General features: G+C 39.2%; 34 protein-coding genes and 5 long non-coding RNA genes across 71 annotated transcripts; 23 read left to right on the forward strand and 16 right to left on the reverse strand.

Moving 5' to 3' along the window:
* Positions 1-1,234: 1,234 nt before the first annotated feature.
* On the forward strand, positions 1,235-7,025 carry Abd-B (Homeobox protein abdominal B). Its single transcript, XM_089256599.1, has 5 exons — positions 1,235-1,646; positions 2,919-3,115; positions 3,271-3,478; positions 3,983-4,197; positions 4,274-7,025. The coding sequence occupies exons 1-5, from the start codon at positions 1,235-1,237 to the stop codon at positions 4,463-4,465; spliced, it is 1,224 nt and encodes a 407-aa protein (XP_089112725.1). The 3' UTR covers positions 4,466-7,025.
* Positions 7,026-13,165: 6,140 nt separating this feature from the next.
* Positions 13,166-125,240, forward strand: LOC115563577 (uncharacterized). Of its 3 annotated transcripts, XR_016197254.1 has the most exons (8): positions 13,166-14,629; positions 15,579-15,654; positions 43,320-43,788; positions 53,626-53,684; positions 91,664-91,691; positions 105,177-105,311; positions 123,219-123,257; positions 123,370-125,240. It is a non-coding gene; the product is annotated as an uncharacterized LOC115563577 (long non-coding RNA). The 3 variants fall into 3 exon arrangements; XR_016197253.1 differs by lacking the exons at positions 13,166-14,629; positions 15,579-15,654; positions 43,320-43,788 and adding an exon at positions 46,649-46,857; XR_016197256.1 differs by lacking the exons at positions 13,166-14,629; positions 15,579-15,654; positions 43,320-43,788 and adding an exon at positions 52,908-53,067.
* Positions 125,241-127,540: 2,300 nt separating this feature from the next.
* abd-A (abdominal A) lies at positions 127,541-154,434 on the forward strand. 2 transcript variants are annotated; one of them, XM_089256598.1, is made up of 6 exons: positions 127,541-129,362; positions 130,061-130,965; positions 132,580-132,830; positions 136,605-136,652; positions 151,226-151,449; positions 151,547-154,434. In XM_089256598.1, exons 2-6 carry the CDS (start codon positions 130,271-130,273, stop codon positions 151,931-151,933), a joined length of 1,605 nt encoding a protein of 534 aa, XP_089112724.1. In that variant the 5' UTR covers positions 127,541-129,362; positions 130,061-130,270; the 3' UTR covers positions 151,934-154,434. The 2 variants fall into 2 exon arrangements, with proteins under 2 accessions (XP_089112724.1, XP_030242692.2); XM_030386832.2 differs by lacking the exon at positions 127,541-129,362 and having other exon boundaries at positions 130,299-130,965.
* Positions 154,435-177,858: 23,424 nt separating this feature from the next.
* Jupiter (microtubule-associated protein Jupiter) lies at positions 177,859-184,806 on the forward strand. Of its 4 annotated transcripts, none has more exons than XM_030390240.2 (6): positions 177,859-178,087; positions 178,440-178,585; positions 182,742-182,875; positions 183,293-183,325; positions 183,797-184,039; positions 184,103-184,806. In XM_030390240.2, exons 2-6 carry the CDS (start codon positions 178,524-178,526, stop codon positions 184,234-184,236), a joined length of 606 nt encoding a protein of 201 aa, XP_030246100.1. In that variant the 5' UTR covers positions 177,859-178,087; positions 178,440-178,523; the 3' UTR covers positions 184,237-184,806. The 4 variants fall into 4 exon arrangements, with proteins under 4 accessions (XP_030246100.1, XP_030246099.1, XP_089120016.1 ...); XM_030390239.2 differs by having other exon boundaries at positions 177,862-178,087; positions 184,100-184,806; XM_089263890.1 differs by lacking the exon at positions 183,293-183,325 and having other exon boundaries at positions 177,862-178,087.
* Positions 184,807-188,717: 3,911 nt separating this feature from the next.
* Positions 188,718-189,355, forward strand: LOC149092471 (uncharacterized). The gene is made up of 2 exons (XR_016196172.1): positions 188,718-189,176; positions 189,269-189,355. It is a non-coding gene; the product is annotated as an uncharacterized LOC149092471 (long non-coding RNA).
* A 3,045-nt stretch (positions 189,356-192,400) lies between these two features.
* On the reverse strand, positions 192,401-193,128 carry LOC115565254 (uncharacterized). Its single transcript, XR_003980776.2, has 2 exons — positions 192,884-193,128; positions 192,401-192,813 (listed from the first exon to the last, which is right to left on the reverse strand). It is a non-coding gene; the product is annotated as an uncharacterized LOC115565254 (long non-coding RNA).
* Positions 193,129-194,913: 1,785 nt separating this feature from the next.
* Positions 194,914-196,014, reverse strand: LOC115565677 (cuticle protein). 2 transcript variants are annotated; one of them, XM_089265459.1, is made up of 3 exons: positions 195,723-196,014; positions 195,299-195,657; positions 194,914-195,250 (listed from the first exon to the last, which is right to left on the reverse strand). In XM_089265459.1, exons 1-3 carry the CDS (start codon positions 195,795-195,797, stop codon positions 195,016-195,018), a joined length of 669 nt encoding a protein of 222 aa, XP_089121585.1. In that variant the 5' UTR covers positions 195,798-196,014; the 3' UTR covers positions 194,914-195,015. The 2 variants fall into 2 exon arrangements, with proteins under 2 accessions (XP_089121585.1, XP_089121584.1); XM_089265458.1 differs by having other exon boundaries at positions 194,914-195,657; positions 195,723-195,866.
* Positions 196,015-197,059: 1,045 nt separating this feature from the next.
* On the forward strand, positions 197,060-197,989 carry LOC149092472 (larval cuticle protein A2B-like). 2 transcript variants are annotated; one of them, XM_089256263.1, is made up of 3 exons: positions 197,060-197,210; positions 197,276-197,634; positions 197,683-197,989. In XM_089256263.1, the coding sequence occupies exons 1-3, from the start codon at positions 197,199-197,201 to the stop codon at positions 197,885-197,887; spliced, it is 576 nt and encodes a 191-aa protein (XP_089112389.1). In that variant the 5' UTR covers positions 197,060-197,198; the 3' UTR covers positions 197,888-197,989. The 2 variants fall into 2 exon arrangements, with proteins under 2 accessions (XP_089112389.1, XP_089112388.1); XM_089256262.1 differs by having other exon boundaries at positions 197,276-197,989.
* A 3,132-nt stretch (positions 197,990-201,121) lies between these two features.
* Positions 201,122-202,039, forward strand: Ccp84Ac (chitin-binding domain-containing protein Ccp84Ac). The gene is made up of 2 exons (XM_030390326.2): positions 201,122-201,229; positions 201,290-202,039. The coding sequence occupies exons 1-2, from the start codon at positions 201,218-201,220 to the stop codon at positions 201,908-201,910; spliced, it is 633 nt and encodes a 210-aa protein (XP_030246186.1). The 5' UTR covers positions 201,122-201,217; the 3' UTR covers positions 201,911-202,039.
* A 1,384-nt stretch (positions 202,040-203,423) lies between these two features.
* LOC115565256 (larval cuticle protein A2B) lies at positions 203,424-204,125 on the forward strand. Its single transcript, XM_030390327.2, has 2 exons — positions 203,424-203,491; positions 203,548-204,125. Exons 1-2 carry the CDS (start codon positions 203,480-203,482, stop codon positions 204,064-204,066), a joined length of 531 nt encoding a protein of 176 aa, XP_030246187.1. The 5' UTR covers positions 203,424-203,479; the 3' UTR covers positions 204,067-204,125.
* A 700-nt stretch (positions 204,126-204,825) lies between these two features.
* Positions 204,826-205,711, reverse strand: LOC149092473 (larval cuticle protein A2B-like). The gene is made up of 2 exons (XM_089262440.1): positions 205,465-205,711; positions 204,826-205,388 (listed from the first exon to the last, which is right to left on the reverse strand). The coding sequence occupies exons 1-2, from the start codon at positions 205,474-205,476 to the stop codon at positions 204,873-204,875; spliced, it is 528 nt and encodes a 175-aa protein (XP_089118566.1). The 5' UTR covers positions 205,477-205,711; the 3' UTR covers positions 204,826-204,872.
* Positions 205,712-208,493: 2,782 nt separating this feature from the next.
* Ccp84Ae (chitin-binding domain-containing protein Ccp84Ae) lies at positions 208,494-209,397 on the forward strand. Its single transcript, XM_030387886.2, has 2 exons — positions 208,494-208,610; positions 208,666-209,397. The coding sequence occupies exons 1-2, from the start codon at positions 208,599-208,601 to the stop codon at positions 209,221-209,223; spliced, it is 570 nt and encodes a 189-aa protein (XP_030243746.1). The 5' UTR covers positions 208,494-208,598; the 3' UTR covers positions 209,224-209,397.
* A 444-nt stretch (positions 209,398-209,841) lies between these two features.
* Ccp84Af (cuticle protein Ccp84Af) lies at positions 209,842-210,571 on the forward strand. The gene is made up of 2 exons (XM_030387887.2): positions 209,842-210,002; positions 210,066-210,571. Exons 1-2 carry the CDS (start codon positions 209,991-209,993, stop codon positions 210,489-210,491), a joined length of 438 nt encoding a protein of 145 aa, XP_030243747.2. The 5' UTR covers positions 209,842-209,990; the 3' UTR covers positions 210,492-210,571.
* Positions 210,572-213,939: 3,368 nt separating this feature from the next.
* Ccp84Ag (cuticle protein Ccp84Ag) lies at positions 213,940-214,785 on the reverse strand. The gene is made up of 2 exons (XM_030387885.2): positions 214,633-214,785; positions 213,940-214,550 (listed from the first exon to the last, which is right to left on the reverse strand). Exons 1-2 carry the CDS (start codon positions 214,642-214,644, stop codon positions 214,014-214,016), a joined length of 549 nt encoding a protein of 182 aa, XP_030243745.1. The 5' UTR covers positions 214,645-214,785; the 3' UTR covers positions 213,940-214,013.
* Positions 214,786-227,226: 12,441 nt separating this feature from the next.
* lab (labial) lies at positions 227,227-247,997 on the forward strand. The gene is made up of 4 exons (XM_030387899.2): positions 227,227-227,517; positions 227,939-229,277; positions 245,630-246,009; positions 246,587-247,997. The coding sequence occupies exons 2-4, from the start codon at positions 227,975-227,977 to the stop codon at positions 246,851-246,853; spliced, it is 1,950 nt and encodes a 649-aa protein (XP_030243759.2). The 5' UTR covers positions 227,227-227,517; positions 227,939-227,974; the 3' UTR covers positions 246,854-247,997.
* Positions 247,998-249,003: 1,006 nt separating this feature from the next.
* agt (O-6-alkylguanine-DNA alkyltransferase) lies at positions 249,004-249,667 on the forward strand. The gene has a single exon (XM_018099211.3). It carries the CDS (start codon positions 249,085-249,087, stop codon positions 249,649-249,651), a length of 567 nt encoding a protein of 188 aa, XP_017954700.1. The 5' UTR covers positions 249,004-249,084; the 3' UTR covers positions 249,652-249,667.
* Positions 249,661-250,801, reverse strand: twr (signal peptidase complex catalytic subunit SEC11 homolog C twr). Its single transcript, XM_018099222.3, has 4 exons — positions 250,564-250,801; positions 250,237-250,496; positions 249,994-250,171; positions 249,661-249,936 (listed from the first exon to the last, which is right to left on the reverse strand). The coding sequence occupies exons 1-4, from the start codon at positions 250,630-250,632 to the stop codon at positions 249,886-249,888; spliced, it is 558 nt and encodes a 185-aa protein (XP_017954711.1). The 5' UTR covers positions 250,633-250,801; the 3' UTR covers positions 249,661-249,885.
* Positions 250,802-251,267: 466 nt separating this feature from the next.
* On the forward strand, positions 251,268-252,121 carry LOC108650123 (putative peptidyl-tRNA hydrolase 2). The gene is made up of 2 exons (XM_018099244.3): positions 251,268-251,487; positions 251,551-252,121. Exons 1-2 carry the CDS (start codon positions 251,320-251,322, stop codon positions 251,920-251,922), a joined length of 540 nt encoding a protein of 179 aa, XP_017954733.1. The 5' UTR covers positions 251,268-251,319; the 3' UTR covers positions 251,923-252,121.
* Positions 252,044-252,851, reverse strand: LOC108649049 (density-regulated protein homolog). Its single transcript, XM_018098085.3, has one exon. It carries the CDS (start codon positions 252,760-252,762, stop codon positions 252,163-252,165), a length of 600 nt encoding a protein of 199 aa, XP_017953574.2. The 5' UTR covers positions 252,763-252,851; the 3' UTR covers positions 252,044-252,162.
* Positions 252,852-253,306: 455 nt separating this feature from the next.
* Positions 253,307-266,292, reverse strand: Taf1 (TATA-box binding protein associated factor 1). Of its 4 annotated transcripts, XM_030387888.2 has the most exons (15): positions 266,023-266,292; positions 265,628-265,950; positions 265,428-265,574; positions 264,522-265,374; positions 264,077-264,460; positions 263,280-263,997; positions 262,952-263,224; positions 261,076-261,294; positions 259,144-261,013; positions 257,492-257,634; positions 257,107-257,437; positions 255,142-255,240; positions 254,327-254,515; positions 254,032-254,121; positions 253,307-253,881 (listed from the first exon to the last, which is right to left on the reverse strand). In XM_030387888.2, exons 1-15 carry the CDS (start codon positions 266,211-266,213, stop codon positions 253,328-253,330), a joined length of 6,384 nt encoding a protein of 2,127 aa, XP_030243748.1. In that variant the 5' UTR covers positions 266,214-266,292; the 3' UTR covers positions 253,307-253,327. The 4 variants fall into 4 exon arrangements, with proteins under 4 accessions (XP_030243748.1, XP_030243750.1, XP_030243749.1 ...); XM_030387890.2 differs by lacking the exon at positions 255,142-255,240; XM_030387889.2 differs by lacking the exon at positions 254,032-254,121.
* A 513-nt stretch (positions 266,293-266,805) lies between these two features.
* On the forward strand, positions 266,806-267,653 carry Archease (protein archease). Its single transcript, XM_018099266.3, has 3 exons — positions 266,806-267,068; positions 267,130-267,154; positions 267,226-267,653. The coding sequence occupies exons 1-3, from the start codon at positions 267,014-267,016 to the stop codon at positions 267,614-267,616; spliced, it is 471 nt and encodes a 156-aa protein (XP_017954755.1). The 5' UTR covers positions 266,806-267,013; the 3' UTR covers positions 267,617-267,653.
* A 646-nt stretch (positions 267,654-268,299) lies between these two features.
* Positions 268,300-311,386, forward strand: E2f1 (E2F transcription factor 1). 2 transcript variants are annotated; one of them, XM_030387896.2, is made up of 7 exons: positions 268,300-268,627; positions 268,867-269,107; positions 305,157-305,890; positions 305,987-306,778; positions 307,616-307,865; positions 307,933-308,784; positions 309,963-311,386. In XM_030387896.2, the coding sequence occupies exons 3-7, from the start codon at positions 305,495-305,497 to the stop codon at positions 310,133-310,135; spliced, it is 2,463 nt and encodes an 820-aa protein (XP_030243756.2). In that variant the 5' UTR covers positions 268,300-268,627; positions 268,867-269,107; positions 305,157-305,494; the 3' UTR covers positions 310,136-311,386. The 2 variants fall into 2 exon arrangements, with proteins under 2 accessions (XP_030243756.2, XP_089117256.1); XM_089261130.1 differs by lacking the exons at positions 268,300-268,627; positions 268,867-269,107 and adding an exon at positions 291,077-291,277.
* Positions 311,387-312,911: 1,525 nt separating this feature from the next.
* On the reverse strand, positions 312,912-363,678 carry InR (Insulin-like receptor). Of its 2 annotated transcripts, none has more exons than XM_089260976.1 (14): positions 363,451-363,678; positions 352,241-352,411; positions 323,297-324,679; positions 322,249-322,821; positions 322,009-322,175; positions 321,668-321,944; positions 321,232-321,591; positions 320,993-321,167; positions 320,724-320,931; positions 320,540-320,657; positions 319,849-320,478; positions 319,473-319,783; positions 316,056-318,340; positions 312,912-315,992 (listed from the first exon to the last, which is right to left on the reverse strand). In XM_089260976.1, the coding sequence occupies exons 3-14, from the start codon at positions 324,507-324,509 to the stop codon at positions 315,692-315,694; spliced, it is 6,618 nt and encodes a 2,205-aa protein (XP_089117102.1). In that variant the 5' UTR covers positions 324,510-324,679; positions 352,241-352,411; positions 363,451-363,678; the 3' UTR covers positions 312,912-315,691. The 2 variants fall into 2 exon arrangements, with proteins under 2 accessions (XP_089117102.1, XP_089117097.1); XM_089260971.1 differs by having other exon boundaries at positions 362,973-363,678.
* A 431-nt stretch (positions 363,679-364,109) lies between these two features.
* On the forward strand, positions 364,110-365,825 carry MED31 (mediator complex subunit 31). 3 transcript variants are annotated; one of them, XM_030389988.2, is made up of 3 exons: positions 364,110-364,178; positions 364,774-364,863; positions 365,170-365,825. In XM_030389988.2, exons 1-3 carry the CDS (start codon positions 364,166-364,168, stop codon positions 365,784-365,786), a joined length of 720 nt encoding a protein of 239 aa, XP_030245848.1. In that variant the 5' UTR covers positions 364,110-364,165; the 3' UTR covers positions 365,787-365,825. The 3 variants fall into 3 exon arrangements, with proteins under 3 accessions (XP_030245848.1, XP_030245847.1, XP_017969079.2); XM_030389987.2 differs by lacking the exon at positions 364,110-364,178 and adding an exon at positions 364,185-364,574; XM_018113590.3 differs by lacking the exon at positions 364,110-364,178 and adding an exon at positions 364,185-364,568.
* Positions 364,143-366,922, forward strand: slx1 (structure-specific endonuclease subunit SLX1). The gene is made up of 2 exons (XM_018113468.3): positions 364,143-364,178; positions 366,000-366,922. Exons 1-2 carry the CDS (start codon positions 364,166-364,168, stop codon positions 366,881-366,883), a joined length of 897 nt encoding a protein of 298 aa, XP_017968957.3. The 5' UTR covers positions 364,143-364,165; the 3' UTR covers positions 366,884-366,922.
* Dlip2 (Dorsal interacting protein 2) lies at positions 366,903-367,847 on the reverse strand. Its single transcript, XM_018113347.3, has 2 exons — positions 367,249-367,847; positions 366,903-367,185 (listed from the first exon to the last, which is right to left on the reverse strand). Exons 1-2 carry the CDS (start codon positions 367,766-367,768, stop codon positions 366,908-366,910), a joined length of 798 nt encoding a protein of 265 aa, XP_017968836.2. The 5' UTR covers positions 367,769-367,847; the 3' UTR covers positions 366,903-366,907.
* A 635-nt stretch (positions 367,848-368,482) lies between these two features.
* Karybeta3 (karyopherin beta 3) lies at positions 368,483-374,392 on the forward strand. Its single transcript, XM_030389985.2, has 5 exons — positions 368,483-368,705; positions 370,255-370,404; positions 370,470-371,561; positions 371,626-372,976; positions 373,044-374,392. The coding sequence occupies exons 1-5, from the start codon at positions 368,625-368,627 to the stop codon at positions 373,679-373,681; spliced, it is 3,312 nt and encodes a 1,103-aa protein (XP_030245845.1). The 5' UTR covers positions 368,483-368,624; the 3' UTR covers positions 373,682-374,392.
* Positions 374,393-374,659: 267 nt separating this feature from the next.
* On the forward strand, positions 374,660-377,045 carry spartin. The gene is made up of 4 exons (XM_089261191.1): positions 374,660-374,812; positions 374,876-375,039; positions 375,126-376,591; positions 376,645-377,045. The coding sequence occupies exons 2-4, from the start codon at positions 375,022-375,024 to the stop codon at positions 376,862-376,864; spliced, it is 1,704 nt and encodes a 567-aa protein (XP_089117317.1). The 5' UTR covers positions 374,660-374,812; positions 374,876-375,021; the 3' UTR covers positions 376,865-377,045.
* A 1,022-nt stretch (positions 377,046-378,067) lies between these two features.
* smash (smallish) lies at positions 378,068-450,691 on the forward strand. 5 transcript variants are annotated; one of them, XM_089261055.1, is made up of 10 exons: positions 431,102-431,494; positions 433,660-433,866; positions 438,191-438,333; positions 438,409-438,565; positions 439,410-440,627; positions 445,587-446,673; positions 447,196-447,569; positions 447,637-448,556; positions 449,099-449,310; positions 449,807-449,963. In XM_089261055.1, exons 1-10 carry the CDS (start codon positions 431,378-431,380, stop codon positions 449,872-449,874), a joined length of 4,503 nt encoding a protein of 1,500 aa, XP_089117181.1. In that variant the 5' UTR covers positions 431,102-431,377; the 3' UTR covers positions 449,875-449,963. The 5 variants fall into 5 exon arrangements, with proteins under 5 accessions (XP_089117201.1, XP_089117192.1, XP_089117181.1 ...); XM_089261060.1 differs by having other exon boundaries at positions 431,103-431,494; positions 449,099-449,286; positions 449,807-449,961; XM_089261050.1 differs by lacking the exon at positions 449,807-449,963 and adding an exon at positions 450,059-450,691 and having other exon boundaries at positions 431,108-431,494; positions 449,099-449,286.
* Positions 450,692-453,603: 2,912 nt separating this feature from the next.
* On the reverse strand, positions 453,604-454,651 carry eIF3f1 (eukaryotic translation initiation factor 3 subunit f1). The gene has a single exon (XM_018105134.3). The coding sequence runs from the start codon at positions 454,542-454,544 to the stop codon at positions 453,702-453,704; it is 843 nt and encodes a 280-aa protein (XP_017960623.1). The 5' UTR covers positions 454,545-454,651; the 3' UTR covers positions 453,604-453,701.
* An 869-nt stretch (positions 454,652-455,520) lies between these two features.
* On the reverse strand, positions 455,521-471,221 carry Nep2 (M13 family metallopeptidase neprilysin 2). Of its 2 annotated transcripts, XM_089261143.1 has the most exons (11): positions 471,204-471,221; positions 470,954-471,040; positions 460,528-461,051; positions 460,253-460,467; positions 460,019-460,195; positions 459,573-459,949; positions 457,225-457,257; positions 456,363-456,772; positions 456,047-456,297; positions 455,778-455,964; positions 455,521-455,716 (listed from the first exon to the last, which is right to left on the reverse strand). In XM_089261143.1, the coding sequence occupies exons 2-11, from the start codon at positions 470,968-470,970 to the stop codon at positions 455,565-455,567; spliced, it is 2,343 nt and encodes a 780-aa protein (XP_089117269.1). In that variant the 5' UTR covers positions 470,971-471,040; positions 471,204-471,221; the 3' UTR covers positions 455,521-455,564. The 2 variants fall into 2 exon arrangements, with proteins under 2 accessions (XP_089117269.1, XP_089117272.1); XM_089261146.1 differs by lacking the exon at positions 457,225-457,257 and having other exon boundaries at positions 470,954-471,213.
* Positions 471,222-471,628: 407 nt separating this feature from the next.
* Positions 471,629-477,508, forward strand: Wdr33 (WD repeat domain 33). Its single transcript, XM_030389806.2, has 9 exons — positions 471,629-471,746; positions 471,980-472,436; positions 472,490-472,759; positions 472,833-472,984; positions 473,915-474,012; positions 474,069-474,195; positions 474,251-474,484; positions 474,785-474,996; positions 475,053-477,508. The coding sequence occupies exons 2-9, from the start codon at positions 472,152-472,154 to the stop codon at positions 476,105-476,107; spliced, it is 2,433 nt and encodes an 810-aa protein (XP_030245666.2). The 5' UTR covers positions 471,629-471,746; positions 471,980-472,151; the 3' UTR covers positions 476,108-477,508.
* On the reverse strand, positions 473,504-473,985 carry LOC149092474 (uncharacterized). Its single transcript, XR_016196342.1, has 2 exons — positions 473,807-473,985; positions 473,504-473,745 (listed from the first exon to the last, which is right to left on the reverse strand). It is a non-coding gene; the product is annotated as an uncharacterized LOC149092474 (long non-coding RNA).
* On the reverse strand, positions 476,468-479,998 carry Xe7 (A-kinase anchor protein 17A). The gene is made up of 8 exons (XM_030389807.2): positions 479,732-479,998; positions 479,208-479,668; positions 478,900-479,157; positions 478,038-478,245; positions 477,304-477,986; positions 477,188-477,244; positions 477,042-477,125; positions 476,468-476,986 (listed from the first exon to the last, which is right to left on the reverse strand). The coding sequence occupies exons 1-8, from the start codon at positions 479,933-479,935 to the stop codon at positions 476,563-476,565; spliced, it is 2,379 nt and encodes a 792-aa protein (XP_030245667.2). The 5' UTR covers positions 479,936-479,998; the 3' UTR covers positions 476,468-476,562.
* A 720-nt stretch (positions 479,999-480,718) lies between these two features.
* Atg17 (autophagy-related 17) lies at positions 480,719-490,113 on the forward strand. Of its 2 annotated transcripts, none has more exons than XM_089261085.1 (5): positions 480,719-481,525; positions 484,306-487,287; positions 487,642-488,011; positions 488,068-488,167; positions 488,451-490,113. In XM_089261085.1, exons 2-5 carry the CDS (start codon positions 484,496-484,498, stop codon positions 489,185-489,187), a joined length of 3,999 nt encoding a protein of 1,332 aa, XP_089117211.1. In that variant the 5' UTR covers positions 480,719-481,525; positions 484,306-484,495; the 3' UTR covers positions 489,188-490,113. The 2 variants fall into 2 exon arrangements, with proteins under 2 accessions (XP_089117211.1, XP_030245669.2); XM_030389809.2 differs by having other exon boundaries at positions 488,068-488,171; positions 488,451-488,758.
* Positions 490,114-493,799: 3,686 nt separating this feature from the next.
* Rab23 (RAS oncogene family member Rab23) lies at positions 493,800-502,601 on the reverse strand. Of its 7 annotated transcripts, none has more exons than XM_089261299.1 (3): positions 502,506-502,601; positions 499,103-499,464; positions 493,985-495,138 (listed from the first exon to the last, which is right to left on the reverse strand). In XM_089261299.1, the coding sequence occupies exons 2-3, from the start codon at positions 499,229-499,231 to the stop codon at positions 494,440-494,442; spliced, it is 828 nt and encodes a 275-aa protein (XP_089117425.1). In that variant the 5' UTR covers positions 499,232-499,464; positions 502,506-502,601; the 3' UTR covers positions 493,985-494,439. The 7 variants fall into 7 exon arrangements, with proteins under 7 accessions (XP_089117428.1, XP_089117434.1, XP_089117437.1 ...); XM_089261297.1 differs by having other exon boundaries at positions 502,495-502,568; XM_089261288.1 differs by having other exon boundaries at positions 502,450-502,513.
* A 2,625-nt stretch (positions 502,602-505,226) lies between these two features.
* plx (PTB_TBC1D1_like and TBC domain-containing protein plx) lies at positions 505,227-540,545 on the forward strand. Of its 6 annotated transcripts, none has more exons than XM_089261023.1 (9): positions 505,227-505,477; positions 514,361-514,825; positions 535,831-536,552; positions 536,646-536,804; positions 537,016-537,903; positions 537,984-538,126; positions 538,180-538,772; positions 538,835-539,404; positions 539,461-540,545. In XM_089261023.1, exons 1-9 carry the CDS (start codon positions 505,358-505,360, stop codon positions 540,502-540,504), a joined length of 4,704 nt encoding a protein of 1,567 aa, XP_089117149.1. In that variant the 5' UTR covers positions 505,227-505,357; the 3' UTR covers positions 540,505-540,545. The 6 variants fall into 6 exon arrangements, with proteins under 6 accessions (XP_089117149.1, XP_089117156.1, XP_089117160.1 ...); XM_089261030.1 differs by having other exon boundaries at positions 536,649-536,804; XM_089261034.1 differs by lacking the exon at positions 536,646-536,804 and having other exon boundaries at positions 505,228-505,477.
* On the reverse strand, positions 516,320-517,099 carry LOC149092475 (uncharacterized). Its single transcript, XR_016196981.1, has 2 exons — positions 517,058-517,099; positions 516,320-516,921 (listed from the first exon to the last, which is right to left on the reverse strand). It is a non-coding gene; the product is annotated as an uncharacterized LOC149092475 (long non-coding RNA).
* Positions 540,546-540,966: 421 nt separating the features above from the next.
* cas (castor zinc finger transcription factor) lies at positions 540,967-545,746 on the reverse strand. The gene is made up of 4 exons (XM_030389367.2): positions 544,326-545,746; positions 543,025-543,715; positions 542,532-542,947; positions 540,967-542,468 (listed from the first exon to the last, which is right to left on the reverse strand). Exons 1-4 carry the CDS (start codon positions 545,178-545,180, stop codon positions 542,058-542,060), a joined length of 2,373 nt encoding a protein of 790 aa, XP_030245227.2. The 5' UTR covers positions 545,181-545,746; the 3' UTR covers positions 540,967-542,057.
* Positions 545,747-562,997: the final 17,251 nt, after the last annotated feature.

Below are 562,997 nucleotides of genomic sequence, written 5' to 3' on the forward strand. Positions count from 1 at the left end.
CAGTAATATCAAAATTCCGCAAAAAAAAACTATAACTATATTGTTTACTAAACTTCAACAGTGAATACAAAGTACAAAAAAGGAAGAAGAAAAATAAAAGACTTTAAGATTGTTGTAACAAAAAAATAAAGGAAAAAAAAAACAAGTTGACCAAAAAAATAACAGTTAAACCAAATTGAAGTCCAATTGAAAAGCCCAATTTGAAAACATTTGTGCCAGCTCCGAACACTGTGGTCACCCTGTGCTCGTTCTTCTCTTCGACTCGCTTTCGATCGAATAGGTCGGCCTAGCAGCGACAACTGTGGGTGGCTTTATGTAATTCATGCTCTCTTCGCCCGTCCAGCACAGCTCTTCACTCTGCCGCTCTCCCTCACACGCAACGGCGTATCTCATTCAGCTTAACTCAGCTCAGCGTGCGTGCGTTTGTGTGTGTGCGTGTCGTCGACGTGTACGTGTGTGTGTGTGTGCGTGAGTAAAACAACGACTGAACCAACTAGAAGAACTGTATGAAACTGTTTTCATATGACTGCGAATCAATTCAAATCAAAGCGAAAATATTGCAAAAATATTGGACTCATTACAATAAACTTCTGCTGAACGTAAAAATTGTTTAAAAGAATTAAAAAAGGAAAAACGAAATTGAAACACAGACCAAGGAATAGTACGAATCACTCTGCTCTGTGGCCCAGGGCTGTGCCCCGATTGGTGTTTCGGTGTGTTGAGAGTGATCCCTTTGTTCCCGCCGACTGACTGAACCGCATTCAAAATAACCGTAAATATTCCACCCCTCCCCCAAACCCCAACCATCCCGCTGGCGTGCGCTCTCTACGACCCCCACGATGTCTCGGCAGTCGGGTCGCACGCCACTGCCGGGGCTTGGTGGGGGCCGCATCACACACATCCTCATCCTCATCCACATCCCCACCCCTCCTCGACGTCCGCCGTGCTCCAACACCACCAGCAACAGCAACAGCAGCAGCAGCAACAGCAGCAGCAGCAACAACTGCAGCAGCAACAACAGCAGCAACAGCAACAATTGCATCAGTCCGCGCATTTGCAGCAACTGCATCACCATCCGCACCATCACCACCACCTGCCTCAGACCCAGCCACTGCATCATCATCTGCAGCATACGGTTGTCTCCTCCGCCTCGGTTGCATTGTCCACACCAACCTCTGTGCTGCAGCAGCAACAGACGACGCCTACAACACATTCCACCCCTACGCATGCTGCCATGTATGAGGATCCCCCACCTGTGCCAATCGTGCCCGTGCAGCAGCAGCAACAACAGCCGCCTCTCCAGCACCTGCCCCCGCCACAGCAGCAACAGCAACAGCAACAGCAGCAGCAACAGCAGCAGCAACAGCAGCAGCAACAGCTTACAACAACTCCTGTTGGCAGTGCCCTTAGTCCCGCCCAGACGCCTACTGGAACTGCCCCACAGCAGACTCAGCATCTCACATCACCTCATCATCAGCAGCAACAACAACAGCAGCAGCAACAGCAACAACAACAGCAGCAACAGACGCCAAACAGCGCCCCAAGTGGCCAGCAACAAAGCTCTGTTGTGGCATCTGGCCAGAGCCAAATTGTTGCTCCAACAACAGCGAGTGTCTCTCCCTCCAGTGTTAGTTCTCAACAAGCAGGTAAGCCCTCAAAGCATCTTCCAATTGGATTCGCCAATGTGAGAGACAGGCAAATCAATAATCTAATTGGGTTTGCAATTTTCATGCAAATAATCATTCTATGTTCCCTTATTCAAAGAGGCTTTTATATATGATCTATTCACAATATATGCAATTTTTAATTCTGTTTGGAATCACTAAAAAACTATACAAAAAACTATAAATATGACATGAATTTGTATTCCACTTACAATTCAATTAATTTTATTTTTTATTTTTTTTTGTAAATTGATTTTTTTTTAAATTAAATTAGGAAATAGGAATAAAAAGAAATTAAGGGTGATTAAAATCGTTGGTGGTATAATTCAAGAAGCTGTAGCCATAAATAATAAAATATACAAAACACCTAAATATATTTATAAGATTCTGTTGAGCTTATAACAATTATTAAAAATAAATAGAAAAATGTTATAATCATTAAACAACATAATAAAATAATAAAAATAAAATATATATAAATATAAATACAATAATATAATTTATAAAAAAAATATAGAAATGAAAAAAATTGTATTTCTATAGAAATACAAATGCGAGGTTATAGTAGTCTTTAAATATAGGTTTGTAAATCGGTTGAAAAGCAATTACTAGGTCATCGGGTTGCCATGCAATAAACTCTTCATACAAATATAACAGCTTGTATTCTGAATTAAAGAAGTTTGATTACAGGGATTCTTTAGTAATTATTTAGAATATTATATTATTTAGAATATTATTTTTTATTTATTTTTATTTTTGTACACTACATATATTTTTCAAATAAATATATAATGCTCAGGTATATATTGAAAGTAGTTGGGGTGGTATTCTTGATCTAAGTATTATTATTATTAATAAGTAAATATAACATTTCTTTTTTATCAAAATGTAGTCTATATTTATTTTGTAATATATTAAGAAATGCGCAGCTTTAACTAATATTATTACAATCATTCTATTATTAGTTCCCTATACAGTAAGCAAGTTCAAATTTAAGAAAGTTTTAATCGATATCTTTTAATATGTTTACAAATAATATGGGTTTTCTCATACAACTGCTTTAATAATAAAGTTGTATTAGAAAGCTATTTATGTATGTATTTATCCAATGTATATGCATATATTCACGTATATGTATGTGCGCAGGTTGAAGTGCTTAATTAAGAACGAACAATGCTCGTTGAGTTGTGTTATATGACAGGTCATCAATAACGACGATGTATTGTATTTGTATGTATCTGTTGTATTTTACAGACATGTCCATCTCATTAGCACCAATACATATACCCGCGATCAGGCCTGGCTTTGAAACGGACGCAACGACGCCAGTTAAGCGGCACGCGCATCCGTGGCCGTACGAGAATGAGTTCAACCAGTACCATGCCTCACCGTACTATCTCGATAGGGATCGCAAGCCTATGTTCTACGGCTACCCCGAGACCCAGTTTCAGGTGAGTGCTCGAGGCCAACGGTAGCAGCAGTAGCCAAGCTGACTTGCTCCCCGGCTCAGATCGGGCCGCACAGTCGACTCGGCCGTCTCGTAAACAACTCAATGTCAACCTCACCTTTGTTTTCCACCTCTCCCCCGCGCCCACTTCGTCTGCAGCCTGCATACTGGCCCAACTATCGCGATCAGCCAACCTCCGCTGCAGCAGCGGCCTACATGAGCGCCACCGACGAGCGCCATGCTTCAGTTAGTGCGGCAGCAGCGGCGCGGCAGTCAGTGGAGGGCACTTCGCAGTCCAGCTACGAGACGCCCACATACTCCTCACCTGGTGGGCTGCGCGCCTTTCCCGAGGCCTACTCGAGCACAGGTAAGTCGCAACAGCCTTCCACTCGCTTTATCGCTGTTCCACTTTGATTTTGTCCGTAGCAAAAACGACGCGACTACAGAGTTTGCCGTCTAATTAGCGTATTGAAAAATATCTGTTCAACAGGCATATATACATATATAAGCATGTGTATTCAGCCCGAAACCACCTAGGAGTAGCCACTCCCAAGCAACCCTCCAATATTTGTTATTAACGGAATATAGGAAGATGATTAGAAACAGTTTTGATGGAGATTTACCTTGATATTTGAGTATATAATAATAAGTAAGATTTGAAATGAGAGACAAAGAAGAATAAAGTTTTAAATTTTATGTATTTAATTTCATCGATGGGCTTGGATGTTATTGGTCAGACAGGTTTTGATCAGGGTTTCATGTGATTATCTAGTATTATTAGCTAGTAAACTATAAAAAGCTCCTATTCAATTATTATTAAGAATAATTTGGAGTCTTCAATCATTAATACATTTTTGTCATGTGTCGCCAGGCACTTCTGGTGGACTCTCGGTGGGCGCTGTCGGGCCTTGTACGCCAACAAATGCGATGCATGAGTGGACCGGACAGGTGTCGGTGCGAAAAAAGCGCAAGCCGTACTCAAAGTTCCAGACGCTGGAGCTGGAGAAGGAATTTCTTTTTAATGCGTACGTCTCGAAGCAGAAGCGCTGGGAGTTGGCGCGTAATCTACAGCTGACGGAGCGTCAGGTGAGTGAAGATGGGCATGATAATGAGTGAAACGATTGTAATTGGTTCGCATGATTCTGCGTGTGTATGTGTTTAGGTAAAAATCTGGTTTCAAAATCGACGCATGAAGAACAAGAAGAACTCGCAGCGACAGGCCACGCAGCAGAACAACAACAACAACTCCAGCAGCAACCACAATCATGCTCAAGCGGCACAGCAGCACCACAACAACCACCATCTCAACCTGGGCCTGAGCATGGGTCATCATGCCACGAAGATGCACCAGTGACCTTTGGACAACAGCAACGCTGGCGCCATGGGCTTTGCCACCTACTAGCATTTAGCCAATCCCCATCCGACGTCGCAGCCACACTTCGAGCCCCATCTCAGTTCGGTCAAGAACGAGATGATGCTTGACTTTACGTGCTAGCTGAGAGACGAGATCCACCAACGAACCCCGTATGCCAAACACATCGGACCTCACAGATCACTTTGAGGGCAGAAATGTGGCGGACGATGAGGAGGGAGGCAGCTAGGAGCCTAAGAGCTGGCGTTGCTGTTTTATTCAAAGTCTTAACCGTTGGCTCACCCCAACAAGAGTTTCAAAATGTTCTTTAATGAAGTACAGTTAATTGATAAGTCCGTGCTTGAATAACCCCATATAAAAGCAAGACAAACAAATGTAAATCACCCAGTTTATTATAGCTTGGTGCAGTAGGTGAGTGCAGTGGCAGAGTTAGCTGCATAAAGCATTAATGTAAACAATATATAAAAAATGGGAGAAGAAGGCGAAGAAGGGGAAGGAGCAGAAGTACGATACACATTCAATTTATCAATATTTGATGTGTATGTATGTATTTTCTTTATCTTTCTTTCTGTCCCTCTCACTCACTCTCTCTCTCTCTCTATCTCTCTCTGTCTCTCTGTCTATCTTTTGAACTATAAATATTATATGCATATACGAAATAATATCCATACTAATTATGAATACAAATACAATTGAAGTAGTAGATTTTAATGTAAGCGCAGGTTAAATCCAAGTGTAGGTCCACAGCAAGTTCTTCAACCTAAACAAACAAATTGTTTAACAATTTTTACAGACAGCACAAAATAGATATGCACACACATAAGAAACCCAACATATATAGACATATATATAATAGAGTATAAATATATATGTACGTGTGTTGGATCACACCCACGCAATATGCAATTCACTTAAACAGAGCCGGACTTTTAGCATAAATTTTGTCATTACAAATATTGTTCGTTGTGTCGTGTTTCTTAGGTAAATATTAAGTTCCTGTATATAAACTAAGACATGAAATCGCATCAAACAAAAAACGGATGCAAACTGAAAACTGAAATGAAACCGTCTTAAATCAATTTATGGTTTGTCAGTAAAAAAATAAAGAAAAGCAAATTCGAGAAATTAGTAAAAACACTAATAATGAACTAAATTAAACAAAATTATGTATGTAGAAATTTCGAATACAAAAGTCAAACTAATTTTATTGAAAATTATTTGATGTCTGTGCATATTTACTTCATAGTTAATGGCGCTTTTGATCTGACACAAGAAAATAGTGAACGCTAACGTAAAACATAAATTAAAACTAAAACTAAAAAACAAAATGAAGGAAATCCTAAAGAAGCAAATTCATTTAAACAATAACATTTAAGAAATACTTGTGGAATCGAATCGAACGGAGTTGAGCAACAATTAATTTACCATACATACCTTAAAGCTACTTACATTACAATTATATATAGATTACATATATATATATATACATAGTAAGGCACACATATATATATATATATATATATATATATATATATATATATATATATATATATATATATATATATGTATTATGTATATCAACTCAGCTTAATCCTGATATTACATCTAAGTTCAGTTATGTTGTGTAATTATCGAATTTTTGTTAATGTTTTGCTTCATGCATTATATAATATATTGTGTACAAGTATGTCTACATACATGATTGTCGTATGCCGCATATATACTTTACATGCATACTTAATTATTAATGAAATTATTTCGCCAATTGCTTTATCCTAGTTCTTGTATTATTATTCTTTCACACCCTTTGCATAAGTTGTAGTCTAAAGTCGGTTATGTTTATGCTTATTTTCGATTATAGTTTGTTTAGAAAATTTTTACATAGCATTAGCAATTCTCTTTTTTAAAAAGTTAATTATTGTGAATAAAATAAACAAATTGCAAAAATTAAATCCAACAAATATACAAAATTTCCAAACTAACGCATATAATACTCTTGTAACTCATTTAGCCAATTCGTCACTTTGCATTTATTTACTGAGTTACCAAAATATCTTCGGAATCCGCTCAAAACCCCTCTTGGCTCACTTAGTAATTTTCTTAGTTTTAATATCCTTTCTTTATTAATTTGAGTTCAATTATGATTTTGGTAAGTACTTTTGGCCACTATTAAGGCTCTTGTCGCAGAGGTTATCGAAGCGATTCAAGGACGACCTCTCAGCATCGAATTTATTCATAAGCCCCATAGAAGTTACTAAAACAAAGAATAAATAAACATATACAACATAAATTTGCAACCTATTTGAAATACAAAACTTAATATTAATTTTAGCTAACAAGTTCCGATGATTCAAGTCAATTTTTCCCTTTGTTTATTTATTCATATACATTTCTTTTGAATTCCGCTTTGCCTCTCAGTTACCGTTAACGTTTTTATTTTCATATAAAATAAAATGCAGCGCTTCTAAAAATGAAATCTAGATCGAAATAGTCTTGTTTTGAAATATGTCATAAGGTTAAATAAATTATTACGTAACTGTGATGTCTGAAGTTTTATTTACAAATATGAAGGGCATCGATAAAATTTAAAATTAACTAACGCGAATTATTGATAATCAATCTACGTTTCTCTGACTGCCCGTTAGAGATTTAATATTCTAAATATATATTATTGAGTTTCACTCAATTATTTCTGGATGGCTTCTACAAAATAAAAGGAAATTTTTGATAATAGGATATATGCTCTACCATCAGGCAAATGTAATTGTAATGAGTGTTATTTTTATGGAATAGAATAGACTTTTATTTATATATAAAAATATAAAAAAAAAATAAAATAAAAGTAACTAAGTAGTATTTGAAGCATCGAGGCAGTCAGTAGACATCTCTAAGGCTTATTTCTTATCCACTTTTGTTGGCATTGCAACTGTAATTGTAAAAGAGGTAATACACATCCAATTGTAAATTTATAGTCAAGGCCAGGTGATTATTAACAAGTAAGAAAACTCTAGTCGAGACTGCTCGACTAGGAGATACCCTGAACCCTCCAATCTGATATTCTACTCACTCTACATCCGTATGTTGGAAGTATTATTTGTCCTTAAATTGTCCAGCGAGACTATTGCAAAGTGATATACGAGTATTTTTCTGCATAATTATAAATCTTATTTTCTTATTATCTGATTAAACTGAGTATTGTGAACTGTCTGGCGTGGTAAATCGGATACGCTGGATCGGATAGAACGCTGAAATTTTGCGCGTAAGCCAATGCTATGATTCTATGAAGATTGAAATCAGGGTAAAATGGTTTTGTTAAAATGTATGTAACAGGTAGAAGGAGGTGGGGCAGAGCCCACAGAGTACATATATGTATTCTTGAACAGGGCGACGAGCTGAGAATATTTAGCTCTGTCCATCTGTCCGTCAAATATGAGGATATGTTTGAACGCATCGATCTTAGACATATAAGAGCTAAAGACTTCATATTGCATATCGAGCATATCACTAAAAGTCGATAACTCATCCCGTTAATTTGTTATCGATTAAAAACCTTATCAAAGTTAGTTTTTTAATTATATCTCCTACACCTCCAAAGCTTTGGAGGTAGAGTCGGAAAACTTGATATGTAAATTCATATGTATTTTATATAATTTCGATTTTTTTGTAATTTACCCCCCACCCCTATATCCATCCCATCACCCACACCTTTGTACAAGGCATATTTCAAATACTAGAGACGTACTTTGGCACACACTCGCGTTTTTATAATCACGATCTTTCATGTTATAATCATGGCATAGTCCATCAACAAGAAAAGCTTTTAGGCAATTAAGTTTCCAAAGTAAGCCCACACTATAGCCAATGCGTATTTATGCTTGCATCCCAATGTTTTTCAATGGTTGAGTGTAAGCAGAAAGACGCAAAGAATTATTGTGAAATAGCAATTATTCGAAGGGTTCAGGCGATTTCGTAGCCGAGCAGTCTCGACTAGAGTTTTCTTACTCAAATTTGGTATATATGTACACTCGGGCTGACTACCCAAGACCAAAAAGCTTCGACGGATATATGGATAGTTAAGTTATTTATAACCTCCTCTATCGATGACCCGAAAATTATTGATATATGAGGTTTCTACGCCCAGTAGAAGCGTGGCAAATCGGGGAAAACATAATTTTCTACAGTATTAGAGCTAAACTTAGCTACCAAATTGTTAATGGGATGTGAATGAGTATTCCACAGTCAGTAACATTCTTATTTGTTGAAAATGGGAAAAATGGTTTTGTGAAAAAGTATGTTTTTATACGTGCGTGCGGATGCATGTCTATGTATGTAAATGTGCATAAAAGAAGTACAGAATGATTAGAATATCAGATTAGAGGGCTCAGGGCATCTCGTAGTCGAGCTGTCTCGAGTAGAGCCTTCTTACTTGTTTGTTATGCGATTGGGATATTATTATACCGATGTCCACTTAGAACTGTAAGCTTATGCGTATATGCGTCTGTGTGCGAGTCTATGTATAAAGTAAGTTTGGAATTTTATTCGCAGGCATCAGGGCGAAATGTCGCTAAATGCCGACTAGAGTACTTTAACTTGCACCCACAAAGCACAGCGTTCTGAAACGAAGATAAATATAAGGGCAAAGCATTTCTGTTCAGTATGGTAAATTTTATATTTAAAATTACAGGGGAAGCATTTTTGTAATTGTGTTATACAAACGCTTAAATTGAAATAGATTATTTTCCGAAACTAGAGCGAATGGAGCTCTTATTCTTTGCAAGTATGTGAGACAGACGTTTTCTAACCGTTCTTCATATGATAATTTCGCGGCGATGCGGTGATATACACTGAATTTAAGGGAGACATACGTACGTTTCATTGGTGTCAAAGAGACGTAGCAATATGTGCTTGGAGTTTGTTTCCCAGTATTTCAGTTGTCAATGTAAAATGGATGTAAAATGGACTTTGACTTTGATGCTACATATACGAAGCGCACGTGACATCAAAAGATGCTATCTTTAATCAAATATGATACACAATGAGTAGCGGACCGGAAAGAAAGGTGAGGTCTGAATAAAACACATATGCACGGGTACAAAAATGAAATGTTAACTTATGATAAGATATTAACTTCAATTGTATTCATAGGGCCTGAGGGTAGGAAACATATTCTGTCTTATATACTTTCACTTGGTTATATGTAACTGAAATATACACAGATTTTTAAGTAAACGGCATTGAGGGGATGCAGAATATGCGCACAAAGGAAATGCTATAAAATGTACCCCGTTATATAAACATTCCCCTCTGTGAAGCTTGAAAGATGGTGAAGTAAAGTGTCTCCCAGCGACTTAATGCGTTTTTTATGTTATGTACAAAGAGAGCGTATTCGTGTCTATCGAACTCTATTTGGTTTCATAGGGTGGCGTATGACAGATATTTGCTTTGAAGTCGAATGCAATTATCGCACCCCTAGCCGAAAATGTTTCCTTTCGGGCTATTTTAAAATAATGCGAGTATTTGACTTGTTTTCCAATGTAACGAACCCAATCAACTTTCGCTTTCCAAAAACATTTGACTCACAAACACTTTACAGTTTATATTCTAATGAATATAATTAAATTGTGGGGATATGCATGGACATAAGTTTGCAATCCTATAAAGCGGAGCTATACAAATCGAAAATCATTTAACCATCCCAAAGTCATTCTGAAAGAACGAGTAGATATAGTGAGTCCTTAAAATGTTCTTTGCTACAGTGAAATGTAGGATATACGCCAGCTGGGAGCGTGTCCTTTCAGGAGAACGGTAGCCTCTATGGTTACAATTAAAACGCTCAAAATTTAACGACTATATTGATAATGACATTTTTTAGTGACTTGCCAAAATGATTTGTGGTTGCAAGTTCGAGATGAGGCAAATCAATAAATATATATCTTGAAATGTGCTGCATCTGGATTTTATGAATGAGTATTCTACAGCCAGACTAGGGTTACCATTTGGGCCGGAGAACATTCTGGGAATAACAGCCCAAGCAAAAAAAATCTAGATGGCGATTATTTGAGATAAATTTAAATTATGCACGATATCTACTTGAAATTATAATCACGTTATAATCATAGGCATAGTCCATCAACAAGAAAAGCTTTTAGGCAATTAAGTTTCCATAGTACGCCCACACTGCTGCCAATGTGTGTTTATGCTTGCATCCCTATGTTTTTCTATGTGTGAGTGTAAGCAGAAAGACGCGAAAAATGATTATCAAATATCACTTCTTCGAAGGGTTCAGGGGATATCGTAGACGAGCAGTCTGAACAAGCATTATTTTGATGGAAAAACATTTTGAATATATTTTATAATGGTCAATAAGAAGCCAAATAAAATTAGGGTGTAAATGTCATGAGAAACAACTCAATACATACAATAATTCAAGAAATGTAATGTTTCATGTTAATATAGTCAAATAAAGGATAATGTAATTTAATATTACGAAAAGGACATAAATAAATTAGTAAGCAATTCTTGAACTATGACTTTTGCTTTTATGGCAAGCGACCAAATCCTGTGCGTATCATCTACAATTTCATTATATTAAATGTTTGGGTATTTACTTCTGCTACTTTGTTTCTTCCTTTAGGGCTACAGAAAATATGTTAATAAAGATGATGTTACGGTTTATCCCACAATACCTTTAAATTAAGTATTACGTCAATAAAATGTATAAATAAAGAGAAAGGCGCGTTGCAAACTATTAAGTATATTTAAATATATCCTAATTTGGATGGATAACATATGTAAGACCCGTCCTTTATCATTTTTTGTTTCCTGAATCACAAAAGCAATTAATATTATATATAATCAATATATTAATGATCGAATCTCTTGTTTGCTTCCAGCTTTAAGTGTTGTCCTTGTAGTAGATCTTACAGATTTCTTTTAACAGAAGATTATTCCTTGCACAATTCTATTGAGCCATTTGTCTCTATTACTTTTCTCTATGACTCTGTTTTCTTCTTCTCGTTCTTTGTAGCATACTGACAGAGGGAGAGGGCGAGCGACAGACGGAGCGAGAGAGAGAGGGAAATAAAAAGAAAGACAGAGAAGTAGAGAGGGATAAAGAAAGACGAAAGAGCGGGAGAGAGAGATAGAGAATTGTGTCAAGATTTATTCTCGATCGGGAAGACCAGCTGAGTGGATTTAGCCTCGAGTTCTGTGAGTCTGTCCGATAGAGGTCTATATATACTAGGCGCAGATCAAAGTAGTGCTTAAATTGAAATTCATTTGGAAATATTCTATTCAATCACATTTTCCTCTCAGCAAATTTCCAACTACGATATGTTATATCCTTATTCGAGAATATGTTTTTATTTTGGACAAATATGATAGAGGAAGTTGAAGTGACAGTTCAAAAACGTTTATAATATCTTTGATATCCTCTAGTCGGGTAATCGTTTTCTTACATGTTTAAATTTAGTATTAATTGTCTATAGTCCATAAGCCTTCCTTCTAAATATATTTAATATAATAAAATGAATTTGGGATTCGATTCGATTCGTGTTTCTTGTATTCAACCCGAGCTTGGGCTTCGCCAGTTTCGCCAGTTTCGCCAGTTTCGGGTATAACAATACATATGCTTAATCGAGTTCGTGCTTAACATAAAGCTGTAACATTTGAATACATATTTTTGGTGTTGGTTAAAAGGGTTGATATCGAGCTAATTTGCTCTCGGGCTTATTTACATCCAACTGATTTTGGTCATGGAAGGCGTTAAAATAAAATGCTTTTAGGCGACCATCTTGTCAATGTTATTTTATTCTTTTCATTTGTATTTTTATTATTTGTGTGTGTGTGTGTTTTCCTTGCCTCCTAAATTCAATACGATTCGATGTGGTAATCAAAAGATAAACGGGTGATAGATGCGCACTGGGAACTGAACCCCAATTTCGATTGAAGATAAGAGCTGGTGGTGGTGGAATCTAGACAGATTGCTTTCGTTTCTGCTAATTTCGGGTACAGAACGGAATGCAGAAGGAATAACAATCAAATGAATTCAGGAAGAGAAAAAACAACAGCGACACCAACAACCACTTCTATGCGAAACTGAAACTCAAAATTGACTCGTCGCTGATGCCGATGTCGTCAGCAGCGAGTTTACAGACGCACACACACACACACACGCACACTCTCACACACACGGAAAGGCAAAGTATATACAGATCTCCGTCGCCGACGCATCGCTGACTCGTTTCGCACATAAAGATACAAATGTATCTACAGCAGACAGCAAATGGCGTATATAAAATGATTGGGCCTGGGTCTGTGTGTGTGAGTGTCAGTCGTTTCGTGCGAGTGCGAGTGCGAGTGCTCTGGTGGTTGTTTTCGTGTACGGCTGTGTGTGCGTGTGAGTGCGCGCGCGAGCGAAACGGAGCGAGCCGAATGCGCGCAACAGAAGGAGAGGGCAGCTGCCAACGCGTTTTATTGCCCATCGGTGTGCCTTTTTGCTTGAACTGCTGCTTCTCTGGCTTTTCATCTTTTCACCGCTAGCCGGCGATGCCAGTGGTGCTTGCTGTTGGCATGTGGTTGCTCTCAGCTTTCTGTTCCTGTTCGTTCTCATTCTTATTTCCATTTCCATTTTCATTTCGTTTCGTTTTCGTATTCTATCTCTCTATCCCCTATCCACTGTCCTCTGTCCTCTGTCCTCTTTGGCGTTCTGGCAAGCGTAAGTGTTGCGGCCACTGCTTCTGCTGTGGGTTTATGACCTTTTTTTCTTTTTTTGTCTAACTAAGCAAGGCAACGCTGTCATCGTCATCCACATCCCCATCCATATCACAAGCACACACACACATGCATATGTGTATACGGCCTGCATGGGCCAGCCCGGGCAAGTGAGGCAAGTGAAGCATTCACTCTGGCTCTCAACCACCGTCAAGAGACACCTTTTCCCCTTCGCGGAGCGCGTCCGTTCGTCTGTCTCTGTATCTGATTGCTCTGGCTGTTGATGTTCTGCTGTGGCTCTGGCTGAGGCTGTTGCTGTTGTTGTTGCTGTTGCTGTTGCTGTTGCTGCTGTTACTGTTACTGGCGGCTCTGTCTTCCCGTATTCTCACTCACACATTTGACGTTGCTGTTGCTTTTTGCTTCGTTCTTGTCTCGACGCCACTTCGTGCGCCGACTGCGCTTCCACAACCTTCGCCTTCGCCTTCGCCTCGGCATCGACATCGACATCGACATCGGCTGTGGCTGCGGCTGCGGCTGCGGCAGCCATTGACTGAACTGTCAAACTGAACAGCAAATATTATTTTTTGGACACTTTGCTCTCAGGTCGACGCCGCGTAAAGCAGGCGTCCTGCTCCACACACCATCCGACAATTGAAGCGGACAAGAATGCTCGATAGCCAAATCGGGGTCGAGGCTTCCAATTTTCCTGAGGTGTCGCATTCGCAGTCAGACAGTAGAAGGCGAAGCCCGGAGCCTGCACGGCTGCCATTCTCCAATTGTGCAAATTGAAAGAAAAAATGAAACAAAATAAGAAAATGAGAATGAGAATGGAAATGAAAATGAAAATGAAAACGCAAACGCAAATGCAAACAAAAAAGTGCTGTAAATCAACTCGAGCCGGTTCGTGTGCTGTACAAAATAACAGAATTAATTAGAATTTCGACAATGAAAGAAAAGGAACGCTCTGCTACAGCGCCCTTCGCCCAACTGTGAATGCACATACAACACACATCCGCACACACATACACATACGCATGCATATCTAAATGTGGATTACAATTTCGCGTGTGATTTCAAGCCAAGTTAAAAGTTGACGTTAACAATACTTGCGGGTCGGCTCGAAGTGCCGTTGGCTTGGCTTGTTTGTGTTTTGCTCTTCGATTCTGTAATGCTTCGCGGTCGCGGCTCTTGGGCTGGTCCCTGGGCCATCCGTACTTTGTGCTTCTCCCAACCTGCGTCCGTCCGTCCCGCGAGTCGCGTTCGTCGGTTTCTCTTGTGGCCTGGGCGTGGATTCAATTAAACTGATTTGTTGCCGCCATTTTTGACATTTCGGACATTAATAGTAAGTCTGATTTATCGTACAATGCTTCTCGTGCAAGCAACTTCCAATCCAACTGCTCCGGCAGACTCCTCCAGGTGACTACAAATGTGTGCGTAAGTAAGTGTGTAACTTATATAGTATATATACTTGAGTAAGGGTGTAAGCTACTAGAAAATGAGCATCAGGTATATTCCAATAATTCTACTCTAATGGTACATGACAGGGAAAATCGCAGAAACAGATGAATGGACGCTCGGATAGAGGAGCAGACTTTTCCGTAACGATCGCAGCAATAGTCAAATCATATCTAATAAATGGTCAGTCAGTAATAACACCAATAGCAGTACGGAAATTCTACACAAAATGCACTTAACTTTTGGTACATGGCAAAGCATGTGTTTAATGGACGGACGGGCGTACGGATAGTAAAGCTGACATTCCGTGTACAATTGTAGTAAATATACTAACATGCAAATATTACATAGCTGCTATACATACATTTTTACATAGAAATAAATTAAATAAATACATATAAAAAGGGTATCAATAAGTCGTTCAATTGATAAGGTGCTTAGGCGTCATTCATGGTTATATGATAGTCAGAAAAATATATATAATGATAATGTTGTGCGTAGATTTCATCTTCGATCCCAATGGCAGTGTACATTGATGTTTCCTTTACAGTAAGAGTTCAATCCATTTCACACAGAACCCTTTTTTGTGTAGGCCGATATTCAGGGAATTTTTTTCTATATACTATATATATCCGTATGCATATGTAGATTGCCCTAAAATATATATGAAGAAATTAAATTGCTGATATTAAAATAATTTTTAATTAAGTCAGAAAATGAAGTTTATCAACATAAGGCTATACCGTCGGCGGAAATAGCAAATTATTATTCTTAGCCTGCTGCAAAATAATTTAGTCATGTAAACAAATGTTACAGAGTTGCACCAACGATAAATGAATTGTTATTCCATTACAGCTTATTTAATATAAGTATAATATGGTTTTCGAACGATAATTTTGAGATTAATCGTTACCTATTTTCTTCCTAGTTATAGATTTTCGACGAAATACACAACGTCTTTTCAAGAACAAAATATGCTCTATAAAAAACAAATATTTTATGAGGTGAGTTATATCAATAGCTTAAAAACTATATGATCATCAATTCATATCCGATTGAGTGTTTAGTGTAAATTACTTTATAAACTACTTACATATCTTTTCCTTTTAATACTGCCTTCTTGTATGATGATGCCCATAAGCTATGAATCTCTTCAATTACGAATAGTTTATAAGGTTACCTATTAGAGGGAAATATTGACATATGTTAGCTCATAAAATGAAAGACAGACGATGAGGTCCGACTGCAAAATATCGAGCAGCCAGAGATCGGAGGCACGAAGTGACTGCTTTCCATAGGGAAAACTGGAATCCTTCAATGTGAGACAGGTAGCAGAGAGTAAGGAAAGGGTTAGTTCGGTTGCACTTTGAATGATTTATGATCGACCTGAAGAACGACCTCTCGCGTTGCATTCAATCGAACGAATGACGCAAAATGCAATGCACGGCATTTGGTTGTGGCATATTTGTGCCTAATGACGGTCCGAGATTTCTTCGGACCAGTGTGGTCCGGCGAAAGCGTGAAGACGGGTTCTTTTATGGCCACATCATAAAGCACCCGCATCAGCAGCTCCGGTTTCCAAATATTTTGATTTGGACAAAGGCCGAACCGAAACCACAGAAAACACGCAGCTGGACATCGAATTTGGGAACAAGGATTCCAGAAATGCCAAAATGCAAATGGAAGGGAAAAGGTTTCTGCTGCCTTGATTGAGAAGGTTATGCAAGAAGCACACATACATCTACGTTCGTACGTATATGCATTTGTCACGCTCTCTAACTAATTGAACCCCCATTGAATGCAAGAGCAAAAGCCAATTCGCTGACGTGTAGAACATCATGTCTCTGTCATAGTTTATTTCCTTTCCCCTTCCAAGGCAGTCGTTCTTCGGTCACAGACTTAATCGTATAAGCTTAATATTCAGCGAAAAGCCAAGCAGGGTGAATTAGGGTGAACCCACACGCCACCGAGCTTCTCTTGGGGCGTATCTCGCATACATATGCCCCATCCTCAGGCAGGGCTGAGACAGAGGCGAGGAAATTATGAAGGAGACTGAAACGCTGAAATCCTAATGCGCGACATAGGCATAAGCTGAAGCTACTCCTTGAGAGGCGCGCCCGGGGCTCAAGCTGGTGTCGCGGCGCAGGTATCAGTTGGCTTGGAATCATGTAATTTATTCTGACACTTTCATAAAAAGAATCCTAACTCTTGGCAACAAAGAAAGACATTATCGCCGCATAATTAATGCCACATGTTGCAACTCGGCGCGGAGTGTTGAAGGTGTGGGGAGGGAGAACGGGGGCGAAAGGGGAGCAGCCGCTGGCAGTGCACCGCGACATAAAAACGTCCAGACATCTCGATCTGAGGGCGCTGTTGCCCTCGTTGTTGGCGGCACCAAGAAAATTCATAAAGCCATTCGAGTTTTAATTGCTTTGCTAGAGCGTCGGCCCCAAGCGTCATTTCCATATTGAGCGCTTCTCATTTGAATAAATTTATAAAAATGTTAATCAGCGACGGGAAAACCAACTGGAAGCAACACAAGCCGCAAGTCCCAAAACCCAGCCCAGCCCACGCAGCTGCCCCACTCCATTCTAACATTATTTTATTCACAATTTCCATCCCGCTCACTGCTTGCCTCTCGGCTCTTGCCTCTTGCTATCTTTCCATTTTCGCTTTGTCTTCCATATTCGCCGGCAGGCGCATGCGTCGCTCTGGTGATGCGACAGAGGCCATTAAAAAATGGGCGGAGCTAAGGTCGCCATAGTCAAGGGTTCAACGCACAGACGGCGTGGTAAATTTCGGTTGTCTCGACCTCGGCGACTTGTCCGCCGAACAATGGTGAATATGGAACGTGCTGGACTACATACCTATGTATGTACATGCATACGCATACATACAATCATACTTCAATTCACACTTAGATTTTTCTGGTCGAGTTTAAAACATGTAGGTGTGTATATTCTGAGTGGCCTGCGTATGCTCTGTAAATGTATAGAGCTGACACGATATTTGTGGCAGTTGTAATAAAATAGAAAATTTGTTGGTATTTAGCAAAATTAATAATACAGCAATATTATATTATACGCATATATGTAAGTACATTCAAAAAAAGTTCAGCTGTCGTAGCCATTGTCGTTGTTGATGAAGCTCGCAAGAGTCCTATAATTAATTCATTGCAAGACATATGTTGCCATATTAAGATTGCCGTAGAAGAGCTTTCATCCATCAATCGATAAACGTAAAAGTTCAAATTGGTAAAATCAGACATCAAATTATATTTCCCATTATCTTTATTATTCAAATTAAATTTTTGAATATTTTTCTTAGTTCATAAGTAATTGATATTGACAATCGTAGTTTACTTTACTTTTTACTGGTGACCCTTAGAGTATTGTCGCCAGTAGTGTTGATAAAGCAGTGAATTTAGCGGATTGTTATCATTTCTGTTTCCAATTTTATTCGGAAAATCAGAGTCGCATTGCTGATTCTGGTACTAATAAACAGCTTCGGAATTTGAAATAGTATTACCACCAATCACTAAAAAATTGATTGGAAAAAGGCTAAATAATAAATAAGATAGTAGATTAATCTTAATATGGGTTTCTTATTGCTTTCTAAGTATTATGCTTTTCATTATTTTAGATATTAGATTTTAGATAAATAAATAAAACAATAAAAATACCTCACAATATATTAGTTGAAATTTAAAAAGTATTGACATTGACAGAGTTGAAGCATCAGATAACTAGATTTATTATTTTTTATACTTTGAACCCATTGAAAGTGGGAAATCAGGGTATGTTTTTGTGAAAAAGTATGTAATAGGCAGAAGGAATCATCGCAGACCCCACAAAGTATATACATATATTCTTGATCAGCACGACGAGCTGACTCGATATAGCCCTGTCCGTTTGTCCATCCGTCCGTCTGTCCGTATGAACGCCGAGATCTCAGAAGATATAAGAGAGAGAGCTGAAATTTTGTGTGTATACTCCTGTATACCATACGCAGTACGAATTTGCTTTATTTTTTCGATAACTCATCCGATAACTTTTTATCGAGAATAATCGAAAAATTGATTTTGTTATTTGAGCCTCATTGGAGTACTATTAGACGTGGAGAATTCAGATTTACTGTCGAGCAGTCTCGACTAGAGCCTTCTTACTTTACTGTTTATAGTTAATATTTGTGATTCTATCATTTATCATTGTAAATACTGTTTGTACGCCTGTCTGTTCGTCACTGCTCGAATAACTCACCATCTCTATTTTCAAGAATTGCGTTTTGCTATACATACATATATAGTTTATCCTACTATAACAATATTTGGGAAACGCTACATCTAGTGTAGCAGAAACGGTTTTTGATAATGATCAACTAACTAGATATTTCGAATATATAGTCGCGCTGAAAAAAGCATTGCCCGTTGATCAACTATATTTTCCACGATAGAGCCTCTTTATTTTGCAATGTCAAAATCCATCACAGGCCGACAAAAGAATTGTGCATCCATTATATTAAAAGTTAGTCTAGAGAGACAAACTAGTTTCAACTATTTTTATACCCTGAACCCATTGAAAATGGGAAATCAGGGTATAATGGTTTTGTTAAAAGTATGTAACAGACAGAAGGAGGCGTGGCAGACCCCACAAAGGGTATATATTCTTGATCAGGGCGACAAGCTGAGTCGACTTAGCCCTGTCCGTCTGTCTGTCCGTCCGTCCGCCCGTATGTATGAACGACGCGATCTCAGAAGATATATAAGCCAAAGACTTGAAATTTTTTTCCTAGGTCCGTGTATATCACGCGCATATCGAGTTTATCACTAAAAATCGATAACAACTCCCGATATTTTATTATCGATTAAAACCCTTATAGAAAGTCAGCTATTTAATTATATCTTCTACACCTTTAGAGCTAGGACTTCCAAATTTTAATTGTAGACTTATGTGTATTTTATATAATTTCGATTTTTGTTAAAATTTATGTACCCCCCACCCTCACCTTTGTAAAACTCGTATTTCAAGTACTAGAGACTTGTGCTTTGGAATGTACACACATTTTAACATTATGATCAAGTTCTGAAAGTTTCATTAAGATTGGACGTAGAGAAAATCAATTATTCAACAAATAATTTCGTATTATATTGCCTACACTGCAGCGCAGCCCAAGCGCAGTCGCTGCTTACTGCGCAGTTAGCAGAGCGCGTTCTAATACGTGCGTGTGTATGCATGTGTGCCCAAAAGCAGTGTAGAGTGAGTAGAATATCAGATTGGAGGGTTCAGGGTATCTCCTAGTCGAGCAGTCTCGACTAGAATTTTTTTTACTTGTTTTAGATTGATATCGAGTATTTAGTATTCCTGAATGAGACATACATTTGTTCCTATTTGAAGAGGTAATATACGATTTCAGATTCGCTTTACAATGACAGTTAAATATTTCCGACGCAATAAAAAGCTTGTTAATAAATATATTTCGGAATTATAATGGGTAAGCGATCAGTCGAATATATTTTAAAGAAAGTTTTGTCGATATGTTTTAATAAAATCTTAAAAGTAAAATTCAAAGCTACCTTAAGAAAATCAGCAAATAATTAAAAGCAATGTTCTGATCAACAAATGTGCAATATAATATAACTGTAAGAATTCGATGTCCTATCGGAGTTCAGCACAGTTCAGTAGCCAGGTCACACACCCCCGTGCAGAGCGACCTCTGGTGTTGTTGGCCTGGCGCTGTACAGGGTACGATGAGCTGTAGATGGCGTCGCTGTCAATCGAACAAATACAATCGCATGTTTTCGTTTGGCAGTCGCTCTCTTTTCTCTTGCATTCTCTTCGGCTCACGCACACAAGCAAACATTCTGAAATGCTTTTGTGTTGGTGCCTCTGATTCGATTGTGTTGGTGTCGAAGCGGTCTCTATGGGATTCTGAGCAGAGCCATTTTTCCGGATCGCATTCCGAAACATTCCAGAAAAACGTCTAGCACGCATCAGAATCTGATTTTACCATATGTAAAATGCTTTGTTGGCTTTACCTGTTAAAGTTCACATTAGAAAATCGTGTATCCAATTAGCTTTTCCTTTCAACTTGACATAATTTATAGAGCGTCTTTGAATTTCCTTTCCATGCCGAATGATATACGATTATGAATTACGAACTCCATAAGATAATTTTGAAATGCTGTCAACAACAACGAACACGTGCTATGAAACAAATGAATTTAAAATAAATTTGTTCATTTAATCGCTGAATAAAAATAGAGAAACTTCAATTGACATGGGAAACTATTTACGAACCCTGACTGAGCCCCGATAGGCTCTGTTCAAAAGTCAAGTAGTCCATAAATTGCAGCAGCAACAAGTCTAGAATTTTAAACCAAAAACAAAAAGCAGCAGATTACAATTGAAAATGCCCGATGAATCTCAAGTGCTGAGCGAGGGATAAGTAGAATTTCATATCAACTGAATGGTGGGGGAAATTAATGACAATGTAAAGAAACAAAATGGAATTACTTGTCATAAGCAAAATCCAATGCAGCCTGACAAGTGGATAGCTGGAGAGAATTATTTGACAAATGGATGACTGCTCAGCTCCTGAGTGCTCTTTTGTGAAAGGACGAGAAGGATGCATATATAATCAAGACCCCCATTATGCGTCTGTCAAAATATAGTTGAAAGGGAAGTCATAACTAACTTCGTAAATTGGAAATTGTCAGGCACTTGATTGAGCAGCCATACCGAAAATCGGTTGGAATATATTTGGAATATTTGTAGGCTTCGTGCTGCCAAATTAAGTAATTTTGAATTAATGGCTCTCTCTCTCGAGCAACGATGCGTTGATGAATATTTCTCGGGCTATCAAATAATTATAAATGCACACGCATGCCGCTCAGCACGCTGGAATTGATTTACGATGAATAATGAATAAACAAAAGAACAATTTTGTATATTTTAGAAATTCACTTAAGAATTTTAAATGTGTTAGGCAGCCTCATGTGATATCACCGAAAACCAAGATAATACAGTTACATTCGGCTGTCTGGTCAAATACAATCAATTTAAAAAATCGTACTAAAAAGCCCATCTCCAAAACCATTGATGTGTAGAGTGAGAAAATTGGGTTTTCTCAATACTCAATGCTTGATGTGATCAATGAACTTTCAGAGGGAGACAGAGAGAAAAGCTAGAATATTTATCTTGTTATAATGAAACTGCAGCTTCTAATATATATATTTAAGCATATGGATATATTTCAATAACTAACCGAAAGACTTGCTATTAACAATCGACGATTTACTTTAGTAACAAAATATTAATAATAACCAGATCACTTGGGCAAGTTGATCGACTCAATAGACCACAGTCTCTTCTTCCTAGACCCATTTGATTCAAATATGAACTTAGTCTTGCGTGTGGCAATCTCATTTATTGTGTTGTTGCTGTGATTCGCATCATTCGATTGCTGACCTTAAACCCATTTAGTATTATTTGCCCCACATCCGGGGCTTCAGAAGTCGCCCATAATTGCAGTGCTTTCAGCCTAATAACAGCAATAAAAGCACAGATCCAAACAAAAGAAGTAGCTTCTCTATAGAGCATCTCCCATGCCCCATGCCCCATTCCTCACTCCCCACTCCCCGCTCTCCGTTTTCATACTTTAAGAAAAGACACTGTAAACGACTTTTGGCACAAAAATTATATTTGAGAGCTGGCTGGCGCCCGGCGAATATGATTTTATTGCCGAGGCCATTGCTCTAGGGTCGATCCAGGGTCTTAGGTCGGGGCGTGGTCTAACGCCAGTCACTGCTGGCATTCCCCATTCTCGCATTGCATTACAATTCATTTTGCAAATGTCGAGAAGAAAAACTTGAAATAAGCTAAAAGCAAAATTGCGCACAACTAGCCAAGTCTCTTTGTGTGTGTGTGTGTGAGTGTGAGTGTGAGTGTATATAAGTGGCAGTCGCTTGGAGCTGGTGGCTCCAATGGCGCCGTGCCCAGTTCCACTTGTGCCGCGATGGGTCTGTTACAATAGTGCGGCTCGAATTGCCCCCGGCTGGCGAGCAGAGCCATGTAATGGCCTCAAATGGTCTTTTTCCATTATCCAAATGGAAAACTTACACAAACACAGCGAAGACAAATGGAAACATGCCAAGGCAGAAAAAAGAAACCGAAAACTTACTCGTGCGCGTCATTCATTGCCTCTTCCATTGCTTTATCAGCCAGAAATTTCGCACAAATCGAGTCGCACTAAAACCAAACGAGCCGCGAGCCACCGACTTCCCTTACGTCGGGAGAAGCAAGGCGTACGCTATTCTACTCTAGCGGAAGAACTCGCGCAATTGCAATGAAAATTAAATGTCTCCTTCCGCTAGACTTAACGGCGAGTCCCAAGCAATTTATTAATTAGTATTATGGCAATGGAATTGTAATTGAAGTTTCCTAATATTATATTTCTCGTATGCAAAGTTCTCAGAGCACGATTCATTGCAGACCGAAATGTACTTCATTTCTCATTATTACTATTAACATGTTTCATTAGTTTATTCAGTTTAACAGTATTAGAGTAAAAATTTCATTTGAATAGAACGGAAAATGTACGTACCCAAAACACGTGCCGACGGCAAAAAGACAGGAATGTGAAGCTATTGAAAGAAGCTTGCAGAAGGAAATATCTCTATTTTGGGTATGGGTCTCAGGATATGGTAGAATATGTGAGGGCGTCCTTTTTAAATGAGTTGATGTGGAACATTATGCGTTATACAAGAAGACGGCGTTATATATTCTAAGGCCAAAGCTTGAACTTTATACATTTACACAATAAATAATAATGAAGCTTTAAAATTATTATTATTGTTAATCAGTGCTATGCATTGAGAGAGCTGTAGATTATAGAACCAATGGAATCAAGTAAGAATACAGTTCGTTTAATTTAAGTGTGATAATAATAATAATAATACAAATATGAACTATAAGCCATTCGGGATATGTACATGTGTTAATACTGATTGTGAATATTCAATATTATTACTATTAACTTATTACTTATTAATTCCTAGCAGTAAAGTTGCCTTAAGATCTGTCAACTAATCTGTGAAACTATTTGGGACAACAATTTCTTCAAAGAATATAAATGAAATCACGGCACGTCAGGCTCTCTTGCCAGATTAGTTCGTTGTGAGCTCAGATACTTAAGATCGAATGCCGTTAGCACAATACAGATATAAAACAAATGCCTCGACCAGCCCAGCACGCCCAGGCAGCCAGATAGGTATGTTATATATAGATGCGTTAGTTGCTGCTGATCATGAATATATGTAGATAAATATTCATAGAGTTATTCAAATCATTGGCCCGCTTGCCCATATGTGAATAGACCTGGGGCAGTCGAAACGGCTTAAAGGCGAACGCTGCATTAAAAGGCAGCGCGCAATAAACTGGCGAACGAAACAAATGCAAAAGAAAGCGAATGTGTCCAAAAATGGGAGCGCTTAGATACTCGCCAACTAATGGCTCAAGGTCGCAGAGACAATCATCATGATTTAATGGGCCCATAAACAAATTTATGGCTTTTAAGTCGGAGCGCAAACTCAAATGAAAAGGAGAACGAGAACGAGAAAGCGAAAAACAGAGAAGAGAAAAGTGGGAAGAAAGATGAGAAAAGAGAAGTGAAGATCGAGGCGATTCCCATTGATCTCAAAATTTAAATGGGGTTTGGAATAAATGCAAATATATAAAATAAATAAATAAATTCATGCAGTATACGGTATCTCCATATCAATATTTTCGAGTGGAGTGCTGAATGCCGCATAACTTAGGCTCTTTATGGAACTGATAAAGGGGACTGGGAGTCGAAGGTTTGCGGGGCTTCCCCCTTCGAGGGCAGCCTGCGCTGAAATGAAATGCAAAGTTTATCTGCAAAACTTGTAAATTTCAAAACGACATTAACAAGCATGTTGACAGTATCTTTCAGTGATGTGTGGGTAGCTTTATGGCATTCCGCAGGCATGTGTGCCCGAGCCCAGTTCCACTGAGGTCCTGCGAGCGCTGCTTCCGTTGCTGCTGACGCCGCTCGGAGCACGCCATTATGGGGGTCGCTCTGCAAACAGAGATTAGTCCAAACAATGGAATCAGCAAAAAATGTTAGCAAAGAGTTCAGCTTAGCTCCGCCATTCGGGTGCCCGCTGGGGCGTGGCAGCAGCGACAACGACGACTTAATTAAATCGGCAAACGAGAACCAGAACCAGAATGAGAATGAGAATGGGAAGGGAATGGGAATGGGAGCGCGACAGGGTTCGGCTGCCTGCACATGGCTGACTGTGTTAATCGCCATCATTAAAAGAATATTGTCGGGCGCTGAAACAAAAAGGGCTGCCGGAGCACCTGTCGGATAAATGACTCTGTGTCAGCACTGTGCGAGCTGAGGACCTGCGTTCCATCTCTTCCTTCCCTTTTTGTTTTTTAGCGGTTTCAGAGTTACAAAATTAAATGAACACCAGTTGTTGCTGCACAGTGGTACCAGCATCCAACTCCTACGAGAATTAGATGCAAGTTTACTTGTTTTTAGTCCATAATTCAATATGGTTCAGTGCTAGTATTGTATATTTATATTGTATATTTAATTATAAACTCAGAAATCTCTCATCAATTCTTATATTTAAAATTATATTTGGATATATTGTTCTGTCTTGAGGTAATCAAACGATATTTATATATATCTTTGTTTTTTTTATCAATGACTACAATGTGTTATTTGGGATTTACTGTGTCAGCAAAATATACATACTTATAGCGACCTCTGTATGTAGTTCAACGTTTAAGGTCTCATTAATGCTGTCGGCTGTAATGGGGAGCAGGATGCCGCCCAGTCGTTCGAGCAGTCATATGCGTGTTACATAACTTGTATTGGAGTAGGTATGAATTTATGCAAAAGTATATGCACTCGGGCTTGTGGACACTTTCACCTGCGCTGTCAGCAAATGCGAGTGCTGCGATGGAAGGGCCATGGAACTTTGTTAGAAGCAGTCGTCGTGGCTGAGGCGTTTACGACTTATTAAGTTGGATAAACGTTTACGATATGAAAATGAGTAGAAATCTTGTGTGGTTAATTAAAAAAATACACACACACACATAGACAGAGAGTATGAACACAGCTGGGAGACAATTTTGGTGGCGAGCCCGCGCTCGGAGCCAAATCCCCATTTACCCAGAGTATGTAATAATAAAACGCCGTGAAATATAACACAAATGCGACATGAAATAACCAGACGAGACTTGTGAATCGAGTAGTAAGAAAGAGAAAGAGAGCGATAGAGAGAGAGAGAGAGAGAGAGTGAGTGAGAGACTGCAGCGATTTATGTGGCACGAGTTTCGGCTTGTTAATTGTTTTATGATGCGATCATAAATCTCTTCGCAGCGCAACATACGGCGGACTGCTCATAAATTGGGCCAGGATTCGTACGTATTACAAAAAAATAGTGAGTTGCAGCTCGTGGGCCGCCGTGCCATAGATCTCTCACTAATTGATGTTCTCTTAGTTGCGTTCCCAGTCTCGAGCTGCAACAAATCAATGCCCTGAATAGTTGAATTTGTTTGTCGGAAATTAAAAATATCTCCGATTGATACTTCCTAAGCGCATCATCAATCGTCGCCCAAGCACGTAGAGCATGTATACCATTTCTTATGTACCACACAATATTCCCTGGATGCGAGCCACGCCCAAACAGCGCGTCTTCGCATGCGTGGGCAGTGTCTGTGTGTCTATCCGAAAGACTACCGAAAATGCCGCCGGCATCGCGCTGGCTGCCAGTCGAGTCCAGGCATGGGCGCAGCGCACGGTGGTGCCACCACCACCAGCCATCGATTCAATGGCCGCTGCAACATGCGAGGGAAGAGAGCTCTGCCATGCCACGACAACAACAACGAAGGCAACGTCCAGGGCCACCAACACCATCGCATGCGCTTCTATCGCTATCTACACACATGCAAACACACACGCGCAGTTTGTTCTGGTGGTAATTCTTGAGGGTGGCTTTTGCAGCTATGCCGCACACTTGGAAAAAAGAAATAGTCGTTCGATTCATAAGCGAGATGTATTTATAAATAGACAATTCACATATGGGTAGTTTGTCAATGTAAAGTTGCTTCCAATCTTTTGCAGTGTAAACAGTTCTGCTACGAAATACACTTTGAGAAAAAAGCGTAAGAGTTTATATATAGTATATGATAAATATGTATTTAATTCGTAGTTTTATTTGCCAAGTGTAGAGTGCAGAGCTTAGACATAGTATATATTTATTTATCTGATTAGGTATGCCAAAATTGTTTACAGTGTAAGACGCATAGCTATAGCAGAAATTTCAAAAACCTAACAGTTGACATATTTATGTCGTTTATAAATGGGGCATTCCTTTTTTACTATATTTGTATCTTGCTGTCTGGAGAGTTCATTTATGAAATACTTTTGCTTGTTTTATAAGTGTAAAACAATTTAGTGTTAGTTAATACTGGCAAATCATAATTATGAAATATATCGGCATTCATTATTTAACTTGCTTACATTAAATTATTATTTATTTCAAGTACATTAAATATATTGGCATTTATATAATCCTAATTCTATGGTTTCATGAGGGATTCGGCTTTATCAATATGTATATACACACATACATATATATGTGTAGGCAGACTGACTTGGAGCTCTTGGAATTGCTAGGGGTTAATAAACAAGCACTCTTAGCCATGTTGGTCGGAATGCGAACTTTGCGCGAACTTTTCTCATTAAACTTTTGACTCCACGCGGCGGCCCAAAAATATCTAATATAAAAGTGATTTTCGCTTCGTTTTAACACTTGTTCAGCAGTATATTGGTTTTCGTATTACCTTGAGATTTGAGGTAAACACTTGCTGGTATTCTCTATTCAAAACATGTGTAGTATAATAAGATCCGGAAAACTTGTTAAGGCATATTATTTGAATGCTTTGAATGGTTTTGGTCTGCAGTAATACTTTACAGCTTTATCACTTAAATCTTTGAATTTGTCAGTGATATATCAGTTTATTAATTTCTTTATTCGGTTACGCCCCTTCCCAGAAGGCCATTTTTGTACGTTAGATACTCTCTTAATGATTAACAAATACTATATACTCACACCAGCATTCGATTGCATTTGATTTCCTCCATGGATAGACCTATATATTATATATATCAGCTAACGAAACACATTTAATTATTGATTGTTGATTATTATTATACCCTGAACCCATTGAAAATGGGAAATCAGGGTATAATGGTTTTGTTATAAGTATATAACAGGCAGAAGGAGGCGTGGCAGACCCCACAAAGTATATATATTCTTGATCAGGGCGACAAGCTGAGTCGATTTGGCCCTGTCCGTCTGTCTGTCCGTCCGTCCGTCCGTCCGTCCGTATGTATGAACGCGTCGATTTCAGAAGATATAAGAGCTAGAGACTTCAACTTTTTTTTTAAATATCCGTATATATCACGCGCATATCGAGCTTATCACTAAAAGACGATAACTCATTCCGATACTTTTTTATCGATAAAAAACCTTATCGAAGATCACTTAAAAATTTATATCTCCTACATCTTTTAAGCTAGAGTCTCCAAAATTAAAATGTATATAAAGATGTATTTCATACAATTTCGGTTTTTGTTAAAATTTACCCCCCACCCCTAAATCCACCCCCTCACCCTCATCTTTGTAAAAGTCGTATATCAAATACTAGCGACTTGTGCTTCGGTATACACATACATTTAAACATCATGATTACGTTCTGAAAGTTTCATTACGATCGTACGTCTAGAAATTAAATTATTCAACAAATAAGTTTTCATTATATTGCCACTGCAGCGCAACCCAAGCGTAATGCCTGTATATGTGAGTGTGTGTATATGCGTGTGTTTGTTTGTATGCGTGTGTGTGCGTGTGTTGGTTTGTTGCGTGTGTGTGTGTGTGTGTGCGTGTGTGTTTGCTAATTATTATTGAAATATCAGTTGCTTGTAGGGTTCAGGGGATCTCGTAGTCGAGCAGTCTCGACTAGAGCTTTCTTTCTTGTTGTTTATTAATTTGATATGTTAGAAATGTCAGTTCATATAGCTCTATAGTAAATGCTATTTTTGATAATTCATTATGGATGCGTTCCTATTTACACAAGTTTAACAGCAAGAAAATCTCGTTTTCGTGTTTTTATCATTTAAAGAGATTAAGTGAGAATCAGATTCGAGTAGATTTGCATGCTTATGTAAATATCGAGGTAAAGCAGTCGCCCTGCGTACAGTCGAGGGTATTTGAAAGTCGGGCAGTCTCAACTGAGCTGCATTCGTTTTATTTGGAGTGTCGTTAATGTCGGTAGCTCATAGAACTTTGTTGGATGGCAAAAAATTCATGGAACTCATTTCAAAACACATTTCTGACTGGGATTACTAAAATATATGGCTTAGAAATTAATTAAAACTTGATTAAAATATTTTCCAAAATAATTCTTATCTGCTCTCGTAGACAAACTTATTATATAAAGGGCAGCAGGAATCTTTGCAGGGCTCTGACATCTCTTCCCAACTTTAAATTATGAACATCAGGCTTGGGGTTTCTTTGGGCTCGAAACTGAAATTGGAATCTTGCCTAAAAGTTTTTTCTTGTAACAGAAGTTTTGATGAGCTCTGTAATCAGGAAAGTTTTTTGTTGTTGACTCTCTCAGCGGGCTAAACAATATTTTGTTCGTGCTGCTACCCGAAAATCACAAAAAAAAAGTCCAATTTGCAGAAGACCAGACGCCGAGTGGCAATATTATCCGTACTAAATGGGATTACCTGCCAGCAGTAAATTGCTGTGGTCTTAATTTTCGCGTTCGCACCTTTTACCATTTTCTCTTTCCCGCTTTTCCATCTTCCCATTTTCCCACTGCGCTTGCCCTGGCTTAAATATTTAAAACGTTGCGGTGTCTGGTAGGATATTTCAATTAAGTTCGCCTCAGTCTCAGTCCCAGTTCCAGTTTCGGCTTCAGTTTCTGCTTCAGCCGCTGTCTCCAGGGCGCGAGCGCTGAGCCAAATTTGGCCACGTCTCAGCATCGTTGAAATTTTATGCTGCGACTCCTGACTTTGATTCCAAAATGGTCCGTCTTTCGCTGCATATCGCATCTAATCTTGCATCTAATAAGCATTTTCAATCAACTTTTATGCTTGCGTTGTAAAACGTAATCGACCTGAGAGAACGCTCCCGCCTCCTGCTTGGTCTGAACTGGTCGCCAGCCCGGTCTAGCCCGGCGGAAAATCCTCAATGCATGCGTTGCACAATAACTTAATCCGTAAATTTTATTTTTTTAAATCCGTAAAAATCGCTCCCTGGATTTCACGCGCGCCTCCGCGCTATAAATTGAAACCCAAGCCAAGCCCCACACTCACGCCAGGTGCTCGAATTTCGCATGCAAGCAAATACGAAGTACATGAATCCCGTAAAACGCCTTACGGGCCCGCCCTTTGGACCTTTGGGCAAAATGTGGTTGGCCGTCGACGATCCTGATACGGATACGGATAAGGGTTAATCCTGCACGATGCTGACTTCTGTTCTGCCCCATTAATGGGCGTGCATTTTCAGTGAAATCCACATAACTATAAATATCCAGCATGTTTGCTTGCTGCTCCACTGTGGCAGTCGTCATTGATTTTAAATTTATTGAATTGCCATTTGCCGCCACAAATATAAATAACCTGATCAACTAGCAGGGCTCTGCCATTGTGATTGCAAACCTGGAGCTCCGGCGAAAGAGGCTGAGTCAACGAAATCGGAGAGAGGAGAATCGCAATCGTTGGGCCGACTGCGAGTCGTCGAGTTAGTGTTTTCAAAATCGTCAGCCATTTTGTTACGTTTTATCCCTTTCGCGGCGTACTCGATGCGTTTCATTTGATTACTGGTCCTGCGTGCGGCGTAGCGCACCAGAATACCAAAACCAAGAATGCTTCGAAAAACAAAACCGATTCAACTCTGCTCGGTGCTCGGCGTTTCGCATCGTTGCTCGTAATAACACGCTTTGATAACTTTCATGGCTCATAGCCGGCCGCCTATTGCACGCTCCTGATCCCAATTCCTGTCCCAGCCACTGCCCCTGCCCCTGGCCCCGTTCCTGCTCCATGGCCTCGTTTTCATTCCCATGGCCGCCAGCATCAATCTGGGTCCCCTCGACAGATTGGCTTCGTTAAACTTTATTTGAATTTGTGCTCGAATTTTGTGCTCCATCTCCAATTTCAAATTCTAGGCGGCACTCGGAAACGCCCCAGCTGGAGCTCCTTCAACGGAGTTGCTTATCCTTTCGCTCGTCGCATGCCCATATTCATTTTGCTTGGTTAATGGACATGAAAATTAAGCCCCTTTTAGGCGCCGCCATTTTGTTTTGGAATCCGTGCAGTGAAAGGGACTCGATTTGCTGCGAATGTATTTAAATGATTATTTAAGATCTCATTGAATATCCACTCTTTGCCATTTCCAATTCGCAGCTGTGCAGAAATCTGCGCGCAGGCAAATGCGAATGCAAATTTCACTCAGAGGGCGGTCGACTGTCTCCTCCTCTGCCCACAAGCTAAGAACTAATCGACCGCACAGCTCGCACACACACACACACACACACACAGGCGCGCATATGGGAATGTATACGCATATACACAATCACCATATAAACGGATATTTATTGGCACTGCATGCGACAATTGTCCGTCCCGTCGCCCGTTCCGGCCATTGCTAAACTCAGCTGCCTGAGTTGCTGCGTTTATGGGCGCGTTTTGCGATTTTATGGTTTTATAATGTACGCCGCTGATTATCGCGCACGATATGCGAATTAAAATTTTACAATTTGCCAAATGCAAATGCACACTCAGTAATACAGACGGATAGAGAGAGAGAGAGAGAGACTGACAGACGTAGCTTCCATGCTCTCGCCTTAATGCTATTGCCATCCATTTTAATGAGCCAGTCAACGGACGGAATCGAGCAATACTACACAAATTTCAATAATGATTTAATTTTAATTCGAATGCCCGACTGCGGCTCAACTGGCTCGTCTGGTCCAGTCGACGCTCTTAATGGAGGCTTAATGCAATCGTCAAAGCGATAGGCCTTAAGCGCTCTATTATAAGAGCACTTGCTCCTAAATGCTTTATATCAGTCCGAGAGCTCATTCACTCCAACTCTAAGCAACCCGTGGCCAGGAATCGGTACGATACTTTCCCGAATATATAAGATATTTTTTAGGTAAACTAAATATATTTATCGCATTAGTTCTTTGATACACATGAAAAGAAAAATAATTATCTGGTTTATATATTTGTATTTGAGTATTCATAAATTCATTATGCTAATTGAAATGTTCTAGCTCATCACTAAATTTCTACAATTCTAAAATATTTTTAGCTGATTTCAGATTTAAATATATCACAAATCTCTAGAGAACCACGAGAGTAAAGGCTTTAGGTCATTTCATTTAAATTTTACTAAAATGTTTTCAGTTAATCAGATGATCGAATATAATGATAGAAGTGATACAAATTTATTTGTATATATATATATATATATTTTTTTTTTTTGCTTGGGTAGTGCAGCTCGACAGATCGCAACGGTACTAAGGAACAAAGTAAACCTGTTGCTACACGCAAAAAGTCCATAAAAACATATGAATTAGTTAATTTAAAAATATAATAATGCCAATTCAATTAAAGAGAATGGATTTAATTTTATGGTACAACGCGGCCGTTGCTTCCGGTGCTGTTTTGCATGAAACAAAGGAATCTTTACAGCTCTCAAGGGGCGCGCTCTACTTTGGAAGATCTCCGAGTGTTGTCTATAATGTTATGGGCGTTGCAGAGAAATCAATTTGATATTCAAGGCACAGCGCTAAATTTCAATATGTGCGGATTTTCAGTTATTCGCAATTGGCAGTGTCAGGCAACGTCGCCCATCGAATGTCGAATGTCGAAAAACGGAAACGTGTCTCGCGCATTTTATTTACGGAAAGCAGAACCCAACTGGAAGTTATGGATGCATAAAGCGCGAAAGCGCCCAGCCTAGATAAAACATGTTTCCCACACATGCAGCAATATGAATCAAAATATATTCTTAGTCTCCGCATAAATTTTGAGTTTTGTCCGTCGGTTTTTCGTGCATTTCTCTGGGAATATTTATATTTTTTGCAATAACTTCCCACTGCTCCCAGCGAATGATGGAACAGGCAAATGGCCAGACGTAAAACAAAATGAATAAGCGAATCGAAGGAATAAGCACTTGCACTGCTGGATGTATGTTATTGTTATTGCCCATGCGACATGCATAAGAAGTAAGCAGAAGCCTTAATGACGAATCTCTTTCTCTCTCTCTCTCTCTCTCTCTCTCTCTCTCTCTGTCTGTCCAATCTCTCTGTCTCTGTCCCTGTGTCTATCTGCCTCTCTTTTTCTCTTTCTGCTATTCATCTGACTTGGCGCAAAGATGGAAAATTTCAATTTAAGTTCTGAAAACTTTGTATTACTCTTGAGAAAGAATCTCTTAGGCACATGGCATCCAGCTATGAACTTCTGCTTCATTTGTTCATTTCTACTCTAGGAGAGATACAGAAATTATATACACCAGATAGGTGTATATGCCTGCACACATTTCTATTCAGTGTTTACTCATTCTTTGCTTATGCTCAACCGAAATCTATTTTAAATGCACTCTTGGATCTTCTGATGCTCGCTATTCTATAAAAGAAGTGATATACAGATTTTGAACTGCAGCGAACTGCATATCGAATTGATATGTTACTTGAGCTTAGGCTAAAAAGTGAAGTTTACTTTTGAGAATATGCTAGAATATGCAGTATACTAATGACTATAGTATTATCATTTGATGGATTTTGTTCAGAAATATATATCCATTGGGTAGATGATTAAATGTTATTGTCTTTACTTCGGTATCTTTGAAATCTAGGGACTTCATTTATGATACTGTTGTGCCAGTAATTATGAATTGCATGAATGTATACATCACATATGTGTGTATGTATGTAATGTATATACTTGTATTGCTATGTGGGCTAACCCAAAGGGAGAAAACAATTTTAAGAACTAAACTCACATACAGCTTTATGGCGAAATATTTCCAAAAAATTATATCTGAGTAATTGATCATCTCCAATATCAAGTTACTAAAAATTATACATACTATATTATAGTATATAACGCGTGGATATCGATTTTATCATTAAAAAACGATAACCCATTCCAATATTTTTTTCGATAAAAAAACCTTATCGAAAATCAGATATAAAATTATATCTCCCACATCTTTAAAGCTAGAGTCTCCAAATTTTAAATATATATTAAGACGCATTTTATACAATTTCGGTTTTTGTTGAAATCAACCCGCTAATCTGATAACCATCCCCTCACCACCATTTTTTTAAAAGTCGTATATCAAATACTAGACTACTACTTGTGCTTCGGTATACACATACATTTAAACATTATGATTACGTTCTGAAAGTTTCATTACGATCGTACGTCTAGAAATTAAATTATTCAACAATTAAATTCTCTAAAATTGCCAACACTACAGCGCAGCCCAACCCCAGTCGCCTGTATACGTGAGTGTGTGTGTGTGTGGGTGTGCGTGTGTATATGCGAATTATTATTGAAATATCAGTTGCTCGAATGGTTCAGGGGATCTCGTAGTCGAGCAGTCTCTACTAAAGCTTTCTTACTTGTTTTCATTAATCTCTATAGAATCATAACATTAGCTTACGTGTAACATTTCAGCGTTCTTGCTGTAAAATTCTTGGAGATACCGTTTTATCCCATTTACCACGCCCCCAACGAACGTAAATATATCCGCCATAGCTCGTGATCTTGGATGGTCGATGCGGATCTACATGTATTTTCCGATTTGCCACGCCCCAAGTGGGCGGAATGTGTTCCAAATTTCAAGACTCTCGCTTCAATATTGTCGAACACAATTGCGTTAATACGGACAGACGGGCATTGCACAAAACCAATATACTAATTCATTTTCGTGAATGAGTATTATGAGCGAAGTGCAAAACAAAAAGATTTGCGACGAGCTATAAATAAATATCTTGACTAAGACAATATCACAGTTCTTATTGTTTAAGTGAATATTAATAGTCTTAATATTAGAATCCAACTGTTCGGGGATGAAGGCAGCGCGTGGAACAAGCCGAACGGGAGGCGGGAGACACAAACAACATAAATTACATGCCTCATAAGGGAGGGGAGACTCTAATACCTTGGAGCTGCTATTGCTTGGAGCTCCTGTTGCCTGAGACATCTATGTCCAAAGCCCCATCTCGTGTCGACGGCAACGGCACAGGCAACGTCAATGCCAATTTGACAACAACAATGACAACAACAACAACAGCAAAAACAATGACAACAACAACAAGGGCATCATGTCTTTCTGGTCGTTGGCAAATGTTGGAAAAACAAATTTTTATACTTGTTTTTGCCCGGGTTTATATTTGTGTTTTATTTTTCACAGCGCTGCAAAATATGCGACTGTGCACGGAACGCTGCGGCGAGGACTGTGAGGGACTGTAAGGCGAAATTTGAGAGGGGGGGTTGGTTGGGGAGGATTGATAGTGCGGCTGTCGAGCGTCACTGACATTTGCCATGCCCAGAGATATTCCGAGATATTAGTCATAAAACGAGCACACAAATATATAAATTCGTTTGAGCATGCAGCTCTGCCGCTCCCGCTCCCGCTCCCCCTCTCTACAACTCATCCCTCTGCTGTCGCCCACGCCCCAATCACTCGCTGCGCTGTCTGTACGCCTCAGTCGCTCGGTTATGAAGATGGCGGCCAGGTCGTGCCGTTTTTATACGAGCTACTGCGTCCGGGTCCATGAAAATGGAAACCTAATTTTCTAGGGTAATCCTTGGCAGCGAAAAGGCCAATGTGCGCGCCGTGCTGCGGGGATGCTGTGGGCTTGTTCTGCCCACCTGAAAGCATAAATTATGCAGATCCTGCATACGTGCTTAGATGTATTTTCCTCGAGCTGGAGCAACCATAAAGGTAACATACTCTATATCATCGTACGTTGCTGAATGCTCGAAAATAAACACATACACACACACACACACACACACACAGGCACATGCACACGTGCATATACATGTTATGTACGTATGTATATGATTGCTTGAGATACGTGTAACATGTAAAATGAATTCAAAAAGTTTACTCTGTCAAGGCATATATACACACGTACATATACATATATGTTGTGTGTATATACGTATATGTATATGTAGTTGTGAACGTATGATGTTATTTAGCTGGAGTAGAGCCAGGCAGAGGCAACTGCATAAAAAGTTTGTTGGCTCAAATTGCGAAATGGCCAGCGGAGCCAGATCCAAAGGCAGCTAGTCCTGCATGGCTCGCCTCGTTTATATGCGCATCAGCATCCGCCAGCAGCGTGTCCAGCACTTGGCTTATCCTTGATGAAACTAATCCCAACTTCGCTATTTTTATATGTGCGTACTTCTGTGCGCAGCACACAAAAACTTTTGGCCAATCTTTTTACGACTTCATTTGCCAGTTGGCATTTGGTGGTTGACAGAGCTGGAGATGGGAATGAGCGTGGAGGGAGGCAGGCAGGGAGGGAGGAGGAGCGGCGCGGATGTAATAAGTCACCGAGTCACACCACGCGACCACGTTCTTAAGGCTCCTCGCATCTCCTCACCTCCCCTCTTCTCACCATGAGTCCTCTGCGTATCCCTGCATTTGTCTCTCGCATATAACAAATTCAACAGATTTCAGCTTGCTTACATTTTTACTTTGCAGAAAACAGTAAAAACAAAGTTGAATATTCGAAAATAAACTTGTACTACATATCTCAAATTTTATAGAAATCGAGCACAGTTTTTGCTTACTTTTTTTCTGAATAGCGCTTAATGCAACTGAAAATGATTTCGTGCAGGCTCCACCTTAATTTATCTAAAACTTTTTATATGCGCTTAGCCAACTGGCGCCTTTTGCCACTTGCCTTCTGCCCAGCCCCTACTCGAACTGCTGCTCCTGCTTAGACAGCTTAGCTCAGCTCGGCTCCTGCTGCTGTTGCTGTTGCAATTTCGCGCTGGTTGCATTTCAAGTTTTTTTGAAGCTGCGACGAGGTCGGAAGCGAGGACGAGGACAAGAATGAAGGGGGTGAGGGTGCTGGCTGTCGTAAAAAATAAAGATCGCTGTCCGCGCTGCTGGAGCCAAACGAAATTTCGCTTCGTTTCGCGTTATTGGGCAAACCCATTCCGGGTGCCAAGAAACCATAGCGAAATATACAAGCGAAAACCAAAGGAAGCAACCCAAGGAGCTGCACTGCAAGAAATTGTGCTTTGGAGTGAGGGGAAATATGATATGGGTGATTCTAATGCGAGTTGCTCAGGCATATTATTTCTGTAAGGAAAATAAAGTATAAAGGAATTCAACGAGTGGAGTAACCAACTCCACTGTAATCCTCTGCCAAGGGACCCAGCGAACTTTCTAATTGCTGTTTAAGCTGTCTCTGGGCCGTGAGCTGGATGTCCGTCAGTTGGGAGTGGTCCGCACTCAAGGCCTTTTTAATTACTTTCTTTTATCGCATGTGCCGAAGAGGTATTCAATCGTTTGTTTCGGTGTATTTGCATGTGCGTGCCATTGCCAGGGCACTCGTATCGTAAACTTTCTTATGAGAGTTTCTAGTTGTGTAGTGCTGAGCGCCAAGAATCCTTTGAGCTGAATGCCAGCGCACGTTAAATCAGCAGAAAGTTCAAAACTATTTGAATTTGCAATAAAACAAACGCCAGCGCCACAAAAGCGGCAACCGTCCAAACTATTTCAGCCAACTGTGCCACATAAATCAGCTGATTCAGCCAAAGTGTCCAGCGTCAGCTCATAATTAAGGCTTAAAAACTCTACCTTTTCTTTTCCCCATCCTCCAGCACGTGCTGCATGCGTTCCATAAATTCAAATAGAAAATATAAAACGTACAAAAGTCGAAAATTTCAATTGGAAATGTCGAGAAAACGATTTCGTTTTCCAATTGAACCCTCAATGGGCTCTGCTGGCAGAGCTGCGGCCCGGCCCGGCTGTAGAGGCGACTGTCGTAAAATATACCTCGATGCTGTTATTGGCCGCGCATCGCGCAAACAACCTCTCCGCTGCACCCATCCCCCTCTGGCCCGACGTGTGCAGTAAATAAATTGAAACGAATTCAATTGGCAGCGGAATGTTTACAAGCGCTATGAGGAAACGAAGCCAAAGACAAACAAACGGAGAAGACAGGGAGTCCGGCACATGACAAACAACAAACAACAAGTAACAAATAACAAATAGCAAACAAATAACAAATAAACAAATTCAAAAGTCTCCGAGGCTCGTTCCTCAGCTGCGGCAACCTTCGACTTCACTTGGCAGACGTCGCGACGACTCGTCGACCGGCGAGGCCAGTCGCCAACTTCTCCCAGTTATCATTGGCGCCCCTCACTCACATCCACATCCATATCCACGTTCACGTCCGCATCCACGTCCACGTCCACGCTCTAGGCCTACAGCCAAGCCTACGTGCATTGATGGCTGTGCCATCGCAAATGTCATTGGCATAATAAGCTGTTTGTTTTAACGGCGCTCGTTTCTGGACGTACCCAAACACAAATAATGGCAGAGCCCAAGCCGATGCCCAGGCCAATGTGGATGCCGGCATGGTCGAGCGAGGCACAAGCAACATAACATGCCATTATAACCAACGACTTCATAAATTCGCTTTTCGTATTTATTTACAATAATTTATTTCAATAACAACGCCAGCCATTTTGCTCGTCCGGCTGCAGCCCCAGTCGAACGCTCCACTCCACTCCACTCCACTCCACACCACACACCACTTAGCTCCAGTTTCCCCTTGCTCAAGTATCGCGGCGCTATTCAGTTTCTCTCGTTTCCCCACTTCAAATGGCATTTCAAACATTTGTACAGTTTCTTTGTTCGCCCGGAGACTATCAATTTATGCGTTTCTATAATGGGAAAAATCGAGATTCGACTTTTCTTTCCAGTTGCGGAGCGACAAAGCCTAAAATACTTTCAGCCAATGAATTTGTATACCCTCTGCACATGGGAAGGCCTTAACAGGGTATTTTGTTTTTGTAACAGAGTGATGCAGGCGTGCCTGATGCATATGCATATATATTCCTGATCTAATTCAGGATGTGAAAAGTGGACAGACCGGATTTTCTCATTCGAGTATATGCCGATCACTTGATCATTTCTTTCCATAATCTATCTATCTTATTTAAAATACAAAATACTACAATATAATCCTGTAACGGATCGTTATTTGTCAAATATTTGTCAAGTTAGTGTGGCATGCGAGACTCGAAAATAATTGGAAAACTTCCTTCTCATGCCAGTCTTTCCGAGTTCATAGTAACAATTTGTATTTGGGGATGTATCCAGAAAGCCATTGCAAAAGTGCTACCTTCAGTTCTCAGTTCACAGTTCTAAGTTCTCCCGCACCTCAATCCTTTGAGTTTTGGCATGGGCATGCAATTTTTTTGACACGCGAAATAAAAATTCTTGGCGTACAGTCTGAGTGCTGCCCTCTGCTGCCTCTTCCCTTACATGCTTCACGCCGCCGTCCCTCGCATTCGTCAGTCATGCCAGTCATTTGCAGAATAGAATTCTTGATTAAATTGGGGTACATTTCGTGTTCCCCCTCCACGCGGCTTACGAGCCGCAATGCTGACTGCCAGCCAGCCCCTCATTCTCATTCTGGCTGGCGTGGCTGTCGCTCAGGTGGGCGGGCCCCGATTTCAGCATATAAAACAGAGCTGAGAGCCAGAAGAAGAGGAATGCTTGCTGCATATTCAAGCGGCTCCCTCCTTCCCCACTCCCTACGTACTCCAGTGCCAAAAATCCTCGTACCTGAGTTTCTTGAAACATGCGAAACTTATTTTGCAAGTTTTATGTTGACGAGCAGCAGCAGCAGCAGAAGCTTTTATTTTTTCTCTCGCACATTTTTCCTTCTTTTTCACAGTTTTCACATTTTGCTTTTTGGCTCAAATTACAAATGCACTGAGCGAACGCGGGGAGACTATTTTTTTTTTATTTAATAGATGTTGATATAATTTTCATTTTCTTTGTTTTAAATCATATGAAAATATATCTGAAAATATCTTGAAATCAGAATTATTTTGTGCAATTTTTTGTTGTAGTGCAGCGCATGTATAAAATCAACAGTAAGAAAACTTAGAAGGAGCCGAAGAGGAGCTCACGCCCTTGCCTCGGATCCGGGGCCACGTCGCATGGCAAGTTGTCATCGCTATTCAGCTGAATGGCGATGGGGTCAGGGCGTTGGCGTTGGCGTTAGCGCTGACAAGCTGAGCATAAAATTTCTAACCATCCTTGGAGCATGTAATGGGCGTGGCGAGAATGCTGCTTGTGCCAGAGCCAATGGATACGGCTAGCTTAACGAATTTCTGTTTGCCACATTAGAAGGGGCTTAAGTGGGAGCCTTGAGGCAGTCTTGTGGCGCGCCATTCCAGAGCCCGAGCGGCCAACGGCGTTGTATACATAATTCAGCGATGTCAGGTCGCAACTATAGATACATTTGCAGATACCGTTCAAAAGATAAACAAGCAAATAGGCTGTCACCTCTTTCAAAACAACAACAATAACAAGAGCAACAGAGATGACAACAACTGCTGCGATAATGCGTAGAGCCAAAGACAAGAATTGAGGCGATGGCATAAAAAAGGCACGAAAACATGCGGCCGACTAATGGGCTTGTTTTGTTGGTGTCGACTGGAAACTGAAAGTCTGAGAGTCTAAAAGTCGGCGCACTAAATACGCAGCGGGAATGGCCTCGAGCGAGAGAGGGACAGAGAGGAACAAGGCGAGGGAGAGAGAGGGACAGAGAGGAACAAGGCGAGGGAGAGAGAGAGAGAGGGAGAAACGGAAAGAAGCAGCCGCAGCGGCACAAAGACTATTTGTTCTGGTCTTTTATAGTTTTATTGTCGCAGCCGATGCATCCTTTCAGTATTTAGAGGTCGCTCCAGTTATGGATATGCGCATGAAATATTTAATTTGAATCCTACAATCGCTCGAAGGTCATTCGCCTGCACTACATTTTTATCAAACTGCTCTCGTTTTTCCGTGAAACACTTCGACATTATCCCTTTTTTTTTTAATTTGTGTTGCACAGCCAGAATAGATTATGAAACCTTGAGAAGAAATATGAAGCATAATTACTGTTGCCGTCTACAAATCTACGAAAACAAAATAGAAAATCTTTTCCATTCGCTAGTTTACAATGCAATCTGAGCTGCTCGATGCTGCTCTAAATGGATTGTCCTCGCCTGTGCCCTGTTCAGATAATCTACGCATATATTTATGCTGAACATGCTTGAACTTCGAACTCATCATCATAAAACATGGCACAGGGCGTCGCAACGCTGAAGCAGCGGCATTTGAGCCCAACTAAATTAGTGCAATTCAACACGAGCTAACCCCATCTACCATCTACCATCTACCATCTACCAATGCGGGCCACCGATAATACATAGCAATGAAGCAGAAAATCCCTAAAAAGCTCTAAGCCGTATCGCCTCAGCATCGCCTCCTAATGCCCCGAGAGGGGCGGGGGCGACTGTCACATTGATATGCGAGGTTGGGCTCAGATTAATGCCCAGGCAACTGAAATGCCAACGAAACGTACAACTAATTCCGTCGTTTGTCAGTTAAATAGCAAACACAGCCAACTGAGGCTGAGGTTGAGGTTGAGGCTGGGTCTGGGGCTGGGTGTGGGTCTGTGGCTGTGGCTGGAGGTGACCCCAGCAGAGCGTTCACACAGTGGGTGAGTCAGCTTGAAGCAAAGAATATATTGTGGAATACATATTTAATTTTATATTCTTAAAAAATATAAGTAATGATAATTGAAATTCTATACAAAAAATACTTTTAATATATATATATATATATCATTTTATGTAAAGTGACTTCAGATTACATTTATTACAAAATATATTTCCAATGTATGAATATAATTTATGATATATAACATTACTTATGGAATATGTTGATATTTTCATAAATTTATAGTGAAATAAATTTATACAACTTTCTTGGCAGCTATGATTGGATTCTTTTAGTTAAAAAAAAAAGACTAAATAAATAAGTTTTTATGTAATTCAAAGTGTTTTTATTTACTCATTAAATTAGTTCATTAAAGATAATCAAATACAAATATATAATTTGTGTATAGTACAAGTGGGGTCTTTTATGTGGTATATTAAATTTGAGTTTTAGTACAAAAATATCCGTAGTGTTCCATAGTGCAGAAGCTTCTTGGCTCAGGACACGTTTTCGCACTGCGCCAGGCGATAGAAGCTAAGATAAACGATTTCCAATAAAAATACAGCGCTGCCCGTACGCCGGAAATAGTATTTAAGTTTTAGCCGTAGCCTTAGCTTTAGCCTTAGCCTCGGTCTAAGCATTGCCATTGTTCGCCTTCCTGCAAATCTTGTGAATTTTTGGGCAGCGGCCATGTTATCTAGTTCAATTGCTGATGCTCCTGCGAGTCGTCGGCGGACGGTGATGATGGAGCTCGATGGGACATTAAATTGTATTAAAATGCGTAGTGCACACACACAAGCACCAACCCCCATCCAAGCCCTCGCCGGAGACTTGTTTTTAATGCTCCCAGGCGACAGGCAACGCTACCTTCGCAGCCAGCTAAAGCGTCGGCATTTATTTAGGCAGCTCCCTTCAGTAGGTGTTTCCAGAGCAAATGTTATTTTATTTATTTTTATTGGAAAATGTCAACAAGGCGTTGCTTGAATATGTTTCAGGCATTGGACCTGCCTCCGTCTTTGTACTCGCTTGGCGAATGGAAGTCCGACTCTAAGTTTTGCTAACAGAAATCAAAGCTCATGTTCATCAAGAAGACACTGGAGTACATTTCATATGCTTGATTTCAGATTGAAAATATTGAAGCTTCAGCATTGGACACGAAACATGATAAAATCTCAGTATTCATTTGATATTAAACATTGTGTAGAACAAACCAAATAAAACACTTTATAAACGAATGCTAAATTAATTGGCTGTAAATCTACTAGTATGTATCCAAGTCAATGTTGGGTATATCATAATCATCATATCATATCATCCGTACGAAACATTAATATTAAACAGATATAAAAAATAATTAGAGTTTGATATATTACTTAAATCGTATTAAAAAAGTATTAGATAAATATTAAATATATAATAGGTAGGGATCCAACAGATTAAAAATATGCGAAATAAATGATTTATTTAAAAAATACTTCGGTTTCTCATATTATTTAAATAATAATTAAAAACTTTTCAAGTCAATGATATTTAATCTAGATCATATATAATGATAATAATAATGAAAATTAAATATTATTTCAAAAGTTGAATTTAGTATATTATTTGATTATATACTATATTTTGGCTCATGTGGCATTGAACTCATCAATTTGTTTCTTCTTCATTAAGTGAATTTAATTATTTTTTGTATTCAAATGTTGTTAATTGCCAATTTTGTCAATTGTCGTTTGAATACGATATTAAATGCACTGTTTTACTTGTTCTAAAATGTTCCCATATTTACTCATGTTCCAGCTGAAGACTTCAAAATGCCGTCGGATAAAACCAATGGCGACGAGCCAAGAACCTGCTTAGAATGAGGGAGCAGACGGCCATGGAGCGCCGACGCAATCAAATGGAATGAAGAGAACGCGTTGTCATAGCAACGGCAGCGGCAGCGGCAGAGGCAGTGGCAGCCATCTTGCATGTGAGAGGGAATCGCCATGGAGCGGCCATGCTGGCATGCTGGCGAGCCACCGGCACTCACCTGCGGCGGCGGCTATTGTGAAGTTCTGTAACGTGACTGAAATATCGGTACCAGAAAAATGTTGTTTTTTCTTGTGCGGCGCTTTTGAGGCTCTGCCAGCCGCATTGCCGCAGCTGCGATATTCCCGGCCAGCGCCAAGCAAGTGCGCCTGCGTTGTGCCCGGACCGTGGCCTCGTCTGACATAGGACGGAATGGAGACGGAAACAGAGACGACGGTAAGTTTTCGACGTTTTCGAGGTAAGTACAGGAACGAAATGGAACAGTTTGCCGTACACGAATGCTGCGCTGTCATTTGCTGGGGTTGAACTGATCCGAGTGATGGGCATGCACATAAGAGCGAAGGAGATATCTGTATTGCGTCCTGCTCAGAGGGTTACAATCGAATACATGAACCATTTTGATGTTGTCTTTGCTAAGTGCAAAGTTGGCTGGATAAATGCCAACAGGATTCACTATATCCAATTGGAGCTATTCCTTTTGAATACGCAAACGAGAATTGAATAAGTTTTAGTTTTCGTATTTATAGTTAAAAAGCAAATACATAATAAATTTGTTTCAATTTTTCAGATGTTTGATATTCAAAAACATTGTTGAATATTTTGATATGAAACACAGTTTGCGCTCGCTTACCAATACAGCTACAGCTATTAATGCGCCTGTGTTAGTGTCAGCGCTCTTCGCTCTCTCTCAGCTGCGCTTGTGTGCGTGTGCGCTCTTTGCGCAATCCGCTCTTAAGACCGGTCGCGTGCATTAGTATTGGTGCAGCGCTCTTCATCGGCCCTGTTGCTCTCTTAAAAGTGCTCTCTTCACGTGCTGCACCTGTTCAAGCTTTTGTGGCTCTCTTGAACGTCGTATTGTTTTGGTCTGTGCCGGCGCTCTTTGCTCCGCTCTCTTTTGAGACTGCTGGCGCTGTTTGCCTACTGGACGCCGTTGCTTGGTCTGCCACTGCACAAACCCACCCCCGCGTGGAACAGTTAGCCAATGCAACTCGTATTCCGATGGAATGGCGCGGCGCAGCTTGAAATCTTGTTAGAATTTATGAGAATCTCAAAGTCCTGCGCAAGTTTCTGCGCTTTGGGTAGATGCAATTTCTTTTTTTACGATTTGCCCGCATTCATAGCATTCTTTTCGGTTCGGTTCGCTTTCACAACTTTTCGCCTCCGTCTCCGTGTCCGTCTAACGCATCCTGTATAGGGATTTTGTTGCGCAGGAAAATATAATGCGCTCTTCCCCATTTGGCAACAATCTTGGCTGTCGATGCAATTTAGCAATGCAACTCGCTGCTGTGTGGGTGATTGGCTGTGTATCCTAATAACAATACTCCACCGCCCCTTCTGACTGCTGACTGCTGGCCACTGTGAATTCTGATAAGAATGATTGCGGCAATTGCAGTAAGGATAGCGTCAGCAAGGAGAATTCATCAGAAGCGAACAATGCCACTCTCATTCTTTATTCTCCATTCCATCGTCCCATCCTTGCAGCAGCAAATGCTAACTAGATTCAATCTGCATGATGGTTTGAGTCTCGACTAATACCCAATCGAAAATTGGAATATCAAAAACACATGCAACAAAAATTATTAATCATCTGAAACATTCTACTCTTGACCCTGTAGTATATCGATAATCGATTTCACATAGGTCCATGTAATCGATGAGGGACGGGTAGAGAAAAACGACACTAATAATTCATGATAAGGCGAGGTAATTGAACGTTTCGTCACGGCCTAGCCAAACTCAATTTGAATAGTCAAGTCAATTCGCCCATTATATATTTCTATCTATGAGTCAACGAATAACTATTCCAGCCACATAAAATAGTCTGAATAATTTATAATAATGAAAAGCATTTCCAGAAATACAAATATACCTGTATGGAAATCATACTGAAGCATATTTCGCTTACCTGCCAGGGATAAACATCTGAAGTGCGTGCGAAATGCGATCAATGAAGAGAATGAGAGAGCTTAAAGCCGAAATCAAATTGTAAATTGACAAGCAACACAAATAATATTGTGGGCAAAGACATAAATCTGAGCAGCGTTAAGCTACCGTAAGCCCCCCTTGAGCAGGGCGGGCCACGCACTGTTCTCTGTTCTCGACTGTTGCGAACGGACGTCATAATCGTTTCAGTGACAATGCATAAAATTTCAGTTTTACGATTTAACTGGGCTATAAAGGAGCCAATTAGTGTCAGTGGAGAAGACGAAAACCGAAGACGAGCGTGGAGAGCGGAGCGCGGCTGCCCAATGGCAATGCATTCTGATTGGTACAAGCTAAGCAGTGCGGGTGGAGAAACGGGACTTATGTACATTAATACTCAGGTTGTCGATTCAACTCTTGTCTAGGGGTGAGAGGCAGTCGCAAGTGCGAGGTGCATTTAATTGCTTTATGATCATTTTGACAGCCCATCCAAATTATTCAGGCTCACTCCCACTCCCACTCCCCCTTCCACTCCCGATTCCAATTCCAATTCCAGTAGCTTCATTTTGTTTTTTTTTTTTGATAGATGCATGGAGATGGCCCGCTTACAGGTGCTGCCTAATGTACGACACGCAAGCAATCCCAATCACAGTTCCTCTGCTCGATGTGGAGAACAGCAACGAGTCATAAACTGCTGACAAGTTCGTAATTTTTTATTTTTTTATGGCAAAGAGTCGCTGCGAGGCGGCGTCGTGGCTTGCGGGCTCCGCGTTGCAGGTGTGTGCAGGTGAGCTCGCAAGCGAGCAAATATGCCCCTCTTCAATATGGCTGCGTTCTTGAATAATTTTATTGCTATGAGGCACAATGTCAAGTGCTGGAACGACTTGTGAGTTATGTCCGGCAGTGCACAGTGGGTGAAAAGGGATTGAGGGGCTATCAAAAATTTGATGGACAATCGACGACTGTCTATGGAATAAATCTTAATAAAACATTGCCAGAGGAACTTATCTGTATCGCACTTTTGCTATCTAGGGGCAGTGCGAATCAATCAGCCTACGCAAGTTAGTTTCTCCCTGGAAACGAGACGAATCGCAATTTGCAGGCTGCACTTGGGCTCGATTCGAATTGCACTCGCAATCGCAATCGATTGGCGACATGGGCTCCACTAATTGCCAAGGCAAAGTCGGATGAATTGTTTGTTTGCGACCGTATTCGGGTCTGGCGTGTGCGGCAGTGTGTGCTGGGCCCTTGAGCAACTCTGACTTCAACTACGACTTGGACTGTGCAGCCGAGTCGAATATAAATAAACAGACCTGAAGGAGCGAGCTGACTGGAGGCGCAGCTGTTGGCCACGCCTAAAGACGTGCAGGTCGCGCCAGGTGAAGTGAGTAAACAGAAATGAAGAATGTCCGCTGATTGATATTATCCGGTGCCACACACACACACACATGCACACAGACAGAATTGTAATCGAAAATGGATTTCCATTTAGTGTTTCCGCTGCAGCCATATTTCATTCGAGCTGTCAGCATGAGCTGCAGCCATTTAGTACGTGCGGTAGACGTTGTCTCTATCAGAATTCCGCCGTAATGCACAAGGCCATGTCCAAATTTAGCCATGCTCATTTTGCCATTGCCTTCAACGCGATGCGTTTAGAAATTGATTAAGATTCAGTTGTGCTCTGCATTCTGCTGCATTTTCCCTCGAATCTCTTCTCGTAGCTTTCTACTGAAAAGAACAAATGCCAAAAATATTTCATTTACTTAAAAGCTTTGAAATTTCCCTGAGTTTTTTTTCGGTATGTTTTTTCCTTGGTTCTTGTTTTACTTGTTTGCTATGATAAAATTAAAAATATTGAAGAAAGAAAAGAGAAAAAGATAAAAAAGGAGCCAACAAGAAGAGGAAAGAGGAAAACTTAAAATATATTTGATGCGACCCGCCGCAGATACACACACACAAACACAAACGCACATGCATATATGTATGTTAAGTGAATCGGGATTGTGTGTGAGAGTGCGTGTCATGTGTGTGTACATATATTTGTGTATAACTGTGTGTGTATTTGAGAAATGTCGAAAAGCGATTTACGCCAGCTTCCATTTCGGCTGCTGGCCCATTGTGAATACCCTGTAAGAATATTGGGAACCTCTTGATATATATTTATGGAAATATTTATGTAGCCAACATAATAATAATGGTACACAAGAATTAAATAAGTGCTGTCCAAAAACTTTTCCCCAAATTAAGTTTCTGGCAAGGCAAAGGAATCCTTCTCCTCTGCAGGGTAAGCACAGGGTCGGTTTACTATGCTCAACTGCTGCTGCTGCTTCTGCTGCTGCTGCTGCTCTTGTTATTTTTCCATTTCTATTTCGATTTTATTTTCGTTTTTTCTTTGGGTTTCCATTCCGTTCATTGCCAGCGTAAACAACAACAAGAGCAACGAAAGCAAACTATCATTACCATTCCATTATCATCATGGGCATGCTCCATTGTTGTTGATATTGTTGTCCGTTGTTTCGGTTGCCAATTTCTGTTGTTGTTTCCATTTTGGCCGACCCATGCCGACACCCCGCCCAGCTATATCAATCCTATTGTTCAAGTATGAGACACGAACACGCGCTTATGTATCTACACCTTGAAGATTACTATATATACTATATATATGTGTATACTTATATATACACTTGAACTTCTCAGTCATTCTTAGCTCGTACTTGACTTGCTCGCATTTTCGTTTCGCATCATAATTTTTGCGTGCAGCGACAACAAAAGCAACAACGCCGAAAATCACGTTCCAAGGAATTCACTTGGGACAAAGCAAAAAATAAATAATAATGTTGAATTCCGAGAGTCGCAGCAGACTCCTAGCCAGTCCCAATCGCTTCGACTTCAACTTCACATCTACCAGTTGCCAGTCTTGCCCCATCTGACCCCCCTCCCTCCACTCTGGAACTCCCACACAGTTGATTCCATGTTTGGGCCGGGACCACATTTCCGAAATGTACTGTAAACAAAGCACGCGCCAATTTGGAAAGGGCAGACGAGGGCAATGAATGGAGAATCTGCTACGGAGAACAGACTCACTAAATCCAATCTCAAATTCAAGATGAATGCTTTGAACTTATTTAATGTACCTGCACAGAATTATTCGTCGTCTTATCTAAATAAGTAGGCCTCTTTTGCTATTCTAAACATCGTTTATATAGATTAAAGAATATAATTTGCTACAGGCAAATTTGTAAGCTGCAAACTCTTAGTGACTCTCAGTGAAAATCAACAACTCAACTTGATCTACCGAATTGTATGATCATAATTAATCATGTGATTCATTCTATTCCATTCGTTTCTAAAAATTATTTAAATTTAAAGCCACTGATTCGAGCTGGATCCAGCCGCTTTATTAAATAACCACAAAGTTAACGAGTATCCTAATGGCCCATGTGCTAAGCCACTGCTGCTGCTGCTGGTGCTGCCGCTGCCGCTGCTTATCTGCAGTGGAATGAGCAGTGCATTAAAGCAAGTGAGGCAGCAACAGCGTTGCATGCATTACTATCGTCGTCTCGCTCCCTCGCCCACTGGCTACGAATTGCCATAACGGGGCCGCATATGGATTTATTCCTGTATCGGTAGCCAACGTGACAGCACGTACATGCACACACACATGCACATGAGCACACACATACAGCAGCACTTGCACACAGTACGAGTTTCGTTCATTTGCCATGCAGATGCATCGCAGGCCACTTCAGTATATCGCTCCAATATGGTGGACATTTCGTTCAACTACTCTTTAACCTTTACTGCTACACACACATCCACCAAAATGCGTGTTTATGTGTGTGTGTGTGTGTGTGTGTGTGGCACAACCTTTTGAAAGCTCGGCCATGCGCAATGCAAGTTGAATAACGCTGTGTGACGATACGCACCCTTTGCGAAACGATTGCAGTCCTACTCAATAAATATGAAATTATCATAAACGAATTTTTTTTTTATTAAAATTATTATTTATTTTTGAATTCTATTTGCTTTTCTGTCTAGTTGCACTGGAAATTACAAATTGTTGAGAGAAATAAGAAATTAATATGTTAGAAATACTTTTAAATTTGTGTATATATAATGTTATATAATACTTTAGATATCATTTATCATTATTTATTTGCTTATTAATATGCTGACTTTGGATTCACCTCACTCCTGGAGAGCTTTGATAAAAAAATATGTTTATTTTCCATTTGCAAATTTAATTAGAAGAAGGCATCGAGAATATTTTTTAATTTCTGCTAGTTCTTTAATTTCTCGAAGAAAATCTCATAGTGCAGCCCAGGTGCATCAGGTGCACAAAGATCGGTATAAGCGATGCACCGTGGAGCCCTTACTTATTTATCGCTACAAAAATCAGGAATTTTCATGAACGTATAGATCTTGACTTTGTAAACAAGTACGAGAACTAAAATACAACCCAAAAAATAATAAATGCATAGTCAAGTTATGTGTTTGTCTTGAAGCATACATAGATCTGCCGAGCTGAGGGTACATCCTTCTCATATTCTGCAAATTATTCGTTTAGTAAACACACAGTTTGTATTTATATCCTTACCCAACAAGTAGCGAAGAAATATACATATGTATGTATGTTATATGCATGCCATGACTATCGATTCGACTATATACACATCCTATAAATAAAATAAAGTCATTACTCAGAGACGCTTCTTATGGCCACACACTTCGAATAAAATATATACTTAAGGAGATTAAGTTACAGGCCTCAGTATATATGCGGATATGCGGTATGTGAGCAGGCGACGGGTGTGGCTATACGAGTTGAATACATATTTTAATTTGAAACAGAAAACCCGTTCCTTCTGGGCCGGCCATTTAATCGGATTTGCAAAAGTTGCAATTTATGCATTTAAGTATTGCAGGGGCCATCAGCGTCCAGCAGTGAGCCGTTTGGCATTAAGTATTTTCATTTTGCTTCTTTAATATTTAGCGATCTTATTGTGAAAATATTGAAGATTTCCTGCAATGGCATCGGCAACGCCATCAGCATCAGCATCAGCATCGACTTCTTGGGTTCGTTGATCCAGCCGAGGGCGTCGCAATGTAAGAGTCCCAGCTAGTCATGGAGCGAAATAACTAAATAACATGCATGGCTTAAGAGCTCTTAGGCGATTGGGCAATAAAACTCATTTCGCAGATAGACTGCAGTCAATTGTCATAACAAAGCGCCTCGCTGAAACACTGGGAGACAGCAGCAGCTGTCGATGGCAAATATTTGCGCTGTCCGACAGCATGTGGCCCATGGGTGCATGGTCCATATTCGGAGCCGCAGTTAGAGCAGCGGACAGACAGACACACAGACACACAGACAGGCAGCCAGAAGCAGGCGGAACGCAGGTCACAGTTTGAACCCGTTCGTTCACTGAAAACCAATTGAGACGAGCCACAGCGAACGGAAAAACTGAAGCCAGAAAATTGCAGTTTTTATGGTTGTCATAAACAGCGGCATCGCGCGGTTGAGACTTTCACTTTTCTATCAGGAGAACAAAAGCAGCAATGAAGCCGACGCTGATGTCGATGTCGACGTCGGTGTCGTGGTTCCTGGAACGTTGGACATGCTTCATTTTTTGTAGAAAAATTCTCGGTTTTCCTCTTTTGGATAATTGTATTTGGAGCGTCGCAGACACGCAGAACCCTTTCCCAGCTGAGCACGACGGCGAAGTTCTACTTCCACAGCGGGTGCCGAAAAAAAAAACAACCTTAGGCAGAGGCGAAGAATGAGTACCAATTGTACGTATCGATACCTTCCTCTCTGATCCTGAGCCTGATCAGCTGTACGCATATGCTTACATATATGTACACATATGAGATTAATTATCGTGGGAAGAGAAAGAACGGCGCAGTAATTGAATCTCGTAGTTTATTGGCATCTCCCAATACTTCTTCGGCTCATCACTCGTCGGAATTCCAAATACTATCCGCAGTCGTGACCCCCATTTCGATAGCAACGTTCATAAATATGTCTGAACAAGAGTGAATTCAACAAATCAACGCCGAAGAAGGCAGCGATTCGGAAACTTTTTCTCTGGCTGCTAATCTTCTGAAAACGGAAAATATTAATGAGAAAAAGTTTGGCGGCCTGGGGCGATGCCGTTTGAAGAGCTTTTATGGTGTTCCCATCGGTCTCGAGCTCGATACGAAAATGGCCCCGTCTCATTATGAAAATGTAACCAATTCGGAGGCCAGATACTGACGTGAAGCAAAGCAATATATATAGATGAAGCAGGAGCACCAGAAGGAGGTTCTGTAATTTTTGCAATTGCTGGAGTAATATGGGATAAGTGCTGCTTGTAGATGGACTTGATGAGAATTTATGCACACGAGCATAGTCCATTGGGGATACTCTGCAGTTGACTAATAAGCAGACTAGTGCCGACAACACAACTGAAAAGCCTGTCTAAAATATGCAGACGCGTATGTGAAAAAAATGATGACGTCGTTGGACGCCACTGGAGTGGAGTGGGTGGCATGTAGACGAATGCTGGGGGAAGCCCGGGCTGGTCAATGGGTGAATTTACTGAATTTACGGGCGTGCTGGCTAAGCGAGCGAGTGGTAAACAAGCAAATAGACAAACAAGCAGGGATAACGGCGAGGGCTACTGCGAGGGCAGAGCAAATTCGGGAACGGGTGAACGGCTGAAGAGCTGAAAGAGTCGGAGAGGAGGGCATTCCACACGACCTATAAAAGTAACACAAGCATGTTGAGAGTATCATTTGGCGGGGGTGTGATAAGTGTGGCTATCGCAGCGCGCTGCGTCGCGGAGACGTAATCCAATAACCGTGGAGTAATGGAGCGCACATCAGGGCGAGTACAGGGACATGAGTACATGTGCGCAAAACTGGGCCCAATGGGATATGAATGCATCAGCGAGGACGCACTCGGCCCTGCCCTGCCCTGCCCTGATGCTGCTCCATGTTGGTCCACATCCATGTAAAAACTTTTCCTTGTATCTCTCCGGCCTCTAACCCATCCGCAGACCAACTATAAATTTATTGCACTCCATGTATTTTTTGCCTGCTTTCGCACACAAGACGGCGCCTGCTTCCGAAACATTGAAATAAAATGATAAGCGTGAAATAATAATGAGGAGCGTGTTGTGGCATAAATCTGCTTGGGTCTCGCCCATGCGCGTCAAATATACAAACATTTAAATTCAATGATGATTCTGAGGTTATGCATATCCTTGCAAAGGGTATGCACGAATACAAAGTTATCCTTTCACATATTCTACTCTATATACGCTTTTTGTTATATGTGTGTGTTTGTTTACCTTATTTCATATGATCTTTATATACTGATGTATAGCTCAAATCTTCTTATTCCAAACCCATCCCATGTACGATTTTTTCTTTTAGGAGAGTTCCTGCAGTGAGAGTGTACGCCATTTCTGTCAGTGAATGTGAATGGACGGAATAACTATTCTTCGTCGTCTCCTATATACACATGGAAACAACAATTTGAGTCCCTTGTGTAACAGCCTGTTATGGAAATATTTCACACTCACAATTCAATGAGATGCTCATGCGTAAGGTAATGATGTGAAAGACCCGTCCTCGTAAATTTCTGTGCTCCGCAATGCTGTGTATTATGTATTCACATGCAGCTGAAATTTAAGCTCAAGTCGTCATGTCTGATGTGAAAAAGCATATATATACATATATTTATATATATATATATATATATATATATATATATAACAAAGCCGCAGAGTATTTTTATCAATATTATTTTCTTATATTGTAATATTTTGCTTAGACTTTTGGACTCATTGACCTCGACCACAATTTAACGATTGCTTTATTAACCTCTTCTTCCGAATATCATCATTATGTTTTCAATGATGTTTTTTTCACTCATATCTTCAAAATATAGCTGCCCAAAATAACTCAAATTTCAAACTGTAAAAAGCAGAAAAACTAATCAACTTATATTCTATGAATTAAGGATTCCTTATCAGATTATATGATAATAATATTCTCTTGGGAATTTATTGATTGGCATTTCGATTGGAATAATATAAAATTAAAACGCAAAAGCGTTTAAGCTTGCTTAAACATTTTAATTAACTATAACTCCATGGTATTTCAGTTGGATATTCGTGCGCGGCCCTCCTAAGGAGCGAAAATGTGCGACGACAGCTGCTACGGGTGAGTCTATGCCCCATTTGACTATATATACAGTAGACATATGAAATGAAGGTAGTCATAAATGGGAGCAAACGAACTTTCGATTTAAAATGGGGCACAGGTGCAACTAGCACGAGATACGAGACCAGAGGCGGGCGGACTACATCCCTTAGTGCGCACAACTTGCTTAAGATGTTTCCCATTTTATTTGCCAACATGATTTTTGCTAAATTACAATCCTCGAGGCGGAGGCAATGCGTGTGTGCGGCATATGAAATAGTTGGGCCAAAGCTGTTGTACCTTTTGCCATTTATTTTTGGGCAAATGCCGTCTCGATATGAAAAAAGGCAAAATTTGATCAAATAAATGGCGAAATTTCCATATCCCGGCGATAAGCCCAGAAACGTGTTTTCATATGTAGCCTGGCTGAAAGATTTTCATCAATTGGGTACACCTATCCACTGCGAATCTCCTCCCATCAAGCAGCGGCCACGTCTCGACTTGTGCGAAACTCTAGTTCGGGGTGGCTGCTCTGCGAGCGTTGCGCAAGCTGTTGTCCTGCCGATGCCATTAGAAAGGGCCGGGGCGGTGCAGGGAGGAGTGGGGTTACGATGGCGGCAGGTACAACCCCCATCGTTTAGCTAAGTAAATGGGTTGGCTGCAGACGTGACTTGCAGCGCCTCTGACTCGAAATTGCCGGGCCAGGTTCCTGCTTCGTTCGCCAGGTACGAATTGGAGCAATCTAGCCGAACAATGGCCTCCACTCAACCCAAAGCGAACAAATGAGCCAAACCGGAATCTATTCTCATTCAATTTCTTTTATTTTTTAAATCAAACTAAATGGTGTGGGAATCCTGATTGATGGTATATGTATATACATATATGTATGTATGTACTCTCGTAAAAATATTTATTATATACATGCATGTGTTTATTGTATTACTATAAATATGCGTACATATATATACCACGTATATTTTAAATAGTTATCTGAGTCATAATTATACATGCAAGTACATAAAATAAAGATGTACAATGCGAGCATATTCTTATGTCATAGTGAAACACATACACATATCTATATAAAGTAGATAAGACATCGCCATTTTGCCATTTTGTGCCATTGTACCTTTTCATTTCATTAAGTCAGTGACAAGCTCAAGCTGGGGCAACTAATGAGCAATATGTGTAACTCGACATGGTTACGAAATATCAACGGATGATCCGTTTATCGTATTGCCAATGCTATTGGCGCTCCATCGTACTCCAGCCCCCCACTGGAAGGCTGTGTATTCGTTTTCTGAATCGATGCCCGTAGACAACCCCAGAAATTTAATAAACACGCAAGTGCACGGAAGTAAATTATCCCGACAGTCAATTATGTAAGCTGCTCTCAACTAGGCAGGAAGGCAGTAAGGCAGTAAGGCGTCAGGCGGGCAGGGGGATAGGCGGACGGAGGGGCAGGAAGTCAGTTAGCTAGTGCTGTGGCAGGTATGTGGTTGACGTCTTTAGAAACCACATAAATAAATACCTCGTTTATTTGCTTGCCTGGGCTTGCGTGCGGTTTGAACTTGCGCGTTCTTTCCGCTCGTTGTTTCATTAAGCTCTTTACACACCCGCTTCAATTGGTCGCTTAATTTGTGGTCGCAATTTGCCAGTGCTTTTGCTTTTAATTAAAACACTCTTCCGCCGTCTTTCTTTGCGGATAATACTTAAATTGTATGCCTCTTTGCTTGTCTAACTAACAAATGACACTGCTTTCTGCTATGGCCCAACTTTACATTACTAGAGCCTAAAGCAATTATGCACTCCCACCTCTGTATCGAAATGACTAACATTGTCTCTAATCTTCTCTCTTTTATTATGAATTTATTGTGATTTCTTGCCTCATATCGCCGAACCCTATGATTCAATTATTTTCCCAAATATTTCTAATTCCACATCAAAGGCATTTAAATTTAATCAAATCAATTTTTGTTTTCTTGTTTATATGAAAAGCACAAAATGCTGATGAAATTTGGATCAACAGCAAAGAATACGTACATATATTTAGAAATATATTTAAATATATATATTCATATATACATATGTATGAACACATGTTTCTGTGTCTCTGGTAGCTGGCGAAACGACTTGGCAGAGCTGTCATGTGCAGGAGGAGGTGTGCTTTAGCTTTTCATGTCGATGATCTCTTGAATAAATAATGAAATTTCGTCTGCAGTGGATATAGCTCTAAGTGTGTGCCCAGTTTATATACATATATACATATATATATATATATATATATATATATATATATATGTATATATTTTTCTAGTAGCCCTACGTTACTCAGCTATCACGCACTATATTTAATTACATTCTAGTCAGTAGTTAGTAAATGCTAAATGGAAAATCAGCTTGAGAGCATTCAATTTTTAAATGTAACTAATTGCTTCGCGTATCTCTTACTCTGCTCATCAGTCAAGGTTTTTAATCAACATCTCGAATTGCGAATTGGCTTGAAATTAATTAAATTTTACTAATTTCGCTGCTAAATTTGCATGAGTAGTTGAAGTTGAAGAAACCCCTGGAGGCCGATTGGATGCCTAATTAGATTAGAAGGCCAACGAATTTCATCTGGGGCTGGCAGGAAGCACCTTAACTCCAGACTCGAATGAGCTCTGGCTTATTAAGCAGCAGAAGGTATTCGCCATTCGCGCCTGTTCTCGACCCTTTCGGCGCTCTCGGCTTGTTTGCTCTGCTTCGAATGGGCGAGCTGTGGATTTTTAGAAGCCCAGTCGTAAAAATGAAATATTAATTGGCCCCAGACATGGGTCGAATAAAGAATTTCCAGCTGTTCCGCCTTAAAGCTCCCACCCATTTCATTTAGAGTCCTCCGAAATTACAACAATCACAACAGCAGTAGACCAATAGAGCACTGCACCATGCACAGTGGTCAGAACTGCGAATCTCTCTGCGGCAGCCATGGATCGCGAGCAGCTACAGCAACTGACTGCAATTGAAGCGATACCAACCACTGTCCTCCGCCGCGGCCTCTCTGCATACATGTAACACTCTGTGCATCCTTTTCGCTCTCGCCGTGGGTGCGAGCGAGAGAACACAACTCTCGCTCGCGGCGGCCATTGATATGGCATAGGCGGCGGGCCTAGCCGTGTGCACAGACGCACCCCCATTTCAATAGAAAATAACGGCTCATATTAGAGCAGAGCACAACTTGGCCAAATCAGTGGCAGACAAACAGAGAGAGGGACGGACAGACGGACAGATGGACAGAGAGACATTCGGACAGTGATGAATTCTTGTTACTGTACCATATTCTTTTGATGATGTTGTGGAATTTAATTTGTATTCTAGGTCGAGAATGCTGCGGCCGCATAACAACAAAATAAAACTTTGTTTGGATTTGCTTTCGGGTGTGCGTATGTGTGGGTGTATGTGTGAGTCTCTGTGTGACTAAACGTGGGGTAGACTCCAGCAAGACTCCAGCAAGCAACATTTTTAATGCACCCAAAAAAAGATACGAAAGATAAAAACAAACAAACAAAAAATGTATTTTTGGATGAGCAAAAATGAAAATTGAAACAATTTGTTACATCCACTACAATATATTGCCTGTCAACCGAAAGAACTAAAAGCAAAGTCCCGCACAATTCATGGATTATGCTTATCCAGATCAAGACAAACCCGTAGAGTTGACAGCTAAAAGTGAATGACGGACCGTGTTAAGGGGCCAATTAAGTTACAGCAACTGCAAAGAGGGAACCCACGAAGGGAGGCTGGGAGGGACGAATGTCAAAGGGCGCTGCGTGCATTGAACCCGCATTCGAATAGGAACTGACGGCGAATCCTGAGGTGACGTGCATTCTGTTGGCATAGGAATTGGCATTTGTGGAAGCAGCCAGATTGATGTTTCTTATGCCCGAAATTTCGTGGCTCGTTAGGGCAGCGTCATATTTTTCTTTTTTTAATGTGCATAATGAATATTTCTAGTTGGGGGACTTGAAGAGGATACTTCTGCACATACTAGTGTGCTCTGCCCAGACCCTGGTGATCTCCTGGCGCTCGTCCTGACGTAACTGAAAATTGCTTGGCTTAGGGAACGGCACGAACATTGGGGAGCAATCGTGTGTTTTATCATTGGGGGATTTATGTCATATGATGGCAGATTGCCAAGCTGCAACTACAGCTACAACTACTACAGTTGGGGCAGATACAGATGTAGCTAGGACATCCAGAATGTTTCTTGGTGTATACGGACTAGCTGGGAGCTGGGAGCTGGCTGGCTGCTGTTTTTTATTTGTTTTATTTTCTCTCATTTTCTTGTATGGTGTTTTTTTACAATTCGTTGTCGAGTATAACGGATAGAAAAAGTTGAGCGAGTCATAAAGAACGTTGCACAGTGGATCTCAAGTGATGAAACGTTTCTCAATGCTAGATATAGTTTTGCTGTATTTATATAAAAACTTTTAAAATTGATCAAATTGTTTCCTTTGAATGATTGAAATGTTGGGGGAACAACTATTTTAAACTATATTAAGTTGATAAAACTTCTGTATCGAATGCTTATGTTACAATTTATAACTTATTAATGTTGACATAAATTTTGTAGTTCCCTAGTTTAGGTAGATGGATATACAATATATATATATATATAGAGATAGAATAGACATAAATATATAGAGAGAGAGATATAGGAGAGAGAGGGGGAGAGATATCATATACTATGTATTATAATAGTATATATAGATATAGATATATATATATATATATGTATATTTATATATATATATATATATATATATATTCTATTATATATATAAACTTTTTATCAAGCAATAATATTTATAATGTTATTCAAAACAAGATTTGAAACACAAATACTCTCATTCGAAATCCTCCTACATAATAAATAATAGTTTTTAAATATAATACAAATTATATTGTGGACTTTATCTCAGTGTCTTTGTCACGCTCGTTCCACGGTCATGAGCAACGTAGAGCCAATTTGCTGCGGTCCATCAATATGCTGTGCCATACACACATCCACATCGGCATTGGCATTGGCATCCAGCTGGCTAACAAACCCAAATGGCCAAACCAGGCAGAGCTAAGCAACTGCTGGCAGTCGGCAGTCGTCAGTCGGTTGGATTGCAGATTTCTGCTCCAGCCGTTTCTCGACTGGGGGCACAGACAGACGTGAATATGGGGCCAAGGCAGCGAGGAGCTTAAGTGGCTCCACGAACATTCGAGTTCGACAGTCGCTGGCTGCCGTTGGGATGAAAAAAAATATATATACATGTGCATAAATTTAAAGAATCTCAATGTACTTGGTTCGTGTTCATTGGTGCGCCGCTGCTTTACCTCTGGCTCCATACGCCATACGCCATACACCATACGCCATGCGCCTCCTGCTCCACCGTCCTGTGTGATTTGTGAGCTCAATTATTTGACTTTTTCTTGCTTTTCTTGCTGCCGTTACGGCTGCTCTTCTCCATGTTGATGCTGCTACTGCTGCTGTTTCTGCCTTTGCTGCTAGCTCTCCATCAGCCTCTGTTGGCATTTGGCGAGTAGCCTTGTGCCATCACCGGCGCGGTTGTTTTTTGTGGTTGTCACTTTGTTATTTATTCAGCGACACGGCCCGCCCATTGACCGGGCTGTCAGCTGTGGGCATGGTTGGGGCTGACACTGATGCCATGGCTGTGCTTCGCCAGGGGCTCTTAATGAGTGCGTTCGCGTTCCCGGCCTGTCTTCAAGTTGGCGGTCTTTGAATTTGAATGCTAATGAGTGCATGGCATCAATAAATTTAGTTTGCCTGGGCTTTGCTTTTATCGCCTCACTTGCATAATTCACTCACTGCGTGGCGGGGTTTTGGGAACGTTCGGTGGAGGAGGCGGTACTTCAGTCGGGGCCTGAGCAGACAATTGGACACACTCTGACATTCTCTGTAGGAGGGTATAGGTCAATAGAAATTGATGGGTCACTTTGTTAACGGCACTGATTACAAATTGTCCGTGCCCTTAAGTCTGCACGACGCGAGGACACGAGCCGGTGTGCGATATCCGATTGGCTTGGCTTGCTTTGGTTGTACTTTGCAATACAATAAGATTATTCCAATGTATTTTATTCTTATAATCATGGCTTAAAAGAGACGAACAATTACTCAATATTTGTTTGCTAATGCTGTGTATGTTGTCTTAAAGGAACTTCAATAATAAAGCTCAATCTTAATGATTAAAATAATAATAATTTACTTGCATAAAGGATTTCAGAGATAAAAATTCTTATATATATGTATTTATCATTATACAGAAGAAGTTTAAGATTTTCCATAAGCATGAAAAAATGTGTAGAATGTTTCCATAATATCTTAAAAGTCAATCCGGTGTTGTCTCAGATACCCTGACTTCTTATCAAATTTCTACACATATTAAATACAATTATTTTGATGACTTATTATTAATAATATAATTCATGACAAATATACATATAATATTCCATTGATATATCATTGGCTGTTTAGCCTTCCATAATAAAAAGTCAAGTCAAGTATGTGGTCAAATTTATATTTTGAAAAATTGATCAAATGCAGAATGTACCCAATATGTGAGATTGTTCACAATTTATTCAATTTACCGTTTAGTTGTGATTGTGTAGATCAATATACCATTGAAATCGTATAAAAGTTTGTATAAATCTCATGCATTTTCTCCATAAGTTTTCGAGAACGAAGATTAATTCTTTAACAAAATCTTATTTGTGAAGAAATCGTGACTAAGCTTCCTATACTTATTAATTTGTCCATTTCGCAATAATTTACTCAGCTTTGTTCGCTCTTGTAGAAATGAATAGATACAAACCAGTGGTCGAAGAGATCTGTTGGGGGCACTCCGGACTGGATCATTCCAACTCGTTTTGGACTATGCATATCAATTCAGCTATATTCATTATTCATGTATGGCTTGACACATATACCAACAAAGGTAATCGATTTCGAATCAATGTTCACATAAATCAAATCTCAGATAATTATTATAAACAATTTATTTACATATGAATGACGACTCTCAAAACATTTGAATACCTTAACCATAAGTCTAGCTCTTGGGGCTCAGTTTTTGATAAAATACAATTATTAATTAACAAATTTGTTTTCAAGTATATTTTCGAGGTAATACAAGTAATTCCCAAATATTTAAGGTCTAAAGAAAAAATATTTAATATATAATGCCTTGAATGTCCAGCTTCATGAATACACCCAACTTATATTCATAAAGAACAGAGTTGATGGCGAACAGCTCTAGAATAGGGTATACTCTGGTCGAGTATGCCGAACTAAAGTAATCATTCTTTATAACAATACAAATTGTACTGTATTAATATTGTATTGTATTTTTATACCCTGAACCCGTTGAAATTGGAAAATAAGGTCCGTCTACTCGCCTGTCCGTATGTTGGAACGCGTCGATCTCAGATAAAACATAAAAGCTAGATAATTGAACTTATTTTAGAATATATCCCGCGGATATCGAGTCTATCATTAAAAAACGATAACTCATTCCAATATATATTTTTTTTTTCGATAAAAAACCTTATCGAAAATCAGTTATAAAATTATATCTCCCACATCTTTAAACCACTCCTATACCCACCTGCTCACCCACCACCCACCATATATGTAAAAGGAGTATTTCAAATACGGAATGTACATACATTTAAATATTATGATTACGTTCTGAAAGTTTAATTAAGATTGTACGTCTAGAAATTAAATTATTCAACAATTAAATTGTCATAATATTGCCAAAACTGCAGCGCAGCCCAAACGCAGTCACCGTGTGTGTGTGTGTACGTGTATGTGCGAATTATTATTGAAATATGAGTTGCTTCAAGGGTTCAAACTTGCGTATGCAATATATGTACAGCTATAACATCGTTACATAAAGGGTTATAAAGCTACATTTAATTACATTAAATAATAATTCCTTAGAGTTATGTCAATAGTAAGGTAACCTCGTATAGATACTTTTTCATTGTTTGCAATCTTCATTAATGCAAATAGGTTAAGAAACCAATTGTATATTCGAGGCAATTTTATTTTATCTTATCTTGCATGCCTATCTGCATGAAAATCATCCTAGCGGCGAAATTTGGAAACTCTGCCATGAGCTCTGGGCATTGGCATCCTTATAGCGCGATACCAGCTCTGGCTGGGCCTCTAGAGTCTCATGAATGATAGATAAATATAGTCCATAAGCTGCTGCGTTTATCGCCGCTAGAGGTCGCTGGTGCGCCGTCGCTGACAGGGCGAGCTGTTAGTCGAGTTTATCTGGCTGTCGGCCATGTTGAATTTATCTGCCAAGTGAATGTATCTGATAAAAAACATAGTGCGTCCTTTTCTCGCACATGCGCTTGTCTAGCTGCGGCTTCAGGCGTGGCAAAACCTCACCCGCTCAGCCAGTTTGGGCCATCGCCATCGCAGAGCCGTCGACAGAGGCAGCGGCAGAGACAGAGGCAGCAGCAACAGCAGCGGCACACTCAGACCAATGCACGCACAAATACAAGCACGCGCCTCAGCTCTCGTTCGCTCTTTCTCTCATTCTTTCTTACTCTCTCTCCCTCTCTCTCTTTCTCTCTCTGCCTCTGCAGCGAATCCTCCCTTTGTCGCTGACGCGTTCATTGACCAAAGCGCGTGACTTCCATTATTGAGTCTCCGTCGCCATGGAAACTGTGCGCAATGGCCCGGGAACGGTTACCCGTATAGCCACCAGAGCACAGTATTCTATTTTCAATCGAAGCCCGTCTCGATTCTCATCAATATCTGCTCCGGGCAGCAGCCGAAGTTCACCAAAATATTATAGCTATCTCAATAACAACTGTAATGTTTTAGAAATGCCATTTAAGTAATAATATATATTCATATATAATCGAATTGCGTATAATTAATGTAGTATTTGTTTGTTTTGTTATTCATTTTTTCTCTTTTAATTGTTCCTCGTAAGACAGGAAACTAGTTTCCAGTTTCATTTGGCTTCGTCCAACTATTTTCATTTGCCGGCGGCATTTCAGCTCGCGCCGACCTACATTTGGAAGTCGAGTTTTAATTTTGGAAAAATTCATTAGAAACCATTAAATTAGCAAGAATAGCTTTTGAAGCCACAGTATAGAATCTTGAAATAAATGAACAATTAACGTCCGAATGCAAATTGTAATTTATGGGATCTTTGGCTTGAAAGTACGAATCAATTTTCTGCTTTGTATGAATTAAATTCTTAAAGAACTGGGAGCATTTGCTTCAGTTCATCAGTGAATTGACCTCATGACCCAAGGAACAGGGTATGTAACTGACAGAAGGAGGCAAAGCAAAAAACTGATCTATCAAATCAGGGACTTTAATTTTCAGAATGCAGATTCATATGTATATACCATAAGCAAGAATAAACAATAAAAATATATTGAACGCATTCTATTCATTCATCATATTAATAGTAATCACATATAATAGTGCTGAGGAAAATATATCAACTAGGCCCGCTTCTTTACATACACCTCTCTTCATAATCCATTGCAAATTAAAAAGCTGTAGATGTGTTATAGGTTTTGTCAACTCTTTTAGCACTTTCTACAAGACCTCATAATTTATGGGATATTTATGAATAATATCGATGTATTTTGGAATAATGGAGTTTTAGAAAAGGATCCACTTCATTAATACAATAATACGCAAACCCTATATGCCGGTTGGGACGTCAGTTTCCAAGATATAGCCATATATTGTCAAAGCAGTCAGCAGCAGCGCTGAATTTGCATAACTGGAATGCAGAAATTATTTTAATACATGCATTGCATAAAATTCACCTTTTTATGTGCATGCGTATTGCCATTTCTTAAAGTTGGACGGAAGCCAGCAAAACAAAAAAACTGAAAAGCGAAAAAAGAGAAGAGAGAAGAGAGAAGCGAACGCTATTTCGAGTAGGTATTCCCTTTAGCGGAGTACTCATACGGAATCGAGGAGCTCGAGTCGCAGAAGCTGCTTATGCAAATACTGCGACTGCGAGTCCTGTGGGCTAAGATTAATATTTTAGTCACGTTAATTCATTCATATTCATTTTAAGTGAAGTTCAGGAATAAAGTCCGTAACTTATTTTGTGCCCAAGAGGCACGCAACTTGGTCGACGCCGACTTGTGTAAATCCATAAAGCGTTCGATTTATAACGATGCCCCGGCTGTAATCGCAAAGGGGAATGGTCTAGACTTTAGAGGAGAAAGACTCTGTCACAGAGCCTGTGGAAGGTAGATGACGGACTGATGAATCTAAGTTTTTCCATCTTCTGCAACCAGCTGCCAAGACTCAGGTCCATTGGCCGAAACAATTAAGCAAGGACGTGCAGCTGACGAGACAAGACCTAAGTAGATGAATGGGGGAAGCCGGCCAATTTCATTAGATGCCCTGCCGGAAGAGATAGACGCAATGTCACTGACAACGAGCGAGAAATCTGTTGTTGCTATTAAAACTTTGACAACATATTTTGTTCGGCACTTTGGGTGGCCAAACTGAGAAGAAGAAGAGACGAAGACCATTTTTCTGCCAATATTAGCATGAAATTCGATGTCAACTTGGCCGAATAGGGCTAATACAGCCCTGCAATACTAATTAGTCGTCGTTGCCTTTGTACATATCTTGCCAGCCTACCTCAGCTCGTCAATGTGAAGATATTAACATATCTGCATAAATTTATATGTGTATATATAGTATATATTATATATTAACATATCTGCATAAATTTATACATATATATATATATATATATATATATATATATATATATATATATATATAGAAGCGCAGACAGACGAACCCAGCAACAGCTATATATTATTATATATATAGTATTTAGCTCATACTCACGCATTTTGTGCCAATGCTATAATGGGCCCGTACAAGGGTATAAAAAGCCAAGTCAACAGCGGTTTATTTGCCTTTCGCCTTGTACCCGGAACAGACATAGGCTCAATGATTATATTTGGTTCAGTCGCTGCGACATTCATCGAAATATGAAAGCGGGAAAATCAACATTGTAGCGAAGTGAAGACAATTCACTTGGGTTTGTTTTCTCTAATATCTAGCCGCTTTTTTTATTTGCTTTCATTCCATAAGTACATCTAGGTGTGTTCCTCCGGAATTGCGAGCCGCGAGCGTCCCTTCAAGTGGTTTCAGCGGCATCTATGACCACAAAACGTAAACATGAGCAGAGTTGAAGAACTCAGAGCTAGCCACGTATTCCCAGCTCTCATATAGATGTAGCACACGTGTATTAGCTTAGCTATGCACTGCACGAAAAAGCTTAGTCAAAAGTTTTCAGTTTTTATTAAGCTGGAAACTTCTTCAATATGTCTCAATACCAGACGTATATTAAATATAAGTGAAAAACTATGCAATCAGATATGCTTATGATGATGAGCTAACATAATCAGATTACTATACATAAATAATTTGTTCAATATTCATTTTGTGTGATTTACTATTGTCTCTTCCCTCTTTTTCTGTTTCTGGTCTATTGAAGCTTAGACTGGGAAATATATTCCAATAGAATATATATATTTCATACATCTCCAGATCCCATAGATCTTACGCTAATTCTTAAGCTGGGACTTCCGCCTATGAAATATGCTGATCGCTTAGTAGAGCTGATCTTAGTAATAGGTTTTTATTAGCGAATTCAGATCGTTCGTGTTCAGAGTCAATTTATTCATTTCTCCTTTCTATTACAACCAGTCTAACAACCTTACACATTTTTAAAATGTTTTATTCAAGATAATTTAAGACTGCAACAAGCAAGGGGGCAGCAGTGTAGGCAATATTATGAGGCCCAGGAGTCTAGTACTTGAAATTAAATCCGAAGTCTATAGCACTCAAATTACGGTTACACAAACGAAATCAGACTATATTTTATTATCGATAATAAAGAATTCAGATACTCGCAAGCTCAAGCACGAGCTCGTACTGCATATGGTACAAAATTTCATATGTATTCTGAGATCGCAGACTTCGTAAGTGGAACGGGTGGACGGACATATATATCCCGATCAACTCAGCATGTCGCCATGAACAAAAATATAATATATAAATAACTCCTGGGGTATGCCAGGCTTCTTCTGCTGGTTACATACATTATAGATATTAAATGATTATAACTATGAAATCAAAGTATTTTATATCTAATTTATAATGTGGGATAGGAATTGTGTATTATCAACATATGGAGCATTGGAATTTAGGTAAACTAACATGTAATTAAGCCGACCTATTTAAATTTATTGGTGATCATAGACTAACAATATTCTTAGGTTAATTTGCTTAGATTTGTGGAGCTAGTACTCGAGTTTTCTTTGTTCTGATATTATTTTGATATAAACTAAGCTATTCGTTTTTTTAAAATACCTTTACTCGTTTGCTCTGTAACTGAGCGCCCAGTTGGCCTAAGATATTTCTCAGTGTAACGCTTTTGAAACTCGTCTGCACTTCGAGTTGTCGCAAATCCCAGGTATGCCAACCAGAAAAGCCAGCCGAGGAATTATAGGATATGTGCATTTGTAAACTGGAACGGAGGCATTCTTCTGCATCGTTACTTTTGCAGAAATAAAAGAAAAGCCAACCTATCATGGACGTGGGTGGACAGCCAGCCAGGCAGGTCGGTCCGAGAGCATCGGCTCCCTGCTCGCTCGCCTCCTGCAACCAAATCGTTGCAACTGCTGTGCAAATAATTGTAGAGAAAACGCTTGGCTCTGTCCAGACAGAAGGCATGAGCGCTTCGCTCCAATCCCCTGGATGAAAAGCGACCACATAGAGCCGTCCATGGCGTTGGCCACGTCCACCGGGAGCGGAGAGCCAACAACAGCCGGCAGCCAATTCGCCGAGTGACTGCCACTTGAAACTGATTTACTTTCGGCAACTTATTGCCCCTGCCTCACAAGCGTTATGGCCAACAATCCTACCTCGACTCTGACTCCGAGCCTGGCTCTCTGTCTCGGAATGCTGCTACCGTCGACATCGACACGTTTACAGCTGCCAGAAGTTTTCTCATTTTGGCAAGATGCTCGCTCGTAACGAAAATTGTCGACTTTGCCAAGCGCCGTTGGGATACAACAACAACAACAACAGCGACAACGAATTCCATAGCAAATGCGATGAGAAAATTGGAACCGCATGCAGCAGGCAACATTTCTCGTAAAAGGTTCTGCTATTTCTTGTCGCCAACAAGCATCCTTATCAGCAGACGAAAGCCATCCTAATAATAGACCCAAAGAGAGAAAGAGAGAGAGAGAGAGAGAGAGAGAGAGAAGTAGGTCCGCATTTAGGGTAGTGGAAATGATTGCTGCATTTATAACATAAACAGGTGTCAATGCACTGAGATGCGGACTCGAAATTGAGCTTGCGATTGAGCGAGAGCAAACAAATCAAAGCCATGTATTCGTTGAAGTTCTCATAGATATATCCGAATTTATTGATTGGCAACTTATCAACAGTAAAACAGAGTCAGTCAGAAAAACATTAATTCGTGATACCTATTTCGTGTCATTCAAATTTAATTAGAGCTCTTCATGAGCGGGAAACATCCAACTTGAATACAATTTGAATTTGCAATGATATGTAAATCGAATCTGATTATAAGGATTCCGCTTGATATTGCGACGAAAGTTCTGGTTCTTAGATTTATGCATATGAGAAAACTTACTTTACTGTATTAAAAATAAGGGAATATGTGTGTACGTATATACAATCTAGAGATAATTGATTATATAAATGATCTCCTAGTAGGCAAGTAGGCCTTGAAGCTGTGTATATATCCTGCATCCTATTCGAAAACAATTAATCTATCTAGTTTCAAGTTTCCATAAGAGACGAATGGGCAAATATAATGTCATGAAATTTTTGAAAATTACAGGATATTCCATGATATTCCACAAAATGTTTTAACTACGTATATCCAGTACTCAGAAGATTGCCTCCTCTGTGCAACCCTGTGCAACCCTGGCAGCTGGCATTAAGCTAATTACATTTTGCTTTTCACATCTTACAATTATTTACACTTTCCAAAAATTATAGCCGTAAGAGTTTGCTGTCTGGCATATTTTTCGTTTGTTGTTTGTTTTTGGTTTTTTTTTTTTTTCGGGAAAATATGAGCTTGGGAGTGGGTAGGTTATTATTTACGAGTTCCACGTCGTTGCAAGAACAACAGACCTTGAAAGCAAATTAGGCACAACCTGCGCGCAATTATCGTTAGTTTCCGCAATGTATCGCAAAGGGTTGAGTTCAGGCTCAAGGCAACGCGGCCGTGGCTATAAGAACTCCCTAATGTGGCCCGATGTTATTGTTGGTGATGAGCTCAATGCCAGTGCAGCAGTCCTCCTGAGTCGGCCATCGTAAAAAATAAAATGGGAATAACAAACAGAAGGGCTCAAAGCGAGCGAAAGTGAAAGGCGAACAAGGACGCCGAGTAGTGAAAGGGTTGTTGTTGTTGTTGTTTACTTTTAAAGGCCATATGCAAGAGATGCCAGCCAGGCCGTAGCTGGGCCATGCCTTACCAGATACCAGATACCAGTTCAAGCCTACGCATTATAGCCGCACAGTCGGCCCATTGAATACTTGCGGCTAGTGGCCGATCACCAGCCTCGGTAGGTGAGCCCGACTCTCTCGCGTGAGTCTGCACTCTCTCGTTGGTCTGGTTTGCACGCCTCTGCAGTGCCGCTTGCCAGCTCAACTTTTTACGGTCTACGAGAGCTGGCAGTAAAAAGTAAAAGCCATTAAAAATTTTACTGCCTCTCAAGGTCGTCTGCGTGGATTTTATTTCACTTTTATAGCGCCGTTGTCACCAAGACATCGGCGAGACGGCTGTCAACAATTGCTGTCAGGTTCTCGACTGACCCAATTTGATTAAGTGACACTTTGAGCACTTCAGCACTTCATTGATGTCGTCCTAATAATGTGTGTAGTGTCAGCCGGGTGGACCATTCACTGGCTCCTATACTGCACATTAAACCTGCTGATCAGCTTAAAGAACAAATATGTAAATATTGTGTGTGAGCCAAAGGGTTGTTGCTGTTCTACTACGAAGATGCAATAAAATACTTGTAATCAACATAAATAGCTCTCATATTGACTTTTCTTCAAGCTAGATTTTAACTCTGCAAGCTCCCCTGGTAAGGCGCTTTAGTCGCAGTAGTTGGGTGACTCAATTTTCAAAACTACATTTACATTATGAAGGTCTACTTAGCCTATTTGCCAATTTTGGGCACGCTTCGAACCGCAACGAAAATATGTAAGACGCAAGTGCCGAAACGAAATCCAATAGCTGCCATAACATACATGCTGAAACATTCATGAGTCCAAATTGAACACGTCTCAGAGTCAGAGTCAGAGTCAGAGTCAGAGTCAACCACAGCAACAGCGACTTCAGACGAATTGGTCTGCGCCCGACTGCAGTCTCAGCTCGATTGAGTCGAAATGCGTTCAATTGAGCTTAGTTTCTCTGGAAGAGGGCGGAAGGACGGGATGGGAAGCAAACTGCAATTAAGGTCTGCTTGAGTGGGTCCAGCAGGAGCCAACGCACTCGACAAGAACTTCGCTCACGTAGCTCGCACTGCATCTCGGAGATATTTTTACACCTTTCTCTGAGAAGACGAATGGCAATTCAAGCATTGTGAATGCATAGATTTTGTGTTTCAGATATCTCGTTGCTTTTACTAGTATACTTGGAATCCACTACAATCAAAATGAAGCAAGTATAAGATACCCTAGAGTCAGTTTCATATGCCATATGAGAAATGTATCATGGAATCAATTAAAAGATTCGTTTGTTAAATTAAATAAATAAAATGTATAGACCTATTCTCCACACATAAATGTGAACAGAATCAGTCTACCCCTTCATGCTGCTCTGACTGGTAGCAGGGTATACAATAATAAAATATATTAAACAGTAAGAAGGGGGACCCCGTCTCACAAATTCCTTGGCCAATTTATCGTGCCGAGGAATGGGAGAAATTCTCAGTGAAACGCGCGCAGAGGGAAGCGAAGGCGTGGCATGTCTAAGCGGGTGTAGGGATCAAGCTTGTGTCTGGATACACCCAACTTGTGCATTTTGAATTTTTGGTAATTTTAATATTCGTTTCATTATTTTGCACTGACAGCCATTGGGAGCAATCGAAACGAAAAATTGCTTTGAGCCATAAAATGGCTTGGAGTCTAACTCAAACCCGACGTTTGGCAAATAAGCAAAATAAGAACTGAGCGAAACTTAATCCCATGGAGACTAAAATATATGTATTTTCTGTTGTACAAATTACTTAATCTCTTAGAGTATATGATTTATTTATGTTTTACACAAGTCCGGATTTATTGCCTTCTAAAGAATGGGAACATGAGCCAGTCGTAGCAATTCAATAATCATGGGGGGTTACAGTCTCACATTCTTAAAACGAACTCCAATTCCTGAATTCGCCAGCTCGTTGACTTAATTTGAAAAGTACAACTAGTTCGATCGTATCCGACTCTGTAATACTCGTTCACATTAGTTAGCAGCGACTTAAACAATTATGTAAGCTATTAATTTTTCAATTTGGGGCAAATTTAAGGGGACAAACACAACTTACACTGAATTTCTGAATTTGAATTGCTAGAGATAATGTCCAGGGTATAAAAAACATTTGAAAACTACAGTAGCTGCATTGGAGTCTGTTCGGCAGCAGCCTGATTAATTGTCGACTTTGTAAACAGCGCGCAAACAGTAGTTTCATGCCCGGGTCACCCTGTGCCGGCAACGAAAATCCAATATAACCCAGTTCCAAAGAGAACGAGAGCATTCTCTTTGGCAGCCTGTGCGAGCTGTCTCTCTTGCAAACGCAGCTGTTTCGGGGTTGACTCTTACCACCACCACTGGAGCACAATATTTTTAGTTGGGCGAAAATTATAAATAAAGTGTTCCGAATGTGAGGAATGTTTGCTTTTATTTATGCGCCGCAGCTCGAGCCAGCCGGCAGGCTAAATAAAGATTCGAAAACAGAAAAATTCAACTAATACATTTTAAATTATTGTCATTGAATGCATTTATACCCCATTGAATTCATGCGAATGTAAATATGACAGAGTAAATTCTGTTTCTCATTGTAATTGTTGTTGGATATACTCATACATTCGCTAACGTCAGATATTAGGAGTAAGAAATTAAGGCACAAAGTGGCTCCGCTTAGCGATCCACAGGTTGCGGCTGCATCTCATTTGACAAGCGGAGCTCGTACAAGCTCAAGCAGAATGTTGACAAGCAATAAATTGTGGCCACCGATGAGTTTATTAGTCGAGGGGCAATGCATTGGCCCCCCGCAGCCAGCACTGCCGTGCTGTGTTGGATTGGCTCGTAAATAAGCATCGCCTCGGAATATTCGCTGGCTAGCCGGCAACAAGCACTTAAGTCCCCACCTCCCTGCCCATCCCGCTTCCGCATCCTCTTTCGCGTTCAACGGCATTCCCGTTTATCGATGCTGACGATGATGACGATAATGGGCTACTCATGACTCGCTGCTGATGCCAAATCGATTATGACTCGATGGCATATTTTGTATGCAGCCGATATGCTCAGAGCTCAAGATTTTCGTGGCAGCAAACTAATGGAAGACCGTGCCGAGGCAAGACGCTGCGCGATGTCACGAGCGCGAGTTATGGTTAAGTGCACTTTTTTCGCTGTCGACTTTGCTGCTTCCCACCAAATGCAAATTCTGTGTAATGAGCATCACATTCTGGAGTTGGGCCACTTTCATTTTAGTCAAAAACTTGGCTAATGCCATGCCCACACTCCCCATGCCCATGCCCATCTCCCTCGCCACCCTCACTCCCATCCCGATCTCCATCCATCTGGCGATGCGCTTCATGAGCTTTGTGCAGAAAATTTGAATATTGTTAGGTTGGCTTGCCATTCGAGCACAGTCCGCCTACCTAGCAGTCGCCCGAGCTCATCTGGGAGTCATGCCCACGTACACCCTTCGCCATGCGCTCTTCGTGTGTGTGTGGTTGTGTGTGTATTTTGGTGGTGGAAACAAGCGCTGCAACCACCACCGCCACCACTACCAGCCCGAATCAGGCTCGTAGCACACGTTGACGACGCGTCGTCATTATTTGCACTTTGCCCTGCATCCATCCAGACGGAGATGGAGCCGAACTCTTTGCCGGCTCCCAGCTTCGTGCCCCCAGCAAAGCGTCATTTGTTCAAATTTGAAGCGCTGCCTGCGGAGCTGTGCGTCTCTTATTAATTTTCGCACAGCTACGTTAGAATATCATCTCGTTCTTTTCACCAACATCCATCCATCCACCCATCCATCCATCTATCCACTCTGGCTACGTTTTGTTCTAGACCGTTTAGAGCCAATTGCGTCTTTGGATTTTGTCTATGTTGTTGGCTTTGGCCTGAGTTTGAGTTTGAGTTTGAGTTTGGTTTGGGTTCGGGTTGCGTTTCATTAATTAACTGAAATGGTCTCGGCGAGCTTCGCACGTTACAACAATGAATTATTTATATCAAATGTGTCTGGCTTCTCTTGTCTATGTCTTCTGTTTTTCCTTCTCCTTGCATCTTTGTTGTTTTTGTTCGCTTGCTCGCAAATTTGTTGCCATTTTAATTCGACTCATTCACATGTCTGATTTTCATTGTCATTGGCCATTGGTGTGCTGTCGCTAATCAGAAGGTGCAACGAAGTACATTATCCTTAATCTGCCTAGATGAACGGCCACAGCTGGCAAAGGATACTTTCTCGAAACTAACCACAGAGAAAAGGAACTTTTTAATCAGCTGAATGATTAAAGAGTATCTTCTTTACCCAGAATAAGACATTCATAAATAAGAAGAAATACCAATGTTTCAAAATGTAAGCACAAATGAAGAGAAATCTAAAATATTCGTGAATGATTAAAAAGCTACATTCATTAATTTTTATATAAGTGAGGCTAAATACCATCGTGCCTTTCCGCATTGTCATACTAAAGATATTAATCGTATGATTTATAAAAGTAGTTTACATAATATTTATTTCATATTAATTTCAACTGACTCGCAAAAAGCATTATGCAATTATTCCTACTCGGTTAACCCGGCTAAATGTTCCTTGTTTACCTTGCTTCAGTGAAGTTTCTCGCTTAGTAGAAAATGCTTTACGCTTGGCCACATTTTGCGCTTGGGGCTTAAAATTTCATCGCTGTGGAGTTTCAAGTCAAATTCGAGCGGATTATTAAAATTTGTTTAATTTTTTGTAATTTTCATTGAATTCGGTTCGGTCAAGAAAGACCGAAGGATTATAATGGAGACATTTCAGCTTGGGACTCCTTATGGATTTTATGGAGTAAGGCAGCAACTGCATTTGCATTTGGCTATAATATTTCCAGTATAATTACGCGTAAAGAAAACGACTTGGACTTCTTAAGGCAGTGATATGCTAATGTCAATTCCGATTTTGATTAGTTCAAGAGGCAAGTCTTTATTGTCTTGTAGTACTTGGAAGAAGCTGAGCTGACAGGAATTAATGTCCACTTTGAGCAAGTCTAAACAGTCATTGAGAACGTTTAAGCGGCATTTCAGTCATCATGATTCAATATGCTGCATATTGAACAGAATAACGAAGGTAAACAATAAGCGAAAAACCTATCAATTTCATTCAGTGTGTTCATGAAAATGGCAACAATCAGACAGAAACCATAATCGGCGAATGCATTGAAGACGGCTGCCTCACACAATAGCGGCTGCTGTAAAACAAAGCTGCACACATACATACATATGCACATGTGTGTGTGGGTACACGAATACATACAGATACATGTGAAGTCGCACACACCCAACATAATAAAATAAAATACACCCTATCAATATAAATGGCAATGGCAACAACAAAAGCCATGGCTACAACGCTCGCATGAATCACGTTTCAACTTTCAGCTGGAGCTCAAGACAACAACGACAACTCGAGCAACAACTACAACAGCAACAGCAACAACAATGGTGGATAGCCCACAAAAGAAAGCTGAAAGAAAAACAACATAAGGAAAATACAAAACAGAAAAATGTGTGTACAAATAATGCAGCCATTTTGAGTACGAATGGAACCTAACCAAAAAACTCACAACAACTACAGCAACAACAACAACAACAACAACAGAAGCATCTTGAGGTAAAATTCGAATCCAATCCGAAATCGAATTAAACGTTCAATGACAGGGGCCTTGTTTTGTTGTGTGTGTGTGTGTGTGTGTGTGTATGTGTGTGTGTGTGTATCACAGACCCAAATATGCACCAGCTCAAAGGTTTGAAATGAAATGGAAGAAAGAATAACACACAAATGTCTGATTCGAATTGAATTTAAATGAGTTTTCGATATTTAACGTTGCCGAAGACAAGGGACACAGGGACAGTTCGCAGTCCACAGTCTGCAGCCCGCCGTCCTCCGTCTACAGAGTCTGGAAAACCTGAAACATCTGAAACATCCGAAGCACTGCAGACGCAAGCTATCAGACCCTCGAGTTGACGCAACTGATCTGAATATGCATGCAGATATCTGTATATATACTATGTGCATATATTTATATATACACGGGAGCATATGTATATGTATGTATGCATATTTTAGTTTATAACGCTTCTTAATGTTTTATGACCTGCATTACTAACAAGGTATACCATCGAACTTGAGATCCAATAAATGTTTAAGCAAATATTTTTTATATTTGCCAGGAGAAAAGATTTAGCATTCAGGTTCCATTCAAATTAGCTTGATTCAAACGACAAAAATATACGTATGTATAAAGCCTGCCATTGGACTAAGCTTTATTTTTGGCAAATGTGCTATTAAACCATTTCTATTTTTAGTACTGCCCAAAATAAGAATTTATTTATAAACTTAGTATAGTTTAAAAAACATGAATAAGATATCTCTCAATTTTTAAATATTTTATCTTTTATTTTATTTTCATTTTAATTCATTTATATATTTATATTATTATATCCATTTTTACTTTTTTTCTAGTACACTTTCTGACAGGTAAATAATTTCATATGCCTTGAATTGCTCGGCTTGACTTGGCGTGGCGTGGCTTGGGATGCTGACGTGACTGCACAGATCGTTTTAATTAAGTCTAATCAAAGCCGAATTAATTACGAAATTATGTTCGGCAATTCGGACGACGCATTTATATTTCTGTTCTGCTTCATAAACAAGTTGCTACGCAGATACAGCTCGTATATCTATTTATCCACACGGCCACACCCAGAAGTAGGTCAAAGACATTTGCCCCGACATGGAAGCTGGGTAGCTGGCTGGCAGCGTAGTCAGTGCTCGGGTTCAGATTGAATGGAATAGCCGTGCACGCTGTAAGCCGTAAGGCAGCCTGCTCGCTGTGACACACCGCACGGAGGAGATACTCACTTATAAATAGCTTCGCATTCGCATTCAGCGAGCTGATTTGTGTCGGCCCATCTCATTTGGGCACACACAGGTCAAATTGTTTGTATCTTTCTTATTCCACATGAGTCGCACGCATGCGACTTCATTTATGGAATCCATATATAAATGGCCCCATTCAAACTTTCCGCTTTGCGCTCTGCTCTGCCCTCAGCTCGCACACATTTCCAACGCCCAGCGGACACAGACTGCGGCCATTTATTCGTGACAATCACTGCGTCCCTAAATGCGAGCATGGTAGCGTGTGCGAAAGTCGTTCATCCAATCCAATTTCTCCAGTCTCTTACAAGTTCAGAAAATAAACAAGACAAAGAAGAAGTGGAAGAAGAAGAAAAAGAAGGAATGTTGCGCTCGGGCGCAACCAAGAGATGTAATAATGTTTGTTCATGGTCTGAAAACAGCTAAATTTATTACAAAATCTATCTTTCCTGATTGCCCACACCCTATCGATGGTGTCATATCATTTACAACTCTGGCGGCGTGGGTGTTAATAGATATTTTAAATATGTTTGAGACCTTTGTCAGACAAAGGTAAGCTCCAGAGAAAATTATTCACTATTTCAACTTCTCAGATGCAAAAAAAAACAACAAATTAATTTGTTGTTATCACTGAGAGATCCAGTATGAATCGTATATATGGGAAGGACGTATTGTCTTTGCTGAAGCTCCTTCTACATTATCTAAACCCAGAAATGAACCAGTAAAAGTAACAGGGCATTTTAGCTAAATGAAACCGCTTGCAACTGCTTGATAAGTCATTAGTCTAGAATTAGGTAATAGATATATGAAAGTGTGCAATGTCTGATATTACTTTCCTATAGGGTTTCTCCTCTAATAGACATAGTTGATAGCCATAGTAGTTGCTGAGAAATTAAGTCAGTGGCTTTAAGCTCACTCAAGTTTCAATTAAAACCTTTACTATATGCCAAAATGTCAACAGCAGCGCCAATTCCGTCAATTCCGTCACTTTTGTCCGCTTTCTTCGGATGGGCTTGGGCCATAAAAATGAGGGGAATGGGGAAAAAAAGAGGAGAGAAGTACGGTAGCAACACCTAAAACGCGCTAATGGCCGCATTTATTGCCAAATTGCCATAATAAACAATTTGTTTAGCGTTTAACGAATTTTACTGCCACCAGTAACAAGAATAACAAAGCCGGCCGGCGCATGGTGCGGCAGATGGAGGAGCAGTGAGCCAAATGCGAGCAACCATAAAAATGTTTATGATGGATTATGCTCGCTTCCCGCTCCCCGCACACCGCACACCGCTTCCCTCTATCCTATATCCTCTACCCGCTCCCCTTTCTTCCAAAAGACGCATCCACTTGGTGTGGTTTATGGCACTTTCGATGTGGGACACGTTGAGGCAGGTTGTGGCCCGTACTTGGGCTTGTGGACATGGTCATTAGGCAGCCGCCTCTGCCTCCGCCACTGCCGCTGCTGGCACTCAGTCAAATTGTCAATGTCAAGGTGAAAAATGTTACACATAAAATGGTCATAAAGGTGTTGCAGATTGGCTGGCAATTGAATCCGTTTCTGGTCGCGGGGGGAAGCGAGCACGCACCGAACGAGGGGTTATTAAAATTTTACGGTCAACGGCAGACGCTCGCCAGACACCACAACTGTATACAATAGCACAGCGGAAGAGAGAAAGAGACAAAGAGACACAGAGTGAGAGAGTGGGAGCGAGACCCACATGCGATAGTAAAATTAAGCATTATTATTGCAGCCATTAAGCGACGACCGATAACCGAAGACAGCGTTAAGTGCTGCGCAGGCAGACGTTGTCGGAAGCTGGAGCAGCGCGCTGCTTAGACAAGCGTGAACTGCACAGCCCATGCCCCGCATTAGCCCATGTTAACTTCATGCTCGTAGACAGCGTCTTGAGGCTGTGCGCTTTTCTTTTATGAATGAAACTGCGATGCCCTTGGCATTGCTTTTGCTGTGCAACTGATCCAATTCCTCATTTAATGAGACTTTAATGACCCTTGCTACTGAAAATGCGAAGTGGAGGCAATCATTTTACTATTGGGCATCTACTTTCCAAGTAGAAGTTGGATTGAATAAGGCCTTTTAGTTGATTTTTCTGTTAATCTGTGCCAGTATTTAGTCTTCGATGACATTCAGTCTTCATTTGGCTCAATTTTCGAATTGCTGCCGATGAATGAGCAGTCTGACATAATATTTCTTATTGGTAGTCGATGATAATTTGCAAGCAGTAGAGGCGAGCAGGGTGATCAGAGGCGATCGCGCGGTTGAGGCTGGCCTGATGGCATTGCTGGCCAACTGGGCAAATGAAGCACAGAATTGACGCATACCACAGGCCATAGTTGCCGTTGTGCCGGCCATGTTGAACTGGCTGTGGAGCTGCTTCCACCTTTGGCTGTGCACCGCCCGCCTCGACGGGCGATAAATAATTTATGCGGAAACACGCTTACGCGGACGCTTATCTGGCCGTCGCGGACAAAGAGTAGACGGCGCGGCGGTGGTTTATTAATTTGCATATTTCCATGCGACGAGTAGTTGCTGCTAGACTAAAGTCTGGGGACTAGAGACTCTGGCTCGGATATCAGGGGCATTTATATAAATATGAGTGATTTATTTGACAGTTTTCGACAGCATTTATGCGAACGCGCCACGCATTCCAGATGAAGTTGTTTCGGCCAGGCAAGAGTTAGTGAGCGCTCGCTCACCTCCTCGCATCTGGATCTGCCAGGTGTGCTCTGTGTGGAAACTTAGCTAATCTGCTGCTATGGCAAAGTTGAGGGGCTTCAGAGAGGCTTATCGGTAGGCTAGAGTCCTGCATGAGCTCTTAGCTAAAAATTGCATTCCAACTAGGCAGCCAAGTTTTTAACTGTCTTCGAATAATCCCCGCGTACCGGGCAGAAAGCAGATAAGCAGCTGCCGCCAAACGGCTTTGGCGTGTGTGAGGTAGCGCATGTGCTTAATAGTATTCATGCGAGGAAGGGATGAAAGGCACACCGACGCGACCACGCACGCACACACACACACTCATAAGCGTTGACAATGTGTGGCAGCCATGTTGGATTTGTGCGCAGTGCAGCCGTCTCTCTCTCTTACTCTCTCGTTCACTCGCTGGCTGCTGCCAAACCAACACATGCACACATTCTGCTCTGCATGTGTGCGTGCATGAGGCACACCTACCAAACGCCCTCTGCCGGCAAGTGTGCGAAGCTGTATGTGCGCACACATTTCAGTAGATGGCGACTGAAATGGTTCGAGTATTGGCTTAAGCATGCCACGTTGGGCCTTTCTCTCACGAGAATCGAAAAGCCGAATTGTGTTTTAATATAAGTTATTTATTAGGCACGAATACCGCATATGATATGTATGAAAGCAAAAATGATAGGTAATAAGTACACACATAAAAATATAGAAAATTGAAATCCATAAAAATCACGTTGTAAAATACTCGCAAAATTTCCCTGTTTCTATTGTTAACAATTCAGAATTTCGTGCCGCATTCTGCTTAATTTCGAAAAAGTAAACACAAAGCTTTGCGTTTTGGGCGTCGTACGTCTACAAAAAGCTTCAATTGCTTCTGTATATAATCATATTATGTATAATGCGTGATTCGAGCATTTGAAGGTATGACGAGAGCAACATGAGGCAAAACCTTGCTTATGTACAATACTTGGGGACTGATCCGGGTCCTGCCATGGACCAAACAAAACCAACATCCCCCACAGGGTGCCGGCAAGATAAAAATCAATAGATATATACTGGCATACCCCGGTGTAGGGAAGGGAGCTGACGCTCGCAGTGTGTGCGTACATACTAGAATTGAATACACACGAAATTTGCACACACACACACACACACAGACCCATACTTAATGAGCAAATTTATGCGTTTTGCAAAGGATTATGGTGCAGAAAATTTCATTAATTTCATTTAATATTCGCAATAAAACGAGAACCGAGGAACGCGCGACCACAACTCCAATTTGCATACCAACTGAGCCCAGAGCTCTGCGCTCTTAGCTCTCCGTCCAGAGCTGAACTTTAAATCAATTTAAGTCCACACTTTCTGAAGCATTTTGGCTGCCACGCCCAGATGGTATAAATAAATACAATCTGCTCGTCTCCTTTTTATTATACATTTCCTTTATCATGTTGCCATTAGCTTTCTTAAATCGCACTCTTTACGCCAACTGCCTGCTCTATATAGAGTAGAGGAAAATCGGAGAAGTCTCTTGATAACTGCACCTTGCATTATCGCATATTTATTTTTGGCATCCAATTCAAGTCGTAAACATTCGGCTAAATTGCTAAGGCGACACTTATACTCAACAAAGTCTGAATCAAAGTTCAAAATGTCCAATAAATTGCTTTAATTCGGATATTTGTAAATTTCAAAATGCACTTTAAGGTTCAATTGGTTTAAGTGCGTCTTTTATAATTTTAACACATTTGAAGGCAATATATCTTACACTTTATTATTGTTTATCAAAAAAGTTAATAAAAACCCAAATACATTTCATAATTGATAAAAATTTTATTATGCAATACTATAAATCAAATTCGTTTGGGCAGAAAATAATAATAGGTTGATAAATAATGAGAAAATATTAAAATTTGTCGTTATGAGCAACCGTTAATAGCTCAAGTGACAACAAATATGCATTTTTCCAGTTATTAAAAAATTGTCCACATTTCATAATTCAAGTCTCTAAATAGCTAAATATTGCATAAAATTACAAGCTGATCATGTTGACAAATCGTAAAAATTATAAATCCAATGGAAAAGACAAGCTCTTCTTCTAAACAAATAAGAAATTCGTATTCTTATTTCCAGGCGGAAGAGCAACAATCGATGTTATATGAATATATTGTATAACATGAATTATTAGCAAAGAATAGATACACATATTAGTTTCATTTTAATTTATTGTTTATTCAGAATTATCTTTTGTATGTAGCCGACAGTAAAATTTTATAATAATCCGATTGGGCAACTGCAGAGTTTGAGATTTGGGAGCGGAGGCAGCGCCTCGTGGACCTTTAAAGCCATTTCGGGCATACGCAATAGTTGCTGCCTATTATATCATTTCTCATGTTCAATATTCCAACGGGTGCAGAAAACAAATCGTTTTAGTTTTTATCGCCTTAGACTTTACGACTTTTCTATTGGCCCAGCAATTCTTTCGGAACGATGTTTGTCAACAAAACTTCAAGTTCCAATTTCTCCCATGGATAGCTGGGGTTTCGAGCTCTAGTCCAGCTTCATTCGTCAACAAAAGCCTATTCGAGTCATGGTATCGAGAAATACGCCTGCAATAGTAGTAAACGCCTAAGAGATTCCTACGGATTGCCGTCGCTTGCTTTTTTGTGAGTTTTCTGTAACCGAATCGAAACCATTTTATATAAGGCACACAATTTTGTTGCGAAGAGGCAGTTGAGTGAGTTTTCAGCCAAAGTGAATGCATTCAGAATTTCAATTGGGCCGTCCACTTTGGCTGCTCAAGAACAGCAGAAAACAGACATTTTGTCTGGTGCCCAGATTCGAGTTAAGGCCCGGAGCCCTGAGCGTCGGGCTTCAATTAAAGCATTTCAAAAATCACCAGGCATATTTTCATGGCCTGTCGAAGAAACGCATTAAAATGGGCGACTCGCTGCGGCTATCGGCAGAGTGGCCCCAACCCCATGCCCATCCCCATGCCCATTCTCATATCCAGCCCAACTGCATCCACTCCATCCACTTTCCGAATATTCATATTCCCGCACTTGACTCTAGTTATAAGTACATCACACAGAACGATGTGGATTTGAAATGGGCCCCGACGTCTCTCGGCACCCATTGCCAGATTGGTTAGAGCGAGATGAGGCCGCCATTGAAATTCAAAGCGCAAATTTGCTGCATTTATCACGCTGGAGCAGCTCTCCTTTGACTGCTTGACAGGCGTCGTATCTGATACTGATACACATAAACATGCGGATACAGATACAGATACTTGTGCATGCGGCTCATATAGCCGCACTCTGAATACCCTTGCAGCGGATACCACAACTCTGCCATGGAGCGTGCAACGCATCAAGCGAGATCAGCATTTCCTCTGCCTGTGCTGAAGGGCTATCTATGCTTACCTCCTCTACAGAACATAGCTAAAATAGACAACTATATAATTATTGACTCAATCGCGTCAGAGCATCTGGCCAGCGGTGAGTCGAGGACAAGCTTTCTTTCATGTTTCAATAGCTTTCAAAACAGTTTTATTTATGTTTTCCCTTCGCGCGCTAGAGCCACTTCAAAGTGAGCAATGTCTCTGATCTAATTGCCATTGGGCCATCCAATGCCAAGCCCCATCCCAGCTCTTGGCACTTGACACTCAAGTGCCGGCCTTCGGAATGCCCGTTTCAATGGCCCGGCCAAAGCCTAGAGCAGGAATTTCAGTCAAAAACCAGTTTTCCATATTTTAGAATGCGTCTTACTTCTCTTTCTTTCTTTATCTCTCTCTCCTTCCTTCTTTTTTTTTTCTCTATTCGTTGTCATGTCCATGTCTCTTTGCTTGTTTTCATATTTCCAGCTCATATTTTATCAACGAAATGCCATACCGTCGCTTGACACATCAGTCACCAGTCCAAAACGTACTACAGCGCTGCGCCTGACCCACGTCTTATCTTTCCCATTTCTTCAGCATTCGAAAGCGGTGAAAACCCCGAAAATGTTAATAAATAATCATTTTTGGTGCCCATCTCTGGTTGGTGCAACGATTGGCCATTGAAGTTGAGCCTTTTCATACTCGTCCACGGTGTAAATTGAGTATATTCATATTTGACGGCCTTCATATTGCTCTCTGTTTGTCTGTGTCTGTGCAGACTCAAGATATGTCCGTGACACACTAACTTCTACGATATCCTTTAATATGCTTAATATATATTACGCTCATGCTTCGGATTCCTGATATTTTTATGGATAAAACTGTATATTCCTAAACTTCGAGCTGTGAGTAAAAATTTTCTTTCTTTCTTTTCCCTATAAATCGATTTCCCCACTAGGAATGCTAACGGAGACCGACTATATACGGAATAGTGCAAATATTTATATTCTGACTGGCACTTTTTCATATTGATATTGATTATATCGTCTATAGGTTTTGTAATAAGAGGCCGAAGGAGAAAATTGAATAAAAAACTTTAAAATCGTCCAATGGATAGATAAAAACCCACAGATGTGTTCAGATATCTAATTATGAGCACATTGCACTGTTTGCATAGTGCGAGCGAGTATTATGCAGTTGGTATCGACTTGTCCTACACATTTTCTCATTCTTTTGGGTGTTTTGTTTTGTTTTGTTTAATTTTTACATAATTTAGAATGCGGTAAATATTTCGTTCACTCAACTCGCTTGAATTTCAGTTTTTACGACGCTAAATTAACACATGTTCCGTTAACGTTAACAGATCTGCTGCTCCATTTTGGGGAGATGCCTTGGGAGCAATCTGAAACACTTCTCATGCCTTCTCGTGTCTTAGAAGTGTACCTATTAATATTAATCGATTGAGCTCAGTTATCGCCCGCCGCTAAAAACTAATTTATTGTTAAAGTAAATAAGTTAAGTTTAAAGTGGATCTGCCTTTGTTTCCCCATTTCATTTAATCCATTCATATTCAAATCTACAATTTATAATAAAAATGATAATTCAATCATCTTTTTGCCTTCCATTTTGTTAAGTTTTATTGATCTAATATCCATATAGTTACCATTTAGTAAATAGCATTTATTAACAACGGCTGTATTTATTTTTGTACTTTCATTCCATAAATTTAATCTTATCATGATTTTCTTTATCGTCTAAAATTATATCATATTATTCTTTGAATTATTGATTTATTCTTTTATTATTGTTAAATAGTAATGTTGTTGTTGGAGTCGTGTAATAAAAATTTTAATTTTATTAATATGCAATGTTAAAAGTACTTAGGATTAATTTTGAAAATATTCGGGAGATTAAATATGACGGTATTTATTGAAACCTTTAAATGAAAACTTAATGGAAGTCTTTGCTCATTCTATCTCTTTCTAACGTGTAATTATAAGATAACAAAGTCCGATATACATAGATGCAAAAAATTTTAAAATCAAGACATTTTGAAAGACCTTGCAAGTCCAATAATCGACGCGACAAATATTGGAGCAGACAGACAGACAGAACTTGAATTCCTCGATTATGTAAAAATGTACTGCATAAGCCTTGTAGTGATGGAATACTCCTGCTACAATCCACTTAGCCACATCCAATAGGCCTCGAGTATTAGGGGTAAAAAAAAGGCGAAACAATTATTGCACTCCAACTCTTCTGAAAAAAAAGATCTCAGTTGTTATTGGGGTAATGTAGTTAACTTCTGGTTGACTATTTTGTTTCGAGTTTGCTTTATTCTACTTCCATCGATTAAAACTATAATCTACTCAAGCTTACAAAGTATTTTCATTTCTGTTAACCGGTTGATACCACTCTAGATATAATATATTTTCATGATTGGGGCATATAGTTTTTTCCGTTGAACCCCTTTCGACAATAAAACCCGAGAAATTGTAGTATGGCTGTCAAAATAAAATATGCTCTGCGCCCATCAGTCTTGAAATAATAAAATAATACGCTATTCAAAAATAGTCAATCAGGATGGCAGGAGGGAGGGGGGGAGTGGAAGGAAAACAATTCATTGTGATTGTAACTCCAGTTGTGGTTTATCCTGAAGGACAGCAGCAGGAGGAGGAGCTAAGCAATTTCCATGGGAGTTTGGGCAAATGTTGCCATTAAATAAATTAAAGCGGACCTTTGTATATCCCCTCTCAGAGCAGCAGGGCAGCAGAGCAGCAGTGCCCGAAGACAAAATCAACCCTTCGAAAACTTTGCACCTGAGCAATGGGGTTCGCCTCTTTGCGATTTTCAGCATGGCTGCCATCAAATACAAACAAAACGGAGGCAAGAGCTTGCCCGATTTGCAAGTACCCTGACTCTGCAGATACAGACTCTATGTAGGGAATGGGGTTGGCTACGCCTCCTGCCGAACGCTGCTTATACAATAACTAAAGCATTATAGCCTCAATTCACATTCATGGCGAGCCAAACAAAATGAAAATTCAAATACAACTGGGCGGGACAATGGATAGCAAAAAATTAAAAGGAGACGATTTAACGTTTGTAACTTTCACTTTTTCAACCTTTGATTTATTGCCGTGTCCTTGCCGATTTGCAGCCGCGTGTATGTGTGTGTGTGTGTTTTTTACGACCCTCGGCAATGGAATTGCAACAATTGTCATCGAGCCAGCCTGCAACCCTTTGTGCTACGCTGCAACCTGACAAGAGGCAAGCGCGACAAGAACGGAAACTGCGACGCAGCTCAATTCCGCAGAAATCGTTGAGATAGCCACTGAAGGAATCGGCACAGGCATAGCCATACCCATACCAATGGGCCATGGGCTCCGAGTCGGCGCGCAGACAATGGGCCTCAGCTGCTTGTTTGACAGCAGTAGGAATCCATTTACGCCGCATATCGTAAAAAAGATGAAATTTTTAGCTGAGCCGTGGAAATTGTGCGTGTTTTGCTACAACAATTTTACGCTCGCAGAGCCTGCGAGCCGTAACCCCTTCGCGGCTGGGCACCTGATGCCGCATCCTTTCCGGCGACTCGAGGCGGCACAGGTAAATCGGGCAAAACTGCGCAGGAACTTTCCCTTTGACCGCAGCTCAAGCCGAGCCGAAGTAGGTAAAAAATGCCGTTTCACTTTTTATTCACTTCTTATTAAACGAGTCACAAAACACTCAGGAATTCTTTCAGTGCGCCTGCAAAGCCCAACGCAATTGACAATTTATTTAGTTCGTAATTGGAAATGCGGGCGGTCCATTCCCAATTAACAGCCCCGGAGCTGAGGCAGGACATTTTGTAATTACATTAAGTCGCTCCAACTCCTGCTGACTTTCACTTGCCTGATTATCGCAATTACCAATAAATATAAACGTCTATATGTGGATGATAGCCTCGCTGTAGTGGCCAATCAACGAGAACGTCCTCCATCTGCATATGCAATCGAAGTGGGCTCGAGCAGTAGCCCACGACGCCAAATTGATCAATTGGGTAAAATTAGGCCGGCACTCTTCCGACATTTGCTCGGTGATACAACCTGGGAGTTGCGTGTCAACTCGCAGTTGACTTCATCAATAAATGGGCCGGCGCACGCAGGACATGTCCAGCGTCCTGCTGAAGTGCTGTCTCTGGCCTCTGGCTCCAATTTCGGGGCAGGGGCTAATCATCAAAGATGGCGATTGCCAAAAAAAAATGAAAAAAAAAAAAAACACTACAGTGAGCAAAGAGTTCGCAGATCTACGTATTAGATGAGTTGAATAAAAAGTTATTATTTTACTCTATTGGGTATGTGGCTAGCGTCATTTAAGTTTGAGATGCAGAGATGTTGTGATTTATTTAAGTTGATCTCTTCGCCTTCCTTCTGACATCAGCTATTTGTCAGTAATCTCATATTTTATTTAATACAATATAATTGTGGTTTTCAGTTTAATTGAATTTTGTTAATATAATCTTAAACTGTTCTGAGTTGGTTCCCTTGCACTCTGCGATTTTCTCTCGCTGCTCTCGCCCACTGTGCCATTTGTCATCATCATAAATTACACGAGAAACATCTACTTCAGTTAGGAACGGTGCAATTTTATTAAAATTCCAAAGCCGGCAAAGGGACCCCAGCTACTCGTAGTCGCAGAATCGCACAGCAGCACCCATAAATATGCGATACATATCTCTCTCCTATATACATATGTATAGACACTACCTATACTACTACTACTATTACTGGCTACATACATATGTATATGTATGTAGTTCCAAGTTGAGCACGAAACAGGACGAAACTTTGACTGGAAGGATGAGCGCACACTTCACAGTGCCATATTGCACAAATAGCCTCTACACGTGTCTGTGTGCGTACATGTGTGTGTGTGTGTGTGTGTGTGTATGGGTGGAGGCGTGCTACTGTTGAAGTTTTTCCTTCGAGTCGTCGTTGCTTTTATATAAACATGAGGCTAGATTAGATACAAATTACACCACAACTTTCAAGGTGGACGTTCTCTCCGTCCTTTACGCCCTTCCCGTTCCTTGCGCTGCCTTCTGCTTCTCTGGCAATTTGCACACCTTGGTGGTGCTTCTACTACGACTGCTCCGGCTGTCGTATCCATAAGTTACAAGCGCAAAGTATCTCGAGTCAGTCGCAGGAGCAACAAATGCAATAACAGCAAAAGTTCGCCCTATTTTCAGCACGAGGAAAATTGAAGCCGGCGAGCGTCATATGAAGCGAAGTAGGAGGAGGAGAGGAGGCTGCCAAATGGCTGGCCTCAAGGATGCACAGCGAGAGGGAGAGAAAGATAGACCGGCAGCAGGACTAATAACGGCGTAGTTCCCAGGCTCCAAATGTTATTTATTTATTTATTTCATATATTTTTTGTCAGCGATTATAAAGTGCGCCGGAGAAAATATGCCACAAGCCTGCCTGAGGCCGTGGGGAACAATTTGCCTTCCTCCATACCTCATTCGCTGTTCGTGGATGGGAGCCTCGCAATATAGGCAAATAATTTATGTTTGCCAAATTCAAACTTTTCTTCGCTTTTTGCAGAAAGTTTGCCTTTGCCCTCTACTTATTGCCCTCTTCCTGAGGCCCTCTACCCTCTGCCCTCTGCCCTCTGCCCTCTGCTCTGTGCCCTCTTCCTGCTGCCGTGTGATTTGCCAGCAGAGCATTTCATCTGACAGACCAATTCTCAACCCTGAATAGATGGGCGTATGCGAAATCCTGTTATTTGCGAAACGTCCCCATGCTTTAGTTTGTCCCTAGTTCGAGACTCATTCCGTGGCACGTTTGCAAAATGGCCCGATGCGTGTCTGGAATACATTTTCGTGTTTGCCAAAACGAAATGGGAGCCAAGCAAAACTTTTTGACTGTTTCTGTGGCAGTGGCTGCGCTTGTGGGCGTGGGTGTGGCACTTCAGGCCCAACTCCTCCGCCTGCACACCAGCCAGCCCCACGTTCCCTTCGGTGCATTTGTATGTGAAGCTGTTTGCCAACCAGCAGCCAGCATGAAAAGAGGCATTTTGTGTTTTGCAAAATTTAATGTGGCTCTAGCTCTGTGCGACTTCGGCTACGACTGCGACTGCGAGTGCGAGTGCGTGCTTGAATTAGAACAACATGCTTCCATTCCTTGTTGTTGTTGCTCTTCTTCCGTTGCTCAATGTGTGCCCAACTCCTGCTCTGCAACGGGGGTCAGCCTCAGCTATTCGACCTCCGCCCAGAATGTGCTCTCGCAAAGAGTTTAATATAATTACGGCCTTTGTTAGGGTTTCCTTTTGATTAACTATTTACAGGGAAATCCGGCCGCCCGGTGCCCAACCAACTAAATTTCAGAACGGCATTAAGAGAAGACAATATAAAATGGCAAATGGGAAACATTTAAAAACAATAAGTCTGGATAACTTAAAGATAGCTGATGAAAAGAGAGATCATATAAATACAGCAATGGAACGACAAATTGAAATTATGTTTAGTAAAATTAAATAGTAACTAGATAACTTAATTATGCATTTGCTATCATATTACTAATGCTTAAAAGCTTAATTGGAAATTATAGAAAAAGTTAAATTTTTATTTTAGTTTACTTTGATTGTGACTAGCAATATATTTAAATTCAATAGTCACGAAAGTACCTTAAATTATTCTCTTTCACCTATATCAAGCCCTTGATCGAGATAGAAACCTAGATAGCTGTTTGGGAAGTATTTCTTAAGTTAATGAGAAGAAATAGGGATCGGAAATAAAGAATATTCCATCGGTACGTAGTCTTAGATTCCCCTTTGTCCACACAGTCTGAGCGAGAGGAGTTCAGCCGAAAACTGTCAACTAAAGTATCGTAAAACGTCGATTGTATTGGCAATCATCTAGAGCGTAAAGCCACACAAAGTTAATGGCCAAAGGCGCTGCAGTTGCATCTTGAAACTGGAAACGAGATGGACTTCAGCGTGGAGGACTCGGGCCTCGGGAGCCGTCCGCGCAAGCGCCGGCCACGAGCGCAACAGGGAAGTTAGACTAGGCGGAGGTACGACCCGGCGCTTCTTAATGGCGGACTCGAATGAACGGTCGTAAAAGCCAGTGGGTAAGGGCAGCGCGAAACGGGAATGCGAGTGGGAACAGGAATGGGAATGGGAATGGGAATGGGAATCGAGACTGTGGCTAACTGCTAAATGCACTGCTGAGCACTTAAATAATGGAATTTGTTTGTTTTTGCCCAGCCCAGTACGCTGGCAGCGCTGAGCCAAAGACAGTTCCCCAGTTCGCCGACGCGTCGTCGGTTGCACCTTTGCTGCTCTCTCCCTCTCTCTCCCTCTCTCTCGGTCTGTCTCCTTTCCCCACATGTGCATCTGGCATACTTACCGCACAATTAATGGCGCAATTAAATGTTTACTTTAGACGCTTGCAGCCCGCTCATAAATGGCTGCCAGCCAGCGGGGGGAGATCACTTACCACATGGGAGCTGGGGAAGTCTCCTGCTCCTATTAGAGAATGTCTATCTGCAGTTGCGTGCAAGTGTAGTTGTAGTTGTATTCGTTGTTGTTTGATTTTCGGGCCAGATCACGGCCTGGGGCTGATAACACAGAACGCCAGAGGCGGCAGAGTCTGGGCCAGGTATACATGGCCATAATCCGATTTGCATTTAAGTCACATATACCCGGCTGAAGGCCTTTGTTTTCGATAGCTCCACACTTTGCATACAAATCATGCAAAATTAGTTTTTTGCACGTACTCATCTCATCTCGAGTCCACTCGAATACGCCCATTCATTATAGCGCATTAATATCGTTGTTAGCGCTAATATAGATTCATCCGATTGACTTGACAATGGATATAACATGCTTATGCATCATATTGGGGACATTTGACACCTTTCGTTAGCTCCCATTGGCGCATTGGCGCCGCAAACCAGGTCCGCGCCTTCAGCTCTCATAGTTTTATCTTTTGTTTCCTTCTGTTTTAATTTTGTATAAGTTCTAGCTAGACCTGTAAAACCAGTCTGCTCTCCAATTCCAAGATAATTCTATGTATTAACATGCTTTTAAAAAGCCCACACTAACAGATATCCTGTGCACACCTGCCTCATCTGAACATCTCTACTCTATTCGGTTCACTCGCACACACACACCGATATTAGCTACTACTAATTAACATATATGGATATATCATGTGATACAATATAATTGTATACAGTATATACTAAGAGACATTTGAGTAGAGTAAGCGGCAAAGGCGTCGATTGCGGCTAAAGACAATTTTCTAGTGTTCATTATTGTTGGCTAACAATAGGACGAGCTTCGCTCAATATTAGAATATTATAATAATATTATTGTTATTATTCAATATGCCATTGCCACTATTGAATCAAATCTGTCTTAGTGTGAGCCAGCAAAAGTACCCATCAAATCGTGTAACTAATTCTAAGGAATATGGAAGTATGTGCATAAAAAGAGTCATTGAGTGAACTACAAATTTGATTTTCCCTCCTCCCTCATGCACATTGCCACTATTCTCTCTCAATTTCAAATCCTTACGGAGAGTCAGATGCACTTCAGCCTCAAGAACTGGACATTGCATTGGATAAATATACTCTTTTCATGTCGGGCCCAATGCAATTAATTATTCTTATGCTCTTAATAAATATTATTTAATATTGATTTTATTGGTTTGCTGTTTATAGCGACAGACGAGCATCATTCAATTCGAATTGACTCAAATCAAAATGAAAATGAAAAACTTTGTAAGCTCACTTCATGCTGGTGCACCGCACTTTATTCATGTTCCTGATGAAGTCTACGTCATTTCTAGTGAAACGCACATCCTCTGCTGCAGAGTTTAAGGGCTTGTCCGATCGTAAAACAATTTGTTGCAAATTTCAGCTATCGACCAGAAAAGTGCCCTATAAAAATATTAATCCCTCTGCTTCGAAGTTTGCCATTCGCGACTGAAACTATTCTACACCCGATACTCGTTCACAATGTGAAAGGAGTATATTAGTGTCACGCAATCTGGATGCCTCTATAAAAGTAGGCCGATTGACACTCGGAGTGAAGCTAGGATTCCCGCACTTACGAGTGTCACCGTTGGAGTCCTCTAAAGGCTCTCCCGCTCTTCTATCATCTAGCTTAGATATGCCATTTGTAATTCGCCTCATCTAGTACTCGATCGTGAGCAAGCATTGTGCAGTTGGCTGCAACTCAGACTGACTCTAGAATGAACTGCCTTCCGTCTGTCTGCTCTGGAGACGTAGGCGCGACTCTCGTTTTCGCTTTTCGAGAGATCATAAAGTAGTTTTAATGGCCGCTTGCCGTTTCGCGTTTTACGGCAGCTGTTGTTGTTTTTGCGGCAGCCCGACAAATATATTTGAAATCTAAAAAGCAAGAAACCATCCTGGGCCGCTTTGTCTTCACTCGCTTCCTCTCGGGCGCCGTTCGTCAAAGAGTTGCAATTGTGCGCTTTAATTGCATTGCACATTGACTGCCTGTCCCTGGCCCTGTCCCTTTCCCTTCCCGAGGAGTTGGCTTAATAGTCTTTAAGGGAACATTTAACGGCGCATTACGGTTTCGAGGTCGCCAAATGGGCCACATAGATTTTTCTGAAACATGACGTGTGGCTGTGCCCACAAAGCTATTTCGGCGAGACTCGGGAATGTCGCACACATGTAGCGCACACACATACTTGCCCACTCGAATACACACACACACACACATACATACGGGCATTTGTATGAATTCATTTCATATTCATGCACATACATACATACATCGTATATCATTCGTGACGCATCCAGACACTTGCTGCTGATGTCTTCTGACAGGAGGTCGTCCGCAGGAATTTAAAATGTTGCCTGTCAAGTTGGCCTGTAATTTATTGCAGTTGCACACACGATTACGCCTTGGGGCTGGGGAATTGATTGACGAGACTATCTGACCACTGGCTTACCCTCGCCTCCGCCCTCGGCACTCTCGCGCCCACGCCGGAGACCAAATCCCATTTGCAGTCGACGAATGTATTCAACAAAACGCAATTGCAAAGCTTGCCAGCTCGATTCCATGTCCAGACTCGAGTTCGAGCAATTGATCGTTTGCCTGCACGTTTAGCATAAAATATATTATGTACACGAAACATATATATAGCCAATAATATAATACCGAAGACCAAAAAATATTCATATACACATACATATGAATATTTCTGATAACATATGTATGCATATAAGAACATAATTTCATTTAAAATTTAACTAAATGGAATACTAAATGGTATACTATGTTTGCTCTTGATGCAAAGAGATATCTCTGCTTATTTTATGTAATCTATTTTTTTTTTTTTTTTCAATTTCACTGGAATTTTAAAGAACTAAATTATACATTATATATCATTATACCATATTAAAACTCTCTCTTTTCCCTCCTTTTTTACAGACTTTACATATGGATATCAAGAACTAGAGTAAGTAAAGTTAAAATCTTAAGTTAGGTGTACTATGGATTAAATTAGGTACAGAAAGATACAGAATGCCTCAGTATGGTATCATATTAAAGATTCCAAAAATAATTGCTTAAATTTGTATTTTTTATCTTTGTTATTTTTACCATTTCTATAACAATTATATTAAATATTGTATGCAAAGAAAAATAAAATTATTTATAAATATAACAAATTTCCATATGGTTTCCCAAATTGACTTATTTTGCAAAGTAGCTTTTGCTGTTCTCTGCAAAGCAAAGAATTTGCATAGCCGAAAAATATTCGTCATTTAATGCTTTAATGGCGAATGCAGGTCTGCCGTGTGACATATCCATCCATAATATAATATTATTTATAAGTATAATTCATACACAGTTGTTAGAGTTTACTTTTTACTTGCCAATTCCATTTCATATCTATTATTTCTTCGCGCTCACAACAGTCTACCCTGACATCTGTCATAATATCGTTCACACACTCTCATTGCCAATTCTGTTCAGTCCTTAAGAGGTGATAGAGATTCTGATTGAAATGAATTATAATTGAGTCCCACCCAGTAGAGGTCTGGCATTATGGTAGATTCAAGTTTTAAAATCTAGATATTTTATATTTGAACAAATTGAAGTCAGTTCAATGATCTATGAATAGGGTATATTGTATAGGGTATGCAATGGTCGGATACGCAGTCAAGCACCTCGTTTCAACATATTGTTGTCTTGCCCAACCCAGTGCGAATTCTAATTTGAGGTACCACGATAATTTTATCAGCGATTGTAAATCGCGAATTTAATAGTTAATCGATAGCAGTTTATGAGCATAAGCCTCCGACGAATATTAATTACCCCCGCCGAGTGAGCATATCAGATTCTAGACGACTAAGATATAAATCTGAAAAGAGTGGCGGACAATAGAGAGGTGATTTATTTGTTTTTAAAGACGTGTTTAGCGCACAGTTTCTTAATTGCCAAATCGTTAAACCATCATAAAACTCGCCTCGAAGTTGCTCTTGCTTGTTGGCTGTTTGGCTGTGGCTGTGGCTGTGGCTGTGGCTGTGGCATCGTGGGAGCTGTGTGACTTGAGACGGCTCAGGAATTTCAAGAAAATGTGGAAAATGTATTAGTGCATATTATTTATTGTAGAAAAGCATACTATTTATACTTTCCGAATCATGTGCTGTGTGTATAGCACAATCGGACAAAGGCAGCTCCAGCCCAATGTCAATAATGGAATATGGAAAACAGATACCAAATCGAAAGATCTCAGCAGCAAGTGCCGAGCAACCGCACTGTGAATGCCCGGTCGAAAACCCACCCTGGGCAGAGCTGAACAGAGCAGAGCCGAGCCACAGCCAGGAGGGCCAGAGCGAGAGAGAACGAGAGAGCGTGAATAGGAACGAGATTCCTTAGCTGTGGCAGTGACAGCAACAACAATTTAAGCATTTCCAAAATCAAATATGGCCGAATTAAATGTTCTTTGCGTGCTCTTTGTGCGCTCCTTCGCCGCGGCCATTGTTGCCATGGCAACCGACTGCATTACGTCGGGCAGGGGGAAGAGGACGGAGATAGGGCAGTTGCCGGGCCGGGCGAGCGATACAGAAACGCCGCATGTTCATAAATTCATTTGGCGTTTTTGCTGTTGTTGTTGTTGCTGGTGCGGTGCTGGTTGTGGTTGTTGTAGTTGTCTTTGTCAATGTTGTTGCTTTAGCCGTTGTCAAGTAGGTTTGCCTTTCGATATCTCTGGTCTCTGCCTGGTTGCTGGTTCTGTTTCCCTTCGTACCGCGCTCCCCCCTCACGCGCTGCTGCAGTTCAATGGCTTCTGAGCACGATCAGCCTTCCATTCGGATGAAGTGGAAATTCAAAAATCAATATACATATGCTAATGCATTTTTGGATCTAGAAGAGTTTCATGTTCATGGATTTCAATCGAAGAATTGAATTTTCCAATTTTATCAATCATCCTTACTCGATTCGGTCTGATAAGAAATCGTTTCCATCCCCTATTTACGTATATTAGATTTTGCGTATACGTTGAAAACGCACAAAAACAGAAGTACGCGTCTTACGCAACAGATGGCGCTATGCATGTTACAGAAACTGTCGCCTACAGCGCAGTGGTGCTTTTACGGTTTATCCTATGTACAAAATTGAAAATGTTTACTTTTCTGGGATATTACTTGTAGGGATCTATTATTAGAAATGACACGAGATCAGCTCTTACGGACTATGAATTATTTCAATTTCACTACTAGACCAGATTACATTGCATATTGAAATTTTAATATCTGGCTCCTCGTTTTTTCTCATGTTTCTGATTGGCCTAGGCATTACATTCCATATTGCAGCATATTCACCATGATAGAAGTATTTTAGAAGCATTCGTATTGACTCATAACAACTGTTATGAATAGTTGTTAGGCTCTCTTTATACATACATACATATGTGTATCTAAATAATATCTATCAGTCTCTCTAAAGCATTTAGAATGACATAGCCCATCTGTATAATAAGTAATAATATTAAATTATTTGTCTCATATGTTTTATTTATTATTATTATTTCATCAAGTTTTTTTTACAATTTTCAGTAACTCCAATTATATTACAAAAAATAAATATTAATAATGTTTAATTTAATTTCAAGTATTATGTTAAATTTTTTGGTATAAACATTCATAACGTTAATTGACTTTAATAACAGTTTCAATCAAATTTTATAATACGCGTCGTCATCCGAGTAGTCGTCAGTGCTGCCAATCAGCTGTTCCGGCCTTGTCATCTGTCTTCGGCCATCAAAGTGACGCGTCCGTCAACAGGTTGCTTAAGGGTGCCGGAAAAGTGCTCCAAGACCCAAGATGAGACGGAATGAATAAATGAAAGCAAATTTGGCAGTCAATAGAGTAAAAATAATTGTATTTATTTTGTGAGTGATTTTGTTAGTGTGTGTAAATGGAATATAACTGAATAATATTGAAAGAAGTAGTTCATGTGAATAATAACAAAGTCGCTCTACGATTAAATTGAAACAGTTGAATTAAAGTTTTCACACATCCCGCGTTGCTGGTGTTTCCTCGTGTTACGTATACTGAAGGTATACCGGATAGGATACACTCAGGATACATTCAGTATACGTATACGAAGTTGCACAGGCTCAACTATTCGCGCCTGAAAAGTGTTAAATCTCGAACCGCCGTCTGCAAGGGCAGCTACCGACGTTGTTGACCCGACGATTGCACGGCCGCAACTGAGCTGCCGGCAGGAAAAACTAACCGTCGAATTTCCGCAATTGTCGTTTCCTACTTCGTACCCGGCTCGTGTCCTCGTGTTCTCGTGTCCGCGTGTCGTGCCGTGTCGTGCCGTGTCGCGCATCGCTGTCTGTTTCCCCTTGAGCTCAGCTAAATTAAAGATAGAAGAGAGGCAACGTTTCCGGCCTGTTGTCGCTGTCGTCACATGTCCTTCGATGCAGTTTGGTGGTTGCTGATAAGCGCCCGGCGAGAGTCTAGCATATGATTTAGATAAGACCCATCTACCACTTGCCGGTCTTGCGGACACTGCTTTGCATATGCAGTTCACCGCTTCACCTGGATCCTGCGAATGAGAAGGCAGCATAGACAGCAGGAGACTTGATAGAGCTCCAGATTAAACACTATAAACTAAGCAAGTTACTGCCGCCTGCCTTGCGGTAAGCTTCAACTCCCAGCTAACGCCCACGCAACTATTTTGCCAATCGCGATAATCACCCTTTGTTGGAACTGGCACTAAACAACACACAGCCCCGAGTAATGGAAGAGGCCATGCCCAGCAGCCCGCACGTCCTTCCATTTAATCCAAGATGGCAAGCACACACCCAATGTAGACGATACAAGTGTCCCAGCCAGTTACCCAAGCAGGCAGCCAGCCAGCCAGCCAGCCAAACTCTCTGGCAATCTAATGCCTAAGATAAAATTCAAAATTTATAATATTGCACAGTTTGCCCGATATAAAACGTAAACTTATGGCTCTCGAGGAGTACGTGCCATATTTTCTCTACATACATATGTATGTACATACAAACAAATATATATGTATATATATATATATAGGTATGTATGCATGTGTGTGTGTGTGTAGCACAGCCAGCCACTTCTAACACCCAACCCTTGCTGGCTTGGAGTCACGAGCTCGTTATGCTTGTGAGATTTCATTTGTGTGTTCAGCAACAAGGTCCAACCCCCAGGTACAGTGGGCGAAAGCGAGGAAAGCGCAACTGAAAAAGGGCGAATGACACGCAGATGTTCCATGAATGCCAACAATAGATCAGATTCCCTTTCCCTATAAAGCTAGGACAGCTAGAAGATACCCGATGACAGTGTGTGTGTGTGAATTAATCTTACAATAAGATCATACACATATATAGATACATATACAATATGTATATATGTATATTCATTGCGAAGCTACGATGTAGGACTTATTCCGTTTCATCGGCAAATGTATATATTATATTTTGATTTATTTTTCATTTTAGTGGAATTATGTATCAATAGATTATTGGGGCAAATACTACCTCTATAAAAAATTAATTTTTATTTGATGTATGTTTTATTATAATCTTATTTTTATTTGTTTTTATTTTTATCATTTATTTATTTTTATTTTTATTTATTTTTCATTTTAATTTATTTCTGGCTTCGTTTGTTGTTTTAAATTGAATTTAAAGTTGTTCAATGAAAAATATAATTGTTATTTGATAACTTGATGAATTTTGCTTTCGAAATATAATTAAAAGAATCCATTTTCCCATACTATTGAACGATTCACCTATCGCAGTTACATCATGTTTAAACAGGTCTTTTCTGTTCCATTCCATCACTATAAATTCCAGGTTTCGCTATATATTAATCGACTATCAGGCTATATCATAAATATGAATTATTTTCACCTATCACTGTATCTATTTATATATAGCTGAATTCAAGTAATGGTAGATAGAGAAATGAAATAATTTTTGCTAGAATCAGCAGGGCTCGAGCCATCGTAGCCAGGCCTATGTAAAGATGTCTGTGCGCACGACTTTTTTCGCCCCTATATAATAGGGGTGGTCGCTCGCTGGGGAGGGGGAGGCGTACACACACAAAACGGCCGTTACAGCCATAAATATCATTTTTTTATTGGCACAACCCTAAATGGCGGCATTTGGCAAAGCAAATTCCAATGCAAAACGCTCGTCTAGGCGATGCAGGAACAAAACGAAAACCAACAAAAATATCGGGTGGGGGAACGGACTGACAAATGGACATATAGTCAGGCGGGATCCGCATAATGAGCGTCAAGGGCGGTTTTATCCCTGAATGTAAGGAATTGGGGCTTGGGGCTGCGGTTGGCGTTGCCCACCTTTAAGAATGTGCGACAATTTGTAAGCGCAGCGAGCCGTGCACGGATACGCTACCCAACATAACATAACCCTGCTGAAGCAGGAGCAGGAGCTGGAGATGGAGATGGAGATAGAAATGGAATCTTTTGGCCACTGTATGAAAATCTTTTGCCTTGTAAATTGCACAGCATAATGGAACGTGACTTTATGGCAGTCACTGGGCACGGTTGCCAAGGTGTACTAAACGCTACTTATGGCCAACCGCTGGGAGGTGTTGGAGCTGCAACAGCTTTTGAAATTTGCACGCTTCGCTCAGCCAGTGCGAAGAAAACGAAACTGAAACTGAAACTGAAACTGAGACGCCAAATGCCAAACGGCAGAGGACAGACAAAGACGACATAAACGAGGGGAAACAATCGCTCGAAATTACAGACGCCATTGCGCCATTGTTGGCAGCAGCCGCATACTACGGGGCATCCAACCAACACCCCCAACCACCCCCAACCACCCCCACCCCCAGCACTGACTTCTATTAAGCTTGCTCGCCCTACCCTTGCCACCTGCTACCCCATGGAGGCCATCAGCGCTTTTCAGTTGATTGTTTCCTCGCTGGGCGAGCAGTTTAACCGCAGCCACACCCTTCGCCCGATTCGAATCGATTCAAAAGTCTGCCCGCCCCCTCTCAGAGCCATTGCTGCTGCTTGATTCTGCACTTTTTACCTCTGTGGCTGTCTTCCTGTCTTTGGGGCGTAGTTTCCAAATGAGTTTCTTTTTTTCTCTCTCCTCTCAATTATTTGCCGCATTTGGATTTCGCCTTCTTCCTCTCGGGCCAGAAGACTGCGCGTACATTTTTTATTTCTCTCTTCTTTTATCACTCATTGGGGATTATGTCTTGATGATTGAAGTTAAATTTAGTTTTTAAATTAGTTTCACCTCGGACTGACTTTGGATGCAAATGGCAAGCGGCAAATGGCGAATGCCAAACTGCGTTCAGCGAACTTGCTTCCCTCAAGCTGAGCTCCATTTAATTGAGAGAAGAAACATTTATATTTCATGCCAAGGATCTGTCATTTAATTTCGCCAACCTCCAATCTAATCCAATGGACCACAATGAATGGCACTCATATCCGAATACAGCTGCACCGCAGTCCAAATTCGTTCGTTTGATATCAAAGTAATTTAAATTTTGGAGCCTTCAGTGGGAACATGGCGAATGTGTTTGCGGTTCTCTGCAAGTGTAGAGGGAGTGGCTGCAGATGCCAGAGTCGGGGCTCGGGACTCGGGGTTTGGGATTCGGGATACGGGACTCGGCCAATATTGCGTCAACGACTTGCAAACAAAATTAGAAAAGAAAACCCAAACAAGCGGTGGGTAGCATATGCTGCTGAGTGTGCGCCGGCATCAAAATGACTACACAAACTTTTCAAATTAGATTTCACACCCAAACTAAACATAGGGCGGGCCCAGACTGAGACGTCGAGCTGCAGGCAACGGGGGAGCCAGGCGATCCAAGCTCAAGAAGCCGAGGCTGAGGCTAAATCTGAGACAGGAGTCGACACTTATGCCCAGAGCATTGCCACCGCATTTGTAATTCAGTTTAATGGGTTAGACGAGGACGTTGCTCGACGCTCTCTGTGCGCGACAGCTGTGGCAAACTTCAAGTGCAAACTTAGAAATGGACGCAATTAGTGTGCAGTTTATGCGCCATGAAGCGGCAGCAGCAGCAGCAGAAGCAGCGACAGCAGACGATGACATGATTGTCCTGCTTGTGTCTTGTGCATAATGTGTTGTGTCTTGTCTGCCTCGCAATTTGAATGGCCAAATTAGAATTGCCATTGGCACGCCCACATCGCCCACCTCATACCTGTCTCAGCTCCGTCTGTGAGCAATTTCCCATTTGAAGCAGCGCGTGGGCAGCATTCACAGAACAATGCATACGAGTAAGTGAGGGTGAGGGTGAGCAGGAGGAGGGAGGAAAGGCAAACTCGCCTACTCGCCCACTCATTTCATTCATTCATTAAGTCAGATTTGCATCCGTCTGGAAGCCTCATTGTGCTCTGTCAAGCGCGTGCTATTAAGTTTAATTCACCGTGGGGCAGGCAGCTGTTCATAAATGCAAATTCTGTGGCCTGCCTGCTGATGGCTAAACCACCAACAGCAGCAGCCTCACGGCTCCCATCCATACCATAAATCACGCCGAAGGGCAGCAGAGCTATCGTTTGATAATTTGCGAAAATGGGACCGACAGACACCGCCATATTGCGAAGCAGGCGACATGCATATATCTATGTATGTATGTATACATACAGCGTGCATATGTATGTGTGACACACACACGCGCGTATGACATTTCACGCCTGCATCTGTCGCTGGCCCAGGGGTTGGGGGAAACGAATCGAATTGCAAAAAGCAGATATCTAATATCAGCCAAGCATCCACCTTCCCGACTCGAATCCGCCCTGGTCGCTCTCGTAGGTGTGAGAGTGCGTAATTATGCGCTCGCAGTCGTAAAACTAAACTTTATGGCCGCCGTGGCTGCACCTCATGATTAGACCTCGTCCCGCTGCCTCTGCCGCCCTGTCTGCTCTGGCCGCTGCCATTCGATTGATTTATGCGTGTGTGAAAACTCGCCGAGCCCTGCCGGCAGCCCGTACGCCAACTGGGCAGTTGTCTCACAGCTGAATGTGATTTCATAACACAGGCATCCAGCATCCAGGTGGCAGGCCTCTAAACGTAGACGTGCCACGCGCAGATTTTGGCGCGCATACGCCCCATTGGCCGTCTGAACATGTATTCAAAAAGGGTGATGGGGAAGGGGAAGGGGAAGGGGAAGGGGAAGGCGAAGGAGGAATGACTAAGGGTGCACCCACTCAAATATGGATTTCTCTATATGCTAATGATGGAGCTACTAGTTGATGAAATATTATTGAAAATTATGTGATATACATATGTATGTATCTGTATAAATACATATGTATGAATTCATACATACATAGGAATGCAGTTCAAGTCAATTTATTAATGTTAATTAAGCTTTTTGACATCTCAAGGTAAGACTCACCAATTATGGCATCTGTTAACATCAACAGTTTCTCTCCACCATCTGCGGGGGTCCACAGAAAAGCCCAGACTTCAATGAAAGAACCTAACCTGCCCCAATGTCAGAAAATAGACTTAGCTAATGCGTAAAATACGCAACAAAAAACAGGCAATGATAAATTATGTTAAAGGGAAATGAAAAATAATTGTTATTATCATATTATTCTCGGTTGGAGACAGACACTCGTCTCTCTTCTCTCCCCATCCTCGCGACATCCCACATCGAATAGACATTCATTCTGTTCGTTCGCAACGCCTAAAGCGCTTAGTTACCATAGAAAACAAATGGCATCAACATCTCTATTATTTTATCTTGCTTTCTGCTTCTCTCTTTTTCATCTGAGGTATCACCTACTCTCTTTCTCTCTCTCACTCGTTCTTTTGGGCTTCACGTAGGCACTTTGGAAGCTTTGATGTTAGTGTGTGTGTGTGTGTGTTACGTCGTCGCTGTGAACTGACGGAAAGAAGCAAAACAAACCATAAACGTGCGTAGCCAGCCAGAATGCGAATGCGAATACGAATGCGAAGGCGAAGGCGAAAGCAAAAGCGAAACCGAAAAACAAGAAACTAAACGAAGCATAAAGCAAAAAATTCAACCACAGTTTTAGTCAAAGGGTCGACATGAAACCCCGGTACTTCCACCGTCGTCCCACTTCCCTCATCCATCGTTTGCCGTCAGTCGTCAGCTGTCCGACGTTCCCGCTCCGTCCTCTTCTCTAACTCCAGCCCCAACCCAGCTAAAGCCATAAGTCAATGTCAATGGCACGCAGACAGACAAACGACACACCACATACACACTGACACTCACACACAAACGCACACACACACACACACTCAGAGCACGCAACTTTTTTGGGGCAGTGCTTTAACGGAGCTTCCATGTTTTAAAGGGCCTTGACATGCGGCGTTCACCTGACGAGCTCACAATGCGATGTTTACGGGCGGCGCTTGGAGTGCTTCGGTCTGCAAGAGAAAAAGTGCAAAAAACAGAATTTACAATTTACAATCGAGGATAATGACGATAAACGATAAGCAAAACTCTCATTAGTTTCAAAATTAATCCACGCCGTAGAACAAGTAACTTATGCCTTATCTTATTTAAGCTCACATACACACACACACACAACATATACAATATAAACTCACACAGACACATTCACATTCACATTCGCTCTCTTGCACTCCCACTCCCGCTGCAGCTGGGCAATGCAAACTCGTTTTTGCGCGACGCCTTTAACGGTAAACAAAAGCACAAATCTCTCAACTCAATAACTCAATAGTTCACAATAACTCAGCACAGATAGCACATGTTTCAGAATGGGAACTCGGATTTTCGATGCACACATATTACTTAAGAAAAACGTTATAGCAATTAAATTTTTGTACGTACATATGTATATAGCAAGTTGTGAGTGGAAAGTACTTGAAGTGGATATTTGGCTGCCGCAATTTTGGGACGTTTATTTTTTTGGCGGATGTTTGCTTTTCAACGTTTTGCGTTCATTTGAAGCCGTCGCCCGACGATTTCTTGTGCGCCGCTTGGTCGCTCTGCCTCTGCCTCTGCCTCTGGCTCTGCCACGGCCTCTGTCTCGGGCTCGGCCAACGACGTCGACGTCGCCGGCTGCGACGCGCACGCGGACTCCGAGGTTTCGCCCGCTTCTGTATCTGTGCGTATCTCACAGATATTACCCCACGGTCGCACAGAGTATCTGTGTGTATCTGTGTGCCTAGTAGTACACTGCCTTGCCTTATGTGTGTGTGTCTGTAGTGAGCGTGCTGCGTGTGTTTGTATATGCGTGTGAGCGAGTATCTATGCTATCCATGCACGCAGCGCCTCGTCAAATGTCCCACGTTTGGTACTTTTCGAGTCAACTGCATGACAGTTAGACGACTAACAACCGTTTACTCTAACTGGTACTTTGCGTGCATTGCGAATTCGAAATCGGGAAATTTCCCTTGCTGCGTGCCGGCAACGGCTGAAAAATTTCCCGGCCACGTGCTTGCTCGCATTGTTATTGCAAAGGCTTTGTTGTTATTGTCGTTGGCCCGCTGGTCCGTTGACTTTGTGCTTTTTCGCAGCGGAGCTTTCAGCTTTGCGTTTTCGTTTGCCGTTGCTTTTGCCTTTTGCTTTTGCTCTGCTCTAGTACATAACATAACCTTGCCCCCATCGCTGACACTGTTGTTGTTGCCAATCGCCGGCGCGTCTTCAATTCATTTATGGAGCACTTTTAGGCCGTCTGCGACCCATTTAGATTTTCGTTTTTCTTATTGCCTTATGGCTTATGCCTCGGCCTCTCCTACACACACGCAAACCACACACATATAGTCATGTATATAGAAAGCTGTTGTTGTAGTTGTTGCAATTAATGACCATTTGAATTATATTTGTGCTCGTAAAATTTACAAGAATTGTTTGCTGGCATTTGCCTGGCACTCATCCTCTCCCCAATGGAGCCTCTTCCACAGAATCCAGTTTCCCATTCACTTTGTACGTAGACAGCACAAATTTTTACGACTTTTCTGTACAATGCGCAAATACTTTCACAATGGACCAACGCCCAACGTCCGCAGCAGCATTCTGACCCGGACCCAGACCCAGACCCAGACCCGGACAGAGGCACCCTACAACCCAAGCAAACCAACATGCCCCAGCCCGACCCAACCATGCCTGGTACCCGGTCAGAACGTGAAATTATTTACCGTTGGCCCGGACTGCGGGCTAAAGGAATCAGGTCTTTTATTATAGATTTTCTAATTTCATAAATAGTTTGTAAATAATGAAATTATGCAATAGCCGTTTATTAAATTTCTAAAAAATAGTTCCCATAGAAGGGAGCTACTTGAGTAAGCAAAGGAATTAGATGTTTTATATGGATATGCATATCTGATATTTTTCTGACTTTAGCACTATTTTAGTAATAGTAATATCTACAAAAGTCAAAGCTAGCTTCAGATTTCAACACTAGTTTACATCTGCTATCAAGTCTATATATGTATAATAGATAGATAGGCGCTACAGATCGGGAGTTACATTGTTATTGACAGGACAAGAAGGATTAATATATCTTATGGGCACATATTATTTACACAAATTGATATGTCTGAAGATTATTAATGTTAGATATAAGAGTATTCAAAATTTAAATAAATATTATCTTATTGACTAAAATATATATTTATGCATTTAGCAATATTATTAGCAATAGCAAAGTATCGTCTAAGAATGTTATATATATTAGAAAAGCAAAATTAATTGAAAAAGTTCTTTAATATTTATCTTGAAACCATATACATAGATAGATGTGTGCAGGGGAATATGCATTGCAATAATATCCTCGGGATAATTGTATTGCAGAGATAATAATAATAAACTACCCTGAGCTATATGCGCGGACCACCCTTACAGCTTGCAACTGCAACTGTGTAAGTAAACGTTACCTACTGGCATGTATCTGTGTGCGTGAGTGTGTGTGCGTATGCGAGTGTGTGCATACTTCGCAAGGCTAACCCCTAATTGCAGTGCCATAAAAAAGTGCAATTTGAACAAAGGACAGCGAATGAGCAGAGCTCTCAGAGCGACAAGATAGAGGAGAGGCTGCTGGCACCAGGCAGCAGGACAGCAAGGATTAGACATTAGCCGCAGAAGCACCACTACGAGATGCAGAAGAAGAATAAGAAGAAGAAGAGGACACCCCAACAGCATCAACTTATGCGGAACTGCATTTTCACTTTTGCCACAGAGAAATGAACACGATTTGCACTGGATGGCGAGATGGCAGTGGGGATCGGGTCAAGTTGATGGAAGCTGAAGTAGCATATGTTTCTGTCTGCTGCCAGTTGGCAGTTATCCGTAATGTGTGCATACAATGAGTGTCCTGCGTCCCGCCTCCCACCTCCCGCCTGGCGTCAGATGCGTCCTGCGTTTTGTGGCAATGTCAAGATGCAAATTTCGCTCGCACATGATATCGAAAATCTCGAGAACTGCACCCAATCAACTGGAAATTACCAAGCGTCGAGTTAAGTGCCCAGCAATAGCAGCAAAGCAGCACCGACTCACAGTGCGCAGCTGAATTGATAACAGATTCAGCGAAACGACAGCAACAACAATTACAGCAACAACAATGGATAGCAAAAACAACAATGAAGGGCGATAAGCGACGCAAGCGGCTCGCGGCTTGCGGCATGCGGCACGCGGCCCACGGCTTCGCGGTACTCGACTGCACAAGCTGGAGCCAGCCGGTGGGTCGGCCGGCGTCTAGCGTGGGCGTGGCGGCAGCAACAGAACTATAGTGCACCCTGTTGCGCCAACGGTAGTGCGCCAGCAAATGCCGTTGCTCAGCTAGTCGTACCGCACTGAAAATCCATAGCCGGACGAGGCGAGCGAGCCAGCGCGATGCGACGTAGCGTGAGTGTGAGGGAGACAGATGCGGCTGCTGCGGCCATTTTGGTGGGAGCAGGCCCGATATAGTCAATGGCAACAACAACAAAGACGCAACCATCGCCCTCGCGAAGCCAGCGGCAGCGCCAGCGCCAGCGTCGCCGTCGACCGCGACGGCGCCCGCCACTGCAGCTGGTCAGCGGCCCAGTCTTTGGAGACTTGCCGCAACTTCGAAGCGTACGTACGACTGAGCAAGACTCTGAGCAATGGAATTTGACGTCTGCGACTCTAGAGAATCAGCTGCCTCTGTCTGTGACTGCGTCTGTGACTGTGTTTCTGTCTGTGTATGCGCGAAGCCTGAGCGAAAACTTTTGAGTGAAAGAATGGCAAGTGGCCAGAGATGATTTCCAGAGACTCCCACTCATTCTCCCGACTTGACAAAATGGTACTTGGAACTCAAATTTGGGTTTCTCATGCCTCGATATTGTAAATTTGCAAGCAACTAATTATTAATTTTGTAATACATATTTTAGTACACAAATAGCAAATCGCATTACTGCACTAAGGAATTTTATTAACTTTCATCAATGCCCGATTTGAGTGTGTGACTAATTAAATTTGAAACATTCTTCTCGTTTCAGCTTTTTATTTGAAAAACTATTCGTACACCATTTTATAATTTTATTTTGCTTCGCGTTGTGTTTTATAATGTTTGCAGATCAAGCTCATAAAACTTGTGGATTATAACTATAAAAGTACACTTCACAGCACGAAGGGTTGGTATACAAATTTATTATCTTTTTAAAAGATATATGCATACATTTTTATTAGCATAAATATTAGCATAAAATCTGTGGGCGATCGCTGACGAAAAAGATGGAAATAAAAGTCTTGATGCATTTCAAATGAACATTGTTTACGGCCGTGTAAAGTCAAGTTACAAAAACCCATAAACCTCTTTGTCTACTCCAATAAAAACGCGAATAAAACATAATTCGATAATGATTGAAAAAAATCCCGTCCGACGGCTTTTTGCGCATGAATCGATCATAATTATGCGACTTGAGGCTCTCGCTTATCCTCGAATAATTTCCCGCTTTCAAGCCCCCATTAACATGGCCGTAAAACCAGCAATGGACCGAAAGTTCCGTCGGGTCTTCTCTGTCTCTATCCCCTTCTCGCTCTCGCTCTACCTTTCTTTCTCGCCCTTGAAATCTACGGCTCAGATTCACCGTCTTAGAGTGATCAATATGATTTTGAAGAGACCTTAGAATTATTATTCAAATTTAACCTCGGCTCCAGCTTTTGAATGGACGATCCGAAACTTGATTCATGTGTTCATAAGCCGATCCGTGTGCTCAGTTTCACAATTTCATGAACTCACTTGGCAGCTGCAACCATTTCTAATTTCATTTAAGTAATCAACGGCAAAGATGGTCTACGCGGCTCCATTTTAGCCTGGGGCTACAGTCCGTTGGGGCGATTCAAAGTGAAGGTTTTATTTCGTTCTAATACTCGTGCGCGCCGCAAAGGGGGTATATCTGGCCACTAGGCCAACTCACGAGTCGCCTAAAACATATTAACTACATTTATGTATATAGTTATCCGATTGGAGTTTGGAAAGGTCTTATCTCATCCATTGAGCCAAGATCAGATTTGCAGCGGGACTCTGTGAATTTGTGTAATATAATTGGGCGGGCGGTTAACGAGTATTGCACAGTCGGTTACGCTCTGAGTTGTTGTTTTTCTGTTTGTTTTCTGCTTTTGCTTGACTGGACGCCGCACAGAAATTACCGATTTGTGTAATTCTCGCCGTGTTTCGATTGTCTCAGCACATTATGAATGGGCCGATAAAATGCATTCATTATTGCCATTAGTGACCGTAAATTGGTGAATAAATGTGACACAATGTCGGCCTGGCTGCTCTCCCCCTCCCTCTCCTGCTGCCGCCTTCTCCGGGAGCTGAGGCACGTCATTGGTGGAGCCGATGCGAATCTGAATCCGAATCCGAGTTCGCATCCGAATCCGAGTCCAAGTGGCATGGCTGACGCTGCTGACAGAGACGTTATTCCAGTTTTAAATCTGCGGCGGAATGCTGGCAGGGATGCTGGCCGAGCACGGCAATTAATACGATGCACTTAATGCCCTCATAATAAGGTGTTTTTATTACGCAACAACAATCAACAATATCTTCGAGAGCACTTAAATGCGCCGTTGCACCTTTCCCCACTGTCCACCCGACAAGCGCAGCATCTGCGAAAATATTATTTTACCAAATATTGAGTACCCCTGCTGGCAGGAGGCAAATGTCTTGAAATATTCGACTGCCATTTTGGGCAATATTCAAATGAAACAGCAATTTTAAATTTGTAATTGCTGTCTACAATCGTAAGTATAGTTATCATCTCCGAGTCCGAGTGTGAGTCCGAGGGTGAGTGCGAGTTCGAGTCCGACCCGAGTCGGTGCTAATTATCAGGCATTCGCAGTAGCCGCTTATCGCCAGCTAATGATTTTTACTGTCACTTAAATACAGATTTAATGACTTTATTAATTCAATTCATTTCAATTTGATTCTCCCCCGTCTGATGTCAGTCTGACAGTCGCTAGGGGACACCTTGCGATCAGCTCGTGCTCTCTGCATTATCAGCTCTTCCCCCTCACCTTCCTGCCCCAGCTCCCAGCTGCGGAGAGCAAAAAGCAAAAGCGAAACAAAATTAACAAATACGAAGTAAAAGAATTTATATACATATAATAAATTATTATAATAAAGAAAAATCCATTAAAATTTAATAATGTGTAATCAACGACTTTTGCACTTTTGCGCTCGATGCCTATGAAGTTCCATAATTATAAAATAATCATTTATTATGGAGCACTTGATTGGCTTACGTTAGGTACACACACCCTATATGTTCCAGCTCTGAATAAAAATGAATTCGGCTAGGGCTGAAAATTCAGTTTATTCAGCTGTGCTGCTTTTGATATGATTTCTCAAAACATTACTGTAAATATCTAAATATGAATGGGTTCCCATGACATGAGCAATATTTATATTAAAATTCAAATCAAAATATCTTCCATTGTCATCTATATTGAATAAAGCAATGAAACAAAAAGGCCTGCTTCAACAATTTGACCGTTGTATAAGTAGAAGTATTAGGAAACAGCATGGATTAATTTATTTTGGCTTTATTAAAATGATGATGATGGATCTGTAGAAATTAAAAGAAATTCAAAAGCATCAAACGTAAAATTATTATGCAACAAGGGGCAACCCATATCTATGCTGAATTTCAACTCCAATTTAAATCTAGTCCTAGCCATGACTTGAATTTGCATTGGAGATATCATTCTAATATATAATATAGGTTGATAGATTTGAATGGGCTGTGAATATGATTTATACGAGCTTAAGTATCAAAAGGTTATCAAAAAAAAAAACCTTTTCGGACGTGAGTATAAATTTTAGTATTCAGTGCATATATGTATATTTGAAGTTCCACATGCTTTGCATACAAACAGGAGGGCAGAGGAAAGCCAGAATGGACATGGTATACACAACTAATATTCTCGTTTACTTCTTGAACAACTCTAGCGAAATAGAAAATCATTAAATGTATAGAAACAGTATATATCCTTTATATAAGAGTGTGATTTCCACGCTATTCATAATAGAATTCCGAATCAAAATTGAAACTAACAATATTTTACAAACGAGCAAATCTATTAAGATAAAGTTGATATTGAGTATAGATTATGGAAGTGTCTCATATGTACACAGATGTGTACTAATGTAGCCAAGTCATACAATTAGATAATACCCTAGCTTGGACTTAGGATGTTTATGCAAAAAATACTAAAAAATAAAAAATAAAAAAAGAATAGAATAAAATAGTATAGAATAGAATAGACGCAATACAATAAACAATTATATGTAAGGTCAAGCCAAGTCTCTATCAATCCATCTATTTGTAATAAAAAGTGATAGTGCTCAATATAGTATTTAAAATAAATAAATAAATAAAATGATATATTAAAATTATTTATAAATCAGGCCCAGGCTCTATGATCTATCTATCTATTATAATATACAATAATAATGAATAGAGTAATACGAAAGAAGTGTACATATATTAATCAGCTCAAGTCTCTATCTAATATATATATGTATAATATAATTCCACTCAAAGTTCCTATGTTCTGACGGACTCAAAGAAACAATCAAAAAATTGCATTAGCCCAATAAACTCTTTTAAATTCGTGAGCCAAATACAAGGAGAATGTTTCATACAATATTATAATAATGCTGGCAATGAACGAGTTCGATGTTACTTGAGTAGACTAAAAATACTCGCCCTGCTGAGTTTTCTCGAGGCGAGCGGGCGTTGGGCAATCGAGCAATCGAAACTAATTAAGTGCAGAGCAATTATAGCTAAAGTAGATATTGGCAATATTTCCATTTAACAATATTAATATGCCAATGCACTCCACTTCACTCCACTCTGGCATGGCGTGGCAAGGCAAGGCAAGGCATATGGCTGGCTAATGTCCCATAAATTGGCAGCGAAACACGAACTTGGTTAGAAAATCGTTAGTTTAAGTGACAATTAAATAAATCGAGAGATGTCACAATGACAGCGACAACGACAACGACGACGACTACGACTCTGACTCTGACTCTGAGTCGAACTGCAATTGCTGAGCGACAGCAACGATTTTTGTTTGTGGGACATAAGCCTGCACTCGCACTCCTATTCGCTTTCGCATTCGCATGTTGTGAATTTGATATGCACAACAGTTAGTTGGATGGCAGCCAAAGGAGAAGCAGGAGTCGAATGGAGGCCTCGGCGACTCGCGACTTAGTTCTTTGTTAGCAGTTCGCACGCATCGGACATAAATTAGCGAGATTTATGCGACGGCCGCTGCGCTTAGATTTCGCTAGAAAAGCACCAGAACGGGCCGCAGCAGGAGTGGTCGGCAGGCAGGCGGAGGAGCCGTCATCATCGGAGCACATGGAACATAACGATAGCGCATGGCCCACGAGATAGCAAATCGATAATAAATTAGACTCTTTGGCGACATGTTTCTTCCGCACCTGCAGACACGCCCAGAAAAGAAAACTCGCAGTCATCTCCCTCTCCCTATCTCTCTTTCTAATGTCTCGCTCTCGCATTGATTATGCACAAACTTAGTTTGTAGTCGACAAATCGATGGAATATGCAAAATATTGTTTGTATATTAAGCCAGCAACAGTCGCAGCCTCTACCGCCACTTCTACCGTCGCCTCTATCCCCACGACCACCTCCTCCACCGCCACAGTCTTAGTCTCAGTTTCAGTTTCAGTTTCGGATAGCTAATGGGATTCGCCTAACCCAAAAGATAGAAGCAACGAAAACAACGAATTTAGAATCCTCTCGGCGCCAAAAACTCTTTCGGATGGCCAAGTGAATGTTAATTGTGAGCTGGCATTTTCTTTGTTTCGTTGTTGGTTGACTAAAATGAAATGCAAATGCAGAGATCGCTTTTGGCTTTCCCGTTCGAGAGATAATATTGTAGTAGCGCTATCTGCATTTCGGAATCTCAGAGCACCCGTTCCCAGCACTCAGTGCAGCCAGCTGGTGTCTCATATTTTCTTTCGCTCGCCAGATCCCAATCGGCCGAGCAGCTCAAGCACGGACGTTTATGTGACAAGCTAAGCTCTGAGCGCAACACTTTAAAGATGTTTATTAGCATTATAACATGAATATACAACGACCGGCAATGGATTGTTCCTCCATCATTAGCCATAACTGAATTGAGGGACTCAGAATAAACTAGTTTTTCACTTAAAACTCGCCCGGGTCAACATTGTGTTGCTTTCCACACTCGAGCCAACCGATTCGAAGAGCGAGCGATCAAGCGATCAAGGCTCCGCACTTGAGTTCCTTTTAGAGTCTTGTGCTTCGATGAGTCAAAAGTCAAATATGTATTATTAGAGATTGGCAGAGCCCCCACAGAACGCTGCCATTGGCAGCTGGAAATGGAAATGGGGCGAGTGGGAAGTGAGCTAGTGGCGGCGGTTGGGGCAGCTCTCTCAGCACTTGGACTTAATTGAAATTTGAAATATGGTATTATGTGCGCGCCGTTGAAGCACAGTTCATAATCGAGCCCCGAGCCAAGTTCAAGAACTCGATTGTTGTTTATTGAAATAATTATTCAGCCAAGTGTAATGAGCAACTGGCTCAAGTGGTGCTGCCCGCCGAGCCGAAGGTATGCGGCACACGCCCCCACGCCCTTACGCCCCGACGCTACCATGCTCGCCCACCCAAACTAATGCCACATGCACTTAAGCATGAAATTAATTGTGTATTCGTATGCACTATGCAGTTGTCGTATCACGAATCATTATTCAATTGGCCTCCAATTTTAGTTTACAATTACCTGCAGACGCAGTTCTATATGCCTTTTTAATTAGAAATGGCTTCGTTTGAGAGATTGGAGCTAATTCGAAATTAGACAACGACCAAAATTTCTAACGAACTGAAATTGTGGGCATATGCATAATTAAAAGACCGTAAAAGGATCGTAGATTCATGGAGCTGTTAAATAATATTGAGTATTGAAGAACTACTAGAGAATTGCCATTTATAATTTTGATACTCACAACATCATTTTAAGCAGCAGCTTAAGAAATAAAATTTATTAAAATATATGTTTATAAATCTATAAAAAATAATAATTGAGTGCTTGTTGTCATCAGATTTCCACTAAATGGGAATAGCAAAAAATATGCCGAGTTAACGACAAACAAATTGGCACTAAGTCAAGTCCAAAATGTCACGACAAATATGTTTAATGCTTATTTAATTTCGCTTCATTGATATAAATGATACATTCAGAACACATTGTGGAAGAATTCGTATTTGAAGCGGCGGAACGAGCGGTCTCATTATTTTCTTATTATAATAATTATAGATATTAATATTATTATTATTTTTATGATTGCTGTTGCTGTATAATTACTATAATTTTATTATTATCATGTTATACTTTATGTTGATGTTTATGCCGTGAACTCATGGGTAGTCAGCGTATATAGGATAGTGCGTTTCTATACTGTAGCTCAGTTGCATGTTTACTGAAATCTAAATATTTACAAATATTCAGTAGAATATGTAGATCATCAGGTGAAGATTTCATTGAAATTCGTTAAGTAAATCACAAGATATTTAGCAAAGTGTTCGGTCAACTGGCAGAAGTAAGACGCAAGCATACTCAGTATTGCTATACTTAATCATTTATTGAATATTATAAGAGTAGAGTTAATTTAAAAGTAAACCTAAATGCTTATTGGGCCTTTCGGCTTTATTTTACTATGCATGTATTCTCGTACATCCATTCGAAAAGTCGCAGTTGCGAGTGAATCGTGTTTGAGTGTTCAGCTTCTCTTTCAGTTCTAGGATACAAGCAGAGGGTGAACTCGATGTCCTATGGTGGTGAAATTCGGATTTTCTCTATACATATGTATAGGCAAAGAGTACGTTTAAAATGCGCGGAATATCTCTTAACGAAATATGCCAAACTAGAATCTTCCTAGTTATTTTTGGAATGTGAAATATTAAGTTCTTTTGTTCATTGGGCTTTACTTATAGGCGTACGCCCGTATAATCGCCTGGCAGATAATGAGTTAAATTAAGTTGAAGCTCCTTTTCTAGCTCTTACTCCATTTTGTAAAAAACAAGTTTTAATTTTTCGTATCTCATAGCCGGGGAAGTCACAGTTAAATGAAATGAATTTCACACAAGGACATTGCCAGGATGCGACACTAGTTGCATTTAGGGTTATGGGTTTGAGACAAGTCCTGCGGCGTAGCCAGTCAAGTCCTTGAATTGCGCAATTACGTTTTTTACAGCAGTTGAATGAATGACAGGTAGATTAGCCTTTCGCTTTCCACCTTTCGCCCGTTCCAGAGAACATCCTTTCCCTGCCAGAGTTTTTTGTCGCGACGTCCTTGACGCGACTCGACTCGGCAATTAAGCAGCCTTTAGCGAATTTCATAGAAGTAAAGGCCATCAAGGCGAATAACTTGTTGCACTCACACGGAGAAGCCGCTCAAATCGATAACGTAAGAGCAACACAGATTAACTTTGAGCTGCGATTCGCAAGGCCCATTCGCCATTTGTCGCTTTGCTGGTTCACTCGGTTAGTCGCTGCTCTGTCAGCCAGTTTGTGAAAGGAAGTAGAAGGAAGAACACCTTAAAGGGCTGCCAGGGAGCTCTGCCCAGCGCTGAACAGGAGTGAACCTCGTTCGGCCATAAACTCGCCAAACAAAAGGTGAGCGGCTGTCGTAAAACACGGCAACATGGTGTGACATTTTTCCCTAGATATACATACGTATGTACCTACCTATATATATATATATATATATATATATATATATATATATATATATATATATATATATATATATATATATATATATATATATATATATATATATATATATATGTATGTGTGCCTATATCATTAAGTGTTACTGCTGTCGATGTCACTGCATCCATATTTTGGGCGAGGGCAAGGCGAGAGCTGGGTGTGAGTTGTCAATATGGACGCTTCGGTTGGCTCGCCGTGACTTTTGTTTGCCATTTTATTGTTACGCCAAAGGATTTCCAAAAGCATTTTAAAACAGAATCCTGCATTTTATGGCCCTGCATAACAATTGGTCAGTTTAACCCTTCTACGGACGATGTCGCTCGAGCTGCCTGAAAACTGAAAACTGGAAAGTGGAAACGTCTGTTTCCTCAGCAGCAACTGCACTCCAGTCCATCTGGTCGTCTGTTGTTTTTGAAATGTCGAGAATAAAAAGAGGCAAAACATCTCTGAACACATTTCACACTCGTGTATTCCGAAAAGTGAAAACTCTTTTTCTTCGTTTTTGATTTATGAGCCCAAATAACCGGAACCCAAGCGCGAACAGCAGAAATACGAGCTAACTTCTTTTTACCACTCGACAAACTGAATCGTACATAACTCGTTTAAAGCGCTCTGTGCTCCCTCATAAATGTTGCGATAAAAATGATTCTAAATAATTCATCTTAATTGCCTCAATTTATATTCGCATGCTCAACTATCTAAGATTCATCCCACCCAGGCACTCGTCTCACGAGTATTCAGCTGCCTCGCTACAGTCACCCAGGGCACCGCCCCTCATCGGCGGCAAGAACAGTCTAATGTGCTGGCAGACTTCTTTTTATTTGCGCCCAATGATGGTGCAGCGAGTGCAATTTATTTTGTTATGCTAATCCAAATCCGAATCCGAATAATTACGCTGTGGTGCGGAGAAATGCTGAAGTGGTGCACTCACGCCCACCTGCGCACTCTGCCACAGACCTGATCTCTCACTGTGGTCGCTACTCACAATTGTTTTCTTAGAAATCGTAAGTCATAGCTGCAGCTCTGCCCCCGTTGCAGACGCCATCGCACTCAGAGCACGCAATGTCCGACTGAGCATAGGCGGTGGAGCTCGCGAAGTGCGCAGTGCGGAACTGCAGAATGGACCCGGAACACTAAATTCGGTGCTAAACCTCACTTTTAACACCCCACATCCTAGATAAGATCAGCATTATAACTTGTTATCTACCAAGCTTGAATGCCTCCTACTTAAGATTATATGAAGTGGGGATATTGAAAGTTTAATTGACTCGAATTACGGGAATCTACCAGATGGACAGTACTTTAGTATGATTTATTTAAATGATTTGCATTCTACCTTAACAAACCATAATTCGGTCAATCGATAAATTGACTGGCTGAACTTTTATCTGATGTTTTGTTATGCTGTGTCTCCGCAAGTGCAAAAGCAATTAATTCGGCTCGAATACAAGCCAAAAAGAGTTTGCCCGGATGACCACACATCGAGTCCAACGACTCCCTCAAGCCAAAGCCACGTTGTCAAGACTGCTATAAAAGAAAAAGCAGCTAAAAGAGCACGACTAGGAAATACCCCCACCTCTTATAAATATACAGAAACAGAAACATGCATAGTACAAGATCAGAGAGAGCTATCTAAATAGCAATAGAAACAAGTAAGAAGACTCTAGTCGAGACTGCTCGACTAGGAGATACCCTGAACCCTCCAAGCTGATATTCTGATCATTCTGCACTTCTTTTATGCACGCACACATACATACACATGCATCCACCCTCACGCGCCCGCTCTCTGCTAACTGCGCAGTAAGCAGCGACTGCGCTTGGGCTGCGCTGTAGTGTGGGCAATAGTATGAGAATTTTCTTGGTGAATAACTTCTTTTGTAAACATACGATCTTAATGAAACTTTCAGGGCGTAATTATATGGTCAAAATGTGTGTACATTCCAAAGCACAAGTCTCTAGTACTTGAAATACGTTTTTTACAAATTGGTGGCGAAGGGGGCGTGGTATCCAAAATCTGTTGATTACAAAATGTTTGTATTCATCATATATATATACACTGTAAATCTGAAGTCTCCACGTCTAATAGTACTCCGATGAGGCTCAAAAAACAAAATCAATTTTTTGATTATTCTCGATAAAAAAGTTATCGGATGAGTTATCGAAAAAATAAAGCAAACTCGTACTGCGTATGGTATACACGAGTATGCACACAAAATTTCAGCTCACTAGCTTTTATATCTTCTGAGATCTCGGCGTTCATACGGACAGACGGACGGACGGACGGACGGACGGACGGACGGACGGACAGACGGACAGGGCTATATCGACTCAGCTCATCGTGCTGATCAAGAATATATATACTTTGTGGGGTCTGCGATGATTCCTTCTGCCTGTTACATACTTTTACACAAAAACATTATACCCTGATTTCCCATTTTCAATGGGTTCAGGGTATAAATAGGAAAATATAGATTTTAATCTTTTATAGTAAAATGGGAGATGCTATAACCATATAAGTCACCGTATAAGCTTATAAGTTTGGGTGAGTACCTGAACTTTCGTTGCAATAACCGTACGGACGCTATAAGCGGAGTCGGTTTACCCGGATTCTTCTGTTTATTATATTGAAAATGGGAAATCAGGGTATAATGTTTTTGTGAAAAAGTATGTAACAGGCAGAAGGAATCATCGGAGACCCCATAAAGTATATATATTATTGGTCAGCACGACGAGGTGAGTCGATATAGCCCTGTCCGTCTGTCCGTCCGTCCGTCCATTCGTCCATCCGACATCTCAGAAGATACAAAAGCTAGAGAGCTGAAGTTCGGCATGCATACTCGTGTATTCCATACGCAGTATGAGTTTGCTTTATTTTTCCGATAAATTATCCGATACCTTTTTTATCGAGAATAATCGAAAAATTGATTTTGTTTTTTTTTTTCAGCCTCATTTGAACACTATTAGAGCTGGAGACTTCAGATTTACTGCTTATATATGTACATATGATGAATACAAACATTTTTTAATCAACAGATTTTGGATACCACGCCCCCTTCGCCACCAATTTGTAAAAAGTGCATTTCAAATACTAGAGCCTTGTGCTTTGGAATGTTCATACATTTGAACATTATTACGTTCTGAAAGTTTCATTAAGATTGTACGTCTACAAATTAAATTATTCAACAAATAAATTCTCATAATATTGCCCGCAGCCCAAGCGCAGTCGCTGCGCGTTGTATGTATGTATATGTGCATAAGAGTAGAGAATGATTAGAATATCAGATTGGAGGGTTCATGGTATCTCCTAGTCGAGCAGTCTCGACTAGAGTCTTGTTTTCTATTGCAAGTTTCATAAATTTTTACTGAATACAAAGGCTTTATCCTCTTGATTTCCCGTTCTGTACCATACATTTTCACAAGGCAATATACACTTTAACCCACTTTGAGCAGGCTCTGAGTTTAAAGCACAAATTCACCCCTAGACCTGGCTCAACCGCATGACAGTCGAGGCAGGCAACAGCAAAAGTCGTAGCTCTGAGACCGACTCGACTCGACTCTGCTCGACGAGCCGACCGCAGAGATGAGCGCACAGATTTAAGGGGGATGAATTCAGTTTGTACAACTCTCGTTTGAATCTATTTATGAACACTGAAAGCGCCAAACTAGAGCATGGCCGTCAGAGCCAGCCATTCCACTGCGGTCTCTCTTATCACAGCCATTTCAAGTCGCCGCTGCTGCCGCGGCTGCGGTGGCTGCCATTGTTGCCGCCGCCATGCCGCCATACCGCCGCACTCAAAGTGGTTGATCCGGTTTATGGTGCCCTGACCGGTAGTTTGTGCGGTGCTTGGTTGCTTGACTCATTGCGCTCGAAACTGCCCGTTGGGGAATCTTGAAGGCAACATTCGCAGTCAGAGTATGTGGGGTCACCTGGCGGCTTTCGGCCAGGCTGAGGAATGCTCCCAAATCACCTGAGCCACTCGCCCAATACTCCCAGCACAACGCAATCAATGAATACAAATTGTGCCGCTGATCCAAGTGACACTTTCTGATTATGCATGCACACTTAGTTCTGTCGCCTTGACAGCAGTGACTCCGCCGGATAGCCACAGCAAATGCAAATCAATCCAATCGACAGTTTCAATTAGCTCACTCTTTGTTCAGCAATTAGAAACCGAATACCTACCAACAATTTGTCACTTGTTGTCGAACGAAATTCAAATGCAAAGCCAATTTGATTTGTTAATAGGCATTATGATAATAAAAATCTAATATTAATAATAATCGATGCAGGAAAGAGCCTTACCAATACCACAATGTACATACGAGGTATATATCAGTCATATCTACATGTATTCTTGAACAGGAGCAACAGATAATTCGACTCGGATCTGTCTGGCAGTTTATTGAGAAATACATCGATACCTTTTTACTTTCTGATTAACTATATAATATATTTTTTGTAATTGGCACTTGTGGGTTGATGCGATATATTATTACATATTATGTATATATATTTTATATTATCCTTTACACTGTTAGACCCCCTGAACTGTTGCAAAAGCTGATATTCCAATGATTCTACGTTTTTTCTGAATATACAAAAAAATAGATATGCTCACACATACACACTCATGCCTCCGCACTCATCTTGTAGATGGACTATTTATTAATATATGTATATTTGCAAATTGTTTATTGATTTTAACGTTTAAGGAAGTGAGTGGGTTTGGGCCCGGTATCCAAAATTCATTCAAAATCGAAATGGTATTTAATACATGAATATGTATGCAAAATTATGAGACTCTAGTTCGATTGACGTATGAAATATATTTATAACTGAATTAAATTTATTATAATTTTCTTTTTTTTTTTAATTTTGTTTAAGCCCTTAGGAGATAAGAAAAAAAAAACGGAGTTATTTTTCGATTTAAAAGAAAAAATACGAAATTAAGTCCGCGTTCTCTATTTATGTGAGTAAAATGAATGGATGAATGAGCCTACAAATACAGTCATGATAATATAGTCATACTTTTCTATGCGAAACTCATAATGCATAACTTTTATGGATAAGCTATAAGGGGCTTAGCACAATTAATCAGTCTTATGAAGCACACGCTGGGAGACAGAGATTAAACCTTATTTTCTATTACTTAAGCTACAAAATTGAAAATATTTTAATTTCTTCCGTATTGTCAATGAAATATTTGTTCTTCTTATGTATCATTCAATGAAGGAGGATATCCATAAAATTCTTACAATTATATATTGGAATTTCTCAAATAAATCTATCTAGATATGCGATTAATAACGGAATGGCTATCATTTCTATTCGATGGCATTCTTTCGCTCAAACACATAATTGACTCTACACGAAAGGTACGGAAATATCTCATGTAGCTTCCGCACGCCCCAACAATATATATATATATATATATACATATATATTGAGGAAAGGCGCATTTCGAATAGGTCCATCGGAACTGGATACCTCCATTTAAGCGCCGGCGTGATCCCATATCGTTTTCTGCTGTTCTACAGGCAACCCCTGGGCAGCCCTAGACAACCCTGACCAGCCCGCCCCCATTTCACTCTACACATTCCCTTGGATGGGCTGTAAGACTATATGGCTGACGCCAGACGAATATTCTGCGCCATAGACGTAGGGCCTGTGGGCCCATCTAATGCGATGCTGGCAACATTTTCAGATTTTCAGGGTGCATCGCAGGAATTTGTACGAACCGGATTCGATGTGTGCTTGTGCTGGGCAATGCGAGCTGGCGTTTGGCTTCGATGGGGCGCTACGGCAACAGAAATCTTAAATTGTTGCAAATTGCATTCGAACGATTGGAGCTCTCGGCCGGACGTGCCATTTCAGAAGATGCACCCAAGTTGACTCGCGGCAGGGGCTTGGGCAGGGGCAGTGAAAGCGGAGCCGGGAAGCAGGCACGTGGTCGTGCCGCTGCATATGGGGCAACAAGTATCTGCGCATTCGCCCATTATCGTTCGACAGTTTAACGAGTTCAAACACAAATTACTCACGAGTGGCTGGGCCTGTGGCTGGGCCACTGGCCGGGCCAGTGGCGGGCCAGAGAATGGATGTGCATTGGCAATAAGAATGTTACGCAAAACCATAATTAACAAACATTCGTCGAATCGGCGAAATTTGTTTTACGAGCTGCTGGTGCCGTCTTCACTTGACTCCGAGTTTGATTTATTTGCCCACGGGCAGGCAGCAGATGTCGGGCAAGGGGCCCCCGGCTCGCCAAGCCCAACTCATTTCAAAGGCACGTCTACAAAGTCATCTCGAGACGGCGATTTAACCGAGAACACGACATTGGGAAGCATTCAAATTATAGGAAATCCTTTTGACAACTCACATAACTCTACTGAGTCGTTAGTCCGACACATTTCTGATATATGTCCGCGTCTAATGAAGCCGTCAGGTCGTTGTCACCAGACATATGCCATTTGTCCGGGTCGAAAACTGTCGTTCTACGTGACTCTCCCTACGAATTGCATCCAATGAGGAGTGCGACCAAGTGCCCATAATGGCCCTACGTCTATGCCCATTCCGCGCCTACTGCTGAATACCAAATGGCCAAGGTGTTAATTGAGCATGGCAATCGATGCCAAAGTCTGTAGCTAAATCATAATTATAGCTCGATTTCCAGGTATACAGCCATTGAAGCACCCATTTCTTCCTTTACAAATTTATTTATTCACAATTTGTTTCTCGATTTACTTCATCTCTGAATTGCTTATCAACAAACAGAGTATCAACCCTAGCAGTACAGACCTCCTTTGGCCGATTAGCAATTAAACTTGGACTCCTCCGACACGGACTCAACATTGTGTTTTTATACCCTGAACCCATTGAAAATGGGAAATCAGGGTATAATGGTTTTGTTAAACTGTATGTAACAAGCAGAAGGAGGCGTGGCAGACCCCACAAAGTATATATATTCTGGATCAGGGCGACGAGCCGAATCGATTTGGCCCTGTCCTGCTGTTGTACACACATACAATTAAGCATTTTGATAACGTTCTGGAAGTTTCATTAGAAATTTAATTATTCAACATGTAGTTGTTCTCATAATATTGCCAACACTGCAGCGCAGCCCAAGCGCAGTCGCCTGTGTATGTGAATGTGTGTGTATGTGTTTGTGAGAATTATAATTGAAATATAAGTTGCTTGGAGGGTTAGGGGATCTCGACAGTCTCTTCCAGTATATAGAGAAAGGCTATACTGACTGTCTAGAAAAAGCAGTGGTAAGCCGTTTTGTTTACTTAAAATTACGAATTAACTATTACAGCGTACGTTCTATGTCTTCCCAAAGGACATTAACTTATACTAAAATATCTATAAAACTTTTGAATAATAAGGAATGTTTCGATGAGATTATTTAATAAATTTAAGTCTTATCCGTTTTCTTATGGGAGTCAGAGATATTAATAATTCATTTCTGAACAGTATGGTATAAAAATTTTCATACATACAAAATGTATGGCAGAAAAAGTGAACAAATGGTTAAGTCAAAGCGGGAACGGTACAAGTTTACTTAGATTGAATTCACCCTTACACAATTTCAAGATAAGTTTGTATAGGCGGAAGTCATTAAACAGGCATGGCAAATAATAAATTTTATTTTATTCTAAAATGTTCCTCCTTACTATATGCTGCTTAAAACATGTCGACAGTTCGAGCGATTTCCTCGTTATTCGATTATCAAATACGGCTTTCTGAAAAGCAAGTTGGATATTACGGCATTATGGGCAATATAAAATACAGGCTACTTGCTACTTTTAAAAAGAGTCCATTAATCAGAGAGGTGTTGTAAAAACGCAAGTTCAATCTTGATAATGATATCGATGGATGTCGACGCATTCAAATGAACAGATATGCGGACAGTTCTAATTCGTCGCTCGATGCTTCCCAATATGACCTATACAATAATTATAATTAAATAATAATAATTATAAATTAGGATATGCTTCCTTTGCCTTGAATGCACCTTTCAGAGCTCATTTACCATCCGGAATAGAGTCTCGGTTGAAAAGAAGAATAATAATGCAAAAACTAAAAAGTCAGCCCACAACTGTGTGGGTCAAGGATATTTGTGCAAACTATCTCCAGCTTGACAATCGGTGTCTGCTCAGATGCATCGCGCCCTGCGATAGTGATTAAAAAGCGCAGGTAGCTGGGCTCGTGCACCAATCAGTAGTGCGGCCATAGACCCTCCCACAGGCACAGTCACGGCCATTTAGCTGTTTATTGCTGTCTCGCTTGCCAAAATCAATTTCGCTGCAACGGCAAACGGTAAACACCTTCGCTGACTCCGCACGCGGCAATAGACGTAGCAAGGACGCAAATGAACTGCTTGCGGGCACTGCTTGACCGACTGCAGGCAATCAAATGGCTAGTTACCTGTGGTACGGCACATCGCCGCCAGATGGCGCTGCAGTCGCTGCCAAATGCTCAAGGTACAAGCCTGAACAATGTACGAATTGACATTATTATTTATAAATCGTCTCCGATGCACTTATTCGGATCGCAGTCCAACTCAGGCGGCTGCCCCTTGGCAGAGCAGGAAACGTGCTGACTGTCGGCTGCGAGTATTAGAGGGCCGTGTTTGTCTCCCGACACCACTTGGCCATATTTTACCGCTTTTAAGCAGCGCGTAAATACTCACGCTTACTGCAAGAGTCCATTAAACGCTCGTAAAAACTTTACGATTCTCAATATGAGATTCTCTTAATACGGGTTTTTATGATATTGAAATCTCCTTTCGCAGCCAGCCCATCATCATCGACTATGCCTCGAGGCAACCGGCGAGCATCTGCGGCCCAGCAGCTTCGCCAGACTTTGCTCGCCATGCACTTTGCTGAAATTCGCTTTCCCAACCGCAGGCGAAGAAAAGCTGAAAAACTCGCTTCAGGTACCGCGGCTGGCAGCCACCCCAGCCCCCGAAATTCCAGTCCACTTCGTTACATTCACACGCCAAAGGGGGCGTGTGCGCATTTTAATGTCTTGTCGAGGCATATAAAACACGCTCCGTCACCACGCTGCCCAAACGATGTTTATGTTGGAGCTAAAACAAGCTCTCCGAGGGGCGAGTCTCCAGCGAAAAATATTGCATAACTTTTACAAACTCGACGCTAGTTGAATCAAACAATCAGCAAAGTACGCTGTAAAAGACAAATTATTTAGAATTTACGGACTATATTGAGGCGCATTAGAAGACATCAATTCAGAATTAGCAAACTAAATTCAGAGCTAGTAAGCGTAACATTATTCAATGACATGGGCAGCTAATTTTACCTATGTATAGAATCCTGACAACTTTCAATGCTCAAGTAGGTTCTCCCTAGCGACGTTTTCATATTTTTTAATAATTTTCAAACGATACGAAAGTACGTCAACCTCTGTGTAACCTCTTCCGATTCAATTATATGATTGCCGTTAGAAATTTTAAGTATTCCTTTTCTATCTTAATGTGACTAAATTATTTTGAAAGGGTTGATCTTGAGTAACGTTAGCGTGAATAATTTGAAGAGTTTTTAAATTAGAGAGTTGACTGTAGTATATAAAAATAGGCATATAAAAACAGAGAAACGTATGTACGATTATTAGTTGAATATTAGTTTGAGATATTTAACATATTTCACATAACACCATTTGTTCCTTTTGACAAGAAACTTTAAGGCCTAAAATTGTGAATGCTATTAAAAAAAGCATGTGAACGTTGTTGTAAATAATGTGAGTGTAGAATGGTCGGAGCTAAATGAGAATAATTGCTACGAAATGAGACTCTGAACTATGGACTAGTACGAGGACTTCTCAAGGAAAGAATGCGGCCTCTCAGGTAGCCGTATGAGAAGCTAGTAGCGCCAGAATGAAAGCCCTAATAAAGATCGCTTAGATAACAGTCAATAGTTCACTTAAGTGAAATTCAAGTTCATTTAACCGACATTTCTGGCTGGGTATACGTATAAGCAGGAAGTTTCGCTGATTGTTCCAAGTTAAGCTATTAATAACACTATACTATTTACAGTAAACATAATATTAGGGGCATATAAGAGAACATATACATACATATATTGCGAATGGTCTCTTAACTTTTAATTATCGTTTTACGCCTGTCAGCGACAAAGTAAAACGTGTTCATAGAATACTTGCTGAAGTGCATAATTGCAGTCGTAAAGAGTAAGAGTAAAAATGAAAATGATTCCCATATTCCTAACATATATTACAAAATGTGTTCTATTTGCAGCCACACATGATTATTCGATGCATTTAAGCTCCGTCTGGGGTAAGTAAGACCGCCGGGGCTCGCACAGGAGATGCTGCTCGGTTTGACGGGTGTTTTGTTCAGCTTTTAATTAGATTTGTGATTTATATTTTTCATTTGCGTAATTACAAAGCGGTACATCATTGGCGCAATTAAACTGCAGTAAACTTGGACAGACGGCGGAGAGAACAAGACCTTCTGCCACTTGGCTGGCTCTCGTATAATTTATATTAAGTCGTTCTGAGGAATGCACCGCCGAGTCGAGTGCTGCAGGAAGGCTGCGGGCTGGCCCATAAACCCACATTTCTGACGGGGCAGCCCTCGCGGCTCTCTATGCGCATACTACGCGGAGAGGAGCGGACCTGGAACTGGAACAGGAGTCGTAAAACACAGCTATGGGCGACAGCGTCGAAGGATTAAAAAATGACTGCGTGACAAAGCATTTTATAATCGTCATCTGATTCACTTAAAAACACATTCATCGCCGCCACCGCTGGCTCGATGTCGGAGTTCAGACCCGCCGTGAAGCCGACTAGCGATCCGAATTTGGGCTCGGGCGAACCGCAAGGGCCAAAACAAGCCATAAACCGCCTCAATAAAAATGTATCAAATTAAGGAATAAATTTCATGTGCAACAGCAACAGCAGAGCGTTCTTCTTTTTTACAACTATGACTCCGAGTGCTTCAGCTGCCGTCGAGTCTAACTTGAGCAGCATTTCACTCAATAGATTGCGAGTGCCCGTCCCTCAACTCTCAACCCTCAACGCTCGACTGTGACGCATTCTCACTCAGTCGAATTCCGTGCTTGGTGGTTAGACGGTTCTTAGCTCAGTATGGATGACTTCTATTTGGCTGATTGCTTATACTACGAAAGATTGAGAGACTATTACTGCTAATACCATCGTTAGTGTTCGACTCAGAAGGAACTCAATATGAAATACAACAATGAGGATAAAATTTCTACTAACATAAGGGGCAAACAAAAATGAGGCATGCCTTTCATATTAAAAGTAATTTTCAGGCTTAGTAATGCCCTCTATACCCTAAAACAAGGGAAATTCATTTGCAATCGTTTCTTTGTAATCAGTTATCCAGTAAGAGGTTGCTAAACAATTTGAATTCCTCCACTTGCCTGCACTCAGATCCCTCACTAGGAAAACGACATTGCATCCACTTTGGTTAAGGGGGGTTTACGATCCTAGTAAAGTGCGCCGCGAGTCGCTGCCTCTGTCCCAGTCGAGGCGTCGAATAGTGCCTTATTGTGATTTCGTTCACTTTTTATTATTATTTGCTGCTGTGCTCTCTCACCCAGTTTCCATTTTATTAGTTTATTACGGTTATTATCTTTTAATGACAAGCGCGAGCGCCGCCACTTGCCGCTCGCGTTGTTGTTGTTGTTGCTGTTCTGTTGTTCTTCTCTTTATATCACACTCGAGTAGTTTACAAGCACATGTATGTAAGTGCGTGTGTGTGTGTGTCCCTCTTGCTCTTGTTGTTGTTTTCATGCCCAGGTATTTAGCAATAACGTGTGAAGTTGTTTTATTATTTGTTTTGATTATCAAAATTGCCGGTTTGCATTTTCCGGTCGTTGGCCGCCCCTCGCTCTCACCCCGCTCACCATGCCCCTCGCTCATCCATTCACGTTCCGGTGCTTCATGCAGGTGCCGTAAATCACGGCATGCCCGGACCAATCCACTGCACTCAAAATGCCACTCAAAATAGAGCCCGAACCGACACTCGCACTCACTCGCACTCATTCGAGCCCGCAGCAGCAGCACGACTTCAGACTGACTTGTATGACCAATAAAGCAATTAATTTTAAGCACTGCCGACTGTAAACTGTTGAGTGTAGAGTATGCAGCATAGAGTATAGAGTACAGAGTATAGACCCCCAGCAGATTCAACTGGCGGGGCAGCCATAAAAACGTAATTTGGCAGGGCGTTAAGTGCATGGAATATTGCTAAAGGATTGATCAATTATTTAACTGTTGCCGCCGACACGAATAGCAGTTTGCAATAAAATCTGATTTCTTAATTCAATGAACTGATTGACAATTATACGTAGTTACAATAAATCTTATTTAAAACCTCTTAAATATGTGAAAACTGGGAACTCTTATCATAAAGGGTCAAAGGGTCATTGCATGTCTTGGAATCAGCTCAGAGCAATCTTCTATAATGCCAAGAGGTATCTCAGAATGACCTTTCTCTTAACGACTTCAAATATAGCCAATAAATATTACTTATATAGTTTTAATCGAAGTGTAAAAAGTCAAATTACATTCTTTATATTATTTATATATTTCTATTATATTTATTTTTTTAATATTAAAGGTTAATTTAAGAATAAGTAAGCATTACCTCCTGGCAAATTGATTTTATTACAGTATATCTACTGTTTTTTCTTTTCAGACTATTACAGATATTATATCTCATTTATAAGTAATCGTTTAAATTTTTTATAAAAATGTTGCAAAATATATGAAAATAAAATCACATAACTGTTACACATGTTTATAATTCTTGCAAAAAAAAAATTATAATATTAAATTGCTTTAGACGAATATTCAAGCAAGCTAAGAGTTAATGGAATTTCAGAATAGGGGCAAGGCTCAATTATCAGCACTGATTAATAAATATGTATAAAAATAGAAATGTCGTATCGTAATAAAATGCATCAATTTTTAAGCTATCAAGTTCTATTGATTATAAATGGTAAACTACAGAAGGAACTCTTTTGTTGTGGAAATATTTGTTCATCATTTCCATTTTATGGGATATTCTTATGTATTTGAAAATTGTTAAAGCATTCTCTTGACAGCGCGCATAATATTATACGGTATCAGACATGGACGGCATTTAAATGCCCGAAAATAGATTAAGTAAAGACTAGATTGACTTTTAATTAGGATATGTTACTTTCTTCTTATATCCGTGATATTGAAATATCCGTCTCTCTGCCCGTCCGTCTTTCTCTTCGGGCTGCGAGCTACGATTATCCAAATCTGAAACATTGAGCAAGTGGCCAAGTTCATAAATTGCGGATTCGTTACATTTCCGCAAAAGTGCCAAAAAAAAGAAAAAGAAAAGAAAACCAAGCAACAACAACCAAAAATTATATTCTCTTGTCCGATCGTAAATTTGAAGTTTTTCATAAAAATGTCATAACAGTAATTTCAGTGACAATGGCTGAATACAGAATACAGAATACAGTAATAACACGATAACAACTACAAAACAAAATGAAAACAGAGTTTGTCTGTGTCGGCGATTCTCATCTCTCGAATTTATGGATTTTTTCAGATATTCGCCTAAGGGTAAAAACTGCACACGCACACACTCTCAAAAATGAGTTCGAGGATAAACGAGAGAGAGAGCACAAGAGAAGGATAGCTACATACGATGATAGAGACAGAGAGACAGAGAGAGAGAGAGAGAGAGAGAGAGAGTCTTAGAGTCATTCATTCATTTGTAGTGTCTAAAATTTTAACTAATTTATATTAAAATACCAGCCACAACATAAGTTTGATTTGTGTACGTGTAAATAACGCCCTCCCTTTCCCCCTCTCTATCTCTCTAAAAGCACTAAAACTTCCGTCTACAAAGTCTGGCTAAATGCCTCAGACACTTTTTGGCGCGCTTTTGTCGCATGTGGCGCACCGCACACAAGAGGCTAGCAAATAATTGTAGGTATAAACAACCTGAATAATACAAAATAATTTAAGCAACAATAACATTTTGCCAAACAAAGCATAAAACACTTAAGAAGGCGTTTCACTCGTTCTCTCTCACTCTCCCTCCCGCACACTCTCCAGGGTTGAGCTTAAACACTTGCACTCCAAGCGATAGTTTTGCTCATCATTTGTTGTTGTTGTGGCAATTGCTATTGCTCTGAGTGTGTGTGTGTGTGTGTGTGTGTGTGTGTGTGTGTGTGTGTGTGTATGTGTGTGGCTGATGTGGGCGCTCAGCGCATACGCATTCGCATTCTCACGTTATAAACATCAAAATTAAGCATCCATTGGCTGCGCACTAAAAAACCAGAAATCGTATAAGAAAATTCCCCACGAAACAACTCACAAATACCACTCAAACTCGCTCTTTCACTCAATCGGCTACCTCCGCTCCGACTCAAACCGAACGAACGGCCATCATGCCTCAGCGCACACACACACACACATACACACGCACATACACACGCACATCACTTACTTGCACACATACAGTGAGCGTATAAGCGACAAAGAAGAGCAAATGCTGCTGCTGCTGCTGCTGCCTCTGCCGCTGCCGCTGCCGTCGCTATTGCTGTTGCTGTTGCTATTGCCGTTTATTCTGATTCGTCGAGAGCGAGGGAGACAAACAGATATGAAGTCTGTATTTCTTATTGCCAGCGCGCTGTGCCGTTGGCGTCGGCAGAGACATGAGACTATTGACTGCATATTTGCGTGTAAATGCGCGCCTGCATAGGTGTGCGTGTGTGTGTGTGCTTGTGTTTGAGTGTGTGCGAGTCTAAGCGCAGCGCTTGAAATGAATTGCTGCTGACTGGGCGACGGCGACACTGCCTCTGCGTGGCCAAAGCTGCGGCCTCAGCCTCGCATGGCTTTTGTATTGCGCCATAAACGTTTCGCTGCTCGTAACGCCACAACGGCCGACGCGGACACAGCGCCAGCAGCAAAGACCCGCACCCACTTGTGCCCGTAACCATACCAGTCGCCCGTCTACTCGTACTCGGCTACTCGCCTACCCGTGCCCGGCAACGAAACCGAGACAGCGATCCAACAACACGGACGCAGCAAAGCCCCAGTCAAACGTCGACAGCCACAGCCGCAGCCAAGCAGCCAAGCAGCCAGGCAGACAGACAAACTCAAACCCAAGTCTCCACTATCGCCGCAGTCGCCAACTGCTGCGCTGCTCGCGCCTCTGCCAGCGCTGGCAGCAAAAATTACCAATTACACGAAATTTTTATACTCTTTTAAAAATTTCGTTTTATTATAATATTTATTATCGTGGCGCGCAGTAGTGTCTGCGGAACAGCGCTCGCAGCTCAACTCAACTCAGCTCAGCTCCGCTTGACTTGGCCGATCTCCGGTACGATCCGATCCGATCTGTTCCGATTCGATTCGATTCGCCCCGCGCTTACATTCGCTTCGCAATCGCTCTGTTTATTATTTTGTGGCATTCTTATTGTGTTGAACTGTTGCCTCTTATTACGGGCACTCGAGTGCGGTTTACAGTGAGCACGAAGCGCGCGTAAAACTCACGGCAGCAGCCCAGACCAGGAATCATAAGTATATTTGCACACACGCACTCTCATTAAATCCAATCACACAGAAATCAATCGAGAAAACTTCGTACATGAAAATACAACAAACACACTGTCACAACAATGAGTGCGCATAAATATTAAAAAGTCGTAAAGTTCTCAACCTACCTGTGAGTCGGAAAAGTGTTTTATGCCATTTTAAACAAAGCAATTAAAATCCGATTCCCCTTCAACTATCCATCGACTCCGGCTTGCCACACGCACTCGAAAGGTCGTAAATCCAGAAAGAAAACGCGTCGGGACTTTCTACCCACGCTCCGAAAACTGTGTCCGTGCCCGTGCCTGTGACTGTGACTGTGACTGTGACTGTGACTGTGACTGTGACTGTGAATCATCGCAAGAAAAATCCAAAAGCCATAAAAATATAACGCCCCAGTTGATCCAATCCCCCGAATATCCCGACCAAGACACCAGCCAAGTGCCAAGTGCCAAGTGCCGTCGCAGCCATTAAAAATCGCGCGCCTATAAATCAAGCGACGGCAGACCGCGCCTCGAGCATTTTCCGTGTAATTGATGGCCGCAGTTTAATTACTTTTACAACAAATAAACGTCGCACACACACATACACGCAAACACACACACTCACACATGCACACATTGGAAGACCTGCCAATACCAAATTTAACAAATTTCGTTGCGAATTCGCTTTGCAGCATTTTCAATTGAAGCGCGTTGCACACTGATTGCTCGCCAAACTGTTTGCTAAACAGATAACAGATAACAGATAATAAAATAAAGCAGATAAAACAGAAAGCACGCAGTACTGTTAGTCAAATCAAAGCAAGAGAGAGCCGCTCAAACAAAAGGTAAAAAATCGTTTTCACCATTTTCTCCCCTCTAACCGAAACGAACCAGAAAAACTAATATTGGAGCAAATGACAACGCTGACTCCTGGCACACTATTTACTTCAATATTTAGTCTAACTATCCCTACTAACTTCTTACTAATGTTGCACCAGTTTTAGAACTAACCTCTCGGCTTCGGATTTGTCATCACCGCTCAGCCAATCGAAGAGGGAAAATAAATTTTTTTTTTTCATGTGAATGTTTTTGCTTCACTTTTCTTTCTTCTTTGTTTTTCTTTGAGAAAAATGCCACCGAATTTTCGTTTGTCTTTTATGTTGAATTCGTCAATATATTCTCAAGAGCTTTTTGTGTTATGATTTACGTACTTGATATATACATATATATGCCTTAGTTTTCCCATAATTTAAATTGATTTCAATTAAATTAATTATTTATTAAAACAGATGAAAAGCTATTGGATCATTTGCGAAATTGTTTTACCTTAAATCTCTTTTCTTTTAATGGGGAATCCCTTTACACTGTACTTGAAAAGGTTATCAGACTTCTGGGATCTATATATTATCGGTTCCGATCTCTTCTCCACAGCGAGAATAGAATTTAAATTGTCTGTTTATGCTTCAAAGTGTAATACAAAGTTAGATATTCCTATTCACGCGGTAGCTCGCAAAAAGTTATATTGGACGAATACCATCTGTAGGCTGAATTCGAACAAAATTTGTTAAAGAACACACAAAGAACAAACACATGCAATAAGACAAAGAGAGTAAGAAGAGAAGAACAATAAGCTTTCATCCATTGATTCAGATCGCAAGCTAGTACTAAACCAATAACAACTCGATCGACCCGAGGCGATTCGGCAAGCTTGACCAATTTGACAAGTTCTCGAGCTGAGCAAAAGATATGTGCAATGTCAAAATTTGTTTTCGATAGTATGCTGCCAAAGTACCCACAGTTTCAGCCATTTATCAGTTCGCACTTAACTACAGCATCCACAAATTCGTCATCAGCAGCAGTTGCCGCCGCCCTCGCCGCAGCCGCCGCGTCCGCATCGAACGTCTCCTCACCTGGCATCCACCCGGGCAGCGCCAGCAGCAGCCATTTGCAGTCGTCCTCGCTTTCGCCCAGCTCCAGTGGACTGCAGCTCGCCAGCCAGCTAGGCCAGCAGCACTTGAGCCAGTCCTCCAACTCGCCGGTCTCCTCGTCCTCACCCTCGTCGACTGCGCAGCAGCAACAGCACCAGCAACAACAGCAGCAGCAACAGCAGTCGCAGTACTCGTCTCTGTCGGCCGCTCTTCAGCTCCAGCAGCAGCAGCACATCAACAAGTTAGCCGCCGCTGCAGCTGCGGTCAGCTCCCAGGGATCCGTCTCTAGTCTCGGCGGCCACCAGTCGCTGAGCCACGCCCACCAGCAGCTGCTGCTGACTCCCCCCTCGGCGGGGAACTCCCAGACCGGCGACAGCAGCTCCTCGCCGTCTCCTGCGGCCGGCTCCTCCTTTGCCATACCCACTAGCAAGATGTACCCATACGTCTCCAACCACCCGACCAGCCACGGCGGCCTCTCCGGCATGCCGGGATTCTCTGGACTCGAAGATAAATCATGCAGGTGAGCTCAATGTAAACTCAAACCTAACGGGAATTTCTCTGTAAAGCCATTCCTACACACACACACACACACACACACCGAATATTCTATTCATGGATATTCATATATATACTACAATCTGTATATATGTAAGTAAATAGTAGTATTTTTCAAGTATTAAGTGTCTATATATTTCAGTATATTAGTATCTCAAATTAATTCGTATTTGGCTGACATTGATATGTGATACATACTACTACATAAGTGTGTCGACACTGATATCTGATATATTTTGATGATATTCGTGTTTAATAGACTTTATGCGCTAAAATGACATCTAATCATCTCTATGCTTTGAGTTAATTTTCTTAATGGGAATTAGCTATAGTTTTACAATACATACATAGATGATATACAGATATATAATGACAAACATTACAGTTAGAATCATGGCGGGTTTTTCTGTTTAAGATAATTCACATCTTTTGAAAATAGAGTTAGTATAAAATCGACATAATTATTGATCGATTGCTTTTCTATATAGACATTCCTACCGATTCCGATATAAACACAATACTCGATCAGTTGAAGCTTCTGAACTAGAATATGTTCGATAACTAACAGCTGCAGACAAATATGTATGTATGCAGTATGTTTTATTTTTATGATATATTTATTATCAATTGGTAATCCATGCCATTAACCTTTGCTACCTGCACAGCACAACAAATGCGCAACAGTTATATTTCAAGGCAATTTAAATAAAATAACAGGCTTTCTACTTTTATATTCATTGGAGTAAATTAACATCGCATTCGAAATGTGAAGACATAATATTAGAAAGTGCAAATTTATTTACCATGCTAGGTTTTTCAATCAGACACTATTCGAATCACGACAATTCCAAATTCGAAATTACATTCCTAATTGAAGTCAATCATCTTCAATGTTATTTGTGGATTCCCGTTCGTAATCTCCTGTCCGTGGTCACTTGTCCGGGAACCGGGAACAAAGCATTCTGGTCTGTCAATTGAGATCCCATCACACATCTGCCGAGGCATCATTATGAGGTGTCAGGTCGTTAGGCGTAAAAGCCTTCGGCTTGACCCAGAAGCCAGACAATAATGCCCATTGGCCAACCGCAAATCCATTTGAAATACGCTCTAATTATCGACAAGTCCATTGGCTATTCATAGGACGTCTATTCAGGGCTTTTGTGTGCGAGTGACCACTGGGAAAATTAGAACGGCGCTGCGGTGCTGTGGTGCTGTGGTGCTGCCACAGTGCCTGCTAGCAATTTGTCGCTAGCCACAAGATTCGCACGCACATTGACCTTCCAGCACGGCCATTTGCATATTTGCTTGCTAGCAGGAGTCGGTTCGACGCCGCGGGTGTAACGTTTAGGAATTAGTGCAAAATGAGATGAAATCACAGTTGACAGTTGGTAGGCGGAACACGGAACTACTGTATATGTTTGTGTATGTGTGTGTGTGTGTGTCTGGCATTAGTGGACATTAGCATCGGGCTAGGTGAGTTTTACGGGCGAGATGAGGTTTCCCACTCCGGGCTACACGTTCACACGCATATGCTAATCGTCTATCGTCTCTTTTTCCTCTTCTTCTTGTGCTCTTCCAGCAGGTACACAGACACCGTGATGAACAGCTACCAATCAATGAGCGTGCCCGCCTCGGCCTCCGCCAGCTTCGCACAGTTCTACCAGCACGCGGCGGCAGCCTCGGCGGTGTCCGCAGCCAGCGCAGGAGCCATCGGCGTCGACTCGCTGGGCAACGCTTGCACACAGCCCTCGTCCGGCGTTGTACCTGGAGCCGGTGGCGCTGGCCAGAGCATAGCGGATCTGCCACGCTATCCCTGGATGACGCTCACAGGTGAGTCACTGATAGAAAGAATTCTAAATAATGAGAGAGAGAGTGGAAAGAATAAATAAAATAGTGAAAAAATTCATAAAGTGAGAAGGAGAGAAAAGGGAGGATGGCGAGAAAAATACATCTAAAGAGATAAGAGAGAGGCAAGGAAAGTGAACAAAAAAAGGAGAAAAAGAAAAAGATATGGACGAAATTGTGGAAAACAAATTTATAATAAGAAGAGAAATGTGAGCAACAACGAAAAAAAAAATAAATCTAAGTAGGAAGAGAGAGAGAAAAAGATAAAAGGGGACCCGAAAGAAAGACATCTTGCGAGAGAAAGAGAGAGAGAGAGAGGGGAGCTCGAACAGTAAAGGGAAAAAGAGAAATAGATAGAAAGATAGTGAAAGGATAGGATAGAAATATAGAGAAAAGCACCAAGAAAAGAATGAACGAAAAGCTCTCTTTCGCTAAAAAGGGACAGGAAAGTAGAAATATCAACACAGAAAGAGAGAGAGAGAGTAAAGAACATGGAGCGTGACAGGTAGAGAAAGACACTGCTTTGAGAGATAGCAACGAACTTGGATGAGACAATAAGTAAGTAAATCAGAGTGAAACAGAGGGAGAAATATAGACAAAATAAGAGCAGAAGAACTATGAGATCTGTGCAGCGAGGAGAAGACACAGAGAGAGAGAGAGAGAGTAAGACAGACAGAGCTGGAATGACAGGTCGAAGAATGAGAATGCGAATGCTTTGCGAACGAGCAGTGGGTGTTGGCCTGCTAGAAAGCAATCTATTTAGCATAACTGTACATATAAAGCTCTATTAGAGTGCGCATAAATCAAGGTGGCACAGCTTGAGCGAGCTGGGAGGGGGCCGAATAGCTGGCTCTCGAATCCGGCCATTTAATGAACACCTTTATGGCCATTCGGGCTTATAAACAATAGATAAAAGCGCTCGTTCTGGGCCAATTCAAAATTCATAATAAACACTTAGCGAGCATTGGCAAGTCGTTCGATTCGCATCAGTCTTCAGTCCAACAAATAAGATATACAAAATAAATTCGGATGGCTTGTCGGACGCATAGATGAAATGACGCTGCAAACTGGCTAACGGACAGACAGCCACACAGACAGACGGCCAACAAGCGAACAGAGAGCTAAAAAGTGGCGGCAGTAAATAAAAATGAAAATAGTTGAAAAATGTGTGTGCTGTTTGTTATTGTTGTTGTCGCTGTTTCTTTTTTTGTGAAGCGACTCGTCGATTTGTAATTTAAATAGCTTCAAGGTTGCCAGACACACACACACACACACATATATATATATATATATGTACATACACATTTATATGCTCAGATGTGCCCCCGCGCATACAAAACTTGCAATCACTCAGCGTCAGATACTCGCCAAGAGATACAGATACATTTTGTTGTTGCCCTGTCAATGCTTGGCTTTTCATCTATTGTTGTTGCTGTTTTTCTCTCTTTTTCGTTCAATGCTGTCGAGAATGTTTTTATGCGCTAAACGTAGTACAATATTCGCGCGCAATTTATGTGGGTCAGTTTAATTTACGCGCGCCTCTTTGTGCAGCGAATTTGTTACTTGGCTGATTGATATTTGTATCAGCGCGATTTCCTCCGGCCAGTTTTCCCCTCCACGACTACGTGGTTGAATGACTTGTGGGTGCACAACATGAAGAATAAACTGATAATTAATCTGATTTATCCAGGGAGCAAACAAAGCCTATTGAAATTCTAGGCAAATTAATTATATATGGGAAAATATGAACAACGAGCACTGGGATGACATATTCCCGAGCTATAAATCTTATTTAAAATGTCTTTAAGCATTTTGGCCAAAATGAATGTGGAATATAATTCGTAATTAAATGTATAATGAATAAAAGAGAATTCCAATGCAAATCAAATTAGGATTAAATTCGATGCATTATATATTATTAAATGCCGAAAATTTATAATGGCGCATAGTTCTCTTCAAAGTCGAACAACTAAGAAGAATAAAATATCCCATTTATAAACCACTTGCAGCGAAATCCTGAAAGCGAGTATTCGAAAACACTCTGTGGAAAGACTGCGACTTAGAGATAAACTCTGTTTCGCACACTGAAATACTTTGCATATCTTCGGCTCACAGCACAAGCGCATAAAATTGTCAACGAGATCATAGACTGGCTGCGATGAAAGTAAATATGAGCATGACGCCATTATGGCAGCCAACAGCGCGACACATCGTCGCAGTCACACAGACACACAGATACAGCGAACATGGAAACAACGATTCAGTTGCACTTTAAAGAGGGACCGAGAGAGAGAGAGAGAGAGAGAGAGAGGGGGAGTGAGAGAGAACGGAGTCAAGAGATGGGCAATGTTGCCTGCCATTCTTGGCTCTTTACCAACCCGTACTCCTGTACACATTAACTTTCTCTCTCTCCGTCTCTCCCTCTGCCTATCCCTCTCTCTCTCTCTCTCTCTCTCTCTCTCTCTCTCGCTGGCAAATAACACACATACATAGAGCAGTCAGACCCGGACGCAGCTACAGAATAGTTTGCCAAATGCAATTTAACTAATGAATTTTAATATTTTACGCCAAGGCGTCTGAATGAATTTTCATTTTCACATCGTTGCACCAACCAAGCAAGAAAGCAGCCAGTCAGATAACAACAACAACAACAACTACAGTGTTGCAGATTGCAGGCAGTAAGAGAAGTTGTTGCTGTGCCTGATTATGTCGATAAGAAAGCAGAAAGAGGTTAACTTTTCTTAATTATCTGGAAAAGCGAGGCAAGAGCATAGAAATGGGCGTCTTAGGAATATTGGAATTTGCAAGTGCACTAAAAAAAAAAAAAGGAAAGCGAAAGGGAGAGTGAGAGATGGAGAGGGAGAGGGAGAAGGAGAGAACAGGTTACTTATATAATTAATTAATTAATTAAGATATGCGTACATATGAATTGAGAAATCACGAAGCAACAAAATAGAAGAGAACAGAACATGGAGTACCCTAACCAGACATACATATATACACATGTACATACATACATACATGCATGCATGCATGTGTGTGTGTGTGTGTGTGTGTGTGTGTGTGTGTGTGTGTGTGTGAGCATGAGATTGTCTGCTCGCATCATAAAATGCCAACAGCGACAGGGCAACTGCACTGAAATTTGTGTATTTTAATTAAAAACGCGCCAGGCTAGACGCCGAGCAGCTTCATCTGCTTATTAATTAGGCGTCACGTCGTCGTCGTCGTCGTCGTTGTCGTCGTCGTTGTCGTTGTGGTCCACTTTGGATGGAGTCGGTTCAACTGCTCAGTGGTCATTGGCCACTTTGTTGGTGGTCTGGGCCTGGGAGCAGGAAAAGGCGCTGCAGCCAGCCCTCTGCAAACGAAGCTGACAACTTGGCTTAAAGTGGCTTGATTGAGTGGCTTGGGCAGAGTAAAAAGCCACAGCAGCTAATGGAAGAGAGCACAAGCGCGAGTTATGCAAGAAGAGGCTTGGAAAAAGAGTGGCACATAATTAGCGAGGTCATCGGAATGTAAAAAGGGAAAGGAGACAGTAATGTACGTCTGTCCATCTCTCTCCCTCACTCTCGATCTTCTCTCTGTCTCTCTCTCTCTCTCTCTCTCTGCACTAACCATGTGTAGCTAAATGTCATATATTAAGCTCAAGGCTGAACGCGCAATTCGACATATGCAGCCCACAATTGCAAACCTCTTGAAAATACTAAAGAAAAGAAAAAAAAAAAAAACATTCATTTATTGTTTTTCCTTTCTATTTTGCAGATTGGATGGGAAGTCCCTTTGAGCGTGTCGTTTGCGGCGATTTTAATGGTAAGTACCGCTAATAAACCCCTATGCGAGCGAAACCCTTGAGCAAATGGCATTGGCATTGGCATTGATATTCGCAATGGGTTAGGCGCTTAAATAATCTGTAATTTCAAAGTATGGAATATTGCCTTTCATAATTTCATAATGTCCTTCTTTTTTACGCTGAAACGTCCTTGAAGTCCATATACTTACCTGCTGCGTGTCCAGCGGCCAGCTGAACCCTTCTCGCCTCCTGCTGGCCGCTGGCCAGCTCTTGCAGCGACCTGTCATAAATCCTCGGGCTCAATCTTTTCACTCCCATTGAATGCGGCGATCGTTTGTTTATTGAAGTCATTTTCCGGCTAGCATCCTTCTCTGCCTCCCTCCCTCCCACGGACAATGGAAACATCCGGCAACCAGCGTTTGGCAACTGCCAATGCATTCCATTTCGACGCTGTGAAAGTTGCTGGCATCGAAACAGAAACAGCAGCAGAAACAGAAACAGAAACAGATACAGATACAGATACAGAAATTCGAGTGCCAATATGGCATGCGAGTCAAGTGTCGGGCAAGATCGTTAATCACTTTGATAGACTGCTCGGCGCTCTCCGCTTATTAAAATGGTGCCACCCAGGCCCCCCAGTCCAGTCCGTGTGTGATGCCCATAATAATGGACGCCTCTGAATTGGGCACGTAACCAAATTCACAAAGCCAGACTGTGCAGCGTGTAACTCAAGCCGGGCCGAGTCGATCCAAGTCGAGTCGAATCGAGCTCGAGCTCGAGCGAACACAGTTTATAGCGATTGATCAATTTAATTGTCGACGTGGATCGTGTTGCGTTCTCTGTTACGGCGATTGTTGTTGTTGTTGTTGTCGCGAATATTGTTGCTGTTGTTGTCGTTAAATTGATTTTACGAGCGTTTTATGATCTATTTACGATTTTACGGATGGTCTTGCGCCACGCATAACGATGATCGCCGATGTTGACTACCGCAACGTTTACGGCTCTGATCCGCACTACCGGCACTGAGTCGATCCCGATCGCCGCTTAATACGCCCGATAATGGCGTTGCTTATGCTGCCCGATGATGAGCTGAGCGCAATCTCGGCCACTTCCAGGCTTTATTCAGCGCTTACCTCTGCTGTGCGCCTTAATTACTTAGTTCAACGACATTGGCCATAAAAATGCGAGTATCTCAATGCAGCAGAAGCAGAAGCAGAAGCAGAAAAAGAGCGTGATCAACCGTCGAGGAACACGAGTAGCCCGGCTCATGCTCGCGCACAATGGGAGTCATAAAAAGATTAACGACTGCGTCGGCCATTCGATTTGCTTTATATGTGACACGTAACAGTTTTGTTGCCCCGATTGCATCGATTAGCCCATAATTGGACTGTGTGGAGTAGCTTTAATTCGGGAATCGATTAGACTCGAGCTAGAGGCATTTCATTTTACTCGATCCGCCAATGACAGAAAGTTAGATTGTTATCTAATTCCATTGGGAGCCATCAAGTGCCTAGTCCATTGCATGTTGCGTATACGCAGAGTGTATCTGTTCCACCTTCCTCTGGACCCATTTACCTGCATGGCAATGGCAATTTCATGATAATTGAATTGCGAGCAATTTAAAGTTCAATTTGACGGGGCATCGCGAGGAAATGTCTGTCCACGGTCCCAGTGCGTTGAGTACGTGCCGAAGCTTCGCTTTCAGCTTCACAGATCATTTGATATTCGAGTTGCCCTGCCCTGTCCCCAGATTCGCGCTCTTGGGAACACCGATCGCCCATCGAACATCGTCCATCCTCCATTGTGGCTGGTGTCGCTGCCCTGTCGTTTGCTCTGTAAATAAATCACTGCGAGTGCTTTGGGAGTGTTGTCGGAGTCATTTGCGCAATTTACAACACTAACCACGGACGTTTGACAAGTAATTAACTCGCTCTCCTTCCAATTTGCCCGCAGACGTTTCTTGCTGGGCGTTTGGCCTAAATTACTTTTCACTATTTCCCTTTCGCATACCCTACAGCCTGCTGGAAAGTGGGCATATTAATTCATTGTACCTCGCAAACAAGACTATTCATGTAAGAGCTTCAGGGTGTCTCATAGTTCCGACCATGAACTTTTTCCAAGTGGACTACATAATCTGCAAATTAAAATATATTACTTAAATGAATTATCTTGTTCTTCTCAATTGACCTCACTTTCTGAATATTGATCAAACGACGAGGATGAAAATTCTTAGTTTCTCAAACCCGGAGCTAATTTCCCCGCTCTCCTCAAAACATAGATATTCAAACCAACCAGTTTTAAATAGTGTATGATAATGATCTATTCGGATTTCTTGTGGATCAAACTGGTTGCTTGACGTGTTAAAAGAAAAAACAAATGTGAAATATAAAATCTATTCATGGCTTACACAGAATGACGTACATATATGCATTTTTCATCAACATTTTTGATTAACAAAGTATAAATAGATAGAGTAAAAGAAACCCCGTTAAGGTTTCATTTAATTATGAATTACGTGAAAATTCCATTCAAAAAAATTTACATTATTTTTTTAGGAGAAGTTTGTTTTGTTACATGCACATCGAATTTATTAACTGTTTCCATATTAATTTTGACTCTATTCAAAAGAATAAAGTTCACTATTTCGTTGTAGATACAATGAACAGAGAACATTTCTTTTTTATTTTTAATTCTGATAATGCTAAACAATTTAAAAGTAAAATAAGCATTCATATTTACGAACATTTGAATGCGCGTTTTCTTCTAAGCTCATTATCCCTCTCCCTCGCTTTTTTTTCTATTTTGAATGCATATCTCTTCGAATGCAACAATAATACGTATATAAGTTTAATTAAATTAAATTACAAACTCGATGAGAACAAGAAAAGTCTTTATAATAAATCTATATTCAACTATTGACCATAAGAGATACACGCATCCATAAATCTTGATTGATTGTAGGTAATGCTGATTGAGGTGATATGCTGCTGCGAATACACTCAGCGATTCATTCGGCTTGGCTTATCACCTTTGGAGCGATAACATGGAGAACAGCGCGCTAAACAATAATATTCATTAATTTCATTTTATTAATTAAAACATGCCATAATCATAACTCATGATACGAGCTCGCACCAGGACTGGCTCGCGCTGAGCCTGAGGCGGCATTGAATCAAGCTGACAATCGCCGCAGTTCACTCTCAAAGCCTCAGCTCGAACCGTAGCTCTGTCAAAGCGCACCAAGCAGCAGCAACGGCACAATGCGATCGCCTCAAATTTATTTTCAATTGCGATTACGAATAGGATTTCGATCTAGTCATGTAGCGGATGCCAATGTCATTAGCACTGGATCGAACGCGTCTCCGGGTCTACAGCATCGCCATCGGCATCGGCATCAGCATCGGTCTCTCCATCGGCCTCTGCATCGTCAGATAAATGCTGCTTCAGGCCGCGGCCCACACGACCCAGTCGAACACTTAACGCTTAGTCGGCTTGTCAGTATCTCTCTTTCTCTCTCTCTCTCTCTCTCTCTCTCTCTCTCTCTCTCTCTCTCTCTCTCTCTCTCTCTCTCTCTCTCTCTCTCTCTCTCTCTCTCTCTCTGTCTGTGTCTCGGCATCTATCTATGCTAGCCTGCTTGTCGAGTGGGTGGGTGGGGTGCCTGCAGAGCGGGTGGGGAAAAGCGGTTCACCCATGGTCTGCTCGGACGGTGCAAGGGTTAATTTATGAGGCGCGATAAGCGAATTCCATTTCGTTTCGGTTTTGTTTAATTTTCGATTTCTGTTGTTGTTTTTTCTCGTTTAATTTTGTTTTCTTTTGACGTTTTCTATCTCATACTCTCAATCATTGCCTCTCTGTCTCTCGCGTGCGCTCCCTCTGTCGCTCTTTCTCTGTCGCTCGCATTTTAACTGCTGGAGGGCGTGTCGCAAGCGGAGGGCGGGGTAAATGTGCGACACCGTGTTATCGGCACGTTTCGTGGCGTATTTTTTTTCCATCTCCACTGCTACAGAAAATTTGAAATGACACGTTTGCGAGTGCGATGCAAAGGCAAAGCCAAGCCAAAGCCAAAGCCAAACGCAAAGCTAAAGCCCAGCTACAAGCAACGGCTACACCCCCCCGCAACACCCTATGCCAACATAAAGTTTTTAACTACCCCGTGTGGCTGTTAATCTGCGGTTTTAATGCCCAAGTGGCGCAAATTGGCGAAAGGGTTCGAATTACATGCTGCATGGCAGGGCTCGGGCTCGAGAGCCGCGCTCTCCGCCCGGCTAAGTGGTTCATGGGCAGCAGAGAGTGTCAAATGAGCGCCAGACAGACAAATTGACGCAGACTGCTGGCAGGAGGCGGGATGCCGCATGCTGGATGCTGGAGAGATGCTCTCTGCTCAATTTGAGACTGGCAGACATGTAAATTTGCAGACGAAATCAAATTAAGAGCGCACACGCTCCACAGACATTACACACTCAAGCTCAAGCACACACACACGCACACATTTGACATTTATTCTCGATGCGAACTTTTGCAATTGAATTAATTTAAATTATAATTAAAATTTAGTTAAATCTTATCAACTTTTATCTGCACCCATATATATTTAAGCCTCTCAATTCTGTTATTGTTATTGTTATTGTTATTGTTGTAGTTAGTTAGTTATTTGTTTTAGGTGCTAGTTGTTTCAAGTCGTTTTTAAAGCCTCGCGTGCTGCGTGCTGCACTGCATTTCCCAGCCATTTGCCATTTTCCATTTTCCGCATTCGCACTCTGCGTGACAGTCTCCATTTCAACTCGCTTCTCTCGCTCGAACGCTTTTGTAATCGTTGTTGGGCCTCTTGGAGCAGACATTAAATAGTGCAAAAAGTCTTTAGTATAAATATCATTGCAGAATTATGCACGTCGGCCAATGCACTCACCAATTGTTTTAGTTGTCCGACATTAATCTGAGAAATTAATTGTTATTATGCGTGCCTGAGACGCGCATTGCATGCCATTATCGTTAGCCATATGGGCCACATAAATACAAACACTTTTATTTATGTACATGTGTTTGTGCATCAATATACGTAAAGTGATAGATATATGTATATGCAAAATATATACAAAAATATATATATGAATTTATACCTATTGATTACATTTATAATAATAATAATATTTGGTAAACCTCAAGAGGAATAACTAAACTGTCCAACTTTCGACTACTACTTCGATAAATTTGGAAGCTATAATCCTACAGCTCCCAAAAAGCATAAATATATGGTACAATATAAACCAATAATTTGTATACTTTGGTATATTATCTTTAGTATCTTATACTAAACTTTTTCCTGATTTTACACGATCTTAGTAGGCATGGCCAATGTGTGAGTCTTCAGAGGTTTATTTGTTTCTTGTGCATCGACTGGAGAGATCAACAAAATACGGGAAATATTGGAGTATTTCCCGATCAGCCATTCCCTTTGCGATCTGATCAGAAGATAATGAACATTCAGACAGACTGACCCACAATAACCAGCACATAGCACAAAACCAATATACTCTCTTCAGTTTGTGTTACCGCCCTTAATAAAAATTTAAAAATAGGGATGACTGTTCCTTTCCATTGACAATTTAGATAAAAATCATTTTCTCCAGAAAAACATATTTTAATACTTTTCATGATGGCGATAAGCAAGACGTAGTTAGTTCGCTTAATTATTGAGGAAGCACTTGAGAATTGTCAACAGAAATTATATATAAATAAAAACGCATGATGTTTCATTAATTTTTTTGAGAACGTCCAATTCAAACTTGTATTTTGTATCCCAATTATGAAAATCGATTATTACCAATAAAAAAGGAGTGACAACTTTTCTTCTGCTTTCAGCGAACTTTTTTTATTCATTTAACCACATTTTTAGTATACATATGGATAATACACATACTTAATATCTGTATATAATGTATGTATTTTGCTCACGAAGTCAATCAATCTGTTTTTTGATAATACTAAAAACAAAACCAAAAGACTGTAAATAGATATACACAACGTGACGAATAATATTTTATATAATATTTTACTTGCCCTTAATTGATTTTAAATATATTTCGCTTCGATCATAAGCGAGCATTATGTAGTCGGAAGTACCTGATTGGAACTTTTTGACTTGAATATACTCATTCATGCCTAGTATTGTCTCAGACACTGACACGACTGCCTTACGAGCGAACCAAAAGGTTTAGAGGGTTGGAACTCCATTTTATAAACGAAAAGCAGCCATTAATAGAAGAATGCATACGATCTCACACAAACATAAACACACAAACACGTATAGTAATGGCCATCTCAAAGACAATAATGGATTGACTCTAAAGACATTGAGGCCTGGAGAGACATTACAATCTTATTTGAAACGTTTATTAAAATAACATTTGAATGAGAAAAAACATTTGAATGAGAAAAACTTTATCAACAGAGACTAGCCACAAATAGGTGTAAAAATTGACTTGAAAGTAAAGTTTTTGGCGTTCATACAAATGGACGCAGGAAACTAATAGGTCATATTATCCCCTGAACGAGTACAGAAAGAGGTAGAGGTCAACCAAGAGAAAGAGAAAGATATAAAATGTAAACTAGAGACAGAGGGAGAAAGAGAGAAAGAGAATAACTACCAATCAGCTAGATATCCATTTGGTAATCTTTGCCAGAAAGTCTCAGAGTGTGCGAGTGAGCCGAAGGACCACACCTCAAACCCAATGCACGGCATTACGGCAGAGAAAAGCCCCGGCAATATGACGTTACGAGTATTGTGCGCCACGGGACGGCAGCAAACGGGGCAGGGAATGTGGATGTGGATCCTGGAATGTGTGTAAGTGGGCATGAGAATAGAGGCTAAGCATGAGTTATGTGCACGGCTAGGTAAATATAGAGCCCGCAGCAAATGCATCGATCGATCGATGCTTTTTATATGAATTTAAATGTCACGATATCGCAGGGCCTGGGGAGCGACAGACGCGGAATAGAAGGGGAGCAGCCGCGAGACTCTCGCTCCCTGCTAACCTCTGAAAATAGTATTTTAATACGTCATCGTCATGAAGCCGATGCCGAACTGGCACTGCACAGCCCACGCAACCTAAGTTATGACCGACATCTGCTGTTGGCTGTGGAGTTGTCGCTCGTCGGAGTAGAAATTTGTAATTCGTGTTTGTTTTTACCAAATAGGGACTGGCGGGCGGGGACATTGTGGACGTGGATGTCATTGTGTGCAGTGAGCCATACACGCACTGGGAATACTCGAGCTCACTTTTTTCTCACTTGAAATTGATATGTGTTTTCAATAAAAGTCGATATAATGTTGCCAAGGTTCGCAGAGCGCACAAATGAACTTGGCAACGGCTGCGAGCAGCTACCCAATGAAGGCAATCAATTTCAATTCAATTTCTTCGCCTTTGCCGAAAGCCAATGAGGCGTTCAAAGGGCAAGAGACGAGGCCAATTGCAGCAGTTGCTGCTGAACCTTTTTCTCGGTGCCGTTCGGTTCCTATTGTATTGGAATTCTTCTTCTTCCGACTCTTCTTTGATTTCGTATCGATGCTGCTGCGGCTGTGAGGGCCAGACAAAGGCGCCGAAAAGTGCTGACGAGCCGGCCACACCTACACACGCACACACACTCACACAGATATACAGACAAAACTTTGCTGTCATCATTGAATGTCAGTTGATTGTCATGTCGATTCGCAGCGATTTGAATCGCAGCTGATGCGCATTAAACGCCTTTCATTTGCAATTAAATTGCTGCAAGCAGACACACACACACACATGCACGTAAACAAACGCACACACACTACAGTCGACGATTGTGTTCAACTTGCGGTCAGTTGGTGTCGCGTGGTCGAAAGCTGCGGCAATAGCAACAACAATGTCTTCAACTACAACAACAACCACAACTATAGCAACACTAGTAACGGCAGTTGTCAAGCTGAGGCTGTCATTGGCAAAAATCTTGCGGATTACCAATTCTAGACGCCTAATGCCATTTATTGGCCATCGTTACAAATGTTCCAGCTGGCCGATTGCCTGGCCCAGGCTCATGCCCCGGCCAGACCTCCTCGCCTTGCCCCCCGCATCCCCTGTCCCAAATTAGTTCGCACTCCCCCGGGCAGGCCAAAACAAATTTATCGAAACTTTCAAGGGTTCGCCGTCTGCTTCTGCTCGCCTTCTTTAGCCAAGGTTTTGCAACGTTTTTTTTTTTTTTTCTTTGTTTTTTTGCCTTTACCCTGTACTGTATTCGCCCAAGAGGGAATACTGCAATAATGTTCATGCAAAACAAATATTTTTAGAACTATCAATATATATTTATATGCTTGCAGCATATACGCATACAAATCTTAAATTAACTTTGGTATTCATTCACATGTTTAGGATTTTTAGTAAATAAGTAAGCTTGCGTTACAGGGCATCTGATAGTCGTTCAGCATTGACTATGTCCTTTAGTGGTTGCTCTGCAACGCCTTTCTTCCGTTTTCCCTCCCGACTCCTGGCCATATATTTTTCACATTTATGGCGGGTATTTTGTCTTATCACACCCCCGTGCTTGCAGTGCGTGCAAAAATATTTCGTCTTCGTCCTTGTTACACGCCCGCTCCCTTCCCTCTTCTTCTTTCCTGTTCATCTTATGGACGCCGAGCCTTGCAAATGATGTGGATTGGGCGACCATTTTGAGTGGGTGGGAGGTGGTGGTGCTGCTGCTGCTGCCGCTGCTGGGGCAGCTGGGCCAACCACCCACGAGATTAAAACTGCCATAAAGACAGTAAGGGTGAATGGCTCTAATGACAGACATAGCGACGTTCTTCTCGTTGCTATTACTGTTGCTGTTGTTGTTGTCTGTATCCTCGCTCCCTTCCCCTATCGCCAATTTTACAGTCATGTCCATATTCGCATATTTGCACACTTAGAAACAATCGCAGCCATCTCAGGCAGACAGCAGACCCCGCCGGAAAATAAAAGTTTCCGTTGACTAAAAATGATGGAAGCGTTCACATGAACATTGTAGAACTTCTCATCAGATCTCTGCTAAGATAGTGAAAGATAAACATATGTGGAAAGCCACTAGAGTCTCCGATTATTTGAATAATGGATAGATTAGTAGTGTAACTGAAAATTGAAAACTGAAATCGAAAACTGAAAACTGATATTACAGGCAGGTTCCAAAGTGAACGATAAGCAATGCTTAATCATCTAAAAAGGCGACAGACAATGAATGAACTTATTTCAAATCACCATTCAAACAGGAACTAAGCAGACCTTTTGCCAACTCTCCCCCTTAGCTCTTGTCTTTGAGAATATCTTGCTAGTTACTCGTATGTAGAGGAACTCGGAACTCGCCCGGAATTATTTGCCTTAAACTGGCAGTTGAATTAGGCAGCCCGAAGCGAGCAGCCGGCAAAGAAGCAATTGCAATAATGGCGCGAGATATTTGATGAGAATATATTAATCCCTGAGGATGGAGCACTTAATGCTTGATAATATTTGCAACAGGAGCGACTCCTGCCCCGCGCGCAGTCCCAACTAAAGAGATGGCGATATATTTTCCAAGATTAAGTATACAATTAGCAATTTATGCAGACACTGGTGCTCCTCCTCCTGCTCTTGCTCCTGCTGCTGGAGTGAGGGTGCCAGCGATGTGGATGGGAGACACTGGAGAAGGCGGGTCAAGCCCATGGCGATGCTCACGAAAACAACAACATTAGCAACGCGTTGCACATAAATTGCACAGAAAGCATTCCCGACCCCAGCATCACGGCGCTGGCAGCTTTGCCACCCCTCGGGAGCAACAGCCCATCCGATCTACCCCCAGACACAGCTTACAGCAGGCAATGCCACGGCTCTGATTAAACTTAAATAAATTTAATAAACATAAATTATTTGCAGCAGCAGCCGCAGCTTCTGCCACCCTCTTTTGACTGGCACGTAAATGGCGTCGCTCACCTGCCCCGCCCACACTTAACAGTACCCTTGTCCTTTGCTTCTGCTAAAAGCCGACACAAAAGGCGCCAGATGTTGCCAAGGTGTAGCAGCCTCATCAGGGCGGCAGTCAGGCTCTAAGCAGCTCTTCCTTGAAAGTTTAATTAGTATTTGCATATCCCGATATACACACATACACACATATTAATGTATATATGTACAGCTATATATTTAGTCTCTGGAGAGACCATTTTGTATTGTATTCAACGAAAAAACACAGCAATTTGAGCTAAATGCTTAAAAGATCGTCTCAAGACTCGTCGAAACAATGAACCTTGCCATGGCAGCACAATGGGCTAGCCAACCTGGAACCGGTGAATATTGTTGAGGAATCGAAATCAAATTTTGGAAGCCGCGTTGTTAATATTGTGTGTGTGTGTGTGTGTGTGTGTGTGTGTGTGTGCATGTGTATAATTCTTGCTAAATGCCTGCTGTTTGTTTATATGTCTGTCGACATTCCATCCGGGAAGTTCGTTTTCAAAATGCATAACAAATATAAACAAATCAGCATAAAACATGAGAAGCCCGACACACATACATTGTTTAACTGAAAAGTAGATGGAACAGTTCTCAAGTCTTCGTCAATTTCGATGTGATTGAGAAGGAAAGACCATTTTGAGACTTATGCAGTAAAAGTAGAAAACATGAATAATGACACCAGTACTACTGCGATTCCAGCTAATAGATCTATTAATTATATAAAACATATTCTCTTCGGTTTCCCTGAAAGCCAGCAGCAGTCTGAAATAAACAGGGTGCTGAAATTGTTGTCTAATGAAAACAAATATGGGAGCTGCCATAAATATGGCTCATGCAAAGACAACAAACAAATTGATAGAATATTTCTTCGACTGTCGGAAATTCCGCCGCAAAACCGCAAAGTCAAGGAATTTATGGAAAATGTGTCTCTAAATATGGAAGCTATTCGACTTAATTGCAAAAAATATAAAAAACATGCATATCATCGAATCGAGCATGAACACTAAACAACCGCAACAAGCATTTAACGGGGCGATCGACTGCACACGACTCTAGATTCTACTTTACTCAAATCTAATATTACTCTCGACTTGCCACGCCCCTTGGGGGTGAGTGAAGAGAACACGCTGGGCCACTCAACTGCTTTAGATTCGAGTCAAGTGACGTGCGACACAAAAACCAATATACTCGCTTTAGCTGCGCGAACGAGCATGAAAGCAGAAATGACAGCAGCAGAAACGGACAAAACACAAAGCACCATGTTTCAAACGTTCTTGTCAAACGATATGTAAATATGTTTATTATTTATCAAAACAATAAGCAAACCACAGAAACAGAAACAAAATGTTTGCTTATACTTAAAACAATTTCGTGTCGCTTGATAAACAAAAAAATGCTTTCGTTGATGTCGCCGTCCCCACGGACAGCACTGCACACACATACATACATACACCAGCACAGATACAGGCACACAAGATAAATACACATGCACATTGGGTATACTGAGTGCGCACTGTACAGTGTACACTGCTCTATTATTATGTGAATAGACACACTCACACGCATGCATATCTATAAATCTAACATATACAAACAAGCGTCTTATTCGCTCGGTGCGCCCGCCTCTTAGTCTACGTACTTCTCTCTCCATATAGTTTCTGCACATACATATACATATATGTATAAAAAATATACACATGAATGTATGCATGTGCGTATGTGCTTGAATCTTTATTGTACGCGCTGAATTGTTTTTATGATTTTAATGTCATCATAAGTTTCAGACAGCTTTTTTTATGTGGCTGAAGCTTATTAATAAGCGCCTCTGTTTATGGAACAATTACCTTTATTATTATTATGAATATTTTTAATTGTTAAATGTTAATTGTGAATGTCATTGTTATAGATCGACCCAATAAAATGAGGCAAGACAGCTGTGTCTTGGGACGCCTTTCCATTCAAAAATCATATCACCCATTACCGCTCTCCTTCTCTGTCTTTCAATGATTCTCGCTCAGTCTCTCTCACTTTGTATCTTGCCGCATTTTCTGATTCTAATGCCAACTACCAGATTCGCAATTCTCAAATCTCCGATTAGCTCAAATTCACCTCGAAGAAGAACCATCGCATCGTTAATCAATATCAGCGTAGCGTTGTGGTAGGCCCATTAATTTTCAATTGTAAAATGAAAATTGATTTTTCACGGAATTGTGCAATGAACCGGTTCAGTTGAAATTGCTGTTCATAGCGTCAACCGGCTTTCCAGTTACCGCTAATTGAATACACTGTAAATTCATTGACTTTTATCTGTGCATCTGAGCCATAAGCCATTCGAAGCCGCGGATGAAATAAAACCAATTAAATCAAAACGAGTTTCAATTAAACTAAACTGTGAGAGAGACGAACCCGTAGAATGCATATTTCAATAACACTAATCTGGAAATTGCTAGTTTTTGTCAACTAGTGTTAACTGTTTTAAAACATGATCAACAAAGTATTAAATCAATTGTAATCGCATTTACATGTATAGAAACATCTCCCAAATAGACATTAGAAATAGGCTAAAAGTAAAATTATTTATTAAAACGAGAAATTAATAGCACAGTATTATGAGAATATTTAATATCCGTTTAGAAAATATGTAGTAAAACAATTGTGGGAATATTTAAGACCGATAAATTAGGCTACACAAAATATTGACTTGAACATAAAAATAATATTATTGAAAAGTTTTAACAATTGCAATCAAAATATTATTTTGCAATTATTACCGATAACTCTTTTAAGCGGAGATTGCGATAGTTTTGCTATTACGAGTCAAAGTGCATTGAGTCCAGTCGAGTCGAGCCGCCCATTGACCGCCATTACAAAAAGGTACCGTAAGCTTCAATGAAAAATCAATAAGTCTCACGCATTTGAAGAGATAGACTTCTGGTCCTGCGCTCTCTATCGATGCGGCTGCCATTCGACTCGATGCAAACTCCACTTTCTCTATCTCTCTCTCAAATACCGGTTTCGCTTGGCTCGCTCAGCTGTGCGCCGACTCACCACCGAACGGCGGCGCCGAAGTCGACGTCTCTCTGCCAACAACAAGAGCTGCCGTTGTCATGGCGACGCTCCCGCATTCTTCATGTTTCTCTCTGCCTTTGTGTGTGTGTGTGTGTGTGCGTGTGTCTACCTGTCGTACACAGACAATGCGGCGGCCATATTGGATTCCAGCACTCCTTTGCGCACTGGTGCCATCCCGCTCGCACCTGCGCGCCACCACTGCGAGCGTCGTAAATCTCCTTTAGGGCGCGTGTGTCCTGGGAGTCGTGATTTATGGGACGAATTGAAGCTGCTCACTGTAGCGTGTAAATAATTTAGATTAGTTTACCATTTGCGAGCTCTGTCTGCCGCTAGCCGGGGGTTGATTAGGACTCAAGTTGTTTCGAGGGGGAAGGAGGGACTAACTTTTGGCTGTTGTCATTTAAGCTTGGATGTTTTATGCCCAGTTTGATTCCTCAGAATTCTACGTGCAATTAAAGCAACTGAATTGATAAAACACTGCAAGAATTCGAAAAAAAAAAATCTCTTAACCAGAGTATTGTATCGGATATTTTGCAATCGGGCTTGGCAATGGACTTATCTGCGTCGTTCTTTATGCTACTGTAGTTCATAAAAAACTGTCCTTAGCTAAAAAGTGTTTTAGTTATGATTTATGACTTTCCACTACAGCGAAACTCTGCACAAACACACCTTTCAAAATATTACGCAAAATCTGTCCCTTGTATTGTTGCCGGCACCTTCCAGCTTGCCCAACCATAAAAAATATGCCGCTGACGTAAAAACCTTTTATAAAAAATCAGCGACAACAACAGATCGAAAGGTGCTGTCATAAAACAGCAAGCGGGAAAAGTGATGCCTGAGCATGCAATTTGCAGATAGCTAAATTTTTGATTTGCGAAACGTAAACACGAAACACATTCCAGTTTCTGTTTTTCTATTGCATTTCCCTTTGCTGCATCATCCACGCACTATCGCGTAAAAAATTCGAACAGGTAGCGTGAAGCACAAAAAAAAAAAAAAACATCTACAGAACAACAAAGAAAATCTAGGCAGAAATGCATGGAAAACGTTGCGCTCAACCCAGCAGGAGTCGGTGCTACAAAAGCTGCTTCTAGTTCTGCTGCTGCTTCACCCTTTACATGCCGAGCAATCGCCATTGGAATCGGAATCGGAGAATCCGAATCCAGAGCCCGGCGAGCCGTCAGTCGACCCCCAAGGGAGCTGATGTCCTGCCGTGATTCGCAGTGGACTGACGTCAGAGCTGGCCTGGATAGCAGAAATTATTTATTTTGCTTGTGCTCATCATTTACAGCTGAGATATTCGCTGTGCACTCACATTTCCGTCCGCATTGCCTCGCTCTCATCCTTGTTCTCGCTCTCATCAGCTTTTCGCGACTTCTTGGCGCGATTCGAGCAATATCCAAATCAGCAGAAAAGCTTACTGCTTCCCGCATTGCCAGCCCCACCAAGCCACGCCTCGCTCACATGTGCCTCACATGTAGCTCAACATTTGACAATCGTGACTAACGCGACTTTCTTTGTTCTTTGTTCTTTTGTTCATATTGGAACAGGTCCCAACGGTTGCCCCCGACGCCGAGGCCGCCAGACTTACACACGCTTCCAGACGCTGGAGCTGGAGAAAGAGTTCCACTTCAACCACTACTTGACGCGGCGACGACGCATCGAGATTGCGCATGCGCTTTGCCTGACCGAGCGTCAGATCAAGATCTGGTTTCAGAATCGCCGCATGAAATTGAAGAAGGAGCTGCGCGCTGTCAAAGAGATTAACGAACAGGTAAATTGACCGTAGCAAGCCGACTTGATCCATCATCGATCATAATTATATACATACTATATCATTTAATGCCCCCATCGTCATATTGTCATTGCAGGCACGCCGAGATCGCGAGGAGCAGGAGAAAATGAAGGCTCAGGAAACTATGAAATCCGCCCAGCAGAACAAGCAAGTGCAGCAGCAACAGCAACAGCAGCAGCAACAGCAGCAACAGCAGCAACAGCAACAGCAGCAGCAGCACCAGCAGCAGCAGCAGGATCATCACTCGATCATTTCACACAATCCGGGCCACTTGCACCACTCCGTTGTCGGTCAGAACGATCTCAAACTTGGCTTGGGCATGGGCGTCGGAGTTGGCGTTGGCGTTGGGTCTGGCCTCGGACCGGGCCTGGGAGCCGGCCTTGGCGGAAATCTGGGAATGATGAGCGCCCTTGACAAGAGCAATCACGATCTTCTCAAGGCGGTCAGTAAGGTCAACTCCTAAGCGCAACCGGCATCAGGAGAGCCCTTCAACTATCATTACCGCTACCGTCATTACCACCCCTAGCAACCTATGTCATCGCCAATGCAATCGTCGCCATCGTCGCCATCGTCGCCATCGTCGTCGTCGCTTGATGCCTTGAGTTTGGCGTTTTCGTCTCTTCTGTGTAATGCGAAAAGCAAAGCAAAACAAAGTTGATAACTCAAATACGTAAAGTTTTACATAGTAAATAGTCGTCTAAGTCTACATATAGCGCATAGAAGTATATAATCTTAAAGCCAAGTACATATGTAAATCTATACAGAACACACGCAAGGTCAATGATGTGCACAGTGGGTCGCAGACAATTTGTTTCAGGAATTTGATCAATGCAACTACAAAGGTTTTCCCCATTTTATATAATATACAAATTTCCATTCTCACAGTTTACCTTTTCGTAATCGTTTACCCAGTGATAGAGAGTATACAGGCTTAATGCATTGTCCGCCTTGCTGTCCGTTTGTCCTATATTCAAATTCTAGTTTTAGTCAAGTCGGTTATACCCGCATCCTGATTCTGGTATCCCAACCAATCTGTTCGATAGAGCGATCCGATTAGCTTAGTACCGCCCCTGCTCCACTGGGCACACCATCGTAATATTAATAAATCCATTGATCTTTAGTAACAGTAAAATGAGGTAACGCTGACGAGGGCAGGAGCGCCGAATCGTACAGGCTCCCAGGAGCGCAAGCAAAGAGCGATATTTAATAGTCAAAGGGTCAGATAGTCGTTGGCATCGGCCCCCTGTAGGGAGTTTAGCGAGCGAGTTTAACTGTATAATTATTTACGACTGCTGTAGGATTACATAGTATGGTAAAGAAACGTTTAGCCATGTTTACAAATACATGTATGAATTTACAGATATATTTATATTATAGTAGCCCGTCACACTTACGGGCGTTTATAAATACGTACGTACATTTTTGTACTCCCATAATATTTATTGGAAATTGTGTTTGTTTTTTTTTTCTTTCCGTTCTTCAAGTGAAAAACTCTTCCAATATTCGTTTAAATGTGTTGCATGTTTTGCTGTAATTTGTTGTGTATGCTTTTAATGCTTTTCAACTTTGCTAAGACGAAATACAATAGTTCCGTCAATGCCATATTAATATTAATTAAAATAACAAGTAAGCTTAGGAATCCGAACACGAGAAAGTGAACAAAAGTAAACTAGATCTAAAGTAAAATTACTAGAGAAGCGCAAACAATTCCCCCTGTAATGTGTAATGAATGGTATGCAACATACCCAAAAGCATAATATCATGATTTCAAATACGTAAACTATTAATACGATAATAACTATAATACAAACAGAAAACAAAAGAAATGTCCTTTTGCCAGTGAACAAACAAGATGTAAAAGAAAAAAAAAAAAATTAAAAACTGAAAATTTATTGTAGGTGTGTGAAAGGCGTTGAGTGTTGAACGCTAAATAATTAAATTACAAATAATTCTGAAATACGTATTAGCTTAAGGTTGCCACAACAACAACAACATCTCCTACAACAAAAATTGCAGTTTAACTAATGAATCTAAAATACAGCAAAATAAAAAAAAAAAATAAAAAAAAAAAAAAAGGAAAACACTGAGTAAACCAAGTGAGAGACGCGGAATCCAATATACGTAGAGTTTTAACTTCCCAAAATTAAATTTACGTAGCGTAAACAATAAGAGAATAATAAACAAGTTGATTAAATGTAAAGCAAGTTAAAAGTAATCGAAAAAGTATATATATTTATTTATCATACTTGATGTGAAGAAAATCTTACACACACGCATATTTACAAATACAAAATAAAGCAAAGTAAATTAACGACGAAAATATATTAAAAATATTACCTTAAATATACTTATACATATATATATAGCCATATATATGCAGCCCATATACATATATACGATGTATATACATATACACGTACTTATACATATATACATATATGATGTATGTATTCATACGTATGTATGTAGCATTGCATTCACATTTTGCACACACGTCTATCTTCACTCGAATATCATTTCAATTTTATATTTTCTTTCTCATAACGGCCCCGCCCCCTAATTGGTTCAAGTGATATTATTATACTATTTCATAGACATGTTAATTTCTTATTGAATTTTGTTATGCACTGCGAAAACTCTCAACTCTCGCATTCTGAATGAATGGAGATCTTTTCGGTTCGATTGACTTTGTTTGCCACGCACTTTTTGTTTCGAAATAATTTCGGAAGATTTCAATAAAAATCTACTGTGTAATTGTTTAGTTAAATGGCCTAGAAAATGTTGCGCATTTTGTTTAACACACGCTATTGCAAATATTTAAATATTTTTGTTTGAATTTGAACTTTAATGCTAAGATATATTTCTGTTAGTTCTAGTTTAAGTTTAGTTGTGACAAATTGTGTATTATATGATTTTATGCGATTTCAAATGAATACGAGAATAATTAAAAACAAAACCTTAGAACCCTTGTTTCATTTATTTCGCACGTATCTGAAAATTAACAACAACAATAACAAAAGCCCATCCAAGACATTGACACCGACCTGTCAGTCACAAAATTTTACAAGAATCAATTAGTCTAAAAACTCTAAGAACTTATATACGTAGAAGCAACAACAAACGTAGTTATAAACAAATAAATAAGCTAAACAAAAAAGGAAAAAGCACACAAACGCGAAAATATTAATTATACATACAGATGTATTAACAAAATTTACTCAGTCAGCGAGCAGTTGAAGCAACATCGACATATACGTAATTGAATGATATTCGAAGCCAATGAAGGACTTGCAAATATGTATTACAAAGGAATATTATTAAACAACAACAACGGCAAGAACAACAACAACAACAGCAACAGCACTTGTAAATAAACGGCAGTGCACTGCACATGTTATAAGAGACGATCGCATTTGAATGGGCGTTTGCTCGCTTTAAAGAGGTTAGTCATTCGAAGTATTCAAACATCATACATATATGACAGTTTATGACAAACCTAGTCTTAAGTAAACAACAATGAAAATTAACAAAAATAAATAACAAATAATTCCATAAACAAAAACAGTCTGTTATTCGTCATCATCTCAGCTAAGATCGTAAATACCTTAAAATAGTGTCATCTAGTGTCTGCTAGGAATTCAAATCGAATATAAAGTTCTATAAAGCCAATAATACAAAATAATACAGTAAGGGGTCTATAGAGTTTCACTTTTAGCCACCCAGCTATTTTGAATTATCAATGAAATAGTTGTAAAACAAGCAAGAAAGCTCTTGTCGAGACTGCCCAGCAACGGGATATTGAATATTCCGAGGAACTGATAATTCAATAATTCTGTGATTCTTTTCGGTTTGAAAAAAAAAAACCACTTGCAGTTTCGATCTCTAAAGAAGAAGAAAAGGATTTAATTTTCTAACTGATTTTTAGTAAGCTTTTCAATCAATCATTGAAACGGGAGTAGTTATCGATTTTTGGAACTTACAAATAAAATTCAAGTCTCTTGATCGAATTTATAGTGTATACCACGCCTCCTCCTGTTATATCAATAAATAAATACCATATTCGTTATGTTAAACCCAACATCACGCTGTAATCATTAGTTCGTCAAGCTCTGGAGAACTCGACAGCCAGATTAACAAACGACTTCCATTGATTGCATAGTTCGCAAATCCCATATTGCCGCCAGTCACTGGACTGGAGCTCCTTAATGGCTAATTTATGTTTCACGTTGCGCACAAATTGCAATTCCCATCGCCTCATTTGGAAGCTGCGAATATTAATTAAGGCGTTGCGTATTCGGCAATTGATTTGGCTGCTGCCTGTGCGAATAGGACAAGAAATCAACCCGGAACGAGGTAAGCAGCGAGGACTTATGTATATGGTTTGGCTTATGCTATCCAATTTGCAACGATTACCACGTACGAGATAAATTTTGCAAAACGTCTTTAATTAAATTTAATTAATGCGGCAACAACTCAACGGATTATGATAATAAGACTCCATATAACGAGGCCATTTACGGCAAACAGCCGCAGATGTAAGTGTGTGCGTGTGCCCTGAAAGGACCAAAGTAGTAGCTCCGAAATGAGTTAGAGAGAGAGAAGGAGGCAGTGAGAGTGAGTGGGGAGGGGTGAGATGCCAGACGTTGTCCCGTTTGGAGCAACGACAGCGTAATGGCTGCGTCAACGAGCTGCGTCTTCGGCGCAAACGAAACGGAAACGGAAACGGAAACACAAGCACGCATAATGGCTCATGTATGCAATAAAAGAAAGTTTCGAAAATACCAAAATGGCGTTTCAAAGATTGCCCCATTGATGATGAGTGGAGTGGAGGCGACGGGGGCAGAGAGCGGCAGTGCAGAACTCCTACTCTCCTTCGCTGGGCGCGTATGTTGGCATGCCAGGCACGTAGCTCGGCATAAGTTCACATTTGGATGCTGTTATTAGAAAAGTTTCAGCGCTAAACTGGCCCCAAAGACGATCATCGATGCGATAAGGCACCATTCCGAGCATAACATTCCACTACATATGAGTGCAGAAACAAAGCACGAGGACTGCCATTACAGCGTATGTATATACATATACATATACTACATATGTACACATATGCAGGGCAGGCTCCAGCAGATGTGAATATCTGAAAATTATTTCTGATTGCCTATTTCGAATTCGGCTGCACCTACAACAATGATTTGGAGCCAAATTGACCACTCGTTATGCAAAACACACACTTTTAGCTGGAAATCGAAACTATCCAGCTGGCTATAGTATGAGATATAGAACAAAACTCAAGATGAAAACTTATCTGCAATTTGAATTGCTGTAGTCGCGGCTGTCATCTTTGGCGAAAACTTGTGCTATGAATACTTACAGCTTCCGATGATAAAACAAGTCTGTCGCAAAATGTCCATAAGCGGACAGTAAGCTCTGCTCGGGAGTGTTCGACTAGAAGATACTCTTGACCACGGCCAACACGTGAGTATTCAAGCATCCCGCCTGGCCGGCATCTATAGATACGTCAGCTCTTCCCATATCATAAAAATGTACTTGAGAAATTCAAATCGCCTGTCAAGTCTCTTGACCCCATAAACTCGAAGGTCGATGTCCACATATGTATAGACTGGCAGAATAAACGACCGTATAGACAGACGGACAGAGTCATGGAACTCTGTTGTTGTTCCTGCTGAAGCATATATGCACAGTATGGATTCAACCAGGACTCGTCCTGTTAAACGAATTTCAACAAATATATTCTTTTACTTCCGACCACATCAGTGCATCATAATTTATCGTATTTGAATTCGTTCCCGAATTACAATATTTTGACATCGGGTACAAAGCCGCGCAAGCCGAAAGTTGATCCTACTTTAAATTCAGGTATGGCTTCGACGCCGGGGCGTTGCTGCGGCATATGCACGGCCTAATTACGTGCCACAGATGTTCTCTTTGCCGCGATGCTTCCTTCCCCTCTGCACTCCGCCGGCGAGTGGCAACAGCAGTGCGAAATGGCCGCGGCGCCCGGCGAAATGTAATGCTTGGCAATTACAGAGCGCGTTTCGTTTAATTGAAACATTATTTTGCATAAATAAAACTGGGCATAAAACACCCTGTTCCAATGGCGGCCCTACCCCGATTCTCAGTCGACGCCCTCAGCGTGGCCACCATTAACGCTCAAAGGGTGTTTTAAAAATGCAAACAAACACGCCCCATGCCATGGCTCTTCTCTCTCTCTCTCTCTGTCTCTCTCTCTCTCTCTCTCTCTCCCTCTCTCTCCCTCTCTCTCCCTCTCTCTCTCTCTCTCTCTCTCTATCTCTCTCTCTCTGTCTGTCTAGCCGACCCTTACATTTCCTCATCTCTTGTTTCTCAGCTTGTTCCACGTGCAATATTTGCAAAAAAAAGAGCAAGTGAGCAAATTATATTCGGGTGCAAACGACTACCCAATACACGCTAATAATCCCAAAAAAGCTAGGACACATCTGCCTTTCATGGTAGTTGATAAGTAAAAATGAGAGCTGTTTATGTAGACTGAATGCAGTGACTGTAAAACTGCGAAGGATATCAAGTATATTTATTTATACAAAGGACCTTCATATATTTCTTATTGATTTACTTAAAATAAGATATTGACAAACAAAACTGGAGTCAACTTATAGGTAAACTATTGTAGTACAAAATATAACGACCTTAACTTGACATACTGACTAAGTGAGGGAATATACCCGATTGAAAGCTTTGTGGACGAGTATAAAAAGAATCCCACACCTTGTCGCAGTCACCCATTTTCAGCAAATGACAACCTGTGCCCACCGCTCCTGCTGATGCTGCTGTTGGTACTGTTAGTGCTGCTCCTGCTGCTACTCCTGCTCTTGCTGCGGCGATGCGTCGCATGTATCTCACAGCTCATTCCGAATGCACAGGTTGATTTTATCCCCTGGCACTTTTTCATGTTTCGTTAGAGCATGTATAAGGTTGGGGGTAGGCCGATTTCCCTGTTACATGTACATATACACACACACAAATAATATATATCTATGTATGTACATATTGCGAAATTGCACAAACATTGCTATATCATAATTTATTAACACAATGAAATGAACTTTTGAATTTCGAGGCGCGCGCACTGAAAGCCCAAGGCGCCCACTTTTCACTATTCAATATGTTTGATAGCTGACAAAATGGGAAAAGGAGAAACATCATGAGAATTATTGGCTCTGAATCTTTCCAATATACTAAGATTCTCATTATCCCTAATTTAAAAAAATTTTAGTTTGGTTTTGCTAAGCACATGCAAGTCGACACTAAACAATTAGTTAGATAGTCGAGTTTGAGAGGTTTTTGAATATAGCAACTATTTTTTTTTTCGGGAGAGAGTCTACAATGTGTTGTAATAGGCCACTAAATAAAACTCGTTTTGTTTTAATATCAACGAGCCATTACGACACAGAAATGGAAAAACTAAAACTAAAAGGCTGTCTTTCCATAGCTACTTAAGACCTTCCCTTCCGTACATCCCCAGCGGCAGCCCGATAATCAAGAAGTCCGACATGGAAACCGTGTTTGGAGGGCTGAAACTCACTCGCAACATTGCAAATTTCTGTTGATTTAATAAAATTGCACCCACGGGACTAATTTATATGGAACGTTCGTAGTGGAAAAAGACGCTGAATCGGTTTCACCATCAGGTACGACGCTGCCCTCTGCACAGTGGAGCATTCGAGAATATTTGTGCACAAATTTATATTACATGAAAATGAGAAAAGTTTCGTTTGATATGGGGAAAAGGAAATGAGGTTTCTATGTATCTCTGTGTCTATGTATCTTTTTAGAGCGACATCAGGTTAGTTAAGTCGAAGATTAATTATTGAATGGTGTTATTAGTCTTAAGTTTCGACTTTTGTCAGTTGAGAAGTATGACTTGCGTGTCGCAAACATTATACAATTCAAATGTGAAAGATAGATACTTGATAGTATCAATTGTCTCATATACATCAACATCAAAAATTACATTTGCATATTATATATTAGGAATGATGATACTGATGCTCTTGAAAGTAGCTAAATTGAATCACCTTGGCTCGCCTCCGCAATTGTTATGTTCCCAAATTCCGTAATCATTTCAAATGAAACGACAGTGGCATAATATGTATATGTGTCTATGTGTCTATGTGTGTGTATACCTAGCCGTCTGGCATGCCACATGCCGTGGCAGGTTGATTGCTGTTGCCAATCATCCCCATTGGCAACTTACACCCTCCAGAGCGCAGCCCGCAATCCCATTGCCCTGTGCGAAATTCGCTTTCTGGTTGATCGTACTCGTATTCGCCTGTTTGTATCTCAAAGCACCGTCCGCGCAGTACCCCATTCGCCAGCCAATAAACATGACTCTAACTCCGGCACCATCTTCGGCACCGGCACCAACTCCAACTCTGACTCTGACTCCGACTCCGACTCCGACACCGACTTTGAGAAGCCCAACAACTGTTGTAGTGGCAATTGTTTTGATCTGCGATAATTTATGAGATTGCTCTGGTGTTCAAGGAAATGCCACATCTAATCGCATAGCGATGCTCGATAACCATTTGTTTGTTGTACCTACTAACGGTAATCATAACTAGGACGAACCACCTTCAAGCGACCGCCTCGCCATTGACTCTCGCACTCCTCCTCGCTCTGCCACTTGAACAGATGTCGTAATGGTAGCAAATTCTGACTTTTCGACTATAGGAAAATATTTAATAAGGCATTTTTCTCTTGTTCAGTTCTCGTTCCCGTTCTCGTTCTTGAGACACGCAGACAGCCACACAGACAGAGATGGACTGAGCCGCCTGTACCTGAGACGGAGCACGGCCGTGACGTATCTGTCAGATTAAGGAAAGGCCATAAAGTGTGGTGAGCAGGGATGACAACAGCGCAGCAGCAAACCCGAAAGCAACTAACGTTGAGATACGGCCATTGTTCTGCCCTTAATGCAAACATGGCAGTTGGCTGGCCATGCCTTTTGGCTTTCGTTTTTCGCTTTTGTTTTTTGTTTTTTTGTTTTTGTTTTCTATTTCCCATTTTCCCTTTCCAACCCAACCCATCCACATCTATTGCGTCTGTTACAAGTTGGTTATAATTCTAATCGTCTGAATGTGGGCAATTTTCATTTATTCTCATGTACCTAGACCATGTCTATTTGTGTCCATCTATTCAGAGCGTTAGGACTCCATCTCGATTTCGTTTTGCAATCGAGCAACATTTACGACTGTAAACACACATAAAACTGTCTACTTTCTCGGTGGCCGCCGGCGTAACTCCAAGTGCAGCACTTTGAATCTGATCCTGGCACGGCTTCTGTGCCGTGGACGATGATCTCTCAGCACCTTCGACAATTTCCGCTAGCCCATCGCGAGCGACAGTTATGACGCCGGACGGGACATAAAACTGACTTTAACGGCAGTAAACAGTTCATAAAAACTGAGCAGCCGCATGCTCCTAGAGCCCAGCTCTGGCGCGTGTTGCCCCGGAACGAGCTCTTTCATCTGACACTCTCCACTCTTTACTATATGTTATGTGTGCGATTTCCCAATTTTCCGATTTGAGAGCTTTGCCCTTCGTAGGACGTGTGTTGTTTTTACCTAACGAGTCTAAATTGCCAATCATCGTTAGTCGAGAGACAATCAACGATAATTTGAGTTTTAATGATTATTAATTACTATTGTTAATATGAAGTATTCAATCCAACTGAGATCAGAGCTAACTTAACCCACATACAAGCGAACGTTTTATGTACGTTTTATCAGATTTTTCGAATCAACCCTCTTTGAGGAGTATTAACAACTATTTATTATATCTTTGGAAAATGATTAGATCTATAATAATACATATAATCAACAACAAATGAGTACATCTAAATCAAGGAACGAAATGAAAAAAATGATTTGAGGCTATATATATAGACTATACAAACATTTTCATTCTCACTCAGAGGTGACTTTACGATTTCATTTCTTCTCAAATCATATCTGGGACTACCTTCTACTTATCCATTGTCTGATTCGAAGTAATGAACACAGTATCCACCAGCATTGTTTACAGAACTATTATTTTGAGCATTATTGGTAAATTTTGGTAGTTTAAGATAATCAAATACAGACTGTATTTAGGTAAAGCTTCAAATCAGTGATTGTAAAATGATGTTTGGTGAAATTATTGGTCATAATTTAACATTATATATATGTACATGTAGACTACCTACACTTATGTATCATATCATCGGATGGGACTATCAATACATACTGTGACTGTCATATTCACTGTTATGGATAGATTTGATTTCATTTAGTGGAAGCAACTCGAAAGACAGACGACCCGCACTTGCCAGCCAGTCTCCTGCCAGTTGCTCATCCGCCATTATAAACAACGGCCATTATGTGTGTGTATGTGTGTGTGTGTGTGTATATGTGGAGACAGCTTAGAGCTCACCTTTCGCTTTGTACCTGCATGCGTGTGATCCCCAAGATGCAATTTATCTTTTTTGTGGCCTGCTTTATGGACCATGGGCCATTGAGCGCTGCGTGTTATTCTTATTAGCTGCTTGGGCCCTTTGTATGGATGTTTAACAGCAACAACAACAACAACTACTACAACAGTCGCATTGACGTGTATTCGATTTCCTTGCGTTCGTTTTGTCTCTGTCGTGGGCTCTGTTCGTCTTCGATTTCTGAGTATGCGCCTCCACGCGTTCATCTCGAGTTTTAATTTAAAATAGAATTGTGATTCCGAAGATACGAGACCGAGACGTTAAGCCCAAGCCCGAAGCAACCATCCAGCGTGAGCCACAGCCACAGCCACACCGAACTCCCTGCGGTTGTCGCTCCTGCACCGTCTCCTTTGCCGGCACGCAGCGCGTTTCGCTTGAAATGGAACGAATGACTTTGTCTGTGATAATTTATGGCCGCAGACCAAACCAAAACCAAAACCAAAACCAAAACTAAAACCGAAAACTTGCACCACAACTGAAACTTGAACTCGACTTTGTGTCAATGCTCTTGCTGTTGCTGTCGCTCTCAGTCTCTCCATATTTGAATGTGTCAGTCTCTCAGTGCCTCGATGGCTTTGTGTAATTGTGGCTTTCTCTGTTTGCCACAAAAAAAGTTTCGCCATCGCTCCTGCTAGTGCCTCGCTTCCTGCTGACTCAGCCCTCGCACTGGCCGCCGCGTGGTTTCGTATTACCATAACCCCTTTTGGGCCTTTTGGCCCAAAGAACTTTGACGTCTATTCACAGATAGAAACATACACGAGCAGCCCTGACTCACACTTTGTTTCAGTTTCAGTTTTTTTTTTTTTTTTTTTTTTTTTTTTTTTGAAACTTTGGGTTTTCATGTTCAGAGTTCTGCTGGGAGGGAGTCTTTCAAGAATTAATTAAAATTGTTTGTGGCCGTGCGTGTAACTGTTTCGGACCTGGAATTTCATATCCAATTCAAATTAAATTCAATTCGATTCTGTATGCAAATGTCGCGCATGTTAGCTTGATTATGTGTTAATCTTATTGGAGATTCCGCTCGCCCCGCTAAGTGTGTGTGTGTGGGGGGGGGGGGGCTCGCACCGTTTTTATTGGACCACAACATGTCGTAGGCCGGAGCTTATCGTTACCATTAATTGCAACATAAATTTGTTTTATTTTAACATTTCGCATCGCCTTCATCGTCTTCATCGAAGGCGCATTTAACTTATAAGTCGGCGTTTAAAGAGAAGCTGCTCAGCCGGCTCACAGCTCAGCACAGTCAGCCGCGGCCGGACTGGAAGTCAAAACTTGTTTTAGAGCCGCCCAGCGCCAAAAGTAAAACCAAAACCAAACAAAAGCAAAAACAACAAAATTGAAAACACAACAACAACAACAGAAACAGAAACAAAAACCGTTGACTGTTTTTATCTTAGTCGAACCGCCAATTGAATCATTTTTATGGAGCCCATTCGAAACATTGAATTACTCGCCCCATATCGAAAACTGTCAGCTTGATTGTCCGTCGATATTTAGATATGTATTTTAGAAGATGTAAGAAATAAAAGCACACAAACATAGAGCGAGACAGGGTGAGAGAGAGAGAGTGAGTGAGAGTGAGAGAGAGAGAGAGAAAGAAATAGAGAGAGAAACTGAAAAGCCAGCTGGATTTCCTTAATCATAAGATGTCAGATGAACAAATCATTTCCTCTGCTGAGCCATAGTCAGGACTTCTTTTAGATTACTCAAAACCAACAACTTTAGTTAGGCGAGTCTTAAGTCTTTAGCTCCATCCCAATGCATATACTAGTAAAAGGCATAGGTTTATATAAATATTTAAGTAGTAATACGTAAAATGTATGACAGTATTTTACTATTATTAACAAAAAGTACATTTTTATACTCATTCACGAAAGTGTAATGAGTATATTGGTTTTGTGCAATGTCCGTCTTGCTGTCCGTCCGTCTGTACGTCTGTCCGACTGGAACACATACTCGTGTGTATCTCCGATTGATAAAGTGTTAAAATGCATTTTTCGATATGCCAGAAATCATATTAGTTGAAGAGCTAAAGAACTAAAATTTGGAATGTAGATCCGCATTGACCACCCAAGATCACGTGCAATGACGGATATATCTACGCCCATTAGGGGCAAGTGCAAGTGCGCTAATGTTATGAATCTATAAAGATTGATGAAAAAATTATATGTCTACGCCTTTTAGGGGCGTGGCAAATTGGACCTGAAGATATAGTGATTTTTTAAAATTCTGACCAGAAAGTTTTGGTGGATATATGTCCGCCCACAGAGGCGTGGCAAACCGTAAAAGTTTATATCTCAAGGAGTATAACAGCTAGATGCTTCAAATTTGGTTACTAGTAACTTCCTCTATCGATTCTCCAATTAATATTGTTACGCCTCTTTAGGGGCGTGGCATATCAAAAAATACCCTGTAATTTGTTATTGTTTGGAGCGTAAGTATCCAAATTTTGCAGCTAGGTTACGGGTAGCTTGTTCCATAAGCTGGCCAAAAATGAAGTGTCTACGTCCAGTAGGGGCGTGCCAAATTGCTGATGGGCTGTGAATGCGTACTCTGAAGTCGGCAACGCCCGACTGCAACGTCTTACTTGTTAATATTGTTATCGTCGTATTATACACATCGCATAGCAAAAGGCAAAGGTAATCGAATTTCATTAAGCTTAATCCTCATTCAATATCAAAGAAAAGATAACAATGCACGTTGAATGTTTTCTATCTTTAGAACATATATTATCGTTCCATAATTTTGTAGTAAATAACATGTAACATTGTAACAGCTGCCTTCGTCAAAAGAGATACTCCCTGAGGACTGCATAAAAGTCTGGGTATTATATGATACAGTTGATATAGCAGTCGCTTATGCCCGTCTGCAAGATTCGTTTTTGTTTCCCTTTTCTTTATTCTTGATTGTGACGGCAGCTATGACGATTTCGGGGTCGAGTATTAAATTAAATGAAATAACTGTGAACACAAATCGTAATTAAGTTGCAAATGACAAAAATCGGTAAAACAACAAAAAAATGTTGACTTTAGAACAGATTGATATTATATTATTTAACATTTTAATGTGAAGTGTTTCACATATTTTAGAGAGAATTTATTTATCAATTTCATTATTCTTAATTCTGAAATCGATAATTGCTGTTGCTGATTATTATTCGTGAGATTATTATGGTTGTTATTAGCCGAATCGCGCTGGCAACAAAAATGTTTGCATTAAAAGAGACGTGATTCCAATTATTGCAAAAACGTTTGCTCCTAATAATACAAAAGGACGGATCGAGAGACAGGCATTCTAGAAAGTCAACGTAATCTACCGATTATAGCAAGTGTTACGGTTCTAGTGTGTATGCTTAAAACTTGTTTAGACTTAGCAAAAAGTTTACCCTATGATCTGAGCTCGCATATTTGCAAAGGAACAATATCGATTTGAAACAATGAAGAATTATCCAGCGCGAAACTACGGACAGCAGAATACTCATTAACTGCTCAAAAACATTTGGGTCTTCTTTGTAAATTTTATTGGCTTAACTGCCTCAATTTCAATGAGAAAGACTACGAACTCAAAAATAAGCGCAACGACCTAGGTCAATTCTACGTGGGAGATATTGATGGAAATGAACTTAGCAATGAAATTTTTGACATCGGGATGTTGCCCACGCACCGAAAATTCCCAATTTCAAATCCAGAAACATTTGAACTCACTCGCAATGAAATTCAAGCTCTACTGGCAATAGCAGCTTGCTTTGATAGGTGCGAGAGATCCTTCGGCAATTTATAACTTATAGGCTCTTATATAGCAGTTACAATTGATGAAGAAAGATTGTGCGATTGACCCTATTAAGTGCAGATAGGGATGAAACGAAAAAAATAATATTCGATGATATTATCAATGAATTGAAGGTAAAGGAATATAAGAATATCTGTCAGTTTTACAAAGCTGCGAGCGCAGCTACAAGTTTTAGCGAGGCAAGACCCTTCAAAACATAATTGAAAAACTAAAATTAAACGCATTACGTAATTATGAAGTCCTTCAAAATTCTTACGTGATTTGCATGCCTTCAATTTGTGATAGTGAAGCGAATTACGCAGTAATTCTCTTAAAATTATTGTAGCTAAATACAAATGTATATAACTTTATAGAAAAACAAGTAAGAATACTTTTTCACATCCCATCAGCATTTTAGTAGCTAAGTAGAAAATTCAGTCTTTCTCGACTTGCCACTCCCCTACGAGGCGTAGAACATATATCCACCAAAACTTTTTCGTTTTGGGAGATCAGCCCGAGTGTATATACCACGTTTGAGGTCTCTAGCATCAATAGTGCCCGAAATATAAAAGAATTTGAAAAATCACCGTATCTTCCGATTTGTCACGCCCCAAAAAGGCATTAGCTCATGTGCAAAATTTTAACGCTCTAGCTTAAAAACCCTAACAGATACAGTTTTATCCGATTTGCTCCCAATGGGCGAAGATATATCCACCATAGCACGTGATCTTGGGTAGTCGATGCGGATCTACATTCCAAATTTCAGCTTTCTGGCTCTTCAACTAATATTATTTTTATCCGATTTGCCACGCCCCTAGGGGCCGGATCGGGAAAACTTGTACACGTTGCAAATCGGAGATATACACATATGAGTATATGTTCCAAATTTCAAGTCTCTAGCTTCAATAGAGCCGAAAATATTTGCGTTCATACCGACAGACGGACATTGCTTAAAGCCAATATACCATTCGCTACGTCCGCCAGTCCGCCTTCCATTTAAAGTAATAAAGAAATAGCTCTTAATAGAGTTTTAATTTGAATTCTGTATTCACCGTATATTAAAAGAAATAAAATGATCAGTCTACTTATTGTAGAGTTTTATTAAGTGAAATATCCCAAAATATAAGTACAATGCAATTCATTCATTATAGGTATTAATTGATTTCATCGAACAGAAAATATTAATTCAATTTAATTTCTAGACGTACGATCGTGATGAAACTTTCAGAATGTAATCATGATGTTTAAATGCATGATATACGACTTTTACAAAGATGAGGGTGAGGGGGTGGATTTAGGGGTGGGGGGTAAATTTTAATATACATTTTAAATTTGGAGACTCTAGCTTGAAAGGTGTAAGAGATATAATTTTTTAAGTGATCTTCGATAAGGTTTTTTATCGATACAAAAATATCGGAATGAGTTATCGTTTTTTAGTGATAAACTCGATGTGCGCTTGATATATACGGGCATTTAAAATAAAAAAAATTTGAAGTCTCTAGTTCTTATATCTTCTGAAATCGACGGGTTCAAATGTACGGACAGACGGACGGACGGACGGGCGCTTCCTTCTGCCTGTTACATACATCTCAACAAAACCATTATACCCTGATTTCCCATTTTCAATGGGTTCAGGGTATAAATATATTGACACAAATACTGCTTGAACGATGTCATTTTATTTATAGCAATGAGCTTTTTATCACGTGCTTTGCTTAAATGTACAATCATTGTGAATTCACAAACGTTGATTTTTGGATTGTGTATTTGCTAAACGTAGTCCACTGTACTTCAACGAATTCGTTAACTCCTCGTTAAGTGTGGGACCTGAATATTGTTTTCGATAATATAACGAGCTGGAAGCCGCTATTGGATATACAACAGATGGCGATATATCTGAAGAAAACAATTCCCTTCGAAAGCGCCATCTATGGAATCATTACAAAAACTCAATACAATATTTGACGTATTATTTTTACAGTTTCGTTAACTCTTTAATAAAAATTTTGTATCTGAATATTTAAAGTGCACAAGTACCAAAACCTGTACTGTTGATTGCCCATTACAGTTGTGATAAAATTCTACTCTTTGCCTCATATTTGCGTTAACATGGTAAAAAAGAATTGCGGTATAATTTAAAAGTGGATCAGCTATCAACAAATTTATTTATTTCCGTGTTAATCTTTATTTAAAAAACACTGTCTTTAAGTGGTGCAAAGTTATATACATTTAAAACGAGATCATCTAAGTAAATCTCTAAGCAGATGCTTAGCCGCGCAAGCGTGCACTGTACAGTACGGATCGATACTATCGATTCATATTTTGTTAACATTTCCAGCTGAGCATAACAGTTTAGCTAAAAGTGGGTGACTCCACTGTGAAAAATTAATTTATCGTAAGCATTAATAATATTACTAGTCATATTATAGTTATATGAATAATGATAATATGAAAAATAGTCAATAATACAATGTTATGTTATTTAACAGATTATCATGGAAAATTGGGTCGTCATTAAAATCGAAAAAAGGAGATAACAGATAGCACTGACCAGTGTAGATAGATTGACAGTTTCACAACTGACTAACAGTTCTAGGTGAGCATAAAAGTGTGGCCGTGAAATTATCCGATATATACCCAATTGAAACATCGATGAATTAATCTTCATTCTTTTTCGATTGAACAGTCTGTGCGGATGTGCTTTTTTCCCGGTCGCTTACTCGTGTGTTTTAAATTTACCAATATTTTAATCAAGTTTCAAGTCTCTTGTATTCTTGCAATATTAAACATTTAATTTAAAGCGGTTTTTATAAAGCTAAATCTAATCCTCTTTACCATTCAAAATGATCTCCAACTTTGAAATCTCCGACAACAAATCTGACACCAAGTAAGTTCATTTTCTTTCCATTTTAATCTGCAGTTGGTGCATTGTCTGTATGTATGTACGTACATATGCTTAAGAACCTTTGGCAGCGGCCTACGCACAGCGTGTATTAATAATGCCTGTATGCATGAACAGTGATGTATTTGTGGAACTGTGCATATGTATATGGACACTCCCAAGTAATCTGCGATCAGCCTCTTGATAATAGCGGAGTTAAAGACGTGCTGTGTATGCATGCATGTATTCTTGTATCTGATGCAATACATACACACATCAGCCTATATGCATGGCTGTATGTTTCTTTTTGCTGCAATACAAACATACATAAATACTGTATGTTTTGTATTGATGTTATCAGCTTATTTGCATGAATGTGTGTGGTTAAGTCTGCCTTGCGATCGCATCGTTTATTGTATTTGATTCTCTATAAATGAACTGGCATAGCCATTTAATTTTAAGTATTTTACGTGTTTAAGTTAGTTTGTAATAAATAACCTCGGGGTTTTCTATTTCTTTGATTTTTCCCCCAAATAATTAAGTCATATTATATACCATGTCATATCTCTAAGTAAATATCTAAGCAGAAAAGGCCTAGTTCCTAGTCTAAACTCTTTAATTATTGTAAGATACCATTCACAAAAAAAAAAAAAAAACTGTAATTACAACAAAGAGTGAAATAAATTGAATTGAATTGAATTGATTCTAATTTCTAAGTAATTACAAACGTATACATATATTAATATATGTAACTGCATTCAAACAACAATGGCGTCCACAGTTTTCTGTTGTGCTGCACCGAAAGCCATAGCAGTAAAATATACACCCTTGGCAACCGATATCCCACACACTAATGCAAACAAAATTGATTATATGTATGTACACATGTCTAAATGCATGTACACATATCGCGTCCGGTTCGACTTCGACCCTTGTTCAAAAATATTTCGTTTTCAGGACAGCTAACGTCGGGTTGACAAATATGAAACATGAGTCACGGCATTCCTGATCTTAGCTTAAAAAAGTAAAATAAAAATCATTAGCGATTGACTCAGATGTATTATAAAATGGAAAATAATGGAATAACTTGTGCTCCAAAATCGAATCGGCTATTAATGACGAGCATGAGCAACAACCCTTAGAAGTTTCTGGATACTTATCCCATCCACTCAATTCTATTTATCTAACACGATTTCATGTAGAGCTGAAAGGGAGCTCCGAATGCATTAGTGTGAGTTGGACTGTTTTTGTACTTAGTGGGCTCTCGGCATGTAGTATCTCATATATTTATTTCATTTACACAAGTATTGGTGGCTGAGAAGTCACGCGACTTCATTGTTTTACCTATGTAGGTAGCCGCCAATGTGCAACCGGCAGAAAAGTGCATTGAACTTAGCTCATTTATGTCTATAGTTCGGGCTATGGGCTAGGCATTGCGTGTTGGCTCTGGCGTACTCCGTTGTTGCTTTGGCGTCTAACAACTGTATATTTTGATTGTGTTGCCGTACTCCTTAATTGAGATTCTAGAGCCAAGCGATATCGAATGAAAGAGTGAAAGAGAGGCTACTAAATGGGAGAGGAGAATAATTAGTATCATCAACTGAGGTGCTAGCGGTAAGGAATCCTACTAATATGCACAATATTCCAAAATATTATATAAATAAAATCAACATCGATAAAACTATTTCGGCACAGAAGTCTTGTTTTAAAAATGGCACTGCCTAAAATTTACAATGACAATCGCCGAATTGCTTAAATAAAATACAATTAAATAGTCAATATGTGTGTGCGTTTCTTCAATAATATTGTATCAAATAGAAAATATCAATTATGTCCTTACTTGGACACAGTTCCACAGCGTTAATCTTATTTATTGTTGTTTCATATACGCTTGGTTGAGCACGTCGGAGGTCATATGACCTTATCGTATTTATATTCGATCTGCTTGGTATACTTCTACAATTACTCTCCTCAAGCATTGGAATCTTCAGTCACATGTCGCACGGACTATTGTGTTATGTAGTTCTTGCAAAAAGTTGTCATCAATGGAAAGGTCTCGAAATTTCGATTCACATCCGACGTAATTTGATGAAAGCGTGGACCAAGCTTTTTTAATTGCCTTAAATAAATTTAGCTTTTTCATTAGCTCTATAACAATTTGTGACTTCCAAATGAAATTTTAGAATAATGAAATGTAAGAAATCCTCTTGAGTTTAATTTGCAAACTTTATTTAAACTGGGGTAAAATTTCACTTGATCTAGAATTTTATTACCCAATATCTTAAAGACAAAGCAATCAAAACATAGTTTTATGTTTATACAGTATGCAAAAATATGTGCGTGTATTGATTGAAGCAAAACAAGTTCTTACTATTCCAAGTTTCTCAATATCATTTGAACAGGTCAATGACATTAGTTGATCTATGCACATGACGTTGCAACTAAATGCTAAGTATTGAATACTCACTTATGTTTTGCATCCAAAAAGGAAGCAAAATATAATATAAGATAAAAAGATCCATAAGTATATATACAATAACCTAAGTATATATATGACGAACAATATATTTCCATACATATCCATAATAAATATAAACTGCGTTTAGTATAGTATTGAGTTCAACTCTCTCGACTAGCATAAGTTCTGCATAAGATTTTTAAGTATTCTCGATCACACTGTAGCTATGATATGTGTGTATTTTTGTATGACTGTTATGGCTATACACCAGACTGGTGAATCACTGTTTTCACTTCCCAAGTCGCCTTTGTCTCTTTGTGGCAGAGACCACTTTATATGCAGAGTGCAAAGAAATTGAGACGACAAAGACTATGAACAAAAGGCCAGCAACGTTCTGAACCTGTTTAATAAATGCTTCGTTTAACCGTTCCCGCATTTATGTAAAGGGCAAACAAATTAGAACTTTCAAGATAGATCTACTTACTAGCCCCAGAATATTTAATCAGCTTCACTTAATCAAAAATGCGTTTAAATATAATGGTGAGTTATTACGAGATTTGTAATAATTTTAAAGCTTTGGGTCATATCACTTGATGCTTTAATGAACTAATTAAACTTCTTCAGTTGAAGTGCTTAACAAATTTATGGATTGTTTCTCCATGAGGAAGCGCAACCAAAAATACGTATAATCGAGAAGCAGAAACAGACATGGATTTATAATGCATGCAAAAAGGAGCTCTGCAAGCTCTTGAAATTGCTTTTAATTATTTTTAAATTATAAATGGCATTCAAGAGATATGTGTGTTGGTGTTTGTTTGTGTATTCAACTCTTGAGAGATCAACGAATATAACAACGGCTGGACTAGAGTTCATTAACATTTGAGACTTAAAGAAAACAGTTCTTATCAAGCAGAACATCCGAATATTTGTATTGGGCATATTTTTACAACAATAAATAACTTGAGTTTGTAATCAAAACGTCACTTAAGCAGCTTTAATGATTAAGGTTAGAAGAAAACTCCCTAAGAGCATTTCGTGAGATCTAAATAAAACTGTTAAGGAATTATTAGGCGTTTAGTTTAGATTTAGTGCCTGCCAAACATAGATAAAAGGTAAAAAAGAAAGTAAAGAGCTGACTAGCAGATACCCTGAAACTGAAACTTAAGAGCGGGTATACTCATTATTTTTAACAAATGAAAGCATAAGCCCAGAACCTGTAACAGTTTGAGTTTCTTTGAAAGTCCATCGACTCGTCTGTTGAACATTCTTACGCCAATCCTCTTTGCTGTCAGTAAATGAAATTATTTCCGACTACATGTGTACAAGTGAGAATTTTCGGGATAGTCGTTATAAAGTGATTTTCTTACAAGCTGCAGAAACTGTTGAACTTTTTCGATTGTCGGTTTTCCACATGCATAACGTATGCTGTTGGGAAGGTACAAATACTAGGAAGCCGATATGGCCTCAAAAGCATTTGCACTTTCTTTTACATTTTTATTTAATCAAGCGGCCGTGCTTCTTCCTTCTTCAACGGCACCATCTAAGGGAAATGTATGCTTGAATAATTTCTGTGACTGTCTGCTACATGGCTTAATATACTTCTTCTTTTTTTTTCATTTTCGCGAGAAAGAAGTGGACATTTAAGTACTATCTATATCTACAAATGTTAGGTGAGCCATTGTTTATCTAGCTTGAATAAACCAGTTGAATCGAATTTTTTAAATACTTCTTAAATTATAATATAGATTAAATTAATCGAATCGGGTAAGCTCTCAGGCGCAAAATAAATAAGTAAAATAATTATTATATTGTGTCGAGCGAAAGAAAATCAATTTTTGTATGACTTAGAAGTGCTATGGTTCAAATTTCAATTTCGATGTATTTAAAAATATAAATTAAATAGAAAACTCATTTAATTAAATAAATAAAAATTTTGAAACAATTAAAAAAGATAATTCCGACACGCTCCGGGTTTGAGCCCGAGACCTTGTGATCAAGCCACCGCGCTTTCTACCTTGACGCCACCCTTCTTTTTTAACACTCAATGTCAAAACTGAAATAGATTCACTGCTACAGCGCCATCTACCAATCTAAGTCAAACTAACTGCTGATGTGACTTTAAGAATGTGCAAGAACAACCAAACTAATAAAAATGTTAAAATTTCAATTTCGATTTTTGAAAAAATATAAGAGAAATTTAATCACAAATATATAAAAGTTTTGAAGCAATTAAAAGAAATCTACATACGCCCAGCAGGATTTGAACCGGGGACCTCGCGATCGAGCGCCGCGCCCTCTACCATGACGCCACTCCTCTGTTCTCATTTGCAATGTCAAAACTGAAATAGATTCACTGATGCAACGCCATCTAGCAGAACTAAACGAAACTAACTGCTGATGTGATTCAAAGAATGTGCTAGAAGATGTTTGAATGTATGTGTGCACACGTATTGGAAAACTGCTGTTGCTGCAGCACGTGCGTTTGTTAATTGGCCAAACATTTTGTTATTTTTTAACGTCGATTGACTAAACCGAATTTAATGAAACTTTCAGCATATGATCTACATATTCTATTGAATAATTGGCATTTAAAAGAAAACATCAAATCAAATCATTCACAATTAGCTATACTAGAATCTGACCTTCACTGGGGATTCTGGTGAATTTGGAGCCGGTATCCAAAATATAACAAAAACCGAAATTGTATAAAATGCATTGGAATATACTTTTAATTTGGAGACTTAGCTCTAGTAGGAGTTATACCTATTGCGCTTGGGTTGCGCTGCAGTGTTGGCAATATTATGAGAACTTATTTGTTGAATAATTTAATTTCTAGACGTACGATCGTAATGAAACTTACAGAACGTAATCATGATGTTTAAATGTATGTGCATACCGAAGCACAAGTCTCTAGTATTTGATATACGACTTTTACAAAGATGAGGGTGAGGGGGTGGATTTAGGGGTGGGGGGTAAATTTTAACAAAAACCGAAATTGTATAAAATACATCTTAATATACATTTTAAATTTGGAGACTTTAGCTTGAAAGATTAGGAGATAAAAAATGATTATCATTAAATTCACAAGAGATGAATTAGAAGTCGGCTAAATTGTACGGATTGTATAAAACACGCAAGGTGTAACAATTTATTCGTATAACAAGAGGTACCATGCACAGCTAACTGGCAACTCAACTGGCGCTGCCTTTCACTTTTCTCTCAATAAACAGTAAAATTGAAGTCGGGACGCAGTGCTAGCTTTTGTGTAGATTATGTACTCTTAAGTCTAGCCACACCGCGAGGCTTTTCCTGTCTTTGTTTAAGTTAGTTGGACAGATTGAATAGTGCACAAGAATTTAAGTGATAAAGAAAACCATAAAAATTATTCACTTACAAAAAGAAAAGTAACTCAACGCAGCCTAATGCTTATATACAATAAAAACTAGAAAGTAGACGAGAGTAGTTCCCATTTAATATGTATATTTTCAGTAAGCAGGCATTGAAAGTCTTACAAATGAGATAACTAAAATATAAAGAGTTCAGAAATTATATATGATATATAAACTTTATCTATATATCCGCCTATAGTAATGCCACAATCTCATTTCCTTGCCTAGAATTATTGAAATATGAGCTATTCACACGGTTCAGGGTATCTCTTAGTCGGGAAGTTATAGAATGTTTCCAAAACGACCGTCGCCTTCAAAAATTCGGAGAACTACGAATTTGTCAGCTTTGACAATTTAGATCTACGTCTTTCACCACATAGCGTACTTAATTGATCATGAAAAGCTAACTGCAATAAATCGTTGAATTTAATTTATTTGGTTTCCAGTAATGGTAGCCTTTCAATGAACAACCTAATTGAAAATAGGTTTCGAAAATACATAAACTTGGCTCTCGTCTCTATGTTCACCAAATATGTTTCTACTTTTTGTATTGTTATTGCTTATTTATTATATATTATTGCGCGTAGGCAGAATATCTTAAAACGGAATCTAGTCTTGTAACAGTCTTATTCCTAGAATATGTTCACTATTTCGTACAATTTCGAGTATTTATATTCTGCAATATTTTGAAATGATAAATGCGGTTGAGGAAAGCTCCTACCAGAACACCACAATTCTTCATATATGAGTAGGTAAATTTTGTAATGTTAAAAATCTCGTACTTACGCAATAATTAGTTCAGGCTCTGTCTCTGTTTAATTTATTGCTTTCAGGTTCATAACTTATACGTATTTCCTGAAAGTGAAAAATATATGACTATCCCCATTAGTAATTTATTTCGTGAATAAGCGAGTATATTTTTAAAGCATACATCAATAATACACACTCATATACGTATATACATATACACTGCACTCCCTCTACTTTCGAAAAACTGGAATTGGGCAAGAACGTTTTATACTGAGCTAATTTGGAAACCTTACGAAAGCCAGTTATTCATTTTAAATTTGTGCTTGCACTTTGGGCTAATTATTCTTAGGCCTGAGGTAGTTAGTTAAGCAATGAGCCGCCCGGTTAAAATGCAGTAAAAACAATAAACCTGAAACCTCTCTCTACGTAAAATAAAGTCGAGGAAAATGTTTACCCTAAATGTAAATAAATCAGAAAAAGCTAGCGCCAAAAGAAAAAAAATGGAGTGCCCCTGGCTATAATTAAATAGACAGTTCAAAAACCAAAATAAAAAAGAAAAGTTGTCTGCGTTGTCTGAAAGGTGTTTAAATGCTTCAACTTTATACCGCGCACTCACCCAATTTGTAATGGATAGGTGTGTATAAAAGCCTTACGAATATATCTATGTAAAAGAAAAAAGCATTTGAATTTTTGAAAGGAAGACCGCTGGGTATATTTGAGCGGAATATTTGTCCACCAAACTAAAAACTTCATATAAACTAAATTTTATCTTTACTATTGTTGAGAGTCTAATCTGGTAACGCCCACAGTTTTCAAAGAATGAGGCTGCAAAGGCGTCGTTCGGCTAAAATACACAGAATGCGCATTTTAAGTGAATAAACTTGGCTTACTTGACCCGACAAGGCAGACGATGCTGCTCAGCAATTAGGCAAGGCGTCGCAGAGGGGCACAGCGATGAGCAGAGATGTCTATGAAAGACGGCCAATCTATTTTTAAGCTCGTCCAGTGGGCTGTCCTACAGCAATGTGGGCTACAGTGAACTGTGCAAAGGCGTTGCTGCACTCCATTGGCCCGGGATGGTGTCATGTTGCACTCATAGACCTACCAGAACTCCCAAGTTATAGTGATTGTTCGGCATAGTAGGTCGTCATCGTCGTTTGTAAAGTAAAAATAAAAGTAAAAATAGCGTATCCAAGAATATTTGTACACTTCCTGTGTTCCACGGAAATGTGTGCCAATTGCTTGAACAGAACAAGAAGCTCAAAAGTACATGAATGCGTTTGGGTATGGTCGGAGCCAATTAAAAGTTGATTTAAAAATTGATTTGCTGCCGTCAGCATATCAAGTTTCTCCTAATGCTGATGATGAAAGTGATTCACTATATCCGAGCCATAGCCAAATACAACATGCAACATGGTGCACAAGCCGCCAGCCGTCTGTCAGTCAGTCTTGAAAACTCTTTTTTTTTAAAATTTGTGAAGCCGACACTCGGCTTCTAATGGACAGGCTCTAACGGTAACACAGAAAAGCTACACAAAGAAAACCCAAGATTCACTAAAGCGTAACTACTTTATACATTGGTTAGAGCATGAAAGAGCAATTATTTTCGCCGTGACGAAGATTAAATGCTCTTGTATATGATACTGTTGCCAACCTCTCATTTCGAGCATTTGAAGGTAGTTTAAGTGTTAAAAAAATAAATAAATAAAAACTAGAAAGTTAAATATATTAATCTGTGATTATCTCAGCGTGGTTTTGCTTCAATCAATATCTCTTATCTGATCAACTGTTGGAGACGGGTCTAATACAAATTAAATCCAATTGCCTTTCGCTAAAGATAATATGGCTCTGAGCCGCAGATGTCAATAAATGTGTTGATTTAGATTGTCTTTAAACCCTTACAACTGTTTACCTCGTTTACCTTTTCTTTAGAAAGAAGAAACGCAGTCAGTCAATGTCTTATGAATTTTCTAACGACTGCCAGGTACGTTGTGACACATTAAACACCTGTAAACTCAGTTTACGCTCAAAACAGACTAACCGTTCGTTACTCGATCATCATTATATAAAGAAAACACCCTTACTCCCATTGTTTTTAGATTCGGTATATAAACAGCAAAGGCGATTTCAATATCAAAATGTTAGTGTTAACATAACATACACCATAACAGAGAAGCCCATGAGCTTTAAAGGGACTTAGGATGCCATTCGAAAAAACTACCGAAGACAAAACTATTAACTTATTCTGTAATATACATTTTGACTTATGTTGTCAGTTGTTCTGTTCTCATTTGAGTTGCGTTTCATAGCACAGAGAGAGAGAGAGAGAGGGAGAGAGAGAGAGAGAGAGTTATGCGGTCTTAGTTTCAATCAGCTGTACTTTGTTTTTTATTTTGACACGACTCTCAAACAGTGGACGAGTATATAGTAGTGGGCATGTGTTAGTGCACATGTATGCATATACTTACAAAGCGAACGATGCTCTGTCCCTTTCTCTCTCTCTGTCTCTCCCTCTCTGAGCGAGCGAGTTTGTACTTGCCTTACTCACTGTGAATCGATAAGACTTGGCCGGTGTTCGTGTAGCTGTCGCTGGTGGTGGTAATAAATGCTTTTCACTTTTCCCGATGCACTCCAGTCATCAGCTTCATATTGAAGCGTTCACAACGTAAGCGAACGCAGAGCGCATAGCCAGACAACGTATACAGATAAATGAAAATTTAAAAGCTGTTGGCTTTATTCCTTGCAATTTGTATTAAAGCATTAATCCGACTCCAAATCATATTTAAAAATAGCTTGTGTATTCTGAAAGCTTTTCAGATTATAAAATACAAAAAGTGAATAATTACTTTGTGAGTTTGTTGTGTTTTCCCTCCCTAACTAAATATAAACAAGATAAACCAAAACAAGAATTCAAAATTTGCTAATTGCTATCGAAATGTGAGCTTATTTCGGGAATATTCCTTTTAAATTTCCTTCAAAATCATGATATTCGCATCCGTGTGCCATTTCCACATATATTTATTGATTTTTTTTCTCAACCGTGCGCACACAGCATCCGTTGCACGCATTTGCTGCAGCACTTGCAGCATGAGTCATCAACATGCTGCAGGCTCCTCTCAAAATTTATCTGACGGCTCACACAGATTGAATTTGCAAATTTTCCCCCATGCCTTATACTGATTGTGTTCGTGTATCTTTAAGATTTCCGCAGTATAAATACATCAAGCATATATACTTCTATATACAATTAAACCGGATATCGGGCATAACATACAGATTTATAGCATGGCTACTTATGCTGCATTCAAACATGTTGAACTTTACAATGTCGGCAAAGCCAAAAAGAGGTAAGTCTTAAATTTCCAAATTGATTTCCCCAAATTCCTGCGTAAATTTACATATAAACACCAATGCGACTGTATGGTATGCATGGAAATATGCAGTTTTGTGGTTGTGCAGTAATTTATCGTGCATTCACCTTGGGCTTCCCCCACATGTGGGCATGCAGGTTCTTCAGCCCAGTCTGCTGACTGGCACCAAGAATGTATCTTTGTCGGGCCTCTGCTGCCCGTTGCTGGCTACCCGCAGCCGGCCTGGCGCTAAGACTAAGCAGTTCATTGATTTTTCGATTTGCTTTTCAATCCCTGCTTACTTTTTGCTTGCAAAAAGCTGGCTGCCTGCCTGCTTGCCTCTCCCATACCTGGACTGTGTCTATTCCGAACATTTCCCTAATGACCCGTCGACTCGTTTCTTTTTTGTTTTGTTAACCATCACTGAGATAATAAAACGAGCAAACAAGAAATTCTGTAGTGAAAGGTGACCATCGTGGAACAAAGTATACTCTGTTTCCCGCTTACTTTCGTCCTGATAATCAGTAATAATATTCGATCAAACGAAGAATATTATAGAATATAATTGGGTTTGTCTCTAGCCTTATATCTTCCTTATCTTATCGGACAACCCTGCTCAGGAATATATATAGGTTTTTTTTTTCTGCTTGCTACATACTTTTAACAAACCCATTATACCCTGATTTCCATTGAAAATGGGCTCGGAGTATAACTATAAATCTTGTAAAAACAAATTCATATATTACGTAATTTAAATGTACTGTTATGTTTGGTTTTATATATATATATGTATATATATAGGAATTTGTTTTTGCAAGATTTATATACATACACATTTTATAAATAAATAAGCTAATAATATTCGATTTTACAACGTATAAATTGCGTATTATCTTATATATACAGTACTTTCTTACCAGCTTTACTATGACTCGTTACTCTGCTGCTAATGAATGAAGAGATTATGTGCATGACAAATTGATATATAAAATTTCTTTTCCTATAAAGGTATAAGTAGTTGCTATGCCAACATTATTGATGTGCATATTTAGGACAAACTGGCAAAGTAGTACAAATATAAATATCACTTTTGCCAAAATTGCTATATATATCGGAAAAGTCATGGTTACGCTTGAGTATTGCATTTATATACTGAATATGTACATATGTATACATAAAGAAATATTTCGGATGTATGTATATATATATATATGGGAATTCAACATTGAATTGCCGACACATTAGAAGCATGTAACAGACATTATTAGCAGCGCATTCTTTTCGTACCTTTTAGTACCTGGCGGAAATAGCTGCAATGCCTTTCATGTTTGGTCAGATGTTTGGTCGATGTTTGTTAAATGATCTGTAACAATTCATAGTAATTTGTTAAAATGTATATATATATTGGTAAATACTTAGATTTTGTTTTGTTAATTTCAGTTGTCTTGAAATCACTTGTCTATGAAATAAATAAAACTAAATTTTTCTGACTCAAAATCTAGAAGGACGAATAGCACTTAAATCTAGTAGCATATGCTTAAAAGTAATTTTTGCAAATGTCTATAGAAAAGTGTTGTGGTTATATTGAGGAGGTTCCTAAAAAACAGCCTATGGCCTAGGTAATTAGTAATCAATAAATGCTCTGACCTCAAGTCTCACTCAGAACTAACTTGTATAAGCTGCATAGTGTAGTTGGTGACTTTCACTTTACTGTGAAATATCTGAATGTAAATTCTGAATTTATCCAGACCTGCTGATATTCACACATATGTATGTATGCACATAATTGTTTGTGGTTTGGTAGAGCCAACGTAGTGTGGCAACTTTTCTTTCTCTCTTCGACGTCCGTATGCTTTCTATGCATACAATCGATAATTATTGATCAGGCGCGCATAGCACTATCGATAATTGACAATCTTGCTGCAAAGCCTGCCAACAGCTGAGGTGAGCATTTTCAGGTTCTCTGCGAGTTAAGTATTTGTTTTATACTCTACCACGAAATTTATACATGGAACGATTTTTGTATGTATCAAATATTATGTATTTATGTACTTTCGATTTATAATTAAAAACATTGTCTCATATGCACCTATTTGCATAAATAAAAACATTTTTTTATATGCACTGATTTGCATTTATGATTTTCATTTATGTGCTTCGTTAATAAGTATTCCAGGATTCGAATATGAAATTTTGCCAATGTAGCTTGCTTAAATTAATTTAAGATTTATATAGATCAACAGTCGAGTAATTAATTTATTTATCAAACTTCAGTTCACTTTGCCATCCATGGCTCGGGGTCAGGGTATATGCTAGAGCTTACTTGTGTTTTTTCTTTTTTTGATTTAAACACTGATCAATTTTTAACTGTTTCCAAACATTCGAAATGCCTGCGCCGCAATCTATCAAAAGTGCAGCATCGACCAACAAAAACTCTAGTTGAATGCACAGCTGCCGAACTGGCGAAGCAGAGGGAAAGTGGCCGGCCCCATCAGCCGAGTCATCAAACGTCAGTTATTGTTTCTGGCATGTCAAGCAATTATAATGGATACATCTAATCAACGTTTTAGGGAAATCAACAAAATCATACAAAGGCATTATAAATAAAAATATAAAAAAATGCAGCAATCGCACTCAATTTTCATGCTTGGTTGAAAATTTCATTATGTTTTTGTTTGCGGTTGCACGTTTTAAATGAAACAAAGCAGCAGCAGAGCAGCATCGGCAGCAGATGCAGCATGGCAACAATAACGGTTTATTTGTTGCGCTCGAGCAGATCACTGCAGCCAATTTAAAGCAACCCAAGCTCAATAAAAACAACAAATGAACTCCAATGAACAATTACTCGGACATTTGTATGTTACAGACGAATGAGCTCAAAGCCGTTATTCATTATTTCTATACTCTATTTTGAAAAAGGGGAAAAGAGTTAATTGGTTTTGTGCAATATCCGCGTGTCGGAAACTTCCGACTTACAAATTTCTACTTGATTTTCCTATTTGTTACCTAAAAACTGATGCAAAAGTAGAGAAATTGACTTTAATCTGCTACAGCCAAATTGTGATTATTGATTTCAATAAACCTATCCCTAAGAGGTTTTTCTTATACAACTTCTTTTTTGTATTTATCTTCACCTGCCCCAGAAAGCTTTCTTTTTATTTTGAATAGTTGTTGATTGCCAGTCCATTATATTATAACTTTGACTATACTGAAAATTATGTGATAAGAATTCTAAGAGCATTGTCAACTATTGGTCAGTCTTTCAAAGATAGGGAAACGTCGGAAACTTATTATCACTGGTATTTATCATCACATTATATATTATATATTAAATCACATATGTTATATTATTACTTATTAGAACTTAGTTGTTTAATGAATAAATTAAAGTACCATATGTAATGACATAATTATTAAACTTATACTTATTAATAATTATATTTATACCATACGCGCATATGTTAATATCCACGTCCATCTTTAAAGTATTATTAGTGAAGAGACTATAAGGTCGATAAGTTTGATCTTCAGTACATATCCTATATAAATTGCCAATCATTTGCAATCGTTGGCCTAATATAAATCGTTGTCGACAACGTCACTTTTACTTACAACAAACAACTTTTACTTTAAGGTTTTATATAGAAGTGTTTTACCATTATCGCTGAATTTGACTCAATGCAATTTAAGCTTTGTCTCCAATAAACTAGGTAAAAGCTCTAGGCGTCCATGGACTGTCTCCGAGAGCAAGTTTAGCTAGCGCTGGTCGCTGATGGCATATGAACCATCTGCAAAGCGAATACTTACCGGTCAAGTTTATTTTTTACTTTTTTACATTCTCTGGTCAATGGGAAAACATAATTTCAGATTTGCCTCTGAGCTGCACATTGCATATGTGAAAGGCTTTCGAAAGTAAACGGACTTGCACTAACTTTTGCAGCTCCCTCAGCTACTGTGTGTTTTGTCTGTTAACTAAGAAACTGATTGCCTTCAATATGAAGTCTTTCTCAAGTACCGGTGGAAACGAATTTTAAGGTTAATTTGCTACTATTTAAGCTTCATTAATTTAAGTAACTTTCTTCACGTTTAAATTGTTTGCAAAAGTACTATTAAATAGACTTAACAAACTGGTAAATGAATTGTGTACTTCTAGAGTATTGAGGGCCCCTGGTGGAGTCTCAAGTGACATTTTCGGATCCGAACTGCCCCAAACTCCACGTACCGTCAAAAATCTGATGGCCTCGAATATATTCTCTGCCGAAACAGATGCCGCCCAGAAGAACAATGGTAAGTAATGCTTGCTGTGAAAGGCTACAAAAACTTGTACACAAGTGTTGAATAGGCTCAATTTAGCTTTGTTCGATATTTTTGTGGCATCGATAATTATGATGTTATTTGATAAATGCTTTGTTTTCAAAATTAACGGAAACACAACGAAAATTAAAAGATAGAACCGATAAACTGCAAGTAAACGAGAATAGATGCATATTTAGTAAACATCATTGGGAAGACTGAGAAACAGAACAGAACTTCATTTTATCGTTTAGCTAGATATTATTATAAACACCAAAGTTCCGTTTTTATCTCGAACAGTCATTTGACCATTTTTAATTATCCGAAATTTGCTTTTGCAAAAATTTGCAAAAATTTTGATGGAACATTTCCGATTTTCCTTTTTCTCTCTTTTTCTAAATGTCTTTACAGTGCGGCAAGGAGCTCACAGATTCTATTACATTGGTATACAAATAAATATAAATTGTTCGACTTAACAAATCTTTGTTTTTAACTTTGTTATTATTGATTTGATATTAATTAAAGTGTACAAAATAATTATTTGTGCGAAACTGTGATTAGTCACAAACTAGAAACGATCCTTCATTACGATCACCTTACTTTCAAGCACGTTTCTAATATACTATATCTATGTTACACAGGCATGAGAGGCACAAATTGATCTTCATAAGTCTCTAATGAACATAAATTTGCAAACACGAAACAAATTGTTTCCCTAATATATTTTCTTATATATCACGAACTGGGCTGATCTTCGTTAGCTAACATTTAATTATATTTTATGCAAGACTTTAGTTGGCAATGTTATGTTATGTTAACATCGTGTTTATTATTTTATTTTATTTTTATTTTTTTTGTGTGGGATAACCTATGTTACAACAATTTAAACTAACAAATTCGCACTATACAAAACAGGTGAGACCCCACGTCGAGGCCAAAAACCAGTTGACTCGTACTCACGTTTATTCGGCGAACCGGCTCGTCCTATCACACCTAGCAAGAATCACATGAAGAGCAATATTCCCTTTGGACAAAACCCGAATACCGCTCAATTAATTTCCAAGGGAAATTATAACGGAAAAAGTGGTTCGGTGTCGTCCGCATCATCGTCTGTTTCTTCTTCGACTGAGAATCTTAAAATTAATGGAGTAAGATCGGGTATGATATGCTCTTAGGGTGTATAGCTATGTGATTAATATCAAAATGCTTTTCTCCTAGAAGGAAATCCCGTTACCGGCGAGGGGTACAAAGCTGGCGGAACCGATTATATCCAGCCAACTCATCTTAACGGCGGAAGTCAAGTTATCAACAAGAATCGTGTCCCACCTGGGGGTTACTCATCGGGACTTTGGTAATTCCAAATTACAGAGCCTCTCGATAAAAGACAGCATGGTAGATGTGCACAGTTAATGAGCAGATGACAGACAGACCCCAAAATCGGAACCCCTTCTATCTACATACTCAAAACTAGATGTAGCGTTTTAAGTAATTGCAGAAGAGCATCCATATCGATCGATTGGTATCAAGTTAAATCTTGAAAAAAAAAAAATGAAAAGAAACAGCAAACGATCCATGTGTATTTAAAAAAGAGACCGCTACGCTGATGCTAATATAATTGCATAACCAAGCCAAGAATCATTACACCACGATCCATTTTAATATTATATCGAAATATTTATTTTGAATATTGCTATATCCAATATTACATATACGTATGTAAACTTATGTGCACTATAACATTTGAATTTTGTTTACTTTACAGTCTAAGCTCATCATACATATAATATATATTGTCACAACCTTACATGAAATCATTCATTTGAAAATGTACTACGATATTATCATTCTATCACTACGATATTAATATATGCCTTGTTCAGTAGGTAACGAAATAAAATTTACATTCATTTCTATGCAATAAGCAATTCTTAACTTATTCAAACTCAAGTCGATTATAATACACATATTCAGGTATTAACATGGACGCCTCTATGTCATGATATAATTTCATTCAGGAGAATGGAATTTTTGACTGTCCTTACCGTTAAGTTGGTAAGATGTTAGATGAAAATTTACAAAGTATGTCGCCATATCTTATCCTTTGAGCCGCTCTTAGTATCCTCCCCCAGTGCCTCATTCAACTGAGTTCAGAACCGCTATAGCTCATACATCGCGGGTCAGGAAAAGTGTTGCATCTCATTCATTTATATATGAACGCATTGAAAATGGGAAATCAGACTCATTTAAATACTATTAGAATTGGAGACTTCAGATTTACTGTGTATATATATAAAATGAATACAAAATTTGTAATTTACAGATTTTGATTACCACGCCCCCTTCGCTCCCAATTGGTAAAAAACATCTTTCAAGTACTAGAGACTTGTGACTTTGAATGAACATGTATTTGAGCATTATGATTACGCTGCTTACTGTGCAGTTAGCAGAGCGTGTTTTTATACGTACGTGCAGATTGGAGGGATCAGGGTATCTCCTAGTCGACTAGAGAAGTTTAGCTTATTATATCCTGAACTCATTGAAAATGGGTACTCAGGGTATATATAAAATATGCGGAAAGTTTCATTAAATTCCAATTAACAAACGCACGTGGAGCAGCTATGCAGTATGTGTGTGCACACAACATTCAATCAAACTTATTCTAGCATATTCTTGGACTCGCATTGCTGTTGTGTTCTAGATTTCTCAACAGCTATTCTCGGGTGTCGGTTCGCATCCAGCGCGCGCGCAAATTGATGCTTTTTTTTTTAATTGATTAAAAATATTTATATAGTTAATTAAATGAGTTTTCTATTTTTCTTATATTTTTAAGCATATCAAAAATTAGTTCAGGGTAGTATCTAGTCGAGAACTCTCGACTAGGATTTGCATACTTGTTTTCATACATGTATGTATTTTTATCGTTTTCTAATCTGGTTATCTAAACCAGATAAATGAGAAAATTGGAAGTAAAATTAAATGGATACAATACCTAGAGTTATATTTCGGCGAATTCTTACATATTTAACAAATACATTACAGTCTGACTTGCCATAGAGAATGGGTTCAGGGTATAGGGTATACAAAAAGGGTACATAATTTGCTGCACTGTAATATTTGTTTGCCTAAGTCAGTGGTGCGAGCCTCGGAGTAATTCAGCGTCACACTTCAAAGGTTTGTGTCCTCTCTATGGTACTTGCTGGTAAGAATATCTGATTATAATGCGGCAAACGCCCAATAGGTGGCGATCCCTTGCAATTACAACATTCGAGTTACATATCTCAAGCTTTAATTGCTAATTGTCAGCAGATCATGATCTTTATAAGACAATATCAGTTAATTTAAAATAAATGGCACGGTTCACATATAGATATAAATGAACATATATAAAAAAATTTGTGTGAAGCGCAAATGAATTTCTAAATCGTAAGAAGTATAAAATCTATTTAAAAATATTTGGCTGATAATACTCTGAATTCACTGAAATGTTAATTTAAGGTTTATTAGTAGAGAAAGTAAGAGAATAGCTAGAGCCATTAAGAATATTTGTATTTTCTCAAACAGAACGTCGAGCTGCTTCAATCCAGACTTATTCTCAACCAAGAGTTTTAAATGCTTAGTCGTATATACAACATGCAGTATCATAATTTTAATAATTACTCTATTTTCAGCCTTTGCTCAATTTTATTTTTATCCTTAAAAAACGATAATTTGGCATCATCGAATGGATACCTCGCCTCCTACTCGAAAAATATATGCTAGTCAACCACTCCCATTATTTTAACTAATGTACCATTATGCCTCCTCCAAAAAATATGCAGTCTTTCATAGTTTTTCAAGAGAAACTGAACGTTTTCAGATATATAGCATACTTATGGAAACAATAGAGCAGAGCTGCTGCTTCCACTTTTGTAGACATCTTAATTATACATTGTACATACAAATTTGTTTATAAAATAGATTTATGTAGTGTAATGCGTACGTGGATCCACACTACACAATTTTGTATGTAGATCTGCGTGGACCAGCTATGGCGGATATATCTCCGCCCAAAGTTGTAAATCTAGAATGCTGAATTTGCACGTGAGCTAATGTTTCGATTCTTTAAAGATGGGTGGAAAAATTATATATCTACGCCTACTAGGAGCGTGGCAAAGAAGAATAGTGAAGATATAGTGATTTTTCAAAATCTGCCCAAAGGGGGTGTGGCAAACCGCAAAAGTCTAGTCTCCTACAGCTTAAGAGCTAGAAGCTTCAAATTTGGTTAGATAGATTACTAGTAATCTCCTCTATCGATCTCCCAAAAATGATTGTTACGCCTCTTTAGGGGCGTACCTTATCGAAGAATATCCTGTAATTTTCAGATTTTTTTAGCGTAAGAATTCAAATTTTAAATATAGGTTACCGTTAGCTTGTTCTATGAGCTGGCCAAAAATGAAGTGTCTACGCCCAAGAGGGGCGTGGTAAGTCGAGAAAACCTGAATTTTCTACAGTATTAGAGCAAAACTTGGCTACTAAATTGCTGATGGGGTGTGAATGAGTATTCCGCAGTCGGCAACGCCCGACTACAACGTTCTTACTTGTTTTTTGTTGTACCGGTTCTACACTTAATAAAATAAAAAATAAAATAAAATAAAAAAATGTAGTGTAATGCAATGGAGGCTTTGGAAAATTACCAGTCACAGGATTAACAAGTAAGAAAACTCTAGTCGAGAGTGCACGACTAGATACTACCCTGAACCAAACTACTTTAAATGCATATTTCACAATTTTAGTGGGAAAACTGATGCAGCGCCATCTAGCAAATCTAAACCAAACTAACTGCTGATGTGATTCTAAGAATGTGCTGCACTGAAAAACGATAACTCAATCCGATATTTTTTATTGATTAAAACCCATATCAAAAGTCTCCTACATTTTTTAATATATTTTAAATATAAATTAAAACGCATTTTATACAATTTCGGTTTTTGTTCAAATTAACCCCCCGCTTCCATATCCACCGCCTCACGCTCATCTTTGTAAAAGTCGTATATCAAATACTAGAGCTTACTTGTGCTTCGGTATACACATACATTTATACATCATGATTACGTTCTGAAAGTTTCATTACGATCATACGTCTAGAAATTAAATTATTCAAAAAATAAGTTCTCATAATATCGCCAACACTTCAGCGCAACCCAAACGCAATCGGCTGTATATGTATGTTCGCGTGTGTGTGTGTGTTGCTTGTGCAATTAAGGACGAAAATCCCATTTTTCAGGTTTGAGGTTGAACTGTGAAGCATCCTGTTAAAGCATCACCCTGTATGTTGGTTTATTTATTGCTTAAAGAATTCTCTGTCGAATGCTTTTTAAATTTTCGAAATATCTTGCTTGGTTCAAAAGTTATGAGTTTTGCAACGCAAAATGAGCAAACACGCCACTGTGCGTCGATTGACTTCACCGAGTTTAATGAAACTTTTAGCATATGATCTACATATTCTACTAAATACTTGACAAATTAAAAAAAATTCAATATCATTCACAATTAGCTACAGTGGCATCTGACTTGATTGATAATGTCTTTAATCGACATTAGAATATATCGGGAATGGATATCGATTTTTAAAGATAAACTCGACATCCGCGCTGTATATACAAAAAATAAAGTCTCTAGCTCTTATATCTTCTGAAATCGACGCTTTCAAGCATACGGACAGACGGACAGGGCTAAATCGACTAAGCTCGTCGCCCTGATCAAGAATATATATACTTTGTGGGGTCTGCCACGCCTCCTTCTGCATGTTACATACATTTTAACAAAACCATTATGCCCTGATTTCCCCTTTGCAATGAGTTCAGGGTATAAAAACTATTTATAAGTATGCCTTTCAGCTAATTAAATGTGTTGTAACCATAATAATAAATAAACAAGTAAGAAAGTTCTAGTATATCTATATATATAAAAGAGAGTTGTGAAAAGTTTTCCAGCACTTATAACTCGAGATCTGCTGGACCAATTTTTATGGTTTTTGATTTGTTGGATTTGTCTCCGCTACGAGTAGGATAGTAGATCTTAAAAATACTGAAAAAATTTCACGAATACTTGAAAAATGCGGTTTTTTACTCAGTAGGCTTGATAACAGTGACAGTTTTCGGTCCTCTCATATTATACAATAGTATAGAAGTAAATAAACAAATGTAGTCAGTCAGTCTACGGCACAGCCTCAGGCGATCCTTACTATTCATAAAAAAAACACATTTAATGAAAATAATACGCGTGCATACAGAAGCTAAATATCTCGAAAGTTCAGGTATTTGTTTCTCTCAAACATAAATTTTTGTAAATTATTTATATTTATATTTCTCGATTGTTTTATGTGGTTTTGTGCGAGGGCATATTCAGTACTACTATTAATAAAAATGCCGCGTCCTAGAAGATCTAATCTTTCCCGGCGGACCCATAATGCAATTAGGCAACGGAATATCGCGAGTCAATCGCCCGAGAAAGGCGCCTCGTTAGTACCCAGCAAAGAAGGGCCTTAATTCGTGCTTCTCAAAGAGAGGCAGTGAGAGGCGTGAAACGGCTCAAGGCTCAAGGATTTTATTATCATTAATTACAAGATCTACTGCTGCCTACGAAATAAACGCTTGCCTCAAAGCATCAAATCTCCGGCGATATGTAACCAAACTTCAACTGTCCGTAAATATGAGAGTTGCATTGTTGAACGATCTATCTGCTGATGATTTCTCGAAGCAATTGCTGAATATATCGGTAATGGCCGTATTCCAGTTGACGAATCGAGTGGCTTGATTTCATTTACTCAGCATTATTGTAATTTCGTCTCATTAAAAGATGAGCTTATCAACAAAGTATTTCCGAATATCATTGCTTTCCACAAAAATACTAAATGGTTAAGTGAGTGAGCATTTTTGGCGGCTAAAAATAAAGATAAAGATTTTATAATCCCAAATCAAATCGTAGGTACTCTGTATTCATTTAAATCTATCGACTGTGTAACAAACGAAGAAGCCACTAATTATCCAACTGATTTTTTGAACTCCTTGGATGTGCCTGGTCTACCACCGCACAATTTACAACTGAAGGTGGCTAGGTAGTTATCATGCTTAGAAATTTAAACAAACCAAAACTTTGCAATGGAACGCGTTTGGTGATCAACAAATCACAGGGCCAATCTTTGACTATTTGTGGCCTCAATCTAGAAAATGCTTGTTTTTCTCATGGTCAATTGTACGTGGCATGCAAACCATTTGTACTTGCACCTGACCAAAAAACAAAGAATGTCGTTTACCACAAGGTGCTTGAATTAAAATCCGATTAATAAATTAATCAGAGTGTATCCAAACCTGAACAACATAGCTTTCAACTATTTTTTACCTAGAAATAATGGATAGGACAATGCAACGTATGCCGGGCCAGCTAGTAGTAGATATAAATCTACATTAAAAATTTTAACTTTAGCTCTAATGATGTAGCAAATATAATTTTATTACTGATTTTAGATAATGTTTTTATCGATAGCAAAAAAACTGAATAAGATATGGATTTTTGAAGATAAACTCGATATCCGCAATATATAAAGGGACATTAAAAAAATTTGAAGTGTCTAGCTCATACATCTTCTGAGATCGACGCGTTTAATCAGAGGGACGGGCAGGACTAAATATCGTCTCAGCTCATCGCCCTGATCAAAACTAAATATACTTTGTGGGGTCATCCACGTGTCTTTTTGTCTGTTACATACATTTCAACAAAGCCATTATACACATTTTCAATGGTTTCAGGGTATAAAAATTAAAAATTGACGCAAGAACAAAACAGAACCATCGGAAAGTATGCCGTACTAGCTATAAAATAATAATTGGGAGGTATATTTTTCTGATCTGGATTGCACATATTTAATATTTTGTTAATCCATCAACCCATGGCTAATCCTTAAATCCTTTATCAGTCAAACGCTTGCTTTTTGTCAATAATATTAGTTAATTTAAATTACTGATATTTTGAATATCTATAAGTCCTTGAGTGCAGGTTAGGCTTCGGCAGGTTGTACTTCCGTCATGAAACTCAAAGATTGTGATTATATTATTAAAATGCGTATATGCGCCAAAGCATATACAAAGTCTTGATTTAGTTTGTCAACTCAAGTCTCAAGTTTCTAGCCGTTTAAGTGCAAGCTAACCCGCCAAACGGTTATAGAAATACTGCTGTAGAGGTATTTATGGCTACGTCAAGTCTTGCACCCGTCATCCTGATCAAAACTATATGTAAGAACTCAACCCCATTGCAACAAAAAATTTACGTACCCTGATTTGCCATTGGCAATGGGCTCAGGGCATAAGCACATTCGATCCAAGCTCTAATTGGAATTTAGTCGGTGGCTTTTTGCTTGGCGTTTGGCATAAGCTCAACTCAAGCCAATTTGTGTATGGGGGTACGAGTAAGGTAACTGGAATTTGGAGCTTGTTAATTACAATAAATGGACATCAACTTGATGGGCTGGCACTAAAGTCAAAGCACTTAAAGAGCTGACGCTGTGCGCGTCGCTATAAGAGTGACAAAAGCAACCAACAATTTACAAATTTACAAATATTTAGTTAGCTTGTAATGTTTATGTTTAATGGGAAATCTCAAGCCAAGTGGAGCAGTTAGTCAGCTATATGCCGTCTATACGGGGCCTTAACGGCCCTGCAAGCCAACATCCAACTGCGAGCTATCAACTGAGTGAAATAATGGCAATTAAAGTAATGCAAACCAGTTTGCAGTTATTATTATTTTTCGGCAGCCCTACACGCACACTCACACACATCCACACATGCACACTCGCACACACATGTGGCTTTGTTGCTCCGATCCATAAGTTCCAGTCATGGGCTTTTGTGGGGGCCCCTCTGACCTTGATATACATAAATTATTGTTCACATGCCACTGCGACGGCATTTGTGTAAAGCAATCATAACGAAATATTTGTTATTAAAAAATTTTCATGCATATTTTTACAATCGCAATTTGCGCATTGAGATTTTAATTATGTTAAACTACTTCGTTTTTCTGCACTGCAAAAAAAATATTAAGGCTTTGTGGGTGCCTTAACGACATTTTTAAAATAAATTACGAACTCAGAAAGTCTGTGAACTGGATTTGAAGTGAACCTATGAGTATTTGTAGCATTCGGTACATCAGTACCGATCTGTTAGATTCTTAGATTGTTATTTTATTTATCTTGAGGGTTCCAATACCATCTACATTTTTTAGATATTCATTCCATTATATGATGAGAAGTATGTAGGAAACTTCTGGTGTTCGGCGGGTATCAGCGCCGGTTGGGAAAAAGTTTGTTCTTTAAAATTAAATTTGTCGACATATGATCATTTCGCGGGAATGCAAAAGTTTAGAGTCGTAGATCCCTGTGCAAAAGCAGTTGTCCCCCTCGAACATAGGTTGTCTACTTAGGATGACTCTATCCTACGATGGGGGAACAGTACCCTTGTTGTTGAGTAAATACACATGAGCCAATTTGGTAGCCTATTGTAGTTTTTGACGTGTTTATTGGTTACACCTAAACTTAATCGCAAGTGTGAATTTTGGTGTTTGGCCGAAAATGCGCTTGGGGTTTCTCCAACGGTTCCGTGCGATTCAATGCCTTGGGATAAATGCAAAAGGACGATGGTCTCTGGTTGACAATGCGAACTGCCACAAAGTGGTCGCCGGGCCTATTTGCATCGTTAAATGGCCTTGGTTGCCGGTTGCTGGATGACGTTTAGATGTGATAAGCCAAATATCTGCCGAAAGTGTTGTTGGTGTTGTGTGCCGGGCGTGGGCGTGGGCGTGGGGCGTTGGGCCGGAGCTGGGACTCACTTACATTCCAATTGAGTTAAATGCTATTGCAAATGCCTGCCAATCGGTTCTGGTTCTGTTTCTGGTGTCGTCTAAAAAGAAAGAGGAACACGTTAACGACCCATTGTGATAAAGATTTTCCTCGGAAGGCATTAGCATTACAATTTACAGAGCAGTACTCTGCTTTGCACCGCCTCGCATTGGGCTCCCTGCTCGCGAATCCAATTGGTGGCTGTTGCTTGTCCTTCCGGCAGGAGCGATTGCTGACCGTCAGCCCAACATCTCGGACTCAGCACAAAACACTGAATGAAACGGCCAGCAGAAGTGCAATCCTATTTATAGGGGATGCCCAGCTGCGAGAGCCTGTTTGGCTGCCTCAGTCAGCAGCGGCGCTTCTTTTGCTTTTACTTTTACTATACGCTTGTCGAGGAGAATTTTATGTCTGAGAGCAACATGTAAGGCTCTCAGCAGAGATTGAATGAACTCTATAAGTGTTTATATAGAATCTGCTTTATGTCTGTTCATATAAGTTTCATAAATAAATAATATCAAATTATATAATACAAATAAATACAATTATTTTGTATATAGATGAAATTATGTATTTTATATGTTAATTGTATTTGTCGTAAGTGATCATTTATTTAAATAAGTATCAAGAGCTCGACTCTACTATTCCATATAAGTACTTCCATTAAATTATACAAGGGCATTTGAGCTTCGGCATGCTGAAGCTGTATCATCTTTCTTCTTGTTATTTTTTTTTTTTTTTTTTTTTTTTTTCATTTGATATTTCTTATTGTAGTTTTGTCTGCTCGCATTGTCAGTTCGCATTGTGTTGGGCTTTTGGTTAGAGCAGTTGATAATAATGATGATGATGAAGTTTGAGAAGGGTTCGGCTGGCCGAGTCGATATATTCGATGTGTGTGCACCTAAAAAACGTGCAATCTTCCACTTGATTGGTCTCGAATTTAAGCAGCAACAGAAATCTCTCCTCTGCAAGGGTCCGACTCATCACGAAGCAGTTGGCTAGTTGCTCGACCTTGGGGCACCCCAACAGAATAGTTCTTCGCTCAGGAAACAGCGAGCAGCAGGTGCACAGACCTATCTACTATGGATATCTAGAATCGCTCGCCTGAAAATGCCTTCAATTGTGGGAAACTAGAGATCTTTGGCTCTAAGGCAATTGTGCACGACTCCCTTGCAGGAGATGCTGCAAGTTCGCGTATCATTTCGAAATTGAAGTCATGACCCCCGGTATTCGTAGCTGCAGCCTGTCGACCCGGCAGTGGCATATATTTTATGTATGCAAACTCAACTCCTCTGTCTGCCTGCCTACCTGGCTGGCTGGCAGAAAAGTTGAGTCTGTACGTAGACTGTCTGCCGGATGAGGATCCTACTTAGGGCAGTTCGTTGCACTCCCGTGGCGAGTGAAAGCAACAGCCACCGCGTCCTTAAAAGAACCTCAAACAAAAGTCCAGCCAACGCCAGACTAAAGGATTCGTTTATGCATCTTATTGTCTGTGAAGTTTCTCCGTTGCGTCGACTGGCTGACAAACAAGTTATGAACTGACACACACAGGCTCACCCATGCAACAAGAGAGGTAGCTGAACAGGATAATAGCGCACTACAGAATGTGAACGACCTTACCAATTATCAACAACTGCAATTGGGATTGCGTGTCCAACCAAGTAAATGTCATTCATATACATTTTGCAGAATTTGCAGAGCTCAGCACCTAAAGCCGCTGAGCGTATCAAATGATATACATATATTTCATGGTTTCTTGAAATGAAGAAGTTGCCTTAAGACTAAAATGATTCAAATCTTCCAATTAAATTAGTGAATTTATTTATTTATATACATTGTATATATGTATTTATGATCATATATGTATTTATGATCATATTTCTACATATATCTAATACATGCATGCATAGAAGAAAACTCACCAAATCTCGGAGAGTAACTAAGGTTTAAGTATAAATTGTTATTATATATGTAATCCCTATGAAAAAAATAAAAACTATCTACTGTTTCCTCTTCAATACATAAGAAATCCATAGAATATTAACCTACGTTAAAATTCCAAAATCCAACATATAGAAAAAAATAAATAATACTATATGCAAAAGATCTATGTATTGTATCTATGTATGTATGTACAAATTATTGTTCATGATTCTCTCTATGTTTATATTCATGTATGCATTATTTTATTGATGTCAATTAATAAATATATAGTAATATGAGCAAAGATTCTAATTATGAGTTTTAAGAAACCTTCATCACTTTAGTGATGGTAGGCGACGGCTGGAGCGGAGTAGGTGGCGTAGTGGGCCGCGGGTGCAGCATAGTGAGCCACCTGAGCAACTGGAGCGATGGTCTTCACCACAGCGGGAGACGCATAGTGGACAGCTGGAGCAGCATAGGCGGAGTAAGCGGGAGCAACAGTCTTGACCACAGCTGGAGCAGCATAGGCGGAGTATGCGGGAGCAACAGTCTTGACCACTGCGGGGGCAGCATAGGTGGAGTAAGCGGGAGCAACAGTCTTGACCACAGCGGGGGCAGCATAGTGGGCAACTGGGGCGGCAACGACGGCCTTGACAAGGGGCTCGCGGTTGACCACAGCGTTGAAGCCGTTGATAGGATCGGCGGTGTACTGGACGGTGCGCTTGTAGCCATCGGCATCGACCAACGAGTACTCGCCACGGACCACATCGCCGTCACGCTCCTCCACCTGACCCTTGGAGTCGCCAGTCAGCTTATCGTCGACGCCGTACGAGAAACGGTACTGGGGATGGGGATCGTAGGTCTCGTCGGACTTGACCACCACCTTCTGTGCCACAGCCACGGGGGCGCCATAGGTGGCAACTGGAGCAGCGGGCACGTAGCCAGCGCTGGCCACCGCGACGAAGGCGAGTGCGAAAACAAACTGGAGAGGAGCGAAATAATCCATTAGTACATGTCTGTGGGAATCAAATGAGCAACCGTACTCACCTTGAATGCCATGTTGCTGTTTTGGGAGTTGGTTGAGTTCTTTACAGAAGTGAACTTGATTTGCGAATGATACATTTCGGGGCGAAAGCCTTAACTTATATAGCGAATAGTCGTACCAGCAGCGCAGCTGCGAGTGAGCGTTGTATTTTCATGGTGACAGCAACGCTTAGTGCTTGCGCCGTTGATTGGTGGCTGGCTGTCGATTGCTGCTACTTCCTGTTCGAAGGTACTGTGGGTGTGCTTATAATAATCCAGCTTGCTCTACGAGAACCGTAGCCAAAAAGAGAGGGATTCCGCTCGAACGGGAATGGCACACGCGCAGAGCTTATGCGCAGATAAGGCAGAGCTTAACGGTGCTTTATAGTTACCATACATAATTCATAGAAACGAACATTAGCTAAAATTAAATATAAGAAAAGTGGCAGATTTATCAGAATATCTTAATGAAATCGAACATCAAGTTCATAACTAACCAATTATTTCTATGAATGTCAAAATTAAATAAAAATTTCATAGATTCTTATACAATTAAATTGAGCCCGATAAAAATTTAGCTCATGCACAATCATACGTAAGTAAAAATAAATATAAAGTATTTCAGACTTTTTACGACTATATTAAATATTATCATAATAGTAATTATTTTTCAACTTGTGATGATTTTCTCAGAAGTCCAATAAATAAATGCTATGGAAACCTTTAAGATTTGATATTCTAATGGTATTACTTGGAGCAGACAGTATTAACCCAACTCATTTAAATGTTAGCTTGTTAAAAATGTATTCATTGCTCATAATTACAAGTGACATAAGACAGAGCCACCAAAAAGCAACTCAGGCCACACCTTAATAAGGTTGGCAAGTGTAACAATTAAAGTATACCTAACTTAACAAATGAATTTTGCAATTTGTGTTTGAGCACATATGAGCATGTATTTGAGGCCAGTTTTTAGAATGTACAAGCAAAGTTCAAGGACAGATCTTCTGTAATCGCATCCCATTATGTTTTCTTTCCAATCGTAAGCCTGATAATGTAGAGATAACATGAGCAGATGTAATTCGGATGCAGAGGCGCATTGCTCGAGATGATTTTTTGGTTACAAGAAGATCCCAAATCCTTTCTAAATAATTTACCCTTTTCGATTGCATTCACTCTCGCTGCTGCCGCTGCTGCTCCCGCTGTCGATCCCGCTGTCGATGCCTCAGCGGCAGAGGCTGCTGCTGTGCAGCTTGACAATCTCTTCGGCTACTGGCCAGCTGGCCGACTTCGGCGTGGTGACTGCGCTAATTTCAAGCATGGTATGCAGAAGGCCACAGTTAAGCACCTTACGATTACCGCTATGCAGACATAATCAAATCGGCTATCAGAGTTCAGCAGTGCGACAGCCTATAAATACTTTTCGCACTCCAGAAGCAGTATCATTCGACATTTACTCTTACCTCTGTAAAGAACTCAACCAACTCCCAAAACAGCAACATGGCATTCAAGGTGAGTACAGTTGCTCATTTGATTCCCACAGACATGTACTAATGGATTATTTCGCTCCTCTCCAGTTTGTTTTCGCACTCGCCTTCGTCGCGGTGGCCAGCGCTGGCTACGTGCCCGCTGCTCCAGTTGCCACCTATGGCGCCCCCGTGGCTGTGGCACAGAAGGTGGTGGTCAAGTCCGATGAGACCTACGATCCCCATCCCCAGTACCGTTTCTCGTACGGCGTCGACGATAAGCTGACTGGCGACTCCAAGGGTCAGGTGGAGGAGCGTGACGGCGATGTGGTCCGTGGCGAGTACTCGTTGGTCGATGCCGATGGCTACAAGCGCACCGTCCAGTACACCGCCGATCCTATCAACGGCTTCAACGCTGTGGTCAACCGCGAGCCCCTTGTCAAGGCCGTCGTTGCCGCCCCAGTTGCCCACTATGCTGCCCCCGCTGTGGTCAAGACTGTTGCTCCCGCTTACTCCACCTATGCTGCCCCCGCTGTGGTCAAGACTGCTGCTCCCGCTTACACCGCCTATGCCGCCCCTGCCCCAGTCGCCCAATATGCAGCTCCAGCTGTCCACTATGCGTCTCCCGCTGTGGTCAAGACCGTCGGTCCAGCTGCTCACTACACTGCTCCAGCTGCCCATTACGCGACCTACTCCGCGCCGTCCGTCACCTACCATCATTAAGGTCTCAAGATCTTGTTGCTGTTTGATATGACATCGTTTTTCATATTACTGTATACTTATTTATTGAGCTCGACAATAAACTAGTGCTTATATCAGATGTAACTATCAAATAGTCTCTTTACTATGATATCAGTTTTGGTTTTTACGGAATACGCCGTGCCGGACCTATTGTATTAGATTAAAGATCTCGGCATAAGAGTGTTGCAATAAAATTTGGTGCGACATTGAAATACCAAAGTCGAGTGCGGTTCTTAATCACGGCTTCATTTGTTACACTGGCCAACAATCGCCATGAAAATTTACTAATCCGATCAGCAAACAATGTATCAATACCTTTAGCCGTGACTGTATCTGCTGATATATTTATCACACTATTTTTATACCCTGAACCCATTGAAAATGGGAAAACAGGGTATAATGGTTTTGTTGAAGTGTATGTAACAGGCAGAAGGAGGCGTGGCAGACCCCACAAAGTATATATATTCTTGATCAGGGCGACGAGCTGAGTCGATTTGGCCCTGTCCGTCCGTCTGTCCGTATGTATGAACGTGTCGATCTCAGAAGATATAAGAGCTAGAGACTTCAACTTTTTTTTTTAATGTCCGCATATATCGCGCGCATATCGAGTTTATCACTAAAAAACTATAACTCATTCCGATACTTTTTTATCGATAAAAAACCTGAAGACCAGTTATAAAATTATATCTCCCACATCTTTAAAGCTATAGTTTCCAAATTTAATATGTATATTAAGATGTGTTTTATACAATTTCGGTTTTTGTTAAAATTTGCCCCCCACCCCTAAATCCACCCTCTCACCCTCATCTTTGTAAAAGTCGTATATCAAATACTAGAGACTTGTGCTTCGGTATACACATGCATTTAAACATCATGATTACGTTCTGAAAATTTCATTACGATCGTACGTCTAGAAATTAAATTATTCAACAAATAAATTCTCAAAATACTGCCAAGACTGCAGCGCAATCGCCTGTATATGTGCCCGTGTGTGTGTTGTTTGTTTATATGCGTGTGTGTCCGCGTGTATTTGTTTGTATGCATGTGTGTGTGTGTGTGTGTGTATGTATGTGTACCTAAACGAAGTGTAGAGTGAGTAGAATATCAGATTGGAGGGTTCAGGGTATCTCCTAGTCGAGCAGTCTCGACTAGAGTTTTCTTACTTGTTATACCCTGAACCCATTGAAAATAGGAAATCAGGGTATAATGGTTTTGTGTAAAAGTATGTAACAGGCAGAAGGAATCATCGCAGACCCCACAAAGTATATATATTCTTGATCAGCACGACGAGCTGAGTCGATATAGCCCTGTCCGTCTGTCCGTCCGTGCGTCCATCCGTATGAACGCCGAGATCTCAGAGGATATAAGAGCTAGAGAGCTGAAATTGTGTGCATACTCGTGTATACCATACGCAGTACGAGTTTGCTTTATTTTTTTCGATAACTCATCCGATAACTTTTTTATCGAGAATAATCGAAAAATTGATTTTGTTTTTTGAGCCTCATCGGAGTACTATTAGACGTGGAGACTTCAGAATACAAACATTTTGTAATCAACAGATTTTGGATACCACGCCCCCTTCGCCCCCAATTTGTAAAAAACGTATTTCAAGTACTAGAGACTTGTGCTTTGGAATGTACACACATTTTGACCATATAATTACGCCCTGAAGATCATTAAGATCGTGTGTTTACAAAAGAAGTTATTCACCAAGTAAATTCTCATACTATTGCCCACACTGCAGCGCAGCCCAAGCCCAGTCGCTGCTTACTGCAGTTAGCAGAGCGCGGGCGCGTGACGGTGGATGCATATATATGTATGTGTGCGTGCATAAAAAAAGTGCAGAATGATAAGAATATCAGCTTGGAGGGTTCAGGGTATCTCCTAGTCGAGCAGTCTCGACTAGAGTCTTCTTACTTGTTAAATCTTGATTTCGCTTGCTACCTTAGCGAGCTACTACCGGCTCCGGAATTTCCCACTCCGCGCCAAACATGACTCGCCCAATTCGATTGTAACCGGCTTGGCACCGCCCAGACGTATGTCAGACGGAGCGAGAGTTTGGCGTATCAAAAGTGCTATTGACGTTCTTTATGATTGCGTAAGGAGTGAGTAATCTGATTGTACCTTTCTCCCCCACAAATATAACTTTTGATTGTACTTTTTTACTACCAGCACTCAAGGCTACGATCACTTTAATTAACGCAATTGAAATCGAAAACAGAATTGAAAGGTCATTGATTTCTTGCAAGAACTTGAGTAGTTAATTAACAAATATAATAAGTTATAATAAATATTTTGGCACTTTTTAATATAACCTGTACCTAATGATCCACCCTTTAATATCTAAAGTTTGGCAATGCTATACTAGAGGTCCTCTTATCAAATATTCCTATAAATTGAGAAACGACCTTAGACGAAATTCTTCCCAATTACTGTGCGACCTGCTTAGCGTTACATCATCAAATTGCAAACCGTTTAGTCACTTCATACCTATTTACATTAGGCCCACACACTTGTGCTTGTGTCTTTGGCTGTGTGTGTGTGTGCTCATTGATGGCATGACTGAGCACTATTCGAGCGAGGCAAAAGCTGCATGTCGAAAGCTCAGCCATTACAAGCCGAGAGTCGAAGACATGGCTCCGGCACTTGCTGCATGTATTGGTGAATGGTCAGCTTTCGTCCGATTATATTTGTATTTTTTAGGTCATTGCAGCGGACAGCTGCTGAGAAGGGCGTGTGTGCGTGTATGTTGTGTGTGCGGGTGTGTGTGTGTGTGCATATGTCAAGTGCAATGCTGGCATCGATCAAGTTGTCTTTATTGGGTTACTTACATGATTCGACTCAACACCCGGCTTAGTCTTCGACTCTGACTCCCCGGTTCCCCGGCTCTAGCTCCGGTCCCCTCAAAGTCTAGTTACTTGCTTAAGTCTTTTGTCTGTCGGCTGTTTCGTGCGGTTGTCCGTCATCCATTCATGTTCGCCACATGGGTGTGTCTCGTGGGTGCAAATTACCAAATCGATCGACCGCTAACCCGCCTGGTAAATTTCAAGAAACAAAGCCCGCACAATGAGCGCCATGCAAATGATTTCAAACTCAATTTATATCTATAAGACTTACCAAAAAGTGAAAGAAAGGTCCGAAACAATGGAGTTTGAGGCCCAATTGATGTGGCCATGAGGGCTACCACAAATTTCGTCTATAAATACAAATGCTATGGATGCTGAATTACTATTCACAGCACAGACTTCGATAGCAGGAGTACATCTATTTCACAGCTCTGATTTAATCTTCGCAACTCATAATCTTAGCGAAATGGCTTTCAAGGTGAGTGCACAGACCCTTTCCGCAGAATCCCTACTTATATTCAAATTCCCCTTTCTTCAGTTCGTGGCACTGGTCTCGCTCGTCGCTGCCGTATCAGCTGGCCTTATACCCGTGGAGCAGCACGAGCAGCCACAGCTTTACCACACCGGAGTCCCACAGCCGCAGCACGTGATCTACCAAAAGCCACATGACATCCACGCCCACCCACACGCTCGTGAGATCTATCCTGATGATCCCCATCCCAAGTACAATTTCGCCTACGACGTGCAGGACGCTGTTTCCGGCGACACTAAAAGCCAGATTGAGTCCCGTGACGGCGACGTGGTGCAGGGAGAATACTCCTTGGACGACGCCGACGGTTACCGTCGCACCGTGAAGTACACCGCCGACTCCGTCAACGGCTTCAATGCCGTCGTTCATCGCGAGCCCCTGGGCCACACCCACCACAAACTGATCGCCTCTGCTCCAGCTGCGCCCGCGCAATATCATCAGTCGGCTGTGTTGAGAGCTCCTGTCGCGTACGCTGCGCCCACTTATGCTGCTCCCACTTACAACGTGCACCATGAACACGAGGACCAGCAACAACTGCAGCAGCACCAGCAACATCACCAGGACCACTATGCCACCTACGAGTCGGCGGCTCCAGCCACCCATGCTGCTCAGGATTATTATCATCACTAGAGCTGCGACGTGCGACGACGGAAGTATTATTGCATCCTCCATTCCAAATTTCCATTACCCAACATTCTTAGATTCCTAAGGTCTGTTAAATAGTTCTATTGTAATAAATCGTTAAATGCATATTGACTATGAGCGCAAAGCTGTTTATTATCCATAAATCACACATGCATATTATAATTCCAAAATCGTTGGAAAAGTAAGTAGTGTGGGTTACAAAGTACCGGATCAAACTGCACCCGAACACAACTAAATACAGACATATTATAACCTTTCGTATTTGTGAAAATGAATTCAAATGTAACTTGTTATACTCGTCTAATGTGGATGTGTAAATTGATAGTAATGTTATGTACATGTAATTTTGTTCACATTATTCTTTATTGTTGCATAAAATTAATATAGACGTTATTAATCAATCAGAATATAACAAAATATTTCGTTAAAATGTTACTTCAAGTATCAAATGGGGTAAACCAATACATACATACACTTTTCTACATACAAGTTTCTATTTACTTCCTTTTTAGAGTAAGTATTATACATAGAATAAACTTCGGCCAATTGGAAAATATCTAATTTATCCTTATTTCATGCTTTTCTTATTGTTGCAATTAGGTGTGGATAACCATCGATAGTAGCGATAGCTAAGAACCATAACGTGCCGATAGTTATTGCAGGACAATCGATACTGGTTATAGTGATTTAACAATATCGATAATCGACGATCATGCGATGATGAGTAATTTACAGAGTCCAGACAAAAGCCGTTATATTATTATTATGCGTGTGTGTTTTTAATTTTTCAAATTAGAAAGCTATGCTGCGGACATTATTCATATACATACAGACCTATTAAGGTGTTATCATAAATAAAATAGAGCATTACCAAATTGAATTAGAATAGAATGAAATAGTAGAGTGGTTGTTTTTTTCTGACTTCAAGAGCAAACAGAGCAGAGCACAGTCTCGTGTGTATACGCGATGTGTAATTTATGTATATAGTATAGCTCCACATTGCTCGATCTACATGTTTTTTCGCACATGAGCCAACCGGTTTTTGGCATGCCAAAAAGTATCCGGTAGCAACAAAGACGGACTTTTATTTCTATTTTTATTTTTTTGCAATTGTAATGTCGCGCACACAAATTGAATGTCAAATAGCCGCGGGCAATACTCTGGCTCGATTGCTGGGTAGATCAGAGCCCGGAACCTCGACGGCAAATGCGTCCGTGAGCATGAGCAAAGCTATGTCCAATTGCAAGACAAGACCCAATTTGCTCCACATTACTCAAACAAATGCCCCACGTATGACTCTCGCCCTGCTCCCCATAGTCAGCCCAGGCCGGCCCGGTTCAAGTTGGCTCGCCTTTCGCCCCTCTTTGTCTTCGCTGAGCTTGTGTAATTTGCTTCACAATAATGAGCCGCAGCAGCCAACAGACAGCCTCGGTGCATGCACTTGCCCACTGAGTTTGCTCTATATAAGCGGAGTTCAGCTCCACTTCTAATCATACTGCAGACTTAAGCCCATCCGACAGCACACGCTCTCAGACCCACGCAAAGCACATCAAAATGGCATTCAAGGTATGCCCTACTCACTGAGCAAAAGCATCAGCTAATATACACTGAATCCTTTCCAGTTTATCGCCCTCTTCGCCCTGGTTGCCGCCGCCAGCGCCGGCATCCTGCCCGCCGCCCAGGTCTACCATGCGGCACCCGGAGTGGCCACCTACGCAGCCCCGGCTACCGTCGTCAAGACGATTGCGCCAGTGGCCCAACACGTGATCACCAAGGCTGCCGAGGAGTACGATCCCCATCCACAGTACAAGTACGCCTACGATGTGCAGGACTCCCTCTCCGGTGACTCCAAGAGCCAGGTGGAGGAGCGCGATGGCGATGTGGTCCGTGGCGAGTACTCGCTGGTGGATGCCGATGGCTACAAGCGCACCGTCCAGTACACCGCCGATCCCATCAACGGCTTCAACGCTGTGGTCAACCGCGAACCCCTCGTCAAGGCTGTGAAGACCATTGCCGCTGCTCCAGTGGTTGCCCACTATACTGCCCCCGCTGTGGTCAAGACTGTCGCCCCTGCTTACCACACCTATGCTGCCCCTGCTCCCGTCGCCCACTATGGCCCGGCTGTTGCCTACCATCATTAATTGTGTTCATTCTATCGAAGATCTGTTATATCTTAAAGTAAATGAATAAATTGTTATATATAATTTGAAAACAAAAAAAGTTGTTAGTTTAAAATTCGTTCTGCAAATATCTCCCATTCGCCGATTATTTGAAACACCTTTCCTGAATTCCCTTGAAAAAGATTAGAATTATTCAGTCGCAACCAATTGTATAATAATCAGTCGGGATCTTGCCCTCCGTATTACTTACTATTAGGAGCTCGTTAGCCACTCGCATAATGCACGTCACACAAAATAAAAAGATTCATTCACCACTTATACTCACTCATTATGTGCTATGTTTGTCTTACTGTCCATCCGTCTGCTCGTCTGTAGCTACTGTCGCTAGTGAAGCGAGATTCTGAAATTTTGAAAATAATGCAAGAACATATGTTGAAAATACCTAGTTTTGGAGTTACATTACTTTACACTTCTTCGAAGAGTTGCCCAAATTGGGTCTATACCCACTGGAGGCATGGTAAAACACACACTGGTTCACCGTTACTATTGATTCACCAAACACCACATATGAAATTATTCTCCTGAGGATGAAGTAATTTTTGGATCTGGCAGCGCTTAGATCCCGACTGATTATTATACAATTGGTTGCGACTGAATAATTCTAATCTTTTTCAAGGGAATTCAGGAAAGGTGTTTCAAATAATCGGCGAATGGGAGATATTTGCAGAACGAATTTTAAACTAACAACTTTTTTTGTTTCAAAATTATATATAACAATTTATTCATTTACTTTAAGATATAACAGATCTTCGATGGAATGAACACAATTAATGATGGTAGGCAACAGCCGGGCCATAGTGGGCGACGGGAGAAGGGGCAGCATAGGTGTGGTAAGCAGGGGCGACAGTCTTGACCACAGCGGGGGCAGTATAGTGGGCAACCACTGGAGCAGCGGCAATGGTCTTCACAGCCTTGACGAGGGGTTCGCGGTTGACCACAGCGTTGAAGCCGTTGATGGGATCGGCGGTGTACTGGACGGTGCGCTTGTAGCCATCGGCATCGACCAGCGAGTACTCGCCACGGACCACATCGCCATCGCGCTCCTCCACCTGGTTCTTGGAGTCACCGGAGAGGGAGTCCTGCACATCGTAGGCGTACTTGTACTGTGGATGGGGATCGTACTCCTCGGCAGCCTTGGTGATCACGTGCTGGGCCACTGGCGCAATCGTCTTGACGACGGTAGCCGGGGCGGCGTAGGTGGCCACTCCGGGTGCCGTATGGTAGACCTGGGCGGGCAGGATGCCAGCGCTGGCGGCGGCAACCAGGGCGAAGAGGGTGATAAACTAATTGAAGAAAATGTTAACAATCGTACATATGTACATATGCCTGAAGTGAATTAAATTTCTGTTGGGCACATACCTTAAAGGCCATTGCGTCTGAGTTGAGTTGAGTTGCTGCTGAGGGCTGAATGCGATTTGAACTGTGATACCTGTTGCTGCTGACGGCGGGCTTTTATATGGAGCAGCCCATAAATCACATGCCGAATCGCTGAATGCCTTTTCGGGCCAAAGTCGCGTAATTAGTGCAATTCATTGATGCTAAATGTGTACGGAAAATGTTACACTAACAGCGAATACGCAGCGCACTAATACAAGCACACTCATATGCATACTTATCCATGTGTGTGCAATGTGTGTTGCCAGTGACTAAATTTAATTTCTTTGAGTTCCCAAATCTCGTTTTCGATCTGAAGCTGCACAAAGATGTAAAAGTTTGTAATAATAGAAAAATGTTTAGAAATGAGCAGTCCATGAGGGATTGACATATTTAAAATTTTAAAATTAACAGTTATTTCATTAAATTTGCACATACCCTTGAATGTAAATAAGGATATAATTAAAGAATGTGAAATGTTAATATTGAAAGCTCAATCCATAGGAATATATCGTATTTAATTAGGGTGGTAGTAGTTTACCCTTCCGCTCAGCCCGTTTTAGTTGAAACAAGTATGTAAATATTTATGTAATATATTTAACAGATATTTAAATATTTAAAAGATATTTAAATGTTTTCTTATTTAGACCAAAGGTGCACAGATCTATCAGCGCTAATGACGATCGATGAATGTAAATTGAAAATACATATGTATGTATAATAAAGCCATGTGTGAACAACAAACGTCTGGACAATGTATGTATTATGTGTGTATGTATGCTGTCACAAATGTTTTATGTTTAGCTATGACGGCCAGTATAAACTGGAATTTTTATGGTACAATAGAAAAACGGATTTTCTGCTGCCTTGACTGGTGAACTACCGATATGTAGACCGACCAGTTTACCAAGAACAGATTTTGTTTATGTATATACATATGTATATGCATATGTATAATGAATCCTTTTTCTTGAAAACGTCGATTCATGTGTAAAAGAATTTGGAGATGAAAAAGACTAACTTTGGTATCTCTCAGAAAATTAAGAATCCACTTGAAAATAATTTTAAATGTTATTTGAGCAATAGTTTTATTTTTATACCCTGAACCCATTGAAAATGGGAAATCAGGGTATAATGGTTTTGTTAAAATGTATGTAACAGGCAGAAGGAGACGTGGCAGACTCCACAAAGTATATATATTCTTGATCAGGGCGACGAGCTGAGTCGATTTAACCCTGTCCGTCCGTCCGTTCGTCCGTCTGTCCGTATGTTTGAACGCGTCGATTTCAGAAGATATAAGAGCTAGAGACTTCAACTTTTTTTTTTAAATATCCGTACATAGCGCGCGCATATCGAGTTTATCACTAAAAATCGTTAACTTTTTGTTATCGATAAAAACCTTATCGAAAATCAGTTAAAAAATAATATCTCCCACATCTTTAAAGCTAGAGTCTCCAAATTTTAAATATATATTAAGTCGCATTTTATTTTATACAATTTCGGTTTTTGTTAAAATTTACCCCCCCCCTCCCCCCCCCCCCCCCCCCCCCTTCCAATATCCAGCCCCTCACCCTCATCTTTGTAAAATTCGTATATCAAAAACTAGAGACTTGTGCTTCCGTATACACATACATTTCAACATTATGATTACGTTCTGAAAGTTTCATTACGATCGTACGTCTAGAAATTAAATTTTTCAACATATAAATTCTCATAATATTGCCAACACTGCAGCGCAAGTATGTATGAGTATGTATGTATGAGTATGTATTTGCTTGTGTTTGATTGTATACGTGTATGTGTGCTTGTGTTTGCTTGTATGTGTGCTTGTGTTTGCTTGTATGTGTGCTTGTGTTTGCTTGTATGTGTGCTTGTGTTTGTTTGTATGCGTGTGTGTGTGTGTGTGTGTGCGTGTGTGTGTGTGCGTGCTAATTATTATTGAAATATCAGTTCCTTGGGTTCAGGGGATCTCGTCGTCGAGCAGTCTTGACTAGAACTTTCTTACTTGTTACTGTTACCTTCCAAAATTATAAGAGAAGGGTACGCAAGGAAAATTTCAGCTTTCTAGCTCTTATATCTTCTGAGATCGGCTTACTCATACCGACGGACGGACGGACGGACAGACGGACAGGGCTATATCGACTCAGCTCATTGTCCCTGATATGTTTATACTTTATGGGGTCTGCGATGATTCCTTCTGCCATTATACCCTGCTTCACATAACCATTATACCCTTATTTCCCATTTTCAATAGGTTCTGGGTATAACAATTAAGAAGGCTCTAGTCGAGACTGCTTGACTAGGAGAGCTTATCGCATCCAATTGTGTTTTTTTTTCTGTTCTGAAAAATTGTCATCTGAAAATGAGTCATCAAAACCTATACATATAGGCTTTATGATGAAGTATCCCATATAAAATAAATAAAAATTAATAAATCATAATTCCAATTAAGTAAACTGATTTGCCTATCATTGTCAAGGACACTCAAAGGTAATGAATAGAGGTAGAAGCATTTCGAACTTCGCTGTTGATATTCAAAAATGCATTCAACAATACATCCATATATAATTATTTTATGTAGAAATATTGTTAATATCGATGCGATGACGATGTAAAATGAAAACACAAATATACAATCCAAAGTTTTTAAGAAACAATTTGTGATTTTTTTAATATGCTGTAAATCGAAATTCATATCACTTATCGAGTCGATTCGCATATCTTTCGAAATCCAATATTGTTTTCGATTATTCGCGCCCATCAATTTCCAATGCATATTATGTGTTCAATAACTGTAAGCATACATAAAACTGAAGAGCTCAAGTATCTATATACTTATATATTTATTTATAAATAATATGCACTATGGGTTTTCAATTCAAGATTCGCATTTGAACGGCTGTCCGACTTGGAGAACTGAAGAACGTACGTGACCGTTATACGTGACGAGTTCAGGCTGCAGCCACCTCCGATGCGGTGCCAAAAATGAATTCCAATTAGGTGTGATCAATGTCATCGGATTGACTATATAACCTTACGTCCACCGTTTGGCCAGACATTCAGTGTTTAGCTTCTGCTTCCAACAGCACCGAGTAATCCTCCAAACGATTCCATAAGAAATGGCTTACAAGGTATAGCTAAGAGACCCATAGATGACGCCAGGATACTTATCTTATCTCTCAACAGATCGCTTTCGCTTTGGTTATGCTCGGCGTGGCGCAGGCCGCGGTGCTGCGGACTGCGGCCCCCGTGGCAGTGGCGTCCGCTCCCGTTCTGGCCAAGACCGTTGAGCTGGAGGAAATCGATCCGCATCCACAGTACTCGTACAGCTATGACGTGCAGGACAACCTGTCCGGCGATTCCAAGGGACATGTGGAAGAGCGCGATGGTGATGTGGTTCGTGGCGAATACTCTCTGATCGACGCCGATGGCTTCAAGCGCACCGTCACCTACACCGCCGACTCCATCAATGGCTTCAACGCCGTCGTTCGCCGTGAACCTATCATTGCCGTTGCCGAGCCCGTAGTAAAGGCTACTCCTGTAGCTGTTGCCGCCCCCCTGGTCCGCTCTGCTCCAGTTGCTGTTGCCGCCCCCCTGGTCCGCTCTGCTCCAGTTGCTGTTGCCGCCCCCTTGGTCCGCTCTGCTCAAGTTGCTGTTGCTGCTCCCATCGTCCGATCTACCCCCTTTGCAGTATCAGCCCCTCTGAGATACACGGCGCCAGCTTACACCGTGCGAAACTTGTAATCCGTCCCTTGTTAACTTATCCCTGGTATATGGTTATGCAATAAATTGTGATTATTCTCTTAATCAAAAGATTGTTCCTTGCTGAAAACATATATGGGAATCTTGGCCTGGAGGCTGATCGAGAAAGACATAAATGCAATAAATAAATAATAAATTAAGTTTCTATTATCCAAATATTATTCTGTGCCGTTAAGCTTTATTAAGGAAAAGTACTTGTCAAGCCACATGCAGCCGTATCGGCTAAGCAATCAAGCATTAAATAATATAAATGTATATACTTATGCATTTAATTCGATATCGCCTCCAAGGTGAAATTGTGAAAGCGACAAAGACACAAATTAGCTCGCGGTCAAACGGCAGCATTTGATAGAGGTGTGGTTGTGTGTCTGTGTGCCTATGTGGTTGTGTGGTGCGGCTGCGGATTGGAGACCACTTACCTGTGGCACTAATCCACACATATTTACATGTCGAAGCTGTTGCATAAATATGTGTTATGAGTGTGTACTATATTTATCTTTATTCGTAATTGGCCCGCTCGCAGTCGAAATATCAGCGCAAAAATAAATAAGAGTGACAAAAGTATGTGGGGCAAAAGCGAACAAAATAAATGAAATGAAATAAAATAAAAATATAATTATCATTCCGATTTCAGCTAGCTTCAGCCGGGCTATAAAACCGAGCGTTGGCCAGTCTGCAAATCATTCCACAGCTTCTCTGCTTTCGCATCACTGTTTGGATATTCGCCAAGCTCTACACGCCCACTCGCCATGGCCTTCCAGGTAAGATCAGTCAATGCACAGTTAAATCCGTGAATACTTTATTTGAATGTTCATCTGATTCAGTACCTTGCCATCATTGCGCTCGTTGCCGCCGCCAGCGCCGGAGTTCTGCCAGCCCAGCAGGTCTACCACGCTGCACCTGCTCAAGCTGTGGCCTATGCTCATGCCCCAGTGGCAGTCGCCCACGCGCAGCCCGTTCTGGCCAAGCACGACGATGAGTACGATCCCCATCCCCAGTACAAATTCGCCTACGATGTGCAGGATTCCCTCTCCGGCGACTCCAAGAGCCAGGTGGAGGAGCGCGATGGCGATGTGGTCCGTGGCGAGTACTCGCTGGTGGATTCCGATGGCTACAAGCGCATTGTCCAGTACACCTCCGACCCAGAGAACGGCTTCAACGCTGTGGTCAACCGTGTGCCCGTCGACCATATAAAGGTGGTCAAGGCCGTCGCAGCCCCAACCCCTCTGCCCGTTGCCTATCACCACTAGATGGATATCCCTTTCTTTCCAATGCCATGTAAATGTCCATTAATTGAATAAATTGTTATATATTTCTAAGCTTCTATAAATGACGAGTTTTAATTGTCTGGCTAGAGATTAGATAATAGAGTGTCTACTTAAGAGAATTTTTTATTCCTACGTAAGATATACATTTTTATTTATTCATCTTTTCTTACACAATAGAAGACAAGGCTAAATAAATTAATGGTTAGTATACTCTTCACAGGTTTAAGGCAATCACATACCTTCTACGCGTGCGCAGATCCAATGATCGTATCATATTAATCAGTTATTACTCAATTGACTCTCATACTCATACTCGCTCATTTCGATCGTCAAGTTGCATAATCACGCACCAGTACCAATTTGCATCGCAATTACGACTGGACTCAGCGAGAGCCGATAGCTCTACAACAGTAAAACTCGCAATCCATACTTTAAATCAATTTTCGACAGAGGCTTCCCACTCATTACCATCTGCTTCTGCCACTAACTTTTACAGCAATCAGCACAAATCGAAGCGGACGTATCGAAAGTATCGCTCTATATAGTCCTTAGTGTCTTCAATAAGTTAAGGTCAGAGTTTTTTAGGGGCATTCGCCCAATGTGTTTCAGGATGATTTACGCGGCTTCGTTAACTTGAATGGCAGCCATTGTCTTATCGCTCAGATGTCAGCCTACATAAACGGCCAGTGTTCGGTTTTCCAACAACATCTGTTCCTTGCACGCCCAAATATGCCAAGGTATGTGAATCGGCGTCTGCTCGTGGCTCGGGCTCTTTGTCTTCCACCTTCGGCTGGGACAGGTGAGCAGCGACAACGAGTGTTAAGGTCAAAGTCAGGTTTTATGGTTAATTACCTCGTGAGCCGCGCTTGCAATCGCTTCCAATGGCATATTCGTGCCTTGCGCTCGTTCCCATGAAGTACGCGTACGAGTACCTACTGCAGTAGCTGTACCGATGGCCTAACAGTGGCTACAAAAAAATAAAAACACAACGGAATACCTGGCAATTCCATTCCAATTCCAATTACAGTCGTGCAAGGTGGCTTCATGTAACTGGCCACCAAAAAAGCCACAAGGCGATTATAAAAATGTGCCTAAGAGCGTGTTTGTACTGCCAAAAAATGTGGATTCCAATTAATCCAATTGCTAATCTGCAAGACTGAAAACAAAAGAAAATCCATACACATTATAGATAGACGGATAGAAACAATGTTGAATAAATTTAAACGTCTTTATAAATGAATTATGCAATAAATATTATGTTTATCCCTGCAAAATTACAGAGAAGACTCTTCAGAGAAAAATATAAATAAAGTGAGAGTCTAGGCTAAGACTCACGAGCTTTCATGCAACCACCCATAAGTAAATTGATGGTATGTCTCGAATAAATGTATGAGCCCAACAATAGACAGATATATATATACACTATATGTATATATATGTATGTGTATGAAATGTATGTAATTTATGGGGTCATTGCCTTGTGAGCCGCCTTGAATTACACTTTTGACGAACTTCAATGTTGAATACAAGAATATATCAACATACCGAACTGAATGTACGTTCAACCTGGAGACTTATTATTGAGAATCAATCTACATACAGAGAATACATACAAATTATTTGATAATATCTAAAAAAAAAAGTGAGCATACATTAGGAGATAATTTTAATTATTATTGAATTTCAAGATACAGTCGACTCTTGTTATTTCAAACCTGCGTTATTTCGAACCTCTCATTTATTTAAACTTATCACGAGTCCCCTACAAAATCTCTTTATATATCGAACTAAGTCCATAAATTTTTATGCACTCAGTAATTCGAACTAAAAAATCATTGCTAAGACGCGGTAATTCGTACTCATATGGTTAAGCACTCGACAATTCGAATTTTTGAAGTTTCTTGGTGTGTTAGTAAGAAGAAACTAATTGGAAAAGTAGAAGGAGGTGAGAAGAAAAGCGATGTTGCAAAAAATTATGGAGGATGAAGAATCATCAATGATTCCAGTTGTTGACATCAGCGGTGTGAGTTTTTCTGACTTTGTTCAAGTGGATGAAGATGTTGCTGTTTTAAGGATCCCTAACCGATGGGGAAATTTTATCTGCGACAGATACGAATGAAAAGAGCAACGATGAAGTTTAAGACGATACAGAAGTTAAGGTAGCAAGAGCCTCATTGGATAACTCACAAAGCTTTTGTCAACAAAACGAAACTGATGAAACAGCATATTAGGCACTTTTTGTCTTTAAAAAAATGATTGAAAAGTCTGAGCAGAAGCAATGTGCTTCGAAGCAAACCCGTATAAATGAGTTCTATAAAACTTAATTAAATTGAGCATACGTACATTACGTTAAAAAAAAAAAACCCTTTATAATTCGAAGTTTTATTTATTTTGTCTTAAAATTTCGAACCACTTAATATTTCAAACATTCGATAATTCGAAATATTTTAAGAGTGCCTTGAATTTCGAAATAACGAGAGTCGACTCTATTTCATATCATCATTTATGAAGAGTTTATAAAGACGAATGCTCAAAGTATGTGTTTCAAAGTTATTTATGCTTAATGCAACTGTTTGAATTTAGTTTATAAGCATTATCAATTAATATCACTGTTAATGCTCCTTTTCCGGTGTATTTTATAAGCCTAATACCTCAACCTGCCTCATACTCTGTCTATTTCAACTGAATTTTTGTCATCTCACGTAGTCGTAGCCGTGATTCATTTATATGTATGTATGTAGCTTTACACTTAACCAACTTTGTCTTGATATTTTGTTTCTTTTCATTTTTTCGGCTTTTCTTTGTAGCTTTTGCTTTCCGTTGGTTCTTTGCTTTTAATGGCTCTTTAAAGTGGCTCCGTGTCGGCCGACCTTGATATACACAATTACTGAAGAGGGAAAGTAAAGTAAACTCAGTTTCGACTTGTAATATTTTTTAATTTCTTTAGGGACTTTTCCAGCTCTAAATCCATTATGATTAACTTCACCTCACGTACATTAGGTAAATCAATATAAAGCTCTCTGGTTATGCATATTGAATCCAAAACGCTACATTAGCTTCTCAGTTTATCAGCTATCAAATTTGTTAAGGGCAGTTTGAATATGTGACAAATTCATCAGTTGAGAATTTAACTATTAAATCTATGTATAATTAAAAATAAATACACGCTATTATATTTTATGATAATGTGATGTGTGCTAAAAAGTTATTTTCGCTCTGTCAACTTGGCTTTGCAAACATTTTTGGTTTGAAAAGGAACAGTTATTGATGCAGAATTCTCATACAAAAAAATTAAAATTTTGTTAAATAAAAAATAATATTTTATTCCGATGAGCTTACAAAATTTAGAAAACATTTTCATTCTTCCAACAGATACGCTCCTGTAAAGGCGTCACAGCTTATGAACTTATTAAATGAAACTAGGAAACTGTTCTATGACATCACATTCTTTATTCAATAACAACTAACGGCAATTATCAGGTCGGACAGCGCCTATTTGGTGACCTAATAGGCGTACGAGATAAGAGGCGAAGCGTACTGCGTCTTTACGATAGCGGGGCCAGCGGCGATCAAAGGAGCAGCTGCCTTCACAATGGGAGCCGGAGCAGCGGCATAGGCCAAGGGAGCCGGGGCAGCCACAACGGGAGCAGCGCGAACAACTGGAGCGGGGGCGGCTACGACGGGAGCAGCGCGGACGACTGGAGCGGGGGCAGCGACAACGGGAGCAGCGGCCACAGCGGCGACCAGTGGCTCGCGACGCACCACAGCGTTGAAGCCGTTGATCGGGTCGGCGGTGTAGTCCACAATGCGACGGTAGCCATCGGCATCATTCAGCGAGTACTGGCCCTGGACGATGTTGCCGTCACGGGTCTCCACCTGGGTCTTGGAGTCGCCAGAGATCGCATCCTTAACGTCATATCCATATGTGTACTGGGGATGGGGGTCGTACTCCTCCACCTGGGCAACGGCGGCCAAGGGCGCAGCTACGGGCACGACTCCAGCGCTGGCGACAGCAATGCAGGCGGCGAAGAGAATGGTGAACTGCAAGTACATGAAACACACACACATACACACAATCACGATTTAGATACACAGCTTTCACATAATCCTGTGGCTGGCTTACTTTGAATGCCATTGTTTTTGGGTTTGGTTGGACGAATGTTGCTCTAGATACCGAACTCGGGTGTGAACTGATTTGAACAATGTCCAACTAGGGGCTTTTATACCGCGCCGCGAGGCCCGTCTGGTATGCCCGCACTCGCAACCAAATGAGTGCACTTGCGTCACAAAACGCCGGCGACAATACCAAAATACAAAGCGACCATAACTGAAGCTCAGCGACGAGCAAGACTAGAAGCCAAGTAGGTGCTGCTGCCGCTGCTACTGGTGGAGGAGGAGCATGCGCTCGACGGTAGGCGGGCGGGAAGCGGGCGTACTATCGCACCGCAAAGCACAATGTTATCCAAGGCTAAGCGTACAAGTGACAAAAACAACAGCAGCAATGACGACAACAACAACCACAACAACAACAACAGCAGCCCATGCCATAAAGGCATAATGCCTTCTTGATTGAATTGGACGCACTCGAGCCGAATTAATATTGGTCTCAGATACTCAGAAGTCGCATACCAGCCACTAAATCGATGAGATCGCTCATTTGTTTTCGCTTTCGAAAGGCACACACAGGCGCACAGCTCACTTAGTGCCATTATGAATAATATGGTATGCAGCGCATGCGCAAATGCATAACAACGGTTTTTCAAATTGACTGCCATGCACTTGTGTCCACACACATACAAACACAGACGCACATGTGGCACCTTTTGTTGTCGCCTCCCTCCCCAGCCTTGCGCCTGATCAGACGTGACCTTAAAAATTACGTTTGTTACGTTTCATTTGAGTTTTAATTGGATTTCGCATGCTCGCGTTTATTTTTCCCATTTTTTGTCGCCATATAAACTTCCTATGCGAAGTACAAAAGTGTGATATATTTATTTACTTAACGCTCATTAGAGTTCTTATTTTGTTTACAGTTTTATTCACTGTGATAGGAGGTATAGCAGAACATAATGTTGAATAAATATTACAATGTAATTTGCTAAAATACATTTGAAGTAATTAAGCAAGATCTCTCCACATATGTCGTGAAATAGCTCAAATAGTCTCGAATGATATGCGCTCTTTCAATGTATGCATTTTACGAAAGGAACATTGCTATCTAATTAAATTGTTACTCCTAGAATAAAAACAAGAATGCAGAGATTAGAATTGCTACTAGCTGTTGCTTATCGATTTTAATTATATTTAGAGTATGCGTTGAAAATCCTCTGTTAAAGGGATTATCTATGGATGGAAGAAGAGCTAGAAAGGTTAAATTTGAAACGTAGATCCACATCGGCCATTCAAGATCACGAGCTATGGCGGATATATATACGCCCATCGGGGGCCTGGCAATCGTATAAAACTGTATCTCCTAGAGTTTTATAGCTAGAACGTTAGATTCAATGTGTCATGTAAACTAATGATATTATTCTATAAAAAGTAATGCAAAAATTGTATGTCTACGCCCACTAGGGGCATGGTAAAACGGACCTGAATATTTAGTGATTTTTAAAATTCTGCTCTCTTTTGGGCACTATCGATGCTGGAGACCTCAAATTTTGTATATATACTCGGGCTGGCCACTCAAAACCTAAAAGCTTTGGCTGATATAAGTCCGCCCATAAGGGGAGTGGAAAACCGCAAAAGTTTATATTTCCTAAAGAACCCAAAAAATAACTTTTACACCTCTTTGGAAGCGTGGCATATTGAAAAATACTCTGTAATTTTACAGCGTAAGCATTGAGCGTAAGCATTCAAATTTTGCAGTAAGGGTAACGTTACCTCGTTCTAAGACCTGACCTAAAATGAGCTGTCTACGCCCAGTAGGAGTGTGAAAATCGTGAAAAGCTATAGTATCAGAGCTTAACTTAGCTCCTAAATTGCTGTTGGGATGTGAATGAGTATTCTAATCGCATTATACTCCAATGCCAAGTACCAATTAATAGACTGCGACAAGTACAACAACAAAACTTTCTCCGACTGCCGTTCATTTTAATTCAACTATTTACAATAGTTTGCCTAAGTCACATAGCTACAGTCAATAAATTCAAGCAATGAATCGCTCTCCTAAAAGTATGCTACAATCTATCTATGCTACAATTATCTTTTCTAAATGATTCCCAAAAGATGGCGCTAACATCGCAACGCAACTGCAATGCAATGTATGCAAGAGCCATACCATTTGGTCAAAACTGAAATGTTCCCTAACTGTGTACTACTTTGTTTTTTATACTCATTCACGAAGTGAATTAGTATATTGGTTTTGTGCAATGTTCGTCTTGCTGTCCGTCCGTCTGTCCGTCCGTCCGTCTGTCCGTATGAACGCAGTTCATTTCGCCGCGATTGAAGCTAGAGACTTGAAATTTGGAACACATACTCGTGTATAACTCCGATTTATAAAGTGTTAAAATTTTTCCGATCCGCCCACTAGGGGCGTGGCAAATCGGAAAATGCATTTTCCGATATACCAGAAATCATGTTAGTTGAAGAGCTTGAAATTTGGTATGTAGATCCGCGTTGACCCCCCAAGTCCAAAAAGCTATGGTGGATATATCTACGCCCATTGGGGGCAAGGCAAATCAGATAAAACTGTAAAGTTCTAAAGCTAGAACGTTGAAATTTCGCACGTGAGCTAATGCTATAATTCTATAATGACTGATGAAAAAATTTTATGTCTACGCCGTGGGCGTGGGGCGTGGCAAATCGGACGTGAAGATATAGTGATTTTTCAAATTTGGCTATATTTTAGGTACTATTGATGCTACAGACTTGAAATTTGGTATATATACGCAAGTTGACCTCCCAAGTCCAACAAGCTATAGTGGATATATGTCCGCCCAAAGGGGGCGTGGCAAACCGCAAAACTTTATATCTCCTACAGTTTAAGAGCTAGAAGCTTCAAATTTGGATAGTTGAGTTACTGGTAACCTCCTCTATCGATGCCCCAAAAATAATTGTCACGCCTCTTTGGGGGCGTGGCATATCGAAAAATACCCTGTAATTTTCACAAATTGAACCGGCGCCTTTGCTGGCAGCGCCACCACCTACTGTCGACAATTGCAATTAAAATGAAATCCAAAAATAAGATTCTTGTTATGAGAGTAGCGGATGGTAAATTCAAGAACAAAGCAAAAACAAATCAGTCTCATTTCAACGCTAGAGTATGCATTTATGTGTACATACATACACACATACAAATGAGCGCGTGCATAAGAAACGCTGGAATGCTACATATGCGTGCAGACTTATGTACATATGTACATATACATGCATAAATGCGTACATACATATATAAGGGCTATTTAAGAAGAAACAATTTTAAACTTATAAAATTTTTTAATTAGAAAAAAGAATAAAATAAGTATCTATTTTATAAAAAACAAAATATGTATGAAAAAAATACACAATATTAAAGGGGCCTTGAACCTCCGCCGCTGTAACATAACTTGCGACGCCTCTATCACCCACGCTATCGTTTTGCTTGACAATCTGGTAGCTAAAATACAATAAACTAATAACTAGAGCGTCATCTGATAAAACTACAATAACAGCTAGAAAATCCAGAAATCAATCGCAATTCTTAGAATGCTAAAAAGCGCGCTTTTGTAATGTAAGCAAACGCTTAAGAATCTGCAATAGGTGTGACCGAAAGCTATTAACGAAAATTACCATACATTTGTACCACTGGTCAGTGTTTGTACTCAAAAAGTGCACGATCAATATAATAATTATCGATTACTCGATAAAAATTACCAAAAGCTACAATATAATCAAAAAGCATAATTGTTTTGTACTAATTTTTTTAAAGCCAAATTAAAGTTGAAATAAGAATAAATGCCCCTTTGTAAACATAGCATCATGTATACGGACTGTGAATGAGTATTCCGCAGTCGGTAGCGCCCGACTGCAACGTTCTTACTTGTTTTTTTTTTTTTATTATTAATTTTATTAAGTGTAGAACCGGTACAAACAAAAAACAGGACCATAACAACACAGGGAGGTAAATTAATGTGTACTACTACTTTCATTTATGTTAGTAAGGAAGCTCGTTACATATACAAACAAACTGTTTAATCTAAGCAGAGGTCCTGAGACTAAATGATAAACAATTCGGGCTGGGGAATAACTTTAAAATATAAAATAAGTTTTGAAAAAATATCAATAAGATATTGGCTTATATGGATATACATATATGCAATACATTAATATGTTTCGGTTTATCTTAACACTTAATCTCTCACAAAATGTAAAATCCGTCCCATAAAAACAAGAATGACAAGAAAAAGTAAATTGGACCCCCTAACTCCAGTATTCGTCATCATAGTGGTTGTTTTTTATATGCGACGCCATATTTGATGTGCTAGCACTTGTTTTTATTATTTTAAGGCATCAATTTTTCCAATCTATTTTTAAAATCCGAGGAAAGCTCTAGTCAAGACTGCTCGACTACGAGATCCCCTGAACCCGTAGAGCAAATGATATTTCCATAATAATTCGCACACACACACTCACATACACAGGCGAATGCGCTTGGGTTGCGCTGCAGTGTTGGCAATACTGAGAACTTATATATTGAATAATTTAATTTCTAGTCGTACAATCTTAATGAAACTTTCAGAACGTAATCATAATGTTCAAATGCATCTCAATATATGTTTAAAATTTGAAGACTCTAGCTTTAAAGATGTGGGAGATATAATTTTTTAACTGATTTTCGATAAGGTTTTTATCGATAACAAAATATCGGAATGAGTTATCGTTTTTAGTGATAAACTCGATATGCGCGCGCTATATACGGACATTAAAAAAAAAATTTGAAGTTTCTAGCTCTTATATCTTCTGAGATCGACAGACAGACGGACAGGGCCAAATCGACTCAGTTTGTCGGTTTGGGGTCTGCCACGCCTCCTTCTGCCTGTTACATACTTTTAACAAAACCATTATACCCTGATTTCACATTTTTAATGGGTTCAGGGTATAAAAACACGAAAATTTGTGAAAAAAGCTAATGTTTTCTTGCTTCGATTTGATTGATATTTAAATATATTTTTAACAACTTGTAATCATGGCACAATATGTATATACATATGTATATATATATATATATATATATATATATATATACTGTGATGCTTAGCTCGATTTCACCTATGTTTTACCTAACGCTGAAATCGAGCTAAGCATCACAGTATTGACCTGAATACACATTTTATTCCACTTGCGCATTGGCAAAGAAAACAGTGCAAAAGTGGCGCAGTTCCTAAATTTCTTATTTCCTTCCGAATCCCTGGATACACACCTCTCAACCCGAAACTTTGTAGGGTGTGGATTATTTTTCCACTGAATTGGGTGAATATTCTTATATAAGTGCTCAATACTTTACATGTTCTTTGAACAGAATAACTCTAGTATAGGAACGACACTATTTTTGTTTAGTCGAAAAATATATGCATACATATGTATGTATGAAACCGAATCACAACCTCGGCAATCTTTAACACATAAGTTCTTGTACTACACACTATCAAATGAGTTGCATGCATTCTTTTATATTGCTTTATAAGCTCTGTTAAAAACTGCTTACGTTTCATTTACATAGAATCCAAAAGTTCACAGTAGGATATACTGAATTAAATATAAATCATTGAAAATTGAATTACTGAACTATTTAAATTTAATTAAGCTGCAATAAACAAAACTTCATTCTACTACGAGTTATCCCTACAAAATACGAAAATTTTCTCAGTAAATAAAAAAGCAGAAATAAAGCAAATTTTTCTTTTGGATATAGAAATATAGAAAATATAGAAACATAAATTCAAGCCTCTAACTCTAGCATTCATACATACGGGACAGGGCTAAATCGACGCAATTCTATGCCATACATGTTACATACTTTCATGAAAACCATTATACCCTGAATTCCCATTGAAAATTTATTCAGGGTATAAAAATATCCATTAATGTTCCATATTCATTTTTAAATACATATAGACATTTTTAAATATATATATAGAAGGTGTTGAATGTATCTAATGTAAAATGCTCACCGCAAAATTTACACAAATTTGTTATCCAGCCATTCGATTTAAACATCAACACGCTTCTTTTGTCCTCGGTTAGCATCTGTACAAATTTTGCAACCGATGAGTACCTGCAGTCAGAGCTCAGTCACATATATACATATGTACAAGATCTCAATAGAGTACCATCGCGCAGCTGCCCGAAGTTGGGCGAAGCAGCTGAGAACAGGGGTTGGGCTGCAGTCCAATCGGGGTCGAGGAAAAGTCGTCTTTGTTTCCATTGGCTGCGACGCACACTCGGATAAGCGCTGCGAAACTAGTTGTCTCGCTCGAACTTTATCCGCGACCAAATTGAAAATGAAAGATACGCGAGAGGTCGCTCCTCGCTGAAGTCGCGGCCCTCCGAGCATTTTAAACATGGAAGCTTTGCATAACTTTGCATAACATTAAGCCAAGGTCAATTGTAAATTCATACACATTGTAAACACTGAAAATAAAAAGCTGATTTGAGTCATCAGATATTTAAGTTAGCTGCATATTTATTTAGTTCTATGTACATATATGAATACATACAAATATTTTTATGTATACGTGATATCTCAAATGCAATTTCCCATTGCCAATATTGTTAATATATTAATTATTCGTAACAAAATTATTAATTATCATTAAGAAGAGAAATAAGTATAGAGTACTTCACACTCATGAATTATACCCTCAACAGTATAAACTTTGTGGGAATACCTCATTTCCATTTCCATTTATTCCATTGTTCTATTTATTAAAGCATAAAACATATTTAATGTCTTACTAGAGCCTGAATATAGGTTTACAGACGGCAGCAGCTGAATGCAACGCTCTTACCTGTTTGCTGACTTGGCTAATATTCAAATGTACTGCGAAAAAATCCTTTTTTTCTTCTTAAGAATAATCGTAAGTTGAGTTATATTGGAAAGAAGCTGTCAAGCAAGCTGTTAAATTATAAAATTATTAATATTACGACAATTCAACTCCTACCTAATAATGTTTTCATCAACCTTTTATATATACTTATGTTACTTTCATACAAAATAATTTTCTGTATATATAATGTAATGTAATGTTTAAGCCGAAAAAGAGTGTTCTGTACTCTTAAATGGAAAATCGAAAACTCAAAAAATGTTGTGCCCAAACTTTATTAAAAATAATGTACCCCGTATATATAAAATTTTAAAATAAAACGCTCACACACATTTGACTGTGTTTTTAGTTCTTTGCAAAATGAAAACCTAGTTAGTACAGTTATTGTCACTCAAACAAAATTTAAGTTTGTTTTTTGTAAATTTAAGGTTGTTTACCATTCACTGTGAATTAATAAATAATGCATATATGAATAAATATATCTGGAAAAGTACCAACGCGCCTTGTATGACAGTTCCATAAAATTTTCTGAGCCGCATTGAAATACTCTTGAGGTATTAGATCTTAAAAGGAAAAAATGTTATTGGGGCTATATCTGATGGTTTGAGAATGCACCCAATTAGTTCATAATACCTTGATATGAACTTACACATATCAATCACTGAGAAGAGACGGTGTCTGCTTGCAGCCCTTCCTATTGGTGCATTTTGAAACGATTTAGCCGTGATGAATTTATGCTCCAATTAGGGCTTCGCCCAATAATCAGCTTAAAAACGTATTAATTAAAACAATGAGGGCGTCTGCAAGACTCGTAATTACGTATTCAATTATTCTAAAAAGGGCTCTGGCAGCACTGGAGGCGCTGTTACCACTTTGGCGACAGCCCTCGCAGTGCAACAGGCGACAGACATCAGGCCAGAAGGAGCCGGCAACAGGCAACAGGCAACAGTAAAGCCCGATAAGTGCGTACAATTAATTAATCATTGCACAAATACAAAAGTCAAAAGCTGCACAAAAAATGGCACAAATATCGATTTACCCGAAATAAATAAATATATATGTATGTGTGTGTACAAAAAAATAACCTTTATATATGTATGTACATATACATATATATAATTATGTATATATGTATGTATATGTAAAAGAAAAACTACAAAAGGCCGCCAATGGGACAGACGAGGAGCTTGGACAGTCGCGACGGGCAATCCATCAATTTGTGCAGCGCCAATTACGACTGTTACTGTTACCGTTACTCGTCACGTCGCCTTCTCTCTCTCTCTCTCTCTCTCTCTCTCTCTCTTTCTTTCTCTATCTCTCTCTCCCATTCCTCTCTAGTGGCTATTGCCAGGGGCAGCTGCCACTGCAAGTGACAACAACATTCAAAGTCGCTTTGTAACGACGCATCCCCTCCCCCTCTCATGCGCTGGCGTCAGAGTTTTGGTCACTTCTTTCTATACCCTTGGCTCATTGAAAGCGGCTGAGTGGGATTGACGGTCTGGGTAAAGCCAAGTGCGCCACATGTGTCAAAGCACCAGAAGGAGGCTCGACCGACGTTTATACATATATTTGTATTCTTCGCCGGTATGATGGAGTTATATTGCCCCAAGCCCAATCACCCGTCTTGCAACTGACGGTAGTTAATATTATATAATATAATTATATAATATAATTATATAATATATATATAATGTAATAAAATCATACAATACCAATTTTTTCGAAATCTCATTTTAATTCTTTAATATCGATCAGTATCGATAGGCCGTATTTCATATCGAAATATCAATTGAGAAGCATAGAGAACACTATTCCAAATAAAAGTTTTGTATATTCACTTTCTTATAAGTAACGCAATTGACAGAGCATCGCCACACAGGGTATATGACAGTCGGGACATTCTGACACACTTATACTCGTTTCTTTGCAATGAGTTAAGACGATCATTCGCTTGTCGGCCGACCGAACATATTGACGCCTATCGTATCTATATATCATACAATACTTCCGACGGCGTCAAAGCGCTCAGGTAGTTTGAAGGCTCGGATCCCATGTGACCAGTGGGCCCCTTCCCCATTATGATAAGTTAATTACCATGTAGCATAAGCTGCGCCTGAAAGATATGCTTACAGACTTAAGATACGAAGGCTAGAAAGCAAAAGTCACAACAGTCTGGGGCAAATATATACAGTATTATAAGGAATACTATTAAGAATATGGATATATTCGTTTGGTAAATGGGAAATAATAAATAAAACTTTCATTGTCTTATAATGCCTATTTATGAACATATTAATAATATGTACTACATATCCAACTTTTTCGTATGCATGAAGGCATTACGAGATTAAGCAATGAATTTTACATTGTTTATGTAATTTTATTGACAACCCATCTTATTTATATATACAATAAAAATCGAAAATGAATTTGTTTATACATTTTTGTTGGTGTTGTTGCCTACATGAGATTCTGGGTACCATTGAGAACAAAAGTTATTCAACAATTTACATCCCACAGTAAATCGCTTAAGCGCAGCCACTGCGAAAGCTGCGCAGTAAGCAGAGCGCGTGCTAATGCATGTGTTATTTTTGTATGTATGCATGTAAGGATATACATACATATGAAGAAGTGGGGCGAAGGGGAGCTAGAATATAAGTGTAGAGCTTTGGGAATTGGCGAGTCCTGACTATAGCACTTTTAGTTGTTGTTAATAATTCGAATTGTAAAAAATGATTTCGAGCAATCCTTTGAAATAATAACAATATAATGAATACATTCCCAAAGAGAAAATTAGTACATCCCAATTGAAATTCAAGATTTTCCTGAAGTCGAAGCACTATTAGATGAAGTGCCAATGTGCTGGTACACGGAATATACGAGTTATGATCCTTTGTAGATCTAAGAAATGTTATATATCGGAACAGATATAGTGAAAGTATAGTATATATATATGGTATATATACTTGGATTGACTAATAAAAATCAAAGCAATTAAGAAAGGTCTAGTAAAAACTACGAGATATCCGGAACTAATATTTCAATAATTCTTCACGTCCGTTTGCTCACACAAGAAACAAACAAACAGAGACACACATAGGCAAGCACGCATAAACACGTATGGGATGCACTATGAGGAATTAATTTGTTAATAACTTTTCCTGTCGATGGACTATTTGATCGTGATTACAACTTTAAAATGCATGTATTTGCTAAGCCACAAGTCTCTAGTATTTGAAATACGCCTTTTACATGAAGAATATGTAGACTTTATGGGGCCTGCCAAACCTTCTTCTGTCTATTACAGATTTACTATATTCTATGAGTTCAGGGTGTTAAGATATGCGGATATAAAACGTCCACAGTTGTAAACCTCAACAAAATGTGTAACGCGAATTGCTAAAACAGCAGGAAGAATTCTTAAGTGATATGGGAAAATAAATTGATAAAGTATGAGTGTAAATGTTCTCAAAAATTATTAATGTATATATAGTAAGTATATTTTCTCTGCTTTCAAAAAATTGATCTAACACATCATTCACATTTCGTATTTCATGTATGCTTAGTAACGTGTATATAACATACATAAGTATATTTCAGCTTTTTCGAACCTCGTAAAATCAACTAAATTTAAAGATAGCTGCCAATATTAATAATACTATTACCTATATATTTTTTTTTATCGATTATTTATTACATATGTATTTAGATTTAACAAGTAAGAAGACTCTAGTCGAGACTGCTCGACTAGGAGATACCCTGAACCCTCCAAGCTGATATTCTGATCATTCTGCATTTCTTTTATGCACGCACACATACATTTACATCCACCCTCACGCGCCCGCGCTCTGCTAACTGCGCAGTAAGCAGCGACTGCGCTTGGGCTGCGCTGCAGTGTGGGCAATAGTATAAGAATTTACTTGGTGAATAACTTCTTTTGTGAACGTAATATCTATAGGTAATTATGTACATTAATACATTAATATGTATATATATATATATATATATACATATATATACATATATATTTTATATACATACATATATATATATATATATATAGACAGATTATGCATCGATTTTATAAAAGGAAACATATATTGATAGTTTATATTAGCTTGTGATTTGTGTTTATTTTTCAAAGTACTCTAAGTATATTCTAATAAATTGTTGTTGTTCCAAAGATAAAAAAATAAATAAATAAATAAAAATAAACCATTTTTGTATAATTCTTTTATGTAGATAAGGTATTCAATTCGGCTGAAACACTCTTTGTGCTGCAGCAGTGTGAGTGCAATGCCAATGAGCATAAATCTGTATGGCTGTATGGCGGTATGGACTTTATTATCTTTACACCTTACTACTATTTCTAAATAAGATGTAATTTCCGGGTTGTTGCTGAGCTCAACATGAGTTCAGTCATGTGCGTGAGTCTCAGGGAGGATATGGCCACTTGCCAAGATGGGTGACAGTGGGTGTGGATGGAATTGGTATTGGCAACTGAGGCCGACGCTGAAAATAAAAACACACACATCCTGTTACTATTAATTGCTGCTGTCCGAAAATATGACAAATCACCTTGGAGCGCTGGGCAGAGGCCCGAAAGGACGAGATACTGTCCAACAGAGCAAAGTAAGTTGTGCTGCAAAGGGGATCGGAAAGTGAATTCAGTGCGCGCTACGGTCTGGGATTGGCATTGGGACTGGGATGGAATCGGGCACGGTTAGCTAAACCAAACCACTATGAGTACACGACAAAAACTTGTGAAAATGTCAATCAACTCGCACAAAAAGGAGAAACCCAACAGCAACAAATACACAAAAGTTTTCCAGACAGCATGAACAGACAGACAGCCAAAAATGATGCATTGTGCGTGAAAGGTGCAATGCCGGAGTAGGGAACATGAAGACATTTGAATGTTGGTATCTCTATCTGGGCAGTGTGACAGACTCGTAGGGGGCGCCTACGAATCGCATCCCACTGAGTCAGACTCCGAGACCGAGTCAGATTCAGAGACAGAGACGGAGAGAGAGAGAGAGAGATACGGCAGGGGAACAAGGCGCATTTAAATTCCACAGCAGCCATAGATGGGTCTGTCATATGTGGATATGATGATGACGATTGACAGCTGCACAGCTGGCACCATCCCATTGAAGCTTCGTTGACCAACTTTTGGCCACTACCTGCATTGTCAATTCATTTGGGAGTTTCTAGCCGTGCTTAGGTGCGAAAACCAAAAACTAACAAAACGTGCCAAAAGTATCAACAAAATAAATATATATAGTCTTAATACATGTGTGTGTGCGTGTGTCACTTCCAGTTAAATAAGACATGAAACATGGGCGTAACTCTAATATCAGCATTTGCCAAGGGACCGGAGCGGGACAGGGACAGGGACCAGCACCGGGGCTATAACTGGCAAAAAAAAAAAACAACAACAACAACAACTACAACAGCAAAAAAAAAATCGAAATGAAAGCAGCAACTGCCAAAACCGGTAATATCCACGGCTTGCCGACAGGCCTCTGATAAGAGCACCGCAACTCAGCGAGAGTAAGAGTGAGCTAGCACTATGCCGGCAAGGCGAGCAGGGCGAGCTATCGCCCAGCCGTGTGTGCACGAGCGAGACAGCAGCTGTGCTCGCTCGCTGGGCGTGGCCTGCTCGCACGCCACTCGCCGCCCTGTGCGTTTGTTTGGCTGTGTCGGTTGGATGCGCGGCCAGCAATCAGTCGCCACTGGGTTAGCGCGCTTGCAGCACGAAGCTCGAGAACCGTCGCGTAAAACAAAATCAGAGGGACAGACCGTCGGAACTGTAAATGCAAACAGTTATGTCGTGTTTCTTGTAACTGTTATTGCCAATATACCAAAGTGTATCGCAAAGCAAACGAAAGGCGCGAGTTTAAATCAAACGCATACTAAACGCAAACGCGCTTCTGATTCAACAAGCTTCTTGGCGCACTCAACAAAGTTATTTTTTGAAAAAAGTTAGTTTATGTTGCAAAAAGCAAAACAAACATGAATCCATACGAAAGTGGAACGCAAGCAATTTTAGGGACCTTAGATGTATTGCCTAATACTTTATTTAAGACATGTCCATCTACATTTCGACTCACTGTCAAAGCAAGTTTCTAATATATTCATTTTTACTTTAAAGAATTTCATTCACACTCGTAGAAGAACTTTTTTATATGTTAGAAAGTAGACTGTAATTGCATTGTAATATTTTGAATTGAATATAGAAAATATAGGAAATCGGATATACATATTTATATACATATGTATATGAAACATTCACCCGAACTTCTCGCAATGAATATTCATTATGCTTTAGGCAATACCTTAAGGCCCCTAGCTTTGCACTAGACACGAATTCAGGCAACATTCCCCGTCTCGCCCCTCTTTTAGGCAATCAAAATTGTTGAGTGCAGTCTTGGCTACAATATGATGGACGTTAGCAGCATGTACGGCAACCATCCACATCATCATCCACATGCTACTGCCACGGCCTACGATGGCTACGGCAGCAACTACTTTCCCTCCCCGACCCACCATATTCAGCAGCAGCAGCAACAGCAGCAACAACACCACCAGCAACACCAACAGCAGCAGCAGCAGCTAGCCTACAATGGCTACGATAGCAACTCGCCAAATTACTATCAGCAGCAGCTAACGCCGCCGCCAACCCAACACCAGCTGCAACATCCTCTCGCCCAACAACAACAACAACAACACCAACAACAGCAGCAGCAGCTTTACCCGCATTCGCACCTATTTAGTCCCAGCGCAGCAGAGTACGGCATCACAACCACGGCGGCTGTGGCAGCCTCCGGCAGCACCCCATTACATCCCACTAGCCATTCGCCCTCCGACTCGTACTACGACAGCGAATCGGTGAATCCGTACTATGCCACAGCCGCTGTAGCTACCGTACCGCCTCCAGCCGACAACTCACCTGTGACAGCGGCCAATGCAACGCAGCAGCAACAGCAGCAGCAGCAGCAGCAGCAGCAGCAGCAGCAGCAACAGCAGCAACAGCAACAGCAGCAGGCTCTGGATGCGCATGCACCCATTATTAGCTCGGAGAACGGCATGATGTACACCAACCTGGATTGCCTCTACTCGCCAAGTATGGCGCAGGCGCAGCCACACGTCTACACCGGCCAAATGGAGGAGAAGTATGCTGCAGTGCTGCATGCGGGCTACGCGGCTGCAGCGCCCGGCATGCTGCTGGAGGATCCGTCGGATGCCATGTTGCAGCTGACTGCCGGACAGCAACAGTCGCCGCCTCAAATGTGGCACCATCATCAGCACATGGGAGGCGGCTACGCCTTGGATGCAGGTATTGCCATGGACTATCCGCACGCGCATCTGCATCATGGTCTCAGTCACGGCCATTTAGCCAGCTTAACTAGCAGCGCACAGCAGCAGCAACAACAACAGCAGCAACAGCAACAGCAACAGCAGCAACAACAACTTCAGCAACATGCGACCGGTAGTGCACCTGCTCAGGTGGTGTCGCAGCATTCGATATCGCCCAACAGCGCCAACTGCCTGTCTATGGCAAGAAATCAACGTGGTGGCGGCGTCACCTCACCTGGCAGCTCCACCTCATCATCCACAGCATCTGTGTCTGCTGCGAACTCCACGCACCAAACGAACTCCCAATCCAAATCCCCAAATCACGCGACCAACATTCCAACATACAAATGGATGCAGCTCAAGCGGAATGTTCCCAAGCCCCAAGGTGAGTTTAATTACATATGTATCCATACATTGTCTTGATCAAGCTGGCGCATTACATGAGTATATAACAGAGTAATATCCATCACAATAAGGAATGGGGTCTATCTATAGGAATGGGGTCTATATAGGAACATTTTTTGAGCTGAAGGTGGAGTGCTGAAAACGAGATATCGAAAATTAGGTGATCAGAATTCAAAACGCCGATCAAAAATCAATAATCGAAAATACAAAGCCTTTAACCTTTTATAGTAGTATCTTTAAATGTTAAGTCTTATAGTCTCCATATAGAGTCATATATTAGGTCAAATGCTATTCGAAAAGTTAAAGCTTACTTATACAATGCAAATATGAATGTATAGAGAGTCGTATTCATATATGTTGTGAAATGCTATAATAAAGTATATATTCATTTATAAATACTAAAGAGAATATTATGAGAGAGCGTTAACATTTCAGATAACATAAATTAACTTATATGTTTTGTGAAATGTTATTAGAAATGTCAACATTTCCTCTCATAATCTTATCTAACATTTAAATTTTTGCCTATGTAAATGTAAATAAGTAAACTTGTATGTTTTGTAATTTTAATAGAACTGTAAAGGTTTAACCATTGACAAAAAATTCACACATTTAGAGAGTTGTTATTAGAAATGCCAGCGCTCTCTCCTGAAATTCAGTTTAACGTATACAAATGCCTACAATGTATTACGAAAGTCATTCAGGTTACGCGAATGACTGATATCTATTCCAAAGTTGTTAGAGGACTTGTAACATAAGACAACTTAAACGCAGCCAACAATAGATCATGTTTTAAACCTGTTTTCCCTAACTGCGGTGTACCACACATCCAAAAAAATATACAAAATTTATAATAAAGCTAAAAGAAAGGGTCAAATAAAACAATATGAAATAAAAAAAAAAAAAAAAAAAAAAAACAAACAAAAAATAAAAAAAAAACGATGATTTAAAAAACTGATTGACAGTCGAGATATACATATACGCGCAAGAGCCAAGTGCGTCAGACGTCCCGCCGAGGGCATGTCACCTAAAAATAAGAATGTCTCTTCAAATGCCAAAGATTTCGCTTGACGGTCTCTCACAATGATTTCGCCTGCTTTGGAGCCCCTCTCTCTCTCTCTCTCTCTCTATCTGTCTGCCCTCTCTCCCCTCCCCAACGTCCTTGTCGCTAGCCGTTGGCATATTTCTTGCATATTTCAGATAATTTTTGTCAATGCTGTGCAGTCAGTCAGGTTGTCACTTGTCACCGCGCCGAGAAGTTTTTATCTCGGAATTAGCCAGCCTAAGAGAAATACTCAAAGATTATTAACTCAAATGCACGATTAGGTGTTTGGCTCAAATATACTTACGAAAATGATTTAGTATAAGTAAATACATTTTTCGAAATTCGCATTTTTAAAAACTCACCTAGGCTTTACGTTACTAACGGCTTTCGTTCTTTCCTGTTGACCTGTTGACCAAATTGATGTGACGGACACACTTGACTTCCAAACTTCGAAACTAGCTATGCACTTTACCTGTTGCGGCAACAGAACCACTTCAATCAGATATCAGAGCTAGCGAACTCCTACCTACCTTCTACGGCTGAAGCTGTTGCTGTAGCTGAAGCGTAATCCTCCTGCGACACCAATAATCATACAAATATTTGCTTATTAATGCTGAAAAGTGTCATTTACATGCATCGTTTTCAATTAAACGACGCCAGAGATCCCCACGCGCCGCACCCAAAAGCCCGGCTGACAATGACATGACATGATAGAGAGAGAGAGAGAGAGAGAGAGAGAGAGAGAGAGAGAGAGAGAGAGAGATGTGGACGACACAGGTCTGACTGTAAATCCATACGGGGCGCTTAAACGGCGAGACAAACAAACAATTAAAGCGTGCAAAGAAAAGAAAATGAAAAGAAAATGAAAAATCATAATGAAATATAAGAAATGCAGCACGGACTGAAGATCAACAAAGAAGCTCGATGGCTCGACGGCTCGACTGCTCGGCTGGCAGTTGTCGCTGAGGCCCGAGAGTAGAGCTGGTGCTGGATGCCGATCTGGAAGTCAAGTTGGCTGTCAGAAAAAATGATTATTTAAATAAAGAGTTCGTTCATTTGAGCCCCGCTGCAACCGAACTGTCACTGAGTCCCAACTGCAAAAGCTGAAGCTGTGGAGCAGGTCTCTCAACTGCAATCGCAGTCTGTGTCTGAGGCTCAGTCTTCTTCTCAGCCTTTACCTCTGCCTCTACCTCTACTTAGGTCTCGGTCTCGATCTCTGGCTGTGCGCGCACATGCCTGGTTCAGTCCATCTGTCATGTTATCCATTTTCAGTCAGAGAACAGCATAATCAGCGATCATGGTTATAAATGGTAGCATTCGACATATTGGCATTCACGCACAGCAGAAGCTTGCCAGTAAAACGTGTATCCAAAATACCTACACTCGCACTCGCACTCGCACTCACACTCACATTCGTATTCACATCCATTGCATTCAATTCAATGAGCTCTAATGTGTTAATCAGCATTTTTCAATAACCTGGCCATATCACAAGCATTGAAAAGGTTAAGCGTGAGAGGGGAAAGTGTGGAGGTAAATAAAACAAAAAGACTAACCTACTGATTTTCCCAACTATGTGACTAGCTGTAGTTAGCTATCCAAGGATTAATTACAATGCTTACCCGGGATCTGCCATTGACGACTTGGCCAAGTAGCATGTCACACGAAATTAAATCAAAGATTCGAATCGTATCCGAATGAGTAATAGGAGTGTAAAAGGTACCGCTCTGAGTGCAGTAGCACATTTGAGTGCATAAATCGAATTCAGAGGGTTATAGACTTTATCAATGTAGAATCCGAGTCTAAAGGAAAATGGTCTGCTACATAAGTTTTCCCCCGTGCTTATGTTAAATTCTAACAAATCAATTTCCATTCTATCAAATATTATGTTTAAGTATAAAAGGACAATGTTTCCTGTACACAACACTTTTGTATACCGTAATTGATTGAAAATAAAGTGTCCCATATAAATAAATAAATAAACTCGATCCCATATCGAAATTCGGAGCATCTATACAAATAGCACTATCATTGATTAGATACCCCAGTTAGCTGGCAAATAAGACTAATTATGCTCCTGTATGGAAACTATTCCAATTAGCAAGTCGAAAACTTTATTGTTTATTGTTGTTTAGTAATTAATCGTGATGACAAGCAAAAGTCCATCATCTGAGTGGGGTCAACATAGGGTCGTGTTCAATTTCACGTTTGAAAATATATTTTTACAAATATATCACAAGATACTTTTGCAGATACAGATATATTTTTACATAGATATATATCACAATATATTTTTGAGCACATTCTTGGCTTAGGCATTTTCTCAGCCAATTAATCGAATGCAGTTATCTAAAACTTCTGGCGCGCTCTTCGCACGTCGGGCTGAATGCAATGCGTGTATTTGTAACCGTTATTGCGCTTTATTTATGGCCGCACATAATTGGGAGCCGAATGGGCAACGTCTTGTGGCATAACAATTTAATTACTGTTCGCAGCTAAAGAGTTGTGAGTGCCTCGTGTTTTATTGTTTTTTAAACGATCCACCACTTTGTCGCGGCATTTCCCCCTCGGGCACTGATGGGGCGGTGCAGCGGCCTAACACGCAAGCAGAAATGTGAAAATGTGAAAATATGGAAAAATATGAAATATGAATAGGAGCTCACCAAACTGAACGAAAAGAAACCTAACACGAAAATTAACATAACTGTCGCTGAGACTAGTTAGCAAAAAAAAAAAATAATAACAGAATTTAATAAAACAGTTGGGAGTAGCGGACTAGCAGATACCCTGCATACCTTAAAAGTCAATATAACTAAAATCTAAATAAATTAATTAAAAGAATAAAAGTATCGAGACTTTAAAGCCCATCATTTATAGACTCATCAAATTTCCGACCTACCCAAACGCCCACTGAGACTAGACTTTACGGAATATTCAAGGTCTTCTGATGAGTACAAGCACTTTAAGAAACAGGGCATACCATCCAGTCACATATTCAGTGGTTGCAGGGTATGAACCAAAAACGGCTTTGGGCCAAAGTTCAGAGAGGTGTTAGCCGGGACAGCAGCAGCAGCAGCAGTGGAGGGGTCGATTGGAGGAGTGGCGCGGCCCTTGCAGCTCGCTGTGGCGTATTCAACATTTATTTGATGTGATGTTTTGATATTTCTTGACACCAACACGCGAGGGCGACGCAGCAGCGAAATGAATTAATTACTTGCATTTCAAAACAAAACACACACACACACACACAAATGTGAAAGAAACAAAAAACGAAACCTACAAAATGAAAAAAGGTCGGACTATTTAAACGAAATGATATTTTGGATAGAAAAGTGACCACCAGGAATTTGAGATAAGATCAAACGCCCAGTCCAGACAGCGAATAGCGAACGACGGACAGCGAGACCGACCGACCGACCGACCGACCGACCGACCGACCGACCGACCGACCGACCGACCGCCCGCCTGTCTGTCACCGGTCATCACGCTGGCTACTTGGACTTGGGCCTCGCTCTTGGCCCTCACCACTGGGGAGCCACCAGAAAGCAGAAATACAACAACAAACAAAATGAGATGGAGAAGAAACAAGGCCAAATAACTCACAAAATATGTGCGGCATGTGTCGTGACAAATTTTGTTCGCTCGCGCGCATTGAGCTAACATTTCGAGAACGTGTCATTAAATACCCTACGAAAAAGGGCTGCGGATACGCAGCAGCAGCAACTGCAACTGCAACTTTTCCTTTCGGGATTGAAGTCGATTTGTAAACTGATAAATGCCCGGGTATTTACATTAATTACCACTTAAAAGCCCGCTACTATCACTGCCCAAATCCCGAATACCACATTTTCAAAGTGCTCTCTCTCTCTCTCTCTCTCTCTCTCTCTCTCTCTCTCTCTCTCTATCTCTCTCTCTCTCTCTATCTCTCTCTCTATCTCTCTCTCTATCTCTCTCTCTCACACTAATTCGGTGTGTCTCTGCTGGTTAGACTGCGACAGTTACACACACCTCAAATGTCAGTTCTCATAAAGTTTGTTGAGATCGGACGACATGAGAAGCGCATTAGTGGTCCGCCTGACTGACGGGAGGGGGGCAGGCCCCCAGCCCAGACAGAGTGAGCGCCCTTGTGCCAACTCCAGCTTCTGGCCCAGTTCTCTTTCCCTCTCCCCTCTACCTTTCTCCCTACGCACAGCCGTGGCCAGCACTAAAGGATACTCGAGGGTGCACGAGTCTTATTATGTAATATTATCCAAAAAAAGAAAGACAGTAAAATAAAACAGAAAGAGGAATAATAATAATAATATTGTCATCCCAGTGGCCTGTCGCCTTGTTTGCCTTTTTGGACATTTTTCGAGCAAACAGTGGGCCGAAAGCGAGGATATCTTATCTTTTGTTTGCATTCGCATAAGGTCCGCAGTCTGGCCCGGCCTGGTCTGGTCTGGTCTGCCCGTGGCGTCTGCCCGGCTGCCTTTAATACTTTTCAAGTATATAATTTACGAAATGATATAAGTATCCAGTTACGTGCCGAGCAAACACAGAGCACAGCCCACAGCTCACAATGAGCCGATAACGAGAAAGCGCCTCAATATCTGCTTAACAAAATTGCATAAAATCATGATATTGGAAAACTAGATATCTACCTATGTATGTGTAGTATATAATATCTGCTCCGATCAGTGATAAGCAAGGCACGCAGCTAATTAATTTATACACACGTGTCTCCCAATCAAAACACTTAGAAGTTGGCCCAAGCATTAACTTGTGCATTCCAATTGTTATTGTAACTTCCCTGTCGATTGTCAAGCCGCTAAACTTTTGACAGTTGATAATTGTTACTGAAGAGAGACAGCAGTTGTCAAATCGATTAAATTTAGCTTGATTATTTATATAAAGTCATTCATTTTCAATTTTAATGGCAGAAAGGGCGGCAAGTTGAGTCGAGTTTGTCCATGTCCGCCTTTCCTTTTGTAGAATGTAGAATATAAACAATAGTTTTATAGTTCTATATCCCTCCATAAATACTAGAAAAGAACCAATGCAACACACCCTAGCTAAGTTATACGAATAGTATTATTGAAATAGATATTACTATATCGGGTGTTCATTTTCGTTTTTCGGTTCGTCACGGTCCAAAAGGCGAGCCATAACATTCATAACATTCATAACATTTATTGATAGATACTGATAGTGAGTTTCTCCAAGTTTCATACGGACAGCACAGCGAATATTTATCAAAATACTAAATGGAAATCAAGCTGCATAGTATAATATATATGAATGTAAGTGATATCCGCAAAGCAGTTCAGATCGTCACATACTGAAATATTTACGTATAATCTGAATTGTGAAATCCCTTTGAACTTGTGCCCATCCATCAATTAGTGGAGCTCCGGTGGCCACTGGGCTTTGTTATACCATATCTTGTCACTATATCCAAATGGCCTTTCGGTGTAAATAATATTTACAAGCGTAAAAAATACAATTCGCAGCTTAGAGCACTCATTTGACGAAACAAAGCGACCAAACAGTAGTCAGCCAACAATTTAAGCTGCTCGCATTACGATTATGCCCAGCCAGAGACAATGGGCAACTGGTTCGCCAATGCTGCGCACTCGTAGGTAGTGCAGGCAGAACGGTACTTGACTCTCGAGCTATTCGCGGCGCTCTTTGAATTCGACTGCCCCGCTGGGTCGCCAGCTCTGCGTCTCTCTCTCTCTCTCTCTCTCTCTCTCTGGCTCTCCGGAACACGCGCATTTAGCCAATGATCTGCAAATCAAAGAACGCCGAAACTGAATGCCACAAGAGCCCCGGAGCTCTACAATTGTCTCTCGCTAGGCGCGCCAACATGTGAAGGTGATTTCATGACCAAGCGCCTAACCAGGCATTTGTTGGGTTCTCTTTTCTTTTCTTCTATTGGTCACGGACCAATCAAATCGAGAGCGGTGCGTGCGACGGCAGCAAACGGTTTCAGCAGATAGAACGTTAAACGAAAGCTGTCAATTCGAAGTTTCGTTGCTTGAATTGTATTATTGCTTACTTATTTTTGTTATTCGAGTACCCTCAGCCCGCGGAGCACGGCAGAGCGGGCATATTTGTTTCCTACGAACGTATGTAACAGGCCGAAGGAGGCGTGCGATCCTCAATAATATAATCATAGAGTGTATATTGCTTATATGCCCAATCCTCAGAAGAAGCCGTGAGATGGTCGGATACTCAGTGGGCTTCAAGGGCGTATTGGACTATATACTATAATAGTTTTAATTTACGTATACAAATAAAAGTATGATATCATATATACAATATATGGGCAGAATGGGAGAAAAGAGAGAGAACGTAATTCCATCATATACTCCCATTTCATGCGCATTATTCTTAAGGCAATTGATTTCCGTTACAAGTTTCACGTATCTCATGGCTGTCTACAGGGTATCTCATGGTCACTTTGTGCCCACCACTCTCATGATATTTGTACTTTTTCTATATCAGTTGTGAAAAAGCGATATCGAACTTATGACGCCTCGCGGCCGACCGCCCCGCCTCCCCGGCAAGAACAATGGACGCCGCTTGACGCTGCTGGGCTTTAAAGTGGACATTGTAGTGGCCTCTGGTATTATGTAGGTTTGTACGCTTGAACTTCAACTGGGCGCTGCGACAGGCGCTACTTCACTCGCACTGGATGGAGCTAATTGATGGATATCTCTGTGGGTGCCATGAAATGTTGGCCTAGGTGTCCCCCAGTTGCATTAAGGCATTAGAAGAATGGCACTCTGTGGGCTTAGTTGGACGTGCAAAGATTTCTGTGCTAGTTAAGATCGATCTCCTATACAAATTCCATTTCGAAACGAGCTGCCCAACCTGAACTTGGCAGATATGTAGATAAACAAACTTCCTTAACTGTCTGATATGAGAAATGCAGTTATTAAATGTGATTTTGATCACATCAAAATAAGATAATTCAAGCATTATTTCAATGCCCATGTTATCAGATCGACTTGATATGAATTTCCGAACAAAGGTTTTATTTGTTTAAAAAATTAATTTCTTATGTCATACTTCTACCCATTCATTTTAAATACAAATGCAACTCAAATTCGAAGCAATTTTGCGGTCACAATTCTCATATGAAGTCGCAGCTAATCTGTATTGGCACCGACTACGATGCGACAGTCTTGAGAATTGATAAATACTTCAAGCCAATTCGTTACTAGCCTGATTGTGCCACATTAATAACGATGATATTAGATTATTAGCTATATTATTTATTTTTAAAATTATCACTAGGAAACACTCAACTCCAATTGCTAAAATAAGAACTTACTATGTTAACAGACAGAAGACAGTGTCTGGAATTTAGGACTTGAGTGTATGTGTGTGTGTTTGTGGCACAGCTGCTTGGTGCCTGTGTATGTAAGTGTGTGTTGTGTTAATTCAATTCAACGGCAGAAAAAAATTAAATCTTAATTCGAATAATACATTCTGACAACATGACGGATCACCAACGAAAATGCAGAGCCACACACTCACACTACTCTCGCACACACACACAGATGGCGAGGTAGATGCGCATAGTTTCCCTTTTGTTATCCCTATGTACTTGGCTGTATATAGGTCTATGTGTGTGAAATTCCCTTTCGACACAGCCAGAGGCTCTCCGCAAATAAGGGTGTTCGATAAAAGCCAAGAAAAAATGGCTACCGAGTGCCGAATGTGGGTTGACAAGTAGTGCTCTGCGTCTGTGTATGTCTGCGTGTGTGCGTGCCAATGGCTGACAGTCAACACTTTTAGCACTCTACTCCAAATTGAAATCCACTTGACACGCTCCTCCCATCTCCTTATTCAATTTTTATTAGTCTGCTCCAATTGAAAATGCGAATTTCGGGCATATCGAAAGTGTTCAAATGTGCTTATTGGACCGAGAGGGAATCCCGAAAAGTATGTACATATGTATGCATACATATCCGATCTATTGATAACTTTCTTCATTTAAGATTTAACAAAGTAAGGTTAGAATAGGCCAGAGTAGGGTGTTCCAAGTCGGATAGATTAGAGCACACTTGCTTGTCTTTAGTCACTGGGCCTGCTGCAAACGTCTCTGATGATTTAATTCAATTAATGCCGTATTTGTGTAACTTTTTGGGTATATGACAGAAATTGATGCGCATGGAATGTAACTCCATATGTATACATATATATGTATATGCCTAGTATATGGGAGCGTGCGTGTGTGTAAGCCGCTCTAATACGTCTATAAGTATTTGCAAATTAAAATGTCAACAGAACAAATTTGAAAACATTTTGGCGACTTAACATTTTGAAGACATGGACAGTTCCAGACGTCGTACGTCCTTTGATAATTTCGTTGACGTTCTTAAAATTTTTCGACAATGATGCTAATGTCATCATCAATCTTCGTGCAGAAACTCAGCCAGGCAGCAGCGCACAGTGCGAGAGCGAAAGAGCGGCAGAGAGCGCGGAGAGAGAGAGAGACAGAGAGAGAGAGACAGAGAGAGAGAGACAGAGAGAGAGAGAGAGTGAGATAAGAAAAGTGAGAGCGAATACCTCGTCTAAAACTGTCGCCTTCAATGTTGGCCAATGTGTTAATGCTCCGCCATAGGCCACTTTCAGATACATATATAAATATACATACATATGTACATATATATATATACATATATGTCGACTGTATGAATTTTGTGGGGCTCTCGAGCATTTCTCATTAGACAAATTAACAAATTTGGCTGACTTTGTGGCGGGTGGTGCTGGTGGTGCTGGTGGTTGGGCCGCTGTTGCCGACAAGTGGCATTAGCTCTGCTTGGCAGCTTGACTTGTTTACATGAGATAATTTCAATATAATAAATCATTCTGCCTTGTGTATATACGCACATTTTCTCAACAAATTATATCGAATCTAGCCAATGCAGCGCCTTTTCAAAAATATTATAGAAACAGTTTGTTGTCGGCCTTGGATTCGGACTGTCAGCCCAAAAGAGTTACGAGTTTACCTATTGCTCCACCCACATCCACACACTCACACACACACACAGCCCAAAGTTCTAAAATATTTGTATGCCAAGCAAATGAGTCACTAAAACTTGAAACTTGGAACTCAATTCTAGACTTTAGAACAAATAGTATTTGCTTAATATGTTAGATAGAGGATTGGGGCCATGATTCACATTGTATTTCAGAATGATACATATTACAAAACGGATAGATTCGGAGGTATAATATACATATATTAGTACAATTATTTGTGGCCGGCGGTACTTACTAATAAGTACGATGTATTTGAGTAATATTTGTTTAACCATTTTGGTCGAAGTTATGGCATTAAAAAGAACGCCCCTTCGCACCTTCTGCGTCTACAGTTTGCTCTTCGGATTCGGATAGAGCGTATCGGATGGATCATGGTTAGCTGCCCTCAGAAATTCGAGCCCTTATGTGTTGCAGTAACTACTGTACAAGCTTCAACAATAATCCATCATTCTGGACCCGATCGAATGCTTATTTGACGTCCTCAAACGCAGCTGAGCTCGAATCCCAGTAGAATTCTGTCTTTCAATTTAGCACATGGCCAGGCACACCGCATCTCTGCCTAACCTTCGACTGAATACCTTATATCATCCATGAGCACTCTAATATCCGCGGATAGCAGCAATCGTAAAATATAGTTTTTAGTTGCGTATATTTCGGGGAGTACTTGATAAACTACTCTACTCGATACGCTTATGACGAAAGGTATAAATTGGTCTAAGTTTCAAATATTTACTTTAGCTAAAAACTCTTTTATCTACTGCTCCAAGTGTGTTTCATTCCATTTCTCACAATGGGACTTCCTTCTAGTCGAATGTCAACTCGAGTGAACTCAATCTTAAACACACTTTCTATCTATTGTGACCGACATAACGCGCACATTTCAATTTGTTGTGCAGGCAGACAAACACACATGCCACTCCTTATCAATGGAAAGCAAATAATGCTCGCATTCCCAGCTACTGGAATTCGATTCTGTTAATCTATGTGGAAAGGAAAGACAGTAGCCAAAATGTTGCTATTAATGCTTGCATTTGATAAACATGCGCGTATCAATAGATTTATGTCAATATTTAAATTTTCTTTTAGTTCAAAACGAATAGAAAGCGAGAGAGATGGAGAGAGAGAGAGAGAGGGAGAGAGAGAGAGACTGAGAGACATAGAGACAGAGAGAGAGAGAGAGAGAGAGAGAGAGAGAGAGAGAGAGAGAGAGAGAGAGGGAGAGAGACACACACACAAAGGTGTTGATAAAACAAAATCTAACCTGCTTCCTGCGCGACAGACAACATTTTTATAATGAGGCGCCATTTGGGACATTCGCATGCATGTGTGAGTGCATTTGTGTGTGTGTGTACATACGTATGTGTTTTAAATTGATCTAACACAAACACAGCCCAAAACGATGGCTAAGTCTTTTGGGCAACAGTTTTCACGTGTGTCGTGACTAATAAGCCACGGGACGTCCCCGGAGAACTTTCAATCAACAAGAAAACTTTGTTTTTTGTATGTATCTGTGTGTGTATGTGTGTATGTTTGTCTGTGTGTGTGTGTGTGTGTGTGTGTGTGTGTGTGTGTGTGTGTGTCTCTGTGTGTGTGTGTGTGTGTGTGTGTGTGTGTGTGTGTGTGTGTGTGTGTGTGTGTGTGTGTGTGTGTGTCTGTGTGTGTATGTGTGTATGTTTGTCTGTGTGTGTGTGTGTGTGTGGGTGTGTGTGTGTGTGTGTGTGTGTGTGTGTGTGTGTGTGTGTGTGTGTGTGTGTGTGTGTGTATGTGTGTGTGTGTGTGTGTGTGTGTGTGTGTGTGTGTGTGTGTGTGTGTGTGTGTGTGTGTGTGTGTGTGTTTGTGTGTGTGTGTGATGTCCAATGCAATGCAAGTTGAAGTTTTGTGCATTTAATGTTACCAAAATGAACTGAAAGTGCAGCATGGCATGACACGAGAAAAGTCCAAGTTGACAGCTGACCAGTAAAACTGACAGCATATACGGATTGGATTAGTTATAGTTATTGTGCGTGTGTGTGCGTGTGTAAGAGAGAGTTTTGTCAAGTCAGCAATCGCATTGAAATGGCCCAAATGAGAACACACGCCAACTAAATATATTGCGCACTCACACAGGCACTCACCCCGGCAGGCGAAAAGGGGTTAAGTAGCGTGGGGTGTAGATAGCCAATTAGTCCTGCGAGTCAACAGGATTAATGTATACCCTTACTATGGGCATTTATCTTTGGTCATTTAGCGCCTCAATGACAGGATTATACAGGCAGCTCCAGCACAGATAGGGCTAGAGTGAAATAATGGGATAGATTGGGGAGTGTTGAGGATCCAGACATACACATCCATATTAATATGCACAGCTTATTGTAAGTATTGCAATATTTCCTGCGTCCAACAGTGAGAGACACAATGTCTCTTTGAAGAAAGAGAGAGCAGAGAGAGATCGATTTTCTCAATATTCCATAAGAGTAGCTAATTCTGGAACCTCGCTTTAATTAAAGATTTATTTTCAAAGTCATTATTATTGCGAAGGGTATTCCACTTGCCGCATACGCAAGGTACGCATCTAATCCTTTCTGCATATTAGTCCAGTACTCGACTGACCTCTGGTGACGCACTCTAGTCAGCTGTCAGCTGTCAGCTGAGTCTCGGAATGACCATCTGCTGGCCCTAACACTGAGAATCAGCAGTCCACCGGTCACCGTATCAGCGCATTTTGCGAAATGCTTCCAGCCGAATGTCAAATTAGGCAAGCGACCTGGGGCCATAAATTATGTGAGTTTCGGCTGGCTGATATTTAGAATCGTTTAACTGACTATGTGATCAATCAAATCATCAGCGATCGTGCCCAAAAGTCGTTCCGCTCTGCGCGTTTGTTTTATGTTTTTGATTAGGCACGTTGTCGCCTTTTCTTGGTCGTGTTGTGTGTTTAAGCAGGCAATTAAAACAATTCACTTTTAATTGCAATATAATTTTCTATTTGCACTCGAATTAAAACATATTATCAACTGAGTCGCTGCCCAGACACCAGACACCAGACACCAGAAGCCCTCATGGAGCGCTTGTGCTCTGCCCGTCGCCTGCCTACTTAATCTCCAGCCCCCATGCCCCATACCCCATCTCGGACCCCCGGCCCCGGGCCTCAGCTATCTGTAATGCCCGTCCGTCGACTCGCCTAGGGCGGGGGATCTGTGTAAAGTGCCACTGGCGCCTACATATCACCCAGCTGATAATATCGCACCAAAATGGCCGCCAGCGGATGAATCACTCCGTTGGGACTATGCTAAATTCACTAGAGCAAATGAAGCTACAGCTGGAATAGGAGAGGCCACACAAGAAATTCCCTTTACATTCACATTCATAAGCAGGAATTCAGCTAAAGATTAACTAAATATCAAATATATTAGTAAGAAGAGAAATTTCACTGAGCGTGCATTGTATGTATGTGTCTAATAGCAATCAAATAAATAGTGTGTTTTTTTTTTTTTTTCATTAATAAAATATGTCATTCACGAAGTGATTACAATATTTACACAACAGTTTTGATATAGTTGTATATTGGTACCTAGCATATTAATGATCATAAATAGATATACATTTATGATCATTAATGTGCTAGATAGATGGTCTTATCATAGCATAGCCTCTGAGATAGTTGAAACTAATACTCAAATCCAGACTCTCCCGTGTTATGGAAGACTTTCGAAGCCAAAGCGCATAAGTAGTTGCCTCAAGGCCTAGACATTGGAACTATCAAGGTCTAGTTTAAATATTATCCATTGATGAGCTCCACGTAATCAGTTGACCTAGTTTGCAGCTCCAACTCAAGAGCTTATCCCGTAAAGTACAAGAAAAACACTTGAGGCTTTTATTCATTTTCCTTTCACACGAGCATTTATCAGAGCTATGCAAAAGTCAACAAGTCGCACGGTTTAGCAAAAACCTGCAATTGTAATTAAAGCTTGTTGGCGATGATATCAAATTACATTACATAGACTTTCGAGGAGCTGCCAACCAACTGCCCATTGCTCTTGCAACCCACCCGCATGCACACGTGCAGCCCAGTTCTTCTTGAGCTCTTCTCGCTGTTGTTGTTGTTGCTGCTGCTGTTAGTGGTTGGTGTTGGTGGTGCAACTTCTGCTCTTGTTTACATTGACTGCCAGCAGTGTCATTTAAGCGCCATGGTGCCACTGCGGCAGCCGCTTGCCCGCGCCAGCCACGCCAAGCCAATAAACAGCCACCGCGAATGGCCTTGTGCAACTGAGTTACCCATCGACCCATCGTCCCGTTGTCCCATCGTTCGCTGCCCGTAGATTTTCTGCTGGCGCACACTGTCAACACAGAAGGCGACACAGTCAGCAACGCATTGCGTGCATTCAAGTGGAAGCGATCCGTCGATAATGCTCTCTAAAACTAATATTACAAATGTAGATACCGTTTGGCGCCGGACGCGGACGCCAGTTAAAGGCGACGGTGCCGCCAACTGTCCGCGACATGTTTGACATGTCGAGCGACACCAGCCGAGCTCAGCCGAGCTCAGCCCAGCCCAGCCCAGCACAAGCAGCAGCAGCAGTAGTGAATGCAGCTCCATGCCCGAATACTATCCGAAGTGCCCGGACTCATAGACGACTGGAATGCGACACTGAGCGTTGCTGTTTGTTTGCTGGAAAATTCAAATGTCGCCCAAACCACTCACAGTCTAATCCTTCTGCTGGTTTTCTTACGCACACACACACTTGCACACACCTATGCCTCTGCGTGTGTGTGTGTGTATGCATTATGATAGGAGTCTTGAATTCAATTTCAGTTTCCAGCTCCAGCAGCGGCTTATCGACTGCGCCCCCTCCTCGCAGTGCCAATTGAGCCACAGTGTCCGTCATCAGTGTACGCCAAATTGACTTCTCTTTTGCAGTAGGTGTCATAAATTCATCATTAATTCGCGTGCTTAGAGCGGTCGGCCTTTTCCATTATATTTCCCACTTTATATTCTTTTTTGTAATTTATGATATCGCCCATTTGATTTATTGTATGTCGCTACTTATAGCCGAAATGCATAAAATACAACAAAAACCCAACTACTTGCGCTCATAATGCTCGAATATTGTTGTTCTTACTTATGAGTCCTTCCCGGACTCGTCCAGCTGCCGCTCACCTCTTAACTTAAAACTAATCGAAGCGTCGTTCCAATAATACTGAACACTTACTTGTCGTTATTGCTACTTAATTCTCGTTAATTGATTTATTCGAATGAAACTTCCATTTAGATTTATGATTGTGTGAAAAGGTTTTTATCACCAGCCACATTACCTCTATATGTATTTCATATTTTTATTGCATCGAAGGAAATTCCATAAGTCAACTGTGTCAAGGTAGTTCAAGAACTCTGTCTCTCTCTCTGTCTCTCTCTCTCTATCTCACTCTATCCTATCTCTCTCTCTATCTCTATCTCTATCTCTCTCTCCTCTAATAGTAATAATAATTACAGGAATAATATGTTTTCCGCATTAATTAATACGCACTTCATATATTATTTTCCGAGGCGGATCTGTGTTTAAGAGAAGAAAAGCTGCGCATCTAAGCCTAAGGACAACAAACACAAAGGATATACCCATGTCCTTTTCTCCAGACTATGTAATGTTAGGTCCCAGTCAGACACTCCCTCTGTCCTGTAGAGGTCTGTGCAGATCCAAAAGTACTTTTTTGACACATCGTTGCTTAGGTAACCAGTCAAGCCCACAGAAAACAAATACAAGAAAGCCTATTTCCGTGCCACCCACAAATCTATTCGATTTGGTTTCTGCGTCTAAGGTAAAGTCAAGCCCGCTGTCAGGATAATCCCAATATTTTCAAACAAACCTATTAGCCACATTAAATCCTTCTATGGAAAGAGCCGAGATTATTTTCATCATCGGCGGCTTTAGCCACGGGGCGCATGTCAAATTATGAATAAAATGCAGAATCACGCAAAGAGCAAAAGTCAAAGGCACGGCCCAAAAATAAATACAACACCCAAACACACACACACACACATGCAGATGAATGCCAACAATGCCCATGGCCTGGCCAGGGTCTCCGGGCCTCTCACACTGATTAGGTACGACAGCTAGAGATCAACGCCAGGGGATCACTCAGCCATAACCCAAAGCGTAACCACAACAAAAAAAAAATAAAATAAAAAAAAAAACTCTAAGTGAATGACGATCACTTATTTTCTTTTCCTCCCATGGCTCACTCTCTCTCCTTCTACCGCTGATTCTGTCTTACAGCACCGAAACTACCTGCCAACATGAGCAACATGCACGATTACCAGCTGAATGGTCACCTGGACATGTGCCGCGGGGGCAGCTCTGCCGGCTTGCCTATCCAGAACCCGCTGCTGCCGCAGAGCGCGAGCACGGCCGTCGCCACCAATGGCTTGGCCGTGGGCGGCGGCGGTGGTGCTGCGGCTGTCGGTGGCGCTGCCGTTGGTGCCCCCGCCGGTGTCGGCCTCAGCAACTGCAGTCTATCGTCCACGAACAACTCGGGCCGCACCAACTTCACCAACAAGCAGCTGACGGAGCTGGAGAAGGAGTTCCACTTCAATCGCTACTTGACCCGTGCCCGCCGCATCGAGATTGCCAACACGCTGCAGCTGAACGAGACGCAGGTGAGTCTAAGCCTCTGACCAGCTGAAGCAACAATTGAAAGGACAGTAGCCAAAAGTAGCCGGTGCTAATAGACCCTTTCTTTGACCAAAATAGCTCATTTCAGACATAAACCGATATACAAAATAATACAACTAAAGTACCTATGTGGCCATTAATTAAATTAATTGATTGAAAGTATATATAAGATTACACTCTTAATGGTAGACAATTTTTCATTAGCTGATTTGCTGATTGCACTTTTATTACAAAATAATAATAATATAATTCGCTGAATATCTTGCATAAACCAATCAACATTTTCCGTAAGGCTCGAATGAGGTCCTCTTACATATGGCGAGGGGTTTGGTGCATTACCAATTTTGAATGACATGGACTCAACGCTTGTTAATAATAACAAAAGGTCAGCAGAAAGCCTAATTGAAAAATATTAAGGCTGAAATTGGCCCAGTTGGAAGTGTTTCTAAATACTGTTGCATACTGAATATTGAATATTGAATATCTATGTTAGCTCTGTTTAATTAGTTTATAATTAACAAAGCGTAACTTTATATTCTAACCGTATTTTTTAATTCGCAGGTGAAAATATGGTTTCAAAATCGCCGCATGAAGCAGAAGAAGCGTGTCAAAGAAGGACTCATTCCGGCGGACATGATAACTCAGCATAGCACACCCGTCTTAACTGAGAAGCAGCCCCTACAGCAACAGCAACATCAACATCAACATCAACATCAACAGCAACACCAGCAGCAGCAACAGCAATCCGATCTAAAGGCTTCTGAAATCACCAGCAGTGAATTGCCAACAACAGCAGCAACAGCAGCAACAACACCAATATCCAAATAGAATTAAACAAATTCAAGCTATTGTTGTTATTATTGTTGTTGATGCTGTCGTTGCAGCTGTTGTCGTTGATCTTGTTGTTAAGAATACCCTGTACCCATTCAGCCCCTCCTGCAGCATCAAATTACCAAATATATATCTGACCAAGCAAACGTCTAACTAACGTCAAGGGCAATATCTGTCCGTCCGTCTGGTAGCCCGCCTTGTCTTGGACACTTCTAATTAGCTACGTGTGCAGCTTGGCGAAATCAATTCAAAATTTTATTGACATAGTATTTCATGGCGTTAACAAGGTATATGTATTCAGACCTCAGCTGGACCCCAAGATCAGACTGCCTACTTCTGCTTCATAGACGACAAATCTATAGATCAATACGCACACGCGTCACATTGATCTCCTTCACCACAAATTATGATATATTATACAAAAGTATACATATTTATAAATTACAAAGTAGAGGAGTATTGACTTTCTTATGGTAATTATATATGTACATATATGAGAGGATGTTCAATGAGTACTGGGTATCTGCTAGTCGTGCGCTGCCGACTAAACAGTTTTAATTATTTCTTGTTATTATTTTTGCTTTTGAATAGAATGCCAAATGTCATGCGCATTTTGTTGTGATAAATGAATAGAAAAATAAATCTAAAAAGATATAACCCAAAAGCAAATATATAAATATAACATATAAATATATATACATACATATTATTTCATTATAGTAGCCAATGTAATTCATTTGTAAGTTGTACAAATTAAAGAAAATCAAATACTAACGTAGCAACTCCTTAGAATCAGCAGCTGCAAGTTCGACTAGAATAAACTAAACTCAGGGTTATATGATATGAGCAATTTGCATAAGTAAACTGTAGAACGCCGAACAATTCGACTAACTACGCTAGATGCAAAGCCTAACAAGCATTATACAAATACGTTAACTAAATCAAAATCTATGCGAATGCTGCCATAACACAGATTCCTAAGCAATTCAGCCGAACCGAGGGAGAACACCATTTTAATTAACTCGTAATCGTATTTAGTATTATCATTCTGTTACTGTAAGCAAGGCCTTCTATGACACAAGAACAACAGTTATTTGACGAATTGGTATTCAATCTTGATGTATGATGTACTATATGCATATATACATATGTATATATATTTATAAATATACATATAAATATATACAAATATCTGTATATACATATAACTATTCATATATTTATACATATACTCTAGTCTTAATTGTAATATACATAAAGATAATTGTACAACGAAACCGGATATAAATAAATAAACTTATTTGAAAATTGTTGATTAAAAAACAACTTGGCATATAAAATACCACAGGACGATAGTTCTTAATTTTAAATTTTAAAAATAATAATTTTAAAAAACCTGACCACTCTATAATCTTGATTCTTATCAATGTGTATTTTTAATGAATTTGGGAATTGGCAAAGAAAAGAACTGTAACGCAGCGATTCCTTCAAAATCACATGTGTATACAAATTTTGATTTTCTTGGGGATTTGCCTAGCTACCTTGAAATTTGACTAATTTGCTAGTATTAAAAAACAACGTGAAAAATTAATCAAATGCCTTCATCAAAGTCGGCTTGCAATTTGATGGATAGGATTTTAAGACTACATTCAAAATTTCCAATACATCAAGCTCTGTTAAATAACATATGATTGTAACTATGTATGTACATACATATGTATGTATGTAGCAACGTACATATGTATGTATATTGGTTCATAAGTGCATATACCATTACATTAAATGAACATTTCTATACGAACGGATACACATAAAAATGTTAAGTTCATACATGTCATATGAAAGTTGCAATAAACGCGCTGCTCTAAAAACTGTGCTCGACTTAGGCATCTATCATTTGCACAGTGAAGAACGCCTACACGAACAATCAGGGCCATTAAGGAAGAAAAAATATAAATGTATAATGGAATATTTCCTTTTGAACTAGAGCCATACACATATATCGAGAAGTATCATAATTGTATATCGATTAATTCAAATAATTTTGTCAGGGCTGCAGATATAAAATTTATACGGTATATAAATACATTTATTGTGGAACATATTTAGTATTTTACAGCAGAAGTTATTCTTGGCTTCTTGTTCTTGTGTTGGTGCTTTCGCGTTATCAAACGACGTTTACACAAATATGCAAATAAACAAAGGCATAAAAATTATTAAATCTCGAAATGTGGATATTAAATAACTTGATGACGTCTCTAACGCCACTACAAGAATTTCCAGAACAGATCAAATATGGCTTCATCGATTCCAAATTCGGCAGGATACTGCTTGGGACGACGCCGATTCAAAAGAGCGGCAAAATCATTGACGCTATTTGCGTTTTGTATTTTGTGCAAATGGATGACAAAAAAAGTTTGGAGCAACTTCATCGACGTTGGCCCAAAGTGAAGCTCGTTGCAGATGCAAAGGCCATTGGGGAGATAAGAAATATTTTGTTTGAGGAAAAAGAAAATGCAGCCGTCGTCGACATCGCCCTTAAGGGCACAGATCTGCAGCTGGCCGTATGGGCAGAGCTATCAAAGATGGCAGCTGGCACCACATGCACATACGCCGAGCTTGCCGATCTGGTAGATCGACCAAAGGCTGTTCGGGCGGTGGCCAGTGCTGTAGCTAAGAACGAGGTATCCATCCTGATACCTTGTCATCGGGTGGTATCGAAGAGTGGTGCCATAAAATATGGATGGGGCGCAGCGCTAAAAAGTTCCTTATTATGCTACGAAGAGAATATATAAATCGGTTGGTTATAAATCCTTTGGTTTTTCATTTGTGGGATACATATGTATTTATAAAATGGTTGTTTTATTTAAATTCAGCTCCGAACTTTGAATGTGGTTTTCTTCACTTGGCTGGTTGTCTATTATAAAGAAGAAACACATTCTTCTTGACTCGAACAAACTGAAATGCAAAATATTCTCGAGATTGTGCAACAACTTCTACTTAAATTTTATCTATATATTAAAGCGCTTCTATTCTCGATGCAGCAACACAAATATGGCCAGAATCGAGAGTATGGCCCACTGCAAATATAGAATTTATTAGCAACCAACATTGTGATCAAAGAATTGCACACTCACCTTAACTTTGGGATATTCGTTCATGAAAATCGTGATGATGCCCACATAGGGCAGAAACCCTCTGGCGCGTCCCACAATATCCTTTTTGGTTAGCCAGAGCTGACCGGGCGCATATAGCCCCCGATCATCCACATTGTTGTTGTCGCCCTTGGTCAGAAACTTAACTGTGCCGTCTTCCCTGTTTGAATGCAAATCACAATTATTCACTTTAGAATATAGCTTGGCCACTACTATTGTACGCACTTTTCGTGCAATTTGATTACGCGATGCACTATGGGTATGTCCCGGCCCTCCACTTTGAATACTACAATCTCACCCACGCGCACCGGCTCCTCTTTGTAGTTGGTGAGGAAGAGTAGATCACCCCGATGAAAAGCCGGCTCCATGCTGCCGCTCAGCACGACAACAATTGGCGATTCGCTGCCTGTGACAACCATTAGACCTTTCCAAATCATCAGTGCAGAGGATACAATCATCGCAAAGCTGAGCACTTGGTACAACGACTGAAAGTGTGCCAGGATTCTTTTTAATGCACATGGCCAGGAGGCGGACGTCGAATGCAGCACTCACCTGGCGTTTGTTCATTCTATTGAAATCTCCCAGCATTTCGTCCACTTGCAATATGCTAGCCAGGCCCATGGTTGCTAATTTGTATTTACTTTGCTATTGACAATAATCAAAAATGCTAACTGGATACTTTTGCGAATTCGCAACAGTATAATTGCAGTTCCACGAAGACAAAAACTGACAAGATTTGTAGCGCCGCAGACGACGCGATATTGGTCCGACACGTCAGTAGGGATTCCAGTGTAACTGAATGACAAAACTACTAAAATCATCATAGTGCATGCAAAATATACCAAAAACAAGTGAAAATACTGAAAAATAGCTGGTATCACTAACAACCTAACTAACTAACATGGTCAGTGTCTATGGTTAGTGCTGGTATTAATATCATATATTTCTGTTAAGCTTTCTTGCCTATGCTATCCAATTAAAAATTTGAGTTTTTATTCTGTAGATATTGATTAATAGAAAGAATGCAATAAAATTAAATGATGCTTAAATAATTTAAAAATATTATAAATTATTTGAAATGTAAAAAATATCAAAAAGAAGAATGAACATATTCATAAATCATTCGATAAGATTTTCATATATGCCGATTCTGTAAGTGAAACATTATGTTAACTGAATTTGGCAACTAGTGCAATGTCGATTTATTTCACGATAATTTGAAATATATTTGTATCGGTGCCGGTGTGCGAGTATACTTCGCATTTTCCGAATTTTATACAAAGTAGAACAGAAGAAAAACACTCAAGAATGGGTGACAAACTGTTGGACACATCGCAAATTATAAATGGATTGGCTGTGATGATATCATTTTTTGTCGGGTACAAATATGCCCTAAAACGTGGGGAAGCTTGCGCTAAAATTGACGAGAGTCCATCGGAGACTCCAGAAGGCGCAGCTGTCGCAGTAGCAGACAAGGTGCGCGAGTATAAATTACAAATGATAGCTAAAAATTCGAAATAAGATATTGTCTTCTTTCAGACCTATGGCGGTTTCAATGACAACTACAAAATGGTGCTCGTTGTGCGCAACGATTTGAAGATGGGCAAGGGAAAGATTGCCTCGCAGTGCTCCCACGGAGCTGTGGGCGCCTATCAAAGGGCTGTGACTCGTACGCCACGCCTATTGCGTGCCTGGGAAAATTGTGGATGTGCAAAGATCGCAGTGCGCGTCGATAGCGAAGCCGAACTGATGAGCATCAAGCGATCCGCCGAACAACGGCATCTGAACACTTGCCTCATCCGTGATGCTGGACGCACTCAGATCGAACCCAATTCCAAGACTGTGCTCGCTGTCGGACCTGCAGCGGCAGTCGAAATCGATCGTGTGACTGGCCACCTGAAACTGTTGTAATGCTCGTTTGACAAGCCAGCGCGTAGAAAATACCCAATTCTCAGCAAGCAATATCTGTGGCAGCGGGTGGTAAGCCACCAAAATGATGATGACGACCATGACTGTGACGTGTACGTTGAACTAGGGTCTGGTGCTTAATTGCGTTTATTTGTAAACTGAGTTATAACAAATTAAATCCTGTATGAAGCTGCTATCTTTATTTACCCGAGTTCAAAGAGAAATTTCGTTTTGATTTTCATTTTATGATTGCCCTCGTTTCTTGCTCTCGCCACAGTCGTCGATGGCATCCCTTGGCACTTCTGGCCACTTGTCGGGTATGACCTCAAGCAGATCATCCTTCACATCGCCCTGGATGACAATCTCCTTGTCGCCGCTCACTGATGAGCCGCACGCGAATTTGGTACCAAAGAATTTGGCTGCAGCTCGCAAATCGATCTTGAATGCAGCCAGTCCAGCGACAAGGGTGACTCGCTTGTTCTTGCCGCGCGTGGTGCAGGAGAGTCGAACACACTTCAGTTCATTGTCGTCCTCGTTGTCCTTCTTTGCACGTAGCATGCCCTTCCCGCCCCGCTTCTGGCGCTTCCTATCGGAATCCATGCCACCAGCAGATGCGCCAGCAGCCTCTTCAACTTCTCTTAGCATAAGCTTTTCATAGTCTTCCGGATAGTTCTTGGCTAGCCATTCCTTGCATTTGTCGTACTCTGCGTAGTATTCACAGTACTCGATGGGCATGGAGCAATTTCCGCAGTACTTTACCTCAATCGGATAGGTGACTTCCACTGCGCCATGGCATTCTTCCACTTTCTTTTTTATCTCGTCCGGCTCGTTTACGGCATGCATATTATAATTTAAATCTGAATGAAGATTTTGTGTCTAGAAAATGATGTTATAAGCTAAACATGCTTAGTGAAACCTTCGCTCTTTTCTGCTATCGGACGTAACTACATAGACATAAATATATCAAAGTCAGCCACGCCACATTTTAGTCTAGATTCCCAATTTCAATAACTTTGGTTGACCAAAAATTTGTATACTCTCAATCAATGTTTTTCACATGAGTCCGGGTGTCTCTAAAAAATGCCTTTTAAATCGTAATATATAATATAATAAAATTATGTAATTTGGAAATAATATATTATATACGGATATATTTTATATTAAATTTGGCTACATTTTAAATTTGTTGGAAACATTTGTATATTCACATATCTCTAATCTGAGAAAAAGAAACAATTTTTTTTATTATTTTTTAAATTTAAATTTATTGAAAAAATAGAAATGTTCGACATCTCTCTAATTTGAGAAAAAATGACGTCACATCTAAAATAAAAAGGAAGAAATACAGAAACATCTGAAGAAAATAGATCACAATAATAATAAAGAAAACAAAACGCAAAATTCTAAACTAGAAAGTCAGCCAATCATAATCATTTTCGCCTTGTGTCTGCGGCTGCGACTCCGGCTGCTGTTGCACATTTGTGGATTGGACTTGCTCCTGCTGTTCCTGTTGCTCCTGTTCGGGTCGATAGCTCGACTGCTGTGGCTGGTAGTCAGCGGCGGGCTGGGCGGACTCATGGGAGGCATCCATTAAATATATTTCATTCGAGACTTGATCAGGCTGTTCAGCTTGTTGTTCAGCCATGTCGGTATCGTCTAGAAGCTCCTTTTTAATGCGCATGCCGTCGTTGTCCTCATCGTCACTGTCTGATATATCGAGATCGTCATCGATGCCCATGGCATTGTTGGTGTCCGCTGCCGCAGGCGACTCGTCCTCCTGCTGGGCAGCTGCCGCTGAGCTAGTGCTCGCTTCCGGCGGATTGTACTGGCCATTGTCATCTTGGGCCATGAAGTCAGAGAACGCGCTGGCTGCAGTATAGTTTTCGCCATAGTTCTGGCGTGGCTTGTGCATGGCCAGAAAGTCGGATGGATCGTAGTTCGGATCCACATCCATGGATTCATCTGCAAAAGGTGAAAGAAGCCAGTTAGTTATGAGCTGAAATGCTTTTCCAGGTGCCGGGACAGTGACAAACTAAGACTATCATTATTTATATTTTAACAATACAGGGTTTGAGTATGGGTCAAGAGTATTTGGGTGAGTAATATATGAACCTTGCTGCTGTTGAGCGTAGTAGCCAACGCCACTCAACTGCACCATAGCTTCAGCCGCTTGCTGGCTGCCGTCCTCGCCGCATTGCTCCTCTATTATTAAACCGAGGGTACGAAACACGAGAAAGTGGTAGAAAAACAGAATCCAAAAGCACGCAAAAGAAAACACATTTAGATTGAGAGTCAAAATTACGTCAAATCATAGAACAAGTGTAGATTAATATATACTATGTTTGCTTTCATTGTATTCACAGTCTCACAATTACATATAATCAGTTATCTGCGTGTGATTACACACCTGCCATTTGTTGTGCCTCGATGTCGATCTCCGTTTTGATGTTCTTTGGATCGATGTAGTACATCCCATCGTTGGGTGCATGCATGCGCTCGCCTTGGTCCAAAATGTGGGCAGCATTATTCTCATCTTCAGATACCTCTTGGAAGTCCTCCTCGTCGTCCTCGTCATCATCAGTCGAACATTGTAGATCTAATTTGTCGTTGATGATAAATATACAAAACCAACTAATCAATAAAATGCTTTGGAATTAGTCTTTGACATAAAGAAAAGGAACTGAAAGCAACCAAGTTTAAATCAATAAATTATTTAATTAATTATTGGGGTTCACAGAACAATGGCGTGTTTAACAAAATAAAAACTGAAAGAAATTTATTGCAAAAACATATGTTTTTATGTTTAAAACTAAGACAAAAAATGGGCATTTTTCACAATTGTGAAATTGAAATTGTTTTCATTTCCTAGACTGATATATATATTAAAGAAAAATAATAATTATCAAAAATATATATATATATATATATATATATATTTTTTTTTTTTTTTTTAATAAAAAACATTTTTTAATGCATAAAAAGCCCAAAAATATCAAATACAACAAAAAGTTTACATTTAATAAAAGCCAAATCCAAAACAGTGCAAAAATTAGTATGAAAGCCTTAGTACAACAGGTGTGTGTATGTGTGTGTATATACAAATTTCGTTGTTAAAAAATGATTTAAAATACATGTGTTTGAGAGAGTGTGTGTGCGTGCGCGGTTAATACAGCTGTGGTCCACATAGTTATTACTAAGTAGATAACTGCGTATCAGTCTTACCTTCGTCCAGAAAGTAAGCTTGCGTCTGACTCATATTGGAGCCAAGGCTGTCCTTTCGGGGACGGCCCCGACCTCGTTTAACCGGGTTTGCATTTTTGACTAGAAAATAAGAGTTGGTTTGCAATTGCACACTGCTGCACTTTGTATTGTTTACAGGGTATATAGCGAGTAGCGAATAAAAGTGATTTGGTAATCTGCTTGCAATTATGGAAAAGGTTTTTGCTATGTGACAATCAAAAATAATCACGAACATTATAATTGCAATTTCGTTAAGACACTGAATACACAGACTAACTTGAAGGCAATTTGCTGATTTAGACTGCTTAACTGTTACTGGAATAACGCCAAATCGATAAAGGATGATGTGTAAACTATGCCTCTATCTTTGTTGATAATGTTATATACGCCAAGTTTTTTTTTTGTGTGTACATGTTAATATAATTTTAATATGGTTCTGTGAGTAAGGAAAATTTGTTTCGAATTCAAAATGAATTCACGGTTTGATATTCGTTTATAATAGTAAGGATTCAGCCTGTATAATTTTTAAATATATTATGTATATCGTATGATACAAACTCTGTTGTAAATCTTTAATTAAATTATTGCATACGGATCCAATCTATCGGCAGAGCCAAAATGCGTCGTTCCTTTTTGACCGCATTTTATGAGTTTTTTTTATCATTAACTTTAACTAATATAATTTCATAACTAATAAAAATAAAATTACTTGTTCTATGCTCAAATTATAACTACTCTACTTTCTACATATGTATTTTTAAACACAATTAATTTCAAATGAAATACTCAGTTTTGTACGTCAAGCACGCCCTCATTATTAGCAAGGGACTACGCTTAGCTAGAATTCCTCTCTAAAAGTATAAATATATACATATATTAGATATAGCTGACTCGATTCATTCCAGCGAATGCTTATGTGTCATGGTGCATTCATCCCAGATAATAATTTTACACTGTTTCAGCACCGTGACCATGGATGATGTTTTTTAATGTTACAAACTGCATCTGGATTATTTTGAATGTTCAGTGGCAGCTTGAATGCCGAATGAGCTGTTCGGCCTCCATCTTATAAAGTAACTGAAGTGCTAGATGATGCAACGGATCTCGGCAAGAAGTAACGAAATAAGGAATGTTTTGCCATCCATAAAGTAAATTTTTAAAAATGTATAAGGTTCGCTTGGTAATTGGTAATTGGTAGCACTGAATCGATTTTGTGGTAAACTTGGCCGCCTTGGATTTTGAATGTGGAATTAAATTGTTGACCATTTGCAGCAGTATTTTCAACTATTTCCGTTGCTCCAACCGATCTCATTTGAAAACTTGAATTGAATTTTCGAATTGACGGCAAGAACAGTGAAGAATCTGAAACTGGAATAGTGTATTCGATTGCTCATTATTTGCCTTACCTTTACAGGTATATTTATTAATCGCGTTCACGTGTTAACATGTGCATTAAGAATTGTTTAACTTGAGAGCATGACCGAAAACTGTTAAGCCTACTGGGCAAATTTTCAACGACAACGCAAAGATCCTCAATAGCAAATCAATGTTTCATTGTAAATTGCGTCTCTTATTAAAATTAATAGTGGCCCACCCCTTAGCCGATTCTCAGACCTACCGGACCTGCGCACAAATTTCGTGAGAATCGGCCGAACAAACGACACATGAATTTATCGGCTATGTAGGTCAAGTATTAGTATAAGCGAATGGAGCAAACGCTATATAGACCATAACCAGAGGATCATGAGTTAGCCCATATAGATATATATGTATATGTATTTGTGGCATAGAATGAATAGATAGGGAAAGCGTGAGCATAACCAGTATTAAACAAGACCAGGGGTAGATATGTTCATATGTAGTAATTTGGATGAATATGTATGTATATGTGTTCATATGCATCAAGGATTCCCAGACTATAACCGCATACAAGCGAAGTGGACATACCCTCCTCCACGGGATCGCGCTGCTTGCGTGGACGACCACGACCGCGTTTCACCTCACTACCGGCTGGCGTCGCCGGCTTACGCACCGGAGAGATGCCGTGCGATACACCAGTGTCGGCACCCATGGAGCGATGTATTGAATTAGGTGTGACAAGTGCCAGTCCGGTATGTCCCTCCACATCGATGTAATCATCGCCGGGCGAGCTGGCGCGACTGCGGCTCATTTCGTAGTCGTCATTGCCCCAGGCCTCTTCAAACTCGGGAGCGTTGGCTCTGGCCAGCTCCTGGGTCTTCAGGATGTTCTCCTCCAGCTGGGCACAATGGTCGGCAAACTGAAAAGATACGAGATAGAGAAGCTGCTTTTCCACCTACTTCAAAACACTTACCTCCACTAGCTGCAAGTGTGCATACTCCACTATCTTCTTGGCGTACTTGGTATACTGTGCCTCGCTTCCATTGTACTGCTCGCAGTTGGCAGCGATTAGTTCGATGTCCGCTAGATATTCGGCACGGCTATGATAAACGTGATCTGTAATGTATGTCAAATATTTGGGTTATTTATATGTATGTATATATTGTCACGATTATATGACAACAAACAGTCTGCACGTGCTTTAAAATAGGTGTGTTGCTTTGATCGATTCCGAACGCGTTGTGCTAATACCTACACACGAGTAGTGCCGCCATTTCATAATATCATATAATATCATATGAGGTAATGACAAGTAAGACTCAAGTCGAGACTGCTCGACTAGCAAATATCCTGAACCCTCCAATATGATATTCTAATCACGTTTAATCTTAATGAAACTTTCAGAACGTAATCATAATGTTCAAATGAATGTACATTCCAAAGCCAAATTCTCTAGTATTTTTACAAAGGTGAGGGGGTGGATATAGGGGTGGGGGGCTAATTGCAACGAAATCCAAAATTATATAAAATACACAAAAGTCTACATTTAAAATTTGGAAGCTCTAGCTTTAAAGTTGTAGGAGATATAATTAAAGAACTAGCTTTCGAAAAGGATTTTGATTGATAAAAAAAATATCGGAAATATTTATCAATTTTTAGTGATAAACTCGAATTGGATCTAAGAAAAAAATTTCAGGTCTCTAGCTCTTGATATTTTTTGAGATCGAATCGTTCTTACTTACGAGCGGACAGACAGACAGACGGAAATCTAAATCGCCTCAGCCCGTCGCCCTGATCAAGAATATACAATGTATACTCTATGGGGTTTGCCACGCCTCTTTCTGCCTGTTACATACTTTTAGCATACTCTCGATCGGCAACACCCCTATTGAGCGTAGACACTTCATTTTTGGCCAGCTCATAGATGCAAAATTTGCGCACGCTCAAAAAATGGAAACCAACCAATTTGGGGAATCGATAGAGAAGGTTACTAGTAACTTAACTATCCAAATTTTAAGCTTCTAGCTCTTATACTTTAGCCCCCTGTGGGCTGACATATATCCACAAAAGCTTTTTTGTCTAGTATATATACCAAATTTTGAGTCTCTAGCATCAATAGTGTCCAAAATATAGCTTCAGGTCCGATTTGCCACGCCCCTGGTGGGCTTAGACATATAAAATCATAACATTAGCTCACGTGCAAAGTTTTAACGTTCTAGCTTTAAAACTCTAGATATACAGTTTTATCCGACTTGACACGCCCCCAATGGGCGTAGATATATCCGCCAAAGCTCGTAATCTTGGATGGTCGACGCGGCTCTACATTCCGAATTTCAGCTTTCTGGCTCTTTAACTAATAGTATTTTTATCCGATTTTCCACGCCCATAGGGGCTGGATCGGGAAAATTTGTACACTTTATAAATCGGAGGTATACGTGAGTATGTGTTCCAAATTTCAAGTCTAACTTCAATTGCGCCCGAATAAACTGCGTTTATACGGAACAGAGGAACAAAGCGAATATACTAATTTCATTTTCGTGAATGAGTATAAAAAGGATCAAACAATTCTCGAATTGGATTCAATAAAAATATTGGCTATGAATTATGAATCATTCCAAAACTTACTTTCAATATTCTTGGAAATCGTCTCCAAGTCCATTGGTTTTTTGATAACCGTATAGTAATCCTTAATCGCCTTCTTGTTAACTGGTTTGAGGAAAGGCCAGCACTCGGCCAGTCCTCTGATCTTCGAGTGCAGCTTCTCAAAAATGAAGGACAGTGCCACCTGGTCGTCATCGTCCAGCAACGGATTGATTGCCTTCTCGAGTCGCATCAGCTTATCCTCGCGCTCGGAGAGCAACTCGAAGCAGCTGTTGAACATTCGCTGAGCAGCCACGGTGTAGGCGCTCTGAGCTCCATTGTAGATCATCGAGTTGTCCACGATTTGCTTCAGGTCCTCGAGGAAGACCTCGCGGCTGGTGTAGCGACGCTGACGAATGTACTCGCGCATCGTCTGCAGATCCATCGGCTTGGTTACCACGCGATAATAGTCCGGTACGCGTTTCGCATTGACCGGAAAGAGAAACGGCGACACGTCCGGCATGGAGCGCAGCTCGTTGAGAATATGCTCCAATATAGAGGAGAGCACCACAACGGGATCGGTACGGCGACGGTTGGCCGTTTTATTGTGACGCTGCAGATAGTCGCAGTGCACATCATTGGCCATGCGTCGCTTCTTCTTGCTCACGGCATCGCGCGGTACCTTCAGTGTCAATCCACCACGTCGCTTGCCGTCCTCCAGCGCTTGACCGTGGCGCTTGAGCACTTTACTGCTGAGGGTGACCTTCGTGCCATCCACATTAACCAAATCATCGTCATCCATGTTCATCTCCTTCTCGCTGTGCTCGTCCATGTCGTCGGCCAGCGAGGGATTCGACTGCGACAAGCTGCTCTGCATGCCCGTGTACAGCGGACAGGCCTTGTTGGTGCGCATGTGACCAACTTGGCCGCATGCGCCGCACTTCAATTTGAGATCTGGTTTCAGCTTGAATTTCTTGCGCGATGGACTGACCTCTTTGTGGCTGTTGTCCCGCTCCTTGTGTGCATGCCCGCCCGAGCTCTTGGGATCTCCCAACGAAGTGGGCATTCCGCCCGGCTGCAGCTTCTGATTCTGTGCCAGCTGTGCTAAGCGCTCACGCTCCTGGTTGCGCTTGATGCGACGCAGTTGCTCCTGGATACGACGCTTCTCGCGCTTCATCTCCTCCTTCTGTTGCTCGTCCAGCGTGGCGAATTGTTTAATAAACTGCTCATCCTTAGTGGTGCGTATCTTGATGTACGCATCAATCACCGCCTGGCGGCGAACTGTCTCCACGCGCGTATACTCCTTGCCATCGTTGCCCTTAAAGGTGCGCGTTATGCGCAAAATGCGTCCTTGATTGCTGTTGGCCATTGGCTGCTGTGTGACGTCCTCCTTGGCTTTAGCCGCTTTGCTGGCTCCATCGCCCTGCTCCTCTTCCAGCTGGCGCAGCAGCTCTTGACGCTCCTGCTCCTCGCGTTCCAGCGACAGCTGTGTCGATGTCTTCTTATTGGCCAGCATATTCTCGAGATTCTTGCCTAGCTCCTCCAGATCAGATTCCTCGGAGCCCGAAGACTCATCCTCATCAGTGGACAATACCTCAGAGCTGGCGAGCACGCGATTCTGCAGATCGAAGATACGCTGGCATTCCTCCTTGTAGCGTTCCTGATGCTCGGCTATGGAGAAGCGATTTCCACGCGAGAACTTATCCATGCCCTCCTCGCCGGCCTTGGCCTTCTCAGTTGAGAGCGTGCGCACCACATCGATGACCTCCCAACGCGTGAGCTTCTTGATCTCCTCCTCGGGCACTTTGAACTTGCGCAGCAGCTCCTTGGCCCGCTGCAGGGGCAGACGACGCAAATCAGCGTCGGTACCCGTAACTGAACGTTTCGGCTGCGATTCCTGCTCCTCTTTTGTTTGCTACACACAGACCAAAAGAACATGTGGTATATTATTAATTCGATGTATTTGACAGCACTCACCGTTGGCTTATTTGGGACGCGCACATAAGAAAAGCCCTCGCCACAGCCAGTGGGGTCAGCAGGTCCACTGAGCTGCAGCAGGCACTTGCCTCGCATCGCTTGTATGTAGGCGCGTGTCGTATTCCAGGGTGCCACCTTCACTTCATCGTCCAGCAGTTGCGCCTCCTCATCATCATCTTCTTGAGGGGCGAACAGCGACTTCTCACCATATCCCGCATCCTGGTTTTCAACGGGATAATCACTCATTATTTATTATTTATTATAAATTATTTATAATTTCTATATTATATCTAATGAAAACTGCTTTTTTTCGTATAAATTTTTGAGAAAACAGTAGAAAATATTTGTTGATCTGCTCTGTTGCAGGAAAACAGGAAAATAAATTGTACATACATATGTATACAACTTGACAAGCTAAATATTATCGATTGTCAAAGCCTGCTAAGCCTAGAGCGAATTATACATTTGTGTTTTCTGAGCATAACTGTTAACTGTTGCGGGTTGTCTGTAAATAAGTGTCTTTCGGTCACACTTTGAAAAAGACTCGGAGCGCAACCGATGGATACGATTGCTCGCCGATTTCGTTCGAGCTCGGAGAACCATTTACAGTTTTTCTATTTTGCTCTGGTTGTTCCCCGACCATTTGGTTGAGTGAAATAAAAATAAAAGTATTTTGGATATTTATGCTAGTAAAGGTATTATTTGCGATCGTGAATTGAGTAAATGTGGGAATATACTTATTTATTATATATATATTTAAATATATAATATATACAGTCGGCAAAAAACGTTTAGGTACACTCCTCAAATCAACATTCATTGTTAAAAATACATATGACAATTAATGAATTAGGATTAGTTTACATACATACATATAAGAGAGGTATTTATTCATGAAATAGGCAAAACAAAATTTGTTTGCTTTATGTGCGACCTTTTTATGCACCAAAAACAGGTTAAATAAATAAATAATAAAATATCGGGAGCAGTTATCGATTTTTAGTGATAAACTCGATATGCGCGTGATATACAAGTACCTAGGAAAACAATTTTAACAAAACCATTATACCCTGATTTCCCATTTTCAATGGGTTCAGGGTATAACAAGTAAGAACGTTGCAGTCGGGCGTAACCGACTGCGGAATACTCATTCACACCCCATCAGCAATTTAGTAGCTAAGTTTAGCTCTAATACTGAAGAACGTTCAGTTTTTCTCTTACGCTAAAAAAAATGTGAAAATTACAGGGTATTTTCGATATGACATCGATAGAGGATATTACTAGTAACCTGATTCTCCGAATTTGCAGCTTCTAGCTCTTAAGCTGTAGGAGATATAAACTTTTGCGGTTTGCCACGCTCCTTTGGGCGGAGATAAATCCATCATAACTCGTTGGACTTGGGAGGTAGCAGAATTTGAAAAATCACTACATCCTCAGGTCCGATTTTCCACGCCCCTAGTAGGCGTAGATATATCATTTGCCACCCATCTTTAAAGAATAGAAACATTAGCTCACGTGCAAAATTTCAGCATTCTAGATTTACAACTTTTGGAGGTTTGCCATGCCCCCAATGGGCGGAGATATATCCGCCATAGCCGGTGATCTTGGGTGGTCGACGCGGATCTACATACCAAATATTAGCTTTCTAGCTCTTCAACTAACATGATTTCAGGCATATCGGAAAATACATTTTCCGATCCGGAAAATTTTAACACCTTATAAATCGGGGATAAACACGAGTATAACAGTATTAACAGTATTAAAAGTTATTCGGTTCTGAGTTTATGCTTTTGATTCTGAGGCGACTTCGCTCTCTATCTGGACTCATATATCGAGATTCTTAATGATGATTAAATTGTATTTATAGACTACTCACCTTTAGACGCTGTTCTGCTGCTATCATACTGAAGTAAGCACAGCATTGCTCGGGCGATACCATGGCACGAATTTCCTCCTCGGAGGGCAGTCGAAACTCGGGCTTGATGACCCACCAATTGGAGTCCATGCCTGTGCGCTTGAAGTCAGCACACTGCTTCAAGCGCTTGCGTATGCTGCTCTCCGAGTGAGCCGGAAAGGCGCGTTTCACGTCATCCATGCGAATACGACGCGGATTGTCGCGGCTCTTCCAGAAAAGGCGATAAATGAAGACCTAAAATATGCAAGTGCTTAAACAAAATCGAAAGCGAATATTCCAGCTGGAATACCTGCAAAAAGTCACGCGTAAAGTTGTTGGCCCTCTTCGAGTTGGGACCAGGCACTTCGTACAGTGGGCACTCTTGACCCACAGTAAAAACTGCATTCACAGCACGAATCCAGTAGTTGCTGCGCGTGCGAATAATCAAGAAATCTGAGGAGGACATCTTGTGTAGATAAATTGGTGCGCGATACATGTTATTCTCCAGGGCTTGGATGCACTGGCCCGGGTGCAGAATACCCAGGAACGGGCTCGTATGAGCGAAAGCCACTTCACCGTAGACATAGTCCTGTGGACCGCTGTCCTTTTCGGCCTTGCGCTTGTAATAGTTCTTGATCTTGGAGCACATGCCCACTTGGTTCATAAGCGGAGGATGCTCTTCGCAGAACTCAGCCAGAATGATATCACCATCTTTGCCGCTCAGATCCTCGGGATTGCGCATGAAGAATACGTCGCCGCCGCCAGAAGCGATGCGCTCAACCTCGCGCTGCTTGGCCTTCTTTATAATATTTTTCAGCAATGGATAAACAGGATGCAGAGTGCTTTGCGAGAGCGGACCGTGCGAGAACTTCTTTAGCGGCGGACGATGGAACGACCGCAGCTTCATCGGTCCCATATGCGTAGGTACGAACGGAGCACGCAGCTCCACCACTGGAGTCGAGTGCTGTATGAGATTGCCGCCGCCCACCTTGAGACGTAGTGTGGGCTCTGTTTTAGGTGAGTAATAGCTGTAAGAGGAGAAAAATTTATTTATTGATTAATGATCAATTTCTTACTCAATCAGATTCATGATTTCCTTCTACTCACGAGTCATTCGATATATTAAAGGGATCGCGGTCTGGACTCTTGGGTGGCGGCGGAGGAGTATCTTCGGCCAGTACGTTGATTACACCAGCCTTACCGAGCAATATCTTGGATTTCTTAACGTGAGGATGCGGTATCTTGATCTTGGGCGGAGGTCCAGTGTTCTTGTTAATCTTGGACGGATCTATGTCATCGGGTATGCCGAGTATAATGTTCTCATCGTTGGGATCTAAAGTTAAAACCTTCGGCTTGGGCACTTTGTTCATCTGCTGAGCATCCCAAATGACCTCATCCTCCCACTTGTAATAGATGAGCTCCTCGTTCTCCACGGGAAACAAGCTGTACCAAGTATCATCGGTAGCCTCCACTTGCTTGTTTTGGGCAGCACTTCAAGTCAAATGGAAATTAATTTTATAGAGCTGCATTAAATGTTACATGTATAACTCACCTCTGCAGTGCCTTCTTGTTTGAGGCCCCGGAGTTTTGTTTGCCGCTGTTTCCACCATTCCCTCCACTGTTGCCCACCGGCAAAGCGGACTTGCCCGGCTGGCTAAAAGCGCCCGCTGTGCGAGAGCCACTCGAGGGCAGCCAGCCCGCGGCATTTGTCTTGGAATTGAGCTTTTGTAGCACTTTAGCTTTAATATCGTTGCCATCCCAGACCACATCGTCCTCCCAGTGCAACTGGGACACCATAAGAAATGCATCATCCGCAATGCTGAGCTCCTGCTGCTCGGCCTTTTTATCGCCCCCAACTTCCGAGCGTTCAGTGAGGTACTTAGGCTGCGAGGAGGATGTCTTGAACCCGTAGGTGAATCCCTCGCCAGAATCGGGCACGTCCAGCATGTCATACCAGATCTGTGCGGGTCCATAGCGCCAATCGGCGATCTTTGGTTTCTGATCGCTATTTTCGCCATTGTCTGGTCCCTCCTGGCGCACATCTTCGCTGTTCATGTCGCTCAACAACTTGTCCTCGTCATCGGACACGCACTGAGCCGGAGTTGGATCTGGACCGAAATGCAAACTAAAGCCGCGTCTACGTGGCTCTTCAGAATCGCTTGGTGAATCGGAGCCGCCATTATTGCTTGCTTTCTGGTCACGCGAATGCTTGCGCTTGCGCCGCCGCTTGCGTACATGCCGCCAGATCTGAGGTAGGCTGGTGGGCTTACCCGGTCCAAAGAGGCGAGAAAAACGCAGCACCTTTTGTGGACGGAAGTCGGGAAAGAGCTCGCAAACATCGACGTTTTGGTATTTAGACGGCAATATGTCCGCCAGGGGCGTGTCCAGCCGACGATCTGCTTCGGCTATATAGGGAAATACATATATATATGTTATAATCTATTCTTAACTCAGCTACCTTTAGTGTCGCTTGACTTTTCGTCGCTGCCGCTAGACGCTTCAGCTGATCCACATTTCGTTGGAGATTCCTCGTTGCCAGCTGAAGTCGCGTTGGCATTTCGCATCGGTGCACAGGGCGGCGGCATCAGCTCCTTGTCGTCTTTGCCTACAAGCATCATATATTAGCGAAAGGCCCTATCTGTCTACTAAGCTGCTTACTGGACTTCGCTTCTACTTTGGTAGCTGGTATAGCATCTTCCAAGTCGTCGAAAATGGGTGCACCCTCGTCAGCTTGCTGAGCTGGAGGCGACGGTGTGCGTGGACAGTCCTCGGACAACTCATTTATGTCCGAATAATCGATTGCATCATCCTGGGCCTTAATGGCTCCATCCTCGTTGGGCTTATTGCTTAGGCCAGCCTTCAAGGCATCGAAGGCGCTCAAAGCTTCAGAGGCCTCTGCCATCGGCTTTTCCTCACTATCCTCATCCGAATTGACGGTATTGTGATCAATCACTTCGCTCAAAAGAGAATTAAGACCCAATCTGCAATTTCAATACATTTATAGCATATACATATGCAAGTATAAATATATATAATCAATTTAAAAATCATACTTGGATAAAGAGCTTAGATTTTCGCGAAGTTCCGCATCAAAAGTGTGGCCTCTGTCATCTTCGTCGTCCACAAGCTTGCCCTCCGAGTCAATGTTGCCGAATAATATGCCGGTGAGATCAATTCCCATGTCATTTACAGCATTACCGCCAACGGAGCCTTCGTCACTGTCGTTGTCCGACGCGGTATCCATAGCGTACAATTAATTGATACAACTTCTTGAATATATTTCGTATTATTCAGAACGCTGAAAATCAGTTTTTTTGGTATTCCTATATATTGAAGAAATTTTTCCAAATGTACTGCTCTCGCTACTTTTTATTGAAATAAAAATTTTGTGACAAGTTCTTACTTTGTGCTAGTCCTGCAAAACTATCGATTTCTGTTACCGATCGATCGATGAATATTGAATATGCCGATAGATCGATGCCTTTTTTGCACAATCAATATACATATTTGTTATCAAGTATATAAACAATAATAAGAAGCAATGCATAGTAGTCGACTGAACTTAATTAATAATTATTAAATATTAAATATAAGAGACCATGTCTGATGCTGATGTGACATCACCATCGATAAATTTGCAGCCCTACTTTGTGTTATTAATGCCATATGACAGTAGTTTCAAAGCGTCAAAATTTCAACTACTGCAGTCGATGTTATCGATAAGTACGATGTGGACGATGATTATTTAGCTAAGACTTTAACCAAATCATGCCAAGAATAGACAATTTTATTGATAATTTCTTCCTCTCTGTCACATTATTAAATTAGAATATTGTATGCAGTATTTACTCATAGTAACTGATCAGGCCATTGGTAAAATTGATAACACTAATAGAAATAGAAACAGTTTCACGGTGCCACAATTAGGTTTATACACTCTGTTAATATTTCCCTAAAGGGAAATGTTAGCAGCGCAGCAGCTGATTCCATTTTAATTGGCCAATTTCGCGAAATACAAACGTGCAGACAAAACTGAATTTGAAAATGGAGGTGGAATTTCGCAAGGACAACTTTTTGCTGCCCGAAACAAAATATGAATGTGAGAATTAGTGATTGTAAAAATATTATATATTAATAATATTATATATTACTGTAAACAGATTTGGATCACACAGCTGATGTGCAGTGAGTAGCGCACGTTGGAGGCGGCAAACGAAAATGAATCATGGATAAAAATATTTCTAATTATCGCTTAGGTTGCACGGCTGGGGCGCCACGTTGAAAGAGGCGTTCGAGCAATGCGGCGTCGCAATGTTTGGCTACATGACGGATCTTTCCTATGTGACTGTAAAAAACTGTTACGAGATCGAGGCGAAGGGCGACGATATTGAAGGTCTGCTCTTTCATTTTTTGGACGAGCTGCTGTTTCTTTTTTCAGCGGAGCCGTATTTGGTATGCAAGAAACTGGAAATCACGAAATTCGATTTGGACAACTTCGAAATCGTATGTCGCTGCTATGGCGAACCCTTCGAGCTAGGCAGGCATCCACAGGGCACCGAAGTAAAGGCGATCACTTACTCGGCGATGCAAGTTGTGCAGGACGCGGTGAAGGGTCTTTACGAAGTGTTCGTCATAATTGATATTTGAGTATTAAATGTGTTTGACTTTGTTGCTGTGAAGTTAACCGAACGCAATTCGAATTTGTGCATGCCTTTTGTTCAACTCCTGTTTCTATTAATCTTAAGTTAAATATAAAAATAATAAAAAACCACACACACACACATTTATATATATATATATATATATATATATATATATATATATATATATATGTATGTATGTATGTATGTATGTATGTATTTAAACTCCTCTATGCATGCCAGACAGAAATTTGCAATCCTGAATTGCAAGTCAAAAATGGTGCGCTGCGGCATTCAATCTGTGCTGCAAATACAATTGGTGAGAATCGAACAACCCTTTTTTCTTACTCTGTGAATAGGCAACATGCTTGATTCTCAGACAACTTTTGAGCACTGCCCTTGTGTTCCACACACAATTTGTAAAGTGGACTTGACCAAATATTAATAAATTGATTGAAATCGTATCGAAAATTGAATATGGTTAACAACAGTTAGCAGCACTGGCTACCTTGACAGCCTCGGCAAAACTGCCAACTGCGGTGTCAGCTTTGAATGCCAATAAACAGACCTGTTAACAGGCGAACTTAACAGCTGTTTGCGCGCACAGCTGACGAACAGCTGTTCGACGTAAACAACAAAAAAACCTCTTGACGCTTATGTTTAGTTGATTGTGTGTGTGCGTCGGCGTATTTGCGTATATCTGTTTTTCGGTTCATGTGTCCCGACCTCAAATTGCTGTGAATTTTTTATAACGATTGAAAGCTGAGCGATATTAAGTGTTAATATTTAAATTAACACAATTGTCGCGGCATTGATGAATGCAAAAAAGCAACACTGTGTGTTCAAGAAACTGCGTGTAAAAGAACAAACAAAGTATCAAAAGCAAAGCGGGCAATAAAACACGTACGACGACAGCTGCACCAATACCAATACATAAGTTGCTCATTTCTGGCGCGTCACATACCCGTGTGTTAAAATAAAGAAAGGAAGAAATAGTTGAATTCGGCTTCAAATTTAGGTATATTTATTCAATTTTAACTGTATACACATAAAGAAAAATTGACGCCGTTTCATCCATTGGACTCAACATTTTAAAAATCAACAAAATAAGTAAACGTCATCAGCATTGCGGTTGCCGCATTTGCTGCTGTTGCTTTTCGATTTGGTTGTCGCTGGTGGTGCTGCCGCTGCCGCCGCCGCAGCCGCAGCCTGCTCGCCTCTCTTTCTCACTCACTCTCTCGTTTATTCTTTCTGCAGCCACCAATTGTCGTGTCGAAGAAGAAGCGTTGAAGCACATTTTGCTCTTATAGTTTTTAAGAAGCAATTTTTCGCGTAGCAAACGTAAAGCGAGCTTCATAAAACCTTACACAACTGAATGCAAATTTTATAAGCCATAAATCGGGATCAATACCAAGTATGTGGCTTCATTAAAACTGTGTGAAAAACGTGGCAGAAAAATCCATATCCCGGGCCATAGCGGAAGAAAGACAAAAATGTGGTAGGTACGAATGTACATACATATATGTATATGTATAAATACATATATAAATACATATATATATATATATATATATATATATATATATATATATATATATATATATATATATTTATATACATTAAAATGTAGAGGTTGTAAAAAATGTGACTCGTATTTAAAAGCGCGAGGGCATGTACATACATATGTACATACATATGTACATTCATAGATTGTGAGTGTGTGCAAGTGTTCCAATGTGCGAGTGTAGGAGGGTGCTGCGCTGGGCAAATTCATGTTAAGTAGTACTCTGGCCTTTACTGCCACGCTACTTGGCCTGATCAGAGGGAAAAGAAGAAGTCAGAAGACAATGTAAACTTTCGCTCCGAATCGGACATTTCTATATTAATTGGGATTTTTCGAAGAGCCGATATCTGTAATATTTCCTATACATATGTATGTGGCAATTCTGGTCACGCATGCCCGCTTCCCGATCCATCAACTTGCTGATGCTGCTGCTAAACGGCTGTACGGTCTCTTTTCTGTTGCTTCTGTGGCAGCGTGTGCGTTCGAAACTAACGGTTTTTCAACTTGCCAATAAAAAAAAACGACTCAAATTCATTGGTTCAGCGATGACGCCACATACCGCTGTTTCCAATTACAATGTCTTCACATGTACATATATGTAACTCTGAATTGCATGAGTATGTACATATATATTACTGTGTATATTATTGTAAAAAACAACAGCAAACAAGTGGTTGCTTTATTTGAATCTGCTCGACTAGGAGGTACCCTGAGCCCTCTCAGCCATTATTCTAATCATTCTGCCTTCGTTTATGCTGCTAGCTGCGCAAGTAGCAGCGACAGGGCTTGCCCCCCCCCAACTCCCACCATCACTTTGTGTACATATGTGTGCATAAAAAAAGTGCAGAATGATTAAAATATCAGCATGGAGGGTTCAGGGTATCTTCTAGCCGAGCAGGGTCGACTAGAGCCTTCTTGTTCGATTTGTAATTGATTTGAAATTACATCTGGGTTTGAGTATTTGGTATATGGTTTGCTGTTTCCGTCGAACTTGGACGGCTTTTCAGCATTCCAATTAACCCTTATTGCCCAATTGCACTTGAGGAGAAGTGAGCAAGCGGTACTTTTCAAATGGAACTGAAAAAGTTATTCTATATCTGTGCCACTCGAACAGATCTAATGCCGTTTGTCTATATACATATGTATGTATGTATTATATTTCTAGAGCGAATAATAATGTTAATGGCAATGGAGATGGCGATGGCGACGTCATCATAGTTTGATGACCTGCACCCAAAGCTGCGTCATCATAATTTTTTTATACCCTGAACCCATTGAAAATGGGAAATCAGGGTATAATGGTTTTGTTAAAAGTATGTAACAGGCAGAAGGAGGCGTGGCAGACCCCACAAAGTATATATATTCTTGATCAGGGCGACGAGCTGAGTCGATTTAGCCCTGTCCGTCTGTCTGTCCGTCCGTCCGTCTGTCCGTATGTTTGAACGCGTCGATTTCAGAAGATATAAGAGCTAGAGACTTCAATTTTTTGTTTAAATGTCCGTATATATCACGCGCATATCGAGTTTATCACTTAAAAACGATAACTCATTCCGATACTTTTTTATCGATAAAAAAAAACCTTATCGAAGATCACTTAAAAAATTATATCTCCTACATCTTTCAAGCTAGAGTCTCCAATAATGTATTTAAATGTATATTAAGATGAATTTTATACAATTTCGGTTTTTGTTAAATCCTAAATCCACCCCCTCACCTTCATCTTTGTAAAAGTCGTATATCAAATACTAGAGACTTGTGCTTCGGTATACACATACATTTAAACATTATGATTACGTTTTGAAAGTTTCATTCATCGTACGTCTAGAAATTAAATTATTCAACAAATAAGTTCTCCTAATATTGCCAACACTGCAGCGCAACCAAAGCGCAATCGCCTGTATATGCGTATGTGTGTGTGCGTGTGCGTGTGTGTGTGCTAACTATTATTGAAATATCAGTTACTTGTAGGGTTCAGGGGATCTCGTAGTCGAGCAGTCTCGACTAGAGCTTTCTTACTTGTTTTTGTGTGGATTTGCAGTGGTTAAGACTGTGACTGGGAGCTGAATGAGAGCTGAGCCAAGATCAACGCCGACAACAACAACAGATGAAGATAACTCTGCATATTTTTGCTAACAGAGTTGTGCTTCTTCTTCTGATTTTGCTACTGCTGTTGGCCTTCAGCTCTTCGACCAGTTGCTTCTTTACCTGTTTTCTAATTGGTATACACACAAATGCTAAGGTTTCTTCTGATGCTGTCGCTGCGGCTGCCTATCCTATACACACAATTTTTATTGGTTGATCTGCGAATTCCTATTTAGTTATGATTTACTTTGGAAGCCATGATTTGATATGTATTTTAAAATGTTATGCCTGATCAGACTTATCTATCTGGATTAGACATAGGATATAATAGAGCATAAATATGCAGAGCTCATTGTAATTCCAATTCCACATACATATGTACATAACTAAAATACTTAATTTAATTGATATAAGCAAGCGATCAGAAACAGCTAACCAAAATGAGCTCACACAATTCAAATTCCATAATTAGTATACAAATGGCGGCGCACTTGCTGCAAACAATCGGCTTCAGCTAAAATACTTGTTCAAAAAAAAAAAAAAAAAAGAATAACAAAAATAAGACCAATGACAAAAAAAATGAGTATAAAAAAAGCTCGTTCGGATTTCATTTTGACTTTGATTTTGAGTTTTTTTTTAAACTATAGAGTCCCGCTGCTGTTTGTTGTTGCTGGCGGGTCGTCGTGTCGTGTCGATCGTATCGAGTTTGTTTTTATCATTTATATTATATTCCACATAGCATACATGCTCATATGTGTGCATGTACATATGTATGTATTCGATGGTTGTTGTTGCAGTTTGTTATAAACAAGCTGCGGCGAAAATCAGAAGAGCGAAACACTAACCAAGGCGAGAGAGGCAGCAGACAGCAGAGCGAGATTCAAGTCCCCCACAACAAAACGCATGAAAATACTTGAGCGAAACGAGTTAAAAACGATTTCATTAATATGTTTTTGTTGTTGGTTTCTTCTTCTTTTTGCTCGTTGCTTCTGCAAAAGATACCCTTCCGATCGAGCATAGCACTTTTCTAGCTGCATGCGACCGATGCTTGGCTCACTTTCGAACATCTTCTGGGAATGGAAGGCATGAACTCTTTTCTATAGGATTCATGTTGCACCCTGAAAGTATGCTATATGCATTTTAAGTGTGTGAAAAGGACATGTATTTTTGAAAATGGGAACTCAGGGTATAATGGTTTTGTGACAAGTATGTAACGGGCGGAAGGAATTATCGCAGACCGCATAAAGTATATATATTCTTGTTCAGGTCGATGAGGTGAGTCCATATCGCCCTGCCGACTGTCCGTCCGACCGTCCGTATGTGCGTCGATATCAGAAGTTGTAAGTGCTAGAGAGCTGAAATTTGGCATTCATGCTTGTGTGTAGCATACGCAGTACAAGTGCGCAGTTGGCAGAACGCGGGCTTATATGTGCGTGTGGATTCATGTGTATGTATGTGTGCATTAAAGAAGTGCGGAATGAATAGAATATCAGACTGGAGGGCTCAGAGTATCTCCTAATCGAACAGTCTCAACTAGAGCACTCTTACTTGTTTTCAATATACTCGACCATTAATAAAGAAGGCAAAGTAGTTGATTATTTTAAAACGACAAGTAATAACTTTGTTTTAAACGATTTTAGTTGGCTCTAAGTGAAACTTTGTTACATTATCTACGTTTCCATAAAGATTCTCCACGTTTCTAAAGAATGTAAAATTGAAAGATAGGGTATGTCAGTTGTTGTGTGCTTCAAGAATAACACACTCGCTTTGGTGTTGCTGTTGTTGCTATTGTTCGCTGCTGTGCGCTGCTGTGCGCTGGCCTGGCTATTTTTAAAATGCGCGAAAGCAACAAGGGAGAATGCGAAGCAAAACTTAACCCAGCAGCATCGCCATCATTGTTGCTTTGCATTTGTTGTTGTTGCTTTAACTTTTGCTGCTGCGTTTGTCGCATAAGCAATGTGGAATATGGAATTAAGAGTGCTGTTCCCATACAAACAAACCCCTGAGAACGCTCCCACACACACACATACACGCATAGAGAAGCTTATGACTGCCGCGACTTTATTGTTGTTGTAGTAGTAATAGTAGTAGTTGTTGGTGCGTGCAAATTGGAGCAAAACATACATAGTTGTGCGCCGTCAGCAGTGCTGCTCACAAAAACATCGGTTTCCTGCTGCAGCCGGAGGAGTGGAGAGGGGAGAGGGAAAACGCCAGACGGCAGTGAAAAAGAGAAAGAGAGTGTGATAGAGCGGCCAGACGATGCAGACGGTGGGTCAGAATCAGACAGGACAGAACCGTTGTATGATAACTCATTTGTTCTTGTTCACGCCGCTGTGGGTGATGTCGTCACTGAATGATGCTGACACTGGCGGCAGCATCAGCAGCAACAACAAGATCAGAACTCCATAACATACGTATGCACATATGTATGTACTTCCATCAATTGGGTCATACTGGCGTCGTCTCTCTTTCTATCTCCCTCTGTTAGCGACATTGCTAAACTTAATTTCTTTTCTTTTTATACTCGTTCACGAAAGTGAATTAGTATATTGGTTTTGTGCAATGTCCGTCCTGTCCGTATAAACACAATTTTCGGCGCTATTGAAGCTAGAGACTTGAAACTTGGAACACATACTCGTGTATGTCTCCGATTTAAAAGGTGTCCAAATTTTCCCGATCCGCTACTAGGGGCGTGGCGAATCGGAAAATGCATTTTCCGATATACCAGAAATCAGATTAGTTGAAGAGCTAGAAAGCTGAAATTCCGAATATAAATCCGCATCGACCATCCTAGAGTTTTGAACCCAGAACGATAAACGATAAAGATTAATGCCAAAATTATATGTATATGCCCATTAGGGCGTGGCAAATCGGAGCTGAAGATAAATGGATTCTTCAAATTCTGCTATATTTTGGACACTATTGATGCTAGAAACCTCAAATTTGGTATTTATATTATATATGGAGTAATCCGCAGTCTGTAACGCCCGGCTGCAACGTTCTTACTTGTTTTTTATTTGCAACATCACACCTCATTGATGAAATGATTAATCGTTATTATTTATGTATACACACATTTGTACGTATGATTAACAAATAAATAAACAACAATTCGTTCGTATAAACGTTCGTTCCAAACGGTGCCGAGGCGTAAAGCGGATGTTTAAACGATTTATATAAAGCACGCCTGAAGATTCCCCTGACTTCGCCCCATCAGAAACATTGTGGTGGCATTTGTGATAAGCGAGCTTTGTAGAGGAGCTTGTTTCTCTGCTGACCGCCTCGGGAGTTCAACGGAGTTCAACATGAACTCAAGAAAAAAACGGAGAATTAGAGACAAAAAGATCTGAATAGGTGGCTTGATGGCCTCTAGCTTACAGATTAATCAAAAATGTTAATATTTGATGATATAGAAGAACAGGTAAAATTTGAAAGAAAGAAGAAACAAGTAAGAGTGATCTACCGAGGAATGCACGACTAAGATGCACCCTCTGCACTTATAGCTTTTCTTCTAGATGGATCTTTCGACCACTATATACATATAACCACTAACCATAGAACACATAGACTAAATGATCCCGTTCTATGCGCTTTGCGTTTTTTGTCATACTCTCTCTCTCACACTCTATCTCTCTTCTCTCTTTCTCTCTCTCTCTCTATGGGCTCTCAAAGAGGAGATACAAAATCTTTGTATTTATTACGAGAACCATTTGTTATTATATTTCAGCCATGCATAAAAATAGAGAAACGGAATACCCATTATAAAGTCTAGTCATAGTTTTTAATTATCAAATATCAACCATGTACATTTTATGGACAGACCTAGAAACAAGCTAAACCTCTAATTACATGCATACGGAACTATGGATTACTCTACCTGGAAAAAGGATGTGCGAATCACTTGCGATTGCAAATTTATGAGACTGTTACACAGTTTTCTTCATCTGTTTGTTTTTCTTGTGGTACACAGCTGCTCAGATTTGTAATGATCAGCTGCTGGGTTCGTCGATATATGTATGTATGTACATACATATTTTCTTTCATGTAACAATGGGACAATGTGTGCCAGATATAACGCAAAAGTCGTCGGGCCGTCGATGTCCTTTCTTTAACTTTTCACTCTTCATGGCAGCTGCTTTTCCAAAATTTTGCATCATCTGTGGATGAAATAGACTCAAGTAAGCAAACAGACTTTATACGCGTCAAAAAAGTGAAAGAAGTATATTGGCTTGGCAAAATTCCGTCTCTCGTATACCTTGAGAGAATTTGAATAATATAATTATGTATCAATACCTTCCAAGATTTCATAAATACTGTCAAAATTGTGTATTCCGTCATCCATGTTTATGATTTTGAATTCGGAGGTCCTCTACAACAGATAAAGTTGATGATAAATGAAGCTAGCACTAAAATTGCAATAATTTCAGGTTTTAATTATTTATGCCAACAAAATTGGAGTCGTACGGAAGTATATGCGGATATGGTTGGATTAACCCAGCTAAAATGTCACTTTCAATAGATTCGGGATATAACGATAGTACCGAGTATTATGCAGTCGGTTTTACTGTCTCCGGCGTCCTCTCTTTGCGGTTGTTCTCTCGCTCTCCGGGTGCTGCTGCTTCTGTTTATAGAGTATATATTCTATTCCTCCACATTCTATGATTCGTACGTGCTCATAATTTATGCCCGATAGACACACACCTGCTTGTGACCCTCAGCCTAATTTTTTCTTTTGGCCAACAGCTGCCGTTCGCTTATCGCTTGCTGCCGCCTGTAGCCAGTTTCGTCTCCTTCTCTTCTCTTTTTGTTTCCTTACAGCATCTTTCATCGCTTACCTTCTGTTTTCTTGTTTTGTAATTAAACACTGCCTTGTCCCATATTATATTGATAATTTGTACCTTTTGTATTCATAAACAGCTGCAGTTTCCCAAAACGGCAGCCTCATTATATGAATGATATGATATATACTTCTTCATAAGGGCAACAATTTTTGATCAGCAGTACCTATTTCGGCCAAGACACTAAATAATAAAATTATCCTGGGTGCTCCAATTGAAGGATATATAACTAATTCATTATATTTTAAATATCTTCAGATATTCAAATTTCAAATCTCTAGTTTGGTTAGGTGCCTACGCCCAGACATACATACGTGCCGCTTAAACCACTAATTTCAATACTATATATACATATGTATATTCCATATCAGTGCGATTTTATCATTTTTACGACAACCTTTTTGATATATCAAAATTTTATATGTAATATATTTATATTTTTATACCCTGAACCCATTGAAAATACGAAATCAACAAATATAATGGATTTTGCAAAGGTGTGTAACAAATAGAATGAGGTGTGGCAGACGGAGCTAGAGACTTGAAATTTTTTCCTAGTTCCGTGTATACCCTGGGCATATCGAGTTTTTCTTTCTTTTCTTATTTCTGTATCTCAATACCATTTCGAACAAGCAAGAACGTTGCAGTCGGGCGTTACCGACTGCGGAATACTCTTTCACACCCCATCAGCAATTTGGTAGCTAAGGTTTTCCCTAATACTGAAGAAAATTTAACGCTTTGGCACGCCCGTACTGTGCGTAGACATTTCATTTTTGGCCAGTTCATAAAAGCTAACGGCAACCTAACTGCAATTTGTATGCTTACGATCTAAAAATGAGAAAATTACAGGGTATTTTTCGATATGCCACGCTTCTAAAGAGGGGAATCGATAGAGGAGGTTACGAGTAAGTTAACTATCCAAAGCTCTTATACTTTAGGAGCTATCAATTTTTTTGGGAGCACATATATCCGCTAAAGCCTTTTCATCTTGGGAGGTCAGTCCGAGAAAATATACCAAATTTTAAGTCTCTAGCATCAAAAGTGTCTAAAATATAGCAGAATTTAAGAAATCACTATATCTTCAGGTCCGATCTGCCAGAAACCCCATTGTTTCTGTCAGAAAGTTTGCTACGCTGCCTGTCAAAATCATCATGAAAATGCTGCTATGCTATAACTAATTTGTACTGACGTGGATGGTCCCTGGGGTCGACAACATTAAAATCACATTAAATCTTGTATAATTCGTTTTTGAAGGTTTCATGATTATCAGACGCGAGTATGTCGCAACATATTGTGATTCAATGGATTTTTATTTTCTATGCAGCAACGTTCGTTGCATAGTTGCGAAAGAGGTCCAAGAGAGACCTGAGAGCCCCACAAAACACGTTTCAGACGGCATCATTGCAGCGTGATTGTTATTATTATTGTTGGCGCGCCATCAACTCGACGTCTGCCCCACTTGCTCGGGGTCCGATGCAGTGCACACGATTAGCGTTGCAGCAGCAGCAGCAACAACAACAACAATTACAGCAAATGAAAAGAAAATTTACAAATTCCATTCATGAAATTTTGCAGCGTTGGTCAACGTTACTGATGCCGTCTCTGTCTTCGTTCCTGCTGAGCTTCTCTTCCACACAGATGCGGCCCATGCATAAAATCCGTAAAGAATAAGACGCAGAAAGCGAGAGAGACAAAGAGAGCAGTTTCAAAGCACTTGCTGTTTTTTTTTGTTTTTTGTTTTTTATTGTGTATACCCTCACTGATTTTGCGAATACCGGGTATAATGGTTATGCGAAAGTGTATTTACATTGTAACAAGCATGTACATAAAGTCTATATGTATGTACATATATTCCTGATCAGGCCGGAGTTGATACTGTCATGTCCGGCTGTCTTCGCAGATGAATATTTATGCATATACAAATATATTTTATAATTTGCAGTAAATTATTTTGAACTTATTTGATTATTAATAACTGATTTATTTACTTAATTTCAATAAATTGCTTCGGCGTAATTTAAATGTGCTCGCAAGATGTTCAAGGTATCTTGAAGTCGGTAACTCCCAACTGGAGCACTTTTACTTATGTATTTCAACTCGTTTTGTGCATCGCTCTCAGCAACAGCGCAGTCTCAGCAGCCACTGTATATGTATGTATGTGCGGGAGTTGCTTGTGTTGGTGCTGCTGTCTGTGTGTGGCACTTGCTTTACTTTGGCACTTGCCGGATGTTTTGTTGTTTTGCCGGCTCCTCTTTTTCGTGCGCTCTCTCTCTCTCTGTCTCTCTCTTTGTTGATATTTATGTAGTTGTTATTGTCGTTCGTCTGACAGGACAGTCCATTGGTCTGCGCCGCTATTTTTTGAGTCTCTTTCTATTCTGTCACTTTTCTCTATCTTTTTCTATCGAGCATTACTGGTGCTGCTATGCCGCCTGACAGTTACCCGCAAAAAGTATTGCGGTTTCAGTGGGAGTATGCAACGAAACAAAGTCTCAGACAGATATACATATGTGTGCGTAAATTCGTTCGTGTTTATTATGCGGGTGTCGGTTGTCGGTCTTGCGTTAAGAAGGAGAAACTTTCAAACGTCATAGCGCGCATCCGTTTGCATTTTACTTTATTGCTAAACTGCAACTCATTTGCTTTGTTATTTTTACACATTTAACGAGTGTGTGTGTACAATGTACAGCGATTACAACAAATGTAACAGCAAGGAAAGAGCCCCAGCGAGCCACCGCAAGCGAAACTCTCGGCGCATATTTATTATGCCGGGAGACGATGACCTACCCATCGTCCCGCCGTCCTACCACCTTCCCATCCCGCCGGCCTTCGTACCACCTTCCAATACACAGGACAGTCCCTGGCTCAATTTTCAAATGATTTCAATGGAATTTTGAACATCGCAGCGCCAAGCCAGCAATCCAGACCCGCTCTTACCTCCAGCTTCTGCATATCCCTTTTGCTCACGATGCTCTTGCACCCTTCACACAGCACTCTGTTTACAACAAAAATTCGATAGCAACAAATGCTAACCTCATGCACATGCGGACGAAGAATAATAAAATGTTGCTAAAAAAAAATAATAAAAGAACAGTTTTATTGAACAGCATTGTGTGTGTGTGTTATTTTTTAAATACTGATAATATATGTATGTATATGTATAAAGATTGATCAGAGTAAACACTTCATTAAATAACTAGACCCAGAAAAATATCATATAAAGGTATGCACTATTCGGCTATATAATGTTTTATTGTTTTTTGTTCTCGATTGATGTTTTTATTTTTTCATGAAGCCGCCGTCGCCGTCGGCAGCATTCTTTTCCCTCTTCTGCTATTTCATCCACTGCAGATCCTGCTGTTCTTGTTGTTTCTTCTTCTATTGGCTCTTGTTTACGTTTCGGTAGTCCTTTTGGAGTTGCCCGACGACAGCGACGACGATATTGGCAGAGAAGCCGAAGGTGATGGCGACATCGACATCGACATCGACTGAGACCATAAGAGCCAATGCGACGTCAGCAACAACATTGACGTCCACGTCGAGTTTTTCTGAAACTGTTATAAAAAAAATTGTTTGATTGTGCTGCTAAATTCGGCTCTACTTTTACTATGTTCAATTGGAATACTATGTTGAATTGGAATATATTTAATGGTCTCCAACTTGATCGATTTTTGCGCGACTAGATAGTAGAGCTAGAAACATTGAAGCCTCCGTCCAATTAATTTTTCATTTTACTGTAACGTCTTCCTTGTTTGCTTGGCTCTGTTTCAGTTTATTGCGGGCTCTGTCTTGTTGCCTGATTCGCAATACTTCGCTGACTGGCTTTACAGCTATTGTTGCGTTTGTCGCATTTCTGTGGTTGCGCAAAATTCCACATTTGAGACCCAGGCAAAGGCTCAGGCCACGCAAGCAAGACACGCGTCTTAATACTCGTTCAATAGCTTTAAAAGGGTATATTTGCTCTTTCGTCCACCTGTTCGTAAGCATTTCACCTCTATAATGGAACGATGTTATCCTCTTCTTAAATACACTGTCGATGCCTGAGAATGGAGATTAACATACCAATGCACTAGATGGGTAAAATCGATTTCATGTATATTCAAAAAAAAGCGCGGGAAATTTTGTTCAACTTGCAATTAAAGTGGAGCTTTTGTGTAAACATAAACAAAAAAAAGTGTATAATGGAAAACGTACCTAATGGTATGTACAATAAGTTATTGCTATTACTTTTGATTGTAATTGTGTTATTGTCCAGTTGCCCAGTGTGTTGTCTGTGTGTATTTTTAGCTAAAAATTAACAAATGTACTTGTGTTCCGTGGAGTATTACTTTTGTGCAGCACACCACTTCACAGAGGTTTGATATACCAGTTGTTGTGTATTATGTCCAGGTTCGGAATCTATTAACCTCGTTTGCTCCTTTTTGTTCCTTTTGGAAAAAAATTAGTTTTTGCAGTTAAAAACGAGTTTTGTCGAGCAGAACTTGTGGAGGTATGGACCAACAACAACCGCCAAGAAGACGCGGTAAAAACTTTATTATTGAAAAAATTAACAATAATATTAGCGAAAATATTAATAATCTAATTGATAAAAGAGTAAAGCAGTTTGTAGAGTATATAAAGAAGCATCTGCCAAAGTGCAACCGGAATTTGGAAAGGCTTAAAATGCATCATGCTAGGTGGCTTGAAGGCAGGGTGATAATTGATTGTGAAGGTACTTTGGAAAGTACTTCGGTACTTCGGAAATTTTTAGAACTTCTTCTATGAATTTGCAATATGGAGTTAGCCCTCTGCATGCTTGGATTCGATTCCTTGAGTTTGTATTGAAAATATCGTACAGAATCGAAATTAAAAAATGGCGTGTTAAAGATGTCGACAAACAAAAGGTATCATTGCGTAAACAAGAAATTAAGCGGAGGCTGTGGGATGAAATGGGTCTTCATGTGGATAAACCCAGGCCTAATGGAAGTGGAAATATCAATGATGTTCACAAAATTTTGGTGCATGGATACCAAATTATGGGCACTTGCATAATTTCTGATGGCATATTAGGAGAAAACGCGTCTGAAGCCCGGAACAAGCTGTATAGAAATGATAGGAAATCTCACGCCAGGAAATGTAGCCGATTAGAGAATTTAACTGATATATATTCACTCAGTTTAAAAGAACGCGAAAAGAAAAACAAGAAAAAAAAATTCCCAAAAGAAGTTATTGAACTTTTGGAAGATCCCAATTTTCAATTACCAGCAACATTTGAAGGCTTAATGGAGCCAACCTTAGTTGAAGAAGAAAATGAAGACGAAAATGAGGATGAGGATGAGGAAAATGAAGATCAAAACATAGATGATAAAAATTTAGAGTTAAATTTTGAATTAGATGAAGAATATGAAGACCATTCAGTTTAAAATTATATCGCATATATTTTATATATCCCTAAGAGTCTTCAAATATTAATATTTGCTTGCAGTTGGATGAAATATAATAAAAATATAATTTAAAGTTGCTAAAAGTGTACAAAAAAGTTATTAAAAATAATTTGAGCCCACAGGTAATGATTTTTAATTTAATATAATATGTAAAAGGGGCGGAAAATTTGAATGCCACGCCCAATTGTAAAAAAAAAAAATCCGAATTTCTTTTTTAATATTAATAATATATTCCTAAAATTTCAAGTTCCTAGCTCTTCATTTACAATTAATGCCAAAAAAATCGACTTTTTACCCATAGTGCAATGTATGTACATATATAAATTGAATATTGATTATTAAAGAGATTTAACCGTGAACGAGTATTGTTCCACCGGTCATTCGCGCAAGCTATATTCTTAGTTGTTTTCTCCAACTTATGCTGTTACTGTGCTTCTTCTTCCCTTTTATGCTGTTTTGCAAAGTAATGAATTCCTTCTTTGGGGCTTAGCCTCAAATTGGCTTAACTTCATTTATTTCATTTGCAATTCCAGAAATATTTCATTTGCGGTTTGTCGTTATTGTTGCTGCTTCTGTTGCTGCAGTCGTCGTGGCTGCTGGTGCTTCCCTTCTGCAATTGGGCACCGCTCTGGTGGTCAGGAGGCGAGCCGCACTTAAGCTGAAAAGTTGATCGCAGGCTAAGGAATTCGGGGGCTCTTCCTTAGCCTCCAACAGTGCGGAGAGAGAGCGCGAGAGAGTGCAGACAGAACGTCAATGGATTTCACCATTATAGTTTGAATGTGACGACTAGCTACTATTATCTTACAATCGATTAGGAAAATCAGTTTACAAACGAAAGAAAACCTAATTGAGTTTACATAGTATAGTCCATACTCCAGCGGAGGCTATTAACAAATTGATCGGAAAGCATTTATTTTTGCAATAGATCAAAAGTTTATGATTGACGTGATATGTCGTCCCGATAAGTAAATAAATGAAACCAATGTATTTGATGAATGGTTGAAAGAATTATCGATAGCTTTGCAGCTCTGCACAGCCACAACAAGCAATATTTTACAAAATTTCCGGCGAAAAACATATTAACACATTTTATCTAAAAGAACCAGAAATTTGTCATTGACATCTGCAGAGATTAATCGACAACTTTTCTGATCATCTCATAGAGTCTGTTGGGCCAAATTCACTCATCTTTATTGTTTAGTTTGAATTTTATACCTATATTTTTATATTTGGGTTCACCCTAAGTACTTGCTTCTCTTGCATTGTAAAATCTCGTTACTTGCATTAATTCGCTTAGCTCTAAGCAAGCTGCGCTTGCTCATTCGTTTGTTCTTTAGTCTATATCAAGAACTCTACGAATAAACGTTGCACCTACGATGCGCTGAATTTAATATAGTTTATTAGAACAGCATTTGTTTAGTTAGAACAGCACCCCCATACTCTGAAACTCATGTTAGACAGAAAAACGCTTCTGATCTTACAGAGTCCACATTCTTGGGATACCCTATCCGTTCCGCCATATATTAAAACATCATTTATTTTAGAGTTGCATTTGGATAGCTTGTGCAAAGTGTGCAGGGTATATATTAGTCTGGCACTCCCGTGAGGTGATCAACACCTCAATTTATTATTGCCGATAAACTGGCAAGAAGCTCGTGCTCATGCTCGTACCAGCGTCAGCTGTGGATTATGCTGCCGGCGGCTTTGACGGGGTGGGGGTGGGAGTGAAGAGTGAGGTAAGGACAGCCTTGAGACTGCTCAATATCCCCATTATAATTCGTGGCTAGCTCGATATCACGAGTTTCACGCGCTCGAACAGCAACTTTCAACTGGCAGCCGGCGAGTGGCTCGAAATGTTGCAAGTGGACACCACACACAGAGAACGAAGACAGAGTCAGAGAGGGAGGGAGAGAGAAGCAAAGAGACGCCACAAGTGCAGCAGTCAAGACCAAAACCAAAAGCAAGAGCAGAAAACATGTCGGTTGCCGGGGCACTAAAATTACGCCAACTTATGCTGAAAATGCAATGAGAGCAATATGCAATGTGGTGAGGCACCATTTCCCTTTACCATACTCCGTTGCCGTCCCTTCGATGAGCTTCTATACCCTGAACCGATTGAAAATAGGAAATCAGGTAGAATGGTTTACCTAAAAAGTACATATGTACGCTTATCATGGCCAGATGAAGGCGTGGCAGATACTGAAACTAATGATCAGAGCGACGGTCTGAATCGATTTATCCGTTTTCATTGAATATGATACAATTCAATATAATAGAAACTAGACCATTTCACTAAAATCCTTTAGTAACCTTTAACCTCATGGATGCTGACAACTCTCTTATTTTTCTCTTATCTATAAACCTGAAGTGGCGGTGTTGGTAGAGAAGTTCTTGATAAGTTTATAGACGAGTTTATTTCATAATTCAGATGAGGCGGTATCTCCTAGTCGGGTAGTCCAACCGGAGCTGAGTAGCTGCAGTTGGTTGGTGGCCTGCTTATCGGGCTTTCAACATCTTCGCGTAGTTTTTGGAGCATGTGCAAAAGGACAGCAACTATTGCCGATTATTGTAGAGTGTTGAAAGCGGGCGGATGGCAGCAGAGGGGTTCTGCCATTAAAATTTTGAGCGCTCCAATGACAGACCCATTGCTGCTGCCGCATCTCACATATGCAACACACACATACACACTCACATTTATTGCATTTTAATGTGCCACTGAAATGTGATTTAATTGGCATTGTTGCCAGACCCCGCAAAAACGCACCGCACAGTGCATAGAGGCTGGAGAATATATCGAGTGCAGAGAGAGATCACATCATAAAATTTGGATAGATATTTAACAATATACTCGTATGTATATAGATTGATTGAAAGATTGCTTAACGATATGTATTGGTTTGCTTAGTAATTAATATTCCTGGGAAGATTCTATTTAGTTCTTGAATGCTTTTACGACCAAATTGGGAACTATTTTGAATTTAAAATAGTATGAGAACACAACTAACACGGGGAGGACTGCTTTATTTCTTAGTTGAACAGTAGAATCAATTTAAAGCCGACCAAATTGGGTAAGTTGTAAGCCTATTATCCATTAGATTGCCAAACAACTTTCCACATATACCAAAACATAATGATGATGATGTCGTATTTTTGACCCTTAATTGTGTGAGGAACTGCTTAGGCACCGATGATAATGCTGAACAACTTGTTAAAGCTTTCGCAGTATCGTACGATTTTTGATTTACAGGATTTTCATTCACTGCGATGCGAATACCTCTGTTTGCGAAGCACTGTGCATAGACTAGACTTTGGCACTAGGCCTGGCGCTGCATTGGTCTCGGCGCGCAGCACTTGCAAATGCGAGCAAAAACTGTTCTTTAATTAAATTCATTCTCACAGTGTGTGCAACATGTGGTAGCCGCACACACACACACCCAGGCCGGACGCACACAGAGTGTCAGCCAGAGCCAGACTGTTCTTCACCTTTCACAGTCTTCGTCCTCGCTCCCAGCCTCAACCTCATCCTCACCATCATCCTCACCATCAGCCTCGTCATCATCATCCTCATCCTCGCTGACGCTTTCGTTGTCGCTGAGCTCTCTCGTTCGCAATCGAGCCCTTTAAACTCTTGCGCCACCAAATCAGGTTTCGCTGCTGCGAGGCAGACAGCATAATTCGCTGGCGTTTTTAAAATACCCAGCAACCAGACGGGCAATGCTCTACCTCGCTTTTGCTTCATAGCTATACATAAATATCTTTCATATTCCTTCTTTTTTTCTGCTAACACCAAACGCCCATATTCCCATATCGAGTCCCGATCCTCCACCTCCTCTTCGTGCTCTTGCAGCCACGCCTCGTTTGCCTTATGGCCTTTTTGTTTGATTTGACAACTTTGTTCTATTCGTTCTTGGGTCCCTGAGTAATATATTCCCCCAGATCTTTAAAATATGTTGCTGTTGACTTAGGTTTCTGGCCCACAAACTGGAGAAAGCGGGGCAAGGGGGCCAAACGAGGAGCAAATCTTTGCTGAAATCGTGTTGCAGCACTTCAAGTTGAACAAAGAACTAACTCTTAAGCTATATTATGCGTTGTAATTGAAAATCTCTATTAATCATATTTCTATTGGCCCATTTGAATAAGAGTTTAACTATGATTGATAACACTTACCATATATGATATACATATTTATGTATGGAGACCGGTTCGCTGAGAGTAGGCAATGGTCTGAGGATAGACACAAATCAACTACGGCCAACTTGCACACAGTGCTGCCAGAATTTTGAGGGCAAGAATTGCTAGATTAAAAAAAAAAAGTTGCTAAAATTGCTAAAAATTTTATTAAAAGTGCTAACAGAAATTGCCAAATTTTTTTCAATTTTAAATATATATTAAAGATGTTCAATTTATTACTTTCATTTATGATTAAACTTTTAAATGATAGTTAAAATGTCCAATTGCTCGAATACATTTTCTTCGTCATTTATAGCGTATTTTGAGCTGTCGCTTATTTTTGCCAAAAAAATTTTCGGCAATAATTATGGCACCATTTATTATGCCTTTGTAATCCATATCTGCACAATCTTTCTAAGTTTTTATAAAAAATGTTTATTGAAACTAACCTTATTTTTGAAATAGCATACATTCCCATGCTGTTGCGTAATTTGCTTTTCACCAAATTCATTTGGAGATCAATGAGATCAACTTAATTGCAAACATAGCTATTTCATGAAATTGGTTGTTATTTCCAGCATCTCTGTAGCTATAATATACCAATGAATCTGATAATGAATCTGCAGATCAATAGTATTGAAATTACGCTGAAAAAACTAAATCCATTCATCGATTATTCTCGATAAAAAATCTGACGAGATATCGCAAAATATGAAAAACTCGTACTGTTTATTGTATACACGAGTACGCATGCGAAAATTCAGCTCTCTAGCTCTTTTATCTTCTGAGATCGACGAGAACAGGTCTATATCGACTCAGCTCAACGCCGTGATCAAGAATATACATGTGTATATACTTTATGGGGTCTGCGATGATTGTACCCTGAATTCCCATTTTCAATGGGTGCAGGGTATATAAATTGCTAGAAAATCGTAACATGATTACTTTGAAGAAAAGTATATCGATTGATTACAGTAACTCGATTTATTCAGTAGCGAGTTATCCGTTCAACGAAATTTAAACTGGTAAATTACCTATATATAAACTGTTGAAATATTTTGGATACAGCTGGCTTATCACTGAAACTAAACAACATTTTATTTTTAATATATGTACATACATACATACATATATGATTATTACTTAAACTCTTAGCAATAAAGAATACCTCTTAGAGCACAGCACAGGATATCTCGCAGTCGCTGTTACTGGTTCCCTCTGAGCTCTGTGATGTCTGATGTGTTGGGCTAGCAAATGTCACACACACAGAAACTGTTGAACTGGTTCTACTTGTAGCCCAAGTGCATATTTATGGGCATAAGCGCAGCTCTCTTGATCGAATCAATGCTTACAATTTGCTTTGACGTTCAGTTGACAAGCGAGCGCTACTCCCCAGACTTATGTATGTATAGCTATCTAAACTCGTGCATTATGCATGAGGTGATCTAGATTTCGAATGGCGTAAGCCTAATGCTAATTAATCCCGTAAATGTAAAGGGGTGGGTCATGGCATGCCTAGGGATTTGCTCTGCTCCGGTGATTCTCCCATCCTTCGTTTGCGTGTCCTGCCCTAATGCTTAACGCTTTTCCGGTCGCTACCTAGAAAATCAGCGGACCATCCCGTTCTCATTTTGTTTCTAATCTCACGCATGTAATTGCATATTTTAGGGACTTCTCTTCAGCTAGGGGGCGACTAAATGTCGCCTCACCTAACGCCTTGCACCGATAACACAAATCAATGAATACATATGTATGTATGTACTCAATAAAAGCATGAATCCCAAAAGCCACATGACTTTCGAAAGCTAAAACTGTAAAATAATGAAAGCATTTGCTAAAATATACTTCTTAGAATTTCAATATCATTGAATATCTGAACCCATTGAAAATGTTGATAAAAATACACAGATGGGTCGTTGCAGGCGCCACAAAGACGAGAGTCTTTTGTATTCCCTGTCTGAGGGCCCACGACTTCTTATTATGATGGTAAAAATTTGCTTTCTTTTTTTGTGCCTTGACATTGGGCATTGACGACTTTGGTGTAATCTATTCCTTCCTTTTCACGTTTTACGATTTTCTTGGGGCGCGCCTAGCTTAGGAAGAATCTTCCCTGGGGATCAGTAGAGAAATGCGAGATGCCAGCTGTTTTTTAAATGCCCATTCCTACACATCTACAACAACAACCATTTGCTTAGCTGTAATTGCAAAAAACAGGAACATCAGTAAGAGAACAAAATAAACCCCTCTTCATATACTTTTTCTCTGCTCTAATTTGGAATGCACTTTTTTACAAGTCGCACAAAAAATTATACATATACATACATATGCATGCGAATGAATGTACGTACATATATGCAATATAAAGCGTATCATTCACCCTATATAGAACGATACGAATTAGGGGTTGCTGCTTTACTTTAATTATTAGCTCAGTGGCCCAGCCGTAGTCGCGGTCGTAGCCGTAGCTTTCAGCCCTCTGCATTGAGACATGGTCACCCCTTGTATGGGCACCCTTGCCTCGGCTGGCCGTAGGGGCTGTCGCTGTCAGCGCTGTCGCTGCTGTCGGTCCTTCGCACATGTCAATGCTTGCTTTTTGAACTTTGAGCTTGTCGTGGACGCGCCCTGCGCCCAACTGCAGCACAGTGGCGCAATTCGACGATTTGAAATAGTCTGCACAAAAATCTAACTGACTGAAGCACAGTGGTGCTTGTCCTGCCTGCATTCCTTTTCTCTGAAGGTAATTTATGTAACTCATATTCATTTTACTAATATTCAACTACCTGATAATTATTGTCTATATATGAAGAACTTATTGTTAGGCGCCCACATCAGCAAAACATGTCTTTACTCGATTTGAAAAGGGGCCGCAATGAGATCCAGTAAGACTGTCGCCATGAGCCCTACTTAAGAGCTAATCAAATTAACCATTTGGCCTCCATGTTCCACTGTGTCGCGCACCACTTCATCATCGTCAAATCGTCAAAGCGCGAGACAGAAACTGAGGCAGAGGCAGCTATAGGCATTGCTGATGTTCCCATTAAAAAGTTTTTGTGCAATAAAAACCACTTTTCCACTTCCTGTTCATATGTGGGAATCCCACTGCACAACATGAGGAGCAAGAGCACCAGCAAAAAAAAATAAATAAATAAATAAATAAAAATAAAAAAAATAAAAATATATATATATAATATATATATATATATATATATATATATACCCGTGTGGTCCGTTCTCTAATGATATGTTAAAATTTTGTTTACGTATACCTTCAAAATGTAAATGGTAAAATTCAAGAGGGAGCAGTGGGCGTGGCAGATGTACACTGAATTGTTAATAATAAGTTCGTATACATATACATATATCAAATGTATTCTTTTGGACTCCAATTGTATTCCAAAGGAAGTAAAATTCGAACAGCTCACTACAAAATATTTAGTAAGAGCCGAGCTATTTCATGTTTCGCTCATATACATTTAACTGAGCTGATGTTATTAAAACCACTGAAATTATTCACCATCTATAAACAGTTTATTCAAACTATGTATTATTATTATTACAAGACAACAAATAATCCTAATTTTCTTCTTTGCCAGAGCCTATATACAAATTTTTTTTTTTATATCCTGAACCCATTGAAAATATCATTTTTAGGCAGTTTTGATATTTGGATAAGTATGTCCGGCGCATCATTTCTAAATGTAGAGTATACAACAATAGTGTATGGCGATCAACAAGAAACATTTGTGTATGTGTGAGGGAGAGTATGCGTGAGTCAGCGTGCGTGTGCGTGAGCGTGTGTATATGTATGTGTGCGCATGTTACATTGTTGCGTCTCCGTGCGACGGGTTCGTTCCACTTTTCGACTGGAGCAGGCGACAGAAGTAAGAGAGGGAGAGAGGGGGAAACGTCTGAAGTGTTGCCTTCAGGGGAACAGACGCAAACGCAGACGCAGACCACTCTTCGGTGAATTGCATAGGCTATGGAGGAGGGTGCTTGGCTACCATTTGGTTTTCCATCCTTAAGGGTGCTTCTCACTGCGCTCGCAGCACGCACTTTTTGCCAAGCCACGGCGAGGCCAAGTCCAGGTGCGCACGCAGCAATAATAATTCCTTCTTCTACCTTTTCCACTTTTCCTCAATTTTTCTCGGCGCACATTCGGGACAGATGTTGGGCCTTACTATAGATCTGCTTGTTCGTATCGTATAGTTAGTTGTCCCTAACTCGCTGTGGACATGGTCTAAGCGCAAAAGGTCTCTAAAAGGCTTGCTCACATCCGTTCGGAAGCTCCCACGCTCCATTAGAAGGACCTTTAGTTGGGCTAATTGCAGCTGATCAGAGATAGAAAGAGAACGAGATAGTAAGATAGAAAATGAGAGAGAACGAGAGACCGTGAGTGAGTGAGGGCTCAGCGTGCTCCGAGATTTACTGATCTACGAAATTTCCTGGAATTTCAGTGAATGGAAAAACAAAAGCGCAACGAACGGAGTTTGTTAAGAAGCCGAGCATTGCCTCTACCTATCGGGCCTCAAACCTGAAGCTGAGAGCCTTGTCTTGCACACATGTACATGTATATGTATGTATGTATGAGTGTGTATACACAAATATAATGTATACATATATTGTATGTATTTATATGTATGCACACCTATATATACCTATGTACATGTATATGCATACATATGCCGTGAATGTACTCGCCTCTCGTACTTGGCCCTGGTGTTTGCTCTCCACATATATGTACATACTACATACACATACACATAGACATATGTATGAGTACTCATACACGTTCACATATGCCTATATGTTTCGCTTCTTTTTTTTCGAAGGTTCTTGTTTTCGTAGCCTGCCCCGGCACAGCTTTTATATTACTCTCTGTGTCTCTTTCTCTCTCTTGCTCCCTACACACGTCGTTCCTCCTCTTGTTATTGTAACTTAAACTAGCTGAAAACGTGAACGCATATCCCAAATTTGAAAACCGGTAATCCAGGCTAAAGGCAGCCATCAGGTAGTCCAGCGCATCTTCAAAGAGCACCCAATTCCTTTAACTTAGGGCTAAGTCTTCTTCTTGGGAAAGTCATCTTATGGATATGGATCATGCTGAACGGTCTCCAACTAAACTGATTAGCATATAAGAAACTATATTCATTTTAAAAATAATAGATATTTACATGAGGTGATGCGAACAGTTGAACAATTAAGATTAGACCTCAGATCTCGCGCCAATCTCTAAATCTAAACTAAGTCAATGTAAACCTGCAAGAGCTTGAACGAATACACCTATTTCATATTATTTAATCTAATCTGAAAGAGAAATTAATTTACCACCCCAATACAATTCTAGCCTAATACAGACAAATTTGTTCTTATCAGCTCAGCTCCAGAGCTGAAGAGTCCAACGAACCTCGGAACCGTAGCAAAACTGGAATTCCAATGGTTGACGCAGACCCCTGAAGACCTCAACAGACCCTATATACCTCGCCCACCTAGCCAACAGCCGTTTTTGGCATACGCTAAAGCAAGAACGACAGCTGCAAGCCACTCGCCGTAATACGTCAGTCGAACCACGCTCACATCGGCTCGAATCGAGAAAGGTGAGTTGAGTTGAGTTGAGTTGAGTTGGGTTGCGCTGCGGTATGTGCCGAGGTCCTTGCGGGTAGCCTCTACCCGCTTCAAACCTCATCCAACTGCCTCCTCGAACTCTATGCAACGTGACAAATGCAATGCTTGGCTATGCTGCAGCCTGTACACAGGATATTCAACGAAATGCCTGTCTATGCTTTTTGGGGGTACAGTTCGCAATCGAGTGCGACGGCATGTAAAAGAATTAGTAGATTTATGTGTGTGTGTGTGTGTGTGTGTGTGTGTGTGTTGGTGTGTGTGTGTGTGAGGCGGCGATTCATCTCCTTCAATCTACCCTGCTGGGAATCAGTAAATGTTTGTTAAAGTATGAAGGCAGAAGAGCGTCAAGTATGTATTTTTGATCAGGGCGACGAGCTGAGTGTTTCGTCCGTCGCTGTCCGTCGTCCGTTCGCGAGTTGAACGCGCGATTCAGAAGATATGAGCTAGAGACTCACTTTTTTTTAAAGTCCGTATATATCACGCGCTATCGAGTTAAATGAACTACTATCGTACTTGTTATCGATAAAAACCTTATCGAAGATCACTAAAAAATTATATTCTACATCTTTCAGCTAGAGTCTCAAATTTAAACGTATTAGATGAATTTAACAATTTCGTTTGTTTTAAAATTTACCCCCCCCCCTAATCCACCCCCTCACCCTCCCTTTGTAAAGTAGTTATCAATACTCATCAAATAGTAGCACACTGCAGGCAACCAGCGCATCGCCTATTATGGTGTGTGTTTGAGTTTTTTTTGTTGATGTTATTGTGCTGTTTTTTTTAGGGTGTTGCGTGTGTGTGTGCTAATATTTTGAAATATCAGTTCTTGTGGGTTCAGGGATCTCCGAGGTTCGACTAAGCTTTTACTTGTCATTTTCGAGCTGATTTTGCCGATTTTGGCGCATTCGTTTCAAAATGACTTATTATGGATTCGATATTCGATTCAGTTAAATTTGAAGGTCTGTAATTTGTATTTTTTGGTAGTGGAACTGCGCTCTGCTATTATTATTTTGTTGATTATTTCCTGTTCTGCATTTGTGATGCAAATTTGATTCGCTTTGGGCTTCCCGCGGCCGCTGCTACTTCTGCTTCTGCTGCTGTTGCTGCTGCTGCTTCTGCTGTAGCCGGGTGCTAATTGCGCTGCAGAGTTCATTGACTGACCGCCTAGACGAAGAACTAGTTGCGTACATTGCTCACTTAGCACCTGTCGCAGCGGCGCAGCTAACTTAACCCTTTGTCGTAGTAGAAATACATTTGTGCGATTGCGCTATTCGAGAGTCAAAATCATGGCTCGAATTCGTCGTTGCTTCTGCGACAAAGCTTTACGCCTTGTGTTGACTCGCAAACAACCCTGCATTGGGTGGGCCAAAGCCAAGCGAGTAAGGCTAACGTGCGTGTGTGTGCTGAAACGAGCCCGTATGATCACTGCGTTATCCTCCCCAATTGTTTTTCTCTCGCTTTGCCTAGCACTGTTGTTGTTGTTGTGGTTGCTGCTGTTGCTGCTGTTGCTGCATTCTTCCGTACGCCCGTTACTCTGTTGCTCTCTGTCCTGCTTTGGCTATGCAAGCAAACGCATACAGCGATCGACTGCGCTCTCTCGCACTCTCTCATTGTCACAGACACACGTACACAATCTCGCTCTCCTGCTCGCGCTCTCTCACTCTCTTTGAGTTCGAACTTCTTGCTGTTAATATTATTATGGTCGTTGTTATTGTTGCTTTTGCCCTGCAATTGCATTCCTGTTTGTCTGCCGGCGTCACTGCTTCCTCTTCCTACAGCTTCTGCTTCTGCTTGCTTTTGTGTTATTTGGCTGTTCCTTCAGTTCGGCACTAGCTGCGTCCAGAGCTACGCAACATTTACAAAACGAACGCCGAAGAAAGTGGAAGTGAACCTCCAGAGAGGCGGTAGCCAGCAGATCGAAGCGTTCCGATCCGTTCTGTTCCGTTCCGTACCGAATTGTAACGCAGCGCAAGGCAACGCAATGCACTCGTTATTGAATTGTTAACCATGCCGTGTTATTGTTGTTTATGTTAAGTTTATACATCAGTTGATATAATAATAAGTGTTGCACACAAATTGTTAAAGGCAAACAGATTTAATTTCGCTTACCAAGTGCACGAAATTATCGTTTAAAATAAAATACAACACAAAACACAATATATCAAGATACCCATAATATAAAGGATTACAAGTCGAACGAAAAAAAAAAAAATAAATAAAAATATATATATATATATACATCTATATATAAAACTCAGAAAATATCAAATATGAGAATATCAAACGAGCCTTAAAGCATTCACGCAAGCTATTTAATTTAACTAAAATATATATTCATCTTGAAAACGGTTCGAAATTTAAGTCAATTCAATAACCAGATTAAAAGTGTTTTTCAATTATTTGTTACTCGATTGAATAGTTATTTCGTCTTTTTATCCTTGTTTTACACTTAAACTGTTGAACCAAATCATTTAAGTTTTATCTTGTAACTTTAACCTATTGATATTCGGCTTTCAACTACTGTCATTAAAATCTCTGTCCCTGTGGAACGCCTTGAAATCTCATAGTTAACATTGATAAACAAATATCTTGACATAAAATAATCAAAAACCCGTCTCCCTTTAACGAGAAAGACTTTTGGATTACACTTTTGGATTTAAAATCTATGCGTAAGTAAAGTCAACGATTAACATTGCTAACCAGCCGCGACTGCAACTGCAACGGCAACAACAAACAACAAATAAAGTAGATTTATTCTGTCAAATGGTTTGCTAAAATCCCCTTTTAGAGAGTACACAAAACGTATCAACGTATCAGGATCAGCCTGAACCGACTTTCCACAATTATTCTCTATGCCTTTGACCCAAATTTGTAAGGGTTTGCCCAAGTAAAAGTTAAGAGTGCTCTAATCGGGAATGCCCGATTAGAGGACAATCTGTTTTGTTTGGGCTTTTATATACAACAACCAATTACTTGTTCTTAAATATACATATATATGGACAACAAATAAAGCAATTGGATCATTTTATATCTACATTGATCAACTGCGGCAATTACTTCTCAGCAAATGTATATATAACAAGTATGAAAGCTCTAGTCGGGAAATGTATGTAAATGTATGTATATGTATATACCGAAGCACAAGTTTCTAGTATTTGAAATACGCCTTTTACAAATATGAGGGTGAGGGGGTGGATATAGGAGAGGGGGTAAATTGTAACAAAAATCGAAATTGTATAAAATGCATCTGCTTTAGAGATGTGGGAGATAGAATTTTATAACAGATTTTTGATCAAGTTTTTTATTGATTAAAAATAACAGAATGAGCTATCGTTTTTTAGTGATAAACTCGATATCCGCGCGATATATATGGACATTCTAAAAAAAGAAGTTCAAGTCTCTAGCTCTTATATCTTCTGAGATCGACGCGTTCATACATACGGACAGACGGACATACATACAGACTCAGCCCTGATCAAGAATATATATACTTTGTGGGGTCTGCCACAAAGCCCCCTTCAGCCTGTTACATGCATTTCAACATAACCATTATACCCTGATTTCCCATTTTCAATAGGCTCAGGGTATTCCTAGTTTTTCTAAACTATTTTCGACGAGTAATTATAAATAGCTTTAGATATAGACATGATTTTTGTAAATGTATGTGGACAGAAATCCGCTCGCGATTTATGGTTTTTAGAGAGGTTCATTGACAGTGAACTTTAAAAAAAGCTGACTAGAATCAAGCCGGTGTCAGAGTCCGGGTCCAACTCCAAGTCCGACTCGAACGCCTTTCTTTCTCCATTTCTAAAAAAAAAGAAAGTTTCGCTTAATTTTTGTATATGTTGTGATTTTGATTTTGATTTATTATTATATATGTACATACATCTATTTCAATAAATATGCAATTTTGATAGTTGCCGCAACAATATATGTACATGGGTTCCACTGCACATAATATACATTCGGAGCTCAGAATATCTTATCTATTAACTAAGACTATTTACATACACATACATATATTAAGGCTTCACCCTATTTAGATATCGAGCCACATCTGCAAACTTTGAATTTGATTTAAATTGCTATAAGATTACACAAAAGCATTTCATAAGCATCAGTTTTATTTTCCCCTTTCGGCGAATTCTATAATTATTTTGAAAAATAATGCAGACTTAAACAGACCTTCTTGAAAGTTGGTAGCTCTAAGAAGGTAAACGCAGAAACTACACATACATATGTATGCATATACAACATGCATACATACGTATAGGGACAACGATAATAATATTAATAATAATAACGACAACTAAACAGTCAATATTGGGACTGACATTCTGTGAAACGTTCAGGGACGTAAACGTAAACGTCGAGGTCAACCTCTCTAACTTGAATGTCCCTTCCGTTTATATGCCCTGGAGAAATTGCAAATGGCGAAACGGGGCACAACGACTTTGTTAAAATGTACACTACTATGTACATATGTAACAGGCAGAAGGAAGCGCATAGGTATATATAAATAAATTATGTTTGTATAAATTATATGCATATTTGTTTCAGGAGAACGAGTCCAGTCGAACGAGTTGATCTGTCCGCATTACTATCGCATTCTATCTTGTTCAAAAAAATATTATCAGTCAGTAGAAACCTAATATATATTTAGTATTATTATTTTATAAAACTGCTGCAAAACCCAGAGTATTCGACGGCTAATTTTATTTTGGACCCAATACTTGGCAATCAAGCAGTGAGCTAACGGTGTTGGTAGAGCTGACGCGCGTTGCAAAGTCCTAAACGCGGTGCTTCGATGCGATGATATTTGAATATTCTTATCTTTTAGGGGCGAGGGTATCTCCTGGTCGGGCATTCTCGACTGGAGCACTCTTGCTTATTTACTTTTTTCCAAATTTAAATATCGCCGTCGCAAAGACTCAAGTTGTTTTCAAGTTGATTCCACTCTGCGGCTGTGCCGGCAGCGTTGGCTTCGCTTCTGACGTCGTCGTTGACATCTCTCCAATAGCTCTCATTCATTTCCCATGTCGTCAGTATATGGCTCTTGGAGATGCAGAGGCCGCAGCAGGCAAAGGCCGATGCCGTTGACGATGCGGAGGAAGAGGCAAAGTCTGTACAAATTATTTTGCGCCTCACTGCAAAAGGGGTTGCTGCAATCGCCGATGGCGACGCCGGCGACTGTAAGATTGCCGATTATAAGAACGTTCCTTCTCACTCATTCTTTTGGTTCGTTGTGCTTTAGTCATTCGTTCAGGTATTAAATTTTTTTTTAATTTTTTTATTTTTATTTTTGTAGGCCTTAAATTGATTTCGGACATCATTTAAGTAATCTTTAATCTTTAGTAAGGAAATAAATTGTTTATATTACTAGTCAAATAAATTTTCCTGAAGTTTTATCTCTGTATTAAGAAATCGTACCATGCAAAAGATCTGATATAAGTATCCTACCCCAGCAGACAATTTATCTGCTCTATTCCTGACCCTATCAAAAAGGTAATTTGATTTCCAGTTTACAATTCCTCTTTAAATATTGCTAGAATTTTTTCTTTTTTTTTTTTGTGCTTTTACTTTTCATCACCCCACAGACAGGCAGTCTCTTAAGATGCTGTTATCCTTAAGTTTTTTTTAGGGAAAAAGTGTTATGCCCTTCATTTCAGGCTGAGATGACAGCGTCTGGTTAACAGAGTATGTGTGAGTTTTTTTTTTTTTTTTCATCTTTTCACACAGCTTCACCCTTAGGGCTGAGGCGCTACCCACCCCACGCTCTTCATCTTTCTTTGCAAACTGCTCTCTTGTATGCATGCTAGGTTTTTTCTCTTTGCGTGATTTTTTTTATTTAGCTCATAGATAGCACAATATTTTGCGATCGCTTGTGCATGGAACTTCCCACGATCCTTATGGACTCTTGTACTCAAGGAATTTTTATAACTCTGTGCGTGTATGTGCGACGTGTGTGTGTGTGTGTGTGTGTGTGTGTGTGTGTGTGTGTGTGTGTGTGTGTGTGTGTGTGTGTGTGTGTGTGTGTGTGTGTGTGTGTGTATGTGTGTATGTGTATGTCTGGACCGGCTGTAGCCGTCGCTCCTCGTCTGTCATGCTGTCTCGCTTTAGCTGCCTTTTAAGAAACTGAAAGCAAAGTTGGGCGTGAGTTTTTGTTTTTTGCGTCGTATTTACCTTAATTCGGTTAATTTTTAATGAGCACTACGGGAAAAGATAGATATGAAGACCCCAGTTAACAGTTGCCGATCAGTCTACGCAAACACAAAAACATAACGTATTTGAGCAGATGTGCTTATCTAGTTCAATGAACTTTACTGTGTGTTAAAACAGGCGAAACATTTTTATATGAATGTAGAAAATACATTTACATATGTATGTACATGTACATACATATTTAAATACAAATAACTATTATTGCTGTTTATAAAGCTACGTATGTATGTATATAATGCTAACTCAATTTATTCTTAGTTCTGTCACCTTAACTTATGTACATTTAGAGTTAGCAACATTGTTGACGGCAATAAAAATGCGCAACATGCCTACAAACACACACACGCAGATAATAAGATGTTGAAAACAGAGACAACAAAGCGATATGTACATAAATTCATATGTATGTATATAATTGTGACGTTGGAGGCGGCATGTCACTTCCGTCTCAAAGTTGTAGCCGGCATTAAAACTACAGAGAGCGCGGCTCTAAGGCACGCACCACACGTACACAGTTTTTACACACACGTCTACCTACGGAGAGTCTGCCATCCACATACCACAAGACGTCTGTTTAGGTTCCACTCACCCATACATACAAATAACGTATTTGCCGACGCAGCTGCTGGTTGAGTTACAGCACGTTGTTCTCTCAGCTGTGTACGCAGCGAACTGAGTACTCAGTTGCTGCTTTGAATTCGCCGGGAAGAGAACACTTAACAGAGCCCAAAAAGCAGTACAATAACAGCTCATATTAGCGGCAGCAAATTCGCCGCCTTTAGTTTTTCTTTCACGCTCCGCACTGCTGGTCGTGTCTGGTTGTTGTTGCTGTCGTCGTCGCCGTCATCGCGTCGTGTCGCTGCTGTTGCTGTTCAGTGAGAAAAAGAAAAGCTACATTAAACTAAGCGACAACGCGAACTGTATATCACGAAAGCACCGCGTGGAGAAATACATGAAAAACTTCAATAAATGTGTGTGTAGCTAAATAAATGATTAATATGTGGAAAACTTTAAAAGTGAATGCTATATTGACAACTGCACAAAAATAATATGAAATAAGCAGCATACATAACACGCCTAACGTCATTTCGAGGCTTACGTTTTCTCTGTGTACGCGCTCTCTCTCTTTCTCTCTCGCTTTCGCTCTCGACAAGATACTCTCTTTCGCTGTACCGGCGACTCCATTTATTACTACGACGAAACCACACTGAGGCCAGGCAGTGGCAGCACTCACTTTGCGTTTACGTCGGGGCCCATGAAGTTCGTTCAGTTCGGCGCAAGAAAATGTAAAAACATATGAAAAAAAAAAAGAAAAAAAATCTGCACACATCTGAGGCATATTTAGATAACTACAGAAAAACAACAAGACCTGTGCCTTAAATGCACAAGCGTCAATAACAACTATGTGATATCTACATCAAATAAATTAATTTTTCGAACTGCTGACGTCACACTGCACGAAAAACAGGAGAAATAGACTTTTTAAGTTAAAGAAACAAAAAAAAAAAAAAACGTGAAAAATATACATAAAACGCAAAAATATGAAACGTGTGTGATATTAAATGAGCGCGACGGTGGCAGCAGCAATAACAACTACAAAACAGCAGCAGCAGCAGCGACGACGTTGGCAGCAGCGGCGACGACGACGTAGGCGACGGCAGCAGTGGCGGCGTTTTCGGTCATTTGCTTTGTTGGTGGGTTATACGTCGTGATATAAAACGAAGAAATTCCAATTTAGGTGCGTGCAACACACAAATTTCCTTTTCTCTTCTCTTCGGACATACAGTTTGATACCATTTATCAGTACCTGTGAAACTGCGCAGCCATGTGTTTGCTTTGTTCATATATTGTATGTGTTTTTGTGTGTATGTGTTTTCGATCGACAATTAATCATACTTTTAAGTTTGCTTTGTACTGCCTTTCCTCTGCTCTAAAGCCCGTTAATAACCTTTAAATGCCTTTTTGTATTTGTTGAGCGTGTGTCTGTGTTTTTCTCGAACTTTTACGAGTGTAAAAAGTTAACTTCCAAAGCAGTCCTCTAGATAGTACACTTGTCCACGAATTAACATTGTACTAAAAGTCGGTACTGAAAGAGTTTGTGATAAGGGCATGATGGGTTTATTTTATTACAACCCATGACTTGAAATGCGCCATGCATGTGGGCAAGAACTATGTATATTTTCATAAAATCGAATGAACATATATATATATATATGTATATATGTATGTACATACAAACAATATGTACTGGGATTGCTTACATAATGTTTTTCTATTAAATCTTAGAATATTTCCAAGCAGGCATATAATAGTTGTTATTTTTGTATATGCCAACGTCTTTCGCGCCTTTGAGCAAATCACTATAAAAAACATGCTCATGCTACCAACATGCAAGGCATTCTTTGGCTAAGCTGAGAAATTATTATGCGACGCATTTTATAAGCCTGCCAAATCGAAGTAATTCTGTTGTGCTCTACCGTCCACTCATCAACTGGAACTGATTTTTGGCATTTGCACCCATCAAATATGTCTGTAAATAACAGAAAACGAAGAAATTAAACAGTCCCTGTTGAGCTTAACAGAGCTCTGTTGTCTAATATATCTTACCTGAGGATTTGCCATCTCGCTTGCACTAAGAAAAATTAGTATATTTTACGTTTGCTGTTACTCTTTGTCTGTTGATTTTATTGCATTAAAAGTTGTATATTCCGGAAGAGCAAGACCTTACACTTTTGAAGTTGCTTTTAATGATGTTCTGAACGACAATACCGGTGGCAACGGAAAAAAGATAGTAGTGTGCGTTCATTGGTTAGATGCAATTCGGATTAGTTATATATATGTATGTGTATATGTTTACATACATAGCTTATAAATTTAAACTTATGTATTTGCGAATTGGTCGGTTATCAATAGCATAATAGGTGTGGATCCTAAGTCAGAAAACCGGTTGCGTCGCAATATGTATGCAGTCCACACTAGAACCACTAACCAGTGCTAAAACGCAACCGCTGAAAAAGCAGCAGAATAACAACAACACCAAAATCTCTGTCAAGGCATGATCTAACAGCTGTTATGAAAACAGAACCGAACCGCGAGCGGCCGGCTTCTCGTAATCAAGTCGTGAAAGCAACCAGTCCAAGCATCCCCTTTCCTCTCCCACACACGCACACTCCTGCTTACACAGCACACATACATTATATACACAGACATATGTAGATGAATAGGCACATTAACAGAGCGTTGGCGATTGTGCTATACACATACATATGTACATACCAAATTCTTTTTTCTGGCGCTTACCGATTACTGAATGGTTATATAGCAAAATACATACATAGGGGTATATGTACATGTGAGCTAATGTGTTTATATAGTCTTTTTATTTTTATTTTTATTGTCTGTATTTTTTTTTTACTGCGCATGCAAAATGGCTTTGCAAAAGGAAAGCGAAACTTTTACGTGTGCGCTGCAGTCGGCAATTATGCCGCTACTCCCGTAGTCTGCCATGCATTACAGCTGGTGCGAGTGTGTGTGTGCATATTGGAGAGTGCGCACTTCTAAAGAGACGGTAAATCCAAAAGTACATATATCATGTGCCTATTTACCAATTTATGTTTGTTTATTAATGTATATGAGTATGTATATAAGTATATGCATAATGAATACAAATGTATGAATAATGAATAGATTCTGTTAGAATTTATTCAACAACAGTTACAGTTACAGTTACAAGCGCCTAATTAGCTGCTAACCATTAGTCATGGGCAGAGTTTTAAGGCGGTGCCAGGGTGGCAGAGCAGTCTGAGCTGTTGCGAATCCCGCCAATTAATATTCGTTTTAATACCATTATCTCGTGTTTTACTTTACTTTCATTTAAAATGAGCTGCGCAGCGCCAACGTCAAAGCTGAACCGCTATAGAAATAATCTTAGCGTGCGTGCACACCTCTCTTTTGATCGTTGTATACTCAGCACACCACAGATGAAATATATATTTCAGTATACATACATAGTACATATAGTATAATAGTACTTCTAGAGCATTTTCTTCATCACTCACTGGTGTACCGTACGGTTGAGTGAAAAAAGCTGTATTATTTATTATGTGTAGGCCATTTTTTTTTTTAAGATTTGTTATTTCATTTCATTTTAATGTTTTTTAAGTACTCTTCCCTGTTTACATAATGTATTGCTATTTCTCCAAGTCACAGTTGCTTTTAGTGTTTACCTTTTGGCTTGTTTTTATTAAATAAACTCATCCAACGAGATGGCAGACAAGTGACAAGTGCACACACACACACACACACACACACACACACACACACACACACACACACACACACACACACACACACACACACACACACACACACACACACACACACACACACACACACACACACACACACACACACACACACAGACAGACAAAAAAAAGCGTAAACAAATTAATACGATTAATACTACACACAATGCATGCAAAGATATTGTAAAAGTATAAGTTAATAACACTGTAAAACTCTAGTCAGGTTAACTATAAACAGGATTTCGGCAAGTTCTCAAAATAAATGTATATCAAAATAATGTATTTATAATATAATATTCTAATGGTAAGCACCATGTAAAGGGCAAGTCCCTTCTTAATATTTCCCAAAGCTCAAATGACAATGACTTCGAAGGTACGTCAATAAAGCTGCTGCTTCCTACACCTGTTGCAGTGTTAGACAAGAAGGTGTAGGTGGAACAAGAAGACTCTAGTCGAGACTGCTCGACTAGGAGATACCCTAAACCCTCCAATCTGATATTCTAATCATTCTGTATTCTTATGCACATATACATACATACACATGCACTTACAAAATCGACCTCTGCTAACTGCACAATAAGCAGCGACTGCGCTTGTGCTGCGCTGCAGTGTGGCCAATATTATGAGAATATATTTGTTGAATAATTTAATTTCTAGACGTACAATCCTAATGAAACTTTCAGAACTATAATAACTTTCAGAATTATAATGCTCAAATGTATGTACATTCCAAAGCAAAAGTCTCTAGTATTTGGGGGCGAAGGGGGCGTGGTATCTAAAATCTGTAAATTACAAAATGTTTGTATTCAGCATATGTATATACACAGTAAATCTGAAGTCTCCAGCTCTAATAGTGTTCAAATGAGGCTGAAAAAACCAATCAATTTTTCGATATTCTCGATGAAAAAGTTATCGGATGATTTATCAAAAAAAAAACAAGTAAGAAGACTGGTCGAGACTGCTCGACTAGGAGATACCCTGAACCCTTCAAGCTGATATTCTTATCAGCTGATATTCTTATCATTCTGCACTTTTATGCACGCACACATACAAACACATGCATCCACCCTCACGCGCCCGCGCTCTGCTAACTGCGCAGTAAGCAGCGACTGCGCTCGGGCTGCGCTGCAGTGTGGGCAATAGTATGAGAATTTACTTGGTGAATAACTTTTCTTTTCTTTTGTAAACATACGATCTTAATGAAATTTTCAGGGCGTAATTATATGGTGTACATTCCAAAACACAAGTCTCTAGTACTTGAAATACGTTTTTTACAAATTGGGGGCGAAAAAATAAAGCAAACTCGTACGGCGTATGGTATACACGAGTATGCACACAAAATTTCAGCTCTCTAGCTCTTATATCTTCTGAGACCTCGGCGTTCATACGGACGGGCGGGCGGACGGACGGACAGGGCTATATCGACTCAGCTCATCGTGCTGATCAAGAATATATATACTTTATGGGGTCTGCGATGATTCCTTCTGCCTGTTACATACTTTTACACAAAACCATAATACCCTGATTTCCCATTTTCAATGGGTTCAGGGTATAAAAAGTTAGTTTATGATTGTCAGCTTAAATCTTAGAGACACGGATAATAAGAAAATACAAATTAATTTTGCAAATTAAAGCCCGGGAAAATAAAATATACTTACTCAACACAAAAATAATAAGGATTAATTGCGTATTGCCTGCATAGAAAACAGTTCAGAAAAATGAAATTCAATTTACAATCATTGTATGCTGGATTTAAGAAAATATTAAGGAGACTTAATGATAACAGTGTCAAAGGTTCTTCCTTGCGAAATGTGACGTCACTGTCAAGTTAAAAGAAGTCAAATTTCGAAAATGTTAAGATTTAGCAGCAGGCATGTACTAAATAACGGATATCTGTTATGAACAGTGGATAGATTAATTTGCATAAAATCGTTGTTGTGCTTCTTACGTTCATAGGTAATCTTATACGCTTTCTGAAACTGTATATGCGAAATTGAATAGTATACGAACTACTTCCATGCCAATCAAATGAAAAAATATTTTGTGTGCATTTAAATGAATTTCAAAGGACCTACCTGGTGGTCACCGTGCTACCCTTTGGCTGCTTATACATACATATGTCCATATGTATATTCCTTTCTCTCTTGCCCACATAATTTCAGCGTATAAAATTTCCATGTTTGCGAATTGAATTACCTGAAGAAAAAAAAAAGCGCCTGTAAGCAGATACGGTTTTTTTTTTTTTTTTTTTTTTTTTTTTTTTTTTTTTTTTTGTAATTTTGCACAAAAGAGATAAAGAAACAACGAAATCTCAGCAGCCTTCAATTTGTAGAAGATATCGTGAGCGAAGAGAGCGAGAGTGTGCAAATGAAACTCTGGCTATTGTTACCTACCTACCTGCGCCGACTCGCCTCTGTCTTTGCCTTTGGCTTTTGGTTGAATGTTTATTTCTTGCCAATTTCAGCAAATTCCATGCGACGTTCCATTTATGTATGTATTTCGCTCGATTTGCATTTCATTCTCTGCATACCAATATACATACATATATGTACACATGTGTGTGCTAGTCTGTGTGTGTCTGTGAGCACGTTTTTAATTAAGTGTGTTTAACTCTGAGTGCTCTATTCAATACGCAATTAACAGTTTGTATATTAGTAAGCTGGGGCGCTTAACAGACGCAAGCTTGTCGATTTTAACAGAGCTCTATTTGGCCCTGTTTTATCTTATTTAAGCTTTGAAATTCGCCAGACACAAATAGGAACTCTAAGAGAACAAATGTTTTTTCTCGTTAATGAACTGAACCTCTGGCCATGTTGACGCTGGCGAGAAGCGGTTAAAACAACGCTAACTATATAACGTTACTCGTTTTACCTGTTACTGTTGTTGCTGCTTTTTTTGTGCTTCTCTTCTTGGCACGCTACGTTGCGTCCAGTTTTTGGGTATTGATTGTTTCAATACTATCTTCAGATGAGTTTATTGACATTTGCGCTTGCGCTGGCGCGACGATGACAACAAATAACAACAGAATATTTCTATTTTCCAAGCATACATAATTAAATTTGTCTTTTCACTATTTCTCTCCCTCTCTCTCTCTCTCTCTCTCTCTCTCTCTCTCTCTCTCTCTATGTCTGTTTCTATCTTTGCCATTTTCATTTTGCAGCTGTATGTTAATGTCATGTAAACGCTGACACATTAGCATAAAATGTTAAGAAAACAAACAATCGAAAAGTGGCGCAAAAGTTTAATGTGCCAATTGCATACATATAAAGTCAGAGAACACTTGAATAATTGTTGCATTCTTTCTCCTTTACCATTTCTATTGCAGATGTGAAGAATCCCTAGGTGCTAATTTAGTTGATAAGCTCAAACAATTAGTACAATAAACGCAAACGAGAAATATATTTTGGCAAACTTTTCGACCGTGTGGCAACGTTTCTATCAGTATCATCCGCGCTTTAAAGTATGCTACAGCGAAAAGTGAACAGAACACGCGCTGCCATGCCAACGACGTAGCAGGAAAGAGAGAAACAAAAAAAAAAAAAAGACAAAGCGAGAGAGCGAGCGAGCCAAAATCATTTTTGTAGTTACTGCTGGCAAAGAGTTGAAGATCTGAAGAGCAGGAGAGGAGGAGAGGGGGAGAGAGAAAGAGCACGCAACTGCGAAATGTCGAATTTCTTAATAACCACCGCCGCGCCCAAAAGCCATAATAACAGCAACAGCAACATCAACAGCAGCAACCAACGATTGCATCAACTCTATGGAGTCGGCGTCAATCAGGTGGCGCGCAAGCTCAGCTATGAGGTGCTGGGCAACAACAACAACAATAATAATAATATTGTGATCAAAGACGAAAATCTGCTGGGTATCCGCAACGACAGCAGCAACAGCGGCGTCGCTGCCCACCTGCGTGATCACGTGTACATAAGTCTGAATAAAGCTGGCGGCTCAACAGCGCCGGCAACCGTGATAGCAGAAACATCCAACACACATCAGAATCAGCAGCAGCAGCGAAATAGCGGCGCAGCTGGCAAGACGAACGATATCACACAATATTACAAGGTAATTAAATAGAAATTGTGATTGATTAACTAGAGTTAGGCTGACTACTTACTATCGCTTACTATTCATCGTAAACGCGCTTCCTATTTGCTGCAGGTCAAGCGCCGACCGAACGTAGCGACCCACGAGATCCACCCGAAGAAGCAGGCTAAGCAAAGCGCACAGCACCAGACAGTCACCTACAACAACAGCAGCAGCAAGCAGCAGCTGCGCTATCATCATCATCATCATCAGCAGCAGCAGCAGCAGCAGCAGCAGCAACAGCAGCAGCAGTACGAAATCGACCACGACGTGGAAGACGATGTGGAGACGAGCAAGTCGGCTGGCAACGGTACTTTGCATTCGCATTCGCATGCACTGTCGCAGCAGCAAACGGCGCTCGTGACACCGTCCTCGGCTTCGACTGGCGGCGGCAATAGTAGCGGCGGAGGCGGTGATCGCAATCGTGCGGACACCTCGCTGGGCATATTGACCAAAAAGTTCGTGGACTTGCTGCAGGAGTCGCCGGACGGCGTAGTCGATCTGAACGATGCGTCCACCCGGTTGTCCGTGCAAAAGCGTCGCATCTACGACATAACCAATGTCCTCGAGGGCATTGGCATCTTGGAGAAGAAGTCCAAGAACAATATCCAATGGCGTGGCGGTCAGTCGCTGGTCAGCAGCGAACGATCTCGGCTCATCGAGACCGAGAGTGAGCGACTGGAGCAGCGCGAGAACGAGCTAAACACTTTAATCGACCAGATGCGTGCCGAGCTGGCCGAGATATCTCAGGAGGTGGAAAATGTGGGCGGCATGGCTTACGTAACGCAGAGCGATCTGCTCAACGTGGATCTCTTCAAAGATCAGATTGTGATTGTGATCAAGGCGCCGCCAGAAGCCAAACTTGTAGTAAGTCCTAACCCCTACTCTAGTATAAGCACGTAGCAATAGCAGTGGAACAGAATCTGAGGTGTTAATCTGCTGCGTGTATTCTGAATGTTGCTCAGATGAATTCAGCAAATTGAAATTCTTGAAAATCCAACTCTATTAGCCTGATTTCGAAACAACTTAACCACGTTAATAGCTACATATATCTGTCGAACGGCGGCAACTTTTTATGTAGCTGGTTCTCTAGTTTTCTGGTCGCTTTTCGGGCGACGACGTCAGACCATTGTGCTTCTTCTTTGCGTCTGCATGCCATTATAGATGGCGGCCTATTTATAGAAGTGCCTCTGACAGCGACAAGCGACGCACTGCAAAGTTGAAGCAAATCTACTGTGCGCGTTCTCCCCGCGCGACTCGCTCCCGACTCCTGCTCATCATTCGCAGCTTCTCAGATCCCCAGATGAGTCTCCCAACAGCTACAGCTGAGTGCATATGTACATATGTGTGTGCGAATACACGTCTCTCTAAGAAGAAGCAATCCCAACTGATTTACCGACTGGATTTGACATAGTCGCCTCTATCGCCGGCTGTGCTGGCGGTCTTTTAGCCACACACCATTTATAAATAATTCGCTTAATGTTTCCGCTTGCCTTGAACTGTTTAATGAGCTCGCGCGTAACGCACGCACGCGCGAGCGTGGAGAACTTATGGAAAGGCTGAAGGCCGTTGCAATGGAGCACGAATGGAACGCCAGTTATGCTGCGTGGTTAGATGGCGCCAAAGGTCCCCAAGCAAAATACAAATTCATTTACATTTCGCTATTGTGATTCCTTGTAACCATTCAATTGTTTTCCTTTCCAGCTGCCCAATACGAAGCTGCCGCGCGAGATTTACGTCAAGGCGGAGAATAGCGGGGAGATAAACGTGTTTCTTTGTCACGATAACTCTCCGGAGAACTCGCCAGTCTCAGGAGGCTCTGGCAATGCGGGAGCAGGGTCCCTCGGTAGCAACGGAATACGCACGGCAACGTCAACGCGACTGCAGCAGCTGGCCAATCAACGCATCGATCCCCTATTCAACAACATTGATGCCATGAGCACCAAGGGGCTGGGTAAGCTGGCGATCTCGTTATCGAATGTCGATCAAAGGATGTAACGCTTTGTTCCATCTGTATGCAGGCTCTCCTCCATATCGCTTAGCCGCGCAGCGCAACCTCAGCAAATCCATTGAAGAAGCGGCAAAGCAATCCCAGTCTGATTTTAATAATATTTGTGATATTGGCAGCGTCAAATCTGAAACGGCCTCGCCGCAGCGTCAGCTTCAATGGCACACGACGCAAGCGAGCAACAGCAATGCTGATGATGACGATGATGATGATAATGATGTCGACGACGAACTGAATCAGCTGGTGCCGACGCTCACCAGCCCAGTGGTGCGAAGTCAACGGCACGGGCGCGCCATTCAACAGATTCTAAACAGTCTCACACAATCCTCGTCTGCTACGACGAACGCCGGAATGCCTCGTGGCGCTACAGCGCGGCTTTGGCGACGGCCCGGCAACGCAAATACGCTTAATAGTCATAATCGATCAGTCAGCAGCATCAATCACAATTCCCAGCCACAGAGCGGCACAGTTAATTACAGCAATCAGCAGCTGCAGCAGCGCCGTAGCGACGTACCCATGTATAACTGTGCAATGGACGACACAACTGCGTCAACGTATGCTGTTAGCGATAACAGCAGCAACAACAACACCCATAGCAGTGGCATTAGCAGTGGCAGTGGCAGCGGCAGCGGTAGCAGTAACTCCAATGCCATGGGCTCTCTGGACATGCAGTTTGCGGCAGTTGCCGGCAATATGCCAGCGACGACATATGGTGACATCTCTGGCGCTGGCGCCAACATGAGTCAGCAGCAGCAATACACCAGCCTAACGCCGGCTGCTGTTGCCGACTGCGACGCCGACAGCGATGGCAGCAATGTGGCGCTTCAAGGTCTCGATGCGCTCCTAGGTGACTTTAGCAACTTTGGTAAGTCATGTTCTAACGATACGTCCATTTAATTTGACACATCTGTAAATAACAGCCGCAAGTTTCACAGTGCCTGTGGAAACGGAATCCGAATTCGATTTGAAGCGCACTTAACAAGAACTTTTTCTGTGACCTGCGTGAACTCCTATATGCAAGCCGCATCACAGTCTGAGTTCTTGCTTAGCGCGCACTTCGCACAGCAACATATAAATAAGAATAAAATATTTAATACTCTATACCTATGTATGTATATAATGCAAATATGCATGTATATACATATATTACAAACTGAAATGAATCAAAATTAAAGTGCTTTGTATATTTTAATTTCTATAGAATTTTACGCAGCAGTATTTTGGCAGATACCAACCCAAGAATACGAGAATCAGTTCAAAATTGAATTTTAACTTTGTTTTGTATCAAAATTTATCATGTAATTGATTAGTGAAATGTATAATATAAATCATAAAATGAAAACAACAATTAACAAATACTAATTCCTGTTCGCGCGTTCTCTCACTCTAACATAATCCACGCATATTGGATATTAAAACACATTCATTTACTCATACATATACATATGTATATACATCATTTCACATTTTACATTCAGTTTTTGAAGTGTGACAATTTAACTGTTATGTTTACTCTGTTAATTAACAGTGATTCCATAATACACACACACTCACCTACACACTTCATTTCACACATGACATACTGCTTACAATGGGGCCCATTCAACTCTTATACTGTTAGTTAACAGTGACACTATGTTAACAATTTGATTTGAAATGAACATTGCTGTAGTACACTTATTTGCATAATTGAGATGGAGGGTATGCTTTAAGTATAATATGTATGTATGTATTTACACGCCGACAAATATCAATGGAAACCATTAAAAAATTCATTTTGGAACTGAATTCTCGTGGGTCTGCAGTGCACTGTAACCGTTGCAGAGGGCAATTGCTCAATTTGAAATTGAAATTTTGTAGCACCATGAGATTCAGCTCTGGCGTGAGTTTCAAACATGCATTCACCAAAAAACAAAACCTGCAATTCAGGAAAAAAAAAAATAGGGAAATAAATAATTATCTTTTATACAGAAATGATCTTTTATCTGTATATACATATGAATATATTGATACATATATTCATGCATTTATATATACTTGCAGATTTCGATAAAGCTTTTGTGTCCATCGATCCGCCAGATGATAATGAATATCCCTATGCTCTTAATGCCAACGAGGGTATCGATCAACTCTTCGACTTCAGCTCTGATGCCTACGGCACAGAAAACTGCGAATGGAGGGATACGGGGAAAAGGAGTGGGGAGGGGTGTTTATAATTCAAAATTATATTCAAGATAAGAAGCGCATATTACGTTAGAGATGATCTATTATTATTATTATTATTATTACAACTTTCTGATTATTGAGTAAAGCAAAAACTTAAAAGAGAACAACAGCAAAACCTAAAAAAAACAAAAAAACAAAAACAAAAAAACAAAAAATGTAGCAAACTTAATGAAACTAAGTTGTGTGTAAAATTTTAAGCATTAAAAACTACATTTAAATTTATAATCCAAACATGTATTTTAAGTTTAAAGAAATTTCCCCCAAAATGCAAAATACATTTTATAAGCGTATTTCAATTAGCATTAAACAACAAATAAAAACAGGAACAACGCAAACAATAGTAAGCACACAAAACAAAGCCTAAAAACACAAATCAATTTCAAGAAAAAGAAAAAGAAAAGCCTCAAAAAAGTTGTTTGCGTTCGAGCTGTCTGTAAAATAGGTGCACACAAAGAATTTTAAATTAGTAAAACCAAATAGTTATAAAATTAACGAAAACTGCAAATACACAACAGATTGAAGATTGTCATCATTAGCAATAATAAAAATATTCAAAAAAGAATATTCCAAAAATCATAAAAAAGGAAGACTACAACGAACCCGTATCTCTGTTACTCTCTCCACTAATTCCCAGTTTACGATTTGCATGCACATCACAGCCAGGAATTATAATTGTTTAATCGAGTCTCCCAAGGGTAAGGGTGCGGGCAGCTGCGAAGACTTGATATGATTTCTATGTACTTCTTTTGTTAACTGTTTGCCGTTCGCCGTTCGCTGCTTACATATACATATTTCACAAGCCATTTTAAGCCAGACACCCTGCCCTTTCAATTCTTTCTGTGCGTTTGATTCAGTTCTCAAAGATAAGTGTTCAGAATTACCTATTTGTTATTGTTATGAAAGTGTAAACTATAAATTAAAAACTTCAACTGACTCTACACTCGCAGTTAAACAAACGACTATAGGGGCGACACCGCCTCGTGCGCAAATAGAAATATTCAAAGTTCACCAACAAAGTTAAAAAGCCAAATCATCGCCCCACACAATTGAATCCAACAGATAACAAATAATTGCAACTAGTTATTAATATCGATCACCTAGAGATAAACAAATTTACATAAGTGTATAAAATCAAGATGAAGATGAAGAAAGCTCCAAAAATATGCTTTTATTTTATTAACAAACAAAAAACTTGTTAGGTACGTTTCATTCGTGTCAAAACAAAATCAACAAAAGAAAAATAATAATAATAAATATTATAAAAGAAAAATTTTATCATGTTTTCTATTTATTGTTTTGGGTGGCTAAGTTTTAATATTGGATAGTTTAACTGCCCCTTTGAACAGTATAAGGTCGAAACCTCTCAATCTCAATAAGTTGATAACTAGCTTGAAAGTTATTGTTGAATATTTACTGTATTATAAAACATGCTTTTAAAATACTTTCAGATAAATTTGAATAAATAGCTTAAAAAACAGTTGCTAAAAATAACAAGTATAAAGGCTCTAGTCGAGACTGCTCGACGAGGAGATACCCTTAACCCTCCAAGCTGATATTCTTATCATTATGCAGTTTTTTTATGCACGCGCTCTGCTAACTGCGCAGTAAGCGTGCGACTGCACTTGGGCTGCGCTGCATTGTGGGCAATATTATGAGAATTTATTTTTTAAATAACCTCTTTTGTAGACACAGAATCTTAATTTTCAGACTGTAATCACATGGTCAAAATGTGTGTGTACATTCCAAAGCTCAAGTCTCTAGTACTTGAAATAAGTTTTTTACAAATTTGGGGAGAAGGGGGCGTGGTATCTAAAATCTGTTGATTACAAAATGTTTGTATTCATAATATGTATATACACAGTAAATCTGAAGTCTCCACATCTAATTGTATTCCAATGAGGCTCAAAAAACAAAATTAATTTTTCGATTATTCTCGATAAAAAACTTATCGGATGAGACATCGAAAAAATAAAGCAAACTCGTACTGCGTATGGTATACACGAATATACGCACGAAATTTCACTAGCTCTTATATATTCTGAGATCTCGACGTTCATACGGACAGTCGGACGGACAGATGGATAGGGCTATATTGATTCAGCTCGACGTGCTGATCAAGAATATATATAATTTTCGGGGTCTGCGATGATTCCTTCTGCCTGTTACATACTTTTCAAAAATGCATTATACCCTGATTTCCAGGGTATACAAAACGGATTCCAAGTATTAGAGACTGGTCCTTTGGAATATACACACATTAGAGCATTATGATCATTGTAAAAGTTTCAATATATTCCCAGTAAAGAAACAATTATTCAACAAATAAATTCTCATATTATTGGCCACCCCGCAGCCCAGTTAACATACTTCGCTTTTAGGCTGTCAGTTGACTTGGTTCGCCATAATTCGTGGATGAGTCTGATTAGACTAGTAGTTCAATCCTCAGGGATGTGGTCCTGATGTGTGTATCCTAGAATGTACATTGAAATTAAATTTGGGGCAACCGTTGCGTCAATTTTGAAAACATGGGATAAGGTTCACGTTTTCCAGTGACAAGCTTTAATAGCAGTTGAATGGCTTCCCTTCATACAGACAGACGGAAAAGAAGACATTGCATTGTATTTATATACTCATTTTATCTTCATTGAGTATGAGTATGGAAATCCAACAGTCTATATCTAAAGTTCAAATCGAATCGTTAGTAAAACAAAAAATTCTTTCATTTATGTATACTAATTTTATTTGTATTATAGTCTCGCAATAATATTTTCATTGGATCGAAATATGTGTAAATGTTTATTTCACTTATATAAACAGGAAACAATTAACTTAATTTTACATTTACAATTAGCTTTAGTTAGAAATAATAAAAATATTGAAGCTTATTTTGTTTGTTTTGTATTCATTTTGTATATAATAGGGTTTTTGTTTAGGTGTGGTAAATTTATATACAGAAAAAAAAAAAAAAAAAACAGTCACGTGTACTGAACCGATGCAAACTATTGAGAATATACAAAATCTATATAGGTTTTCATCTGGGCTGATACGACTTTACAGTTATTTTTTGCAAATTTCGCATATTCTGTTATTTTTTTTAAGCATCTGCAGTTTGAAATAACATTGAGTTAATTCCACTATTAAATATACATAATTATTTATAATGCTTTCGGCTGCGTTTAATATATATGTAGATATATATATTATATTTACGTAAATTAATTTATAATTCCATTAATTGTTTTTACGTTTTATTTTCGCATTAAGTTTATAATCTTCGTTAGAAAGTTTGCTTTATTATGTACATAAAAACAAAAGGAACTATATTTTTCAGTCTTTTGAGTGTGTGTGTATGTATATATATATATATATATATATGTGTGTGTGTATGTGCGTGTGTGTCTGTGGTCTATTTATGTTGAATATTCGTTTCTTCTGCGTATGACAAATTGTTTCAATCAATTTTAATATTATGCATAAAGTTGTGTCCTTTGAAGCTTTCTAGATGTTTGTATAATTCGTTTAGTTGTTTTAAGTTAACTGGTATTATTTATCCATGCAAATATAAAATTTCAGTAAGAAACGTTGCGTTTTTCCTCTGCGTTTATCCTCTGTTTCTATCATTCTTTCTATATAATTAAATATACATATATTATATATAAAGAGCGAAGGCAAATGTCGAATACTTTTGTTATTGTTGTTATATTATTTTCCATTTGCATTCCCTTGCAATTGGAGAGATTGTATGTATGTGTGTCTGTCTATGTGTGTGCGTGCGTGTGTGTGTGTGTGTGTGTGCGTGCGTGCGTGTTCGCGCGCCTGTGTGTGTGTCTGTCTGTGTGCCTGTGCCTGGGCCTGTGTCTGTCTGTGTGTGTGTACCTGTGTGTGTGTGCCTGTGTCCGTCTGTGAGCGTGTGAGTTTCCTGCTGTTGAATGTTTATTATTCGGCCTTCATACAAAGTCTCCTCTGACCTGAAGTCGGGCACTACTGATCGTACAGTGCTATTTATTTGTATACATGTATTTTTTATTAATATGTAGAGGTCTGTTTGTAATTCGTCTATTGCTTTTCCATGTATTTTTAGGTTTAATTTGGCTGTGTAATTTGTCTATGATCCAAACGGATAGTCTACTCTTAATAGTTCTCATTTGTCTGCTTTCAGTTTGTTCCTAGTTTCTTTAGCTACTTAAGACGAGTGTATATTACTAATATATTTCAATGTCAACTTCGTTTTACCTGTGTTTATGTTTGTGTTTGTGTGTATGGGTGTGAGTGTGGTTTTCTCAACAATTATGTTACAATAAAATGCGTCGCATAAATGTCATACATATTTGTAAGTAGCATATAAATATGTAAATTATGCAGCAAGTATTTAAGCTCTCAATTACGTAATTTGAAGCTTGGCTTCAACCCAAATTAATTTAGATTAAAAAGAAACACAATTTACAGCTCTCTCTCTCATCTCTCTCTCTCTATCCTCTCTCTTATGCCATTTCTGTACCTCTGTTCTTCTGTGTAATATATAATTAATTATTCTCTCTCAGCTCAAACTTTTGCCAGCTGCCAAGCGCTGTGCATTCAAATGGCGAACGTTTTCTTCGATTTTCCTTTGTGTTTCATTTACAGACGAATTTTTAATAAAACGAACACTTGAACATAAATAAACTCACTAAAAGGTTGCAATACAATTGGCCATTAACAAAAAAAAAATCGAAATTAAAATGTTTGAGTACATGTAAATTCTAGCTAGTGTTTTGTTGTTGTTGTTGTTGTTTATAGTTGGTAATAATAACTAACTAATTTAAAGTTATTAACTCAGTGTTGATATTTTGTTTGTTGTATTGCTTATTGTTGTTGCTGTTATGGTTCGTTTTTGTAGTTGTACAGTTAGTTTGCTTCATTGTTGCATCGCTTCATGTTTTGCTTTGCGTAGATAGGTGCTAAAATAATTATTACAATTATACCATAAGTTAGGTAAGGTTTTTATGCATATGTATAGTATTTAAGTCTAGTTATAAACGGTACTTAGGTTGGTTGGTTGTTGGCTTTTGTACTTTTGTTATTTGCATTTAGGACTTTTGTTGTTGTTGTTGTTTTTTTTTTTTTTTTTTTTTTTTTTTTTTTTTTTAAATTTTGTTGTATGTATGTATGTATGTGTATCTGTTTGAACGGTGCCAGTAAATTATAAAAGATGTACTTAAAAAATACAAATATATACAAAATCAAGCTCATAATAAATTATTAGGAGACTTGGCTGCGGGCAAAAGTTTGCTGGCGGCCTTAATGCTAACCATGATTTACACATGTTGGGGCATATTGACCCATTAACGCCAACGCAGTGGCGCTCAAGCTGTGCGTTTTTGCTCTCGTACACAATTCGAGTTATTTTCAAATATTTAGCAGTAGGCACACACAGGCTCTTCCCCTCTCTTGTTCTGAGTTCCTCCGATCACCCAATCCCTCCGTCCAAGACTAACATATTTCTATACTAATTGCTACATATACATGTATGTATTTACAAAATCCTCTCGACACATGCGCTCTTTGTTCTACGCTTCGTGTCCTATGAAACCATTGGGTGGCTGTGGTCGTGTTGTGTTCGGCTGCCTTAACCAATTTTCCTTAAGTATATTGGATGTATTGGAGGTCGTCGCCGCAGCAGCAGCTGTTGGATACGTCGACGTCGACGTGGGTGCTGTTGTCGGTGTTTTGCGCGTTTGACTGACGCTACGGCTGCGCGACGGCTGTTGCTGCGATTTGATGCGAGCGCGCTGCTTTGGTCGACTGAGCGGCATGCGCTCCATTTTAATGTGCTCCGTGTGCTCATCGTCTTCCTCTTCGTCCTCGTCGCTGTAATTGTTAATATTAATATGAATATATGAATCGAATGTAGAGTATATATAGAGCTTTTACTTGTCATTTTCATCTTCATTGGAGCTGCCGGATTCGATATGCCCAGGACCTATTGTAGCCGCATAGATGGGATTCGCGCTGCTAATGACTTCATCCTGTCCAGATCCCGACTTGGGTTCGCTCATCAGCATATAGTTGGGATTGTCGCTTAGCATGCTGAAGGGCGCTGCTACCGCTTCTGCTGCGGGCGCCTGCATAAGCTCATAGTTGGGATTCAGACTACTAGTGGTTAGCTTAGTTGGCGGCCAAGCCGAGTGCACTTTTTCTCCACTATTCAAGGATTCATCCAGCAGTTTATAATTGGGATTGTCGCTAATAATGGTGGTGCTGCCATTGCCCCCACCACTGGGTGTAGTCGCCGTGGGCGTGTAATATCGGGGTGTGCCCGCATAGCTGCCTGCACTGCCGCTGCCCCCGCTCTCAATGGTGCCTAGATTGCTGCCCATGGACATCATGGCCAGGCCCGCGGAGTGGCTTGTTAGATTCGAGTTGCTGCTGTTGCTTGCCATATTTGAAATGTTGCTCCTGTGGCTATCGTTGCTGTCGCCACGCTTTACATTCAAGCGACGAAAGGTGTCCACCAGCACACGCTTCAGGCTCGGATGGCGACTGTTGCTCGCACTCGAGCTGGCCGCTGATGCAGTTGAGGGTTGCAGCGAGGAGGAGGCAATACCGCTGGCTCCAACACTCCCACTGATTTCCTCGTCCGGCATAGAGCTGCTCATATTCGACATAATGTTTGCGCCACCCCGCTTCTTTTTGGGCAGCAGATGCTGCTCGCCGCTCAATCGGCCACTGCCGCTTTGTGGTAAGTCAGCAAAGTTGGGACTTGGATCGTACAGTTCGTAGCCCCGTTCACCATATGTGTTTGCATCCGCATCTGCATTCCCATCCACATCCGGTTGAACATATGCAGTATCCTCCATGTGCGAGCCACCAGCAGTGGGCAGCGTGCATAGCGCATCCGGTGTGCTGCTCACTATGTAGCCAGAATGCATGCTAAAGGGTGAATGCGTCGTAGCCTGATCGTCGACTAGGGCAATGGGACTCTCCGCCGGCTGCTCTAGCGATCTGTTGTGATCCATGTTCGACTTGTAGCCCTGATATTCACCCACACGCAGCGGCGTGGTTGCATCCTCACCATCAGCCTCGGCATCTAAATGAGCCCCCGCAAAGGCATCCATTTGATTCCGCTCCTTGCTCTCTTTTTCCCGGTACTGAACACCCGCCTCGGAATGATAGAAGGACACCTCCTTAAATCTCGAATCAGAAAGGTGCAGTAGGTATTCTATGATTTCCAGGAACGATGGCCGGGCCGATGGCCTGTGGTGCCAGCAACGATGCATCAGCTTGTGCAGCACTTCCGGACAATTGTCTGGTCTCTCCATGATCCCACCGTCTATTACATAGCGAAGAACTTGCTCATTAGACAGGCCCTGATAGGGTTGAGAAGCGAGTGTCGCCATTTCCCAGAGAACAACGCCGTAGCTGAATACATCACTGGAGCTGGCATAGACGCCATCGCGCAAGCTCTCGGGCGGCATCCACCGTACTGGCAATAAGCCTTTGGTTCCCTTACGATAGTAATCTGTCTCGTAGATGTCCCGCGTCATGCCAAAATCACCTATCTTCACGGTTAGATCCGCTGCCACCATGCAATTGCGTGCAGCTAGATCGCGATGCACAAATTTCTTGGCCGCCAGGTAAGCCATGCCATCGGCTATCTCGATGGCCATCTGAAATATACGGCTATAAGGTGGTGGCTGTACCACGACATCCTTTCGTTCGTCGGGTCGATGGGCTCTCAAATACGACTTCAGATCACCCTTTTCCATCAGCTCCATGACGACAAGCGCCGGCTGGCCACTGGAGCATACACCCAGCAGTCGGACCACATGGTAGGTGTCAAACTCCTTCATAACGCTCGCCTCACTCAGAAAATTGGTGCGCTCCCGGTCCGTGGCATTCTCAGTAACCGTCTTGATCGCACATGGCGTATCTTCGCCGTTATTTTGTGCCTTAAGTATACCTCTGTAGACCATGCCGAACGAGCCCTGACCCAAGGCAGTTAGCGTAAGGACGCGGTCTCGCGAAACCTCCCACTCATCGGGCACATATTGCAGACTTGCATAGAAAGGATTCACTTCGGTATTCATGACCAAATCCTGTGGATGCCCCCTCTTTGGACTGAAGAACTTTAAGTATATGATTAATCCGGTTATTATGAATATCGAAGACACTAAAATTGTGCCTATGACCCAAAGAATTGTATATGATTTTGGCGGCTGAAAGCATTACGAAAATCAAATTAGATTCTTGTATATTTTTTTTTTAATTATGAAAGGACTAGTTGGGGGTGCCTGACAAAGAGATCCTGATTACCATTTTAAAATATATTCTACAGTTTGAATCTAGCATAATATTGTACGGATTGCTCGAAAAATCTATGTGAGTACATAGTGCATACAAAGCTTATCATTTCTACTATCCCTTGGGAACGTATATTCCAATTTTTTTTTATCGTCTACAAACAGAGGAAGCAACACATGCGCGCGATCTTTGGGACTTTTTATACCCTGAACCCATTGCAAATGGGAAATCAGGGTATAATGGTTTTGTTAAAAGTATGTAACAGGCAGAAGGAGCCGTGGCAGACCCCACAAAGTATATATATTCTTGATCAGGGCGACAAGCTGAGTCGATTTGGTCCTGTCCGTCTGTCTGTCCGTCCTAGGTCCGTGTATATCACGCGCATATCGAGTTTATCACTAAAAATCGGTAAATGCTCCGATATTTTATTATCGATTAAAAATTTTAAATGCACATTCATATGTATCATATGTATATGTCTGGTCAGTATATGTATTTTATAGAATTTCGGTTTTTGTTAAAAATCCACCCTCTCTCTCACCATCACCTTTGTAAAGAGCGTATTTAATATACTAGAGACTTGTGCTTTGGCAAATGCATACAAATCTATATTATAACCATACTCTTAGTTTCATGAAGATAGTCCACCCACAAGAAAAGTTATTAAGCAATTAAGTTCTCATAGCAAGCCCACACTGCAGCTAATGCGTGCGTGTATTTTTATTGCCTGTGTATGTTCATTTTCGACTTTTTTAGAAAAACATCAGTTGCTTAAAGGGTTCAGGGATCTCGGAGTCGAGTAGTCTCGACAAGAGCTTTCTTACTTGTTAAAAAGGATATTTGTTGACTTTTAAAATAAACTTGATCTGCTTATGCTATATACTCTGAATCTCAAGTCTCAAGCTCTTATAGGTTTGGAAATCGACGCGTTAGAACATAAATCTCCTTAATAGCATAGATCACCTACCCTGATTTTCCATTTGCAATGGGTTCACAAACAATTTAAATACATATATGTAAATGTATATATTATATTAAATTAATTACCGGCACTATCACGTAGATAGGATCCGTTAGCTCACCATCACCGGCCAACGAGTTGGCCCTAATGCGAAAACTGTATTTGCCTTCGTTCAGATTGGTGACGATGTAGCCGCTCTGATTAAGATAGTCCTGCACAGTGACACAGCGTTTTTCCTCGACGGCATCCTGTTCCTGACGCTCAAAGATAACCATGTAGGAAACTATAGCACCGTTGGGGTTCTCTGGCTCCTCCCACCTTAGGCGAACATTGCCCCGAGTGGTATTCATGTTATCCACAAGGTCGCCAGTTAAATTAAATGCTTTGTCGACGTGCGCTGTAGTGGAACACAGACTAGGATTAGACGGATAACTGCTTTGAAAATTACCACTTTTTACGTACTTAGTTTTTGAGTTCTCTTCTCCAATGGTTCGGAATCGCTACACAACTCTGCATTATCATTCTCGCCCTCTTTATAGCGGCAGGCGCGCACACTCAATGAGTAAAGAGAAAAGTGTCGCAATTTCTCAAAAAGAAATTCTGTTGTATTTGCATCAACTTCGGTAACAAAGATTTTGTAGTAGGTTTCATTCGTATCCATCACGGTAGCATTACTCCACATTGAGTCTGAGAGGGTGGCATGTGCTTTGACGCCCCCAATCTCCGATTTGGTCAAATTATTTTCCGTGGATCGAATGTGACGCATAAGAACACTACTCATTTCGTGTGCATCCTCGTCAATTTCAATGTAGCGCTTGCTCCTGTGTTTCGCAGCATTCGGGCTGTTATTGTCGCTGGGCAAGGTTGTGATGTTGGCAACCTCACTATTATTACGCTTTTTTGGCACGTACAGGAAGTTCTGGAGCGTATTCTCGAATTCGATTTCATCAAAGATTTTCGCTTCCACAACTTGTTGATCGAATACGTTCCGACCGCTCGCATCGCATTTGCAGTCAGGTCCTGGCGACTCCTTAATCGTTTTCTCTGCAGGCGATGAGAAAGTCTCCTCGTCGTCTGAAGTATTCGGTAAAGCTGCAGGGATTAATTAGTAGCTTAGCCATCTGTATTCTCAAATGCTTTGATCAACACTTACGATCCCGACAGAAGTTACGATGCTGTTCCAATTTAGCGTCTCGCCGCCTTATTTCCGCGCGTACCTGATACTTCGCTAGTTTGCCATTTACTTCTAACGGAGGCTTCCAGCTCAACAACTACGATGAACAAAATAATTATTTATTAGTCTAACTTTGATTTTAGTATCTTTCAATTGTACCCACAATTTTCGAGCTGTCTGTAGAGCGCGCACTTATCCGGCGGACAATCGATGGCTTCAAGGGCATCGTCTGGAAGCGTATTATGTCACTCTGATAGTTTCGTTTCTCCGATGAAATTGTCATGGTGCGTATATAAAGTGCATATTTTGTATAGGGCTGCATTTTGTCAATGAAACGCATTTTGTCCTTGCTTAGTTCGCCCACAACCCAGCTGTGAAGAAGATGGAAGCACAGTCGTATTAAATTGATTAAACTATTTAAATATAACGCACTTATCCAAGCAGGGTTGATAATTATCCCTAGTGACGTTGCCATACGGATCGAATGTGAAGTAGCTCTGATAACCAATAAATGAGCGCTCATCGTCATAATTCACGGGATCGATTTCAATTGTAATGAACGTAGCACCCAATTGTATGATTTTTACATTCAGCCATCTCGTGTTGCCTGCCAGAAGAGTTTACAGATAAGTTATATGGAGATAAAAGATGCTTCATAGCTAAGAACATACATGTGCCCTTGTTGCCATTTGAATCCTCGGCAACCTCATTTTTATTGAATTTCTCTGGTTTTCCCGGTAGCATGGGTCGGAGCTTTTCGATAGTTTCAATACAAAGCTTGGGATTAAAGTGAAAGAAGATGCTGCCGTTCCTAATAATGACTGTTTGATTCTCGGCCCAAATTGTCTCCAAGTCTCGATTCTCCAGCACGTACATAGCATAAATATCGTCCATTAGCTTCTCGCCTTTAATCTCTCGCAAACTCTTAAAAAAGTCCAGCGTAGTCAGGCCATAGGTCAAATGGACCTTCAGAAATAAGTTGATTGTATGCACCATGCCCAGACCGAAAACCAGAGCATCAACCATGTGAGCTATGAAAGGAATGAGGAATTAATTGAGCTCTAGACGCTTCGATACGATGAGTAGGTGGACTCTTGAGAGACTCACGTCCGCCACGCTTGATGCTGATGGTTAGACCATCTTTGACGATTACTGTGCATCCGTGATACTCCTTGGCTTTCACTAGACTGTCAATCGTGCCGCCCGGGCATTCCTTCTGACAAGTGCCGTTGCACTTCTGGCAAGTGTTGTTCATAATCGTGTAGCCCTTGTCGCAGCGCGTCGTACACTTCCCGTTGTAGTGCACCAGCTTCATTTGGTTACTGCTCTCGTATTTGGTGCCAATCTTCTCACACATTTCAGCCGTAATACACCGTTGCTCGTACTAAAAGAAGGGGGATATTAAATATGAAACAATTTCTATAGGGCAGCAACATTCGATTACATACTAGAAAGTAACCATCGGGACATTGATCAATGCAATTTCCGCCGTTAATAGAAACATTGCGACAGGCAACGCAATCGCCCAACAGAGGATTTGAACACCCGCCCAGACAGGATTCGTTGCAACAGGTGTGCTCGTCGATGCAGTTGTAGGGGCACTCCTTGGGACAAACTACACAGAACGAGAGGGGAGAGCACAGTCAACATAGAGACATTCCTTTCAAGATTCTGACTATTTAGCTCACTTGTTTGGCAGGCGCGACTGTTCCAGCAATAGCGCTTGTTACCGGGATACTCCTTACAGGCGGGCACTCCGCTAGCATCCGACATACTGTTTTCCTGTCCATCGTCATTGATCTCGCCAGGGCAGCGTGCGCATTCAGCCTCATTGCGATTGAACTTTAGCACAATATCCGAATCTGTCGCATTCTTTGAAACAATCTTAAGCCAATTGACTGTCTTTACGAAACACAAGTACAAGTTCCTTTCGATGCGCACACCTCCATTCGTAATCGCACGCAGATTAGACAATCCAATATCCAGTAGATCCCGATTCTGGTACACCACCAAGGCATAACTTTCGAATAGTATATTTCCCCGTATCACACTCAAATTGGGAAAGATTTGCGATAAAGAAATCAGATTTTGCACACGAAAAACTAATATATAGCCTGTGACCTCGGTGAGCAGGGGATAAGTCGTGTTCAATTTATCCGCATCGTTGATCAGTGTTATAAGCAGAAAACCCTCAATGATCGTACAGTTAGCAAGCTGCTTCAGCTCCGAAATATTGTTACGTATGTCCATCGACTTACAGGCTGTTTTTATTTCAAAATTAAACAAATACCAACATATAGTATAAGTTATAAATATAAATATAATTAAATCAAAGTAATACATAAATGAATACATATATAATATATAACTATTATATAATACATTTTACTATGACTTGAATTCAAATTGATATTCCTAAGCCAATGGGAACTCCGTTCGATCTCAGAAGTTTTGTGAATTACTCTTTTTCTGTTTGTCAGCGAACTTTAGCACTAAAATAGATTGTTGAAAGTTGTAGGCGTCGATTTAGGCAAACAGAGAATTACGGAAAGACGGACAGGGCCAAATCGATTCAGCTCGTCGCCCTGATCAAGAATATATATACTTTGTGGGGTCTGCCACGCCTCCTTCTGCCTGTTATATACATTTTAACAAAACCATTATACTCTGATGTCCCGTTTTCAATGGGTCAAAGTATAAAAATGTAAGATAAGTAAATATTCATATAAAACTTACGCATTTCCTTACGCGCCAGTCGCACATTGCTGTTACTATTCCTGTTTATTACGTTACTGTTAGTGCCGAAGCCATTGGTGTTACGCGTCGACCCTGTAAAAGACACCAAGCTGTCCTCGAAGCTTCGCCTCGCTGTTAACTGCTGCTGATCCTGCTGTAAAGCCGGCGGCGGAAGCATGGCAGTCGCTGTTGTCGCTTGCAATGCTAACAGCGCGAGTATTGCGAATGCAATACTTTGATGACGCTTTATCGGATGCTGCTGCAGCTGATAATATGGGAATTTGCGATATTCTCGCCTGAATGCCTGTGGCTGTCCTTGCTGCGGTTCCCGTGTTGATTGCAATTGATGTCTCCGTCGTCTTTTGAAGAAAATGCAACAATGTCGCAACAGCATTCGTTGTTGAACAAACAGAAACAATTGCAGTGTGACCAGAAGACTTAGGCAATCGCTGTAAACTTTTAAATATCGATTCTTTTTGTGAACGTGGCTGTTAATATTGCTGTTTCTGAAGTTCTTGTCGTTGTTGTTGTAGATGTTGCAGGTGTTGCAGGTGTTGCAGATGTTGCTGGTGTTGTTAATGCTGCACTGGCAATTGAATGCTAGTGCTGTTTGTTTTTGGTTATGGTCATTTATGCTATTGCTACCACTATTTTCTAATCCGCCTCTACCACTACGTCTCTTGCTCGTTGTACAGCAAATTGCTCTCTCAACAAGTTGCTGATGATGTTGACGACGTTGCCTTTCTTGAACTTGCAGACAGCTGCAATGTTTCGAAACCTCCAGCTTGCTGGGGAATGTTGTAGATGATGCGTTGCTGTTACTGCTACTGATACTACTTATACTGCTATTGTTACTGTTACTGTTACTGTGACTGTTTCTGAATTTGCACTGGCTGCTGCTGCTGCTGCTTGGATAGGAACTGCTGCGTGTTGCTGTCTGCTGAATGCAGCAACATTCTGTTGTTGCTAGCACTTGTCGGCATATGACACAAATATTGCCACATGCTGTTGATGCTAGCTTTTTTGATATTGTTGTTGATTCTGTTGTTGCTAATACATCACCTGTTGTGGTTGGCTTTGTTTTTAGGGCATGGCAACGTGTTTGCCTTAACGTTACAAACTTGACTCTATCCGAAATCCGGTTCCGCTCTAGACTCTTGCTAGCAGCTGACTTCCAGTAAAATATTTCAACCGGTAAATCTCTTAAATCCATGTTGTAGGTAATTTTTGTATATCAAGTATTAAACTACAAGCGATAGCCCGTTAGGTAATCATCACTCTTGTTTACTCTCCCTTTCTCTCTCTTTCGCTCTTCCTCTCTTATATTAATAATTGCTGGAATGATTTTCGTCGTCAATGTTGTTGTTGTTTTGTTGGTCGAAACTGTAATGAAAATACAAAAAGCGGGAATCTTATTAAGTTTATTTTACAAAGAGAGCAGCGAAACTATATAGCGCCCGCAGCGCACGTATGTTATGTGCACATCTGTATGTGTGAGTACTAGAGCGACAAGCAATAGCAATAATTTTATGCGAAAAAGGGCGCCAACTGGTCGACACACGTGTCGCGTCAACGTCAACGTTAACGTCAACGCAGACGCAGACAGTTCGTTATCGCTTTAGCGTGACCAAGCACACACACTCCATTGAACTAGCTAGCATTCGTCATTAACAGAGTGTAGTCCATATTTTCATACACAAATTTGGGTTCGCAGCATTTAAATTTTAAGTGTTTATTTAACATTTCGGTAACATAACAAGTAAGAAGACTCCAATCGAGACTGCTCGACTAGAAGATACCCTGAACCCACTTATCTGATATTCTAATCAGTCTGCACTTCTTTAAGGCACACATACACGCACGTATTAGAACACGCTCTACTAATTGCGCAGTAAGCAGCGACTGCGCTTGGGCTGCGCTGCAATGTGGGCAATATTATAAGAATTTCTAGACGTACAATCTTAATGAATCTTTCAGAACGGTGTCATAATGTTCAAATGTATTCACATTTCAAAGCAGAAGTCTCTAGTACTTGAAATACTCCTTTTACAAAGGTGAGGATGGATATAAGGGTGGGGGTAAATTACAAAAAAAAATTGAAATTATATAAAGTATACATAAGTCTACCTGTAAAGTTTGGCAGCTATAGCTCTAAAGGTGAGGTATATATATATGTTTAGTAATAAGCTCGATATGCGCGTTATATACACAGACCTAAGAAAAAATTTCAAGTCTCTAGCTCACACATTTAAATATTATGATTTAAATGCAAACGGACGAATGAGTATTTCTTAGTCGGTAACGCCCGACTACAACGTTCTTACTTGTTTGTTTTTTTTTTTTTTTTTTTTTTTATACAATGAGCTGCCAAATTTTGATTTGATAGATGTGAGTCCCCATGACTACGGCTATGTCAGTCTGGGCTTAGGGTATGTCCTAGTCAGGCACCCCCGAAAAAATTCTTCTCACTTGTTTTATACATCATTTGGATGCTAATGTGATGTCGCATTGCTCTCTTAGGCAGCAGAGTTCTTCTTAACGCCAAGGCACAAACACATGCATATGTACACATATAAATTTATACATATATATATCACATATACAGATACATGCATATATACATGGCAATAATTTAATGCGGCAAAAGAAACAAGAATAAATAAAAGTGATTACTATTGTTGTTGCGCCTGCTGCTGCTGGCAAAAAAGCATTGACGTTTGTTTGCATGACGCTTGGCCTCACCGCACTGATGCTTGAGCTTGAAGAGCGACTGTAACAACGACAGCGGTGGTGACGCCGGGGCAACGCATCTATTGTAAAAGCGTAGTAAATACATAGTAAGAAGAGTGTTCTAGTCGAGACTGCTCGACTAGCAGATACCCTTAAAAAACTGATGTTCCAAAAACATATATAAATTCGTACTGCTTAGCCTTTATTTACTTTAAACTACTATACTACGTATTCACAATTGAGAGTTTTAAGCATTTGTGATTACAACATTGCATACAACAACACATACATACATACATGTATTCCTTATGCCCGTTACATATGTACATTTTCACAAGGCCAATTCACCATGAATTCTCATTTTGAATGAGTAGAGAGTATACAAACGAAGAGAAAAACTGTGTGTAGAGCGTTGTAATTCATTAAGTTGATGCTGCACTCCCCCTGCCGTCACACACACAGGGTTTGGCCGGCTTTTTGGGGCGTAAGAAAAACAAAATGTGGCCGCGTTGTCAGCGGCATGAGAGTTGCTGAGCGCAAAACGTGGCAACAAAGAGCGAGAGCTAACACAGAAGGAGGCGGGGCACCAAGAACACCACGCGTTCTCGTTGTTCTTGTGCAAAAGTGAAAATGCTACTGCGTAGTTAAAATGTACTCACTCATATACGCACGCACGCACGCACGAAGTCATACATATGTACATATGTATGTACATGTATACAAATACTATTCGATTTCTCGTTCTTATGGCCCTGTTGGCTCGCAAATTGTTTTGGTTGCCCATAGCCTGAGCAAGAGCAACAATGACAGCCACCTCGCTCTCTCCCGCTCTCTGCTACTCACGCACACGCAAAGCTCTCTCACTCTCACAGCTAATGCTGTGGGCAGCAGTCAATTGTTTTATTATGCTTTATAATTGTTTTTTTTTTTTCTTCTTCTTCTTCTTTTTGTTTCTATTTTATTGCGCAGTAAAATATACTCCCTAATAGTCGCAATTCTCCTCTAAAGGCACCATTTATAATTCGAGAAAAATAGCAAATAAAAAACATCAAAGGTTTAAATGAAATTATAATACTAACATAATTTTTTTTAATAACAAATTAAAATCTAAAAATTTTTAATATTAATCGTGTCGGTGTCCCTTGTAGATTAGCTTTTGTGGCACCGCTACAAGATCTTCTATTCTCTTTTATGCCCTGAACCCATTGAAAATGGGAAATCAGGGTATAATGGTTTTGTTGAAATGTATGTAACAGGCTGAAGGAGGCGTGGCAGACTTCACAAAGTATATACATATATATTCTTGATCAGGGCGATGAGGAATCGATTTAGTCCTGTCCGTCCGTCCGCCCGTCCGTATGTATGAACACTCTCAAATTTGTTTTCCCAGGTCCGTGTACATATATCACGCGCATATCGAGCTTTTCTCTAAAAATCGATAACCATTCCCGATATTTTATTATTGGTTAAAAATCTTATTGAAAACTAGTTATTTAATTAGAGCTTCCAGATGTTGACTTATTATATATTTTATATCATTTCCATTTTTGTTGTAATTTAACCCCCACCCCTATATCCACCCCCTCTCCATCACCTTTGTAAGAGGCGTATTTCAAATACTAGAGACTTGTGCTTTGGCATATACACCCATTTTAATATTATAATAAAGACCTGAACGTTTCATGAGCATAGGTCATCAACAAATTATTAAGCAATTAAGTTTCCATAGTAAGAAAACACTGCAGCATATGCGTAGTGTATCGATTCCACGAAGGGTTCAGGGGATCTCGTAGTCTCGACTAGAGCTTATTGTTTTTATATAATTTTTATACCCTGAACCCATTGACAATGGAAAACGAAGGTATAATGGGTTTGTAACATGCAGAAGGAGGCGTGGTAGACCCCACAAAATATATATATGCTTGATCGATTGATGGCGACGAGCTGAGTCGACTTGGCCCTATCCGTCTGTCTGTCTGTCCGTCCGTCCGTCTGTACGTATGTTTGAACACGTCGATCTCAGAAGATATAAGTGCTAGTGACTGAAAACATTTTTTTTTAAATGTCCGTATATATAGCGCGCATATCGAGTTTATTTCCAAATATCGATAACTCATCCCATTATTTTTATCGATTAAAAGCCTTATCGAAAATCAACCCAATACCCTTATATGTACATATGTATGTGTGCATAAAAGAAGTACAGAATGATTAGAATATCACCTTGGCGGGCTCAGGGTATCTCCTAGTCGAACAGCCTCGACTAGAGCCTTCTTACTTGTTTGCTATTATTTTGGTCGCTTCTCGTAACAAAAACAACAACCACATATTTGGGGAGCCACAGTATCGGCATATACAGTTCTGTTACACGCACATACATACATATGTACATGTATACATGATAGAGCGCGCGCGCAAGGGATAAAGAGAGAATGGGAGGTAAAGAGAGAGAGAGAGAGAGAGAGAAGTATTGCAAGAGAGAGAGAGAGAGAGAGAGAGAGAGAGAAGTAGAGAGAGAGAGAGAAGAGAGAGAGAGAGAAGTAATTGCAAGAGAGAGAGAGAGAGAGAGAGAGAGAGAGAGAGAGAGAAGTATTGCAAGAGAGAGAGAGAGAGAGGTATTGCAAGAGAGAGGTATAGCAAGAGAGTGGTTGAGAGGGAGGGAGAGAGAGAGAGAGAGAGGGTATAGCAAGAGAGTGGTCGAGAGAGAGGGGGAGAGAATAAATGACTGTGCTCATCAAACATTACGACAACATTGTTGCTGGGAGGGTGACCCAATTTTTTCAATTTTATATTTATTTTTACTATCAGGTGGAAGCTAAAAAAAGCGCAATATTTCCGTCTACACGTTGACAACCACAACAAAAACGACAATGTTATCAGCTGTGCACATGGGTGCCAGTTGGCAATTTTGTTATTGTTTATTTTCGTTAAGCTCGGCCACCGGCGCCATCGTGTGCACGCGCTCGTTAAACGTTGAAAGCTGAAATTGCCACGGCTAACTGTCATTTGTTTTGATGTTATTGTTCTACTCTTTGTGTAGAATTCAGTTAAATGGCATGTGCATGCAATAACTCGAATTTTGTTCTCCCATTCTCCCTTTCTTTGCAAATGCATTTGTTACGCACGCGCAGCAACTGGCAGCAATGTCACAGCTTTGGTTGGCGACGCCAACAGCTGCTGCTGCTTCGATCGAAAGTTCCTGACTCATTATTGGGGGTACAACAAAAGCAAGAACAGTTTCTAAATTAACAGCAACAATGATGACGGCATTGACGCTGGCAATAACGGCAAGATCAACAACAGCAATAACAATCACCACTCTGCAAAGCGGCTTCCTAAAGGCAACAACATTCCAACCAGCCACAAAGTTGTCCGACCAGTTAACGGCAGCAATGACAACAACAACGACACTAACCAAAGCGAAGCTATGCACGAACTATTTCTTATGCTCCAAATCCATGGGCAAGTTTTAGTATTCATTTGTGGGATCCATATTTTAATATAAATGTTTTCATCTATCAAATTTAATTTTCTATACGCTAGGAAATTACACATGTATGTATGTATATTGTGATACAGAAATTGTCATATGGACTTGGAAAATCGAACTGTGATGATGTACAACTTTATTGACAAATTTATAAATCGAATAGAGTTTAGTCACACAACATGATACACAATTTCGCTATAATCTCCTTATTTTCTAGAAAAATGAGGGTATAAAAACTAGAAATGTGGTTAATCAAGTATAGTGGACCAAGTCGGGAGTGCCTGATAAACTTGAATTTTTGAGTATTTTTATACTCATTCACGAATGTGAAATGAGTATATTGGTTTTGTGCAATGCCCGTCTTGCTGTCCATCTGTCCGTATGAACGCAGCTTTTTTCTGCGCTATTGAAGCTAGACCCTTGAAATTTGGAACACATACTCGTGTCTCCGATTTATATAGTGATAAAATGTTCCCTATCCGCCCACCAGGGGGGTCCCAAATCGGAAAATGCAGCTAGAAACCTGAAATTCAGAATGCAGAACTGATTAAAAATAAGGTGTCTAAGCCCAGTAGGGGCGTGTCAAATCGAGAAAAACTGCATTTTCTATAGTATTAGAGCTAAGCTTATCTACTAAATTGCTGATGGGATGTGAATTAATATTTTTCTTAAAAGAAATTGAATGAGCATGTTTCAACTTATCAGAGCACAGATTCCCCAAACTGGATGCATATGTAGTATCAAACAAAATTCACAATAAGTCTTTCAGTTAAAAGAACTTAAAGGCATTCTAGCTTTCAAGCATCTCTCATATACATATATATATTCCTTTTCTTCTGAGAAAAAGAGGATTGAACAAGTAAGAAGGCTCTAGTCGAGACTACTCGACTAAGAGATACCCTAAACCCTCCAATCTGATATTCTAATTATTCTATACTTCTTTTATGCACAGATATATACATACATTCACATGCATCCGCACGCACGTGTAAACGTGCTCTGCTAACTGCGCAGTAAGCAGCGACTGAGCTTGGTCGCTGCAGGGTTGGGAATATTATGAGAATTTATTTGTTGAATAATTTAATTTTTAGACGTACAATCTTAATGAAACTCTCAGAACGTTATCATAATGTTCAAATGTTTGTATATTTCGAAGCACAAGTCCCTAGTATTTGAAATGCGTTTTTTACAAATATGAGGGTAAGGGGGTGAATATAAGGATGAGGGGTAAATTTTAACAAAAATAAAATACATCTCAATATATATTTAAAATGTGGAGACTCTAGCTTTAAAGATGTGGGAGATATCATTTTATCACTGATTTTTGATAAGGTTTTTATCGATAACAAAATAACGGGATGAGTTATCGATTTTTAGTGATAAACTTAAAATGCGCGCTATATTCGGACATTTAAAAAAAAATTTGAAGTCTAGCTCTTATATATTCTGAGATCGACGCGTTCATACATGCGGACGGACGGACAGAGCCAAATCGACCCAGCTTGTCGCCCTGATCAAGAATATACACATACTTTGCGGGGTCTGCCACGCCTCCTTCTGCCTGTTACACACATTTCAACAAAACCATTACACCCTGATTTTCCATTTTCATTGGGTTCAGGATATAAAAACAAGTAGGAAAGCTCCTGTACCCTTCGAAGAATTGATATTTCACAATAATTCTTCGCATCTTTCTGCTTACACAAGAAACACACACTCACTGAATATAGGGACGCAAGCATAAAAACACATTGTTTGATATCTAAACTTATGTGGTTTAAACTTTATGTTAAATATTTGTAGAAATCATGTCTAAAGCATTCATGATTGAATTCATAAGTACGTAGTGGGGGAGGAGAGGGCGTGGTCTACTCATAAAAAAAAATCCGAAATTCGAACTTAGTCTGTCTTAGGTGTATGTAAACTTTCAACGTTCTTGCTCTGTTTTTAGAATTGATGCCAAAATTTCGGGTTTTTTTTCCTATAGTGCTATGGAAACTTAATTGCTTAATAACTTTTCTTGTTCATCAAAGCACTAGTGTCAAGTATTTTAAATACAACTTTAACAGATTTTCGAGTGAGGAGGTGAATATAGGGGTGGGGGTAACTTACAACAAAAATTGAAATTATATAAAATACATATAATTTGAAAGCTCTAGGTCTAATGGTGTAGGAGATATAAATAAATAACTAGCTTTTGATAAGGGTTTTAATCGATAATAATATATCGGGAATAGTTATCGCTTTTTTCATACATACGGACGGACGGACAGACACTTGTAGAGACTTGTGCTTTGGCAAATGCATGCATATCCATGCTATAATCATAATCTTAAAGTTTCATGAAGATAGTTCATTCACAAGGAAACTCATAAAACAATTAAGTTCCCATAGTAAGCACGTTGCAGCCAATGCGTGCTTATGCGTGTGCGAATTATTATTGAAATATCAGTTGCTTGAAGGGTTCAGGAAAAGTCGAAGGCGAGCAGTGTCGATTAGAGCTTTCATACTTGTTTTGTTCAGGACTGTTCATGAACTAAACTATTTCATCATATATACAATTATTGAATACAATATTATAGTTACAACATTTTATTGGGAGCGCTAATCAGTCTTTGCCATTGCAAAACCTTTGTCATTATGACTTTACGTCTAAACTATACGCAAAACGATAATTTTGTTGACTACTGAGGAATAATTTCGGATAGTCACATGTAGTACTTAATCTCTATGGACCTCAATAAATTCGCGAAGTCATCCCAAGAGACTGATAGAGTGAGACAAAGAGAGGAATACGAAAGAGAGCACCTGTTCTCAATCGCACGACTGAGCACATTAACAATATAAGAAATTTAGAGCTACCTGGCGGGTGAAACTAAAATTGTTGATATAGATATAAGTTATACTATGTACAACGGTATATATATATATGGTGAGCATACAGTTCGAGTCATATGTGTAAGTTCCAGATAAGCAACCTGACGCCTCACGCGAGATAATACGACGCTCCCGTTTTGCTAGTTAGCCACACAACTGGTTGGGGGCGTTTATGTGCCAAAGAAGAGAGCGACAAACGGAGAGAGCGAGAATGGTGTAAAATGCGAATAGGTAAAATGATATTTAGATGTGAAGCAGACACATTGCATTACCATCATCAGTATAACATTGAGTTTTAGCGTCTAGCGTTTTTTACAACAAACCTCCGAAAACGCGAAAATATCACAAACACCACAGATAAGCAGATCAATGCGAAAGTCATTGACCCTATATCGGGATGCGGTATAAGTTTCAGGAAGCCGAGTACTAAAACGTGTAAAGTAAAACGTGTGTGTGTAATTAAATGTGTGTAAATGGGTAAATTTTAATAAAAATCGAAATTGTATAAAATGCATCTTAATATATATTTGGAGATTCTAGCTTTAAAGATGTGGGAGATATAATTTTATAACTGATTTTCGATAAGGTTTTTGATCGATAACAAAATAACGGGATGTTTCTCGATTTTTAGTGATAAACTCTATGCGCTCGATATACGGACATTTAAAAAAATTTGAAGTCTCTAGCTCTTATATCTCCTTAAATCGACGCGTTCAAACATGCGGACAGACAGACAGACGGACAGGGTCAAATCGACTCAGCTCGTCGCCCTGATCAAGAATATATACACTCTGTGGGGTCTGCCTCCTTCTGCCTGTTACATGCTTTAAACAAAACCATAGAACCCTGCTACCTGATATCCTCTTAGTCTCTGGGTCTAATAGTATTCAAATTATTATTATCGCTCGTACGGCGTATGGTATACACGAGTATACATGCAAAATTTTAGCTTTCTAGCAGTTATATCTTCTGAGATGTATATACTTTATGGGGTCTGCGATGATTGCTTCTGCCTGTTACATATTTTTTACACAACCATTATACCCTGATTTCTTATTTTCAATGGGTTCAGGATGGGATCGCCGCCCTCTGATCATATCTACAAATCAAATGTATATCTTCGTTTATAAAGTGTTAACATTTTCCCGATACCCACTAGATACAAGCTTCGAAGGATATACGTCCACCCGCAGGGGACGCGGTAAACCGCAAACGTTTATATCTCTTTAAGTATTAGAGCTAGAAGCTTCAAATTTGGATAATTTACGCCTCTTTAGGGGCGAGGTGTCTACGCCGAGTAGGAGCGTGGAAAAAGGGAAAGCTGAATTTTCTACAGTATCAGAGCTAAACTTATCTACTAAAGTGCTGATGGGATGAGTATTCTGCAGTCAGTAACGTCCGACTGCAACGTTCTTACTTCTTTTTCCTAGGTCCGTGTATCCACGTATACCACCACCACATCCAGTTTTTCTTTAAAAATCGATAATTTCTCTTGTTGTTTTTTATACCCTGAAGCCATTAAAAATGGGAAATCAGGGTATAATGGTTTTGTGTAAAAGTATGTAACAGGCAGAAGGAATCATCGCATTCTTGATCACCACGACGAGCTGAGTCGATATAGCCCTGTCCGTCCGTCCATCCGTCCATCCGTATGAACACCGAGATCTCAGAAGATATAAGAGCTAGAGAGCTGATATTTTGTGTGTGTACTCGTGTATACCATACGCAGTACGAGTTTGCTTTATTTTTTCGATAACTTATCCGATAACTTTTTTATTGAGAATAATCGAAAAATTGATTTTGTGTGTGTACTCGTGTATACCATACGCAGTACGAGTTTGCTTTATTTTTTCGATAACTCGTCCGATAACTTTTTTATCGAGAATAATCGAAAAATTTATTTTGTTTTTTGAGCCTCATTGGAATACTATTAGACGTGGAGACTTCAGATTTACTGTGTATATACATATGATGAATACAAATATTTTGTAATCAACAGATTTTGGATACCACGCCCCGTTCGCTCCCAATTTGTAAAAAACGTATTTCAAGTACTACAGACTTGTGCTTTGGAATGCACACACATTTTGACCATATACTTACGCCCTAAAAATTTAATTAAGATCGTGTGTTTACAAAAGAAGTTATTCACCAAGTAAATTCTCATACTATTGCCCACACTGCAGCGCAGCCCAAGCGCAGTCGCTGCTTACTGCGCAGTTAGCAGAGCGCAGGCGCGGGAGGGTGGATGCATGTGTATGTATGTGTGCGTGCATAAAAGAAGTGCAGAATGATAAGAATATCAGCTTGGAGGGTTCAGGGTATCTCCTAGTCGAGCAGTCTCGACTAGAGTCTTCTTACTTGTTTTGTTATAGATTAAAAGAATTATTAAATTAGTAATAAATTATATCTGCTACATCTTAAAGGCTAGAGTCGCCAAATTTTAAATGAAGAGTTATATTTAATTTATTTAATAGAATTAACTTATATCACTTAGGGTGAGGGGTGGATATAGGGCTAGGAGGTAAATTTTAATTGAAAAATTTTAAAATTTTCACCCTCACCCTTTTAAAAAGTGTATTTCAAATGCTAAGAACTTGTGCTTTAGCAAATGCATGCATAACTTTGTTAAATTAAAAATTTGAAGATAACCCACCCACAAGAAAAGTTATTGAACAATTAAGTTCCCATAGTAAGACCACACTGCAGCTAATGCGTGTGTGCATGTGCGAATAATTATTGAAATATCAGTTCCTTGGAGGGTTCAGGGGCTCTCGTAGTCGAGCAGTTTTGACTAGAGCTTTCTGACTTGTTTTTTTAGTGTTGGCAGTGGTAATGAACGTAGCGTCATAAAACGTATCGTAACGCCCCGATTCAAAGAAAAATAAGACGAAGTCGAAAAAGATGAAATAGACAAACCCAGAGAGAGACGATTATAAGAGACACCCGCGCTCCAAAAGAAATGAACTCTGGATACGTGAGCTGAGAGGCCAAACAGGTTGTGCATACCAAGAGACCACGCCAAAACAAAATCAAAACCGAAAACGAAAACAACACGATAAGAGAATCGGAAATTCCAGTCCGGTGGCGGTCGGCATTTGTCGCTGAGTCAATCGATGAAAATGATCGACATAACCAACAACAACAGACACAACAATAAACATAATTACGCTAAGTCATGTGAGAAGAAAGATATTCAGTTGTACGTTTATAGAAATCAGGTATTCATTGAAGCATGAGTTGGCTTAGTTTTTATACCCTGTTTTTTGCCATTTCCATCTCACTGTCTGTCTATGGAAACGCAAGCAATTAGGTAGAAATTAAACATCTGTAAATCTGTAAATCGGAAAACATATAGATCTATGATAAAAATTTTGTTTAACATACGTAACAGCCGATGGATAAGACCATCCTCATAAGGTACATATATTTGTATACAGGACGACAAGCTAAGTCGCCTATGTATGAACGTCGCAAGGAACTTCGTAACTCAGATTTGAATTGGGTTATTTTTTACAATTCTTCAAGTACAAAACTAGCTTTAAATTTGGTTTTAGATTCCCGCATGTTGTTTTGATCCTAAAGTTTCCTTTTTGTAGACACCGTAAAGAGGTCAGGGATCAGCTTCTTAAGTCATCTATCACAATTAATCATGCATAGAATTAACTGCAATTGCGACGCGGCCAACACGTTCAATATAGATATCACCTATTGCCTCAAATATCATTTGATCGGGAAATCTAATAAAAATCGAAATACCCAAGGAATACTATACAACAAGTTATACGTATATGGGTGGTATACATATATATGTGTGTAAATAGGCATGATACTTATGCGTTTGGGAACGCACGTTCTTGGCCTAGCTTGTTATTAAACCCTTATCAGCTGCACGCGCTCTACTCCATTTCATTCTACTTTTGATTAGAAGCTTTAGGTCCAAATATTTGAAAAATAATATGTGTATCCAACTCGAACTATACACTAAAGAGCTTTTACATACCGGTCAAAAAACAACTAAGCCAGACGAACTGCTCAAATCTCTAAGAACATTGCAATGCCATATAGAGACAATTCATTAGGTCGGGTACCCCAATCGTTCCTGTAGAATGTGCTGTTGAGTTGATGAAATAGTAACACAACGGAGATAAATATCTCAGAACGAGTAAGAGAGCTCTAGTCCGAGACTGCTCGACAAACTCACAGACACATATACGCACGCACGCATAAACATACATGGGCTGCAGTGTGGGCTTACTATGGTAACTGAATTGTTTAATAACTTTTCTTGTGGAAGTACTTCATGAAACTCAAAGATTTTAATCATAACATGGATATGCATGCATTTGTCAAAACCCAAGTCTCTAGTATTTGAAATACGCCTTTTAAATATTTATGGGTGAGGGGGTGAATATAGGGGTGAGGGGTAAATTACAAATATGGGGCGTAAATTTTAAAATTAATATAAATTTAAAATTTGGAGACTCTAGCTTTAAAGATGTAGGAGAAATAATTATACAACTGATACTGATACTGACAGACGGACAGAGCTAAATCGACTCAGCTCGTCGCCCTGATCAAGAATATACATATACTTTGTGGGGTCTGCCACGCCTCCTTTTGCTTGTTACATACATTTCAACAAAACGAATTTACCCTGATTTCCCATTTTCAATGGGTTCAGGGTATAAATAGATTTCGAAAACACGCAATGAACTAACCAATTGCCCCGTTAACTACGCACGAGCCGGGCAAGGGCTGCTGAATAGTGACGATCCGGCTACATTGCATGATGTGTATATGCCGTTTGTCTCTTTTCAGCACACACTCTCTCGCTCTCGTTTGTTAGCGCTCTGCCTCGCCGCATTTTTTCTCAGTTGTAAAGCGTATGTGTGAGTGTTTTAGTGAATGAATGGATTGAGTGTAGCGTAAAAAGCCGAAGGCAAGCGCAAGTACGAGGAGCGCATGTTGTACTTGTACTGGGAATCAAATGAATGAAATTTAGCCCGTACTTTGAATGACATTTTCAAGTGCTTTGTGCTCGTCGCGCCGCTCGTCGCGTTGAGTCGTCGTGCGAGTGCTTGTCGTGGAATGCAAGTGAGTAAATAAAAACTATCAAGAATAATAGCAAAATCATCAATATCTATAAAATACGTATGTACATGTATTTGTATGTACGTACATACATATACACCTTCGACAAATCTGATAACTGATTGAACACCGAAGAGTATTATCTGAGTGAGGCAGAGAGCTTAATTCTATCTATGAGACAAGGTGTCTTGTATTCAGGTCGCGCCTTGCGAGTGCAAGCGAGATAGTCTAATATCCAAAATTTGTGCAGCCGCAGTTACAATGGCACAAGCGATTCGAATCTTGCGCATGTATGTGTACGAGAGTGAAATGCATGTGAGTATGGCTCTGCGCTGTTCATTTGATTTGTGTTCCGAAATTATCAATGAGTTTTTGTTGGCACTCACAAACACACACAAACAAACGTGCCGTCGAGTATTGGAGTTATGGGGTTTCATTCACATAAAATGTGAAAATACACATGTATGTATTTGATGTGTATGTATGTGTGTATGCTTTTTGAACATACATATATAGATACATGCTGCTACAGCATATACGTACATATGTATGTACATGTATGTATGTATGTGCAAAAAAAAACCTTTGTTGTTAAATGATTTTTCGTTTTGTGAATGAAATATGAAAGCAATGAAAAATGCCGATCGTTTTCAGCATTATCATATTCAAACCCGATATTTGAAATAACCGACTATCGGTACTCTGTAAGCTTAATTAATCCTAAAATTATGCAAATAAATAGGCTTACATAGATTATTAGACTTTACAAAATATATGTATTCCTAAGACAGAAGCCGCAATAAATGAATTCTAAATATATATATATGTATATATATATATATATTTATATATATATATAAACATTTATTCAGGCAGCCTCTCACACTTTGTGTATAGCTTGTTTATTTTTGATTAGAAATATTATTTTCAAGCAATTAAATATTTTTAGATGACTTCATATTCTAGCTTTCATTATTTCATCTACATTTTTTATACTCATTCACGAAAGTGAAATGAGTATATTGTTTTTGTGCAATGTCCGTATGAACGCAGTTTATTTCGACGCTATTGAAGCTAGCGTATATCTCCGATTTATAAAGTGTTAAAATTCTGCTCCGGCCACTTGGAGCGTGTCAAATCGGAAAATGCATTTTCCAATATACCAGAAAAAAGAATGACGACCATGCAAGATCACAAGCTATGGTGGATATATCTACACCCATTAGGGCGTGACAAATCGGATAAAACTGTATCTTCTAGAGTTTTAAAGCTAGAACGTTAAAATTTTCCATGTTATCTAATGTTATGATGGCAAATCGGACCTGAAGATATGGTTGTGGTTATGGTTTTTCAAATTCTGCTATATTTTGGACACTATGGATGCTAGGGACCTCAAATTTTGTATATGTATATACATACTAGGGCTGACCTAGCAAGATGAAAAAGTTTTGGTGGATATATGTATGTCCGCTCACAGAGGGCGTGGCGAAACGCAAAAGTTTATATCTCCTAAGGTATAGAAACTTCACATTTGGATAGTTAAGTTACTAACTAACAAGTAAGAAAACTCTAGTCGAGAGAATTTATTTGTTGAATAATTTAATTTCTAGACGTACGATCTTAATGAAACTTTCAGAACGTAAACATAATGTTTTTACAAAAGTGAGGGAGAGGGGGTGAATTTAGGGGTGGCGGGTAAATTTGAACAAAAAAAACGAAATTATATAAAATACACATAAGTCCACATATAAAATTTAGAAGCTCTAGCTCTAAAGGTGTAGAAGATATAAATAAGATTTTTAATCGATAATAAAATATCGGAAGCAGTTATCGATTTTTAGTGATAAACTTGATATGCGCGTGATAAACACGGACCAAGGAAACAAAAATTTTAAGTCTCTAGCTCTTATATTGGAGATAAATTGCGGATTTCAGGCGGTGTCACCGGGCTATTACAAATTTCCAATTCAATAAAAATGACTGCTTATCAACGAAACAACCGATCGATGTATGTATATACATATGTATGTATTTAGTATGCACACATTTACATACTTGCATAAAGAAAACGTTGTATAATCAATATGCAAACTAGCTATGCATGAATACATACATACATATGAATATGTGTATTTATGTGCATATTTTTGAGTTTTTACTCTAACAGAGCTTACCAGTCACTTACCAATCGTCTCACTTGTCAAATTTGACATTTTCTGTTGAACCGTTCATAAAATAGGCGCCAGACATATTGGCATTTTTTCGTGTTGCAAGGGAGGGGCGGGGGGTTACACTAAACGAGTCGCAAAAATTGCTACATTTGTTTTCTTGATATTATTTATTAGACATTAAATTTGCTTTAATGAATTAATTTAATTCGATTTCGACAGTGAAACGGAAATACGCGCACATACTCAAAAGAGCACTGTACGTTTGTGTGTGAGCGTATGTGCATGCCTGTGAGCGAGAGCACTCATTCAAGTGTGTATGTCTGTTTCTGTTTGTGTAAGCGCCACTTGAGTGGCGCCAAAGAGACGGAGCGCACAACGCAATTGTCTGAGCAAGAGAAGAAAATGCAAAAAAATAACAGCATTTACATTAACGAGGAGTGCAGCAGCTAAAATTGCAATAACAACAACAAGAGAGCTGTGTCTGTATAGCGGCATCAACGAAAAACGAAGCAGGCTGGATCTACGCGTATAAAGTATAACGCAATACATATTTACAAACTGCGGAAAAATACATACATATATAACAACGTGAACGACAAAAACACAACAACAGCACAAGTGTTGACGTTGCATTGGTAAAATTAAAAAAGTTGTTTAGCTATTAAGTTGAGCTTAAATTGATTCACATTTGCTTTGTCCGCTTTAATGTCACATATGTACATATTGTATATATACATACATACATTTTATAGACATACATATTTACATTTTTATGTACATACACATATGCATACAGTAATATACAGGCAAACAGAATCACCAAAGCAAAAGTCAGCAACAACAACAGCAGCGAAGTAAAGTGCGACACACAAAAGAACCTAATCAAGAGCTAAAACGCCGCAAATGAAGCAATAAACAAGACACAATAAAAAGAACTTTTTTCCATTCCCAAGACAAAAAGAAATAAGAGCAGTCCGCTTTCAAGCTGCTGCTACTGCTACCTCAAGACGTCTCTCTCGTGCTATCAGTTTCACTCACACTCACGCGCACATAAACAACGCTAAGCATGGGCCAGAGCACATCAACAGCTCCCCCATCCTAGAATGAGATAGAAGGAGTATGACAAAGCAGAAAGAACCTGAGAGACGAAAATAGAGAGGGCGAATGGGAATATGTCCGCATTTGGTCAATGCTTAAACTCTTGAATTAGCATCACTTCGAACTAGCCAAACCCAAATGTGTTTGAGTAAACTCACTTTTGACGTCGGCTTTTCCTTGGAAAGTGCGTAATTATTATTTCAAAGTCGACTAAACTGTGCGACCTCCATCAACACACAAGCATACGCGCGCCCACACACACATATCCAAAAACAGAATCTCAAACCTCAAGTTGTGAGAACGCCAACGACTAAACAGCGCATTCTGCGGGAGTGTATGTACATAAATATGTGCGTGTGTATGTGTTTGTTTTTATGTGAACCTCAACTCACAGCAGGGAGAGCGCAAATTTTATTCAATTATTTACTGATTTTGCTTGATTACCTCTCAGACACTCACACATACTTTGAGCGATGGAGAGTTACTACTCTCTCTCTCTCTTTTTATCTGTCTTTCTATCTCTCTCTCTCTCTCTCTCTCTATCTCTCTCTCTCTCTCTCTCTCTCTCTCTCTCTCTCTCTCTCTCTCTCTCTCTCTCACTCTCCGTAGAAATAGAAATAAATTAGACAGCCAATAGACGAATGAAAAAGTCAACAATAACAACAAGATGGCGTACATTTTTCACAATACATAATACTCTTTACAACAACAACAGACTAACAGAAATGAAATTATACATAATTAAAATGAGGGAAGGAGAAGAAAGGGGAAGCAATAACACAAGTGTTAACTTTTCATACGTACTGTGCTGCATTCGCTGGAGTTAATAATTTCTCTTATAATTTCCAGCATTTCCTCTCTGCGGCGGCCCAGCGATCTATCTATCAATAACATCACGAATATTGTCCGTCTCCCACTCTCTCTCTTCTTCTATCTCACTGGCTCTCTTATAATTCGTTACGTATAAGGCTGTACAGTGGCTGTTTCAGCACGAACAACAACAATGATTATCAGCCACTGCGACAGCAGCAAGCCTGGCGAAGCTCGCGTGCCCAAGTCCCACATTAACAGTTGTTGCAGCGAATCAGCTTAATGTGAGACGATGACCATGACGCCTCCGTCTAGCGCCCAATGCACCCTACATTGACAGCTGCACCTCTCTCGACGACTAATGCAGTGCTTTTGTTTATGGTTGCTGCAGAGCACGACGAACGTGGTATAAAAACAAGTAAGAAGGCTCTAGTCGAGACTGCTCGACTACGAGATCCCCTGAACCCTTCGAGCAACTGATATTTCAAATATAATTCGCATATACACACGCACACACACACACTCGCATACAAACAAACACAAGCACACACACACTCGCGAACATACATATACAGGCGATTGCGCTTGGCTTGCGCTGCAGTGTTGGCAATAATATGAATAATTTAAATCCTAGACGTACGATCTTAATGAAACTTTCAGAACGTAATCATATTGTTTAAATGTATGTATGGGTAGCAAATTTTAACTAAAACCGATATATAATTTTATAACTGATCTTCGATAAAGTTGTTTATCGATAAGAAAATATCGGAATGGGTTATCGTTTTTTAGTGATAAACTCGATATGCGCGCTGTATATACGGACATTTAAAAAAAATTGAAGTTTCTAGCTCTTAATCTTCTGAGATCGATGCGTTCATATATACAGACAGACGGACAGACGGACGGACAGGCTCGTCGCCCCGATCAAGAATATATATACTTTGTGGGGTCTGCCACGCCTCCTTCTACCTGTTACATACATACAAAACCATTATACCCTGATTTCCCATTTTCAATGGGTTCAGGGTATAATAAAACAAGAAGATCAGCAGACTGCGAGAAACGCTGACGTCGACGTTGGCGTGGACGCTGACGCTCTCGATGTTGTTGCCGTTTGAATGCTGAGGCGAAAGATTTGCATTGATCACATTTTATGTCACATGAACACAGTCGCACCAGTATCAGCAACTACAACAAAAAAAACAAGTAGGAACGTTGCAGTCGGGCGCTACCGACTGCGGAATACTCATTCACAGTCCCTTTGTAAATTTAATTTAATTTGGCTTTAAAAAAATTTAGTACAAAACAATTATGCTTTTTGATTATATTGTAGCTTTTGGTAATTTTTATCGAGTAATCAATAATTATTATATTGATCGTGCACTTTTTGAGTACAAATGTATGGTTTCGTTGATAGCTTTCGGTCACACCTATTGCAGATTCTTAAGCGTTTGCTTACATTACATAAGCGCGCTTTTTAGCATTCTAAGAATTGCGATTGATTTCTGGATTTTCTAGCTGTTATTGTAGTTTTGTCAGATGACGCTCTGTTATTAGCTTATTGTATTTTAGCTACCAGATTGTCAAGCAAAACGATAGCGTGGATGATAGAGGCGTCGCAAGTTATGTTACAGCGGCGGAGGCTTGGGTGCGAGTTCAAATCCCGCGGAAAACTCTTTTTTGTACATTGCAAATTTTGTTATTTTAGCTTATTTTATATTTTTTAAATATTTAAATTTTATTTTTAAATTTTATAAAAATGTTTCCTTCCGTGTTATCAATGCCTATTAAGCCTATTTGTATATACATGTACATACATAGATAGCTCAAGCATATAAATGTCGCAATTTGATACTACAAATGCCGATTGCCACGCCCCTAGTGGCCGTAGACACCTCATTTTTGGCCAGTTCTTAGAAAGAGCTAACGGTAACGTAAATGCGAAATTTGAATGCTTACGCTCAAAAAATGTGAAAGTTACAGGGTATTTTTCGATATGCCACGCCCCCAAAGAGGCGTGACAATTTTTTGGGGCATCGATAGAGGAGGTTACCACTAACTCAACTATCCAAATTTGAAGCTTCTAACTTTTAAACTGTAGGAGTTATAAAGTTTTGCGGGTGCCCGCCCCCTTTGGGCGGACCATATATCCACTAATCGCTTGTTGGACTTAGGGGAGGTCAACTCGCGTATATACCAACTTTCAAGTCTCTAGCATCAATAGTGCCTAAAATATAGCCAAATTTGAAAAATCACTATATCTTCAGGTTCGATTTGCCACGCCCCTGTAGGCGCAGACATAAAAAATTATAGAATTATAGCATTAGCTCACGTGCGAAATTTCAACGTTCTAGCTTTAGAACTTTAGGAGATACAGTTTTATCTGATTTGCCACCCCCCAATGGACGTGATATATCCACCTTAGCTTTTCGGACTTGGGGGGTCAACGCGGATCTACATACCAAATTTCAACTTTCTAGCTCTTCAACTAACACGATTTCTGGTATATCGGATGCATTTTCCGATTTGCATTTTCCGATTTGCATTTTCCGATTTGCATTTTCCGATTTGCCACGCCCCTAGTGGGCGGATCGGGAAAAATTTAACACTTTATAAATCGGAGTTATACACGAGTATGTGTTCCAAATTTCAAATCTCTAGCTTCAATAGCGGCGAAATGAACGGCGTTCATACGGACAGACGGACGGACAGCAAGACGGACATTGCACAAAACCAATATACTAATTCACTTCGTGAATGAGTATAAACAGTCGGGTGACACAGCCACAGACGTCCCAAATGAGTGCGAGTGGGACAGACTATGAGGCCATTAGATATCGTTCTTGTCTAAATTTAGACGTCTGTGCGTTTCACTTGCAAGACAAAAATAAATATACATGAGTAAAACCAAACGTAAACAACACAAGGAAAATACGACTCCTTAAATCGGGCGCGACCAACTGCATCATACTCGTTCGCACCTTAAAGCAGTTAACAGTTTGTATTCGGAATACAATATTTACGGATTAAGTGTGTCAAAATCAGTTATAAGTCTATCTTCCAATTTGACAAACTTGAGAAATTGGTTTATCCATCTGAATAATGAAAGCATTTCATAAACTGAAAAAAAGCAGACACTTTTTTAACACCGTGAGCGAGTATACAATGCCAACTAAGATTGTTGAAATTAAGTTACTAGTACTGGTCTTTAATAGTTATAAAACAGAATATACTATGGACCGCCATTTCTTGACAATGTAAAACCAAATATACTTTTAACAGTTCGACGAAATTTTCTGCTGCGAAAACAAAATAAGAAACTATCTATTCTTTGTATTGCCAGATCACAAGATCGTCGCGACCGTCGATCTAAATTGTTTTCTACTTTCGGGGCAGTGAATGCCATAGCGTCGAAGTGTTGGACGAAGGAGATCGGAAGGGCTTGAGGGCCCTATAATATGTAAAACAGCAAAGCAATCTACCGGATAACAGATATTGTCTACAGAAATAGCCTCACATGACATTTTAAAAACCCGTATGTATAAGTAGTAAAGAATTTCACTTCAATCATGGGAATAGGAAAAACTTTTTAATATTTTTTGTATGCCCTAAATCCATTGAAAATGTATATATATTTGCACAATAATGAACTGTTGCTGTGCTACAAATACATCATATATTATATATTGTCGTATATGTTCTTAATTAAGCTATAACAAATATAATTTCTTGAAATTAGACTATAAAATAAAGACTTTTTAATTAACAAATTAATTGATTTAGATAATTAATTGATAATACATTTTCACCTACACACGCATATGCAACTAATATCGTCCCACCATCTCCCACATTATCAATCTTGTGTCACGCTCCTCCCCCAGCGGAACCGTCCCTTCCCACACCGTCGTCTCTCGCTCCGCTACCTTACAACAAAATTGTATTTATAAAATGCATTCTTGCATTAAAAATAGCAAGGGAAAATTTTCAATTCTACACATAAAATAAAATAAATAACACAAGATACGCACTTCTTAAAAGGAGGAGGAGAAAAGGGAGATAACGAGATTCTGGTTCAGATTCAGAAGAAGGCACGTCGCTCTAGTTTTGAATTCATTTATACTTTTTACATTGCTTGGGATTTTCGTACCGAAATTCAATAGTTGGAAGCAGTCCACATGTTTACCTATTTATGATCTTTAAATATCGATATGTGATCAAATGCTGGTAAAGGTATATCGTCATTATGGACGTACATAACATATTAGTAGCTCAAAAAGAATTAGACTATTCGGGCTTTAGGACCGCCAAAACTTATTATCCAGAGTTAACACTCTTTTAAAAAATATACTGTTGTCCGTCTGTCTGTCCGTATGAACGCATTTGGAACGAATACTCGTGTATATCTCCAATTTAAGAAGAAGACTCTAGTCGAGACTGCTCGACTAGGAGATACCCTGAACGCTCCAATCAGTCTGCACTCCTTTTAGGCACACATACATACACACGCACGTACTAGAATACGCTCTGCTAACTGCGCAGTAAACAGCGACTGTGCTTGGGCTGCGCTGCAGTGTGGGCAATATTATATAAATTTATTTGTTCAATAATTTCATTTCTAGACGTAAGCAAAAGTGTCTAGTACTTGAAATACGCCATTTATAAAGGTGAGGGTCAGGCGGAGGATATAGGGGTGAGGGGTAAATTACAACCAAAACCTATATCGACTCCTCATCCTCACCTTTGTAAAAGGTGTATTTCAAATATTAGAGACTTGTGCTTAAATGCATTCATATCCATGTTTTAATCATAATCTAAAAGTTGCATGACGATAGTTCATCGGAAAGAAAAGCTAAACAATTCTATTTCCAAGGTAAGCCCACACGGCCGCCAATACGTGTTTATGCGTGCGTGCGTATGCCTGTGTATGTGCGTGCTTGTGTGGATTTGCGAATTATTATTGAAATATCAGTTGCTTGTAGGGTTGAGGGGATCTCGTAGTCGAGCAGTCTCGACTAGAGCTTTCTTACTTGTTTTTATGTTATTATAAATTCATATGTATATGTATTTCTTTGTTTTAAAATGTTGAGACTTTTGTAACTGTCTCGCTTGCTTTCCCCTCTTCTGTCAACTAAACCAATAAAGCAGACTGTCTTTAACATAGAATGCGAATTACAGCCATAATCCGCGACTTTAATTAATTCCTCTCTGCCCGGGACGCAGAATGCAAACATTTTGATATTTATATCATAAATTGGACAAAATACCTCAAAAGCTAACGCCGCATTGTATGTATGGGCAATAGAAAATTAAATACAACATACAAACAAACAAAAAACAGCTTTCCCAATTCAACGTCGACATAGACACACATATAGGAAAGCTGCGCTATCACAAAATGGAAACTCTCGCAAGCCCGTTTTTCAATGGGTAACGACGACGTCGCGACGCCTGAGGAATTCCATTAAAAACATTCCAATGTAACGCTTACGCACATTCCCAGCCACTTTTCAGATAGAGGCAGCAACAACAACAACAGTGGCAGGCATTATACACATTATCATACATATCATACAATGATCTTGATTATTGTCATTAGCTCGGCAGCTGTTGGGGGACTACAAAACGGTGTTATTGTTGAACTGATTGAACATGAACACATTGAACACATGTTGATGTTGACTGGAATAATGCCGATTTCCATTGTTTTCCAGCACTTTACTCAAAACATAGCTCTAGGAGCTAAGCCACGGGTATTATTTCTCTGCGCGCACACACACACACACACACATGGTTCACTTTCGTGAATGAGTATAAAAATGTGTTAGAATATTTTGGATTTTAGTCGAGTCTTTATTTATTTAGTGTTTATCTTATTAAAAGATCTTTAATCACATGTAGTTCGGTATTCACATCGTTTTTTGAACCAAAACAGCTCATACCAGAAACATTGTTCCGGCCGGAGCTAAGCATCGACAAATGACGTTCTTCGAGCATTCAGCTGTGGTCTAATTGCATATGCTTAACGGTTAATGCTTGATGTGGCCTCTTCACTATGATATCGCCTCACTCGCAGGTGATTAATGGGGTGCCATCAGCCGCACCAGCATCAGCAGACTCATACAGTTGGCTAACATAGTGGCGTGCCAGCTGGCAGGCGTCAAGCCAATGACGTCTCATTGCCCTCCCCGCATCACTCTGGCTCACCCGCACCTTGTTGCTGCTGTCTGCCTCTTTGCTTGCTCTGCAATAGAGGCTGCGCGCATGCGCCTTGCCTGGAATGCGGAAGCAATTCTGATCTACTGTTGATGCTTTATTTGTTTTGTGCATTTGTGTGTGTGCAACGAGCGCGAATAATTGCTGACAAGGCACGAGACTAGGGAAATTGTCTTTCAACAAGTGGTCATGAAACGAATTTATGACTATCTGCATGCATACATATGTACATATCTATACGTGCATATATATACACACATACATATGTAAGGCAACAAAGAGTATATGTGATGTGTTTTAACATAATATAACATAAGTTGAATTATGTGACAGAATTCTCAAATATACATTTGTATGTATTGTATGTATGTATTCTCGGAATTCTTACCATTATTACGATCTAAAGCCGTTAGTTGTATATCTTCTATTCTGATTCGCACTGCTGCGAGTTACCGTAACAGAATAACTGACATAACTCGCCTGATTTCTTTCTCTTTCTGTATCCCTGCCTATCTGTGTTCGTCTACCTGTCTCTCTCTCTCTCTCTTTCTCTCTCCAGAAGCCACAAGTAAGTCTTGCTTGGCTCTCCGATTTACTTTCTCTTTCGCTTTGCTCCATTCCAACGCGATGCGACGACGACAACTCATTCTCATTCGCACGCCGTTCACATAACTTAAAACGTGCTTTTCACATTATACACTGCATTCACAGCATCCACAGACGGGCAGGCATAGCAAGGGCCATCGACTTCACGGCTTCATCTTTGCATTCTTGACTGCTGAGACAGCAGCAGCAGCAAATTCTCTGTCACTCGTCCTCTCTTTTCCGTACCCAGCGAAAAAGAGTGAGACCTGAATAATTTTATGGCATGGTAACTGTTTCTGGCATTGATCACATAAAGCAAACACTGCACGGGGATTGCGACGCAAGGGGCTGGCGGGAATGTGCGTTGTGTGAGTGGGTAAGCATGAGACTACTTCATTGGCATATGTTTATGTATGTATGTATGTGAATTCGTAGAGACTACTGTAATTAATTATTGGTGGCTATATGACGTCTCTTTCCGTGCCCCCTGCCTAATGCTCTACATTTGTCCTCTAGTGTCACCAATCATCGGACCCGCAGTTTGCTTCTTTTTATTGTCATGAATTGGGTTAATCGTTACATTATTTCCTTTTCGTGTGTTACACCATTCGTGCCAGCGACTGCGATGCCAAATGCAACATAAGTCAGCCATCAATCAAGGCGAAAGCGGAAATAAATGTAGAGTAATCGTGTGCTCTCTTGGAGAGAATAGAATACAAAAGTTCTAGCAGCCAGCTAATAGCTAGGAGGCTTTCGGCATTTGCACCGGAAGTGCGTCGAGCTATGCAACGGACTGAGCACCCTCGTCTCACGCATGTGCTAGCAACAACAAGAACAACAACGCCAATAAAACAGATAGATGAAGAAGCACCGCCTTCAACGCATCGAGTCAGTTCTTTAACCTAGTACCCAGTACCCCAATCCCAAACACAATTACAAACAAGTGAGAAAACTCTAGTCGACTAGATACTACCCTGAACCAAACTAATAAAAACGCACATTTAGTATGGTTAAAATTTCAATTTCGATGTATTTAAAAATATAATTGAAATATAAAACTCATTTAATTATAGATAAAAAATTTTTAAGCAATAAAAAAAACTTGCTACGCACACACACATATATATATGTAGGGGTGGCGTGTAAATTTTAACAAAAATCGAAATCGTATAAAATGCATCTTCATATATGTTTAAATTTTAGATGTAGGAGATATAATTTAACTGATTTTTGATAAAGTTTTTTATCGATAATAAAATATCGGGAGTAGTTATCGATTTTTAGTGATAAACTCGATATGCGCGCGCTATGTTATGTTTTAGTATGAATGTTTTAGTTAAAACTAATACTTTTTTTGGCCACCGTTGACATATATGACTGCTCCCAAGCGTCTGTTCATCGATTGGACCAGGTTTCTGACATATTCCACTGGAATATTTTACCATTCCTCCAAGTTTTCAGCTCAGTTTTATTCTTTGGATGCCTCTTGGCGGTCCTCTTCTTCAGATAAGCCCACAAATTCTCAATGGGGCTTAAGTCCGGGCTATGACCTTATGAAGTAGCCAGCACCTCACAATTCCCATTTTCAATGGGCTCAGGGTATAATAAATATATATTCATTGTGGCTAATAGAAAATATATTAAATATAAGGGTATATACATATGTATATATACATACATATTCAGAATACATATATACTTAAGCAATACTAAGCAATTCACTCGCTCACTCTTTTTATCTGACTCTCACGACATACAGATGTATACATATTTGTTTGCTCTTTACTCTATCTGTCTCTCTAACACACTTTCCGTAAAGTCTTTACTGCTGGAGCTGCTGCAGCATTCCATTCCCGAATTCGAGTTCCTAGCACGATACTATCGAAATATCAATCAGATCTGATTCACGTTTCACAGCAATTGCGAATATTAATATAATAATAATTGGTTTTTAGTCTTTCATAAGAATTGCTCTCCTATCGGTCTAAATGCCTCTAACTAACTGTAAATGTAACATTGAACAAATAAGAACGTTCCAGTCGGGCGTTACTGACTGCGGAATACTCATTCACACTCCATCAGAAATTTAGAAGCTCCAATACTGTAGGAAATTCTCGATTTTCTCGATTTGACACGCCCCTACTGGGCGTAGACACTTCATTTTAGCAATTTCATAGAAGAAGCTAACCGTAACCAAACTGCAAAACTTGGATGCTTGAGCTTCAAAAATGAGAAAATTATTTCGATAAGCAACTCCCCTAAAAAGGCGTAACAATATTTTTTGGGGAATCGATAGAGGAGGTTATTAGTAAGTTTAACTTTTGCGGATTGCCACGGCTCCTATGGGCGAACATATATCCGCTAAAGCTTTTTCGTCTTGAATGGTCAGTCCGAGGAGATAGTTTTATCCGATTTGCCATTCCCATTGCATAGATATATCCGCCATAGCCCGTTCCGAATTTCAGCTTTCTAGCTCTTCAACTAATACGCCTTCAGGCATACCGGCAAATGTATTTTCCGATTTGGCACACCCCTAGAGTATAACAAGTAAGAAAACTCTAGTCGAGACTGCTCGACTAGGAGATACCCTGAACCCTCCAATCTGATATTCTACTCACTCTACACTTCGTTTAGGCACATGTACATACACACGCACGTATTAGAACGCGCTCTGCTAACCGCGCAGTAAGCAGCGACTGCGCTTGGACTGCGCTGCAGTGTGGGCAATATTAAACGAATTTATTTGTTGAATAATTTATTTTCTAGACGTCCAATCTTAATGAAACTTTCAGAACATACTCATAATGTTCAAATGAAATGAATTCCAAAGCACAAGTCTCTAGTAGTTGAAATACGCCTTTTACAAAAGTGAGGGTAAGGGGGTGAATTTAGGGGTGGGGAGTAAATTTTAACAAAAACCGAAATTATATAAAATACACATAAGTCTACATTAAAAATTTGAAAGCTCTAGCTCTAAAGGTGTAGAAGATATAATTAAAAAACTAGCTTGCGATAAGGTTTTTAATCGACAATAAAATATCGGGAGTTGTTATCGATTTTTAGTGATAAACTCGATATGCGCGTGATACACACGGGAGAGATCGACGCGTTCATACATACGGACGGACGGACGGACGGACAGACAGACGGACAGGGCTAAATCAACTCAGCTCGTCGCCCTGATCAAGAATATATATACTTTGTGGGGTCTGCCACGCCTCCTTCTGCCTGTTACATACTTTTAACAAAACCATTATACCCTGATTTCCCATTTTCAATGGGTTCAGGGTATAAAAATCAGAATGTCACCGAACCGACGAAGAGAGCTAAGCAGAAGAGAATGCGTAATGTGAAATGTGCAATGTTGACTGTGGAATGCAGAATGCAAGCCACTTGTCTATCGGGCCTTGTTGTTGCTGTTGGCTAAGCAAGTGAGAAAAGAAGAGCGAAGTCGACATTTCCGGCTGCCGATGCTGCCAATGCCGAGTTACAATCGATTCGATGCACTTTCTTTTGCTTTCGAAAGAAATCGCTTGTAACAACAAAGTGTCATTTGCTAAAATCTGTAAAGTCAGTTAGACATTAAGTTGCGCGAATAAATGACTTTATAAAAGGGCAAATTTAGCTGAAGAAACGGAATGAATAAATAGACAGACAGCAATTGCAGCCAGGTTTCTTTTCTTTTCTTATTTGTTTCGCTATTTCCTTCTTATTCATTCTTACTTTCTTTAGGAAATTTTTAAATTCAGTCTTGACGGATTGCCCAACTCCTAAGCTATCATTGTCGGGGTATCTATTTCTTTATCTCTCCCTCTCTTTCTGTATTCCAATTTGGCAATTCTAAATATTTAGCCTATAATTTTTACTTACTTTATTCCTTTAATGTTCTCCTTTGGCTCTTCTCTTATATGTGATTCGGTTGATTTGCTGTTATCATCGCCCGTTCCTCTTAAGGTTTCAACTCCTTTTCGGTTTCACATTTATTATTTTATATTGGCATTTCGAGTATTCACCTCATTCTAGCAATGCATTATTTCGTACCTAAAAAAAAAGTAAAAAAGTTACATTCATTCCATTTTTATCATCATATTCATGTATCGCACATAACGGAAAGAGGCCACGTGTTTTTCAATTACATTTTCAGCTTAAGAGTACAGTCCAACTCGTAACATAAACTAGTTATTTGAATTTAAGCAACCAAAGTTCTAGCCGAGACTGCTCTGATATTTCAATAATAATTCGCACACACACACACACACACGCATACATACATAGGCGACTGCGCTTGGGCTGCGCTGCAGTGTTGGTAATATTATGAGAATTTCCTTGTTGAATAATTTATATATAATTATATAATAATATCTAGTATTTGAAATACGCCTTTTACAAATATGAGGGTGAGGGGGTGGATGTAATGGTGGGGGGGGGGGGGGGGGGGGGGGGGGTAAAAATTAACAAAAATCAAAATTGCAGACTCTAGCTTTAAAGATGTAGGAGATATAATCTTATAACTGAACCCATTGAAAATGGGTTGCTTGAGTACATCTAAATAACTAGTTATCCATATCTAATTATAGTTGCGATTTTCTAATAGCTTTCTATTTTATTGCACTTTGGCGTATACAGAATAAGGGACTTCTTTTTGATTTAGATTCCTTTATTTAGAATTTAGTGTTTACATTTTTCTATTTCTAAATTTTTATATACATATATCATAATGTTAAATGCATGAATATCGTGACACGACATTCCTCGTGTTCACGCGATGCCTGTTACAAGCCTTACGCTAAATTGTTATTGAAAAGCAAAAAATGGAATTGTTGGTATTTTTTCTAAAATGCAACACAATATGACATCATGATAACGGTCGGCGCATAAACGTAATAGTTGTGAGAGACTGCAGAAATACAAGACGTGCACAAAACCAACAACAACAAACGCAAACAACTACAAAAACGATTGACGGCGTTGCCGGCAGCAGAAGCAGCCGCAAGAGCAACCCTCAAGATGACGTTGACCCCGAAAATGATGCAAAGCATAATGTGTGAAGCGGCGAATGTGTATGAAAACAAAGTAAAATCTAATAGCAAAATACAGCAAGTGCGAACGAGAAAGCGCATGCATACAAACACAGAGAGGAAGCATCAGTCGGAGTTCCCGAGAGCAAGAAACGCCGGGTCGACGTCAGCGTCGGCATCTGCGTCTGCGTTCGTAAGGATAGACGTGTTAAACGCAATGCGTATAAAAACATGCAGACGACAGCAGGATAACAAAAGTCCGAATCCAACCACATTTAGGCGGCGACCAAAACAGGCAGACAGAGCAACAGAGAGAGAGCGAGGCCTCTCTCTAAATAAGCAGCAGAGGGAATGCGCATGTGCACTGAAATTAACGATTTGCTGTGTGTATGTATGTGTTACTGTTGCTATAAGGGCGGAAGCTAGGTATTCAACAGCGTACAAAAAAAAAAAAAAAAAAAAAGACACGAGCGTTGCCGTCGGGCGTTACCAACTGCAGAATACCTATTCACATCCCATAAGCAATTTAACAGCTTAGTTTAGCTCTAAGTATTACAGCAACAGTAGTAGAAAATTTATTTTCTTGTTTATGCTTACGCTTCTAAAATGTGAAAATTACGAGGTATTATCGAAAGATAGCCCCGTCTCTAAGAAGGTGTAATAATTATTTTGGACTCATAGATAGAGCAGGTTACTAGTAACTCAAATATCAAAATTTGAAGCATCCAGCTCTTATTCTTTAGGAGATATAAACTTTTGCGGTTTGCAAATATATCTTTATGATTGTGGGTGGTCAGCCCGAGTATATATACCAAATTTGAGGTCCTAGCATCAATAGTGTCCAAAATATTGTAGAATTTGAGTACCACGCCCCCTTCGCCTCAAATACTAGACACTTGTGCTTCGGAACATACACACATTTAAACATGATTAAGCTGCAGCTGCAGTGCAAAATGATTGGAATATCAGCTTGGAGAATTGAGGGTATCTCCTAGTCGAGTAGTCTCGACTAGAGCACTCTTACTTGTTTCAATGATCTTAATAGAATCATAATATTAGCTTACGTTAAAAAATTCAGCGTTCTAGCTATAAAGCTCTAGGTACAGATACAGTTTTATCCGATTTGCCACGCCCCCAATGGACGTAGATATATCCGTCATAGCTCGTGATCCTGGGTGGTCGACGCGGATCTACATACCAAATTTCAGCTGTCTAGCTCTTCAGCTAGTACTAGTATGATTATGTATGATTTCTGGCATAGGGGAAAATGCATTTTCCAAGTGGACGGATCGGGAAAACCTTAATACTTTAAAAATCGGAGATATAGACGAGTATGTGTTCCGTATTTCAAGTCTCTATCTTCAATAGCGTCAAATAAATTGCGTTCAAGGCAGACATTGCACAAAACCAATATACCTATTTAACTTTCCTAAATGAGTATAAAAACAAAAACAGCAGCAACAACTAAAACGAGTGACAGTACAGACAAACAAATAAACGAAAATGTTTCACATGCAAGCCGCCAAATTTTGCAGTGAGTGGCGCGCCGCCACCGCCGTCGTCACACCGCTTATGAATGAAGGCGGACGCCTCTCGCATGCCTTGCATGAGACTGTGCTTGTGTCTGTGGCTGTGACTGTGTCGGTGCCTGTGTGTGCCAAACAGAGGGAGGTTGAGAGCGCGCACAAAATGGTGTCGTTGGCCCCTGTCTGGGGCGCTCTGTTGTAAAAATGTGGTACAGTGACTACCAAAAAATACTAGCAAATCGTAGTATAGTAAAACGGCCTACAGCTAAAGAGTGAGAGCAGGATAAACGATGCATTCGACATCAGAAATACGTAAGCAGTTTTAAGTAGCAAACTTTGTGTGTGCATATGCATATACATATACGAATATATGTGTGTGTGTGCAGTTGTAGCGTAGCGCGACGCCTGTTGTTTGGCACCTAAATGTAACAGACCATTGCGAAAATGTCTAATAAGAAGCATGCACTGAAGACGCCTAAGGTGGGAAGGGGTCTAACGGGTCTAGACATATGTATGTACATGTAAAGCCATCGCCTATGCACGATAATCCAATACAAATTTTGCACATCCACAGAGAATAACATTTGGAACCAGAGATAGCAAGAGAGACAGAGAGAAAGAAAGAAAGAGTGGATTGGTGGAAGAGCGCTGAAAACAAGGCAAAAATTAATTACATTAAAAAAAAAAACGGACACAAAACAAAAGCAATAATAACAAAGTGCACTCGTTAAGTTGTCAGCTTCGTCGCCACTCCATTGGGAGCAGCATGGAGCTGAAAGCTAAAAATAAACTTCGTGCGCAACAATGTTGCACTTCCCAAACAAAAAGCGACAGTCAGTCACACAACACACACATACAGGAGTGACAGTGACGCAGCGGTCCATTCCTCTGCCTGTCTTTCTATTCGATTTAATGCGGAGCGTTCACTGTTTGGGGAGGGTGTGGAGCGACGGCGACTGCGTCAGCTCAGCTAAAAGGAGCAGCCGCAAAATATATTGAGTGCGAGCTGGCGCGTGAAGCGCGCAAAAATAAAACAGACGAGTAAGTGGAAGAGAAAGAGCAAGAGCAATAGGAACCAAGCCAAGCCAGACAAACACAAAGAAAGACAACAGTGCGGACGAGTACAGTTAAGGTTAATATCATAAAATGAATTGTGGCATTCACACTCGTAATCACAACATGCTGTTGGCATAAGTGTGCGTGAATGTCTCTGCCTTTGCTCAAAAGTTGATGTATGACTATGTACAACCAAAACATTGCACTTTAACCGCTTATGTCTGCATGCTAGAAGAGCTAACGGTACCAATTATATTTTTTTTAAATATTGCATTGATAACATAACTCATTTTATTTCTATAATTATTTGCATGGCAGATTGTCATTCTGGACAAAAGTATTTTGACATTAATATTTATTAAATAAAAAGTGATACAAAAACTTAACAATGGTGGAAGTAACAAAAATAATAATAAGAATAAAACCCTCCTTTGACATTAGCTATCGTCTAGGGCTAGATCTATCCAAATTTTCGAATGTTTCTGTTGAAACATCCAACTAAAGTCCTCAAACCTTCTTCTTGGGCGTTTTTGATAAGTCTAAGCTAAGTTTTACTTTTGCATAACCCACACATTCCCTATAATATTGAGACCAGCGCTCTGAGGTGACCAATCTAATGTCATGACTTAAATATCCCCCGAAAATTCAGTTATAATGTGGACCTTGCGGCACGGAGCATTGTCCTCCTGCAGTATACATAATTTTCCAATGATCCGGTAACCGGAATTCGATGTGTGGTCAATCAGGACACGAAAATAATTATCTCTTCTTCATTTTCTCCATTTATAATAATCGAATTCGAGAGGCTATTGTCATATGCGAACTCCCAGAGCATTACCGATTCTTCACCATGTGACAGCCGTTCGTACACAGGCCTCTTTTTTTTTTCCATGATACTCAATCAAAGGAACTATCGTCCATCCATAATACTTTTCCCCAGAATAAATTCGACTTGCCTATGAAGGTTTTAGAAAATCGTAAACAGGTTTGTTTATTTTATAGTTAAATTAAGGATATTGAAAGATGTATAACGTAGAAAAAATTTTATGTTAATTTGGTAGTAAATTGCTCATAGATGTGCATTTCATAAGCCTGTAAGGGTTTCCACGGACACCAAAAGTAACCAGTAAACAAGTAAGAAAGCTCTAGTCGAGACTGCTCGACTACGAGATCCCCTGAGCCCTACAAGCAACTGATATTTCAATAATAATTAGCACACACACACGCACTCATACAAACAAATACACGCACACACACACGCATGCAAACAAGCACACGCACGCACATACACATACAAACAAACACACGCGCATACACATACTCACATATACAGGCGATTGCGCTTGGGCAATATAATGAGAACTTATTTGTTGAATAATTTAATTTCTAGACGTACGATCGTAATGAAACTTTCAGAACGTAATCATGATGCTTAAATATATGTGTATACCGAAGCACAACTCTCTAGTATTTGATATACGACTTTTGCAAAGATGAGGGTGAGGGGGTGGATTAAGGGGAGGGGGGGGGGGGGTAAATTATAACATTATAACGTTCAAGCATACGGACAGACGGACGGACAGGGCTAAATCGACTCAGCTCGTCGCCCTGATCAAGAATATATATACTTTGTGGGGTCTGCCACGCCTCCTTCTGCCTGTTACATACATTTTAACAAAACCATTATACCCTGATTTCCCATTTTCAATGGGTTCAGGGTATAATAACTTAAGCGAATTACCGAAAATGATTTTGAAAAGGAATGTCAAAATACAAATTTGTTAAAAATTTATTAACTAACGTCAATTGCGCCAGCAATTCGTCATTCTAGGCAATATACATACATACATGCAACACTAAATGCCCACGCATACTTACGTGGCAGAGTGGCAGCGGGATTGCCTTCCATTTTATAAAATTCTAAAAAGCCCAAAGCAGTCCCAACAACTAATAAAAAAAGAGATAAAAACCAAAAAATCACACACACAAACCACACACACAACACACAACAACCCCACACACAAACCAAACAAACACAAACACACCACACACACACACACACCACACACAACACCAACAACAAACACACACACACCAAAAACACACACACACAACACACCAAAAAAAAACAAACACACAAAACACAAAACAAACACCACACACACACACACAACACACACACAACACACACACCACACACACACACACACACACACACAACCACACACCACACAAACAAACAACACAACCCACACACACACACACACACCACACCACACCACACACCACACCCCCCACAACCACACACACACACACACACACACACACACACACCCACACACACACAACAACACACACACACACACACACACACACAACACCACACACACACACACACACACCACACACACACACAACACACACACACACACACACACACACACACACACACACACACACACACACACACACACACACACACCACACCACACACAACATCACCCACACACATTCACAACACACCACACACACAACCACACACACAACACCCCACCACACACACACACCCACACCCTACACCAACACACACTACACACACAACAACCCCCACACACACACACACACACACACACACACACACATTTTCATTCACACATACTGCAAACACACACAAAAATTGACCGAGTCCAGCAAGGCGAGAAGGAGCGCTCTCTCTGTCACTCTGTCTACTCTGAGTAAAATAATAAAATTGCAACCACGTGTGTTTTTATTGCACCAACACAAATGCAAGTAGACTCTCTTAGGCACATATACACACAGGCATCTTTAGACGTACGCACCTCGGCTGCTTCATGGAGACGTTAAAAAAGAATATTTATACATACATACATATGTACACATATATGCAAACGAAAGTCAATACAAAATGGAATCTTTAAAAACAAGGAAAACAAATGGATGCACAAAACAGAATGCCGAAAACGCATGCAAACATACACACACTCGGAGATAATATAAGGGTGCAGACTCAGGCAATTGTAAAGTGTCTATACAATATGAAGAATAGAAACAACAATCACAATTAAATAGCACAAATGACACTTTCTGATTATTTTATAAGCAGATGTACACAGTTCTTTATTTGTTTTATTGGCTGGAGCAGTTCTTGCAAATGATTCATTCGGATCGCGCACTTCGACTTCAGCGCTAGCTAGTAGCTAGCAGACCGCACTTATCAAGAGTCTAAGGTCCAAGTAAATAGGCACTCCACTGTAAAATCACATAAACAATCACACAGATACGCACACACGCACGCAAATACGCACATTCATGTTTATGTGACCGCCTACGCATAAACAAGAAAGTGTGTGTGCGTGCGAGGCTCACGAAAACAATTGTAATCACAATTATGGTTTTCGCAATGTTTTTTTTTTATACCCTGAACCCATTGAAAATGGGAAATCAGGGTATAATGGTTTTGTTAAAAGTATGTTACAGGCAGAAGGAGGCGTGGCAGACCCCTTTAAAGATGTAGGAGATATAATTTTCAAACTGGTCTTCGATACGTTTTTTTATCGATAAAAATATCGATTTTTAGTGAGAAACTCGATATGCGTTTAAGTCTCTAGCTCTTATATCTTCTGAAATCGACGTGTTCAAACACACAGACAGACGGGCAGGGCCAAATCAACTCGGCTCGTCGCCCTGATCAAAAATATATATACTTTATATATATTTTGAATTATAAAATTAATGTCGAAATCGCTCGCTCATTTAACCATTTAGTATTTTTGTGGAAACCAAAGATAGTCGGAAATACTTTGTTGATAAGCGCATCTTTTAATGAGACGAAATTGCAAAAAAGTTTGAGGAAATGAAAGCAAGCCACTCGATTCGTCAACAGGAATACGGCCATTACCGATATTCAGCAATTGCTTCGAGAAATCATCAGCAACAATGCAACTCTCATATTTACAGACAGTTGAAGTTTGGTTACATATCGCCACAGATTTGATGCTTTGAGGCAAGCGTTTATTTCGTCGGCACCAGTAGATCTTGTCGGAAATCGTTTTACGGACTTCCTCTTTGCTGGGTACTAACGCGGCGCCTTTCTCGGCCGATTTCTCGTTCTTCGTCAGATAATTGACTCGCGATATTCCGTTGCCTAATTGCATCATGGGTCCGCCGGGAAAGATTAGATCTTCTAGGACGCGGCATTTTAATAGTAATACTGAATATGCCCTCGCACAAAACCACATAAAACAATCGAGAAATATAAATATAAATAATTTACACAAATTTATGTTTGAGACAAACAAATACCTGAACTTTCGAGATATTTAGCTTCTGTATGCACGCGTATTATTTTTATCAAATGTGTTTTTTTTTATGAATAGTAAGGATCGCCTGAGGCTGTGCCGTAGACTGACTGACTACATTTGTTTATTTACTTCTATACTATTGTATAATATGAGAGGACCGAAAACTGTCACTGTTATCAAGCCTACTGAGTTTCAATGGAAATTTGAATCTTTGGGGCAAAAACCGCGTTTTTCAAGTATTCGTCAAATTTTTTCAGTATTTTTAAGATCTACTATCCTACTCGTAGCGGAGACAAATCCAACAAATCAAAAACCATGAAAATTGGTCCAGCAGATCTCGAGTTATAATATATATATTTAGATGAATTTTATACAATTTCGATGTTTGTTAATGTTAATTTTCCCGCTCACTAAGGGCGTGCCAAATCGCAAAATGCATTTACCGATATGTCAGAAGTCATATTAGTCGTCAGGATTCAGGGCATCTTCTAGTCGATGAGTCGAGCAGTGCCGAAGTCGCGCATAGAGGACTCTTATACTCCCCGTTCCTACTAGACACTTGTGCTTTGGCAATGTACACACATTTGAACATTATGATTAAGCTCTGAAGTTATTCAACAAATAAATTCGTATAATATTGCCTACACTGCAGCGCAGCCCAAGCGCAGTCGCTGCTTACTGCGCAGTTAACAGATCGCGTTCTAATACGTGCGTGTGTATGTATGGGTAAGTTCAGGGTGATTATAATATCAGATTGGAGGGTTCAGGGTATCTCTTGGTCGAGCAGTCTCGACTAGAGTCTTCTTAGTTGTTTTTTATTTCTTTGTCGATAATTGAACATATGAAGTCATGTGTAAAAATTGATTCTGACAATGCTGAGGACAACACAGCTTTTACCCACAGCTAGTCCTTAAGTCGACGTTAATAAACATATGTGTACATATATAGTAGTTGATATATTATTGACAAGTTTTACTCACGCACGTACATATGTATTAATACATTTGTATATAGTATGTACATCATATCATATATGGGGACAGCAAAAAGGCAAATTGCGTAATAGATACCATTTTCCGTGTGTGCACGCCTTTTAAAAAAGAGCATGGAAATAAACTTGGATCTCAAATACATATATGCTTTAGAAAACACGTCTAAGTTCAAGGCCAAGCAGCCGCAGTATGTAGCATAAATAACAATAACAACAATAATAAGAAACGCAGCAGAGAAAAAATACTGCAAATAACAGCAGCGACAATAACGACTATAAAAAATGTGCTTTAAAGGGTCAATGACACCTGCCAGTTTGTCTCGCTCAACTAACACACACAAATGCATTTATACGTACATGCACACACAAGCATATATACCACACTTGGTCATCACCTCATTTCGCTCTCTTTTCTCTTTTCTTATTATTGTTGTTTGTGTTTGCACACGCGCGCCGTTTAGACATGTGGTCAAACCAATTTTTTTTTCCCTTCTTTTCTTTTGTTGCTGTTGTTATTGTTCCTCCTCGTACTGCTAATTAGTGTGGCCAAATTATGCGCCAAAAAATTTCCAAAAGACTTGCCACATTATATGTATGTATTTGATATATGTATGTACTTGCGTGTATTAGTGAGACCGCCATGCATACATACATCATGAAAAATTACCGATCGGCTCGGCGTTGACGTCGCTGCCAACGTCGCATAAACAATTTCCGGTTTCGCTGTATACAAAACTTGGCTGGTCTCTGTTGTTTTTCAACAATTTTGTTTTTGCGGCAACTTATTTTTGTCACTCAGTCAGAAACACATACAATAGCAAACTTGATTTAAAAATAAATAAATTACACAGAAAGCGAACGCACAAACACAAAAAAGCAATACTTACATATATTCAAGCACATACGGAGAAGCTCGGCAAGAAAATACGCATGTTATATTTTTCGGCAACATTCCTTACGCAGCCGACATAAAAAATATATTATGATTAATACAACGGCATTTTGATGGTGTTTTTTATATACAGTCATACATATGTACACACACAAACACGTGATTTAATAAGAAAAGAGAGAAAAAATAAAAATATAAATGATATGGCTAAACGCACAGCAAATAGCAATGATATGCGAACGAGAGCGAGTACACAGTGGTATGCCAATTACTGTTACGCTTTTTAATTAGCAAATACTTCAAGCCGACTCTCTCCCACTACTACTAACACTGCTGCTAGTACTACTACTCTTACTACTACTACTTACATACGATTTTACTTTTTTACATACAGTCTTATTATATTTGTGTTGTTGCTGCTGTTATTGTTATTGCTATTGCGGTTCTTCACACTTTTGCTTTTTCTACTTTACCAGCACTCACATACAACTGAGCGAACAAGAGTGCGCATTGAAAGCATAATAGAACAGCGTTGAGAACATGAGTGAGAGAACAGTCGAGGCGAGGTTTTTGTTTTGCTACTCTGCTCACAAACACACATTAAATAACACGCACACTAGAAAACGTTGCGTTCCTCATTCACAAATCGAGAGGACGTTGACGGTAGCGGCGGCGACAAAGACGAAATAGAAGATATGATAGATATGAAACAACAACGTAGCGCATAAATTTCTGCTGCGTAGTAATTTTTCGAGTCCGTTTGTATGTATACACAGACAGATATATCATGTATTTACCTTTTTGCATTCTTGTAAACCATTTTCGTTTTGTTATGTTGCACTTTTCACACGTACACGCACACACAGGCAAACACACACAGACACAATAATGCATATGTATGAAAACATTGGCAGGTATATTTGCCTGTAGGCCAAATGAGGCTCACTTATAATGAATTTTTATTTCAGTATCGGTATTAGAATAAAAACGACGCACTTTCCTAGATGTAGCTTTGAATTAACAAATTTTCTTCTTTTTTTTTGCACTTCCTCTTCGTTTAATTCGTGGGCTTTGTTTTTGCGCCGTAATTCCACAGCTCACTTTGTGTACACAATTTTATTCATTTATTTTACCGTTTGTGAATTTCATTTTGCACCTCACGCATACTCACACCTTCACGCACGCACGGACGCACACACATGTACGTTTGTATGTAAAAAATTTATATACATGTGTGTTGGTACACGCATTTGTGATTTCTTGAAATCTACTCACTTTACTTATTTGCTTTTGTAGCTCACTTCTCTTTTGATTTTCTTTATTATTTCTTGATAACTTGAACAAAGCACACATATGTATGTACGTATATATATATATATATATATTTTATATTTGTTGAGCTATTTTGTAAAACGATATTACTTGCCGAAACAAACATCGAGCGTTCACGAAACCTATCACGACGTCCGTATGCTCCAAAAGCCAGACTACGAATGAGTGGCATAACAAAATTGACACGGCGAGCGACCGAGTGAGTAATGGCAAGAGAGAATAAGATTAAGCAACATTCTGAGCAACTACTATGCTGAAAGAGAAGTATCATGCTCTAAAAGAAGGAGTAAGTTTTAATATGAAAAAATTTAAAAATTATACTTAAACCATTTTAAATTTTATTATAACCCTTGAAAAATATATCATTTTTGAATATTTTTAAATCGACATTAAAGAAATTTTCATATATTTGACGGCAACAATTTTGCGCGCTTAAACTTGGGATATAAATAATTATATTTGTAATTAATGGTTATAAATTTAATATCCGGCTTGGTTTCTCCATAGTGGTGAATGCAAATGAAAATAAATTAAGCAATATTTTGCAACAACAAGGTGTTTCATCAACTATTATTTCTTGCACAAATTGGGACAAATTCGGTATTTTTTGTGTGTTAAAAATCTGTATATTTCGATTTTCAGATTCGGTCACACTGTCATGAACACTTACGGTTTGTAGCTGAAAATAACAATTAATTTTAGTTAATTTGCTCACCACAAAAACAATATACTACCGAACCAAAGAGGGGAGCGACAGAGAATTTTATGATCGATTTGCGTTTATAAGTGCAGTTCAATTTCATTCTATTTTGTATGCGCTTTGTTATTGATCCTTTCTAGCCCACCTCACGCACACACACACGCACACAAACGAATCTGTGTACATTTTTATGTGTAATTTATTTTTTGTGTAATGTACAATTTTTTGAAATAACACAAACGTTTCAAGACAACAACAAACCACAACACCCGAAGAATTAGCATAAACAAACTGAAAAAACGCAAAAACAACGAAACCCTTTCCACAACCGTTAAAAGAATGGCCAAAATGTACGGAAAGGGTAAGAGTAAGTAAAGCCAACAAAGAAAACATGAAAATACAAACATTTTTCACTTTTTTCTTTTATTCTACATTCCTCCTCATACGCATTTCCTTTCGCTTTAAAACAAAATAACGCACGCTATAAGAGGAAAACTAAACACTAATAGGATTCTAGTTGAATGCAGACGATAACTGTTAATAATTTATTTTGTATAACTATTTAGCGGCCATCGAATCGGAGGATCAACAAAAACGTCGCTGGCAAATCGAGCTGGAATTTGTGCAGTGCCTGTCCAATCCCAATTATCTCAACTGTAAGTCAAACAGAACATATATGTATATATTTGAGCAAGAATAGAAAATATACTATGTATTAGAATAACATAAAGTAATAGTTTTTAACTAAGCTAGATATTATTTGAGTATATACATACATATGTAAGTATGTGATCTGTTTTTGATCTCTGGGTAAGCAAATAAATCGAAACATATTTATAAACGTAAGTTGAAGCAATAAGAAATGACATAAGGCACATGATTAATACTATTTGGCAACTAAAATAACTCTTACATAATTATTCGAAGATTTGTATTCAAAACATATTCCATTCTATTTGCAGTTCTCGCACAGCGTGGCTACTTTAAGGATCCCTGCTTTATCAACTACCTCAAGTATCTACAGTACTGGAAGGAGCCCGAATATGCCAAGTATCTGATGTATCCGATGTGCCTATACTTTCTCGATCTGCTGCAATACGAACATTTTCGTCGCGAGATCGTCAACAATCAATGTTGCAAGTTCATCGACGACCAGGCCATACTGCAGTGGCAGCATTACACGCGCAAGCGCATCAAGCTGATCAATTCGGTGCAAGAGAACGCGGCAGCAGTTGCTGCAGCTACACAACAACAACAGCAACTGCAGCAGCAGCAGCAGCAACAGCAACCACAGCAACAGCAGCAGCAGACCAATGGCGGCATATTGGCGCCAAGTGAAGCGGCGTCTGTTGCCGCCGCCGAGGCCGCCAATCCGCTGCAGCAGGCGACATTGCAGAACGGTAGTAGCTCTACCTCGCAGTCACAGCAGCAGCCGCTGACGGCAAGGGAGCCAGCGCCTACGCAAACTCAGGTTTTGTCAGCGGCGCATCAGCTGCCGCAACAGCAACAACAGCAACAACAACAACAACAAATCAACGGACTGGCTAGCAGCGCAGCCATGAAATTAGAGTTAAATTAGCTAATGGCTGAATAAATACAATAAATTTGATATAGGAAATTGTTAGCTGAAAACTTGGCTTCTAAGGGAAAAACAGCCGTTGGGAGAAGATATTGCTAATTAGCATAATCCATTCCATTTGGCGCGCTTTTCCTGTCGCTCTCTTTAGACGTTCGTTAGCTTAGCCTAGTCGCACTACAATTTCATTGCTAATTCTACGTTTGACACTTGCAGGCGGCAAGGAAGCTCTGGCCCAGAAGGGCCATTTCTATGGCGTCTATTTGCTGTGCAGTCAAAGCGTGGACGTAAGGCATCGCGGCAAATGCTATGTGGGCTTCACGGTCAACCCCAAGAGACGCATTAGGCAACATAATCGAGGCTCCAGCTTTGGCGGCGCCAAGAAGACCAGCAGGAAGGGACCCTGGCAAATGGTGATGATTGTGCACGGATTCCCGAACAAAATCGTCGCACTGCAGTTCGAGTGGGCGTGGCAGCAGCCAACGTTGTCGACGCGTCTTAAGATCTTTGACGACCTAAAGCGCAAGCTGCCACGCGAGACGCATTTCGATTACAATTTTCGCATAGTGAATCGAATGCTGGGAGTAGGTCCTTGGCATCGGCTGCCACTCACTGTGCGCTGGCTGGAGACGGACTACGAACGAGAGTTTCAGTTGCCTGTGCCACGACACTTGCGGATCGTAAGCGGCAAGGTCGCCATAACGGCGTCGCAGCGGTCCTTGGCTGCGAAGCGATCTGCAGCTGCAGCTGGAGCTACAGCTTCTTGGTCATCTGAGTGTCATCTGTGCATGCAGCGAATAGAGCAGCCGGAGCGCTCCCGCTTCGGTTGCCTGAACGCCAGCTGTTGCTTGAGCTGCCACATGCTGTGCCTGGCCAGCTACTTGCTTGGGGAGGACCCTGGTCAGTATATTCCCATCGTCGGAAACTGTCCTTTGTGTGAGACATACTTAATCTGGGCAGAGCTGCTCGAGCGGAAGAGGTTCGAGCAGGGCGTACAGATTCAGGGGGAGGATACGAATAAGGAAGAAGATGGAGATGAGTTAAGCGATTGTCCCGATATGGACAGCGATGTGCAACACATCTGGGAGCTGAGTGATTAAAATTAAATAAACATTTGCATCGTTTCATAGTTCCTTTAATGGCAACAATTGCTTTCTAATGTTGGCCAGCGTGCGCCTGTAGCTGTTCAGCTGTTCCATCAATTGGCGTTTCTCCTGCAGATAGTATTCCCGCGACATTTGCACGTACTGCTCGCCCTTGAACTTGAAGATAGACACCTCTGATGTGTCTATCAGTTGTTCATCAGTGGGCTGCGGCGCCTTCTCATCCTCCTCCTCCTCCTGTTCCTGTGGCGTCGTAGGGCGAGGTCGCTTGTGAGTAGACGGGATGATGTTGACCTCGACTGTATTTAGAGAATGACATTAGATATGCATGAGTACTAGTACAACTGCACTGCAAGCCTTACTTTTCTCAAACATATCAACTTGTGGGTCGACGACTGTTTTGGTCGTGGACTCCACCATGATAACTTTATCAATGCTTAAGTCATCGTCGTCCATATTTATGTAGAAACTTTGCTGGGAGGAAGATGAAATATCCTTGGGATCGTCTTCAGCCAACTGAATTTTGTTGCCCGTCGAGTTGATGTAGTAGCTCTGCTGTTCAGTTGAAGACGTCGCAGCCATTTCCTTGGTATCCTGAGCTGTTTCCGTTTTATTGAGATCTTCGTATGGGAAAGGCAGTGCTTCGCCCAGCAAAATGCGACGATTCCTAGTTAATGACAAATATTTGGCATCGAAATGTTTGGAGCACATATATAGCTGCATGGGTCCAATTTTGGGATGCACTTGACCAAGTATACGCCATTGCTCGGCGCGCTTTGGATCCTTGGGGAATGCAAAGAGTGTCACCTCGCTACAGCCACTGTTGTCCTGGCGATAATAGAAATTGTGGCAGTCTTTGTAGGCACAGAGACGAGTGCTCATCTTAAATTTTAGTTTTTATTAAGTTCAATCAAATGATTTGCTGCTCGCTTTTAGGTACTGCTTCCATTCCTCTTCGCTCTTTTTCTATGCAAAACAATCATTATTTTTGGACCATTTAACAGCACTGGTTTCCATTGAAATATGTATAATTACATTGAACCTCTGACCAAACAACACAGATTTTTCGGTGTTGAAAAACTTTGTACTACATGTCTAGTCTATGTGCTGTTTGGTCAGTGATTGAACTCTAACTTATTGTCAAATAATAACGGCTTTGTTATTCGAATACAAATACAACAAATTAATTACGTTTCTCAAGAAACGCAAATTAGAGTTATAGTTATAACTCTAATTTGCGTTGTTAGTTATTTTGGCATAAAAGGGCTAAAGCATGGCTGGAGATTATAGATATTTTTGCAGTTACAAATAGAATTGTTGTGCCTGTCGACATCGATAACTTGTTTGACACTTAAGATTATTTGAAAACATACCTAAAAAGCTGTACTACTCTTTTGCGCCAAAATAACTATCGATAACAGCGGCCAAGCAAGCGTTTTTTCGCCAGTGTTGACACAGCTTAAACATATTGCCTGAAATAATTGCTAAATACAATTAATTGATTTCAGTACAAACTTCTAACAAGTTGGAAATAAATTTTTCATAAGAGACAACCTGTTACATTAGTCTAACAGATTAATTTCATTGTTAACAACACCATAAAAAAATTGTGACTTTGGCAACCCGTCATTGCCTTTCCTATTGTTCTGCTCTTTTCTAAGCGGCTTCGTCGCGTGTGGATCGTGAAAATTTGCTGTTTTCTGCTTCGTGTCAAATCGAGTGAAAACTACAAATCGAAATGGCTGCAGACCAGGCACAGTTCCAACAGCTACTCAACTCCTTGCTGTCCATGGACAATGAAGTCCGGAAACAAGCCGAGGTAAGTCCATCAATCGCCAGATGCAAGTTTCTGTCAGGCAACTGCGCAATATCAAAACGTGAGCTGCACATATGTACATACATATGTACATAGTATAATTATTAATATTTATTGTATTGCATTATTTTTCAATTTCATATGCTAAATTTAGGATGTAATAAGTTTTCCCGAAATCTTCACCATCCTGCATTCTCCTTCAAAAGCGCACAAAACGTGTTTTTCCTCTCCCTTTTAGCTACGCCATTCATACGCCGCACATATTTGTGTAGCTGTTGCTGTGTGTATGTATGAGTGTGTGTGCATGTGTGGAGCAAAAAGACAATTTGTACAATACGTACGAAGCCATAATATATAATGTGTATATTTTTGACATTTTTTTTGGGCCGCCAGCGCCTTAAAATTCATTCGCACACAAAGAAACATAGAAAGCGGAAACAAAGAGCAGGTGCAAAAAAGTATTTTATTATTGCTAAAGATGACGCATGGCATGATGGTAACACAATCTGATTTTTTTTGTATTTGTTGTTGGTTTCAATTAAACACTTGCTGATAGACCCAGTCTACAGTCTACACCCTTTACAGCTGTTGACCTTGGCGCCGCCCACGCCACACGGTACTCAGTACTGAGTACTGCAGTTTTCGATGATAGACACACATGTACATGCAAGCAAACACTGCACAAGCAAGGACACATTTTCGTACCAGCTGCGGCATCTCATTGAATGTCTTTTAATAAATCGCGCTTTTGTTTTATTCATTTTGTTTTGATTATTTGATAGTTAAATTCTTATATCATGCGTTTACATTTGTTATTTTCTTTTTTATTTTATTTTTTTTATTTATTTATTTATATTTTTTTTTATTGTATAAAAAGAGAAAATATAGACTTACATAGTTATGTATGAAATTTAAAATTGTCAATTTTAAACAATAATTTATCTCAAGGAATTCGCTAAATGTCTATCTGTTATCGGATGAAACCATTAAATCGTGTTTATAACATTGAAATTTTTGGAGATATACTTGATATCCGCGCTATATATACGTACATTTGAAATAAATATTGCAAAACTTTAGCTCTTGTATCTTCTGAGATCGCCGCGCTCATTCGTAAACACAGACAGACGTCGGATAGGGATACATCGACCCAGCTCTTCGTCCTAATCAAGAATATGGGGTCTGCCCAAACCATTATACATACCCCTATTTCCGGGTATAAATATAAACAATGCTAAATAGCATTTTGTGTGCGTCTGGAAAGCTGATTTTACTGCTTTAGTGGATATATGATAAAGACAGCGGCTAAGTTACTAGCGCAAGCGAATTTGAGCTGTAAATGACTAAGATCAAAAATACTTTTATTATATTCAATTCAAAATAATGTATATTTTTTTGTGTTATTGTTTAATTATATATTTTGGTATTACGTATATATATTTTGTTGAACAAAAACTATTGTAAAATCTAAAGCAAATAACAAAATATCCTCAATTATTTAGTTCCACAACTAATTGTGTGATTTTGAATATATTTGATACATGCCGTCTAGGATGCGTATAACAATTTGTCGCGCGAGTTAAAGGTAACACATCTGCTGGGCAACATTCACAATGGCCAACAATCGGAGGAAGCTCGTCAAATGGCCGCCGTATTGCTGCGTCGCTTGTTCACATCCGATTTTATGGAGTTCTACAAAGAGGTAATTGAATAAATATCAATATATCCGTCTGGAATGTGTTATTATCATAATAAAATCCCTTGCAGCTGCCTGTAGACTCACAAAATCAGCTTCTGCAACAGATTTTGATGGCCGTGCAACAGGATGTGACGCCACAATTGCGCCGTAAAATTTGCGAGGTGGTTGCCGAGGTGGCGCGCAATTTGATCGACGAAGATGGCAACAATCAGTGGCCGGACATTCTCCAATTTCTGTTCCAATGCGCCAATTCACCAACACCGCAGTTGCAGGAATCGGCACTGCGCATTTTCAGCAGCGTGCCCTCGATCTTCGGCAATCAGGAGACGCAATACATCGATCTGATCAAACAGATGCTAGCCAAGAGCATGGAGAACACAGACGCCGAGGTGCGTGTTCAGGCCGTTCGAGCCATTGGCGCCTTCATACTCTACCATGACAAGGAGAAGGAGGTTACCATATACAAGCACTTCGCTGACTTGCTACCGCGCATGATTGTTATAACGGGAGAAACGATTGAGGCACAAGACGACCAGAGCTTGCTCAAGCTGCTCATTGACATGACCGAGAACTGTCCAAAGTATCTGCGCCCGCAGTTGGAGTACATCTTTGAGATATGCATGAAGGTGTTTAGCTCGCAGGACTTCGAGGACAGCTGGCGTCATTTGGTGCTGGAGGTGATGGTCTCCCTGGCGGAGAATGCACCTGCAATGGTTCGCAAGCGTGCAGAGAAATATATTGTTGCACTCATTCCGCTGGTGCTGCAAATGATGACGGATCTGGATGAGGACGAGGAGTGGGCAACGGCCGATGTCGTTAATGAGGATGATCACAGCGATAATAATGTCATTGCTGAATCCTCGCTGGATCGATTAGCATGCGGCTTGGGTGGCAAAATGGTTTTGCCCCACGTTATGAACGCTTTGCCCGGAATGCTGAATCACGCTGACTGGAAGCATCGTTTCGCTGCTCTGATGGCCATATCGGCCATTGGTGAAGGCTGCCACAAGCAAATGGAGACGATACTGGATCAGGTTATGTCTGGCGTGCTGAACTATCTACGCGATCCCCATCCACGCGTACGTTACGCAGCTTGCAATGCCATCGGACAAATGTCCACAGATTTCGCGCCCCTATTCGAGAAGAAATTCCACGAGCAGGTGAGACAGTACTCTAATTGTAAATGATATTTGGTTCAACTAATTGTAATTTAACTCTGATAAGGTGGTGCCTGGATTGTTGCTGCTGCTTGAAGACGAGCAAAATCCCCGCGTGCAAGCTCACGCTGGAGCTGCTTTGGTCAATTTCAGTGAGGATTGCCCCAAGAATATATTGACACGCTATCTGGACGCAATCATGGCCAAGCTGGAGAACATTCTCAACTCTAAATTCAAGGAGCTCGTCGAAAAAGGCAACAAGCTTGTGCTGGAGCAGGTGGTGACCACCATCGCGTCTGTGGCAGATACATGTGAGCACGAATTTGTTGCTTACTATGATCGACTGATGCCTTGTCTAAAGTTCATCATCCAAAATGCTAACTCGGAGGATCTGCGTATGCTGCGCGGCAAGACTATTGAGTGTGTGAGTCTCATCGGACTTGCAGTAGGTCGTGAGAAATTCATTGCAGATGCCGGCGAAGTCATGGACATGCTATTGAAAACCCATACCGAGGGCGACTTGCCCGACGACGATCCGCAGACGTCATATCTAATAACCGCCTGGGCGCGCATGTGCAAGATACTGGGCAAGCAGTTTGAACAGTACCTGCCCCTTGTTATGGGCCCAGTTATGCGTACAGCGGGCATGAAGCCGGAGGTGGCCCTTCTGGACAACGATGAGGTGGAGGACATTGAAGGCGACGTGGAATGGTCCTTTATTACACTGGGGGAGCAGCAAAACTTTGCCATACGTACTGCTGGAATGGAGGATAAGGCTTCGGCATGCGAGATGCTTGTATGCTATGCGCGCGAATTGAAGGAGGGTTTCGCAGACTACGCCGAGGAAGTGCTTCGTCTAATGCTACCGCTGCTCAAGTTCTATTTCCATGATGGTGTGCGCTCAGCTGCTGCTGAGTCGTTGCCCTATTTGCTCGACTGTGCTAAGATTAAGGGCCCCAACTATTTGGAGGGCATGTGGCTTTATATTTGCCCAGAATTGATTAAGGTGATCAACACCGAACCGGAGCCGGATGTTCAATCCGAACTACTTAACTCGCTGGCCAAGTGCATCGAAACCCTCGGTCCCAACTGTCTCAATGAGGAGGCCATGAAGCAGGTGCTCGAGATAATCAACAAGTATGTGGTCGAGCACTTTGAGCGTGCGGATAAGCGCTTGGCTGCCCGCAACGAAGAGGATTATGACGATGGCGTTGAAGAGGAGCTGGCCGAACAGGATGATACCGACATATACATCTTGTCGAAGGTGGTGGACATCATACACGCTCTCTTCCTAACCAACAAGGCGCAATTTCTGCCCGCCTTTGACCAGGTGGCATCGCACTTTGTCAAACTCCTGGATCCCAATCGTCCGTTCGCCGATCGCCAATGGGGCATTTGCGTATTCGACGATTTAATTGGTACCATTATATATTTTTTCTATTTGTGCATGCTCTTGACTGAACGTTCGTTTTATATTCCGTCTAGAATTCTGTGGCCCCGCTTGCACGCCGTACCAGCAAATATTTACGCCTGCCTTGCTAAAATATGTGTTGGATAAGTCGCCGGATGTACGTCAAGCGGCTGCCTATGGATGCGGCGTTCTGGGTCAGTTTGGAGGCGATCAGTTTGCTCACACCTGTGCACAGATTATTCCACTGCTGGTGCAGGTGATCAATGATCCGCGGTCACGCGAAATTGAGAACATAAATGCGACGGAAAATGCCATCTCGGCATTTGCCAAAATACTTAAATACAACAAGTCAGCATTGACCAATTTGGATGAGCTGATTGCCGTCTGGTTCTCGTGGCTGCCCATTTCTGAAGACCCCGAGGAGGCTGTCCACATCTACGGCTATCTCTGCGATTTGATTGAGGCAAATCATCCAGCCATTTTGGGCGCAAATAATTGCAATCTGCCACGCATCGTCTCCATCATCGCAGACTCCTTTTGCAGAAATGTACTGGAAGCAAAAAGCGCCCCAGGTACCCGCATGCTAACAATTGTCAAGCAAATCGAGTCCAACCCAGACGTCATGCAGGCCTGTGCCAGCACTTTAAGTCCCGAGCAGCAACAGGCGTTGCAGGATGCCTATCGGGAGTTGGCAAGTGCTCCATCTACATAAGAAATTGAATGGGGAAAGGACTTCATTTTTATGGAGCTCCAGAGCAGCTCTTTGCATTGATTAAAACACGAACATATATATTTATATATATATATATATATATATATATATATATATATATATATATATATATATATATATATATATATATAAAGAAATAAAATCGAAACAAAAACTGTAGGATTTATTAACACATATACTTAAACTCCAAAATTCAAAGTGTTAACGAAAACTGAAAAAACATTTTTCGTTATTTCTCAATCAATAATGCGAGAAAATTTCCAAATGTTATAAAAAATTATATATTATTATATACATTACATTACTTTACTATATATATATGCAAAGTGTTTATGTATATATACATATATTTGTATTGTGATTTCAATTGAAACTCGTCTCCCGCTCCCTCAAGAGAGCGCCTTTGGAAGGAAACCCAAACAAAAAAATAAAGTAGAAGTGTTCGTCTCATGAGAATTTGATATGTTGAATCGCGAATTATTCATCGAATTCCAGTAGATTATATTCGTTATAAATTGTGAAAACGTTTTTATATATAGTACACCAAATTCGAGAAGAGATGAACGCCAGTCGCCAGTCTCCAAATCGTGTCCTGAAGGATTCGACAGTCGTCCGAAAATGAACGAATATTCTAAAATGTAACATTTAAAAATGTGTATTTTAAATTAATAAAACAAATCGAAACAGAAATATTTGAATTTTAATGTGCAGTGTGTGGGGAAAATGAAAAAAAGAAGAGAGGAGTCCAAGTATGTATATACAAATAATAATATACCTGGTGTAAAAAGCTCGCTCTACAAAAAATTCAATTTGTTTTAATTTTGAGCAGAATAAGTGTGCCACGTAACGACAGATTGCGAGACATATGTAAATATGTGTATGACAGATAGCTGGAAAGAATGTTGGAACGTGTAACAACTGTTGCAGTCCTTAAGAACAGCGACGCAAAATCAAAACAGACAAGGAAACAGAAACGTGCACACTGAAGGGAGCATTCCTCGTATACATACGTACATATATATGTATGCATTATCGAATTTCTTACACGTATACTATAGGACATGACAAATTAGAGCAGCAGCTGAATGTGTGAGCAATGGCAAAACACAGGTAAGGTAGCCAAAAACAGAATTGTGAATTCAAAATACAAAATATGTGTTGGTATTTTTTTAGCTTTCGCGTTCTTGACAACACCAAAGTGCAAAGTTTATAACGATTAGTCTGTCTACTCATTGCTCTCTCTTACTTATTGGAAAGTACTCGCTGTTGAGTAACAACAGGAACAAGTAAATTGAACGCAACCAGTGCGAGCAGTACGGATGACAACATCATTGATTGTACATAAGTAAACTTTGGTTAATACTATTCATTAATACTTAATACCGAATATCGATAACATAATAAATAGTTAACATTCTTATAGGCTCTGTGCGCCATGACAACGGGCAAGGAGTTCTTGGATTCTTACGAGAGAATTAAACTCTCTTATGAAGCAGCCGTGACTCAGGTGGACATTGCTCTGCGCCACAACAAAATGGAGTCGGAGGAGGATTCTGTCGCTGCCTGTGAGAAGGCGCTGCTGGTGATTGAGGAGACATTTGCCATACCCGTTGGGCTGCCAGATAACATTGATGCAGTGCAGCAGCAGTGGAACGATGCTTGTGCAATTATACAGAAGCTAAAGAGCGCCAAGATGGATCTGAGCTATCGATTAAAGGTTTTGAAAAGCAGCCAGCTTCCCATCGATGACACCGCTGCAGATGCGCAAAAACACGAACAGTTGGATGGAGCATCCACGAGCAAGCGCCCTTTGCTCGTTAACAACCAACAAATTTTCTATGACAGACTTAATGCGGGAGAAAGGCCGAGGACTTATAAGGAGCTGGCGACCGGCTTACGTGAGCTGTTAGCCAGCCACGAATCTCAGGCGCAGCTGGACGAGCTGTTTCAGGCACGAGTCAAGCTCTACAGGATCGAGTCCAGCGGTCAAGTGACCACGCTAACAGGCAGCTCGAAAATGTCGCTAATCATGTGCTCCGTGGTCGGCAAATGGGCATATTTGAATGGCAGCTATTTCATACAGTGCGACATGCCGCGGGAAGCGGATAATAAGGAGGCGGGCACGCCCATATGGCTGTATCCGCTGATTCCCAATGTCACCAACTGCTATTGCACGGAGTACGGTGCTTTCATATTGCCGGACATGGAGGTCGAGCACGCAGGAAATGCATTTGGCCTAATGCTGGCTAAGCCACAGTGTCCGCTGAGCACCAATGCTGGAGAATCTGAGGAGGAGCAGATGGCGGACTTGCAGCAGTTCTTCGTAGACCTGCTCGAGGCCGTATTAGCGGACACTGTGGAGCTGTTGCCGTCGCCGCGCAGCCAACGTGCTGCGTCCACTGCCCCCGAGCAGGTGTCCAAGCACATTGTCTGCGCAGCGGATTTCATAGCGCGCAATCTGGTGAAGGGAGCCGAGAAGACGGGCGGATATATGTTTAGGGCTACGCCGTATCTCATGTCAAAAATGAAGCCAGCGGCAGCCGATGAGGCGGCTCAAGTGCCCAGCTCGGTACAGACCGGTGTGGAGGTGACACAGAAAGTGACTCGGGCAGCTGCAGGCCTGACCGGCTGGATCGCCGGTAAGGTGGGAACAGCTGCTGTTGCAGTCGGCGGATACCTAGCGCCACATGTCCAGACCCAAGGGTCGAAGCTCTTGCAGAAGGGCTTCGGCTACGACAGCATCAATGCGGACAGCACAATGGAAGGCGCCATAACCATTGCAGCGGGCGCTGTCGACGGCTTTACCACAGTGTTCGACGGATTTGAAAAGTCGGCCAAGATCTTGGGCAACAGCTTGAGTGAGAATTCCGTAAAAATTATTGAACACAAGTAAGTTTACGCATTCTCTTAGAGATTCGAAAACTCAAGTATGTCTTTTTCAGATACGGCAGCTCGGCTGGAAACCTGGCCAGCGAGACTTTCGATACGGTGGGCAACGCCTTCGTCATTAGCCAAAATGTTAACTATATAACGCCCAAAGGTCTGGCCAAGAAGTTGGTTAAGAAAACGGGCGAAGCTGTTGTTGTGGATTTGCGTCGTCCAGAATCTCATTACATTAACGCGGGCGCATTGTATCCCAATTTAAGAGCACTGAAGGAGTAAAAGGTCCTTATGAAGGATTGATCTTTATCTCAGTTAGTTAAGTCCAAAATAGGTTCATTCTTTTTAACGAATTTGTTGATATTAATATGTAATCTCCGTTAGTCAAGTTAAGCTTTTATTATGTTTGCAACGAATTTGTTATTAACCTTAAAGTACTCAAAAAAAATGAATAACAATCAAAGTTGATTTTTTAAGTTTGAAGTTATATAGCAGTCAGCTATCGACAGTGGAAACACAACGGTGAAGTATAACATTACTAGAGCAGTAACAGCAGTGTAACAGAATTTCCTCAATCGTGAAACTGTTATATTCGTGTTGTTATACAATCGGTTAACAGCGTGCTGTAAATGACATTGTTAATTTCAGTTTAGTCGTCGAAGTGTTCGGTCGTAGCCGTCGGTCGTGCGGTTAGTAAAGTTTTTTCAAATAAAAATAATAATGTGTATGTGCATATGAATATGAATGTAAGAAACAGAAGCAAGACGAATGTGTACGTGTGTGAAAACTAATTATTCTTTTGTCTATTGCGTTCGTCTTTCACACGCACACAATTGCATTGGCCATTGTTGCTTGTTTTTGACGTGCCTTAAAAAAGCCTTATTACAAATACGTATGCATATAAATATAAATATGAAATAGCATATATTGCCATTCACGGGCCGCATATATATATATATATGTATATATGTGTGTATATATATATATATATGTGTGCGAGTCTGATCTTGTATGTATGTCTGTTTAAATGCGTACGTGTTAGTGGCTGCTTGTGTGTATAAGTGAACGTGTTTGTGTACGGAACCCCATTATTTTCAGTGTGCGCTTTACAAGCTGTGAAATCAAAACTGTTCATTTGAAGTGAATAGTGAATACAAATATATAAAATAAATAATAAAGCTATATACAACTAAATATACAGCACGCTTTTTCACTTCTTAAGTTACATGGTCTGCTCACATCTAATACTAGCTTACACAAAAAGCAACAACAAGTTACTGCCATAAACGGTCAACAGCAGTTCTAAACGTACACACACATGCAAACACACACATACGCAGAGGCAATAGCAACTAAATCGTGTTTGTGTGTGCGTGTTTGCTGTTGCTGTTGCTTACCTGTGCCTGTGCGTCTCTGTATGTGTGTGAATATATGCTAGTGTATATACGTTTTCTAACACACGTCTCTTTGTTATAGACCGCGATAATCAAAAGCAACAGCAGAGACCGAGTGTATAAGAATTCTGAATTGTTAAATTTTGGATATACTCACACACAACGAAATCAAACTGGATGAACAAAAAATTCCGGCATTAGAAACAAAATCAATCCAATAAAATAAAATCGAGAAATTTTGATATTTTCATGGTAAGTTTTGCGAAACTATGGTCCTTATTTCATCTTCTTGATAACGGCTTATGCCGTATTACATAATTTTATTAGTATTGTATTTGTTTGTGTTATTTGGCGCAGCTGTAGCAACAGCAGAGGAAAATTATAATAATGCCCAGTGACAGTATAGCTAACATTAGGCTTTCCTCCTGTTCGATCGGGTATGCTGTTGTATCTTTGCATCGGCTTGCAAGTTCACTTGAATTCACGCGCATATCTGTTATTTCGATTTCTTTCTCTTTCCTTTTCTTGATGAGAAAATGTTGATTTCAAATTTGTTTTTTCTTTTTTTTTCTTTGTAATATGTACATATACATATATTACATTTAATAACTGTCGGAGCTCAATGTATGCTTTTCTCATCTCACTTTTCGATTACAAATCATTTTCACTTTGCATGTGAAAATTGTGGCTAGTAATATTTAAACGGCTTGAGCATTTGCAATAACATCATCAACGTCGGAGCTCGAAGCTGGCTAACAGGTTTTGTGATTTGAAGCTAATAAGGTATTGGCAAAAAACAAATGAAAAATAAATTTAAAAAAGAAAGAAATAAATAAATGGCTAAATTATAATCGAGAGATGCATACAAAATCCATCATTGGAAAGTTGACTTGATTGGAACTATGGAATGCAGCTGCGACAGGGTTGTTGCCTAGATGTGCGACAGGGCGACGCAGTTTTGTTGTTGTTGTTGTTGTTGTTGTTGATGTGATTATTGTTTGTTGCAAAAAGTCATCTTATGTTACAAGCTCTATTGCTTCACGCTTCATTTGACAACTTTCAACAGCAACAACGACAACAATATCAACAATAATGCTGTCGAGATATGTATGTATGTGGGAAAGGCTGTTGGTCGGGTCTAGGGTTACGTCCACATGTAATTAAACGCGATTCCGTTAACTAAATAAAATTTCAACTAATAATAATACTTTGAATAAAAATAAATGTCTATGTACTTATATCTCTATACCTTCTGTGTATATGCGATTGTTCCCTTTTCTTTTTACGATAAGCTGGTGCTTTTAGTGTTTTGGACTCACAAATCTCAATTAGTATTCGTCGTTTTTTCATCTTCCACTTTTTTTTTTGCTCCACCCACAGCAACAATAATAAATCGGCAATGGACAGTTGACAATGTTGATTTGTTGTTTTTATACCCTGAACCCATTGAAAATGGGAAATAAGGGTATAATGGTTTTGTTAAAATGTATGTAACAGGCAGAAGGAGGCGTGGCAGACCCCACAAAGTATATATATTCTTGATCAGGGCGACGAGCTGAGTCGATTTGGCTCTGTCCGTCCGTCTGTCCGTATGTATGATCGCGTCGATCTCAGGAGATATAAGAGCTAGAGACTTCAAAATTTTTTTAAAATGTCCGTATATACAGCGCGCATACCGAGTTTACCACTAAAAAACGATAATTCATTCCGATATTTTTTATCGATAAAAAACCTTATCGAAGATCAGTTTTAAAATTATATCTCCTACATCTTTAAAGATAGAGTCTCCAAATTTTAAACATATATTAAGATGCATATAATACAATTTCGGCTTTTGTTAAAATTTATCCACCCCCTCACCCTCATATTTGTAAAAGGCGTATTTCAAGTACTTGAGACACATTTAAACAATATGATTACGTTCTGAAAGTTTTATTAACAAATAAGTTTTCATTATATTGCTAACACTGCAACGCAACCCAAGTGCCTGTATATGTGCTTGTGTTTGTGCTAATTATTATTGAAACATCAGTTGCTCGAAGGGTTCAGGGGATCTCGTAGTCGAGCAGTCTCGACTAGAGCTTTCTTACTTGAACCTGAACCTTAACTTCTGAAAGTTTTATTAATTATTCAACCAATAAATTTCCTATAATATCGCCCACACTGCAACGCAGCCCAAGCGCAGTCGCTGCTTACTGCGCAGTTAGCAGAGCGTTCTAATACATGCGTGTGTATGTATAAGTGCCGAAAAGAAGTGCAGAGTGATTAGAATATCAGATTGGAGGGTTCAGGGTATCTCCTAGTCGAGCAGTCTCTGTCTCAGTCTGTTATTGTTGCCGTTGCTTTGTAGGTTTTTAACAATTGGCAACGCTGTCGTGAGACGTTTCTGGTATGTGTGTTGGGACCATCGCATTACACAATTATCCAAAGCATTTTTCGCAGCAAAACATTTTTCCGACACATGAAAATCAATTCACTTTGTTGCTTCTTTTTTGTTCATTCCTCCTTTTATCTGTGTTGTTTTTGCCATCGGCTCCTTTTCGCTTGCCTGTCTTTTGTTTGCCTGTGTTTATTTTCCCACCTTTTTTTGTAACGCGACCCGTGCGCCAATTTATATGCATTTCGTTCACTTGGCGAGGCGGAAGCCGCTTCCTAATGATATATAAAAAAGCAGTAATTGCTGAAAGGAAGCCCTGAATTGTGTCGCAATTGTAATTTCCATTTGTTTTGTATTGACATTTTGATTTAGCCATACCATAGCCCAAGCACATACTGAACAGGCTGAGGTAATACTAATTGTATATTCCAGCATTTCTCTATGCGACTGGAGTGTGAAGCATTTAATTTTCGTTAGCGACACTGTCAGCTTCCAATTTACTGTTGTGCAAACTGAATACCAACAGCTAGCACAGCTGGTGAGCGTCCCATTGAAATGGAATAATAATAATATTCTCAAAGCTTCCTAATTCCATAACTCAGTTTTAAAAGATTTTAAAATTTGCATTCAAAGTATTCCTACTCCAATAGAGAGTTAGAATAACTTTTGAAAATCTATTGCTATCGAATAATTGAGCATGTAGTAAACTCGATAGTGATTTTTAGCTCGCAGTTATATTGCCTCTCCATTCCCTTTCAAATGCATTGAAAATCTGTGGCTATCAATAATTACAAATCAATGACAAATAAATTACCCAATTCCACAGTCGACGGTTCATTAAAAAATAAAATCACTTTTTCGATGCCAGCTAATCGTGCTTTAATTATAAGCCTGGGGAGATAAGCCCAGGCAATTTTAATTATATGGATAAAACAAATATATAAAATATGAGATGGTGCAACAAACGCCAGTAGCAAGTTCATAGAGATGGGAAGCGCTGGTCCAGGTAGAAAAGAAATGAAAACTGGTCAAAAACTGGGAGCGTTTTAAGTCAAAAGCAAAAGAAAACAACGATTCTAATGTCCAGACCATGGCCAGGTAACAGAGACTGCCCGCCATCTCGCTCGCACACCCCAACTAATAGACCCAGTTAAAAGCGGAGTAAAAATAAAAGAAATACCCCCTGCGGTATTTCCGTTCATGTTTCCATGCATAGGAACTAATAATAGCACCACCGCATGAACAGCACCAGGAGTCGACCTGAGTTGCTGCAAGGGCCAGGTCGCATTTGGAGACTTGAAGCAAGGGCATTTTAATTTTCCAGTCTTCCGCAGTGCACTTTTCGTCAGTCTTCGTTTGTGATTACATGTGCGTGTGAAAAATGAAAATGCCTCGAATAACAGGTAAGTTAATAAGCGACTGCGACTGCTACAGAGACGTCGACGACGAGCTGCGGCGCAGACGAAACAAAGGCATTTTACTGTTGGGAGGGCAGTCATGCTGGGAAGCACAGGAAAAGTACACAAAACTCTGCGAATTAGCCTTCTAAATACTGCCTGACTAGTTATTTCCCTGTAGTCAACTAGATAATGGTTACAAAAGACATTTGCCCTTGTATTGTTTGGCTTTTATATTGTAAGCTTGTGATCGATATCTATCGATGTTTTAAATAAAATATAGATAATGCAAAAGGATACTGATAGATAATCATTATAATAAACAACCATATTTATTTATTTCTTAAAGCTATTGACAAAAACGAGGGTCAAATTAAATTTAAAAAGAAAAAGCCTAAACAAAGTACAGGATATAATATCAATAGTAACACCGACCCGATGGGGGTATTTTATTTGCCAGTCCGGCCAGCTATGCCCACGTCTCACAGCCAAATATGGTCAGTGAAACTAATGATGCTATAAAAAGAAGTGTTAGTAGGAAAACTTGGAAAAAAATATTAAATGTAAAATGTGATAAATAAGAATTAGTACAGACAAAGAAAAAGTAAGGTTTTAAAAGAAATTGCAAGAAAAGTTAATAATAAACAAGTAAGAAGACTCTAGTCGAGACTGCTCGACTAGGAGATACCCTGAACCCTCCAAGCTGATATTCTTATCAATCTGCACTTCTTTTATGCACGCACACATACATTTACATGCATCCACCCTCACGCGCCCGCGCTCTGCTAACTGCGCAGTAAGCAGCGACTGCGCTTGGGCTGCGCTGCAGTTTGGGCAATAGTATGAGAATTTACTTGGTGAATAACTTCTTTTGTAAACATACGATCTTAATGAAACTTTCAGGGCGTAATTATATGGTCAAAATGTGTGTACATTCCAAAGCACAAGTCTCTAGTACTTGAAATACAAATTGGGGGCGAAGGGGGCGTGGTATCAAAAATCTGTTGATTACAAAATGTTTGTATTCATCATATATATATACACAGTAAATCTGAAGTCTCTACATCTAATAGTACTCCGATGAGGCTCAAAAAACAAAATCAATTTTTCGATTATTCTCGATAAAAAAGTTATCGGATGAGTTATCGAAAAAATAAAGCAAACTCGTACTGCGTATGGTATACACGAGTAAGCAGACAAAATTTCAGCTCTCTAGCTTTTATATCTTCTGAGATCTCGGCGTTCATACGGACGGACGGACGGACAGACGGACAGGGCTAAATCGACTCAGCTCATCGTGCTGATCAAGAATATATATACTTTGTGGGGTCTGCGATGATTCCTTCTGCCTGTTACATACTTTTACACAAAAACATTATACCTTCAGGGTATAAAAAAATAAATAAATAGATAAGAAATAGTAAAAAGAAAAGAGTAAAGGAAGAGCACAGAATAGAATGTAGGATAGAATTGAGAAATCACTACACAACATTGACAACGAAAATGTATACCAATGCTTATGCCTGGGCATTGTGAGTGATTTCCCTAAGATGAGCTAATAGCAAAATTTTTAATTTATGTTATGTTTTTTTTTTTTTAAATCAGGATGCACGCCGAATAATAGGATAGGATTGCGTTCGAAATTAATATTCCCGTAGCAATTAAATATGTATGTGTATAGAAAATCAAAACAGAAAAATAATTCATTCCGTGCCACCCACCTGTCTTTCGGAAAACGGGAATAGGAATAATCTCGCAGAACTCTCAAGGGACGGTTTCTTTCAGCACCTGAAAACGAAAATTTTGGTTGGTTGCTTTTCATTTTTCTTCGGTACAATAATTGCACAAGTGTTACTTGGCTTCGGTAGCACCAACTGGCAAGTGGTAGGTAATAGGAACAGTAGACCGTGTGCATAGATACATTTCTGAACAATATGTACTCGTACACGCATGTGGCTGGCTGGTAATTTCATTATGAATTGTCACAGCTGGACGAGGAAAAGGGGCAGAAGAGAAGGAAAGTTAAGTTTTACGGCCAACCTTAGGAAGAAGCGAGCAACATGGGCGGCTCATTCGGAATTTTATTGTTTATAGCAATATCTCACTTGGCACATCAATTATTTATAAGTTGTCGAGAAGCGTAAAGAGTAAGAGAGAGTAATATTGTTTATTTATCTTAATAATAATTATTTATTTGTTGATAATTTTCTACATTATTATTATGGGAAGCTCTTAAAATAGGATTGAGACACTTAATACAAATTTTTGTAATAAGTGTAATTTCGTAACATTTTATTATTATGTGTGAAAACTAATTAAATTATATTTCTAAATTAGTAGATGCAGTGACTATTAATAAATACGCTATTATTTTTGTATTTTGATGGCCACTTTTCTTGAAACTCGAATTTTCGAAATGATTTCCTTTCTATGCACTAACTGAATTCACAAAAGCATTTGCAATTTGCATCTCCAAAGACAATAGGAAAACGAAAAGAGCTTTGCCAACTGAGTATCTGAAGTTTTTTTCTGTTGGCCTAGCCCCAAGAGAGTGCGGTAATTAATTGTCAAATACATTCATGCATTCACTCACATACACATACATAACTATGTACATATGTCTTTTAATAAGTGCAAGAAAAACTGTTGCGAAATGTTGCTTATGTACAAATGACCGACTTAAACGAGTATACGAGTATAGATACAGATACAAATACTGTTACAGTTACCCATACTCTGCACCGCTCTGGAAGGTAACAGTCGTCAGCGCACTGTTGGTAACAGCTGTTGTATTCGTTATGTATGGATGACTCGTATCCCGAAGGATAAAACGAGTGCAACGTCGCTTTGGCAAAGTCCACAGCTTGTGACCTATAATATACATATATACATATGTATTTATAATTACATATATGTATGTATATAATGTGCACGTACAGCATCTCTTTTATATGCCTAAAAATAGGTTAGCAAATGCCTTTTGCACGCAAACGTTCGCAATGTGACTACTATTTTCCTTCGCCTATCAATTCTTTTTTTTATAATTATAATATTTAGTGCAGAAGGCGTCTATGTGATTATGTGTGTCCTTGAGCGTAGTACTTCTGGTAAGAGAAAATAAAGGCTAACAATATATTTTGAGAGCTTAAGCGTGAGTGTATTTGTTTGTTAGGTTTAAAGAAAACGAACGAAGGCTCTTGAGTGGATTTACATACATGAACTTAATATGTGATCATTCATTGAATAGTTATTGTATTAGAGACTTTATCAAAGAATTCTCGATATTTTTACCAGAAGCGCAATAGAGATATTTAGCTGATCCGACTTAATTTCAACTTCTCTTTAGATTCTGTTTATCCTATTTACACATGACTCTTAAATTGGTTCATATAACAAGCACAGCTAAGCTTAATGAATAAACATCTGATTGATTTCCGTTTTGTACATAAAACTGATTTGGAGTACCTATGTTCGTTCCGATGTTATCAGCAATTCTGTCACATTTTTTTTTGCGACATATCGCCCTAATTGCCCCCCATGTGTTCTTCATCCAACGTAAAACAAGACGGGGATACTCTTCTTAATGTAGCATAAACATATCCCTACAGCATAATATATATCCCTACATAAGTGAACTGAAGTAACTAACTGATTTCTGCGCATTAACCATTTCGGGCTTCGATGTAGTTTAGAGTTTAAATATTAACAAGAGTGCTCTAGTCGAGACTGCTGAAGCCTACCGGCTGATAGTCTAATCATTCTGCACTTCTTTTGTACACACATGCAAACATACATACATACATATAAATGCATACGCATAATCATAATGTTCAAATATGTGTAGTCTCTTTTTTCGTATCCATTAAATATATATACTATAAGCAATGACTCTAAAGTCTCCAGGTCTAATAGTATTCAAAGTATGCTGAAGAAACTAAATCAATTGATCGGTTATTCTCGATCAAAAATATCTGGTGAGTTATCGGAAAATATGATAAACTCATAATGTGTGTGGTATACACGAGTATACATGCAAAGCTTTCAGTTTTCTTGCTATTATATCTTCTGAGATCGACGCACTTATATGGCCGGTCCAAGGCCCGTGTATATCAGGCGCATATCGAGTTTTTGTCTAGAAATCGATAGCTACTCCCGATATTTTATTATCGGTTATAAACCATATCGAAAGCTAGTTATTTAATTACATATCCTACACTAAGAGCCAGAGCATACAAATTCCCTATATTCACCCCCTCAGGGTATTTCGTAGTCGAGCAGTCTCGACTAGAGCTTTCTTTCTTGTTATTTTTAGCTTTTTACTTTTATTGCGAATTTGTCGATTCGATTTTCAAGCACTTTGACCATAATATATAAGACTTTTGAGTCGGTTTTTAATTGGTAATTGAGAAATTAAGCATTAAGTGAAGCCAACAATTTACAATTATGGGATCGATCTGTCTTTATTATATTCGTACTACTGATATGCCTAATAAATAGCTTGAAAATGGGAGATTTTGTTGCCGCTGTTATTGAAGGTCAACGGGTCATATGTCGAAAGTCGTTTTATAGAGGGCCTAATGAAACTTGATCTCCATGCCCAGCAACCTTGACGATCTTTCGACTTCCAGGTTTATCACCGCAGCTGCCCCACGCGCTATGTCTGTCATGGTAATTGACGCATAATTTTGTGCATGTTCTTGGGTAATTATTTTTTTTGTTAGCTTAATTTTCAAAACATTATATTTTATGTATTTGTATGATATGCATATACATAAAAAATGATATGTGAGTAAAAATTTTCCTTGGTAACTCAGTTGAAATACAACAAATGTTTCGACCAGCTGTTGAACTCAGAATTATATATACAATAAATATAAACAAGAAAGCTCTAGTCGAGACTGCTTGACTACGAGATCCCTTGAACCATTATACCCTGATTTCCCCATTTTCAATGGGTTTAGGGTAAAAAAATACAATAATATATATATATGTGCGTATATATATATTAAAACTGCATCTTAACGTTTTGCTATATTTTCTCCGCTTGCCGTGGAAAATTTCACTTTTATTTCTATGAAGTCGGTATAAAGCAGCAATAACACGAGAGCTACAATTGTAATAAATAAAATAAATGGCAGTTGAATTGTTTTGCCCCTTTGTTGGATGCGCTTTGGAAATTGCAAGACCCACTTAACGTTAACGTCTGTCATGGGCCCCAGTTAAAACGCTGAAAATCGCTTTTCAGTACCCCACGCTAATTGAAAGACTGTGCATGTTTCTTTTGTATGAGTATTTCTGTTCAATTGGAAAACATACGACTAGCTGTGTGGGCAGTGTAAATAGAGCCGAGAGAGCTGTAAAAATCGAAACATTGAATATGGCTTGAGGTTCAAGTCAAAATTAGAGCAAAAGCTATTATTTGTGAAGGAACAATCAATAAATAATTATTTAATAGTTACTATATTACTATATAGTTTATATGTAGATTGATGCCCCTAAGCAAATCTTGTTCAATTGCAAAGTATTTGCACATTTAGTATGGTAAAAATTTTGATTTTGATGTTTAAAAATATAAGAGAAATAGAAAACTCATTTAATTACCTATATAAATATTTGGAAACTATTAAAACAAGAAGACTCTAGTCGAGACTGCTCGACTAGGAGATATCCTGAACCCTCCAATCTGATATTCTAATCATTCTGTACTTCTTTTATGCACATATACATACATACACATGCATCCGCACGCAAGTATAAAAATGCGCTCTGCTATCTGCGCAGTGTGGGCAATATTATGAGAATATATTATATTACTAAATTATATATTACAAAATATTTGTATACATATTATATTTAAATACACAGTAAATCTGAAGTTCCCAGGTCTAATAGTCTTCAATTGGGACTGAAAAAACAAAATCAATTTTTCGATTACTCTCGGTAAAAAAGTTATCGGATGATTTATCGAAAAAAAAAAAAATAAAGCAAACTCATACTACGTATGGTATACACGAGTATGCATGCCAAATTTCAGCTCTCTAGCTTTTATATCTTCTGAGATCGACGCATTCAAACACACTGACAGACGGACAGACCGACGGACGGATATATCCTATATATATATATATCCTTCCTGGAACACAAACACAGACGACTGAAAGAGCGCTTTAGAAAATTTAAATGAAAATCGTGTTGAAGCAGAAAATGCACTCAGAGCGAGAGCAAGCAAAGAAAGAGGCGACAAAGAAAAATATAATAAAATGTGCATTATTGTGAATTCGTTATGGCCAACTCATTGCGAGAGTTGCAAGTTGCAAGAGAGTTGGCTGCAATCATGTGCCTGCCGATGTTACGGCCTTCACCTCGCAGATAGTGTTGAAAAGTGTCGACAGATGTTTACGTATATGTGTGTTTTTGTGTTGTTTTATATGTGTGTGTGGAATTTGCGCAATTTGTGTAGTGACTTATGCTCATTCCCCACAACAACAACTGCCACAATGAAAACAACAACAGCAACAAGTTTTGCGGCAGCAATAGCAACAGCAAATTGAATAAAAAAATAAAAAACTCGCTGCCTCCTTCAGCACAAAGTAAACAAAAGTTAGTCTACGTCTGTCCCCGATTGGCGTTGCTCCATCTGCATGTAAAAAGCCGGTTGTTTGATATTAGTCGGACCCCCGGCCTCCGCAACATCACCCTAATACTATGCTGACCATACGCGTGCTTTTACCACTCCTCTTTAAACTCTCTGTGTCTTTACTGTTCAGCTTTATACTCTTCCCTCTCCTGCTCTCCCAACCATATCGCGTTTGTTGGCCTTTTCTTGAAGAGAGTTCACTGCACCGCACGGTCTGCATCTCTTGTCTGTTAAACTTGTCTATTCGATCACAATCAGTTTGCGCTTTGCACACTAAATTGAATGAACAGCCATTGATCAGAGACTTGCACTAGTGTATATATATATTCTTGATCAAGGCGACGAGCTGAGTCGATTTAGCCCTAACCGTCTGTCCGTATGTCTGAATGCGTTGCTCTCAGAAAACATAATAGCTAGAGACTTAAAATTTTTTAAATGTCCGTATATGTATGTATGTAACGCGGATACCAAGTTAATCTTCGAAAATCTATAACTTCTGCCGATATTTTGTATCGATAGTCCATCCATAAGAAAAGTTATTAAGCCATTAATTTCTCGTAGTAAACCCACACTGCCGCCAATGCATGTTTATGCGTGTGTGTGAGTGTGTAGCAACGCGAAACATTTGACCGCTATTTAAGCTAGGGACTTGAAAGAGTATATACTGGAAGGTGACTCTTTCTAAGGATTGTGCTATGAAGATGTACCCGTGTAGAGCTGTTCTTTAGGGTGAGCTGTTCTTTAGAACATATAAAAGTAGTAGTAATTTTTTCTGTCAAAATCCCCATCGATTGATGGATACATTATGAAGCTGACGACTTCATATTTGGCGCCTCTGCCTCATGGCAGTCGCATTTATTCCTTCCCTTTGATTAATATATCTATAATTTTTATTATAACATGTGTTAGTATTTGCTACTGTAAATGAAATAATTTAAAGAGTACACCACTGATTAGATGCCTTCCCTAATATTCCAAAATTGGCAGGCGATGAAGATTATGTAATCTATTCTACATTCTTCCAGCTTAGATGATAAGAATGTTTAATCATTATTCATATTCATTATTCATATTCATATTTGTTTAGTATATGTTTTACGTGAATTTGCGAAAAAGAGAATCTTTAATAAATATATAATTAATAATTCGAAAGCAAAACATTGTATATAAACAGATTTTTAAAAAAGTATTTATATACACATTGTTAAGCTTTATATATGTGTTTAAGTTTTCTCTCACTGGTATATAGTGTAACAAAGCAGTCTGTTGATTGTTTGTTTTCTGATTTGTTGTTTACTTTGAGCATAATTAGTAATACTGTCACGCAGTTGTGGCCGGCCTCTACCATTCTTTCATTTCATTTCAATTTGTATGGCGTGTCGTTGTTATTGTCAGTTCTTTGACTAACTTTTCATTTAGATTGTGCAGAGACAGGCACACACTTCAATTCATACATACACCTATTCGATGTGAGATTCTATAGCGTATTCATTCGCACGTTGCATATTTCTGGTGAAATGTACGCGAGTTTATATATTTTTCATGTCAGAAGAAAGTGGCGGCAACGCAGCCGCGTGACCATATGCCCAGAGTGCTACAAAGACCACTACACTCCCACCCTTCCCCCTCACCTTCTTGTTTGCGTTCACCTCTTAATTCACTCTCGCCGTTCCATTTAACTTTAATGTTGGAAAAACTGAAGGTCTAGGCCTGGGCACACGTCTCAACGTGTCATTGAACGATTTAACTGGGTTAGTAGTGGAAAGTTGTGACATTGTTATGGTGTGCTGTGTGTGTTTACCTTTTAGCAATACTGTGATTCGTTGCTATAGAATGAGTTCTGAGCAATACGGTGCGTGAACGAGTGCTGTGTAATGCATCTGGTTATTATTTTTGGCAATTTGTGTTCAACTTTTCTGTGATTGCGTAGATCGAAAGGTTTAGAAGATTTAATTAAATGACTTTATAATCGATAACGAATAACGGAATAAGTTATCGATTTTTGAAGATTAACTCGATATCCGCATTATATATACGCCTATCCTAAAAAGAATTCAAATATCTTATATCTTCTGGGGTGTATGTGTTCACGCATACGGACAGACGACTCAGCTCGTCGCCCTCATCAAGAATATATATACTTAGTCGGGTCTGTCTGTCCGTCATATGTATGAACGCGTCGATCTCTTGTATTTTTTTCCTAGGTCCGTGTATATCACGCGTTTATAGTTTTTCTTTACAAATCGTTAACTATTCCCGTTTTTTTCTTATCGATTAAAAACCTTATTGAAAGCTAGTTATTTAATTATATCTCCTACACCTTTAGAGCTAGACAACAACAAATAAATTCTTATAATATTGCCCACGTCATATCAGATTGGAGGGTTCAGGGTATCTCCTAGTCGCTTTCCACTCGGGCAATTATCTATTGAGACTAGCTGTTATTTTTTGTTTTCTCTGATATACAAAAGATTCATCCTGACACATTTCTATACGGTTTGGCGCCATGCGAGCAATAAAATGTTTATTTTTGCACAAAAAAATGACTACGACCCAGCTTTCTTAATTGAAACAGCCAATTTGCGAATCTTCCGCCAATGCAAATAAAAAAAAAAAAAAACAAATCGTGTAGAATGAATGCGGCCAGAGTTCTTGAGTAGTAGATACTGTGTGAGGTGCAGATTTCCTTTTCTATTTCATTTAAGTATTATAAACCAATTTAGAATTGAAATGATTTCTAATGAATTCTAACTTTTTTCATAATTGGATGATCGATTGAATAGTTGATTAATGTTATTATGAACGACCAATTAATTAGTGAACTGTAGCTCAAAATTAATTCTGCTCTTTATGTTTTTATATTGATAATGTACTCGTATTTTTATTAGATATTGATAAAGGGTGTTATTTGGAAAACTATTTTTCTGCTTCAAATATTAGGATATGAAGTCAGTATAACTTTCCATAGGGAAAATAATATGTCCAGCGTCTTTACAATCTATTTAAATGGGCTTCATCAATTTTAATTGGCGCGAAGAAACGTTGAAATCGTTGTCAAACATAAATTACAAATATATCATGTTTTAAAAAAATTAAATTTACGTTGGATAATAGTACCTCAAAGGGCAATTTTCAGAGCATCTTGAATTCGAAAATAAAGACATTCATGTTTCTAAAACATTTGTTGGGCTATCAGAAAAAAAAAGGAAAACGAAATAAAATAGCAGCATTTGTGACTATTTTTATATTGCTTGCTGCGTGGCTGAAGCTCAGGAATTTCACTTGGCTGGGAAGAAAGAACAAAATATAGAGATTAAATCATCGACTGCATCATTGAAAAGGTCCAAAGATGTGGGTGCCTAAACAGGTAATGGGGCTGTTTTAGCTGTCTTCTATGTCTGTGCAGAACTGTTTGTCATACGTGGTTGAATTGTCTCGAATTATTCGCACTTTAAGCAATTGTAATTTTTAAGTAAAATTCAATTTGTCAATCTGAGATAACATTTGAGTACTTTATTCAAAATAGACGCAAAAATTTCTCTGTTATATGAAAACCTAGAATTTTAATCTAAAACAAGTAAGAATGTTGCAGTCGGGCGCTACCGACTGTGGAATACTCATTCACGGTCCGTATACATGATGCTATGTTTACAGAGGGGCATTTATTCTTATTTCAAATTTAATTTGGCTTTAAAAAAATGTAGTACAAAACAATTATGCTTTTTGATTATATTGTACCTTTTGGTAACTTTTATCGAGTAATCAATAATTATTATATTGATCGTGCACTTTTTGAGTACAAATGTATGGTTTCGTTGATAGCTTTCGGTCACACCTATTGCAGATTCTTAAGCGTTTGCTTACATCAAAGCCCCTTCAATGTTGTGTATTTTTTTCATACATATTTCGTTTTTTATAAAATAGATACTTATTTTATTCTTTTTTCTAATTGACAAATTTTATAAGTTTAAATTTGTTTCTTCTTAAATAGCCCTCATATATGTATGTACGCATTTATGCATGTATATGTATGTACATAAGTCTCCACGCATATGTAGCATCAAGCATACCAGCGTTTCTTATGCACGCGCTCATATGTAGGTGTGTATGTATGTACACATAAAAGCATACTCTAGCGTTGAAATGAGACTGATTTGTTTTTGTTTTGTTCTTGAATTTACCATCCGCTACTCTCATAACAAGAATCTTACTTTTGGATTTCATTTTAATTAAAATCGTTGACAGTAGGTGGTGGCGTTGTCGGCAAAGGCGCCGGTTCAATTTGTTTTTGTTCTTTTGACAAACATGACTTGGGTGCCAGTTCGAATCCCGCGGGAAAACTCTTTTTTTGTGAATTGCAAATTTTGTTATTTTAGCTTCTTTTATATTTTTTAAATATTTAAATTTTATAAAAATGTTTCCTTCCGTGTTATCAATGCCTATTGAGCCTATTTGTATATACATGTACATACATAGATAGCTCAAGCATATAAATGTCGCAATTTGATACTACAAATGCCGGTTGCCACGCCCCTAGTGGCCGTAGACACCTCATTTTTGGCCAGTTCTTAGAAAGAGCTAACGGTAACGTAAATGCGAAATTTGAATGCTTACGCTCAAAAAATGTGAAAATTACAGGGTATTTCTCGATATGCCACGCCCCCAAAGAGGCGTGACAATTATTTTTGGGGCATCGATAGAGGAGGTTACCACTAACTCAACTATCCAAATTTAAAGCTTCTAACTTTTAAACTGTAGGAGATATAAAGTTTTGCGGTTTGCCACGCCCCCTTTGGGCGGACATATATCCACTATAGCTTGTTGGACTTAGGAGGTCAACTCGCGTATATATACCAACTTTCAAGTCTCTAGCATCAATAGTGCCTAAAATATAGCCAAATTTGAAAAATCACTATATCTTCATTTGCCACGCCCCTAGTAGGCGTAGACATAAATATGTTTCATCAGTCATTATAGAATTATAGCATTAGATCACGTGCGAAATTTCAACGTTCTAGCTTTAGAACTTTAGGAGATACAGTTTTATCTGATTTGCCACGTGGACGTAGGTATATCCACCATAGCTTTGCGGACTTGGGGGGTCAACGCGGATCTACATAAACTTTCTAGCTCTTCAACTAACATGATTTCTGGTATATCGGAAAATGCATTTTCCGATTTACCACGCCCCTAGTGGGCGGGTCGGGAAAATTTTAACACTTTATAAATCGGAGTTATACACGAGTATGTGTTCCAAATTTCAAGTCTCTAGCTTCAATAGTGGCGAAATGAACTGCGTTCATACGGACAGACGGACGGACAGCAAGACGGACATTGCACAAAACCAATATACTAATTCACTTCGTAAATGAGTATAAAAATAGGCATTTTTTTATACCCTGAACCCATTGAAAAGGCGAAATCAGGTTATAATGTATTTGTTGAAATGTATGCAACAGGCAGAAGGAGGCGTGGCAGACCCCACAAAGTATATACATATATTCTTGATCAGGGCGACGAGCTGAGTTGATTTAGCCCTGCCCGCCTGTCTGTCCGTCCGTCCGTCCGTCGTTACAGAAGATATAAGAGCTAGAGACTTCAAATATTTTAAAAAAATGTCCGTATATATCACGCGCATATCGATTTTATCCTTAAAAATCGATAACTCATCCCGTTATTTTTTATCGATAAAAAACCTTATCGAAAATCAGTTATAAAATTATATTTCCTACATCTTTACAGCTACAGTTTCCAAATTTAAAACATGTATTTAGATTCATTTTATACAATTTGGATTTTTGTTAAGTTTGAAGGTTCATTACGATCGTACGTCTAGAAATCAAACTATTCAACAAATAAGTTTTCATTATATTACCAACACTGCAGCGCAGCCCAAGCGCAGTCGCCTGTATATGTGTTTTTATTTTTATTTGTTGAATAACTTCTTTTGTAGACATACAATCCTAATGAAATTTTCAGAGCGTAATCATATGGTCAAAATGTGTGTACATTCGAAAGCACAAATCTCTAGTACTTGAAATACGTTTACAAAATCTGTTGATTACAAAATGTTTGTATTCATCATATGTATATACACAGTAAATCTGATATCTCCACGTCTAATAGTATTCCAATGAGGATAAAAAAACAAAATCAATTTTTAGATTATTCTACATCAAAAAGTTATCGGATGAGTTATCGAAAACATAAAGCAAACTCCTACTGCGTATGGTATAAACGAGTATGCACACAAAATTTCAGCTCTCTTGCTTTTAAATCCTCTGGGATCTCGGCGTTCATACGGACAAACGGACAGGGCTATATCGACTCAGCTCGTCGTGCTCATCAAGAATAAATATACTTAATGGGGTCTGCGATAATTCCTTCTGCCTGTTACATACTTTTTCACAGAAACATTATACCCTGATTTCCCATTTTCAATGGGTTCAGGGTATAAAAATGAAATGCAGATGGAAAGAATATATAATATATCTTGTAGATTATTGTGTATCTGGAGTTCGATATATAGCCCAACAAAACAATAACCAAAATGAAGCAAACAGCATTATTCAACATGAAAATGTACAAAATGTTTTTGCAAAGTAAACTAAAAAGCATATACATATGCAAGCATATACATATGCAAACAACTCGGAAAATGCCCCATAAAAATAGAGCAAGACATGTTGGAATGAAATAAATTAGATGAAAATAGGCGCTATGCATACTATATACGTATATAGAAATGTACAATGTTATATATAAATACATACGCACTCACATAAGATATTTGTGCTAAATTTGTGTAGCTTTCCTTGGCAGACAGAAATTCAATGCTCAAGGAAATTGGGAATGAAAGTCTATAAAATGAATATGTTATTTTATTCTATTTATACCCTGGACCCATTGAAAATGGGAAATCAGCGTATAATGGTTTTGTTAAAATGTATGTAATAGGCAGAAGGAGGCGTGGCAGACCCCACAAAGTATATATATTCTTGATCAGGGCGACGAGCTTAGTCCTGTCCGTCTGTCTGCCAATATTTCAATAATATATGTAGATCGTATGCTGATAGTTTCATTAAATTCGGCTATTTCAATCGACGTTAAAAAATAACAAAATGTTTGGTCAGTTAACAAACGCGCGTGCAGCAGCTACAACAGTTTTTCTAAACGTGTGCACACATACATTCAAACTTCTTCTAGCACATTCTTAGAATCACATCAGCAGTTAGTTTCGTTTAGATTTGCTAGATGGCGCTGCAGCAGGGAATCAATTTCAGTTTTGCCATTGCAATCTGGAACTGTGAGGTGACGTCGTGATAAAAGGCGTGGTGCTCGATCGGGATGCCTCGGGTTCAAATCCAGGGCGCGTCGTAGTATTTTCTAATTGTTTCAAAATTTTTATATATTTAATTAAATGAGTTTTCTCTTATATTTTTTTTATAAAAATCGAAATTTCGTTTGTATTTTTAAATAGATCGAAATTGAAATTTTAACCATACTAAATGTGGGTTTTATCAGTTTGGTTCAGGGTAGTATCTAGTCGAGCACTCTCGACTAGAGTTTTCATACTTGTCAAGAAATATTTTCTAAATTTTTCTGAGTTAAATTCGGGACAACTGAATGTATCGTGCTAAGCACTGAAATTGTTTGGGATTTGAATTAGCCGGCGTTTCAAATTGACGCTAGGTTTTTGGTATTGAAAAACAGTTTTTGACAAAATATTAAAATAGAGTTACCTTAAATCGCAGCTATTTATTATCCGTTTTTAGTTGGAGTTACTATACCTGATTTATTTTTGTTGGGAAGTATTATCAAAATGGTGAGTATTTATTGTGCGTAGAATAATACAAAATGTAGGTATGTTACTCGGAACGCCTAAATGAGATATAAGTCAAAAATCAGAAATATTCAATAAGCTCTGACTTTCTTGTGTAATAGCCCTTAAAGCCAAGTTCTATACGAAAGAGCAAACACACGAATATACACGTGCATTTTGTGCGTTGTTAACATTGTCGTTTTCTTTTTTACGCTTTGCTTAAATATTCTGTAAAGAACCAAAATTTATGAGTTACGGATAATATAATGCACTCGTAATGCGTATGGTACACGAATATAAATCTAAAATTTCATGTACATTTTCTTGCTTAAGTTGTACCTTTCATCATCTGTAAATCACTGCTAATTGGACTCAAGTTTGCAAATGACATCATAGGAAAGAAATGCTTGACCTTCAACTTGATTGTGGCAAAATACAAAGGAGACTGTAAAGAGATGTGAGGCCAACGAAGTACTTTAATATAAAGCTCAAAGGGCGTAGTGGGAATATGTAAGAAAACTGTAGCTGAGTCCAAGACAGCCTTTACCGAGCCCATTGCAAATGTTTATTTTTTGACGAAGTGTAATCAAAGTTGTTTCTTTGGTGTATGAGTAAGATAAGTTATTGGGTGCGATTCATAGATAATAATAAACATACTATAACCCTATTCAATATTTTTAAACGCATTCGCATCCATTTTCACTATACAGTTTTGGTAATTGTCTGCGACCACTCAGAAGCCAAATTTCTTAAAAATTAACGACGCTCAGCCTTAACAATTTTGGCCAGTTGCCTCTTGTCGCGGGGTGCTATTTTCAATATTCCCATTTTTTGTTAAAATTTTTATAACCCCATGTACAGACACATATTTTTGCTTGCTGATCTCCCATCTGTCCTCGCAGATTAAAAATAATCTCTAATCAAAACTCCATTATCATTGCAAATAGGCTTACCATGTACCATTGTTGCTGAACTTTCACTGATATGCAGCAATTAAAAAATTTTTACATTCTGCATTGCTATATCATTCGCATACTATAACTAGATAGTGATTCTTTTATATTGGCTGCATTAGTTTTGCTTTTCTTTTGAGATAAAGGTGAGCTTGATAGTGGTCAATTTTATTTTCATATCTCTTAAGTCAACCGTTTGAATAAATTACTTATATTTTTGTTGCTCGAAATAGAGCAAAACTTTTTTTCATCGTCTCTTTAAAACGGAATGCATGGGTATGCGTTATCTTTAGTAGTATTGCTAATATAGTGTGTTAAGCATTGCACACTGCAAAAAAATGTACTGTTCGAATTATTAGTGGTTTGGGCTCGTATTCATACTGACAGCAAAATATTCATACGAATTGCGCACAAAACCAATACACTGCGCGTCATCAGGTTAGCGCCCCCCTTACTCTCATTTTCTCTTACATTTTTCTTTTTGCTTATTGCACGCAACTTCTTAGTTTTTGTTTTGATTCTATTATCATCGTATGAGATGCCTCTCAAAACAAAAAAAAATGCTCGAGAGAAAACCCGTTATGTTTTATTTTCTATTCTTAATTTAAACAAAAAATACGTGCACTTATTTTCAGGAGAATGCATGAGTCCGGAAAGCAGTATAGTCCAAAGACAGAGTTAATCGAAGGTATTGAACATGTTTGGTCAACCATATCCTTGAATTATATTGAGCAACTTTATAATTCCATTCCTAATCGAATTTTTGAAGTAATCTCAAACAAAGGCGGCACTACGCACTACTAATATTAGTTACTTTTTGGTCATCAACTTAAATAAATTGAATTTATCGCAGGGGCGCTAATCTGATGACCAAATTTTTTTTTACATTATTTTAAATTTAAATTTAAATTTTAAATTAAAAATATTCCTCATTGCTACAGTACCCATTTTTTTAAATTTTTAAAAGAAATACATGAAGTACAATATAAAACAAGTAAGAAGACTCTAGTCGAGACTGCTCGACTAGGAGACACCCTGAACCCTCCAAGCTGATATTCTTATCATTCTGCACTTTTTTTTTCACGCGCCCGCGCTCTGCTAACTGCGCAGTAAGCAGCGACTGCGCTTGGGCTGCGCTGCAGTGTGAGCTGGCCCTAGCTGGCCCGGCAAACGTTGCATTGCCCTATCCATTATTTCTAGGTAAAAAATAGTTGAAAGCTATGTTGTTCAGGTTGGGATACACTCTGATTAATTTATTAATCGGATCTTAATTCAAGCACCTTGTGGTAAACGACATTCTTTGTTTTTTGGTCAGGTGCAAGAACAAATAATGCGGATGGTTTGCCAACACGTGAGCATGCCACGTACAATTGACCATGAGAAGATTGAGGCCACAAATAGTCAAAGATTGGCCCTGTGATTTGTTGATCGTCATGGCGAAGGCAAGACGAATCGGTAATTGAATTCGTTTAAACTCAAAGGTCATATTTGTGGGGACCATCGGAATCCAAGGAATAAGAACTTCATCTTTAAATTTTCCTTTGAGTATCGACACGTGACTCACACTGCTCATCAGTTTTTCTTACCACCAAACGCGTTCCATTGCAGTTTTGGTTGGTTTAAATTTCTAAGCATGATAGCTAGCTAAATTGTGCTGTGGTAAACCAGGCACATCCAAGGAGTTCAAAAATTCAGTTGGATAATTAGTGGCTTCTTCGTTTGTTACACAGTCGATAGATTTGAATGAATACAGAGTACCAACGATTTTATTTTGAATTATAAAGTTAAGGTCATCCACATCTTTATTTTAAAAATTGCTCGCTCACTTTACCATTTAGTATTTTTGTGGAAAGCAATGATATTCGGAAATACTTTGTTGATAAGCGGATCTTTTAATGAGACGATTCGTCAACAGGAATACGGCCATTACCGATATTCAGCAATTGCTTCGAGAAATCATTAGCAGATAGATCGTTCAACAATGCAACTCTCATATTTACAGACAGTTGAAGTTACATATGGCTACATATCGCCACAGATTTGATGCTTTGAGGCAAGCGTTTATTTCGTCGGCAGCAGTAGATCTTGGAATTACTGGTAGTGTGTCGGAAATCGCCAGATAATAAAATCCTTGAAACATTTCTTATGGCCATTTCACGGGCTGCCTCTCTTTGAGAAGCACGAATTAAGGCCCTTCTTTGCTGGGAACTAACGCGGTGCCTTTCTCGGGCGATTTCTCGCTCTTCGTCAGATAATTTACTAATTGCATCATGGGTCCGCCGGGAAAGATTAGATCTTCTAGGACGCGGCATTTCTATTAATAGTAATACTGAATATGCCCTCGCACAAAACCACACAACAATCGAGATATATAAATATGAATAATTTACACAAATTAATGTCTGAGACAAACAAATTTTTTTTTTTTTATAAAATTGGCTTTTTTATGAATAGCTAGGTTCGCATGAGGCTGACTACATTTGTTTATTTACTTCTATACTATTGTATAATATGAGAGCAGGACCGAAAACTGTCACTGTTATCAAGCCTACTGAGTATCAATGGAAATTTGAATCTTTAGGGAAAAACCGCGTTTTTCAAGTATTTGTGAAATTTTTTCAGTATTTTTAAGATCCAACAAATCAAAAACTATGATAATTGGTCCAGCAGATCTCGAGTTATAAGTGTAGAAACAGTTTTCACAACTCTCTTTTATATATATAGAAGATGTGTGTACATTCCAAAGCACGAAATACGTTTTTTGTAAATTGGTGGCGAAGGGGGCGTGGTATCCAAAATCTGTTGACTTGCGCGTTTCTGCGCAATCGCCTGTATATGCGTGTGTGTGTCTGCGTGTATGTTTGTTTGTATGTGTGTGTGTGCCCGAATTATTATTGAAACATCAGGGGATCTCGTAGTCGAGCAGTCTCGACTAGAGCTTTCTTACTTGTTCTTATTATTATGTGCAGGGAGTAATTCATAATGGGGCACACCCGAGAACGGATGTGCTATTTTATTTGGTAAAGGATGGACAGATTAATATTTACGCATAGCGTATTATTTGGGGAATGCGGCACATAAAAATTAATGCAGGGCATAAATATTGTGCAATCTGTTGGTTACTGCCAGTTCGGCTTAATTCAGAACTGGTTGAGTTCCAGGCATTTATGAACTTGTCCATTGAGGTTCATGGCGACCGAGATATGTATATTGTTTTAGAGAGAGAGAAAGAGGCAGACAAAGACAAAGAGTTTCAGCTTTTGCAGCTGGCGCGCTTAGAAAAGCATTGAATCGACACAACACACATTCCTGTCATCATCAATAATGCCGCCTTAGAGTTGTGGTCCGTGGTGTACTTGGATGTTGCTAGCCTTCAGATGGTTTGTCGTGTGCGTCAAGCAAATTGGCACAATTTCTCCAAGCTGCCCTTTTTCCCGTCACCATTGGAGAATGCATCATCATTAAAAAGTTACGTATGTTACGCATTATACAACCTACTCGCAGTAGCCATCAGCCAGTTTACTGTATTCAGAATGAGAACCTTTTTACGAAAATATATTAAATACGTTTAATAATAAAATCGTTGATCAATTAAATTGATGTTTGTAGTAAGCTAAACGTAATTCTAGAAAAAACACAAATTTGTACATTTGACTTTAAGCTCATCACACTTATGACTTTCAAATTTTTGAAGAACATGCATATTTTAATTAAATGCTTTAAGCCATAGATTGTCTGTGGGAACATTCAATTTGTTTTTATACCCTGAACCCATTGAAAATGGGAAATCAGGGTATAATGGTTTTGTTAAAATGTATGTAACAGGCAGAAGGAGGCGTGGCAGACCCCACAAAGTATACATATTCTTGATCAGGGCGACGAGCTGAGTCGATTTAGCCCTGTCCGTCTGTCTGTCCGTCCGTCCGTCCGTCCATCCGTCCGTCCGTCCGTCCGTCCGTCCGTATGTTTGAACGCGTCGATTTCAGAAGATACAAGAGCTAGAGACCTCAACTTTTTTTTTAAATGTCCGTAAATACAGCGCGGATATCGAGTTTATCACTAAAAAACGATAACTCATTCCGATACTTTTTTATCGATAAAAAACCTTATCGAAGATCACTTAAAAAATTTTATCTCCTACATCTTTCAAGCTAGAGTCTCCAAATTTAAAATGTATATTAAGATGAATTTTATACAATTTCGGTTTTTGTTAAAATTTACCCCCCACCCCTAAATCCACCCCCTCACCGTCATCTTTGTAAAAGTCGTATATCAAATACTAGAGACTTTTGCTTCGGTATACACATACATTTAAACATCATGATTACGTTCTGAAAGTTTCATTACGATCGTACGTCTAGAAATTAAATTATTCAACAAATAAGTTCTCATAATATCGCCAACACTGCAGCGCAACCCAAGCGCAATAGGTTATAAATTTATATCTCCTACATTTTTAGAGCTATAGTCTCCAAATTTTAAAAATATAATCCAATGCATTTTATACAATTTCGGTTTTTGTTATATTTTGGATACCGGCTCCAAATTCAGAATCCCCAGTGAAGGTCAGATTCTAATATAGCTAATTGTGAATGATTTGACATGTTTTTTTTTTAAATGCCAAATATTCAATAGAATATGTAGATCATATGCTGAAAGTTTCATTAAATTCGGTTTAGTCAATCGACTTTAAAAAATAACAAAATGTTTGGCCAATTAACAAACGCACGTGCTGCAGCAACAGCAGTTTTCCAATACGTGTGCACACATACATTCAAACATCTTTTAGCACATTCTTAGAATCACATCAGCAGTTAGTTTCGTTTAGTTCTGCTAGATGGCGTTGCATCAGTGAATCTATTTCAGTTTTGACATTGCAAATAAGAACAGAGGAGTGGCGTCATGGTAGGGGACGCGGCGCTCGATCGCGAGGTCTCTGGTTCAAGTCCTGCTGGGCGTATTGTAGTTTTCTTTTAATTGCTTCAAAATTTTTATATATTTGATTAAATTTCTCTTATATTTTTTCAAAAATCGAAATTGAAATTTTAACCATACTATATGTACGTTTTTATTAGTTTGGTTGTTCTTGCACATTCTTAAAGTCACATCAGCAGTTAGTTTGACTTAGATTTGGTAGATGGCGCTGTAGCAGTGAATCTATTTCAGTTTTGACATTGAAAATTAGAACAGAAGGGTGGCGTCAAGGTATAAAGCGCTGCGCTTGATCACGAGGACTCGGGTTCAAACCCAGAGCGTGTCGTAATTCTTTTTTTTTAATTGTTTCAAAATTTTTATATGTTTAATTAAATGAGTTTTCTATTTCATTTATATAAATAAATAAATACATCGAAATTGAAATTTGAACCATACTAAATGTGCTTTTCTATTAGTTTGGTTCAGGGTAGTATCTAGTCGAGCGCTCTCGACTAGAGTTTTCTTACTTGTTATTTTTGGGATGAATTATTGGGGAAATATGGTCTTTCGAGTGCTTTACTTTCGATACGAACTTATGCATTGTTGATTCGCATTGGCGAACAGCATCGCATGATCTATAAACAATTATTTGCGCCGCCGGCGCAGACACGGCTTTAATTAACGGTCATCGAAAACTTATCGTTTTTGTTTGCCACTTCTTTTACTTATACTTGTTCTGCCTTCTTGTTGCGGCTGCTGATGTCTTTGCGTCTGCTTCTGCTTTGTGTCTCCTCGGTCTCTGCCTCTTCTTTGTCTCTTCGTGTTTCCTCAACTGTTTTTATACCCTAAGCCTATTGAAAATGGGAAATCAGGGTATAATGTTTTTTTTTTTTTAAATGTATGTAACAGGCAGAATGAGGCGTTGCAGACCTCACAAAGAATATATATTCTTGATCAGGGTGAACGCGTCGGTTTCAGAAGATATAAGAGCTAGAGACTTGATTTTTTTTTTAAATGACCGTATATACAGCGCGGATGTTGAGTTTATCTTTAAAAATCGATAACTATTCCCGATATTTTATTATCAATTAAAAACATTATCAATCAAGGCAGATGCCACTAAAGCTAATTTTGAATAATTTCTAATTTTTTTTAATTTGTCAATTATTCAATAGAATATGTAGATCGTATGCTGAAAGTTTCATTAAATTCGGTTAAGTCAATCGACGTTAAAAAATAACAAAATGGCCAATTAACAAACGCACGTGCAGCAGCTACAACCGTTTTCCTATACGTGTGCACACATACATTCAAACTTCTTCTAGCACATTCTTAGAATCACATCATCAGTTAGTTTCGTTTAGATTTGCTAGATGGCGCTGCAGCAGTGAATCTATTTCAGTTTTGCCATTGCAATCTCGAGGTGGTGTTATAAAAGGCGTGGCGCTCGATCGGGCCTGGGTTAAATGAGTTTTCTATTTTATTTATATTTTTGAATAGATCGAAATAGAAATTTTAACCATACTAAATGTGGTTTTTATTAGTTTGGTTCAGGGTAATATCTATATATTAAATATATATTAAGTATATATTACAGAATATTTATCAGTTTAGCATCTTGTGTTCTTTAGCAAATGCTGCTACGTAAATAGCGTTGTTTTTGTTGGGTCTCTCTCTCTCTCTCTCTCTCTCTCTCTCTCTCTCTCTCTCTCTCTCTCTCTCTCTCTCTCTTTGTTGTATCTCTCTCTCTATCTGTCTCTGTCTCTATCTCTCTCTCTCTCTCTCTCTCTCTCTCTCTCTCTCTCTCTCTTTGTTGTATCTCTCTCTCTATCTGTCTCTGTCTCTATCTCTCTCTCTCTCTCTCTCTCTCTTCTTAGTGCTTTCTGTTCTTCTGCTTTCTATTTTGCTTTTTCATATGCTTGAATTTGAGAGGCATATGCCAATGTGCTTAGCGCTCGACTGAGCTTGCACTGGAGTCACTGAAGAAAAATTACGGCTATAGAATAACAAAAACTAAAACAATAACAACACGAGCGTTGTCAACTTTTTTAAATTTCCGGTTAGAGACGCTCGTTGGTAAATGTCATCAACGAAATATGTATGTTTGTCCATTGCTCCATAAAAAAGGGCACACAGCCAGCCGGTCACCAAAACAGCAACCGGAAACAAACCAGAATGATCTAGTCAGGAGTGGCCGACTAAGAGATATCCTAATAGGCGACACAAATTAATTAAAATAAGTAAGAAGGCTCTAGTCGAGACTGCTCGACTAGAAGATACCCTCCAATCTGATATTCTTATCATTCTATATTTCTTTTATGCTCATATACATACATACACATGCATCCACACGAACGCATAAGCCCGCGCTTTGCTAACTGCACAGTAAGCAGCGACTGCGCTTGTGCTGCGCTGCAGTGTGGGAAATATTATGAGTAGAATCATTTAATTTCTAGTACGTTCCAAAGCACAAGTCTCTAGTACTTCAAATACGCCTTTTACACAGGTGTGGGTGATGGAGTGAATATAGGGGGGAGGGGGTAAACTACAACAAAAACCGAAATTATATAAAATACACATGAATCTACATTTAAAATTAGGAAGCTCTAGCTTTAAATGTGTAGGAGATATAATTAAATAACTAGCTTTCGATAAGGTTTTTAATCGATAGTCAAATATTTGGAGTAGCTATCGATTTTTAGTGATAAGCTCGATATGCGCGTGATATACACGGACCTAGGAAAACAAAGGGAGGGACAGACAGACGGGCTGGACCAAATCGACTCAGCTCGTCGCCCTGATCAAGAACATATATACTTTGTGGGGTCTGCCACGCCTCCTTCTGCCTGTTGAATACTTTTAATAAAACTGATTTCCCATTTTCAATGGGTTCAGGGTATACAAAGCTAATTACAACCCATATTAAACAGTTGAAAGTTATGAAAATGGGCAATTAGAATATAATGTTTTTGTGAAAAGGTATGTAACAGGTAGAAGGAATCATCGCAGACCCCATAAAGTATATATATTCTTGATCAAGACGACGAGTCGATATAGCCCTGTCCGTTTGTATGAGTGCGTCGATCTCAGAACATACAAAAGCTAGAGAGCTGAAATTTGGCATGCATAGTCGTGTATACCATACGCAGTATGAGTTTGCTTTATTTTTCCGATAAATCATCCGATAACTTTTTTACCGAGAATAATCGAAAAATTGATTTTGTTTTTCAGTCTTATTTGAACACTATTAGACCTGGAAACTTCAGATTTACCGTGTATATACATATGATGAATACAAACATTTTGTAACTTACAGATTTAAGATACCACGCCCCCTTCGCCCCCAATTTGTAAAAAACTCATTTCAAATACTAGAGACTTGTGCTTTGGAATGTACATACTTTTGAACATTATGATTACGCTCTAAAAGTTTCATCAAGATCGTACGTCTAGAAATAAAATTATTGAACAAATAAATTCTCATAATATTGCCCAAGCGCAGTCGCTGCTTACTGCGCAGTTAGCAGATCGCGTATAAAAGAAGTAAGAGGGTTTAAGGTATCTCCTAGTCGAGCAGTCTCGACTGGAGCATTCTTACTTGTTTTAAATTCATAACTTTTATTTAAAAACTAAATATTTGTTCCTGTATTTCATTCAAAGTAATCTCGATTAGCAAGTCTATTTAAATGAAGGGTTCTTAGCGCTCTAGCTAGAGGACGTGCGCAGAGAATCTGTTTGTGTCTAGAATAACTAAAGTGCCGAAGGCTCCGATTTAAGTTTGAATTTCATGGCATATACCTTCACATCGTAGCACTATTTCTTTTACTTTTCACCTGTTCTAAGTCTTAGCGCTGACGTAATATTTGACTAGTTGGAAATTATAAAAATATGCTAATTGGACTTGGCTAGTTTATTGGACAATAATTGAGTTAGATTAGCCTTAAAATATCTTCTTTATTATGCATGCACATAAATTAAGGCGAAACTGTAAATTATTTACTAAATAGTATGAATGCCAACAGGTTAGCCTTTTGGTATACACATTGCAAAACTATATATATTAACATTTTATATTCTATTTGAGACCAATTTCAATTTTTATGAGTATTCACGAAAGTGAAATGAGTATATTGGTTTTGTGCAATGTCCGTCTATCTGTCCGTATGAAATTTGGAGCAAATACTCGTATATATCTGTAATTTATAAAGTGTTAAGAATCCGGATCCGGCGTGGCAAATCGGAAAATGCATTTTCCGATGTACTACATCTTAGGGAAGTATTGATGATACAGACCTAAAATATGAAATACATATATACTTGGGCCGACCACTCAAAACCAAAACGCCATAGCAGATATGTGTCCGCCCTCAGGGGGCGTGGCAAACCGCAAAAGTGTATATCTCCTTCAGTTTAAGAGCTAAGGGCTTCAAATTTATATAGATGAGTTACTACTATTTTATCAATGACTCATCGACGCCTAGCTAGTCCATTGCTGATGAGATGGGAATGATTATTCTGCAGTTGTCAACGCCCGGCTGCAACATTCTTACTTGTTCCTTTTAGTCTGTAGATTCTGCTTCAATCACCATTATATTTTATGACCTATTGAGTTTAGTTTGGATTGGTCTTACTGTTGAATATATCTTCATAGCAAAAATTTCTATAAAAGCACAACAAACAAAATGCACTGTAGTGAACATTTTAGATGTAAGAACTTGCTCTTAACATTGTCATTTCACATAGCTATATCAAGAATAATGAATGCAAAAATTGTTCAATATTAAATTTAAGATGCAATGCAGTTTTTGCTAAATTGCTTTTGTAAATACACACATAAATATTGTAATTATATCCAAAACTCATTGAAAATGGGAAATGAGGGTATAATGGTTTTGTTGAAATTTATGTAACAGGCATTAGGAGGCGGTAGTCCTTTAGAACTAGAGCTTCAAAATTTTAAATGTAGACTTACCGTATTACCGGCGTATTTCAAGTACTAAAAACTTGTGCTTTGGAATATACATACATTTAAACATTATGATTAAGTTATGAAAGTTTTATTAATTCTTCACCCAATAAATTCTTATAGTATTGCTCACACTGCAGCGCAGCCCAAGCGCAGTCGCTGCTTACTGCGCAGTTAGCAGAACGCTCTAATACATGCGTGTGTATGTGTAAGTGCCGAAAAGAAGTGCAGAGTGATTAGAATATCAGATTGGAGGGCTCAGGGTATCTCCTAGTTGAGCAGTCTCGACTAGAGTCTTCTTACTTGATTTTAGTGTACATCTTCAAATCTACAATGGTTATTAAAGAAACAAAAAGGAAAGTACACGCTCTCATATTAATTAAGTGAAAAAAATTTTCTCTTGAATAAAACTGTTTAAATGATGAAAGCCATTGCTAATGGTGACAATAGCAACGGCTATTAACGATCAACGTTGTTGTAGCTAAAGTAAAAGTCTAATGATTTTTGAAGCCTTTTAAAACGAGTCATTAATGCAAACTGATGAAGCGTTTGCACTATTAGTGTTCATATCCAAACAATTTAAATGCTGCAATATTACATAACTTCATAATTTTTGTGAAAACTTTTGATGTGTTTAATTTTGACAATATATTACATATTTTATGCATATATTGCCGCTTGTCTTTTTGAACATCACGGTGTAAGCATTTTGTATCGTGGTTATAATATCTAAGCAATCTTTAAATCAATCACCAGCATGAATCAAAAGATTTATAAAGATATATGGATTTTGGATACCACGCCTTCTTTGCACAAAATTTAACAAAAAAAAAATTTTTTTTTTAAGTACCAGTGACTTGTTCGTTTAACGTTATTTTTACGATCTACAAATTTTATGGTCTCTCTGCAAATAAGTTCTCATAATATAGGCTCATGCGTATTTCATGCGCTTTTGTGTCTTCTTTGCAGTGTTCAAGTGCTCTCGTAGTCGGCGCTCTTGACTAAAGCTTCTTTCTTTTTATATCCCGAACCCATGGAAAATCAGGGTATAATGTTTTTGTGAAATAGTATGTAACAGGCAGAAGGAATCTTCGCAGACCCCATAAAGTATATATATTCTTGATCAGGACGACGAGGTGATATCTTTTAGATAACTTATCCGATAACTTTTTTATCGAGAATAATCGAAAAATTGATTTTGTTTTTTGAGCCTCATTGGAATACTATTAGACGTAAAAACCTCAGACTTTCTGTACTATATACATATGATGAATACACACATTTTGTAATTTACAGATTTTGGATACCACGCCTCCCTTGCCCAAAGTTTGTAAAAAACGTATTTCAAGTCCGAGAAATTTGTGCTTTCGAAGTAACGTTATGATTACGTCCTGAAAGTTTCAATTAGATCGTCCGTTCACAAAAGAAATTATTCAACAAAAAATTCTCATAATATATATATATCGCTGTTAACTGCGCAGTCAGCAGAGTGCGTGCTTTTGTGTGAGTGTGGATGCATATGTATTTATGTGTGTATAAAAGAAGTGCAGAATGATTAAAATTTCAGCTTGGAGGGTTCCAGCAGTCTCAACTAGAGCTTTCTTTCGTTTTGCTCCTACTAGCATTTTTTTTATTCCCAATAAGAGATTCAAATTTGGCCTTCTAAGTTATGTTTCTTAATTTATTATTAAATGTCATTAAAATTGGCTTAGGGTGTTGCCTCAGTCCATCATCCAAATTTATTTTAATAGTATCCATGAAGTACCACTTATTTTTTGAATGCCTGTACTCCAAATATTTTTATAAGCACTATTCATTAATATTATTTTAGTAATGTTTAATATATTGTATATTATTAAGTTTCCCTTTAATTTCAAAATGGTTATATTCTTATGACTTATATATAGTTAAATCTAAAACAACAGTATTCTAATTGAGTGAGACTTACCAAATATAGACTGACCAAAACTATATATTATGTATGTTGTGAAGCAAATCAGAAAAGCTATTTCCTTCTCAATGCCGAGGTTTACGCAAACTTGTTTGCAGTTGATAGAGATGTATGATTGCAGAATTTTCGCTTTAAGTTGCAGATTAAGTTAACATATTGATTTATAGATAGATCGACTTTTTTGTTAGCTAAAATGATGAATTTTCATTATTTTATATGGTTATGCATACTATTAAACAAACCCCTCGAGAACCCCTCACTTCACCTGTACAACCTAAAAAGGTACTGTTGCACTTTCGAGAAGCAAGTAATTAAGTGCATTAGGTGTTTGATTAAATGGTCGAAAAACCATTGGTAAAGTTTTGCTGCAGATCGAAGAGGATAAACATTTGAAGAATAGGTTTTGTTTTCTTATTCACATTTTCAATGTGCTCTGAGTATAAAGCAAAATATCCGCTAATTGGCAGATAAAATGCATATCAGAAATATAATGCACAGATAAGCATGGTGAAGATGGCGCAATGAATCATTAACATTGGGCGGGGGTTCTATAGTGTTCATAAGACGTTTCTAAGTAGATACCTGCCGGACACATGCTGCCAGAAACAGATACACTTAGCTATACGCTCATGATGAGTGAAATGTCGTCGAATTGCATTTAAATTGAATGAAACTAATTTTCCCGCCCAATTATTGTAGCTTTCAACAAAGCGTAATAGTTACACGTAAACATACAGATACAGATGTACATCAATGGACATGCAAGATGCACAGCACAGATGAAAGTATGTGCCAGCTCTTTCTTGTACATGTCGAGCAGAATTAAAATGATAGCAGTGCAGATGGCAGAAGGCAGAAGCCCAGCATCCAAGACCCAGGCGAACAAAAAGTATACAATAGATACAATAGCCCATTTATCTTTGTTTTCATACCCTGAACCTATGTTTTTCTGTGTGTAGTGTTTCTTTAAATATCAATTCTTCGAAGGGTTCAGGGAATATCGTAATCGAGCAGTCTTGACTAGAGCTTTCTTACTTGTTCTATACTTACTTGTTCTACATACTAGCTTACCCGGCGAACTTCGTACCGCCTAACAGTCAATGAATGTCGTGTTACCTTTTAGCTAAACAATATTAATATAGATAGAAATATAAAAGTATTTTGTTATGATGAATGATGATGAAAACACACTCTGATTGATTTGTTAATCGGATTTTCAGTCAAGCACCTGGTGGTAAACGACATTCATCGTTTTTTGGTTTGACGACACGTGAACATACCATGAAAAAAACACACATTTTCTAGATTGAGGCCACAAATAGTCAAGGATTGGACCTGTAATTTGTTGATCGTCATGGCGAAGGCAAGACGAATCGGGGATTAAATTCCTTTAAACTCAAAGGGCATATCTGTTTGGATCATCGGAGTCCTTGGAATAAGAATAATAACGGGGATTAAATTCCTTTAAACTCAAAGGGCATATCTGTTTGGATCATCGGAGTCCTTGGAATAAGAACATCCTCATCTTTAAATTTTCCTTTGACTATCGACGCGTGAATCACATAGCTCATCAGTTTTATCACCAAACGCGTTCCATTGCACAGTTTTGGTTGGTCTAAATTTCTAAGTATGATAACTACCGAGCCAACCTTCAGTTGTAAATTGTGCTGTGGTAAACCAGGCACATCTAAGGAGTTCTAATAATAGCTTATCAAGAAAAATCATAGACAACCTATGAAAAGACATTTCTACATCTGTTAACCTGTAGAATAAATCTTAAATTTCATAAGACACAAAAATGATCTATGACTAGCTGGCAAGGCTGCTGCTGCATCTGCTATCTCTTATATGAATAGGAAATATTTTGTACCGCAAGAGTTTTCCCTAGAACATCAGTTGAAATGTGTAGGCGTTACTATTCGCCAGTTGCTTATTATAACGTTGAAAATTATATGTTATAATTATAGGTTGTGTGTGCGTAAATGAACCGTAGAATGATTGGAATATCAGCTCCTCTCAGAGCTCAGGAAATCTCCTCGTGGAGCAGTCTCGAGTAGAGCACTCTTATATGTTTCATGTATGAGAATATAACTTGAACTAAAAATGTAGCAGATTTAATTTTATTATTTTCAATAATGTTTCTTATCGATAATAAATAACTATATTGAGTGCAAAAAAAAATGAAGCAAAAAGGTGATAATACAGATTCTATGCATTCAGCGAAGCGTGCTAACTTTTCCAGTCCATTCAAGCAATTATTCGCACTCTGTCTCTCTTGTTTATTTACGTTTTGGTTGAGGTATTTTCTGTCCTGCTCCGAAGTATTTTCTGTCATGCCCGAAATGGCTAACAAGTCTAAGTTGCAACATTCGTATGGCAACGGCGCCATCTAGCGGTCTATGAATGTTGACTGGAGCTATTGTATTTTAAATCTTATTTGTCTTTACCTGAGTCCAGTATATGTTGTGCTGCATAGTTGCCTGTATTCATATTCGTACTAAGAGATCGAATCATTAAAAGGGTATATTCGGTTTTGTTCCACCTCAATATAAGATGCCTTTTACAAAATCAATCGACATCGTATATATATTGAAAACTACTACCATGAAGACAATTTTAATGGTTATTATAGCTCTCTTGTAAATTTTCCGTGTATTTCCAAAGCTGTGCTCGCGTAATCAGGGTGTAACAATCTTGCCTTTTGATATATATATATATATATATATAGTCTGGCAGTCAGCTGAATCTTTCTGGTCTCTCCGCCGCGCCCAGTCACGTCTGTTATTAGCTGGTCTGCTTCGACTCAGGTTGACGCTCGCAAGTAGTACATATTTATATGCGACGTTTGCGTATTTCTAAATTATAGACAGCTCTAAGTTCTCAAGTCTTGGGTCTGTGCAGAGATTTCTAGGTAGTTTTTGGTAGCGTGGTTGCGTTATGCAAATTACAATTACATATTGTGATTCTGTTGTTTGCTTCATGCTTAATTAAACGGCATATTAACTTGGCTTATTCGGGTACAACACATTCTATTTTCAGCAAGATTTTGATTATCGAATCGGTAGCCAACTATGAACCTAATACCTAATTTGTATATAATTAAAAAAATTAGTGAGCGTATAATCTGTATATTAACGAAATACGAAAAGCGTATATCGTATATTAGACATTTGTGTGTAAGAAGGCGCCATTTTTACCGGGCACTGATATATGGATTTAGTACCTATAAATTGTCCCTTTGACTGGGAGAATCTGCTCAATGCTCAATAGCTAAATTAATAATTGATAAATTATTAAGTTTAGTGTTTCGTATTATATTGTGTTTTATATTAAGTCGTAGAGAAACTCTATCATGAAAATAAAAGAGAAATTAGCAAATATTGATAGTTCCCTCTTTTTTATACCCTGAACCTATTGTAAATGGGAAATAAAGTTAAAAGGTTTTGTTAAAATATATGTAAAATGCAGAATGAGGCGTTGCAGATCGATTAAAAATCTTATCGAAAATCAGTTATAGAATTATACCTTCTAAATCTTATGGTAGAGTCTCCAAATTTTAAATATACTTATATTTAGATGCAGTTTGTACGATTTCGATTTTTGTTAAAATTTTCCCTCCACTTCTATATCGACCCAATCAAGCCTAAAATATATGCGACTCCATGTTATAGTCATAATCTGAAAGTTTCATGAAGATAGTCCATCGACAAGAAAAGTTATTAAGCAATTAAGTTGCCATAGTAAGCCCATACTGCACTTATGTGTGTGAGTGTATGTGTTTCTTTTGCTAGAAAAAAGACGCGAATTAGGGTGAAATATCCATGCCAAATCAGAAATTGTATGAGTGAGTGAGTGCGCTCGTATATGACTCAGAGGCACAATATTCTATTGAACGAGAAAGAGTTGAATAAACATGAGGCCGGGTATATGAGTTGCCTCGCTGCTTGCAGAGAAAAAAAATTAAGGAAAAAAAAAAAGAAGGGCAATGTAATCGTGTGTGTGCAGGTCAGACGGCCGACTAACGGCAAATTTGCCGTTACAATTTCGTAGCGAATACATATTCTTTATGCGTACCAACGCTTTCATACCCTTCCCACAAATAATAAAGAGTATAGCTTGACGCATCCCGGTGTTTTTAAATACTACATATTAATTTTATGATCCAATTACATTTTTCAAGTGAGCTTACTACAATTCCGAATATTCAAAAAAGTTAAATAAACTCGTTAGAAGAAGTATTATTATTTGTTCAATTAGATATATTGTATAAAGCAATTATAATATAAAAGTAAATAAAATTATTTATAGATCGATATATAAGATAATGACATGAAAACACTAACATTTTGCATGGCAAACACTTCCAAGAGTCACATATACTCTCTAAAAGGAAAGGGCATAGAAAGAGACAGAACATGAAAAAATAGGCGCGCAGTTAAGCTTCATATTAAAACGCATGCTTTTCGTTTGAGGTCTCGCAGCGCACTGATATTGGTATGCGATTTTTTCACTGATCGAGCCTCAAGCGACGGAGCCGAGCAAATACGAAGTGTTGACACGAAGATATAAGCATTCAAAAACTCGAGTCACTCGACGCCTATATGCTTCGGATAAATGTTGTATTCCTCTTTAAGTCTTATTTATTCTCATGCATTATACTGAAGGCAGTCGGCTATGAGTCATAGAGTCCATGCACACTCAACTCATATTCTGCCTCGCACTCACTCAGTCAGTCTCATCTCTAATGGACTCTATTTTGCTAGGTTATGAGTGAGGCCATGCAGCCCTCTATTAAGTATTTGAAATAAAGTTAGTACTTGACAGCGTTATAAGATCAGTAACAATATATATATATATATATGAGGTCACTAACAATAGGTTACACTGTTCTCATTTGTGTATACGGAATAATGCAGGCTACTCTTTTATGCAGGCAGATCTGTAATTTCGGTTTTTATAGAGGAAATCCGCCCTGTCTGCTTAGTCATGTAAAACGAAAACTAAATTCAATCAATTCGCAAACGTAATGCTTTTCGAATGTATTGCCCCAAAAAATGGCAAAAAAGACCAAATTGTTCCACCTCACTAGTGAAGTACAGAACAGAGTACCATACAATAATAACAACTGTAACAAGTAAGAAGGCAAAGTCGGGAGTGCCGACCAACCTCCGTTTTTTAAAATACTAGCTGTATTATACATATGTATGCACAAAAATAGCCAGCAAATCGACATCGAAATGAATGGCAAAAGTAACTGGAAATTGAGTAAATCGGCAGTGTACAAATGGCTATAGTAAAAGAGGCAGATCGAGAGAGAGGTTGAGGGAGTGAGAGTGCAAGTTGTTTTTATTTTCGGATTTGTTTTATTTTGCCTCTTTTCCTCTATGCCATCAGCTTCTTTGTATTAACAATGCGTACTATCTCCACCAGATTTGTCATCGGCTGTGTTTGTGCTAGGGTTGTCTAAACTATATCTAAATGTCAATATATCGATATTTTTGTTTTCAAAATATATTTATATCAGGATTATATTTGAATTGGTCGCTCCTGTGATCAGCGAAGAAAGCGCAAAAGTAAAACAAAATGAATATATTGAGAACAAATTATCCGGACTATATAAATGGAACGCCAAATGTAATTTGTGCCTTAAATTAATAACATGTAAGAAGGCTCTGGTCGAGACTGCTCGACTAGTAGATACCCTGAACCCTCCATTCTGCACTATTTTTATGCACACACACATACACATATGCATACATACGCACGCATACGCCTGCGCTCTACTAACTGCGCAGTAAACAGCGGCTGCGCTTGTGCGGGCAATATTATTAGAATTTATTTGTGGAATAATTTCTTTTCTAGACGGAAAATCTAATTGAAACTTTCAGGACGTATTCATAACGTTAACGTATATACGTGTGTATATACCGAAGCACAAGTCTCTAGTACTTGAAGTACGTGCTTAACAAATTTTGGGCGAAGGGGGCGTGCTATCCAAAATCTAAAAAAAAAGGAGTCAGAGTCTAGAGCGCAGTTAGAGCCCTCCCTCAATCTTTGCCAGCTCCTTGGTCAGCCAACGCTTAATCCCATGCCAAAACTCTTGGCCGACTTTGTCCAGGGCTCAAGACTGAACTGAATTAACCGCAGCTGCTTTGGTCCATTTGCCACTTTTAAAACTGAAAAATTCGCTTCGAAACAGTCGCCATTTCTGTTGCTACTCCGGCTGCAGTTAAGCATTTCTGCAACCGCCGAGCGAGTTTTTATATTATTCTTTTATTTTTCACATTTTGCATTCTCTGGCTGACTTTGCCCAAGTAAATATTGCCAGAGCATTACTCAGGCGAGCGACACACACATCTCAATACGCTACAATTTCTTTTTTTGTGTATTCATTAATTTATAAATTTTCATTTAATTTTCTTTAACTACATTAAATTTAATTATTTTATTTCAATATATTATTATTACATATTTACATATAATTCTATAATTTTGTATAGCTAGCATGTATCTGATTCTCGATATTGATCAATGGTATGTGCACGATCCCAGATCTTAGACAGTTGAACTGACTTTAGTTGGCACATTCTTTGGTTTCAGTTGTAGCACTCTGGAAGTCCGTAAAGATACAAACGGGTAATTTTCAATACCAGCAAAAAACAGACAGTTGGACAAAGAATAAAAATCATTAAATGTGTATAATAAATAATGAAAAAAAAAAAAAAAAAAAAAAAAATGCTGTGTATTTCACAGTAAATACAATATAGCTATTTTCTAATTATAGAAAACAATAATATAATAATAGAAAATAATAATAGTAAAGAATATTTAAATATTTGCACAATAATTAAGAGAATTGAATTAAGTTTCAATATTAATTAATTCAAGAGTGTATTTAAATTGATTTGTTAAATCTTGATGCAGTCGCCAAATACATAAAGAAATTTAACTGCGTATTGTATACAGAAGTATGCATACCAAATTTCAGCTCTCTAGTTCTTATAACTTCTGAGATCTGATTTCTCATAAGGCAGCTATGCCAGGAGTGCCGAAGATCGCATTACAATGCCCATGGAGTCCTGTAGTAAAATGTATTGTCAGAGACTCACAAAGTCATATTATGAGAAATACTCATATCACAGAATGGGTTTCCCTGAAATCTATGAGTAACGAATATTGGAATTAAGCGGTCTTTATTATTTCAATAAAAAACATTATTATTATTCTTTTATTTTATTTTATTTTTATTTATTTATTTATTTATTTTATTATTTTTTTTTTTTTTTGTAACGGATTATAAATATATTGTGGAAAAGAAGTTAAAGACCAATAGGAAAATATTGATATTGCATATCAAATATCATATTGATATTTTTTCAAAATTTAAAATATGGTTGATACGATATTTAAAATTTTTCCGGCAACCCTAGGTTGTACACAGCCAATAAAAAAAGAATATATAAAAATAATTGTGTAGAACACAATAGAGATAGAGCACATAAACACAATTGTGTTCTATCTCTATCGGCTGGCCTTCGACTATGTGTCATGGTTTCGCAAGCATTGACTCTGAAAAGCTTGTTTATTTACTTTTGCCTGCTATTTTCGATTTATATTTATATTTATATTTATATTTATATTTATATTTATATTTATATTTATATTTATATTTATATTTATATTTATATTTATATTTATATTTATATTTATATTTATATTTATATTTATATTTATATTTATATTTATATTTATATTTATATTATTTATATTTCTTTCTCTTTATCTTCTCATTTATATTTCTCTTTCATCTTTCTATTTATATTTCTCTTTCGTCTTTCTCATTTCTCTTTCTCTTTCTCTTTCTCTTTTCATTTCTTTCTCTTTTCTCTTCTCTTATCTTCTTTCTCTTTCTTTTCTCTTTCTCTTTCTCTTCTCTTTCTCTTTCTCTTTCTCTTTCTATTTCATTTCTCTTTCTCTTTCTCTTTCTCTTTCCTTCTTTCTCATTTCTCTTTCTCTTCTCTTTCACTCTTTATCTTTACTCTTTCTACTTCTCTTTCTCTTAGTTCTCTTTCTCTTTCTCTTGCTCTTCTCTTTTCTTACTTTCTTCTTTCCTGTTCATCCTCCTTCTCCTCCACTACCCTCCCACTGTATCTCATAGAGTTTTAAAGCTAGAACGTTAAAATTTGGCGCGTAAACTAATGTTATAATATAATTATAACTAATGAGCAAACTAGGGGCGTGGAAACTCGAAACTGAAGATATATGAATTCTTCAAATTTAGCTATATTATAAACAATATTGATGCTATAAACCTGATATATAATATATATACTCGGACTGACCACCAAAGACCAAAAAACTATATACATATGTCACCCCACAAGGGGCGAGACAAGCCGATTAAGTTTATATCACCTACAGTTTAATTGTTTCACTTCTTTAGGGGCGTGGAATATCGAAAAACAGTTTTCGTAGCTAAAAGAGTATATTGGTTTTGAGCTACATTACTCCATTTTCTCAGTTCGTATAAACGGAAACCATATCATCGTTTTTAAAACTAGAGACTTGAAATTTTAAACGTAAAGTCCTCAAATTATTAATTTGGACTATATGAAAAAGATATGATAGATATTTTAGTGCTAATTGGAGATGTAGAAAAAATATATCTTGATCTCTTACAGCTGAATCTTCAGAAAAACCTAGTTAAATTTTTGCTGACTTACTGCTGACTTCTTTGATAATACAGATTAAGCTGTTTATACCCTGAACCCATTGAAAATACAGGGTATAATGGTTTTGTTAAAATGTATGTAGCAGGCAGAAGGAGGCGTGGCAGACCCCACAAGTATATACATATATTCTTGATCAAGGCGACGAGCTGAGTTGATTTAGCCCTGTCCGTCTGTCTGTCTGTCCATTTTGGGTTCAGGGTATCAAAATGGCTAATTAATTTTTGAGGTAATTTTTAGCAATTAGCAAAAACCATACCGCCAACTGTTGTTTTAGTTGGTGCTATTTTCAGACACTCTTAGACATTATAAGCTCGCATAATTATATGTGCAATAACAGAGAGTAAAAGTCTTTTCAGTTTTATAAAGTAGTTTGTTACGAATGGACGAAATAATTGTAAATCAAAATCGATTGTTATCAATTTTTCTGTTGCGTCATGTACATAAATAAAAAATTTAGAATTTATATAAATAAATAATTATATAATATACTTACGCTCATAAATGTGAAAAGTGTCACAAATATTAACTTTACCTAACTTACAAATCTTTATATATAAAAGAGAGTTGTGTAAAAGTGTTCCTATACTTATAACTCGAGATCCGCTGAACCAATTTCAATTTCCATTGATACTCAGTAGGCTTGATAACAGTGACAGTTTTCGGTCCTGCTCTCATATTAGTTCAGACAAACTCTCAAACATAAATTTGTGTAAATTATTTATATTTATATTTCTCGATTGCTTTATGTGGTTTTGTGCAAGGGCATATTCAGTATTACTATTAACAAAAATGCCACTTCCTAGAAGATCTAATCTTTCCCGGCAGACCCATGATAAAATTAGGCAACGGAATATCGCGAGTCAATTTTCTGACGAAGAACGAGACATCGCCCGAGAAAGGCGCCGTGTTAGTACCCAGCAAAGGGCGTTAATTCGTGCTTCTCAGAGAGAGGCAGCCTGTGAAACGGCAATAATAAATGGTTCAAGGATTGATTTGAATCAAGCAGCGTTTCGATATGATTGCACCATTGACTACAGCTTGAATCGTTTAGTTTGCATTGGTCCAATGGACGTTGTTTGCCAGCATTGTGGCGCATTGAAGTTTGCTGGTGAAACGCCCGGTTTGTGCTGCCTTAGTGGTAAAGTGACATTGCCATTAGTGGTCCCGCCACCAGAGCCATTGCGTTCTCTGCTTTATGGCAAAACACTAGAATCAATAATACAATGCCTGTTTCCAAATGACTTAATTTGGGGCGGAAATTATTATCATGCTTAGAAATTAAAACCAACCAAAACTGTGAAATGGAACGCGTTTGGTGATAGGAAAACTAATGAGCAATGTGATTCATGCGTCGATACTCAAAGGAAAGTTTAAAGATGAAGTTTTTATGCCTAGGATTCCGATGATCCCAACAGATATGCCCTTTGAGTTTAAACGAATTCAATTCCCGATTGTTTTTCTCATGGTGAATTGTACGTGGCATGCTCACGTGTTGGCAAACCATCCGCATTATTTGTTCTTGCACCTGACCAAAAAACAGAGAATGTCGTTTACCACAAGGTGCTTGAATGAAAATCCGATTAATAAATTAATCAGAGTGTATCCCAACCTGAACAACATAACTTTCAACAATTTTTTACCTAGAAATAATAGATAGGGCAATGCAACGTTTGCCGGGCCAGCTAGTAAATATATACATCACATTTATTTATTATAGAGTAAAATCAATAGTTAAATTTAAACTTTTAAGTTTAAGTTTCATATTTTAAGCATAGCTTGACACAAAAAGCTTGACCACAAAGTATTAAAATTTCCTTGTGGAAACCTCGATTTTGTATATTTCGGATTTGACGTACTTGACCCCTTTCCCATTCAAAATTTATAAATATTAAAATACAATTATAATGGATGTCATTATCACGTTCAGAAAGGATTAAGAATTGAATGAATTATGTGTTGCCAATTATGTATGCACATAGCATAATTGTAATGGTGAGCTATTTGCGGCATTAAGGGTGTCTGTTATTCTGCCTTTGTTGCTCTAGCTATTTTTTGTGGATTTTATATTCTTTACTTTACTATTGATTATTCTGCTGTATGGTGCTGCGTGTATCAAGAGCTTAATGGTTTTGTTTGGGCGTGGGCCAAAGAATATAATAAATCCGTCATACCGAACCGTTTATAAAAACAAGTAAGAAAACTCTAGTCGAGAGCGCTCGACTCGATACTACCCTGAACCAAACTAATAGAAAAGCACATTTAGTATGGTTCAAATTTCAATTTCGATGTATTTAAAAATATAAGTGAAATAGAAAACCCATTTAATTAAATAAATAAAAATTTTGAAGCAATTTAAAAAAAAACTACAATGTGCCCAGGATTTGAGCCGGAGATCTTGCGATCGAGCACCATGCCTGTTACCACGATGCCACCCCTCTGCTCGAATTTTCAATGGCAAAAGTAAAATAGATTCACTGCTGCACCGCCATCTAGCAAATCTAAACCAAACGAACTGCTGATGTGACTTAAAGAATGTGCAAGATAAACCAAACTAATAAAAACGTACATATAGTATGGTTAAAATTTCTATATCGACTTTAAAAAAAAAATAAGAGAAATAGGAAACTCATTTAATCAAATATATACAAATTTTGAAACAATAAAAAAAAAGAACAACGACGCGCCCAGGGTTTGAACCCGAGACCTCGCGATCGAGCGCCACTCCTTTCACCACGACACCACCCCTCTAATGGTAAAACTCAAATAGATTCACTGATGCAACGCCATCTAGCAGAACTAAACGGAACTATCTGCTGATGTAATTCTAAGAATGTGCTAGAAGAAGTTTGAATGTATGTGTGCACACGTATAGGAAAACTGTTGTAGCTGCTGCACGTGCGTTTGTTAATTGGCCAAACATTTTGTTATTTTTTAACGTCGATTGACTTAACCGAATTTAATGAAACTTTCAGCATATGATCTACACATTCTATTGAATAATTGACATTTTTTTCAACAAATTCAAAATCATTCACAATTAGCTATAGTTGCATGTTTTAAATAATAATGTTTTTAATCGATAATTAAATATCGGTTAAAGTTATTGATTTTCAAAGCAAAAAGTCGACATCCGCGCTGTATATACGGTCATTTTAAACAAAATCAAGTCCCTAGCTCTTATATCTTCTGAAATCGACGCGTTCAAACACACAGACGGACGGACGGACGGATGGACAGGGCTAAATCGACTCAGCTCGTCGTCCCGATCAAGAATATATATATTTTGTGGCCTCCTTCTGCCTGTTACATACATTTTAACAAAACCATTATACCCTGATTTCCCATTTTCAATGGGTTCAGGGTATAATAAGTAAGAACGTTGCAGTCGGGTGTTACCGACTGCGGAATACTCAGTCACACCCCATCGCAATGTAGTAGCCAAGTTTAGCTATAATACTGTAGAAAGTTCAGTTTTCGATTTGCCACGATCCTACTGGGCGTAGACACCGTAACCTAGCTGCAAAATTTGAATGCTTACGCTCCAAAAATGAAAAAATACAGAGTATTTTTTGATTTTTTGGTCTTGTGAGGTCAGCCCGATTATATATACCAAAGGTCTCTGGCATCAATAGTGTCCAAAATATAGCAGAATTTGAAAAATCACTATATCTTCAGGTCCGATCTGCCAAGCCCCTAAAAGGCGTCATAACATTAGCTCACGTGCAAAATTTCAACGTTCTAGCTTAAAAACTCTAGGAGATACAGCTTTATCTGATTTGCACAAGCCCCTAATGGGCGTAGATATATCCGCCGTAGCACGTGATCTTGGGTGGTCGATGCGGCTCTGCATTCCAGATTTCAACTTGCTAACTCTTCAACTAATATGATTTTTGGTATATCGGAAAATGCATTTTCCGATTAGCCACGCCCCTTATGGGCGGATCGGGAAAATTTTAACATTTTATAAATCGGAGATATACGAGTATGTGCTCCAAATTTCAAGTCTCTAGCTTCAATAGCGCCGAAATGAACTGCGTTCATACGGACAGACGCACAGTCGGGCAGACGGACATTGCACAAAACCAATATACTTCACTTTCGTGAATGAGTATAACAAGCTTAAATATTCTTATAAGCTTACTTTAACTGTCAAGGGTTAGTGCAAACCCATTTCATAGAAACCGCCACTAGGGAAATTTGATTTGATTTGACCTATTTACACCTATTTATGCTTAAATAAATAAATGAACACATAACGAACACAACAACGGACGGATGTGACCAGCTACCCTAACAGGTTAATGTGACTTTTTTTTTTTATTAACTAAATAAATCTGTTCTCTAAATGTTGGATCTTTATCGCATGCGGAGAGGTGTGCATATATGGAAAGATCAACTCAGTTTGTCGTTATAATCAAGAATATATTATTTCTACCCTTTTCCTACCATTTTAACCTGAATTCCCATTTTCATGATTGTACCAACACACGCAGCACAAGATGTCTCATAAATAAGGGTTTTCTAAAATTCCATTTAAATGAAATATTGAACTGTTTATTTACAATAATTGCAATGATCACAAAGAGTCCTTCACAAAAAAATCTTTTAATAACTATAGGCTACAAGCAGCAACTGTAATATCCTCTTTACTTAAATGAGGCTAATTCAGTCAATTTTGTGAAAAATTTACATATATTGGTTTTGCGTAATATATCCGTTAGAATGAACGTAAAACATTTTGTTTCTATGGAACTAGAGGCTTATAGAGGAAGCGGTTCGATAAACCATAAATCATATAAGTCAGCCATCTCCGTCGGTGTATAAATATAGTAGATACTAAACTTTTGAAATGTAAATGTAAATGAATGCCGTTAGCATGAGTTTATCATGTATGCCATTTTCAACTGAATTGAAAATATATATATTTAGTAAAGTATATATAATTAAAATTTACAATGCCATAGATTTATTCTTTATATAAATATATATATATGTATATATGCTGCTGATGTTTGTTTGATGCTTTTATAGAATGTTTGTATATTACATTTTATATTGTATTACCATTCCACAATAATGTACGCACCATCGCTTGGAAGCTAATGCCCGCATGGCCCAGTTCTTGGCCTAATTGGAATCGATGATCGAGCGGAAGGCCGTCAGCAATTAGCGTAACGACGCACACGTTCATACAAAATGGGGACCAACAGAAAATTATAGCCTCAAATAATGCATTTCCCATTTTTAATGGGTTCAGAGTATAAAAAAAAAAAGTAAACAAGTAAGAAGACTCTAGTCGAGACTGCTCGACTAGGAGATACCCTGAACCCTCCAAGCTGATATTCTTATCATTCTGCACTTCTTTTATGCACGCACACATACATACACATGCATCCACTCTCACGCGCCTGCACTCTGCTAACTGCGTAGTAAGCAGCGACTGCGCTTGGGCTGCGCTGCAGTGTGGGCAATAGTATGAAAATTTATTTGATAAATAACTTTTTTTGTAGACATGCAATCTTAATGAAATTTTCAGAGCGTAATCACATGGTCAAAATGTATGTACATTCTAAAGCACAAGTCTCTAGTACTTGAAATACGTTTTTTGCAAATTGGGGGCGGAGGGGGCGTGGTATCCAAAATCTGTTGATTACAAAATGTTTGTATTCATCATATATATATACACAGTAAATCTGAAGTCTCTATGTCTAATGGTATTCCAATGAGGCTCAAAAAACAAAATCAATTTTTCGATTATTCTCGATAAAAAAGTTATCGGATGAGTTATCGAAAAAATAAAGCAAACTCGTACTGCGTATGGTATACACGAGTATGCACAAAAAATTTCAGCTCTCTAGCTCTTATATCTTCTGAGATCTCGGCGTTCATACGGACGGACGGACGGACGGACGGACGGACAGACGGACAGGGCTATATCGACTCAGCTCATCGTGCTGATCAAGAATATATATACTTTGTGGGGTCTGCGATGATTCCTTCTGCCTGTTACATACTTTTACACAAAAACATTATACCCTGATTTCCCATTTTCAATGGGTTCAGGGTATAAAAACACTAGTCGAGAGTGCTCGACTAGATACTACCCTAAACCAAACTAATAAAAACGCACATCTAGTATGGTTAAAATTTCGATTTCGATTTTCGATTTGGATTTAAACCCGAGACTTCCCGATTGGTTCAGGGTAGTGTCTAGTCGAGCACACATGAGCCCATAGAAAATGTGAAATCTGGGTATAAGCGTTTAACTGAAATTTGTGTAAAGAAGGAGGGGTGGCAGACCCCACGAAGTATGAATACATATGTAAACTTTTAATCAGAGCGAAGAGCTGAGTTGACTTAGCCCTGTCCGTCTGTCTGTCGATTTCAGAAGATATAAGAGGGAGTACTAGAGACTTGTGCTGCGGTATATACATACATTTGAACATTATGATTATGTTCTGAAAGTTTCATTTAGATTGTACAAGCACTAGAGACTTGTGCTGCGGTATATACATACACTTGAACATTATGATTACGTTCTGAAAGTTTCATTTAGATTGTACGTCTACAAAATAAATGTTAAATAAATAAATTCTCAAAATATTACCAACACTGCAGTGCACTGTAGAGCAACCCAAGCGCAATCGCCTGTTTATGTGCGTGTGTGTGCGTGTATTTGTTTGTATGAGTGCGTGCTAATTATTATTGAAATATCAGTTGCTTATATTACTAAGTATATTTATATTTATAAGTATTTATAAGTATATTTACTAAGTAATACATAGTAGAAAAAAACACTTAAATTACATTGTATTTTTATATAATAACAATTGAGAAAGCTCTAATCGAGACTGGTCGACTACGAGATCCCCTGATATGCGCGCTAAATATACGGACATTTAAAAAAAATTGAAGTCTCTGGCTCTTATATCTTCTGATATCGACGAGTTCTTACATACGGACAGACGGACGGATAGACAGACAGATAGGGCCAAATCGACTCAGCTTGTCGATCTGATCAAGAATATATATACTTTGTGGGGTCTGCCACGCCTTCTTCTGACTGTTACATACATTTTAACAAAACCATTATACCCTGATTTCCCATAATTGATGTAATCGATAACAAGCGTAGTTAAGAAAAGGAAATATTTGCAATTAAAATTGAAAACATGTAAATATTTCACCATTGCGTTTTGATATTTAAAAATTATTTCGGGTAAAACGGGTTGAGCGGAGTAGCCCGCACCTGCCCGCAGCCAAGGCAAAACTTGGGTACCCGCGGGTACCACGGGTGCCCTACAAAAACCATGCCCACCTCTACCTGAAACTTCTCGATCGAGCGTCGCACTGCTAGTCGCAGCGCCACATCCCTTTTCGAAGACACGATGGCAAAATTTAAATAGATTCACTGCTACAGCTCCATCTAGCAAATCTATGCAAACTAACTGTTGAGAATTCTAAAACTTCATTCGAAATAAGATTTAAAGAATGTATAGACTTGTATGTACATATGTGTGCACACGCATATTGTTGTGTGTGCTGCACGTGCGTTTGTTAATTGGCCAAGGACTTTGTTAATTTATTAACGTCGATTGACTTAACGGAATTTCGTTAAACTTTCAGCATGTGATTCACATATTCTATTGAATATTTGACATTTAAAATGCAAAAGCATTTACAATAAGCTATACTGGCATATGAACTTCATTGGGGATTCTGGTGTATTTGAATATATATTTAAAAATTGACTTAGGTTTTTAAGATGTAGGAAATATAATTTTCGAACTGATTTTGAATAAGGGTTTTTATCGATCAAATAAATAATAACGGGATGAGTTATCGATTTTTGGAGTTAAACTCGGGTATACTTGTTAGAAGGGTTCATGGTATCTCGTAGTCGAGCAGCTTTGACTAGATCTTTCATATTTAATTAATTACATTGCTTTTGTCATTGGTGTATGCAGAATTGCCTACTTCACTTGGAAGCTACCTATTTAGTGTGCTCCACATGTTTTTCATTAGTTACCGAATCTCGAAAAGTGGCGTCAACGTAACGTTAATTTATTCGGTTATTACGACCATTTCAGTGCTCATCTAAGAGAGAGAGAGAGTGAATTATTATATAGTATTATGGGAAGTTTTGAATGCAATTTGTATCTTTCCGACAAGCCTGGCAAACAGCAGCATCTATTGTTCTCGATCCGAGTCGACTAAGAAATGATACTTTGCTCTTTGATTTCACAGCTTGATAAGCTAATAAGTTTTTCGCCCTTTTTAGATTGAAGTCATAGATAAATAGGCTATTAGCTTTTTTGCTTTATAAGAAAAATGTTTGTTTGAGGAATGTATTATAATTTTTCAGCTTCAGTTGTATTGCCATCGTCAGAGGGCCCCCCTGAACAGAAAAGTAGAGTTCTGTTTTTATATTCTGAACCCATTTTTAATGGGAAATTAGGGTATAATGATTTTATTAAAAGTATGCAACAGACAGAAAAAGACGTGGCAGATCGATCTCAGAAGCTATAAGATCTAGAGAGCTGAAATTTGGTATATATACTCGTGTTTACCATACGCAGTACACGTTTATCATATTTTTTCGGTAACTCGATAACTTTTTATCGAGAATAAGCGAAAAACTATTTTATTTTTTCAGCCTTATTTGAACACTTCTAAACCTGGAAACTTCAGATTTACTGTGTATATACAAGTTTAGCGCTCCCACACTAGAGTACTATGTGTTAGGTTCTTGTGATTATATAACAACTTTGTTTTCAATGAAATAATCTATTTTATATAATTTGGAACAATAGGTCTAAACTCTCTAGTCCGAATATAAACTGCACTAAATCTGTTCTACTCGTTAGGTTCTCCCCTTGAATGTCTGACTTGACTCTCCAGCCTTCTAGATTGTCGAAAGTCTTTACTCTTCCCCATCTAAATATCTGCGTCCCGCGGATCAGGGTTCATATATTCATTATAACGATATAAATTGTCCAATATAATGATTTTTATCCAATATAAATATCCCAATATAATGATATTTATCCAAAATAAATTTAGTTCCAGAATCCATAAATTAGCATAAAGAGGGCCATCGATATTCATTTAGTATTTATTTGTGGTTATGACAATACATCCAACATTGTAAGCGCATCTATTTCATTCCCTCTGGCATCTCGGAAACTAGGAAGGATATACCACGTATAAAATGCTGTGGATGCTATGGGTGCTAAGGATGTTAAAAGAGGATTATAACAATATAATTAAATGTGAATTTTTCCGTGAAGAATGTGGGTCCCTGCTCGGACTCCAGTTAAGCGCTCCCACACTAGAGTACTAGTGATTGGGGACGCTGTGTTAGGTTCTTGTGAATATATAGCAACTTTGTGTTCAATGAAATAATCTATTTTATATAATTTGAAACAATAGGTCTAAACTCTCTCTAGTCCGAATATAAACTGCACTAAATCTGTTCTACTCGTTAGGTTCTCCCCTTGAATGTCTGACTGGACTCTCCAGCCTCCTTAAATTGTCGAAAGTCTTAACTTACATATAATGAATACAAACATTTTGTAATATACAGAACTTGGATACCACGCCCCTTCGCCCCCAGTTTGTAAGAAAACGTATTTAAGGTACTAGAGACTTGTGGTTCGAAACATTAAAACGTGATGATTACGGTCTAAAAGTTTCATTAAAATTGTCCTACTAGAGAAATTATTACTGCATAAAATAAGTGCTGAATAATTAGAAAATCAGCTTGGGGGTATCTCTTAGTGAAGCAGACTCGACTAGAGCACTCTTACTTGTTTAATTTCTGTATCGAAGATTAGTAATTTAATTATATCTCCTAGACCTTTAGAGGTCTGCAAATGTAGACTTATATAAATTTGATAGATTTTTGTTGTAATTTACCCTCCTCTGTATCCACCTCTCACGCCTATATTTCTAAAAGGCGTATTTCAAATACTAGAGACCTGTGCTTTGACATACACGCGCATCTTAATTTTATAATCACAATCCGAAAGTTTCATGGGCATAGTCCATTAACAAGAGAAGTTATTAAGCAATTAAATATCAGTTGTTCGAAGAGTTCAGGGGATCTCGTAATCGAGCTGTCTCGACTAGAGCTTTCTTACTTGATTTATTTATTTGTGTTAGTGCCTAATGGATATTAAAAATGAAAGGCTGACCATTGTAGCTGCTTAGTGCGGTGCCTTACAAATGTCTTTGATGTCGTTTGCCGCTCTTTGCCAGCTGGCTATACTGCTAATTAACAACAGAAAAGCAATTGCTTGGCATCTAGTAGAAACTATTCGCATGCAATTTGTTTGTCAGACGCCTGGCAGACTACTGTTATTATTATTATTATTTGTTGTTGTTGTTGTTGTAATTTTTTATCTGTTTGCTCAGCGCCTGTTGTAGCACTTGATGAAATTCGAAGCTAATTGGCGGCATGCTTGTAAGTATTTAATATCTAGTTTCCAGTCGTCAGTCCTGGACTGAGGTTGTTTCTTTTCTTATATGTAAGTGTCTTATATCTTCAATACAGATGTTCGCTTTAGCTTTACAGTTTATTCTTAATGCCTTTGGCTTTAGCGATAAATTACAACTTAATATTAAGTAATTGTAGTATTAGTATTAGCTTAATTAGTACTATTTGAAAGTTGATTATAAATTGCTGTTGGTGTTTGACTATAAAAACGTATAAAACTTTGTTTTAAATGAAAATAGCATTTTTCAGCAAATGCTGACCAGGCACTCCTTTTCTCATTGAAATGTTGAAGCTTGACATAAGATAAGATTGGATATAGCTATTCACTAGATGGAAGACTAAAACAAATAATAAAGATTGCTATCGGCATCCCCATAATCAACCAAAGCGCAAACTCCTGTATATGCGTGTGTGTGTGGGTATGCGTGTGTTTATTTGTATGTGAATGTGTGTGCGTGTATTTGTTTGTATGCGTGTGTGTGTGCTAACTATTATTGAAATATCAGTTGCTTGTAGGGCTCAGGGGATCTCGTAGTCGAGCAGTCTCGACTAGAGCTTTCTTACTTGTTAATGTTTTATTTTGAGCAACTTGGAGTTTTTTATATGTGTTAATGCCGATGTGTGCCACATTTCAGCTCCATAAATTATTATTGGAAGCATAAATGATTTGTAAATTATTGGCTTATTATTAGTTGAGAGTTTAGAATTACGGTGTATGAATGGGTAAAGAATACAAGTTTTATTTATTTTGTCTATGATGTTGCTTATATGTACACTAAATAACAGTTTTTTGTCTAAATGAATTCCTAAATATTTAACAGATTCCTCCCATAAGATTTTAATTCCGTTTAGTTCAAGACTTTCGAAAAATTTGCACCAGAGGAAAATATTACGGTGTCAACAGCGAAAATTAAGGCTTTCGATCATAAAATCTTAGGGAAATCGGAGGTGTAAATATTGTATAGAATAGGACCGAGGACAGAACCTTGAGGGACTCCTGCGCAAATGGATTTTTTCGGCAGACATAGTTTCGGTCAAATATACGCAGAATTGTCTATCAGTCAGAAAACTTTTAATAAAATAGGTCAAATCGGACCTGAAGATATAGTGATTTTTTCAAATTCTGCTATATTTTGGACACTATTGATGCTAGATACCTCAAATTTGGTATATATATAGGGGGCGTGGTGAATCGCAAAAGTTGATATCTCCCTCAGCTTTAGAGCTAGAAGCTTCAAATTTGGATAGTTAGGTTATTAGTAATCTCCTCTATTGATGTCCCAAAAATAATTGTTATGCCTCTTTAGAGGCGTGGCATATCGAACAAGTAAGAAAACTCTAGGCGAGACTACTCGAATAGGAGATACCCTGAACCCTCCAATCTGATATTCTACTCACTCTACACTTCTTTTAGGCACACATACAGACACACGCACGCATTAGAACGCGCTCTTCTAACTGCGCAGTAAGCAGCGACTGCGCTTGGGCTGCGCTGCAGTGTGGGCAATATAATTCGAATTTATTTGTTAAATAATTTAATTTCTAGACGTACGATGTTAATGAAACTTTCAGAACGTAAACATAATGTTTAAATGTTTAAATGTTTAAATGTATGTGCATTCCAGAGCACAAAGCTCTAGTACTTGAAATATGCCTTTAACAAAAATCGAAATTATATAAAATATACATAAGTCTACATTTAAAATTTGGAAGCTCTAGCTCTAAAGGTGTAGAAGATATAATTAAATAACTAGCTTTCGATAAGGTTTTTAATCGATAATAAAAAACCGGGAGTTATCGATTTTTAGTGATAAACTCGATATGCGCGTGACATACACGGATCTAGGAAACAAAAATTTCAAGTCTCTAGCTGAACGAATACACTTGACTATGATGGTGTTTAGTTTCGTATTGATCTTTATTATTCTGAGCCTGGGTTTATATACCCAGACTCATGTATAATTTCAACCCTTAAATCTAATGTATCTATTGCTGAGTGTGTAAGGCTCAGCATTGGGCTATTACATACTCTTATCTTATCGCTGAGTGTGTAAGACTCCGCGTTGGTCTATTAGCTATTCTTATCCTATCGCTGAGTTTGTAAGGCTCAGCGCTCGTCTCCTTCGTAATCTGACTCTGGGGTTGCAAGGGTTGGTCTTCATTTGTATATTTATGCAGTCCGTACATGTGGCCCTTATCGCTATCACAGCGCACCACCTGCTAGTCGCTGAGTGCGTCGGAGGCATGTATACGATCATCGTATATTCATATGTTCATGCCTGAACACTAGCTCTTATAAGCTAAGATCGACGCGTTCATACATACGGACGGACGGACAGGGCAAAATCGACTCAGAATGATTTCTTAGCTCAGCTCGTCGCCCTGATCAAAAATATATATACTTTGTGGGGTCTGCCACGCCTCCTTCTGCCCTGTTCAATGTGTCTTGAACACATAAAAATATACTGTAATTTTATTTAGCGTAAGAATTCAAAGTTTTAATTTAGGTTACTATGAGCTGGCCAAAACTGATAGGACAGAGCTTTATAAGATTGGCTCATATACCAGTGTGAAGACCCACTGCGCATTTTTCTCGGTGCATCAGACGGTCAACCATCTAGACAATTGCACAATTAGATAAACTATCTCTTCATGCATTGTTCGAGATACCGTTCGAGATTTTCTTGTACTCTAATTATTTTTGCGCATCCTTGACGGATTTACCTTGCATTCCACTCTCGTATTACTGGATGACCACATAGCACCGATTATAACTATATTCAATCCCGAATTTAATTTAAAATTAATATGCGATCAAATTTAAATTTATCTGTCTTTTGTTGCAGCTTATAAAATCTGACACATTTGGAGTACAAGTTCATCTTTATGGGCTTGCTTGTTGCGTGGTATCGATCTAGAGAACTGACTTAAATTATAAAGTTGGCTAAGATTAATTTAATTTGAAGATGATATTGTTAAAATTGTTGACCGATTGACCAACACACACGAATTATAACGACCTGCAATGTGAAAAAGGTGGCATTGGTTTTAAGTGAGTGGCTGAGACTGTGAAGCAAAACAACGTGGATAGTGAGAAATCGAGAGAAATCGGCGTAAAGGTACAAAGCAGTAAGACAGTAACATAAACATCACCATGGAGTCCGAGTCCACGGAACAGGATATGCTACGCGGCAACGAAAATCTGATGTCAACATCGAATACATCAACTAACGACGGTACCTGCAATACGAATGGATGTACCAAAAAAACGGTGAGTATCGAAGGGCAACTCCCATATCAATGTATAAAATAGTTTGCACATGGTGATGCTGAACGACCAAACCATTTCATTATAAAATGTACTTGCACTATATCATTAGTAGAGCAAGGTACATTTGACTAGTCTGGGTACTGCGAAAAGCAATTTTTGCAATGGAGTATAATGTTGAATATTCATCGATAGTAATTACTCTCAGTAAAATTATTGAACTCTAAATGAATTCACTTCTTAAAGCTATCAACTACGCATCAATAGATTTTAGTTAAATACATTTTGTTATTTGGTGACTATTAAAAAAATCGTCGGAGCTCAAAATAGAGGAAGAGGTTATAATACGGTTAATGTATTTTTATACCCTGAACCCATTAGAAAATGGGAAATCAGGGTATAATAGTTTTGTTGAAATGTATGTAACAGGCAGAAGGAGGCGTGGCAGACCCCACAAAGTATATATATATTCTTGATCAGGGCGACGAGCTGAGTCGATTTAGCCCTGTCCGTCCGTCTGTCCGTATGTTTGAACGCGTCGATTTCAGAAGATATAAGAGCTAGAGACTTCAACTTTTTTTTTAAATGTATATATCGCGCTCATATCGAGTTTATCACTTAAAAACGATAACTCATTCGAATACTTTTTTATCGATAAAAAACCTTATCGAAGATCACTTAAATAATTATATCTCCTACATCCTTCTAGCTAGAGTCTCAAAATTTAAAATGTATATTAAGATGTATTTTAGACAATTTCGGTTTTTGTTAAAATCTACCCCCCACCCCTAAATCCACCCCCTCACCCTCATCTTTGTAAAAGTCGTATATCAAATACTAGAGACTTGTGTACTTCGGTATACACATACATTTTAACATTATGATTACGTTCTGAAAGTTTCATTACGATCGTACGTCTAGAAATTAAATTATTCAACAAATAAGTTCTCATAATATTGCCAACACTGTAGCGCATATATGAGTGTGTATATGTGAGTGTGTGTGTGCGCGTGTGTTTGTTTGTATGTATATGTGCGTGCGTGTGTTTGTTTGTATGCGAGTGTGTGTGGATGTATTTGTTTGTATGAGTGCGTGTGTGTGCTAATTATTATTGAAATATCAGTTGCTTGTAGTGTTCTTCAGTCGAGCAGTCTCGAGTAGAGCTTTCTTACTTGTTAATAATTGGGCTGTACGATAGATATTCACGTACCTTTGATGTATCAAAATGCAACTGCCTATTACGACAATACAATATGGCTTTCCAATTTCATTAAGCCACCTGGGTGTGATAGCGACATTTAAAGGATTTCTCCTCTCGTATATTTAGGAAATAAAGTAGACTCCAGCTCTGTGAAGTATATGATATATAATTAAATAATTTTTTTCGACAAGGTTCATACATACTGACGGACGGATGGACGCCTGACAGTGCTAAATCGACTCAGCTTGTCATCCTTAATAATACAATACATACAATTTGTGGGGTCTGCCCCGCCTCCTTCGGCCTATTACATACATTTACCATACAAAACCATTATACCCCGATTTCCCATTTAAATAAATAACAAGTAAGAAATCTCTAGTCGAGACTGGTCGACACGCATGGACTGCAGTGCGGGCTTTTTATGGGAACTTAATTCTTTAATGACTCTTCTGTCGATGGACAATCTCCATGAAACTTGTAGATCGTGATCATAACAGATAAGTCCCTGTGCCATAGCACAAGCCTCTAGTATTCCAAATGCACCATTTACAAATATATTGGTGAAGGGGTGATAATAGGGGTATGGGTTAAATAACAGAAAAAAATGGAAATTATATAAAACACATATAAGTCTACATTTAAAGTTTGGAAACTCTAGCTCTAAAGGTTTAGGAGATATAATTAAGTAACTAGTTTTCGATAAGGTTTTTAATCGATAACAAAATATCGGGGGACAACTCGATATGCGTGTGGTATACACGGACCTAGGAAACAAAATTTAAGTCTCTAGCTCATATATCTTCTGAGGTCGAAGCGTTCATACGGACGGACGGACGGACAGACAGATGGACAGGGCCCAATCGACTCAGCTCAAATTTGACTTGAAACCAGTTTAACTAATTTAGCAGCGTTACTGAAGTAATTTATACATCACTTGTTGCTTTGTTATTACAATTAATTTCAGTCCATAACATCGCCCGATCCGACAGCTTACGTGGCAAAGGCGCGTGTAACGCGTCCCACGCCACCGCCACCATCCAAGAATCCAATGCAATTTGTTCAAATCAAGCCATGCAATTTGTATCAGACGGCGCAGGAGCAGTTAAAAAAGGCCGAGGAGGTCAAAAAGCTGAAGGAGGTGAAGAAAGAGGAGCCCGAGGAATGGCAGAATGTAAGTACTATTGCCTATAAGACCAAAATTTATTTATTTAATTTGTACAGCTAAACACAAGATGAATAGGTATCTAAAAGACATATACTCTTGATCAGCAAACACAACTCCTTATAGTTGGCTTTGTACTGCTGTTTGTATTCTTTTGTAGGTCTTCTGTTCATATCTATGTATGAAATTCAGTTTGAAATAGATACTTCAAAAAAATATAATACAAAACACAAAACAATTAAGAAAGCTTTGTCGAGACTGTTCGACTACGAAATCCCCTGAACCCTTCGAAGAACTGATATTTCAAACTTTCTCCACGTTTTTCTGCTTACACAAGCAGACACGTATGCATAAACAGGCATGAATTGCAGTGTGGGCTTACTATGGGAACTTCATTGTTTAGTAACTTTTCTTGTGGATTCACTATCTTCATGAAACTTTTAGATCGAAATTGTAACATTGAGATGCGTCTATTTGCTAAACAAGTCTCAAGTATTTGAAATACGCCATTTACAAATTTTGGGTGAGGAGGTGGATATTGTAGTTTTTCAAATATAGGTTTATCAGAAATCTTTCGTAGCTTATCTTTACAATTATTAACTTATTAACTTATGGCATAAGTTATAAGCTAAACGTAAAAGAAATTCAATTTGTTGAAGTTTATTGATAAAATTTCTAAATCTCTGGCTAAAGTTATCTTATTTGACTATTCTTGTTTCGTAGTTGCATATGTCTTAAGACACAGTGTTTTGGGTATGGTGTTTTGTCTCGTTACGGTCATATCTGCAATAACAGCAGCTGGCTGCATGGCTGCGGTAATATGCTTTAGAGAGTGGAGCCTGCTCCAGTTTCCAAATCACGTCGCTGGCGTGGACAAATAATATTGCGTAATCAGCTGTTACTTAAATGCTATTTGTATACTTTCTTTTGCGCTTATACTTTTTATATTTTACACGATTTGCAATACATGCAAATTTGTGTGCCATAACCTCTATCGAACTGTCACCACTTGACGTGCATTTTATTGCCTAAGAAACTTTTGCTGCTGCTGATGTCTGTAGTTTTGCATTTGAATTGACTGCTGTAAATCCGCTGAAGCTGATTTTTTTCGGCACGTCTACGTCAATTTGTCACTTAAGCAAGCTTATTTTCGTGTTCCCAGGCACAAGTTCGATTAAGCAACCCTTTTTATACTCATTCATGAAAGTGAATTAGTATATTAAAGCTAGAGACCTAAAATTTCAAACACATACTCGTGTATATCTCCGATCAGCCCACTAGGGGTGTGGCATATCGGAAAATGCATTTTCAGAAGACAAGAGTTTTACAGCACGTAGGGCAATGAATGTTATGATTCTATAACGATTAATAATAAAATTATATCGTCGCGTTCCCTCGAAATGATCATATGTCGAACTATATAACTTTACTGTAGAAGCATTTTTGGCGTGGCAGACCCCACAAAGTATATATATTCTTGATCAGGGCGACAAGCTGAGTCGATTTGGCCCTGTCCGTCCGTCCGCCCTTCCGTCCGTATGTACGAACGCGTCGATCTCAGAAGATATAAGAGCTAGAGGCTAGACATATTTTTTCCTAGGTCCGTGTATATCACGCGACAAACTCGATGTCACTAAAAATGGATAACTGCTCCCGACATTTTATAATCGATTAAAAACCTTATCGAAAGCCAGCTATTTAATTATATTTCTTACACTTATATATAATTTCGGTTTTTGTTGTAATTGACCCCCTACCCTATATAGACCCCCTCACCCTCATATTTGTAAAAGGCGTACTTTAAATACTAGAGAGTGCTTCGGAATATACACACATTTAAACAATATGATAACGTTCTGAAAGTTTCATTAAGATCGTACGTCTAGAAATTAAATTATTCAACAAACCAATTCTCTATAATTAGCCAACACTGCAGCGCAGCCCAAGCGCAATCGCCGTTGCTCGAAGGGTTCAGGGGATCTCGTAGTCGAGCAGTCTCGACTAGAGCTTTCGTATTTGTATTTTTTTTTTTTTTTTTTTTTTTTTTTTTTTTTTTTTTTTGAAAGTATGTGAGATAGACGTTTTCTAACCGTTCTGTATTAAAATCTCAATTTTGCAAAAAAACAACATACGATCATTTTGCGAGAATGCGGGGACATGTCTACGCCCCTAAGGGGCCTGGCAAATCTGGGCTGTATATATAAAGATTTTGTAAATTGTGCTATATGCGTGCGTGAGTATTACTGTGTGTGTGCCTATATATGTGCATGTATTGTTTGTGTAAGTAGAAAGACGCGAAGAATTATTGATATATCAGTTGCTTGAAGGGTACAGGAAATCTCGTAGTCGAGCAGAGTCGACTAGAGCTTTCTTACTCGTTTACATGCGAAATCTATTAAAAAGCGCAAAGCGAAAGGCCCAAATACTATCTTGGCTTAAAACCGTTGCCGATTGATGAGAAAGGAAGGTGAAAAATTGCGTTGTATTGTTTTCCGTTTTTATACCCTGAACCCATTGAAAATGGGAAATCAGGGTATAATGGTTTTGTTGAAATGTATGTAACAGGCAGAAGGAGGCGTGGCAGACCCCACAAAGTATATATATTCTTGATCAGGGCGACGAGCTGAGTCGATTTAGCCCTGTCCGTCTGTCTGTCCGTCCGTCCGTATGTTTGAACGCGTCGATTTCAGAAGATATAAGAGCTTAGAAGATATAAGAGCTTTTTAAAATGTCCGTATATATCGAGTTTATCACTAAAAAACGATAACTCATTCTGAAATTTTTTTATCGATAAAAAACCTTATTGAAGATCACTTAAATAATTATATCTCCTACATCTTTCAAGCTAGAGTCTCAAAATTTAAAATGTATATTAAGATTCATTTTATACAATTTCGGTTTATGTTAAAATCTACCCCCCACCCCTAAATCCACCCCCTCACCCTCATCTTTTTAAAAGTCGTATATCAAATACTAGAGACTTGTGCTTCGGTATACACATACATTTAAACATTATGATTACGTTCTGAAAGTTTCATTACGGATCGTACGTCTAGAAATTAAATTATTCAACAAATAAGTTCTCATAATATTGCCAACACTGCAGCGCAACCCAAGCGCAATCGCCTGTATATGTGAGTGTGTGTGTGCGTGCTAATTATTATTGAAATATCAGTTGCTTGTAGTGTTCAGGGGATCTCGTAGTCGAGCAGTCTCGACTAGAGCTTTCTTACTTGTTATACCCTGAACCCATTGAAAATGGGAAATCAGAGTATATTGTTTTTGTGAAAAAGTATGTAACAGGCAGAAGGAATCATCCCCCGTAAACCCCGTATATATAATATATATATAAAGTATATATTGATCAGCACGACGAGCTGAGTCGATATAGCCCTGTCCGTCTGTCCGTCCGTCCGTCTGTCCGTATGAACGCCGAGATATCAGAAGATATAAGAGCTAGAGAGAAAATTTTGTACGAGTTTGCTTTATTTTTTCGATAACTCATCCGATAACTTTTTTATCGAGAATAATCGAAAAATGTATTTTGCTTTTTGAGCCTTATTGGAATACTATGAGACGTGGAGACTTCAGATTTACTGTGTATATACATATGATGAATACGAACATTTTGTATACAACAGATTTTGGATACCACGCCGCCTTCGCCCCCAATTTCTAAAAAACGTATACTAGAGACTTGTGCTTTGGAATGTACACACATTTCGACCATATAATTACGCTCTAAAAATCATTAAGATTGCATGTCTACAAAAAAATTTATTCGTCAAATAAATTCTCATACTATTGCCCACATTGCAGCGCAGCCCAAGCGCAGTCGCTGCTTACTGCGCAATTAGCAGAGCACGGGCGCGTGAGGGTGGAATGGGTATGAATGTGTGCGTGCATAAAAGAAGTGCAGAATGATAATAATATCAGCTTGAGTCGAGTAATCTCGACTAGAGCCTTCTTACTTGTTTATAACCTAAACCAATTGAAAATGGGAAATAATATTGATTCTTCCATTCTTAACAGAAAGGAATTTACAATAGGAACACCCTCTCGAAGTCAAAAACCATCTGCATATCCCAAAATATAAGAGTCCCCTTCAATTCGTAATTTGATTTTTTAAGCGTCGTTAAGCGTCATTAAATACCTAGTAAATCGAAAACCTCTTTAATTCGTAAAAAAATCTATTCCCTTGCCATTCTTAATTATCGACACTCTACTGTATCTATATGGTATAGTATAGAATAAGTATAGTATTAAATAATGTGCTATTATTGTATGTTAACTTTCGGTATTTTTCTACACGAACAAAATCAAAACAATAAAGAACCTTGATAATTGGAAATCGTCACGGCGAAAACGTGTCGAACATATTATAGACCGTGTTGTGGAAACAAAAAAGTTGGAGCTAGAGGAGCATGATCGTACAAGACGAAAATCGAAGACATTTACTGAAATGATGGAGGAGCGGTAAGTAATAGTAAAGCAGTAATTACGAAAATCAAATATAAATAGTTTAATTCTATCCTATTCCATTTCTATCAGAGCTGAGCGTAGCGCCTCACGCGGGCGCGTCAAATTGGCATCCCTAGCCGTTTATAACGATGACGAAACGAATGATTTAAGTGATTTGGGTATCGGCACCAGCAGCGCCAGCGGTAAAAGCAGCTTATCAGAGGACTATGAGAACAATAGCATTATGGTGAGTGCTAAATAATAATGGCTGCATGGCCGCACTCATAACCTATCAAAATAGAGTCCATTAGAGATGAGACTGACTGAGTGAGTGCGAGGCAGAATATGAGTTGAGTGTGCATGGGCTCTATAACTCATAACCCACTGCCTTCAGTATAATGACTGAGAATAAATAAGACCTAAAGAGAAATACAACATTTATCCGAAGCATATAGGCGTCGAGTGACTCGAGTTTTTGAATGCTTATATCTTCGTGTCAACACTTCGTATTTGCTCGGCTCCGTCGGCACTGAAAAAATCTCATGCCAAAATCAGTGCGCTGCGAGCCCTCAAACGAAAAGCATGAATTTTAATATGAAGCCAAACTGCGCGCCTATTTTTTCTTACTCTGCCTATTTGTATGCCCTTTCCCTTTAGAGAGTACATGTAACTCTTGAAAGGGTTTGCCATGCTCAAGCAAAATGTTAGTGTTTTCATGTCATTATCTTATATATCGATCTATCCATAATTTTATTAACTTTTATATTAATTGTAATAGCTTTATACAAAATATCAAAATGAGCAAATAATAATACTCTTAACGAGTTTTTTCAAGTATTGCATAACAAAATTACATTGGATTTCGTTTGCTCGTTATTTGTGGGAGTGAAAAGAATGTGTCTTACAAATCTCATGTATCTAGCTTTGCTTGTTTACGAATAGACATACATTAAGATGGGCATGATAGAAGTACGAACTAATTACTGATATCAAGTCAGAAAATAAAGATAGCCTTATATATAAATATATATATATTTCAACTAAATATGTATTCCAAATTTAATGAATGAATTCTATCCTGAATTCAACAGAGTGATAACGCCGAGTTGGACAAAGCCATTGGCACAACAGCTGCTACTAATACTAAGGCGCAACAGAATCACATCAACAGGAACCAGGTTGACGATAACGTTAGCAACCAGACGAGTACATCGAGCACCAGCAAATTGCAGTCAGTCCGTGTAGCCACAGCAGTAGTAGAAGCTACAAGGCAATACACACCGCCTGCCAGTACTGCCGATCCCTGTGAGTACACCTATGAAGGAGCCATACAGGATTACAAACAGCGCGTTCAGCGGGCCAGCAGCAATGGAAGAATTAGCAATAACAATGCAGTATCTGAAACTGGAGAATCCATTGGCTATCCCACGCGACGTGGCAGCAAGATCGAGGATCGGTTGAGTGGTTTTGAGGTAACGTCTCCAAGCGACACTCAGGAGGGTGTCGAGAAGCAAAAAGTGGATGTACCTAGGGTAGACATATTGAAACGCAAAGAGATCTTCGAGCAACGCGACCCTGAGCCTAAGGTCAAAATACCCAATGGTGGGGCTCCCAAGCAAAAGCTAATACTGCGGGAGAGTTTGACCAATGGTAATGGTGCCGCAGTTGAGCCCACGGCCAAGAAGGAGACTAAACGTCTGTCTGGCGACATAAGCAGCATTCGTGATCGCTTGCAGAGCCTAGAACTGCAGCGCAACGAGTTCAACTCCAGTAAAAGCGTGGATGTAGCTGTGCCCCCGTTGAAACATCGCCTTAACAGTCTGCAGCAGCATGTCGTTACCAAAGACGAGGAGCAACAAGAACAGAAAAAACCACCACTCATAGCGCTAATCGATGCCAGGCAACTGGAAATAATGCGTGGCGAGGAGCAACGGATGCGACAACAGGAACAAAAGGAACAACAGAAGTTGACAACGCCACCAGCACTGATTGTGGAAAAGGCAGCGCACGATGACAGTGGCATTCAGGTGGACAATAACGAAGAACTGCTTAGGGAGCAGCAACAACAGCAGCAATTAAATGAGGCGATAGCTGCTCTTGCACTCGAGGAGCGTCAGCTGGAGGAGGCAGCCAATGCAGTCAATCAAATTGAAGCAGAATTTGATGAGCTTACTGATATGCAACCAATAGCATTGCCTGCTGTCAATGCGACAGCAGCAACTACTGTTACCTCATCAGTGCCCTCGACGGAGACATCCTCAACGAGAACAGCCGCTACTCAGCCAGAGGCTCGTGACATGGAATTTAGTGTAAGTTCTACTAACCATTTTATCGAAACCGGCATATCAAGTCCACGAAATGGTGTCCATTATGATGATTTTAATAATGATAAAGATAATATTGTAGTAGCTTCAGCTTCTCATACGGTGTCGGTACAACCCAAACCCAATACCCAACCCAATCCCTATATCCCCCAACTAAAAAATTGTAACTTACGTAGAATGCCCTCCAATGAAATGGTCCATGCGCGCAATTTGTTGAAAATGTTTAAGGACACCTTTCAGAATGACTACGACCTGAATGAGGAGGTCAGCGAGCAGGTCAACGAGCAGCTAGTAGTATCAAAGTCCCCTGGACAGCGTAGCCAGATCTTTGACTTTACTAAGAAAGAAAATCCGTCAGTTTTGTGTCCGACTTTGGCTTCGAGCGCATCGCCAGTATCAGAAGTAACCTCCTTAAAGCAAACAACTGCAGTACCTCCGACCGAATCGCCTCCAAATAGCGTAGGTTCAGTCGTTCTACAGACTACACAAATACCACGTCCACTAGGCAAACCACCAATGTCGCCTAAGGCAATGCGCGTTAAGCCTGCAGCTACCACGCCTCAACAATTCAACATTAATGGACGCGTTGAGATATTTAATTCCCGGCAAATGGACAAGCCAGCAACACCTCCTCTTAAACGAGCTTTCAGAGATGAGCTAACATCTCCAATAGCTGGTAAGAGCGAACAGATGCAGATTCATGAGCGTGAGGTTGTGATGTGCTCACCAGCAGTTACAATAGTTTCACCCGACGAGTTACCGAAACCTAACACAGTCAAAGCTTTATCGAGTTGTTTTGGCCAGGCTGCAGCGCCCTCAAAGCCGCCAACTGACACTCGTACACCGTACGAGTGCACATCTCCAACTCCCAGCTCAAATGTGAAATTCAGTGCAATATCAAATCCATTGCCGAAGGTTATGTCACGCAGTCGCATACCGCAGATAACGGCACCAGTTTCACCCAAGCCAATTCAAAAGGCTGCACGCACAGTGGATATGGTAGATAAAGCGTTTGATTACGCCTCTGACGATTATGCGCCCATCGTGAGTCAAACACAAGCTGTGGTGCACACACCACCCACAGCCAAGGTGCGTGCAAAGCCACCCATCAAGCCGATCAATTTAGATCCCCTGGCACCAAATGATTCGTTGGAGGTGCATGTGACATCGCCCTCTACAATGCCCGCCCTGCGTGTCTGTACACCCAACGAGTCCAGTCTATTCAAGCTGGCCAATTCAGCGCCCACGTCACCACGATTGACGGGCGCCGTACCCGATGCCAGACTGTGTCAGCAATTTATGGAACGTGAGGCAATTAAACAGCAACTGGAACTGTCGCCTGAAGATCAAAAGCATCTGAATCAGGACGCCGTAGAGGAGTTTCTCTACGAAAAAATTGATGTGACCAAGATGCCCAAGTTGCCCAGCACCAGCTGCCAGGTAATAACCGAGCAGCAGCTGCAGAGTTGCGACGGCGTGATTAAGGAGGAGCTGAACAACTCAACCGTACCCAAAGAAGAGGATGTGGCCCTATGTGTGAGTCTGCTTGACTGTCTCGCGCCCACACAAGAGCCTAGTTGTGAAAGCATCGATGTGCGACAACAGCCGATCCCGGCTACTGGCTACCAGCACATAAGCGATGAGGATGTAAAGCGCTGTGATGGCTTTCAGGGAATTAAGGAGCCAAGGAAAGACTGCAGCAGCCACAGTGCCAAGCCGAGCTCCCCTATAAGAGACGCGCATGCCGCATACTCAAAGGCGCTTATGGACAGCTGTGAGCAGATTATTGGCGAGGAACGATTGGCAATCAGCAGAATGATGAAATCGTCAATACCAGTTGGAAATGCAAGGGGCGGGCATGTTACGCCCACAAGCTCTACGCCTGGTACGCCAACAGTGAGTCGTAAATCGAAGATTCCTATACCCAAGTCTTGCTGTGTATCGGCTTCTAACACAGACTCCATTGGTAGAACGGGCTATCTACCAGCGAGCGCAGAGCAGCCCCTCATAGCACGCACTCATATCGAAGAGACAGAGATTAATATCAAGCGGATTATACCATCCAACTCGCCCAAAACATCTAAGGATGGTCAGGATAAGAGCACGGACAAGAAAAATAAGACCAACATATTTGATTTCTTGCGTCGAAATTTCGGAAATCACGACGAGTCGACTACGCCTCAACAACATCCCACGCTCAATGAAACTCTTGAGCCGAAAGTAATCCTCACCAGCACGCGAAGCGGTGTCGATGTAGTCAGTGCCGACGAGTTTGTTAAGGTGGACAACTCGAAATTCTATTTGGCCAGCGATGCGCCTTCTGTGGCGGCTCCGCCGTTACCAAAAACTGCAGCTCCAGTGAACATTGAGATACGAAAAACCATAACCACAGATGAGATTCTTGAAGAGCACAACACAGAGCAAGCACTAAGCCAGGAGATTAGCGATCTACTTGATGATGAGCTCAACAAGCTGGGGTAGACTGTAGGGGTGGTGGTTGGTGCTGGTCACTAAACAACTTGAGAATTCAATCGGATAATTCGGGGAACAAGAATTTTCTGGAATGAAATTTAAGATTAGGCGATAGTTTTCCAATTTCTATATTTAATCTAATGTAATCAATCGAATGTCTTTGAAAAATTTAATTTATTTATGAATCATCTTACAAGTTTACATGAATTTTTGATTACATTTTTTTGATTATTGTTATTATGCATATTAAATTGAAATTTAAATTTATTTTTCTGGGGATCAAGCTATGTAACCTAAAGTTTCTTCATTAATTCTTTGTTCTTATTACTAAAAATATTTTTGTACCAAACAAAAAAAAAAAAAAAAAAACAATTTCATTTATGTAAAGAAAATGTGAAATATATGATTTAGTGTTATATATATTTTATTTACTTAACGTGATGCAAAAATTTATAATATACAATAAATATGACTAAAAGTATAACAAATAAAATAATTACCTAATATGATCTAAATAAAAGAAACATCATGTTATGCTGTTTTATGAATAAACAAAACGAAACCACCAGACCTTCGTGATTGTTAAAAACGTCACGTCTACGGAAATATTTTTTACTACTGCTTTCTGTGCTCTCGTAAAATTATAAACTGCAAGCAGTGTAAAGCAGTGTAATAGGACCTAGCTGTATTGCTTGAAATGGTTTATAATTTTTGTAATCGGATTTTTTGAATGATATAGGGCTGAAATACCCTCGAATACTTTTCAGTAATCACATTTCTATTTAAAAAACATAAATAAAGTTTTAAATACAATGTGATAAGTGGAAGGTATAAAATACACGTCTCTGGTATAAAAATACACGTTTTCCCTTTGCCCTGGTCCTAATTATGTTCTTTTTCCCCATTCAGATGATTAGCGTAAGTAAGTCGCCAAGGGCTTAAGATTTAATACGTATTTCTTGTCTTGATGTGCCTATATAATATACATTGTAATATAAGCTTAATATGTACGCATTTCTCTTACATGCCTTGCGCTCACACTATTGGCTAAAATGTGTAAATTTACAAATATAAATATAATATATGCTACAGTTACATAGTTTACATGCTTACTGCCAGCAAAAATTGTTGCAAGTTTACAATTTTCGAGGTAAGCGGTTGTATCTCTCTCATTGCTATCTCTACCTCTCTGTAGCTCACGCTATGTGTAATTTCTATTTATCATTGTGTCATTTATTGGTTCGTTGCTTTTATGTTCTGTTTTTAGCAGTTATTTATTTTGTTCTTAGATTGTAAGTTGTTCCTTTTGCATGTTCCAGCAGATATGTACACTAAATATGTATATATAAGAACATGTGCTAAAAGTTACAGTTGCCTTAGCCTATATCTAGGGCCTTCCAAGCCGATATTCAATCCATCGCAGCGTTCTATGTATACACACAAACATATCTATGTAGTTTGTTCGATTCCACGCTCTATATATGTACATATATATTTTGCCACATATCTATTGGCTTGTCCGTAAAAGAACGTTGTTCTATGCCACCCCTGCAATAGGTGCATTTTAGTTGCGTTCGGGTTTTCAAGAGTTGTGGTCGATTCTCATCAACTATTTACCAATAAACCTTCATTGTCAGTTTTATTTTTATAGTTTATAGTTTGTGTACGTCGATTCGCGACTGTGCTACCTATCGTAGTTAAAGGGCGATTGGTTTATGAATGAATAAAGTAAACTATATCAGTATTTTATATGAATTTGTGATCAAACAGCAATGGTAAGCATACATTTTCGCTTGACCTCTACATAAATTCTGTAAACGTTTCGGGCTTTAATAATAGGCACGAGTTTTGTAGTCATTTTTCATAGGATAACTATTCAGAACTCTTATGGCCATACTCATACCTGTCAATTATACACATTATTCTCAAATACCCAAAATTTCTTATTAATTTTGCATAATTCTATTTTGAACGAAAATTGTTTCAAATTGTAAGAGATGCTCAATTTTTAGATGAATGCTATAAAGAAACTTCAAAACTTAAATATGATTTTCTGTAAATGAATACGTAAATGAAATAGTTTATAAACATAATTAAATTATATTAACTTGCCAACACAAATTAGAAGCAAACCAGGCTTCAGTATGTAAACTGTATTGTTAATGTAAATTAAAATCGAGTAGCCATCGCTATGGTTGTTAGTTTGAAAATATTTTGTACAATTATTAACTAGGTTTGTTTTATGTGTTTCGGGTTTGCGTTAAATATTGTTTGCTGTATTGTTGATTATTATTCATTAACTTGCGCTTTTTGTTGCTAGTTCAGTATTTATTCAAATTTAAGCAAAATAACATAATTAAAATGTGTGCGATGATGGCGCATTTTTCTCTTTTTCTCTCTCTCTCTTTCTCTCTGTCTTGGACCATTTTCGACTCATTCGCTCACTCGTACACTCGTTCCTACGAATCTCAGATCAACGAAGCTCTTGATTTGGCGCTGGAAGCTATTGACAGGGAAGCCAATAGTGCGCCGGAAGAAATAGAGGAGCAGCAACAAAATAGTGAAAGCAAAATGAAGTTGAAGAGATTAGAGGATGAACATAAGGAGGAGACGAAAGTAGATGTGATGGAGATGAACGCAGAATTTGAGGAGACGAATATCACAATGCCAAATAAAACGGATGAGCAGAAAACGGTAGAGACGCTAGTGAAACAAGATATTGAGGAACTAGAACAGCGAGAACAACATCTGGAAGTCAATAGAAATGAGCCCATCTATGAAAACATTAAGTCTACCATATCTATGCAACAAATAGATATTGAATTGACAGCGAACACAATGATGATAAGACGTAACCACATAAGAAACATTCCACATAATGGCAACAATAACAATAACAACGAGCATAATCAAACTAACAATAACAAAACCAGCAACAATAAAAGCAGCAGCTGCCAAATCGAATCAAATTCAAAGACGACAGCTGCTGACCTAGAACCCTATTACCAGGTGCCGAGGGCAACGGAACCCTACTACGATGCACCTAAACATCTCCGCCCAATACCCGTCTACGAGAACATTGACGTCTTCTACACGGGCCTGGAGCTGGGACATTGTGTCACGAGCTTGGCACCGGCTTTGGAGCCCCCCAAGGAGAAACCGCCGCCACCGCCCACAGAGCCGATCTTAGAAGAGATAAATAAAGTCAGCCTGAATGCACATGATGATGAGTTGGATACCAGCAATTGGTCATCGGACAATACATACGAAACCATATCGAGTAGGTCACGAAACCAGCTGCAGGGTCAGCCAGGCTTGGGTACGCCCACGCCGCCGCCAATCAAGCGCATGAACTCGACAAAGCGGATCAAGAAGGAGCTGCGCAACAAGCGTTCCAGTTTTCTAGGCATCGAGACCGACGCCGGACTCGATGATGTGGACAGCTATCTTCAGCTCACGGTTGCGACTCCGCCAGACATGGCGCAGCTGCTGCAGGAGGAGCGGCGACTCGAGAAGCAACTGTACATCAAGGCAGGTCTCTGTGACAGTTCGGATACAGGTGAGTGGTGTGGAGGGTTAAGAGTTATAAGGGCTGAAAGCCAATAGAGCTAAAAAAAAACAAGAAACTACTGGGACGGTAGGAGAGGGGTAAAGCAAAGGCGATGAAAATAGGAAGTGAGGCTAAGTATAAATAATCCGTTTAGTGCGTCAACAGTGATGAGAAATGTTTTGCTTATTGAAAGCGAAACTAACCAAGAGTAGAAATGCTAACAGTAGGCTGCAGTGTATATGAGGAAATTTATTGATTAAGATAATTAGAACTTCTACATTTTTACATTTATAAAATATATATAATGTAGGTATATACTGATGAAAAGTAAATATTAATGAATATTCAAAATGTAAATATCTTACGAGTATGTTTATATTTTGGCTCTGCTCTTGCAAACCCTATTTCACGAAATGATTTGCGTTGAAACCTACAGACAATCAGATAACGATTCGTACATTTAAATTATGTTATCTTAAAGTGAGGTTGATATACGAATTACCGACTAATTAACGTTATCCTTCGTGACAGGTGAAAGTCGGGACTCGGGTGTCTCAGAGAATCATTCGCGTCAAAGCAGTGAACACTATACGAACTCTTCAGAGGATAACGATACCCAGTCGGAGGCCACGCCACCGCCGACAGAGGGGCTGGCGCCGTCGCAACTGGTGGGCGAAGTCATCTATCAGAACAAGTCGCTGCTGGCCGCACAGACCCCGTTATTGCAAACGGTCAAAGGCACCTCAGCTGAGTCGTGGACGGAATCGGCTACGGCGGCAGCGGCTGCAACCCAATCGCTGAGTGAGGCAACCGCAACTGCCAATGCAAAGATGTTGTCCATTGAAGAGAAGATACGGGAGCAAGGCGAGGTACTGCGTGTAGAGCAGGAGCTACTGCAGTTCTCGGTAAGAGACGGATTCGTCTAGTCATTAAAACGCCATCTAATTGATTTTTAACTTGTTCATATCAAAGAAGGAGGAGCTTAAAAGACAACGTGAGAACTTGTTACTTCGCGAAAATCTGGCACGTCGTGAACTGCAGCATGGAGCTCAGATGTTGATGTCGAACAATCGACGCTCGCTACAGGATTTGCATCATGCCTTGGGCATTGGCAATGGCATGTTAAGCGCCTTTCAACCACCACAGCAGTCAACACAACAGATATATGCAAATGTGCCACAGCAACAGCAACAGCAGCAGCAGCGATCACTGCCACTGGCACCATATCACTACCAGCAGCTGGACATGGACTATCGTAAGTCCATGTCAGATCTGAATGAGTTCTCCAAGCGCCTCATGTTGCCACCGACGCCGCCAATAAAGCCACTGCGCGCCATGCACCTCAGCAACAATGGTCTCAGTCAGGAGCCGGACTACGCCGTCAGTGCGCGACAGCGCAGTGCGTACGGCGGATCTTTGGTCAAAATTGCGCCAACAGCAACATCAACAGCAACAACAGGTGCGTCCGCACCGCGTTATCAAGCCAACCTCCCAGCCACTTATCAGCATCAGTCGGTACAGAATCTGAGCAACATGTCGCGCAACACTCTGCTGGCATTGAGTGCTACCCCCAAGCCAAAGTACACCGATGGCTGGGTGCAGGTACAGCAGAAGCAACAGCAACGCAGTCTTATAAATGATGGCTGTTGGCTACAGAAGCACAAATCCATTCCGGATTATAACGGGACGCTCTTTAACAGCGGTCATACCAATCACTGGCTGTTCCAAGAGGCCGAGCATCGCCGCCAGTTTGAGCAACAGCAACAGCAGCAGCTGCAGCTGAACAGGCACTCCATGCCCATATCCACATCGAATGATAAGCCGCTGCCTGATTCCGTCATACAGACGCTTACCGAACGTGTCCAAAGCAAAGGCATCGGTGAACGTAAGCGGTAGGTAGCCATAAGTATTGCAAATAGGAATATGTGGAATATGTTTAGTCATTGATATCGGCAATTTTTAAATGTAGACTGATATGTATTTTATAAAATTTCGATTTTTTTTTATAATTTATCCCCATCCCTATATTTGTGTTTATGCTTGCATCTCTGTTTCCTGTAGAGAATTATTGAATTATTGAAATATCAATTCTTCGAAGGGTTCAGGGAATTTCGTAGTCGGGCTTTCTTCCTTGTTATACCCTGAACCCATTGCCAATTGGAAATAATCGCATAATGGTTTTGTCAAATTCGAGTTATTTAACAGGCAGAAGGAATCATCGTAGACCACATAAAGTACATATATTCTTGATCAGGTCGATGAGCTGAGTCGATATAGCCCTGTCCGTATGTCTGTCCGAGTGGAGTGAAATGATGTAATCTAATTATTAATATTGCAAAGCGATGAGCGATCCCTTTCCCCTTCGGTGCAATACAAAAAATAAATAAATAAATATATATATATCTTTTATAATATCATTTTCTACTTTACACAGCTTCGATAGCAATGGCACCTACAGTCAGTTGAATATCGGTGGACTTGGGTTCAAACCACTCAGCAGCAGCAGCAACAACAACAATAATAATAACATACTAAACAACAACAACAACAACAACAGCAATCAAGAGAAGATGCTCAGCGTTAGTGGCAAAAAGAAGTGTTCACATTGCGGCGACGAATTAGGTAAACTTTGCTACTACGTTGGTTGTGAGTGTGGTTCTTCTTAAATTTCTATTTACTCTTCAGCTCTGAGATATTAACTTAAAGACTTGAGAATTCGATATAAATTAGATAACTGCAATCGGTTAAAATGCATTACGTAAAGAACACGCTGTGCTTATTATATCTACATATCATAAAAATATTTAATTTAATTTAATTATTTCATGGTTTTAATTTTAAATTTTCATATTCAAACTTTTGAGAGTAAAAAAAAAAAAAAAAAAAAAAAGGAAATTCAATGTAAAATGCACTTTCATAAAAATTCAAAATGAGTAGTTTCACTAAATCATTTTATTAATTATAATTAATAACTAAAGCATTAAATATGCATTTCACAAGTACTAAATTATATCTAGAAATTCACGTTAGAGCGTGAAGACTTTGTATACATGCTGCTTTTTTACTTAAAAACTTTTTTTTCCGTATTTCTCTGCATTTCTTTTTTACTATTTTTTTCTTTCTGTATACATGCTGCTCCCAGATCTGGGGTGCACCCATGACAATTGCCGAAGAGTCCACAAAGCACTTAAGTATATTGTATGGGTGTAGAGCTGGCGGCAATCAGACAATTAACTAATTGAAAAATATAATATACATAAAATTTATACGAAATATAGCTGCATTTTAAGGCTGCCAGAAAGGTACCAAACGAATACCGCTTACAAGCATTTCAATATATTTTGTATTTGTATTTTACATTTCGACATATAATTAATATTGTCTTTTGCTGCAGGTCGCGGAGCTGCCATGATAATTGAATCCTTGCTGCTGTTCTATCACATCAACTGCTTCAATTGCTGCGTATGCCATGTGCAACTGGGCGACGGACTAAACGGCACCGATGTCCGCGTGCGGAACCACAAGCTCCACTGCCAAAACTGTTATTCCAGCGATGATGGTATCAAGTTCAGCTGTGTCTAATTAGGGTGTCTGGAGGGGTCAATAGGTGGATGATTGTGTGCAACTATCGATTTTTGTTGCTTTGTAGTAGTGCATATATAAATATTTCATGTACATGTTAAATGTTAAAGCTAAAGTCAATTTATATAACATACATAATCTTGTTCAATTTTCTAAATAGCATGTTATTGATTCAGATCTGACCTTTTTATATATTATATATCCATCATTTTGCAAAGACATATGCAAGCCAACCTCTATCGCTCTGATTTTTATTTTTTGGAAAATCAAAGTCGAATTTCGGTGTATTTATCAAATGTAAAATACGAGTGTTGAAAATTGTTTGACGACCAATTTCTATGAATGTTGTTACATATTATTACCTTTTGAATTTGCGTACATGCATAGATACGTATTTAAGGTTCGTTTACAAACTAACGAAATAAAAAAAAATAAATATAAAAAATGAATAAATAAAAAATTAAAACATTAAATTTGTAAGAAAATATTCTGAATTTTAAATTAGCAGAAGAGTTCGTTTGTTTAATCGAAGCGTCTTTTAATTCATTTTGAAGAATTGCTTTTAGATATTCAGAGATCTACATATGTATAAATGGAAAGCATGACGAGGTACCCAAGATACCTTAAATGATGTAATGTACACACAGACACTAACAAATTTGATTACACCTGCAGAAATAAATAATAATTTCCGTTATTATTTGAATTAAAGCATAAACGAATTATTCGTTCTAATATATATTTACCGTACTTTCTTATTCTTATTTATTGTAATTAAGCATTTAATATTTCCAATTTCCATTCAATTGCGAATTCTATTAATTTCATTGATTCGGTATGTGAATTACTATTTTTCTTTAAAAATGAAGATTAAATATTAATTTGTTTTATATAAAATATATGCATATTTCAATAATATCAAACTAAACAAACCTTTTATTACTAGGGGTATATTATACCTAGAGCTTTTAAACTGGTAGCACTTATTATTATATTACTAGCTGACCCGGTAACCGTTGCTTTGCCATATCCATTATTTCCAGGGAATATTTTATACTTAAATACAAAATAAATAATAGTTATAGTCGAAAGCGTTGTAAGCGGCCGCAATATACTTTATTTATTATAATATTTAAAATAAAATACAGATTGATATCTCAGCGCAATGGAATGCTCAACATTCTTTGTTACGCACTCTATAGTTAACACAAACAAGCTGGATGGTTTCCCGACGCAAGAACATGCCACATTTAGTTGTCCGTGGGAAAAACATGGTGTTTCCAAGTTTACCAACTTTGTGGTAAACTTCGCCTTTGATTTTGTATGTGGAATTAAATTGTTGACCTTTTGCAACCGTATTTGCAACTATTTCCGTTGCTCCAAATGATATCATTTGAAAACATTTATTGAATTTTCGAATTGACTGCAAGAACAGTGGAGAATCTGGATCAGTACCAATAAGGAAGCTGTGTATTGGTTCCGGCGGTATTTTAATTTCTGGGTTTTTTTTTCCTGATGAGCAGGATGTGTTGCTCGGCTCATTTTTAAATTTAAGTGCATGTCAGCGCGGGCATTTCTTGTCCAATGTACCAATAACCACTTGGGAATGAGCGTAATATTCAATATCATACTGAAATACTAGGCGAAGAATGAATGTGATGTGAATGCTCGAAATACTTGTTGACGTTGGCGGTCAATTCCTCTACGTATGTTGACTACGAATCTGCGCGCTTTTCTTCGTTCCAATCTCTTTGCTGGTTTCGCTCATCTTGTAGTTCTTTCAATTGTGATGCACGTAACTGCGCAATTCTGACACGGACATCTACATTGCTTTGGTGCCTTTCTTCATCTGATCTTCGTGCTCTGCTGCCTTACATGCCTCTAGATTTGAGTATTCGCCGACTCATATTAGCCACCTTGCGTTTGGTGATAAAAAGTGACGTACTATTATATTCGATTGCTCGTTGTTTGCCTTACCATTTATACGAATACGCGTATTAGTAAAATGATCCAGATTCTCCACTGTTCTTGCAGTCAATTCAAAAATTCAATAAATGTTTTCAAATGACATCGTTTGGAGCAACGGAAACAGTTGCAAAAGGTCAACCATTTAACTCCACATTCAAAATCAAAGTCGAAGTTACCACAAAGTTGGTTCATTGCTACCAATGCCAAACGAGCCTTATAAATTTTTACAAATTTACTTTATAGGTGGCGAGGACTCCGAACGCGCACTCGCCAATCGCATGGATGCCCGTCAGCGAGCTGGCCGCTCTGTAAAATGAGCACAATGAATTGCTGAAATTATTCAAATAAGATATTCACATCTACAAAGTAACAATCACGCTATTGTTATCAATCCTGATAGAGCACCAGCTGCAGAGCATATACGTCGATTCAATGCATCTATTATTGACGACGATTAGATGATTAGAAGGATAAATAATTCTCTGCAGCTCATTGCTGATACCCATCGTTTATATCATACTCGCCAATATCCTTTCATTTTTTGAGAGAGAAATACTAGATCAATAAAATTACAAACCGACTTCTGCACAATCATTAACTCGCAAGATGCTCTCAATGACTGTATATTTCCCGATGTACACTCACAATATAAAAATCATGAATAGCTAGCAGAAAGAGCCATTTTAGCAGCGAAAGATGTGGACATTTGTCAACAGATTCAGTGTCATACAGTTTGAGATACTACCGAAGCTGTGAATTACCCAATAGAATTTTGGAATTCATTGGATTTACCAGGCATGCCATGGCACCGCTTACATATGATGGTCGGATCTCCGGGGATTTTGCTCCGTAACTTGAACCCACCACGCCTGTGCAATAGCACAGCATTGGTAATTAAAAACTTAATGACGAACGTGATTGAGGCCACCATTTTGAATAGTAAGTATTAAGGCGAAAATGTATTGTTGCCACGAATCTCAATGATTCCTACAGATGTGTCAGTTGAATTCAAACACATTCATTATATTGGCATACGCGATGAAAATCAATAAGTCGCTAGGCTAAACGTTCTGTCTGTATATGGCTTAGATTTGGAAACACCATGTTTTTCCAGCTTGTTTGTGTTGACTATAGAGTGCGTAACAAAGAATGTTGAGCATTCCATTGCGCTGAGAGATCAATCTGTATTTTATTTTAAATATTATTATTATTAAATAAAGCATACTTAGCTTTCAACAGTTGTCGGGTGAGCCAGTATGCATATAGTATTGCTTATAAGTTTCTAAGATCTCGATAATTGAGTGAGTAATATGCATTTTAGACTCAAGATGAACTGTCAATGCACGATACCAATTTTTCATTTCAAAGTATACGAAGAAGTAAACGCAGTTTTCTCGGCTATTTGGTCCTTTATTTTATGACGTATTAACGAAAAATGTGAGTACACGCAATTAATTTAGAAATAAACCCATTTATTCGCTCATCATTTAAGCCGTTGGCAGAAATGTGAGCTTCTCGTTAAGCTGCAGCTGCGTCTTGATCAATTGTGAGAGAGTAATAACCATTAGCAAATCCCGTACATTGGCATTGAACATCTGCGTGAACTGTTCGTGAGTCATGTGTGGCACAGAGTGGATTAGGTCGAGGAGTTGACGGCCGACTGCGTTATCTGGAGTCACCTTGTGCGCAATGACATCGTCCACGTATTTTAGTATGAGGTCCAGAAGAGATTGCAACTTTGTTGCTGCCTCAGAAATCTGGGCTAGGTCCAGCATGGGCGCTACCGTCTTGGGTCGATGCGCTGGCGATACGCTAACCGTCTTCTGCAACAGTTTGAGGCCAAAAGTCTCGGGTTCGTAGCTGGTAAGCTCAACAGGTATGGGTGTGAACATGCAGCCAGTTTTGCCACCGGGGACTCCCAGCTGGATGCAAATGTAGGCGCGCAGACCCATTCGACCGCTTTGGAGCGACGTGTCCACAGTGAGGTGGACCGGATTGTTGCATTCCCGGGCATAGTACTCGTGTATGACAGAGCTGTGATTCGTCACCTCGTTGCCAGTGGCCCACCATCCTACGACGTTCTCATTGGCGTTTACTTTACGATTGAGGTCGTACATATCTAAGGCATAGCTCAGCTCTGCCTCTACCTGATCGTCGTGCTCTTTGTGCGGCACACAAAAGCAGTTGGTAACCTCGACAACTCCCTTGTCAACCGAGCCCAGCAGTGTGCCAATAACTCGATGTGAATCAGCATTACGACGTTCGAATGCGTCCACTACTTGGAACAAAACCACCGGGTGCACACGGACGGTCAAATTAAGCCCCGACATCGTTATTTTTTAAGCGCAGAATGTGAAAATGAGACTTTACAAATAATTTGGCAGTTGCCACGCTATGTGAAAAGGACCTAGGGATGATAGTATATTAACGATAGGTTGTGGTGGGCCGCCGATATATCTCATTAGTGCGATATATGCATGGGCAGCACTGGAAATACACTATCACAGCATTAGGCAGCTGTTGAGTAATGAATGTCTCGACTACTTTTTAATCGATAAGTATCGAACTGAATATAGGTGCATATTTAAAAAATATATGTTAATGACTCTAAAAATATATATAATAACCAAAATATTTTCATTATGAGCACCAACGCTTTCAGACCCTTCCCACAAATTATAACTTAAACACAAATATTTTGTACGAGCTTGGCAAACGGTTTAAAGAGTTCGCTATACTCTTTTTGCTGCGACGAAATTTCAATTTTTGTGAACTGCAGCTTGTGCTGACATGCATACATACATAATATACAAATTTGAGAGAGCAGAGAGCATCGAGAGACAGAGAGAGAGAGAGAGATAGAGAGTGGGAGGGAGAGAGAGCAAGGGAAACATTTAGCATAGTAGGATCTTTTTTTCAACAGTCCACCATCTCGGTCGAGCGCATGATGAGAAATGATTTTGTGTTCCCATATTTTCGTAGCACGAGCCTAACGTACGAGCGGTCTGGGAACTAATGTTCGAAAATACATATGTAAGTGTGCAAGACGCTTTACACTAGGTGTCCGGTCTATGTGTTCTCTGGTTAGTGGTATCACGTTGATATGCTCGGATCCCAGAGACTCCGAATCTCAAACAAATCATTTTTAGGTACATACAAACAACTTTTATTAAATAAATTTCTTACATTATGCTCATTTAGCATAAGTACGCTAGGGAAGTAAGGCTAAATCTACGTGAGATTAGTCCATACAATGTGGACCTAAGCGCTAATACATCATCAATAGATTTCTAAAAAGCCCTTCAGTTTATTTATTTGTAATGGGAATACAATCAATCTATTGGTAGTTTCTACCACACTTCACATTTTTGCACAGGATTCATCGGCGAGCCCTCAGGGCATTGAAAGTCCTTGGCGAAGTCCTTCATATTGCTCAGCGAACCGAGTACACGGAATTCCGACGGTGAGTGCACACCTGTTGTGATTCTCATTTTTAGAGATTCTGCAAGAAAAGATACATAAGAAGTAACATTTGATAGTCTTTATATATTTTGAAACCTTACCTTTACGATATTTAGCACACCAGGTTTGACCTGCTGAGATCCAGAACATTTGCTGTGGCGTGTAGTCCAAGCCGGGGAGTTTTGGTTCCTCACCGTGCTTCTCTACCCAGCGCTTATATGCGATGTAGGACTCTTTTACTCCACCATTATCGGCTATATTTTCACCCTGTGTATTTATTCCATTTAACTGTGTGAAAAAAAAAAAAACCAACATAATTATATATCTGCCCTATATATACATATATGTATGTAAATTAGGACAAACTCACATTCAAGCCCGTCGCTCGCTCTGTATAGTTGCCGTACTGATCAATAATGCATTGGGCTTTCTTCAGATAGGCCTTCTGAGTGTCCGGCTGCCACCAGTCACGCAAATTGCCCTTCACGTCGAACTGGCGACCCTGATCATCGAATCCATGAGTGATTTCGTGGCCAATGACATAGCCAATTGCTCCGAAATTCATATACTTGGGTCGCTGGGCATTAAAGAAGTGACCCTGCAGTATGCCAGCCGGGAACTCTGTAAAATTCAAGGGATGGATACAGTATACAGTATACGGCTGCTCTTCCTGCTCCACAACTTACGTATGCTGTTCTCCAACGACGAATAGAAGGCATTCACAACAGCTGGGCGGGCATGACGCACCCACTCTGTTTTGTTAACTGGCTGACGCAGCTTGTTAAAGGAATAGTCAGTCCCGAAGATGTTCATGTTCAAAAACGATTCGAAATATGCATCAGGGTTGATGTCAAGTTTCTCGAAGTATTTGGCCAGTTTTTCGTTGTCCAGCATCTCATCAGGGTAGCCTATGTGGGTGGCCATGCTGTGCAACTTCAGCTTGGCCTCTTTCTTGGTTTTCTCGTCCATCCAGTTAACCTCATCTAAAATATCGCTGAATACCATGCGTATATCGTTAACCATTTCCAAGGCGTTCGCTTTCGAGTCCTGATTGAAGTGTTTGCGTACATAGAGAGAACCAACCGATATTCCGAGGCTGATTTGTTGTTAACATTTTATATGTTTATTAGATTTTATTGAACGTTGCGATCATGTATATTTATTGTTGTTCAGTGAATTTAGTTGTTGATTGATGAACAGTTAAGAGTTGTCATGAAAGCGAAACGTTAAATGAATATTTTTAATGAATCAACTTAAATAATTGAGGCAAATAAACAGTATGTCAATGCTCAAAATCTAAATGACTAGAAAAAGGGACCTACACGCCATTTAGTGCTGTCGGAGCTCAAAAAAAAAAAAAAAAAAAAAAATTATGGATTCATTTTCTATGCTATACAACATATATATAAATATGTAGAATGATACTTGTATTATCCTAAGGCAGTGGAAGGAGCGGAATTGGAAGGTGGCGAAATATAATGAACATTCTCCGTGATATGAATGTGTGGGGTATGTGAGTTTTCTAACATGTTTAAATTCTCTAAATACCTATCAACATCTGATTCGAGATCGTTCCGTTCACTGAAAAATCACAAATAAATCCATCAGAAAACAAGTAAGAACGTTGCAGTCGGGCGTTACCGACTGCGGAATACTCATTCACACCCCATCAGCAATTTAGTAGCCAAGTTTAGATCCAATACTGCCGAAAATTCAGTTTTTATCGATTTAGTTTTTAGAAAAAGCTAACGGTAACCTAACGGCAAAATTTGAATGCCTACGCTCCAATAACGAGAAATTGCAGGGTATTTTTCGATATGCCGCGAACCTAAAGAGGCGTAACAATATTTTTTGTGGAATCGATAGAGTTACTATTAACTTAACTATCCACATTTGACCCTTCTAGCTCCTATATATATATATCCATCGAAGCTTGTTGGTCTTTGGCTGGTCAGCTCGATATACAAAATTTGAGGTCTCTAGCATCAATAGCGTTCAAAATAATAAAGAATGTAAACAATCACTATATCTTCAGGCCCCTAGATATGTGTATCCGTCATAGCTCATGATCTTCGGTCGATGCGGATCTATGTACATCCAAATTTCAGCTTTCTAGCTCTTCAACTAATATAATTTCTGGCATATCGGAAAATGCATTTTCCGACTTGCCAGGCCCTTAGTGGGTGGATAGGGAAAAATTTTAGGTCTCTAGCTTCGGACGGACAAGACGGACATTGCACAAAACCAATGTACTAATTCACTTTCGTGAATGAGTATAACAAGTAGGAACGCTCTAGTCGAGACTTCTCGGCTACGAAATCCCCTGAACCCTTCGAGGAATTGATATTTCACAATAACTGTTCGCGTCTTTCTGCTTACACAAGAAACACACATAGTCACACACAGATAAACATAGGGATACAAGCAAAAACACGCATCGGCCGCAACGTGCTTAATAACTTTTCTTCTTTATAGACTATGGCCACTGGCCATGAAAGATTTGATCGTGATTATGACATTAAAGTGCGTGTATGTGCCAAGGTACAAGTCTCTAGTATTTGATATACGCTTTTTACAAATATATGGGTGACAGGCTAGTTATAAACAACAAGTATGAAGGCTCTAGTCGAGACTACTCGACTAGGAGATACCCTGAACCCTCCAAGCTGATATTATTATCATTCTGCACTTCTTTTATGCACGCACACATTCATAAATATGCATTCACCCTCACGCGCCCGCGCTTTGCTAACTGCGCAGAAAGCAACGACTGCGCTTGGGCTGCGCTGCAGTGTGGGCAATAGTATGAGAATTTACTTGGTGAATAACTTATTTTGTAAACATACGATCTTAATGAAATCTTCAGGACGTAATTATATGGCCAAAATGTGTGTACATTCCAAAGCACAAGTCTCTAGTACTTTTTTGCAAATTGGGGGCAAAGGGGGCGTGGTATCCAAAATCTTTTGAATAAAAAATGTTTGTATTCATCATATGTACATACACAGTAAATCTGAAGTCTCCACGTCTAATAGTATTCCAATGAGGCTCAATCAATCAAATCAATTTTTCGATTCTCGATAAAAAAGTTATCGGATGAGTTATCGAATAAATAAAGTAAACTCGTACTGAGAATGGTACACGCAGTACGCAGTATCACTGGTTAGTGGCAGTATGCACACAAAATTTAAGCTCTCTAGCTCTTATATCTTCTGAGATCTCGGCGTTCATACGGACAGACGGACGGACGGACGGACAGACGGACAGGGCTATATCGACTCAGCTCGTCGTGCTGATCAAGAATTTATATACTTTATGGGGTCCTTCTGCCTGTTGCATACTTTTTCACAAAAACATTATACCCTGGTTTCCCATTTTCAATGGATCCTGGGTTCCTGGTATACAAACCGAAACAAAAATTCACAGTGTCTACCTCCAAAAGTGTTGGAGATATAATTAAATAACTAGTTTTCGATACGGGTTTTAATCGATAATAAAATAAAGGGATTATCTATCGATTTAAAAAAAAAAACTCGATTACACGAACCTAGGAAAAAATTCCTAGTCTCTAGCTCTTTTGAGATCGACGCGTTCATACGTACGCACGAACAGACGGACAGGGCTAAATCGACTCAGCTCGTCGCCTTGATCAAGAATATATGTACATATGTACGTACATACATATATACTTTGTGGGGTCTGCCACGTCTCCTTCTGCCTGTTACACACTTTTAACAAACCCATTATACCCTGATTTCCCATTGAAAACGGGTTCAGGGTACAATAACGAAAATGAGCATAGAAAAATCGTTGCCAAAATTGTTTAGGTACCTAAACGAGGCCCCACCACCTCTTCCAAAATGTAATACGCAGTATTCTGAAAATCGGATACTAACCTGCCGGAGGCAATATCAACACATTCCTTCCAGCGTGCCTCCTGCTCCTGGCGACCGGATAGAGCGGTTATATATTGCAGCTGGCGTTTTCTGAATTCCTCGCTCAGAAAGCCAATTGAAAAGCCGTGTATGCGCCACATCATGTAGTTGGCAATTACACGATTTGGTGTTTTGGCCAGTAGTTTTCCCAGCTCTTCGAAGAATGATGGCACGGTCAAATTGATAATCTCATCATCCTGCACGGACAGCCCATCGGGCAACAACGCGTTCATATAATCTACCCACTGAACGTATGGATAAGCTGCCTGCAGTTGTTGTGTGGTGCGAGGATTAAACAACTCCGAGGAGTTGCGGCGCTTCTCATTGGGCAGGGAAATCTAGAGAAACAGTGGCATTTAATTAAACTTAAATTAAATAAACATGGAATTAAATCTTTTTGTGCATACGTTAGCTAATGCCATTTCGAATTCGAGAGACTGCAGAAGCTGTTCCTTAGCCTGATCCTTATCCGCACCAAAGAGCACCGCAATATCCACCATGTAGTCATAGTAGGCTTGAACCAGTGTCTCATTCATGCCTTTAACCAGGTATTCGCGACTCAGAGCTAGCGCTGACTGATCCAGCTATAAAGAACAGAGATTATTATCAGTTGTAAAACGTTGATTGCTGTCGACACTTACGTCCATAATACGTTTCGTGCTGTTCTGGAGATCCACTCCAATGGAGAAGTCAATGATGTAGTCCATGCTAAAGCCCGCCTTGCGGAATTTCTTCACCTGCTCCTGCCAGGTCCAGGTGTCATCCTTATTCCAGCTATCCCCCTCAATCAATGGCCAGCCGCCTAAGGACTTGGCTATTTTGGCTATGGGCGTGGCACCCAATGATTCAATGAGCGCTGCAGAAAATAAATAAACATTGAGATCCTAGATTCATAGGTTATTAATCGGTCACATACTCTTGTTCATGCAGGCCTTATAGAGCAGGTTGGGCAACCGGAAATGCTTGAAGTCTGTGGCTGGTCGCTCAGCGGTGATGATGTCCTTAAGCTGCTCCTGCAGCTTGTCCGAGATAACAGAGAATGTACTGATTGAGACCTTGTCATCAGGAATGTTCTCCTCCTCGATATAGCTACCGCAAGCAAACTCATAGAAATTATCGCAAGGCTCCACTTCGGGCTTGATCTTACGCAGCACCGTGGATGCAGTGTGTATGCACTCTTTGGTCAGGCAAACATTCTCCCCCGCTGGCTTTTCCTTGTTCTCCATGCCGGGTACCTTGTTCATAGTGGTGCTATCGCCATGCAATGCAGTTGCTTGTGGTGGAGCCTCCGCCAGATCAGGGTCTGTGCCAGCGCCTTCTGCTCTGAGTACATCGAATGCCCAAAGACCGAAGCTACTTGCTGCAACTAGGAACAGAATACTACTCAAAACGAGCAGGCCACGCTCCAGCTTGGTGCGTCGTCGCCACCAGCTGGGGTTCCTGTGTTGCCAGTAAACAAGAAGACAAAAAAGAAGAAAGAAAACAAAATCAAGTTTAGATACGACCAGCGCATTCATCTTAATTAAAAAGTTCCCCGCAGTGTGTGGGTTGGGCTAAAGCAAATTTCTCTTTGGGTTAAGCTTGCTCTCGATGAACAGCTTTTTTTTCTTGCATCGACATCATGCATAATCAATTCACTTTTTCTCTGGCTATCACCAACGTGGCCATCTCATATATCTTGCGCTGGACTCGCGGCCGCTTGGCTCGAAACTTGTTTACAAATGTGCCCCCCTCTGCGCCTACACTGGGCAACACAGTTCAAATTGTCTGCCGGAAATTAATAAACGTGGCTACTTTGATCAAAAAATAGTCTGATTAGGAGACGAGTTGTGTCGATTTATCGCTGTTTTTCATAACTGCAGATTTTTGTGAATGGTATTTTACAATAATAGGCTAAGAAATAGGCCTTTTCGGTTTAGCTATTTTTTTACATACATGACATATAGCATATGCGATAACATAAATACTTGGAAAAAAAACAAAGAAATAGAAAACCCCAAGGAAATTTACTACAAGCTAAATCGAATTAAATTAAATTAAACACTAAACACTAAAAACTACAGTTAATGCCAGGTCGTTTATATGCGAATATGTTGATTCCTGGCTTAGAATCTAGATTCTAAATAACAATTTTAATACAGTTCTGATTGGCACCCATAATAATTGTTTTGTGCGACGTAGACTAACATTTTAACGAACGCTACAACGAACCACAATGTTAACTATTGTAATTGTATTGTATTGTGTAATTAAGTCTTTACCTTTAACTAAATATATTTCTGTTAGCAAACTGGTGTACCCGGCAACATAATAAAACATCATATTTGCCTAAAACCTGTTGAATAGCATGTATTTGTTTGCCAATTGAAGGCTCCCTTTCATTTCAATGACTTTTGAATCTCGAAAATTTTAGCCAGCGCTTTTGGTGAAAGAAAACTGGTTAGGTTTAGTTGTAGACCAGTTTTTAAATATGATACGAAATGTATTTGAATTTATTAAATCTTTTGGCACTGTTTTGGGAAAAGTAAAAGAGACAACACACACCTTATATATATATATATATATATATATATATATATATATTGTGGCGAGTCTATATATGGCTGGTTAATGTTGACCAGTGTTTAAGTGCCAAATCATTTCCGCTGCTGATGATTTTTTATCACGCTTCAATTACGTCTGAAAATTGTAAAATAATGATGCGCACTAAAACCGAAAGTTATGAGTGCCTAGTGGTTCCAAGACCATAACCGAAACCGCTTTCAATGAACGATTAAGCCAGACTCTATATCTATTTATGGCTGATTGCATAATCACGGCTACATGAGCTAAAGGTCAGCGTCTATATATTTAAATGTATATACAATTTATGAACATTTTTTTTTTGAAGCCACTTAAATTAATTAATTTAAAAATTAATACGAATGGACTATGCTGTTCGCCCTCCATTGAATAATCAGATTGCAAAAAACAAGCAAATGCTCAGACACTAATATAAATACAAATACAAGTACAAAAACGAGCAAAAAGTGAATTCTAGCCATAAACAGAGCAATTACTTTGTTTAATGCGGCTGAACCTTTTTGCTATTGTTAAAGGCACAAAATAGAGCAGCTGCCATCAACAGTCGCATCGGCTGAACAATAAACCAAATGCCTTGGTAGTCGAAGCTGATTTTTATGATTTAGCCATTCAGAAGAGAAATTAAAAGTCAACTTTAAGAATGTGTAAACATTATTTGTAGTTGGAGTCTCACTTCTCGTATGCCCCAATACAATTTATACTATTCACTTAAAAGGTAAAATTAGTGAATTTTCCAAAAAGTTAAATATCAAAGCCGATGCTTAATAACGAAAATTACAAATGGAGTAAAAGATCATACATTCCGAAAAAATTTATTCTATATACACCTTGTTAATACCCCAGTACTTAACCAGTATTTGAATTGCGTTGTCCCTGTTTGGAACAAGTTTAAATAATCATATTCATTCGGTAAATTGGACTGATGTATTAAGAACTTAGACAAAGTTGAATGACTTTAAATAAAATAAAAAAAGAAACGTTATTAAAAGAATACGTAGTCAGACTTTTAGATGATGCAGATAAGCGATCGACCTACGTATAGTAGGTATATCCCATCATAAAACTTCTACTCGATTCTCTCCTTTTTCAATTGGTTCAGAATGTAAGTATACGAACAAAATTCGATTTATAGGCAAGTTAAGAGAAAAGTTACAAACTAATATTAGATAAAAGCAGTTTCTAAAAGAATTGGATAATAATATTACAATATTACTGTACAACTCATGACATAAATTAATAACCACATATTTTATGTTTAAAATAAAAATTTTATAACTGCATAAACCTACGCTAGTGGCCATTGCATAACAATCTAGCTGGCTTCCATGCAAATCGTGCCTGACCATTCGTAGCTTCATCACATCTCAGATCGGCATTTCCTTCAACAGCGCGTAAAGCACGAAACTCTTACCGCATGCGGATTGCACGATCCCTAATCTAAGTTTATATCTAGTGTATTAATTATATTTAAATATATGTATATGGTATATACAATACAAAATAATAATAACAATATAAAAAACTTGTCTATTCAAGAAACGTATATTGTTCGCATTGTGATTTCCCAGGCGATGAGAATGCGTCTTATCAACCCATCTGTATCTGTGTCAGTATCTGTAAGATTTAGCTACATTGCAGTTGTATTTGTAGACGTTGCTGTATCTATAGCCGTGGAAGTATCTGTACCTACGGCTGCGTAAGTATCTGGGGTATGCTGCGCGGGTTCTGCTGCGAATATTCGAATTTCATTTATGAAGATATTGGCCAGGTGCCGCACTGTCAGCTTTATACAAGTGGAAGTCGGAGGGGCATGGCACTGGACGCCAGTTTCAAGCTGTGCTTTTGTCTATCTGAGTTGCCCAATAAATGTGTCAAGTGCAGACGGCGTTTTTGCCATTGACGTGATGCATGTCACCAACAACAGCACACCCATCCCCACACTGAGCATTTACTTTGAAGGTTCTCTATTTGTTTGCATATCCATATTTTTTGTTGCCGCTATTTATTAGTGTGGCGTTGTTCTTATTAATATTCAACACTTTGATTGACACTCCACGCTTATATTGCTTCTTCAATTTGTTAAGTACTTAACTATCATGCGCCCCTCATTTGTAAGCTAAATTTAATAGCGCTAAATACGGCGGAATAATGCAAAATAAACCAAGTAATGGTTATTAGTAAGGTGTAAAACATACTATTTTGATTTGTATTGATTGCATTAAACCAAATTTTCATATAACCATCCCCTACGAATTTGTAAGTACAGCTATTAAGATTAATTAATCACTTATTTTAAAATATTATCTGACGAGATTCAGGATTGCAACTCATTAATCATCAATTAGTCGCCAATCAATAATACTTTGAAACTCTGGTAATGTAATTGAGATCAGTCATTTAACAATCTACCCAATGATTACGTGAGACATTTCTCTGGAAAGATATACTCAGAGTACTAAGAGTATTAGTGCTATTGCGGTATTATTAAATAAAATAAAATATTATTTGGAAAACGAGGATTCTTTGTCACATTTGCAATCATATACGTTAGTGTTTTTCATCTTTTCGACAACTTAAACCTCGAAATATACATAGGTATTACGTATTAAAAAAGCGTGGGGTTCAGCTGTAAAAAATGGGCAAGTCCAAGTGTCCAAGTGAGTCGCCTATGCACGCTGAAGCAGCTGTCAGATTTTCTCAGTAATATTTATTGCTGTTGTTTTCATTGTTACTGTTATATTCGTAGACCCCAAACAAAAAACAAAAAAAAATAGCAACAATTTGCGATGCAAGTGTTAATTTGTGCCACAGAGACAATTACCTAATACATTTTAATTACGCCCGACTTGGGCCCGAAAGACACTACAATACTATAAGATAATACTCAGACAAGATGAGTTTTCTATCTCTCTCTCTTTATACATATGTATGCATGCATACATGTATGCCCGCCTCTCTCTGCATTGTTGCTGCCCTTAGTATATGTAGTAACTTTTTTAATTGCCAGCAATATTAAAGCTGTCATATCATTTAAGTAACTGCGTGTGTGCTCATTAAACTCAATGAAATGCAGCCGCAAACCATGTAGAAAATCAACTCTATTTACTGTACACTTGGGAATTTTTTAATAAGTTTTATGATAATATTTAAATTGATAAATTATTAATACTAAATACAAATGTTTAATATTTTAAAATATATATATATATATTTTTTTTTTAAATTTGTACGTTACAAGATGTAGATTACAAAATTAGAGATGAGGTGTTAATAATATTAATTATGTACAACTACTCGTTTTGAAACAAATATACAATTCTAATCACCGCTGGCTAACCTGTGAACATCCGATTAGTAACTACATATTTCAATTTACAAAAGCTTTAACTCAGTATATATTTGTATTTGTGTATGGAAAAATTTTTCAACGATGTTATTAGACAGAAAGGTAGTTAATAAACTAAAATTTAAGAAACATAGTAATAAAGAATGAACAAGTAAGAAAACTCTAGTCGAGACTGCTCGACTAGGAGATACCCTGAACCCTCCTCTGATATTCTACTCACTCTACACTTCTTTTAGGCACACATACATAAACACGCACGCAGTAGAAATCGCTCTGCGCTGCAGTGTGGGCAATATTATGAGAATTTATTTGTTGAATAATTTAATTTCTAGTCATATGATCTTAATGAAACTTTCAGAACGTAAACATAATGTTTAAATTTGTGTACGTTTCAAAGCACAAGTCTCTAGTACTTGAAAAACGTTTTTTAAAATAGTGAGGGAGAGGGGGTGAATTTAGGGGTGGGGGGTAAATTTTAACAAAAACCGAAATTATATAAAATACACATAAGTCAACCTTGAAAATTTAGAAACTCTAGCTCTAAAGGTGTAGATATAATAAATAACCTGCTTTCGATAAGGTTTTTAATCGATAATAAAATATTGGAAGCAGTTATCGATTTTTAGTGATAAACTTGATATGCGCGTAATATACACGGACCTAGGAAAAAAATTTCAAGTCTCTAGCCCTTTATATCTTCTGAGATCGTCCATACGGACGGACGGACGGACGGACGGACAGACAGACGGACAAGGCCAAATCGACTCAGCTTGTCGCCCTGATCAAGAATATATATACTTTGTAGGGTCTGCCACGCCTCCTTCTGCCTGTTACATACTTTTAACAAAACCATTATATATTCAATGGGTTCAGGGTATAAAAATCCATTTTTGTACTTAGCATTCATTGTTTTTCTCTGATCTGTGTGGTGCTTAAAGCAACATTTTACTTGAATAAATTATTTTTCTTCTACTTTTCTTTCGTGTCTACCGCGTTCACTGTTTACAGCCTTAACATGAACGTTAACAAAGTTCAATGTTTTTTTTATTGATATCAGCCTTAAGTCGAGGTGAAGGCCGCGCACTAAACATTCTATGGGCTTTATAATCTATTTATCAACAGGACGCAGGCAATTTGCTAGCAGGAAGAAATCAGCGACAATTGCAATGGCAATTGCCGAGTACACTTTACGCGTGGCAGGAAGCTGTGACAGTTACTTTGGTGCCTTTGATAGACAGCCAGGTGGGCAGAAAAGGCGAGCGGAAACCCAATGAAAAATGTAGTGACTGTCGCCACTCGCACTGCTTCCCATCACGAGCCGCCACATAAGTAACGGTAATATGGCAGGGTTGCCAAATAATCGAAGAAAAAAAACAAAATACCTGAATAACAACTCAATAATAAATAAAACGGCGAGTCGCCAAGGCTGGCCCACCAGTCAGACTTTTCACTGATATTCGATGATGCGTTGTGCATTTTAACGAAATGTAAATATGTTAATTTTTTGTTATATATAAAATACATGTATTGTTTTTTTTTTTTTTTTTTTTTTTTTTTTTTTTTTTTTTTTTTTTTTGGCAGTTGCAAGATGTTTAGGCATCGGTATTGCCAATTACTCAGGCAAAGCGTATAATTTAATATGCAGTCAGCATATAGTTCTCTATACCCAATCGGCAACGCAATTGCCTTCATATATTCTGACCTCAAAATTGTTAACAATTGTCTACACACTGCATTTAAAATGCTGTACAAATAAAAATTTAGCTTGAAAACTCAAACTTCCGAAAGTTAATGAGGAATGTACTAATGTAATTGAATTGTTTAGTATAACTAGCTGAACCGGCGAACGTTGTTTGCCCATATCCATTATTTCTGGGGAATATTTTGTACTTAAATACAAAATAACAAATTTACTATAAGTGGGTGGTAAAGCAGTTATGTGTGTTTTTTTTTTTTTTCATAGGTAGCAATGAACCGACTTTTTGGTAAACTTGGCTTTTGATTTAAATTTTAAATTTTAAAGCAAGCTGTATTTTTAACTATTTCCGTTGCTCTAAACGATGCCTTTTGAAAAATGAAATTGGATCAGTACCAATAAGGAAGCCGTGCAATCGGGAGATCGGCTCATTTTTAAATTTAAGTGCATGTCAGCGCGGGCATTTCTTATCCAATGTACCAATAACCACTTGGGAATGAGCGTAATATTCAACATCATACTGAAATACTAGGCGAAGAATGAATGTGATGTGAATGCTCGAAATACTTGTTGACATTGGCGGTCAATTCCTCTACGTATGTTGACTACGAATCTGCGCGCTTTTCTTCGTTCCAATCTCTTTGCTGGTTTCGCTCATCTTGTAGTTCTTTCAATTGTGATGCACGTAACTGCGCAATTCTGACACGGACATCTACATTGCTTTGGTGCCTTTCTTCATCTGATCTTCGTGCTCTGCTACCTTACATGCCTCTAGATTTGAGTATTCGCCGACTCATATTAGCCACCCTGCGTTTTCGTGGCATTATTTGTTGATCACACACAAAAAAATAAATCAAGTTGAAAAACTGTTTGGTGATAAACAGTAATGTAATATTGTATTCGATTGCTCATTATTTGCCTTACCTTTACAGGTATTAATAAAATGCGCATGAATAATTGTTTAACATGAGAGCATGTCCGAAAACTGTCACTATTAATGACAATGCAATTCTGTACCACACCTTTGGAGCTAAAGTCTCAAAATTTTAAATGTAAACTCAAATGTATTTTATGGAATCTCGTTTTTTGTTAAAATTTACCCCTATCCCTATATTCACACGCTCACATCAGCTTTTCCCAGGGTGTTTCCTGATCGGTCAAAAACGCTGGTGCACTCTAACTTGAAATGATCATTTACTTTATTTAATGCGCTGCTGAGGCGACGCGTGCCTGTTTGTGAACCACTGCTAACACGTACGAAATTCCCGCGCTTCCCGGTTCCTTTTAAGCCCACAAAGTCCTCGTTGGCCCCATAAAATCGGTGATTCAAACTCGTACTCACAATTTCTTTTAATGAGAGAGCCTCTCAAACCTGGGCTGAAACAGAGCTTTGACAACGGCTTGAATCGCGGTTTGTTAATGTGTGTGCAGTGTGAGTAATGCAGACATTGCCACCAGAAAGTCAAGGACCGGGAATAAATGCTTGAAAATCTCCAGCAATTACGCATGCAGATTGGACCAGGTCACTTGACATTTATTTTTGGCCATAAGGAAGCACCGCATGCAGTATCAAATGACTGGCTCACACTAAATGCAATTATTTCCTTACATATCACAAGCCTGTACAACATGGTTATCTATTAAATTATTTATTGCTTACAATGTGTAGCAATAAAGTATATCAGAAAATTAGCGCGCAATGTAAACAAAATTTACAAAGATTATGAGGCAAGCTATTTAGGTTATCGCTAAGACAATTGAGATACATCTATAAACCCCTGATTGCTTATTATAAATATTTATGTATAGTTCTCAAAAAGGCTCCTAAAAAAATCGAATAGACAAATTATATATTGTGGAAAAATTAGGTGACTTTACTTGCCCATTCAATAATAGCTATTACATTGACAATTTCTATTATATTCTAATATTTTCTATAAGATCGGAGAGAAGAATGGTATTGTATAAATCTTAGTGCGGCAAATGATAAGCCGATCAGCGTAAGTTGCCAGTTGGTTTGGTGTGGTTTGGGTAAGGGGACCTTGAGGGCGTGGCAGTTTTCAATCACTAGCTTCACCTTCGGTTGCAAAGAAACGCAGTTGCATGGTCAAATAACTGACCATAATTACAGTTGTTGTTAAATCTAGCCGTTGTTGCTGCTTTTGGTTAAGCTGAGGTCTGCGTGCATTTAATTATGCAATTTGAGCAAATGAGCTAGAGCAACAAAACCCAAAAATAATCAGCTTATTCATATATGTATATGTATGCATATAATATTTACTTAAAGAAACTGCCTTCACTATAGAGTTGAAAATAAACAAAAAAATATAAGAACTTTACAGTCGAGCTCAACTGACTACATCATTCTCGTCAAAAGTTAAAAACAGCTACATTAATCAAAATTTCAGTTTTACGTTACCTAGTTAGTTACTTATACACAAAACTATGTATGACTTCATTACAAAATATAATAACAATTTTTTTTTGGTTACCCCAAAATAGAGTTATTCCCGATTTACCACAAGCACAATGGGCGTAGTGAAAAAATATATATTGTAATAGTTTATAAGAAAAAAATATATTGATTTATAATTCCTAATTTATTAAGTTTTAGCGATATGGATAGTCGTTCAAGCCAATATGCTCTATTAACTTCATGATTAAGTGATTAGTTTACTTGAACTAAATACCCCGTAAAGCAATAACAAATAAAGACTCTCTTGAGATTAGTCAAAAACCTGTTAGACCGTTAAATGTTTTTTTTTATTTATTTACTTTTTTGTCGATGCAAAGGTGTCAAATATTTATATGTATATACTAAATACGATTCTTCGAACAAAGATTTCTATTATGTCTTGTATTTGGGTCTTAAGTAGAGGCTCAAATGCCTTAAACATAAATGTAAGCATATGATAAAAATTGGTTAAATTAAAAATTGAAAAAATTTTTGAAAATAATGCTTGTAATTATTATTGTATAAAAATTTATATATTTTAAAAATTAAGTTTTAAAGCTTCTTTCATTAGCAATTATAATTTCTTTTCTTCATGCCGTAAAAGACGAAAAATAATGGGAAACTCGTTAAACAAAGCAAGTTTATATATATATTTTTTTTATATCTGGGCATGAGAACTTACATCAAATATATAATCAGAATATAATATCCGTCACTTAAGCAAAACAAAGTTGTCGAGTTGTAATTGTAAAAAAATTTTCAATTTACACATGCTTGAAATATATGTATATATTTTTATTAGACAACAGCACGAACGTAGTCAAATAACATACGCGAAGCGGTCGCTGCCAAATAACAGCATAACTATATATAAATATTTATAGATAAACATAAAAACTTTGAAGAGTTCAAAAATGCCACACAAATCGGAGAAACACTCTCTACTAAATAGGACACTGAGTAAACACCATTTTAGCTGTATGGAAATCCGAAAGTTATGATAGAAAAATAAGTTTTTTTTTAAATCCCAAATCAAAGTACCCAAAACGTGTTTTCAAATCGAAAAGTTCAACTTTCTTTTTCTGTTCAATTTTGTTTTGTTTTTATTTTTAATTTTATTTATTTATTTATTTACTTTTTTTTAATAAATTGTCGAATGAGAAGTGAAATTGTAGAGATAGGAGAAGAACATGAGATTAGAAATACATTAAAAAAAAAAAATATATACCTATATATACGTCCTAGGTATGATAACAACTTACTTAATGACTGTTTGCATGTTAACCGTTTTAACGATATTGATTTAAATGCTCAGTTCAATTAGTTGTTTTTATCAATACGTTGACTAGCTGTTGAAGATAAATTAAATGATCATTTAGTTGACATTTAACAAAAAACAAACACTTTTCAAACTCATAGATTTGAATTTTATCAAAACTTTTAAACGGTTTATTATTTAGGTAGTGATGCCCACAGTTTTTAAATCAAGCTTTCACTAAAAATATGGCTTACGCTCAAATACTAATGTGAACTCAACAACAGACGACGACCTACTGAGCCCACAAACGCAAGCGCAGATGTATATAAAAGTTGTTAGCTCAAAGCCCGGTTTAGAGAGGAACTAGTTGTATGTCCATAAGAAGCTTTCAGCGATATGTTTTACAATATTCCATTAAAGTATCGATACTACAATTTAAACATTGATGGAAATTATAGATGATACAAAGTACTTTTCAATTTCTGTTACAAAAATTAATTCGGCGTTTTCAATTAAAATAAAATAAAGTATTTTGCTGTTCGCATAAATTGTATTTATTAATTTGTTGTTTATGCCTTAGTAAACTACTTCGATATTTTTTTTAGTCGATAAAATATGTATTAACATTATTTCATTTTCAAAAATCGTGAATCGAATAAACATTATTTGAGTTAGTTCGATTATTCTGACGTGCGACAAATCTTATTCAGAGCGCATCAGTAAAAACAGTAATTCACGAAAATAATTTAACTTAAACAAATTTAATAATTATAAGTCATGTATTATTGGAACAATAAGTAAGTAATATATCAACTAATGTATTAACTCACAAGCGACAACAGAGAAAAAGAAGCCTGCCCACGTTTCACATGCGTGTCTGTGTATGTGGGTATGCGTTGATTTTATTTAACGAATTAGGAAAAATGACTGATAATTTCAATTAATATTATGACAATAAAAAAAAGGTAGTAGTATATTGTGTAAAGTACCTAATTCTTATACTTATTTTTTTATTTTTTTTTTTTTTCAGCGCGATTGCAAATTATAAATCCTAGCAGCCCGCAACAATCGAAATTGAACTGAGGAACTGGTTCACCCCATTCAATAAAGTCCGTGCTCATGAAATTTTCTTTGAATAAAAGCAGAAAGTAATAAGCGACTATAAATTTAGCTAAAGCCATTCCGATAAAAGGAGAAAAGTAATGGACGTTTCACAGCCGCCACCACAACTGTTGACGGCTCCATCAGCGTTGGCAACGAATTTTACTTCGATGCCGCCGCCATCAATGGGTGGTCAGCACTACAGACATTATCACCCTCATCATGGATCCGGCAAGCAGGGATATAGCCATTTTAAGCCTTTTATGCCTGGAGGATTTCAACGTCCCTTTGGTATGTCACAGGATGACTTTGATGGCAAGCGACTCCGCAAGAGTGTCATGCGTAAAACGGTGGACTATAATGCGTCTATAATCAAAGCGCTGGAGGTGAGTGGGCAAGACAGAGAAAATATATCACAATAAATGCTCTCGTTACGTAGGCACGTCTCTGGCAGCGTGATTATAGAGATCGATTGGCACTTCAGCCGGACAGCATTTATGTGCCTCAAATGCTACCGCCCAGCAGCTCGCTGGACAATCCAGCAAATGCAATAACTACTCGTTTTGTTAAAACAGCCACAAATAAAATGCGCTGCCCCATATTCACGCTTGCGTGGACCCCAGAGGGCAGGCGACTAGTCACGGGCGCTAGTTCTGGAGAGTTTACACTTTGGAATGGCCTGACATTTAACTTTGAGACTATACTGCAGGTGTGTGCTAATATTGTTAGTTAATATATTATATGTATTGTTATTCAAATATATATCATCAATATAAACATAGGCACACGATATTGCAGTGCGAACGATGGTTTGGTCACACAATGACAGCTGGATGGTAACGGGTGATCATGGCGGCTATGTTAAGTACTGGCAATCAAACATGAACAACGTTAAGATGTATCAGGCCCACAAGGAGGCGATTAGGGGAATAAGGTATTGCCTAATGATTGTAATTGTTATTTACCACTTCGCAGCCACTGTTGACGCAAGCAAACAGATATTAGCCCCTTTACAGTTAAAACGCAATTGCAGTTTAGCATGCATATCTCTTCAAATTTGGATTCTTGTAGCATTCTTTTTGCCTGGTTTTCAGTTAGTTGTTTTCCAACAAGCTGGCTGTTTTCGGTTTCGTTACGCTTTCTCTTTTCACGTGCTCTTGCATATGCATACTATACACAATAAAACCGTCAATTAAACAAAAATGTATGCAATGCCGACGTTCTGTTTAGCAAGCATTCAAGTATCGTTCCCGCAGTGATTCCTGTAATTCCAATACAGCTAGAAACTGAAAAGGAAATTCAGCCTAAGCTCTACATTTAATGTGATTTTATCGTTAACCATAAAAAAGAATCGAAGACTGTCAACCAATTCAATTAAATAAGTAATTTTTGAACTTTTTCCACACCAAATATTCAAAATAATAATAAAGAATTCAAATTAAAAAAGACAAAGTTGTATACCCAAAATACAATAAAAGCAAAACTGATAATAAAACCAAACACAATTTTGCACCATTTTATTTTCGCGTCGTGGCAATAAGAGCAACACAAATAAATGCTTAAAACAACCAATTTTTATATTCGAATACGGGGGTTTGAGTGTTTTCTTTATCAGCTGCTGCTGCTGCCGCTGCTGCTGCTGAGGGACAGGCAAAGAGAGAGGGAGAGAGAAAAATAGAACGACAGCAGTCATCCCTGTTGCGAAGAACCATACTGTTACTGTTACGGGCTTTTCTACTGATTTGCACATACATACCCATATCTATATTTGTGTTTGATTTTCAATTTTCTAACCTCGCTGTGTCTCTCCGATTCCGAATACCTAACTGCTAAAAAAAAAATCAAAACTCAAACTGAAACGCAGTTTTAGTCCCACGGACAGCAAGTTTGTCAGTGGCAGCGACGATGGAACGCTGCGCATTTGGGACTTTATGCGTTGCCAGGAAGAGCGCGTGCTACGCGGTAAGTAAAGCAGATCCTTAGTGCTTGCTAAGTAATAATTAATCTTTTAATAACAGGTCATGGTGCGGATGTCAAATGCGTGCACTGGCATCCCCAGAAGGCAATGATCGTTAGCGGCAGCAAAGATAACCAACAGCCTATTAAAATTTGGGATCCCAAAAGTGGTATTGCGCTGGCGACGCTGTAAGTAAAATTACAGCGATCCCGATTACATCTTACATTTAATGCTGTCCTTTAGCCACGCGCACAAGTCGACTGTTATGGATCTCAAATGGAATGACAATGGCAATTGGCTGGTTACAGCCTCGCGTGACCATCTGCTGAAGCTCTTCGACATACGTAATCTTCGCGAGGAGGTGCAAGTATTCCGTGGACATAAGAAGGAAGCCAGCTCTGTCTCATGGCATCCAATACACGAGGGTCTATTCTGCTCAGGCGGCTCCGATGGTTCCATCCTCTTTTGGAATGTTGGGTGCGTTTAGTAATAGGGTAGTTTAGCCAAATAGACACAGCAATCCCAGAAAACAGCTCAAAGTTAATTATAGAATTTTATAGTTATTGATAGACGACAAATCCTAACTATTTCCTTACATGCTCATAAAGAATTTTATTTGTCATTGATAAAAAATACAAAGGTAAATTAAATAAGGAATTTGAATTAAAATTATATAAACAGAGTTATATTTCAAGGATGAGTCATAAGACGAACTATTCTATAAGTATAGCTGTTGTAACATTCTATATTATTAATATAAATCGAAAACACTTTCAGCACGGACAAAGAAATCGGCTGTGTGGAGACGGCACACGACAGCATAGTGTGGACGCTTGCATGGCACCCGTTAGGACACATTTTGTGCTCCGGGTCCAACGACCATACGATAAAGTTCTGGACACGTAATCGACCCGGAGACCTGATGCGTGACAAGTACAATTTGAATACTCTGCCCGCTAGTTTAGCTGCGTTAGATGAGTGCGAATATGGTAAGTAACATTATTAATCTGCCGTTCGGTGAATTATGCTATGGAATATTTGATAGATGATGCGGTAATACCCGGTATGGGGCCCGAGGACAAGGTGGAGTTCACAGAAAGTTTGACTGCCGACAAGGGGTTTATTCCGGGATTGGATTTGGATGCAGGCGGCAGATTGGCCAATGACCGCGATCGTGAGAAGAAAGTGCCCTACAGCAAACCCATACCACGTAACTTCCAGGTACAATGGGCAGGACCACGGCGAGCAGACGACCCCAGCGTGCTAAGCATACACGACGAGCTGGCAGCACGAGAGTCGAAAGACTCTAGTAATGGCCTAACGCACCAGCAGATCAGCGAGAACACACTTGAAGGAATACTGGCCAGTGGTATGCTTAATGGACTGGATCCCCAGACAATAGTGGGTCTCTTCGTGTACGGACGATTTATCCGAGTGCATCCAGATTCGCGATTAATGGGCGCCATCCGTCAAGGAGCCGAATACCTGAACAAGTACATCGACGCCGGTAAGCTGGAGGAGCTACGCGACGTTGTTCCAATGCGTGAGCGTGAACGAGAGCGTTCCAGATCTCTGTCTCCTACCGTTGAGGGGGCACAGGCACGCAGCGAAGTGTCGCCGCCTCTCAAAAAGTCTCGCTTCGAGCCACGCCAACACAATGCACAGTTGGTGTGTGTGCGAGAGCTATTACTATTGAAAAAACCCTTTCTGCCGTCTCTGCTGACCGTCAAAGCGCAGCAGCCGAAAACCGAATTCATTGACGAACCCACGAGCTACGGCAGCGGCTCGCCCTTGGATCAAATAGTGCGTGAGGACACGAATCGCCCCAGTCCCTGGGCCGCTTCTAACCCCTGGACTAACTATGGCAATGACAATGGAAATGGCAATGCCGGACCATCCAATCAAAATGGATATGGCAACAGCGTGGGCGACAATTTTAATGATCGGGATCGCGATCGCGATCAGTTCCAAAAGAGCAGCAGCAACAATGGGCAACAGCGTCGACGGCGCGGTAACAACGGCGGCTCGAGTGGAGGCGGGGGCGCCGGCGGTGGCGGTGGTGGTCGGAATAGGGCCCGCAATAACAACAGAAGGTTCTAATGTTCGACCACTACTGGAAACACCAACTAACAAACACATTCTGAGGACACGTTTGTTAAACTTACTCGGTACTGCAAGGACAAGCCCATTTTTTGCTTGTACGATGATATATAATTAAGAAATAATATAAAACAATTGACTGCATATTGCAGGTGCAGCTTAGACTTTTTTCCAACAGCACCGATCTAACAAAAACGGTATGTTTGATTCTTCCAATGTTAGTGTAGGGAAATTTAACTGTTGGTGTCCACCTCCACATTATATCGAGCGCAAGATGTATTTTCAATCAATATTTGTAAAATTTCAATTGACGCTATATTAAAACAATATACTTTTAAGCATAAATAGGCCATGTCGCGCTGATAGTTATTTACACGTTAGTTCATTGTGACCTCTGTTAGCTGAAATCGTATGATGAGTCTAAGCTGCAAATATTACGGCGACTAACTCGCTTGTCATGTCCTTTGCTTTGATCCTCCTCCAGAATCCGTTGAAAGAGGCGCCGGGTCCTCGTCCCTTTGGTTGCTCTTACGCTGGTGCCGAAACGTTTGTTTTATCTCGCGCACCTCCTCCCGCATGCGATCCTTTGTGTGCTGTTCAATGGTGCGCTGTATGTGCTCTGCAGATGCCACTAGCTTAGCAGCTTCCAAAACGACCCGTTTCGAAGAATTACTGCAGCTCCTACTACGACTGCGACTCTTGAAACGATTACTAGTGCGCCGATCTCGGTGTGAATTAGAGCGACGAGAAGAGCGGGAAGCGGAGCGTGAACTGGAGTAGCTGCTGGACCGTGAGCGTCGCGTTGAGGCTAATTTTCGATTCTTACGCTGAACTAGTGATTTGCTACGACTACGCGAATGTGATCGACTGTAGCTGCGTCTATAAACGACTCAGAATTATATTTACTCAATAAGCAATAAAATCCAGCACCTACCTTGAACGCGAGGAATAGGAGGGTTTCCGATATTTCGAGCAACTACGACTACGGCTCCGACTGCGTCTGGACCGACAAATAAGACTAGAAAACACACACGATAATGTTATATAAATACCAATAAAGCAATATCACTGTTCACTTACCGACGACCTCGAGAGCGACTCCGACTACGTGAGTATGAAGTGGAGCGTGAACGATTTCTGAAATGAATATACGTCAATATAAGCTATATAAAACGGTGTATGCAGCGCTCCCATACCTTCCTCGCGACACCTTGTGATAATAGCCATCGCCCCCATCATCGTCTTCGTATCGATCGTTATCGTATTGCTTAGGATTGTAATAGGAGAAGGAATGACTGCCGCGCATGCCCCGGCCGCGTCCACGGCCACGACCACGCGAGGCAAATCCACGATAATTGCTGGACATAGCAAATGGCGACGGTCCAGGTGCACGGTAAAGTGCCGTGCCTGGAAAAACGGGGGGCATGCCTAAGCCGAACATGGAAAGAGATTTCATCCATTCGCTGGCTGCCTCAGCCGCACCATTGTAAGCAGCAGCTGCAGATGGGCCCGGCACAACGCCGGCGGCCAACGCAGCTGTGACTGCCTTGAAAGGGTTGAGCACTGCATTGGAATTCGACAGAGCGGCATCTGCTCCTGCATTTGCGTTTGCACCGATAAAGTTCCCGTTAAGCTTCTGCTTTTTGATTGTAGTAGCTGAATCTTCCTCCTCGCTGCTGGCTGCGACCGTCCCAATCTTCTTGGACTTACTCTTGAGCAAGCCCATTAACGGGGTATTAGTCTTGATTTCTTGCACAATCTTGCGCTGGTCACAGACCAATTTCTCCGTGGCACATTTGTACTTTTCGACTAAACGACCACGCTGTAAGTCTTTCTCTTCATCGTGGTGTCCACGCTGCTTCTTTTCCCTTTGTTTCAGCTGTAGGGAATCCATTTTAATTAGTAATCTTGTTATTTTTTCAAAACTCACCTGTATGCGCTCGAATACCTGCTCCAGTATTCGAATGCTTTCCAGTTTTCGCTGCGCTATTAACAGCTTACGCTCTTCGACGCGTATCTTTTGGGAGATCTCCACTTGGCCGCGTTCTTGTATCTTTTTCAGATGCTTCTCCTTGCGTTTCTCTTCTCGCTCTCGCTGCTTTTCCAATTCCGATAATTTCAATTGCTCTTGCTTTTGCCTGTAAATTTTTTTGGTTTTGTTTTTTTGTGTTTGGTTTTTTGCTTAGCACATGTTTACTGTTTTGTCTAGAAGAGGCAGAAAACTATATAGTTCGCCAAACTAGGCCTAAGAGGCCGACTATATACTATACATATTATTTAAAATAACTTTGATAGGTCGAACAGGCAATGAAACCGATAGAATAATACTTTAAACTTTATTGAACGTATCGAAGGAGCAAGAGGCAAGGAAGAAAACTTATGACATCTAATACAATTCGTAATTTTCAAAAGACTTGTTTTAGGCATTCATCAAAATTTCTCCATTGAAGATGTAGTTACAACTTGAATCTATTAGGGTTTAGATTACTCAATCATATATTGAAATTACTTAGGCAATGCATGAACCCAAAAAGTTTTTCGTTTGCTAAATCTCTATTAGAAAAATTCTAAATATAACATTTTTCGAAGAATTGCAGCTAAGTTGTAAACGTTACAATTGTTATTCGATGCAACCGTTCATGAGTTTATGAAAATAGGCAAAATGAAGATATATTAAAATATATAACTACATCTATTCTCTTTCTTGCCCAACTATCTCAATCTGTTCGCTATAAGATTTAATATTCCGATTCATTCTCTGCTCGAGTACACACGCAATAGTGAGGTCAAACCTTTCAAGTTCTTGTAGCTCTTTTTGCTTTTTTTTCTCCCGCTCGAGCTCTTCTTCCTCGGCTTGGGCTTTTGCTATACAGCGTTTTCTCATACGTTCACGTCTCTGCACATGCGAATCGCTTAAATGCTTCTGTTTGTCAAAGTTAACATTAATGTTGATGGCTTGCGTTTTGTCGACGAATTTCCGCACCAGTTTCATGCCTCGGAATTCATCCATGGCGCGCACAAAGCTCGAGTATTCCTCGAATTGGACATAGCTGTAATATAGTTAATAAAATACTGTGAAGCAAATAAAGCAAATACTCACGCTTCGAAGAGCACATCCTGCTCGTAACTAAAGGTTCGCATCCCGCTTATATCCGGCGGCATGCTCTTTCTATATACGTCACAAATAGGTATATCAACGGCACGGACAGGCCCGAATTTCTCAAAAATTCGCTTAAAGATGCTCTCGCTCGGTTTTACATGCTCTTCGTGCTCCGCATGTCGTGGGCAGAACCACCGAATGGGCAAATGAGTTAGATGTATGGTATCTGGTCGTTCGCCCGCTTTCATTTCATCCATGTTTCGGGCATCTCGGAAGTATGAGTCCCAATCGTGACGGGTGGGAAACTCGTCCTTGGCCTCGGTGCAGCGCACCCGAAAGGAATCACCGAAGCCGGACAACCGCAATACGATCCCATCTAGGCGTTCAATGGCCAAACGCAAACGTTTCCGTTCGTCCAGCTCTGCCTCAAAGCGTATGTAGTTTACCGTGGTCTTCGAGACCTAGGCAAATTCAAAACACATATTTTAGTTTAGGTTTATACATATTCCCTTATTTTCGCTTACCCTGAGTACCAGAAATTTATCTGGTTTCAGCTCTGCACTAAGTTTATCCATTATCTCAAGATTCGATACGGATTTGCCGGTTTTGATTTTTTCGGGCAATGCAACTGATATTTGCATTTTAGCCAAAGGCTTGAGGTACAAGCTGTGCGGCAAATAAAGCGGTGTGCAGTCCGCAACATTTTCTATAGTCTGAATGTTGATCATTTTTAGGGTTTTTTTTAAGATAGGACGTAAGGTAAAATACAAACACAAAAAGCGAAAAAAGATTTAAAAAAAAAAATATATATATATATATATATATTTATATATATATATAATTTACATGTGATAAAATTAAAAGTCGAGTAAACGAAAGTGTGTATGTGGTCTGTGTGTATGAATGAGTAAATGAAATAGAAATGTTTTGTGTGATTGGTAAGTGTGCCTCTGAGTGTTTATCCGCCCGTTGCCCTATTTTGTATCCGCAGATGACGCCTGTGTATCTTTTTATTTCTCCGCAGTTTTCTTTAATTTATGTCGAAATCATTAGCACGGCTGTATATCTACTTAAACCTAATTATATTATGACTTTTTATTGCCAAAATTTCCTTAAATGAAACACGTTAGAAATTTTCCAACAGAACGGCTGAATACTTTTCCTTGAGTTCTAGAGGTGGACGTAAGTAGTGAATGATGAAAGATGGAATTTACGCTCACGATGTATTTATGATATTATCGATAACAGGCTATTATGAAATTTTAAAAAAAGTTTCGATAGTCTTTTAGCATAAGACTCGATTTGAATTCATACTTTTGCTTTGAGTTAAAGCAGTAACCAGTTGTGGTTGAAACTTTATAATGACATTTTATGTCAACTTATAGTTATATTATTATTATATATTATAGTTAAGCATATTATGTGGGTTCTTTTGACGGACAATCCAGGGAAACCATGAATTTTGATCGATGTAAATAACAGCTTGCCAAATGTTAATGTTATTGTTACTGTAATTCTCTGTTATTATTAAAACAGAAGAAGAAGACGGTGGAACTACGAAAGTGCGTTATTTCATTTTTATACAATTTAAATTAATTAGAAATTTAAGTAATTCAACAATATGCATGCGTGAAATTAATTGTATTAATAAAAACTAAAAATTACCTAACCGTGCTACGTGTAAATGGCAAAAAATTTAACGCGAAATATAACTGCCAACAACAACATCCATAGCAGCGACCACTCACAACAACAACAACGCAATTATGATAGACAAAGAAATAGATTAAGGTGAAAAGGAAACAGCAAAAAGCCCAACAACTTAATAAAAAAAAAAAAAAAACAAAAACAAACGCAACGTATTTAAATATTAGGCATATCGCGTGAGTTTTCTGAGCAGTTTTTGCACCGCTCTGATTTTTTTGATACGCAACAAAAACTGATAAAGTAAAGAAAAAGTCAAAAGTAATACGATAAAATATATAAAAAAGCGTATGGGAAACTAAAATAATAAGGTGGGAATAACACTGAATGAGTAAAAAGGGACAGAAGGAAAATATAAAACTGGACACTAATAGCTTTTGTTTTGTCGCTGCTGCTGCCAGAACAAACAAACACACACACGCACATACCACACACAGCTGATATAAAATCATTTGCAGAGTTCGTGTTCGTGCTCGTGTTGTGTTTGGATTTAATAGATTGAAATCAAAACACACACGGACAAACAAATTATAAACGAATACACGCGCACGTAAACAAAAAATACCCTCACACAGACGGGCCATAGTGTAAATGGATTGATTAAACATTACAAAGTAAGTGCGACGCATCGCTTTTAATTAAACATAATAGTTAAAAAATATCAAAGCACAAAAAATATAAGCAAATGAGCTATTTATGACGCCCTTTTTGGTGCATAAGTTTTAAAAAGTCCTTCCCGCGATTCCCGTACCTTAATTTTCTCCACCCCTTCCGCACGGCCTTCTCACCCATTCCTAGCTTTACTTGTGCGAAACTACACCTGCTGCCATTTTCTTTTTGAATATCAGGCAACCTTTATTTATGTTTCTAAAGTCGATTGTTCTGTTATTTAGTTGGTAGCTTACGCGGGACGGTTAAATCCAAAATACAAGTAATAAAATCAATTTATCTAAAACACATTTGTAATTTTTGCTATTGTGTGAATGCTTGCATTTTCAAGCGAAACACATTTGGCGGTACACATATAGACGTAATGGAAAATATCAAAGTGCAGGCCAAAACAATACACAAAAGCGCTTACAAACAAACGCTGGCCAACATGCATAATATAATATTGAATACAAATACACATTCACTCTCATGTAGCTGTTGGTGCTGGTCAGTGCTGTCAACTGGTACAAAAAGGTATTGTAATGCACTCGACGTTTGATCGCGCACATAAGCTGATGGTAATTGAGGTTTCAGAACAAACATTTTTTTATATTTAAAATGGGAAATCATGGTATATTGGTTTTATTGCAATTTATGTAGCAGGCAGAAGGAGGCGTGGCAGACCCCACAAAGTATATATATTCTTGATCATTAGCCCTGCCCGAATGTATGAATGCGTCGAGCTCAGAAGATATAAAAGCTAGAGACTTCAAATTTTTTATTTTTGTTAACGATAAAAAAAAACTTTATCGAAAATCAGTTATAAAATTATACCTTTAAAATTTAAGTCTGAAAATCTAAAATGTATATTAAGATGCATTTTATACAATTTCGATTTTTGTTAAAATTTACCCTCCACTCCTATATCCACCCTCTAACCTTCATATTTATAAAAGGCGTATTTTAAATACTAAAGACTTGTGCTTCGGTATATATGTATATACATTTAAGCATTATGCTTACGGTCTGAAAGTTTCATTAAAATTGAACGTCTAGAAATTAAATTATTTAACAAATAAATTCTAATAATATTGCCAACACTGCAGCGCGGCCCAACCGCTTTCTTACTTGTTTATACACTGAACCCATTGAAAATGGGAAACTAGGGTATAATGGTTTTGTTAATATAATGTACATATGTAATTTTTGATCGGGTTCGATTTAGCTTTGTCCTTCCGTCCGTCTGCCCGTATGCTTGAACGCATAGATCTCAAAAGATAGAAGAGCTAGAGACAAGTCTCTAGAATGTCCCCTACACCTGGACCTGGACTCCAAATTGTAAATATAGACATGTATTTTATTGAATTTCGATTTTTTTTATAATTTACCCCCCACTCCGATATCCAACACCTTTATATTTGTAAAGAACGTATTTCAAATACTAGAGACTTGTGCTTTGCAAATGGATGCATTTTAATTAAATAATCACAATCTAAAAGTTTCATTAGCAAAGTCCATCTACAAAAAAGGTATTAAACATGCCCACACTGCAGCCAAGTGTGTGTGTGTGCATGTGCGAATAATTATTGCAATATTAGTATATCATTATCACCCTCGAAGGGTTCATGGGATCTCGTAGTCGAATGCAGAAAGATGCAAGGCATAAATATGATAGTTCTTCCTAAATGTTTGTTTATCAAGTTCTCATGATTTTTAAATTCACACACATACTTATATGTACATGTATGTAGAATGCATACATGCATGTTATGATTGGCCTTTGTACCTAATTGCCTTGATAAGCTATTATCAGATGGACAAAAGGCGGTGATCTTGGATTTCATTAATGACAAAAAAGGTAAAATCTAAATCTGAGCATATTTCCAAGTTTCGCGATGTAGGGAAAATGCGTTTTCCCATAATTATGTAGTAATTTCTACGAATTTTCAGTAATGAAAAGACTACTAGGAAGGTAAAATTGGCTTTTGAAACATTTTTAAATTCACGTAGGTACATTAACAAGAACTTAGCAAATAGCAAAATAGCAGCAAAGCATGGGTCAGGTAATACAACACGCAAGTCTTAACTTTATTCAACTCTCCCTCTAAGCGGTCTTATGATCGACCTCGTATATCCATGTAGGCACATATGTGTATCTGTGTGCGTACATACATACATCTATTAAAATGGAAGTATCATGCACACGTGTTTCCCTGTCGTTGCATCGCTGACGACATCTGTTATTTCTGTTAGTTTCCCTCACACGTCGATAAACATTTCTTTTATTTTTGTATGTTGTATGTTGTTTATAACATTAGTAGTTGCTTATGTGCGCTTGGGCAACACAGCCAAATCGGTGTTATTTGTTACGTACACACATTATCCAAAGTTTGCCAGACAAAATGTAAACAATGTATTAAGTGTATGTAACAAAATTGAATTGAGTAAGCTGACACAATAGCAAAAATACAACTAGTTCTTTATTGCGACTTTAAAACGTGAACAACAACAAAGACGGCGACGTTGGCTCTTGTTTAGTCATTAACGTTTGAACTGCAGCCCGCCACCTGCAGCGCCGTAATGTCTAAACTAGCGCAAATGTTATCGCTAACACTCGATCAAGTACGAATGTTCACTGACTGTTAACTGTTACCTACATGTATGTACAAAAATGTAAAATATTTGTAAATATATAATACTTAGAAATTATATTGTTCTGCATTCTTTTGCCATTGTTTTTCAGCTCCTGAACGCTAGGTGCTACCACCACACACATACACACATGCGCATGTACGAATTTAATAAGCATTAGCACTGCCAAGCAAAGAGAAGACGCAGTGTTGAAGGAGGTTGCAAAGTAGAAAGAGAGGCGGTAGATGAGAAGGACCCCATCAACAACAGCTCGAGCTTTAACATAGACAGACATCTGCCACATGATGTTGTACGTCTACCATGTGGACGTCGGTCGCATGCTTAGCTTCGATATGACCGTTGCTTTGTCTTCGGTCGAGAATTTAAAGGAGACAATTCAGCGTCTGCACCAGCTACCCGCTGCCAATATAGTTCTGCTTGTGAGCGGAGGCGAGATGCTGACACACTCCACACAGGTTTCCTGCTATTCCGCGGGCACCGATACGAATCCCATTTTTATGTTCCTCACCGGCGATGAGCGTCTGGGCCCAACGATAGCCAGCGGTGGTTCAAGCGGAAGCACAGCTAGTGCGGCGGCAGATGCTGCCGATGCGGAGCTGCGTCGCTTGGTGGACGAGAGTCAGAAATTGCCCGCAGTGCTGGAAACAGTCCGGCAGCGAGCGGCGCTGGCGCAGCATATGGGCGAGCTAGGCCGCAAGGAGGAGCAACAGTGCGAGCGATTGGTCCATGAGCAGCATCTGCAGCAGCAAGGGTGGTCCGCGGTAGTAGCCAATATGGAGGATTTGACAAGTGAGTTCACTGAACGCTTCCACAACTTTTGCCTGGCTTTCGACCGACATTTGCAGCAACGGGAAAGCTACCTGGAGCTCTTGCGCAATTTCAACGAAGATCTCAAACAGCTGGCGAGGATACCCATACTGCCAGCGTTGATGTCGCATGCTCAGGCGGATTTTCATGGGTTTGATGAGCTGCTCGACACCGATGATGGAGATGTGGAGAAGTTGAAGACAGAGACAGATTTGATAGAGCCTGGAACGAAGAGTGTAGAGAAAAGCAGCAGCAGTACATCACCCAATAAGAAGTTGAAAATGGGTCATGAAGAGTTTAATCAAAGCGACTCGAACACCAAGTTGCAGCAACAGCATCAGCTCAATCTATTGCAATGGATTAGCTCGAAGGGTAATCATGCGGCCCTACAGCAGATGTGCGATGAATGCGTTCAGGGACTAGAAACCTTCTCCGTTGAAATCTACGAGAAGCTCAAGACCGAAGTACAGAACATTATCATGATGGCCAATCAGAGCGATGTGAAGGAGATTAAAGGATTAAGTGATCGGCTATATCGTCTCGACGAGTTTAAGTATAAGATCAAGAAGATTGTCCAAGATCAGAGGGAGCAAGCCACTGCTCTGCAACAGAATGAGTCACGGGCGCTCAATCTGCGCGACAATTCGGTGTTGCCTGATCTGTGCCTCTCTCATCGCTCTCAGCTGCTTGTGATGCGCGATAATCACATTAAGATTCGTGAATATAGTCGCCTAATAGCCCACTCTAAGGAGGAGCTTGGTCGCAATCTGAATACGCGTCTGCGCCGCATCGTATACATTGAAAATGCGATGAGTGAGTATGATAATCGTTTGCTCTTCTACCATCGTTGCCTGCGCCGTGCGGAGCGTCACCTTAGCATCATTGAGCAGATCCATCGAGCGCCGAGCACTTATGTTGCGGCTGTCACGGAGGTAGTGCGTCGTAAAATCTTTTCGGATGAGTTCCGGGTGTGGGCATCGCGACTGTCGGCGGATTTCGATCGCATTCATAGTGAAGAGCTGCAAAGGCGGCAACTTTTTAACCAGAGTTTTGATGGCCACTTTTTGAATATTCTTTTTCCGGGTATGGCCGATATGCCGCCCACTTTTGCTAATGACCATCCGGAGCTAAGCTTTGATACGCGTCTCCCGCAGCTGGGACGCTCCGATATTGAGTTCTTATCGGTGCAGTTGCCCGATCTGGCCAATCAACTCCAGTTACCGAATATGGAGCCTGTTTTGCAGTTCTTTGTGCAGCGGCACGAAGTGATGCAACCAGAGCAATTGGCTCATGAGCGTCCTGAGCAGTTGGAGCTAGCTACTGAAGTAGGCAAACAAACTGTGAGCACCTTAACCAGCTTACATGTGGAAAAGATAGACCGTAGCACAACAACAGAACCTCGACTGATGCTGAGCGCCAGCACGCTGACAGATGATAATGCCGTCAGTGTACAGCGGCTGCGAGATGCACTGCAGGCTATGTCCAAATTGGCATTAAATTGTCTAGCAATGGCGCGCTCCAATTTGAGTAGCCTTCGCCATGAAGTAGAGCGTGGATACCAATATGAGCTGATGACGGGGCTGGCGCAGATGCAGGAACAGTGGCAGCTGTTGTCCATGAAGTGGAAACAGAAAGAAAGCGAGCAGGCGGAAGAGCTGGAGCAAATGCGTCAGCAACTGTTATTCGCGGAAGAAGATAAAGTGAGAGCTGTGGCGCAGGCACGCGAGCAGCTGATACATGAGCATAAAACGGAGTTAGAATCGTTGCGCTGCCGATTCAAGCTGATGACCTCGATGGAGCGTTCACCATCGGACAGCAGCCTTGAGAAGTTGGAACGGCCGACGAGCAGTGCCAGCATGGTCAGCCTAGATGTTGAACAGCTATTAGCGCAACAGCGCCAAGATATGATTGCTCAAAGGGAGCGTGCCATCAGCGAAGCTATCGAAGCGGAACGCGCGCTTTGGCAGCGGCGAGAGCTTCGAACTCAAAACTCAGAATCTGTGATGGCCAATGTGTCTATTTTGAAAGATGTATTAGAGGACAAGGAGCGGCAGCTGGACACCTTACGAGAGCAGAACCGCATGCTGACAGAGGAGTGTTACCAGTTAAAGACACGTCTCGAAATGCTTACTAATGAGGATGGGAATAGCTGGCTGAAGGAGAAGATTGATTATCTCAATCGCGACAAATGTCGTCTCGAGGAGGAGCTTAACCTGGAGAAGAGCAGGCGCATCGAAATGGAGTCCAGTGTAGCTGCGTTGAGGAGGTTAGTTATTGATTGATTGATCAACATTTCAAAGATATTAGATCTTTGGTTGACTGAACCACTTTTTATTTGGCTAGATGATAAATATAACATTGATGAACAATCCGAATGGCTAGCTAACCTACTGAATGTCTAACTGATTGATTAATATTTTATTAGGTCATTTTGATTCTTAGTTTCAGTCAAACTGATTTATTGACTCACTGTCCGATTGGTACTGACATCCTATATGGTTGTTTAATTGATTTATAACTGATAAATTGATTATAAAATTACGAACTCTGGCCGGTGAAGAAAATTATTTAAGGTTTATTAATTTTTTACTATCAATTTAATTCTTTTCTTTCTCTGCAGCTCCACTTATGAGTTGGGTGTTACAGTCGCTGGCGGTACGTTGACGCGTTCGAAGTCAAGTGTTCCTTCGTCATCGAGTCATCGTTACATTACTCTCGAGGGCTGCGCTAAGGGTGATCTAGTGTTTGTTATTTGGAGCATACGACATGCACAGTTTATGGTAGTGCAGGATTCACAAACCCTGTACTTTGTGCATGCGGGTAGCTTGCCTGCTCTACAGCTGACGGCGCCAACGACGCAGGTAGCTCAACCTTTGTCGTCAGGTGCCGCCGCCGGGGTTCCTTCGACCCAAGAAGAGCCCAATCACATACCGCTACCCTATTACGCCATTGGACGCGTTGTCGATAAGGAGTACTGCCAGGCGCGAAAGGTAAGTTAATCGTGCAGCCTACGTTAATTCAAACTAATCGTATGATATGTTTGTAGGATGAGAATCGATATCGAGTCAGCAAGGGCTCCAAGTTTTATCGCATCAAGCTGGCGCCGGTATCCTCAAGATATCCGCAACGTTGCGACCGTTTGGAATGTAAGTGAGTGAGGAGTGGCTTCATAGCATGTAGTGAACAAACTAAAGCTTAGAGCAGATGTTGTTTAATATGTTGTTTAATATTGGATGTGATAAACTACTACTGAAATTTAATATCTTTATCACCATCATTTCATTAGTAGTTTATCACATTATATATATAAATATATATATATATATATATATATATTAACTCTTGCCTACCAGCATTCAAATTCTTTCTAAAAGCCATCTATCTTCACTTAGTTAATTCAAATTTTACGTTTCTCTGTCTCTTCAATAGCTACAGCTTCCGTTGGCGTCATTAGTCGACTGCAAATAACGTCAACATCGCGGGATGTGATCGATATACCCGGCCCTGCGAGTATTGCTGGCAGCAGCATTTATCAAAGCTTCAAAGAACGGACGGTGAGCATCTCTAGCGTAAACGAGGAGGAAGATGAATCCGCCTCTTTGCTCAGTGAGCGCTGTCATTACATTAGCGTTAGCGAGGAGGATGAATTGTTGGCGTTTTCTACTTCTGCTGCAGAAGCAACAGTAGCTGGAACAGCAATTACAACAGTAGCAGCAACAACATCAACAGAAGTGGCAGTAATAGCGACGGCAACTCAAGCACAGTCTGTGATAACAGAGCAGCCAACGGCGTCAAGAAAACTAAAGTTGGATCTACTTTTGGCCTCTGCTGATTTATTAACACACTCTCTAACACCACAACAACACCCGACACAACAAAACCTGAGTGAGGAGAATCCAAAGGAAACAAAACTGTCAGAGCATGTAACACAGCTTTCGGATTTAAATACTATCCAACTAACCGATGAACCAGTTAATTTATATGTTACCCCAGCCACAGCTACAACAGCAGCAGCAACAAAAACAACAGTTGATGCTAAGTCTGCAAAAGGTATTGTTGTTGCTGTGGAGTCATCAACAACGGGTACGGCCCATATTAGTGAGGATTCGGATGAGTATCGATCACTGGAGGGTAAGGACGACGCCGATTTTTCCGTTTCCGAATAGTGTAAGATATATATACATATATATATACATAAGAATGTCATACTATATATATATATATATATATATATGAGTATGACATTCTTTTGTCTTTAAGTAGGCTAAAACTCTTACTATTTAATAGACAACCAATACCCTAAGCAAATTAAGCCGACAGCTGAATAAACACACAGCACATGAAAATAAAAATATATACTTAAATAATTTAACACTTACAAACTCTTCATAAGAAAAAAAAAATACGAATGGAATAAATGAAAATCAACTAACGGCTAAAGCTCTATTGTAGTTGTCTATATCTATACATCTAAATAATATGATCTTATAGTAATCCTGTAAATGAGTTCGATGACAGCCCTTCACATATACACACAAGTGCGATTTTTATTTTAAATAAAATTATAAATAATCAATTAAATTAAATTACAACTTTAATAAAAAAAAAAATTTAAAAAACAAGAAAAGCAAGTTTAAAATAAGTTTCACTCTTTATCTTTTTTAGTGCCAAGAAATTGTTTGCAAATCACACACATTTTGTTAATAAAACTGACGCAGTGAAGAAAATTAATTATTAAAAAAAGTAACATGATAGAAAACATATTTTTTATAGAAATTTTCGTAACCACTCCCCGTTATCAAGCATACACGTCCCACCACAGAGCCCCGCCCATAAAATCTAACTATTTATTTTCTTATCAATTATAGAGGCGTAAAACAGTCCTTTTTAAACAGAGGCGCGTATCGTCTTTTGATTTTACATTGTACATAGCAGCCAATATAATTTGCCCTTTTTATGTTATTAACACAGGTACAGAACAAAAATATAAAAAAATGTAATGCTATTAAAAATTGCAAAGCAATACAAACACAAACATGAAATTTCTTTATTTGAGGAAAGTGCAACTGTATATAGAAAAAAAATTTAAAAACCAGCTAATTTTATTTTAATCGATTATAATTAAAAATTGAAAACGTAAACAATAAAAAATGTAAAAAACAACAAAACGTGTAAAGCAAAATCAAATAAAAAGGGAAAGAATGTTAACTGCTTAAAAGATTTTTTATACACGATTGTAGGCGATAAAATGTATTGGTGTGATTTGTATTATAAGGAATAGTAATTCCATATAGAAATCTAGTAAAAAAAAATTGTACACTAATTATATATGCAATTAATGTACGACATGTATAAATCACATAGCAATTTTTACGTCGATGAACCTGAACCCATTGAAAATGGGAAATCTGGGTATAATGTTTTTGTGAAAAAGTGTGTAACAGGCAGAAGGAATCATCGCAGACCCCATAAAGTATATATATTCTTGATCAGCACGACGAGCTGTGTCGATAAAGCCCTGTCCGTCTGTCCGTCCGTCCGTCTTTCCGGCCGTCCGTCCGTCTGTCCGTATGAATGCCGAGATCTCAGAAGATATAAAAGCTAGAGAGCGAAATTTTGTGTGCATACTCATGTATACCATACACAGTACGAGTTTGCTTTATTTTTTCGATAACTCATCCGATAACTTTTTTATCGAGAATAATCGAAAAATTGATTTTGTTTTTTGAGCCTCATCGGAGTACTATTAGACATGGAGACTTTAAATTTACTGTGTATATACATACATATGATGAATACAAACATTTTTTAATCAACAGATTTTGGATACCACGCCCCCTTCGCCCCCAATTTGTAAAAAACGTATTTCAAGTACTAGAAACTTGTGCTTTGGAATGTACAATTTGACCATATAATTATTATATTTCATTAAGATCGTATGCTTACAAATGAAGTTATTCACCAAGTAAATTCTCATACTATTGCCCACACTGCAGCGCAGCCCAAGCACAGTCGCTGCTTACTGCGCAGTTAGCAGAGCGCGGGCGCGTTAGGGTGTATGTATGTGTGCGTGCATAAAAGTAGTGCAGAATGATAATAATATCAGCTTGTTGGGTTCAGGGTATCTCCTAGTCGAGCAGTCTCGACTAGAGTCTTCTTGTTTTGATCTGCCTATGCTTTGCTAGCTGCGCAGGTGACGCAGCGACTACACTTGAGAGGTAATTATGAATATTGCGGCGGGCGTATTTTATATACATTTTTTATACCCTGAACCCATTGGAAATGGGAAATTAGGGTATAATGGTTTTCTTAAAATGGCATATCGCACAAAGTATGTATATATGCATATTCTTGATCAGGGCAACGAGCTGAGTCGATTTAGCCCTGTCCGTCTGTTCTTAGGTTTGAACACCCCAACCTTATATCCCCCCCTGATCCTACCCTTTGTAAAAGGCGTATTTCATATACTAGAGAATTGTGCTTAGGCACATACACGGACTTTAATGTTATAAGCACGATCTGAAAGTTCCCATGGGCGTAGTCCATCAACAATAAAAGTTTGTAAGCAATTAAGTTTCCATAGCAAGCCCAAATTGCAATGAGGTTACGCCCATAGGCCAAACATAAAAGTAATTAAGTAAGTTCTAAACAAGTAAGAAAGCTCTAGTCGAGACTGCTCGACTACGAGATCCCCTGAACCTTCAAGCAACTGATATTTCAATAATAACACACATACGCACATACATATACAGGCAAATTGAGCTTGGGCTGCGCTGCAGTGTTGGCAATATTTTTATACCCTGAACCCATTGAAAATGGGAAATCAGGGTATAATGGTTTTGTTGAAATATATGTAACAGGTAGAAAGAGGCGTGGCAAACCCCACAAAGTATATATCTTCTTGATCAGGGCGACGAGCTGAGTCGATTTGGACCTGTCCGTCTGTCTGTCTGTCCGTATGTATGAACGCGTCGATCTCAGAAGATATAAGAGCTAGAGTCTTCAACTTTTTTAAAATGTCCGTATATATCGCGCGCATATCGAGTTTATCACTAAAAAACGATAACTCATTCCGATATTTTTATCGATAAAAAACCTTATCGAAGATCAGATATAAAATTATATCTCCCACATCTTTAAGGCTAGAGTTTCCAAATTTAATATGTATATTAAGATGCATTTATACAATTTCGGTTTTTGTTGAAATTTGTTCCCACCCCTAAATCCACCCCCTCACCCACATCTTTGTAAAAGTCCTATATCAAATACTAGAGACTTGTGCTTCGGTATACACATACATTTTAACATTATGATTACGTTCTGAAAGTTTCATTACGATCGTACGTCTAGAAATTAAATTATTCAACAAATAAGTTCTCATAATATTGCCAACACTGCAGTGTGTGTATATGCGTGTGTTTGTTTTTATGTGTGTGTGTGCGTGCGTTTGTTTGTATGCGTGTGTGTGTGTGTGTGCGTGCGTTTGTTTGTATGCGTGTGTGTGTTTGTTTGTATGCGTGTGTGTGTGTGTGTGTGCGTGTGTGTTTGCTAATTATTATTGAAATATCAGTTGCTTGTAGGGTTCAGGGGATCTCGTAGTCGAGCAGTCTCGACTAGAGCTTTACTTGTTTTATATTTTTCTTAATGAAACTTGCACAACGTAATCATACTGTTTAAATGTGTGTATATTCCGAAGCACAAGTCTCTAGTATTTGAAGTACGCCTTTTACAAATCTGATGGTGAGGGGGCGGATAAATTTTAACAAAAACCGAAATTGTATAAAATGCATCTTAATATACATTTTAAATTCGGAGACTAGCTTTAAAGATGTGGGAGATATAATTTTATAACTGATCTTCGGTAAGGTTTTTTATCGATAGAAAAATATCGGAATGAGTTATCGTTTTTTAGTAATAAGCTCGATATGCGCGCTGTATATACAGACATTAAAAAAAAAAAGAAGTCTCTAGCTCTTATATCTTCTGAGATCGACGCATTCATACATACGGACGGACGGACGGACAGGTCCAAATCGACTCAGCTCGTCCTGATCAAATATATATATACAAGTATATATATATATTTATATATATACCTGAGTATTTTTAATGTGTTCAGGATATAAAAAAATTTGTAGAACGTTTAAGAAATAAAAAATCAATAAATAAAAAAAATAATTATAATTTTTTAGTTATGCAATAAATAGCTTAATATAATAAATAAAATTATGTTAATTTTTTTCAAAGTGTGTGCTCTGGAAATATTGTTAGTCAGTTTGAAGAGTTACACTTTGCAAACCAAATTGCGTATCGACATGCTTCTCGTTTCGTCCATTTTGATATGGAGTCGAATTATTATACATTTCTCCTAAGCTAACTGGAAAAAGATTCACACGAAAACGTCTACACATATACTTATATTTTAACATATGTATATAATTTCATACAACACTTAGATAAAATCATATATGTATGATATATTTTTTTTCGTTAATCAGAAGAGATTATTGCAAATGCATTTCTTGCGCAGGGAAATACAAATTATTAGCCATGTAATACATACATATGTTTACAGAATGTTTTCGTTCACTTCATAAATTTACGGTGTAAATTAATAATACATACATGATCTCTAGATTTTTATTCCATATACATATATATTTTTTTCCAAGTCAATCACAAACTGTATCAAATATTTAAATCGTTAAATTTTTAAGAATAAATGACTTAAAAAGAATATTTTCATAATAAAAAACCGTAACTTACATACAAATGACGACTGTTCAAACTAATGTGGAGTCAGGATTCAAGTTGAATTTAAATATTTTAAATTGTATATATTTTTTTAATTGAGCAATGGTTAATTGGTAAATGTTACAATTTGTGTGGAGTTGGAGCAGTTCAGCACTATAAAATAAGTTACATAATTATTTTCATATTAAAATGTTAAATTATAGACACTATTTTATATTGAGAAAAGGGTAATTTGTGTAATGGTCTGTATACTATACATTTTATTCCCATTTAACTGAATACTGAAGAAATATAATTTACATTTTCAAAAGTGGACTAATATCGAAAATATTGCTACGAAATATAGGTTATTGAAACGCCATGATGAAAATGTGGCTTTGCTTTTTTGTTAAAATGAATGAATTTTATTATTTCGTTTACATCCCCTCCTCCAGTTATTCTTCTCCTCCTCAACTCTTGCTTCTGCTCCACTGCACATATCATGCAACTACTGAGATTGTTTCGGAGTCTGGGCACGTCTAGCGAATGGCTGTGCTTCAAACGCATGGTTGGCCACATGGTAACAACTTGATTTTGTGGAGGCACTAAAATAATTAGGCGTTAAATATGCTCTAGTTATTAATTGCCAACAGCTGTAAAGATAGAAGCTCTCTCTGCATGCCCCTCACAATATGCCACACTTCTTGAGTACAATTTTTCGCTTTCGTGCCGCACTCGAGCCGCTGCTCTTTTTGGCAGGACGAAGGACAATAGTTCCACTATTTGACTTAGTGAAGGTCGGGCTAAATGCGCTGATAGTCGGCGCATTATTGTAGGGTGGATGCGTTGACGCGTGCTCAGTGCTGTTGTTACCGCCAGATACTTGGTCGTAGGTCTGCGTCATTAGCTGGTGGCACTTTGTGGCCAGGTAGCGGAACACAGAGGCTACATTAATGTCCTCCTTGACGGAAGTGCGTATCAGTCGACAGTTGAGCATTTTGGCCAGCGTTTCAACTTCATCTGCACTCACCACTGCCTGCTCGATCAGATCGATTTTATTCTGGACAATCACTGTTGGAATTTCATTGCATTCGTTTTCCACTTTACGTTTCCATTCCTTGATTGCATCGAATGAGGCGCGGTCTGTCGTTGAAAACACCAGTACTGAGGCTTGTGCACCTCGGTAATAAGCCTTGGTTATGCAATCGAACTCCTCTTGCCCAGCTGTGTCCCATAGCATGATGCGCACGTCCTCGCCATCTATCTCGATCTGACGCTCTAGGAAATCAACACCAATCGTCTTCTTATAGTCCTTCGTGAAGATGCCTTTGCAGTAGCGCTGGATCATTGAAGATTTACCTACGCCTCCATTGCCAACGATTACCTGCAAAAAAAGTGTGTTTTTCGGGTTTTTAAGAAGTTTATTACAAAGTAAAAAAGTTAATTGACATATATTTAGATATACACTCATGATAAAAAATAATATGTACATCAAAATTATTTTGGGGATTCTGTCATAGCTAATAAAATTTTGGTATTTTGTTTGAATGAGGCACGCAGGATTGCTAAAAACCTTATAAGGAGTGGCAAATCTTTGCGGGAAATCGCAAATTAATTTTGTGCAAAATGCTTTAAAGGTGCAAAATAAACAAGTAAGAACGTTGCAGTCGGGCGCTACCGACTGCGGAATACTCATTCACAGTCCGTATACATGATGCTATGTTTACAAAGGGGCATTTATTCTTATTTCAAATTTAATATGGCTTTAAAGAAATCGTAGCTTTTGGTAATTTTTATCGAGTAATCGATAATTATTATATTGATCGTGCACTTTTTGAGTACAAATGTATGGTAATTTTCGTTAATAGCTTTCGGTCACACCTATTACAGATTCTTAAGCGTTTGTTTACATTACAAAAGTGCGCTTTTTAGCATTCTAAGAATTGCGATTGATTTCTAGCTGTTATTGTAGTTTTGTCAGATGACGCTCTGTTATTAGCTTATTGTATTTTAGCTAACAGTTTAAGAAGCAAATCGGTAGCGTGGGCGCTAAAGGCGTTGCAAGTTATGTTACGGCGACGGAGGTTCAAATCCCCATCGGGTTTTTTTTTTATCATACATATTTCGATTTTTATAAAATAGATACTTTATTCTTTTTTCTAATTGAACAATTTTATAAGTTTAAATTTGTTTCTTCTCAAAAAGCCCTCATATATGTATGTACGCATATATGCATGTACAGTGGCTCACACCTTATTTCGTGCAGCAGCATAGTAGAACTTTGAAACCGTATTCCCGCTAAACCAGTAAAGATATCCAAAAAATTTAAATGAGGTTTTATTTATTGGTTATTCATTATGTATTAACACTTTCAATTATTTTTATATTATAATTAATAAGTTTTAAAACTAAAGAAAACTAAAAAAACAGCCCCTTTCCATGTCACAGCTTATTTCGTGCACTTCACTTTCAATGACTTTATTGTCCAAAAATTCTTAAATTAGGATAATTTTTTAACTCATTTTTGTTTAATCACCTCCTTGAATAGTGATTCCATCGAGTTTACTCATTTTCGGGTGATTCCGCTGGAGATTTTTGGCCAATCCTCCAACACGGCCGTTTTGAGGTCATTTTTATTGAATATTGACCATTTCCGAATGGCCACGCCCAATTTTGCCCACAAATTTTCTATAACGTTCAGGTATGACCACTAGGCCAGCGGATTTACCACATTTGGACTGTTCCAGATCAGCCAGGACTAGTCAATACCCGGTTTATTGTTTTGGTCATTTACCTGATGCAATCGGGATCGCCCTTCTAGACGCAGTTCTTCTGCATTTTGGAGCAAATTCTTCTTCAAAAAGGATAGGTACATGTTATTGTTCATATTACCATCAATGAAAACTAAGTATCCAACTCCCAAACCCGACCTGCAGGCCCAACCATGCAACAGCCACTGCCATAGGTCATATTTGATTTTAGGTGCTGATCTTTGAGCTCGGTATTTGCTTAGCGGCAATCATATTGGAACCCATCCGACGCAAATATATTAAATTTCGACTCATGTGCATATATATGGGTCGGATTGGAAGCAATCTGCCTGGCGCCCACCAAATACTGAGCTCCAAGATCAGCACCTAAAATCAAATATGACCTATGGCAGTGGCTGTTGCATGGTTGGGCCTGCAGGTCGGGTTTGGGAGTTGGATACTTAGTTTTCATTGATGGTAATATGAACAATAACATGTACCTATCCTTTTTGATGAAGAATTTGCTCCAAAATGCAGGAAAACTGGGTCTAGAAGGGCGATCCCGATTGCATCAGGCAAATGACCAACACAATAAACCGGGTATTGACTAGTCCTGGCTGATCTGGAACAGTCCAAATGTGGTAAATCCGCTGGCCTAGTGGTCATACCTGAACGTTATAGAAAATTTGTGGGCAAAATTGGGCGTGGCCATTCGGAAATGGTCAATATTCAATAAAAATGACCTCAAAACGGCCGTGTTGGAGGATTGGCCAAAAATCTCCAGCGGAATCACCCGAAAATGAGTAAACTCGATGGAATCACTATTCAAGGAGGTGATTAAACAAAAATGAGTTAAAATATTATCCTAATTTAAGAATTTTTGGACAATAAAGTCATTGAAAGTGAAGTGCACGAAATAAGCTGTGACATGGAAAAGGGCTGTTTTTTTAGTTTTCTTTAGTTTTAAAACTTATTAATTATAATATAAAAATAATTGAAAGTGTTAATACATAATGAATAACCAATAAATAAAACCTCATTTAAATTTTTTGGATATCTTTACTGGTTTAGCGGGAATACGGTTTCAAAGTTCTACTATGCAGCTGCACGAAATAAGGTGTGAGCCACTGTATATGTATGTACATAAGTCTGCACGCATATGTAGCATCAAGCATTACAGCCTTATGCACGCGCTCATTTGTATGTGTGTATGTATGTAATGCAAATTTATCATCCGCTACTCTGGCTCTTCTTTTCTATAATGCGTCATATCAACAATCTCATCTTTGCATTTCATTTTAATTGCGTTTGTTAACAGTAGGCGGTAGCGCTGTCGGCAAAGGCGCCGGCTAAATTTGTTTTTTGTTATTTTGACAAAAATGGCTTGGGTGCGAGTTCAAATCCCGCGGAAAACTCTTTTTTGTAAATTGCAAATTTTGTTATTTTAGCATCTTTTATATTTTTATACCCTGAACCCATTGAAAATGGGAAATCAGGGTATAATGGTTTTGTTGAAATGCATATATGTAACAGGCAGAAGGAGGCGTGGCAGACCCCACAAAGTATATATATTCTTGATCAGCACGACGAGCTGAGTCGATTTGACCCTGTCCGTCTGTCTGTCTGTCCGTCCGTCCGTCTGTCCGTATGTATGAACGCGTCGATCTCAGAAGATATAAGAGCTAGAGACTTCAACTTTTTTTTTAAATGTCGGTATATATCGCGCGCATATCGAGCTTATCACTAAAAAACGATAACTCATTCCGATATTTTTTTTATCGATAAAAAACCTTATCGAAAGTCAGTTAAAAAATTATATCTCCTACATCATTATAGCAAGAGTGTCCAAATTTTAAATATATATTAAGACGTATTTTATACAATTTCGGTTTTTGTTAAAATTTACATCCCGCCCCTATATCCACCCCTCACCCTCATCTTTGTAGAAGTCGTATATCAAATACTAGAGACTTGTGCTTCGGTATACACATACATTTAAACATCATGATTACGTTCTGAAAGTTTCATTAGGATCGTACGTCTAGAAATTAAATTATTCAACAAATAAGTTCTCATAATATTGCCACCACTGCAGTGTGTGTATATGCGTGTGTTTGTTTTTATGTGTTGTGTGTGCGTGTGTGTGTGTGTGTGTGTGTGTGCGTGCGTTTGTTTGTATGCGTGTGTGTGTTTGTTTGTATGCGTGTGTGTGTGTGTGTGTGTGTGTGCGTGTGTGTTTGCTAATTATTATTGAAATATCAGTTGCTTGTAGGGTTCAGGGGATCTCGTAGTCGAGCAGTCTCGACTAGAGCTTTCTTTCTTGTTTTGTATGTATTAGTTGCAAATAATCAAAATAATGTGTGCAATACGTTGTTTTTGTTTATTTAAGGAAATCGTTTTATTGCAAAATACTCTATTGTACTCGTATATGTACTAGTAGGTGTTATATTAAACTAGTAGAGGCTGCATCTGTTCTTTATGTGCATCGCAACTTGTCAGCTGATTGGACAAGGACTGATTCAGTGTTTGGGGAAACGGTTGATTGCTTTCTTGTAGGTAGGCGTGTTTCTTTGTTTTTGTCAATGTTGGTTAACTTACCACCTTAATGGCCAGTTCGATGTCGTCCTCACGCATGCTGCTGTAATTATATTGAGACTGCGAATGGGACTGCAGACCAGCTCCTGCAACGCCTCTCGTTGCCGTTGCCGTTTGAATTAAAAGACGCATCGGCGGCTACACGAAGGGTTTCGTGTCCAGCAGGCAGACGAGCCCAATTATTGACTGCTGCTGCTTTGGCTAATAGCAGCGCGTGCAGATGCAAACGCAGCGAACAGGGCTTTTTTGGCGAATCCGATTTTCACTGTCCGCTTGGTTGTCTTTTTACGTATTATCGATGCTGCTGTAATTCACTTTCTACGCATTGACTTAAAACAAAATCAAATGACCATTGAAAACAGAAACTGTGGAAAACAAAACAGAAACGTCACGAAAATAAACGCATAGTCAATAAGTAAGCAAAAGTTTTTCTTTCATTTTCACTGTAACCGGTTTGTGAGTTTATCTATAATTTTTTTTTCTTTTTTAATTTATCTATTTTTGGTCTTTTTACTTCTTCCTGTTCGGATTTTAATAGGCGACTGCGTTAGCTGGTTACCTTTGCAGCAAGTGCTATCACGACACCCCACAACTCACAGCTCGTAGCTCACGCATCGCAGCGCGCCCCGTCGCATAATTGTTGCAGTTATTGGAATTGGGGGGAGATCAGACGGACGAGATCAAGCATGCGCATGGGTTTCGTGTTGTATTTTCTTTTTTTTTTATGTATGAAAATGATACTAAAGTGTGCTTATAAATCAAAGGGTAGACAGTATTTCCACATGTTGCTTTGGCGACAAATACGCCGGATACATCAGCAGCTTACATCTATAATTTTAAAAATACATATTGCAAAATTTGTATGCTAATACAAAGCTATCAATTACTTAACTAGTCCATTTCACGCCATTACACAATGCCTCAAAAAGCAAACACATTTCTAAACTATAAATATTCATAAGTTTTTTTTTAAATTTGTTTTGAGCTGCAGAATTTGTTCCCAATAGTTAAATAACTTGTAGATGTCTACGTTTTCCTGCCCTTCAATTTTTCATTTTAGGCATAGCCACTAACCAATAATAATTATTCAACTTTATTTGATCTTTATCTTCATTTTTATACCCTGAACCCATTGAAAATGGGAAATCAGGGTATAATGGTTTTGTTAAAATGTATGTAACAGGCAGAAGGAGGCGTGGCAGACCCCACAAAGTATATATATTCTTGATCAGGGCGACGAGTTGAGTCGATTTGGCCCTGTCCGTCTGTCTGTCTGTCCGTCCGTCCGTCCGTCCGTCCGTCTGTCCGTATGTATGAACGCGTCGATCTCAGAAGATATAAGAGCTAGAGACTTAAACTTTTTTTTAAAATGTCCGTATATATCGCGCGCATATCGAGTTTATCATTAAAAAACGATAACTCATTTCGATACTTTTTTATCGATAAAAAACCTTATCGACGATCACTTAAAGAATTATATCTCCTACATCTTTCAAGCTAGAGTCTCCAAGTTTAAAATGTATATAAAGATGTATTTTATACAATTTCGGTTTTGTTAAAATTTACCCCCCACCCCTAAATCCACCCCCTCACCCTCATCTTTGTAAAAGTCGTATATCAAATACTAGAGACTTGTGATTCGGTATACACATACATTTTAACATTATGATTACGTTCTGAAAGTTTCATTACGATCGTACGTCTAGAAATTAAATTATTCAACAAATAAGTTGCCATTATATTGCCAACACTGCAGCGCAACCCAAGCGCAATCGCCTGTATATGTGAGTGTGTGTATATGCGTTTGTTTGTTTGTATGCGTGTGTGTGTGTGTGTGTGTGTGTGTGTGTGTGTGTGTTTGCTAATTATTATTGAAATATCAGTTGCTTGTAGGGTTCAGGGGATCTCGTAGTCGAGCTGTCTCGACTAGAGCTTTCTTTCTTGTTATCTTAGTTATTTGTGCTGTGAAATCCACTGTGCAACATTTGAACTCGCGCACGTTCTTTTGTTGCCTTTCGCTCGTTCTAATTATGTTGTGACCATTTCGCTTTTGAGCCTCATTCTCAGTACTCATCTTCTTTTTCCGCTGCAAATTTTAGAGTTTGGCGCTGCGGGTTATTTGTTTCTATGTATGCGTGTGTATATGTGTGTGTACTCGTCTTCTTTTTGTCTATTGTTATGATAATTAAGGCCAGAGCGGTTATAGATTTAACTAGTTCAATAAGCACACACACATATGTATATATGTACATATGTATGTACATATATATTAACATATGGATGTGGGGAGCAACATCAAGAAAAAAGTCATGTCAACAAAGCCTAACGTAAAAGCGCTAACCAGACAACACAGTAAAAGTTTTGTGCTGTGTCTGTTTGAGATTCAATGCAAGAAAGGCTGCACGCATGTGCTGTGTCTGTGCTAGCTGCGCGCGCGGCCTCTACCTGTTACACCACTGTCTCGTATTCTGTCCCTCTCTTGAGTGAGTGAGTGTGTTTTTCACAATTTACAAATAATGCACATCATTGCAGTTTTCCATTTCTTCATGTCTTAACTAAATTGTCTAGAATGCTCAATTATTTTGAAATTTGCTCACAAACTAATAGATTGTGTTGTTGTTGTTGGTGATGCGGTAGATTGCCATTGCCACTTCCTACTTGATGGATTATGTTGTGCTTGTTCTCTTTGTGGAATGTGGATTCTAACTTGGATATTTAAGTGCACAATGAACCATGCAACGGTGTCTGTGTAGCAACAAATGCCACTTGTTGCTTCCACTGTAAATGACAACTAAAGCTGTGTATGTGCGGAAAATTATGCAAATGCTACTGCTGATGTTGCTGGTGCTGTTTTCTGTTGCGCTACTTAAATCAATTATGAGCAAATTCCTCATTATTTAAATTAATTTTAAATGCTCCATTCACACACTAACGGCACTTTACAAAACCGTCGCTGACAAGTCTCCATTTTTTCTTTCTTATTGTATCATATCTCATATCTTTTTATATCTCTTTTCTGGCACACACACACTCTCAGTTAAAAATGCAAGAGACCGATCATTGAGATTGTCGGTGAGAAATAAACGAAATATAAATTGAAATTTTAAAAAGCATATACGAATGCGAATGCGAACCGCTTGGAGCAGCCGGAGAGCCGTCAGATAAGTAAAAAAGAAACAACTCGCAAGCGGCTTCAGAACTTATAGCTTTGAAATAACAACAACGCGTACGAAACGCATTCATTAATGTTGGACTTAGTTACAGCTGCCTGTTGACTGCTTTAGGGAGCTGAACCATAGTGAAAGTCTCTACTTTTACACGCACACCTAGTCAAATAATACTCAGCGTACCCACGAATCACGCAGATTGTAAGCCAACATCAAACAGTAACACACCTGCTGCTTACCGCGTTTCAGCAAAGACTAAATCTTAAACTTGGCTTACAAACCAAAACTGGCTGAGTAGGAATGGAAGAAGAAGCCGCATTGGTGGCAGTGCTGATAAGCGATCAAACAGTGGAATGGGCTTATTGTTGCTCCAGGCATTGATGTTTTCACTTGCCAAAAATGATATGCTATTGATGCTTGAAGTTCTTAATAAAAATTTATGTTAAATTCATTTAATTTAAATAATTAACGCCACCAAATATCGATAGCTATTTAGAATGCCATTTTTCAGCACTGTTTCTACGAATACATGGGACTGAGCTCTGAAATCAGCTGTACAACCGATAGATTGTGGCGGTCAGTCGATGAAGTCGTATCGTTCGCTATTTTGGAATAATATATGTACATATATCCCGCTTGGTTTTGCTTGTTTGGCGGGCGAATTTGTTATTTTAATTAAAAATGTTGACGCGTATCTCACTTAGGTGATCAGAATTTCTATTTGATTAAAACAACAATCAATCAAACTACAAATTGAAATGGAATGCGTCCGCGTTATCATATAATCATCAATGCCGTACACAAATCTCAACGCATGCGCCCAACGGACAGGATGTAGGACGACTTGTGTATCGTCATAGAAAAATTGTCGAATACCGACTAGCAGGAATGTTTGAGCCGTAATTTGTGCTTCTTGCTATTCAGTGTTACTTCACAGCTATATGGCGAATCCGTCTTCAATCGGCTATTGAGGCCAATTCTTTGCAGTCAACAAACGCGTCGTCGTGGTGTACGTGTTTACGTATGTGTATGATTCTGTGCATCGTAAGAATTTCTGCGTCTATGTAGAAGTAAACTTAAAAAGCACACTGAGAAACCATAGCAAATAAAAATATAAATGTTTATACAAAAGTAAATTCCAACATTGCCATTGAGCGTTTTTTTAGGGGTGACTGTTCGTAATGCTGGCTTCTTCCGTGCGTCTGCCCTCTGACACTTACATATGTATGGTGGTGGCTTCCGAGCTCTGGCTTATACATTCATATTTCTGGCAATCGCGTGCAAGAAAAAAAAAAAAAAAAAAAAAAATTAATAATTAAAAAGAGGCTAAGAAGCGCCAATGCTCCGGTTTTTTGAATTAGAAGCAAATGCTTCTACGAATAAATAACGACGATAAATTTCATAGCATACATACCCTCTAAAATTGGAGCATAATCAGCTTTTAAATAGATGTACATATGTGCATACATATGTATATAGTATGCAATTAGAAAGTTATGTAAATATTGACTAAAATAGTCGTCTCTCCTTATAAATTATAAATTCTTCGTAACTAGCTCATAATAGCCTTTTCTCAGTACAAGTACAATTTAACGAGTTATTTTAATTAACTACAGAACAAAGTGAACTGAAAAAATGAACCATAATAATATAACTGACCGACTCAAATGTACACGCGGATTCAAAGATAACAATTCGAATCGAGCTCGAACTCACAAGTTGCATTTTAACAAGGTTATGATACCCGGTGAAAATTGTTGTTATTCAGGGTATCGCGCCGAAAAATCAATAGTGAAATCTTTCTGCGATGAGCCGCAGTTTCTGCATTATCAATACAAATAAATAGACAAATGGATATGTATGTATGTATGTATATATTAAGTCGAATTTGCCATGTGGACCATTTTTAATATGCCTCACGAAGTAATGTAGTATATTATTGATGTGCTCAATGACTACAAGATATTTCGGCGTTACTGTAGTTAGGGACAGAGATTTTGAACATACATATGTACATATACTCGTTGTTACCCTTGTTCTAAAAAGAGCTATTCTTTCCCCGATTCGTATTGTAGAGGTGTGACAAATTGCAAAATTATATGTATGGTACAACGTAAACGCTCTTATTTGTAAATGATAGAGTATTGCGAACGCATTAAAATGGGAAATCAGGGTATAATGGATTTGTTAAAATGTACATACATATGTATATAACAGGCAGAAGGAGGCGAGCGAACGACGAGCGGATTTTGTCCTGTCTGTCTGTCCGTATTTTTGAACGCGTCGATCTAAGAAGATATAAGAGTTAGAGACTTCAAATTTGTTTAAAAACTGTTTGTATTTATAACGCGCATTTGAGTTTATCACTAAAAGTCAATAACTCATCCCATTATTTTGTTATCGATTAAAACCCTTATCGAAAGCTAGGTTTTTAATTATATCTCCTACACCTTTAGAGGTAGGGTCGGAAAATTTTAAATGTAGACTCATAATATAATTTCGATTTTTATTGTAATTTACCTCCACCCCTATATTCACCCCGCACCCTCACCTTTGTAAAAGGCATATTTCAAATACTATAGACTTGTGTTTTGGCACATACACGTACTTTAATGTTATAATCACGATCTGAAAATTCTACGGGCATAGTCAACCAAATAAGAAAAGTTACTATTAAGCAATTATGCGTGTTTATGCATGCATCCCTATGTTTTTCTGTGTGTGAGTTTAAGACCGCGAAGAACTGTGAAATATTAGTTCTTCGAAGGGTTCAGGAGATTTCGTAGTTGAGCAGTCGACTAGAGCTCTTTTACTGTTGTTTATCTAATTATTTCTCAAGCAGAAAATCAAAACAGTTAAAAAAACACTTATAGTCTGTAAAACAAACAACATCAGAACTCAACGCGAAAATTACGTAAAGTAAACTTAGAAATAACAATAATAATAGTGAACTAACAATATTTATGGGAAATGTAAATTACAGTATAAATTGTGCTGCATTTAATTTAAACATCAATATTAAAAATAATCAACAGTATACCCAATCAATATACTCACAAGTTGAGCTTAATAAATAAACAAACTCTTTAAGATGAAAACTCGACTCGTTACTCTGACGTATCGCGGCAGTGCGTCCGTCGATCCGCGCTATTCGGCTTCGATGTTGCCATGGACCATCAACGATATTCGATCCACAGAGAGCTACACAAAGGTGAGTTTCTAAAGAATAGAGCCAAGAAGGTCCTATCAGCCTTAAATTACTCTTGTAATTCCAATAATATTTATATTTTAGCCTGTTAGCCTTATAGCCTGGAAAGCAGATCAAAGCGTCCGCATTAATTTTATTATCAATAATTTTGCCTCCCATCACTCTGATTATCAGCCGTTGTTGCTACCTAAATTTAGATCCACCGACCAGGACAAATAAACTCACCGACATCCAAAATAAAATAATATAAATATTTGGATAGGGTTGGTCGTGAGCAACGCCGATGAATTCTATATTCGTGAATTTGGCACACTTATCGTCGAGGTGTCCATTGTTCTGTGTCGCCAAACATTGTTGCCCTCATGTTAAAGAGAAGTACCGACTGCGGAATACGCATTCACACCCCATCAGCAATTTTGTAGCAAAGTTTTGATCTAAAACTTTAGAAATTTCAGTTTTTCTCGATTTGCCACGCCCCTACTGGGCATAGACACTTCAGTTTTGGTCAGTTTCGTAGAATAAATCAAGGGTAACCTAACTGCAAAATTTGGATACTTACGATCCAAAAATGAGAAAACTATAGGTTAGTTTTCGATACGCCACTCTCCCAAAGAGGCGTAACCATATTTGTTGGGGAATCGATTTAAATTTAACGGACAGACGTACAGACGGACGGACAAGACGTACATTGCACAAAACCAATATACTAAGGCACTTTCGTGAATGGGTATAAAAATGCACTATTTCAGTCTCACCTCGATGTCCCATAGCTAATATTATTTCAAGCTTGAAGCTAATTTTAACACATCTCGCAATGTATGGGGTTGTTCTAGTGCCCGCTAAAGTCCTTTTCTGTGATAAGCCTCGCATAATTGGATTACCTACAGTCGCTAATGGATTGCGAACACAGAAGGTTGACCGAAAGCTGTATGGACTTGTCGGTACTTCTGTCTTAGAGGATTTTACCAGTACTCTCGCCTTATTTACCTGAGCTTACTTACATTTTAGTTATATGTTTCACTTTAAGGAACATTCTTAAATGATTTTACGTGCTTTCAGTCACCATCGTTATGTCAAAATTATACACTTTTTATATACACTTTTTAACTGTTCCCCTACTTTTCCTGTGGCTTCGTTTCTATACCTTGAACCCATTGAAAAATCAGGGTATAATGGTTTTGTTAAAAGTATGTAAGGGCAGAAGGAGGCGTGGCAGACCCCACAAAGCATATATATTCTTGATCAGGGCTAAACTCTGAGTTGATTTAGCCCTGTAAGTCTGTCTGTCCGTCCGTCTGTATGTATGAACGCGGCGATCTCAGAAGAGAGCAAATCTAGAGACTTGTCAAATAAGTTCACGGAAATTTGAAATAAAACCCAAACAACTTATCAATCATCTAAATTTATTATATCCCCTTCAAAATAGGTTCCTTCTGAGGCAACACACTTCTTCCAACGAAAAATCCAATAATCGAAACACTTGTTAAAGCTATATTCCGGGATGGCCTTCAGTTCTCGTTGCGAATTGGGTTCCACGAAGTGCAAATTTGAGTTTTGGAAACAGGGAAAAGTCACACGGGGCCATATATGTAGAGTACGGTTCAATTGTTGTTCAAAAACTCGTTCACAATGATCGCAAAAGCCAACTGTTGTTCCGCCACATACATATATGGACTTTTGCGACAAACATTACCTCTCAAACCGCTCATGACGCCAAGATAATATTCATTATAGACGGTAAGAATTCCGAATGAACAACATCAAGAATTCTTCAATTGAAGAGGATGAAGTTCATCCTGAAGGTGGTAAATGGTTCATTTCTTCTCGCCCCTCTTTGAACGATTTATACCAATCCACACTGGTCGGAATTGCCAAATAAGTGGCATAAAGTCGAAAATTTCATGGTTGCAATTAAAAGTTCTATTCCAACATAATCAAAGTAGATACCCTATATATGAATGAATAATCAAGAAATGTTTAAGATGCAACCCTGTCATTGAGACCAATTTTCTAGATCAAGTGATCAATTAGCTGATACCTGCAAAAAATTATCGAGAACATTTTTATTGACTTTTTGCGCATGGCGAATTCGCAAATTGCAAAAAATAAATATTGTGTAAATGGTATTTTGAGAACCATGATATTTAGAATAAATAACAAATTTGTGCCAACGTATTCTATGTGTTATATATTTATATTGTTTTGTATTGTCCAAAAAGATTCAGTGCAATATGTTAATCTTCTGTGGAGTAGAACTTTTGTTTCTGTGTGTTTCTGCGATATCAAATGTTTGTTATAATAAAGTAGAAATTATGTATTTTTGCGGCTTTTTCGCTACTTCAAATTTGTAGATTAACTTGAATTCTGTCATGCATCGCTGTTGGACAGCCTACTTACAGAAAAAATGAATAAATAGTTAAAATTTTATTCGAAATCACGTATACACCTAGTTCCCATATATGCAATATTCGGGTAGGCGTGGTCAAATTAACTCATAATTTTGTTTACATATTTAAAGTGACATAATTATCAAATATACAAAGTTTCAGCTCGGTATCTGCGTTTTTCGACTTTATGCCAATTATTTGGCGATTCCGCCCAGCGTGCAATCGTAAACTTGAGTTTTCGACATGGCTGAATCACCAAATGGTTTTCTCAAAATTTTCAACGGTTAGGCAGAAGAAATTTTGTTTGAAACACAAAATTTCACACAAAACTCTTTATTCGATATTTTTATCCATAGTAAAAATCGCAACGCACACAAAAGGTTGACTTGTTCGTAATGACGCCGTAACCAAACTAAATGACATATAGCAATAAAAATTTGCAATAAAAAATTTTTTTTTTTGATATTCTCAAAGAGAAAAAATCAAATTAGAATTTCCGGGAATTTATTTGACAGAAGGTATATCACGCGCATATCGAGTTTATCACTAAAAATCGGAATGTACATACATCTAAACATAACGTCTAGAAATTAAATTATTTAACAAATAAATTCTCAAAATATTGCCACCACTTCAGCGCAGCCCAAAATACGATGTTAAAGTTGAATTTGTACGGCTTTATTTGTTTTACAAACAATTAATGTACATACTGTATGTACATACAAGGGATAAGAAGTGACAGTATTTGTGTGTATGTATATATGTATATGTATATGTACTATTTAACGCAAATATGGAGGGTACTTATCTCGACGGCCGATAGAATGCTGATGTGTATGTGGAGATGGATGAAAATCTAACTCGAAGGACCAAATGCTGAAGTGGTGGCGTCGACAATAAGTACAAAGACCGGGTTGTAGTTTTCTCGTCTTTATTTGTGGGATGGTAGCTGTGCGGCTCGTATGAATTGTATGTATGTACACATATGGTCTAATTAATAGGTGTGAAATTATTTTTTCATAAATTTTAAAAATTCAACTGGCATTTAAAAATAGACATATCTCAGAATAATAAAAGCAAAAAAAAAAAAAGATGGTATTTTCGTTAAATATAATTAGATTTAAGCATACAAATTTTTATTTGCAACATTTTAATAAAATTAGATGGTTCGTGGAGTTCACTGCAGTGCTGAAGAGAGAAACCTCGTTCGCGAGCTTCGTGAAGAGGATAAAACCTATGAATGCATTTTCTCACTCATGGGACTTTCGGAGAACTTCGTCACAAATGCCCTTAAATCAAAAAAAGACCGGCGGAAAACTACCCGACTGACGACCCGTATAGTCACCTTGGCGAAAACGGGTCCTTTTCAGTCGTCGGGCCAATTGCCAGCGAAATGGGCTATATGGTATCAGAAAAAAACTATTCGTCGACGGCTATTAAGCTCGGATCTACCTGGGAGAGCTGTTCGCAGAGTTCCTCTTCTGCGTGGATCAAATATTCAGATGAGCAAACATTTTCCTCAAACTCACAAGGTCTGGTTTGAATTAGAGGGAGAGCGTAAATGGATAAATATTCTCTGGAGTGATGAAACAAAAAGAAATTTGTTTGGGAATGACTCAAATATAAATGTTTGAAGACCTAAAGGCAAAGAATTGGATCCTAGATATACAAAAAATACGGTTACGCACGTAGGAGGCAGCATAATGGTTTGGGACTGCTTTTCATGGCGTGGGTTTTGAATTGGATTATCGACCATTTTCATAATGGACAGATTCCTGTAAAATGAATTATTGAGTAGTTTTATGCTACCATATGGCCACGACAACATGCCTCTAAAATGGAAATTCCAACAGGATAACGATCCTAAATAAAAATATAATTGATGTTTATGAGTGGCCAAGTCAGTCTCCAGATCTCAATCCAATTGAGAGCCTTTGGGGACACCTGTAACGGCAAATTTCCAAGACTACCTGCTTCAATTACACCCAATTATCGGATCATATTCAGGAGGAATGGAGCACCATTCCCGTGGAAAGGTGTAAAAAGTTAATGCCGTCTATGCCCTCAAGGGTCAACAAAATCTTTGCGAATAAAAGCGGGCATACGGGGTATTATCCACTTTAATATAAATATAACATATATATTTCACGATATTTCCGAAATTTTATTTTTTATTTTTTAAATTTTTTGGGCACACCTATTAATGTGGCCAGCGAAATTTCGAGTATTTTGTGATGTATGCCAAAATTATATCCAACGTTATTATTTTTTAAACTTTTTTTTTGCTTTTATTATTCTAAGATATGTCTATTTTTGAATGCCAGTTGAATTTTGAAAACATTTGAAAAAATATAGACGTTATCACCATTTTAAAACAAAAAATATTTCACACCTATTAATTTGACCATATGTGTACATACTACATATATATTAGAAGTGTCAAAACTACCAGAGAGGCAAGTGACTAGTGAGCGAAGGGGGCAATGGGGGTACTCTGCGGAATCCTTAGTACCCCTTGATAGCATAGCATGGTATGGTGGGGGAGGAGCAATTCCTGTTATTGGGATCTGGCATTGACATACATACATATGTATGTATTTTCTTGATTCTCGATTCCTGTTAAAATTTACCTCGCCACCCCTATATCTTTTCAAAAAGCCCGAAATTTAGGCATAAATGCATTTTTTTATACCCTGAACCCATTGAAAATGGGAAATCAGGGTATAATGGTTGTGCTAAAATGTATGTAAACAAGCAGAAGGAGGCATGGCAGACCCCACAAAGTATATATATTCTTGATCAGGGCGACGAGCTGAGTCGATTTAGCCCTGTCCGTCTGTCTGTCTGTCCGTATATTTCAACGCGTCGATTTTAGAAGATATAAGAGCTAGAGATTTGATTTTTTTTAAATGACCGTATATACAGCGCGGATGTCGAGTTTTGCTTTAAAAATCGATAGCCATTCCCGATATTTAATATCGATTAAAAACATCAATTAAGGCAGATGCCACTGTATCTAATTGTGAATGATTTTTAATTTTTTCAAATTTGTCAATTATTTCATAGAATATGTAGATCATGTGCTGAAAGTTTCATTAAATTCGGTTTAGTCAATCGACGTTAAACAAGTAAGAAAGCTCTAGTCGAGACTGCTCGACTACGAGATCCCCTGAACCCTACAAGCAACTGATATTTCAAAAATAATTAGCAAACACACACGCACACACACACACACACACGCATACATACAAATACACGCACACACACACGCATACAAACAAACACACGCATACACACACACACTCTCATATTCAGGCGATTGCGCTTGGGTTGCGCTGCAGTGTTGGCAATATAATGAAAACTTATTTAATAATTTAATTTCTAGACGTACGATCGTAATGAAACTTTCAGAACGTAATCATAATGTTAAAATGTATGTGTATACCGAAGCTCAAGTCTCTAGTATTTGATATACGACTTTTACAAAGATGAGGGTGAGGGGGTGGATTTAGGTGTGGGGGGTAAATTTTAACAAAAACCGAAATTGTATAAAATTCATCTTAATATACATTTTAAATTTGGAGACTCTAGCTTGAAAGATGTAGGAGATATAATTATTTAAGTGATCTTCGATAAGGTTTTTTATCGATAAAAAAATATCGGAATGAGTTATCGTTTTTTAGTTATAAACTCGATCTGCGCGTGATATATACGGGACATTTTAAAAAAAAGTTGAAGTCTCTAGCTCTTATATCTTCTGAAATCGACGCGTTCATACATACGGACGGACGGACGGACGGACGGACGGAGGGACGGAAGGACGGACGGACGGACGGACAGACAGACGGACAGGGCCAAATCGACTCAGCTTGTCGTCCTGATCAAGAATATATATACTTTGTGGGGGTTCTGCCACGCCTCCTTCTGCCTGTTACATACTTTTAACAAACCATTATACCCTGATTTCCCATTTTCAATGGGTTCAGGGTATAAAATTTTGGCCATTAAAACGCACGTGCTGCATAACAGGGCAGTTTTTCCTATAGTTCGTAGTGCACCAATCATACATGCCAAAGTTGGCGTAGCACATTCTTTACATCATGGCATTGAGTTTCGGTTAGAGTTCGGACTAGATCGCGCTGCATTTGCAGTGAATAGGTACAGTTCGTGTTAACATATGGAATTTTTATTGAGGTGAGGTGTTGTACGAACTCCAATGGCCGTCGTGTGACATACATTGCCTTATTTAAATTATTGTTTAAAAATTCAACATGGATGAAAGTAAATCCAAATAAAAATGTTAATTGATGTTTATGATTAATTTTCTAAATATGTTATAGGTTAAATTGAAAAAAAAAAAAAAAATAGTTTTTTCTTATTTTTTTTAAATAATTGTACAGGGTATAAACTGGTTTGTCATACACTTTTACATTTTTGTATTATAATATGACTTAATTTAATTATTAATTTAATTTAACTTAATTTAACTGGTTTGTCATACACTTTTACATTTTTGTATTATAATATGACTTAATTTAATAATTTTTATCTGAAATTATGTAGTTTAAACTTTATGTGAAATATTAGTACAAATTATGTCTAAAGCATTCATGATTTAATTCATAAGTAACAAGTGGGCGGTGAGAGGGCGTGGTCTAATCGTAAAATAAATCCGAAATTCTAACCTAGTCTGTTTTCGGTGTATGTAAATATTCAACCTTCTCTGTTTTTAAATTTGATGCCAAAATTTCGGGCTTTTTTCCTATGGTGAAAGCTCTAAAATTGTGGATACTAATTTAATTTTTATACAGATGTCATGAATCTTTAAAATATCTAAAGTAGATAAAACCAGTAAGACGGATATTCTAATCATTCTGTACTTCTTTTATGCGCACATACACATTATGTACATATACATGCATCCGCATGCACGTATAAGAACGCGCTCTGCTAAATGCGCAGTAAGCAGCGACTGCACTTGAGCTGCGCTGCATTTTTGGTAATATTATGAGAATTTATTGGTTGAATAATTCAATTTCTAGAGGTACAATTTTAATGAAACTTTCAGGGCAAAGCACAAGTCTCTAGTATTTGAAATCCGGCTTTTTCAAAGGTGTGGGTTAGGGGTGGATATAGTGGTGCGGTGTAAATTTTGACAAAAACCGATATTGTATAAAATGCATCATTATATACATTTTAAATTTGGAGACTCTAGCCTTTAAGATGTAGGAGATATAATTTTATCGATAAAAAATAACGGAATGAGTTATCGATTTTTGGCGATAAACTCGATATGCGTGCGCTATGAATTGAAGACTCTAGCCCTTGTAACTAACTAACCCTTGGCTAAATCGACTCAGCTCCTCGCCCTGATCAAAAATATATATACTATGTGGGATCTGCCACGCCTCCTTCTGCCTTTTACATAGATTTCCAGTATATCCTGATTTCCCATTTTCAATGGGGTATAAAAAATCCTTTCCAATCATTCAACGGATTCTCTTCGTCCGGTTCATCTTAGCCAACAAGTCATCTGATGGTATAAAAACAAAGTTAAAACGGTGCATGGCGAAAATATTAAAATATGAATAAGTCAAATTAATCTAGTCGAGACTGTTCGACTAGGAGATTCTCAAAGCCCACCAAGCACCAACCTAATTCACGCACACATAGGCACGCGCCTTGTTAACTGCCCAGTCGGCTTAGCAAAATTTAAATAAAATGATCGATTGTTGTCGACAAAAATGAAGCAAACTCATATGTAGCTTCGGACAATTTTAGCACGCCTCCTTCTGCCTGTTACATATATTTTGACTAAACCCTTAAACCCTGTACTCCCATTTGCTCTGACTTCAGAGTACGAAAAGCAGAAGCCGACAATAACAAAAATATAATGGACAATTGCGGTGTATGTTGATTTTGATGACGACGAGAACACCATACATACCATGTTGTCGACTTTCTCGCTTGTCTTGACTTTCCCTATTGCGCAGAATCAGCTTTTCTGCTTGAGCATGCAAGTAAACTGATTAAAGGAATTCGATACTGTTAATGTGCTTCTTCTAGTGGAAGTGCCGCCATTGCTATGGGAAGCAGTTACTGTTCTCTATATAAATTGTCGCTGCCATAAATAATTTTTGTCTTTCATCGAGTGACGGCTTCAGTTAAAAATGTAATAATATTTTTTGGAAACATATTTCATTAAAAATTCACTTTCAAGTTTTAAGTGCATTTCTTATGAAATATTTATGAGTTTATTGAATCTAAATCTAATCTTGAATATTACAATTTAGTAAAGATAAAGTTTACTTTGTTTTCAGTCCTACTCTTGGTTAGATATGCATGTTATAGTAAAGATTTGACAGACCTCTAATGTTCAATAAATAATATTTGAGCCCTCTCAATTAGACTATTTTAACCTTCTTTAGCAAATGTTGGCAATAATAATACTGGTAGCTGTCTATAATAAAATATAATACTTAAAATAATTTCCTTGCAGCTGTCAGTTGGCATTGAGAATGGCATACTGGAATCGTACAACTCGGACTTTGAGCTACAATTTAGTCATCCACTAAAGCATGTCGTTGGCATGTGCCGCATAGTTCACAAGCCGGTGAAAAACATCGGAAATGGTTTCGTTCAGTTGAAATTAAATACTATTCCTGCTGCCAACTGTGGGGCTTCAGCAGGTAGCATGTTGGCTGTTGCTGCTGGCTCATCGGTCGCAAATAGTTCGCGTACATCGTTAACCACGTCAACTTCGTATGGCTCACTATCGTCCAGCACTGCGGCCACTTATCAGCTGCAGCAACAGCAACAGCAGCAGCTGCTGCAAGCGGCAGATGCAGAGCTGCAAAACTTTATGGAATTCCAGGGACCCATCACCGGGCTCGTCTACTTATTAAAGGACCCGAAGGACCCGCTGCTTCACATCTATCTATTCGAATGCGATACTATTGATGAGGTAAGGTTCTCGACTCAATTTCCTTTCTAGCTATTGTCATTGGGTGGGTTTCCCTTCTCCTCCACATATGTTAATTTTTACGATATGGAGTGTCATGAAAATGTTTAAGAAACTGAGAAAGAACGGGTGATGTTATTTAAATATTTTTGCCTTACTGTAGTTTTTCAGGCCTCGTAAACAAACTTTTTCAAATCTTGTTTATGCTTTTGCTGATGTTACATTTATTATATTATATTATAAATTCTAACATTTTGCAAGTGACAGTAATATAAACAGCTTTAAAATATAAATAGCTATGGTTTCCATGTTGTCGGTAAAAGTTGATTTATATTTATGTGAAAGGGTAAAATAAAACAACGTCATAATTGACGAATGCAAGATTGATTTTAACTAACTTTATTGTTTAAAGTCCTAGCTCTTATATACCTAACAGAGAGTCTTAGAACTTCCAGTCCCTGGAAGGGTACATTTTCCCACGCACACAAGTGCACTGATGTTTATTCAAGTGCCACTTAAAATTGAGCAACGGTATCCTATATAATAATTTCTTGTGTGCATCCCAGCTGAGTATTTCGTTTAGAAAAACGAACGAAAACTTCGAAAAATGTATGTTATTATTAGTGATACAAGATAGTTGGCTGATATGCAGGTAGGTCATAACACGTAAAACGCGATATGTGGTGCGTAACATGAATTTGTGATTTTATATTTGTATAAAAGACAGTGCTTCGCTTACACCTAAGTCTTAACTTAATATTATCTCTATCCTCTAAATAAAAAATATATCTTTATGAACGTTCATGGAAATGGGGCTGGGTCTGCAGTGCGTGCTATCTGACAACAGGCGAGTAATTCGCATCGGTTATTTTTTTTGTCGTTAATAGCCTTTTATTGTTGTTGACTCATAGGACACGGCGTTGACTTGCTAATTGCACGAGGTCATTGCTATTTAAACTATGTTTTAATAGTGCTGCTTATATCTTCTAAGATCGACGCGTTTAAGCATACGGACAGGGCCAAATCGACTCAGCTCGTCGCCCTGATCAAAAATATATATACATTGTGGGGTCTGCCACGCCTCCGTGAATATCACACGCATATCGAGCTTTCCTCTAAAAATCGATAACTACTCCCGATATTTTATTATCGATTAAAAACTTTATCGAAAGCTAGCTACTTAATATATCTCCTACACCTTTAGAGCTAGAGCTTCCAAATTTTAAATGTAGACTTTTATGTATTTTATATAATTTCGATTTTTGTTGTAATTTACCCCCATTCATTTTCATTGCATTGTTTTTGAATTCGTAGCCTACTTTGGCTTTTCTTGGCTATATGGCGTCATAAGAATAATGTGTTTTAATCACTGTAGTTGGAAGCAACGCGGTGGTTCTGTAGGCAGAAGCGCCGCCGATTGAGTTATTTTGACAGCCATGCTATTTGGATTAGGTGCGAGTTCAAATCCCGCGAAAAATCTTTTTTGTGAATTGTAAATTTATATTATTTTAACTTCTTTATATTTTTTAGATTTAAAAAAATTGTTCTCTTCCGTATTATAAGCATTTTTTAACCTTATTTATATATGTACTAGCTGGCCCGGCAAACGTCGCACTGCCCTATCCATTATTTCTAGGTAAAAAATTGTTGAAAGCTATGTTGTTCAGGTTAGATGGTTTGCCAACACAGTTTAAGTTACATATGGCTACATATCGCCACAGATTTGATGCTTTGAGGCAAGTGTTTATTTCGTCGGCAGCAGTAGATCTTGGAATTACTGGTAGTGCTTGTCGGAAATCGTCAGATAATAAAATCCTTGAACCATTTCTTATTGCCGTTTAACGGGCTGCCTCTCTTTGAGAAGCACGAATTAAGGCCCTTTTTTGCTGGGTACTAACGCGGCGCCTTTCTCGGGCGATTTCTCGTTCTTCGTCAGAAAATTGACTCGCGATATTCCGTTGCCTAATTGCATCATGGGTCCGCGGGGAAAGATTAGATCTTCTAGGACGCGGCATTTGTATTAATAGTAGTACATAAAACAATCGAGAAATATAAATATAAATAATTTACACAAATTTATGTTTGAGACAAACAAATACCTGAACTTTCGAGATATTTAGCTTCTGTATGCACGCGTATTATTTTTTATCAAATGTGCTGTTTTTATGAATAGTCAGGTTCGCCTGAGGCTGTGCCGTAGACTGACTGACTACATTTGTTTATTCACTTCTATACTATTGTATAATATGAGAGCAGGACCGAAAACTGTCACTGTTAAAAAGCCTACTGAATATCAATGGAAATTTTAATCCTTAGAGGAAAAAAACGCGTTTTTCAAGTATTCGTCAAATTTTTTCAGTATTTTTAAAATCTACTATCCTACTCGTAGCAGAGACAAATCTAACAAATCAAAAAACATGAAAATTGGTCCAGCAGATCTCGAGTTATAAGTGCTGGAAAACTTTTCACAACTCTTTTATATATATAGAAGAAGAAGATAAGTGGCACACGCATATAAATTTCTTAGTTGGTGTATATGCACTGCGCGTCATCAGGTTAGCGCCCCCCTTTACACTCAACCTCAAAGCTAAATAAAATCTAAACCATCAGAGCTCCATCTTTGAAATTTTTTTATATTATACTCCATTTATTTCTCTTTAAAATACAAAAAGAATGGCTACTGTAACAATAAGGATTATTTTTTAATAATTTTTTTTTGTAAAATGTACAAAAAATATGTATATGTATATGTATGTATATCGTGCTGGAAAGTCCACTGCATGTTTTGAAAAATGTTTTGGAAATGTGGAAAAGCAGTTTTTAAAACGATGTTATAGTCCTGTGCGTTCATACGCGATGTCAAAAATTGAAGCTTGTATGTGCCGTAGTAAGATATTGCTCCCCAGACCATAAGCTCGCCTTAACACCGGTTTTTTCCCTAATCTTAGTGGTTAAGTCATGGGAATTCGAAGCTTCCCGAACTATTGCTCTTCTATCTGCTTGTGAAATCACTTGATTATTGCCGCCTTTATAGTTTTTCCATAGTTTTCCTTATTTTAAGGAAAATTGATAATTGTTTTCCTGTGTCTTCCTGTTTTTTCAGCAATTTTATGGAAGGATAATCCAGAATCAAAGTATGCCTCAATCTTTGATTTTTCATCAAAAGATAAAACTGTTTTTTTACCCATACTGTACATTTATTTAAAGATATTGAATACTTTGAGCTTCCCAAAAAATTTGGTGACTGTACTTGGCAAAATAAGCAAGATAACTAAAATTGCATTTGGGGGCGCTAATCTGATGACGCAAAATAAGTGCACGCATTCCTTGCGAAAATAAAGAAGAATAGAAAATAAAATATAACGGTTCTTCTCTCGCGCTTGATTTTATTATGAGAGACATCTCATATGTTGACAACAAAATCAAAACAAAAACTACGAAGTTGCGTGCAACAGGAAAAGAGAAAAAAGCAAAAGAAGATGAGTGTGAAGGGGGGCACTAACCTGATGACGCGCAGTGTATGTGTGTGTGTGCGTGTGTGCGTGCGTGCGTGTGTGAGTGTGTGTATGCGTGTGTATATCAGTTGCTTGGTCTCGTAGTCAAGCAGTCTCGACTAGAGCCTATATATATATATATATATAATATATATATATATATATATATATATATATATATATATATATGTTTGTATGCGTGTGTGTTTATTAATGGTATTATTATTGACTAATCAGTTGCTTGTAGGGTTCAGGGGCTCTCGTAGTCGCAGTCTCGACTAGAGCTTTCTTACTTGTTTTTATACCCTGAACCCATTGAAAATGGGAAATCATGGTATAATGGTTTTGTTCAAATGTATGTAACAGGCAGAAGGAGGCGTGGCAGACCCCACAAAGTATATATATTCTTGATCAGGGCGACGAGCTGAGTCGATTTGGCCCTGTCCGTCTGTCTGTCTGTCCGTCCGTCCGTCCGTCTGTCCGTATGTATGAACGCGTCGATCTCAGAAGATATACGAGCTAGAGTCTTCAACTTTTTTATTAAATGTCCGTATATATCGCGCGCATATCGAGTTTATCACTAAAAAACGATAACTCATTCCGATACTTTTTTATCGATAAAAAACCTTATCGAAGACCAGTTATAAAATTATATCTCCCACATCTTTAAAGCTATAGTTTGCAAATTTAATATACATATATATTAAGATGTATTTTATACAATTTCGGTTTTTGTTAAAATTTGCCACACACCCCCCCCCCCACCCCTAAATCAATCCCTTCACCCTCATCTTTGTAAAAGGCGTATTTCAAATACTAGAGACTTGAGCTTCGGCATATACATACATTTAAATAATATGCCAAGACTGCAATGCTTTATACCCAAGCGCAATCGCCTGTATATGTGCCCGTGCGTGTGTTGTTTGTTTATATGCGTGTGTGTCCGCGTGTATTTGTTTGTATGCGTGCGTGCGTGTGTGTGTGTGTGTGTGTGTGTGTGTGTGTGTGTGTGTGTGTGTGTGATTTTTTTTTTTTTTTTTTTTTTATATTCGTTTATTAACAGATTTTATAATTATACAGGAGCAAGTTGCGTGGTGGCTAGGATAGTGCGCGATGCTTGCGGGACGGCCGTAAAGCATTGCTTCGCAAGCACTGTGCGCTACCTTAGCCTGGGACAGCTCGACTTCTCATTCGCTCGACTCTGCGGAGCTCCATCATCACTGTGGCCGCGAAGGTGCTTGTTAGTTCCCAAGCTTCCTCCGATTCCAGCATGGTGTTGACAATGTTGTCCGCTCTGATGGAGCGGCCCACTGCCTCTTCTAGACGACGCCTCTCCTCCAGGAACCGTCCACATTTGAAAAGAATGTGGTTGGCGTCTTCCACGCGCCCTCGCTCGCACCAGGGGCACTCGTCAGATTCCTCGTGGCCAAAGCGCTTCAAATAGCTCCGAAAGCATCCATGTCCCGAGAGGATCTGCGTAAGGTAGTAGTTTACCTCGCCGTGCTTGCGGTTGACCCATGGTTCAAGCTCCGGGATGTGTGTGTGTGTGTGTGTGTGTGTGTGTGTGTGTGTGTGTGTGTGTGTGTGTGTGTGTGTGTGTGTGTGTGTGTGTGTGTGTGTGTGTGTGTGTGTGTGTGCTAATTGTTATTGAAATATCAGTTGCTTGTAAGGTTCAGGGGATCTTGTAGGTTAGCAGTCTCGACTAGAGCTTTCTTACTTGTTTTTTTTATCTTTTCATATTTTTTTTAATTCTATAAAAATGTTTCCTTCCTATATATAAATACATACATATATGGCTCACGCATATTAATGTCGCAATTTGGGCACTATAAATGTCGATTGCCGGTATTCACTCAAAAGGGTTTAGTTGTGCCATTATTTTTCTCGGTATATTTTCGTCTTTTTTGAGAATATTTTGGAATACAAAAAAACAGGAGAACTTCTCAAACTCTGCATCTGCAAGTTTGCTACTTTATTTTTCTCAGCTGTATTTACCAAATTCCAGGTCTCTAGCATCAATAGGGCTTCAGAAACAGCAGAATTTGAAAAATCACTTTATCTTCAGGTCGGATTTGCCATGTCCCTAGTAGACGTAGATATATAATTTTTTCACCTATATAACATTAGGTTACATGCGAAATTTCATTTCATTCTAGACTTACAGCTTAAGAAGATACAGTTTTATCGCATTTGCCACGCGGATTTACATTCCGAATATCAGCTTTCTAGCTCATCAACTAACATGATTTCTGGTATATCAGAAAATGCATTTCCCGATTTGCCACGCCCATAGTGAACGAATTGGGAAAATGTTAACAATTTATCAATCCGATATAATCACGAGTATGTACTCCAAATTTCAAGTATATAGCTACAATAGCGCCGAAAAGAATTACGTTCATACGGACAAAAGGGCGGAAAAGGCGGACAGTGCACAAAACCAGTATATTCATTTCACTTTCGTGAATGAGTATAGAAATTGTGGTTTAACTTTTACCACATCACAAAGCTTATTTTTTTAATTTTAGTCAGATCGTCATATACATCAATATTTATTTTACCAAATTAATTTAATTTAAACAGATATGTATAAAACAAATAAGAGTTTTCTTGCCGAGACTGCTCGACTATGAAATATATATATATATTCCAATCATTCTTATTCCAGTCCTTATGCTTAGTTCAAACAATGTGAAAGAGCTTGCATATACGTGAGCTATGCTGCTCGAACAACAATTTAAAATAACTATAAAATACACATTAAAAACTTTTGAGCATTGGAGCAATTTCTAAATGAGCCAGCTGAAAGAAAAATCTCTTCTTCGTTTACAACACTTAGTGGCATTACAACTAATTCGATTTGTCACATTTCTTAACCGAAAATAAACGCTAGTGCTTGCAGAAAAATTTGCTATTTTCTATTGTTATTTCAGATAAATTATCAATTATTATTAAGATCAATGTAAATAGTCATTGTGACTTGTACATTGCTTTTCTTCCCACTGTCACTATTGTTATTTTGTCCTTCTATATTACAAAAATCCGCACAAGAACATCAGGACAGCAAGATGCACTAATATAGAATTTTCTTTTATAGCACTGTCAGCTTTTTATACCGTGAACCCATTGAAAATGGGTATAAGGGGTATAATGGTTTTGTTAAATGTATGTAACAGGCAGGAGGAAGCGTGGCAGACCCCATAAAGTATATACATATATTCTTGAACAGGGTGACGAGCTGAGTCGATTTGGCCGTGTCCGTCTGTCCGTCCTCCGGCTGTCGGGTGGTATGAAGATATAAGCGCTAGCGCTTTGATTTTTTGTACTATTCGTATATATACATAGCTTGGATATCGAGCTTATCTCCAAAAATCGGTACTCATCCCATTCTTTTTTAATAGATTAAAAACATTATACTTGTTTCAGAACTTAAACATAATGTTTGAATGTATGTACATTCCAAAGCACCAGTCTCTAGTATTTGAAATACGCCTTTTACAAATATGGTTTTTGGGTTATATGGGTTATATGGTTATATGGGTTATTATAGAAGAGGGGGGTAAATTTTAACAATAATCGAATTTGTATAAAGTGCATCTTAATATACATTTTAAATTTGCAGACTCTATCTCGCCTTAAAGATATGGGAGATATAATTTTATAACTAGTTGTCGATAAGGGTTTTTATCGATAACAAACTAACGGGACAAGTTATCGATTTTTAGCGACAAACTCGATATGCGCGCTATTTGTACGGATATTTAAAAAAGAAATTGAAGTCTGTAGCTCTTATATGTTCTGAAAACGAAAATCAACTCAGCTCGTCGCCCTGATAAAGAAAATATATACTTTGTAAGGTCTGCCACGCCTCCTTCTGCCTGTTACACAAATTTCAACAAAGCCATTATACCCTGATTTCGCATTTTCAATAGGTTCAGGGTATAATTACATATATCTGCTACATCTTTAGATCACTTCAACTGAATTATTATTTTTCCATGATTTCTCATTTTGAATGTGTTCAGGGTGTACAAATAAAAATATCATATACGTCTGTCGATATTTTATATTAAATACATTTTTATGCAATAGTTTGTGTTCTCCTATCATATGTATGAGTAAGTATATGCTTAGTCAGATAATTATAAATGCTTTATAAATATCTATCCGTAAGAGTCTATTATTCTATCGTTCATCGCTATCGTACACTCTCGCCCTCCCTCTCTTCCTCACACGAACTTAAAATATGAAGTCTTGTCCCTAAACAAGGTCATTTGTTGACGTTTTACTGCTGAACAATTTACGTGATTACACATACGCCTCGTTGCCCGCTCGCACTATGCCATTTATGCACAAACTTGATCTCTCCCTCTCTGAATTGGGCTCTCTTTTCCCACACTCTCAATTTCTCTGGTTCCAGTGTGCACTCACTGAGAAATCGTTGCTTCGATTTCGCATGCGCAAGTTTCCTGATGCTAATAGTTATTGTTGCTGAATGTCAGCAAAACTCAGTTGGTCAATGGGCTTGGGAGACTTCTGGTTGTGGATCTGTTGCCGCTTTTCAGTTGTCTGTCTACAATCGAATCGGGTGCGCGCTTAGCTCACGACGGCGACAGCTATTAAGAAGAACAACTACTCGTTAATAAAAAGTAATAAAGCATAAAATGTGAATAAAAATATTTTGAAGAATCAAATATGTTTGCAGTAAAATAATACAAATATAAATAAATCAGTTGATAAAACGTGACACACAATTGTTAAATCACATTCTAAAAATATATATATATATATATATATATAAATTTAAAACAGAAAAAAATGCGTAAATATGTTAAAATTGAGCATTTATATATATTTATAAGTATATAAATTTTTTGTCAATTCCTTAATTTCATTTATTATTTGAAATGCCTTAAAGCAAAAGCATAATGATAGTGATTGAAAAAGTGAAAATATAAATGGTAATAAAATGAATACTAAAACAGTAATAATCAGTAAATAAATATTTATATAATTATAAAAAAGTGTACAAGAATGGAGGAACTAATTAAATTTATTTTTAAATCTTGTGATTTGTCATTAATTCACTTACTTTCTATATTTCCTTTATAAATTCTCATGCCGCCATAATACTACAAATGCACCTAGTACATCGCGATGAACGGGTCTTACATAAAACCCTAAAAGCGAATCGATTGTAGCTGTTTTGTCCCAAATACTAATTTGTTGCCTGTCAATGGGCAACGCAAAAAGATAAATTTTCAAATTAAGCAAACTATTTAAATATATATATGTGTGTGTATATGTCGATAGGTATATATATTCAGATATGGTTGCCACAATGCTGGTAGATATTTTCAGTTCGCATTATTTTCGTCATATATATATATAATAATGGGAATAACCGTTTCGTTCAATATTTCTATATATGCAATAATGTGAGCTCTTATCATATAAATTAGCCACAACAATTTATTTTAGATCACCTTTCTTAAGCTAGCTATAAAATAGCAAATCCCATAAGAGCTGTATTTAAAATTGATTTACACTTTGAATGTGGACTTTCTATTAATAATAATAATAATAATAATAATAATAATTTTTAGTACAAATCTGTCTTATATTTTTCTATTTAATTTAGTATATGTTTCTTTTTATATTCTAATATATATATATATATATATAAAATTAAATATATTAAAAAACTGATTATTAAAGTATTCAATTTTGTAACAGTCAGTCACTTTCGACTGCATAATACTCTTTCACGGTTCAAATAGAGTTTGCGTTGGCACTCACTCATTAAAGGAACTTAATGAAATGTTGAAGTGAAAATAGAAAACATACAGTTTAAAAATGGCATAGACCGAAAGTTTATAGTGTGCTATTTAAAAATAACAAGTGAAAAATAAGTGAAAATTTTCAAAGTGGCAACGGCGCTCTGCCTCACTTTCGGCAATAGTTAGTTTCGTAACTGCAGGAGCAACCATAAAGACAACAAATCGACAAATAAGTGAACAACATGTTTACGGTGCCATTTCATCGGGACACAATCCTGACAGCCTCCGTCAGTGATGCATCTGTGCTGAATAAGAGCCGTACCGTATGTACAAGATCTCCGGGTCTATAAGTGCCAACCCTTTAAATTGATTTCAATTTCACTGCTGTGTGCCTTGAGTAAATTTGATTGCTTTCTGCTTTATTTATTGATATGCTCAATTCGACATCACTTGTGACGTTGTGCCGTTCCTTTTATTTTGTAATGTCACTTTGTTTTTCAATTTGCTTGTTTATTAAGCATCGTTTTGTTTTTACCTTATGTAATGAATTATTTCACTTTTCGTATGCAGCGATTGTTCTCCGTCTTTACCCAACAGTTCAACTAATTACAGTAGTTAACTGCGAACAGGAAACTTCGCGCACTGCACTTCTGTTCAACTTTAGTTAGTGAGCATTCCAGTCTAAGTTAAATAACAAGTTTATTTTAATTTTTAATTTTGTGTAATACTGTTTTTTATATACTGAACCCATTTACAATGGGAAATCTGGGTATAATGGTTGTGTTAAAGGTATGTAACTGGCAGACGGAGGCGTGGCAGACCGCACAAAGTGTATATATTCTTGACCAGGGCGACGAGCCGAGTCGATTTAGCCCTGAAACTTCAATTAGTTTAAAATCTTATACTAGTAGTTAATATAGTCAATTATTGAGGGATCATTAAAAGCGATTGTTTCAGTTTGAACTTAGAACTTCATGGTAAAAACAACGTCTAACATTTTCTATAAAAACAAGTAAGGAAGCTGTAGTCGAGACTGCTCGATTACGAAATTACCTGAACCCTTCGAGGAATTGGTATTTTACAATAATTCTTCGAGTCTTTCTGCTTACACACAGGAAAAACATAATGAAGCAAGCATAAGCACGCATTGGCGGCAGTGTGGGCTTACTATGGCAACTTAATCGGCTAATAACTTTTCTTGTTGATGAGCTATACTTATGAAACTTGCAGGTCGTTGTTATAAAATTGAAGTGCCAAAGCAAAATTCTCTAGTATTTGAAATACGCCTTTTACAAAGGTGAGGGTAAATTACAACAAAATCGACAATATACAATGTCTTTGAGAATTTACCCAGCTTGATGACAGTGACGGTTTTCGGTCATACTCTCAAATTAAACAATTATTCATGCACAGTTTACTAATACGCGAACGTGATTAATTAATATACGTGTTTATTAGTTTATTAGGTAAGGCAAAAAATGAGCAATCGAATATAATATTACATTACTGTTTATCATTAAACAGTTTTTCAACTTGATTTATTTATGTTTGATTGACAGACAACAATGCCACGAAAACGCAAAAGGCTAATTTGAGTCGTTGAATATTCAAATCTAAAGGCATGCATGATAACAGAGTACAAATATCAGATGAAGTTAGGCAACAAAGCAATGTAGATGTCCGTGCGAGCATGGCGCTGTTACGTGCATAACAATTGCAAGAGGCACGAGATGAACGAAACCATCAAAGACAATTAGAACGAAGAGAAGCGCGCAGATACGTAGAGGATTTGACCGACAACGTTAACAAGTACTTCGAGTATTTATATAGCGCGGATATCGAGTTTATTTTTTTATCGATTAAAAACTTTATAGAAAATAAGCTTTTTATTTATATCTCCAACATCTTTGAAGCAAGCTTCACCAAATTTAATATGTGAGTTCAAAGGCAGACAAACAGAGAAACGTGCATGGTTACACGATACGGTTTGTCTTCCTGACCTTTTTCATAAATAAATTATATTAAATCATTATACCTATCGCTCCTAGGAAACTTAAATATGTAATAAATAAAGCTGGGTTTTGAAATTGCTTTTCAAAGCACTTAGAGTGAAATCGCTTTATGCATTTAATTTTACTTTTAAATATTTTGGACACATTAACGATATATTGCTATTTTTAATGGAACACAAAAAAAATTTAGGAGCACGTAAGAATAAAAATAAAAAAAGCGGGGCAAAACACGATGTGAACGTGACGTCGTATTGAATTCCTGAGAAATGCCTTTCAAACAATTATAAGTAAATACTTCATGTATTTCTCTTTAAAAATAAAACAAGTAAGAACACTCTAGTCGAAGACGTACGTCGACTAGGAGATACCCTGGAACCCTCCACGCTGATATCCTTATATCTGCCATTGTTATGCACGCCCCCCCCTCCACACACAATGCATCCATAGCATCCACCCGCCGCGCAGCGACTAGTAACTGCGCAAGTAAGCGCGACCCTGCGCGGGGGCGCGCGCAGTGTGGGCAATAGTATGCAGAATTTACTGGTGAATAATTAGTTTTGTAAAATACTGATCTTTAAGGAAATTTTCAGGGCGTAATTATATGGTCAAAATGTGTGTACATTCCAAAGCACAAGTCTCTAGTACTTGAAATACGTTTTTTACAAATTGGGGGCGAAGGGGGCGTGGTATCCAAAATCATTACAAAATGTTTGTACTCATCATATATATATACACAGTAAATCTGAAGTCTCTATGTCTAATAGTACTCCGATGAGGCTCAAAAAACAAAATCAATTTTTCGATTATTCTCGATAAAAACGTTATCGGATTAGTTATCGAAAAAATAAAGCAAACTCGTACTGCGTATGGTATACACGAGTATGCACAAAAAATTTCAGCTGTCTAGCTCTTATATCTTCTGAGATCTCGGCGTTCATACGGACGGACGGACGGACGGACGGACAGACGGACAGGGCTATATCGACTCAGCTCGTCGTGCTGATCAAGAATATATATACTTTATGGGGTCTGCGATGATTCCTTCTGCCTGTTACATACTTTTTCACAAAAACATTATACCCTGATTTCCCATTTTCAATGGGTTCAGGGTATAACAAGTATGAAGGCTCTAGTCGAGAGTGCTCGACTAGATACTACTCCGAACCAAACTAAGAAAAACGCTCATTTAGTATGGTTAAAATTTAAATTCCGATGTATTTAAAAATATAAATGAAATAGAAAACTCATTTTATTAAATATATAAAAATTTTGAAGTAATTAAAAAAAAAACTGCGACGCGCCCTAGATTTGAACTCGAGACTTTAAATAGAATCAGTGCTGCAGCGCCATCTAGCAAATCTAGCCAAACTAACTGCTGATGTGACTCTAAGAATATGCCAGAACAACCAAACTAATAAAAGCGTACATATAGTAAGTTTAAAATTTCAATTTCGATTTTTGAAAAAATATAAGAGAAATTTAATCAAATATATACAAATTTTGAAGCAATTAAAAGAAAACTACAACACACCCTGGGTTTGAACCCGAGACCTAGCGATCGGGCGCCGCGCTTTCTACCCTGACGCTGATTACCTTGACCCTGATTTTCGATGTCAAAACTGAAATAGATTCACTGCTACAGCGCCATCTACCAAATCTAAGTCAAACTAACTGCTGATGTGACTTTAAGAATGTGCAAGAACAACCAAACTAATAAAAACGTACATATAGTATGGTTAAAATTTCAATTTCGATTTTTGAAAAAATATAAGAGAAATTTAATCAAATATATAAAAATTTTGAAGCAATTAAAAGAAAACTACAATACGCCCAGCAGGACTTGAACCAGAGACCTCGCGATCAAGCGCCGCGTCCCCTACCATGACGCCACTCCTCTGTTCTTATTTGCAATGTCAAAACTGAAATAGATTCACTGATGCAACGCCATCTAGCAGAACTAAACGAAACTAACTGCTGATGTGATTCTAAGAATGTGCTAAAAGATGTTTGAATGTATGTGTGCACACGTATTGGAAAACTGCTGTTGCTGCAGCACGTGCGTTTGTTAATTGGCCAAACATTTTGTTATTTTTTAACGTCGATTGACTAAACCGAATTTAATGAAACTTTCAGCATATGATCTACATATTCTATTGAATATTTGGCATTTAAAAAAAAACATGTCAAATAATCAAATAATTCACAATTAGCTATACTAGCATCTGACCTTCACTGGGGATTCTGGTGAATTTGGAGCCGGTATCCAAAATATAACAAAAACCGAAATTGTATAAAATGCATATATTTTTAAAATTTGGAGACTATAGCTCGAAAAATGTAGGAGATATAAATTTATAACCTATTGCGCTTGGGTTGCGCTGCATTGTTGGCAATATTAGGAGAACTTATTTGTTGAATAATTTAATTTCTAGACGTACGATCGTAATGAAACTTTTAGAACGTAATCCTGATGTATAAATGTATGTGTATACCGAAACTCAAGTCTCTAGTATTTGATATACGACTTCTACAAAGATGACGGTGAGGGGGTGGATATAGGGGCGGGGGGTAAATTTTAACAAAAACCGAAATTGTATAAAATACGTGTTAATATATATTTAAAATTTGGACACTCTATAATGATGTAGGAGATATAATTTTTTAACTGACTTTCGATACGGGTTTTTATCGATAAAAAAAATATCGGAATGAGTTATCGTTTTTTAGTGATAAACTCGATATGCGCACGATATATACGGACATTTAAAAAAATGTTGAAGTCTCTAGCTCTTATATCTTCTGAGATCGACGCGTTCATACATACGAACAGACGGACGGACGGACGGACGGACGGACAGACAGACGGACAGGGCCAAATCGACTCAGATCGTCGTGCTGATCAAGAATATATATACTTTGTGGGGTCTGCCACGCCTCCTTCTGCCTGTTACATACATTTCAACAAAACCATTATACCCTGATTTCCCATTTTCAATGGGTTCAGGGTATAAAAATAGGGAATATTTTTTAATAAATTTTTTTTTTTTTTGTAAAATGTAACAAAAATTTGGTCATCAGATTATTTAAGTTGACCAAAAATAACACTTGTATATTAAGTTATTATTATTTTTAAGTAATATTGGTAGTGCCGCCTTTGTTTGAGATTACTTCGAAAATTCGATTAGGAATGGAATTATAAAGTTGCTCAATATAATTCAAGGATATGGTTGACCAAGCATGTTCAATACCTTCGATTAACTCTGTCTTTGTACCATACTGCTTTCCGGATTCATTCACTTTCCTGACCAACCAGATGTTTTCAATGATGTTAAGGTCGGGTGAGTATGGTGGCCACTCCATGAGATGTTATAGTCCTGTGCGTTCATAAATTCAAATTCATAAGTTCAAAAATTGAAAAAAGACATTGCTTCGTACACCAATACCACATCACCGCCCCGCCGCCAAGGCTTGGCAACTGTTTCAAATAATGTTATTATTCTAGGTCATAGAAATAATAATCATAGCCATAAGTTCCTTCCAAATTGAATTTTTGTCATCAGGCAAAAGTAATGCGTATTTCTTTTCTCAGCATATTGATGGGTGTTTTTTTTTTTTTTTTTTTTTTTTTTTTTCATTTTAGTCTCTTTATGTTATAGCTTTCTTAATTAGTCTTTGAACCGTTAATAAGCTCGTCTTAACACCGTCTTAACCGTTTTTTTTCTTAATCTTGGTGGACGATCCATGGAATTTCGAAGCTTCCCGAACTAATGCTCATCTATTTGCTTCTGAAATAGTTTTTCCATATTTTTAAGATCAGTTGGGTTTCTGTTTTTTCCTGTCTTTTCAGCAGTTTTATCTAGCATAATCCAGATTCAAAGTATGCGTCAATCTTTGATTTTTCAAATAAAAATAAATAAATAAAATAAAGATAAAAATGTTTTTTTTTTTACCAATTCTAAAAATAGATTTAAAGATATTGAGTACTTCACATGAAAAATTGATGAGTGTAACCGCCAAAATAAGCAAGATAACTACAATTGCATTTGGGGGCGCTAATCTGATGACGCAAAATAAGTGCAGGTATTCTTTGTGAAAATAAAGAAGAATAGAAAATAAAACATAACGGATTTTCTCTCGAGCATTTTTCGGTTATGAGAGACATCTTATATGATGATAATATAATCAAAACAAACAAGTAAGAAAACTCTAGTCGAGACTGCTCGACCTCGATACCCTGAACCCTCCAAGCTGATATTCTAATCATTCTGCACTTCTTTTATGCACACACACATACATACATATGCATCCTCACTCACGCATAGGCCTGCGCTCTGCTAACGTAATCATATGGTGAAAATGTGTGTACATTCTAAGGCATAAGTCCCTCTTTAAATAAATATGATAAACTCGTACTGCGTATCATATACACGAGTATACATAGAAAATTTCAGCTCTCTAGCTCCTATATCTTCTGAGATCTCGGCGTTCATACGGACAGGGCTATATCGACTCAGCTCTTCGTGCTGATCAAGAATGCTTACTGCGCAGTTAGCAGAGCGCGGGCTTTTGCGTGCGTGTATATGCATGTGTATTTATGTGTCCATAAAAGAAATACAGAATGATTAGAATATCAGCTGGAGGCTTCAGGGTATCGAGGTCGAGCAGTCTCGATTAGAGCCTTCTTACTTGTTGATCTTGGGTGGTCGACGCGGATCTACATTCTACATCGAAGAACGCATTTTCCGATTTGCCACGCCCCTAGTAGGTGGATCAACACTTGTCAAATGGGTTTCAAATTTTAAGTCTCTAGTTTTAATAGCACCGAAAAAAATACGTTCATATGAACAAACGGGCACCAAACCAATATACTCATTGCACTTTCATGAATAAGTATAAAAACAAAACTGTTTTCTATGTGTATATGTATGTGGATTAAACAGTATTTATATATGTGCATACGTCTTTCAGAATATTCGGAAAATAGTGAATTTGTATGGTCTGCAGAAATGATGTCATGATCACTCGGCCAGCGGGTGATCAGCTTCATATAGACAAAGCAGAGACAGCACCTAAAACAAAGAAAAAGAATAAGCACATATACTATGCATGTATGTGTGCATATAATTTTATCTTGATACTAGTAGTCAGAGAAGTAGATTAATTTAAATTTGTATATTGATACACTGCTTTCGCCCAAAAGTGCTGATAAATGACAATTGGTCGTTGTTGCAGTTAAAGTATTTCACACAAACATAACATCTTCTAAACGACTGCGTTATGCACTGGCATTGGACTTTGGCATCAGCCACTCTTTAGTTTTTATACCCTGAACCCATTGAAAATGGGAAATCAGGGTATAATGGTTTTGTTAAAAGTATGTAACAGGCAGAAGGAGGCGTGGCAGACCCCACAAAGTATATACATATATTGTTGATCAGGGCGACAAGCTGAGTCGATTTGGCCCTGTCCGTCTGTCTGTCCGTCCGTCCGTCCGTCCGTCCGTCCGTCCGTATGTATGAACGCGTCGATTTCAGAAGATATAAGAGCTAGAGACTTCAACTTTTTTTTAAAATGTCCGTATATATCACGCGCATATCGAGTTTATCACTAAAAAACGATAACTCATTCCGATACTTTTTTATCGATAAAAAACCTTATCGAATACCAGTTATAAATTTATATCTCCCACATCTTTAAAGCTATAGTTTCCAAACTTAATATGTATATTAAGATGTAATTTATACAATTTCGGTTTTTGTTAAAATTTGTCCCCCACCCCTAAATCAAGCCCTTCATCCTCATCTTTGTAAAAGGCGTATTTCAAATACTAGAGACTTGTGCTTCGGTATACACATACATTTTAACATTATGATTACGTTCTGAAAGTTTCATTACGATCGTACGTCTAGAAATGAAATTATTCAACAAATAAGTTGTCATTATAGTGCCAAACATGCAGCGCAACCCAAGCGCAATCGCCTGCATATGTGAGTGTGTGTATATGCGTGTGTTTGTTTGTATGCGTGTGTGTGCGTGTGTTTGTATGCGTGTGTGTGTGTGTGCGTGTGTGTTTGCTAATTATTATTGAAATATCAGTTGCTTGTAGGGTTCAGGGGATCTCGTAGTCGAGCAGTCTCGACTAGAGCTTTATTACTTGTTATACCCTGAACTCATTGAAAATGGGGAATCAGGGTATAACGGTTTTGTTGAAATGTATGTAACAAGCAGAAAGAGGTGTAGCAGACGCCACAAAGTATTTATATTCTTGGACAGGGCGACGAGCTGAGTCGATATAGCCCTGTCCGTATGTCCGTTTCTTTGAACGCGTCGATCTTAGGAGATATAAGAGCTAGAGACTTGAACTTTTTTTTAACATGTCCGTATATACAGCGCAGATATTGAGCTTATCTCCAAAAATCGATTGCTCATCCCGTTATTTTTAGTCGATAAAAAATCTTTTCGAAAATCAGTAATCTAATTATATCTGCTATAACTTTATCCGCTATAACGTTAAAGACTCTAGTCTTCAAATTTTTAACATTTACTCAAATGCATTTTATACAATTTTCCTTAAATCTTTAAAAGGCGTATTTACAAAATTAGAGACTTTTGCTTTGGCAAATGTACGCATTTTAATAATATAATCACAATATTAAAGTTTCATGAAGAAATTACATCCACAAGAAAACTTATTGAACAATTAAGTTCCCATAGTAAACTAACGCTACAACACATGTATATTTATGCGTGCATGCGTATGTGAGTCTGTGAGTGTGTGTATTTCTTGATTATCATGATGAAATATCAGTTGCTCGAAGGGGATATCGTAGTTGAGCAGTCACGACTAGAGCTTCCTTAGTTGTTCTCTCAATCTTTGGCAGCTTCTCAATGCCGCAAAATTCATCCACAGACCACTACGATGTATTGCTCAAATGTTTGAGATGAATGGTAGACTCGATGTCTGCAATTTTATAATAATGTGTACATAGCTATTAGGTCATTATACCCTGAACCCATTGAAAATGGGAAATCAGGGTATAATGGTTTTGTTCAAATGTATGTAACAGGCAGAAGGAGGCGTGGCAGACACCACAAAGTATATATATTCTTGATCAGGGCGACAAGCTGAGTCGATTTGGCCCTGTCCGTCTGTCCGTCCATCTGTCCGTATGTATGAACTCGTCGATCTCAGAAGATATAAGAGCTAGAGTCTTTAACTTTTTTTTTAAATGTCCGTATATATCGCGCGCATATCGAGTTAATCACTAAAAAACGATAACTCATGCCGATACTTTTTTATCGATCAAAAACCTTATCGAATACCAGTTATAGATTTATATCTCCCACATCTTTAAAGCTATAGTTTCCAAACTTAATATGTATATTAAGATGTAATTTATACAATTTCGGTTTTTGTTAAAATTTGTCCCCCACCCCTAAATCAAGCCCTTCACCCTCATCTTTGTAAAAGGCGTATTTCAAATACTAGAGACTTGAGCTTCGGCATATACATACATTTAAATAATATGATTAACTTCTGAAAGTTTTCATTACAATCGTACGTCTAGAATTCAAATTATTCAACAAATAAATTCTCAAAATACTGCCAAGACTGCAGCGCAACCTAAGCGCAATCGCCTGTATATGTGCCCGTATGTGTGTTGTTTGTTTGTATGCGTGTGTGTGCGCGTGTATTTGTTTGTATGCGTGTGTGTGCGTGTGTGTGTGTGCGCGTGTGCGTGAGTGCTAATTGTTATTGTAATATCAGTTGCTTGTAAGGTTCTTCTTTTTCTTCTTCTTACTTGTTATACCCTGAACCCATTGAAAATGGGAAATCAGGGTATAATGTTTTTGTGTAAAAGTATGTAACAGGCAGAAGGAATCATCGCAGACCCCATAAAGTATATATATTCTTGATCAGCACGACGAGCTGAGTCGATATAGCCCTGTCCGTCTGTCCATCCGTCCGTCCGTCCATCCGTCCGTCCGTCCATCCGTCCGTCCGTCCGTCCGTCCGTCTGTCCGTATGAACGCCGAGTAAATTATTTATATTTATATTTCTCGATTGTTTTATGTGGTTTTGTGCGAAGGCATATTCAGTATTACTATTAATAAAAATGCCGCGTCCTAGAAGACCTAATCTTTCCCGGCGGACCTCTGTATTCATTCAAATCTATCGACTGTGTAACAAACGACGAAAAAAACAATAATTATCCAACTGATTTTTTGAACTGCTGGGATGTGCCTGGTTTATCACCACACAATTTACAACTGAAGGTTGGCTCGTTAGTTATCATGCTTAGAAATTTTAACCAACCAAAACTGTGCAATAGAACGCGTTTGGTGATAAGAAAACTGATGAGCAATGTGATTCACGCGTCGATACTCAAAGGAAAATTTAAAGATGAGGAAGTTCTTATTCCTAGGATTCCGATGATCCCAACAGATATGCCCTTTGAGCTTAAACGATTCGTCTTGCCTTCGCCATGACGATCACCAAATCACAGGGCCAATCTTTGACTATTTGTGGCCTCAATCTAGAAAATGCGTGTTTTTCTCATGATCAATTGTACGTGGCATGCTCAAACATGCTTGGCAAACCATCCGCGTTATTTGTTCTTGCACCTGACCAAAAAACAAAGAATGTCGTTTACGACAAGGTGCTTGAATAAAAATCCGATTGATAAATTAATCAGACTGTATCCCAACCTGAACAACATAGCTTACAACAATTTTTTACCTAGAAATAATGGATAGGGCAATGCAACGTTTCCCGGGCCAACTAGACAGCTATAAAATTATTTCTCCTACATCTTTAAAACTAGATTCTCAAAATTTAAAATATATATTAAGATGCATTTTATGCAATTTCATATTTGTAAAAGGCGTATTTCAAATACTTGAGACTTGTGTTCGGAATAAACACATATAAACGATTTGATTACGTTCTGAAAGTTTCAATGCGTCTAGAAATTAAATTATTCAACAAATAAATTCTTATAATATTGCGAACAGAGCAGCGCAACCAAAGCACAAGTCTATAGTATTTGAAATAAACTTTTTACAAGTATAATGGTGAGGGTTGGATATAGGGGTGGGGGGTAAATTTGAACAAAAATCGAAATTGTATAAAATTCATTTTAATATATTTTTTAAATTTGGAAACTCTAGCTTTAAAGATGTATGAGATATAATTTTATAAATGATTTTAGATAAGGTTTTTTTTATCGATAACCCTATATCCACCCCCTCGACCTCATATTTGTAAAAGACGTATTTCAAATATTAGAGACTTCCAATACTATAGACTTAAAATACTAGAAACCCCTGTGTGTATGTGTGTGGGGGTTGTTATTGAAATATCAGTTGCTTAAAGGGTTCAGGGCATCTCGTAGTCGAGCAGTCTCGACTAGAGCTTTCTTACTTGTACTTTTTGAATAATTGTAATAGAAATCAAAGAATACAAGCACAGCAAAAGTCAATAAACTAAAGGAGATTACAAACTGGGAAGTGGTTAGAACCAAAGCTAAGAAATGAATGAAGGAAACAATCCCCACTCTAGTTTTGAAGGGTTGTGTCAGAGGGAAATGCCAACGGGAGTTATGGAGGTGTTGGATTTTGAGTATGCAGCTTGTTGTTTTTGTACTTACCGCATGCTCGCCTGTAGGCGCCAACACAGCACTAAATATGCTAAAATCATTTATTTCTGTGAGTGCTTACAGATGGCAGAGCTGATGCATCAGATGCGTGATCCGGCGCACACACTTGGCGGCTCGGTGGGCAGCATACCACAAACATTGACTGCTGGAGCTAGCGGCAGTGTCCATGGTTCACTGAATGGTATACATACCACGCCGGCGACGAATTTAAAGATGAGCGAGGTGCTGCGTAGTGCCCAACACGATGCTAGTCCCAATCTAGTAAGCTCCCAAATGAAATCATCAAAGTCGTATACTCATGGGCTGAGCAACTCATCGGGCACTGTAAACATTCCCACATCCACGTCGGCACAAAGTAATCTATCGCTACTGGCGGACATTTCACCGAATCACACGCACTTCTTTGAAGTCATGTATGTGGGCAAGATACGCGTCTCACAGAAGCGAGTCCCCAACACCTTTATTGATGACGCCCTGCCCAAATTTAAGGCCTACGATGCGCAACGTTTGCGAATCATGCAAAATCGCAAGATGTCTCTGAACAGTGAAGGTGGTGTTGGAATTGAACCCAAGAGTGGAGGCAGGACTTTAAAAAATCACGAGCTTAAGGAGGAGGAAGAGGAGGAGATAGAAGCACCGCCAAAGCCACAGGTTGAACTCCAGTTGACGGGCGTCGAAGTGGATGCCATACCACAGCCATTAGATTCCAACAAAGAGAACAAATCGCCAGCTAAACGCGGCTTGCAGCGCGGTCATAGTCAACTGGAGCTGGGCCAAAAACAGGTGTAAGTGTAGTTGATTAAACAATTATAATCTGTAGCTTCTGTACCCATTTTACAATGACTAAAAACTGATTGTAAATCTAAACAAAATGTAAGCAGCGCGGTAGAGGATTCTAGTCAGCAAAAGGAGGCACCCAATGCTACTTTAGACAAACAGCCCACAGAGTCGAAAGATCGGGATGAGAATTCGGGGTTGGGAACAGCCGTAACAGTAGCTGACTCTAATCAGTTGCATCCACACTACGCGCTGGAGAAGTAAGTGGCGTTTTAGCCCAAAGCGCTCACATATTAAGTTGGCCATTAAATTACCCTTCCTGGACATCGAATGTTGTTGCCTGATAGTATATGTTTGCCTATGTTTATTGTTTCGTTATGTTTTTCCACATATTTGCATGGCATGCTTTCCAAATAATACGCATATCAAATAGATAGTTGGCTTATTTTGTGCTTCAAATTCGTATTGCAGCATCCCTAAGATGAGAGATCGTTCTGCTTCGCAGGGCTGCATACCACCCTATGCCGAACAGAATCGCACGATGGTCTTTTTGGTGGGTCGCAGCGACTTGAGACTTATCTCACCGGATCGCAAGCAGGTGCTGCTCTACAAGGACTTCAAAGATGTGGCCAGCTGTGTGCACGGCCAGAAAGCGCTGGATCACTTCGGCATCATCTGCCGTGAGCTGAACAGCGAAGGCTACATTGGTTACGTGTTTAAGTGCCAGTCAGAGCACGTATGTGATGACATCGTAGCCGCCATTGCTCAAGCCTTTGATACCTGCGCCGAGCAAAAGAAAAAACATGAGACACAGATCTTCAGCTGCGAGCATTGCCCAATGCTCTGGTACCACAAGCTCTGCACCGATGTGGAGGGGCTATCCGAAAAGAAAACGCAGACCGCCATTTGGCGACACATCGCCACGCTGAGCGCTGATGAGTACGATATGGTTTGCGCCAAGTACTATGGATCCGAGAAGACAAACTGTTCTGTTTCTGAACAGAACCAGTTCCTTATGATGCTGTTACGGGCACATTGCGAGTCGCGGCAGCAACGACATGTACATGATACCGCTGAGAATCGTTCTGAATTTCTAAATCAGTATTTGGGCGGCAGCACCATCTTCATGAAGGCGAAACGCTCACTGACAAACTCATTTGATAACCTTCTCAAACGAAAACCCTCCAAGGACGACATATCCCTGCCACCACACAATTTACATGAAATACGTGAAGGATCTGCAGAGCAACAGGGCAACGAAGGCTCGCTCCCGAGCTTCAGATGTCGAGCGAGCACTGTAGGTGCTAGTCCCAGCAATAAGGCAAGCGCCGATCACCTCAAAAGCCCAATGATGGATATGTAAGTAAATCTGAGATATGTTAACTAGAATACATTAATATTGAGCAGGACGTATACTTAATAAGAATCTTTGCTCGCAGCTTTATTAAAGTGGGCAACAGTCCTAAGGAGGCTGAGACACATCAGGGCTCATGGCGGCAGGCCATACTGAACAGCGTAGTTACTCCGTCCAAGGCTTTGGATTGTGAGATGCCCACCGAATTTCTGTCGCCCATGCGCAAACGTTAGTCTGGTCTAAAAAATATGTCCACTTTTAAATCTGATATTCTTTTGCAGCTGTCAAGCGTGGCAAGCGCGATGCAGCCGAGCTGCGAGAGCTGTGGCGCACGGCCATTAAACAGACGATTATGCTGAACCGCATGGAAACTGAGAATGCCATGCTGCAGGCACGCCAGAATGAAAACGAGCTAAAGCGCATGAAGCTTGACTATGAGGAAATTGTACCATGCGACAAGCAGCTGATCGAACGCTGGGAGCAAATCATTGAGCGAAACTCTATGCAAATTGGCAACAAAAAGGATCCCAAAGTGCTGCGACATGCTATACGTACTGGAGTGCCGCGGTCAAAACGTGGTGACGTGTGGACGTTTTTGGCCGAACAGTATTCGATGAACATGGCTCCAGTGGATACGAAACGATTTCCAAACTACAACACACCATATCAAACGCTGCTTAAACAGTTGACCGAACATCAGCATGCGATATTCATTGACCTGGGGCGCACTTTTCCCAATCATCAGTTTTACAAGGATCCGCTTGGGCTGGGTCAATTGTCGCTGTTTAATCTACTGAAGGCCTACTCAATACTCGATCCAGAACTGGGATACTGCCAAGGTCTTGGTTTTATTTGTGGCGTACTGTTGTTACATGTGCGTGAATCCTTGATGAAGTAGCCTTATACAATGTACTAATATTTATTCTTGTCCCCCAGTGCGATGAAGCCAGCGCTTTTCAGTTGCTGAAGCACCTGATGTTTTGTCGCAATATGCGCACCAAATACCTGCCGGATATGAAAAAGTTTCAGCTGCAGCTGTATCAGCTGTCTCGTCTGGTCAAGGATCATCTACCCGATCTGTATATGTGGCTGGATCAGAACGATGTTTCACCCACTTTATATGCAGCACCGTGGATTCTTACCGTATTCAGTTCACAGTTTCCATTGGGCTTTGTAGCGCGTGTTTTTGATTTGGTTTTCCTTGAATCCTCTGATGTTATTTTTAAGTTTGCTATAGCGTTACTCACTGTGCACAACGAACAGCTGCTGGCACGCAGTAACTTTGAGGACATCATGGATTATTTGAAATCGATGGTGCCTAAAATTGAAGAGCACTGCATGGAGCAAATCATAAAAATTGTGTTTTCGCTGGACATTGGCAAGCAGCTAGCGGAGTACAATGTGGAGTATAACGTGTTGCAGGAGGAAATAACTACAACAAACCATCATCTGGATATGTTGAATAGAGAGAAGTCGCTAAATCAGCATCTTGAGCAGCAGCTGCAGGCGAGTTTTTGAAATTGTAATTTTTGTAAAGTAATAATAGGTTTTTGCCCTTTCAGTTCGCTCAATCATCCATTGCACAGCTGGAGATGACGCGCTCTTCGCAGCAAACGCAAATATCGACACTGCAAACACAGGTGCAGTCGCTGGAGCTGACAATACAAACCCTCGGCCGATACATTGGGCAACTGGTTGAGTACAATCCGGAATTGGAATTGCCCAGCGAGGTGAGACGAATGCTGCAGCAACTAGATGATCTGGAGCGACAACGACGCAAGCCCATATTCGCCGAGCGTAAAATTGGAAAATCTGTTTCGGTCAATAGTCACTTGGGGTTTCCACTAAAGGTGCTCGAAGAGCTGAGCGAAAAAGACGAACATGGTTCGCTCCAAAAGCAGAAGAAGGAGAAGACACCTTTTTTTGAACAACTGCGCCACCAGCAACAGCAACTGCAACAGCAGCGTAACACACACAGTAATGGCCATTCCGAGTTCCCTTATAATTCTGTCTCGCCAACACCACCAACGCGTCCCAATCGGCTGCTGGACAATACCAATGCAAGAAGCGTGATGCAAACGAAACTTAATGAGTTAAAGCTGCCGGAACATGTCGATAAGCTTGTAGCTAATATAAAAAGTCCATTAGAAGTGGACTCTGGCGTTGGCACACCACTGAGTCCACCCAGTACGGCAAGCAGTAACAGCACCATTAGCAACAACAGTGCAGGAAGCATCTTTAGCCGCATGGGATATAAGACCACGCCCACAGCGTTTTCGCCGTTAACCACGCGGCAGAGCTATGAAGGCGCCATTGCAATAACAACAGCTCCCACAGTGGCACCACTCGAAGAAATCTTAACCACAACTGCTGCCATGGGTGTGCAGGATGGCAGGGAGCCTGAGTCGGGCATGCATCCACTTAGTATGGTAGGCGGCGATGTTAATGTTCGTTTCAAAGGCACCACTCAGCTGAAGTCCATACGGCCCATACATCATATGCGAGCGATTACATTGGCAGGCGTGCCGCCGAGCAGCGCGGATCCAACGGTGGAGCTGGAGATACCAGCAACTGGTCCAACAACAGCGGCCACCGGTCGCAGCTAACGCTTCTAATTCATTGACAAGATGCTGCGTGGCCTCTACCGGGAACCTCTCGCTAAGCAGCTTAAATGCCTCATAAAAACAAAAGAAGCTTAACAGTTAACCTCAGTTGCGGCTTAGATGCAATACAAAAAAAAAAAAAAAAAAAATACTAAGAGAAATTTCATTATTTTGCATATTGCGCACAAATTGTGGTCATACATAAAAATGTCCGGTCCCGAAATTACCTAAACGTAAATATACATATATAAACAAATATATATATATGAGCTCTATATATACATACATATATACATGGAATTGGAGTAATGCTTTTGCATCAACCATTACATATAGTTTTTGGATAGCGTAAGTTTGCGTGTAAACCAAATAGATGTTTAGGTCACATATATCATCACCTACATATATGGATGACTATAAGCCTATTGTTTAGTGTGTTTAGGTTTTTCTTAATTCATATTCATATTTACTTAATGTGTGTCGAGTTTAATTATCTTTACATGTTTGATTTAATGTTTTTTAGTTTTAGTCAATTAATTATTACAGAAAAGCTTAAATTTGTATTAATAAATAGACGTTTTTTTTTCTATTATATTATTTGCTTTTGTTCCAAAAAGGGAATATATCTAACAGCAAATTGAAAAAATTCAAAAAAAAAATCTTGAGTGTATGTGCTATAGTAGCTATAGTAGCTATATACATTTCGAACCCACTTCCTGCTCTTCGACTTAAGTGTAGTGATTGTTTAAATATACGTTGTTATGTGCAAATAAAAGAACTAAGTTGCTTAGCTGGACGTTTTTCTTACTGTGTCCTGGAGCTCTTCTGAAGATAATTTTTTGTTCTGTCGATGGCCTAAATAAATCCAAAAGTAATAAATGGAATAACCATTAATAATCGATATACATGTTTTTTATTTTATGGCGAGCTTACAGTTGAAGCTGAACTTTACTGGTATAGATATAAATAAAAATGTAGATTTGAAAGATGCATATATATTTAATTTAATATTAATCGGAATTTAATTTTAGTTTTTGTTTTTTATTTTACATACATTTTACATTTATTAACGTATCACAATTTGTGGTTCACAAATCTATGTTATGCATTTCAGTGATTTGAAAAAAAAAAAATCCCCTAAGCTTCGAAAAACTATAGCTTAAAATAAATTCTTTACATTCATACCATATTCTTTTGGATCTATGCAAAACATCACAGTTTTTAGTTAAACTAAATTGAATTTTATTTATATTTTTCTTTATTGTAAAAATACACATTAACAAAAGCAAATTCAGCAACATTTTGTTGGGCTTATGAGCTAGTCAAAATGTAGCTGAATTGGCTTTTGTATGGGGAATGGGATATTAACGCAACGTCCTAGCCATGTCAAACGCTATTTGGAACACCTTGGCTAAAATCCCTGCTTAAAGCCTGGCTAATCGCGATATTCTCCTATTCGATCAGTCTCGTATGTAACTAATTCTACCTAGATATATACATGTATACACATCATTTTATTGTATATGAAGTCTGCTAAGTGCTAAGGACGTTGCCAACTACTCTTTGAACTCTGGCTTAATGCTACACTCACTCTTCGGCTGATGCACGCTCGCTGCCGCTGCAGCAGCCGCAGCGCCGAAGGCTGTCAAATTATTGAATATGGACTGATTTTGTGGCACGTTCACCATATTGACAGCCGCCGCACCTGGGTACAGGTTTTGATAGAAAAGCGGATTCTGCAGCTGGAAGAGAGCCATCAAATGCGTTAGCTGGAAGTTTGGCGCCGTGGCATCTGCGGCACCTGCTGTAAAGCTGGGCATTATATTAGGGAAGAGCGCACTGCTTAGCATATTGCTGTTGACTGTAGTCTGCAAATGACTCATTAAAGCCGGCTGCGCCGGATTATTGTCCGAGTCATCTAGCTTGAGTCGCTTTGCCTCTGACTGCTCAACATCTGCAGGCAGTTTCTGCAAGAGTGTAAAGAATGTCATAAGTAAAGCGATACGGATTACCAGAATGAATGGACCTACAATTTTCTTGGGCGGCCGACCACGTTTGCGTGCCAAGAAGTGCTCCGCAGATAAGGAGGATAGCGGCGTCGAGGTTGAACTACTGCTGTTCGCATGGGCAGGCTGGTTAACGACAATACTGGATGGCGCCGGTGTGGATTCCTGCGAGGTTCTGTACTCCGACGCATTGTCGTCTTGTTTAGTCTTAAAGTGCTGATACGCCTGTTCGCCGTTCTGGCGATCATGCTTGCGCTTGTGACTGATCATTTGGCTGCTCGAATGCAAGACAAAGTTGCAGTTCTCACGCACGCAATGAATGTGATTGCACACAGTGGAGAACTTGCAGGACTCGAAAGGACACTGTTCAGTTTTCAGTATCTTCTTGAAGCCATCCTGCGTCAGCTGGTAATCTTTCAAATGATACGTCTTGTGCTTGTCTTTTGAACCAGAATAGAATACAGATACAAATATACATAAGACGCAGTTCTTTTAATAAATCTGAGTCGTGTCATACCCATATCAGCCTTATTCTTGAAAGTGTGGTTGCACCCCTCACGACAGCAGTGATAGTGGGATATCTTCTTGCCATAGAAGGGGCAACTCATGATGCGACAATTTTCGTGGGCGCGAAAGCGTCGAAAGCCCTCATTCACAATCTCCGAGTCCTTGCGGTGGAAGTTGGCATGCATCTGCACATCGCTAGTACTCACATAAACCTTGGGGCAGTGCTCATAGACACAATGATAGTGCGTCTGCTTCCAGTTGTAGATGCATCCGTCGCCATATGAGGGCGCACAATCATCCGCCGAGGAGAAACGGGCAAAACCCAGTTTGAGGCTCTCCTTACGCTTCCTGTGCCACTTCAGATGTCGTATGATGTCATCCTTCTTGCTGAGAATTTTTCCCTGACAGGGTTCATCGTAACAGTGGAAATGGTCACGCAGCGCCTCCTGCCGGCAGAGTGGATTCTGACATTCTAAATACGAGGATACCTTGCGTAGATTCTTAAGATTTTCCTCGTTCTGCAGAAACGCGTCCAGACTGCTGGCTGTGGCCAGACTGACAATGCCCCTGCCCTGATCACTCGACGGCGGCGGCGTTAACATCGAATTTTTCTGTCCCTGAGGCGTGTTTAAAGTGCTCTCATTTTCGATGCTGGTGACGACATTGTACGATGAGTCCGCTGGCTGCTTAACGGGTGTGTACTGCATTACATAGAACAGAGACGACGAATTATTAAATAATCATAATACGTACTATGTATATATTTCTAAAAAATCAGACTGCTTGGTGCTAATGCTCAGCAGCAACAGCCATCTGCAGGGCGCAGGCCGAGGCCCACGTGTTGTCCACACAGAAGCTGTTTGTATTCCTTGGAATTGTGGCGTTGTTGTTTACATTAACATGCAAGTGCTACAAAGCTTCATTTAACTGATTTTCTATCAACACAGCACGCTCGAATTACAAACAGCGTGGGAGATTAGAAAAAGCATACAAAAAGCACACATATCAAACCAGAAGGGCAAGAAGAGAATTTAATTTTTTACAAAAAGATGTCCAACCAAATTATATCTAAATTAATTATTGAAAGCTAAGATTCAGCATATATGTATAATTAAACAATATCATGTGCTTTAATAAACCAGTAGTAATATGATTAGGAGAAAATGTATGCCTTAAATGATGGTATTATTGGAATTAGTAAATATTAATGCCCTATGGGTATCAAAATAATAATTAAAGGGAGATCTTTTTCGAGCTCTTAAAATGTGAAAATACTTTGAATTGATTGTTTATGTGTAACATAACACTTACCATGCTAGGCGAGTCGTTGCTGTCAGTAGTGCTCGTACTCTCCAGCGGTTGTATGCCCGATATCTGTAGCAGCTTATTGGTGCTGATACTTGTGCTCGCATCGTTGGTGCTGGTTAACTCCGAGGAGTGGCAGCTGTTCAAGGTAGACAGTGGCTTGTCATCCTCATCTTCGAAATCCTGCTCAGACTTGACGTTGACTGCCGAAAAGACATTAGTAGCTGCTGTTGATGTAAATGGTGCTGCTTCTTGATCATTTGGCGTCGATGTCACTGTGGAGGATTGTAAAAAGTTATTGGTAAGCTGCTCACTTTTCAGAGAACTGGGCGTGTTGGGGGTTAGTAACAGGGTTGTTGGCGCTGTTGTCAGCAATTGTTGCTGCTGCTGATGCTGCTGTTGCAGCATAAAACGCGTTAGTGGATCCAAAGAAAGAGGTAAAGTGCCCAGCAACATTTGCGGCAACTGGTGAGCCAAACCTGGGTTTGTGTTCGTATTGTTGTTAGGTGTTGAGGGAGTTGTTAGTGTTGTAGCATGTTGCTCATATTGTTGTTGTGATAAAGCATTCAAATTACTATTGGGACTACAACTACGGCTACTACTACAGTTCGAGTTTTGCGAAATTTTTCGTTTTTGCGTTCTTGTCTTGTGTTGATACTGCTGTTGCTGTTGCTCTTGCTGTTGTTGCTGGCAAGTGCTGCTGCTGATATCCTCTTTCTGTGTGTGTACTAAGCTGGGCAAAAGTTGTTGTTGCAGTGGCTGCGGTTGCTGTTGCAGTTGCTGATGATGTTGTTGTTGTTGTTGTTGTTGCAACAAGTTCATCATATAAAGCTGCATCATGAATTCCATTTGATTGGACATTTTGATATCACTTTATGGTAACACAGCACAGAATGAAATGGATTTTTCTTTTCTTTTCTTAAAAAATTCTCAGTACACAAGACTTTTTCAGATTTTTCATAGCACGCTTTTTTGACGCTGAGCACGATCAGATTCACTCGTGACACTTCTATGGCGATACTTGAAGCTCAGCTGCTCAACTCAAACTGTTTCAACTCTTCCGCGACTGCTCACTAATATAGCAAAAATTTTGTAAAAGTGCCCATCAACAACCCTCTCTCAATTGTGTTTAATAAAACATTAGATGCTCTTAAAAAACTGATCTACCGCTCGCTTTTGCTCTCTCTCCGATCTAGCACTCTCTTAAAAAACGGCAAGCCTTGTAACGTTGCCCATCTCGGTGGTGGCTAAGAGCGGGCAACCCTAAGTCTATCCTGGGATCTGTTATGTGAAAATTGCGTGAAAAAGAAGCCTCGGTCGTTGCTCGACTGCGCTGGAGTTTGCTGCTGTTTTTTGATGCCGACCAATAAAATGGCAGCATTAAAGGAAATTAAAAAAAAAAAAAACTAGTTTTTTAGGTACAAATATGTCTTTGCAAGCACAATTGGTCGTTAAGGAATTTCCCCTCTGGAGATATGTATGTAAAAGAATGCGATAAGAGAAGAAAATTTCTCATTTGGCATTGACGTAGTAGAATAAAGAAAAACCTAATGAAAACATGCAATAATATGTAGTACCGCAAAAATTAAAATAGTGGCTTATTTATTAAGTGTATTATATTACTAGATCACACAATTGCTAATTTTACGAATTTTTTTCAAAAAAAATATAAATAAATTTTCTGCTATACAATGGGATTGATCTTTGCTTCGTGTATTTAATGAAATAAGCGGCTGATTACACTAAGAAATAATATTTATTGTAGTTAGTTACTTGGTTTATATGTGGTAAAATCAGGAATGTAAATAGTATAGGACGTAAGAAAGTCCATTGCGTTTCATGAAATTCAACTGTCAATAAAATAAAAGCCTGTATTTATTAAATAAATTTCGCAATTCGATCAATATTAGGGAACGGTTAAAAAATGCGCGCGGAACTCTGGGTACAGCTGCAATTGGCATCAAAACACTATTCAAATGCAAAAAAAAAAAAAAAAATTTTATTACAAACGAAGAACAAAATCTGCATTACAATTACGAAAAAACACAATTAAAATGCCAAAAGTTTTCATAGGTAACGGCAAAACGAATTTGCATATTAAAAAACGTTGCGAAAATGTGAAACAAGAGTAAACCGTTTGCAAAAAGGTCGTCAAAGGAACGACATGTAACATCCGTTGTGCATGCGCGCAGAGAATCCTTTTCGGTGTAGTGCGCATAAATTATTGCTGTAAAATATTGGCACGCAGAGGGATTTGCATAATTTTGGCGCAGACGCCGTGACTTAGCCTCCAGCGAGAGCGGGCGAACAGGCAGCCGACATGACAAGGAGAGAAACAAGAACAGGATCAATACCAGCGAGCAGTCAGTGTTATGCAAATTGACCTGTGTTCAACACAGCGAGCGAGGAGGAGGTTTACCTTGCCCCTACCTCATCATACGGCGCACGCGCGTCGTGTGAAAATATATGCAAATTAGTCAAATATAAGTGAATGGAAGAGCAAATGCAATCCCTTGCCAATCTAATCGATTGGCGAGGGGCGGAAGTCGACCTACAAACACCGATTGATTTCGATTTTGGATTGAATTTGAATTTAAATTTGAACTATTTTATGGTTTGTCACTTGGTTGGCCAACTGAGATTGAAGCAGATTTAAGAATTGTTAGCATAATTGAGTGGCATGGATATAAGACAGACCAAGCAGCTAGTCCTGATTTTAACTTGCATACATATTGTCTGTGACCGGCTTTTGATTACGTATGAAACGTAGATTACACATAATAGCATACATACATACACATATCTGAACCGAGCTTAATTTCCGAATTTATCGTAGTGTTTTGTCAGAAATAAAGAGTGCTCTAGCTAAAAATGTGACCTTTTGGCTTTTGTCCGTGCATCTCTGCTTCAATTTCTAAAATAGATATTATAGAATAGATTAATTTGGCAAAAAGTATCACACATTTTTCTTTGTGAGAAAATGAATGAATGTCAAGTTATTCAGAATTCATCTAACTGTAAGCTGAATCTTATTTTATACATAAAGTGAATGTTGTCTTATGCATATATTATATAGATATATATAATTTATAGATACATAGTATAGTTTAGACTAGTATAGTACACATATAACGTGAGAAAAAATAAAAGACGAAAACGATTTACCTAATTACGACAATTGCCTGCGGACTCTTTTGTCCCTTGCATACAATTTATGCTAAAACGTAAACAAAAATGTTGGAATACTCAAGCAGAGGGGTGCTTGGGCTTGGGTTTGGTACACACTTAAGACCTCGGTGAAAAGTTATCCCAAATGCATCGATATATTGCCTATTTTCTTCATTTTTGTTATTCTTTGTTTTGAGAAGCATTTAGCCACAGATTTATTGCCTCAATTTTTACCCCTGAAAATAGATGTAGAGACATTCAGCCCGAGCTCTTACTCTGATCATTTCAATATTTTCGTTGCCAAATTTTGCATGAAGATGCTTTGTCTACTCAATTTCGTTGACCCTCGACTTTGCCTCGGTCATGAATGCCTGCTGAGGTTGTGAATGATACTAAGATCTTAATTTCGTTAAAAAGGACACGCGAGCAACTCGGACAACAATCCAGAAAGGCGGCCAAGAGTGGCAGATTATCTCTAAGGACTGGATTGGGCCTTGAGGGATGAGACAGGTAACCACTGGCTGACCAATGGCCAGCGCGCGTTGAGGCTCGTAAGGGATATTACGCGCACGCGTCTCCTGTTATTACTGGTCAAGCTATGGAACAGGTTTTTTTTTAAGGGCTTACAAATCGTAGTTCTTCGGTCATCCGTTGCTCGCGTGGCAGAATAATTCGGACAAATTACAGTGGTCAGCAGAAAGCATTGATGCTGTTATATTGGGTGGGATTCAGGTAACTCGGACAATTTTCGTAACGGTTATTTAAATATTACCCGTGGAAGCTGAATTAAAAAAAAATTCACTTTTGTATTTCCCATCCCATATACAATGTCTAGGCTAAACACAATGTAGCGAAAGCTGCAATTTAAGTTGCTTCTGCGCATCCTCTTTCGACAACAAAAGGGTTGAAAGGTCGCTAAAAACAAACGACTTCCTTGTCTGAAAACCGGACCGAACTGATGGCCAGGAATTCAAATGAATGTAATCTCACGCGGTAAAACCGGTTTGGACATTAATTTTTCGAAAGGCCGCGAAGAAAATTTCAGCTATAAAAAGAGCGAACCCCTTTGAGGAATATGGCATATGGCGGTCCATTTCGGGATCTGGTCAACTACAGCAACAGCATCGCCTTTGTCAGTAAGAGCAGCGAGGTGATGGGTCCTGACAGTTTCTCCTCCTGGGGTTACATTTGAACATCAATTGTTGTTGCTTTTGCTCGCGCAATAGCGTACGACGATGGCGGCTCAACGAGTTCGCCTGCGGTCATGGATTCTAATTATCTTAACATTTTGTCTATCCAAATTCTAATATGCTTGACAGCATTTTTTACAACTTACTACTTAGCTTTTGAGCTCTGTCCTAGAGATCAGCCATTTTGCTTAAAAACTTGGGTCCGTACATGTTCTCAAATTAACGAACATTTCTCAAAAGGTTCGGAGGGCAAACTTTTTGGTACTCAGAGCCACGAACCCAAGCAAGGGGAAATGGTATACGAGAGATCGAAAAGGTTTATGAAATATGACGTATTCTAGATGTGACAGCATTTTGGAATTCTAATTACACGTGCTCTGAATTGAGTCAAACTGTCCACCAGGCTGACCAACCCTACTGATCGAGGGGGCAAGATAGGTAGCTGGCTCATCTCTTAACTTAACTGGTTCCTGACCTTAACCAGCATTAAATGATTTAATGGCTACGGCGCGTGTCCATTGTACTATTGGTCACTCAGATGGTCATCGTGTTGCCTTAGCTTCCCTTACGAATTGCCAGCACTTTGAAAAGCAAGATGGACAACACTTCGCACATTTACATTGTAATTGATGATGCCGTGACCGACGTCGCTGAGCAAAAAAAAAATTGGAATGTCGTTACTCATCCCCATGCTTATTAACATCCTCAAATGCTAATGCACAGCGACGAAAAATCTATTTGCCAAGGGTCAATGATGTTGACCAAACAAAGTACTCTAAGAATTCTAACGCCAAATCCATAAATTCTAACGAATATATGAAAAACAAAAATGTCAACTCGAGCTAAGATCGTTCTTTTATTTTCGAAGATAAACGTTGAAAGATTTAGTTCAAGCAATAAATCTGTGGCGTAACGCATCCCAAAACAAAAGACCAGCAAAAAAAGAAAATGGAAAAAATTTCAATGCACTTGGGTAAGGTTATACCCTAGCAGTTAAGTGAGTCCCAAGCGCCTTTCCTTATGAAGCACCCTTCTGAATATTCCAACATTTTTGTTTACGTTTTAGCATAATTTGTGAGCAAAGGAACCAAGATGCCACAGATGATAGTCGTAATTAGTTCCCATAATTTTTCTCACGATATACACGTTAAGTTATATTATATATATACATTTAAAAATAATCTGTGCTCAGATTTCATAAAAATGAACTCGGACTTGTGTGGGCTTTTTTACATTTATATTTTAACATGCTCTTCATTCTATTCTTTACTAATTAAACCATTGCATCCAATTTCAAAGATAGACGATTCCCTAATGTAATGTTAATTCAGAGCCTATCCACTGAAAAAATAATTGTCGCTATGAGAACAAAGAAATTTCTACTCAGATTGACTGACAAGTGTCTAAACACAAAACTTTCTCATTTGGAAATATTTTTAGCTGAATATGGAACACGCACACGCTCTCTTTTTCTCTTTCTCAATCTATCTCTCTCTCTCTCTCTCTCTCTCTCTCTCTCTCTCTCTCTCTCTCTCTCTCTCTCTCTTTCTGACATATTCAAATTTACAGAACACTAAAACAAAATCAGAAATGGAAACTCAAACAGAAATAAAAAAAAAATTAAAACATTGCTGGGCTGTACTCATATTGGTTATATTCTATGTTTGTGCTTTTGTGTCCATTTTCATGCAGATTTGCGCCAGTTGTTCAGTTGCTCAGTTGCTCAGTTGCGATTTTCCGTGTAACCTTTTTTGTAATCAATAGCTAGGCACATACATAGATATGCAAATCATAGCTAGTTGGCCTTTCTCCTTGCCATGTCACTCAATTATGGTAACAATTGATAAATCCACTTCAATCTCAATTCGCCAACCAAGCAACCAACCGTCAAGCAGTTCCAATTCCTCTATCGGTCGAGTCCTTTCCTAGGTATACGAAATCAATCGATTGCAGTTGGTCGACATTCGCCCCTCGTCAATCGATGTGATTTTTACAGATTTGCATTAAGTTCCACATGGAGCGCGTGCGCAGGGTGGTGAGCCGAACTCGCTAACCCTCCTCCTCCCTCGTCACAGGTCGATTTGCATAACACTGGCTTTCGGAAAACCAGCCGGCTGACTGTAACCTCTATAAAGAGTCGGCTATGCCAAAATTATGCAAATATTTGTTAAATGTTTTGCGGCATCAGGTCCGCATCGCAAAAATTTACATAATTTATTAAAAGTGTAGCTCATCAGAGGGTTGTAAAAAAAAAAACGGTTCCTTTTTTAAAGAAATTTGATTATATGATATAGTGAAAAAATTAATTAGAAAATCAGTAGTTGAAAATTTCCTTGAAAATTTTTTCGTTATGCAACGATAACGAGCGCAAAAGTACAACATTTTGGAAAAATAATTTTTCATGATATCTTCTTTTCAACGACTGTCCAATTTGATTGATGATTTTTCCTATTTTATCAAAGTTGGCGAAAAATCATTAGTATGGCCTCAAGCTACGCTCGCAACAACTTTCTCACGAGTTCCTTTTGCATTTGCCAAGACAAATCGAAAAATGTTGATAGGGTTTTCCGTAAAGTAAATGACAATATTAAAATTAATGATTTCGTGGAGTGCAATCCGATAGTTTCGCCAATTTTTTCAGCAACTATTTTATTTGAGTACCCTGAATCTGGCTTGGGAAAAATGCATGTAACAAGCGAATGAAGGTGAAGACTTGGTAGACCCCATTAGGGGCAGACACATTTATATTCTACACCTAGAACAGCTCACTTAATACAAGCTGCAAATTTACTCTTAATTTCAATTGTTAATATACAAATTTAAAATAAGAACTATGGATTAACTTTTATTATTAAAATTGAATTAAGGTCAGCTGGTAAAGTTCTCGGAACTCTACTGCAACTTTAATGCACAAAAATGTGAAGGGAAAATATGAAACTATAATCTTATTACATCGCTTCAAGAAACATAAATTTCTGCAGTTCCTCAGGTTCATATTGATTATATTCAGCTGCCATTCCGCAGACCCTTTGCCTAAAAATTGCGTGCCAGCCGGAGATACGCGTACGCCAAGATATTTGTTCCACATTTTCTACCTATTTTTTACAACCCTTTCCTTTCAAGTACACACAAACACAGACGTGTCCTTACAAAAAAGGATTACCCCGCATGCTTAGACAAATAGTCCGCAGAGGAACATCTTGTTAGGAGCTTGGCTTCCAATTGAGGGTGGATTGGTTTTCTCAATTTTATTTTTTGAACATTTTCAATACAAATGATTTTCTGTTTTCTATGGAAAAATCCTCGCCGTTTTGGCAGTTGCGCAATGAGCCGCACAACGCCGACACAACGGTCATATACAACAGGATTTGAAGCCTGTTTATTTTATCTTCTCTTTTTTTTTTTTTTGTCTTTTTTTCACAATTTTGATTTCAGCTTGCTTGAGTTTTTGTCAAAACCAAATAGGAAATATAAAATTGTCAGACTCAGAGGAACACAATCGGGAAAAATGATAAGCAGAAACCGAGGTCTGCATGAATGAAGCTAAAAAGGATCAAATAACTTATTCTATCAATAGTATAAAAACAGAGTAATAAAAAGTTCACGCATTAATATTATATTTATATATACATGCCCTATCCACTATTTCTAGGTAAAAAATTGTAGAAAGCTATGTTGTTCAGGTTGGGATACACGGATTTTTATTCAAGCACCTTGTGATAAACGACATTCTTTGTTTTTTGGACAGGTGCAAGAACAAATAATGCGGATGGTTTGCCAAGCATGTTTGAGCATGCCACGTACAATTGACCATGAGAAAAACACGCATTTTCTAGATTGAGGCCACAAATAGTCAGAGATTGGCCCTGTGATATGTTGATCGTCATGGCGAAGGCAAGACGAATCGGGAATTGAATTCGTTTAAGTTCAAAGGGCATATCTGTTGGGATCATCGGAATGCTAGGAATAAGAACTTCCTCATCTTTAAATTTTCCTTTGAGTATCGACGCGTGAATCACATTGCTCATCAGTTTTCATCAGCAATGATATTCGGAAATACTTTGTTGATAAGCTCATCTTTTAATGAGACGAAATTGCAAAAATTGTGAGGAAATGAAATCAAGCCACTCGATTCGTCAACAGGAATACGGCCATTACCGATATTCAGCAATTGCTTCGAGAAATCAACAGATAGATCGTTCACCAATGCAACTCTCATATTTACAGACAGTTGAAGTTACATATGGCTACATATCGCCACAGATTTGATGCTTTGAGGCAAGCGTTTATTTTGTCGGCAGCAGTAGATCTTGGAATTACTGGTAGTGTTTGTCGGAAACCGCCAGATAATAAAATCCTTGAACCATTTCTTATTGCCGTTTCACAGGCCGCCTCTCTTTGAGAAGCACGAATTATGGCCCTTCTTTGCTGGGTACTAACGCGGCGCCTTTCTCGGGCGATTTCTCGTTCTTCGTCAGATAATTGACTCGCTATATTAGATCTTCTAGGACGCGGCATTTTTATTAATAGTAATACTGAATATGTCCTCGCACAAAACCACATAAAACAATCGAGAAATATAAATATAAATAATTTACACAAATTTATGTTTGAGACAAACAAATACCTGAACTTACGAGGCATTTAGCTTCTGTATGCATACATGCTGTTTTTATGAATAGTCAGGTTCGCCTGAGGCTGTGCCGTAGACTGACTGACTACATTTGTTTATTTACTTCTATATTATTGTATAATATGAGAGCAGGACCGAAAACTGTCACTGTTATCAAGCCTACTGAGTATCAATGGAAATTTGAATCCTTAGGGAAAAAAACGCGTTTTTTCAAGTATTCGTCAAATTTGTTCAGTATTTTTAAAATCTACTATCCTACTCGTAGCGGAGACAAATCCAACAACTCAAAAACCATGAAAATTGGTCCTGCAGATCTCGAGTTATAAGTGTAGGAACACTTTTACACAACTTTCTTTTATATATATATATATATATATATTTTTTTTTTGCTGGATAAAATTCATAATAAAATTTTGAGCTGGTTTAGGAAACAATTTAAACGCAACTTAAGTTGATATAAGGTGATTGGCATTTGAGCAAATATTTGCAGACACCAAAGTGTTCCCAGGGCATTGACTATGGAAACATTGATTTATATTTATTTGGACATCGAAGCATAAAAATTGCACAAGACGGAAACGCGGTTCCGCAAAGATTTTTTACGAACCCAACCCCTATTCAAGGGCTTGATATTTTGCCTCAACCAAAATTAAAGAAAAATAGCAAAAAGACCCTTTAGCGCAGCCAGTCGAGCGTAAGGACACTTTTGCCACAACTAAGTGCAGCTGGCCAAGGTCAGGGTCTATTAGGTTAAATGATATTGATGATGATGATGATATGGCTGAAAATCATAGGTCCATGATCAGTTAGTCCTGAGCTGGGGTGAGTCTCTCTTTGAATTTTGTCTTTACTTCCTCAAATTTTCTCACATTTTCACACAATTTTTTAACTGTTTAGATTTTTCGACAGATTTATATTTACTAATAAAGCAATTAATAGGATTATATATGCAAGGACTTGGTCAGCTATAAGTATCTTGTCAGCCTGATTGCCAGAAGGTCATGCTGGTTTGGTCACTTAATATTTGCATTAGGTATTCCTGTAACTGTAAGTGAGCTCATATTTCTTCGAAGTCCTGTACATATCGTTTTGCAGCTTGCAACGTGAGCGATGTAGCGGCTTGATTGATTATCCCGCGTACAACTTTCTTCGACACTTTCTTCGCACATACTATCGATCATTAATTAAAGGGGCGCGTTTTTGCTGGCTATTAAAAGTTTCAGATTTCCAGTTTAAGAAAAGTAAAAATGGCATTAAAAAAAGAGTCTTTTACGGGAAATGCTTCAACGGAAATCAATGATAAATGCCGTCTTAATGACGTCTGCTGCTATCCAGCTGAAGCAAGTACTACCGGTAGAAAAGGGTTGCGTTAGCGAAAAGTATTTTACGGCTATCTGCCTGTGTGTGCAAAAGGGTTCAATTTTGACTCTCTACCTTTCGCAACTTAAAAATTGCATCAAAATTCATTAGCGATCCTTTCTCAGGTCTCAGTGCCTTTCTTTGCGATATTCGATATTTCAAATTACGTAAACAACAAGCTTGGGAAATTTTAAAATTGATAATTCACCTTTACACATTTGCTGGCAAAGATAAAAGGGTGGCGTTTTTTCTCTTTTACACCCTAAAACTCTCTGCGTACTTACTGTGTTTATTAATACTAAAAAAAAACAAGTAAGAAAGCTCTAGTCGAGACTGCTCGACTACGAGATTACCTGAACCCTACAAGCAACTGATATTTCAATAATAGTTAGCACACACAAACAAATACACGCACACACATACACATACAAATAAACACACGCATACCCACACACACACGCATATACAGGCGTTTGCGCTTTGGTTGCGCTGCAGTGTTGGCAATATTAGGAGAACTTATTTGTTGAATAATTTAATTTCTAGACGTACGATCGTAATGAAACTTTTAGAACGCAATCATAATGTTTAAATGTATGTGTATACCGAAGCACAAGTCTCTAGTATTTGATATACGACTTTTACAAAGATGAGGGTGAGGGGTGGATTTAGGGGTGGGGGGTAAATTTTAACAAAAATCGAAACTGTATAAAATTCATCTTAATATACATTTTAAATTTGGAGACTCTAGCTTCAAAGATGTAGGATATATAACTATTTAAGTGATCTTTTTTAGTGGTAAACTCGATATGCGCGTAATATATACGAACATTTAAAAAAAAAAGTTGAAGTCTCTAGCTCTTATATCTTCTGAAATCGACGCGTTCAAGCATACGGACGGACGGACGGACAGGCAGACAGACGGACGGGCTAAATCGACTCAGCTCGTCGCCCTGATCAAGAATATATATACTTTGTGGGGTTTGCCTCCTTCTGCCTGTTACATACATTTCAACAAAACCATTATACCCTGATTTCCCATTTTCAATGGGTTCAGGGTATAAAAACCTGAAATTTAAGACAAATATTTGAAATCGTTTTAAGAAATAATAGATTTTTTTACTGGTAATAATAAATGTACAAAATTTAAGTATTCAGTGACTGTAAAACAAAATCAAAAATAATATTTACTGTGAATATCTCACTTAGTCGTTATATATTAAATTATTTCAAATGATAAAAAAAATACGAACTATTAGAAGTGTTAATTTGTTTATTTTGACTCTAAGTAATTACAATGATTCAAATATACTAAAATTGTATAGCAAAGCAACAAAAGGATGCTGAATTTGCATCTACGCCCCTTAAGAAAAATCAGGATAAGAAGAAAATTCCACCTGTAAATCATAGCTCTAGCCCTAACTCTAACTCTAACAAATTAGAAATGCCTCATCATAAACGCAGTATTCGTGTTTTTGTTACACACTGTTTTTATAATTTATATTATTTTAATAGTAATCATTTAAACAGTTAGAATTTAGATTCACTATGCAGCTGTGTACTGTAATCGACATTGAATCTTTATCAAAATGCTCAACCTAATATTTTCACATTTCCAATCAACTTTACGCAATCATCAGTAAATTGAACACATGAATATTTAATGAGAATCAATTAAGTAAACCGGAAAGCACACAATTGCCTACCGAAGAATTACCTCTTGGCCCAACTATTGGCACTTGAAAAAAATTAACATTTAGCAAAATCGAATCAAGAGACGTACTTTCCAGTCCTCGGAACGGAGTATCATCATTTGCATAACATTGGCACAAGCCAAAAAGGTGGCGAACAGCGGAGAGTTTCGCACATCCCCTTGGCGTACTTTTAGAACTGAGGACTCCTACTTAATTGAAAATGCCAAAAATTATGCTAATTTCGCTGAAGACTTTCATTTCGGTTACATTTATGGGCGAATCCAATTGCTAACAGAAAAAGCACAAAATTTATGCGTTTTCATCTGGTAGTTTCGTATTTTTATATTCTGTGAATAATATTATGATTATTTTTTATTTCCATTTTCTTAGAATGGAGTATTATAGGAATTAGTATGTGAAACTCTTATAGTTTGGGAGATATCAACTTTTGCGATTTGCCTCGCCCCCTGTGGGCGGACATATATCCGTCGAAGCTTTTTGGTCTTGGGTGGTTAGCCCAAAGTATATATATAAAATTTGTATAGTGTCCAAACTATATAGGAGAATTGAAGAAATCACCATATCTTGAGGTCCGATTTGTCACGCTCCTGATGGGCGTAGACATATGAGAAGTATGTAGCAGGTGAAAGGAGGCGTGGCAGATCCCATAAAGTGCATATATTCTTGATCAGGGCAACGAGCTGAGTCGATTTGGCCCTGGCCGTCTGGCTGTCCGTCCGTCCGTCCGTCCTTATGTATGAACGCGTTGAGCTCAGAAGATATACGAGCTAGAGACTTGAAATTTTTTTCCTAGGTCCTTGTATATCACGCGCATATCGAGTTTATCACTAAACTAACTAACTAACTAACTACACCCAATATTTTATTATCGATTAAAAACCATACGAAAGCTAGTTATTTAATTTAATCTTCTACACCTTTAAAGCTAGAGCTTCCAAATTTTAAATGTAGACTTATGTATATTTTATATGATTTCGGGATACGTTGCAATTTACCCCCTACACCTAAATCCACCCCCTCACCATCACCTTTATAAAAGGCGTATTAAAAGTACTAGAGACTTGAGCTTTGGAATGTACATACATTTGAACATAATGATTAAGTTCTGAAAAATCGTACGTCTAGAATGTAAATTATTCAATAAATAAGTACGTATGAAATTGCCCACACTGCAGTGCAGCCCAATCGCAGTCACTGCTTACTGCGCAGTTAGCAGAGCGCGTTCTAATACGTGCGTGTGTATGTATGCGTGCCTAAAAGAAGTACAGAGTGATTAGAATATCAGATTGGAGGGTTCAAGGTATCTCCTAGTCGAGAAGTCTCGACTAGAGCCTTCTTTCTTGTTTTTTCATTAATCTTTATAGAATCATAACATTAGCTCACGCTCATAATTTTAACGTTCTAGCTTTAAAAGGAGATACAGTTTTATCCGATTTGGCACGCCCTTAGTGAAGGGATCGGGAAAATTTTATCACATTTTTTAATCGGAGATATAAACGAGTATGTGTTTCAAATTTCAAAACTCTAGCTTCAATAGCGGTGAAATAAACTCCGTTCATACGGACAAACGGACGGGCAGGGAGGCGAACATTGCAAAAACCAATTTCACTTTCGTGAATGAGTATAAAAACAATAGTAAGCCTTTTGATAAATTAATAAAGAGAACAGCAGTAACTTATTAAAATCTTGATTTTGTTTCTGTAAAACTGTAGAAGATATCGTTTTCTTTCCCAATTTAACTCAAGAACGAAATCAAAACAAGATCCAAAGATTCAGAAAACATATTTTCGCGGTCCACTATAAGCGTTTTTCAAATTTAAATCAAATAGGCTGACAATAAATATATTTTATTTTAATGTAAAAACTAACTTTTCCCAGCTTATCTAATTTGCAGGTTTTCAGGTTATTATTTTTACATGTGAATATATTATCTTTAAAATGCAAAACATTATAATCCCATATTTCGCACGTCATAAAATACTTCTAAGAAACTAATCATTTTATCTATTAGTGAATTATTTAACCATTGCTCTTTTTCGCTCTGTCTTCTCTTACAAAATTCTGAGCACACTCAACGCTTTTAGGTCTGTTCTAAACGATTGAACATTCTGTCAAGCAACAACAGCAACAGCAACGGCCTCAGCATCTGGCATCAGCAGCAGATCTTTTGCCCTTTGGTTACGCAGCCTACCCCTTTCAAATAATGGTCGCGGCAGACAGACAAAACCTTTGCCAAAATGTAGCATTTACTAAAAATTTCAAAGCAGAAAATGAAATGCTGAAAACAAGGAGAGAAATAAAGGGATGATAATGTATCCTCGCGCGTCCATTTGACAAAAGCTGCGAGGCTGCGCGGTTGTGGGGTTGCGCCGATGCGGGCTGCAAGGATGTGCCTGAAATGTGAACATTTACCTGAGAGTCAATCTCCTCAGAACATCTTTACTATAGTGACCAACTGACCGACTGACCTCTCAACGTCTTAAATAGCCGCACGTGCCACGGCTGAAGGGATCTGCTGACAGCTATAACACAAACAACAAACAAACAAGAAACAAAAACAAAAGCGATAACAATACAGGTTAACACTTTGGGCTGGTCACTGAAGTCATTTTAGGGGTTCGCCTGAGTGGACACGCGCTGCATTTACATAAATGCACACGCATAATAAACATTTTCCTCTTTTTACGAAAAAAAAAAGTAAATGATAAATTTGGGTAGCCGCTGTGTTCATGTTTTGCTGGTCAACGGCAAAACAATACCGACTTATAATTATTGAAAATTCTGTTCATAATTAAGCAGTTAAGCTTATACTCCTCCTGATAAAGGGCATACCAATTTATCGCATAGAATATTTTCCAAAAATGAAAAGCTGTCGGTACTTTTCTATCTATAACCCATATTTTCATTGAAACCTTATACTGCCATCCATCAAGATTGCCAGCGCGGGTTTCCGCAAATATTGTAAGGAAATGGAAAAGGAAAAGTTCCCACCGTGCAAAAATTTACAGGCGATCAAATAACCCAACAAAATAGAATCGTCCAGGTATCAAAGGGTGCAAATAAAATGGCAAGAGCAAAAAGGTTTGGGTCTGGGCTCAAATATGTCACGTCTTATGATGTCACTTTTGCACATACACATGCACACACAGACACAGATAGTCATCATTTGCAATGCTTGATCCTAGATGCCTGATCCTTGGTGCTCGTTCTTCATCCTGATCGGGTTCACAGTAAATTACTCACAGAGGTGAAATGCAAACAATAAGGAACCTTCTGCTCACTGAATGCCTTGAAGGCCTTTGGCAACCCTTGCACAAGTATTTTTTTTCTTCCACTTTTCCTTTTTTTGTGACGAATTTAATGATTTTTTTCCTCAAAATTGAATTGATTTTTCATTGAACCGGCGCGGGGTTGGTCATAGATCGTCCTGGGGTTTTCTTTGCTCTTTGTTTTGCTATTTGAACTGCTGAATGCAATCACCAGCTTATCGAGACCCCTGGCCCTGACCAGGTTTCGCGGGTCAATGTCGCATTACGCCTAAATTTATGGCCTTTGAGAGGCAATAGTAATACAGATTAATGAGCTAAGAGCAGCCAAATGTTTTCGACTAAGAACTAGGAACTACAAAACACGCTTTTGTCTTCTGTAATTTATCTGTAATAAAATGTTCAAAAATGTATATTATTTTCTTTTATTATTCCTTTATTTACTTTTTACATTTTAAATTGTTTTTAAACTTTCGTTGATATATGTAAAGCATTTATAGTATTCAAAACGATTTCATTTATTTTCTAATTTGGTTGCAACTATTTGTAAGAATCAAAAATATTCATATTTCCAGTGCAAAACATAAACAATAAAAGTGACAGTTTTCGGTCATGCTCTCATGTTAAACAAATATTTATGCACATTTTATTAATACGAGAACGTGAATAATAAATATCGAATACAATATTACGTCACTATTTACCAACAGTTTTTAACTTAATTTATTTATGTTCGATAAGCAGACAACAATGCCACGAAAACGCAAAAGGCTAATTGAGTCGTCGAAAACTAAATGTAGAGGCATACATGATAGCAGAGCACAAAGATGTAAATGTCCTTCAGCGAAACCAGCAAAGCAATTAGAACGAAGAAAATCGTGCGGATTCGTAGTCAACAGACGTAAAGGAATTGACCGCCAATGTCAACAAGTATTTCGAGCATTCACATCACATTCATTCTTCGCCTAGTATTTCAGTATGATGTTGAATATTACGCTCATTCCGAAGTGGTCATTGATACATTGGACAAGGAATGCCCGCGCTGACATGCACTTAAATTTAAAAATGAACCAATCGGGATAAAGCATACTTCGGTTGTTTACAACGCTTTCGACTATAACTGCACCTATAGTAAATTATTTATTTTGTATTTAAGTATAAAATATTCCCTAGAAATAATGGGCATGGAAAAGCAACGTTTGCTAGGTCAGCTAATGTCTACATATAAATATATCATTGCCACTTGTGGACGAATCCGGACAATCATGACTATTAGATGGGAGTACATACGACTATATATTCAAAATCCAAAATATCCTCTAACTTTAATAGCGGTTAAATGATTTTAATTTATACAGACATACAATAAATACTTAACAAAAGCCTAACAATTATCATTTTAAAATGCGAAAAGATGAGAAGTAATGTTCATAAAATCTCAAATCACGAGCAAAGCATTTATACAAAAATTATATTAAGACAATGTTATTAATCTTTTAGACATGATACATGACCGTTGGTTGCAACGCGTTGCTTTGACGATTACAAAATATAAATTTAAGGGAAAAATACGGTACTGAGAAAATAGTTTGATGCTAAATTTGGGTGCAGAGCAAAAACGATGACCCAAAATTATAAAGTTATAACTGCAACCCTTCTGCTACCCCTGATTGAATTACATATGAACCTGAGAATGGCGGGCCATGGTCCTCTGGACGATGGCTAGGATCGACCCCTGGACAGCATCCGCATCATCAGCATCCGCGCATGCTTGTTACGTTTGTCAACTTTACGCACCCCTTTAGGGTTATGCATACTCAAATTTGAGTTGACCAAACAAATCCTTTCTAATTTCAGTTAGGTTGCTGATGCTGTTGTTGTTATTGTTGCTGCTGCGGAGCCGCGCAGGCACAGAAGATTTAACGCCGGACGCTGTGCAGCTTTTGGACAAAAGGTAAACGGGTTTTGAATTTCATATGCCACACATGCACACTGCATATTCCTAGGTATAACTGTGCATGTATGTATGACCCATCTATCAGCGGAAGCTGCAGTGCAGCTAAAACTACAAGTCATTTGAAATTTTAATAGACGTTATATCCTTTTGTCGACAAAGCAAAATAGAACGAATAAAAAAAACTGGTTTCCAATCGTGAAAGCATAGTCCATACTCATTGGTCCAAAACCCAACCCCTTAAAACACGAATTTTTATTTAAATTATTTTCCTTGTACGTTTCATGGCATTCTTTATTAGAAAATGTCTTGTGTAGCAGGATATATTTTTGCAATTTTCTCAATTTATTTTCAAAATTGTACCTCTTACCTCACACTTTAAAACAGTGTACTTTTTGAGATTTATGAGCAATTTTGGAGATTGATATTTGGAAATAAAAAAAAATATAATATCGTATAATACGTAAATGTTTATAAATGATAATTACGCTGTTAAGTTTTAGGTGTCATGCGATGGTCTTTTTCAAATCTAACCCTTGCAAATACCTTTACTGACCGTTGGTCCAAGGTTGGATTCGCACTCAAGTCATGCGTTTGATTAATGGCATCATTTATTAATAAAGCATTTACTCTATCCCTTCTACAGAAGGGGTTCACAAAGATGGCATACGCTCTTCTGTTGACAATGGCAGATCGGTAATACCCGCAGACTCTCAATACCCACTTACGTTAATTAATTTTGCTTTGTTATGTAAATTGTGCAAATTACAAAACCTCTGGCATCCCGAATCCATTGCAGCGGTAGCCGATTCAAACTTTGCATTCGCAATATAATGCATTTAATATCTCCGGCACTATAAATTATTCCAGGTGTCTGCATTTCCGTCGATAGAATAGACGCAAACACTTGAATCTGTTCTTGTCAATTTAAATTTAAAAGCGACTAAACCTTTATATTGTCATTAACTAATAACAGGGCAAACCGTTAATTTAGTCTCTCAACACAACTGTTATTAAATTTCCAAAATTCATACTTGCTCCTTTAGGCTATAAAACTGTTAGAAGGCTTAAAAATGTTACTTAGCCGCTTTGCACGTTTTGTTTTGTCTACTGGTTTTAAAATAGATAGCAATATACAAATTGCTTGATTTTTTTTAAGAAATCTTAGTTTAAATAAAAAGTAACGGAACTGCTCTCTTCTAATAATGTTAATTAACACTGAAGGTTATGTCACTGCTAAAAGGCTTAGTAGTTTATGTATAAAACATCCCATCCGTTTTTAACCGTTTTAAAAAACAATATTGATTTATTAAGAGAAAGTTATAGTTATTAATGCTTGTTAAAAAATAAACAGTTTATAGTGTATAACATTTTCCCAAAATATGATGACTTAATT

The sequence above is a fragment of the Drosophila navojoa genome, chromosome 2, assembly GCF_054131105.1.
Source record: "Drosophila navojoa isolate 15081-1374.11 chromosome 2, UAZ_NAV_1.0, whole genome shotgun sequence".
NCBI lineage: Eukaryota > Metazoa > Arthropoda > Insecta > Diptera > Drosophilidae > Drosophila > Drosophila navojoa.

Coding starts and splice junctions, on each gene's coding strand:
- Abd-B (XM_089256599.1), top strand. CDS start 1,235: ATGTATGAGGATCCCCCACCTGTGCCAATCGTGCCCGTGCAGCAGCAG. Junction 3,479..3,982: donor CGAGGCCTACTCGAGCACAG/GTAAGTCGCAAC, acceptor ATGTGTCGCCAG/GCACTTCTGGTGGACTCTCG. Junction 4,198..4,273: donor TACAGCTGACGGAGCGTCAG/GTGAGTGAAGAT, acceptor GTATGTGTTTAG/GTAAAAATCTGGTTTCAAAA.
- abd-A (XM_089256598.1), top strand. CDS start 130,271: ATGTCAAAATTTGTTTTCGATAGTATGCTGCCAAAGTACCCACAGTTT. Junction 130,966..132,579: donor CTCGAAGATAAATCATGCAG/GTGAGCTCAATG, acceptor GTGCTCTTCCAG/CAGGTACACAGACACCGTGA. Junction 132,831..136,604: donor TCCCTGGATGACGCTCACAG/GTGAGTCACTGA, acceptor TCTATTTTGCAG/ATTGGATGGGAAGTCCCTTT.
- Jupiter (XM_030390239.2), top strand. CDS start 178,524: ATGGCTACTTATGCTGCATTCAAACATGTTGAACTTTACAATGTCGGC. Junction 183,326..183,796: donor TCACAGATTCTATTACATTG/GTATACAAATAA, acceptor TATACAAAACAG/GTGAGACCCCACGTCGAGGC. Junction 184,040..184,099: donor AATTAATGGAGTAAGATCGG/GTATGATATGCT, acceptor CTTTTCTCCTAG/AAGGAAATCCCGTTACCGGC.
- LOC115565677 (XM_089265458.1), bottom strand. CDS start 195,797: ATGTATCATTCGCAAATCAAGTTCACTTCTGTAAAGAACTCAACCAAC. Junction 195,658..195,722: donor ACAGCAACATGGCATTCAAG/GTGAGTACGGTT, acceptor GCTCCTCTCCAG/TTTGTTTTCGCACTCGCCTT.
- lab (XM_030387899.2), top strand. CDS start 227,975: ATGATGGACGTTAGCAGCATGTACGGCAACCATCCACATCATCATCCA. Junction 229,278..245,629: donor GAATGTTCCCAAGCCCCAAG/GTGAGTTTAATT, acceptor TCTGTCTTACAG/CACCGAAACTACCTGCCAAC. Junction 246,010..246,586: donor TGCAGCTGAACGAGACGCAG/GTGAGTCTAAGC, acceptor TTTAATTCGCAG/GTGAAAATATGGTTTCAAAA.
- agt (XM_018099211.3), top strand. CDS start 249,085: ATGTGGATATTAAATAACTTGATGACGTCTCTAACGCCACTACAAGAA.
- twr (XM_018099222.3), bottom strand. CDS start 250,632: ATGGGCCTGGCTAGCATATTGCAAGTGGACGAAATGCTGGGAGATTTC. Junction 250,172..250,236: donor GTAATCAAATTGCACGAAAA/GTGCGTACAATA, acceptor GCATTCAAACAG/GGAAGACGGCACAGTTAAGT. Junction 249,937..249,993: donor ACGAATATCCCAAAGTTAAG/GTGAGTGTGCAA, acceptor CTATATTTGCAG/TGGGCCATACTCTCGATTCT.
- LOC108650123 (XM_018099244.3), top strand. CDS start 251,320: ATGGGTGACAAACTGTTGGACACATCGCAAATTATAAATGGATTGGCT. Junction 251,488..251,550: donor CTGTCGCAGTAGCAGACAAG/GTGCGCGAGTAT, acceptor GTCTTCTTTCAG/ACCTATGGCGGTTTCAATGA.
- LOC108649049 (XM_018098085.3), bottom strand. CDS start 252,762: ATGCATGCCGTAAACGAGCCGGACGAGATAAAAAAGAAAGTGGAAGAA.
- Taf1 (XM_030387888.2), bottom strand. CDS start 266,213: ATGGATACCGCGTCGGACAACGACAGTGACGAAGGCTCCGTTGGCGGT. Junction 265,375..265,427: donor AAAGTCAAGCGACACTAAAG/GTAGCTGAGTTA, acceptor TTCCCTATATAG/CCGAAGCAGATCGTCGGCTG. Junction 261,295..262,951: donor CAGCAGAACAGCGTCTAAAG/GTGAGTAGTCTA, acceptor GTTGAAAACCAG/GATGCGGGATATGGTGAGAA.
- Archease (XM_018099266.3), top strand. CDS start 267,014: ATGGAGGTGGAATTTCGCAAGGACAACTTTTTGCTGCCCGAAACAAAA. Junction 267,069..267,129: donor GCCCGAAACAAAATATGAAT/GTGAGAATTAGT, acceptor TACTGTAAACAG/ATTTGGATCACACAGCTGAT. Junction 267,155..267,225: donor GATCACACAGCTGATGTGCA/GTGAGTAGCGCA, acceptor ATTATCGCTTAG/GTTGCACGGCTGGGGCGCCA.
- E2f1 (XM_030387896.2), top strand. CDS start 305,495: ATGTCGAATTTCTTAATAACCACCGCCGCGCCCAAAAGCCATAATAAC. Junction 306,779..307,615: donor CGCCAGAAGCCAAACTTGTA/GTAAGTCCTAAC, acceptor TTTCCTTTCCAG/CTGCCCAATACGAAGCTGCC. Junction 308,785..309,962: donor AGGTGACTTTAGCAACTTTG/GTAAGTCATGTT, acceptor ATATACTTGCAG/ATTTCGATAAAGCTTTTGTG.
- InR (XM_089260976.1), bottom strand. CDS start 324,509: ATGGATTTAAGAGATTTACCGGTTGAAATATTTTACTGGAAGTCAGCT. Junction 320,932..320,992: donor TATCAACCCTGCTTGGATAA/GTGCGTTATATT, acceptor TCTTCTTCACAG/CTGGGTTGTGGGCGAACTAA. Junction 318,341..319,472: donor CTATCTACGTGATAGTGCCG/GTAATTAATTTA, acceptor TAATGCTTTCAG/CCGCCAAAATCATATACAAT.
- MED31 (XM_030389987.2), top strand. CDS start 364,547: ATGGCCAAAATGTACGGAAAGGGTAAGA. Junction 364,575..364,773: donor AATGTACGGAAAGGGTAAGA/GTAAGTAAAGCC, acceptor ATAACTATTTAG/CGGCCATCGAATCGGAGGAT. Junction 364,864..365,169: donor CAATCCCAATTATCTCAACT/GTAAGTCAAACA, acceptor TTCTATTTGCAG/TTCTCGCACAGCGTGGCTAC.
- Dlip2 (XM_018113347.3), bottom strand. CDS start 367,768: ATGAGCACTCGTCTCTGTGCCTACAAAGACTGCCACAATTTCTATTAT. Junction 367,186..367,248: donor AGTTGATATGTTTGAGAAAA/GTAAGGCTTGCA, acceptor CTCTAAATACAG/TCGAGGTCAACATCATCCCG.
- Karybeta3 (XM_030389985.2), top strand. CDS start 368,625: ATGGCTGCAGACCAGGCACAGTTCCAACAGCTACTCAACTCCTTGCTG. Junction 368,706..370,254: donor AAGTCCGGAAACAAGCCGAG/GTAAGTCCATCA, acceptor CATGCCGTCTAG/GATGCGTATAACAATTTGTC. Junction 370,405..370,469: donor TTATGGAGTTCTACAAAGAG/GTAATTGAATAA, acceptor AATCCCTTGCAG/CTGCCTGTAGACTCACAAAA.
- spartin (XM_089261191.1), top strand. Junction 376,592..376,644: donor GTAAAAATTATTGAACACAA/GTAAGTTTACGC, acceptor TGTCTTTTTCAG/ATACGGCAGCTCGGCTGGAA.
- smash (XM_089261050.1), top strand. CDS start 431,378: ATGGAGTCCGAGTCCACGGAACAGGATATGCTACGCGGCAACGAAAAT. Junction 438,566..439,409: donor ATGAGAACAATAGCATTATG/GTGAGTGCTAAA, acceptor TGAATTCAACAG/AGTGATAACGCCGAGTTGGA. Junction 446,674..447,195: donor CTGTGACAGTTCGGATACAG/GTGAGTGGTGTG, acceptor CCTTCGTGACAG/GTGAAAGTCGGGACTCGGGT.
- eIF3f1 (XM_018105134.3), bottom strand. CDS start 454,544: ATGTCGGGGCTTAATTTGACCGTCCGTGTGCACCCGGTGGTTTTGTTC.
- Nep2 (XM_089261143.1), bottom strand. Junction 459,950..460,018: donor TCGAAATGGCATTAGCTAAC/GTATGCACAAAA, acceptor CTGTTTCTCTAG/ATTTCCCTGCCCAATGAGAA. Junction 456,773..457,224: donor CTCGAATCAGATGTTGATAG/GTATTTAGAGAA, acceptor ACAACAAATCAG/CCTCGGAATATCGGTTGGTT.
- Wdr33 (XM_030389806.2), top strand. CDS start 472,152: ATGGACGTTTCACAGCCGCCACCACAACTGTTGACGGCTCCATCAGCG. Junction 472,437..472,489: donor CTATAATCAAAGCGCTGGAG/GTGAGTGGGCAA, acceptor CTCGTTACGTAG/GCACGTCTCTGGCAGCGTGA. Junction 472,760..472,832: donor ACTTTGAGACTATACTGCAG/GTGTGTGCTAAT, acceptor ATATAAACATAG/GCACACGATATTGCAGTGCG.
- Xe7 (XM_030389807.2), bottom strand. CDS start 479,935: ATGATCAACATTCAGACTATAGAAAATGTTGCGGACTGCACACCGCTT. Junction 479,669..479,731: donor ATAAATTTCTGGTACTCAGG/GTAAGCGAAAAT, acceptor GAATTTGCCTAG/GTCTCGAAGACCACGGTAAA. Junction 477,987..478,037: donor AGGTATTCGAGCGCATACAG/GTGAGTTTTGAA, acceptor GATTCCCTACAG/CTGAAACAAAGGGAAAAGAA.
- Atg17 (XM_089261085.1), top strand. CDS start 484,496: ATGATGTTGTACGTCTACCATGTGGACGTCGGTCGCATGCTTAGCTTC. Junction 488,012..488,067: donor AGTACTGCCAGGCGCGAAAG/GTAAGTTAATCG, acceptor ATATGTTTGTAG/GATGAGAATCGATATCGAGT. Junction 488,168..488,450: donor ACGTTGCGACCGTTTGGAAT/GTAAGTGAGTGA, acceptor TCTCTTCAATAG/CTACAGCTTCCGTTGGCGTC.
- Rab23 (XM_089261299.1), bottom strand. CDS start 499,231: ATGCGTCTTTTAATTCAAACGGCAACGGCAACGAGAGGCGTTGCAGGA. Junction 495,139..499,102: donor TCGAACTGGCCATTAAGGTG/GTAAGTTAACCA, acceptor CTTTTTTTGCAG/GTAATCGTTGGCAATGGAGG.
- plx (XM_089261023.1), top strand. CDS start 505,358: ATGAAAACTCGACTCGTTACTCTGACGTATCGCGGCAGTGCGTCCGTC. Junction 536,805..537,015: donor CCACACTACGCGCTGGAGAA/GTAAGTGGCGTT, acceptor TTCGTATTGCAG/CATCCCTAAGATGAGAGATC. Junction 539,405..539,460: donor ATCTTGAGCAGCAGCTGCAG/GCGAGTTTTTGA, acceptor TTGCCCTTTCAG/TTCGCTCAATCATCCATTGC.
- cas (XM_030389367.2), bottom strand. CDS start 545,180: ATGTCCAATCAAATGGAATTCATGATGCAGCTTTATATGATGAACTTG. Junction 542,948..543,024: donor CAAGAATAAGGCTGATATGG/GTATGACACGAC, acceptor CTGGTTCAAAAG/ACAAGCACAAGACGTATCAT. Junction 542,469..542,531: donor GTCGGCCGCCCAAGAAAATT/GTAGGTCCATTC, acceptor ACACTCTTGCAG/AAACTGCCTGCAGATGTTGA.